This window comes from Phasianus colchicus, chromosome 13 (assembly GCF_987193195.1).
Source record: "Phasianus colchicus chromosome 13, bPhaCol1.hap1.1, whole genome shotgun sequence".
Taxonomy (NCBI): Eukaryota; Metazoa; Chordata; class Aves; order Galliformes; family Phasianidae; genus Phasianus; species Phasianus colchicus.
Window position 1 is genome coordinate 9,885,001 of NC_143448.1, and position 482,797 is coordinate 10,367,797.

The following is a 482,797-nucleotide window of genomic DNA, read 5'->3' on the forward strand; positions in this document are numbered from 1 at the left end:
CTTAGCTATTCTTTTGCATGCTTTGACTCTGAATCTTTGCATCTGCACTTACTTGGAGGTAACTGCTAGAATCATAATCATATATTTAAATTAGTCACTAGCAGAAAATTAGAATGTTTTGGGGGAAAACTAGAGCAGAATGTTTCAAGAATTTCTTATTTCATATATATACATATATATATATATTTTTACAAATACTTATAAATTCCAGAGGCATGCAGCCAGAAGGCAAAAATAGGATGAGTGACCAATCACACAGACCAGTTACAAAATTTTGAATACCAGACAGCTCCCAACTAATCCACAAATTAAAACATTCACTATAGAACCCAAAAGGGCTAAATTAGTGCAAACAGTGCATAAGTTCATTAGCCGCTTACAGAAAATTTAAAGGAAAAAAAGATTGTTCTTAAATATTTTCATATATGTTTCTATAGCTATTCCCTGTATGAATGGCAATATACTTTATCATTCTTTGAAGAAATAAAACATTTGTAAAGCAAGGAAATGTAAGCAATACAATAAATTGGCCTTAATTCTATATCTCTGCTGCACAGGGATTGAGAGAGAAGTCTTAACCCACTTTTCTGTCTTCCCCAGCTCCTGAAGTCACTAGCAGCTGGATTCTCCAAGTTAGACTGCATGCAATAGCCTTTCATAGGTCACTGCCAGCAGTACAATACCACACGTTCACAGTGCTGTCTGCACCCACAATCCAATCTGCACTACAACCTGGAAGCAGCAACTTTTTCCGCCCTTGACAGATCCAGAACAGAGCAAGGATCACACAGCAGATGCCTGTAATAAGATCCTTTGTAAAAAAAAAAAAAAAAAGCATATGATAAAGTCAAATCACTTTTTTTTTTTTTTTTCCTTACTTCTGGTACCTTTACTGTTTGAAAATGTAATTTCTATATTTAAAAAGCTAATTATGAACAGCAGATTTATTTATTTTAGGGGATACAGTTAATCTCAAGAGCTACGAATTATGACATTAATCTATACATCACAAGAAGCTTTATAATTGTAGTATTCTAAGGTAACATGATAGTTATATAAGAGTTTATACCTAATAAACTCTATACCTTTATGGTTTAGTAGCTTGTGGTGCTAATAGGAATGGGAAGGTGATTGGACTAGATGATCTTGCAGGTCGTTTCCAACCTTGTGAGTCTATGATTCTGTGATTGTAAAGGTCAATATATTTTGAAGTACGTTTCCTTTCAGTGAGTGTTTTAAGGGCAAATACAAAAGAAAAATTAAAGTTTTCTTTAGGGGGGGGGATTTCAAGTTTAAATTGTGATGTTAAGATGTACATACTTTTTACTTAGAAAAAATAATTAGCATCTATGGATAGTATGACATTTATAGTGCTTGCTTTTGAAACCTACTTAGATATTACTGATTCCTTGAATGCTCAGTTTCTTCTTTCTCAACTTAGGAAAAGATTTTATAGACATTTCTCATGTTCGGATTGTTTAAGGAAAACAATGTCTACAATGCAAAAATGCATGTACTTTTGCCTACCTTTACATTAGTCTCTTCCCCACGTCATCTAAAAGTGACTGTGCCCTCTCTGAAGGCACTCAGTCTTACATCTACAGCATCACTACCCACTTTATTGATGATCAGCTAGTCTATCTGTACCTCGAAAACCATGTGATTGTTCCTGTTATTTATTTCTTTAAACTTCAGTGCAAACCTAGCCATTTTGCACATATAATTAATTTTCTTAAACTAAATTGCTCCAGTTAAACTAGTATTTTATAAGAGAACATTGGTTATAACTTAAACTGTAGGGGCTATGTTCTCGTAGTACTTTTATCCTTAAGTCAGCAGCATTTAGGACAGCACTTCTGGTTAGAGCTCATTTGTACAATGCAACATCGTTATGAAAGCCTTTTATCCTCAATCATTCAACCAATCCAAATGTGGAGAACCATCTTCAAGAAACAAGCACTAATAAATCTCTTTCGTTTCCTTTTAATTCTAGGCAGATAAACGTTACACATCCTGAGCTGAAGGCTCTCTGGACATGAAATCACTTAGTAACGACTCAAATAAAATTTAACCCTGTTATAGCTAACTCACAGACTTTCTTCTGTGTGCATAAGATGACTTTAAAGCTCATGACCTAAAAAGTAAAATACAATACATAATTAATGATGAGAGGAGCTTGTAAAACACAGAATGCATTTCATCTTCTTCTACCATACACTGGAACAGTCTTAATGCCAACACAAGATCATCTTCCCAGTCATAATCTGAAAAATAAGTGATGAGCTACACAGAGAGATGCTTCCTTATATTGGGAAGAATCTTGACTACTTCAAGAAGAGACTGTCTTTTGAAAAAGTAAGACTGTATTGTAGCATCAGCTATAATATCCTTAAGCAATTGAATCTCTGGCCAAGAGAACCTCAGAAGACTCTCAAAAAATGCATGCAAACGTGGAATGCAAAATGCAGAGACACATGGTGTGTCCTAACCCAGAAGGTAGGAGTCACACAGCAGCAATCTGACAGTGATCCCAGAAGGATAAAATTTCCTATTTCTTTCATTTTTCAAAGAAAAAAGAGACTATACAAAGAAAACTAATTAGGGATCCAAAGAAGCTACTCAATTTTTATAACTGTTATGTTGTTTCCTCCCTAGAAGACATCTAACAGGTTAAATGATAGAGAAGAGGCGTATAGAAATCTTTGTTGCTGTTATTCTTTTATTAATTTACTTTTTTCTAATGTTGAACAGCTGAGAGATACAATTGAAACTGCCATTCTCTCACTTTTCAAACTTAAATATTCCACTATTTTATGTAGATAACAGAAACACCTTTTTTTCCTCTGATGAAGGTGACAAGCTATTGGTGCTGCATTTGATGGTGTCTGTGATAGTAGACTAATCTTTGCCATCAGTTAAAGTGATTGTCATTAAAATCTTTATAAGCAATTAGCATTACTATGTGAGTTCCCATATTCCTTCTACCTACTTACTGCAACAAGTAGGGAAGTCAACAGTGTAGCAAACGCTACTGGCTTTAAAAGAAATATTAATTACAGAAAAAAGGTAAACGTTGTAATGGCAAAACACTGTACATACAAGCATCCTAATGAATAGGAAACCAGATCTGTAACAAAGAAAAAATTGCCTACTTTATCTGGGGGGTGAGGTAGATTTTCTTCTTCAGCACTTTTATTCACTGTACTTCTACTACAGATAGTTTCTCTGCTCACATTGTTTTTATATCTTGAAAGTCTGTGTTCAACTCTTAAAGCCATGGTCATCAAATGTATACAAAACAAAGCTAATTTTAGCAGAAATGCTGCCTAGGTCTTACAGTTTTAAATTCTTGCATACTGAAAGTGCAATTTTCAAATGCATCTGCAAAGCGTTAAATGTTTCTTATTCTCAATATGGAAAAGTTAGATCAAATCTGGAGAGATGGTCCTCCATTATGATAGATCAAAAAACTCCACTCATATGACTGAAAGATACTGGCATATTATTTAAAGCTATCTTTGGTCAATTTTACATAGTTCTCCTATGTCAAAAATATAAATTTCTTAAGAGTTTGCCTTCCTCAAAGGAGGAGTTTCATCTTTTTTCCCACCATTTTATCCTCTCCAGAAGACATGAACTCACCCCAAGGATGCACCTTGTGGTTATTAGTAATTTCAGAATTCCATATAGGATTACAGCATCACATATTATAATGAGAGAAATGAAGTATACAACTCTTCATTGATTTTACACAGAGAACCAAGCTACAAAACACTGTGTTTGAGCAATAGAAAATAGAGCTCCTACGATCTATTGCGTTATTCATATACACACACTAATATTCAAGTGCAAATTGAGAACTCCTAAGTGCATTGGAGGCTTGGACTCTGTGGGTTTTATGTATGCCAAAGTTCAGGTGACTTGACTGTAAAACTGTATTTTAAAAGGGAAATTTATATATCACTTTCTGAAAAATATTTGGATTTACAAAGGATTGCTTTTTATTAAAAAAAGAGCATGTTACTTATTGCTTAAAGCTACAGTCCATACCAATTCCAAAACAATACATAATTCCACACTTCTGTCCCCCAAATTTCATTCACATTTACGTAGATCTTAACACAGTTATACAATCATCGGACTAACATCACCCTCTGGATAGTAATGAGGTCCTCTCTAACCCTTTAGCTGCAATAAAGTATGCAAAAGTTAAATGCACAGATGAAAAAAATTTGTCTCAATTTTAGACTTCTGCAAAATGGTAATTTTGTACTTAAAATGTACAAGATGGATGTTCAGAAATATAGGCTGAAAGCCTAAATTATATTTGGTCATAATTTATGTAGTACAGTCCCAAAGAGATACAAAAAAGGCAGAGCATAATTTATCTGTTGAAATCAGCGATAGCTTTACTAAAACTCCCATTTATTCTATCCCCTATAGTTTTAAGCAGCCTTTGTCCTTAGGGCGCATTCTATTTAAGCTTTCCATATTGCTGTTTGATCACATATTCTAGCTTATAATTTCTCTATCATATAAAGCAAATTCAGTGCACAAAAATTACGATCTCCATGATAACAAACACTTCATTCCTAACATACAAAATATTAATGAAATTAGTCAGTTTCCACCAAACCTGAATTTATGTTCAATTCACTTAAAGTAAAAGAGAAGTTTAAAAACAAAAATCTAACATAAGCTTGATTTGATATTTGCAGTTAAAGTCTGCCATTATTTCATGTAACAACAGCTTTGCCTAAATAAATTTCTGAGAAGCAAATGAACTCAAGATGTATGCCACAAACTGCTACATCAACAAAACAGGTGGAGGATTTACCCTTGTTGAACCTCATATGGTTCTTCCCCATCCAGCTCTCCAGCCACTCCAGGTCTCACTGAATGGCAGCACAGCCTTCATGTGTCAGCCACTTCTCCCAGCTTCATATCATCAGCTTGCTCAGGGTGCATTCTATCCCATCATGCAGGTCTTTGATGAAGATGTTGAACGAGACTGGAGCCAGTACCAACCCCTGAGGAATACTGCTAGCTACAGGCATACTAGAATCTGTACTGCTGATCACAACACTGAGCTCTACCAGCCAGCCAGCTCTCAATCTACCTCACTGTCTACTTATCTATTTCACAGTTCCTAAGCTTACTTACAAAGACATTATGGATGACAGTGTCAAAAGCCTTGCTGAAGTCAAGGCACACAACATCCACTGCTCTCCCCTCATTCTATCCAGCCAGCCATAACAACACAGAAGGTTACAGTGTTGGTCAAGTATGATCTCCCCTTGCTGAACCCATGCCGACTGCTACTGATAACCTTCTTGTCCAATTGCTTAGAGATGACATTCAGAAAAAGCTACTCCATCACCTTCTAGGGATGGAGGTGAGGATGACTGGCCTATAGTTTCCCAGATCCTTCTTGCCCTTTTGAATACTGGAGTGACAATGGCATTCCTCCAGCCCTGAGGCATCTCTCTCCCAATCTCCGTGAACTTTCAAAGATGATAGAGAGCAGCTGGGTAATCACTTCTGCCACCACCCACAACACTCACAGGTGCATCCCATTGGGGTCCATGACTTGTGTGTGCCAAGTTCACCCAGATGATCTCTGACCAGATCCTCCTCAATCAAGGAGAAGTCTTACTTTCCCCAGACTTCCCCTCTTATCTCAGGAATTTGTAAGTCGCAGTCTTAGCAGTAAAGACTGAACCAAAGAAACTTCACCTTCTCAGTGACCTCTGTTACAAGGGCACCCACCTCATTCAGTAGAAGGCCCACATTTTCTTTAGTCTTCCTTTTGCTGCTGGAATACTTTAAAGCCTTGACTTTTCTTGCCAGATTTAATTCCAAGTGGGTCACAGCTTTCCATGTTGCATCCCTACATGTGCTGACAACATTCCTACATTTCCCCCAAGTGGCCAAACCCCTTTTCTACATTTCATAGAATGTCCTCTTCCATTTGAGTTTTAACATGGACTCCCTGATCATCTACATGGGTCTTCTTCCACCTTTGTCTGATACTTAATCTTAGGGATGCACTGATCTTGAGCTCAGAAATGTGGTGCATGATCAACCAATTCTCTTGAGTTCACCTACCTCCCAATGCTCTAACTCAGGCAAGTCTAACCTAAGGCCTATGGGCTGCATTTAGCCCAGGAGAGTTAGTGATTAGCTCCACCCCCAACTGATCACATTAGCACGTTCCTTAATTCTCACCCATAAGCTCTCCAATTTTTCATCATTCATCCCTAGACAGAGCTTGAAACATTCCAGTTGTCTCACACAAAGACCAACCCTGCCACCTCGCTTTGCTGCTCTGCCTTTCTTGAAGAGTACATAAACATCCATGACAGCTTCTCAGTCATATGAGTGGTCTGATCACGTGTCCACGACTGACTGAATTGGGATCACGGCTGTGTGTGTGCACAAAGATCTCTAACATTTCCTGTTTATTCCCCATTCTGCAAACATTGGTGTACAGGCCCTTCACAGAAGAGAAGGAAGCAGAAGATGCAGGCTTCCCTAGAGGGATGCAAGAGAATCCCCCATAGCTACACACATTTTTGAGGTGGCTGGCCCTCTGGCTCATGTCACGTGAGGCAGCTAAGGAACATTTGTCTCTGTTCTGTTTGGCTTGGCTTATTCTGCAGTCAGTTAAAATAGTATGAACACTGCCATTTCAGATTCCACCTCCAAGTCCTGCTGTTTAAAGTTTTTTGTTCTTCCTATTGCTGTTGGCTTGGGGAACATTGAAAAAACACACGCAGCTTAATTTCAACTGAAATTATGAAATCACTTCCATTTGCCATAGGTAAACAAAAGAATGAAAGCTAACTAAGTTATTTTAAATTTGCAGTTAAACAATATTGCAAAACACCCAGAGAAAAATTATTTTACTACGGAGGTCTTTCAGCCAAGAATTTGAAGTCAATTGTGTTGTATGCATCAGTACCTGGTACTGTCCTTGACCAAAGCTGAAAATAATCTCAATCTTCCCGTCACCCTCGATTTGCTGGGAGTTTCCAGCCATCTTGACAGAAGATAAATTGGCTTCAGTTCTTCAAAGTCTTCCATGCTTCCAAGCTGAAAAACAGAAATGCACTGTATGTGACATGAACTCTTCAGTGACTACAGAAGACCAGCTACTGCAAAAAAACTGTAGCCCATGAGTGCAAAGAAGAATTTATAAACAGGTTTGTTATAAACATAAATAGGTTGTTTCTGGTCATCAGATCATCCAGTTTTCAAAGAAGGTACATTTAATTCTTTACTTTAGCCCAGAAAGTTGGAGTAAAGGCCTCCTGAAGTCCCTTTCAGCCTGAAATTTGCTATATTCCCAATATGTGTATAGCAGGACCACTGTCCCATGTAGGCCTGAGTACGTACCTTGATACCAGAGCATGCCTGTCATGAGTTGGCTGCACCCGACAAAGTAGTACTGAAGTTTTTTCTGAGGGAACACCTCTACTTTTTACAGCCTCCTCTCCCTCATTTAAATGAGGCACATCATCATTATACATCCAGATTACAAACTTCTTCACCCAAACTTCTGTCTAAATCAAAAATGTCTTCCTTTCCTACTACTGACAGCTAAACATCAAGTAGCACTGAAAGGATCTCTAAAACTACAGAATTAAAAAAAAAAACATAAAACAGGTTCAAATGAAAACATCCAACCATGCAACCTGCCTTCAGTCTTGACTTCATGCAGATATCAAGGAAGATGGGCACATACAAAGTTCTCCTCTCTCTGGCTTCCCTACCCAAACTCTTGCTGGCAGGGCAAGTTTGCCTTCATAGGCATAGCAAGAGTTACTAACTTACTTCCCCATGCCCACTTTAACCTTACTTAGATCAACTCAAAGCTGCCATTCATATAGACAAGAACCACACTCAGTCTGGTAATGGATTAAGATAGCCATGTTTCCTGCATCATAACTTTACTATTATGAAAATTCATTCAAAGAGCATAAACGTTCACTCAAAGAGCATTTACCTGCACAGCACTGTGTTCCCTTTATGACACAGGACTAAGAAACGTAATAGGAAAGTCTCTAGATTACAGTGTCTAAAACCTAATTTCATCGACTTAAACGCCTTTTTATTTTCAGATTTAAAGCCTATTTTCTAAGCATCGCATGGAATTAGCTTATCTTGCCTCAAGAAACAATACAAATAAATCAATGAGTAAGCTATGTCCACCCTTAAAACCTTCCCCCGCTTATTCATTTTAATCAAATTTCCCATATTCTTTGACTTTCTTTCCTTCATTGCCTTGAGCTACGTATTGCATCTACTGATGACATACAAATGTTAATTTTGTTCAAATTCAAACACAACACAGAAGAGCTCATTTTAAAGACTACTTTGCAAACAACACACTTAAAATGAAAGAACTGAATTAAACAGACAAAAGAAAGGAAAAAATAAAACATTCAAGTGGGTCCCATCTCTGCCCTGTCAACAGATCTTCACTCTCTTCAGGGCTAAAACACTGGCTTCTTTCCTTGAAACTAATAGACACATACGCTATTAAAACATGAATAGAAAGAAAAACTTCTTTAAAAATAAACCAACTGTGAAGCATCCAAAGAACCAACGATAGCCAACATCATTCATAGTAACTAAGGGTAATCCCTGCAACAGCAGACAGCATCTGTGTAGCAGTTAACAACGGGTTTTGTTCTTTTGTCACTTTTAATATTTTATTCAATTGCTGTTCTAAGTTTTCTTTTAAAAAGCTGCTAAGTGTGAAAATAGCCATTCTTTTGTAGAAAAGAAGTAGTGTAGTTATATTATGCCTTAGTCATAAAAGAAACAGCATTCCACATTGACTTCACAATAAAAAGCTCTTTAAAAAAAAAAAAAAAAACAGAAAAAAACTTTCATTTGGATGCATGAATGCCAGTAATTCCCAGTTACCAGTCCAAATATAATTTTGTTCATCATTTAACCAGAGACCTCCTGCTGAGTCTTGTTGCTTTTGTCAGATTTGCAACTACAAATCAACTCGTCAGATAGCATATTAACACATTGGTAGATACAGCAAGACTTGGCTTTCAAACGAGGTGGTCCTCCCCAGCTCAGTGCTCACAATCACCGTATTAATGCACAAAACAAGTCCTAACACAACCTTTACCATCCAGGACAAAATAAAGTTCCTCCAGAGCTCATCTTACAATATGCTGTAGTTCAACCTGATGAAATAAGGTCCTGCATTTAACAGCCTAAATTAAATCTGTTGAGGATAGGACACCTCTACAGATCAACTCTAACACTTTCCATAAATAAATGCGTTAATCGAAGAAGCCTCTTATCACCTCATCTCCAGTACACTGTCAAATAATTACAGCTATTTGCTTGAAGACAATTTACTGAACTTTCTTCTACACTCTTCTTTGAGTTTTTCTAGAGACTTTTTCTGACAAAGCAATGCAGGGAACATACCTATCCTTTCAAAACACACGTGCAGGTCCCCCCAAGTGAGCTTCTAACTATATTAAAAGGGTTCTTGTCAGAGCAATGAATTCTGCCAAAGTGTGTATTACTTTCATATTTGTGCATTCTTGATGCCTCAAGGCACAAATTCTTTTGCTTTTTCTTTCAAAATAGCAATGCTATTCCACCAGTGACCACAAAAGTGAATCTATTGTGGCTTACTGTCAATCCACTTTTACAAGTAGGTAAAATAAAGATCAAAAAAAAACTCTATTAATTCATTTCATACCCACTCTGTAATATTGTCACCAGGAAGCGAGGTATTATCAAGATGAAAAAGCTTTCTTGCAAGTCACAGAGGTACCTGTCATAACTGGAAGTGTGATCATCATAAATTAAGTATCAGTAATCATAGCTTTCTTTTTAATGAGTTTTGACTAACATCAGTTTCAAAAGCAATCTTCATGCGTATCCAATGGTTGACTGCATTGTTGGGTATGTGAGAAAAATCGGATGTGTGATTGCAAGGAGGGGGAAAATTATAAGAATATTTAGAACTGATCCTGAAACACCAGACTTGTTTCATATGGCTTGTCATAGCCTATCTTTTAACCCTGAACATATTAAGTATCAGTTCCTTCCTCCAGAGACTTGAAGATCTAGGGTTAACAGCCTCCTGTTTTAAAAATTCATTGAGGTGCAAACAAATTGTATTGCTTCCAATGCATATGCATTGCAACAAGCCAAGGGAAAAAAAAAAAAAAAACCTTACCCCCTACAGGATACTTGGCAATTAACTCCAGCTATGTCAGCAATTTTTTGAAAAATTTCCTAAACATGAGGAAATCTCATCTTCACCGTATGAAAGACAAAGCTACTGCAGTGACTCTTCCATGCATTACAATGTGTGTGTCTTACTTCTTAACCAAGCCGCTAATCACGCAAATTATTGCAACTAATTACATCTGAAGGTCTAATTAATTCTTTCAGTACCACATCATTTAGTACGCATTCACAACACAGCACCTGTTTTGAAAATCCTTGCAGTTAATTTGTTTATAAACAAACACTATTTGCATAAAATGTTTAATGAATGGTTTAACACTTAGTACAATACTCCAGCTTTGTCTTAGTAGATTTGAGGTCATCAAAGGCCACAATAAATTAATTTTAAACTATACAAATTAATTTAAATAGTATGTGTGAATTTCTCATTAATAAAGAAAACATATCTAACATGTTAATTAATATCTCTATAGCAGGCCAATTACTGTCTGCACAAGTGCATCTTACAGTCAAACCCAAAAGATTTTACAGGGTTCTAGTTTAGTGGAGCAAAATATTCCAAATCAGGACAAACAACCAAGTCATGGTGGCATTCAAAGATTACTTTCAGAAGTCAGAGAACTTTCGCTTTTTTAAATATGGCAAGACATTAACATACTTGATCAATATTTTATATCGGGTATTTTAAAATCCATAGAAAAGAAAATTCATAGCTAGTGTATCACTTCTGCATTGAACAAAGCAGTAAAATCAACTGATTTAACTGTACTTTCTCCTTATTGCATTTTCCTTATGCTGGGTACTGCTTCTTGTCTTATAAATAAATAATAATAATTTATGCCATCATATGTTCCCTAATAATCAGCATTCTGATTAGAGGATGACAGGTTTTGTTGCATAGGAATCTAACCCAAATGTTAACATTCTCCACATAGAATAATGTCTGATTGCTTCTTACAGAAGCAAAGAACATTATTTCTTACTACCAAACATATTCTTTGTATGAACTATCATTGAAATACATTTATAGTCCCAAAGTTTGTTTCTGATTTGCAAGCATTTTCACATTTGATAAGCACCTGCTGTAAATTTACATTCACTCATGAACTATTCTTAGGATAGGAAGCTAAGAATTGTAAAATATATTTATATCCTTACCCTTGTGTTGTGTAGCCCCTTAATGCACGTTTTGATGAATTCGCATCATGGTACCACACAGCACTACGTACTACAGTATCTGTTTCAATAGTGCAAATATGGAACAGGGGAATTAAAACCACTGCTCATTTTCTTTTGAATGTGAAATTTACTGCAGCTGTAACCACACACACACCCCCCAACAAAATCACTCAGAAAGACCAATAACCTGCATTTGCTTCCAAAAACAGTGAAAAGTATAGATAAGAAGATAAGATAATCTACACTTTTTACAACAGAATATGCTGTTTCTGAAATAGTCACTTGCCAACAAGTTTCAAAGCTAAAACTGGAGGAGTGACTCAGGATATCACAGTGTGAAGAATCTCTATGGATACACTACAATCAAAAAACACAAAGTTACAGCATACATCCCCAGCCTAACATTTGCCATGTTGGAATAATTCTGATTTGTTTCATCTTTTTTTTTTTCCCCCCCCCAAAATAAATTCTTTCACATGTCTCACTTTCCTAATTTGCAGTTTTTAAACCCGAGGTTTTAAAGATGTGAACTAAGAGACACGATTGCTTCCAGCTTCTAAGAAATACAAAATATTCTGATTGCTAACACCACTGTCAACCACTGTTCACTGCCCAAGCCATCTCACTCAGATCAGAACTTAAAGTGATGTAAGCTAGTGGTAAAGGAACAAGAATAAGTTATACCAAAGAGAATCTGGCCTGATTAATATTCTGCTAAAGTGCTTTTCAATCCTATCCATTCTCTCGTCGTGTCCCAGACAGTGCAGATAGCTTCATTCAATTTAGCATAAGTTACTTTTAAGAACAACATATCAAATATGCCAAGTTTTGATATGAACTTTAAGAAAAAATCTGAAGCTTTTACTTTCATGTTATACACTTACCTCCCCTTACAGTACATTAGTTATGATTCACAGAAGCATTTTACAAGTCTTATCACCAAAAGAGATCATATGAATTTCCTTTAAAAATTATCCAAACTTGTTGATATTCCTGCTTCCTCCTTTCACTGCATGCAGACAAGCTTGTTTTGTGTTTCAAACCGCCACCCCATAAAATAATGACCTATTTTGGTGACACGTGCATAGCAATTAATTAAAGCTAAAGTCTTTGTATTCTATATAACTTTATATTTCATATAGCAGCTATGTGTGCATGAGCCTGAGAAAAGGAAAAAGCCCGCAAACTACATCCAACTGTTGGCAAAATACCAAAGGGAGATAAACTTGTTGTTTTAAATGAAGAGCTGATGGGGTTTTTTTGTTTGCTAATTAAGAAATACATTTTTGTCTACACAGCTTGGTTATATCCTGATCCATTCTTGTAAGAGTTAAAGAACCTTGAGGATTTTATATAAACAAGACAGAGCTTTACAGGCAAAGATAAGTTGTTCAGGCAGCTGCTGAAGAAAACAAGGCCACAGCTAAACTACAAACAGTGTTAGTGCTGTGTCTAACTTAATAAGTTATTTGAAACATCCCATGCACTGATGTCCAAACTATTCCAAACAAGTCCTCCTTTTCTCTCCTCCCTCAGCCGTGGTGCCTCTGAGCCCCAGAGACGGCTCCCCTAACATTAAGAATCACCAGCATTTCCCAAATAAAGGAGATCACCATGTGAAAAATTATCTTTTAAAATGGAGTTTAATTTGCATATAAGGAAGAGGAGATTTATGATGAGCAACACAGCGCAGCACTGCATCTGCCTAGTATCAGTCGTAATTTAGATTGTTTGTGACCGATCTTAAATTCTAAAGCATGGAGAAGATGAAGTGCTCTGTTGCTGTGTTATTGTCAGGAGTCTAAGACTTACCAGAGATTTATTAGTAATCTTATCACAAACATGTCTCAAGTTTTTGCTTTTAATATGTGCCAAGCTCCTCTGAGGAATTTTCCTCACTGCAATTATATTTCTCAATGCATGCATTCTGAAGCTTAGTTGATTTCCTTCCCAAAATAAAGCGACCTATCATTACACTACAGTAGCTCCGCTACATTTTTCCTCTGCTACTTAATAATCAATGTATTCATCATTAAAATCTGAGCCCTGAAGCAATGGTTTTTAGCATATTCTAATGACTAGCGACTTGCAAATTACATTGACCTTTCATGTACATTCTGTAAGCACCTTGTTCTAATGTGTACTGTATTTATAGTTTGCCAATACAAACTAGCCAAAGATTGGATAATTACTGTAATCTATTAGCTCGATTGCTTTCCCTGCTCATTTGTAGCATGTGCCATATAGACCATTTTCAAAAGCTGGCCTATCTTTCATCTCTTGCAAGCCCGGGAAGTAAGAAATACTTCATCTTCACAACATATACACTTACTAATATATGAAGAACACCCCATCTCAGCTCAAGGATATTTCAGGAATAAAGAATCTTCTTTACTATTAGTGTCATAACGCTATTTGTGACTGACAAAAAACACGGCTCACAGAGTGTAAACTTTACTTGAAGAATGTCAGGCCAAGTTCCATTTTCTACCCATTACCCTGACTTCCAAACAGCATTTAATAGGAATTGCTTGCTTCTTTTCTTAGAAAGAAAGATAAAAAGACACCTCTCTTAAAGCACGGGACTTTTTTTTTTTAAGCTTACAAGTGATTGTTTCAAGGAAAGCTTTAAACACTTCTTACAAAAGCATGCTGTTGTGACTTTAGAAAGATAAGGAATACTACATGGAAGTATTAGCCCAAGTCTCTTTCTGTTCTTCCCGTTGACAGTCTATTTCAAGACAGTTATGGATAGATAACATTACAGACACTGGTAATTAAAACAACACTAATTTTGTCTCAGTGGCTGCGCTTTGTTGTTTGAAATCATCTATCATGGCCTTCATGCTTCACACAATGAGAAGACATTTGTCTAGTCACATTCTGCTTGGTCAACACTTTTGCTAATATCCCAGCATACCTGGATGCTACTGCATGGTTAAAGAGGTAATACTTTTAGTTTGTAAAAATAAAAGTCTTAACAAATAACCTGCTTTGAATTTTTAGAGAGAAATCCATTATTTTTTACTCTTTTTCAAAAATTATATGCATGTCCTTTCTTAAAGTGCTTAAAGGAGAGCAGAAAAAAAAATTCATATTTTAGTTGAGACATTATCAGCTTAGTACAGAAGCCTCTATCAAAGACAGGAAAAAAAGAAAGATAAGTTGATACGTCAACATACATTCCAAAACAAAATAAATGCTTGAGATGTCTGACCACATACACCACCTAATATTTTATATGCATTAGTTTAATTGATTTATGGACACTAAACTTTTCTTCAAAGTATGTTTTAATACTATTAAACAACTTATATTTTAGCATTAAGAATTACAGCAAGCAGATGCTTTAATTCTGACAATTGAAAAAAAAGCAAAAAAAAGCTCATATTTCATCAGGGAGGGTGAAAGTATCAGACATTACTTAGAGATGAAATGAAAAGCTGTAACGAAGTACAGCTGAAGACTTGAGTGAGATTTCAAAGAGATGTTTGTGCCATACAGTAACAAGACAAACAGGCAAAGATCTTTTAAACACAAAACTGAATTTAGCCAGGCCACAAAAACAAGAAGCTGCTGTCTTAGCAAATTGGACTGGTATTAGAGGATTACCAAATGCAGAAGCAAGCCCAAACCTCCAAATCTTTATGCAGAGCAATCAGCACACAGGTGAGTACTTCCTCCTCAGCAATTAGCACAACCTGGTGTAAAGCTGCTATCACTGTCTAATTGCAAAGAATGACCTCAAAATCTTTTTCATAAATGAAAAACAGAAAAGAAAACAATAAGTTTATATAAAAACAATTTTAAAACATATACATGTAGTTTTAAATGTGAAGCGAAAACACACCATCCTGTTATTCCTTTTCCCCTCTCACTCTCCAGGATGGTGACATAAGTAGAAATACAAACAGATGGAACTTCAACTTTACACAGAAAGGAATCCTCCTCCAACCATTTCTCAAAAATTAGCATAAACAATTGATAAAAATCATCATTTGTCTGAAATGGAAAAAAACTTGCATATTTTTACATTAACTCTAAACAAGGAGAATTACTGCAGCCTAAGACACAGAATCTTGGAATCATTTGGGTTCAAAGGGTCCCTTAAATGCCATCTAGTCCAACTCCCCTGCAATGAACAGAGAAACCTACAGCTCCATCAGGTCTCATAGCCTAACCTGATCTTGGGTGTCTCCAAGGATGGAGCCATCCATCACCTCTGTGGGCAATCTCTGCCATTTCCTCACCATCCTTATTGCAAACAAAGAAACTGTTTACAGTCTAAAAATTCTTGTCAAGTTAAACAAGCATTGACTGCACTAACATTAGGAAAGAAATCTCACAAACACTTGAAAGTGAAAAACAGTACACCAGAGTACACCTGCAAAATACAGACCGATTCTCATGAGCTAATGAGTATCCATCAAATTCATCAGAACTCAAACTATCAGTACCCACAGGGAAAGATCAGGAACCCCTCAGGATTCATATTTCTATAACTTCATTATGAAAAGATGTTGCTGGCAACAAGTGGCTTCTTAACTGGGCAGAGATCTGTCAGCTTGTGAGTAAACAGTAAAAACTGGAAGATTCTTTATTATCTGACTGAGAACAGACAAAATTCCCTTCTTTCAACTTCACAAGGTCCAGTGATTTTGCTAGCTGTAACTTCACTTTTTAGTACACTGGGAATTCTTCAAAGGGATCAGTATTATACTTCTATTGAATGTTACTGGACTTTAATTGCAGTGTTATATAGGAAGGCCCTAGCAAGCCAATGGCATAAGAAGTACCACAAAACTAAAAATGTACCGCTAACTCAATAATATGAAGTTCTTCGTTTATTCTAATTTTCAGATGCTTGCAAAGCAACATGAATTAGCTGCATCACCAATATTTTAAAGACAACGCAGCAAATAATTTAAAGCAACCTACATCAGCCACGTTATCCTCTTCAGATGTTTTCATAATACGTTTTGAGATTAGTATAGCAATTATCAGTGGAAAAATTGCTCAACGTACAGTAAGTACACAAAGTCCACACGAGGAAAGCGCCTATATCCCAATAACAGTTTCTGCAATGAGTGAAGAAGCACAAATCTTTTTGCTTTCCATAATTCATTTGCATGAATTTACTTTCTTGCCTTAAGAGGTTGCTGTAATGCCTGTTAAAACACACAGTACAATTTTAACTCCATACTATCACAAAAGAAATATTGTGTTAGTATAAAGTGCAAAAATATAAACGCTGTTAAATTCTTAGAACAGAAACAACAGCGCAGCACTGCTCAAAAGCACCACCCAAAGGTAGAAGAGATGTAAAGACATTTGGAAAACTGCCTTGTTAATTTCAGCAAAACCTGAATGTAAAAAATGACAGTGCTGTGCAACGTGACAGAAGCTTTTGATGGAAGTGACTGATTTCCACAGCTGTACCTTTAGGATATTGATGATAATGCTGTCTAAACCATTCATTATGATTTGGAACTTTACTCCGATGAACACTAGATTTATAAATTTGCGAGACGAACATTACAGAAAACATGACAAACTACTGTTTTCAATTGAAAATTCCTTTGACCTAAATTTATAAAAATCACATAAAACTGGGGAAAATAAATTTCTAAAACCTTCTAAAATAGCTCAGGTTGTTTTTTTGGAACAGCGTGTAGGTAAGTGAAATATATTTATTGGCCATATTCAGTTTTCAATTGTGTTCATAACTTAACTTTATTAGAATTATAAAGGCAAAGACTTTTTCATATTACCAACAATATGTTCCTTCTTAGACAAAGAACATTTATCTTTCTGTTTATCATGCTCACAGTATTTCTAAGGCTGAAATAAGCAACTATTTAGCATATTAAAAATGAAAAACATAAGTATAAACTTTGAGTACAAGCCATGAACTGCTAACTGGTAATATATTTAGATGGAATAATCATTTTAAGAACATATTAGCCAAGTACTTTAAGTGAGAAGAATTTGACACATTCTTTTTCAAAATACTGCATTACAATAACATAAAGCAAATTAATATATTATTCCTTTAACTTTTGCAAAAGGACTTCAGATATTAGAAATGATAGTGTTGCCATATATCTTCTGGATTTAAGTAGGTTAATTTGCTGGGGGATGGTTTTGCCCTTTTTACTGACATTCAATGCTCACAAAGAAAAGTTGAGAAATTGTGAAGAGAAGCACTGAAACACCAATCCACTGCAAGCACTAGAAATCGAGCACTAGAAATATTAGGAAGATAGCACTATGCACAGAATAGAGAACTCTCAGCTGTGGTCAGTTACAAAAATATCTTCAAGGAGAATATTTTCCATACTAGAGTCCCCAGTGTTTGCAGAAGTCACTGGAACCAAAACCTTGCAGATTGGATACTTATTAATGCAGAAAGTATGCAGCATAGTTTGCTCTGCACGCTTCTGCTGCAGGATTGCAAGAAATGAGCTAATCTACAAAAAGATCCCTTTCTCAAGGAAGCAAGTCTTGTAGTAATTCTATTGTTGTAAGTATGCCTACACTGTGATTTTGCCATCAACTGCATAATTTCTTTTCATCTCTTATTCCTCTTTGTTGAGAAAACCAGGAAAATACCTATTTACTAGGGTGTTACACGTAACACTGAATACTGGAACTGAGTTTTCACAAATGTATTATAACATAAAATTCACAATTCAGCCAGGAGAAGATATTGAGTGATATTAAATCCACAAGCAACTCTCTAGCATAGTTTTCTTGTGTTGTTTTCATTTGATTTTTTTTTTTTGGCTGCTGTTCTATGTAGTGATTTTTTTTTTTTTTTTAAGATCTTAATACAATTATACAAAGCAAACCTACAGCAGGTTTTTAAAGAATATTTGCAGTACAGTGAAGTAGAATTAGTACAATACAGTACTTCATATTTCACAAATGCTAAAACTTCTTTTTTTGTTGGTCAAGGAGCTTACTGTTTTTCAGTGAAATGCATCCTGTGAGGCACAACACAACATCACCTGCAGGCTGAGAGGAATGCAAGGCTGCAGCTATGGCCTCAGCTAGCATGGCTTACTGCACCCACACCAAAACCCCCCGTCTTTTCACTCAGTGGGAGTTAATGCCAGATTAAAAAAAATAATAAATAAAAAAAAAAAGAGAGAAAGGTGCAGAGAGGAATACTTACCTCCCTACATCTTCACAAGAATTAAAGGCTCAGGAAGAGATATTCACAGTCTGAATTATAACCATTTCTAACTCCTAATAAAGTACTGAAGCAAGGTTTGAAACAACTGTGCATGTGTGTGTATATACCAATATATTCCAACTTTTTCCCAGCACAACGTCCCTTTGGTTTTACATGTTGAATGCTGTTAACAAAAATTATCACCCATGTATCTCTTGTTTTACAATGACACACCAACAACACAATGTCCTAGGGAGAGTGAAAAGACTCAAAGACTCAAAGATTCCATTATTTCAAGAGCTGAAAATGTTCTGTTCCTAGCATTTTCCTTCTTAAAAATATACACACTTCCTGTACTGTCTCTATAGTTCTCACCAAGCAGCTCATAACTGTTCATGTGTACCCGTAATTAATGTGGATGTTCCTGCCTTCAGTATCCTCATTTCTCAAACTTGCTAAGAACAAAAGATTGACTTGAAGGAGATCTGAGCAATAATCACTGATCCCCAAGAACACAATGACTGGTGTCAAGTGACAACACTGATGTATTTGAAAAAGCAAAGACTGAGATGCCATATCAGACACGTCTCCTGCTCTGAGATACAGGATACCTGTACGTTCTCCCTGCTAAGGTCCATCACAAGGAAATCATGAGGGATCACAGAATGTTTTCAACTCATCTGCTCATACGTTCTAGTATTATGAACTCCTGTCTCAATTATTTCTGCCAGACATGCATGAGTGTTTCTTTCAGAGATAAAGACAAGGGTGTTACATTCAGCTTCTGCTCTTGTGTTGGTGTAGATAATGAACTCCCAGTTGCTGAATCTTTGAGTTAGAAGTTGTTAGTCAAATCCTATAGGAGTACTGAAAGCATTCCTCATGGAAGTCTGGAATCAAAGTAGGTTTTAATCAGCATCATCAAGTTGGATACATGGTTCCTGTTTGGGCCCTCTTCTAATGAAAAGCTTATGAATTACATTGAGTCAGGCAAGAAGTTAAAGAATAAGCAAAGGAAAAAAATGTCTCAGAAACACGGAAAGAATAAGAAGCAGAAAAATTGAAACTCATTTTTTAAACACATTTATTGCAGTGAAACTCAGATTATTTAGTCTGATATTGAACAATTCTGTTAATAATGGCAAAGAGGATTTTTCCCAATGATACACTGCAGATAAACGAAACGAACTGAAGTAAATGCCTCCTTGAAACTCTATGAGAAATTCCACTTCTTGTGTAATTCTAACAGGGAATTTGACTTTTGTGTAAGTGATTCTTACCACACTTCTTAGCGTGCTTGAGGTTTGGCTGAAACCTGCATATGAATGGTTTCTTTATGTAACTGCATATTGTGCTTATAAGGGCGAGAAAGCTGAAAATCACGGGTTGCTTCATTACTGACTTTGTAGTTGGTTTTACTCACAGCTGAAATTGGGACATACTATATAGGATGTTCACAGTCCTGTCAATTTCCTTAATGATACCCTACAAGAAAGTTCTCAGCACACGAAGTTTGTAACAATTCAGGAAAAGAACACATTCTGTGTAGCAAGGCTGTCTGTCCAATGTTTGTGAGCAGAACGCACGCACCTCCAAACTGCCAAGATAAAACAGATTAATATGATGAGCAGATTCGTTCCATGCAGATCTTGTGACTGTTTGTCCACAAGACACAGCCATACTAATTACAGGTACACATGAACAGCTATGAGATGCTTTGTGAGAATTGCTGAATATGGGAAGTGTGTATATTTTTAAGAAAGAAAATGCTAGGAGAACATTTTCAGCTCCTGAAATAATGCAAGCTTCTAGTCTCCAATGTCTGGCAAGGATATCACATTGTTATTGTGTCACTGTTAAACAAGAGATGCATGGGCAGCAGCATCCAGCCTGATCAGATTCTTGTCATCAACATTCAACACTAAAACCAATGGGACATTGCTGAGAGAAATTTAGATCACAAGCCTTCCACTGGTAAGGAAAGGAGGAACTGAGATGAAGACATAGTTGTGCCCTAATTCATATCTTCAACATATCAGCAAGGACACAGATGGAAAGGGAGACTTTCAAAGCGTCTTCTAATCACAGAATTCCACCAAGGGGAGAAGTCTCACAAGATGCACTGAACACTGTTCTGTCTTCCAGGATGATGCTACTCATGGAAGATACTACTGGCTAATAGGCCTTATTTTCTATAAGGACTAAGGACTCTAAGAACTGAATAAGACAAAATATTAACTAACATCTATGCTGATTTTTGATGGGATAAGCGTATGGGGTGAGAATATTGTATGTTGAATTATTTTCTCCATTTTATTTATAGCTTCAAGTCCCAACTTGATAAACTTTATGCCATTACTACTGAGTAATTGGGCTTCATGCAACCAGAACCAACCTCTACACACGCAGACATGGACACATTAAAGCTTCCCTGATAAACTAAGCAGGCTAAGCTTGAACTTTGGTCACAGTTTTCAAACTATGTTATTTACATTGGTTTTTCACTCCAGTATTTTTAAATGTAAGAAAAATTATACAACTCAAAGGACATACTTAGCAGTCTATATAGAGCAGAATTATCTCTACCACCGTGAATAAGACTTGCTTTCCATAATGGAATACCAAAAGCTGCATAAACCAAGTGCCTGACCTCAATAATTTGTCTGCTGGGGACAGTGGGGTTTTCTTTGGTTTGTTTGCCTGGGGACAAATCAGAGAAGTGATGCCTCCCTAAAGTGTCCATGTGGACCTCCTCAATGCTCCAATGACTACCAGCAGTTCTGCCAATATTAGAATTCATTGACACAGAGGATCAACAAGAAAAGAGAAAAATATTGCTTAATCATTATTTCAAAAGTGCTTTTTGGGTTTCTTTTGTGAGTGGAAGAGGAAATAATTGTTGGGGTTAGAGATAGTTTGTTGGTTGTTGGCTTTTTGTGGTTTTCTTTCTGTTTGCTTCTGGTTGGTTATTTTTTTTGTCTTTGTTATTTGGTTTTTTTTGCTGTTTACTTGCATTGGCAATACCCAGCTTATAAAACAATTTTGCAAACTTAGATTATGGATTTTAAACTACATAAATCCTTACTCATTTACACTGCTCTTTCTTCAAATTACAGTTAAAACATGTATTTGGCCAAATGGACATAATGTTTTTTGCTCTTGCATTCTGTAAACATGACAAAAAAAATCAAATATGAGGCTAAGAGTTTGTTCACTAATAGTAATTAAATCTCTTTTGCATAATTTAAGAAATGCAAAGCCTAAAGTCTCATAGAATAGGTAAAAATTACAGAGGCTATGTAAGCAAACAGATAACATCACAGAGTGATTTTTTTGATCTTACGTACTTTATGTTACCAGAGTTTTCCATGCTCACAATATTTCTCCCTACTTATTAACATCAGATTTCTCTTTCAGGGGGTTCTTACGGGGACATTTTGGGGGCTATGAAGAGGATTACTGCTACCATGTATACATTAAGAGACAATCATATACAGTCTCCAGTCATTTAAGATGACCCACAGTTAATGTCTTTGCTAAAATTACTAGTAATAAGTATCCTGAAATGGATAGCACATTACATATCTGCAGCTCTTGTTTTAATGGAATAAACAGTACATGTGATGTAGCATCAGAAAAAAGATTACAAGCAAGCAAAAATAAAATGCAAGATATATTTCTATAGTGTAGATTAAAGAATCAAGATTTCTATTTTTATTTAAATCTATAACATATAATCCATTGGATCTCCTTGAACTAAAAGCTACAGATCTGCCCTTTTCTCCTCTATACTTTCAACATAATAGGTATTATTACCCATAACTTTTTATTTAAAAGAATTGTGCAGCCAGGAAAATGAATGAATTTAATTATCAATGCAGTGTGAAAAAAATCATTAGAGCAAGAGCCTGGAACACTACGTATTAAAAATAAACAAAGGCTATTAAAAACAGTTTTTAAAGTGTCTTCTTCCTTCAACTCTTAAAATGTAAATAATACAACAGAGAAACAAGAAGCACCACACGTAAATATCTGTAGTTATTGGCAAAAAAATGACCCTAAGAAAATGCTAAATGACTGACTGGATCATTTAACTTTAAATCTATACTTTATATGGCAATATGGAGAGGTCATTTGATTGCTATGCATAAAAAATTTAGAATTCTAATATGATCTAAAAGTTTCACCTTCATGAGACAAAATTTTCATTATAAAATTCCATTTAATTGTATCCATACATATCTGCCACCTCCATTTTGTAATATTATATTTCTATAGGCTGTGGAACACACACTATAGAAACATCTATTTTATAATGGCATATAAGTTTTTCCTTTAACTTTACAAATACTCTAGTTTCCCCCAGGTTTGTATTATGAGAATGTGTAGCCTCAAATACAGAATACAAGTTGTTGCTCAAAAGAATTTCATATGCTATGCTAAATCAGCATTTTGCAGCTATATTCCTCTAGGAAAGAGGTAAGCTCAGTGCATGCATCCACTCTCTGCATATGGACATTTAAACTGAGTCATGATTCAGACTTCTAGAATCATTAGAAAAGAGATTTTTATACTTTCACCTTATGATTTCACAAATTAATGAATAATGTGGGTCATTGTTTTTCTCCCCAGCAGCAAGCAAAGCCTCCTAAATACTCAAAAAAAAAAAAAAATAGAAACCAATTCAGAACAAGAGTTGTGGCTATTGAAGATTTATGTTGGTAAAAGAAGTACATTTAATACGCACTGTTGTGAAATAGCAGGTCAAAATCCTAACTTCAGATGGAAGGGGGGATTTTTAACTGAAGTTTATCAATATGCTTCCTGAATGAATTTCACCTTGCTGATTAAATTTTAATTTACTGAAGTTGTTACCGAGAACAGCCTTTGAAAATATAGTTATTTACCTCATTGTTTGGTATTAAAAATAAAGGTAGAACACTTCAGTCATTTGTCTCATATCAAAAATAAATATTATTTGATTGCACAGCTACACACCCAACAGAACAGTTAGTGTTAACTGGGTCAGGAAGGAATTGTCCTAGGTGTACCTGAATGAAGTAGTATCAATAGATAGGGAAAAAACAGCCAGAGAATATAACATGCAAAGGTAGAAAACATGGGAATGTATCAAAGGTCAAGCACAAGTAATCTTGAAACAAGCATCACTACAAAACAGGGATATTTCTGCTGATGCCTTAGTAAGATATATAGATACAACATAAAAAAAACAATAAGAATATCACAGAGTTTATGAAATTGCTTGCTGTATTATGTTCATCAGTGGTTATTTTCTATGAGGTTCCTCTTTTGTGATGATGCCCTTCGTAATGAAGTCATGCACCACTCTGTGATTTTTACCAGACTCAGGCTTTATTCTTCAAGACATTTCAAGCTGCTTAACTTCACTATTGGGAATATTCCCTATTGATTTCAAAGGGATTACTTGTAGAAGGTAACTACAAGCAGAAGTATTTACAGTAGTGGAGTCTCAGACATCTTTTCCTACCTTTTTTCCCTGGAGAAATCAGGAGGGAATCCACAGTTTGAGAGACATTATGCTATAAAGCTAAGGAGTTACAAAGAATAAAAAAAATTAAGTGAACTATACTGTAATGCCAAGAAGTCTTCCAAAGAACAGGACTAGAAACTAACCACAGATCTTTGGGGGAGAATAATGACATAGTAAACAATGGAAAGATACATATTAATAGAACTACAAATGTGAAACAGATTCACCCGGATTGTTCAGCAGTGAAACTACTGAAGGGTTTAAATTGACACTACTAATGATATTCATGCCAGTCAAAACTTAGAAATCTAATTCAGTAGACTGAACAGTTTTCCTCCACAATCAAAGGAAAAATTCTGGCTCCTCCAGAGTGTAGTTACAAGCCTCATCAGTGTCGAGGACTTGGTGGTGGGGTTACTCCAGAGAGATGTCAGTGAAATCAGAGATGCCAATGAAGTCTCCCCACTCAGCCTCCTAGAGGAACCCAGGAGATGACGATGTTCCAGCCTACAGGAGAAAGAAGTTTCCCCACAGGGCAACTTCTGCCATCTCCTCCCTGCTATTTTGTAGATGCTAAACTCACATGACATCTCTTCAGAAACCAGAGCCATTATTATAGCATTCCATGCTCAATTGCTGCATAGATTAAACTATTGAGGTTGCCAGGAGAAAGCTTCCTCCCTTTGTCCATTGGAGTTAACCATGCCTTCCACAGCCATAGAAAAATTAAACCTGGGAATCTAATAGAGATCTGACCAAAGCACGTTCACCACCTCACCTACTCACTGAAGCCATTACCTACAGACCTTTATTATTTTCACACTGAATCATTCAGTCAGAGTGGGAACAAAGTATCTTATTCTCATTCAGTTTCACATTTTGAAGATTTATTCTAAATGCTAGACAGAAAGGGAAAAAAACAGATAGCAGAAGTTAGGGGGCAAGGCGAATGGGAGCCAGATTACATAGGCTCTATTTCATTCTTGTACAGACTCCCTGTGCAGTCCTCAGCATGGGGCAACTTTCCAGGAGATGTATTCTGCCCACACTCCTCCCAGTCAACAATACATAGCAACAACATAGCAACAATGCTACAAAACCATCTTACAAGTATTTGAGATCCTCAGATGAAGGGTGTTTACCAAAGGGTTTTTTCTTGATATTAACTGTGAAAAAATTAGTAGAATAAACATGGTCCCTTTTCTTGCTCACTTGCAGCTGTGATTGAAAAAAAGATGCACTTCACAGCACAGTTTTAATCAATAATGGAGCAGTGACAAAGGACTAATATCAAAGAAAATATTTTGGGGAACATTATTTATCATGATTTTATACACAATGCCACAGAATCATAGTTCAATCTTTCTATTTGCAAGTGAATAACCTCTATCTGAAAGTACAATTCATATGTGAGCTGAAAAGAAAATGTCTTTTAGCATTCCCACTATCAAACAAACAGATGGCTCAATCCAAATGACCATGGGAAAGAAAGAAAAAAGACCAACACAGATCAATATCCTCACCGTGATTCCTGCACTCCAGTAAATACCAAACTATCAGGAGTAACAGCAGAGGAAAAAAAAAAAAGAGCATCAAAATAGCATTTTAGGAAAAAACAGTGAGTAGCTAAAACCAGTCTGAAAACAAGCAGCTAACAACATTTAATAAAAAGAATGTAAACAAAAGCCAAAACAACCTTAGTCTTACATCAGTGTCTGTGGTTACCTTGTAAGTAGCAAAGCGAACCACCGTACACTTCAGTGTATCACACCCATATGCCACAGTGAGAAATGCATCAAAAATATTTCCACATAAACCTCACTCTGCACTGCTTTTCTGGTTTAAAAAGAAAGAAAATTAAAAAATCTGTTTTTCCAGTGGTCAAAGCATACTCCTTTTAGGAACAATATGGTGACGTCTAATAGAAAAAACTGACAGATACTAACCAGATCAGTGCAAGCTCAACACTGGGGAGAACATAACAGGCCATCAGGTTGCAGAAATTCTTCAGCAAGCTTTCTGATTCAGGCACTCTCACTGCTGGCTGCAGCTCCAAAGCCATTGCCCCACACTACATGGCTCCCTCAGCAGGTAGCATCAAGGAACAGACCCACTGATATGAGAAGATTTGCTGCTCTTAGGCACAACTATTACCTGTGTGTCTTCAAGGATAAACAGACTAATCACAAAGCTACTGGTTCTGTCCTGACCTAAAGCTTAACTCAAGCAAAAGAAGAAACCAACTTTCCAAAGACAGGGCTGTAGGTGAGCTTGTACCCATAGGCAACACCTGCAGAAAGCAGGTTACTCCTGCAATGGAGCTCTTCAGGTACTGCAGCTGATCAAGGTATGCTCACTCACTCCTCTTTTTTTTTTTTTTTTTGACTAAGAGGACTGAGAAGTGTGAACACAAAACCAGAGACAGAAGAGATCCAGAAGTATATTTATTCCTGCACCATAAATACATCTACCATTAACTTAGGGAATTCAGAATACTTAAGTCTCTTTGTGCAGATGAAATCTTGTCTCACAGTAAAAGCCAAGATCTCCTATCTTCCTCAGCCTTTGCTCCTGTAAGCTAAAGCCATGAGGTTCAACAACCAGGTTCCTACTAGAACTACTAACAAGAACCAGAAACCCAGGACATGGACATCTGCAACAGGCATCTGCTGCACTGTTTGAACACAGTCTAAGATCTCATCCTAAAAAACAGATCAAGCACGTAAGTCAGCCCTGTCATGGAATTCTTACTTATCAACTTCACCTGACTCTACTGCTATAAATCAATGGACTTTGAAATATCTCCTTTATGAACAATTTCTGTTTACCTATGTAAAGGCAGAAAACTCATATAACGATTTTAAGAAACAAGTTCTTTAGCATAGTCTATCTGAACCACCCATTTATATATTTTAGTCTGATCTAAGAATGGTCAGTATAGTGAGATGCCATGAACTGGTCATTATACCAAGATGCCATTTTTAGCTTTGAGTTGCCTGTGGATGAATTGGTGAGCTGACTGATAATATTTGATTTTTCAATTTGCAAAAATTGAAGGACACTTAGAGTGTGAATTATATTGTATTATGAAGAAATAATAATAATTTAAAAAGCAGGTCAAGTGTTCACTAGTCTTAATTTCAGTCATTTAAACAAAGTTATCCTCTGAACAATATTTATTTTCCTATTAAAAAGTAGACTTCCCTGCATGTATTTCCATATCTCATGCATACTCTACTATTCTTAAAAAGAAAACAACAAAATCCCCTATTAACAAAGCTAAGAAATAGAATTCCATCATGAATGCCAAATGCAAGAATATATACTCATCAGCCCAATGACTGTTTCAATCACAGCTGAACACTTCATTACTTTCTAGGAGAGCACTTTTCACCATTACAATCTTGGTAGCATATCTAGTTGTTTAGAACAAGGACAGTTTCTAAGACATGGAAGAAACACAGCAGAAAGTATTATTAAACAAATACTTTGAAAAGCTCTTAGCATAGAACATCCTGCAAATCCCACACATTCCCATACAAACAACTGAAAATAGCCTTGGCTTGTGGCCCTTTAAGTCTTTTCTAACCCATCGTTTTATAAGCCCATAAACTTTGCCTTTTATTTTAGGGCATCAGATAAATACACCTGGTATTTGCATAAAAAACTGGTCCAAAGAGCAAAACATAACTCACCAATACATCAAACAAATCTGAGCACTACCCAAAAGCAACTGATAAACTTCTATTTACCAACGTGTAAATGAAACGTGGTGCAAATTAGGGTCTGAATTTTTAAATTCAGACATCACAAAGCTTTGGAGTTAATCAAAGCTTACATGAACGTTTCGTGACTGCAGTTAACCTGAAACGCAAAGCCATTAAGGGCCTCAAAAGCTGATCTAAGTAAACTGACTTTACAGTCTGAAAAGAATTAAAGGTGAACTATATTTGCGAGAAAAAAATCTCATGTTCTTAATTTTGTGCCAGCAGTTCATACAGTATGCATAATATTTAAACATGCTCTAATTCTTATGTGTCAAAACAATCATGTTCATTAATATTTCCATTGCGCCTGGACTACTTTCAATGTATAATTTTATAAGCAGCATTCCCTTGCTACTTGGTACATCAAGGAAACCAAAAGAAATGAGAATCAAAAATTACAAGCACTATATGCAAATTACATATTGATACAAGCAGTGCTTAACTAAACCTGTTCAGAGACCTGAAGCAGACAAAAAAAAAAAACACTCCAAAAACTAACAGCCTCATGAAGTACTGCTAATCTTGGACATCATTTTCCACCAGAGAGAGAATCCATTTGCCCTCAGGGAGTTAAGCCTTGTTTCCCCTCAGAAACATAATCCCCACCCCACCATAGCAGGACAAAATGCAGTTTCTAATATTTCAAGAGAGAAAGACAAAAAAACTGGAAGCTTTTTGGTGACTTTAAGTAAATCTCTCTCCGTTCTCTCTGGTTTGTTAAAATGAGATGTTCAAATAGAAAAGTCAACAGAACATCTGAGGAAGGAAAAAAGAAAAAAAAGGAATATTAGACAGCTCTTTATTACGGAATTCCTCAGGCTTGCTTATAGTTTTCATAACCTCACTGACAATGCTCGAGACTGGCTGCATTAGTCTGAGAAATCTTAAGTATCATTCATCTTTTTATCTTCATTGGCAGTAAACATTAAAATTAGGGAATGATGGTAAATTGGAGAAAAATTTGCATAATTTAAGCTAGACTTGTAAACTGGCATTATAACAAACCCATCAGCACAGGATACAAATGAAAAGAGTTGAAATGAAAAGTCAAAGGCCCGAAGACGCTTTAGTTAGTTGGGCTGTACGTCCTGCACACCCTGTGAAAAAGAAGTTAAGACAATATACAAAGTCCCTTGGCACTCCTAACGCAAAATCTCAGGAGCTCTGTTATGTATTGCAGAGAGCTGCTTTTCATTGAAGAAGCATGTGCAATTCCTCAGTTCTGGATAACAGCACAGGAACAACACTGTACAATAGGTTGTAAGCTGGAGAGACACAGCTGCTGATTTGGAGATTTCTTAGGGGAACTTCTTAAATAAATGTGAACCTCCACAGCCTGGAAAAACTCCACCAAAATACTGGATTATTTAGACTTTTTTCCCCCCTTTTTTTTTCTCCCTTTATCTTTATCCCTGAGCTTTTAGATGTTGGTCATCAAGATCTGCAGCATAAAGCACCAGCTATTCCCTGTCTTCTACCCTTCACATTTAAATAGCTGAGCCGAAAACCTCTGAAGTAGAGATAGACAAAGCTGCTGATAAATGGTTTATCACTGCAAACCATAACAGACACTTCTCAGTCCCAGCCCGACTGCCAGCTGCCCAACAAAACTGAGTCAGGGTGGCACACAATGAACAGATTCTCTGCACCTCTGCTGTGCTCTTTGGTCAGAAGCACTGGCTGCCTGCATACAGGGCATAGACTTCTGAGGCAGCTTGAGATGCTTTCTGTTTCTAGGAACTTTTATACTTGCTCCTTCTCTCTAGGGTTTTCAATTGTTCTTTGTTTAATCTACAATGAAAATCATCTAAATTGAGAGCTTTTTTTCTTCCTACAGATAAAAAGAAAACACAACAGAGGCATGACCTTCACTTGCGGGGTTTGTTACACACATTCCAGGCAGCTCTGATCATATTTCACAACCCTGGAAGTGATTGTGATGTCCAGAACACTGAATTATGTCATTAATTAAGGAATCGGGCAGGAGGTAGCTGATTATAAGAGAGAGAGAATCTGTACTTACACAAAACTATTTTCATAATCAGCGATGATAGAAAGGGAAATAAAGAAAAATTACCTTGTGCTTAATACAAGTGTTCTGGTATATTGTTTTTAGATATTGCTATGTATATAGAAGATGCTATTTAGCTTCAGCGGTCAGCCAAAAGCAAAACACAGGTTTTAATAACCTTGTTTTCCATGAAAAAAAAAAAGAAGGGAGAGGGAGGGCATGAAAATATTTTCGTTTGGACAGTAAACTTTCATAGCATTAATTTCTCCCAAAGTACATGAGGAAAAAGTAGGATAAGAGCCATAATCCAGTTAAATGTTCTTTTTTTAATGTTGATTTTACCTGAAATTCAATGTGCAGCATATGCAAGAGCAAGAATACCATTTACTGGAGTATCAGAGATTAGTTCATTAATGGGTTCGAGCAACTGGCCATGCATCAGCATAACATTAGAGGCTAACTGATTTCCCTCTGTAAGCCACTTATACAACTGAGCATTTGCAAATCATCTGAAGATGCATGTCAGAGAGAGAGATGACAGTGTTAAAGAAATACATTTTTCATTTATTCTATTAGTAATACACACTACTGAATATGTTATAGTGCGGACAATCAAAGAGATACGTTTTTAAAGCAGTTTGGCAAGCCAGAACAGACATTACTTAGGATGTGTTTTTTGTTGTTGTTGTGCCCCCCTCCCCATAAGACACTATTCAAACATTTCACAGAACAACAACATTGGATTTGGTGACATTTGGTTTTGCCAAATTCTCTGTAGATTTCTACAGGGATTTTCAAAGAGCCATCTGACTTCTTTCTAAGCCGTATAAAAAACACTCCCATGGATATTAAGCAAAACAGTCAGAGGTAGGCATGTGCTTAAATACCTGACTGAATCAGAGCTGTACAATGAGGAAATTACAGAGGTTATGCAAACCAGACACTGCTGTGCCTTCTTAACCCAAAGGGCAGAAGGGTCAGTGTGTATTATGCACAGATGCCAGGTAGGATTTGTAAGTGGTCACTGGGTAAACCTCACAAGCCCACGAAACTTCCATGATTTTAAAAACAGAAAAGTGGTTTGGCTACAGACAGCTTCTTGTCTCAGTCAGTACTTTTACTTAAATTAAAGGCAAGAGAAATACATGAGATTGCTGCAGCAATCTCTCATTCCCAAATGAAAATATTGCATGCCAGCCCATCCTTCGGAAGACTGTTTTGCAAAGTGATCTGAAAACAATACTGAGCAGCACTTTATCACATAAGCAGCCTGTGAGAGCAACCTCCACAAAGTAAAAGCAAGCAGCTTCAAAACCATCAAGAAACAAGAGTCTAAACATTTCAGATACTTGATTATTCCAGTAGCAAGAACCAAGCCAACAAAACTGGTACATTAACTAAGACAACAACCTGAGACTACACCAAACCCCATAATGAGAACACAGAACAGCTCTGAATGTTAAATTTTAAATCAGTTCCAGCTGTACTTAGATCAAAAATAAAATAATTAACTGATGTTCTTGCAAGTTATAACCAATAGCACTGTTTTCAAGGACTTCATACAAACGTACACATTGCTACAGCATGCCCAAATAACCCATGAAGAAGGATTCATGGGAAGTCAAGATTTACACTGAGGAAACTTCTGCTAGGCAAAGGCTAGTAATTTGCATTTTAAAAATGAAAGTCCAAATTATCTTTTACAGGCATTTCAAATTCTAAGCCCTATTCTGAGAAGAAAAACATTGCATTGCTAAATTATTAATATTAATATTGAACTATTTCTTCACTGGATTTCAACATATATTCTGGGGGGTCTTTTGCTTTAGTCCACCTGAGAAACTTTTATTCCACTGGTTTTTTTTGTTGTTGTTGTTGTTTTTTGCTTGAAAGATGTGGAGCTCTGGAGAGGGAGACTGAAGCAAAGGTATTTGATAATCTTTGTGCTATCACCTGCAGTGTGCAGCAGCAGAGAGCGAGCGCACACAGCAGCATCAAGCCAGCTTCTAGCTCTGAGAATCCACTGCCAAAACTCCGCAGTGAGAGAGAGGCAGTGATTTGGCTGGGAGAGTAGTTCAAGTACCACTGCAGCAAGGCAGACCTGAGGTGGGAAAGCTCCCAGCTGACAGGCTTCCCACGCAAGCAAATCTCATTCACTCTATATACCAATTTCCTTCTGTCTGTATTTACATTTTTAAAGTTACTTTCTAACCATATTGCTATAAGTGAGACAAAACTGCACTGAATCATAAAGCATCTTCCCAGCTTTGTTTTCATTCAAGCTTGTTTTTTCATTCCAAGACCATTTTGCCTCAGGAAATTTTCTTCTTCTATCTACACTCTCAAGCAACTAAGCCTATTTTTGTAAAGCTAAAAAAGTAATATTCATCCATTTTTAAATACTGACTTATTGACTATGGATTTTTACTGTTTTCATTCCTTCTATCACCCCACTACCACAAATACAACCTGAGCAGCTGCAGATGAATTAAAAAATAATTAAATTGGTTTAGAGAGAAAGAAAAACGTAGGATAGTAAAGTGAACTTTGTATTTCTCCCTTCAGCATCACTAGTTACCAATATACAGCTGCTCTCTCATGTAAAAAAGAAAAATGAAAAGTTAAAAAGTAATTGATGAGAGTTAAAAGTACACCCTGAAGAAATCCAGTACTGAATACATATTTAAAGCATTTTTCCATATATATCTATAATAAAGCATTTGATCATGTTTACTAGTTTAGGAATAAATATGCACATTAGCCTAAAACAACTAATTGTGATTGCTAAATTCTACATAGTAGTACACACCAGCATTTTTCATCAGACAAGTGCACGGTTCCTCTTCACATTATAGCAAGCTATCCAAAGACTTCACTGGGAATCACAATACACTTCTTGTGGCACTTATTTCTTAATGAGATTACACTAATCAAGCCTAAATTAACACTCCTCCTGCATATACGTGCAGAATTAGTGTGCATGTACACATATGCAAGCTGGTGAAAGTAATACTGATCCCAGGAACAAGGTGCACGTGGAATACTCTTACCATTAAGAAAAGTGGTATCAAGAATTCTGCAAATATGCCAGCAGATAGAAGTCACCATATTACGGCGGTCTGTTTCAGGGACAAATAAAGTATGCTATTATCTCATATACTACGGAACGCACAGAACTACAAACAGAAGTGTTTCAACTCAATACAATATGAAATAGTTCAAAATAAAATGAAAAGTGTCTGAAAACAAACCAACAAAATTACACAGAGGAGTTGTTAATTATGATTATTTATGATCATTCAGAACTGGCATCGTTCTAATAGTTTCCTTTCCAAATTTCTCTAAGATACATCACTCCACAGCAACTCAAGGATCTACAGGAATGACTTCACAGCAGTTCATGACTCCAAGAGGTGTCTGGCCTAAATCTGATGCGATCGTTGTTATAACTGAGAGTACAATGTTTAATTTATTCAAAAATTTAAAGTAGGCAGTCGATGATGGATGTCTCTCAAGGAGCATCACAGGGCTAGCAATCAAAATATTTGCCACCACTGACCAGCTCTCCACCGCAAGCAATCAGCTCTCTGCCATTCTTAAAAAGCAACAATCGCCAAACAAACTCATGAGCGTAATCCATTCAGTCCATCGCTACCTGCTACACTGAATATTTCATCAGAAATGACAAGACTTTTTTTTTTTCCCTCCCTCCCAACCCTGCTTTTTATATTTGCTCACTTGACAAGTTGTCACTGCCACATCACTGCCACGCTGGCTGTCCTTGAAACCTGACCTCTGCAGCTTTCTGCGCCCAGTGGTCATGCCGTCCCTGTCTCACTCCAACCATTTCTGACAGGAGACATGCTGATCTCAACAGCGAGTCCTGGCACCTGAGACACACTGGGATTACACAGGTAAATCAGGATATTCCATGTTGTCTCCTAGCTAACAACAGAGGGAAAAACATGACATCTTGAACAACAGATCTTACATTCGCATATTGAAAAGATTCATCATGCTTTTACAAGCAGATGGGCAAGATTGTCTCTCCTTGCTCTGAAAGGGCACATCATACAAATAAAACTGAAGGAAAAAAAAAAAGGAAAAATTTTTAATTTCAGAAGAATTAAAGGGTCAATTGTTGAGAAACATGTTAGATAAAACAATTGCTTAAAAATAAGGTAAAAAAGAACTTGTAATTGAAATTGCTTTAGACTTGTAAACATCTTATTAGATGGATCTAGGTTTATTTATCTCATGTGAATCATGTGTGTCTAATCACAGGTACAATTTGATTCCACAACACAGCACAAGCTACTTGAAAGTAGGTATATTTCTAAAGAAAGGAACGGCTTCCCTGTAAGATGGCATGTTTTTAACTTCTTTTGAAATGTCTGTGTAGAGAAGAACGTGAAGTATTTTGACTGAAATAAATGCTTTCATGGAAAACAGTGAACCCTGGAGATTATGCCGATTCTTGAAGAACTTCATACTGTTTTAAGCAGGTGACAGTAATGTCATCGCCTGAGCTTTTTGCCTTCCACACTTGCACAACAAAAAAAAAGAAGTTTTACATTGGACAGAAAAGCTCAGAGCTACCCATGCAGACAGCACCTTAGCAGAGGCTACAATTAATGTACATCAAAGATCAGGTCCACTACTGTTACACCTTAAGGCCAGTACTGCCTTTTGCTGTGAAAAAGCCACAGTCAGTGCCATTCCTGAAATGATCAGCAGTTTGCATTTAATACATATATATATCCCTCGCAAGTATTTTAAACATCTACACCACTATCAGTGTCACAGCCAAACTAGACCAGGCAATTTGGATATTCCCTGGCATTGGCACTGCTATTTATTCCAGAAGATATCATAAAGATCCTATGAAACAACAAGAGTATGTTTTAAGAGAAAGGAGATGAATGTGATAGCATTGAAGTACATTTTTTTTTCTGTGAATTTACAGTGTATCATTTCCCAGTTATCTTCTACCATTTCTAAATACTTATGGAAAGATCCTGGATACCTCTGAATCATTTATTCCCAAAATAATTTGTGCTCTAAGAATACAACATTGTTTGGTGATGCTCAAGGGCTAATAGTGCCTGCTAGAGACATTTGAGCTTCAAGATTATTTTTTAAATGTTTAACTCCAGAACAAATGTACTAATAAATGCACAGTTTGTCACATATCTGTTATATTAATTATGACAGATCAAAATCACAGCCTTATGCTTGAACAAGAACATTAGTGCACATGGGCTAGATAACATTATTTCTCTATGTCCCACAATAACCCCACTACGTATTGATAAATATAGCAGCCATTCAAATTAAAATATCTAACATTACGTCCTTTGGGAGCTCTGCACACTCAGAAGGGAATACACCCTCTTAGGCAGTGCTCACAGAAGAAAAATAGGAAAAGAAAAAAAATCACACAAATTATTTAATCTCTTTCTTTTTAATCTGTTGTCTGTGTGTGCTTCAGACAACTGAAAGTAAAACGCATGCGTTGTCACTTGTCACAGATCTGCTACCTGGACATAGTTACTTGTTTTAGGTAGGCACTTCTCTGTGGTCATCATCAAAACAACTTTAAAAACAGACAAATCTTTTGTGATTGGATGTAGAAAATTGTCTTCTTTTCTTCAGAAAACTAATACAACTCCGAGCAGGAAGATTCATCACAGCAATGAGAAGTCCACAGGCTCAGGTCTGAAGAAACATCCAGATATTTCAAGTCATAAATCAGAGTATGCAAGCATGCAGCAACTCCACAACCCCAAATCTATGTTCAGGCATATGATAGTCAATAGAAGTCCCAGGCAAGTTTGTCCACGCAGAGACTGTAAGTTTCAGCCTTTCATCTTTCATGAAAGAAAATGTTCATTTTATGACAACTCATGTTTGCTGTCCTGCTTAACTGCAGGGGATAACAGTTTCTGAGGTGGTTCACAAGCTCAATAGAAATTCAACTGATAGCCTTTGAGATTATGAAACCAGAGGACAGTAGAACTGGTGCTCACTTGTTTTTAACTTGAAACAAAACTCTAATAAAAGAGGGGATTCCTTTGTTAGCATTCCCTCTCTTACACAGAGTTAATACAACTATGGAGGCACAGTTGTATTTGCATATTTTATGCTGCTCTCATAGAGGACACCTTTAAGAAAGAAGCAATTAACTTCCTGAGCTAGAAAGAGTTCATAGCAGGTGATGACATGCTAGAAGGTCCCAGCCATGCCTTTGCTCAGAGATGCTTTTTGCAGTCTGCTCAAATGGAGAACTAGAAGAAAAACATGAAAACTTGTATTCATTCTTAGCATAATTATCTGTCCGATCATCAATATAGCTTCAACAATCTTGCTTTAGCTGTATCTACTGTCAGTGAATCAGTAGCGATTTCAGAGTTAACAGAATTCCCAGAATGTAACTCTTTCTGTGAGTACTTCAAGATAAAGCAGAGTAATCAGTGCCATATAACTGGCAACACTTAAGACAGTTGTGCCTGACAACATATGTAAGCAAGTAGCAGAAATGATGGCACTTGTCTTTCAAAGTAATTTATGACATTTGTCACTTCTGTTCTGAAAGCCCATCTATCAGTGTGCTCCCTGAGCAAATGCAATTGAATGCTGTCTGCAGCATGCCTGGGGAAGCACTGCTGTCCCAGGCACAGAGGTTGCCTCCAATGCAATATTCTTATTGCACTAATGCCGAAGCTTTCAGGTGGGCTTCTTTGCAGCCCACGCTTTTCCAAAAGCGTATCCTTTCCCTACAGATTTAAGAAAACGTGTTCTTTTGAAGTTCTTGTGCTTGCAGGTCCTGAAGGTAGAATCTGCCACCACTCAAGTCATATGCTGACTCTGTTATATGGATAAAGATATAAATTCTAAGCTTCTCTGTCCAGCACAGAGAGCATACTCGTTACCACTTAATTCCGCAAATTACAGGAGGAAAATGGGCATAAATACACAAGTAAATAAATAAATCACCAGCAACCTGTCACGTTAATCTATCTATTTTTAACTGATTAAGCAATCACAAAGCCAGCCATACCACTGACCCAGGTCATTAGCCAAGAAAGAAGTATCAATCATTAGAGCTAAGATCTAAAAGGAGCATCATTAGGCTTCATAGTTTCAGATCCTTTTACACTTCAGGAATATGTAACATTAAATTTAAAGGAAAGGGGAATCTGGCTATTTCCAAGCAGAAATTTCAAAATATAGGAACAATATTCACCAGAGAACTCTTAGCAAATGTGTTTCAGGAGCTGATAAGATTCTCAAAGCAAAATTCCTGAATATCTCAGGAACTTGGCTTGCAGCACACTCTGTTCTGTTTCTCTTTGTTTCCATAACAAACTTACATTTCTTAAGCTTTAATTGATGTTTGACATATTGAGCACTGATCCCAAATCATAACCTTTCCATACCTTTACAAATGTTCGTGTCTTTTGCAGCAGATCATAAAGTTCAAGGGCATAAGTTGATGTACTGTGATTCAGCCATATGATTCATATGAATTCTGCTTTGCTTAACACAGTCAGGAAACCCTCCCTTCCCCAAGAGAAAAAGAGTTCAATTCATAAAATACTAATAGCTTCATTATGCATGCTCAGAGGCTGAGCTACGCTGGGGAGTGAGAATGGCAGAGCTGGATCTGAAGAACAGTTACATGTTTATAAGTCCAGCTTTAAGAATAATGCAACAGCAGAGCATAACCTGTGTTCAGAAAACGTGTGCAACTTGTTAGGTTTTCACATTTCAACTGAAGACATAACATAGATTCACTGCAACACAGTCACTAACGTTAATGCTCAAAGTCTTAAAAAACAAAAAGATTAATGGCTTTGAACTGATTCGTTCATCTTAACTTCAAAACCTACAGCTCTGGAGGTCCCAACAACAGCAGACTGTAGGCAAATCTTAACAGCCTCATTCAAGCTGAACTGTCTGCAGAAAGAGAACCCATCTGAGCTCATGACCTTTATTTGGTGGTGTTATGCTGGCTTAGCTATAGAAAGACCAACTACAAAACCTACATCCTTTTTGCAGTGAAGAAATAAGTGAAAATCAATTAAATAGCTCTACCATTTTCTACCTTACTCTCTGGTTTGTATTTCCTCACTATCTAGCAACAAGTTTCTGTCAGAAAACACATTAGTTTATAGAGTTCCACATCTCAAATTTTCTGCATACAGTGATTTTGCATTTCTCTACAAAAAAAAAAAAAAATAGCTAGTTAATGAAGCCTATGAGCTAATCAGTTTACCAGAATTTGCTGTAGGTCGAACTGAATCACATTATAGTCCACAAATGCCTATTTGCAAAATGGGGGGAAGTGCTTCCAAGAAAGGAAAATTGATGGACCTCCAACTTCTCTCAGCAATCTCAAGCATATTGATGAGAGAAAGCAGAAAGAAATTGCTTGCCACCACAAAGTAGAGGTGCAGTTCAGATTCACACGTAAGGTCACATCTCAGCATTATCAATGTGTATTTCAACTGATCTACGCCTCATAGTCCAAGTTTATTCCACATATACCTTAGCAAGCAAGGTATCAGCCCAGAAGCAAGAAATTTCATTTTAGACTATTGTTATCTCTATAAAATTTTTACAATGCACTAAATGCAAAGAAAGTAACAAAAACGCATGCAAAAATTTATTCTACTTTTTATCTACAAATGAATTATTTTTTTATAGAAGAACCACCATGATAGGATGTTAATAATACTAAATTTAATTTGTCTGTTTTAAATCGTTGCCACCTTTTCTCAGAACCTATTAAAAAAATCTATGTCAATCCACGTAAACAGCTGCACTAAAAGCATATATGCATGATGCAACTCAGAATATTTAAATTCTAAACTAAAAATGTGTCTTTATGCTTATTTTCACCATTCCACACCAAATGTAAAATTATCCAGAGAACGCATCTGCACTGACTTTAATCTATTTCATTTTATGCTGATCAGTAGCTAAGAATACTCCACTAAAGAGATTTATCACATTAATTAGCTCTGAAATTACTCATAGTAATTAAGTATATTGTTCTCAAACTCTTTAGAGATTATTGGAATACTTTTGCTGCTTCTTAAAGGAAACAAATATTATGGAAAGCCCTCTTCAGAAGAAAACTTTCTTTACTAATGATCTTTTATTTCTTCTAAGCTTCCCAGCCTTCCCTTTGTCCTGACTTGGATAGTCTTGATGCTATCTTTCAGAACCATAATGCAAATAAAAAAAACTTCCAAAACCTCCATGCATTTTTGAACTGTGACTTACAGCATGTCATGCTACCACAGTGATCTTTGAACAATTCTTGTTTACGCGTGTAGCAATCCCAAACGTCATACAACGCGCTTCTGTACCTCCCATTGCCGTGTCACAAGTGCTGCAAGTACACAGGATTTCTAAAAAGCTTTGCCAAATATTGTGGGGGGAACTCAAGAGCGTGTGGTCCCAAAGGATAAAACATACAAAAGAAGAAAGATATTTGCATGGTTTATCATCAAATACAAGTGGGAGGCCTGACTGAACCAAAAAAAAACCTTTTAGAAAGTGTAAAATCCAGCAGTGCTAGATATTGCTATGGTATGTGCTCCCCCACCTCTCTTTGCTGCCTTTTTTTTTTCCTTTTGTGAACAGAGCTGGCTTGACATCCCATTGGGCTGGTGCGTCATGTCCCTTTTTGTCAGCCTGTCACGTCACACAGTGTAATGTGGCATTTCTGTGTAACGGACTGAGACACGTCATGCCAATGACATGTCAAGCTTGTGAATTTCAAAAAGACACAGTTCAATGAAAAACATGGTTTTCTAACTGCCCTGGAGGTTTTAAATCTTAAGAAAAATAAAAAAAGACTTTCTTCTCCAGTGATTTTGCCACTGAAAAGCACATGTTTTTTGGTGTTACCCACGTGTAGACGCAGGTAGCAGCTATCTGAATATTTGGACATCTTTATTAACTGAATCTTAAATTGCTGATTCCACTAGATAATTAGGAATGGTCCATAAGACATGTATTCACTAAGCTGTTTATTTCCAGTAAAATACATATAGAGTGATAAAGCTATTGCCATTTAATGCTAAGTCTAAATATGCAATTGCTATGACTTATCCACAACACTTCTTGTGCGAATGTGTGCTCTCAATGACTACAGTGGCATGTTATACCTCTGCTTGGAGACCATACAATATATAGGGCACTGAGAGCATTAGCCCTGCCTAACCTCTAGCAAAACAAAGCCAGAATCTGTCTGCAACATTAAACACCTTTCAATTTTTTTTTTTCCAAAGCATGCATTTTCCTAGCAGAAAACAACAGCCACTGTTATAATTTTTAAAAAAAGATTGTCAAGTAGTTCCATAGAATAGCCAATTAGTTACAGACTAACAATAGCTCTCAGGCAAAACCAGTTTTATTCCAGAATGCACAACTGTTCTTAGCAAAAATTATCTAGAAATGGGATTTGTTACACAACTTCCATAGCTCTACAAGTCTTTCAGAGTATAGCATAAATAACCTAAGTGAAAGGCACGACACAAAGATGCCTGCCTTTGGAACAGCTATTTTTAATAAGGTTATTTTTTAAAAAATAATTAACAAGGCTAGTTGAAAATGCAGTAAACATAAAAGCACCGTGCTTTTCAATACAAAGCATCTTTATACAATAAAGTACTCTCTTGTTAATAAGAAAAATATTTTAGAGGTTTGTTATTTTATTTGTATCACAACATCTACCTGAACTTCGTACACTACAGGGCTAGTAACAGTGACCTAGGAGCACTCCATGCTCACTGACATCTGCTTAATACTCATTAGAGCAAATCAGTCACTACTGATTGGCACCTGGCCTGGGCTTCACTTCCCATGTGTAGCTGCCCCATCTCAGAGAACTCTTAGCAGAACAGACATCTTCCCTCCTCTCACCTGTCTACCTATGAGCAGCAGGAGTCATGGGAGTTTCCTTCTGGCACTCACATTTCTCTTCCACTGGGAAAACAGAAGTAACTAGCAAGTTGCTAGTCTCAGGTAGCACCCAGTTCATTCTCCTTCCCTCCCACAAGCTTTTAGTGACCAACTGCTATATTTACTATTATATTCTCAATTTAACAAATGCAGTTTAAGACCTACTAAGTACCTTATCATCCTTTAGAAGCTTTCTTTACAATAACATGTAATACCAATGTGGTTGCAGCTTCTTTATGGAACACCTGCTTTAACTTTCTTCCCTTGCACAGGCAAAGAAAAGGCCTCTCTACATCCTGAAGCCCCATTTCCTAAATGACTATGCTCCCAAAGAGAGCACAACCTCTGCTCAAGCATCTTGGAATTTCCTGAGACATGTACTTGCTTTTACAAGCCTCAGCCCAATTCAATTCATGTACTGTGGTTAATAAAATCTGCAGCCTTTCTTCTGTCCTAAGACTACTTGATAACGGCCTTTTATCCTTCCATATTGAGATGGATGAAGTTATTTTAGCATGGAAGACATGCAAATACAAATCTAAAACAGAAAATCCTCAATCTTGTTCCTACCACTGATAAACCATTAACCTTCCCTCCTCTTCTCCCCAGAATGCCAATTTGTATATAAAAACAACCTCCAGGACTTAGACCTTGGGTGGCAGTTTTAAGCCTAAAATCAATTTTTGAGTTATAAACCCTCTGAAAATAGGGGTTTATAATGGAACCACTGACAGACCCGTAGCTATAGTGGCGCTAGCGGGCACCACTATAATATACGAATAAAACTAAATTACATCACTTGTCATCATTAAGAAAAATTTTCATCTCAGTTCTTCATTTGAAAAGCACTATAGTTAATGAATGATTACTGAGCCATGACACCTAAATGACTAAAATATAGGAATTATACTGAGGTCAACTCAAGTATTTTTTAAACCATGAAATTAAGAGATCTATTCGCTTTGGTATAGGATACCAGTCCTGGCTATTATGCTCCCTTGCAACACTGACTTTGAGCATAAGGGAATGGTATGTATTTCTATATTGGAGATTAAGGTCCCATGCAAATTTAAGAGGTGAACACAAGATTGCCCAAGAGTGATGAAGCACAGGATTCTTTCGTATGTTCACAGATGCTTCCTTCAAGCATCTCTGTTTTCTTTATACTCTTCTACATGTAACTAATAAGAAAACAAATAATATTTTATGGTAATAGAAGGCAGAAGTCTTGTTCTTTGAAAAACAAGCTATTATTCAACATAAGGTCCAATAACTTAAATACAGTAACCCACATTTAAGTGTGCCAGATCCTTTTAGCTAAGACACTTAAAAACATTTTAAGGAGAGCTGGAAGTACTGTTCTGTTGTGCAGTACTCTGACAATGACAATGCCCTAACTATACTCTTTATATTTGGCATGATCTTCGATCAAGAATGGCAAAAGCCTTTTTTTTTTTTTTTTTTTTTTACATTTTTAGACTTCTCAAATGAAAATACAAAGAGCCAACTGTAAAAAAAAAAAAAAATTACCAAGTGCAGAAATTGCTTGCATATGCATTGTTTCCTTAAATTGAAGCCATTTCCTTTTAACTATGAAAATTGAGATACCCTCATGAGAGGCAAAGTGATTTCAGTTGTTCAGACAACACAAATAAATTGAAAAGTGCATGGTAAAGATACATAACAATAAAAAAAAAAAAGCAAATTTTATCACTGACATCCAAAGATTCCAACCCTGTGATCCCTCCCCAGTGCTCCAACTCTGCTCATGTTCTCACAGCACCAAGTCCGAGCGCTACTGATCATGAGATTTGTCTAACATTTGAAAACATGCCAAAACTAGGAAGAAAGTATGCAGGGTCTATGATTAGAACAAGCATCTGAGATTTGAGCCTTATGGTTATATAAAGTAGTATCATGCTACTTACTTAGTGCGCCCATATTTACCTTCTTGCATTTCACTGAGATTACATCAGGTTAGTAAAGATGACTAAGTAACTTCAGGATCTCAAAAGATCACTGCAAAACATTATTAACGATTTTAACCTCAAATGTCAAATACACACATTTTCCAGTACGTAATTTCCAAATGCTGCTTTAAGACTGTGTTCTTCCAATGTGCAAAACTGTTACTATGTTTTGGAGACAAAAGTAAACGTAGAAGTGAAGGTTACCAAATTGAAAACTAAACATGTAGGCTGCACATTGTCATCTACCTGGTTTGCTTGCATTGGCCACATGGCTCATGACAGTAATAGACGCTGATAGAGTCTGACCCATTCTAAATAGATGGCATTTCGGATGAAAAAAAGACATAAAAGCTCTCTCTGCAGTCTGTGGAGATAGAAAAGGAGAGAGAGGGGCTTCTGACAGCTCACGCAGAATAGGAAAATTAGAAAGGAAAGCCAGTATCACTACCATATGTGCTCATAGCTCGTCAGGACAGCTGGCAAGAAACATTGCTCTTCTCTTCTTTACTTCCAGGGCTGTGATACATTTCTTTATATGGCTATCAATAATACTGAATGATTAATGCTAATGATTTATGTTAATTTCATTATAAGCTTTATTTGTTGCCCAGTGTTGAATTAAGCCTGTCAAATCATCCTTTTCTACATTGCTAATAATTCTTAAAATGCAAAGCTAAACATAACATCTGATCATTAATATGTTAATGCACCTGTTTCATATATAAATGAGGTAAACAAGAAAATGACTATTTGAAGATGATTTTGAGAGGAGTAGTTCAGGGATCTCGTACCTACTTACTCTCAGTTACTTAAACACTACCAGGAAATAAAGAAAAAAATTGTCTTCCGATAACCAGATTGCTTTACATCATTCCTTAAACAGGAAATAATATCTATGCATTCTTTGATAGGTGACCAAACTCCCTGCTGAGGCACCCATTTATCATCATCCTACATTAAGCTAGCTCTGAGTGCTCAAAACAAGTGGGAAGTTGACAAGATGCACAGGATAGTATTTAAGCATATTAACCAGAAATACTTCCTCCAGATCAGACTCTTGCATGTTCATCCCCATTTGTATGGAGGAAAACTGTCAGTCCCCAACTCCTCCTTATTGTGAGATCAGGTTTCTTGTTATCACCTTCTTGGGTTAAAAGAAAAAAAAAGTTATGTTTCAGGAATTCATACCTTATTCCCTGGCAACCTTAAAATCTATTTCTGTTAAACGCAGCTCATATTAAGCTAGCCAAAAATCTGGCCATAGATGCCATACTGAGTACCTGTCTGATAAGTCAGAAATGGACCATTTTGTGCCCTATAGGGTCCCTCTATTGACCAACCAGCTGTTGTAGATAAATCCTTGCAAACCCCAAAGGAGACAGCAATAGCCATAAAAACCTAGGAAACTCCTGGCACAGGAGGACCTGTCACACCTGGCAAGAGGCAGAGGAGCAAGGTTTATACAACCTTCACCACACATTCAACACACAACAATTTAACTGAACCCCTAGGAGATCTGGATCTTTACACAAACACTATCCTTTTCCCTCAACACGTGAAGTCAGCTAAGTCACAAAATAGGGAGAGAAATGTCACTTTCCTGTTTGCTTATAAGGATCTAGAATCTATTTTGAAGTTTGTCAGGTGCCATTTTTCACTGCATTTTTCTTGTCATTTCTATTACAGTTACTACCTTTCACCTGTTTGAGGCCTCCATGTACAAGGACTGCAAATCACTCCTGGGATTATGAATTTTAGCCTCTTAATCCAGCAATGAGGAATTGGCTGGTCTTCTTACTTCATTTTGCTTACAAATTTACTTATGATTCAGTACTATGCTAAGTGGCCTTTTTTTTTTTTTTTAAATGTGCATACAGACTGCAGGACTTCAGAACAGTTTAAACTTATAACAGAAGCAAAAGGCATTTGAGAGAAAACCAAGTATAAGTGCACATTTTGTGGAAGTATTGCAGAACTTTGAGTGTTACAAACTGAAATCTGAGCTTATGTAAATTTCCAGATTCTGACCCAAAGTGTCGTTAATTTTGATTCTACTCTGGATATTCTTGTCACAGCTCCTCTTTCATTAAGTTTCCCTTTTTTTTTTTTTTGGAAGAAGATAAGTTGTGGGGGAAGATAGAAGTGAATCATTGAATCATATGATCATTGAATCATATGATCTCATCATAGAATCAATGATTCTATGGTTTTGTAGAAGTGACTTCCCTCAGGGTTCTGTATGATTCTGTACAGAAACACTAAGGTAAGAGAAAAGAACTAGGATTCCAACTTTATGAGACCTGAATCTTGTAAACAACAAAGCCATAAAATGCAAATTATATATATTCATATAACATAATTACAAACTTAAGAAAAATATATATGAACCATATATTGAAAACATGAAGTTCCTGTTTTCCTCTCTTGGTATCTATTATTTGCAGCTTTAGAGCTATAGCATACAGGTATTGTGCAAAAAAAAAAAAAAGGGAAATAGAATATTTGCTGCTCCTGCTTTTTATGATAGAACTATAGTTCTACCAGTTGGTCTGGGCTATACAGCTAACAAGTGTCAAAACATATGGACCAAACCATTTATCAAATAATCTACTCTCTGAATAGATAGGCACTATCAGCAATCTGGTATTGATCTTTACAGGCTACTGCTATTGTTCATCTGAGCATCCAGAATGCCAGCAAGAATTAATGAAAGAAACAAAACAATGCATACCAAGCACACGGTGCACACATTTTCCCCCTTTATTTTTAAAGTTGGTTATAATTTATGTAGTTATCAGAAATCCGTTGCTAGAAACAAAGCACTCAGACAGGATAGAAGACATGATGGAAAAAATCACTTCGCAAACATTAACTTCTGCACAGTTCCAGTATATTTACTTCTAGATCTCAACTGCAAGTAAGTTACACTAATCTAGCATGATAAATTCCTTGCAGTGTGTTACGCTGGCATTCACAATAGCTGAGACTGAGATGGCACTTTCATTAAAAGCTCCATTTCAGGGCATGTTTAATGTCTTGGACATTTCAAATTGCATCTGGCTGAATCTTGGCATACAGCTTGTCAGCCCAGATGCACAGTTTTTGTGGTTTTTTCTGGTTTGTTTTTGTTTTGTTTTTACAGAAAGTTGTGTAAATTGGTTGCAAAATTCATGAGTTTCACTGTGACTAAAAATATTAAATGTTAGTATTTGGGATTTTTTTTTTTTTTTTTTTTTTTTTTTTTTTAAAGTAAAATACACATTTAGTTGTTCTTTCTTCAAATTTGCATGCATCTCCTTCCAAAAGCTCTGGAAAGGTCCACACATCCACCACACTATTCTTCAAATTACTCCTTAAAATTCTTTTTTGAGGATATATTATTTGATGTACAGAATTTTAATTTGAATGATTATGATTTGAGAACATCACCCACAATGCAAAATCTTAAATATATACATTACCACCATTTTCTCTTCATTGGCTCCTCTGCAAGCAACACTAGAGGATACAAAATATAGGAAAGCAAAGTAGCTATGAATTCAGTCATAGCTAACAATTATATCTATTGGATCTCCTTCTTAGGTAGTACAGCAAAATACAACCACTCAAAACACCTACAACATACAAGAAAATCTAGTCTTTTCAGAAATTACAATCCATCTCCCAAACCTCAGCTCAATTCATCTTTTTATCTCCAAAACCAGCAATTCTGACAGTCCTCACTGCCCCATCTCTCTCATTCCAAAACTATTGCTTCGATATCTCTTGTAGTAATTTTACCACCAAGAAATATGAGAGAAGTGTATAAAGGAGACACAGAAGCAGGCAGAGCAAACAATCCTGTACTCAAAATCATCGCTCTAGCCACTACTTCTAGAAAAGAGCATCATCCAGTCTATTTCCTACAATCTTGCTCAAACAATTTTGATAGTAACAGCACTTTAATATTAAAGAACTCACTGCACTGTTATTGTATACAAGCATTCCAAGAATCTTTCACATTGTTATTGTGAGACAAGATTCCTCACCATCAGCTTCAAGTTTAACCACCTCAGTTCCACAATACAGACATAAGTTCAGAAAACAGCTAGATGTACAGAGGTACTCTTATGTATAGGGGATAATATCAAATATAAAGGTATTATGTTGCTATTGACGTGGGCACTAACACAGTATTCTGAATATTGCATGTTTCTGAGATGTTTCCCATTAACTACATGAGGACACAAGTAGTTGCAGGTTTCACCCAACTTTTGTTTTAAGATCTTACTAATTTTCAGTGATTAACATTAAATTTAAGTATGTCAGCATTTCCATTATAAGCCATATTCACAAGGGTTTATTAAATTATTGGAAAAAAATTATTCTGAGGTAAAATTCAATACTTAGGGGTAAATTTTCAAAGCGCAGCACGCAGTTTTAGCTCCTGATCTCTGAACAAAGTCAATAAGGAGCTGCAGAGCAGTACCCCTAGTCAATGCTTTGAAATTTTACTTCAAAGTCTCACCCCAGGAACAAATTCTGTCACACACACACACAATCAATTTGACCTCTTTAAATCTGAAGAATTAATGCATTGTAACTACTTTCCATAAAGATTTTTGCTGTTACCTAAATCTGCCCAGCCAATCATAAGCAACAGCTTTTGGGAGAGGGGAGAAGGATTAGAGAGGATATACTGTATTCGTAAAGGTAAAAGATTTGTTGATTTAAGCAAAAGCAAAGCTAGCATGTAGTCATGTTTCTGGCCTGCTCTACATACAAAAAAAAATTGTATTTCTTCATGCATCAACATGACTGCAGTAAACTGCACTTATTAAATGCAACATCAATAATCGATAAAGATGACCCTTTCTATTATCATGAACCAGGTAAATGATTAAAAACCAGTAAAATGGTAGACATTTTATACTGAATGATTTGAAGGGAAATACATTGAACATAAAGATGACTAGTACTGTGGCGTTGAAGGAAAAACATAATTATTCATTGATGTAAAGCAGCAGAGCTGGAAAGAACACAAATACAACAGTAGATCCATTAACTGCATGACAAGAAGCAGCATTCACATCCACTTGCTAAACTGTTTTTGATTCTTTAGTACCAACACACAGAACAATCCTTACATTATGTTGCCACAGAAAACCTAAAATGTATTTTTTTCATAATATAGCTTTCTTCCTTTATCATAATAGAGCCATCACAGTTTTTGCAAACTCTGTGTGGCCTCAAACACCTAAGTACAACCATTACATTGAATTTTATTTCTTTAAAAAACAAGAGGACATTTTAAGCCTCCCAAGAGATTTGTGTTGCCTGGCAAACTCCCAGAAGGAGCCATCTATTACTGCAAAGCCTTGCTTACATATGAGGGAGGAGGAAATGATCTCAGCTAACAAAGAGGACATATTTGGAACAACGACCAGAGAATGGCTGCTTCAAGGCCATAAAAGTTAACACTGTATACTGACATAGCATTGGGTGGAATTTAGGAGCTGATGAGGCTTAGAGAATTTGTGTTCATTCATTGCAAGTGGTTTCCCCCCCCCCTTCTTCTGACACCAAATTACAGCTTAAACTCTGTTTGAAGATCTTTCCACCTGCTTCTAACTCTTGAACTTTTTGCACAGAGGCCCACTTTGCTTTGCAGAAGGGAAATACGAGATGGTAGGACAAGCAGGACTCAAAAGCTTTGTGAAATATTGCCTTCTTTAAATGGCAAGAGTGGAATTGACAGATGTTTTTAATTACTGCCTGACTTATCAAACACATCAACTAGTCAAAGACAGATACTTTCTCATTTGCTTTAACCTGAAAAATCAAGAATAAAATTCTTACAACCTATATTGTAACAGTCATGCTTATTAGGTTTTTTTTAATGTTTCATTAATATCACCAATACACTGGCTACATCACTGAAATACCACTTGGTTTACCCTCTGATTTGAAAGACCATAGAATGACTAAGCAAGAGTTAAAATATCAATTTAATTTAAAGTATAGTTAATTTCATGAGGATTTATTGATATATGTAATCAAACTAAGAAGCAGATACACCTTTAGTTTTGCTTGTCTCTTCATATCAAAAGAGCTTTTAGAGAATCAAAAATATTGTGGTGGATTAAAATATGGCATTTGAATTGATCAATGGTCCGATTTCTCAGTGAATGCTGATGTTTTCCTCTTGGCTACAGTTTAGGATACATAAAACTTGACAATCAATCCTCAACTGAATGAGCAATAAGTCTTACTCCTAATTTCTTATAAACAGTATTTGTACTGAACTTGCATAACCAGTATTACAATATTTCTTAGTATTTTTTGCATGAATAATTAAGTGAGAATGTTTGCCTTGGCAAATTACATTATCATATGCAGTTCACAAATAACTATATTAACATTAACTGGTCAGTAGTCCCACATTTTGACATTTGCAAGGGGAAGTGCTAAATTAGTTACCAACAACATTAATAATGGTTGAAAAAGCAGGATTATCTGTGGATGACAAATAGGCTTTATTTTGGTAAGTCTTGAATATTACTTTAGAATTTCTTTGAAGTTGTTTTTCTTACTGTCAACATCTCGGTCCCAAGGGATGGTGGTTTGATATACACGTTATAGATTCTTCTGCAACCTTGTAGCCTGATCAAATAAAAAGACCTTTTCATTTGTGACTGCATAGGTTTTATGTCACCTCTTGCCAGTTGCTTCCTCGTAACTCAGCGGTATGCCCTGGATCAGCACCTCCCTCTTCATCGGCGCAACACTAACAGGAAGACAGACACCCTCGCAGGCCTTGGAGCTACACAGCCCCATACCTTTTAAGACAACAGTATCTTATTGGCTATTAATATAAATATGCCCAAAGGCAGCGCATAAAAGTTATACACACATTTCCTCAGTGTCCATACACAGTACCTATCTGGGAAAACACTAATATAATTGCTTCAAAAATAGTACCAGTGTCATAGGACATATATTTAGAACTTTGTGTATATATTTTTAGATGGATGTGACCGTCTATGACAACACCTGAAGCACAACTCTCATTTGTAAAACTACATAGTCCCATTATAAATATATATGTATGATGTTAATTTGACAACTTGGGGTAAAGGACAAAGATGGCAGGGCGTGTGTTGTCATAGGCGTAGCGTCTACTAAAGTAGACTTGGCAGTTTATTGTAAGAAAATATAAACACTGCTCTGATATTATACATTCAATCTTAGGAATGTAATTCAAACATCAATCCTAAACTACATCTGAAAGAGGGAGCTGCTGCTCACAACAGCCCTTTTCTAGGGGAAAAAAAATGATAAAAAAAACATGCACTCCATGATCTGCCTAGCTCAAATTACTTTACCTGCATATTTGCATTACATTAAGAGCAGAAACATGGGATGGGTTCAACTGTGCCAGTGATTAATAAGAGTACTGGGTGCAGTGAAAAAAAGTTGGACAGATTTTGTGGTCACGATATATACTAATATATACATATACATACATATATAGAGACAAAGAAGAAGCAAGAAACTCTTACAGAAGCACTGGAACAGTCACGCTGCATGAAGCATCTGTACAAGTTTATCTTGTCCTCAGAGAGAACCACCAGAAATTTCCAATTGTTTTCCAAGCTCCTGTTTATGAGAACTGCTGCACATTTTACACAACATTTTGCCATTCTTTTGAAAACTTTGATAATTATTCCTCATAATTCTCTCCAAGACACATAAACCTTATTGTAGCAATACATGACCATTTTATTAGGTTTTCTAATCGGAAGACAGAGCCATTATTTTAGTGTTTTTCTGGAACTGCTAGAAAGCCAATCAGTAGCCCCTTAATAAGGGAATACTTTTGGAGGCATGATAACCAGTACTTCTGAAGTTCTGAAAGACAAATGCATGAAGGTAATACATAGCTCACTCTGAAAGTAAGGTCTCCTATACTTTCTTCCATGTCAGATGACAGTTTGTCAGACTGCCCTTATGCTGCCATTTGTCACACAACATCAACATGTAATGAAACATTGGTGGCAAGGTTCAACTTCTACTGCGATACCACCAACATCTACCTCTGACATCATGGATCAACATAATAGAATAGGAGGTATTACTTTCAGAGCAGCCCCTGTATATGAAGCAGAAATAATTCTTTACTACTGCTTTCAGATGGTTTACCATCTTACTCACAGAACACAGAACAACATCACCTCAAAACAAATTTCTGCTCATTGGCAACAGTGGGTTGCAGAAAAATAGAAATGGAGGAGACAACAATATATGGATTTGTGGGGATAAACAGAACACAGACACTGACTCCGAAGAAAATATCAGCACACACCCTGTTGTGGGCAAGAAAGGTTCAGTGATGTTTTCCAAACTGATAATTAGGTCCATATCTTCATGATCTATCTTCTCAGATTAAGTGCAAGAACCATGGGGCTTATACTTAATCTTCTTTGACTACGGCTAAGAATAGATCAAGAGGTAATCTGAATTTCAGACAAAGTAGCACTTATCTCCCTAACTGGGATTCCACAAAACACAACCTGGCTTCAAATGTGTGAAAGAACATAATACTTGAAAATTTATGAGGCCTGTATGGCTTCCACTAGCAAACACACTTCCAACTAACCTCTTATTAGACAGGATGAGGAATTTACAAATCTATACAACATTTAGAAAATTCTCATTCATTCCTTTCTATTTTCAGCTACCATTGATCATTAAATGCTTGCCACCCCGCTCCCCCAACCAAAAATCAACCTGATTACGGATTATTCCATTATCACCTTGCCAGCACTTCTAGTCATGATTGTAGTGATCTTCAAACAGCCTGCTAAAGAACCAGTCCTAAATTTAAAGTAAATTGATAGCAAGCAATATAGGAAATATTTTTAACACATTATAATGATCTGTTTTGAAACAGGAGATTAACTTATAAATATCATCAAATAATACCCTTATTAACTTTTCATAAGACAAAAAAAATCACTGTCACAATAAAAGAACACTTGTAAGTTCTCTAACAGTAATGGTAAAGGACTGAGCACCAAAATTACATCTAACAAAAAAGAATGAGGTGTTTCACTTGCACATTCCTAGGCTGACACAAGTGTCAGGAGAGAATAGTACATTCGGAGTTATGAAACACTATTACTCATCTCTATATGCTCCATTTCCACATGGATCTTCCACAAAGCCAACTACGATGATGTAAATACAAACCAAATCTTTTACATATGTTGAAGTGATGTGGAGACATGTTCAGAGCTTCACATGGGGATAATGAGTGTTCCTGTACTTCTGGGGACTACGCACACTACATCATTTCCTCTTCTTTGCATTCTTCATGTCACCAGTCACCTCTTTTTTTGTCATTTAATGAAGTCTTGCACAGACAATTTCAACAAAACAGGGCCTTGATTCTGATACTTATATCATACTGTTAACAGCTCTTAATTATGTTTGAGTGATCAAAATTCTTCCCACTGATTAGAAGTCACCTGTATTACATCAGTTCATTCTCCGTTTTTTGCAAGCAATCCTCACTGTAACATCTCCTCTTCCACTGTTTCAATCCCCAGTGCTTGATTCTCCCTCATGAGCCTCTTAAAGGTTCTCCTCCTTCTAATCAACCCCCTAGAGGCACTTTAGCAGCTAACCTGGGTGATTACAGCCACTGCTGTTGTAATTTTCTAAATTATAAATGCTTTTCTTAGTCATCAGTTTCAATTGTGCAAAGTTGCCCAACTGTAATGGAAGTTGCATGCAGAAATATTGTTGAAAATTTAATTTGCATGCAAATCTGCCCACTTGCCATCCTTTATTGTGAAGTGTTAATGTAGTCACACAGCACTGCACTCATGGATTACCAGGATTTTAAACCAAGCACTGTGACTACAACCACTTGAATCCTACACATCCTACAGTGCCTACAGAAAATTCTGCACTTAGTCTCATCCTTTACAGACAAGATGTGTGCTTTCAGATACACTCAGAAGTACACGCTGCTGTGTACATGCCCCTTTATCTGGTACTCACTGCAGTAGTTTTAAATATAGTTAAAATCAAACCATTTTTATGTTGTAGATGTGGAAGAAGTTGGATATGTTTAAAATATTAACATTTTAATTCAATTTTTTTTAAAAAAAACTTCTTTGACCACCTTCCCTTTACTTCTTTAATTGAAATAAATGTATCTACGGCTAAATTTTTCAGAGATGTATAGTCTGAGGGTTTTTTTTTGTTGTTTTTTTTTTTTGTTTTTTTTTTAAATCAAGGGTCTTTTAATCTTCCTTCATTCACACAGACATGCATGTTTAAAGAAAGGCAGCTGGCACACTGTACAACACATTACTTCAGCCTGCATCAGCAAGTGCCTGTCATTATCACCTACCATGTTTTCTGTCTGATTTGTTGTATTTAAGAAGTCGTAGCTGTAGGTAATTAAAAAGTACTGCTCCAGTGTGACGAATAATCACTACACTTTTCCAATGCAACACAAATTGTGCAAGTCTCTTTCCTCCTCGCTTCTTAGTCTTCACAAAACAGCTGATGTGCTGATTCTTTTTATCCCAGATGTTATACTTGCAACATTCTGGATCCAATTAGTTTTATTCATATTTTTAATGTGGCACTTGTAAACAGTACAAGTACTTTCTAAGAAAAGAGTGAAAACATGTAAATGCTTATTCAAGGGTAAAGAAAATCCTCTGTTAGACAACTTTATATTTGCTTTTGAAAGGATCTCTTTCATTTTTTACTAATACAAACACACAAGAAGTGAATTCTAAACCTACGTACTGATTTGCTTTTGAAGGACCTTCACTACAGTAACTTTTTCCAACACCTAACTGAGAAAAAAGCAGAAGCTCTAAAGAATCACATACTTCAAATGTTTAGTATCTGCTTGTATGTTTTTGAATCTGACTTAGTACTCCCAATCCACTGCAACTTCCCTCCAGCCCACTGAAGCAGATGAGCACAATACTCTTCACAGACAAAACTATTTTGGGGGAAAATATATCCATTACCATTCACAAGAACTGCATGGCAAGATAAAGAATAATCCAGACTCATGCTTCAGAGAGGACACTAAAATCTAAGCACTATTAATTTAATGAAAAGGAAAACATTTGTCTTAATGAACCAATGATTATATTTTGCAAGCATTTCAAATCTTCAAAGAAAGAAAACAAGATACTTGCTAAAAAAATACATACACTAATTCTTAAACTGTAAATTAGAAACATGATTATATGGCTCTATCTACTGTTAGACAAATAAGGAATCTGTAGTACCTGAGGTGCATGTAAACAGAACTTTTCAGAAACAATTTAGGCATTCCAGACTTTCTTGGAGTTAGAAAGATGCAACAATGCACTCAATTGTGTTTTGGGTTCTTAGGTTGTTCTCTGGGTGGTTATTTTTGTTTTGCGGGGCTATTTTGTTTGGTTTTGTTGGTATTTTTGGTTTGCTTGCATACTAATAAAATTCTAAGGCCCCTTAGTTGAATCATGGAATAAAGAGTCTGGAAATGGAATAGGTCACAGTAGATCAAGCACTGGGTGTTTTTTTTATGCATAACTCAAACTGGCTCTGACTGGTATGTGAACCAGAGCAGTAATGAACATTATCACTTAATTTGGCATTCTTAGTTAAAGTGCTCTTCAAAGCATTTCCATGCATTCAAATAGTCTAAAATATGTCAAAACATGACTACAAGAAAGTTTCAGAAGTAGTGACAATCATACTTTTCTGGTAACTTTGCACCAGTTGAGATACTGAAGTGCTAAAGAAGAGAAAAATCAGTAAATATTTCATCTTCCATAAAGAAATGCAAGGCAAGACGATTTTACAATCTGCAGATTTGCAGCTAACAGGATTTGCAAGACTAAAACAATATATTGCTAATTTTGTTTCCTTTTTTAAAGTATGTCCTTCATTCAACCACACCTGGAGAAAATCTTTAAAGGAAATAGGGAATAAGAACTCCAGTCCTATCCTGTCTCTCATTTCAACTGATAGAGGAAATGTATTTAATACCTAACCTCCAATTATATTTACAAGACAACTTCTTGTGGAAATAAACTGACCAAAGGCTTTAACACAGATGTCTCTTAAATTCTTTTAGAATTACTCATTTTTTAAGCATTCCTTGAAAAACAAGGAAACACCCCCACATATTACACCATGTGTTAATTCCCCTTCTGAGGAGTTCCTCCATACCTCTGCTGCTGTGAGGCAGAGGACACTTCTATCAAGGAAGGTAGACATAATGCAGCCTACAAGTTTTCAGCATACCATCACAAGGACAGAAACAAGAACACAAGTGTACTTCACTTATTTTTGAACACAGCATGAATTACAGGCATTGATAGTTAACAGGAAGAGGACAAATTGTCTTTAAATCGCATTTCTCCAGCAAATCTAATTTTTAGCTTCCCTATACCTGAGTTCCCATCAGAGCATCCTGACCAGCTGCAAACCCACCCCTGCCCACACTGCAGAGCAGTGCACTTCACAGACTTGTCACATGGAACCACTCCCACTTTAACAGCATGTGACTCCTTATCAGATTTAAGTGAATTATTTTCAGGTGAAGCTTCCTCAGTCACCAGCAGTCCAGGTGGAGCTCCTGAGCAGCGTACCTGCTTTAAACAAGATTCGTGGTCATGGTGTTTTGTGGCTGATGTTTTTTAATGCCATGTAAGGGAAAAACCAGCAGGGCATTGTTCTCTATACTTAACAACTCTCTACATTTCTTGCTGCTATAGTTCAGTAGTTTCAAACACCCCCCAACAACCTTACATTGGCTTGTCCACAGAATGTCACCAAGCAACAAAAACAGAAATGAAAAAAAGTGTTTTGCTTTGTTAATATCTACTTAAAAGCATAAAAAAAACAAAAAATTATCTTCAGTAACTTCAGTTTAGGATTTGTCTTATTTAAATACTTTCCTGTATAACACAAATTCAAATACAAGCCATCTGCATTAAACAAAATGAACACTTCCAGCATACCTTCAGGTCTGCATTAGTGGGAACTGTGCATACAAAGGAGAAATCCACATGCCTTACAGAGCAGAGTTCTCAAAATGCTTCTGCTGTGATGACACAGCAGTGACTGCCAAGCTCCTTCAGCCCAGGGTTCAAGCATGAGGACTTTGAACAGCTTCACATCCCTTCTCAGAGCCTCAGCATCTGCCAGCCTCTTCCATTTCCTTCCTGTACATTTTATCTGTGCTTTTATCTTTTCCTCCCTTTATTTTGCTTTATCTATTTTCGACAATAGTGACTAGCACAGTATAACAGCATTATATAAGCTTTTTACAGTGCCATGTTTTGCTTTACAGAGTGAACATAAATGAGGAAACACTAACTTAAACTCTGACAGCCAATGCTGGATGTATCAGCTCGGCCTATAAATAAGCACTGATCACCTCCATTTTATTGAACTCATTTTCCAGGCAAGCAAAGACCACAAGATTCCTCTGCAAATTTTCCCTTTACACTCTCCAGCAGTGCTGCTAGTGTCAGCTACGACAGATTTATAGCCTATTCATTCATGGGAACAAAAACCCTGCCAGGGCTGGTCATGCAACACGCAGTAGCAGTTAGTTCAGAAGATAACAGCTGCAATACCTCACTTCCTTATTCAGCACTCTACAGCATACACTACTTCAGAGATAATAAATGCTTCTTGTTTGTATTTCTTGAGCAATATCGGAGGAAAGGGTCCACATTACAACAGTATGAAGTGGCACTGCAACACAGGGGGATTAATCAGTGTTTTCCTTGTATTTATTCCTTCTCCAGCTTTATGGTTCTATAACTGACATTAGAAAGTTACTCTTGACTGTTTTTATATACTATCACTTCCAGGGACAGTCCAATATTTAAATTTTGAATTTAGTGCCCGTTTAATTTAAAAGGTTATTTTGAATTATTTTGAGTACCGAAGACTTATAATATGTAGTGCTTTAATAGTGAGAGAGCTTCACTATTTGTCAGATTAACCAGTTATTCTCCTTCACACTCAGAGTTAAAAAAAAAAAAAAATGAGCTTAATCTGAAGCAACTGAACTGTAGATCATAAAATTACTAGATCCCTTCGCTGTTTTGAAAAGCAAATTAAAGTCTGCAATGAGTTTGTAAATATTCCTTAATTGCAATACGATGCAGCAGAGAGGAGATACCAGACCAATCCAGTGTTTTTGGAGGTGGTGCTCAGAGCCATCAATTTTGGAAGAGCTGCTCTTGCATAAAACATCTGTTTGGGGCACTGGGTGGCTTTTTAAGCAGTGCACTGTGGTCTCTTTGCAAATGATGTAAGCCTTTACCTTTTTCACAGATGTTTAAGTGGGTCTGCAGTCACTATGCTTTCAGCTCTTCCAAAGTAGCCCACTTCTCCCATTGAATAGACACGTTAATATTACACTAAGCTCTAGCCACATACAGCACAGAATAGAGCCAAGGCTCATCTATGAGCAACAAATGAGTATTTTCACAATCTCTTTGAATGACACTGCACTGATGTGGATAGTGAACTTCTAGAAACTTGAGATTTCCATCTTTGCTCACCTCTCTATTGCAAGATAGTATTGTCCAAACGAAGCTCAAACGTGATCCTATAAAATTACAGTATAGTCAAGATTTTAAGTACTTTTTTTAGGTTTTGAGCTGAAGGCTGAATGAATTTGTCTCTTACAGATATTTAGTAAACCTGGATTTCTAATCTTTGAAAATTCTGCAACCTTGGTCTTCTTCAAGAGAAACTTTTATTCCTTCACCAGCAGAAAACACAAAGCAGTCTGTAAAACAGCAGTGCAAACCACAAAATTTACCATCTTAAATGTCTCATAAGCTTTAATTACAAAGTCACAATCCACTGTTCCAGTTGTTTTTTTTTTTTTTTAATTTGGACAGATGCACCTGTATCTCATGGCATATTGAAATGTACATCTGTAAAGGTGGAAAATATGGGAATGATTAAGAAAAAAAACAGACTCTGAAGTAAGCAAACTATTAGCTATACTAATTAAAAAATTAACTTATCCTTTACAAATCTCATTCTTTTCATGCCACACCATACAGCCATCTTACTAGATCAGACCCAAGGTCTACAGCATTGTCGATACCAACACAAACAGCTGCTTGGGCCACAACAGCAATACAACCCACCGAAGACATTTCTGCATAACTTCCTTAAATTCACTCTAACAACACGCAGACTCTTCCAGATTTAACCCCAAATCTCCTATTTCAATCACTTTTAGTCCACGAAATGCATAGAAAATATGAGATCAGACAGCAGTTACTGTAACTTCATTTGGTAATCAATCAGGTTTTATTGTGCGGACTCTGGCTCAGGTCATAATGCTGGAAGGAACCTAACACAGCAGTTTAAGGTTTCACCAGTTTAATAACCCTTGCTAATTGAGGGCAGAGGGAACCCACACACTGTAGTGAGGTTTTTAGTACCTAACCTTCTCCTATGGGGGAGAAGGAAAGGAAAAAAGATCTGAATTTGAAAGAGGGAGGGAGAGGACTGTAGGTAAGTAACCACCCCAATCGTTCATCCCTGCATTGCTTGTTCTGGCAATATAAACTTAAACATATCTATATATAGTTAATTGTACAATACATATACAGAAGCTTTTATGAAGGAACCCATTTTATTCATGAAAACTAGCTACCTCCTGATGCAAAACCAGGATTTTTCCCAGTCAGCATAGAAATACATTCATTTTACACGTAATTGTTCTTCTCATTCAAATCACCTAACATAACAAATGCTAGAAGACATTATAGTTCATCTGCTAAGCAGTCTCTTTATGAGTTGAGGCTTCAATGCTTTAATGGGCAAATTGCCTGATTTAAGTAAATCATGTCACCTCCATCCAAGTAATCATATTTGTTGCAGACTTGCTGACCTCATCTCTACACTAAAAACAAAAACACATTTACATTTTCAGCTTGAGATATTTAGTTCAAATGATTTACAAACAGGTTGAAACGAAAACTGATTTCAGCCTACAACAAAGATACTATTTAAGTTCTTTGTTGACAGAGATTACAGATATATAATTATTGGTTACTGTCATTTAAATAGAGATGACATTTTTGCACAAAGAAAACAACTTGTGAGATAATTCCCCTAAGGTTACCACTACATTTAAAAAAACGTTAGTCTCAGGGAAATGGTTAAAAAGATAAAATTACATATCTGCTGTGATAATAGGTTTCAGGGTGGGGTTGTGTTTTTTTTTGGTAAACATTATTTCCCCCTCTGCTTCATACAAGAAATCTCTTACAAGAGGCTTTCCACAGCATTATGTCATAACTTTCAAAAACACAGAGCGTTTTTAGAATTGTTCCAGTTAACCAGTTCTCTGAAATTTCAAGCAAATTTTGAGCTAACAAAAAGATGTTAATGATGCTTTAAAAAAAAATACACATATTTAGATGCATTCATAATTTAATTTCAAATTTGAGGTACAAAGGTGAGATTTGAAAAAATTGGGCAAGATTTCAATGCACAAGCCTAGTGGGGCTCATAGAACCACTGGATTTTGTTCACTACACAAGGAAAAACATTTTTAGGTCACCATCCAAGCTTTCCTCCAAAATGAAGCAAGCTTTTTTCCTAAGTTTATACAGTTCAGAATCCTTCATAACAAGTCCATTCAACTGTTTTTACTATTCCACAGCAACACTGACATACTCATTTTTGTTGTTAACAAAAAAAAAAAATCCCTGCTTTTAAAAACATAGAAGGCAAAATCTACACATTACACCTGTAAACGTGAGGTGGAAGGATAATATATAACCTTCCCTTTATTCATATTGACATTTTAAATTGCCTAAGTAGTAGCACAGAATCCTCCAGAATGGCTTTCTTTATTAGCCCTTCTTCAGCTAGAAGAATGTCTACTTCTAGTGCATACTATTTGTCCTGTTTAAGAATATTTAGAGTAGAGGAGAAAAACTGAAGGTTTAAAAAAAAAAAACCAACAAATAAGGGAAGCTCAACATTTCCTTTGGGTCCTTTCTGCAAGGTTCCCTCCACAACGTTTCCCTTTCACCTGTTTACTAATATTGTTCCAGAAGAATCAAAAAAAAGGGAGAGGGTGAAGAAGCTCTCTAGGCTGTAGAATTAGAGGTGGTAATAAAGGAAATATAAAGGTGATAATTGACCTCAATGGTCAATCCAGCCTTAAATTCTTTGACACTTGTCTTTACAGTTGATTTAATGATTAAAAAAGTTTCCAGCTGGTCACAATGTATCATCTCAATCAAATCTGTTTGCTAAACATATAATTGTCTCCTACTGAAGTAGGAGACAAATAATTCCTTTGAAATTTATAATAACAATCCTCAATCTTGTTACCCAGCATGCCAAAACAGTAGCCCAACGTGACTCCTGGCTAGGGGTTCCAATACTGCTGAGTATGTATGGGTGAAAAATATTTCTTACTCCTCTTTCATACTCCTCCTTCCTCTAATTCAGTGAAGGTTCCTATGTGCTGAAACTCAGAACATTAGTGTCTCATTTACTACTACATACATATAAAAAGCTTAAGCTAAATCTTTTTTCATATCCATACAGTGTGCTTTTAGTCCCCAAGCAGTTACATGATTGTCCAAAACTTTATGGACACTATAACACATTCTGGAATACACTGTACAATGGATTAGGTTTTCTTGTCAACAATCTTTTTTCCTTAAAAATGCTTTCTATCACTGCCAATAGATTTTGCAACATCTTCATCGGTAGTACAGCAGTTGTATCCTTTAAAAACGGTATTATAGTTGTCTTCAACTTTAGACAAGAGTCTGGGTTAACAGGTCTGTAGAAAAACAAACCTTGTAAGTGATGCCTATCTGATGTCCCTGTAAGCATGCCTATATGATATTTTTCATTATTATTCATTCAAATCAACTTTAAAAGCTAACATTCTTCAATTTCATGGTTACCAAATAATATTCGTGTCCACATCCTCAAAAAAAAAATCAAGTTTGGTGTACTGATGATAGATAACATCTAATTTCATAATTTGAGCTCGAATTGTTACCTTGAAATTGCACTTAGGTCTCTTTATCTCTTGCTCCCCATGGTACACAGTAATCAGTGACAGCATCTATTAATTCACAAAACAGAAACAATAGTAGGAACTGGACATAACTATTTTGAGTATGGCAAGTGATATGCTCTGTTATCTTTGACTGTGAATCTAAAACCAAAAATGTTGCATTGTATGGCTTCATGAACAGCCAAAGCAACTTGAGTTTAAACGATCATTTTCCAGAGCCATCCCAGAACCTCAGTTCTGAGGCACCCCATACAGTTCCTTAAAACAGATACTGCTGCTGTCTCTTTCTGAAAAGATGTTATGGTTTGTGACTCTTATTTTCTCAGTTTAAAAAGACGGTTCTCACAGGAAGTGGTCTCCTTCCTCCTACCTGAAGTGCAGTTTATCTATCTCAGAAACCACAGAGAAGGCTGGAACAAGCAGACCACAAGTAGAGAGAATCTCTCTCAATTTTCTCTCTGTCATCATAACTCTTTCCACACTGGCATTGTTTCATTTCCAGCTACCTGGCATGTGAATTTTCGTAAGAACTACACAATGTTCTACAGTCATCTCATTTTTGTGAAAAAATAAAATAAAATGACCTCGCCGGAGACTTCACGTGTCTGTATCTGCTGACATAAGATCTCTTTACCTCAATAGTAATATTTATTTTTCTTTTTAAAGTCAGTTACACTGCTCATTGTAAAAAATTACCCTCATCACACAGATGTATTGATTATTTGTTTCAGGGTAGCATTCTAAAGGAGCATTCATGAAACTTCAATAATGATTCATTACATCTGATTGATATGTAATGGAGTCACTATCCAACATTTGAAGCACATCATAAAGGAAGTCCACAAGCAGTAAAAGCATTTGTAACAGACAATATGTTTGAGGCCTTAAACGTCCCAAATGGAAAAGCAGATCAAAAACACTGCTCAAATAACTCGAGTTGTATCAGATGTATAAAACCATTCCAGGTATATAAAATACAGCAAAAACTTGGTTTGAGCTTCAAGTTGTTTAATTAATTTTCTGAATAATAAAATAGTCTCTTTTTCTAGTTTTTCTTTTCCCTAAAATGAAGTTATAACATTTTCATGTGGGGAAATTTTCCCTCCTTTGTATATCTAGAGTGTATTCTTTCAGTTTGAAGGTCTGATCTTCTTATACACTGATGTCAGAAAAATGACAGGTTAAATTTGTCTAAACCACGCTGCTTCTGACCAACATCATCGTTAGTTTAATACATATTTAAACATATGCACTAATCAACATCCTGTTTTTGCTGCTAATAATTTGCAATTACATCAAATCCCTTTCCTCCCTACTTTAAAGATCAGAAGATATTCTTCAAAATTGTAAAGATATTGCAGCACACAATTTTCTCATTTAAAGACATTCAGGCTAGAAGCATGACAGAAACCTTATTTTATATAACCCTCCGCTCTGAGGAATAGACAGAAACCTCCACTAAAACTTTATTTTGTAGACTTCTAATGACTACAGACCCATTAGACCTTCCTTGTAATTGATATCTGCCATGTACAAGTAATAAGGTGCACTCTGTAACAGGTCTTCTAATGATCATCCTCCCCAATGCAAGGGATAATAGCCAGTGTCATGAGTTGAGGTTAAATAAACTGTAAGTGTGTAACTTTATGGGATGCTAATTAGAAAGCAGGTGAATACAAATAAGAAGCAGAGAGGGTATGTGATAAGACAAGGGGAGGGAGGAAGAGTGTGAGCCCTAAGTGCCAGATAAAAAGACAGTCTTCCTTCTCTGAGCTGAGATTTTTGAAGCTACGTAATAGCCCTGACTAAATGAAGCTTCGTGTTAAAGAGTGAAAGGTATTTAAAGTTCTATTTTAAATTTTGTAAGGTGTCAAAGGGAAACAGATGCTGTTTTCAATATTGTTTCTGTCCCTTTTGAACAGAGGGCTCTTAATTTTAGTTATATTACTTGTTTTACCTGAAATCCTCTTCTCTGGAGTTCTTGCTGTCTATCTCAGCACTTTTTCCTCTTTCCTTTCTTCTCCTTTTCTTTATAGAGTTGTCTATGTCGTCCCTTTCACAATACATTCATGTAAAGATGACAGTGAAACTCTTCTGCTCACCACAGGATGCTGTTACTGACAATTATAATTAGCGTGCTATCACGATCGCTGAAGGAAAGAACATGTTACAGCCCCACTATGGGTTGTTGCCTCTTCAATTGCTTATACCATTGTTCTTGAGATCTTGTTAAAATTATATTTAATGACTGCTGTTTAGATTCGTTTATCATGAAACCTTATACACACAGGTTATTCACCCATTTAGTTTGCCATCTCCCTTCTATCATCTTCCTTTTTCATTAACTGCCCGCTAACAGGAATTTCACCTGCTAACATAATTCACTCTCTACACTAGTATGTCTTTATCACTTAAATGCACATAACATTTGTTTACTTCACTGATTTATTGCTGAAGATTACTGTTCGTATTTTCCTCACTTTGTTTTCCTTCTCAATGTTTTGGGGATATTGGCTGAACAATTGTATTCTAATCAATACTGAGATTAAATGGAATCACACACTTCTCCAACGTATGTTTATTCTTGTGCTGAATAGACCAACCACTCACTTTTAAATATTTTCAGTTTTGCTGGTTAGAATTAAAGCAAATGTTTGCTGCTTCTTGTATGTGACTACTTTCTAACAATTATGTATATACTTAAAAGAGAATTGCACAGTATTACTTATCAGTTGCCCAATTCACAGTCATTCTGCTACCCAAGAAGTAATCTTTCAGACATGGCTACATTCAAGCTAGTTCTTCTAGGAGCAAGGAACTGAAGTAGAGAGAATCACAACTCAAAAATAGCACTCAGACACCTGTATACGTGTACCAAAGCTGCCAGTGTGCAGCCATGCACTTAGCTGCAATAAATATTAAAGCTGAATAAATATATATATATATATATATATATAAAATCCTGTGAACTGTACAGTGTCAATTCACTTACCTATACTTGGCATTCAGTAGTTTTGTTCAAGTAAATGTATGAATTATTCCAGATCCATAGAATGACAGCAGACAAGTTCAAGATGCTGTTAATTTTCACTGGACATATGGCTTTACAAATAAACAATCACTACTGAAGCATTCGAGTACCTGTTGCACATACATGCTGCTTTTCTCCATGCAAGGAAAAAGGATTTACCAAATTGATGAAAGGCAAGAACAGTCAGGGAAAATGACTATACAACATAGCAGAAAGGAAGGAAAAAGTTGTAAACGTACAGATTTGAGTGCGTTCCTCCCGTGGATTCAAAGCATTTCCTTTACATAGAAAAACTCCTTCCTGCATGCTGTCCAAAAACATGAATCTTACTTGACTTCTCCTGCCTCGACAACCTAATTCCTTCTCCAACTCAAAAACACTCTCAGAACATGCTTTTATACTATTTATTTTTCTAATCTCTGCTTATTTAGAGAGCTCCATACAGGGCTTCAACCTGACTACCAATAACGTCTCCATTATTGGAATAAGCCCAATGCAGTGGGGACAAAGACTGAAGTACGTGTAGTTTCAGGCACAACATTTTCTTAGTAAGTTTCAGTAGCAGTTGTTTCTGTCAAAATTGTCTAAATTAAAATATCAAAATCACTTGAAAAAAAAATTCATTAAATGAAGGAAAAATATTTTCATCTTCTAAACTACCATTCTTTTGCTATCTTCCCTTCACCTTTCATATATGCAAAAGGCAAACAAAATGATGCTCCAACAAGACATGCTGGCATATTCTCTTAGAACTTTTTATCCAATTCAGTAAACTCTCGGCAGTTTTGACAACTACAAGCACATGTGATTCTTTATTTTACTGATGCATTGTTTCATTTTCTTTTCTTCTTCAAAAGATAACACTACACTCATGCAATCAGATACATATAATCAGAATTTTTAAGCATAAAAACTTTCCAGGCATGCATCTTGTTTTGATCACGCATGCTCCAGAACTCCACACGCTAAAGAAACACTTTGAGTGGTTGACACAGGTTTCCTATCCAGAGGGTCAGCACTGTCAGGCTACATGGCTGCCATCCATGCAGGCTCCCTCACAGTAGGGAACTACTCAAGCATTTCAAACATACTGAATGTAATGGCACCATAAAGGGATTGCATGTATCCAACCAAAGATAACATATTTAGCCCAGCGTTAAAGACCAGATGTATAGATAAACACACATCAGCTCTGTAGTGGTCAGAGATCCCATTTGGTGCTTTCTCCCTCGGTGGCACATGCTGCCTTTGACCTTAATAGCTGAAATGAATCACCCCTATTACTCATATCCTCAAGCACCCTTAAAACAATCTGACAGAATGTAACCTACAGTAAAATAAACAGTGTTTCTGAACTAAATGATATCCCAGCACAGAGAGAAACTGCCTAAAAACATTCTCTGTTTCCTGATGCTGCTACAGTGAGGACCTATAAGCAGCAGCATTCACATTATTTGTTTCAGATGCCACCATATGCTCATGGGAGATTCAGGGCAAGGGGCACACTTCGACTCTTCACATGCCAAGTGGAAGAAAATCAATTTCAATACCCAGGGGGAGAAATTACTACAGGAGAAGGTCACTCACCACTACAAGCTGCTCCATTATCATGCAGCCTTGGAAGGAATCCTACAAAAATTAGGTAGCTTTTGAGTCTTAGCTGCTAAATTATAATAAGTAACCTGGATTAACATGAAAGTTACATAACAGAACTAAACTTTAAACTAGGTAGGATCTGCTTACCTATGTTTGTTCTGTTAAAGAATTTAGACTAAGATGCTGTTTGATACTGAAGGTCAATAATTTGCGCGCAGTAAGAAATTGTTCTCACAAAGCAAAGAAAGATTCATACCAAGTTGGGATGGCTGCTAATGGACAGTGGGGCGTCTCTGGTGAAAACCAGTCTAATAATTACTCTTAATATTCCAAGAATTTCCTTTTCTTCAGAAATTAGCATGTTCATTCAAAGGAAGATTTACTTCAACTACGCACATACAATTTTTGGTGGCCAAAGCTAAAGGTCTACTGAAGAAATGTACAGCCTGTACCAAATTCAACCGTGTGCAAATGGCTTTGCAAGCAGAAAATAAACTGGAAGAGAAACAAGAAATGTAAGAACAGTAAAAAGTTGATCATTTTAGCCACATTTTCTTAACCAGCAAGCATTCAGAAGAGCAAAGGAAAGCACATTCCAGAACAGACAGATACTGTCATAAAAAAGCTAAATATGACAAATAAATATCAAAATAAAAGTGCTGCTAGACATCCAACTAACCTTAACGTGGATTTACAGAAGCTCATTTTGTACAAAAATCAAGATCAAATGTAGAAAACAAAACTGCAAAGAGAGACTATAATTAGCTAGTAAAAAGTGAACTCATCCATACACAATGAAATGCTCACTATTGACAAGTGCCTCAAACATATTATTAATTTCACAATATTTCAAGGTTTGTTGTTCTTCTTTAGAGCTTTTGTCACTGGATAACATGATCCTAGAAAAAGCACTGTTCACCTTAATAGTAGTGTTTTTTAGAAAAAGTTACTGCGAACATGGAAGCATAGAAAACAAGACTTCAATTTCATCTTAACATACATAAGAAAACAAAAGAAGTGAGTTTTAAGGCCTCACTCATGACACATAAGTGCTTGGTCAGACTCAATATCCTAAGTGAGGATTAGAATTTAAGTAAAACAAGTCAAAAAGAACACTTATTTTATACACCAGGATTACAAAATAAGGGCATATAGCCAAAACCTTCCCCACTTGGGTTATATTATTTTCACTGAAATACTCCCATACCTGTTATTCTCATGTAGATGCCAGCTCTTCTTAAAAAGGTTTCTTATCATTGCTTTTTCATTTTTCCTGACATCACAGGCTAGATACTGAATCACAATACCATGCTCTAGGATGACAAAAGAATGGAAGCAAAAGGACACCAGGTGCTCTCTCAACTCTTTGGAATATGGCTAGAGAACAGCTGTGTGAGATATCTAGGAGGAGTTAGAATGATTCAAGAACAGAAACAAGACAGTGGAGAATATTGGATCAGAATTTGGAAGCAGTCGAAGAAAAACAGGGAAGTTAGCTGGAGATAAGGCTGCACTGGGAGACTAAGCAGCATTAAAAGGCAGCAAAATGCACTTCGATTAAAACTTCTGCTTTGAGTTTCTTGTGTGCAATTTAATTATGGCAACACACACTGCATGATAAATGCTCTGTGAATACTAGTAAAAAACTGGGCTGCAAAAAATCTTTGAGCCTAAAGACTGACAAGTTGACAGCATAGAATAGCCCTGAAGCTTGTATGCTATGGATGCTGAAAATCACAGGTTAAAGTCTAATGCAGTCTAACTTCACTTGCTCTCCCTTTGCACCGTCCAATAATATTTAATCATAACTCAGAGATGATGAAACAAAGTTCCTTCTGTAAGGGGAAAAGGCAAACTACAGATGTCAGCAATATATATATATATATATTTTTTTTTAAACAAAGCACAAATGATAAATAAACATAAAATTAACCCAAAATATAGTAGTGCCTCAGCAGAACGTGTCATCACATTTAAAAGCACTGCATGTAAATGAAGTGCAGAATGGAATTTTCAGGAGCCTCAGTCTGACTTTTAACATGCTGTAAATAGTGCTACAGGCATGAAGATTTTATGGATTTTATGTACATGTATCTTTATTCTCATGCAAACATTAACACACTTTTTTCTTCTGTACCTGGCATGAGATGGAAAACATTTAAATCCTGTCCCATACCAACACAACTGGTATTAAAACAGATTTGAAAACAAGGCCAAGACAAAACGTAGCATTTATATAGACTTCTTAACAGTCAATACTTATTTTAAAAAGTCATATTTATTTCTAATTTACATATTTTTAAAAACCATGTTTTTATTTAGGGTACTAAAGAGAATTTTAATGACATCTATTCTGGACATTGCGTTACACCAAGTGTAATGCCAAGTTCAGTCAAGACTATAACATAAAATTGGTAGCACCGTGTTATTTTGCTTTTCCTATTTAATTTTTTAGTCATCGAATGTGTACACTGTGCCTTCTCTTGGGAAATTAAATATTTTTCCCCTAGTTGCTACCACCAAATGGAATGCACAAGACACATAAGAATTTGCACGTTATGCAGCCAACATCTCTTTGCAGTTCTACTTTTCCACTCTATAATACATTAAATGAGTGTCCCTATAGTCCAGTGAGTGTCAAAGCACAATAGGAAAACACAATACCTGCACTAATAGAAGATTTTGCCAGTAGTGTTCATAGCCAGCTATGATTTTTGTATTCCACCCCAGATTAAAAAACCAGAGTTCAACTTGCTTCTGCCCTGTAGCCTCCAACCAGTACAGCAATGATTATCTACTCCAAGTGTTAAGATCAAGAAACTAAATTGTTTCAAGATCTTTCCTAAAAGATAATTATATTTATATATAACTTGGACTGATTTATTAATTGCATTAGTAACAACATAGCTAATATAACAATCATTCACATCAAAATTGCAAAAAAACAGTTTTCTTTTCTGAGAATGCTTTGACTTTGGGGCATAAAAACACACAGGAAAAAGAGAGAACCTGAAGCTTCTTGTGAAAAACTGTTAAATACTAACAGGTTAAAAACCAGTCATCTATACTATTCCCTCAAATATTAATTCATGCATAGAGGACAGAATTATCTATTCATTTGCTCTCATGCAGCAAATTAATAGATGTAGCAGTAACAGGCATCTGTACCTTTCTAGGACTAGCAGTTTATTTGGCCCAAAGGATATATTCCTCCTGAGAAATCATCAAGATCAAAGGCATGATGAGAAATCCTGTGGGACCTTATACTATTGCCTGGTATTTCCTGATATTTCCCTGCTTATATATCAGCAAGCAACTGATAAAGTACATTTTTCCAGCTTCACAACTGACATTGTTATAACCTCACCCCAGAACCCTTCCCAAAAGCAAGGAAAGATCAAGTCACAGACAGCAATGGCTTTAAACTTTCCACTTCAGATTCCCCCCACACACAACATGGAAACTCATGGTTAGGTTTCAGCCTGTCTTCCTAATGGAAAAAGCTATCTCCAACTGTTCTGTCAGCACAGGAAAACTACTCTCAAGGGAATATTTTAGTAGCCATTCCATGATGGTGCTTGCCCCAGCTATCAAGTCCTACGTAACAGCCTGTACCCAGGGCAGCAAGGTGTTTTAAGCATTTTAACTATCTAATTCAATGCAAGAAATGGCAAATGAAATGTTCTGTATGCTAGAAGGAATACGTAACTTGAGCACTGAAGTGTCTCACCATCCAAGGCAGAACACAGAAAACACGTAATACTTCCAAGGTATTGTAAGCACCTTTCTAGTATCAGTTCTCCTCCAAACAACGTGGCACTCCACTGTTGCTCAAGCAATAGCTGGCTCACATATTAGCTAAAGATCATCTAGAGATCATGCATTTAGCCATCTTAATCCCACAAGATTTTCATGCAAGAAATACTACCAAAACAAGTAACCCTACCAACACAAATAAGTTCCAGAGTTGTGTGTACACCAAGCTCAAATGAAAGAAAACAAATTGTATCCTGGTACCACTAGACATTAGCATTCACAGTACTTACAAGAGAACAAGTTTTTTTGTTTGTTTGTTTTTAACATTTTTCTAATGATTTCACATACTTAAATCCACACCTTGTCTGACAGTCTTCAGGTTGTATTTCATGAATCAACTCTCAGTACAGCGCTGTTTTTCCTAAGAGGCAGCAAAACCAGCTCTGACAAGTTCTTTGCAATGCCAGGCAAAATATTGTTAGGAATACCAATAATCACGTACAGGAAAAAGTTAACTCACCCAGCTGATGATGAAGGTCTCATAGCTGTGGAACATTCCTTCTCAGGAAGCAGTCCTCATCCAGGAGGCATTCTCCCTCTGGAGGCTAGCCCTTAAATGAGCCCAGGGAGGGGTGAACCACCCCATCCAATGAGGTGGGAAGCACCTCAATGAGGTGAATTGCTTGCACCTGTACTTCCCGAGCCAGCCACCCCCTTCACCAGGTGCTCAATCATCAGTTCAGGCCCTGACATAACAACTCCCCTACAGGAGCAAATTATCTCTCTCATCTTTGGCACTGTTTTCTCATTTGTGGCACCTGGTATGTTGGCCTCCTGCACTCGCGTAACTTCTTACCTGCTCGCCTTAGATACACCACAACAAAAACTCATTGATCTCAACTGAAATTATTATGTTCTATTCCATAGGTTCCTGAAGCTGCCACTTTTTCCCAAGACATAACACTACAATGTTTTGCATTATTATTGGTGACCCCAATAACTCTATCTTCAGGAACAGAGTGGAAGTAAGAAAAGCAGCAGACATAGCACAAAAACTGCAACTTCATCAGCTTTGAGATAGTTGTACGCTACAACCTCACATTCTGATAATGCCAAAGTCCAAGTAACAATATTTTTTCTGTTAATCCAATGCTTATTTTGGTATTATTCACACTCTGACACACCAGCTGACACAGTGTGACCCCTGCAGTCTTTAAGCAACAGACTGCAAAGGAAACATGACTGCTGTAACGCTGGAATGTAGATAAACCAGATACAGTTTGTGTCATGTAATGCCCTTTTAATGCAGTCAAGCCCAATTCAACTGACTTTAGATCCATAAACCCTCTAGAGGCTGATGACATTCTTCAGCAAGAACTCCTGGCTGACAACAGCAAGCCAAACTCTACACTTACCTCTGTTATATGAAGACAGCATATATTTGCTTCTTTGGTCACTGAAGCTTTTCATTGCATCTCTGGCAAAACCAAAGCAAAATATATTACCTGAAAAACAACACTACTATTCTCACGTACAAAAAGCAGTGATTAAATGTTGCTTTTGATACAAAGCATAAAGGAGTAAGAAATCTTGGCAAAGCACCATGCTATACTTCCTTTTAATGTTTAGAGATGTATTATTCCAGTGAAGCAGTACACCTCTATACTCAGAATAGTATTTAAGGAATATTAATATAATATAATATATAATTTTAATATATAATTTTAATAATATTAAAAAATAACGTTCACCTTTAATCACCACTGGCATAGTTGTACTTTGCCTCAGAAGGTACTGCTTGAAATCAGCTATGCAACCAGGAAAGGAAACGAAGTCCTGTCTTGCAATAGCTCCTGAGCAGTATTCCCAGAGCTTATAGGACAGCTCAGACTACAGTGAATATATGTTTCTGGGCATCAGAAAATTAAACCTACATGCAAGCACTGTGAAATGCATCACTAGAACTTTACTGCCTGTAAAAACAAGCCACATATTCCACTTTTCCTTTCAAAGTTGGAATAGTGTGGATCATTTTTCCTCCAGTATATCCATGTGAACAAGATATTTCATCTCACAGATTTTACCCCAGTTCTGTCTGTGCACATTTTAAATAAATTAAGACAAAATAAATCCATTTTATTGTATTACTTTGTGCCACCTCTATGAAATAACGCTCATCTCTGTATTTTGTAAGGGATGTTGACATGCCTAAAAATGGTGCATGAAGTATAATCTTCAAGGATTGCACTGCTAGAAAAATAAATATAAAGCCATGTTTCAAGCCCAGAATAGCACCACTTTTGATTGAAATGCCTCTGAAACATCCATTTTGATACAGCTATGCTGTAATATTCATACAATTGATCACTAGTGTTGCTGTAAACAAAACTAGTGACTAGTTGCTTTGTTTTCTAAACATCTGTTCATCTCTTGCGAGCATAAAGCATTCCCATGAAATAAATTACATGTAATCCTTCAGTTTTGGAAAGAAGAACTGCAAACTCACAGCAGGAAAAACCATGCTACAAAGAAGTGCCAGTCAGATCACATACCAAAAAAAAAAAAAAAGAAAAAAGTCTCCTCCCATGACTGTTTTATTCATCACAGATCTCAGCCAAATAACCTTATTCTAACTAAATACTGATACTTCTCCTCTTGTTTCTCAACCACATTCCAAGATCCAGGAATCTCCCAAGCTGATGGAGTACTAGCAGGACAGAGAAACGGGAGTGAGGTACTCTAAAATAATAAAGCAACTTTTTGCAAAGCCAAGACCAAATGATTAATAAGGAAAAAGTAAAAGTGATCCATTCAGAAAGCAAAGACAACTTTAGAATTTTATTATCTAAAACTGAAGTTAACTGATGTCATCTTTATTCATCTTTTTACTATCATAACATTAGAGCTTTCCACAAAATCTGAAAATATGTGGCAGAACGAGCAAGAAAAGCACATTCTAATAAAGAAATTAATTTATATTTTGGAACAGGATGTTGTGGTAAAAAACTGTAGTTCTCAGTTTTGATTTTGGTAGCTCTTTGGTAATTCCAGAAATCATCAAAGTAAAGAAAGGTAAAAAATAACTGAAGGGACAAGAATGTAAAGTACCCAGTAGTTGAGAGAAGCAACTCCCTTGGCTTCTGGCATTAGTTTCACTTTCACTTTGAGTTCTAATGTGAAAAAAATAGTTTTACGAATCAAGAATCAGCATGCTTTTCCTGAAGAAAGCATTCTACAACAGCCATTCAGAAAGACATCAGAAGCCATTTTTTCATCTACTATGATCAATGTCATTTAGATTTTCATGTATAATAAAAGCGCATACATTCAAGTAGGAGGGTAAGTGGGCATGACCATCATATTAATCAAATACTGGCTTCAGAAGAGTTATCTGCTAGAGCAGGCATATAGCAAAGCTTAAATTTAACCTTTCTCTCTTAGTGTAAAACAACATCTGCTTCTGTTAAGTCACCAAAACAAAACAGGAACACAATTAGTGCACCTAAATCAAGATCTTGGGCATCATTTCGAAGCTTAAAATAGGACAGTGAGGACCACAAATTGCATAGAGTGATCTCATTCAAGATGATGCAAAGATATATTAAAATTTGCAAAACAACTCAGAAGCCATTAAAAATCTAAACAAAAAGACCTTCTTCACCACTCTTCCCAACCACACAACTTACTTGTGAGTTCAATCAGTAAAACATATTGCAATTTTCACATTTCAATTCCCTTTAGTATTTTCATTTTTAATTCACTCTCAGCCTATGTAAGAAATACTTTCAAGTTTGATTTCTGACAGTATTGCATGAAGTAACACACTGTCGGTCATTTTAAGAAAGAAAACACTTGTGAAAAATACTCACAAAATGCAAGGTTCAGGGTTTGCTTTCCTAACTCACTCAACTTCTCCACAGAAAGGCTCCCAATGAAGGCATTAGAAATTCAAGAATATTCCTGTCGAGCTAACATTACAGATGAAATCAGTTATCCAAGTTTTTCATCCCACATCATTTTCTATCCACCATATTTTGAATTTTAGGAAGAAATTAGAACTTATTTGTACAAAATCTTATTAACACTTGGTTAAAATGCAGGTGTACCAAACCACAAGGGAACAGCAGAATTATCAAAGAGCACACAACTCAGTTACAAAGACACTATCACTTCAAAAGCAGTGGTCATTTTCACATACCTCATGTAGGTGTATTTAGCCCATACTTCTATGGTGTTCAAGGATACATAGCTGAATAAATAAATCAGAGAATCACAGAACAACCTGGGTTGAAAAGAACCTCAAAAATCATCTAGTTTCAACTCTCCTGCTATGTGCAGGGTCACCAACCATGAGACCAGGCTGCCCAGAGCCACATCCAGCCTGGCCTTGAATGCCTCCAGGTATGGGCATCCACAACCTCCTTGTGCAACCTGTTCCAGTGCTTCACCACCCTCTGTGTGAAAAACTTCCTCCTCATATCTAACCTAAACCTCCCCTGCCTCAGTTTAAAACCATCCACCCTCATAAACAGCCATTCCCCCTACATGACAGGTACAGGACATCAGCACCCTTATTATCCAGTGAACACCATGGGGCAGCTCACCTTTAGGTGTTGAGATTTTACGTTAAGCACCTGCTTACTTAACAGCTTGATCATTTTAAAGGATTCTGCCTTTCTGACAGGATCATAATTCATGATGAAATACCTTCACCTCATCACAGAACTGCTTTTACTGAATACAGTCCAAAATCTGATGAAACAGTATCTTTTGCCTAGAAGTATTCCCATGTAGTGGGTCCAGTAATTACATCCAGAGATAGAGATTTAGTTAAAACTAAAAGTGCCTTTTCATGTCTTTCACCTGCAAATCCAGGTCTACAGGAAAAGATCTGGTAACAGAACATGGCTAAATCACTGCTAGATTTTGATGTCAGGACACTTGGTGGCAGAGAGACAAAAGCTACTTTATGAATAAGTAAATATATTAAAATAGAAAGAGAGAGAGAAGGAGAGGAAGCAATGATATACAGGCTAACTGATATTTGCAAACTTACCACAATCAAAGATAAATGCTTAAAGCTGTTGGGTTGTTTGTTTGTTTGTTTGTTTGTTTTGCTAAGAATTTCCCTCAAACTCACATAGAACAGCTGGCAGTATTTCAAATCCAGAAGCCTCTCTTTCTGTTAAGGATAGGGTACTCATATATACTTCCCCAAAGTGAGGAAAGATAACAGCCTATCTGCCCAAGTCTTTGCTGTAACATACAGGACCACAGAACACCAGACTCACTCTTAGCATTGACTTCCAGTCAGTTCCTTACTGCAGCCACCGTGCGTGATACATGACAGCGTATATCTGCTAGTTTGGGTTTTGCTTTTCAAATACATTTATGAATTGCCTTTGACACCAACTGTTCCACTTTAAAGCACAGTTCAAGTTGGCACCTTGACTGAAGTCAGAAATTTGTCACTTTTACCATTAACTTTTTCAAGCTCACAATCACAACTTTTCACCCTCTAAAGCAGCTATACAAAGAATTATTAGATACTTGAGGTAACCAAGGACAATTGTTTTTAAAGCACCTAATGAACTAAGAGAAAAATGCACTTTTGTCAATAGCACACATACTTGTAAGTGCTTACACCTGAATTCCATCATGTCTGAAGACTCTAGGTTAAAAAGTCAATCAAACATAGACTCACAAGCCAGTTGGACACCTTTCAAAAACTTTCACCTGAGCACTTGATTTTGCTTAGTGTTTATAATACGTATTGGGAACAAAATGTATTATTTACAGTGATTGCATTTACTTCTTTACATTTATATAGCGAATTTGAACTCTTACTACAGTACAGCCTTGCAAACATATTATCATTTTTTATTATCTGGCACAGAGGCAAGTGCATCTTATGAAGAATGCTCTGCTACTACAATTAGTTCTGAATGTCTGTATAAAATTGTCAACATTATAGAACAATGTAAAATTAGCTGTACAGTCAAATGTCTACTACAAAGGACTGAAGCTTAACGCTCACATTTCACTTCATTGTGAACTTAATATGTTTCTACAAAAGAAAACCTGTAGTATCATTATCTCATCAGTCTTTATTAATTAGATAATTTAAAAGAAAAGTAGCAACTCAACCAACTCAGTGATGCAGATGTGCTCCAATGAAACTTTTGTATTTGAACAGTGGATCCTACACTTAAAATTTTGGGAACTACAGAATTACCATCGTGTGGACATTTTACTTGTCCTAAGTTAGCAATAAATATTTGTTTTCATTCTGCTTCTTTTTAGAGATTAAAGTTACATACAACAGCAAAAAGACTATTTAAATATTGACCCAATGTTAAATGCTCAGAGTTATGCAATGTTTATGCAAAACTTTTGTTGCAAGGCAGAAATGCAGATTATCAAAATCTGGTGTTATAAAAATAATTCAAAAGGTGAGGGAATACAGATACAGCATGAGAAGTTATTGATGAAAACGACTTTTCCCACACTGAATTCAAGTGTAAAGTTGCAATTCAGCTTAAGTAAGGTTTCCATCACCTTACTTGAAAGACCAATTCTACTTCTTCAGGTCTGTCTTTCAGAAAACTCCTAATTGTCCTAATCCCTCTACTCATGACTCTCAGAACTCCTCAGTATTTCTTTTCTCTGACTTCAGCAGGAGGCCGTTTGATTTTGTTTCCTCCTATCACCCAGAGTTACCACTACTTGGAACACTAACAGCATTTCTTTATAAAACCTCTGAATTATCGTGGGTTTTTTTTTACAGTTTTAAAAAACTATAACCAGTTACCATGCTCCTTATATTTATTTGTACAAAGTAAATAAATCTGTAGAAAATTAATGTTATGTATTCCTAAAATTAAGAGAACTCAGCCTCCATCAGTCTGAGCTATATTCTGCATGTAGAGCACAGTTTCACAGTTAGGAGTCAAGTGCAAGATAGGGTCACTAGAGAAGGATAAGCATGATGTGTGAACAGAACGAATGGGAGAAAGATAAAATTATTTAAGTGAGATGGTGAAAAATATGCACAAGAAATACCTGTACTAAATGAATTGTGAAACAGTATTTCAAATCCACATTTTGTTTAAAAAAATTTAAGTGTTTAGTCTGGGGTAATGAATTTCATGAAAGAGACTATTTTATTAATAATGGATGTTCAGATGGAATCAGATACAGTAGGTGGAAATAACACAGAACCATGTCTTGTCAAATGTGTGATTAATTTTGCACTACAAGTATTGATTTGACAGAATACTTTTTTTTTTTTTTTTAACCTGTTCACAGCCATTTAAGCGTAATGGACTTCTTTATTATCTAAATGTTATTCCTTTGTTTAAGCCTTTCATTTCAAACCACACTGATGCATTTATAACTAGTTACCAATTCTCTGGATCTTTATATGTGCATTATGTTCTAAGTTTACTCCTCCTCTTTTCAGGTCTATTAGCGTCAATTAGGCTTGCAGAGATGTGTGAGTCTGACAGGCAAACTTTGATGAAACACTTGGGCTGATCAACCAAACAAAGATATAATGCTACTGCATTTGTTTCTAATAAATGATTGCATTTAATAAACATTTATTTGAATATTTTTAACCATACTAGCATTTTGTTACTTTTATTAATAGTGGTCATAAAACCACTATCTATTGTGATGTACACACCATTTAAGTATCATAAGTCATTTGTGTACACAGGTGAGTTAAATAAATGGTTGGACTTAGGGATAAACTACATCCTTTAGTCTATCAAGAATAAAGTTACATTTCAATACAAAGCAGAGGAGTATAAAGTTGATCTTGAATAAGCACCCGTATTAGGCAGGTGTAAATGGTTTGGTGGTGTTTTGTACTCAGACTGTGCCTTTAGTCATTTAACAGAAATGGAATTTTCACCTCTCAGCTCCGTCTGCTCTTTCCAAAACTAAAAATAAACCAAAAAACTTAAGACCGTTTCTCATACTTTTACTAAGGCTATACAGTATCTTACTCCACAATTAAACCCATTAGCTTCTTCGGTAAGATCTGGATGGCACATCCCTGTCAACTGATTCTGTTCTACTGACTCCCAGGTACCATCCTTCTGATGAACAAAGACTTCTAAGCATCAGAACATGATACTGTACTTACAGACATGGGTAACTGGTAACTAGGTAAGTAATAACCAAGAACTGTAGCTGGCATGAGTATGAAAATACAGCAAATTACATGAGAATTCCAGCTGTAAAATATGGCCATTGAGAGATACACACATTCTGTGAAATAGCACTTATTTCTTTATAGAAAATGCAGTTGTACTTTACATGCAAAACTGACAAGTGATATGTTTTGAAATAACCTGGCCCTAAAAAATATTTCAGCTTCCTTTTTAAAAACTTGATTTTTACAATTCACCTTTTTTCCTCATTATGATAATAATAATAATTAAGGAAAAAAAAAAAAAAAAAAAAAAAAGCTACATCCAGATGCTATATTGTAAGCATCTGCTGTTTCTATGTAAAGTTGGAGATATCTGAAATGAAGAGATAAAAAATGCTAAATATTCAGTGGGCAGTTTTAGCAGAGTGCCAGTCACAGGCGGGCATTTCTTTGCCAATACTTTCATTTTACAGCATTTTAATTTTCCAGCCTAAATACATCTCCTGGTCAATTGCCCATAAATAAAATTCAAAGATACAAGCAGAGTCAAAAAGACAACTGGCAAATCTTAAAAATCAAATGCGACAAAGCATTTTTCCAGTTTCATGAAGGAGACATTTTTAGCAAGTTGGGACAGCAGAAACACTATGGTAAATTGGACTTTTAGATACAGGAGGATATAGCATGGGCCTTATAGGGCACATCCAGCTATTCTTTAGTGATATTAACAAAGAAGGACTCCTAAATCTTGTCTGTGTTGGCTAACAATTCACAAAATTCAATTTTATCCCTACCACAACCTAGACACAACTTACTGCTATTCCTTTCAGTTACTCGCATTTTAGACTTATTTAATCTCTAAATAAAAACGTTAATAGCAGCACATTTGTATTAACAGGCTACTGTATCATTGTTCACTAAGTTAAATTTGGCCTGAAATTCTAGAAATAAATGTAAAACAGTTAAATATGGAGTGAGATTAGAGAGAGAGAGCAGAGTTTACCACTTTATTAAAATTGTGATTGTTCACATAAAGACTCAACCAGGTCACATATTAATAATTATCACTGACAATCTTTAACATCAGACTAAACCCACAAGTGAAGCAATATTACATCTCTCTCTCTCATTTATCTTTACTGCTTATGGCCCCTCTGTGGTCAGCATGCTGTGAGCATCGTGGACATTTAATTATGAACACATCATAAATGTGGCTGACAAGGCAGAAGCTGGGTTCAGATGCTCCTGGGATGAAGGAAACATCGTTGAAACTACTTAGACTTGCAGTACTTGAATTCTGTTACAATAAACAGTGTTCTGAGTTACCATATACATACTGAATATAAAGCTCTCCCTTTCTTCATTACGGATTTTCATTTCAACAAACACTACAGTACGCCGGGTGAAAATATGAGAATGCATTGTTCACGACCCTTTAAAAATAAACTATTTACCTTTCACTGTTCAAATGATAATCGTGTAAAATCAGTTGAATAGAGACCATATGCTGAATTTTTCTACCAGTGTCATCTAGATTATTGAGAAAAGGAAACACAACACCCGGGTAATAACACTATGAAGCACTCTGGATGTGCCAGGTAACAGGACAGATGCCTCAGAGAGCTAAAGAAAGGAAGTGCTCAACAGCATGCATCATTTCTGCTATGAGAACTTAGATCTATTACCCCCTCTATGCATTCTTGGGTATCAGTATAGAGACCAGCCTGCTCTCATGTCTTTTACAGCAAAGGCCATAACTGTGGGACATTATCAGAGATCTTGGTCAACAACAACAAATTAGGAAGTTGTTAAGACCAGCAGCTCCCAGGCACAATGTGCTTGGAATAAAATTCGGCTGCAGTATGAATATTTTGTCTTATAAACACACACATAACAAGCAAGACCAAAGCATGCAGGTTTGGTATAAATTACACATCAGGAAATTTTGATAAATCCATTAAGCTATCATACAGGCACACTAACATAAAACTAGCAAGATCAGAATCAGGACAACACTCCTTCAAAAGAAAAAAAGTTATTTACAATATATTCTGACTTAAATTAGTTTCAAATCTCACAGAAGGTGCTTTCTACTACTCTCTCCACAACAGCTCTGGTTTGGGATTTTGTCCTTCATGGCAATGAAAATCTCAATAGTAAATAATAGCACCTCAATTGTACTAAGATTCTCAAAACATCATTTTCATAAAAAGCTCTGAATCCTCATCATTTAGAAGCATTACAAACAAGAACACTATTTTAATAAAGCAGCCCATATTGCATACAAAGCTGTCAAAAATGACACAAAGACGTTACCTCCAAGGTGACTTTTTTGGTGCAATAATATTCATAATGCTAAGAATTAACATCTGAGCAGAGAGTAAATCTTACAAGTTACCCTGATGCTTAAACACCTAGGCAGGAATAAATGTGCATGCAGAGAACTAACCAGCGTCATGTTTCAAAGCAACTGTCCTCTGTAGTGCTGAGGTACATATTTCTATACCTCCCCAACAGACTAGAAATAGAAAAGACAAAGCATATAATAAAGCCAAGCACAATGAAAGAGCTCTGAAGAGAGAGCTGAAAAGTAGCTATCATGTTGGCAGATAAATTCTACACACAATTATTCATTCCTAGCCTCTTGACATGTAGATTAATGAGTTTGATAACCCAGGCTTCTAAGAAGTAGATTCAACTCTGTTTCACTAGCTTTCTTCTCCTCTTCTAACTACAAACAACACTTTGGTCTATTGAGAAAAAAAAACAAATCAATACATTTGCACAGGTCATCAACATTTTTGCAATTGAAGTCCTATGTCAAAAATATTATATCTGCTGTGGGACACAGCTCGTTACTGGCCCTGTCAAGAATTTGCAGGGGCTCATGTGATCACTGGAGGGAGGAGTTCTTGCTTCAGCGCTGTGTGCTTCCATACCAAGTTCAAAGTCATACAGTAGCCAAAGAAGGGATGGGGGGGGGGGAAGAAAAAAAAAGCTACTCTTATAGTTATAATGACCCTATACTCACTGCAATGTGTTGTGTACATAAAATTTTCTATTTCTTCCCTGAGGCCAAATAACCCTTTGTCAACACTTTGGTTAATGTTCAGTGATCAAAGTGGATTTTTAAGCAAGTGCTGTACCGTATTCCAGCCATGATGACTTTGCAAGGGGTTGTATCTGCTTTACACCAATACACACAGTGATGCGCACCCAGGGTGGGGACGAAGGAAAAAAGAAAAAAACAACAGTTAATCATTTACAGATTTATTCTTTGCTGAGGCAAGCCTTGCACAGGAGGAATGTTTTGTTCTTGAATGGTGAGCAGCTTTGAGTTCTTCCCCCCACCCCCCCAAATATTATAAATACACATTTTTTCAAGTAATAAGTCGTACACAACTGCTTAGCATTTATCAGGATGTTCAAGGGACGCAGACTGGGTGGGAAGCAGGGATTGTTTGCTTGAATCCCCCCTTCTCCCTGACTAACTGCAGTGCAGCTCTTGAGAAAGGAAAAACAGAGGAACCCTGTGGTTTGTCCTATTGCAAAGTTATTAAGATATTACTTAGATAATCACAATTTTAGAATCCTATCTAAAGTAATTGTAACATTTTTCTTTTTATCTGCAATTGAGAAAGGAATCAAATTACAGCGGGTACTCAGCACACGTTAACAAGTTCATCCTGTGGAAAGGCATAAGTTACAACCACCCCAAAACTAGAGACAGGCTCGAGCAGTGTAGGTTGATTTCTGCTGTTATTTGTTGTTGTTTGTTTTTGTATTTAAAAAAAAAAAACCTTACTGTAGGATAGGATACCTGGTACTCACAGGGATGAATGACATTCTCCAGTAATAACTTGCATTCCATCTACAAGGTTTATGATCCTGTAGCACAACGCACACCCCCTCACACATCCCAACTGTAAATCTACTGTGTGAGAGGTTATTTAAAGATACAAATTACTGTTATGCACAATCCCCTTTGTAATCAAATATATCTTCAGTTTAGTGTTCACTTTAGAGAGGGCTCATTCCTTTGATGCTCTTAAAGCCAATCTACTGAAACACAAGTTCTGGAGAGAAAGTATTATTCTTCAAAGTAAATCATTGGGAGGGAAGCTTTTTCGGAAAAAGCTTAGAAATAGCTCATGCTGCTGCTTCCAAGCATTCATTCTCAGAAATATTCACAGTATAGCGATATGTATTTAAAGTATTGAGGTATTGTCATGGGGACATATCCTTCTCATTACAACAACAAAGGATATGTGTGCATCCAGAGTATCTGATCTCCAAGTAACCCAGAGCATCCAGTTTTCCAAACACTGAATCTTCTAGGACAGACATTTCAGTAAATGGAGACAAAAGGAACTAAACTGGCCAAAATGCGAGCATTTAAGATTTAACCCAATCATTGACTTAAATTCTGAATCTGGGAGGAAATCTGGTGATTTACTTCAAATTTATATGTCTCCAAGATCTGCTCTGTTCCTTCTATTTTGCTATTCACACCAAAACTATACATCTCTTTCAATCCACAACCTGCAGTATGAATCTTTATTCCACCATCCTGTTGGCACCTTCTCTTCAAGCACTGCTCTAAGTATCTTCACAAGTGTACTACAAACATTGATAATGCAATGCATAGAGCATAAACTGGTAGTTCAACAGCATTAGGCAAATATCACAAGCTATAGGTATTCCAAACAGAGGAAGACATGCAAAACAGAAACTTTACTACTACTGGAATGTGAACAGCACGGAATTTCCCCAAACCAATACAGACAGTCTGCGCATGGTAGCACCCACCATAGTTATATCTGTAGTTGCCAGACTACCAACATATATGCACTATTTACAAGATTGCTTTAGTATTCTACGATCGTCATTAGAAATCATTGAGAATTTTCATGAAAATTAGAAAGAGCAATGACGGTAGTGAAGACATACACAAGATTGTTAACTGAGAAATAAACTGTGTTGTAGAGGAGCTTCATGATTTTATTGGGATTCACTGAGAGTGATTTCTGCTCAAATACGCTGGGCATCTTTTTCTCTGATGTTGTGAAAATAAGTGGAAGCACTCAATGGCAGTGAAATAGAGATTGAAAAATCTCATGTTATAGGGTGTTGGGCGTGATGCTTCAAGGGCATCAAGGAAGCCCCACGCCTACAGAAGCAAAGCAATCTTCTCCATTCTCCAGATCCAAATACGAACTACCTCAAGACTCACTTTTATAAAACAGCAGTGAGGTTACTGCACACATATCTATTAATTTGGTCAAAGAAAAAAAGAGCATAAAACCCTCACCTTAAGAGATTAATTCTTTGCCTATGAAGGAGAGATTGTGCAACAAAATCTGAAGACCCAATACATCCTCTTTATGTAATAGCTGTCATTGACAGACACTGGGAACTGAACAACAGAAATTATTTTTTGCAACCAAATTGATATGCAGGTGCACGTCTGAGCACATTTATCTCTAATTATCTCTTCTTGGCCACAAAGCAAGTAGATATAGCAGAAAATACACAGGTATTTTTTTTATTCTTGCTCTGAATTTTGTTTAATGCTTGCAAAAATAAAGATCAAGTAGTCAGAGAAAGAACAGACTTGAGCCCACTAAAAACATGCCCCAAAATGACTTGTCCATTTGAATTTTAAAACTTATTTTTTAGGGAAGACAGGAAAGGAACAAAAGTGCCTGGCTACAGGACTCCCAGAAGCACAGGGATTGGCTGCCAAGGAGCATCAGTATAATTTCAACCTACGTCACCAGAGCTACTCTATTTATTTAATTTTTTTTTTTTTTTTGGCAGACACACATTTTCTATACGCCTTCTGTAGCTAAAATACAGTATCTTGGATATGTACATGTGCTGACAGATGGTACATGCCACTTGTTTTAATGGCAAATATTTCAAACATTTTGAAATATCTCAGTATTCTAAAGCTGTAAGTTAGAACTGCTGGATGTGAAATTTAAATCATCAGAACTGAGGTAGATAATGTAAGCTGTATGTGGTTTAAGATGTGCATGTCTGCAAATGAGATAATTCTATACTGTTATTACACAGGATTTCTTTTCTAAGATCTGTCTTACAGCTTCCAATAAAATATTCACCTTTTCCCACCTTATACATTGAGTTCCAGGGTCAGCCAGTATAGGGACCTTCTACTCTACTAATTCAAAAGGTGTGTATGTTATGCCTAAATTACTTATTGCTATAAAGCAGACAGATCCTTGAGGTAGCTCTAACAAAGGGCACAGAGGAAACTAGCTCCAGCAGAACTCCGTGCTGTCCCTGCTAGATTTTTTCCAGAACCTGAAAAGAAATCTGTATGCTGTTCTGACAAATGCAGCAGAAACATTTACCAGTGAAACAGGCCAGTAGCAACAAGCAAAATCTTGATTCCTCAACATATTCTAACATGCTACTGACTCTTATGAAGTTCCTTTGATGAAAGATACTATAGCAGTATATAATTGTTGATTTCCTTCCTTATTTAGAAATAAAGAATCTTATCCAGACACAAATGAAAGCATTTCTTTTCACAGCAGCCTTACACAAAGCAAGCAAGGCTCTCTGTGAGACAATTCATCTACTAAGCAACAGATTGAATGCCTGAATACTTTTAGAGTAGGATGGCTTCGATGCAACATATTTATATACAGCTACAGAGATCCCAGGAATCTGCTCGTGCAGCAGGCACACAATAGACAAGGTTACTGTAAATTAATGCAAGAGTCTAACAAAGTTTATATTAAAAAAATATACCAAAACTTGAACCACTGGTCTTTACTATGGCAGTCTTTGAAAAAGTGTATCAGTAGAGAAGAAACAACATGTTGTACTGAAAGTACCAAGCCTGATGCTTCGGGAGCAAACACTACCTCTCCCCCTCCCAAGCCCTCCGCACGCACACACCTCTCCACAGATTCACAGGATTAATATGAGACTGGCTTGAGGGTTTTACCAGTAACTGCTGCAAAACAAGTTATGATTGGTTGATTCAGAAATTGGGATTCTGGGCAGTGTTTTATAAAAGGATAATGTATCTTTAAGCCTAGGTGCCCTTCAGGGAAATGTATTGGATAAATGTCTTCTGAAAAGCCTGTAAATATTCCATCGCCTCACTGTCATTACTACCATGAAATGATAATGAAGCATGAAAGAAATATAATTCCATATTCAGATGACAGCATTAGCCTTCATAAGCAAACTGAAATATTTATTAGTAAAATGTTCGGTATCTACGCCTGTAATCTAAAAAAAGGACAAAAATGTTTTATAATAAAAAAGAGATTGAATGCCGAGGTAAAATCTGGTTGGCTGATTTTATTGCTTATTATTAAATCCAGGCAAAACAATTATTTTTTTCTTTTCATTAGTAAGGCACCCAAATTAAAACTATGCCCTCAGGCTGTGAGGTTTACAGTAGTGATTAAAAACAAGAAATTGTGATGCATGGGGTTTTTGACAATGGCATAATCAAATTCATTCATATTGTTCAATCTTTCACTGACAAATATTTTTACAGTGAAATATACCAAACAAAGAGGCACATACAAGTACTATCAATACAGAGAAATTAGGGAGACTTGTTATTATTGCGGTACAGAGCAGATACAATGTTTCTATAATCTTGAATACAAACATTATAGTGTAGTTAATTAGGGTAATTATTGTCTAAATTGTGCTTAATTCTTTTATGCTGAAAAGGATTTCTGAAAGAAGCCTTTTGGATTTCTACAAGGCGCAGAAGTGAACACGGCGCAGTTTAAGTATTTAGATGTAATTTCATAAGTTTGATTGTATTTCCTATAAGTCAGGAAATATATCCCGAAGCAGGCTGGGACAGAGATAAACACGAGCCACCCGCCTTGACCTCTGTTTCACCTTATTGAAAAAGAGGCGTAAAATAGTCATTTAGTACACTAGCATCAGAGAGCATTCACACACTCTAAGCACATTCCTTTTAAAAAAGGTCTTTGAAGTGAATGAAAAATTAGAAATTCAAGTGACCACGATCAATTCTGAAACACTGCACAAAATTAATTACAGTTTTGCATCAGAAGCAAGAATGTAGATTTCAGACAGTCTGTGTCATTTATCTCACGCTGTACAATATACAGGGCGATTAAAAAGCCAAATCTGTTCCCACCCCCCAAGTCTAAGGCCTATCAGAGGCTGTGAAGTACAAATGATTAACTCCAAATTATTCAAGGGATTGTACCGACGCTTCAACTTGAATGAAATTTGCAGCAAGTCACAGGAGCTACGGAGGGACAGATTTGCTGCTCTTTATCAAAATCTAGTCTGACTATCGCTGACAGAATCCAGATAAATTGCGTAGTAATCTGGCGGTGGCTGTGGAAAGCTTGTTCTGCAGAATCCAAATCTTTAATTTCTATCTGTTTTTAATTGCTTGACTTAAATTTGCATTTTTATACAATTGGCTTAAAGGATTTATTCCGTTCTTTAGGCTACTCTAATAAAATTGGGTCCCATTTTGCATGGTATCTCAGAAACCTACTTACATTAAAAAAAGCATGCTGTATTACAAAAATATTTACTGTAGCAGAAAAAGATTCCTTTTCATGTCATGTTCAGAATTAGCTAAAGAATACATGTGTCAGGAAGCTCATTTTAAACTCCCCTAAGAAAACATACCTCAGAATGAACTGTGTGGCAAAACAAAGAAAAATGAGACAAAAAAAACCATCTGTTTGACACAGGATAGGCTGTGGGGAAAAAAAGGTGTATCCATGTATATTTATCCACACACATACATGCACCAAGGAGTACACACACATTTAAATACAAGTCAGAAGCCAGTGAGTGTACAATGTGCTACTAACCAAGGGTCTTGAATACTGCCATCCATGTAGCTCTCCAGAACCCAATTCTGGACACTGAAGCAAGAATTATATCCCTGTGATTCCTATGCCCTCAAGTCATTTATGGTGGTGTCAGCATCAACTGACTATTATACTCAATAACAAGTTTATGTCACCTCCTAGATTATAGCTAACCTTACTTTAACCATTAAGATTACACATGACCAGCACTGTGTTGTCTGATACTCCTTAGCAACTATACAACTGAGTGTCAGAAACCAACTTCAAGTGTGATGAGCATCCAAAAACTGGCATGCCAGCAGGATAATCAAGACAAAACTAAACTCTCTTAACCTATATTTACCCATCCTGGAACTGACTAAAGCAATAGATGAGGAGACCTATATCAGATGCACATTCTAGCTTTCTACCCAGGCTTTGCCAAAACAAGTTGCATTATTTAAAAGATACGTTATGGCTGTCAAGAGCTATACAAAGGCTACAAGCATCTTTTACTTAATTTGAATGTCTATAATCAAAAATACACAAACTTCAGTGTACTTTAACATAATTCAATATAAGCAAGACCTTATGTCCTTACAGATTAAGTTCAAATAGCATCTAAAAATCAAACATGACCTATTTTTACCTACCACTTCCAACAAGGATGTACAGATCCCTTAAAACAGCATCAAAGAACTCATGTATCACAAAGATTTTCTGACTTCAATCAAAGACAGGATTTGATTCTACCTGCTGTTCTCAGTGCTTAGTAGGAAGTTCTGGAACTTAGCTGTATTCCAGTTTGGAGGGCAGCTACTCCTTTAATTTCCTAGTGGATAACACAGCCCCTCTTCATACTTAGAAAATCCATGGGAGAGATCAAGTCAATGAAATGAGAAGAAATGTCCGATAGCAGAGAACATATGCTCTTTTTAAATTCCTGATGTAAACACGTGGCAATTCTGACTCCAACAGTTGTGAATTAAGTATATGAAGATATGAGGAAACAATTATACAAACAGTAATTTTTCTCCTTCTTCAAATCAGTGACATTCTTCTGGGATGTATAGGCAAAAGAAGGAATTTCATGGGAAAGAAACCAAACCCTCTAGGCTTAAGAGTCATTCCACACAGAACCCCAGAAACAGAGCATAGAGCAGAAATGTTACTTTCAAGGCTCAGCGTTCACAGTGGATTTCCAGTGAGAAACCAATGAGAGATAACTGCTTTTAGACATCTATAAGCAGTAAAGACAATAAATAGTTCCCTGCAAGACCCAGTGGAAACCCGTTCATCTTGCTAACACCTTCCACAAAACTGCGAGGAGAGCCAATACACAACATACCTTTCAAATGCCAAAGCTAGGAAGGGATGGCAAAAGTCTGTGCCAAACAAACATGAAACCAAAAGTTAGTGTTAAACTCAATGTACAACTGCTTCTTGTAGCTAGCAGAATAGGAAATGACTGTCCATAATCTGGTCAGATCACACTGTGTCAGGCTTTTGTATGTTCAGAACCTTCCAAGTCATTGTCACAATTATTGTTACCATCTAAGCTAATCTTTACTGAATATATTAGATATTCTATATAAGATATGAGAACAAATACACCTTAGAATGCTTTAGAAGAGAAAAGGTGGCAGATTTGCTGTAACTTCTGTTTATATTACATGTTTGTAAATTATTTCATTCTTATTTGTCTTAGCATCAGAGGTTACAAAATACACATAGTTATGCATGTTTGAATTTTTGAAAACACATACAATAATCAAAACTCAGAATGCATTTTGCACACTGTTCAGGCTTCTTCATATCTTCTGACAATTCTGCTATTGCTTTTTTGGTACTATTCTTTCTATTACTATGTTTTCATAACTTAATTTATATAAATCTACTGTTAAAAACTATTTAACCATTGAGTACATCTCATATGAGTTCCACAATGATACATAATTTTCTAGCCACAAATTTCATATTTACCTTTAGATGTCAGAATGAAGCAAGATCTCCAAGGTTTTAGCAAAAGTCTTCATAAGAATACATTTATATTTTTCCTTCTTTCTTTCAGTGGCTTTGAATTTTGTTTTTCTAAGAATTAATATCTGGTTTCATTTCCAGATAAAGGTAGTTATTGTAAAGTATCCCTTTCTTTTCATATTTCTCATCTTTGATTTCTCTGAATGGCCATACTGTCAAATATTAGAAGTAAAGAGATCTGTTTGGTGAAGCAGAATTCCCTAAAGCTGATTCCTGCCAACGTGAGTCAGTGTCCACTGTACTCTATACATTTTTGTCAGCTAAACAATGCTGCTATTATCTGTGTCAGTTTTATAGGATTTAATTCAACTGCAGTGTCAAAATAGCATTCATATCTCACAATGGGTTCATTTTAAAATACACAAATAAATACTCCCCTTCAGCCATTATTTGGCTGCTTCTCTCTGCAGAACACATTCCACAAAAGGTGTATACCAACAGACTTCCAAGCACACCACTCTAAAAGATCGACTTATGTTTGATTGCATTACATCTTTATGTTCTACAATATGGTCTAGCAAATATAGGCCCAAGCTTGCAAAAAGACTTGCTGTCTTCTCACAGTATTCCAGCCCTATATCCGTCCCACATTCTTCCCCCTCCTGACACAGGCTTATGTTAAAGCATGCAAAGCTACAGAGCAAGAAAGAGGTATAATAAGCCTGTATTGGGATCACCTGACCCTCACAAGCAGTCCCTCTGATTTCAATAGGAATTATTCAGACAGAAAACAAATAAACTGCATAATTTAAAAAACATTCTTCTTTACCTTAAAAAACAGGCTCTATTTCAATGTACTAATTAGAAAATCTTAATTAAAAGCCTATAAGCGCTTATATATTTTAAAAATAAAGTAACTGTCTACTTATGGATCTGTACATTTATTCACTTAACAATTTAAGTTCATTGAGGCAGAACCTTCCAATATTAGAAAATATAAACATTCTAGGGTTCTGATATAAAAAGTTATTTTGTCGTAATAATCAGAAATGTTGAAGTAGAGAGGGCTCACAAAGAGCTTTAAACAATGCAGTATCAGTAGTAGTTAAGCTTGTCTGCTTTAAATGCCTTCCATCATTGCAATAACTGTTAATCCTGGTAGTAATTCTAGCAAAGACAAGGTCAGAAGGTTAGCTGCAGCCTTCAATTTGTTCCTTACAAGGATTATTTCCAGTATATTTTTGTTACTGTTGAAAAACAAATGTATAATCATGAAGAACCTTCATTCATGACCAGCATTTTTAGCAAATTTATCCCAGATATGTCAAATCAGATATTCCAAATTTCTAACATAACAGATAGCCACATTTGTTTCTTGCACTCAACAACTTACTCAAAATCATCTGTACAATAATATTTAGAATGAATGTGAGCTATTTCAGACTGAAAAAAAAAAGATTACCCATATTTGGTTGTCCACAAGTATATCAAGAGCAATATCCACATCCACTGCCATGAAAATCCAACCTTCGCTGTAACCAAAGCCAAAAAGGCTAAATGTAACATCCACCAAGGAAGAAGGAATAACAGAGCAAGGACCTGTCAAAAATGAAGACTTGAAGACCTGATACCAGGTGTACGCTTAACTCAGCAATCTTGCTATTCTGAAGAACAAAGGCTTTATGTAACCCAGTATTGCATGACAGTATTCAGCTACTCTAAATGTGGGTTTGTGGGTGTTTTTTTTCAGTCCCCAGGTGAATGGCTGAAGTTCAGGTGAGCTTGTTTCTCTCACACACCCAATCAGTTGATACAGCTATATTTACCTACAAGGAATCCCAATAATATGTTCTAGAAACCAAGCAAACAATAAAATCTCAAGCAACTGTAATATATGTTTTTTTTATGCCAGGCTTGTAGGGAAGTCATAGAAGTCTGTCTGAAGCCTTAAAGAATATGGTAATCATTCTCTAAACTTCATATGCATCTTAACCAGTATGCAAAGGTAAACCTGGAAGTTACAGAAAGAGCCTCAATCTACTCTCATTCCACAAGAAACTGGTCTTGCAATGTACTGTAATTATTTATTTCAAGCATGTTTTTTAAAGTGGTGGAGACAATGAAAACTGTATTAAATACATGTCAAGATAAAAAAAAAAAAAAAGTCATTTAATATTTTAGCATCCTTTCTCATTAAACTACTATTATTTCAAAATGCAAATATAACACGGGCACTTTTTCAAGCTGCATGTTTCATAACCTGTACTTTTATTGTACTCATATAATGTACTATTATTTTATAATAATCCAATCTGTAAATCACCAGTTCAATCTCAAGAAATTACGGAAACAACTTGGAGGAGCAAAACCCATATGTATATACCACTGGGGTTATCTGAATGAATATACCCTCGGCAGAACACCACACACAGTAGAGAGAAAGCACAGAAATAAATAAATCTAAACAAGCAAATGAAAGTAAGGAGAAAAAAATGAGAAGAAAAAAAGGACAGACCATAAAAAAATATGGAATCCTGAGAAGATATATACAGAATTTGTCTCACACATACAGTACTTTCTTACATTCCCACTGTGTTTACATTAGGATCTGGTTTTGCTCAAAGAATGTTTTTAAGATTTTTCTTTTTCCTGGACATCTTCTCCAAATATAGGCCCTCTAAGCTTTTGTTTCTAGTACAGATTTGAGAGTCAGTCGCTGTTTAACACAGAGTTCAGTTAAACTGCACCACATGGACAGTGACTGTGTCTTATTTCTGAGCATTTAAGTGATAGTAAGGGAGGCAGGTATTTTCCCATTGAATAAGAAGCCATAGGTGCTGCACCACCCTATAAGATGTCCTAGCTGAACTGTATGCTATCCTGGTCATGTTTCTTATTTGAAAATGCTTCCTTCCACATCCATAGATATACTAATGAGGAAATTGCTCTTCAGCAAATCCTAACTCTACTATACCTAAGGAACAAGCCATAATGTAAAGTATAAAACAAAACCATTTTTTTTTAACTGTGTGAACTATAGCACTTATTGAACCTGGTTTAGCCATCGATGTAAGACATTCTGTATTCTGAACTGCCTTTGCAGTGACCTCCATGAGGGGAGATTTCACAGAAGCAATCCAATTCAAGAGCGATGAAAGCCAGAAAAAAAAAAAAAGAAAAAAAAAAACAGTGAAGGCAACAAGCAGAAGTTATAGCTCTATCTTCCAGAAGACAAACACTGCTTGTCAATGCCATCTAAGTACTCAATATCACACATGGACCCCACAGAAGCCCTGGATTGCAAACTGATTTGTGTCACTAACTGCATGCCTACACATTGCACTGCAGCTTGGAAGAGTTGCACATCCAAAACACTTAATATGGGTACAGAAATATCATAGCTGTCTTATTATGAAACTCCATTTATACCAATTATCTCAATCCAGATTCAAGATAAACCTCAGGAGCGTGAGGTGGTGATGCATCCACACTGCTTCTGCTACTCAAAACATGTTATTCAAGGGTAGCATGGGTATTTCTGTATCACGCTGTATTGTTGTGTGTCAATACAAGGTAATAATCAATTCATACAGCAATTATCTTTACCAAGAAATATACTACTTTTTTCAATATTTTCTACTCACTTCAGTTTTAGGTAGGCTGAGTTTCTGCTAACTTTAGGCATTCTTCTGATAATTCTTCTTGAAGGCACCTTAACATGACATTTCATTGCAAATTAGTTCAAAAGGAGACTATAACTGATCTAAAAAGCAAATAGTTCCTGCCCCTGCCCCGCTTCTCTTGCCCTTCCTTCTCTTTCTCCACCTCTCTCCCTCTTTCTCACTCCAATTTACAGAAAAAGCTTTTTACCAATCAATTATTAATGAGAAATGTGAAAATATACAAATACACTTTGAGGTCCTGGGATGGTTCATATGTAACAATCATCTTTAGATTGTAAAGGGCTATTTAGATCTACTATGCTTTACTGAAGCAAAATTATCATATAGTAAGTTTCAGTTGCTTATTGTATCCTTTTGAAAAAATAATGACTCACCAAGCTTCTCAGCAATCAAATTCAGAACACAGCTTATGAGGATTTCTACTTTTTCTTCTTTTTTTTTTTTTTTTTTTTTAGAAAAGAAACGAAGCAATACTTTAGTAGTTAGTTCTAGGGAATCTGTAGCCAGTGCAAAAGTTAGAGAAGAACCCCTTATCCTTCCTGTATATTAAACTGATTTAAAACTCCCTGTAAGTTAAAGATAAGTTACTCTAGAGTACATGACACAAACATAACAAATACAGACGTTGCCCTAATTGGCAAGAAGAACAAATCTTTAATTTAATTTGATATTAAAAGCATGTGTTCTACAGTATATCTGACACTGTCAGAAATTACTTATGTAGTGCATACCTCTGCATTCCACTTTGGTGCATCCCTGCAGCATAATGCCAAGTATAGGAAAATGCTTTATAAAAATGAAAATGCAATTGTCTGACCAATAAAAGGTATTTCTGTATGTAATCTCAGTAATAGATTTTTAAACCTTTACCATCACTGCAATATTATGTATTCATAGTTATTACCTTGTCCACTTCCAAACCCTGAAAGGTTAGATTGTTTAAAGATTTGTTAGCTGTGAAATACTTAAAATAGCAAAGTATTAAACTTGGAGCTAATTGAAAAATAGCATTTTATCAGATTCTCCTTTGATATTATCTTGTAATGATTGTACTTAAGTTACTCACAATACTTCAATAAATAGTGAAAAAAAAATGTAACATCTTTAGGGCTTTTCTGAAACTGTGGCTGTTAACAATTTCCACAGCTTTTTTTTTTTAACCATTATTTTGTCATATTTCCCACAATGCCTCACATCAGAAGCAAACAGAAACTGAATGATTACCCCAAAGTGTGCTAGATGAACTGGAAAAAGTCTATTCAAACAAAGCTCATTAGTTTTGATACCTCCAGGGCTATGACAAATTAAGCGGCTGGTGAATATGCTTCCAGACAAAAGGATGATGCAAAATCTAGGGCTCGTGCTAGGCATTGTGTCAATAAATTCCACTGGAAAAGGTAAAAATTACAATTGAAGCTAAAATGGAATCCCTTTAAGGAACTTGTAGAAAATAGATCATCTTTTTTCTTAAATACATCTATGAATGATAGCGCTATAAATAATAAAGGGATTGCTTATTGGCTACTTTGAATGCACATTCTGATGGGTCAGTCTTGGCTTCTGCAAAATTTTCTTTTAGAACTAGAAAAAAGCATGCAGGAAATTCGGAGGACTCCAAATTCCTCTGCCATACTAAAAATGTAACTGCAGCATAACTACTCTAAATTTGTACAATATCCTCTGCTGAACTGAGAGCAGCTATCATCACACTTACAATTGTACCTCTGGAACTCAGTAGTGAAATGCACAAATATCAGATTTGGCCCTGCTCCTTGTGAACATAGCTGCACCACATATGCCATCAGAAGGAGAAACCTTGCTGGGTAGCCCAGAAGAGACAGAAAGAACAAGTTCATTCCTCTGTCACAAGGTGACCGTACTGCGCCATCACTGTTGAGCCACGCTGGTGATCTGACTTTGTCTGCTCTTTCTGTTGCTTGTGCTATACATGTTCACATGGAGCATTTGAATGACGGCACTAAAACCAAGTTTCTACTAAATAATGTCAGCTTCCACTGTTTTTAAAGAGAATAGGACTGGAACATTTCTAAATTATAATTCTTACTATTTGCTCTTTAATCACCACAACTCTGATGCAAACCTTGTTCCTCTCTTCTACTTTTATCTACTTTCATGTTTTGTCATGATCACTGAGCTGGCATTACAGGGGTGGTGGGGCACAAAACTCTATAGCCCTCCTGCCTTTAATTCTGTGGATCACATGGCATGCCAGCTCTTTTACAGATGCACAGTATTTGACCTAGATATCAAAGTTGTACATGTTTAACATAGCCCGGATCTGACCCACGATAGAAATCATATTTCTATGTACTGCAATCAGAGAAGCATTTCCTCAGAACAGCCCTTGTCTTGAAATTGCTACAGAATAAGAGCTGTAAGCTGAATTCACCTTCTTTTGTTCCACTAGGAATTCAAAGTTCACAGCCTAACTAATCCAGGTTATCACTGAAAGCAGATTATCAGTTTTGAAGCTCTTTTCCTCTTCTGACAGAGCCTGATCTTGCAAGCATTCAGACAACACTACAGCACTCCCTTTCATATCTGACGGATAAGCAAGAAGCATATTTGACCAAACAGGCCAATTCTGCTCCCCATGAACTGATCAGACTTGAAAAAGAAAATAATCCTTATATAAAATACACAATAGAAGTACACACAGCATGAATTCCGAAAATACCTTTAAAAATTCTTTTTGAAAAACAACCACATTTTTTAAAAAAAAAATTTACTGCGAGCATCAGTCATCTAACTTCCACACATAAATATTTCTTAACATACAGTGAAACTTACAATAACCATCTGCAAATTCTTAATTCTTCGGATTTCAATGACATCTCCAAGAATGCATCCATGTTCCCAAATTTAAGGTGAATTTTGTTAAAGTCAATTTAAAAAGATGGGGTATTTCCTCTGATAGCATAGTTGTCAAAGGAAGGATAAGTCACTTACATATTACACACAATTACTACTGCCAGAAACTAAACAGGAACTTACAGTTGTAGCTTTCTGCACAGATGAGCAAATTCCAAGTGCCAAGACAAACTGTTATTTGGAGACAAAAACTGCAGGAAAAACAAAAATCCTTGTCAGTTTCTCGCAGAACAGGAAGAAGGCTCCAGGTATACTAATTACTGGTTTTAAAATTAAAAAAAGCTGGTATAAGTGTAAGTAGAAAGGACAGTTTAAGAGCAAGAAATGGCATGCAGGGAGCCTGTTGATTTTGTGGCTACCAGTGAAGCTGCACATCACTTTAAATAACAAAGCCATGTAGAAACGTGACCTAACAGGATCCCTTGCGACAAAAGCTGGATGCATGAGAATTGCCCACTTATCTGGAAGTTTGACTCAAGAAGAACCACGATAAATTCAGCAGCAGTAGCCTGCGGAACCCAGACTGCTTCATTCCTGCTCACAAGTAGATAAGAGGAGCATCTTACGACCAGGATTCTACTTGCAAATAAACTTGTTTTTCTCTTCCAAGTATCACTCTCGGCTCCCTTATTTGTGTGCAAGGTAATGAAGTACCTGTCTTCCAGAGTCAGCAGAAGTCATTCTTTTTATAGGCAACAAAAGGAATGCTTGTTAGCAAAATAGCACGTTAAAGGAAACACTGAGCTCTCTTAATCCCAGAACAAGCAGGTGCTCTTTGACCAATTGCTCTCAGTTGGTGTGGCTTTACCTGGGGTTACAACACAAAACTGGAAACGATATTTTAATCCAAACATTTGATTTTTGGAAGAATCAGCAAAGAATGGTTGCTGGGACCAGCATTATTACTACGCAGTTATGAAACTGTACTGTATTTTTGAGCTGTGCACCAATCCAAACCTCTCAGACAACACGAGAGTTGTCATTCTCTCCTGCTTGTACCACTGACAGCTTTCCCCTTACAACGTACAGAATACCTGGTTGTGTCTCAGGACAAAACAGAGGTTTTGAGACAGCTCACTGAGTAAGAAGACTGGGCCACCAAATGTAATATATACAGCAACATGAGTTACAGGGGGGAACAACAACAACAAAAAACTACCAGTATTCTGCAATTCATTTGAAGAAGTAATTACACAAAATATTCTGTTAATACTTGCTCGCAACACCACAGTAGTTTTAGATATTGCGGATGATATTATGATGTAGTATTGGGGAGACAGGTTGTAAGGCTGGTCTGCTTTAATAAGGCAAAAGAAACATCACCAGAATGCCTAGAATGTGACAGACAGCATCAAGATGTTCCTCTTTGTCTTCCTTATCTGCATGTGCAGAGACTTCTCGATTGCCCTTGCGTTCCACTGCAATCTCTGGGACAAAAGGAGTGCATGGAGGAAGCAAACGACCCCCCCCCCCCCCCCCCCAAGGACTAACAATGGACCGACAGCGGACATCACGGTGCTGGAAGACCAGATGACAACGGAGATCGCCAAATAAGGTGGTGTCTGTTCGGCGGTCACTGGGGGGTGGATAGGACAATGAATTTGGGAATGTAATGAACGTGTAATACATGTGAAAATATAACCTGTTCACGAATGATCAACTGGTGGAGCATTCTCGAGTTATCTCGATGCCATCCCAGCGCTGCCAATAAAGAGTAGCTTGCTTAACGGTAACAAAACTTTGCTGTTAAGTTTCTACTCATCTATTTCTTTAAATCAGAAATATTTGTTCATTAATTATGTCATCTGCAAAATAATATATGCATGTACTTGCAACAGGAGTGTGGTGGGTAGAGGAACACTTCTGCATTGATTTTGACTTCTATAGAATTAGAAGCCTAAAACATTAGATACCAAAGCTAAAAAGCAGCTGCTTATTTTTCATACATGCCAAACTGCTCAGGTTTCTCACGAATTTTAAGGCAGAATTAAAGCCCCCTGGATACACAAGTATCAAGCTAAATAAAATGCTCCTGATTAAGCAGAAAGAACTACAGAAGGATTCCCATTCTCACCCTCAGAGCACACAAACCAACATGATGTAAAGTCTTGGAAGCATTTCAAAAAATAAAAATATAACACAGCACAACAGATCAAAATCACTGCTATTCTCTGGACAAGTATATGGTAAAAAAATGCAACCTACAAGCGGTCTGGATTTATAACTTCCTGTTCTGTGATACACATCATAAGAGAATATGGTTTTTTTCTTACTCACGTTGCAAACAATCTGGAACCTGTAAGTCAAGCTAGGTTCTTTATTCCAGTGCATGTTGTCATCAGCATTAGCAGTTTTCCACTCCAAGCTCAGTGGTAGCCTTACCTACACATGTCAGGATCTTCAAAATACTCTGTCTGACATGTCTGCAATCCTAGAACTGCCAATGAGTTTAAACAACCCTAATTCACTGGAGCTGCAATCATCTTCCTGCAACATGCTGCCTGCCTATGGCTTGGGGTTTTTTGTAGGACTGAAAACTGGAGCAAAAGGAACTGAGCATTTCAGTTTGAAATATTTTCATCTATCCAACATAGCAGTATAACACCTTAAAGTGAATGTTATTTTTTATTCACTCTTAAAAGCAAAAATATTGTTTACCATTTCTTCCGCACACATTTCTAATGTTTATATATTCCATAAACAACTTGGATAGTTTCAGCACACATTCATGATGTGGGCTGGCCTATTCAAGTATTTGTTCAATTAAGTATACTAAAGCAACTTACATCGTCCAAAGAAGCACAAAACACAACGAGCAGAGTCTGTTACACACCTGTCTTTGCTCAGGTAAATACCTGGCACTTCCTCTTCCAGAAACAATGTAAATAAAAGCTCAGTTGTTAACCTTGTCAGCTTCCAGATCACAGAAGTTGGGAAGTTCAATGACTGCAGCTCTTAATTCTGTGATTTCTTACCAGGAAACTGAACTGCAATAGTTTATTTCCCACATTAAAGGATGAAAAGAAAGCTGGCCTACTGAGATTTAAACCTCATACACAGAAGAAAGTTCTGTCACAGAACTATTAAGAAAGATATCCCAGAACTCCAGAATGCTGAAAAATCATCTGTCTCTTAAATTATTCTTTTGGTTTTCCCCATACTACTAAGTTGAGCTACCATTTTTTGGTATCTATTGTACAATTCCTTTCTTATCATATTTCATTCTTCAAAACTCTATTGTCAGCCACTTCATTATCTTCATTATAATCACTGTCAAGAGCGGAAAGCATGAAAGGCTTCAACTAACATCTTCCTAAACCAAACTCTTTTGTGTTTTATAAATCACTAGTGATCTCACATACCACATCTAGGCTCAAGCAGTGAAATATCAAGAGCATAATTCTTGCAAATTTTTGAGTATCATAAAGTCTTACTGTGCATATCATCCAGACTGTTATGATGTTACTTCTGGCTTTTGATATGGCAATCAACAAACGTTTATATCCACACGTATAAAAGACATGAATAAAAGATGAAAGACAAATACAACTACACAGATATAAAGGAAGATCTGATACATATAAGCATTTAAGCTATAAAGTATATTTTCTCTATATCACTCTGCCTACTCCATCCAATCAAACACAAAATCCAGTTGAAGGAGTGACTTCATCAATTTTCCCAAGACATATTTATCATCAGAACTAAATTAAAATAGGTTCCTTTTTTTAATCTCAAGGTGATTTATGGCAGTACTTCATGTTCCTAATCAAAAAGCACTCACAAACTTTTGGGGAGACAAGACCTTTACACTGGAAAGGTAACAGTGCTGTCATAAGCAAAGTTATACAAGGACACTAGAGTCAAAACAAGGTTCTCCTGAGCCTGCAGCCCCAGCCTTCCCTTTCAGTTCATCTTTGTAAGGTATTAAGCAATGAATCAAGAAAGATGTTGCAGAGTAAGACATCCACGCACACAGACATTGCTATGTAAATCTTAACAGAATTAAGGACAAGAGTGGAATCGGTGCTGGGACTGCACAGAATTCTTTCAGTGGGTATAAAATTGAGTTCATAGAATGCCAACGTGACTTCCTAGCAATGTTCTGTGTCCGTTTTCAATCCACTGTGCTGACATTTAACTAGCAGTTGTTCAATAGTCCACATTATTCACTTAAAAAAATGTGTGCTGAAAGTAACATAGCCCGCAGCTGGCTGTGAAGGCATCTCAGTGTTTCCTGAACTAGGAAGAGAACCTAACAGGACTCCATCATCTAAACATTCTTAACAGAAGGACTCTAAGGAAGTTAAATATATTAACTAAGGAAATTTTTGAAGCTATTCACTTAAGTGAAATAAATTAAATAAAGACCACTCTTTGCAAAAGGACATTAACATGTAAAAACTTCAAAAAATGTATTTTAAAGTATGTTGTTTTTAATGAAGAATAAATTTTACACAGCACATTCGGACCAAAAGCAAAAAATATCACCTTTGGAAAAATGAAAGGTGAGGTCTATTCTTACAACTTCCAAGGATTTTTTCTGAATAACGCACTCTGCTGAATCTCAGTTGGGAAAAGAAAAAAAAAAATCTCATTTTAGTATAGAAAACAGTCACATCTTTCAGTTGGAGAATAAAGCAACAACAAAAAGCAAGAAATAGAATTATGAGATACCCATTTTTTACAATCCATGCCAGACAAATCTGTCTTCAGACAGTTCTAGCATGATCTAAGTTGCTGAACAAAGATAAAATGGCACGAAAACTTCTCCTGCAGACATTGCAACCAAAGTTCACCTTCACATTGATGACATTTTTGTTTTCTTTTTTCAAAACCATATAGAGATAATGTCATCTATTCTGATACTGCCAATTCAAAACAGGACTTGCTTGAGAACTGCAGAGAAGAGACCTGCCAGATAACACTGATACTGGTGATTCTTCTCATAGAAATTCTTTACATGAATAAAGATTTGTTTGGGGTTGTTTTAAGAACAGCAATGCAGTATAAACACTGGAACCTTTCTGAGAAGAAAATAAAAGAACAAGCTCTTACATTTCTTTCATAAAAGGAATTTTTTTTTTTTCCAAGTTCTTCATTTTCACACTTTGCCTCTTCATCGTGAAAAAAGTCAGCAGAAAATGTAAGTCCAGCTGGTGGTGGCCTCTGACAGCCCTAGCAGTTTGGTCAAGGCTGTGACTCACAGCTTGAAATAATACTTTAAAATTTCCTGGTTTTGACTCTTCACATCCAAAATGTTAATTGTATTTGAACTGTAGTATTTTCTAGGTACGTGTTATTAGATTTTGGGCATCAAAATATTGAAAAGTAAACAAATCTATAACTTCCACTTTTCTCTTCTGCCCCTGCTCACCCTACTCAGCACCTTGCCCTGGTGAGGCACAATTCATCCATCTTTAGGAAGCCTAAAGCACATATCAGGGTGTGGGGCTAGGCTGTTTTTTATAATTATTGTTTTATATTTTTATCATGCCTAATACAGTGGGATCCTCATTTATTTCTTTATGAATGTAAAAATACACACATCTGTGTGTGTGTGTGCGTTCAATATACATGCATCTCTTACCTAATTTATTTCCCACACTGTTTTCTGCCAAGGATAGATTAAAATCTTGTTTTGAGGTGAAACATTTTGTTGGTCATTTCCATTTGTTGGTTAACCTTGAGTGAAATGAATCCTTGGGACTCAAATGAGGTAATTACCTGAGGAAAACTTGCTTTCCTAGGACACTGGATAACTTTTTTCCTCCAGGTTTCATTAAAACATACTGGGAAAATACATCTAAGGACAGACAGAAGAAGATTTTAAAGAGGAATGCAGCCAACTGTTTTACTCTGTGACTGACTAACAAAAATTAGGTACTTTTTCAATCTGTCTCTATCACTACAATGTTAATGACCATTGGCAACCTACTGATGTAACAGGAAAGGTGAATTTTCAAGAAATCCCCTTGGATCCTAAGGAAATTTGTCCACACCAAAACAATTGTATAACTTGTATTGCGCGTCTTTTTTTGCTTCAGTTGACTGCTTGTTCTTACATTACATAAAACTCTCTCTCTGCTTAATATTGCTAAAGACCTCTTAAAGAAACCCTTAAAAAAAGATATTACAAAAGAATAATACATCTATAGTAAAAAAAAAAAAAAAAAAAAAAAAACTTGCAGCTCATGTCTATGGCATGTCTAAACATACAGATTTATTTCAGATCTTTTCTGAAAGGAAGAAAATGGAAAATGATGTAACCATATGATTACATTATTAGCTGTTACTGAAGCCTTCTGTATGGTACGTCCCAAAGCCATACACTGATGAAAAATTTTCAGAAATGTCAAATTCTTATTTTAATAAGTTCAACTGTTGATGTACATGTAAGTGATGTCAGTTTTGTCTTTTTACTTACATCGGTCAGTTATTTTATACTGCTGTCATTATTCTTATGTAACTCCTGGACTAAATTACATATATTCCACTAGAAGAGCACAACGTTTATAACACCAGTACGTTTGGAAGCTTGTGTTAATAAAAGACATTAAATACATGCATTAAAATAGTTTAAGAGTGGAAATACCACCACAAAATCTGGATTTTATCAAATTCAAAGCAGAGAATACATAGACAACAGTTTTTACATGAACGTTATTTTCAAGAATGGGACACCTAACATTACAGATGCTAGTCTGAAGGGGAAAGAAGAAAAATTCATACGCCCTTCAAACAATCTAAAGCTCTTTTCTACTCTCAGTTCTACTCTACATAACTCACAATTTAAATTATACATACATGAAATGTAATAATCCATTTTTCATTTAAACTGTCAATACTCAAAGTTTCTCTCTTTTGTAATATAAGGCCTCTCAGTAATTCCACTGAGTATTATGGATCAAGTGGGAACATTGGGTCAAGCTTTGTTTTGTTGTTTTGCTTCTTGGGGTGTTTTGATTTGTTTATAAGTCTTTGCTATCAGGAATTAGAGCTGGAAAAGATGCATCAGGCCATCTTGTATCAATTCCAACTATATGTTTCCATTGTGTTAATATAAAATTAATCCTAACATAATTCTTTCATTTCACTGTGTCCAAGTGACACTTAAATACTTTATGATGCAACCTCTACCACAAGTTACATATTTTCTCCTCTAAGTTCTTCCTTAACATCTCAGCAGTGCTGTGTATAGTAGTTAGCAAGTTCAAGCAGCTTTAAGGAGGGCAACAAAATTTAGGCAGCAGATTGTGTCACATCCACTGACAGTGATAGTACAGGATTTCTCTGCATCAGACATTATGCACATAGTTCTCAGAATCTGTCTGCTACTGACAGTTCATCTCATTTTTTCTGAGTAATTCCATTGGAAATGCTACATTTCAAACTTGAGAAGCTGTTGTTCTATTGGAAAAAAAAAAAAAAAAAAAAAGAAATTTTAATATGGTGCATTGTTCATTCTTTGCATATTTGAAATACAAAGAAGTAGCCCTTGCCTCGTGGCTGCATTTGAAATCTATTAGTAAGCCCAGGACCCAACCGTGTTGATCCTATTTGTTTTTGGAGAGAAAATAATAATAAATAATAAGAAGTGTTCATACAAAAAGAAGGGGGGAGGATAATACGTTTAATAGAATTTCATTTCATCCAAATTAAAATAAAGTTCCTGGATGAACTCATTTCACAAAAGAAGTTTTATCTATTTCAGGTCAGCATACACTTATTTACACATTCTATTAATGTATATTTTAAAACTGAAACCATTTTGTGTGCAAATATTATACAAAATATAATTCTTCAGTTCAGTGATTTTGATGTTTATTCTCTTGCTTAAATAACCATGATTTACATTCTACTCTTTCTTCTCTTTCTATATATATTGTACATGCAGAAGAATAAATGAGGTACAGTATTCCAAAATTGTTTAATGTTAAATTTAACAAATTTTAGGTAGGTTTGGTTTAGTTTCTGCATGAAGCATAGTTCAGAAATAAATTTTCCAGACCTATGCAAAATAATTTAATCAGATTTATATTCATGAGCTATAGGATCTATTAAATATTTTCATTATGCAGAAAGATATAAGAAGCTATTTTGGCTTTTTTATATTTTTGCATTATCTCAGCCAAAGGCTGCATACTGGAACAATTTTACTGGCACAAGAGGAGTTTTCACTAATATAACTGACTTCTCTTTGCAATTAGGAGAAGTTATGTTAGAAAAACTACTTCTGTATAGGCACCCACTCTAGAAAATCTGTTCTCTATTTGGCTATTTCTGCTATATTTTGTAATATAGACTACTCACATCCACTCAGACTACTTTCATAGGTGAGAAATAGACAGTGGTGCTTCTTTTGACCCAAAAGCAGCAGAAAACTTGGAATTCATGAAGAAAGTTTTTCATGTACGTCTCCATAGCATCTATGTTCTTCTAACACCAATGTATTTCTTCCACAACACTTTACGATTTTTCTTTACTGTATTTTTTTCAACTACATAAATGTTTTAATACATTTAAAATATATTAAGGTGGATTTTACTCTCTGATATTTCCATTCATTTTTTCCAACAGTTCTGGTTCTTCTAAATTTTTTAACAATGGAACCTGTGTCAAATCAGAATGAAATCATACGGATGTCTAATCTAAATCATCTAATCTAAATGCCTTTGTCTCTGTTAATAATAAAATTCAGCTCTTACATGTAAAATGTATTAAAGGCACTATTTCTTAGCATCAGCTGCAGATTTTAGCTGCAAGCTTCCGACCTGCTTCATAAGTGTCACCATAAGAGCCAGAGCTCAGGTTCAAAGCTTTCAAGCAGATGATAAAGTACACAAATAATCCCATGCTATTCATTAGCTTTAAGTAGGCAAGTTTTCCCAAACGTCCATTTAAGTAGTTTACTGAAATACAACCTCACGTTTATTTACACGAGGTAGTTCACAAAACTTCGGCAAATTTTTCTATGATCACTACAGCATGCATTTTTAGACCCAAGTGCCAAAAATGAGCCTCTCAATTAACAATTACACATCAAAATAGAGCTGTAAAATCATCAGCTACTTGTCATACGTTCAGACTGCACAGTACAACCTCAGAAGTACTGAAGCTTTAGTTAAGCCTACATTTAAATTGTTGGAAGCATCAAGCCAAGACCCTTGCTGTCTGTCCTCTAGGTTTTTAAACCCATTTAGCCAAGAAAGTTCAAGACGGCATTGGAGCAATTCAGTCTGACTGGGATACTGTACAGGCACTGCATGTCACAGTGCACTCCCTTTTTAGGTTACCAGCTTCTGAATTTCATGTTACAACACCTGCCACACACATTTGTGCCTGGACAACAGGATTTTTTCTAACCTCACCAATGCTCACCTCTTCACAAACAAAAGAACGAAGCACTTGAGCAATAAAAAAGCTCAAGTTCTCTGAAGAGTTTAATATTAGGTGTTAACAGTAGCTAAAATTTAGCAATGTTGCAACTATCTATGGCTATTCAAAAAGACAGAGAATTTAAACTTCCCTGATTGCTCTGGCAGGTTGGTATAGCAAAAAGTGATTTTTCAGTAATCATAAAAAAAGATATGTAATGCAATACTAAAATTCCCCTCCCTCCCTTAGCAGATGCAATGCAATTTGCTCCCTCCTCCCCCACTACTAGCTGCGTAAATATTGCCCTTTGAATCCAGTCAGTATTCTTAGCAGAGCAATTGGCTGGAGCTGCCTGCCAAAGCAGCAGGTGTGGCAAACACCCAGGTCCTTTGTACTCCCATAAGGACAGCATTAATCACTTGCAATAACCACAATGGTTTGCTATAGAGCTCTGACTTTTCAGACCACTGACTAGGCCTAATAATTCTAATTCACATATGAAGATGAATTCATAGAGAATTCACCTCATTTAAATTTCAGTTACTTTAGCATTAGGTATCCACTGGCAGTTCAGACCTCCAGACTAGGCAAGGCTAATAGGTCCCACAAATTCACCAGTACACTGGCTGTAGGCCCTTCTGTGCCATGGCTTCTACCTTCTTTCTCCTCTCAACTGACTTTGCAGAGAGCTGGCTCAGGCACTGGAGTCCACTCCATAAATACCTAAACCTAAGTGAGAATTATTCCACTCTAAATAGTGATGCTAATATCACACCCTGCAGTCTGAACATCTTCTAAGATTTTAACTATTACCTGCAGGTAAACACCCAGTAAAAGGTGAAAAATTTCCAGTATGTCATAAGATATTAACTATTTCAGTTATACTATTATATTAATGCTCATCCAAACAAGTTCTGAACTGTAACACAATAAATTCCCATTTCTCCACATTCACTCCATCACCATCCAGCCTCTCTGCCTACAGCACTGAATAGCTCCCAGCCCCTCCAGATCCCAGTCAGGTGATAACTTCCTTATTCATACATAACTCAGGTGCTCTACCTGCTTAGTTTGCATTATATGCTGGGTATTTTACCTGAAGACATACTGTTTGCAGTCATTAAATGAAATACCACAAATGCTAATATGTAGACTACAATTTATATGGAGAAGAAAACATGCTAAACCAAAGAAAAAAATATTCCAGGCTGTGAAGTGTAACAAAAAAGGCCCATGATGACAGTTTCACCAGAAAATAGCAGACTGAGACATATTAAAATTGGTTTATTGTCTCCCTAATGAGGCAATGTATGTAAAGCCCAAAATACTCTATAATCAAAGCTACCAGGTAGTGTAAGCTTTGAAAAACGAGAAGCAAATCAATAGCTGATAATTAACAACTTTCTTCATTGTTGGCTATACAGGAAAAGGTTTTTTTTATACTGCAGTTCTACTCTTACTGCATGACGTTACCCATACACACAGACTGAACCCAGTCTCAGAGCAAAACAATCACTTGAATTTTTCCAAAAAAGTAAAGGTTTTGGTATGTTAATGACATTTATTTAGTCACATGGAATCACATGGAATTTGAACAGTGTGTAACTGTAATGAATCATACGCTTTCAAGCGTAATGTCATGAATAAAAGCTTTTCTTTTGTGTGTGTTTCCCAGTGCAAACACAAACCCTGAAATACTGCTTATCACACCTTAGATAGTGAAAAAAGAAAAAGAAAGGATGTGGCTATTAGCACAGTTTTTCCCAAATGATACTACAGTTGAGAGCTCCATCACTGTGGTTTCTTCCTTTTTATTATTATCCTGAATCCCATCTAAGTGGAAATATTATCTTGTGGATCATTCATAAACCAAGCTCTCTCATATTCATAATCCTGACTCATACCCAAAACCATTTAGGAGCAAGTACATATATTTCCAGTGCTTTATAATTCCATCTGTCCAACCTGAGACTTCTTGAAGTACAGATAAATTCTATTGAATAACACTTTTCTTGGGAAAAAAAAAAAAAAAAATCCCCAAGAGCAGCATATGTAGAATACATGCATATAGAGCAGCATATGGAAAAGCAATATTAAAATGTATGCCATATGTATTAAAAATACACACAATTTAGAAACAAACAAAAAACTGAAGGGAGGAGGAAAACAGCGCCATTAGGCTACAATCTGCCTGCAGACAAACAGATCCACAGTGAAAACTTAAGTTTTAGGTATAAATGCAGTTGAGTATTCAGCATCAGCTTGCTCACGCAAGGACGACCTTCTAAGTGCATTTATGTTAGTGTACAAGAATAAAAGTCTGGGATACATTTAAACCCCCACCTAAAGTCACGCTCATCTAGCTGGTCACTGAATTTCCCTTTTCCACAAAAAGTCCCAGGTATCGACACAGTGTCTGTAGCTTACTATCAAGTAGCTGAAGCACAGAGAACTCACAGGATGACCAGAACCTCATCTCTTCTGCCTGCTCTGCCCTCTTGCTGCCTACAGTGCATCTAGGATTTCATTCTTGGTGCAGACAACATTCTTGCAGCACAGCCCATTACAGGTTATTCTGGAAGTTTGCACAGCTACCCCTATGACCTTCAGGTCAAATCATCATTTGTTAATTTTTTGTGCTCTGCAAATGAGCTTCACGTTGCATTTCCATTTGATGTGTCAGGAGGAGACCAAGAATCTATTTCATTCTTTAGGATTCTTTAGAGTCTCTTCCAGAATTGTTTTCCCCAGCAACATACAGTTTCCAGCTATCACACGAATAAAGCATCTCATCTCACTGATTGTACAGTTTGTAGACATACTGCAGAGGACCCTCTCCAAATAGTTCTAATAAGGTATGAGCTTTCTCTTCATTCTATTTTTGTTAAAAGAAGAAAAGAAAATGTTGTTTTTGTTGTCTTTTTTTCCTAAACAGTACGCTGAAAAAGCATGATCAATAAATATTCTCTGAAGATAAAAGTTTTTCTGAATTCAAACCGTGTACCTTGCTGTTCTTGTTGTCCTCATATCTTTCAAAGTATGTTGCACTTCATAGGTAATAGGAAAAATACAAGCTGAGATATAGGGAAGGTGGAAGATAGAAAGAAAAAAAAAAAAAAAAGACAATTAACTCAATAAATCCAAGTGTAATTACTTCACAAACAACTGTAATGAAGCTCTCACACCAAACATGGATGATTTCACCTGGCCTATCCATTTTCTTAAGATTTTTGTATTAGAAATAAATTTTAGGGACTACAGCAAAAACTGCTAGTATCTGAAATATAGTAATAGCAGCTCCCAAGTAAATGTTCTATTTCTTTTTTGCCTTTTTTATCTTAATCTTTTCTATCTTTACATTTCATATAAACTGTGTGTGTCATCTATTCAGCTCCATAGACAATTCAGTAGACAATTTCTTTCTGCTGTTGTGTTTTTTGTAGCAATCCAGTCAGAGTTAACATTCCAGGTAGCAATGTCTCCAAAGCTAGATAAACCTTTACTAGCACAAAGAAACTGCAAAGTAGGAAAAAGTTTAAACGATTGTAGAAATAAACCCAGAATGTAAATGATGCTATAAAATCTTACTTGTTTCAGCATTTTTTTTTTATAAGGCACCATCACTATCACGTGGCAATCATAAGAAATCTTTTCTTCAAAATCTAGCTCTTTGCCAATGTTCAGCACCAAAAAAAAACCAAACTTTTGTTCCAGATGGCCTAATGGTAATGGCTTTTTGCAGACTGGCTGCAGAAGTTGGTTGTTTTGTTCTCACTTCAGAGAAGTAAAATGCCAGAGATGCCACAGTCAGTAAACCTCAAAGAAAACAGACACAACAAACATAGATGAAGGAGACTTCTCTAAACAGTGAATTTTGTGAAATTATGCATTCACTTTTGGGACTACAAACCCTCATCCCTGAGAGGTGATTTACATCCACAGCTTCCACCTGAGTCCAAACCTGTCCTATAGAAGAATGGCCAAACTGAATGACATAAGAGCTCGCATTGGTATAATTGTAATTGTTGCTAATTAATCTTAAGGTCAGCATCCTCTCCAAATTCTGCCTGGTGAAGGATGACACTAGGAGGAGGAGCATCACGGGGCTAAACACAGCTCAGTAATTCTGAGATCAGTGAGTGCTGGGCCCTGCTTGTGTTGGAGCTGAGGGGATGTACCTACAGAACACCAGCCACAAATGGTAGCCACGAGAGTTTGTACCAATGGAGGACTGAGCTCTGGTGTGCTCCCTCAGCCATTTGTCCTTCCTCAGCAAAGATTCTGAATGCCTATATCTTTAAATCTGAATATATTCTGGTAACCACTTCTAAAAGAGGGATAACAGAACTGAACAGGGCCACAGCAAACAAGAAACAAAGATAATCAGAAGCATAACTGAAATTGCTGGTTTCCAAAAGCAAGGAGAGCAAAGCTGGGAAAAGATAACCCTACCGTTCCTCTGTTACTTCTGCTCTTTCCCTCTAAATTCATCATAGGCCAATGTCACAGAGGACAGCATCCGGGAGGCTTTTGTTCTGCTGTAGAACAGCCGCTCTTCTGACCGTAAATCTGACGCCAGTTGCTGCAGTACTGATTCCCACATCAAGAAATGCCAGCGAGACACACACTTCCCAGAACAGCCTTTTGCATTCCCCCACTTCACAGAATTTAGACCCAGTATTTCTAGAGTTCCACAAACACAGTGAAAACATAAAATACGGGATCTTTGCTACTTCAAAAATAAAACATCTAAGGTCAGTGTTTTAAAACTGAAGTTTCAAATTCTGAACAAAAGCCTTTGAAACAGTCTCAGAGGATACTGCGTATTTTGATGGGCATTTGTTCTTTCATCTGTATCTTTACAAATAAGGAGTAAGACAAGTCTGACTGTGATGGAAACAGGGTTAGGGTTGGCACTTCGAAAAACCCTGTTCAGTGATTGCATAATAATAAATTACATACAGAAAAATTGATTTTAAAAAACACAGAAGTAATATCTACAGGGGCAAGCTCAGTGCACCAATATCTCAGTGCATTTAACGCACAAAAGAAAAACTTCATTTTGTAAACAAAATGTAAGGCAGTTTTTGTTCCATAAAGCAAACAGGAAGGGTCTCAGTCCAAAGTTTCCAGCACTTTCAACACGACAGCAGTATTTTTACTCCAGTGCTTGTCGTTTCATCAAATCACAGCAGTTATCTAAATTTAAAGATATTTTTAAACTGACTGAAAACATTTGTAGCACAAATTTTTAATTCAGGCATGCCAGCGTTATTTAAGCATTACAGTATACTTAGTGCTAATAGTGAGAATATCTGCTTAGAATAATAATAACATAAAGATAAAATACAAAATTTGCCACCATTAATTCCCTCACCCTGGAATATTTTTTGAACAATTCTTAAAAAAGAAATAAGCAGTCAAATTACCCAATTAATCAAACAATAAAAAAATCATTTAGTCTTTTCAGAAATACAGCCTACATATTGTTTAATGAGAATCATTTTCACTCAAACTACATTTTAAAACTAAAGAAAATTTGTAGTGATGATACATTGCTTTTCCCTATCTGACCTGTTTGTGTACCCGGCTGTTTGTGTAAATAAGAGACCCTGATGAAGTCACATCACCAGTTTGTTACAATTACAGCAAGATGCCTGGTACAAAGCTTGCTCACACAGGACAAACAAGCAAAAGTGGAAATACATTGCAGCTGAACGGTATCTTCTCCTACAACAGTTTGTTTGCATTTTTGATACAACAAAAATCCAATGAAAAATACTGGTGCTGAATCTATTTGTGACACATCAGTATTTTGTAAAATAAAATGCTGAAACAGCATATCATATCATAGCCTAACCTGACAGACTGAAGCAGTAAAAAAAAAAAAAAGCCAGCAAAATGAAGAAAGCTTAGGAGATGCTGAAAAATATGACACTACTGCTCAGAAGTACCTCGACCAAGGAACTCTGTCCAAACTAAGAGTTTTGAAATGTTTTCTCAATCAACCTGTGCAGTCTGTGTGACTGCAGCAGTAGCCCTTCTCCAAAGACAAAGCAGAAACCTCCTTTCCAAATGCAGTTTCCTCCTCGCAGTACATCACAAGTTGTCTGGTTTTGCTCTCTCTCCTCTCAGAAATGTTACTTTAACTTCTCGTCATAAAAAGATATGATTCCAATGTTTATACTATGAGCTACATTTATCTTTAAGAGCAAGATGTTGAGTTTAGTTCTGATGATGAAAAAAGCCTTTAAAAAGGAAAACTCATCACAACTCATTATGTACTATAAAGGCCACAATCCTAGGATTCTGTAATTCCAGCGATGATCATTTTAAAGTAGATTTATAGCAGAAAATAGTTAGATCCTTCGATTTCAGTTATAATTTTCCATTTTGTAATTTAATACTCCTTTAGTTTATATTTGCGCATTAAAAATATAGCATCTAAAAGTCCATCATTAAATACTTTTAATAAGTGCAATAAATAAGCTTTACAGTATGCGTAAATTTAAAAACAAAACACAGCTTAAATTGTTAATCTTACACTTTTTCTCATTAATTGCAATACATAAACATATGTTTTATACAAAGATATTTGCTACAAAATAAGTATAATAAATACAGTTTACCACATGTATTAATCTTAATAGTTACAAGCTGTTAATCTTATATATTAGGTAATAATTTGCAATAAATAATTGTTTATTATCTTGATGCTTGCTTGTCTTGGGTTTTAGCAATATGCAATAAAGAAATGCAATTTTGAATAATTTGATTGTAAGACTGCTGGAAAAATACTGTGAGTTATAATTAGCTGAGGGAGGATTTTGTTCACTAGATGAACTATAGAGATATAGTTCAATAACAAAAACATGCATTATTGCTACCATAAATAATTTAAAAAGTTAACTTCAGTTTCCAGCAATAAGAGATTTTTAAAACTTAAATGCAAATAAAATTAGTAAAATATTTCACATTCTTTACTTCTTTTATCATTTTATGTTCTCTGAGTGCACCAACAAAAACAAAGAAGCATTTCAGCATCTTCTAAATCTCTGCAGATGAATACAACCCAGATATACACGCATACCTGTCTCCCACTGCCATTATTTGTCTGTTCCAAAGTGGGTAGTACCAAACTATCTCCTGTCCAGCTCTAGCGTAATGCATGTTTTATCATGCCTACCAATCCTAATACAAACTCTTTATCTTGTACATAGAGGATAATAATTCATTGTAAATAATTTCTCATTATCTTGATATTTCCTCATCTTAGAATTTGGCAACATGCAACAAAGAAACACAATTTTGAAGACTTTTTTTTTTTTGTAAGACTGCTGGGAAAATAGGGAAAATTCTACCGAGCAAGAGGGGATTCTGTTCACCCCAGAATGAAGCTGCTGGCTGCCTCCAGTAACCCTAAGAGTTCGCTTTTAAGCAAATAAACGTTCTCTCGTAATCTAAGCAAACGGATACAATCAAAGCATTTCAGATGCACCATGGCACTAGAAACAAAAGGGTAGCCAGAAGAATAAATTAAATACAGGTCTTGAAGCCACAGAGAACTTGCACTGGGCTTTAAAAACAACAGGACTAGCCTCAGTTAACATCCCTGTACGTAACACTCAACTGGGTTAGCACATAACAGGCATTTTTGTGCAGTGTTATCATTTTGTCCATGTTCATTATTGCTTTAAACCCTTAAACGATAAATAAAGAAGTGTAGCCTGCCTATAGGAAACAGGCAAGAAACAAGGTAAAGCTCTTTGAGAACTCTGCTGTCGTCTGGCAGGTTCAGCAGGACTGCAGCACCCTTTAATCACCATCATGCAAAGAGAAAACGTCTATACTTTCTGTGCACTGGATGCAGCATTCCAGCAGTAGATATCCCTGCTGCACACACAAAGCAATGTCTTCTTTCTAAAATGAAAGCTTACTACAGAATCAGAATTTGCAGAATGCAGTTTTAAATTGAGATTTTACTCAACTCTGCTTTCAATCTGGTTTCACGCTATTTCCTATTTGATTTCTCTGTAATCTGGCTCTGCTTCCAAACTGTAAATTGGTGCAGGTTAAATAAAGAGAAATCGCATTAGAAATGCATGCAGTACAACTAAAAAAAAAAATTAATAAAATCCAGCAGCAGACCATAGTATGTCATAATTTGTTTATTACTAAAGTTATATGTATACCTATAGAAACTCTGAAATTTATCTGCAGATAAACACTGCCATGTGTTCCTATGCTTATAATGCATTACCACTTATTATTAATGCATTATAAAAAGAATATATTCATGCACTTATGATTTTTACAGCAATATGTCAATTCCAAATAGTGTGCTATAATGCTTATTTGTCCTATCTACTCACTCTGTACCATTATTTAAAGAAATGGCTTTGCATTTTATTTAAACTCCACCTAAAAATGCTCACTGTGCTGAGGTTATGGACAGTGATGCTCACAATACATAAACCACCTGAATTTGCTCATGGATGGGAGGTAATGAAAGAGAAACTTCTTACATTGTGATAAGAATGAGATGTACATACATGTAAGTACACACTAAGATATACATACTTGAATCTGCAAAGCTGAAATAATTTACTTTTTAATCTAATTAAATGATAGTTTTCAAAACTAATGCAGTTCAATAGAACTAGCATAGTGTAAAACAATGAATTCGGTGTTTGTAGGTGGATTTAAACAAAAGCCATGATGTGTACAAATTTCCAACTAATACAAATCTGAATAAAGGTTCTCATAAAAGAGAAATCACACAGGCTCCAACATTAGGAAGTTCCAATACATGGTCAAAACAAAGTCACAGTTTAAAACAAAAACAAAAACAAAACAAAACAACCAAATTAAAGCCCGGCTCTCACTTGCCTTACTTACATGAATAATCCCATCGATTTTAATGGGACTACTTGAATAAGTAAAGCACAGAAGAGAACAGCGTGAGCACAGTGTCAAGGCTATGATGGCAGCAGATTCACAAAGCTTCGCAGAATGGACAGGAATGATTTCACCTACACGTCGGGAACCGGAGTGAGGCCAGCTCAGGTCCTGGCACAGATTGGCACCGGGCGTGTAACAGCAAGATCAGAAATCAGTCTGCCGTCCACTAAGGATAAAGGGAAAACATCCTTAAAACAGAAATGTTTTCTGCATCGGAAGAAAGGCTTTCGTTAAGCTAAGAGCTAAAAAAGTCTGTTACTCAAATGGAACTCGGTACTACAAAAACACAGCAAGACGAGCATCATTAGAGGCCTCGCCGGCAGACAGAAAAGCTACTTTGTTGTAGCCTAAAGATGTAAAATGCAATACCAGTCCCTAAGTGGCACTGGTACAACCGTGGAAATCATACAGCCAGATGAAGCACATAAATTTCCCATATGAACAATTGTTTTCATTTTCCTCCCATGCCACTAGATATTATAAGCGGAAAGTAAAACACAAGTAAATATGTTCATTCCACTCCTGTGATCGGTGATAAATGAAAGGCTATTGAGCCCGACAAAGGTCAGCCCGGCCTCACGGCAGCGCGCCGCGGCTGCGTGGGACTCTGCTGCCGCCCGCAGGTCGCGCCCGGTACTGCAACGCCGCTGCCCGCCCCGTGCCGCTGTGCGGAGCCGCCAGGACGGGGCGCGGGCGGAACGCGCGGTGCGGGGCTGGAACGCGCAGTGCGAACGTCGGCACTGGGACCGAGGCGAGACCTCGGCTGACAGCGTGAAGAGAGGTCAACTTAGCGAGCCCGTGCGATGTTTCGGCGTGTTGCAGAGCTGCTGGAGGAGTTGGTCGGCAAATTTTAGAAATGTTCTCAAAGTTTTATTGGTGCAGCTAACTCCTATTGACCAGTACTGCTGTGAAGTATAGCAGCAAAAGGGTCATGAGAAGTGGCATAAAATACAACAGGCAGAACTGGGTCAACGTCTTATAACCTAGACAACCGATTTCACGGTGTGGATCTGACCACGTTTCACTTTACAGAACACAGTGCTGTGACATCCTGTGATCTCAACATAAAAAAGAGCCAACAAAACAGGCATGGATGGTGCAGCAAATTGCACACTGCATCAGCTGGAGAAATTATGTGGGAATTATGGAAATCTGAACACATCTTAGAATTTTTTTTTTAATATTTTCTTTTTTTTTCAGCATTATCCACTATTCCCTTTTCTTTTATGATAAAATATCTTAACATTCGCATTCACGAGACAAGTAGAACTTTTTATTAAAAAACAGAGGGTAAGGAAGAGATAGAATTTTAGAAAGATCTTATATGGTGTACTGAGAAGTTCTCAAACCTATTTCTGCACCCCTTTTTAAATTTCAAGCTTGCAGAATATACTGGATATTTCCAACAAGGCAACCGCCAATAGAAGATGTGAGCAATTTTATGGATTCGAAATTAAAATGGGAGGAAAACACAGATCTCTGTAAAGCAAAAAGAACAGAATTCTTCAATTAAGGTTGATATTCTGGGGGGGTGGGGGGGGGTGGGGGGGAGGCAAAGCTTTAAAGATAGGCCACAAAAAAAACTCACTTTCTATTACAGGCAAAAAAGCGAGTGCCTGTGTCCAGACTACTGCTCTTCCTGGGTGTGATGAATTCAAACAAAGAAAAGATCTGCAGAAAAGCTGTCAGAGCTCTTTCTTGACCACTTCATCACGACAGGGCAAGGCAGAAAAAGAATCACACTACAACAGCTCTGAGAGGTCTGTTCTTTAATACCAAGGATCCACTGGAGGGCAAGACTGAACCTTATAGCCTTTCTGCCAGGCCTTGTTTCCAGATGTGCTGTCTTTAGATTAGCTCCACGGCAGACTGAAGATGAGCTACAGAAGACAATTACTAGAAAGCCTTGAATAACCGTGTCGAAATTGGACTTTTCTGACCATTCACACAGCTCAAAAGACCCAGTAACATGCACCTTCAGCAGCCTTGCCCTTGTTATAAAACCTCTCTTTTCCACTCTCACCAGTCACTCCCACAAGGCAGGGTGAATAGCTTTACAGCTTTTAGGTAAAGCAAGCAGATAGGAAGGTGCACACAGTAACCCACTGTGGGGAAACCACAGACATAGCCTGTTTGGGGAGTAAGCTACAGTGCAAAGATTAGCTGAGATTTATTAAGAGAGAGGTTATATTTTGTCCTGTTTACGTACAAAGCAAGAGAGTTAACAGCAAAAAAACAAACAAACAAACAACAAAAAAAAACCAGGACATACACATGGCAACGATGAGAGACCAATTCTAGATGTAAAAAGCCCCAGCATTCAACTTTATGAAAGTAACTCTTATAAGTGAGAAGCAACTCATCTGAGGTCTCATACCGCGCGTTGAATGAAACAGAGCATCGGCCTCAAGAATTCTTTTTGGATTGAATTCCACTACCACCACTTTCCTCTTTCCCTCATGACCTGCTTCCTTTCCAGCCACCACCTTCCTCTTCCTTTTCTCCAGCTCACCACGCTGCTTCTTGCCTCTGCCTGCTGCCATCTCCTTTGTTCCTGACCCCCACTGCTGCCTCCCTCCTCGCCCAGCTGCCCGCTTTGGCAGTGGCAGCACAGGGCTCAGCCTAACGAGCCTGACAGAGCTTATTAATTTAGGCTTTGTGCCATGCCTCCACACTACTGGGTTATCCCTGCTTGCTGGGATCCATAGCATGCAGAGTTTTTACTACCTAATGCAGAATTCAGATGTTTGAGAATTAAAAATGGAACTGTCAATTAAGATTTTTACTCTTCAGTAGATAAATTTGAGTACAGGACATCTAAAGGTACAATATTGCTATTCACCCAAGTCATAGGAATTGCGATACCTATGTTCAAGACATCTGGTCTTCACACTGTGAGTTTTGTGCAGCTTAACTTATTTCACCACCACACTAGTTACTATAAAGTGTACCTACTAAAGACTTCGATGCATGTGGACAGCATCACAACTTTACTGCACAGAACCATTCAGGGAAGTCTTGTGATGCTCAACAAGGCCTTCTCTCCTCACTCCCTCACCCCCCCCCCCCAAAAAAAAAAAACCTGGTACAGATTACATATTTTATATATGTTATTTTAACAATATCTTTTGCAGTTCATTAATACATGGTTAATTCTTAAAATCACTTCCATAATGGAAAAATCACCATTACTGCCTTTGCCAAAAAGAAATACTAAATGTAGTGCTAATATAATCCAATGTAAAATTGCTAAACAATAAGATGGATCTCTAAGAAAATTTGATATAGATTTCCTGTAGTTTCCCTGCACTATTTTCAACCCTTCTCACAAGGGATACAACAAAATGGCAATGAAAAGTGAATTTCCTGCTGTTACAGCTACTTTGGATGCTCATGCTTCTGTTCCTGTGGAGCCAGCTTGGATCAATTTCAAGAAAATAGCCTTTATCTACACTTTTGCACAGAAAACACATTTTTATTTTGAGGAGATGCAGTATTGGTCTGTGGTCTGTGTTTTAATCTGCAATATAATGGGGTTGTAACTTGCATACAATTAAAGCATAGAATATTAACAGAGAAAGATTTACAAAGCAGTCAAAGACAGTGATTTCTGAATTTTCTAAAGAAGTATTTAATTGAAAATTCTTAGCATCATTTACGTGTTATGGATATAATTTTACATGCACCTAGCACAGTTTTCTTTTCTGTTGAAGTAGAAAGAGTTGAAAATAGTATCCCAGTGTTGGGGCTGAAGATGCCTGCATTGTCACTCATAGATCATTCATGTCTTCTGAGTTGATCAGAAACAAGTCTGTGTAGAAATTAATCTGACTCCAGTTAACAGATGTGACAATATTCATTCATTAGCATTATACGAAATTTTATGGCCTGCTCTTGTCATCAAGAAGACAGTGAAAAAAAAACAGATTTGTTTTCAGATAGACACTCAAGCAAATTAATGCACAAAGAAGCAGAGTATGAGTTTAGTTACTACTGTCACTGCTAAATTAATATCACTGCTAAATTAATAATAACCAATGGGCTGTAATCTCACAGTGAAAAAGAGAAAGGATACATGCCATAACTATTCGCAAAGCTTGTCCTTATATGCCTGTAAAAATTTCAGACTTCAGGAGTGCAAGACCAGACACTTAGTCCATCTAAAGGAAAACCAAGTGAAATATTTAACCAAACTTGAACCATTCAGTCAGCCAGAGAGACAACACAGGCATTACCTGTTGTTTTTTTCCCTACTTCTAATCTGTTGACTATCGTGGAAAAGCATTTCATAAGCTGCACACTCAAAACAGACAAGTCTATTCCATATTAAACAAATCAAGCATCTCTGCAAGCTACAAGCACAAGACACCATAAGAATTATCAGCTCTAACTGTGAGTGCAGACTCTCCTACGTGACCCTGGGAGACTTAAGAGTCACTGAACAGTAGTTAGACTAGTACCAACTACTTGGAGGCATTACTTTCAGAGCAACCTATTATGATACATTGAAATGAATGGCCTACATTAATAAACCAGTATTTCTTTATCTGTTGTACATGGATTCAGCCTACCAAAAACATCACTTTCATTATGAGTGCCAGCAGTCTGGAAGAGCACAGGTGACTTAGTGGATGTCAGCATTAACACACAGTTCTGGAGGACACAGCAAGAGCTGTAACGCAGCAAAAGGAGGACACTTCTTCGTAAAATTTCACAGCAACTTACAGATATTTACAAGGCAAAAATGATAGAAAGTTAATTACTTTAACTGCTGTTAAAACTGTTAAATGTGTCTTAAAATAAAGAGTTCAAGTACAAAATACTGTAGGTAGAGTTCTTTCTCTATACACTCCATAAATCTGCTTCTTCAGTATACAATTCCAAAAAGCCCCAATTTCTGCTGCTACCATGATAAACATTGGAAAGTTCTGCTTGACCTTTTATTAACATTTTTCTATACCAATATGGTTCTTTTGCTACAAGCACCCTAAGGAATTATGAAAAATACTTTTTTCTGTAGTTTAGCCCATGTGCACTTAATAGGCTCACAAATATAATACCATTATAAAAAAGAAAAACTGCCAACACTGCTAAAAAAATTGTCATAACACTAAATTATTATATAAATATAAAAGGAGTATGTCTGTAAAATATTCACTCAATGAACATCCCAAGGTGATGATTTTGCTATGTTGTTTTTATTCCTGGGAGATCCATAACACATTTGGATATGCCACATGTCACCACATGAATCAGGCAGTTAATGCATGTGCTTTTTAGAAGCTGAGATGTCTTCCCAATAGAACGTGCAATAAAAAAAAATGTTGAGATTCTGCTGCTTTGTCTGATAGGCATAATTTAATGTCTTGCTTATAATGCTGCATCTTAAGGAAAAATGTGCACTGCCCTATGTAGTTATTTACAATATATTACTAAATCTATGCAAATATATTTCCCTGAGCTTGGTATTATATAACAAAGGTCAACAATGTTTGAAATATTTTGAAACACATTCCCAATATATTTTGTATATAGCACTAATGTCCAATATACATACATATATCTTAATATATCTCCAGATTTTTCTATTCGTTTTATGTTACTGCAGATTATTAAATAAAAGTGGGTTTTTTGTTGTTCAGTTGTTTTTCTGGTTTGTTGCTTTTTGTGGTTTTATGGTTTTATGTTTGTTTTGTTTTGTCTTTAAGACTACAGAAATCAGCCTAACTATGGCTTTTCAGTAAGACTGTTAATCATGCATTTTTAATAATGCATCAGCTAAATTACTATGGATGTCATTATGGTTTAAGAAAAAAATAATCACCAATATTATTCAATAATAAATAGATATTTATTTGAAAAAAATTAAGAGGAAAAAAAGTATCAGTGTTCTCCTTTCTATATGATTTGTTCCATAATTTTTACCGTTCATTTTTGTTTCCATTCACTTTTAAACAGAAGATTACCTATGTTTCATTTTCTCTGTATTTTGCTGGGTTTGGGGAAAATTCTAGACATCTGATTGCACTTATGAAGCCTCTTCTCATTTCTACCTTTACGCCCTCATTACTGATAATGGCAAGTTTTTTTCCTCCAAATGAAGTTGTACCAATGATTACTAGATTGTGAAAATTTGTGCATCTCAGAAAGCAGAAACTGTTCTGAAGGGACTATAATTCTATTTTCCTTTTTAAACGCAGGTTTAGAACAGCATGCATTTTCTCTGTAGGGACTTAGGTGTTATTTTTCAACTCAGGACCTAGAAGTTAAAAACTTCCTATATAGCTAGGATACATTACATCAGCTGAAATGCTTTGGTTATGTACCAGAACTACATGCATGCAAAAGATTCACAAATTTTTAAGGCCAAAGGAAGCCTGACTTTTTCCACATACCACATATCAATGCACACTTCCCAAGTCAAAACCAACAGGCTACATCAGTACATACAGTGAATAAAACCAGGTTAAAACTAGCCCATACTTCTGCAGGATAGGAACAACAAAGTTTTTCCTCATGCTTCTTTTGTGAAGCAATTTCTGACAGCCATTTCTCTGTGAGAGGTAAGATGATATCCTTAGAAGCACACTGTAGAGTGCAGAGCATATCCTGAGTACACATTGACTACTTACTAGCAATATTTACATACCATGTCACCTAATTTACAGACTGTCGTACCATTAAATATTACATATTATCCTTTGCTTAACAAGTACCAAGCAAGAGTAAACTGACTGTGGCTACATGAAATTGGGGTACCTAGAAGAATTTTAGTGTTAGTGAAGTTGCAAACCATGGTCGTACCCTGATTTCATGCCTGAAACACCATATAAGGATATTGGGGAGCGTCATAGCATGCTCTTGCATGTGTTTAGACCATGCACTTAGCCTTCTGAGTGGGCATGCATCTATAGCAGACCTCTCCTTTCTATCACCAAACTAGCTGCTGGCAACAAAGCAGCAAGCATTCTGGGTCATTTACCCACCATTCAGGCTGCACATTTGACCTCTAGAGCTCAACTCGCAGGGTCAGAACAATTCAACAACATACCTTGTCTCCAGCCATGGGCGTAGGACATAAAGGAACCAGGGCCAGGAGGAAATATTTCTCCAGATTTTCTCTCTGCTTTCAGTTATTCTCAGATCAGATTTTCCTATTTTGTTCATCTACATTTATAGCTGAAATCCTCTACTGCCACTCTATTTTCTTTCAAAGTAACTCTCAGGACTTTATTAAACATTTTAGGCATGTTATGTTATTATTCTGTTGATGCTTTCATTCTTTGTATTGTGTTGGTTATTACTAGAGTAAATGCTTTTATTCCCAATAGGTTTTGGTTATCTCTGACAGGTTTGACTCTTTTCTAGTTCATATCAGTTCCTACTGAACTTGCTACCTTAATATTCCTTTCAGAGACCACTTTAATATTGTCTATTATTTTTAAACTAGTGACAAATTTGTTTAAAAAAAAAAAAAAGATAGTTATGCAGTTGAATTGTAATTCCAGTTCCATCCAACTGGAAGAACTGTAGTTCTGGAATTCTATTCTGGAAAATATTTTCCAGAGAGTAGACCTCTATTTGTGCATGCAATACAGTTCTCATTTGCAAAGCAAATAGTGTTGTATGCACATAATTACTTCATCAAAACCACATACAAAACCAATGTGCTTGGCAACATAATGGAAATTCACTCTGTTGTCACCATACATATTTCTCACATGGATTAGAAGACTTTCCAATTTCTCAATAAAATATACATCAGTACTTTTTCTCTTTCCTAGCTTAGCACTGTCCATATTGCCTGTGAAATCTCCTACGTTTTTATTCATCTGAATGAGAAAATAACTTGATAATTTGAAGCTGATAACATACACACGAAGCTGTGTTTGGATCTAGGACAGTTCTGGCCAGTCAGTTATGTTAGTTTCCAGTGAGCTCTTAAACACACCAAAGTTGTACAGAACACTGAAAAAGAACGATTTTTTAGCTCCATGGTCATACTAAGCAGCAGCAATTAAATCTTCTATCAAAAGAAAGATCTCAGATCCTGTACAGATTCTACTTAAACAAGATTATGGAAGTAACAAGACATAAATAAAGCTTATGACTGGCAGAAATTTACTGTAAATTGTTTCTGGGAAAACACTTTCAATTGTGCCCATGATACTTGCCTAGAAAAATTAACACTCTTCTCCATTAATAAGATCCTTATCCAACATTGGAAGTGAGTTTCTCAGCATTATCCTTTCCATGTGCATAGCAACATCACTGCAGAATTTTACTAGGCTCACTGTCTCCACTTAACAAAAGGCCAGTGTTTATTTTGAAGTCAAGGAGGTCTCTTAACAACACTATTTGCAACTCTTCATGTTGTTCACCCAATTTTAATAAATATTGGTGGCTTTCCTATTGTACTTCACACATCTCCCCCCATTGATACACAGAGAAGTCACAAAAGAAAAACTGGCAATGTTTGATGCATTAAGATCCCCTTTCAGAAAACATGTGTACCCCAAAGGGCTATATCCCACAACAAAGCTGCTTCACTTTGAGTTTCTCTTTGATGTATACTATTGTAAAAGAGGTACAGAGGTATCATGTCTTTGAGGTTTAGGACAACTGCTTTCTTTCTTTTATACTAAATCTACTGTACCTATTTTGACACTTACACACCTGTTTAACTTACAGAAAAAAAAGGAAGTGGTACAAGATTTGCAAAAATTCCAGTCATTTTAAAGAAAGACATGCAGCAAAACTAAATAATAGAAGGCTTTGTAGAGAGCTTCAACCAACATCACCACAAGTATTAGATTGCCACATGATAAGAAAATAATGTTTTTAGACTCCTTAAGAATTAACCTGCCAAATATGAACTTTATATTATAATAAATAATTGGACAGTTTATCATGTAAATTTGCCAGCAAAGGTGTGGTGACTAGAATCTATTGGTTTGTTTAATAGTGAGTCACTTTAATATCATACTTCAATAGTAAACTAATTTAGCCTACTAATCCTGTTTATTTCCTAAATATTGTTAGTTTCTATTCGTCAAATGATTTTTTCCCAGACACTTACATAACAAGCATTAAAAAGATACATTCAGCAGCTACAATTGTTAACATAACAAAGGCTATATAGAATCCAGAGGTTATTGCATTCTCCCAAAAGTGCTTAAATAATAGCCTAAAATCTGAAGAATTACTTTAATACTTCAATAAAAATAACCCAATTCAAAACATTTTCAAGGAAACAGAGCTCCTTGCTCTAGGCTACCGAATAATGGCTGAAAGAAAGTATATAGCTTGTCACTTCTGATTAGAGAACTGTGCCTCTGTGCTTTGAATGAGAGGCATGTCTGGTAATAGGAAGTGCAGATATTAAATTTAATAAAATAATGTGGAATACGATATATATGAAACTTGACCAAGTATAGCACAAAATGTAACATACATTACCCTGCTCAGTCAACTACTGTGGCCTAGCATCTAATGACAGACTTAATTTCTATTTTCCAAGGAGACTACTACAAAAATACAATTTTCAGATTATACAAATATTTCACAGACTATACAAAAAATGTAAGCAAAATTGCCTTACATATCTACATGAATACATAACAATAGCAGACAATTGCTAGACTACAAACTGCTCAGCCTTTTAAGTCCACAGAAAGACATTAAGTCTTGTAAATAATTAGTTACAAAGACCCTGATGCTAATACATCACAGCATCATATTACCCACAGCGTATTTCTTTCTCTGCAGATTTAAGGATGCATCAGTTTTTAGGTTAGTTTTGTTTTTTTCAGTTGTTTTTTTAAACACCATCAGGAAAAAAAAATTTACATACTACCTATGAATAAGGATGTTATCTGTTACTTCTGTTTATGTCTTAACCTTGGCATTCTAGGACAAGGCAGCTTTTCTTTCAATACATTAACTAACCTCTGCGTGTATTTTCACAATTAAGTAACAAGCTCCATACAGTACCTTCTACTTACTTTCTAAGGTAGAACTATGCTACCTGTGATATGATACGTAAGGGATTTTAAAACAATTCCAAGAGCTAATCCCAGTAAACCTAGAATTAAAGTTCTTGTTTCTATATTTCACTTTCAAAATATTTAGAACTTTGACAGATATGACATTATGTTTTCATTAAAACAGCTGATTTCAAAATGCTGCACTGTGCAAAAACACCATAAACAGTTTATGATGAACTGCCACACTCTTAATTAAAACAATAAATCCAGTGCACAATATTTGTGCAGCCTCTGGTTTGACCTTTGCCTCTTGCTATCCACTACCAAAGCTGCTGCTTCATTCTGTGCACCAGATGTAGAAGGTTTTAAACCATGATCTGAAAGGCAGTAAAGATAAAATAAGAGAAAATGTGCCATTACTCTTTGCAGTTATGATTAATTCAGTTCATATTTTACAATCTGGTTATGGAGTAAAACTGCAGACTTTACATCAAGTATTTGCCATTCAATATACCACATGTATAAAAATGCCTGATATTTTAGCAAATGACACAACGCTAATTCACAACCATCAGATGAAGGATAGGAATTGGAATAATTTTTTTAAAAAGACGTTAATTAGCTATCCATTTAAAATAACAAAGCCCCTTACTGGTCAGTCTCAGCAACAAACATGTCTGTAACAACACAAGCAAATGTTCTCTCTTATCTTTCTACCCTATCTTTTCTGATTTTAGATTAAAATATCCTTTAATACACTTAAGAAACTGAAAACAAAGGTTATTAATTACCATGCCACACTAATGAATCAGATTTGTTTTAACAGAAAGTTGAATGCAGAAACAACTCAACATCCCCACTTCAAGAAATGAGATAGGATCTTGGAGTACAAGCTGATCAAGGTGGACATCTTACAGAAAATAAGATAATAGAATTATCTAGGTTAGAAAAGATCTTCAACATCACCAAGTTGAACTATCAGCCTGGCCTACCAAGGCCCCTCACTGAGCCACATCCCCTAGTGTCACTTCTGCACATCTCTTAAATATCTCCAGGATGGCCTGTACCAATGCCGACCACCCTCTCCAAGAGGGAATTCTTTCTGATTCCCAATCTAAACCTCCACCAGCACAATCTGAGTCAATTATCCTCACATTCTATCACTTGAAAGAAAAAAAAAATAAAAAAAAAAACCTATTTCAGTTCTTCAAAAATAGCTTCTCAACATTATTTCAGAAGAAAAATGGGAAACATGGTTATTGGAGACTTCACTATTTACATCTTTCTTTAACTCTCCTCACCTACATCCAATGAAAAAACTATTTTTAAAAGTCCACAATGAGTAAGATATTTAAAATAATCTTCTGAAGAGATATCTAGAACTTCACTTGATTTATTTGCATTATCACAAGTCTTACAGAAGATATTCTAAAAAAAAAAAAAAAAAACTTATGGAAAATGAATAAAATTAATTCAGAAGAGAGCCAGGAATCTCTGATTTTTGAACCTAACTAAGGCAAATGATTCTTCCAGCAAGCTCTCTAAAATTAGGGATTTTTCTGTTTCCATTTCCATATTTCTAAAATCTACTATGCTTGCCTAACCACTGAAGCTGACAGCTGATTTCTGTAAAGCATGAAGTAGTCTTACAGAATACATAAGCAGGATAAGTGTGCAAAAGAAGAAATTCACAGCTCCTCTGTGACATACACAATGCTGCACTTCTCAAAAATAGTAAATAGAGTTAAGTATTTACATACATTTAAATTTATCTGAATTCTGCTGCATAAATATGAAGCCTATTTTAAGTGCTGTGAATTCCTCTTCATTTTCTCAGGTTGCTTTTTATGAATATGCACTACATTTTAGGCATGCATTCAAAAAGCGCGGGACTATTTGAACATTAGTCAATAATTCATTTCCTCTGATCTACCTCCCAGTAGCATCTAAAATTTTAGTAGAAACACTGAAAAACTTCATGAACTTACAAAACTGGAATTGGTGTTTTTAACGGGAAACATTGGGCAAACTTGATTTAAGGGTGATGCACAGGCTGCTATAACAATAGTTGCATGCCTACAGCAGAAAAGTTCACCCTTTTAGAATAAAACATTGTTCCACAGCAAACATCATAGGGCATAAAATCTACATAAGCTTTAAGTAGGAATTTTGCCTGAAGATCCATTCTACAGCAGTCTCTGGTAGATGCTTTTTTGAAGAATATTTTTTTTTATTCCATGCAATGATTAATTTCCCTTCCTTTTCCTTCCTTGAGGAAGCAGTTGGTCAATTTCGATAATGTTTCTGGTGTAGGCACCCTCACAAGAAATGGCTTTGCAAGGCCAATTAAAGTAGTGGAGCTCTGATTCAGAAAAAATACTGAATACATAACAGAAATTAATACTGGCAGATCTATATGCAGCACACAGATTAAAATAAGAATATAGAAAAGCAGGCAGTGAACCCTCCCCATCCCTATTTTCAACCACAAAACATCTGCAGTTATCTCCAGCTGAATCACATTAACAATACATACATGTACAAAGAAAAGTTATGCCCAGAAGGATAAAACAACTACAACCAACCATCAGCAGCCTCACCACACAACAAATCCAGAAGCAACCACGATTACTCCAAACTTCAAACCACAACTACCTGAAGAGCCAAACAAAGCCAGACAAAGGCTATAAAGTCACTGCAAGAAACTTCCATGGGGTCAACTCACAGTCAACCAGCTGGAAATGATAATTACAGATTCAGCGTGATGTAGAACCACAAGACCACATTCTTCTAACACTTTTTATGATCCTTTAAAAGGAAGAATGAAACCTATAGAAACATACAAATTCACTTTCCCAATCGAAGCATTCTCCTCAGTTTTCTCTTTACTGTTATCTTTCCTATACCACGTTATCTTCAACAATTCAATGAAGAGATTAATTACATTTTATGGAGAATTTTTTTTATTGAAAAAAGAAACAGTAAAATTCACATCTTTTTTTGTTTACCAATGTAGAAATCAGTGAATTCTGAGGTCAGAATTCATTTCGGCTTTTAAAATCTGCCAATCCTTTCAGGATTTCAATTCAGGTAGAACTTCAGTAGAACCTGCACATGCCTAGAGCCCTAAAAACCTCTTTTTTTCACATGTTCCATTCAGATCTGTAGTTTGGACTGCATAGTACCTTACTTTGCCTCTAAACTGAGAAAACAAACACAGTCACTCAGATTACAAAACTTAAAAGCAGTCCTAATACCAACAGGCTGAAAAAAAAATTCAAATGTTATTTCAGTCCATACATTCAGAAAGACAACATCTGTTTGTCTTCAACAGAGATATTCTGTTGTTTGAAAAGTGCATACAGTATACTAATAACACTATCAGAAGCGAATCTATAACAACAAGAATTCTATGTTTGTAAAGCTCTCCTCGAACTAGAAAGGTCAGGAATTTTACTTTAAAATAAAAAAATCATTTCAGCAAGAGTGTTAACAATCATATAAAACTCATAGGCAGACATTAAATGTGCCCAATTATCATAACACTTCTGAATTATTTATCTCCAGTTCTTCTAAGAGCTGAGCTTTCATACTTTCTTCTTTATTCTGATTTTGAATAGCAAAGATCTGAAGAACTGGAGAAGAGTAGATTAAGAAAAATAAAATATATGCTTGACTCATGCTATTCTTTAACCTTCTAACATGGACCCTGCAAGAAAAAAAGCTAGGCATGAAGATCAGCATGTGAAAGATAGCATCCATTAAGGTTTATGCTGCAATGGCTTCAGGTTTCATGAATAACAAAGATGAGGTCAGCCAAGAAAAGTGGTTGAATAAAACTGAAAAGAACTACAGTAATCACACAGGGCCTAAAAAGTCCAGTTTCCTTTGAACTCTGTTAATGCTGTTCTCCTATTATTGGGTCAAGAAATATATTTAATGACTATTTGTTTAATTTCAAAGCACTTAAGTGAGGGGAAAAAAATTAGTAAAAAAGCAGCCTGAAGAAAATCTAAATTTTCCAGACTGTTATAGTCAAATAACGGGTGTTTCTAGAACTAACTAGAACTTAACTAATATCTTCAACAAAATCTAGCTAGTAAATGAAAAGTTATCTGAAGAGGTAAGAAATTTGTACTGTAACAAAGGACTAGGCAGAAATAAAATTGATTTTTTTATGGCCTTCATAACAGAGCATTTCTTTTACATTCAATAGATGAGCCCCAACATCTAATCTAAACAGCACTGTCCCCTTCAGTGCTGTCAAGTGTTTCTAGTTATGAATTTATCTTTTCTAACAGTAATTCAAATAACGTGTCTCTTGTACAGCCATTGAGTAGTACAGCTGTATTATCCTCCCTGCTTAATTGTCGGTTTTAGCAAGAATCTCGAATGAACTGGGATAAATGCTGAGTGTCAGCATACCTGTGCAAAGTTTGAGCCTTCAGTGGTCCAAAACATCATATTTACTCTTGAATTCACAGAAGCTGGTAGGCAATTAGTTGGCAGATGTCCGTCACCAATCAAAACGCCCAAATCTGAGGAGACTATCTGAATGACAATTAATTTTGGATTTCACAGGGTAATAATCACAAGACTTTATAAGTGAAAAAGATATACCTTTCCAATAACATTATCCACTGACCATCTATCACATTTATTTGACTGTAAAGAATCTTCCCTTTAAAGACTAAAGAAAATGAGTTCTGTTTACTAAGCTGACTAAACAAATATTGCATGATCATTTTCCAGTGATTTCATAACTTGGACTATTTGCATTATGCACTGAAGCTACAGCAGTTCTAAATAAGAGTACAAGAACCTTGCAGTAAAGTTGTGACTAAAATTCTCCCTAAATGAGAGCAGTCAGTACCAGATGCAGACTCTAGAAATCTCAAATATCACGCTTGATTATAATTAATAAACATATTACCTTTGTAGCTAAAAGACTTTTTGTAGCTCATGTGAATGGGACTGATCCATCCCATTCAAAATATATACATGAAGTAGCTATGTCATCATGGAGAGAAAAATCAAACTGAAGTAAATAAATTTCCTCCAAAATCTTGCTCAATAGTTTTTTCAACCTGATTTGATATTTTTGCATTGGTATAGAAAGTGGAACTGCCCAGCTGTCACCTAAGAGAACTGTACAGAGATTCTTTATAAAATTGGCTGAAATGAAGAAATGTGGAACATGTGACTGTTCATTTATACCCCAGTACACGTCAGCACTGCTAAGTGTGAACAATTCAATACAAGGCACACTAAACACTGAAGTTTTTGAATTTATTTTCTGTGGGTATTTTTGAAGGAAAAAAATTCAAAATTTCATTAGGAATTGTTCTTGAGTTATACCTGAAACTAAACTGTCATTTTTGGGGAACTAACAGAGGCTTGAGGATATTATTCCTAGACTAAATCAACTGAAAAATCTGTACCAGTACACATGAAAAAACATTGCTTAAAAGAAATCCCACAAAATAAGATGTATTTCATCTTTATAAGTGAGCCTTACTAAGTTCCACCACAGAGATAGTGGAAGAAGGAATAAGGATACATCTCCATCCAATTTTTATGTCGTTCCCAGTGTTATTGTAGGACTAAAATATTCTCACACTTTTTTTTATTTTATTTTTTTTTAATTGTGGTAGTACCACTGGGAGCAGGTGCCTTGAAGTGGGGGCACATACCAAGCCTGACCTCACTATGAAAAGCTCTGAATTCCCTGATCTTGTTATGAATATTTTTTCTTCAAATGCAAAGCTGCAAAATGCATGAAAACTGAAGTAATTCAATTAAGTATCTATTCTGAGCTGGAAAAGACCATTTTGTTAGAACCAGTGGAGCGCTAGTTTAACCCTGGTGCTCAGAATTCCCAAGCAAGTCAGCACATTAAGCCAGCTCTTCAACTTAAGAACAATTACTGTCATTTATCAGCCTGAATAGCAATAATGCACAAATCGACAGCTTTCAAGAGGCAAAGAGCGAGCTAGGTGTAATGATATGCAAAGCCACAGCACTCTACATTTTGAACTGTCTTCAGACCATCAATACATCTCCAAGTACCTACAATTTATCAATACAAATGTGGTACCCGATGAAGGCAGGACCAAAAAGATAAATATGAACAGGGTGGAATAAAAGGTTCAAGAATGTTTGAATTTTATAATGATGAAGTACAGATCACATTCTGAAAGCATTTTACATGCAGTGACCTGATCGCATCACATTTTATTCAGCAAGAGGAAACCACGAAAAGAGATAATCTTTCTTTCAGGCAGTTGTAAGTAGCTGCTTTGATTTTTGTTGTTGCCATTTCCATTTTCTTTTCTACTTTTTTTTTTTTTTCCCCACTTCCATTTCTATTTCAATCAGGCACCTATGCAGTAGCTACACAGATATGATTTCTTTAATTGAAATATGTAATTAAAAATACCATTACTTTTATCTGAGGAAGCACAATACATACAGAAGGCATCACTTAAACCTCTTTACCTTATAAACCCATTTTAGTAGCAACTGAAGGATTAAAAGAACACATCAAAAACATATAAAGGCATATATACCAAATAGTATTCTGCCAATGACAAACTCAAGAATATGGAATTGATTCCATCTTTACCTGTGCTGACTGCATTTTGTTTGTTTGTTTGTTTGTTTTAATAGCTTCTTTCTGAATGGAGATTTTCTGCAACAGGAGCTGTTGCAACAGTCAGAGGCATTCAGTTTCCCTTCTCATGAGCTTTGTGTACAGCCATATGAATAACTGGTTGACATGTACAGAAAATAAGGGCATCACTATGTTTTAACATGAGAACAGAAAAAAAAAATCAGGATTGTCATTATTTCAACTGAAAGTCTGGCAGTGCTAACTAAAACTGCTAGTTTTATAATACTTTTTAATTTTCTATTCCTTACTTTCTGATTCTTACAGCAGGTAAACTGTTGTAAGTAGCCCTGTCCTGAGTCAAGATTTCAAGGTGTTCACTTGAGTTAAACCACAGGAGTTCTCATTACAAGAGCTATTTTCCTGAACTACGTCCATTTTAAAAAACTTTACTATGTTACAGAAGCTAGTAAGCTGTTCAAATGGATAAAATTAGATTTGATCAGACCTGAAAGAGGACTTTACCAAAGGGAAAACAGATTTGTAGATAAAGAATAGAGATCAAGAAGTCTGGACTTTGATCCTAGCTTTGCTAGGTATACTTCTCATATAATTTTGAACACATCACTAAAACCTGTGTTTCCTCAGTTCCCCCAGAGACAGCACTTTTTCTAAACACAGAAAATAGCTTCTTTAAGGGACAGATGACAGTTATTGATCAAGGGAAAATAGAACATCATGATCCATGAACATCTGTGTGGTATTCCTCAGTAGAGGTTCAGAACAATATTGTCTTCAGCCTTCAGAATACAGAATTTGCACAGAGATGCAATTCATCATAGATACAGCTCACAGTTGAGCAGGTCTAGCAGGAGCTTTCTTATTATTTAAACTATGATTTAAAAAGGAAACACAATTTCATCCAGTTCTACCATCTTTCTGGAATTCATTTACTTACCTCTAACTATTGGGGACTGATGGAGTTATGTGGATATATTCAAGTGCTCTGAGTTTATTTTTCATACTTCTTATCATTCTCTATTACAATTTCCTTTACCAACTTTTACCATCTTAGTATGTGGGCTCATTACTGATTTAAGAATAGGTGTCAAGTATTTGAGATACTCTTAAGTTACCAGCTTCTGAAAGGAGTGCAGATTTCCTCAAGACTGGGATGTTATCAACTCACTGAGAATGCCATAGAGACCAGAAAGATGCCACAAACAGCAGAATATGTCAAAGCTTGGGATGAATAAGACTAATGCATCCTTTTCGTGTAGGCCTTTTCTTATTCTCCTGATTACACTGGATTACCCGTTGGTAATAGGAATATTCAGTCAGAAGAAATAACTATCAAGAAACCCAGCGAGCAGGTTACTAAAGAAGTAACATGCATTGTCATCTCATCTCCAGGGAAAAACAGAAAACTACCACTGATAAAGACGGTACAGTTTTGTGAATTTAAGAACTACTCCTCTGTAACAAGTGATTTCTGCATTTAGTCTAGTAACCCAATCTCATCTCTTTAGCAACTTGTATGCTTATCTAAACACAGCTGTGTCCATAAGACAGTTGTAGCTTTTGTTACTCTTTGATAAAGACAAAGTGCACATTTAGTCCTGCAGTCTTCAGACAAGTGTATCCTTAAAATCTGGTAGCAATTGATACACATTACCCACGGGAGCAATTAGAGTATAACCAACTCACAGTTACTGCGCTTAGCACCTTCTCCCTTACCTATTAATTGGATGCAGTTATATGTATAAACAGTTCTGATAAAATTTGAGAAGCTTTTTGAACATTACTGTATTTGTTCTAGATATGCACTGCATGGATATACACACATACAATATATATTTATAAGCGTATATTATAGAAATAATCCTTTAGTTTGCTATTATATTGACTTCAATAGTAACTGCTTTTTTTCATGTTTTATATGAATCCATATAATAAACTACCTTGATCTATATGCATCAGTAAAATTCAACATATACCACCATCACTGAACCAAGCAAGCCAACAGCACATCTCTACATTCTTAAAATAAACCTTCATTCTCTTAAATTCTTATATAGTCTCAGTAAATATCTGGAGAATATGCATATGCTAACAGGTGGCCAGAAAGTTGTCATATACAGATTAGCCCATACAGACTGTCCATAACGACATTTTTCACCTACATGGGGAGATGATTCACCACTACACAGTCCATAGCTATTAGAAAATGGTTAAAAATTACGATGAAGTTACCAGACGTAACTTGTCACAAATGCTAGCAACCATATATACATTTACTTTATCTGTAGATATAGCAAAGTAATGACAGGTAAGCAGCCACTTTGAAAGTTGGCAGGTTAGTTAGCTTCCTCTTTGTAACAAAAAAAGTAACACACTGTGAGGATTACTTAAGATTTGTGGGAACCAGGTATGTTCATAATTTAGAAATTGTTTATCCACACCTTTATACACAAATACTTTATTACCAGTCTGGCTCTGGCTGTGATTTAGTACCCATCAACTTAACTAAAATGTGAATTATGGTGGACAATCTCTATCAATTTTAGTAAAATTGAATGAAGCAGTAAGATAAACAATTGGCTATGTATTGCATTTCTGTAGAAAAAGGTATTAATACTTCCCATATGACAATGACAGTAAGAAAACTCTGGACACTTTGGTTGCCTAATAGATAGCGTAGAGCAATCTTGAACATCGGGATAGCTTGAGTTCTGAAAGATGGTTTAATCTGACAACTAATTCCATCAGCATCGTAGAAAGACCATATGTCATATGTCAGTAGCATAGCAGTAATGACAAATTTCGGCAGCTGCAGTCCAGCCAATCCCCTCCTGAATAACAGCCACAAAGGACACAATCATTTTGGCACAGTTGGATCACACGTGGAGTTATCTTAATTTATGCTAAAACAAAATTGATGCCAACCTATAGCAGAATTTTTCAAAAGGGGATAGCAGCATCAACTGTTACAAAGGGCTATAAAGACTGGTTTTATTTAACAAAAAAGAGCTGAGCTTACCATTATCATTTCTAAGGGATCTACTTGCACAAAGCTCTTCTTTGGAAATGAAGGCATTCTTTTAAAAGAAAGTATTCCTAAATGTGGATACTTAATATAAAATTTCATACTGGCATGTGGATTTTAATTGGCAAGAAAGATTCTACAGCCATTTTATCCTTGTTTCTACTAGACACAAAGCAAGCATGAAGTATACACAGAAGATGACACGGAAGAAAAGTGAACAATAATATGGAGACATTCTTAAACTGAAGAAAACTTCTTGACTCTTCTCTTCTTTAAAGCATTCATGCAATAATTTAGAAGTGAATGCAGACTCACAAACGTGGAAGAACAGAGTGCAAATTGAGGCTATTTCAGGGATTCAGATCAAGTGTTGATATATTTTATCAACACACTACAACCCAAAAAGGAGGGGTTTTTTTTCAATGTCATCTTATTACAGAGCAAGGGAGGAAAACAGAGAGTTCAATCACAAAATCATAATGCTTAAGCAGCATGAAATCATAAAGTTAGCAACAAAACAGGTGAAGCATGCTACATTTATGATTCATATGCTTCCTTTCACCCTAGCACAGTATTGGTTTACTGATAGCCCTAAATGGCCAGTCCCTGTTGGTCTCTCCAGCACAAGAGGAGTGAGCAGTATTATCCTTTAGGGTGTAGTTATGGTACTGCATTTCATCATATAAAAATAATGCACATGAATAGTTAAACTGTTTATCCAACTGTACACATAGGTTACAAGCTACCATAAATTGAGTTGTTGTTTAGACATTTACATAAAGCTCAATGCATACAAATAATCTTTACTGTCACATTCTAGATTCACTGAAAATGGCCTACTGCTACAATATAATTTGGTAATTTTATTTTGCCACAGACATCCTGATTCTCTTAAAAAAAAATGATGCAAACTAAAATAACAAAATATCTGTGAATTTGTGTCTCTAAAAGAAAGCCTGAGTGTGTAATTTCTTCGAACATTTAGTTTGCTAGGTACATTCTCAAGCACTTGGGAGGCCAGTATTTTCTAAAAGCGTTATCTCCATAAGTTTCAACTCAATATAAATCCGGAGTGAAAACAACACAGAGAAAACACCCAGATTTATCTTGTGCCCCCACATGGTGAAATAGGCATTTCCAGATACTAAATAGAAATTACGACATCACAAACTTAAGAAACCTTGTTTCTTAAGTTTGTTTCTTAAGGTTGTTTCCTCTGCACTAAAGCTGAACTCAACACAAAGATAAGGAGGGGATGGAAAGGACAGCCTGCATAATCTCTTGGCTTCCTTTACCTCAGGTACATAGAAGGTTTCTTAAGTTACTGCTGGAATCCATACTGTATGAGTAACAAAGTGACCAGCAAAATTCAGCTCATCTTTCGTTATTGTGCAACCTCCTGATGTAAGTCACTTCCTAACAGAGATAATCTTTCAGAAGTGATGAAATAACCTAAGAGAAGTGAGTTAGGGTTCCAAACCACTTTTTACAAATTTTAACTATATATCTTATATACTGATGGGCTCATTACCACATAAATGCACCCAGTATACTGTCATCTGTTGTCGGTCAATAACGTATAGTACCAATGAAATTTCTAAATTAATTTCTCCACTCAAAATTTTTTTGAAAAAACTTTCCTTTTTTAAAATTATTGCAGTAAAGGATTTTTTTTTTCACTATGCAAGAGCTGCTCTGAAAGTAACACCTCCTATTTTATTATACTGGCCCACAGTAGCAGAAGCAGATATTGGTGGTATGGCAGTAGAGGCTGAACCTTTTTTTTTTACCAATATTCCATTATATTTTATTGCCATGTGACAGATGGCAGCAGAGCAACAGTCTGACAAAATGGCATCTGACATGGAAGTGCACACAAAGCAAAAGTGTGTCACTGAATTCCTCCATGTGGAAAAAATGGCACCCACTCACATTCATCAACATTTGCTCAGTGCATCCAAACAGTGGACGTGTGCTCAGTGAGATGGTGGGTGGTGCGTTTCAGCAGTAGCAACAGCAACTTTTACTCAAAAAGAGAATCTACATTGCAGACAGTCACGCAGATTTTTACAAGAGTGGAGGGTCTTGTTCGTTGTTAATTAAAATGCATAGCTAGTGGTGATGACTATGTTGAAAAATAACAATTTGTAGCCGACAATTTGCTCTCTCACATGTTGTTGTGCTTTTTATACCTATTGTCATTTCCATGAAAATGAATTGGTTGTTCCAAAATTAATGCCTCCTATGTAATTAAAATATACTTTGTCCTACCATATAAAACTTGTCATGGCAGTCAAAAAAATTACAGTAAAATTAATAAGGGATCAACTAATGGAATATTTATTTGCTGCTGTATTTTCATTTCATTTTCTGAATGCTAGTTATGAGAACACCTTTTATCATAGAGTCATAGAATCACAAGGTTGGAAAGGACCTGCAAGATCATCTAGTCCAATCGTCCTGCCATCACCATTGCTACCACAAGCACTAAACCATATTTCATAGCTCCTCATCCAAACATCTCTTGAACACTGCTATGGTCAGCAACTCCACCGCCTCCCTGGGCAGCCATTCCAGTGCCTAACCACCCTCTGAGAGAAAAAGCTTTTCCTCATCTCTAACCTGAACCTCCTCTGGTACAACTTGTGGCCATTTCCTCGGTTGCCTGGGAGAAGAAGCCATACCCCTCCTCATCACAACCGTCCTTCAGGAAGTTGCAGAGTGCAATGAGGTCTCCCCTGAGCCTCCTCTTCTCCAGACTGAACAATCCCAGCTCCCTCAGCTGCTCCTCATAAGACTTGTGCTCCGGACCCCTCACCAGTTTCGTTGCCCTTCTCTGGACATGTACCAGGGCTTCAATGTCTTTCTTTAGTGAGGGGCCCAAAACTGAACACAGTACTCAAGATGCGGCCTCACCAGTGCTGAGTACAGGGGAATGATCACCTCCCTGCTCCTGCTGGCCATACTATTTCTAACGCAGGCCAGGATGCTATTGGCCCTCTTGGCCACCTGGGTACACTGCCAGCTCATGTTCAGCCGAGCATCAATCAACCAGGTCCCTTTCCTCTTCACAGTCATCCAGCCACTCAGCCCCAAGCCTATAGCGCTGCATGGGGTTGTTGTGGCCAAAGTGCAGGACCCAACACTTGGCCTTGTTGAACCTCATCCCACTCACTTCAGCCCAGTGATCCAGCTTATCTAGATCCATCTGAAAGGCCTCCCTACCCTTGGGCAGATCGACACTACCTCCCAGCTTGGTGTCATCTGCAAAGTTACTGAGAATACACTCAATCCCCTCATCTAGGTCATCAACAAAGGTATTAAACAAGATGAGCCCAGTACTGACCCCTGGGGGACACCACTTGTAACAGGTCACCAGCTGGACTTAACTCCATTAACTTCAGCCCACTGGGCACAGCCCTCTCTCCATCAAAAATTCAGAAATTTCTCACACAGAAGGTGGAGACACTGATTCCTTAGAAAGACCTCTGTAACTACTATTATCCTGTGCAGTTGCTATAGTCATTTCAGCTTCTAACCAGGTAGATGTTAATAAATGCACTAGAAGTTTAAAAAGTATTCTGAATTTTAAGACGCTGTTCCAACAAATTACAATAGCGTTGACTCAGTTGAAAATCTACTTTATCAGTTTATGCCAAATCTTTCCATAATACATCTTATTTGGAGGGATTTATGAAATACTTCTGTTATTCTACTTCTCACCCTTCCACTCACAATATTCACCTAGATGTTTTCAACAGATCTCCCTCTCTTTCTCAATCAACATTCCATAGGAATAGAGACAGTCTTTACATGTATTTTACTGATCATTCAAATCCATAAACTAAAGAACTAGTTTGCTTAAATCAAGGCATTCATGTGATTTTTGACATAGAAATATGTAGCCCTTAAACAATCACTAGCACTTCATGAGAAAACAGAAATTAAATAAAAATGGACAATGTAAAGATGCCAGCATGAAAAACTGACATTTTGCAAATAGCAAACAGCATTTTCCTTTAATTAAGATTGCATGTAGCTGATACTACTGGCATTCTGTACATACCACAGCAACTGAAAACATTATGTATTAAAAGAATAAACTTGAAGAGCAATTTATGAATCATTCCGCTAAGTTTTACTTTCACAACACTATAAGTAGACCATAGGTATTCTAAAATCAGTTACATTTTTAATTTGCAATCAGAAGCAAGTATTTCAGCAGTCATACATAAATCAGGACTACCCTTGCCTTCTGGATTATCTGCTAAGGTGGATCCATTTTTTTTTTCTCTCCCTCTTTAAAGAGTAGATAGCAAATCACCACCCAGAATAGCAACAAACGATGTGTCAGTGAGCACTCAGCCTCAGGAATATATCACTACAGATACTGACCATGTCCTGTATGAGAAAAACATTCTAATTGCTCTGTGAAGTTAGTCTTATCCATTTTAAGTTCCAAAACAATAGATGTAATAAATGATCATTATTTTTCATTTAATTCAGTGTAAATTCTGACATTCCTGCAGAACATTTATGCATTGTAAGACACGGGTTTCTATAACTGAATATATTCAGTTAACTCCTTTTTTTTTTTTTTTTTTTAAGTGCAATAAAATCTCATACAAAGGTGTTTGCTTGGTTATCAGATATTTGTTCATAAAGATTTCAGTTACCTAACAGGTTCAAGTTTAATTCACAGCAGACTAATAATTCAGCTTCTGAAACTTTGTGTTCTTTCCCATGAAAGGCATTTACCCACATCTACAGTTCAAAAGGTTTGATCTTTTCTTGCAGCATTACCAGGGGTCACGATGGTAACTTCAGCCAAGTTAGGAAAACAGAGCTGCTATTAATTATTATTATTATTATTTACAATACAGAGTTAATTAATTGGGCAATAAAAAGGTATTGCTATGATTTATCAGAGTATTAAAAACTCATTCACTGGACTTTTTTCCCCACTAAACTACTGAATTTAATACCATAAAGCAAACTCTTTACATTTTTATTTTAATTAGGTGACCTGGCTTTGGTGGAATCACTGTGACCACAGGCGAGAAGGAAGTAGAAGTTATTGTTAGGACAAGTAAAATTGAGGGTCAATATTTTAAGAAGATTTCTTTCATTTTACATTTATGTGACTACAGAAAATCCATCAGAAATGCTGCTCAGAAAGTCCAGTGTGTGGGTAACTTCAAGAAAATCTTAACAAGATTTAAGAAACAGAGGTTTAACAAAAAGAAATGATTAGTGACCAGATAGGTTCTTTTTTTTTTTTTTTTTTTGTAATTTATGAAAGAATACTAACCAAAAATGCCACTGCATTTGACTGCCAAAAGTAACGTTTATTACTGCTTCAACACCACCATTTTACACAATTTTTCAGATATAAATAATCTCTACTGAAATAGGAAAAAAAAACCAATATCTGGCAAATCTTTATATAGTAACATGTTTGTTATAGTACAAAGAAAATGATGAACTATTTCTTATTACTGTTTCTGGAACTGCTACCTTTGTGCTAAAGCAGCCAATATGGTGCAGAGATGTAAAGAATTACTGAGCTAAGCACTTCTGCGTGCATGTATGATGCTCACAAATACATTTCATGTTAGGATGCATTATTGCATAACATTCTTAATCGCATTTCTCCCTGCAGGACTCCATTGGAAACACTGCATGTTGCATCTTTATACAACGTATGATGTAGAAATAACTTAGAAAAGCAAAGAGCTAGTAAATAACCATTGCACATGCAGTTACCATGCATTATGCATTTAATAACCTAAACTTTTCAGTGGTGAAGATTTTCAGTTAACCAAAATGGACATTGGCTCTACATGCTTATAACATGGCACAATCTTCACCCGTTCTTTCCAAGAAGATAATCTATTAGCCCTAATTACAGATACTGTTTCCATGCTCACAAACACTGCCAGAACATTACTTCAGCTACAGCCATATTAGACTTCACTGTTTCCACATGTGAAGTTATTTAGAAGTTGTTGAAGGGGAAGTTTTATAAACAGGGCTGCCATAGGACAGGGCGCTGCAGCACGGCCCGCTCACTCAGTGACGTTTCGGCGCCAAAGTGGAAAATGGCTGAGAGGGGCGGCGCTGCCTGTGAGGAGTGGGGGGAAGAGCATGAGAAGCAGCCTTGAGAACGCCTAGCTCAGAGGAGAAGCTCCCGGTGCCAGAGCAGAGTGATACGTGTTAACTGTGTATTATCAACTCCCTGCTGCTGATTCCATCTTTAAGCCCAGGCCTGCCATCTTTGACATTTTGAAAAGTCATTTTTTCCCCACAGACGTCTTCCGCTCTTCCCCACCGATTTTGTACTTCTGTGTCTCCTTTCCCTAAGTAACCATACAATTCTACAAAGTAGGCTTAGCAAAATTCACGTCGTCCCTCAGTAAAGACACTCTTCATTGGCTACCAAACAGTATCAGGCCCACTCTTGCACGTTCGACTTGTGTAGCAATTGTGATATGGATCTAGCAGTCCCCCCAAACACAGCTTTCAGTGGTTACAATAATTGAGAAAAACACATCCATTCTGAAATTATTAATATTATCACAAGGAGATTAATTTCCTTTTGATGTTCTTCTATCAGGAACTCTACTTTGATTCATCGATGTCACAGAACAAATTAGTGCAGTACATAGCCAAGCAGTGCAATATTAAAATTGGGCATTATTCTGCCTCTGATATCAAACAATAAAGTAGCAGGTGGATTTTATTTTTTTTAAATGGCTCTCACGTATGAGTAAAAGGCTGTGCAAACGACAATTATCTTTCTTTCTGAAAGTTGTTCTTGTTTCACTGCATATCTGTATCAAAATCTGTGCCTGAAAAGACTGTGCAATAAAAGGCCAAACATTCAATGGCATATAGAAGATATGAGATTCCATAACCTCATACGTTGTGGGTCTTTAGCTTCAAAATGGCTACAAAACTTAAGTTAAAAAAAAAAAAAAAAAAAAAAAAAAACTACACCACCCCAACACTAACCAACTCATGCACATTCTTTTGGAAAAATTATTTGGCAAACATTCAATTCTAATAATATTGTCCTTCTATGTATGTATTATAGTGCATGCTACGCTTTGCTCTGAAATTAATTCTAATAGATAATTATAAGTAATGATATTTACACTGTCATAAAACCAGATTTGTAAAATCAAGCATTAATGTTCCAGTGTTCTCCACTGCAACGCCACATCAGAACCTGCTTCTCCACTAACAAAGAGAAATGCTCCAATTTTATCATTTGTTTCAGTGGGATGTTATTGAGTCTCAATGTCTTCGTTCACATGTGTCTTCCCATGAGATTATAATGCAATGCAGTTTTACACAGCTATTTTTGCCCACCAGCAGATGACTGGAACATCAGATATAGCAGAATCGTTGAAGTTTGACTGTATAGACAAGGACTGTATGCACAACACACTCCTGTATGCCAATGGTCAGTTCCATAGCTATAACCTTATATAGTATGGTGTCCAACACCAGAGGTAAATTAACAAAAATAGAGCCTGTTACTTTGATCAGAAACCATGAGAATGGGGAAATAATAGCAGACAAACTTATTTACATATTTAGTAAAACCAGAACAGTCAAAATATGGAAATTAAAGAAATGCATATAATCTCTAGAAAGAGATAATGTCTCACTACTTCTTAAAAAAAATAATCTCAACAGAGAAACATGAGATGCTAAGTGGATTAGCTGCAATACAAATCCTATTGAACAGAACAGACATAACAACTTGCAGTTTACATTTGTCCATGGAGAGCTGATGATTAGTTTTGTATTAATTGCAGAAACCTGTTAATACTATCCATGCCAGCTTCCCCTGGCAATCAGAATCTCTATTTTTGTTATGAATTCTTATTTGTTGTATATTTTGAAGGCTAATATATCAGCTCAAACTTTTATTTTTTAGTAACAGAGGATCTTTTGACGGCTGGGGCTACTTACTGAAAGAGGTTGAGAGGATGGAGAGGCTGGAAGGGTTAGCCATAATTTGCATTATATGTCTTTGAGAATGTATTGCTGCTTTTTTTTTTTTTCCTTCTCTCCAGTCTTGTGAGCTCAATGCTGTGTAATATCTTTGCAATTACTTCCACTTGTCAAAAAGTAGACATTGCACTTAAAGATTTATTTAGAAAAATGAAAACAAGATATTTTTAAAAAACCTGATATTTTTAGAAAGTTCAGTATATCCAAGGAATTTTACGCAAAATGTGTTTAACATATCACTTTTCTTACATTCACCTCCTTTGAAAAAGCAGGTATCCAGACATTCACACAGGATACATTTTCAAGTTATTTTTCTGGGTTGCAGTGTGCCCCTTCACCCCCAAAAGTACTCTGAACATTATATTCAATATCTTCTTAAAATAATAAATGTTGTTTAGCATATATAATGTATAATACAGTGAAAGCTTTTTATAACACTAAACTAAAAATGAGATTGCCAGAATTAAATGATCGGTTTCTTTTCTTCCCAATGAAATGAATGACAAGTAAAATTTTAGGCACAGATGTAATGTCAAGATGTATTTTATATTCACTGTGAAATATTTAGCTTGGCTACCAACAGACCTAGTACTCTGTTTTATGTAGATAAGTATGTGCTTTGCTTAGCTTGGAAATAAAGTCAGCAAAAAAAGAGTTGAAGCTTTCAAAACACAGAAGTACAACTTACTGCTGTTTTCCCGTAAAGCTGCAGAATGCAGGTCCCTTTCAGCTGTTAAAAGATTGAAGAATGACTTGGAGTAGAACAATAATGTCAGAAGAATGGGGAAGTGCACACCAGACAGCCATAAGAACTTCATTTGACTTGTATTGGCAATTGATTTAAATGGAATTGCAACTACTCGTCAAGGTCAAGAATGCTTTCTTGACATTAGGGACCTCTGTGTCAACTGCAAATGTACAGTGGTCATCTATTTTTTACAAACATGTTCCAATCATTATAAATCATATTTTAGAATGATTGTTTTAATGTTCTAGGTAATGTGATTTTACTGAACAGTGGCATTGCTAACTGAACAATTTGCAATATATTTTCTGCTTTACAAATTACTCTGCAGCATAATAAAATAAAGTTTACGAGACTCTACGCAGCTTAACCAAAAGATTGCATCAGTCACCTTCCATCGAAGTACAGCAACGATACTTTTCAAGACAGCAGTGTTGTGACTTCAGGACAACAAGGTCTAATGATTGGTGCACAAACATCAGATAAATGTTAAACTAACACTTGAACAAATCCTAAAATATTGCCTACAGGTCAAAATTTCTGGGATGTTCTACAACTTCTATAAGAGATTCATCTCTCACTGAACTTGATACTTGAGGACAACCTATTTATTTGTATTCTATATACAAACAAAGGACCCACATTGCATCAATTTTTTGTTGGTTTTTTTTTTTTTTTTTCTCCAACATGGGTGTTCCTGTGCTCTAAAGACAAATAAAGGGCACATCTCTGCTTTTGAGATGCTGATAATTTAGGATCCTGACTTTCAGGGACTAGGTCTCTGAACATCAATTCTATGTATTACTAAGACATTGCTCATGTTAGTTCCCATGCTAACTATGTTCAGCTCATATGTATTCTTGCCTTACTGTTACTTCTGAGTTAAATACATTTTGACAATAAAGAGCCAAGATGTTAAAATTAGAAAGAAGACAGCAGGCTCACATTGAATTACATTTCTCACCAGAGTACTATTATTACTCTGTCTCTTTTGTCAATCACTGCATTCATATCTCTGGAAATTTTGTAAAGAAGTTATTTTAAGGAATGGCAAAGTGTGACAAAGAGAAGGGTCCTGTACATATCGGAAGAGACCAGGTCTATATCTTAGTGAAGTAATAGTCAATATTTTTATTGGTTTTAGTAACAACTGGCACAGCCCAAGCAGCATCCACATTTTCTCCAATTGGCTTGTGTTTTGTGATTCTATATCTTCTTTTTTTTTTTTTTTTTTTAATTTGCTGAATTATTTTACCTGTTACATGGACTATCTTTTATCTATTTTCAGGACTCCTTTAGCAGCAGTTGCACGCTTTCCTTCAAAGAAGTTTTCTGCATTTGAAGGGGTAACTACTTTTGAATTCTAGACCAAACTTGTTAGCTTTGCTGAACAGTATGCAGTGATATAATCCAAACAGCACGATCGCAGTGTAACATCACAGTAACTGGCTTGCCAACTAGAAGTTCCTTTCAAAGTTTGTAAAAACAAATGCTTTTAATCTTTTCTTCTAGTGTCTCCTATCTTGAATAATTAGCTAATAATAATTTAGTAACCTAATAGTAATTGACAACATAGAAATGCATAATAACTATGTCCAGAAAACTGACATGAGCAATATTATATCACCCAATATACTGGCTTTCATACAACTATTTCATTACCTGCAAGCTACTTGGTAATGAATATGCTATTAAAAGGTTTTTTTTAATTTCCATGTTTCTCATGTTGTAATTCTCCAATAAATTTCTCTGACTTCCAACATAAATAAGTTTCATTATTCCTCATTATTAAAAGAAACAAACACATTCTCCTTCACTGAAAGGGTGTCATATAATTAGATGACCTTCCTACATAAAATCATGAATGAAAAAGGACCTGACAACTTGCAGGAAAATATTTAATCAGGCATTAGGACATTAAATATAGTTAGTCAAGTCACAAGACGTTATTGTACTAACAAATGCTTTCAGAAACAGTCTTTTATAATACAAGAGATCAAAACAGACTTTAGTTTTACTACACCATTAGACAAGTCTCAGCTTTTGAACAATTTATCACTGATTTCTTCATTTGGTTGTTTTAAACATGCTTTTAAAACATACTTGATAACTAGTAAAAATTGTATACAATGCAAATGACATTTCAGATAAGTTTTATTGACTTAATGCTCTGGTAATAAAATTATAACAATCAGTATTATTTTGATTTATTGCAAATTTTACTTTCACCTTTAATGGACTTGGAGTACAGCAGAATTGAATGTAATGCTGCTGCCACCTCAAGGTCACTACTGAAAAGTGTGATAGTCCGTTTTGGTCCGCTCACATATAATAAACAGAGGCAGAATTCAGTAACTACGAATGAACAGACTTGTTTCCAAGCAGTTTTTAAATGCTTATTGTCTGCAGGTTCCACATGCCTATTTCTGATGAAAACATGACTCTGTGTAGATGCTAGTACACACACACATCCTGTGTGCACACAGTGCTAAGGACTGAGGAAAACAAAAAAAACAAAAAAAAACAAAAACACCACTTTGGCTGCTCAGGAATGCCCATAAAGTGAACCAAACCCTGTGATCCTAATTATATGCAGAAACTCACAAGCAAGAGTATCACTAAGTAAAATTGAAAAGGGATTTAAATTTTGATCCAGTATCTTCCCAAATTTTATATTTTTAATGTTCAGATGAAAATTATAGTAGGAAGTAGAACTTTTCATTTTTATATTATTAGTTTAATATGTATTTTGGGGGAGCAATTTTGTAAACGTACAATAAGTTCTGTAGCACAGATTGAAAAGTTGTGAAAGTTTTCTCATTTAAGGAAAAATAAATATTTTAATAAAGAAAATTGGAATTATGTATTTATAGGGTACTATGAAACATCTGCAATGTGTTGCATGTCTATTATCCTGAACTTATACTCCTAGAAGTTCTAGAGGAGCATAAAAGTCTCACACCATTTTACAGATGAGAAATATGTGGTCAGCTGTATAAAATCTGCAAAAATTTATCTAGGGCAACATGACTTCTATTCTGAACCTAAAATTTCAATCTACTGCTTAAAATCCATCTCAAGCACTGATGTGTCTAGATTAAAATAAAAAATTAAAAACATAAAAACACCTAAATCAATTTGTCAAAAACAAAAACAAAAAAACACAAGATTGCAATTCACATAAAGAAGTATGCAGGAGAACTTCTCTAAAATAGAGATGTCAGCAATAGCCTCTGTAGATCAAAAGCATTTTAAGAGCTAGGAGAGGAAAATTATGCATGCAATCACCAACACCTTATATACAGTTTAGATTACAAGTCTGGCACCTGTCAGATGAATTGATAATTACTGGAGGTTGATCAATATGTATATCTTAAAACTATGTCAACATATCACACTTTCTCCAGTGTGAAAAGCTGAATACCACTGCAATTTCTTCTTTTTTCCTTTTTTTTTTTTTCTTTTTGTCTCAATTTTCTTCTGACCACATAGAACGTTATTAGCTACGAGTCTACACTGAACATAAGAACCACTGTAAGCAACGTTAAAGCAATTATTCAGTTTTAACACAGTCCTTATTTATGAAAACTATTCTGAAAAATCACTGCATGACTATTTTGCTATTAGATTTACTAACAAATAGTAATAATAAAAACCTTGGCCTAATAACAGCCTCAACCAAAGACACCAGCTATTTCTTCATAGAAATTGTATAATCAGCCAAGGGGAAGTATTTTATTTCTCAAGTTCTCTCTGAAACTGACCCACAAAAAGAAGAGTCACACTTAATTACCTACAAAAAGTAATCTTTAGTACATTATGTTCAGTTCTAAACCTACAAGAGACCTAGACACACAGATCTTTAAGCTTTTATCCTGGATCACTCGTAATAAGGATTTTTGTTCTCTCTCAAAAAGTTTTTCAACAGATGTGCAGCCAACGCTTAGGCCTGGGAGTGCAAAATTCTCAGTACTATATACTTGGCTGCAGACACTGCTCAAGGACATACACAACTTCTAAATACCATTCTATTTATTTTTCAATTAAAAATACAAGACACTAATATTTTTTAAACCCCCAAAAGAACTTACTTTTTATTTAAATTATACAGTTTCTACACTAACCAGAATCCTGCTATACCTTTATCCTGGCCCATAATGATTATAAATACTGAAACTAAGTCACAAATAGATCAGAGTTATGATGGGATGTACAAGATTTTTGTAAGCTCCTTCGGGAGCTAACATGTAACATATTGTAGGAGTTATTTCTTACATCAGGAAATTTGTGTGTTTTAGTCTATGACAACAGATTTAACAAGGAGGTAAAGTAATGCCTTTTAACTGCAACTGTAAAAAAAAAAACACACCAGAACATTAGTTATATTCAGAACTCCAGGGAGTCCGATTCTTTTTAGACCTCCTTTTACATGTGAAATAATAAGTTATGTACTGCAGAATCTGATTCCAGGCCTACCACAGCTTATCATTCACAAATGAATTCCCTTGAACGCATAGAACACACTGAAGACGGTCACTAGGGCATGTATGAATGGTAAATGTAGCAACTGGGATCACTATGTACCTGCTATAATGCAACACTTCACCTACAGCTAATTTCTCTTAAGAATGCAAAGGACGCTTCTGTATTTTCACTAACAAGAAAGAAGAGTAGTAGTTTGCTGTCATTGTTGTAGTAGTCTTTTGTGCCTATGACTCCCCTCACTATAACTGCTATAGCAATAAATCACATTCTGCACTCCCTTAATTGGATTACATACCTAAGAAAGCACAGTTCTCAGTAAGAGCTGGCAAAAATATCAGTATCTATGCAAAGCAGTAAAAGGGAATATAATCATGGACATTAAAATATTGAACACCATAAGGCAAGTCCAGTTAAAGTCCCTCTGAATGTTCTTGGTCTTTTTCAGGTAATTACTTTGTTCTTGTTGTAAAGGTAGCTTTCTAATGGCCAATCCAACAATAAAAACCATTCCAAACTTCCTCATGATTTTTACTAAATAAAAACCTATTAGTCCTCAGTATGCGTACACAGATCACACTGCCTTTGTGTTACACATACGGGAAGCTTCCGATTCCAAAAGTCTTCCGAGGACGATGGCAAAAATTCTACTAAGAATTACACCTACTAAATGATCACTTCCAGAAAAAGATGGCAGTGAAATCCAGTTAGCAGCATCTTTCCCCCAGCATTATAGAACTTTAAACTAGCAATAGAGCAGGCTAACCAGGAAGCAGAGACCTGCTAGTTCTCACAGGCTTTTGCTGCCTTTGCTCACTGAGCCTGAAAAATCAAACTGTAGCTCGTCCCCTAAAAATGTCTCTGCCCACATGATTCCAGAGCATCCAGTGATTCAGTGCCTTAAAATATGATTTAAGTATATGGTGTGGCTTGGTTAAATTTTAAATGGGCTTTCTAAAGGCAAAATGCTGGTATTTGAAGTATTCCTTTCAGTAATAATGCATCCTACTAGGTGCATCAGTTGTGAACCCTCTCCTTTTCAATATAGGATCATAAAGTGACTGAAATTTACATAGGCAAAATAAAGATTAAAAGAATTGGTATTTATCTTTAAAGAATATTATAAATCTTTCTCTCATCCTTCTTCCTTCCTCCAGTTCTGTTCTATTCATGCTGAACTACAATTCAGATTTTTTTCTCTTATGCTTTACATTCACTGGAGGCCATGGAGGTATAAACATGAGGTCCAAGTGATACTTCGACCAAGTCTGTAAAAACATCCATCTGCTAATGCACTGTGGTAGTTAGGGAACAAGGGCTTTTTTGTGACATTTTTTAATGTAAGATTTAGTATAAAACACTTTTGCCATCATCACTGATGAACATAATCTTTCACATATTTCACAGATGAAATAGAAGATGCATCAATTGTAAAAAAGAATTTCTATGTCAGTGTTATTTCTATATGAAAAGGTTCCTGTTGGTATAGTTATTGTACCAGGAGAAAAAAAAAAAAAAAGCTTGCATACAGAGAACACTTCAGATTTCAGCTAAGCTGCAGCTTTCCACATTACCTCATTATTTTCAGCTCACCTAGTTGCAGCTTTGGTCTTATATATCAGTAGAGCTCTGAAAAAGTTTGTTGAACCTAGCTTCTACTTCAGAACATCAGCAGTTCTCACATCAAGTGATTTTTTCACATTCTATTGAAATGAGATTCTTCTAACAACTGATGGGTAGATTGTATGGAAATTACATAGCTGTAGCCTTTACATTTTAGACCACCTAACATTTAGGGTTTAATTTTGCTTTTGTTTTCTCAAAATATAAAATAAATTGAATGACTTGAAATTCTCCACTCAAGTCAGTACCACTCTCCTAAAGCCACAGGCATGACATCAAAATTTTATGGAAGTACCTAAGGCAAGAAATGAGCCTCTCTTTCTATTTCACACATTACATGCAAGATTTCTTGCTTAGGTCTCCTCTTCCTAATGCCAATGAAAAGTCAGCATGTTAAATATTGTACAGTGTACTCCACAGAACAGTAACAGGGGAATTCTGGAAGTTATAGATATATATACTTTTACTCCTGAGAAAAACTGTAAATATGAGTGAAGATGACAATGAGAGAGACGCATCGACATATTTTTATGTAAAAAGCAATTCCAAATAAGTGACTTATGGACAAATAACTAAGATTCAAGGGAAAGAAGGTAGGTTTGCAAATAATAGGACAGATTCTGTTAAATCACCTCTAAATTGCAATTATATGTTTTACATACACACTTACTTGTATGCATAAACTAAGATTTACATATAGCTTAGAGGCGGCCCTGAATCATGGGGTTTAACTCTGGAGTCAAACCTCTGTCTATATAACCATAAACATGGAAGAAGCAGGGTATTGAATACAAGGATTTTTAGTCTCATTTCCTGTACAAAGAAAAGTAGGTGTGATTTTAGGAGGCAAAATATGTCATATGAGAAAGCCAAGTCAAAGAGATTTCCATTTAATTCACAAAAAAGTATACTTAAAGTACAAGGGAAAAAAAATAATCTCATCATCCGATAACACATCATGAAAACAGTACAAGGTGCAAAAGAATGAGGGAGATGCACTGATTTCAGTGTTAGCAGTACTAAAATAATTAAAACACAAAGAGAAACTTTAAAAAAAGATTAAAATATCATGGCTATTCTCTGAATATAAAAAATGTATTAGATTTACAACTTTTTAGCAAGTACTAATAATTTAGATTTAATAAACATATTAGTAATAATTCCAAAAAAGAAGATACACATATAAATTAAATTAATATAAATCAGCCCCTAGATGTCATTGTTGCAGCTGAAATATCATTCCTACAGAATTAGGAGACTTCTGTATTAAGAAAAGGCTACTTAAAGCTGAATAAACTATCTAGGTGATATAAGTGCTGCTCAATTTTAATGCCTCAGTGCAAAAGCACAAAAACCTCTGAGGCTATTAAAAAAAAATACAGCAAACAATACAGAAGGATCCATGACATTCTGGTTCTGACAGCAGGTAAGCACAATAACCTAAGAGATCATTGCAATCTAAAAGTCATAGCATGAAATTCCATAATATCCCTTCCATGGGGGAAGATTCTTCATAACTTCTATCAGTGTTTACCTCAATACTGAAATATTGACATTTAATGTCATTAACACATCTCCAACTGTATCCAAAATACCTCTACATGTTCTCAATATATATATAAAGTTCAACTAGATTTCAAAATCTGACAAAGCTTTTGTTTCCTACAATATTTTAAAGCAATGAGTTCCAGAGCTTAGTTACATAAATATATATAAGAAATCTAAAAATTCCTTCCCCCATTGCAACCATTCAACTTCACAATTACCTAATTAGTACAATGGTATGAGAAGCAAAATTAAAGTGCAGTTTATTTTCTTTATGCCACTTATTATCTTCCTGTGTCTATCAGGTTCTAGTCACTGTCTAAATGATGCAAGCCATCATTCTCCCCCATACAATTTTTGGTTCTTCTAATAATTCTGAACTCCTATCTGCAGTAATGTCTCACAGCACAATATAGTCCTATTTCATAAACCAGTATCACAGTATCATTTTTTTCCTATATAGTTTTCTTACTATTCTCTTACTTTCCATAATATTATATGTTACACAGCAGGTTTGAAAAGGTGTAGATTTCATAGGAAGGACACCCAAACTGCCAGCCTGATAAATCAAAGTAGCCAATACAAATACATCTACGTAAATATATGTAAATTCTTCTGCCACTCTCTAACCAAGAAACTCTTAAAACTTTATCTTTCATAAAAGTACTTTATGCACTGTGCTTTACGGTTCTGCAAATTTCACTTTTTTTTATTGTGAATCTACCTCATGATATAAAAAGGCTGTCTTCAGGCTGCCAACACCTAAAACTTAAGTGAAATACAAAAGAAAAACATATTTCTTCACCTGCCACTCACAGTGGTCAGACAGTACTACCTAACGTCCCAGTAGGACGTGCACAAACCAAGGCCTCTGTAATCCAGGAATCATGCAAGATTCAGTAATCCATACAAAATTCACTTTCGTTATACATCATGCCACAAAGAATTTTATTTAATCTTCACTCAGGTGTCTCAGAGATCCTATATATATATATATATTACATTACAATAATGTGAGAATTATAAAGCTCTTGGAATGACTGTGGAACAGCCAGGTACCAATGTGCAGAAAACTGAAGGGCTAAATTGAATTTTCTATTGACAACTGTATTACTCATGGCTGTACAACTCATTAATGAAAATAAGCCTAATAATTAATCTTGATGACTGAAAAGAGTGTGAGACTGAGGCCACGAAATAAACAGACATCTTATAGGCAAGTCACTATACGTTATTTAAAATGTTTATACAAGGAAGCATGTATATTTTGCATGTATTTACTTCAAGTTAACATCTTTGCTGATGTAGCTCTAAATTTGCTTTGTGTTTCTAGACTATGCATTACTCTTTTAAATTAAGCCTATAATGCTTACCATAAAACTCATGCCACTGACATTCTGCACATATTTACAGTAATTACGAAGCAATTTTATATAAACTTTTTTCAAAAATATCAACATTCTGAATATATTAAGTTCAATACAACTGTCTCATCTCTACTACTCAGGGATATCTGCCTTAGCCAAATTTCATTTGGTTTCATTCTTCCTTCAACTTGAAAGCAATGAAAATGAAAAATATGAAAAGTACTTTGTGAATTAAGAAGCTTTTCAGATTAGTATAGAAGTGCAAAACTTAAATCTGTTTTTGTGGTACAGTCATATTTACAAGGAGAATGAAATCTTTAACTGTGTCTAGTTTTAATTACAATACAACAATAACTAAGTGCACGGAGACTGTTGCTCACTATCAACCCAGTATTTTTAGTCCAGACATCACTTCCTAGCATGTTTCAATGGGATAAAGAAGGGTGAGAGTTCTATATCTACAAGAGTGATTCAGTTCAGGTAATAGGTTAATTAAACTATGAGAAATGACTATATATGTGAAAACTTAAGTTTTTAAAGAAACTGTGTCCACAAATGACAATCACATTTCTACAAAGGGCTTCAATTAATACAGCAGAAACATACTGCAATGAGCTGTTATTATTATTACTCTTACTTTTATATTTTGCGTTGTGAAAACTATGCAGCTTCAACTTGTTAAAAAATATATAAGTTGATAGCTGTTAATAAGACTGAATTCATACTCCTGCACTTCCTCCACAGCAATTTCTTTAGAAGGAGATACTATCAAAATATTTAAGCTATTACAAAATAGTGAAACAAAAGCCCTAACCCTAAGCACAAAGTAGTTAAGTAGTAGACAAGTTAGAATTCATCTTCTTCCGTTCTACCAGCACTGGTCCACTCTTCTTATCAGCTGGAGTACTTCACATACTCAAAGATGAGCAGAAAATCCATCTTCTGAAGTCCTCGCTAGGGCTCCTCTACTGAAAAGTTAATACCAGCTCTAATCCTTGAGTCCTTCCCTCATAAACTGTTTTTTGTTGTTGTTGTTTCCAAAAAAATCACTTATCTTTTAGACTCCACAGCCTAAAGCCCAGCAGGGCCTGCACTCAACACCAATTTCTATCTGGTTCCCTTAGCCCAACTGTCTTTGGGCTGTAAGCTTTTAAGCAGAGCTTGGTGGTTAAACTCAACTCATTCACTGCATTTATTGCATAAAAAAAGACTACTTAAGCAAGACGTGTCCAAAGAACCATTATTTCTGCATATCACTGGTTGGGTAGAAGGAGACTAGATTCCTTTGCATCTCTGTAAGGAGATCTACTGGACTGGGGGCTCTGGGTTGGGTTAAAGTCAGAGACTGCAGGATTAGCTTTCAGGTGTTCTAAAGATTGATACAATCAAACAGAGCTTCAAATAGTTGTCATATGAATCAAAACATAGTAACAAAAGAGAGAATTAATACTCATTGAAATCAGGGCAAACTCCTGAACAAGACCCAATTTGCCAACACTACAAATGCATCTCCAACCCCTACAAAACAGGGATCATTAACAAAACTCCAGTCTGCGGAAGGAAGTGAACTTGCAAAGAAATTCCTCCAGTTTTACAAGATCCCACCAAAGTTGAACTGCGTCCACATCAACACACATCAAGTCCCCTTCTGGAAACAAATGTTAGATTTCACTTGTCATCACTTAGCCTTGAGCCACTGCTGAAACTCATTATTCATATGAAACATTTCAGAATCACAGCATGTAACATTTCTGGTGCACAGCTTCCCAGGCTGACCCTGACACGCAGTCTATGTTTTTAACCCCATATTCCTGCTGACTTAAATGGAAACACCTCCTCATCCATTCCATTAGGTTACGTGTGATATCACTTGCATTTATTTATCATTTCAGACACACAAAAAAAATCTGTAGACTTTTACGTAGTGGCTTCCGCGGCGATCAGCCACGCTGCAGCGCCATAAATAACGAGACATTGCTACCGGGCCGACGGCGGACACCCGGCCCGGACTCCGGGGCCCGGCGCCACCCGGCGAGAACCCGTCCCCATGGCAACGGCAGAGAGACGGCGGCACGGCGGCAGTACCCCCCCCCTCACCCCCCCTCGATCACCTGATCCGCGCCCGCCGGTCACGTGATACGGTCTCCATCGTCGCCATCTTGAAGCGGTGTCCAAGGGGGTGAGGATTTTTTTTTTTCCCCGTTTCAAATAAAAATTAACCCCAAGCCGCCCCTCGGTGCCGCAGCAGCGAGCGGTGAGCGGCCCGGCGGAGGCCTGCGGGTGGGCAGGTAGGGCGCGAAAAGCGGTCGCGCCAGGCAGGCCCCGCGGCGGTGCTCGGAGCGGAGCCCATGTGCGGAGCGCGGGAGGCGGCAGCGCCCGGCGATCCTCTCCTGCCGGCTCCGCACAGTCCGGCCGCCTCTCGCCCGCCGCAGGGCCGCTGCTTTAGGGCCGCGCCGTCGGCACCTGCGCGCTATAAAGCGGGGAGCGCGCGGGGATTGGCGGCAGCGCCGGGGGCAGCCACGGGGCAGAGGGCGGCGTGGGGCGGGTAAGGGGCATCTGCAAAGGGACGGGGGAAATTCGCGGCCAGCCGGCCCCGAGCCGCAGCTCCCGCGCTGCCCCAGGGAGGCCGGCCCGGCGCGGTGCCGCCGGCAGCGTAGCTCCGCTGGCAGCAGTTTCCCTGCCCCGCGGGTGCAGCCTCGGCGAGAGGCGGCCGGGCCCACAGGTGGGGCGACGCGTGCTGGGATCAGCCATCTCTGTGCTGTTCCGCTGTCCCTCTGTGTAACAAAGTAGCGGTCCGCGTTACACGTGCCCTAAACGAAGAACTACTTAACTTCATTAATATCCATATATACCATAATTACACAGCTGATGACATACAAGCTGCTACAAACATCCGAAGTTCAAACATCTGGAGGCATTCGCTGTTTTCTGGTTTTAGCAGTATTGTGTGGCAACATGTGACTGCTGCGATCTTTCAGCAGTCTTGCCTCTTAATTTCTATTCTGTTTTCAGGTGAAACAAGTAGGGCCAATATTTGCTTGTTCAGAATTATTACTTCGAGGGAATGTTCCAAACACGAACAGTGTGAGTCTGCAGGGTGAGTCTGAGTTTCCCAACAGCTACTGAACTTTTCAATCATAAGGAACTCAAGTCCGAACAGTAAGTCGAGTAGTAAATAAAAATAACTTCTGAGTTAGTTCTGCACAGAATTTTTCTGTAGACCGATATCATGGATGCTTTTGAAAAAAATGGTAGTGGCCTTAAGGCTGACAAATTTATAAGACAGATGCTCTGGAAATGTAAGCAGCACTCTGCTTATTTACAGTTTGTTGGTACAATTTTAGTAATTTTATTACTAATGTTATTTAGTAGTTTTAGTAATTTTACTTATCTTATTAAATTTCAGTAGAAAGCATCCAAAGGTCTTGATCCTGCATATATTATCTGTGTGTAAAGTCAGCACCCAACAGTTCTTCCAAAGCCCCATGGATAATAAATTTGAGTTATTTTGAATTAGTTTCTTGGAAGATTTATCTTCACTTTAAATAAATTCTTAAGTGCAGATTCTATTTAAGTACAGAAATACGGTAGCAACCTGCTTTTTATTAGTAGAAGTACTTAACTCCTATTGTGAATAATTACAGGTTGTTACATGTAGTTCATTTCTTGATGGATTCAAAAGATCTGTGTTTTCAGAAGAATTAGGGGAAGCAGTATATTATGCTCATTGTCCAAAAGATGAGGAACAAAAATATCACATAACTGTAGTTCATATCTTCTCTAACAGTGTTTTTTAAATAAAAATCTGATAATAACGAGAAAGGCATGTCTCAAGGTAACTCCACTAGCTGGAATAATTAAATACAAGAAAATCCTTTTTTTGTTGTATTAGATTAAAATAGAAATTGCATGTTCTTGTGTTGAGTAGTAAGATCAGATTTATTTTAAAATCAAAACCCTTGTGCTGCTTTCCTGTACAATAAAGGAATTTCTTGCAGTTTTTATTTCAGTTCCTTTGAATATGAATTCTTTGTCTTCATGCTATACAGTAATAGGAAGATGCTTCATTCGTACCCATAGTGTGGCCTCGGCAAATAAGTCTGCAGATCTTCTGTTTGCACTGGGCAATCTCATTGCCTTCCAGCATTATAGCCAAAGATTCCCCAACACTGTTGCATCTCCTGTAATGTGAAAATACAAATGCATTATTTACATTAGTAAAAACAGCTTTCTGACACACACAGTGCTGCCTTTGGTAACAGATCCCTGCTGCAGCTGCCTCTGGCACATCTGTGGGGCAGGCTCTTTACGCTGCATATGGGCAAAGGAAGGTTTTTATTCCCATTTATTTGCCAGAGTAAACAATGTTCTCTAGAAATCACTTATCAGTTTTAAATTCCAGCTAAATACTAGATCAAGAAGTAGAAAAGAGAGGATTTAATCGGTCTTTAGACCAGTTGTAGAAGTTCTGATTTGGCCTGTGTGTCTTTCTCATAAAAATAGAAAAAAAATCACCATGAAAGAACAGGGGATAAAGTTTCAAGGATAGCTGGTAAAAGAAACAACTGGCATTCTTTATGCTCTTACATTTTATATACAGTATATAAAGTATAAATTGTGTATTAAATAACTATTTATATATAAATAGCAGAACTTGTATCAATTATTTTCAGACATTTTTTCAGAAGTAAATTCCACTGGAAGACTTTCTGTCCAGCAGTGCCATCCCTACCCTGCAGTTTTGACCACAGCACAAAGTATCTTCTCATGTAAATTTTTACATATTGGCTTCTAATTTGACCTCCACCACTACCACATCAACTGCCTGTGGTTTATAGTTAGATATGTTTAAAGGAAGTGTAAGTGGAAATAGCTACTGCCTCTAGCTCTCCCTCAAAACAAAAATAAAATCCTAACTTCAGTACAAACCGATTTTCCTTACAATTAAGGAATTGTAGAAAAAACCACAATTGCTTTTCTAGAAAATAACATTTATAATAAGTATAATTTGATGTGAATAAGTATAATTTGAAGGTGAAATGACTAATATAATATCAGAATTAACCATAATAGAAATACCAGAATTACTCATTTACCTATTTAGGAGACATAAGTGTATCAGATGAGAATGTTAGGAATACACTTCCATATCATATCATATAGCTTAAAAATACAAATCTACCAATTCCTGTTGATTAGTCTATTTAAATGTGCAGTATAAGAAAAATATAATAACTCTAACAATGCTAATGAGTTTATGCTGGAAAAATATTTATCTTCCTGTTATACAACTTGAAGAAACACAGAGGCTGTTTTGGAAATATTCTGTGCAACTGTTTTGAATAGCATCTATATTATCTACTTAATGTCCTGAAAACATTTGGCTATTTTTATCACCATTCTGGAAGTTTTTATAAAGCTAGTGAGTTTTATCTTCTACATTTAGTAAAGAAATTTAAATAGTACTGGATTGTATTTTTATTATTGTGTATATTTTTTAATATTTACTATTTTTCTCCTAGGTATTATGGAAGAAGGAAGTAGTGTTGCAGTATTGATGCCAAATATTGGAGAACAGGAGGCTGTACTGATTTCTGAAACAGTCATTGGCCCAACATTGCAAAACAGTGAAGATCAGAGAAAATGTAAAACTGATCCATTAATCCATGTGATCCAGAAGCTAAGCAAAATAGTCGAAAGTGAGAAATCACAAAGATGCCTTTTAATAGGGAAAAAACGTTCCCATCCTGACGCTTCTGCACAGTCCTTAGATACAGATAATCTTTGTGAAATCCCAGCTAAAGCAATTGAGCTATCTGTTATTGCTACTAAAAAGACTGAAGAGTTACAAGCTGACTATTTTGTGACTGAATGTCTACCACAAAGCAAAAAGAAGGTGACGTGCTACCAGTGCAGTCTATGTAAATTTCTATCACCTTCTCTCTTAACACTACAAGAACATATAAAACAACATGGGCAGAAAAACGAAGTGATACTGATGTGCTCAGAATGTCATTTTACTTCTAAAAACCAAGAAGAACTTGAATCTCACTTCCAAAATCACCATGAGAATGAAGGTAAAAATAGCATCCAGACAAACATGCAGCAGTGTGTAAATGCATCAAGTTCATTTTTGCAAGGGACAGTGGAAGGAAATGCCAAATCAGGGGCTGGAAATACAGAATGTAAAGATACCACTCAGTCTAGTCACATATCTGAAATGGGTAGGAGGAAATGGTACACTTATGAGCAGTACGGCATGTACCGATGTTTAATTTGTCGGTACACCTGTGGTCAGCAACGAATGTTGAAAACGCACGCTTGGAAACATGCGGGTGAAGTTAATTGTTCCTATCCTATCTTTGAGGAAGAAAATGAAACTGCCAACTTGTCAGAGACAGCTGTAACTCATACACCTCATAGCATGGATACAGTTGTTCTTTCTTTGGAAAACAATGAACTAGATATCCATAGTGAACCTACTCTTCAGCTTCAGATTTGCAATTCTGAGCAACTGTCATGCAAATCACCAGTAGGAACAAATGTAAAAGAGGATGAGATAATAAATCAGTCTGTAGTGCATTCTCCTACTACAGAGGAGACTGTTTCAGATACAGAACAGGATAATTTGATAACTGATAGCCTACTTTCATCAGCACAGAAAATCATTAATTGCAGCCCAAATAAAGAGGGTCATGTTAATGTAATAGTCGAGCGTTTGCCAGGTGCTGAAGAAAGTGTCTTACAAAAGTCTTTCTTGATGAACACTGACATTGAAACAGAAAAAAAATTAATCTCAGAGGAATCCCATGTTACCTCTGAAGAGCCCAATGGAGTTTATCATTCAGGTGAAATCCAAGAAGTAATAATAGGATGGAATAATACTGAGAAAAAAGACAGTGAATTAAGCTCCATAAAAAATGTAACAACTGATGAAAATGCACCTCCTGTACGAAGAAGGACAAATTCAGAGTCCTTACGACTACACTCACTAGCTGCAGAAGCTCTTGTTACGATGCCTATCAGAGCTGCAGAGCTAACAAAGTCTAGCTTGAGGACTTTGACTGGGGAAGACTCTGTGGATGCAGATACAGGGCAGGGAGAGGCTGACGGCACAGGCATGGCTTGTTCTAGAATGGTATCCTCGCTTAAGAATCCATCAGAGGAGTTTACTGGCTTAAACCAAAGTGAATGTGCAATAGTTGAGATACAGAAAGAAAGGCCAGAGTTATCAGAAGCACCAATTAAAATGGGCATCAGTATGTCTCTACTCACTGTCATTGAAAAACTGAAGGAGAGGACAGATCAAAATGCTTCTGATGATGACATTTTGAAAGAATTACAAGACAACGCACAATGCCAAAATGCAAACGATGCAAATATTCCAGGAAGTAACCTAGTAGAATATATACCTAATGTAGACCGACCCTACCGCTGTCGCCTCTGCCACTACAGCAGTGGTAATAAGGGCTACATAAAACAACATTTGAGAGTCCATCGTCAGAGACAGCCCTATCAGTGTCCTATCTGTGAACACATTGCTGACAATAGTAAGGATTTAGAGAGCCACATGATCAACCACTGCAAAACAAGAATGTATCAGTGCAAGCAATGTGAAGAATCTTTTCATTATAAGGTAAAGTTATTTCCTGAGTTTGTCTATAATCGCTAAATAACCTGTTTTCCTGCTTTTTTATAACTGTTGATCCTGCTTTATATCTACTTTCATTCTGACACCCTGGCTTCATTTTCATTACAATTGGAGATTATTGCCAGCAGTACTTTCCAGATACACCATTCAGCTAAAATTACTTTGCCTTACCCACTGAAATAAACTATCTTCTTCATGTAAGTTATTTTCATGGGAATCATCTAATGGACATGCTAATATCCTGTTGTTCTGCTAAAGTGTACCAGCTAAAGAAGTGGAAGCTTCAGATAACTTAATAGCTGAAATTTTAAAAGAATGCTCAGACATTCAGACTACTGGGAAGTGTGAGCAAAAGTAACAGTAACTGGGGATAATGAGAGAAACTGTGAAACATTATTTTCTTTCTTCCTCTGTTGTTGTTTGGGGCTTGATGTTCTGTAGAACTGAGATCTGAAATATGACATGCCAGAGTAGAATTAAGCATTTGTGCTGGTGCGTGTGTTCCTATACAGTCAGTTCAGTAATTAGGAACACAGAATAAATAGCAGTAGTCTTAAAACTGAAACTATTGTAGGCAGTGGTAGTGCAAATTTTCCCCTATTTCCTGTTGTCTAGTCCTAATTTGAAAAAAAAGAAAAAAAAAGTAGAAATTGGGTAGAAAAATGCTGCTCCTCCTTCTCCCCAGGGAGAAGAAACTACAGTAACATGTTCTTAAGTCAATAGGCAATAAGAAAATTGAGCCTATTTTCACACAAGCCATCCTCTATCCTCTAATCTCATATTGCTTTTGCAGTATGATAATTCTAGAGAAATAACTGTTTGCCACTTGTATATGAGAATGGAGGAAGAAGGACAGAAGGGAAAAGAAAAAGCTTGACAGAAAAAAAAGTCAACACATTGTGGTATATCTGTGTATAAAATGTTTATTGACACTTTTCTAATGAACGGATTTTATAAAAAATTAACACAAATCACGTAGTCATCTCAGTTATTTTCGTCAATCCTTTATGTTATTGATTTATGTATTTTGGTTTTATTTCTAGTAAAACTAACTAAGGGATAATCTGCGTATACAGTAATGTACATATTATAACAGTTGTCATTAAAACTTGAGTGACAGTGTGTAAATCACTGCAGTGTCTGAAGTAAGCAGTGAATGTTTGTAGTGTATATTGAAACATGGGAAATTGTGTTTTCAGAGCCAACTGCGAAATCATGAGAGAGAGCAACACGGTCTTCCAGATATCTTTTCAACATCCACGTCTAACAAACTAATAGTTTCCAGTGAAGCAGATGAAAGAGAAGGTACTGCTTATATTGACACTTGAAATTATAAAAAGTTGTCTGGAAAATTGCCTGTTTGCTGTTCTTGTAGGCTTACTGTTTCTAAGATCTCTTTTGGGCCAAAATGTTTTCATGTCTATTGCTAACCTAAATGCATGTAAATGTGCAAACTTACCATAAATTATGCATTTTGAGATCTCTTACAGACATTTGTTAGTAAGCTGAACATTTTTTGCATGTGTGATTAGATCCCATATTTCTTTTTGCAAAAACAATTAAAATACTTAACAGATAACTGGTATGGAATATTACTCTATTTCAAGAAAAAAAAAACTTTTTTTCCTTTCTTCAACAGCTACAGTATTTGTCAAATAGCCTGAAGTAAACAGAGGCATCCTTTTTTTAAAATCACTGTGATAACGTAGTTTGATATCAGCATATATATATATATAACGCTGTCCACTCTGTGATTAGAAATTTCTCTTTAAATTATGAAATGTCCAAACTTTATTTTAGCTCTAGAGAAGCAAATGTAAGGCATTTGAAAAACTATTTGTAGTCATTACCAGGGTAACAATAGGGCATTTTCTGAATGTTTGGTTAACTATGTAATTTAATCATGGTTTTTTTTCTGAAGAAAATCCAAACACACTTGATGTGTAACGATAGTGAGATGGGGGGAAAACAGCCAATATTTGAAGTTTAGGGAAGATGTTGTTTTAAAATCATTGAGTATCCTGTGATCTTAAAATCATTTGAGTATCTAGGAGGACCAATATTTAATATTATATTTTCAGTGCATCCTCTCCTCTGGTGAGTTGAAGTTCCTGAAAATATTTACAACACTTCTTTAGGCAACACTGTAATTTTTAGTGCTTGGCAATTTTAGAGCACTGTGGGAAAACGCCAGTAATTATATCACCTCTCAACAACTGCGAGCCAAAATATTTCACATTTTGTGTACCAGCATGAGTCAAGTTGAATGGCTTGAACAACTAACAATGTCCAAAGCAATATGGTACACATCAGAATAAAGTGACATCCGTGACTCTTGACTTGCATTCTGTTAGCTCACACTGCATCTTTTTTCTGGCTTTCAGTGTACAAGTTAGAAAATGAAGATGGCTAGCTGCTTTTGAAGATACTACATTTTATAAAGGTGTTGTTAGACTTTATATCCTGACTTTGTAACTGAACTTCCATAAAAGAGGAGCCTCTGTTCATGAAAACGTCCTGCTTTTAATTACTTTAGAGATTTTTAAGATACATTTTTTTGCTCATTACTGTCTTATGAAAGTGCTACATCCAAGCACTTTAATTGATTGTTTACCCCACTTGAAATTTAGTAATGTAACTTGAATGAAAACAATGCTCCTTTTAAAGATGTATTAACTCATACTTTGGAATGCCTAAATTATTTCAGAACCAATTTATAATCAAATTGCAACACCACTGCAGTACAGCAATCTCTTGTCAAACAGATGTCATCCCTATAAAGCAACACAAAACAAAGAAGTTTATGGCATAGCAGCTGTTTATGTGAAAGATGCCTGAGTTGGAACAGTTTCATTTCTTGTTTATGAAATACTGAGTCCTAAAAATCTCTTTATTCATCATGGTTGTACAATAAATTAAAAGGGAGCATGGTGACACTGGATATGATTGGATTGTAAATGTCTAATAATGAAGGAATAGGGTAATAAGCTGAATTACAGGAACACCTGTTACTGTAGCAACAATAAAGACCTGTGGTTTCCATGCTCACTTTCAAGAGACCTGGTGTTCTCAACCCAGAAAGCAAGAAAGCCCCTACAACCTCAAGAAATAAGCCATCAGAGGAGGCAGGGGACAGCACTACTGCTTCATTTCAGCTAGAGATTATATAGTGTATTATAATTTATGGGCATTTTGTTGAAGAGATAAAACTAAAGTACTGATTGATATAAATAATTGCTCCTAAGTACATGCTACTGCATGGTTAGCCCCTTATAACTATGCACTAGATAATATGTTTGCATAACACTTTAAAAATCTCATTAGATACTGTTTGCTTTAAGCTTACTGCCCATAAAATACCAAATTCATAACAGAAAATACATTTAGAAGCTGTTTTTCTAAAGTTTCAGCATTAAAGATGGAAAATCCATTCAAGTAGAGCATGCAGTAGCCCAACCTTCATAAAACTCCCACTCTATAGTAGATCTGCAGTCCAGTGTCTTTGTGTTCCTCAGAGCTCTGCATAAATGTGCATTAATGAAAGAACAACTGCAGTCTCCAAGGGTAAAATTAAGAATGTTTTGATAATTTGCATTAAATATTTTTTAAACAGCAATAAATTTTTAAACTATTTCTACTATATGAGAGTATAGTAAAAAAAATATAGATATATTTTGCTTTAAGAACATAAGGTTGAATTGCAAAGAGTGCACACTAAGTATTACTTCCATATTGTTTTTTTATTTAAATGCCAGGTGAGTGAGCAATTTGACATGTTAAATTTGAAGTAAAAAGTAAGAAGTATTTTTATTTATCTTTGTACATGCGGGTTTATTAAATTTTATTTCAAACTATTTGTGCATTCTGATTACTATTTTATATGACATACTATGAAATTCTTCAGAATTCTCTCTGGTCTACATTCCCTACATAATGATTTCAAATGTTGAACAAAAAATGCTAATTTTTTTTAGTAGCTCTTCACAATACAAAGTGATGGTTTGTGCTGGAGATGTTCTTCATTGGAGCATGAAGAGTTGTGGAAGTTTTTGCAAGATATGAGCTTTACTTTGTCTCCCATACTTTACACAATGAACCGTATATTTATTTTGGTCCTGGGATGTACTTTAAAGTACCCATCAGAGAAATCCTCCAGGGATCTGTATCAATTCCTTCAAAGCTTCTGTACATAACTGAGATTAATGTCTTAAGTGTTCACTCAGCTAATAGGAATTTGTATGAGGATGAAGTGAACTTGAACAACTTACTTGTAACTGGAAAAGCAGAATTCTAAAACTTAGGTTACTGAACGGGTTAGATGCAGAAAGGAAGCCCTTAGATGTTAATTTGATACTTCTTTTGACAGTTGTACTGATTTAAATAGCTCCAATCTGTTGTTCCTTTGTATTTCTGCTATTATCTCATTTGAGGAGTGTGTGAAGGCTGCGCGATTGGCTGGAGTGGGAAGAAGACCCATATAAAAATACCATCCCTCCTCCTAAACGTTAATATTTCAGCCAAGATAAGTTACATTATTCAGTGAGGGAGCAGGAATAGGACTGGTAAAGTCTACAAAGTCACGTCCCAGAAATATTCAAACTGTGCACTTGCGGGCACACATTTTCCTGTCTTAAATTAGTCATTAGCCTTTGTCTCTGCAACCATTAATTTTTCAAAAGTCTCTTTCATTATGGAAGAAAAAACGATTTTTATTGCAATTGCTTTTCAGTAATTTGGAGAAGTTCCAAATTATTTTTTAATACATCTGGTCAATATCTTTTTTTTTTTTTTTTTTAAGTCATCTCAGATCCTTCTAAAAGTGGATGATAAAAAGAGTCTGAGCTTTTCACGAGACCTTTTGCTTGTCTTTCCCATATTTGCCAGTTAGAAACTTACCCTTTATCAGTGCCCATCTTTTTTTCTTCATTTGATTCATTCTCTCATTTTTTCAACTTTTGCTGTAACCCGGGATTTTGAGCCCACTGGAAGAAGAATAGAAATGTTCATAGAGAGGAAGTATGTGTCTTCCTTAAACTTTATAATTCCAGTAAATGGTAGGGCAAATGCAGAACAGCGCGGTAATAAAAAAAAAAATGCACCTTTTTTTTTTACTCTATGTCCATTGCCAGTTTGCTCCAGTAAAGTATTGCCTTTAAAGTTAATTCACGTTTCATAATTTTCAGCTGTGCTGAAATTATCATCTGAGAACTTCATACAATGCTGGATGCAGATCTTTAAAATTTTGTATTTTTTTTAATGTAGGAAGTAAGTCTTCAGTTCAGAAACTGTATAGGTGTGATGTATGTGACTACACCAGCACAACTTATGTTGGCGTACGAAATCACAGACGAATTCATAACTCTGATAAGCCATACAGGTAAGAGTCTCAGTTATTGCTAAATAACACTAGGCTTGTAGACTGCTTATTTTAACTAAATAGATTACTGTATTGCTCATAGAATTTCAAAGATATTATTAAAGAATGTCAATGCAATAATTTTACTGCAGCTTTGAAGGAGCCACACTTACTGTTTGACTCAAACTAGGTAATTAAGATTTGCTGTAATCTCCAGGATGTTATGTGACCAGCTTGTTTTCAGTTTGAAGCAGATGTGCAAAGGGAAGTAAATACCTTATAATATTGAACTTTGGCCACTAGTAATAATATATGTTTAGCAAACTCCCTTAACACTTTATTTTGAATTTGCCTTCTTGCAAAATGTTCTCCATTGCCATTAAGGCAAACAGCAAGATACACATTTCTTTTCAAAGGAAGTAGGAGTCAAGGTGTGTTCATAATGTATTGGCTTATTCAGTTTGGAAGAGTTCTGCCTGTTGTCCTGTTCCCAGCCCCCTTACCTTTTTTAAAGGTTTCAAACAGTATTAATGCATTTAGGTCAGATACAGCTTTTCTATAAAGGATATTACATGGATATATGTAGAAACTTTGATATCCAAAATTGGCTGTAATACTGTATAGTTCTCATCATCTCATCAGAAAAAATAAAGTATACTGCATAAATTCCTGCAATTTAAATCTGCTTATTTGCTGTGGATCTCTGTCCCTCTCTAGTGGCTAGAAAATAGATGTGAGTTAATACAATTCTTATCTTTTTAGCACAAATTCTGGAAACTCATCTTAACACCTGAAAATGCTGAGCTCAGTCAGGGCCTTTCTTTTTTGTCTAAATTATAAACAGAGGACATTTTATTTTGATTTGTGCATTATGATGATATCCAGTATCACTAGCAAAAATTTGCAAGATGTTTGCTCAGATAACAAGTGTGGAATACAAACAGATTTTTCTTTTTCTCAGAATCTTCCCTATTGCCATTATTTGTTACTTGGTGAGATTGGAACAACACATCTGTAGCGTCTTACTAACTTCTGAGTTACAGCTAGCTAGCCTGTTTGATCAAGGAGCCACTGAAATTTTTCCATTGGTGATATAGACTGCTGTATACTACATTTAAGCCTACTGATCCAGCTTGCTTTTCTTATTATTTTGGCACAAGCCCTTTAGATACATTTGCAGACCTAGTGGGATACTGAAGCCACAGCCTAAAAACTGTGAAGAGCCAGTAGCCATGGTATTTCTCATTTTGAAACGTGTATTTTCCTTGAGCCTTTCATTATGTCAGATAGCAACCTAACTACATTGCAGCTATTTTTATGCCCACGCAAATACTTTATTACTTATTTAACAAAAATTGTTGGAAATTAAACTGTCTATATAGCCTCTAATGATGCATTTTGGAGATTTGATACCTCCTGGGTTTTAATACTGCAAAATTAAATCCTTTCAATAATAAAGGGAGTAATTTCAAGTTAAATGTCCTGCAGTCTCAATCTTTTTCACCCTGTAAACCAAAATTAGTAATGACTGGACATTTTACCATTTGAAAATAGAAACAACTGGAATACTGAAAAATATGCAAAATTTTAGCTAATCCTGATGAATTCCATTAGATCTATTTTATTGTTATATATAGGAAACTTTATTATAATATACTGATATTTATGCATAGCTTAGTACTTTAGAGTGAAGGATTCTGGGATCCAAATCCAGGGATCCTGATCCAGATCAGAACTGTTTTATGTATTATTTTTGTGAAAAGATCCTGTGACAGCAGTCAAAAAAATAAAATCTGAGTGTGATGAGACACACATTTTCTTAGGGTACTTTATTCTAATTGTGTTGATCTAGTCTGTGACTTTTACTTCAGTTATAATGCTCTGAAACTTAGATGTTTTATTACTAAATAGGAGTTTGGCTTTTATAATGTCATGAGAAATGTCTGTTATTTCAGAAAGTAGAATACATGTTCTTAAGGGACAATACTCACTTCTAAGTGCACTGTCTCCCTATAGTTTATATGGTCATATTCTGCTTTTGCATAGCATAGCCAAGCAACTTACATCATGACTGCTTCAAGACCATCCATTACAGATCATAATGCTTATCAGCTTCAGAAAAGGCCCACAAGGTGGATGTGAGGACAGAACATGATCTGTAAACGTAGTGATTCTAGCTTTAAGATGGAGACTTTGGGGGATTGCGTGGTCCAAAAATTAAAAGTTAAATGTCTTCACTTAGATTTCTGTAAATGTTGTTAGCCTTTAATTGCAGTCTTTCCAGACCTTTGCTTTCTCATAGATTTTATTGCTGCAACAGTGCTAGCAGTTAATTGTCAGATTGTTGTTGTCTCTTTAGATGTCGAGTATGCGACTTCGCCACCACAAATATGAATAGCTTGAAATGCCATATGAGGCGTCACCCCCAGGAGCATCAGGCAGTGCAGCTAATGGAACAGTACAAGTATGTAACGGTTTGGATTTAGCAAAAAGCTGTGATAGTAGTGATTTTGTATTCAAGATATAAGGCAGAGTTCAGATTATAATCTTTTCCCTCCTAGATGCACTCCATGTTCCAGTGACTTTTTTTTTTTTGAAAGAAGGAAGAAAAGAGATTTGATGGGGGACATCCCTCTTTCTTTCCAAAATGGCGTAATACATAAACTGCTTATTGCAAGAGGCTTCTTGACTGCGTTACCTGCCAAAGCATGCTCAGAATTGTTTGGGAGAATGTGTGTGCCAAAACCACTTCTAACAATTATTCATGGGCACTGGAATGTAACAATTTATGTTTTCTGGCTTTGTTTAATATCCTACTCTAGGCACAACCCTGGTAAGAGTCCAGATTTGAATCACACTGCCCTAAATAAAAGTAATATGAGTGGCTATTATGTTACCCATAATATCATTTCATTTAATATACGTCATATTCTAGATAATGATCTTGAAGTGTAGAGCATCAGACTAAAAGTTGTTGAGTTTCTGCCTTTGATGTTATATGCTAAAGCAGTCAACATCATTTAGCTCATGCTCTCAGCAAAGTAAATCTGGTAGTAAATAATCTGTTTAAATTAATGCACTTTAAAAAAAGACTAATTAAAAGGGGTTAAAAACACTGAACTGCTGCTTCATTCACCATGTATCAACCTATGAAGCCCAGCTGTACAAGTGGTGCAGAAAAAAATTATATAACATCACATAATAAAGAAATCAGTGGAATACATATGCATATAGAATGGATTCAACTTTTTTTTTTTTTTTTTTTTTTTTAAGCTTGTGTTTTGCAAAATCTCATTTTGGCCTAATGTTATCCATAAGTGAACAATGAGGTCTGCCTTTTATCTTACTCTTAATAGTGGCATTGTTTTGAAAAAGTGTTTTCAGAAATACTAAGATTTTAGATCTGAGGGTGAAGTTGTCTGTTTTTGAAAGCTGTTTTATTAACAAGGCTTCAAATTAGAAGGAAAAAGGAAAAATGGTATGTGCCTTCTAAATCAAGTAGTAGAGATAAGTTGGGCTAGACAGACATGCCTGTTGTTCCACAGCAGGACAGAATTACCTTCCTACATAAAAGCAGCAGTGGAGTGATGCCATCTAGTATCATCCCTCTCTTTCACACTGAAGGAACCAGTTTATCATCTCAGAAACACTTGCAAAAAATGCTTCCTTTTTTGTAGGTTCATGTATGGAAAAAGTCCTGTGGGATTTGTTAGGTTATTTGTGTCTGTAAGTATGCAATATATTGCTACACAAATATTTACTTTCCAAGGTTTTTCAGCTGTTCTGCACAGAGAAGGAAACATTTTTTGTTCTGTCCTGAATCCTGTTATGTATTTATCTGATTGCCATTAATAGTCTGAATTTGCAGCTGCTTTTAGAAAGAGGGATTGGATTATTGAGAAAAAGAAAGATGTACCAAATTATTACTCGCATTACGCATTTGTAGTTCTGTTTAATTTACTGAAGTGTATGCTGAAATCTTGTCCCTAAACTAAGTAATTGGAATTGTATACATAAAATCCTTACATCCTAAAAGCGTAAATTAACTTTAAGAGGACCAAAAATACAACTAAAATTTGAAAAGTATTTCTCAAACTGTCATTCCTCAAAAGATAAATACAGTTTAATAACTAGGATTTTTTAGGATGTTATTTTTTCTAAATTTTATGTGTAAAAATTCAAACTGAGTTGAAGAACAAGACAGCATACCTTATAGGACATTGTTTTATAGGGAGCTAGAAAATTTGTGGTACTTCGACCTGATGGACCACTTTGTGGGCAAAACTGTCATGTGTACGAGTTTCAGTCTGCAAATAGATTCCAGAACCTGACTGGATGCTGCCCTGGGAACCTGATGGAGCTTATCCTGCTTGAACAGCTGGTTGGAGCTGGATATTCTCAAGGACTGCCTTCCAACTTCCGCAATTCTGTGATCCTCAAATAAGCTAATACATGCTGCACCAAGAAAGGTTTTATCAATTCTGTTTAAATTAGCAGTGCTAATTATTACAATTTCTCTTGGTTCAGAACAATTGCAGACAAAGCTCACTATCTGCCTGCCAGCTGCCATACAGACATACTCCACGTTTCTGTAGTCATTAGAACTATTTCATTTTTGCAGTATTTAAACAGATTTAACAGGCCAAATAGGTAAGATTTCAGTTAAATTGTTTAAAAAGTCTAAAAAGCCAATCTTAAATTCTCAGACTCCATAAATTACATTGTAAAATGAAATTTTGCAAACTTATTTCACCTAGTTATGAGGATTGATGTGTATCTTGCTGCTTCCTCATGGGAAACAAAAAGAAAATTACTGTTATAGTAAAGCTTAACTTTCAAATGCATCTCTTCTCCACTTCTTTTCCTTAGGTGTTCTCTCTGTGGATATGTATGTAGCCATCCTCCTTCCCTGAAGTCCCACATGTGGAAACATGCAAGTGACCAAAATTATAACTATGAACAAGTCAACAAGGCTATTAATGATGCAATTTCACAAAGCAGCAGGTATGTCAGGTCTGCTTTCAAACCTAGTATCTAGACTTCTCAAATAAGCCAATTCTGATCCAAAGTAAAATTCCCATCAAGAAGCAACTGCTGTACATTTTGATAGTTGTTTTGGTTTTTATTATTTTTTCAGGTTTCAAGGACAGCTTCCTGACAAAACCTTATTAGAAGGCACAGAAGAAAGTACAGTATCTATTCTAGGAAGTTCAGACAACCTGGTGTCTTTTACAGAGTCTATTAACCATACTAATAATGAAATTTCAGGTTCTGATGAAAATGAAAAGCCTAATTTGATGAATACCTCATGCAGTTTAGAAAAGAACTCCACTCTACCCCATCTTGGCACAGAATATTGTGTTCTTCTCTTCTGCTGCTGTATTTGTGGTTTTGAGTCTACCAACAAAGAAAATCTGCTAGGTCACATGAAAGAACATGAGGGTGAAATAATAAATATTATCCTAAATAAGGACCACAGCACAAATCAGAACACAATCTAGGTAAAGCAGTAAGTTGAAGAGAGGGTTTCCTAGAGTGAATATTTACTTTCTTTGCTAATTTTGCTTGAGAAACTAAAGAGAAGAATTGCAAACAAAACTTGATTTCCCATCCTAAGTCCTTGTTTCACTAAGAATATAAAATTTTAACCAGGGATTGATGAATCATTTTAGAAATAAATACTGGGAGCAGGAAAGAGAACAATCCACATTAACCTGTTATTTGTCTACATGGTGCCAAGAATGCAGGATTGTTGCTTTTTTTCCTTTCATTGACAGGTACTGGTCAGTAACAATGTATTAGTACATTGTGTTAAAACCCAAAGGTATGAAAGCTTTATATCATCTGAAAAGCTTTGGTGTTTTCCAAATATTTAGGCAAATAACTTTTTTTACTCTCTTTTTTGAAACTGGCAACACACCAGATACAAATTCACAATATGGTCTTATCTAACTCAGCCTGGATTCCGGAAGGTAGAGAGGGGAGGTGGGTGAGGACATGTGTGTGCTTGCACATACGCCTAGGCATTTCATTTTCCCCAGTCTATTTTTAAGGCTTTACAAACTCCAAGCTGTGTTTCAAAAAAGAGTGGTATCCTATCTGTTGATTTAGAGCACCAGGAACTGAGTAGCCTAGAAGCATTTTGCTAGTAACTATTTCTCCAATTGGATCCTAATAGTATATATCTTTTTAATTGATTGTGTGTAAAAGATCCTTTATAATTATGACCTGCTGTATCTTAAGGGCTTTATTAACACATTCAGCAGAACTATTTAAAAAAAAAAAAAAACTTAAAAACAAACAAACAAAAAGCAGCACCGAGCATCTCATATGTCACTTGTAACTTGCAGTGATTATTTTGCAGTACATGAGGACTCTTTTCTAATGAGATCAAGGTGTTAACAAATATTGCTACAAAGAGATTTTTAAACTTATGTAGATCCCAAGGATGTAGATGAGGATGAGCTGGGATTTTGAGTAATGCCTACATGTTTTGGAGTTCTTTCAAAATCCCACTGGCTGCCTAAATTTCCCATTTGTGTGGCAGTTGTCACTGTAGAAATAGTTCATAGAAAGAATCTTCCTACAGAAATTTATATTTCAAAAAATAAAACATGGCAAACAATATTTTAAGCAAAATAATCAAAAACAGTCAGTTGTAGAACAAATTCTGCTAGTTTATAAATACGAGTTTGTAAAGAGAATTGAGGATTACTTTGTTTTCTAAGGAACACATGGAAGTCTCTCTCCCTTTTTTCTTTCCCCCTGCTAACAGCAGTCTGCAGTAGAAGATGTTTATCTACATTTGGGGATTGTCAGTGGGGATCAGGCTAATTACCAGGCAAATTTTTGAGGTTATGTATATGTTTGGCTACCTAAGTTGTTTGAGATAGACATTTCAATTGAATGAAATAGTAGCACATCTGGATAAGCCCTTTCATAACATGATTTAAACTTTCTAGCGTGGCTATTTATTTCTGCTTTTAAAGAATGGCAGTAGCACAGAAGCATGCCTAGTTCCTGACAAGGGAATGCAGTTACCTGATTTTTTTATTAGCTTATTACTTAAAAATGACTTGCTCTTAGAAAAATAGCATTTTATTTCCTATTTGTGCATTTCTGCTAGCAGAAAATGAGCTACAGCAGTAAAACCAAGGTGCTGTTTGTACATGTATGTAGCACACAGTCTGCTGTGCACTGCTGACTGAAAGTGGCAAAGAGGAGAAGAAAAAAGCAAGTCTGGTTACAACTTTATGATATAGCATGAAATCTAAATGCTAGGGCAAAAGGCATGAAGATTCCAGCTACATTTTGTGGTTTTTGTTTGTAAGTGATTTCCTTAACTTGTTCTTTGGATTAAATATATATTGCTTTGTTTATAAATTAGCTATTGGAAAGTATATATTTTACTTCAAAAACTGGTCATGATATAACATCAAAGCATTTTTATAAGGTATTTGAGATACTTTAACTACAGATGTGAAGCAAGTACTATTTTATGTTAAAAGTTATATTTCATATTTCTACAAAAGGATTTTACATTTGAAAAACATGATTTATTCACATCATGTCAAAATGAATTAGAGATAGTTAAACTCTACCAGTCAGTATGCACAGAAACCATAGTTTGCCACATTCTTATTTTTGCATAAAGGGATAGTTATATAAGGTTGCTCTGCTAGTGAGAGAGAAAAGGTGAAAAACTTGTATTCACAAACTAAGAAGAGAAGCAAGTAGCTTCAAAGTTAACAGTTTGGGTCTACGTTCAGGCCACACTTGCAGCAGTAAGTATAATGCACCAAGACTCCTTGTAATGGGATTAGGAACCAAAATGTATCTATTTACAATTGCTCTTTGCTTTTTTTCTGTTAAACCATGGGTTACTGCGCAATAGTATAAGCTAGTTGCCTCTAAAAACCGCTATTAATCTTCCAAATGCTAACAAATTCTTCTTTCCTGGAAACACAGAAGCATTTCTAACTGTCTCCGGGCTGCTTGCTGTTAGTTACCCACTCACAATTCCCATGGCCTTTATCAGAAGTTCTGCATGTGAAGTAATTATAGGCTTAGTTTCTGAAAGCAAAGTATTTCTCAGGTTATCTGCTTTAGAAAGTATATGGTTGGCTTGGCTGCATGTTATATAAGGGTTTTTCAAGCACATTTCAAAGTCACTAACACTGCAGTCTTCCCCTTTTTTTAAGCTTTTAAAATATTTTTTGGCTCTTCTGTCACAGCACTATCAGCTGATCAGCTTTTCTCTTCCTGTTTGTTTTAATTAGAGTTTAGGCCGCAAAATGAACTGTTACTTATAGCTTTGATTTTAAATGCCTGTACTTCTACTAATGAGAAAACTTCATTCATACTAGGCTATAATGATAAATAGGTGCATATTTCATCTTTCAGATTTATGCTTGACCTGGAGTAATGGGATTCAGTCAGAGTTATTGTATTTTCCTCTTTCAGAAGCACTTATTTAATCATTTTTTAAAATGTACAGTTGGTGCTCAAAGTAACATTTGTTAAGATATATTTAATAGAAATTTACATTTGCATTTGATATTCATGGACATGGGTACATGTATTTTTTTAAGAAAAGGTATTGTAACACTATGGCACTGCTTTTATAGCCAAAGTATAAAAAAAAAATTACAAAACTGACATGTAAAGACTGCAGTTAATGCTGATACTGTATCTTATTAAATAGGATGACTTCTGTTTTATGAAATTATCCAGCACATTAAGCTGCATGCCTTAAGCTCTCTAGGATTGTGTTCCTAATAGATGACTGTTTGGAACTATGAAGCAAAGTCTGTAGTACTACTTTAACTACCTTCTGAAATACTGTACAATGTTAGAATAATTTATTTTGCTTTACAGGAGTTTGTCACGTATTGACTTTAATATTGTATTTTGGTAATAAACTTTTTTTGTTAAACACTTTAGTCACTTTTATTAGACCTGCATGAAATACTGTTATATTGGAAAATGATCACTGAACCAATGTTTGGAGAGATGGGAATGGGTTTAAATCAAAAAGTATTTGAAATACTTTTATTACCATTTCACACTATTGAGTCAAGATAGTAGAGTTAATACTGTTGAAAGAGTTAATAATACTGATGATAGAGTTAACACTTTTAACAAGTTTTGTAAAAGTAACAGTGGTGATGAAACATGAGACTACTGAAACAAGTCACAATGTGAGGGAGCCTGCATGCAGTTATGGAGCAACACTGAAGGACAGAACTGTGCCTTCAGATTTCATAATGCAGCTAGTGGGAATCTTGTCCCCAGTTTAAATGGAGTGAAAGCCTTATACTGTGTTCTTTTTTCAGGTAAGTGATGGACTTGTGCTTATCCATCATGTAAGCTAAGTTTTGCAACTTAATTTTAATCACATAGTGTATTTCTTGGCCTTGCAGATTTTCCTCCCATCTCCAAAAAACAAACAAACACACACACACAAGTCTGCTGCTGCTGGCCAAGGAGAGAAAGTCTCACTGGAGTCCCCACTACTTGTGTTATCATGGCTTGCACTGACATAAACAGGGTATTTTACTTCTTTTTTTGCTACTCTTATGGCCCTGCACCAATTACGATTAAAAAAAAAAACAACTGGAACTGCAAACACGTTTAGATGCTACACTACAGAATGCTGTGTTGTACAACTTTTTCACATTTTCTTTAATGTAAAACCTGGAGAAAAAAAAGTCATGGAATCCAGGTACTATCCATTCATTGGGTTGAAATACCATGTTCCCTTCACCCTAGCAAAACAGCCTCAGCAGAACATATTCTACCCCCCACAAATATCCTGGTCTTGTGATTCTGCTGGTATTCTTCTCTGCTGCGCATACATACTCCCACACCTTCCCTCCCAGGGTGGCTGCTCATAGAGATGGATCAGGGCACACAGCTTGCTTGGACAGAGCTGTGCTGGAACCTAGCAACTGCAGGACTGCTGGGAATTGGGAGAAAATGAGTTAGAAGCCCTGCCACTCCACTGGGAAGGGAATCACAACAACGCGGCAACGTCCCATAGCTTTGGAAGGTAACATAGTGAGAATTAACTGCTTAAAAGGTAATGCAATATGCTGCTCTTTACAAAAATACACATACTCAATCATTTGTTTGATTCATATACAGTATGTTAATTTTAGCAAACACCTGACCTGCATGACGAGGCTGTAGTTTTGATGCTATTCATAATACATCTAATGCCTGTAATTCTACAGTTTCAGTGTATGTCTGATCAGTTCTAAACTGACTTGTAGTAGAAATTTTTAACTAACTGGGGATCTTAATCAGATAAATTAAAAGAAAACAGACATTCCATTTCTTCTAAAAACTAATTATAAAACATAGCATGCGTGCAAAGATAGATCCTTAAAATCTTCCTGACTTCGCATGTTCTGAGATGTTGGTCTGACAGCTCCGAATCACTGGGGTGCCTACAGTTTGCTTTTCCCTGAATTTCTGCCTGTTTCAAACACTGGTGTCTAACTAATTGTGGAACCAAAAAGCAAGTATTGCTGAACTGCAAAATGGTGATGGAAAAGCACCTGACCGTTGTGCTGAAGAAGTAAACTCCACTTCAGCCCGTATCACGGTATTTGCGTGGATATGGGGGAAATCTGCTTTGTGCGATCGGATGTGGGAGTCAGCATTCGGGTAAGATTTTAGGGGGAAACTTTCTGCTATGACAAAAAGCTTTAAAGGCGCTGCAATAAGGGTTGCACTCGTTAAGTCGGAACGCTTATTTTGGGGCGGGTCTGCAGCTGGGCGCTGCCGCCGGTATCTGCTCCCACAGAACCCCGTCCGTTCCCTCCTCGGAGCCCGCAAGCATTAGGGGAGGGCGCGGCCCGGCCCGCAGCGCGCCGCTCCCCGCAGCCCCTCCGCTCCGCCCGGCAGAGCGAGCGGCGGCCCCGCGTCCGCCCCCACCCCCGCCCCTTCCCCTCCTCGCGGCGGGGCCCGGCACATCCGCGCAGGCAGCGCCGCCACCAGCCGCCACAAGCCGCCGCCCCGCGGCCCCGGGAACGCCGGCAGGTACCGGGGGGCGGTGGGGAACGGGGCGAGGCGGGCTGGCGGCGCAGGCCGCGGCGAGCGGAAAGGCGGCGCCGCGCGTCGCTGCCCGCCGGGCCCGGCCCGGCCTCCGGAGCGGCGCGGAAGGGAGCGGCGGCCCAGGCCCGGCCCCCGGGGCCGCTCCGCTCCCGGTGCGGCTCTGGCGCGGGCCCTCGGTCCCCTCAAACACCCACCCACCCACCCGCCCGCCGCCGCCTCCCCGCGCGATCCCGCGCCGCAGGGCCTGACCCGACCCGGCCTCACCTCGTCTCGGAGGCGGGACCGCGGCTTCCCTGCGCCTGGCGAAAGCGATCCGTCCGGCACGAGGCGGGAATGGAAGCTGGCTGAGCCAGCTTAAGAAAGCGTGCTTGCGATGACCGGCTTGCCCCAATTACGGTGTTATTGTGCTTTCTACAAACCAGCTGCTTAAAAACGCCGTAGGTAAATGCTCACCTCCCTCCAGGTGTTTTTGGCTTGGGGAAAGGAAAAAGAGGTGAAGCCGATTCAATGCCAAAAAGCCGTGCGGTTGAGGCTTGTTTCTCAGACGATAAGCGCCGTTACTCGCTCGCTCTCGTGCGAACCGTAACAGCGGTGTTTGCACCACGGAACGTTAACGTTCGAGCATGCAAGACAGGAAATCACCGTTTCCCAAATACAGAATGGCAGCTTGAAACAGTTTCGCTGGTGGACCACTCACAGAACAGAGAGCTGTCAATGGGCAAAAGAATGACTAGCTGCTTTTTTTTTTTTTTTTTTTTTTTTTAATGTTTTTGTATTTTATGAGGCTTTGATAGTACAAAACATCAAAGATGTCTGTTGTCTTTTTTAGCACATGTTCTTTGGCAACGTTTTTGCATCCCACAGCCCACTTTTTTGGGATTTCTTGAAAGCCAAGACTTAAACAAATGGCTGTCTATTTTAGGTACCCACGAAAATACCCTGAAAGAACCTTTTTTTTTTTTTCTGTGAAAGGCTCACTCTTCATGATTTTCGAAGCAATGGAGCCTGATGTGCGTTCTGAGTCAGGAACCCAAAAGTGAGGGCAGCCAAAACTATGAACCATTCTGAAAACCTTGTCAAGAGCATGCAAGATTGTGAACTGGAATCTCTGCAGATTTAGGGTAATTTCATTTAATGAATGAATGTAATTCATTTAAAGGTAAATGTAATTTCATTTAATATCTGAGTTGTTAAAAAGAAAAAGAGACAACATGGAATTATTATATTTTGGTAAGACACATTCCACTCAGTTACAGTTTTGTAACTTAAAGTCTCTTATGGCATAAGATACAGTTCTGTTCTCATACAGAAATTTCAGACATTCATACAGTAGTAGCTGAATGTTTGGGTAGGAAGATGCATTCTGTTTATGTGTCCACCTAGGAGTCAGACTGAAGAATAATAAAGTCACTGTCATCATGACAACCATAAGACAGAGAAAGGGTGGAAAAGTCCCAGAAGCAGATGAAGATCAGCCTTCAGAGGAGAAGAATGTGAAGTCTGAGGGGAAAATTCTGTCTGGTGGGTAAATGAACTGGCTTGTAATCTTATGGCTTTCTGGTAGCATTTGGCTTCAGGTTTCTGTCTTAGGCACATGGGTTAGGACGAGGTACATACCAAATAAATTTTCATACTTGAACATCTGTTACCAAAATGAACTGGATGAGACTAAGGGTATGCAGACTACTGCACAACACTCTCACCTCCATTTTAAAACCCTAATTTAAATTTAATTTCAAGCAAAAATTGTTCTGTCTGTTTAGTAATAGTGACATGCTATCAGATGTCATATAGCAATCATAGGTTCTTGAAGATATAGAAGTCATCAGTAACAAAAGAATTTGAAGACCTCTGACAAACTGTACTTAAGTATAAGCAAACTGCACATGAAATATTAATTTAACTGCAAACTCTCACCTGTAGTACAGAACAGACTATCTAGATGAGTTTAAAAGAGAGACTTTAAGTGTCTTCATTTGAGGATCTGTTTAAATAATGAAGTACTAACAGTGTTCTTTGGATTTATAACTTCAGAGTTATCAGAGTTTTGATTTTCAATTTTGTTTGGGTTTTATTAGTTTAAGGAACTTTTTGACCTAAATTCTCAGAGTTCCTGTATTTTTGGTAGATGAAAGTAACCTCAGTTGCTTGCACACAAGTACAATGTTATTGTCCAGCCCTCAGCTCCATTGAATTGTGTATTTGCTACTGTTTATATAGATGTAGCACACAGTATGAAATAGCCGTTAAAGGGACAGAATTCCAGATCACTAAAATCCATATTAAGTCTTATATCAACATTAAAAAAAATCATGAATGTATACAATGCTTACAGTGCAATACTAATGCAATAGTTGAGCTGCCTGGAGACGCAACCTTTTCTTCCCTTTGTTCTGTCTGTAATCTCATTCTGATGTGAAAAGGAGATTATCTGCATTTCAAAACTTGACACTATCATCAAAGGCTGCTTTGGCCACTGTTTGGTCTCCTTGCGAGTGCTTACTGAAACTTCTGAGCCTTCAAAGTTTTTTTTTAATTAAAAAAAAAAAATACCCCTCCTCTCTCCTCCTCTCCCTCCCAAAAAAAAACCAACTGGCAGCTATACTAAGAAGTTTGAAGATCTCAATGTCTTTGTGATGTAACAGTCATCTTGTATAGCTCTAATTAGAAATGCTGCCCTGGAGAATATTTCAATTTAGATTTACAAATTAGATGTTATTTCTCTATTTGTATAAAGTTGTTGTGTTCTTAAATTCTAACTGTATTTCCAGTTAAGGCACACCTTATTTCGCTTTGCATGTATTCTTAGTTCTTGCATGAAATAATAAAGACACATCTCCATAAAGAGCTCTGAAATTCCAATGTCCTGATGCCTAAGAAATGTAAATTATACTAGCACAGACAGTGTATAGATGAGTTTCCAAAGTTCACTGAAGTTGAATTATGACTTCACAGTTACACAGTCAAATATTTCTCTTCCAAGATCATACAGGTGGAAAGCTGTGGAATATACTTTCACTAACTGTTGGTGGAATTGTTGCCATCTTTCTTGGACTTCTTACTTCTGTTTATGTTGCTACACTGCATGAAAATGACCTGTGGTTTTCCAATATTAAGGTAACGTTTATTTTCATAGAGCATTAATAAGAGTGTTAGTTGAAAATTCATTTAGTTATCTTGCAATTCTTCAGAAGCATGGAATATTTCAATTTTTTTTTTTTTTTAATTTGGTATGTAAAATCAGGAGCTATACCTCCCTCCTCGCAGCTTTTTATATCTTCAGTCATTTCTGTTAATATCATTTAACTGTTTTTCTTCTGAATACATTGCTAGACAACTATGCCGTTACTTTCCTACCTCAGGAATAGCAATGGTTCTTTCAGCAAGTAATCATTATCTAGAAGAGAGTTTAACAGTCTACTGTATGTTGTTTTATAATCATCTCATGCATCCAAAGCAATCCAAAACTACCAGCACCACAAAGAGATAAAACAATATGCAGAATCTGGCACATAATCCTTTAATTGTAATTATGCTGTGATCTTGTAATGCAATTTAAGCAGTCCCTTACTAATCAATACTAATTTTATGGAAGAATATCCTAAATGTGCAAAACTCAGAACATATTTCAAACATTAACCAATGTCAAACCAACATCTACAATGTAGGGGAAACCAGCTCTGGCTGGTTTTCTCCCTAGAATCATTTTATGGGAAAATAATACAGCTGTACACACATCTAAATTTAACCAGTGAAAAGAATTAGGTGAGTCATTTTCCTTTGAAGATGCCTAAAATAAGTAGATTTTTTTTAGATCTACATATAAAATGGAACAACTATATTTAACTGGAATACTTGTATTGCAATATGTGTATTTTTTATCCTAGGCACTCTTCCTATCCAAGACACACATACACAACGAAAATAAAAATAGTTGGCACTTACTGAAACAACTGCTGCTGTATTGTACATGCAATACTGTGCTGTATGCACTGACATCTTTCTTTGAATATAGAATCACAGAATTCTTTGAGTTGGAATGGACCTTTAAAGGTCATGTAGTCCAACTCCACTGCAATGAACAGATGCCTACAGCTAGATCACTGGATGTATGTATTGAAGGTGCACCTCAAGTAAACTCTTTTGGAAACATGTTCTACTATGAAAACAATAGAAAGGGAGGAATTTTATCATCTTTTCTGTCAGCTATCATTGTTTGTTCAAATGCAAACTCTGAAGAAGCCTTAAACAGGAATGAGCCAAGGCCACATAGCAAATGAGTACTGTAACACAAACCATTTCAGGGTTTTCATTTGTTCTTCATCCCTTTTGAGTAAGCATTTAGTCTTCTGATACAAAATTCTCTTTTAATAATGTGGCTACTTACAAGAGCCCAAGAATAAAAGTAACAAATCTTAAGTCTTTCAGACACGCGGGATAAGAAGACTGGGATTCCTTCTCTGAGTGCTTATATTGTCTCTCTTTACATTCTGAGAATAAAAGAAAGATGAGAAAAAGTGGAGAAACTGGTAGCCAGCTAATTAGAACTTCACAAACTAAACGTGAGCCATAACCAGAAAAAAATAGCAGTCCAGAACTTTTGTAGTATCTTTCCAAAGGAGTACACATTGAGTGGTCGTTGGGTACATTTACTCTGAATTGAAAGTATGATCTAAGTGGAACCATGCCATCCTAACAGATGGATGCGAGGTTCACTGGCCAAGAGACCATGTATGTGGATTAAATATGTTTGCTGAAGGCATGATTTGCAACCAGAAACATTGATAGCAGCTGTCTACATAGGGTTGTACAGTTGAGGAAGTTTTCAAATCTTTCTATCCTAAATCGAACAGCTAAAAATATTTTCAGTAACACAAACTGTGCTTTAGTTTTGTGAAAAAAGAAAATACATTAGAGCTTTTCTTGTACTCTTTATTTTTTAAAAAAACTCAACTAAAACTGTGGCTGCTTGCTAAGTGTTCTGAATGACTTGGCTAAGGAGCTTGAGGAAACCTGAGTTCTAGACTTTGCACTGCCTTTGAGAGGAAGAGTCCTTTATATTTTGTTTTGAATGCTTAATATTATTAGAATACAATTGCATAAATTAAAATTATATGCAATTCCATATGTGTCCTGGAGAATTTTTTTTCTTCTAATATTGGTAACTTCTTTTTTGAGCACTTAGAAATTGAACCTACATTAAGGCAAACATGCTCTTACAATGCTTACCCATAAGTCTATATGTTTTTTATTGACATGGAGTACTAGGAAAAGTATAAATTGCTGTAAAACTGGAAAAGTCTTGTGAGTGAATAAAACAGATGTTATCTTAGCATGAAACAGATGTAATACTCACTAGTGTTTGTCTCATAAAGTATAGCATTTGGTTGAATGCAGCTGGTGCCAGGATTACAAATTAATCATGTTTGAATGCATTTTTGCTAATTAGATCCCCCTCTGTGACTACATTCTCCTCCCTAATAAATTCCAAATGTTAACATTCCTTTTTTTTTTTTTTTTAAGACTTAAAATCAGCCGCTTTTTTGGTATTAGAAAACTTTTCAGTAGTGATGAATTTGAAAGTAGAGCTCATTCAAAATGCAGCACTCTCATTTTGCTAAGTATGTTGCTTTTACTATTTAGTGCCAATGTTGGTTTCTTCTGCTGATATTATAAGAATTTGTATTCCAGACAGCTGGAAAGTTTAATTGTGGACTTGTTCTGAATCAGATGCATTTTTATCTGTTGATTTTTCTCAGACCAGAGCTAGTACTGATTTCTTTTGTGAAGTTAACTTCAATAAAACACATATTTTGAGATAAGATCCTGACTTGGGCAGTAGTGGCAGTAGGGCATTTTCTGTCTAGCTTTATTTTAGCTCTGAAATAGTATGGATTCTGTGCCAGCAGAAGAGATGGGACCATGTAGGGAGGTAAAGGTCTTAGGATTCTATGCAAGGTTTTAACCAGAACGGCATTCATAAAAATACCAGAAAACAGTATCATTCTATTATTTCAGTAATGTTCTTTTGTAAAGAAACCTGAATTAATGAGATTATCTTCAGAAATCTCAACCAAAGCTCTTAATGTATGTCTTGCTTACACCACATATGGGAATCTCATTGGATTTTCAAATCTGGATATCAACCATTTCTAATTGACTGTTTCTCAGAGATAACTGCAGGAATGCTTTTTAATAAACTACTAAAATGATAACTGCTAGTAAAATCATTTTCTAAAAGATGCCTGTTATTTCTCATCAAATTAGCTGTTCATGCAGTCTTATCTTGGTTAAACATGGTCTGAATTTGTTAAATTTCATCAAATCTTCACAACTGATAAATTAATAAAAGGAAACAAAAAAGAGATCTTGTTCTGACTAGTTTTATCTAGAAGAGCTTTCATGCCTTGCTTGACCCCACCTGCTACAATATCAGCCAAGAAAAAGTCAGAGTTTGAGGTGCACCTAATTTGCATGATTTGAACATTTTAGATTAAAAAATAACTCCACCAATGTCTAAAAACAACTAAATACTCAGTTCTCCTTTTATCCAAAATTTAAGCATAATAACATGAGAGTAACAAACAGCTGACTTCCAACAAGAAACAGCATTTAGCAAGTGGGCAGCAGCATACCCTGCCAGCTGAGATCCCAGAGTTGGGATTATGTTGTAGTCCCAAGTATAACATACTGACTTAATCAAGCCTTATGGTGGCAAAGTGGTGGCCATGAACACTACAGGATATCCACATCTGGAAAAAAACATTAATATTGCATGGAGCACACATATGCAGTTCTAAACTCCAACTGTTGGCTACTGCACCCATCTAAACATTGAATATTACAAAAATTGTAAAATATCTAAAATGTTTCAGATTTGTATATTGGTAACACAAAAGTCATATACATTGCTATGCTAACAGAGGCATCAGCATCTCCAGCATTTGCCTCTCACCCAACTGTGCACTTATTTTACCTTTATTTAAACTAAGTTTAATAGAATGAACTCAAATACTCAAACCACTGTGTGGGCCAGTTTCCCCCATGTAGACAGTACTGAAATCTGAAATAAATTTTCTATTCTAAAATTGGCACTTCAGTAATGGATTGGATGAGTATCCAATCAAATTCATTGAATCAGGATTTTAGAAGGCTACTTCTGTAGGTTACTTTAATGTCATTGGTAGCAAAGGTCACTAATTACCATACCCATCAGATTGACTTAATGGAAGAAAAAAACTGGCTTCATGTTACTGTGAACAGCAAATAGAAATTAAATTTATTATTGAATTTTCACCTACAGGAAGTTGAAAGAGAAATTTCATTCCGAACAGAATGTGGACTTTATTATTCCTACTACAAACAGATGATTCAGGCTGCTTCCATCCAGCAAGGTATTGTAAACTGTGAAGTAAGTTTTACTTCATGTTGCCAACAGACTGTTCTTAACATATTTTCAAATGTGGCTGAGGACAAAGAATGCCTTAGGTTTGAAAGATGATGTAATGACTGTACTGGAAACAGATTTGTTCTATTTATCCACCAGGGAGCCACTAAGATATGGACATGATCTGTTTCACAGTGGTCCATTAGTTTCTATGCCACACCACCACCTTGAGGGACAACTTTCATATCTGTTCAGGTTTCAGCCTTGCTGCTTTATTCAGTACATTACTCTCATTATTATTTGTGTCTTGTTATTTAATTTACATGATGAGTTATTTGTGGGAAGGGGTAATTTTACATTGTACACCAATACATAGTAAGTGACACAATGAGCAGCTTTTAAAAGCAAACCAAATGCAATAGTGGGTTTACTATGACTGCCATATTTTCTAGATTTTTAACTTGCTCCCTCACAACTTTGCTTATTCTACATTTTTTTGTCAATATCAACATCGCATGCCTTCAAAGTAGTGACAAGAACGGTTCAATACAAACCAGTACAAATCATATATTCTGTATTAGGAATCTAAGTGTAGAAATTAATGTTTTATATGTCACTAAATACATAGTACTTGGATTAGCACTCTGATTCATATTCTAGAAGACCTCAGATGATCATAGTGATTTAGAGTATGATCTGAATCCTTGGCTCAACGTTTGCAGGGTTTGGTGAAAGATCCTAAAATACCTTTGAAAAAATTATTCACTGTTCAAATGAGGATGGAGGGGGAAAAATGACCATCTCCTATTTCAATTTCTCTTTATCATTAAGGTTTACATGGTTTAGTATATGACAATAAAACTGAATCTGTGAGGACAATTAACATACTTGAAAGAATGAATGTTTACCAGGAGGTGTTTCTCAGCATTCTGTATAGGATTCTTCCAATTCAGGTAGGCATTTATTTATGGCTTTAGACTGTAAGTGCATTATGAAGATTGTCCAGTGAATCGTAGATCTCCTTTTCAATTTTGTTTTGTTTTGTTTTTTTTCCAATTAGAAACATTTTCAATGCCTTTTTAATTTATTAAAACAAAATCTAATTCATACTAAGTATAATCCCCTCCCCAAGTGTTTTATGACAACATCAGTGTTCTTGTGTTTTACAGCAATACCTAGAGCCTGTTTATTTTTATATCTACACTTTGTTTGGACTTCAGGCAGTTTATGTCATTGCTCTGTATGTAACAAGCTGGCTTCTTAGTGGAACATGGCTTTCAGGGTTGTTGGCAGCTTGCTGGTATATTACCAACAGGTAGGTGAGAGTCAACATTCAGTTTTTCTAAAATTTTACCTCATGTCAATGATAGGGCACTAAACCTTCAGATGCATGATCAATTAGAGGAAAACTGAAACTAGGTAGCTTCTCTCTAGTTAGTCAGAATATGAAAAAAAATAATAGAAAATAATTGGCTATCAAAAAATGAGCTGAAAATGCAGTCTAGAATTTTAAAGTTTCAAGAAATTGTAATATAAATTTTTGGTTTGAGTTGATCTCAGAGAGTAGACTACATCTTTCGGATGTGTCTGAATCTGCAGATGATGTACCCTGTCTTTTCCAGCCTGAGGCGCACTAGGTGCTAAAAGACATCTGTTTATACATTCTTCAGGTCTCACCCTACTATCCCACAGCCAGCCTTTAGGGATTCTTCCAAGAGCTTAAGATCATCACACTAAGTTCAGCTTCTCTGTTTCCTTATTCCTTTATGCATTTCCAGCTCTTAGGAAAAAAAAATTGTCAGTTGAACTACCCTGGTTCTTTACCACCATTTCTCCATTCAGAGAGAAAACAGGAGGGACTGGCGTTAAGCAGGCACTGAACTACTAGAATGAAGCTAAAGCTAGTGACATGGGCTGTTTTCTGTAATAAGCAAGAAAATAAAAGTACAGTGTCAGTTCTGTCAGAAATGTTTGGTATGTTCATCAACAGTTCTAAGGAAGTTTATCTGCAAACATATCCATTCCAGAACAAATATGTGTATGTATTGTTAAAATGAGTGTTATTTCTAAGGTGAAAGTAATTTAAAAACATGTGCAATGTGTTCACATGTTTATTTCATAATGTCATCTTTTTCACTTAGAAAAGCTTTGGATTTGTCTTTTTTTCTAATAATTCATAAACAACATCTGTTACCACTTATCCAGATAGAATAAGTACATGGAATTGATTTCAGATAAACACTGACCAGGTGAAGTACATCTGAGTTGTGTATTTTACATCTGAGACTAAGCATGTCTCAGGTGTGTTACTTGTTTTGCATTTAGCAAACATTTTATCTACACAAGAGAATTTTTATTTAGTTATTTTAAACTTTGAGTTTTTATAATGATTGACCATTGGGAAGTTTATCCTAACTTCTGTAACATAGATTTTATGTTAGAGTATTGCGAAAATTACCTAAAGTTTCTGACTAGTTCAGCAGCATTAAGATCCAATGCATTAGGCTCACACTGAAGAATCTGATGGCTTAACATTCTGATATTTGCTTTTTCAGAAACCAAAAGGCAAAGTAGAATTACTTGTGACTTAAACTCCACATGCTGCACTTTGAGATTGCTCTGTTTATTTCTAAGTTAACCAGGCAGTGCTTTATCAATAAGATTTAATACATCCTACACATTTTTTAACAATAAGTAAAGTTTATGTACAACACTTGAGTCATAGAAACAATCTGTAGATCTGCAGAAGCTTCATAATTTTTTCAGAGCCAGGAATGTTTAAGGAACTAGATTAACGAGCCTACATATCTAAAACACCACAAAACACTCCCATCATTTCAACTTTTCTGTCACCAATGTTAGTGCTCTGTTTGCTTTAAATTCATGAAACTGTTTTTTACAGAATAGATACTACAAGAGTAGAATTCACCATTCCCTTAAGAGAAAACTGGGCCCTGCCATTCTTTGCAGTTCAGATAGCAGCCATCACATACCTATTCAGAAGTCATTTGCAGCCAGCTCAAGAAGTGAGTATTTCTTATAAATACAACACAGTAAAACTACTATCACAAATACTCCTGTAAAACGTGGGGGAAATTACTTTAAAAGCATTTCTAGCACTGGAGTTAATGTATGTTTGTGTGAATACATATGTCTATATACACACAAAATATATATACAAATTATGCTTTTATATATGCTATGTACATATACATAGCATAAATACAAGTACTTGAAGCTCCAAAAATACTCAAGAAAATAGTTACTGCAGTTAGAGAGCATGTATTCACATTTTAAACGTGGATTTAAAACCAAATTAAATAATTTGATAAAGAAATTAAATGTTAAATAATTCTTCTTTCCACCCTCCTAGAGGTTGACGCTTCTGGCTGTATTTGTAGCAACCTTCCTCTTTAGCTTGACTTGGCAATTTAATCAGTTTATGATGCTGATACAGGCATTGGCATTATTCATACTGGACTGCTTTGACATACTTCCCACAGCAAAGGTAAGATCATGTTTGAAAATAAGCAAACTTTTCTATGATAAAGCTAACAGTTCTGGAAATATTGCAGTAACTGGTGTAAGGCCTGTATGCCCTTTTGCTTCTGAATAATCATAGCACATGTATTTTATGTGAAAAAGTGAATAATCAAAATATACATAATCTCTGTGTGTTTTTTCCCAGCTTATTTTCACTTCATGTAGTCAACTTATGCTACTAAACTTCCATCTTATTTTGTTAAGACACTGTTACAGTTTGACAGTACTTAGGGGACTGCTTTTAAACACCATCCAAACATTTATTTAATATCACAGCTTGAGCATGTCCTATGGAAATGGCCAGGAAAAAAAAAATCTTTGAGCTGAAGTCATAAGGGTTTATGAATTTTACTTGAACTTCTGTACATCCTTGTTTGAAAGCTAGGTAGAGGCACTGCACCACAAAAGGACAGAGAAAGGTAGACAGCACTGCTCAGGAGAAACAGTTATCTATCATAAGCTGTTGTCCAGCACAAAATAATATTGAAATTCACTACAAACTGAATGAGCCAAAAGTAAAGCAGAAATCACTAGGAAGATCTTAGGAAACAAGTATGCTATACAAGATGAAACCATTGTCTTTGAATTCAATGCCAGTGTATAATTCTGCTGAGATTTTAGCCTTTGCAATTAGTACACAATTTGAAAAAGCTTCTCACTTAAATTTAACAAAAGTTATGATAGAATGAAGAGTAATTCAGGTTAATTTCATTCAAAATTTGATGCTGATTTGAATATTAGTGATTGTTTTAACATAACCAAATGTTAGTATGGTGACTACATATCACAATAATGTGGTTTATTTAAGAGTTACTGAACTATTTTCATTATATTTGTACATGTAAGCTGAAATTAACAATTAATGTGACTAGTTAGCTACCTTAAATGTTGGCAAATTAACAGCTTAATCCCGATCTTTAATGGATTTACTACAGCACTATTATTCCATGTTAATTTTCCAAAAGTACTGCTTAACATTGCCATTTATCAATCAACTTGATGACCACAGTAATGCAAGACTGAACTTTACTTTTTGTAAAGTAAAATTTATGGTTTTGGTAGCAGTGTATCAGAAAATCAGCTGTTTTTTTAGTGTTTGCATCGAAGTAAATGGACACGACGGTTTGAAAAGACATAAAAGGAAGTTACACAGGGATTAGATAATAATTAATGCTGTACTGCATTAAGCTGTAAGTCTTTAGTCATAAAAATACATTAGAGGCTACAAATATACTTTTGTGACTAAAGAAAATAGATTACATCTCCCAAATCCTAACTTATTAATATTTTCCTCACTCTGCAAGTATTTAACTTGTCCAATTTATTATAGCATCAGGTTTCCCAGGAAAAATATAAAATATTAACTACTATTTCTATAAATACAGAAAAAATATAGTAATGGCTGTGTGATGATTTTGTGCAAGAAAACTGTTTTGTAAAAATAAATGATGTTGAAATAAATTATAAAACACAAAAGCAACTTACTGTAAAATTTTGAGGCATAAAAATCTCATTTTTACAGGTTATGTGGCTCTATATCATCCAAATTTCTGGATTACTGCTAGTCTGTGCCCTACAGTTCTTTAACTCAATGATTCTTGGATCATTACTTATAAGCTTTAATGCTTCTATCTTGATAGCAAGAACAATCCAGGTACGTATTGAAATATGTTTGAAGTAATTATATAAACAGTGTGACATATATAAATGAGTAATTTATATGCATTATAATCTTAAATTTCTAATACTAATTAGAAAAATTACTTTAGAGTAAAAGAACAAAAACACTGCATGATCAAATAATGAATTCAATTACACTAACTACAACTGAGCACATCAAACACCATAATTCTGTGATTTCTATTAACATTTATGATTGTGCAAGCTGCCATTTGAATTCCACAAAAAAAATTGCATAAATGGACTTTACACCTGTTTCAGCAGGTTTTGTCTTGGATGTAGAGATTTGCTTCAAGCAAAATATTCTATGAGAAATAGGTACATGTCAAATTCAGTTTACTGAAATACGTTTTTTCCTTCAAAGATTAGGATTTTTCCTCTGTTTTTTTTCCTGATAGTCGAATTGTTGACAGGCTATAGACAGAATTCATGAACATATAGAGCTTTCCCTGCTGTCTCTCACTCACCCAACCTTGTAAAATCAGAACTGTGATTTTATTTTTTTATTTTTTTAATATGATGTCTGCACCTACTCCAAGCTGTCTATGAATGGAGCTTTGAATTGGTCAAAATCATATCAACTGACAGTTGTTGTCGCATTGCCACATTTAGGTGGAAAGTCTAACGAATAGATACTTGAAAAGATACACATTTGGCTAGTTACAGAACAATAAAAAACAATATGCTGAAGGATTTTTATGATATAATCCCTTCAGTTTTAAGGAATAAATATATCTTTATTTTAGATATTTACATGTCTGAACTTCTGTTTGTGTGAGCCTAATGCAAATCTCATCCTGACTTAAGGCCTAATCACATAAGTGATTTCAAATAGTTTTTGTTGGTTTTGTTCCAATTACATACAAATCCTAGATATTCTAAGTACTTCAATATTTTCTTCTTTCTAGAAAAACCTAAAAAAGGGCAGCTTGCTTAATAGGCTTGGGAAACTTATCCTCCATGCACTATTAGTGTCAAGCTTGACTCTTCTAGTAAATAAATTTATCAAGGTAAGCAAATTACTTTTAATATAGAAGTGTTACAAAATTTAATGCATTGAAAGATACTTGTTAAGAGGTCACGTACAGTAACATCTTTAGAAGTTTCTATTACATTTCACTGCATTTTAGAATAGGCTTTAGAAATTAAAGATTGTTTTGCTAACTTTATTGGTATGATTTTAAAACATAGTCTTAAAATTGTTAATGTAAATTAACACCACATATTCAAATACATATTCAGAACTAGAAGCCCAGCTACAGGTGGCTTCCAGTTATGAATAAACTAGATTTATACTACATTATGATACTGCTCAGCGTTTGCAAAGTTTCATTTATTGACTCTTCAGTTAACACAGTTATATTGAATACTTGCTATAAAAATGATGTAGACAATACAATACCTATACTTGCTTCTTGTGCATTGAGATCTATGCAATAGTGAAGGCAATAACACTTTTTCTTCCAGAGACTGTATAACCCAAATGTTAAAACTTAGTACACGAGGAATATAAAAATTACATCACAGTATGATGTAATAAGTCAGTGAAGTAAAAAATATGGCTAAAGCCAACTTATCATTGGTAATATTTATCTGTAAATAAAGAAATTGTGTATTTTAAAATGTAAATAATTTGCTCTTGGGGCCACAGCACCACATTACAAAATGAGTGCTTATTTCATTGCAAAACATCCTACCTTTGTGAGCCTGTGTTTCTTCGCATTTTAATTTAACATAGTAAACAAGTTTTCTTAACCTTTTAAGTTTAATTTTTTTTATACTTACAATGATTGCTCTTTTATTTTTTTCCCCCCCTCCATAGAAAATTCTTAATCTTGAGTCAGATGAACATATATTCAAATTCCTCAAAGCAAAATTTGGATTTGGAGCAACAAGGTATGATTTAGCTGCAATTCTACTTTTTGTTGTTCAACTTCAACAGCTGCACCACTGTGGCTTTATGATTGCTTGAGAAAAAAAAAAAAAAACTGATTCTTCTTTATTTCAAATTATGATATACATGATGACAAGTATTATTCTTTTTTCTTTAGAGATTTTGATGCTAGCCTCTATCTTTGTGAAGAAGCTTTTGGTTTACTGCCCTTAAATACTTTTTCAAGACTCTCCGATACGTTACTTTTTTATGTCTACATATTCGTTCTCTTCCCTATGACAGTAACAGCTGCCATTGTTGCTCTTCGGAACCTCAGGTAAAATATATTTCAAAAATAATTCAGTTTGTCATGTTTTGTCATCATTGTTTTGGTTTTTAGGTGTTTGGGTTTTTTTTACTCAGTTTTGTCTTCTTCAGCAGACTTGGGAACTGACAGCAATAGACCAAAATGTTCAAGCATGAGTTTCTAGAAACAATTACAGCCTAGAAACAATTACTTCTAGAAAAGCATATGTGAAAGTAAATACTTAATGCTGTATCAAGCTGGTGCTAGAAGGCTTAATTATATCAAGTGTAATATAAGATTGTGGACTCACAATAGCAGTATTGCCCTTTAACATCAGAAGGATTAAATGCTTTTATTAACACTTATTGCTTGTTGTGCTTAATCAGCTGTTCAAATCAAGCCCTCGAAAAAACAGAAGAACGCACTATATCACTGAAGCCTGATGCTGCTTACAACTTAATTCACACCGTTCTTTTTGGATGTCTGGCATTAAGCACAATGAGGTACTTTCTAATTATTAATCTACTAAAGGTTTCTGTAGACAACGCATTTTAATGAGTGTAAAATACGCTGACCACAAACTGATAGGGCCATGAACCTTCTTTTTCTCCCAGATCTATCATTCCTTCTTGGCTAAAGCATTTCCCAAAATCCTGCCAAAATATTGTTTGGAATTTTGGGAGCAGATATGTCCTCAAGAGCACACAGCAAAGAGTGATGTTTATGTTTCACAGAATTATTGTAGAGTCCTGAAAATCCAAGAAAACTGTGTTCAGAATTTCTGTAACATAAATTCCCTTATCAATACAGCTTGGCAAAAAATGAAAAGGCAAAAACTTGTCTGTATTATTTCAGAATGAAGTACCTCTGGACATCCCACATGTGTGTATTTGCATCCTTTGGCCTGTGTAGTACTGAAGTATGGCGACTTATCTTGAAATGTGCTCATCTCTACACATCACAGCGGGTTAGCACTATGCTTACTGCATTTCATAGAGCTATTTTTTTAATGCTAAATTTTAAAAATCAAATGAATTTTGTTTATTCTTTCAAACAAATTATTTTGGAAGTACGTTTGTATTAACTTATTTGATAAAGTATGTTTTCTGGTGTCCTATATTTTGAACAATTCCATTATAATACTCTAGATGGCAATATTGATATAGCTATGAAAAATAACGACAGCATTACATCTTAGTCACCACACTAAGAAATCATCAGCAGTCCAAAACGAACTTTACAATCTATTAAAGTGAAAAACACAGTGTTTTTGTAGAAAGCAGATTAAACATATAGTTATAAATCCATCATTTTATCATGGGTGTATAAGAAGGGCTTCACTTTAAGACAAAATCAAAATAGGATTGTGACTTTAAAATTCAAAATGTGTAAATTCCAGCACAGTATAAATGTCAGATCAATACATTAATAACTAAGTAACCAAATAAATGTACTGTAATGATAACCTTTTCTTTTGTGATTTTTCTTAGACACAAGTGATTAAATATTTGATACCAATAATTACATTACTATACATTTTATATAAGGTAAGTATTTTTCGCTCAATGTTTTGGCATTTTTTAGTTGAATGGAGTTTTCTAAAGAGATGCTTATGCATAACTGTATAGAAATTTATAGCTAAATCTTCAAAATCATGATAGACCTACTTAACATGTAAATACAATTTCATATGCACAAAAATATATGAAGGGTAACTTGGACTCATTTGATCTAAAGTAGTGTTCATAGAAAAAAGATGGGTTTGTCTAATTATACGTTTAAGTTACCAAGTGTGATTTATATGCATGACTTTATGGAAATATGAGCTGTCTGTTTTGATTTTACCTAAATTACATTAAAAAATGCAGATTACATGCATGTTGTTCAATTGTGTAATGATTTATTGTAAAGAGCAGAAATAATCAAAACATTCACTTTCCTTTTAACCTGCATTTGCAAAGAAAAAAAAAAATCAAAAGGTTTTTCATTGGAGAATTAACTTCTGCAACAGTTTATTTAGTGAAGTTGCACTGATATATTCTACAAGTGGACAACATAGAATATTTTTTTTTCATTTGCATGTTAGTTGGGGAAGTCATTTACCATTTCTACGATCTATGAAAATGATTGAAATAAAGACATTTGTTTTGATACAGGTGATGCTAAGAGCATAACATTCTAATTAATGGTCTAATGTGACAGATCAGATAGGAATGCATTTCTTCTCATTCTTTAAGAATAGATAGAAAGTTCCTGAATCCTGTCAGATTCAATTCTGAAGTCAACAGAAATCATTGATTTTTATATGCTTTAGATCAGTCAGTCTCATTTTTATGGTTGTTTTTTTTTTTTTCCCCCTAGATATGGAAAATAATTTTTACTGACATTAAAAATACCACTATTCAAAGTGCTCAGCAGGAATAGTGAAGTTCATCAGCATGGTATTTTTTCTTGGACTTTCAGAAGTCAGTTCTTACAAATACAGCTACAAGAAAAGTGGATATCTATGATATCTTCTGTGAAAAGCAGTAGGAGTTAGTGAGCTTTCAGGAAGAAGAGTAGCTGACAGACCTGACAGACAGATAAAACTTGTCACCAGATTTCCCCTTAATGATTGGAATAAAAATTCTTACAGAGGAAGATCCAGAAACTACCAATCAGTTTTTTGAGACAGCATTTTGCATTCTCCCTCCAGAAGCTTTACAACAAAACCGACAGAGCAAGTGGCTTTAGATAAGGGACTTCTTTATCTTTCTACTTTCCAGATAAGAATTCGTCTATTCTTGCACAATGACTGCTTGGAGACTGCATGAACATCTTGCATATTCATCACAAACTTTAACTAACCATCACAGTTAGCTATTTTGAACTAGTAGTAAATTCCAATTTCTATTCTATAACCTGTTTTGGATACATTTTTCAGAAGAACCAAGCTTCAGCACTCCTTAAAATAGGAGCATTATGGGATTATTAGCCTAATCCTAAGTAAGCTAATGAAAACCTCTTTTGAGGCTTGTGGTTACTAGGGTCCCAAATACATCACTTGATCATTAATTTTTTCAGATATGGATGCAGCTAAAATGCTAGTTGTTCAGATTTCATCAAGTCTTGAGACCTGCAAAACATCTATATTTCTATTTAAACAGGTTTTCTTCGTTAGTATGGTACAAACAACTTCTTTCAGATAAACTGAAAGTGTTAAATTATTTCTGTGAATTCTTTAGCTGTCCCAGCATTCAGTAGATAGCCCCGTGTCATCAGATTTTCAGTACATCACAGAGCAGGTTTGTAAGATAATCTATAGAATTAAAACATAGTCAATTTCCTTCAACCTCCAGTTAGCAAGTGATGTTCCAAGCCCCCAGAAATGTTTGGCTTCCTGGGGTAGTTCAGCAGCGAAGAGAAGAATTTGTCTTCCCTCATTTCACAGCTGCTTAATTTATTTATTAATCTCAATGGAAATTTTCTGAAGAGCAGAAATAGACTGTTACAATACTAGAGCACTTTGCAATACACAACCAAAACCAGAATTTCTGCCATAACTATCTATTAGATGTTTCACAGTGTAGTCAGTATTTAACAAATGTATCAAGTACAGAGTTATACTAATAAGTGTCTTAATTGGACCAATTATATCTCCTGGGCTCCAGTCCTTCTACATAATTACACTTCTAGTGAAAGAACATATTTTTTACCAAGTAGCTCAGCAGGATCAGTTTCAAATTTGTCCTGAGTTCCAGAATAAAAAATGGCATAAATTGGATGATTTGTTGCTTTTTAAATCATCAGATTTTTCCTATACTTTTCTTATACTTCTTCTGGTGACATTTCACTTTGCAAGCCAGCAATTCTTATTGTCTAAAGAACGTAGGATTGGAATGGGTTTCACCCACTCAGCTTCTGCAGATCTGTAACTCCCAAAATTTATATTATTATGACAGTCACATATCTTTCATAAGAAGAGTAGAGCTTGGGTCTTGTAATCAGTGAGCTAGACAAGGCTGATTACCAACTGAGAGGAATTACTATCTATTTCAGCATCCAGAATTTGTTGGTTTTTTTTCATTCTGTCTTCAGTTTGTGTCTTTTAATTGCAGTTCTGGCCAGGAATAATGGATGAACTGTTAGAGCTCAGAGAATTCTATGACCCAGACACCGTGGAGCTGATGAACTGGATTAAGTAAGAGGATTTTTTCTCTATTTAACTTAAATGCTATTTATGTAAATCTAATGTTCTTAGTTATAGTCCTCTGTTCTGTTTATCACAGGTTATCAGTGAACTCTGGTGACCCATGGAGGTAGTTACGGATGAATGGGGTATCTAGAGGTTACCATACTAATGGCTGTGGAGAACAGCTATATGCAAAGTCCCTCAGCCTGCTCTTCTCTGGTTCAGTATCATGCTATTGCATTGCATGTGTGTCTGGGAATCAGCTGACTCCATTTGCTCCCATGAATACACAGTTTTCCCAGCTGAAGGAGGTCAATTTGGAAGCGTCAAGCTTCTTCCATCATATTACATCTACCTCTTTACATTAGTAGCTCTTCACATTCAAAAAATTTTCTTCTACTTTCTAATTTTAAAAAGCTGAGATGTAAAGTTGTACAGCTGGGAAATCTGTACCCTACATTCTGTTTCTTGAACTTTAAAATATTTATGCTTACAAGAATTAGTCCCAGCATATGCTCCAAACTGTAAACTAATTATTTGTGCTTGACAAGGCTAAAAATAGGTAGAACATCTCTTTCAGAAGAGTGAGAAGTATTTCAAGCCCACCTCATCATGTCTGCCTTCTCACAGAGCATAGGAAAGTGGGCATTTTATTCATGGGAACAGTTTGGAGCACAGCATATAAAAGATCCTGAGAAGAAATGCCAAAAAGGATGTTCTCTGGAGGATGGTGAATTTAAGAGATGCATTCTATTAACATAGAGCTCATCATTAAAACCTTTCAGGTTAAGTTTTGAGGACAGACATTCCTAGAATTTGTATTTATTTGGAACATTTAATTATATACATATATTTTTAATCTTTGGCAAAGATTTTTTTTCAAAGCCAGTTTTTTACATCAGAGAATATTCTGGAACGTACATCTGAGTTTACTACATTGAACACTGACCTATTTGAAGTATTTCCTTGGAGCTCTCTGTTGTGTTTTCATATGCAGTGAACTTGAGTGAAAGCACTCACCCAGCCCATTTTTCCATAGTAGTATATATTTACTACACTCCATAATGTTGTATTTCTTTAATCCATAATACAGAAGGAATAATTCAGAAGTGGAATGTATTACAAACTTTCACTAACTTATTTTGAAAGCAGGCCATGTCTTCTCCATCACTTAGAATCTCTGCAGCCATACTGACACAATTTTGTGACTGGTGTTAACCAGCCTGTCCAATTTAGCACTTCTGTTTTATTGAAAGATAATAAATGTCTCCTGTTCAGGTAGTTCAGATAGTTCAGGTCTCCTTGTACAACAGATGTAGTTTGGTATGGATAAGTATAAAATATGTATGTGGATTTATTCCCAGCCATGCACTGGATTTGACTTGTTCCAATAAGAGTGAGTTTTCCTATGTGCTTTGCACTGACAATCCTGAACTGGTTTTTGTCCTCTTTTCCTGTTGAGTTACAACAGAATTAGAGAAAATTGCTATTTAAAATTTACTGTGTTTATAAGTATTATTCATGCAAAGAGTTAGTTATCAATACACTTAATACAAGACAAATATTTATGGTAAGTTTCTTAAAGTAGGACTGATTTTCTTGAGTTTCATTGTGTAAAAAAAAGTACTTTATGATCTAGAGCTTGATAATTCTGCTACAGTTAATGATCTGTCAAGATTGGTGTCAGAAACTGATCATTCATTATTAAAATTCAGCATGAGGAGCTCTAATTTGTCATGTGTAGCAGTGAATTAACTGTGTCGCGTACTCTGAACAAAAAGAAAACCCTTTTATCTGCTTAGATCAAAATGCATATTAACTTGTCCAAATATACAGTCTGAATCATACGAACTATTAGTCTGTCCACAATGAAGCATCTGCAGATGAATCATTAACTCTCCCCCTTACTAACATTACCATAGCATTTTCAGGAGATAAACAATATTTTAAATATATAAACCAGTCCATAGACAGAATCAGACAGCATCTACTCTACAGCACAATTTTTGACATAATAGGCCTGCATATCCCAGTTTCTCTTTTTTCCTACGAATAACCCAAGGGTAGTTCACAGCTTTGTTCCCAGATGGGAGGTGTACATTAAAGTTCTTAGTTTGGTCTTCAGCCCTAAGACAACAGGAACAACAGGAATATCATCAGGCTTTGGGGTTCTCTGTTTTTTGGGTTTTTGTTTTTTTAAAGAATCTCAAACAGCCAAAACAGTGGAAAAGTAAATTAAGACTAAGATTTGCCAGAGCATAGTTATGTTAAATGGATTTGACTCAGGCATGGGGAAGAAGCAAAGTGAATTTTTATTTTACTGAAAACACCTACCATCTTCAGCTAAGCCTGTAATATTTCAGTAGAGCATTCTGCAAGTAAAAAGACCTTGTAAGGAAAAAAAATTCTGGGGTGGCATACTTGAAGAGACTTAGTCAGAATCTCCTTCTCGAGTCCCTTTGTTCTGTTGATTCATATCATACCCAAGTGTTAGGAAAGGAAATAATCTCAGATTTTCTGGCTTTGAAAGCTGGTTACAGACTTAACTCTGGAGGACATTTAATAGAAATAGCTATTTTCTTTCTAATAATAAAACCTCTAATTGCAACATTTGCTATTTCAGTAGGACTTCCTTCAAACAAAGTTGCAATAATTCTGTGGCAGCTTAGTAAGAAAAAGAATCGCTACCGCTTTTAGAATCTGTGCAAGTAAACCACAGACCCTGTAATGCCTGTAAAGCAGTTTTATTTTTAATGTTTAGTATTTACATAATTCTCTAAATTCTCAAACTTGGATAAAGGAAAGCTTCACACGTTTTACTATAGTGCTTAGTTTACCCATTAGTTCAGCTGTAATTAACTTGTTGAAAGCTTAGAGCTTCAAAAATAAATGAGATTATTTGTTCAAAATGCCATCAGGTCTGCTTGGAATGACATTTAAATTATATAATGTAAATCAGTTTGACCTTAAGTCCTTGTCATTATTTAGTGACATTTCGTACAGAATAAATTGTTTGCAGGCTGGGCAGTGTGGTACGGAGCTTAGCGGAAAGCTATAAAAACAAATTATCCTTTCATTTTATACATCATTTGCTCAGACATTTGTAAAAATTGCTTCATTTTTCTATAATAGAGAAGTGTCATTCTGTGCTTTGAAGCACATTAGCTGCCTTGGATACAGACCACAGCAGTTAGTGCCTGGTTCAGGTGGTGTTAAAGAAGGATGCTCACATGAAATGTAGAAATTATCCTGTACCTGACAAATATTAGTTAATTGTCACATCTCCCTCTAGTGGTTGTTCCAGAACATTAAAGCTCAGTAGCAGCCATGATCTAAAGTTCTGGAAGAACAGGGAAGGCAGACATTGCAGGGAGGTCACACTGGTAGTAGCCACATGTTGGCTTAAATAATGCTTGGTAAATAAAGAATACACTTAGCTGTTTGTCACCCCATCTAGGTAAAAGCAATTAGGCTTTCAGAAAAGAGGAGGCTAACTGAACCCTGCACATTCTACATTTTAGACAAGCAGTGTTATTATTACATAATAGAAAAAGGACATTTGTCATTTGCTCTAGATTTCTTTTGTAAGAAAAGGCTGCAGGTTGTTTCTTGGAAACAGTGTTTTTGTTTGCTTCTGGGTTGTTGCTGGTGGTTTGTTTTTTTTAACCAAGCCTGACTGTACAAAGTTTGCTCTTCGGTCCTTCGTGAATCAGAGCTGCAGAATTGCCCTGGTGAGGCCAAGTCAGGAGATAAGTACTGCTGAGCACTGTAAGACTTGAACAAATCCTGAACAGAAATAGACTTCTCACACTAAAACTTCAGTGACCCAAACATGAATGCTGACATGAAGGTACTCTGAGAGTCATTTTCCATTTATAGTCTAAGCTTCATGAAGTCCCTGTTTGAACCTTGTCCATGTTGTTTTCAGCTTAGTCTAAACTGTGCTTTCCTGCAGATGCAAGGATGAACCCTCACTGACAGCCTGTCATGACCATTACATTTACATTTATTCAGTTCTAAGACTAGTTTATTTCTCTTAATGAAACATTTATTTATAGTGCTTATGGCTTTGAATGTTTTTAGTAAAACAAATTTTTAAAAGACATTAAATATTTTCAGAATTTAAAATGAAACAGGTTTTAAAAAACTGCATACTGAGAAAATTAAACCGGCATATTAAACTATCTCTGTCCCTCCCAGATGAGATTAGCAGTGCAATATTTTTTTTAGGAAGGTTTTATAATTATTAATTCATTTCTAAGCATAATCTCTTGAAAGGCAATAGTAAAAGTTAATACTTGTTTCTTACCATTTTCAAGCCTGTCATGGAGCTTAAAGATGACTGAATTTGTAGATGCAACTTCAAAAGATTCCCTAAAGCCGCACCCTAAAGCATCACATTTGTTTGAGTATCATAGGTGCCACGTGTGCATGTATATGAATTTTAGGCATCTGTCCACATTCCCTCAATTTAATTTTACTTGGTTTAATGTATACTTCTTTCTGCTGTTTTAATCTTTTGATAGAACATCCCTTAGCTATGTGCCCACTGAGAGATGGAAACCAGCTAAGCACTTGGCACACTACAACCACTTATTAGCCTCTATTTACAGTAGCCTCTCCTGCCTGGCATGTTTATACTATCTTTTTTGTCTGCTGTCTCTTTTCATATATTTTACATTCTAAACATGTTGGGGGAAGCATGGATAAGAAATCCTTGGAGATTGTGGGCAGGGTACTTAAACAATCCCAAAACACCAACAACTTATTTAGTCAACAATTCCAGACACTGTCTATGGTTTTCAGATGAGATCACAAAATCAATAATAGTATTTCTGTCTGGTATCTTCCCCCATGCTTTTTGAAATTGGAAGACTTCTTTCATAATTTGTCTCCCACAGTTGCCCAAATAGAAAGATCAGTACATCTGACAAAATAAAATTTTCATTCCAAGTAAATACTGAGACAGTAATGAATTTATGCATTCAAATAATCTGTTTTATGTAGAGTAACTTATATTAGATACAAAATGTAAGTCACAGACTTTCTTGAAGTATTTAAATAGTTAGGATATGGAAATCACAGATATTGAGTGTCTGTATGAACCCAAGAAATCTATGAAATACAGAAGTACACTTTCAGGAGGACATCATTAAAGGGAATATTGGAATTTAAGGCCTCATATTTGAAAAAAACAGTTACTTGAACAGTTTGCTCCCTGAATAGTGGAGAGAGAAATATTTTTTCCATCTTTTTTCTGTCTGATCTGAAGTGATGCAAAAATGCCCCCAGAGAGACATCCTCAGACTTATCAACATTTGTTTAGGTCAAATACTCCAAACACAGCAGTGTTTGCTGGAAGCATGCAGCTATTAGCTGGAGTCAAACTGTGCACTGGACGGACATTAACTAATCATCCCCATTATGAGGATAAGCATCTGAGAGAGAGAACAAAACAGGTAAGAATATTTCAACTGCTTAAGCTAGTGTTTTTGATATCACTGGCTCCATTCAAGAAAACTCTTCCACCTCTAGTGGCATACTGCAAGTGACATTGTGTGCTTTACTTATTACTCTAACTTACTGTGAGGTACAGTTCCTGGGCTTTATCTCATTTGCAAAACTCAGTGCTTTGAGTATCTGGTGTATGTCTGAATAACTGAACTAGATGCTCAGGCTCATTCTGAGTGAACTGCCTTGGGTGTTATTAGTATTAATCGATCCTGCTGCCCAGTTGGGCTGTTAAACCCACATAGAGCACTTCCTCATTTGCTTGGTAATCCCTTCAGTTCCCATGAGAAGCTATACAAATATGGAAAAATTGTTCTGGAAGTTTTACAGGCATCTACCAGAGCCTTTCTGAAAACAGTTGAAATATATTTCAGTTTTTTAGTCAGCAGCACTACTATTACCACAGATCCATAATGTAAATATGAAAATAATATAAGAAACTGTAAGTGGCAAATGAATAAGAGTGGGGTTTTGGTTTATTGTGGGTGTGTTGGGTTGTTTGTTTTTTTAATTCCTGATTCAGATCACATGGATCTCATTTCTTCCTCTGGTTCAAGATAACGGAATCATAAAAGAGCATACAAATACATGATCATGCATGTATCTTACAACTTAGTTTTCTTCCTTTATAGATATATCAGATCTATGCCAAGAGGTCTCCTGAAGATGTTTACAGAATATTGCGATCCTTCAGCACAGACTACGTGATCCTAGAAGACAGCATTTGTTATGAAAGACGACACAGTAGAGGCTGTCGGTTGCGTGACCTACTAGATATAGCAAATGGTCATGTAAGTATCACATAGATTTATAAAGAAAATACATTTTGCTTAGCTTCTTGTTGAAGTTCTGTTATGACGTGGAGTAGCTTCAACCATTTCCACTTCATCATGGGTGTAAAGTAAAATCTGGAAGTAAAATCTGATGGAGTTTTTGGCCATGCTCAAAATTGCCATATTGAGCCCTCCTTGCATTTACCAGTATTTGATAAAATGCAGCCTGAACAAAATAAACAATAGCTTCCTGCTGAGCTTCAAGTTAGCACTATGCAAACAGTGCTCTCTTTCACAGGGTAAATCACTTCACAGCTTTGGTTCCCTTGGGGAAAGTAGACAATTGTATTACAATCTTGTTAGGGGAATTTTCAAGCTTTTCTAGAACTGACATGGAACCTGAGCAGACCATTTTATTCAAAGCAGGTATTTACCACTGACAAGTAAACCTTTTATCCATAGTAGAGACAATGGTACAGCAAATCTTACTCGTTCAACACAGTAAACAGAGTTAACAACTCTGACTAGTCTGACCCTCTGAATGTGTTGTCGAAGTTGTTTTTAGTTTCTTGTTATTTCTTATAACTGAATTTCACAAATCTGTTCAATTTCATTACAGATCATGGATGGTTTGGGAGAGAATGAACCAGATTTGAAGCCTTCGTTGTATCCTCGCTTCTGTGAGGAAATTAAAAAAAATCTGCCTTCTTATACTATACACTTCACTAGAGTGTTTCAAAACAAAACATTCCATGTTTACAAACTTGCTAAACATAAATAACATTACCAACAATGGCTTCAAGTTCAGTATTTTAATGCTAGGACCCACATGAGAAAATGCCGAATTTTACAAACATTTTACGTTTGTAAGACATTTTACACGGATGGTTTCTTGCTAATTACTGCAGTTCTTTTTTTATTTGTTTGGGTTTTTTTTAAAGACAGTTTTAGTTTTGATAATCTTTTTGATGTTGCCAAAATTTTCATAGATTCATAAATAAATGCTATCTGGGACCATTTTGATTATAAAATCTGACCTGCTGAATACATAGGATGTAAGTGTTTTCCAGCTGTAACCAGTTTAAAGACACACAAAACAAGCAGCATGCATGACCACTGCAGCCTGTGCAGATCTGCTCACTGCTGTGCTTTTTTACTACAAAATGATAGAAATTCAACAAAAGCAGGTCATGCTATTCTATACTGAATATGTAATATCTACGCGAGTCTTTAAAATGTTATAAAAAGAAAAAAAAACAGTTTAACCTTACAAATCTGATCTATTCTGACAGGTCTCGTATGCTCTTTCAGTGCCTCTCTTTTGAATTCATTGGGAATGTATACAGATATGAGTTTCCAAGTTTGTGAGTGTGATTGCAGAAATTGTCCTGCGTTTTTAGCGAGACAGAAACACACTATTTTGTAATGTGAAGCATTTGATGATGGAGTGTCGTATTTCTGATGAACGCTGAGGTCGGAGCATGCTTGATACACGTTGCATGTATCCCTGTAAAATATCCTTTTAGAATGCTCAGGACAAACAAAGAACAAATTTCTCAGCTTGGACTCTTGTTCTATTTGCTCTATTTGCTCTCTGAACTACAGAGGATCTATTTTCCCCCCAACATGAATTCCATAAGTAGGGTACCAAAATTGAGCAGTGCCAACTTTACAAAAAAAAATTAACCCCTAAACTTGACAGGAACTTTCTGGTATTAGAGCTTTGATTTACTTTATTCCAGATGCAGAGCTGTCAATTCTGTCACAAAAATCACCGTATCCATGCCCTCTAGGCTAAGAGAAAGAATACAGTTACTTAAAATATATTTGGAAGATAAAATGAATGCAGTCCTCAATCCTGAGATTTTGTGATTTGTTTGTAGCCTTTGTCTTTTTACCAGACTAGAACTTTGCAGACGGTATTGACTTTTTAAATGCTATGTAGATGATGTGTCACTTTTACTGTGTTTTAGCACTGCTTTGGTTTTATATTGAAATTAGAGATTAAGTCTAATTGGAAGTCTAACAGTACTCTCCAACTTTAATTAGATATCACTAGGATCATTTATTTCTTACGAAAAACAGAATTGTAATAATCAAGTGCCTCTAGGCCAATGTTGAATTAACATTTGAACACCTATAAGAGTGTTTGTGGCCTGTGCATATAACTCTGTTATAATAATTACCAATGCAATTAATTTCTAATGATGGGAAACTTAAAGTGCTACTGATAGCAAACTCCACTTAATTTAATCAAGATGTGTAATGAGATTAGCTTTCACAACTGAGTTGTGTTCCAATTCCAAATGATTTAAATGTTTTTCCTTTTCAGTTGTACAAAGGTAAATTACTGCAGAGATGGAGATAGTTCTGTCACATGCTCAAACAATTTTATATTCAGTAAATACTCATTAAACAATGTTGAACATCTCTCTGTACTTCCATGCTAACACAAAAGGAAAGCATACTTTAATCAGACTGTATTTAAATCAAACATTGACAGTGGCTAGGTTGTTAAACCGAGCAACTGAAACTCCTGAATAATTTCTGTTCTGTATCCCTTAATGAGGTTGGAGACCACTGCAGATTAACATAATACAATAATAAAACATTTTAATCAGTATTAAAACTTTAATTAGGCCTGTAATGATGCATGCCTGTTCTTTCTGAAAGCATGGGTCAGTGAATTCCTCAGTGAGTGGCTTACAGTAATTGAAAACAAGCACACGTAAGGTAAAGTATATCCAGACTGAACTGTCTTATTTTAAAAATGTGGTTGTATCTTTCTTTAAAGGTGCAGTAACTTTCTTCTGATTGAAATGAGAGATTTGAAGCTCCTGTGGTACCCAGGATTCTCACAATTTATTTGTCAGTAACAGCTGAAACTAGGAAGTCCAGACTATAAGTATTTTTAAATAGATTCCTTTTCTTCAATAGCACAGCATCTAATTTAGCTAAAGAAGAAATTTAACCTTTTTGTAGAAAATACTAAGTGGTTTTGTTTTTAAAAAATATAAAGAACAAAAGCCAGGCATAAAACCCATGTCTCTCCCAATGCAGAGCTACCACAGTAACACAACTTCTGCTCCTAATACAAACATCCCCCTAAATTAGCACAGAATTTGAAGCATTACATACCAGATATTTTTGAAAATTTTTGCATTTAGCAGCCATTAAGGCCAAGGTAGTTTGTGACACTTTTAAATAACTCCAGCAGTTTCTGTACCTGAATCACGTAAGAGAAGATGGAAGTGCACACTTAAATAACCACATAGTAGAGCAGTTAGAAGACCAATCTTACAACAGCAACATAGAAAATGCCAAGAAACAAAAGCACCTACCAGTTCCAAGGAAAGGCACACTCATCAGCACAGCCCTCAGAAGCAGCAAGCAGCTGCTCTCCTGGTCGACTTTAAAGGCTTGCCAGCAGCAAGGCATGCTAGGGAGGCTGTTGGTCAAAGCATTGGGCTGGGACACAGGTGGTACAAAGGGCTACATTTTGTATTCCTGGAGGCTGGGTTTAAGTACTGAAGTACTAAAGACCTCCAGGAGGTATGTTTGTCTGGCTGATTTCTTCCACTTCTTGAGTCTTACTAATGAAATACTGCATTTAAATGTGCAATTTTTTTAATTTTTTGTTCTATGACTTTATCTGTTTCTGAACCACATTGTCCTGATGCACCTTATTTCCAAGTGGCTGTTGTGGCATCGTTGTTTCACATATTAAATGCGATGCACATCCAAGAATGCAATGCACTCACAAAAATCTTACAAATAATTGGCTATATGAATGACACCATCATGATTTCTTGTCTGCGTTATCTACTGTTAGGAAGGACTGCTAAGCTGTGCACTATCAATGGAATGGTAGGCACTGAATAACCTATTTTAGATCACAGAGACAAAATGTTATCATGTAGCCAAGACGTTTTTAGGGGAGAAAAGCCCTTAGGTCTGTAAGTATATTTTCATTTTGTGTTTCAAAGTTCCGTTGGTGTGATCTAACATATAGTTATTTTCTATGTTGTTGTAAAGGAATATGTGTACTAAATAAATTGTGTAATTTGAAAATCAGATATTTTGGTTTTTATGGTGGGATGGACTGAGAAAGTTGCTGTTATTTTTATTTCAGTCTGTACTAAGGGGAGAAAAGAATTTTCACAAGTTTCTACTTTTCTCAGGCATCTTCACATGTATAGTAGTACTCTTAGAAGGAGTTTTCTGAGAGTATTGTCACCAATGTTAAGTACAATTAATTAATGGAATGTAATCATAACATGCTGTGCTTGTGTGGATAGGATTCCATGTTCCAGAGAAGCAGGTTTCTCAAAACATCTTTATTCATCAACAGCACTCAACAAGAAGGCGCACACTATTCAAGTCCCCAGGAAATGGTCATGGCTGTTTTATTTTATTTTATTTTTTGTCATTTCAGCAAGTAAGAAATTGCTCAGCTTGCTCCTCCTCTCCTAACCCTGCTTCTTTCACAGCTGTGGTTTTTCTTCTAAGCATGTTAGCCAGTAGGTCAGACCTAAGGAACAATCAGCTTTCATATGGCTTGGCTACATGTTACATACTTGGAATGTTATGTTAAAAGGGAAAAAACACGAAGATTAATGCAGTTGGCAGGCAGATTAAATACTAATATCCACATGATTATTTAAATTTCAGACCTTTACAAATATACTAAATAAAACCTTCTTTACATGTTAAATTCTGTAAAGAATGTGGAAGAAGATTAATAGAAGTACCAGATTACTGAAAATCCAACTACCTAGGGACCTAGTGATGTTTATTTAAATTTTTTTCTCCCCCTCACTCATTGCAAAGCTTCCTGTTGGCAGGCCAGCTGGCCCTTGTTCTGGAGAGATGTTTCTGCTGTACTATGATAAGGGTTTTTGTAGAGGAACTGAAATTCTTGTGTCTTATATATGTGGAACAAGTGCTTTGAAAAACTGCATGGTAATTATAAGAACAACATGCAAATTAAGACATAAATTAATTGAACTAATTAGCAATCTCTAGAAACAAGGAAAGCAGGTCTTTAATAGAGCATGACAGCTCCAAATGAGTACATGCTGAGATTCTACATACATAAGTTCATGTAGCATTTGAAATGTTTTTTTCTGACCTTTTTGTTTCATTCTGTAAAAACCTTTGTCAAACTGCAGTTCCAAACAGATTAACTCTGAGTGTTTATTTATGATTTATTTACAAATCAGTACCATAGCTGGAATTGGGATAGCAGTAGTAGAGCAGCAACTTCAGTTCGGCTTTCAAATTGCCTCTTTGGGAATGGAAATGAGAGACTTCTCAACCTGAGCAACAGCTACAGCTGTGACTGAGCAACCTAGCTGCCCATGTGGTGACCTGGCTATAAAGTTCTCGTCTGGCTTGCTTTTACTCCACCCAAAGACCATTTAAGTACTTCATAGATGTCTAAGAGCTTCAATGGGACTGAGCTCTCCTTCTCACTACATCCTGTAGTCAAATTATTTGGGCACTTTCTTGGAAAGGTGAGCATGTTTGTAATTTTTCTGAGAAGCTCAGGGATTTGCTTAACTGCAATGAATTTGCTGTTCATGGCATTTTGTTTAAAATCTCAACTTGGCATTCATGCGAGAATGAAGATTACAGGATATGGAAGAAGAGGAAAGAAAATGACAGGAGTGTTTTGAGATGTATTGGATTTGTTGTCATTTGTCCTGCCTAATACACCTGGCAATCTGTTGCCATCTGCCTTTTGTACAGGTCCATGTCCTGTTCACATGGTGAATGTTAGGCTCAGAGTGACAGGGCACACTGTGTCTGCATCTCAGCTGCTGAATCCTAGCCTGAGAGTTGAATGTAGAGTGAGGCCTGTGAGGAGTACAGCATGAATAACTCTATTGCGTGCAAAGTTAATAATTTTATTCTTAGAATAATTGCAAAAAGTCTTTGTTTCTGAGAATAATACTGGCCTGTTGCCCCAGTCAGCTTGCAGCAGCCTGTATGGAAAACTCAGATGTAATGTCTGAGTTGAATACCCAGAGCTTGAGTCCACATGTCAGCTAGTAGCATCAGCTGCTTCCCTCAGCTCCCTCTGAGCCAGAAAAGGGTCCTTGAATGTGTCTGTAGAAGTGACAGATCAAAGCTGAGTGAGGAATAACTCAACAGGAGTCTAAACTTTAGTCGACCTTAAACACATGCAAGGAAGAGACATAATAGTCAAAAGGCTTATTTATTATTTATATGGTGCTTTAGGTATGCATGACACTGCACAGGCAAATAAAAAGACATTGTTTGCCCTAAAGAGCTTACAAGCTAAATTAAATTAAAAGCGACCAAAATGACAGTATATCCATAGTGGCAAGAACACAAGGTGTGCAGATACAATTAATGCTGCTTGAGGAAGGGATAGTTTGTTGTTGTTCTTTGTTTGTTTGTTGTTTTTTGTGGTTTGTTTTTTTTTTTTGCATAGTTTCTATTTACTTCATTTTTTGTTCACTGTTTGTGACTGCACTGTAATGAACTATAGAATCTGACATACCTGACTTTTGACCATTACAAGACATTAGCCAGTGTTTCCCCACAGGTAGATGTATCAGGAAAACAATAATATAACTTGTGTGCCATCTGTGAATCAAAATTACTAGGCATGGGTAAAAATAGCCTTTACCTTTTCCAGACAAAATGCCATGTTATCTGAAATGTGCAACCATTAGTTGAAACTGTCTCACAAACATGTGCAAGAACAAGATTCTGCATGAACATTTATCATTTGAAAATTTGCAAGTAAATCTAGCCTATAAAATAAAAATAAAAGCCAGACCTCCCCAAAGAAGCTACTGATTCAATTGCAAGCAAAACCATTGAATTTCTTCACTTTAAGTACGTCATTGTTTTATGCTTTCTTTCCTTTAGTTTTTCTCCCCAAAGTAAATGTTCAGAGCCCAACAGCTCCTACTATTAAATATTTTGTTTAAGAGCAAATTGGTGCCCATTAGTGGGAAAGCTGTTTTGAAAATAAAAAATAAAAGAAGGAGGAAGGGCATTGGTACATAATCATTGAAAGCAAGCAGCAAGAGCATGAAAAGCTGTCCTTCACACTCCCTTCCAAACACTTTGAAAAAAATACAGCTGGTATCTACCGATCTTCTGCATCCGTATGCGAGTAGAGTTCACTTAATTTCTCGAACTTTGGTCCCCACTCTTTAATGTTGTCATACACTATGGCCTCATCTGGCTCAGAAGAGCTCAAGGTACTGAGACCACTAGCGACTGAGCCTTCTCCTTCAGTGTGAAACACCTGCAGTGAGTCATGGGGAACAGCCTGGGGACCGTGGTCAGCATCTCGAACAACATCTGACACGTACTGTCCGAAGGCTCTGCTTGTAAAAGATGTTTGCATAGTCACCGATGTTCTGCTCTGCTCCTGCACGCTTGGAGATGCAGCACTAAAGAAGCTGTTCAGTTTTGTTGTTTTTACTTTCTTCTTGTAGAGGGAATAGGCTGGGCTGGTTTGAATAGACACCTGCAGTTCTGCCATGTTGTATGCATCCTGGAGTGAGAAACCATTCACATTACATTCACATTCTCTAGTGGTCCAACTTTTCATGTTTTAGTGGACAGAAAGAAGAATTTAATAACAAGTCAAGTCTGCACTGAGAGATCTTTGAGAAAACAAGGATAGCATTTGGAATAGCAGAAAAAATGCTATCTCCAGACTCCAAGAAGAAACAGCCTATACAGAATAATCCACATTTTCAAGCCCATGGTGCTACAGCAGTACTCAGCAGAGAACCACAGCACCTCCTGAGCCATGAAAGCAGATATCAGCTGTTGGCTCTTTACTGCTAAACACACACTACCAGAACGTTAAAGATGCACACAGGATCACTTGCTTTGAGACAAATTAAAAATTGATAGGCACTTATCTACTTACAAAACATGAACCCTTGCATGCAAACCGTTGCAAATAACTGATCTATCAATTGCATTAATAAAACAATAGAACAAAGGTTAAGATCCTCAGCTGTAAAGGAAAAGCATAATACACGTTTTCATTATCATGGTGAGCCTCAGACCCTTTTAACAGTAATGTAGCACAGCAATCCTTACTTGGTCTTGTTCCCCACCCCCTTCTTCATCGTAGTTGAGGATATTTTCTCTGATGTCCTCCAAATCATCATGATGTGCAGCTGCACGGTGAACTGCTCCTTCCAGACCTTTATGGTACTTCCAGTGAGCCCACAAGAAGACAGCACTGAACAGAGCTGTGTAAACGCACAGGAGCAAGAAAACAGAATTCAGAATATATGCAGAAGTGCTGCAGTGTGACTAAGACATCAGCCACTCTACACAAGGACTACAGAACTGGTGCACAGTCAGAAGCACTAGGGCTGTAGTTTTGTATTTCTCAAGTGATTGATTGTGATTTTCTTCGATGTAGTTACACATGAATATGAAAGACAGAAGACCTCCAGAGAGTATTTTGAACAACACCTTTAAAGTACAGCTTTGAAGTTGCTAACAAGTAACTGAGATTCTAAAAGCTGTGAAGCCAGCTAACTTCCCACGTTATCTGCAGTTCATATTTGCACGGCAAACATGGCAGACTCAGGGAAAGAGATGGTATTTCCAGTAGCTACAGATAAATTCAAAATAGCCCTCAATAAACTTTCATATTCTTACTACAACTTCTGAATTAAATAAAAATTGTGAAAGCTATGAGCAAAATCCTGTGTTCTTAACTCAGGCGAACCTTCACGAAACATGAATAAGAAGGACCAGCACATGTGGTCCTTCCTCAGCACTGAGATCCTTCTTTGGCTTTTCTTTCTGCGACCAAATACCAAAGCACAAAAATGGTTCTAGAAGCAAAAAGCAGCTGAGAGTTGTGTCACAACTGGTTAAGATGCAGGAGACTGCTCTTTCCAACCAAGTTCATTCCTATCACACAGCGTATTTCTGCTGCACTGAGAAATGTTTCATGATCAGTAGCATTTCAGACAGTGTGTGTTTGGTAGCATTTTTTCCTCATTCTCTTCAATTGCATTTGCTTCCAGTTACTATCTGAACAGTTCCTTAGGAATGAAGTGAAAATGTGCAAAAAATAGAATAGCAAAGATCTTCCATAGCTATTAAGTGTTATTCACTTAGCAGCATATGCACGTGGGGATGAGAAATGAGTTTCCTGATGGAGCTGAGACCACGGCAAAGAAGTGAAGGCAGTCAAGTTGCCAGTAGAAACTTTAGTTGAGCATGAGGATGAGATGATGACCAGGACAAGATGGATAAATGAGATCACCAGAGGTAGTACAATAAGTAGTTACCATAACTACCTAACAGTGCCAAAAAGCAAATGCAGATTGCAAACATGGAACTAAAGGTCAGGCCTGTGTCCTTGTGAAAGATCGCCAATGTGATTTCACAGTTACGTCCAGTATAGCCATCAGGGCAGTGGCATTGGAACTTGGTTGGTGACTGCGAGACGCAGGTACCATAGTTACAGGGCCTTTTTGCACATGCAGTGAGGACACACTGTCTGCCTGTGGCATTCTCCACAATCATGTGTCCTGGAGGGCAACTGAAAAGATGAAGGCAAAACAAAACCATTAAACTCTGAGAAAAGTAGACATGAAAGAAATCATTTTATACTTTAGAACAGTCTTTAAGGACTCTATAATTGCTGAAGAAGCTGCTAGATGTTACTTGTATTAGAGTAACTACAGGACTGTAGTCTTTTCTAGAGCAGTCATACAATAGCAAGCTCCACAACTTTAAGTTTTTACATCTGGGACTTTCAGAACTGAAGTAGTTGCACTGCCTTCTGCAAGATTACCTCTGCAAGATCCTACAAAAACCTAAACTCAGTCCCAGCTGAATACATAATTCTTATGGTGCTTTTAATTCAACTTGAGAGGCCTGTAAGGGAACAAAGGTCACGGCTTAAGTGATGTAAGAGTCAGGTACTAGCAAAAGAACGCACATCTACAATTGCACAGCATAAGCCTCAAGAGAGAGAGCCGTGCTAGTACTGCATGCTAACAGACCCTATTTCATAATTTTGGGGGTTTTAAAACATTTTGCACGTTCTGCTATTCTCTAAATATTTTTCAATTAAAACAGGCAGCCAAAATCATTGCAGAATCAGTGATGGCTCTGATTTACATCAGCTAAGGGCAGCACCTAAAAGGAGAGTGTTCTCTGAGTAACCTGATGTCTATGCAGCATCCAGCTGTTTCTCCATAGTTCAGCCAATTTGATGAGTGGCAGTCTTGAAGCTGCATGCTTCTCCAGCAACCACCCTTTCCTACCTGAACATGGAGGGTGCTTTCATTTCCATTAATTACCTGCATTCATGCATCATCCACAAATCAATACAAATAAATTCCGGGTTACAAGGGTTATTCCTACAAGCCTCTGAAGAACAGCCTTCTGTGACACCTCGGGTACTTAATACTGACACCAGCTCCTTTGTGTGAGTGTCCAGTGGGATCCTGTAGTTATTAAATCTGACATCCTTCATACATCCTGAGGCAAGACACAAAGAAGCTGTTTTAAAGGCCATTCAGCAAGAATGATTTGAAGCAGCTGTAAGCTTTGGCATAATTTGTGCTTGACAAAGGACCCAGACTACCAAAGCTTAAATCTAGGACTGAATTTATCTAAACCTTCTTATTACTGTGCTCTATTATCTGACCATTTGTAAAAGTTTTTATCAAGATTCCCCATATTTTCTACAAAACCCAAGTGCTGCTGCAGACCTGCATCTGTGTTTTCAATAGAGAATTCCAATTTGCAATTTTGCAACATCTTTCAATGAGTACCACAGTGTACCTTGTGTTTGGATCTCAGTTACAAATGCTCGATATACGGCCATGGGAAGAGGTTACCATCTTGGATTGAAATCTTGTAGCTAACAGTATGCCCACATATTTCTCTGCTATATCTTCTAGTCAGAACAGTTTATTTGTCCCTCTTGCAGAATCACACAAAAAATCCACTTACTTATTTGTGGGCTCTACACAAATGGGGCATGCCAGTGTAGTATCAATAAAGTTTCATTTTCACAGGTTCATATTCTGAACATCGTAGATCATTAATTCCTTACCTTGAAAACTCTTGTTGAGATCAAACGGGTAGGTGTTTCCAAGGACCAAACTGCTGGGGTCAATCACAATCTCTTTGTATATTCCTGCTGCTTTCAGAATTTCTCTCGTCCCACCTCCTTCATGAAGGCGAAGAGTAAATTCATTTTCATTTCTGTCCAGTGTGATGTGATGCCACTCACCATTATCAATGTTGTACGATGGAAGGCTTACAAAATAGTCTCCATCACCCAGATTATATGAGACTGCTAAGAATCCCCGAACAACCTTATGGATAATTAACAAAGCAGTAGGACAGAAAAGAGAAGTCATCACCTAACAGTTTATATTGATCTGTAACTATCACATTACTTGAACTAAAATATGTACATAGTCATCAATCTTAAATAAATGTAGGGAACATTTACACTGCATGTACTGAGATGATGGCATAATAATGTAAAGTTACTTTAAGTGCTTCTGAACTAGACAACCTAAATACTGGCAGCTGTGTATCCACAATAGTACATAATTAATTCAGAGCAATTTTACCCTGCCTTCTCAGGCAAATTGATAAGGTTCATCAAAAGGTTAAGAATCTGGTGCATCACTTCTACAGTGACAACTTAGCTCAAAAGACAACTCATTCAGTGGTATAAGTGGAACAAGATGTAATTTTCAGAGGCCCGCAGCATTAGATCTGCTTACAGGCAGCTTTCTTGGCAGGGTCTGATCTATGCAGAATCAGCCACTTCTGGCCATGGCTGAGCAGACAGAGCTTTTCTGTATAGCTAACTTCACTTCACTTAAGCAGGCATTAAATTCCTTTGAAATCCAGTGGGATTCCAAAGTGGATTGTAGGGTCAACGCCTTAACCAAAGCCTCAGATCCTTAGGCATCCATAAAAAGAACTCCAGAGGTTTTTGTGCTTAGCATTAGGATTTGAGTTCTATTTCCAACTCTTAGATTAGTTTCTCTGGGCTAAGTATAGGCTGGCATCGATTTAACTTTATGCTATTACTGTCTGGGATGACCTGCTCACCTGCAGGGTTATGTGTTCATCCTTATTTCGAGACAACATGCTTGTGATGACACTGTCAGGCTTCCGTGTCCTAATCATGGCTTCAAACAGCGTCCTGCGGGCAGGCACACTGATGGGAAGCTGATAGCGAATGTGACTTCCTGGCCCAAATGTGTATTCCCTGGCAACTAAAAAGACAGGGATAAAGAACTTTAAACCATTCTGTAGCAAGAAGGAAATGTTACAATTCCCATTATTTTCATAATAAGTGTTGAAAGTAAAAGAAATTATTGTAGTGCAGAGCATAAGATCCACGAGACATAACTTGGCTATGTCCTTTCATCTGTTTCCACAACTTCCCAGTTGCTCTCTTACTTCATCTTCCCCCATAAAGAGGTGATCTCCCTCCTGACTTAATTTTCCTAATGCTCCTCTTTACAATGGTCAGGATGACAGCAGGAAAGCAGAAGCTCTGACCAAAACAAAAGAAAATACTGCAGATAAAATGCCACAACCAATTTTCACAACCTATTCTACAGTTGTCTTTTTGCTGCAGACTTTGACTCCATTAAAGAAGGGTCCTGTACCTAAAGCACAGATCCATGAGCCCAGCAGAATCTTTTTTTCAGACATCAACAGAACCATAAACTCCAATTCCAGTTGTGTAGTTCTAATTCTCAGCAATCACTACTTGCAAACATTTTAAGTTTGTATTATGTTTGTATTGTAAAATGAACCTATTGATAATGTAACAGAAAAGCAGACCTCACCTTTATCACATCGATAGCCATAGTAACCAGGCAAGCAATGACAAGCAAAGGAGCCCCAGTCTCCAAGACACCTCCCATGAATACCACAGGAAGAAGAGCCCATGGCCTCACAGCTCCCATCAGTAAGTGTGCAGCCTGGAAAGCTGTTCAGGGACTCTGCGGGAGACTGAAGGTCATATACCTTCAAAAGAAAATGGTATTTACACCTCATTCTTAAATAGAATTAGCTATACCATGTCAGTCTGTTCTTCAGTTGTAGTGTTTAAGACACTGTTTGCTTTTTGACACTGAAATTTTAACTTATTTCAACTGAAGTCCAATTTTTAAATATTAAACACCAAGACTGTAGTTTGCTTTGAATACATTCAACTGAGTATGATAGCAAAAAAAACCCAAACCTTAATATTTCCTAACAAACAACACACCTGGCACAAAGACACCATCAAGCCATTGCCATTCAGAAGTTCCCCGAGTGGGCAAAGCAGCATGAAAAACAGCTGCACAATGTAGGATATAAAGAAAGGCAGAGGTTTGTGGTCTCTAATACATCTGTTCATAATTATGAAACATTTTTTCCGGGTAGCTATTCTAATTATGACAGAAAAATCCAGAATTTTCTTCTATTATACACTGATGCACAAGGGCATTGGATAGAATAATGGAAGCAATAATTTCAGAGGTAATAGAAATTTAGTAAAAATTTAATAATGAAATTTCTTCCTTTGCTAAAGCAAAACATTACTCTTCTCTTACCTGGCTATCCAAGATGAAATTGCGCAAACAACCAGAGAAGTGTTTGTGTAGCAGCTGTGGGTAGGAATATGGCAACGATTCTTTTACACCGCCCAGCTGAAGAACATGGTTCCCATCCAAATACCTTTTGACATGATATGCATCACAAAAGCAAATGTGAAAGTATCATCAAATACATTACATAACAAGACAGTTAAACATCTATACTGCATTTCCGAGGAACGCGGGCTTCCTAAAATAACAGAAGAAGCCAAATATTACCTCCTTCTGACTCCGAAATACAGCTGATCAGTGAGCAGGAACTCTGGCCCTTTAAAGTTAAGGATAATTTATTTTTTCTTTAGTGTTACGAAGTCTGTTGGGAGTTTGACTGTGGGATACTTTCTTACAATTCAAATGTCTGTGTTCAGGCCAGGAAAAGCTGTAACATCCTATACACCAAGTGCACTTTTGTGCACACGCTCCTCTTACACTGCAGGAAGAAAGACTGTTTTGCATTGATAGAGGCCAGAAAGCTAAAAGTTGGCTCAATGCAGTCTTAAAGGTACCCGTGCTCTGCAGTTTCTTCCCATCACTCCTCTGAGCCAAGGAAACATACCTGGCCCTTCGGGGAACAGACCCAAAGACTTCACAGTTTGTACGATCGTCAGCAGACAGCCATTTGCCCACTCCTTCTATCTCTGAAACAACAGCTGTGCTGCAGTGATCCAAAATGAATCGAACATCCTATGCCAAAACATAGGATTACTGAAGTAAGAATTACTGTAAGAATCAGGAAGCAAAGTGACAGCAATTTTTCATCTCTCTTTTTTTTTTTTTTTTTTTTTTTTTTAAGATCATAAAGCAAAAAATGTTGGTTTTTTTGTTTTGTTTTGTTTTCCACCTTGCAATAAAAACAGTCAAGCCAAAACAGAATCATCTAACAAAAAAAGATTTAATTTTTACTCTGAATAGTTCAACCATTTCTATTAGGTCTACAAGGATGATTAGAATAATACATAGAATTATCCAGTCTCTTTTCTCTACTCTCATGTATCTGCATAGGTAAATGCCAATATTCTGAAAGGGAAAAATCAAATAACTGACCTGGCCATTAGTTCTCACTTCCAGTTGATGCCATTTTTTGTCTGTGACGTTCAGGTGACTTGGAAACTGCAGCATCACAGAACCCGAGCCATGGCTCATCTTCAGCACAGGAACGCCACTGGAGAGTTCTTACACAGCACAGAAAAGATAAATCACATCCAGCTACAGTGTCCTTCTATTTTGGATATTTTGGCACAGCTGGGGGATGTGGATTTAATGGTTCAGTATAGAAATAACTATATTCTCTGACCACTGCTATGTAGAAAGAAATATTCATTTAATACAGTATTTTTCTACTTGAGATTGTGCCACTTTTTTGTCAAGAGTCAAACACTAGAGCTAATTCCTGATCAGCAATTTGTAGCTTTATAATGGTCTACAACAATTAGCACATGCAGCTTTTACTCTCCTAACTTCTCCCCAGATTTACAAGTAATTGTAAAATAGAGCAGAGGATATTAATGATTAATGATATTCAACATTACCTTTCAAATAATTAAGAAAGCACCAACTATGCCATGCATCTTGTATATTAATTCACAAACAAGAAGCAGCTTGCTACAGCTTTTAGACTGTGTTAACTTCAGGCAACGAGTTCTACTTGTGTATGAATTTTCTTGTGATAAGAATGGCATGCAACTAGGTCTGCATTGATCGTGTAATGCCTGTCTTCAAAGTACCAAAATTCCCTTATGGCACTACAACTTTTCTAGGGGAATTATTTTTAAATATACAAATCTGTCTGTTTTATTCTCCCCTTGGTTTCCTCTGCAACAGACCAACACTGTAGTTACTGGCTATAAAAAGGCAATACATCCAAAAAGCAAGACCTGTTAGAGAACATTTCAAAATATGTTTCAAAAGGTTTTTCAACACTTTCAGCTAGAAAATAAACTACCTTGTGAGATGGTAAGACTGAACACTGCTAACAGCTCACGCATTCCCAAAAGACAATTTTCTCCACACACAGTTGCTGCATTACCTATTGCAATGAAGTTTTCTGTATTCCCAGGTTCTGGATTTGATAAAGGACCACTGTATAATAGAAGTCCATCTGGAACTGCGGTAATAAAGTCTAGAGAAAGTGAGCTTTCAAAACAAGGCCTGATGGGACGAAACCATGCATAACCATTTCCATGGAAACTGTGCTTAGTCTGCTGGCAGTCTGGTCCATGAAATGAAGCAGGACAAAGACATCTGAAGCAGCACAAACAAAAGATACGTCAAAATTCCCCAATGTTCAACTGTTTCTTTGGTTTTACATGCAATAAACATAGGGCTGAAGTCACACACTGAAGTAATGGTGTTTGCCACCTCAGGTATACAGAGGTGCTCAGCAATTATTAAAATGCCTTAAGAATAAATACATATACATATTTGGCCACCACAAAATCTGCATCCAAGAAGTATTTCTGAGACCACAATGTTGGGAACAGCAAACTATTTTACTTGGTAAGCAAAATGAAACACCAAATATCAGTTGGTCAATTTATTCCAGGGAGCACTCAGCTCGAATAGAACATATCATTTCACCAAAGGAATACTGCTGCATGCAAGTTGATGTGACAGTAAAGACATTTTCCCATGTAGTGTTTTCTGAAGCCCTTACTGCTTGCTGTTTTCACTACATTCTATTCCCCTCTGCCCCATTGCTCCTTAATTCCTATTGAATGAAATGCCCTTAAACGTGAGGGGTTGATAATGCCACCATTTTTTCCCAGGGTTTTTGTTCTTGCAGTATTTCCATCGATATCAGGACTAAAGCAACCATTATTGGGCCACCTGTCAAGATGCTGCTGTCATTAAGTTTACACTCCAGTACACTCGCAGGTTTTCTGTTTCTCCTTCAGCTAGGATTGCACTCATTGTTTTACAAGACCTGTATCTTATTAGCTACACTTGGCACTTTTAAAACAAAAGGAAAAAAGTAAGAAAAGAGGTGCAGTAGAAGTTTCCTCACCTGTAACCATTCAAAGTGTCAATACACATCCCACCGTTGAGACAAGGGCTGTGGGCATAGGAGGAACAAGGCTGATGGACTCGGTTCCTGGCAGCACAGGTGCAGACAGCGCCGATGGTGGTCGTCACAGAGACCAACGACACGCTCCCTGCATCCACCACCGTTGGGATGTTGCTCACAGAGAGGTGGTTTGTACAACCGCTGCCCTCGCTACAGTTTGTGCTCCTACATTCATCCACATCAATCTGTGAGACGCTCACTTGTAAAGCTGACTGGATCTAAGGGAAAACAGAGTTTGACATGTTACCAGTCTTTTCCTTATTCGTGGTTTTATTCACTCCTTCCTTTATGAAAAAAATATAAATTAAGCTATCATAAAATTAATGGAACGCTTTAGTTTCCTGAGTATTAGTAACACCCCTGTCCATAAAGGCAAGCAAAGGGATCTAAGAAACGCCATGATTACTCAGGAAACTTTATAATAGGAGTATTTCCTGAAAACTTAAATCACTGACATGATGGATATTGCACGTGTTAAATCAGTGCTGCATACTACTGATGTTCGTGCTCAGGATCAAAGCTCTGACAGCAGCGATGCTCCACCTTCCCAGCTGTGTGGTCTGCCTCACTCTTCCTGCATTCTGACAGCAACCGTAACTCCTGCTCAGATATTATCTTAAGTTCTCTTAAGTTCTGCATCCATAAGGATGCAGACTGGAAAATGGCAGCCCTGAGTTGCATTCAAAAGGAGTGTTACGGACAGTGACAAGTCTGCAGCAATTAGGATTCAGCCCACTGATTTACACCCTAAGCTTCTGTTTCATCTCAAACTGTCTCGAACAAAATGCAATCAACTCAGCACCTGGGTCATTATGTTTTATTCTACGTTAATCTTTGCTATTTCCTTATTTTTATCACTAATTAAAATTTGCTTTGGATGGCCCAAATAAAGAGGTCTTGTTGTATAGTAAAAGTGTTTCCACAAACAGACATTAACAAATGTGCCCAAAACTTCATAATTTGATTTGTATTTGAAGGAAGATTCAAACACACTGAGTGAGATGCATTTAGTGGCTACACCTGAAAACAACAGGCCTCACTATGGCATAGTTACAAGCAATGGAGATATACAAATGTAATGCTAACAACATGAGATGAGATTCTTCTCTGTACACTGAATACGTATTTTTTTTAAAGGATAAAATGAATGTCAAATATTTTACAAATAGCTGTGAAAAGACCAAAGCAAATACATAAATACTGAAGCTTTTGTTTTGTTTTACTTCGCAGTCATCTGAATTCACAGCCCTAAGAAAACTGACCTTTATAATCATTTGTCAAATATCCTACAATATCATAACGTGTATTGAAATCACATCCCCAAAGGCAAGAAATGTACATTACATTGACACGATGCATCCTGTCAGAGCACTCTGGTGCCTGTTGCTCACATCAATCACCATCAGCAGGGAGTCAATAATGCACTCTTAGACAGCAATGTAGTATCGTTGCAGCAAAGCAGAGTGTATATAAACAATCTCAGCTCCTTTACAGAATTAGAATGGATTATTTTTACTGCTAAATAAAAGCAGTTGTTGTAAAGCTACATCTCAAGAAAGTAATGCAAACTCATTAATTATTTAGCAATTCAATAAATAATCCCAGCACTAATTACTTATTTTCTTTATTTATAGTTAAACGTTACAAAAATCTGCAGAAATTCTTCAGATATGATTGGTTTTCCATGGATTGTTGGTGATTAGTCAATAGAGCTATTAATTAAATACTGAAAGGTTATATATAATTAATACTAACTTAACTTTTTTGCTATAGCACGTGAAGCAATCCCTTGTTACCACTTTGATGAATTCACCTGTCATATATTATGGCACAGAATATCTGAAATCTGTGCAATCTTCCATACTATTGTTGCAGTAATTCTACATGTAAGTAGAAGAAACAGATGTTATGCTTTATGAATATCATCCATATTTCCAACTTGCTCTCCAAGTTGGTTCCTACAGTCCAAACTGTGTAACATCATACAGGATGCAGGCAGGTGGCAAGAAAGATACTGTTTGGTTCCAAGAATCATACAGACCCTTCCGTAATGGCACACATGGAAAGCAGCGTTACTTCTTGAAACTTCCACAAGATGTACCATGTACTAAACCCAACTAGAGCGGGGCAAGATAGATTACATCTGGGTAACTCTGTTAGTGGGCATGCGGAAAGTGGTAAGATTGCACTTTCTGCATCAGAAGGGAAAACATATTTTACAATTATTTCCCTCTTAAAAAAAAAAAAATGAGAGGAGGCATCCCATCATATTTAAGAGTTACCCCTTGATGAGTTAAATAAAAGAATTAGTTGTCTCCATCTATCTTATCTAATTTAACTGACCTTCTAACCTGCATATTCTTTCCAGCATGATTGTTTCTATGGACTGCCATCTCTCTGCATACAGCAGAACTTCAATCTGGGTGACACCAAGCCTCTACAATAAGGTCTAACCACAAGCAGATTTGGTATTTCCATCAGCATCTAGAACATTCAAAAAGCTGTCACTTTCAAGACATTCTCTGTATTATAGTACCACTTTATCTTCTAAGAATTTTTCTGATTGATATCAGAGTATGAAATCATGTCTGATAGATTATACAATGAAATTGACTGGAGCAAACACAGGGAACTGTACCATGCAGGGCCATCTACATGCAACTAAAAGCTGTTGTATCTACTGTGACCAAGTTCACTCACTGTATGCAAGGGATTATGGGGAAGGAAGACAATTTAAATTTAGCACTTGCTTGACAAATGTTTTGTCTCAAGTGAGGTAAAAAACAGGATCTGCAGATCCTGCATATTCTTCCAGGAAAGCTTGTTTGAAGTTTGGAAAACATACCTTGAACGTGTCATTCACCCAAACACTGAGTCCATGGCACAACCCTAGGACGTACCTCATTTTTAAATGCTGCCATCTCAGCATGCAGTTTCTCAGGTCTGTAATAAGCTGAGCCATCGTGAACTGCAAATCTTACATCTGCCTGTTTTCCATCAGTGTTCATCAAACCAAAGACAACGATATCGCTAAACTTAACTGATAACATTTTTGCCAGTAATTCCTTGAACATGTTGTATCTGTTTTTGCCATGTTCACCACTCTGTATGAACTCCTCCGCAGTGATATCTGAGTTGGGAATTCAAAAATAGATAAACATGAAATAGAGGTTAATCTCTCAACTTATTTAGAAGCATACAGAACAGTACATCTGCCCTACAATTGTTTCTAAATCAAAACCATAAAATAAGTCACTCAATATAGACACAGCTGATCTAAACTCTCAGCAGGCACTAAAACAAACCTGAGAGACGCACGGTGGCTGAGTTTTGTATGGCTTCATTTTCCAGCTCTCTGATGTGGATTTGTACTGTAGATATAACATCAGGACAAAGTCCATCTGAAACTCTGATTTTTAAGTTGTATATTCCTTGAGGAGCATTATCCACCATCATCAACGAACCAGTTCTCTGATTTAATCTGAAAGACCTAGACATAAACCTTCAATCAGGAAAACTTAATAATCCAAAACTGAGAGCTTACGTTACTCATTAATTCACAAGGCCTTAAATGTTGTTACGAAGGTTATAGATAAAAACGTAGGGAATCCACAAACAATATTAATGAACAACAGAAAGAGCTTAGCACAGAACAAACGATTTGCAGGGCTTACACAAAGATGTTTCTTTCCCTTCCAAAGCCCTAGCCCTTCCCTGTCCTGAATCAAAGCAAACAGCCTATAGGAGTCGCTGTAACTGTGGAGTTCAACATAGCCATCATGTACATGTCTACATGAAAACAGAAACTGACAAACACACAAAGTCCTTCGAGATTCTCATTCATCCATTCAGAACAGGAAAAAGTCCTATATAACACTTCCAGTTTCAGCAGGTGTCCCTTGATCTGAAGCTTGCACAATTAAACAGTAATGACATCTCTGACATAGTTTTCATGCACCACCTCAAAGGGAAAGTAAGCAGTAACTATGGAAATATTCCATGAACATTACTGTGATGCGTTAACCTCCTAAAATGGAAACCCAATGGCTACTGATAAATAGACTAATTCCAATAAGTTAAAGAGATATGGTTTTCCAATGCAATTGTGAATTGTCATCAACGGAGATCATGGAATTTGCTTCCACTTTTAATGAAATGATTATATTGTGCCCCTTGGAATTTGTGATTTGTATTCCATCAATTCTGATGGTTAGTGGCAGGCAGTAAAAACAGCCAACTTTTAAATTGGGTCTTACAGAATGTGTACGTTTTAAAAAAGTAAAGATTAAAAACAAACATCATGGTGTGAGCCTGCATTCTCCACAGTAAAAAAAAAAAAAAAGAAAGAAAGAAAAAAAATCATTTCATGCATTAAGTTCTTGGTGACTAGTGACCAGGGCTTCATTTGTTTTTGTTTTGTTCTTGTTAAGTACATTCAAAAGTATATTTCTTAATAAACTCAATAATCCCAGTTTTGTGTACATCCTGAACATAAAGAAATACATGGTGAGTAAAGTAATCACGGAAGCATAAGTACTATTGATTGTGACACAAATACAATCCTCACTTGAACAGTTTTCCTTCAGAGAGAAATGTTTTATTGTCCCACTCATCCTGATCTGGTGCAAACACTTCCCCAAGCACTGTTGTTGACCATTTTCCTGTTGAGATAAATTATAATAAATCTGCATTTAATTTTTGCTTTTGGGCGCACTCTATTTATATTTCACAGCTTTCATTACATTATTTTCAGATTCCCGCATAATTTGCTGATGGCTGTGATCCAAAATTCTTAAAACAATGCGTAGCCTGCCACTGATTTCTGTCACTTCTGGAGAGGTAAGTACACTATGGATGTCACAGAAAGGCATGAAGGCCAAACACAACCCAATACAGTGAAAGATACATGAATATAACTCCATATGAAATTCTGAGAAGTTAAAAAATTAAAATTAAAAAAAAATCACAATATCAGGAGCGAAAACCACAAACCATCATTGCTACTCTGCTGTCTCAGACTGAACACAACTGGTACCCAGAAAAAGAGGGAGAGCATCTTGTAGGGGATGCTCTGGAAAGAAGAACGTGACCAAGAACAGGAAATGGACAATAAATCACTAAGCTGTTTCAAATCATGGCCATTCCAGGCTCCTGTTGTTTGTCACAGAAGTGGAAGATCCATTAAAAATAGAAAAACTGTTCCAAAACAGCAAAACTAGCAGCCCAATACAGAACTACTCTAGATAACACTTACCTTTGTTACTGTAAACATAGATATCCTTATGGCCAGATTCATGGCAGTTGTCATTTTCATCACCAATTGTTATTGTTAAGGTGTTTGTGGAGCTCATAACTGGAATCCCACTATCTGTTATAACTATTGGCAGATGAAACACCTTCTGCTTTTCTCTGTCAAAGGACCTCAAAGCAGTTACAGTTGCAGTGTCATCTCTGTTGTCAGTAAGAGAAAAATCCAAAGAATACTGATAATCTGGTGACAATGAAAATGTAAACGGTGGCCCATTTTCCTTGCTGTCTGGATCATATGCATGAAGTAGTTTTGATGAATGGTTCATATGCACTATTTCAGGGCTCAACGTGTTTTCCCAAACTACTGGCATATATGGTGCCTCAAACCTTGGTCCGTTGTCATTAACATCAAGCAAGTTAATTAAAACTGTAACACTTCCAGTTTCAGCAGGTGTCCCTTGATCTGAAGCTTGCACAATTAAACTGTATTTCTGAATGACTTCACGATCTAGTTTATTCGCCACAATCACATGACCATGCTGGTCAATGACAAATTGCCTCATAGGATCCGAATCTGACTTTATAGAATATAGAATGTTCCCATTCAAACCCGAATCCTTGTCTGTAGCTCTCACTGTGGTTACTGTAGTACCTACAGGTATGTTTTCAAAAATAGGGCTTGTCTGAATAAGCTGAGAATGGAAAACTGGACTGTGGTCATTAGAGTCTTCTACTTCAATCAGGCACATAGCAGTACTAGAAAAATCAAGATCTTCCACTTTGATAGTAAGATTAAACTGTCTTTCATGTGCTTTCTCAAAATCCAATTTTTTTTTCAGTCGGATAGTGGCACATTGCCATTCTTTGTCATTCTCGATATAAAACTTCTGATCTGGGTCTCCCCTGATGATGCTGAATGTTAAGTGAGCGTTTTCCCCACCGTCTGCATCTGTAGCAGACACTCGCAGAATTTCTGAGTCAATGGCACTGTTTTCAGGAATTGCCACCTGCCACATCTCTTTCATGAAATTCGGTACGTGATCATTGACATCTGCAATCCAGATGGTGGCAGTGCCAGTTCCTGTCAGCCCTCCCCCATCTCTTGCTTCAACGGTAAGAAAGTAAATCGCAGTCCTTTCTCTGTCTATAACTCCCCCTGCCACACGGATAGTTCCGGTATTGGGATTGATATTAAACATGTCACTACCAAACTCATTTTTTACATTCTCTGTTATCGTGTAAGTCAAAACAGCATTAAGACCTACATTTGGATCATCGCGGTCAACTGCGCTCATTTCCATGACTAATGTATCTGCAGGAGAATTTTCAAAGACACTCCCATTGCAATCATCAGGCATGCATGTGAACGTGGGTGCATTGTCATTTATATCCCACACATTAATAATGACATCAGCAAATCCTGTAAGTCCTTCTCCACCTTCATCAGTAGCCAATACAACGAATCTCCAAAGTGCTCTTTCTTCCCGATCCAGCATCTTGTGTGCATAAATGCTTCCTGTGTTTTCATCTATTGTGAAAATATCAGCAGCACCATGCCCGTGCAATGAGTAACTCAAATCTCCTTCATCCACTTTATTATCAGGATCATTTGCCATAACCTGAAAAAAGTATTGAAAACAGGAATGATAATTATAAAATGACTACATTACATCCTCTTGTACCATCTAACAAAGCCCAGCAAAAGTAGGGCATACTACTAATATGTGCACATTAGATGGCAGTTAAGAGGTAGGACAAAAGAGTAGATAAATGTTTTTCACACTATAATAACAGTGTAGTGCATTACACTACTTCTATTTTTTCATATTTATGGAGGTAATTTAACTATATTACTCTGATAGCTACTTTAAAATGTTAATGACCTGGTTTTTAAGATCACAAGTGATCCATTCTGCTTATCTTTCTTACTATCTCTTTATAATTATTTTTCCATAGAAGTCCATTTCTCTTCTTCAACTGACAAAAGTATTCAGTAAAACTACAGTACATTAATATATATATATGTGCTGCATTATTATTCTTCACATAATTGTACCAGAGCAATCTGTGCTCTTTCACTGAAATATTACAATCTCCGAAAGTGCACAAAGTGCACTACCTGAAGCACAAAGACTGGTAACCCATCCAGTTCTTCAATTATACTTCCATAGTACTCATTGATAGAGAAAACTGGAGACTCATCATTTTTATTCATGACATTGATGATGGTAACTGCATAATCTTCCCATTTCCCATCAGAAGCCAACAAGTGGATCTCATACACTTTTGTTTCTTCATAATCCAGTGGCTGGGCAATAAAAATAGCTCCCGTTTCTGGTTGTACACCAAGCACTCCTCCTGTGTTTCCAGCAGTGATCTGGTAACGTAACTTAGCATTTGTTCCTGTCAATTAACAATAGTGTCAGAAAAAAACACAATTTCTTGAGGTACATTAAAACATGGGATGTTGAAATGAAGCAACAACTCATATTACAACTGATGATTTTTGTATTATAGTTTGGTGATATTTTAAAATCTGCAGCTATGCCAGACTACTTACCCAGAAGTTCAGTTTCAGATATGACAGTGGGTACCAAAAAACCAAAACTTTAGTTTACTAGGACATAAAAATGTACTCATTTGCTAAAAATAAAAAAATAAAAAAGTCTCTAATAAATTTGTACTGGCACAGAAATCATTCCCCATCATCCCACGCTAGTGCATTGCTTCATAAAATAGGACTCGTTTGATTTATAACTCTATTATGAACTAGCATTCACACGTGATCAGTTCACACTCAAAGAAGTTTTCAAATCTAAGACATCTTCCTTCCTAACACCATTAAATATCTCCTGGTGCACTGAAATTAACTCATTAATATTTTATAAGCAGCTATAGGGAATTCCAGTGCTTTACCTTCATCTTCATCATTAGCACTGACTGTAATGACAGTTGAGCCCACATCCTGATCCTCATCCACATTTACTTCATAGACACTCTGAGTGAAGACAGGTTTGTTATCATTCACATCAGTGATAAAAACACGCACATAAGCTGTGTCTAGAAAGACAAGAAACAAGAGATTAAAATACTCAGCTGTGCCACTTCTGTCAGCTACAATTCCTTAAACTGCCTAGCTGCACATTAAATGAAGACTAATATGTAGACAATACAGAAACAAACCCTTAGGGTTGAGGACAATATATATATACACCAATATTACTCAAAAGCACTTGGGTATCAAATGAATCTCACATCCAATTTGCTTAAAGAGATAATACATGAATAATTGATGCCTAATATGGCAATTGTACAGTTTTAAGTCATAGCTTCTTGTCCTTAAGCCACAAAAGTCAAACTAAGTCTTTATTTAGGCACAGTTGTCAATTGAGAATAAGATTTTCTGTCTCAAACTTTCCTCCTTCATAATTAGTCTTGAATGAATACAGTGGTTTAAGAAACTTCATGACCCAAACAAGGTCTGTATCCTATGGATGGGTGCATCTCTGCTACACAGAAAATATTCTTTGAACTCTAACTATGACCCCCTATTCTTCTTTTAGTTTCAGAACAAAAAACTTGATTGACCATCACAGTCATCATTTTAAAAATTCCTTTCAGTTCTGTTGTAGACAAAAAGTTAAAAAAAGAAAAAGGGAAATTAAATGTTAATCTTACATTTCAGAGCTTCTGTTTTCAGATACTAACCCAGGCAAAATCATGCTTGTCACAGACAACTGTTTCTTACCAGAATTTGGCTTCCCATGTTTTCCAGGTCGAGCTGATTCAGAGCCATCAACTGACTCAACTTCTAAAAGATAAGATCCCTTCTTCTCTCTGTCAAACACTGAGGTAGCGTATATTGAGCCTGTCTGCGAGTCCAAGCGAAAACGTGTATAGTCTCCACTGTGGTCACGTAACAGAGAGTAAGTTACCTAAAGGATTAAAAACAAGATTTTAATCTGTACTTTTCTTTCATTGGATAGATCATAACTGAAGAAGTACTTAAAGAGAGGAAGACCAATGGCTGAGAATTTGACTCGATCCAAGAAAATGAAGTAAAAATGCAAGTTTGAGAAATCTCGAGGTTAAAGTCAATTAACCTGAAATAAATTTGTCTTGTCTAATCTGTTAATGAGTTCACTAGCACATCTGCACAGTTCTTGTGCAACAGCATTCAAACTTAGCTAAATATTCCAGGAACTAACATAATAGCCATGTGTGAGCTGAATTTGCTCACTGCTATGGACTGTGTTCTCATTTCTATATTTGTTTTGATGCATTTGACTTCAGCTTTCATTTTTGCTCCCCAGAGAGAAATCAGTTTGCTTCCAAGGATATGCCTACTTTAGATTTCTAAAATCAGTAGTGAGTGTCTCCTATAGTTTACTACTCACAAAAGCATTTAATAACCTTACTTTTTCATTAATTTGTCCAATCACATTTTAGGTCTGTGTAGACCTTTCAAAATCACAGCATCCAATAGCAAGGAGTTTTTCACCTGAACTATGTATTGTATAAAGAAATATTTATTGCTTTCTATCTCATACCTACTAATATATTTGCATTTTTCACGTGGCAGGAAACACATCATTTACTATTTTATTCCATCTCATGTTTCCATAGTAGCCATCCCTCTTCTAGGCTGAGGACTCCTACTCTATTTAGTCATTGTTTAATACTGAAACAATATGACTGTACATTTCATTACATAAAACACAGATCCCTACTTGCTTACCTCACCATTCTGACCAAGGTCAAGGTCAGTGGCAGAGACTTGAACGACAAATGTCCCAATATCAGCTCCCTCTCTTATGGAGGCTTCATAAATAGATGAGGTGAAGAATGGGACGTTGTCGTTGACATCTAAAGCATCAGAAAGAGCACATAAAGAGGAAAGTATAAAACAGAGTAAAAAAAATATGAGTTAAGATTATGTGATCACTGAAGAACTTACACACCTGTTACATTAATATAGATCGTAGTGAATGCTGCTAGAGGAACTGCAGCAACATTCTGTGCTCGAACTCTCAGCAGAAAGTTCTTTGTTGTTTCATAATCCAGTAGCTCAGCTACCAGGATTGAAGCAGAGCCATCATCTCTGTTTGGAGTCAAATAGAAACGGACTGGCATGTTGGTTTCTGGAACAAGTCCCTCTTCTAGGTTGTAAGTCACACGAGGATCACCAAGGGGGGAAGTCGCTTTGATTCTCTGCACAGTTCCAAAAATTTGAATAATCAACAAGTTTGTAAGTACAGTTACATTTCTAAAGGATTCACCAACTCTTCTAGATCCTCAGCTCTCCACTGGAAACAGTAAGACAAGTCTTGCTGGTTATCAAATCCTAACCCTACCTGACACATCTCCAGGCACAAACAGCTGCACCCAAAGGGTACCAGCCACTACAGGTTTGGTTCTTCAGGACGTTATCCTAAAAGCATGTACTTTGGAATTACTTTGTAAACCTGTTCTGATTATCTGCTATGAGAAATCAAATCGAACAAGTCGAAGTAATTGAAGTCCAATCTCCTCAGGTAAGACAGTAGCACTCAAAACAGTGGAATCCATTTACCTATAGTGTTGTCCAAATGGGAAGGAAATTAAATAGCAATTATCCTCACGTAAATAAAAGAAAAATGCTGGTTATTGATAGCATTTTTGAATGAAAAGGAGTGGCAGATGATCAGCCACTGTAATTCACAAAACCATTATAAAAGCTGACTACAGTTAGGTAAACAAGCACATTCAGACACTCTAAAGCCTTATAAACAAACAAGTGTGCCCCAAACTTACCAGAACTGATGCATCTCGTGTAGTATTCTCTGGAATGACGACTTCATAGCTCTCTCTTTCCCACTGTGGAGGCTGGTTTTTTGCACTAGTAACAGTTACCACAAGTTCAACTTTACTGCTCCTATTGCCTCCATCTGTAGCAATAATATCTCGAATTATAGATGACCTCTGAACAGTAAAAAGGGTTCATTACAGAGGGTTTTGATTAGGGCTCAGGTGAGCGTTTTTAGCAAAGTAAATGAATATGTTATGAAGTTAAAGGCATACTTAAGAAAATCTGTGCAAAAGAAAAACACCCACAAACAGAAAGAAAACTTCAGAATATGAAATAGGTACAAGATTGCTAACAAAATCTATTTTCTTTATTCAATACTGTTGGTAAATACTACTGTTTATTGAGATAAACATTAACAAATTTCAGCACACTAAGTTTAAAGCAAGCAGTCTGAGACTTAGGTTTAATTTAAAAATGATATATGGACCCTTTAAAGTGAAGGGATAGCATAGCAGAAAGGAAAAAGAAACGACCTCAGTCCCTCCTATGCATATTGAGGAGGCCAGTTTAAAATGAAAATAAGCACCATACCTGAGATATGGGTTGGTTAACAAATATCCAGCCACTAGTGGGATTAATTTGTAAATAATCTGTTTCCCCATTTGCTATGGAGTATGTGATGACAGCATTAGAGCTGTAGTCATCGTCATGGGCTGTAACACGGAGAAAGCTGGTCCCAACTCTTGTGTCCTCTCTTAGGAAATCTAACGTAAGGAAAAGATTTTTCAGACTAATATTTCAAACTGAACATCAGTTCACTAAAGTACCATGAACATCTTACTACAAAACATGAGGAAACACTAAAGTAAAAATGTATGGAAAATATAACTTAATCTTCCTTGGAACAATGCCCATAAAACCAAACCAAATACTTCCGATTGTTGTTATCAACCCATAGCTATGGATCACATTTTAAATTCATATTATCATATTCATAACTTGGAAATCTTATTTCCCACAATAAATTACTTTTTAAGTGTTTAAAAAAATACTAAACAAAATTTCTTTGGATGAAATGTAAACAAACAGAATTTCAGAAAAGGACCACAATGTCAGAAACTACTTTCTAGGTTTTGTATACTTTAACTGGGAATATCAATCTTTGTTGTTTTTTTTTTTTTTTAATGAATGTGAACCATGCCTCTGGGTGTTTACCCATAAATGAGCAGGATTTTCTGAACAACCAGGAAGGAAAGGTAAAACAACAAATAATGCAGAATGATAAACATCAAATGGGAAAACATATGACCAAAAAAAACCAAAACCCATTAATCAAGAAACAAAAGATTCAGTTACTGATCAGTGCTGCAAACCCACAAGGTCTTACACATCTGTGCAGTGCCACAGACACGCAGTGCACTCAGCAAAGAACAGACAGTGAAACAGCAATTGTTTCAAGGAATTTTCCCATAGCACTCACACAGGCCCATTAGCCAAAGTTGTACTTGTTACACTGCACATCACACAGAATGACAATTCTGCAATTAAGCTAAGTGCATCTCTGGCCACAATCACTGCCAACACTGACAAAATCCCAAAACCTTAGACATCAGGTAAGCTCACAGTCAAGGCACTGAAACGCTATCCAATGACTCTCAATTACATTCATAGCGGGTGTTTTCAAATCTGGGATCATTGTCATTTTGGTCCAAAATGATAACATTTATCTGACATATTCCAATGAGTGGTTCTGCTGCCTGGTCTGTTGCTGTCACAGTGACAGGATATTCCCTCTGTTTTTCTCGATCAAATACCTGAACAGTTGTCAGAACTCCTGAAAACATTAAATACCAGAGTTAGAATACTATGCATCTGAGAATACAATATTCAGGTGTTTATTTGACATCAACAAATAAATTGAGATACAACCCATTAGGTTAAATACAACTACAATGTGAATTTTAGGTTTAAAGCTTCAGTCACAAGACTTAATCTCTTCAATTGCTCATGCAGACACAAACTAAATATATGCTTACAATTTTGGTTCAGAAGAAATGTAAATACCAAACTAGCTTTAAGAGATGAAATTTATAAAAACTATTTATTTTGAAGCACATAAGGGATATAAGACATGTCTCACATGTTCTAGCCTCTGAAAGTTCCACCTGAATTTAGTTTTGCCCTTCTGAGAATTTTAGTCTCTTGTTCTTTTGCAGTTCTATTCAATTGGATATGTCATTGATACGCCATTAACAATATTGCACTAAAAATAGGTATTTCTTTTTAATTTGCTTACAAAACCATACAAGTTATTTTACATAGCAGAACTTCCACATTCCAAGGAAAATATCAGACCTAGCTCAGTATTTGATAATTCCATGAAACGTAGTTTCTTAATAGAGCTTGTATCTTGTCTGCTGTCAAAAAACCCCAAAACAGGCTTTGTGCTGTTCACTGTTTTAGCTAGTTTTCCATCAGTGTTTACATGTGTCAGTATCAGTTCTGCCATTCACTTTACCTGTGTCAGGGTGAATTCTAAATGCTGGTAGGACACCATCTCTGTGCACCAAGCTGTATTTCACCATACCATTGGCTCCTTCATCAGCATCAGTGGCTTCAACTTGCAGTACAGTTGTCCCCGAGGGTTGGTTTTCCAACACAGAAGCATGTTCCCTATAATAATGACACTACAAAATAAATAAATAAAATAAAATAAATCAAGCATATACCTCGTCATTTGGCTTAAAGATATATTAGAGGGAAAATAACATAATAAAAACCACTATTTAGGCACGTTTCTTAATTTACACACTTCACTTTGCTGTTTTGTGGTCACATAAATCAACAACTACCAGTTGGTTAAAATATCAGGACAGAAAGTACAGCTACATGTACTTCCAAATGCAAATATATTTCTATGTTCACAAAAGCCTTATAAAAAAAGAGTGCACACATTTGCCCAAACCACACGGCTGCTCTGGTCAAACAGGACCTTCCAAACAAACTAAGACTGCAAAGAACAGATTAATGATGATCTACAAAATCACTTCCCAAAGTATGCAACATTTTCCACTAACATACTAGCCATCAGCATTAAACTCTAAGTCAGTAGACAACAGAATGTTAATAACAGTGAATGTTCAGAAAACATATTCAAGCATTTACTTTTCACAGTACTTAACCATTTAAGCTAATTCACCATCTTCTTTCGCTTCTTTCATCAATTCCAGACATAAATTGACCAGAAGCCCTAGAGTTGCTCTGGAACATTTTGTCACAAGTCCACTGGATAGATACAGCTAATCCATCCTCACATGTCATACTGAAGCTCCAAAAGGTATTCACTAGACCCTATCTTCTAAAATGCCAGAAACGAGGTGGGGTTCAGGAAAAGAGTGCTTGTGGGCTGCTCAGAGAAGAGAAGAACAAAGCACATAAGGCTCGGGAAAGAGATGTGAGAGATGGAGAAGATCAGGGCATCAAGAAGAGAGAAAGAAGTGGATCACCTCTTGAATTAGTCATATGCTGTGTCACTTGCAGTGACAACAGCCTTAAACACTTACTACCCAGTCTAATGCGTATCACCTAGTCTCATATATTTGTACCTTCTGAAAGATTGGTTTGTTGTTGTTGACATCATCAATTTTCACAATAACCTGAGCAGTACTTGTAAGAGAATGGGGCCCTCCTGAGGCGTTATCATCTGTAGCTGTGACATTAAGTACATACTCTGTCCCCTGCAGCTTTGGAAATGGGCTTGAACGAAGTCTAACTAGCCCTGTAAAGACAACAATAGGTTGCATTTTTTTATTTTTGGTACACTAATGGATTACTGTTTCTCTTCTCATTAGTAAGCAAGACAACACCCATTCTGATTTACCCACTTCAAAACAAACCTCATGGCTGCTATTTCTATGGTTTAATTTCTATGGCGTTTTTACTGCAGTCTGATATTAAATCAGAATTAAGACAGTACAACAACAGAATTGTCTGCAAGTATGCCTACAGAGCTGAAGGAGACACCAGCTACAGCTCAGCTGACTCATTCTCTTTACTGCATCTGTTTCCACCAAAAAATACCCAGAAACACTGTGGCAGACTTCTGTTACCTGTAACCATATTTTCAGGAATCTGAATCTAACATTAACATTGCAAAGTACAGTTTGCAATGAGATCAAAATCTCATGCTAAGCTAACTTTAAAAGATAAGGAGTTGAAACAGCTCTCTCTTTCATATATACTCCATGTCTTCAGTGTATGCTTCAAAAAATACGCATTCAGATTTTGACTACAGTTCATAACATGGGTATAATATAGAGTAGCTCCAAACAAAGGAAACAGAGCAAACAAATCTCAATTTGAAGGGTTGTACCAGCCTATTCAGATGCTGCCTGTTCATACTTTTGTTTGTTGTCTGCTTTCGTTTGCTGTAGCAGTGAAGAGCTAATACACCATTACCTTTCTTAGGGTCAACAACAAAGTTTCCTTTTTGATTCCCAGCAGGAATATCATAGGTCACGCCATCTCCATCAGGGTCAACAGCATTGACTGTAGCTACCAATGTATTTGGGCCTGCATCTTCAGAAACAAAGCTCCTGTAGCTGTTAAACAAAATTATGATCATTTATGCAATTTAGACAGAAAAAAATACACATAGGACTTCTACTAAGTGTATAAAGGGTATTGCAGAGAACTCTAATTTATTACTGTAATTACACTACTAAGTAATATGCTGCTTTGTAACAAAACTAAATGATAGCACTGATGACTTATCCAGCCTTCCATATCTCAGGTCTTTCTGTGGTTACCTCCTGTAGATTTCCATTGTGAACTTCCAGCAGTGTTGACGTTTTCACGCTTAGCTTCACAAGGTTTGGGCTAAACCCAGAACTTACTGATTTATTTTGTTTGTTAAGTTTTACAATTCACAGAATCAAAGCAAATCTTTACTAAATTTAAAAATGCTGTCTGTTATAGCATATTCTGTTTTTGAGACACGTTGTCAAAGTCGCTCCAGTGCAACCTTTGCAGCAGCGAGACAAAGATCAGATCTGGGGGTGTATGCATAGTGTCAGTTTTACAGAAATCTCTCCTCAGGACCAGGCACATCACGGACACTGTAAGCTCTTAAGAGGCATTATCAGCCTAAGCTTAATGCTCTCAGTTGTAGAAAAGCCCTCTGCTTTAGCAAAGTCCCAAATACTTATTATTTTCTCTGACTGGATTGGGCCTAGGCCAGGCTAAGCATACAACAGACCCAGTCTATGGTGGATATCCCAAAGCTCAGTCACAGCAGTGAGTTACAGCTGGCTCTGTCCAACAGCATAAATAAAATACATGGGTATCACTGCACTCAGAAAACTCAAGTCTGCTTATGGGCTCACTCTTCACATTTCATAGCAAATACAGTCCTCGAAACCTTAGCTGTTACATAAAATAAGTTACTCTCACACCTACATATAATTATGCAGAGAACAGCATAAAACTCGAAGGAAAAGGAGACAGATGCACAGAAAACCTCTCACTTGTATTTGCTGTCCCAATAAGGGATTTCACCACAGCATTTTCAGTGACAGCTTTTTATTCTCCCCCAATTTAATATGTGACGAAGTAAAAGAAGTAAATTATTCTGGTTTAGCTCAATCACAACCCTAGCACGCTACCTTAGCTCCTTATCTGGAATGCAAATGAGCAGCAATTCTGATAATTGTGAAAATGAAATGCAGGGACAGAGGGTTCAAGTCAGCAGAAAAGGTCTCTTAAAAAGCAGGAAGTAGAAACTGGCAAAATGAGCATAGGTGCTTTAAGGAGAACTGATGAAAAAAGGCTCACGGAAAGGAGTCATGAATTTGCCCTGGAGTGTAAATCTGTTTAAACAAAGGGCAGAAGGGACAACATGATTGTCTTGGTTTGTATTAGCCTTGCAGATCAGTCTCTCAACATGAGCCAATTTGTGGGTGTTTGTGATGAATTTCTCTTACAGAAAACTTCAGCTACATTCAGCTACTTCCCAAGTTGCCACAATCCATGCAGTTGATAAAAGCTACCCATTGTGTATGCAGGAAAAAGCTACTTAAAATGCAGCAGAATTGGGTTTGGGAGGGACCTCAAGAGATCATGGAGTCCAACCCTCTGGTACACAGGTTCTGCACAGCAGGTCTCCCAGGCAGACATCCAGATGGGTCTTAAACTTTGCAGAGTAAGTGAATAGAAAACGATTAATTGGTAGGATATTACTGTAATTTCAATTTCAACTGATCTAAAACTACTTAGAAGAAATGAAAGATCTGTCAAAAGAGACTGTCTAGATATCATCCCTATCTAAATATATACACAAGTCCTTTTTCTTCAACTATAAGAAGGTCTCTGCTCTCAGTCTAACTCTCAAACTTGACTGAACCTAAGCCAGTTACCATCCTATAATAATCAGTCTTCTGACTAAAACAATAACAACAACAAAAACAGTAACAAATAAGAAATTTAGGAATATATATTTACATTGCCTGGGAAAACTCAGGAGCTTCATCATTTACGTTTGAAACATGGATCCTAACAGTTGCTGTCCCAGTCTTTGGATCTTCCCCTTTATCCACAGCCATAATTATGAACTCATAAAGATGGTTAGGTCGTTCATAGTCCAATTCTCTTGCTGGGAATATAGTACCATGAGAAGTAATACTGAAGTCTGGACTCAAAGCGTAATACAATATTTCAGCATTTTCTTTTGAATCACAGTCAGTGGCTGTCACTGTTAGAAGAGAAAGACACTATGTAGATCACAGTCTGCGAACTGGAATGTGAAGTACTTTAACAAGAGAATTAGTGCATAATATAAAACTGTAACAGCATTGCCTTGGCATGTAGTGCTTGAAATAATTTATAAAACTGTGCTATACTCTGTGTTTTTATTCAACCAACCTCTCAAAGCAAGTTATAGGGGGATGAAAAAAAACATGTGTAGGACCCTGATTGAATTAAGCCACTAGATCTTGTGTTTGATGGGTGTAAAGAGTCCAGTAAGACCAAGAACATACTCCAACACAGAGCCATATATACTCACATCCATCTGATATATACTGTTGACTTAAGATCACTTGGACAGATTAGACTCTGTGTGATTAAAGATGAAACATTTACATATAGTACTTAACTGATGCAAATGAAAATAACAAGCTTGTCAGATCCCACTCAAAACCCACAAAAATCTAAAAACTCAGTCACCAGAAGAGTAATTGACAGGCTACCATCAGTACAGGCTAAATCACTGTGTAGAACAATAGGTGGTTATAAAATCCTATTTACTAGAAAACAGTAATTTTTCTGTGGTTTAATTTTCTTTTTACCCTCAAGATTTATATAAACTTTGTCTATGGTGTGAAAGACTAATATAAGGAATATGGTTATTATACTATGGTTAGTTGACATCAGTTTGCTTTATTTGTCAGGGTCTGTTTATTTCTTTATTAACATTATCAGTATAAGATTTTTGCATTCTACATAATATCCAGAATATCATCATTTAGAGCTTAATTTGTAGGTTATGTTGGGGAGAAGAAAAATGTTTCTCCCAAGCATTCTATGCTCCCTAATGCAAGCCATGCATAACTTTTAGATGGGCAGAGAAGGTAAGCTGCTTTGTCTGTAATTATTGATGTAAAATTATTCTCTTTTCAAAAGAAAAATGTTGCAAGATTGCCACAATAAGCCTGCTGCTATCAAAATAACCACAGCTGAAATCTTGTTACACCAAAATCCCATGAAGACGACCTGTTTCCTTCATGTCTTGTCCTCCAAAACTGTTTGAGCTGTGGCAGTAGTAAGTAATTACGAGCAATTCTAGAAGATGCCAAAGAGTTGCGACTTACCCCATCTTGAGGCTTTCTAAAATGAAATCTAATTCGTGGAGGGGAAAAAAATTAGCACTGTAACAAATGGTTTAGAAAGTACTAACCTTGTAGAAGTGCAGTAGCCATAGTAACTGTTTCAGGAACACTGACTTTGCTGTAAATGGACTGCTGGAATTCCGGAGCACAATCGTTCACATCGGTGATTACAACCAAAACCTCAGTGGAAAGAGAGAGCATTAAAAGGCATCCAGGTGAAACAAGGTAACAACTCCATTGTTCTAGAAATACTGGATGGAAGAATTTGCTGAGATCTCTAGAATCTGTAGCACACAGGAAAACTCATTTTCCTCACATTGCTCTTTTCCTGCTGAGAATTGCTTAGATATTAAATTATACATTTGGAATTGTCAAGTCCTAGCCCCCACAGCAACATTTCCGTTCATATTTCATCTCCATTGATTATTTCCTACCATTAACTCAAATGGAAATAGACTGTCTGCTTCCAAAGCATCCTTTTGCCATTACCTCCTAACACTTCTATTATTTGTAACACCAAAAATTCTACAGGTGCATGTAAACCTGACTTCAGGCTAAATATATTTGTAAAATCATCATAGAATCTTCTTTCAAGTCATATTCTATTATTCTTCATCTTGAGTACCTGAAAGAGTCAATGGAAACTATTGGTCTCTGGTGTGCCACAGCTGCTGTTACGCTAAAATACTCAGTGTCCTCACACTTTTTCCTAGTACTTCTATCTCCTGCTCCTTTGGTGGTGTACACTTTATTTGCTGCAGCAAATGAGGAAGTGTGACATTACACAGATTTCCAAACTCAAATTCAAACAACAGTGATAACTGTATTTAAAAATAGTTTTGCTGTCAAACAGCTTTCTGATACAGCATGAACTGCCACCTTTCACTATGAGTTTTTATTACCTCCTCTCTTCACTATTTCACTTAGTGTTCTCAAAACAAAATAATTTTATTCCCATTCTGTTTTGTCATAAATCGGAATATTTTCAAATCATCATAAATTAGGATTCATCATAATGTAGGAGTAAACCAAAGCCTCACGTTTTCCTCAGCTGCATCTATTCCCACACCTTTTTGGGTAAAACCTATGATCTACAATGGAATGGCATGACTGGTCCCTAAGAAACAGCTTTCTCAGGATCAGCAAGAATAAACTCTAACAGGAGCTAAACCAGTCCTCCTGACCTACCCAGAGATAAAAAGACTTTAAACGTCCATAGGGAATCTGTACAGAGATTGGGAAGGACTCAAGAAGAACACAAAAACATACGGACATATAGAACACCAGAAATAAATGCCTACCTCAGCTGTACCACTGAACTGTTCATTTTCCTCTGCTCTGACCAAAAGAAGGTACTGGTGTTGGTCACTCTCATAATCCACGCTCTGTGTTAAGCTGATATCCCCTGTTGCCTGATCAATGCTGAACAGACCACTTGGATTGGTTAGCAAAGCGTAGCTCAGGGATTTGTTTTGATATGATACAGCAGTGACCCTAAGAAAGCTGCAATTAAAAAAAAAAAAAGTTTTTTAAGCATGTAATAATTCAACAGTGAAAAGTACAGGAAAAAATGCTACACATCAAAAACAGCTGCAAGCCCATAGATCTGATGAGAGCAATACATGCTGACAGCTGTACCTGAATTCCAAATTCAGACATTTTGTAACATAGTATTTCTATCATCTTAAGATTAAACAGGAAAAAGATAAGACTCTTGCAAGCTGAGCACAGTAAGGATTAAAAACAGAGAAGCAGAGGACTTCATTTTTGTAGCAACTGAATTTTCCTGCTCTCTTATCAGGTGGTGATGATTCTAAGGCAGGAAACTAAACGTAAGATGCAAAATATTCCTTTTAATAATGACAGCATGGCAAATTTACTGCTCCAGTCATATTGCTCTGTTTTAGATACCTGCAAACAGGGAAAAGGCAGCCACTGGCCCTGTGCCTGTAGCAGTGCACACAGAACTACAGGGTTTTAGCTTGTCTGACACTTTTTCCCACAGATATGCTTGAAGTCTTTAAGTGGGAAATGTATTTGCAGCATGAAGTAAAAGAAATTATAAATTTCTTTATATAATTATAAACATTATAAAACAGTAATTGTTACAGGGTTTAAAGCAGAACACTAATTCCTCAAGTGTTCATTGCCTTATTGTGAAGATTTCTTAGGAGAAAGGATTCCATCTCCCAGGAGAACCCTGCAACACCTAAGACCCACTGACAACTGCATTCAGACAGATAAAGCTCAGTTTGTCTGAACACTTCTGTCCTTTCCTTATTTCCATGCTGCTCTCTTCTAAATTCCCTCAGGTGAAACACTGCAAAAGGTTGCTGTAGGTCACTTTCTTGCTTTATTCTTCGTTCTCATCTTTCTGTTGTCTCACAGTCAGTTTAAGCCAGCACAAGACCATGTTCCTGCCAATAGGAATTACTTTTTTCTCCTTCCCCCTCTCCACCCCAGCTGCATGTTCATGCCACCTCTCTTCTCCTCCTGTCAGCACAATCACAAGGCTCAGCTGTGAGCACATCTAACAACCCAGCTGAAAACTCTTTCCTTTTTCGTTCTGTCTTTCCTCTGATCAGCCTGCCAGCTCAGCTAACATATTAGAGAGCTAATTCTGGACCAAAGGAAAGGTTTGGTAATGCTTCTTGTCAGCAGCAGTTTTAAATCAACCTACACTTGTGAAACCCAGCCCCACAAACACAAGTGCATGACAGCAGCTCTGCTTTCCTGCAGTTGGTCTAATTTAGACACAAAAACTTCAGGATTCCACGGTCATTTTCAGGACTGCTTCAGGTTAGCACACAACAGTAAAGCACTTTCACTGGGCACACCATTCATATTAAAACCTCAGATGACATAGTAATAACCATAACCAAATACTGAATTCCTTTTGGATATTATGCGAATTGACAAACCAATTAATCTCCTATCATTATAGCAGGTGTGCAAGTCTATTTTTAAACAGTGACAAAAAAGAGTTACAAAGAATTTATTACTTTTCATCCTCATTGAACAGCAGATAGCTGTTAGGTATTCTGGCATTACACACTTTAATTTCTTTTACACCTGTGCTAAATAACTTTACTGCAGTTTTAAAGAAAAACATTATTTTCTATTAACAGCTGATGATTTTTTTTTTTTTATCTTGACAAACTTCAGACACTATAAAACTGTTGTAGACTGAACAGTAAAATACAATATTACAGATAGTAACGAAGCTGGATAACAGTTGAAAGGCCACACAAGGGAGATGTTTACTGGAAAAAAAAAAAAAGTATTCTCAATTCAACTGAAGAAGGAAAATGTTTGCCCTGATACCAAAAGAATTTGTGAGAGATGGAACTGAATATTCAGGTGGGCCTCCATTACTAACACTTTCTGGGCTATCTGGATGCACATGGTTAGCCAAAGGATGGAGAAGTAAAATGACAAGTTTTGTGGCATCTTCATTTTCACTCGGTTTGTCACCATGATTGATGAAGACAGCAAAGACAGCCTCTTGTTTTTTCTAACTTTCATTTGGTGGAGAATGTACTTTTCCAAATGCTGACACAAAACTCACACACACTTTCATGCCAAGACAGCTTCCTTTGTGATGTAATGGTTTAATTTGAGTTCTGCATTTTGTTTGAAAATTAAGAGACAGTTCTGCTAATACTTTCCTTATTGTTTAAAATCAAGAAATCATACTTATTCATCACCACTGTTCTGTGTAAAAGGGTGACTAAAATACATCAAATGAACGTAATCACTTCAGATAAAATATCCAAATTAATATTCACAGTATCTATGATTCACAGACAATACTGAGGCTTTGGGAAGATCAAGCAGACATTAAACTAAGAACTTTTCCTGTTACTTACGGTTTTCCTTCTGCTATATTTTCAGGAACATAAACCAAGTATGATGTGTTGGTGAACTGTGGTGGTCGAAAGCCAGCAATTACAGAAACAGAAGCTGGAGACCCTTTGCTTCCAAGTTTATCTGCTGCCTGCACGGTCAGCAAATACTCCTTATTCCTCACCAATGGCAAGCCTGTTGTTTTAATCCAGCCTGTGTCCCTCTCAACCTCAAATCTGCCTTCTCCACCTAGGAAGAAGAGTCACAAACTGCTGTCAGCAAGAACATTTTTATTTGATTAATATTGTGACCAGGAAATCAATTCCTGAGTTGGTTTTGTCTTAGAATTAATATTCACGGAGAAAATATAAAAAGTTTGTTTTGAACTCACTAATTACAGTGATGATTACATTTCTAAACTGCATTTTACTTTGTTAGATGTCAGCCTTCTTTACCCTCCAATATTTTGCTGTTATTTGATGCTGAAATATCCCTCTGAAGAAAATACCCTGCCAGAATATGCTCTGGTCAAGAGGAACAGATTGCCTCTGGAGCGATATTCCTACTCCCTTTCTGCTTACACAGCTCTGAAGTTTCATTTAAGTGCCCCAACTAAGAAAATTATGAGTGAATCTGTAGCAGCTTTGCAAAGCTAAGGTGCAACCCACATCCTTAAGCATTTCTTTGAAACTGACCAGAATCACAACCCCCACAAGGAAAAAGGAATGTCAGCTTCTTCCAACCAAACCAGAAAGGTGCTGACTATGGCTACCACTGCTGCTCCTGTGCCCAAGCCCTGTGGTACTGCAGTACTACTCCCATGTCCACTGCTCTCTCAGGCAACAATCTGGTCAGGAACACAACTTTGCAAAGAGAACGTGCTTCCAAACTGACCAGTCTGTCCATTCACTCACTACAGGTTTATCTTTCTTACCCTCAACACCAAAAGATTATAAACCTTTAAGTAGGAAAGGAAGGTTTTTCACTAGAAGTGAGAAGACAAAAATGTCACAATACTGAAGCTTAATACAAACACAGAAGCGAGGTTTAAATTTACCTTCCAGGAGAAAATATTCTACGGTTCCATTGATCCCTTCATCTGCATCCACAGCCAGCAGCTTATATACTTCAGTTCCTTCTGTAGCTTGGGGAGAAACCACAGCCAAGAATGGAAAGGGCTCCATGGCCCATTCAGGTACGTTGTCATTCACATCCATCACAGTAAGCGTTAAGTGCAACAAATACCACTCTTCCCCTAGCAGCCAAAGAGAAACGAAGAAATACTGAGCTACACAACACATGCAGAGTAACAAACATGTATCCTGAGGATATAATGTCTGCAATATTGTGGCATGCGATCCAGAAAACTCTTTGGCTCTTCTCCAACTGTTACCAACATCACACAAAAAAATAACCACATCTACTGCCAGACTGCAACATCAGAGTGACTCATATTACTTCCTAGCAGTAATCTTAGGAAAGGTCACAGGTCACACATTGTTAAATTTTCCAAGTTTGAATACGTGTTTTTGGAAAGTGTGCTACCAGAAAAAATAAAAGTATGTTTTGTATATTCGATGATTATAGCAATTCTGAATTTTGAAAATAATTAAGCATTTGTTGTCAAAAAGATTCTAACTAATCTACCTTAACTAATGAATTTCCTGGATAAAAAGTTCACTGAAGTTGTAATACTGTTTTCACTTCTAATTAAGATGAAAGTAAAAATATATATGTAGCCAACAGAGAATGCAACAATTCCAATCTCCAGAAATCAACAACAGAAGATCCTTAAAAGTTGAGAGGAAAATGTCTTGCTTTGTTTTTGCTATTACACCAATCAGTGAGCACAGAAGAGCTCCTGATTCTGTAATAAATAGTAGGGAAGCATCATCAAAAAAGTGACAAAAAAGAAAAATATCAGTCTGGAAAAAACACTGACGTGAAGCCCAAGTTTCCAAACAAACAGAAATTGCCTCATCACAAACATACCTTCTTCTCTGCTTGCAGGTTCTGTTAAACTTGTTAAAAAAGAAGCCAGAAGGAACCTCAAAAGCGCATTCCAGAACCTGGATGTACAATACAGCAGCATGGTTATTCTTCCCCTATTCTACATACTAAGTGAAACCAGACATGTTGGGAAAAGCTAGTATCAAAATTGCCCAACTTTTCACAAAGGAACAGACCTTACAGAAGTTGTCGTGAGTTTATAAATACTCACTATTATCTTGGTTTGCCTGGGGATACTGCAGGCTTCAATAGCAAGCACTAAATCAGAACCTGAGTTAAGAACCTTCAAAAATCTTCCTCTGTAACAGAAAGATCTACCAGGAGTTTGAGTGCCATCTCAGTAACACCGTCAGGAGTAGAAAGGAAGCTGATTTTATCTTCCTAGAATCTGGAAATCGATATCCTAACCAACCTGCAAACTCACGTTCAAATTCTGCTCAACTTCTTAACCTGCACATATTTATTCACCAAAACAAACGTGCATCGCGACTGAAGAATAGTTGTTTTCAACTGAAGAAGTACATCTGGATACAAACTCCTCTTGTCACTAATTGTTAGGTCACTGAACAATAATATGTTGGTTCTTAATACACAATTATAGATGACATACACCTCTTGTAAGGAAACTACGGACAACAGCATCAAGAGTAAGATTCAGCCTCAAATGACCCAATAAGCTTTAGTAATCAAAAACCAAAAGGACTTGGAAATGTTTCCCCAAGTACCTGCTTTTAATAGTTAATTGACCTTAATGTCATTTGTCATCTGGACAAGATCAAAGCTTTCAGCAATATGTTGGGTATCTCTGAAACACGTGAATACTTCACAATTGCATTAGGATAGTCAGCATGAACTGTGCTGCATATAATCAGAGAGACAGGCATAAGTGCCTCTCTTGACCTGTCTACATATCCACTGCACTGGCCTTGCAGGTCTTACCAGAATGTTATCTTCTTCCATCAATCACAGGCAATCTGATTCTCAAGCAGAAGTACTAAATAAATCATCAAGATTAGAGATTATTTCCCTTTCAGATACAGGCAATCTAATCTCTAAGTTTCCCCTTCACTGCATACCATATATCAAAGCAAGAACTATAACAGAACTGCACAGGACTATACTTGTCTGCACTGACACCTACAAATGTGACCTGACAACTTGTAGAAACAACATCAGGGCATCCAATGAAGCATGACCAGACAAGGGCTTGCCAGAGGACAAAGAATGTGATGAAGAGACTGGCATGGACAATAATGTGCAACGTATGTATTTATAGCAGACATTAGTGATTTCCAAGTATAAGAACACGAATGTGATTTGTTTAAAATATAATTCTCCGTTCCAACAACTGCCACAAATAGTTAAAAGCTTCTCATTTGTTGTAATTGTCACGAGATATACCCTACAAAATCTGGTCTCTTACAACTGACATCTTCTGCAACCAACATGGTTGCTTCCCTACAGAACAGCTGTTTTTCCCGCAGAGTGGAGCTAAACCAGATCTCTAACTAATCTTTAATGAGGTATGTGAAATTCATTTTTTCCCCAGGAAAGAATTAAACACCGTCATTTATGGAAATTATTTCTGATTCAACAATAGCGGAAGGGAATTTTAGAACAATAGCTCTCTTTGGCAGTCTAAGGTGTCTCGCTGCTACCCTCCAAAACACACACACCACCATCCCCAGCACTCTATTAACCACACTCGTGTGTCAGTATCAGTGCTAGGTTGACACATCTGCTGTAGTACATTATGATTAAAGTCGTTTATTAGTCGTATATAAGTACTACATCATGGAAGAAATAATACATTATATTCCACTCAAAATCTTAGCAGAAACAGCTTAAAACTGATAATCCTCTGTGTATTTGGGTTAAGTCCTACAAACACACAAACGGGTTCTACTTAAATTATCAGAACATGGAGTGGTGACAGCAAGGCGGCACTGCCTGCAACTGCACTCAGCAGTGCAAGGCCACGGAGATCCGACACGAGGAACTGTCACAGGCCCAATCACCTTGAAAAGAACTGCCAAACAGTAACACACTGCCAATAGAAATCTCTCAGTATTAAACACCAGATACTTGACTTTCAAGCCAGGCACACTGTAGATATCTTACACAATTTTAGTCTTCAAAAAACTCCTCCTAAAAGAATAGTACTGCTAGTTATCTTGTAGACACACATGCAGATTTTGCACTTGACATACATCCCTCCCTAACTTCAGATAACAGAAAAATGTAAATAATTGCTTTCTTGCAAACACAAGACAAAATTCAAGGCAGTTGTGTTGCATAGGATGACAGTAACATAACAGTGAAACCTCACATTAAAAGCTAGCATTTTTAAAAGCTATACAGAAAATATTGCTGCATATTCAAATGGATCAAACCAATCAGTGTTTTCCCCTGTTCTTTTTTCCTCAATACAGTGCAAACAGGTTACATGAGCAGACTGCTCTTTACACACATTTGCAAACACCACTTACCAGGCCTTTGCAACATCAACACTCAGCCTTCTCCCCACCTCTCCTTACAGTTTACAGAGAAAAACAAAACTAACATTATAAACTCCAGACCAGAGGCTTTTCCTGCTTTAGCTGCTTAATTCCCTATTAGAGTCAATTCATCTCTCACTAAAAATCCTTCTTAGGGCAGCTCATTCTGACATTCCCTCCTGTCAGAATGACTTCCTTTTTATCTCAATATTACTGACAAACACCACAGAGCTGAAATTCATTCCCTATCACCAAATCAATCTTACTAATCCACTGCTGAACCCTCATCACAGGTACCCATCTATAATTGCTTATTTTTCACATGCATCTGCAACTGAAAAAGGATGGGCACAGAAAGTATTTCATACACACCTTACACACACTGAACTCAGACTGCATCAGGTAACAAAACATGGTATTTCACAGAAGTTTCTGCTCACGGGAAATATACTGGTATGCAACAACCCATTTCTTAACCTTCAAAGAAAAGAAATACACATTCTTCCACCAACCTAAATTGAGGGGCAGGAAGGACAGGAAGGCATTAGTGCTTAACCACAGCTAACCACAACTTCTGATGTACAGCACTGCCTGAAACAAGCCTCAAAAACACACATGTTGAAAAAGTTTGATTGCAATTTCAAACAGGGTAGGTTTGATTTGCCTCCAAACCCATTTTCCTTCACCATGTCAAATTACAAAAGATGCTGTCAATCTGTAAAATATGGCATAATTTGAGACTTCTGATTTCATTAGGGTTATGACTGTCTTTTCTCTCAAGAATCCAATGGATGCATCTGGAAGATGAGACTTGAAAATAAAATTATCGTATTCATTAAACATGTGGGTTTCCCTGCCATGGTATAATTGATAAAACTGACAACACCAGACATTCTGATTTCTAAATCTGTCAATATAGAACATTTACTCGAGTGAACACGTCCCTACAATTGCAGACAAATACGCTACATGCCTTGAATTTACCGAGGGAAAAGGTATTATATTATTCTGATTAAACAACACTGGGTGAGAAGCCAGGTTGCTCTGGCATTTTTGGGTCATTTCAGTTTAGTTAAAAATTTTATAAGGGAATTAAAAGTCTTGCAAGCCTTTAAGTCAATATCACCATGACATTCTCATCTACATGGGTCAGCAAACTAACTACTCAAGTAATATTTTTCCCTTTGCTTTTAAAGTTTTTCCAATTTCTACACATTAACCATAGATACACAAACGCCTTTGAAAACACAGGACTTGTTATTTGTTTGGGCTACGTAGGACAAAGGAATATTTTGGCTTTAACTGAGAAAACATTGCTGTTTTGAGACACATGAATGTTTTTAATGCATCACTCTCACAACACTTCATCTAAGCCACCTACTGATGGGAAGTTTGGGAAGATGCATGTCCAGAAAAAAACGACTTAGTTTCCTAACCCTCCAGCTGCAATCAGAAGGAATCTCCACCCCCATTTTCATACCACAACATGAGACAAAAGCTACTGGTTAGCATACCCAATGCTACTGTGCAGCCCTCAGAAAATGGAGCCACCCTGCACAAACGTGTCTCTGTGTCACTTTGGAACACTCCTGAAGTATGCAACAGGCCACTTTTAAGTACAGTGGTTTGCTCATAACTAAAACACAACCCTTACAAACAGATGATGTTGATGGGCTCAAGTTGTGGACAGCCCACATTCTCTCCTAATTTCATAGATAGAATAATGGTAGTTTGTCATGTCCTTACCCTCATCTAGCTTTTAAAATCAAAGTTAGAACATGAAAAATGAACCAAAGAACAAAAGTAAAGAGTCAGAAGAGCTACATGATTGTGGCGGGGTGGATCTACTAATTACCAATTAAAAGACAGTAAAGTGATAACCATTTTACCAGGGATTCCTAGTGCAGCATGCATCTACCAACAGCAACACACAAAAATCCATGCCCTGAAGTGAAATAAATGACTGTATATAAATAATGCAGCAAACATCCTTAGATAACAAATAACAGGTCTTAAATTGTGACTACAAAAAGCTTTGTAATGAGAGAACTTAGATATACAAGAAGCAGCCACAGTACTTGTGTGAAACAAGATCTCCTGAAACTTTGCTTAGGATTTGGGGGGGGGGGAAGAGAGCAGGGAGAAGAGAAATCCCCACTTAAAGAAGTAGAATTTCTTTATATGAATAAGATGAATCTTCTGAAACAAACAGATTTCCTTATTTAAGGAATTACGACGCCTTACCAGAATAAGGAATCTCTGAATGCTATTCATTATTAGGTGAACCAAAAGGAAATAGCCCTCTAAATGATGAATTTGTTTTACAGCAAAACAGTTTGAAGGAAAAAAAAAAAAAACAAAAAAAACCTAAAATATAAATATTTCAGAATCAAAGAAAGTTTAACATAATTGCCATGTCAGACATGGGATCAATATCCAATTTGTTATGTTATAAATCAGCTTTAAGAAAGATCCTACCCATATGTTCTATAATTCTGTAGTTTACTGCTTCCATCAGATTAACAGATATGTATGGGAATTCAGCTAGATCTTTAAAAAAAAAGGAAAAAAAAAGCCTATTATTCTTGTAGAAATGTTTGACATGACAGACAGCAGATCTAACAGCTTTGGTGCGCAAGTCCCAGCAGACTTACAAAGATATTTTTAATCAAACTGTTTGGCATAGACTCCATGTAATGTTTTTTTGGACTGAGTAAATACCAAGATGGTGCTTCAAAGCTCCCTGAGATATTCCTTCCTAACACAAGCAAGATCCCCAAATTGTCAATGCCCACAGCTGCCCCAAACACACACACAATGTCCACTTTCTTTCAATTTCATAATATGAAATCTACTGCAGTTTAAAGAACCACATCTGCCTGAAAATGTATGGTTTCAACTGAAGCTCAGAGTGATGTATAACTGCTAAAGTAACTGTAATCCATAAAAGAGGTAATAAGAATCACAGAAGACCAAACACCAACCAGCGATGGCCCACGGAGAATCAGTACAGCTCATAGGGAACTGAGGTCTCAGATAAAATTAGAACAGATGAGCCAAGGATGAAAAACTTCCAGGTTTAAAATACAAGCATCACTGATGTTTGTATTTCCACTCTATACATTGATTTAGACAGGACAATTCGTGTTGATTTAAACAGGGCAAACACAACTGACTGCTGTTAACTATTTGGAAGGCATGCCCAACATCACCCCCAGTAAATCTTCTGATAAGAAAAAATGAAAGACGGGATTACCCAGCTAATGCCCATGGATGAAGTAAGGTCAAAGGAGCTTGTGATGGCGAGGATTAGTGAGATGGGATCTTTCCTGCACTTCCCCCAAGCATTAACAGAATAATATTGGCTCCTTCTCAAATTAAATGTTAGCTCTATGATTGTAAGAATGTAAGATACTTTGCCTTCTGTTCACTGGACAAAAACTTAAAACAGTATTATGCTCCTGGGAGGTCTAAACAAATTATTTGTGCCCTAATAAATGAAATAAGAAACAAAATGCTACATAAAATATAAGCATAACCAACACTCTTCCCAGGAATGGATAAGTGAAGAATAGAGCTCCGGGTTGAATGGCCATAGGGGTCAACCAGAGGAACGTGCTTGTCAAGGACCAGGAGACAGAAAACGTCTTCAGGAAGTCAAGCCTGAAATTTAGGAGTTCAGTTTAGAATCTGGTGTACAAAGTAATGTGCAAGTCTTTCCTGGTGTTTCCCATTGATCTTGGTTTTAACAACATATTTGTAACTTTTGGAAAATGTAAATACTCTTGGAGCCTATTTAAATAATTTCAGATTAGTTACTTCAGCTCTGTTAAGACTACATCTTTGTCCATTGTCTAGAAAAGCAATTTAAGTTCCCGTGGTATTAAGGGTAGCTAAAGTATTTAATAGAAATGCACGTGTGCTTGCCAAGCAGGGACCTCAATGTCAGCAAGCAGGAAGAGCAGAACAGCGCCCATGATGTACGCTGGGTCACCCAGCAGCTCAGCTGTCACCAGGCAGGACTGTGGTGACAAGGCATGGCTGAGGTCAAGCCAAGGAGCCAGCCAGCAAGGCACTACAGGGTCAGCAAGGCGCAGAATGCTGTGCCCTAGTGGAGCTGGGGCCGGGCTGGAGCTGCAGCACAACCCCCGAGGCACGGGGCAGAGACTGCAGGCAGGGCTGCCCACCACTGACCGCCCTACTGGGGTGCCCTCCCAGAACACCCAGCTCTCCCAGCCAGCCTTTAGGAAACAGGCACAGCTTCCCAAGTCTGTCTCAAACACCTGCGTGCTTTAACTATTACACTAGAAAGCGAGTATGCAACAACTTGAAGAGTCCTGAAGGTACTAAGTCACTAACCTTTATCTGATTAAAACAACAATACTAACAAAGTCATCTTTTAAAATGTAGACTCCTCAAAACAAACTTACAACCACCAGCATCCAAAGAACGTAACACTGCGCACTGTTAATTGCCCTCTACCTGGTCTGTGAGAGCCCGAATCAAGCTGTACATAAAGATGATTATCTATTTGGTCCTGCTGGCAGTAATACATCAAGCCAGTGGAAAACACTACAAAGCTATTTTCTAAAACTACATGACAGAGAATTAAAAGAAAACCTAAAAATAATCTGAAGCTGGCTGTGGTTTTTTAACTGGGTTATCAGAGCTTGCTTCAAGAAAGCAATCTGCGACATGGCAGTGTAACAAGCTCAGCTGCAAGCAATCTCAGGCTTTCCCACTCAAACTAGATAAGAGTGAAGGCCATCACAAAGGTGGGAGTTGTAGTAACCGGGGGCAAGGCTGGCTCCCATCGCTGCCACATTGTCCCAGTGCTGACAGAGGCAGCTGCAACATCGACAAAGGGCTGAAACTTGAGCTACATGACAGAGAGGCTGAAAATCCCAGAAGCACCCTCAGATTGACCTGATAGATACTGTCACTGCCTCTGAGCAATAACAGCCCTATCACACACCCTCTCTCGGGGCTGAGCACACAGACAGGGCACATAAAGCATCTGTGCCCCAGAAAGAGATCTATCAGCTCCTGGTTGGCAGCCAGAGCTCAAGCTGAGCACCGTGCACAGCCAGAGCCAGGGGTTGGCATCCAGCTGCTGCTGCAGCACTCTGACAAATCAGGCAAGGCCCAGTTCTGACTGCTGCTCCCTGGGACCCTGTGAAGGAGTTGGCTCCGCAGGGAGAGGAATCTCATTCCTGTGGCTGTCAGCACTAACCAGAGCCCTGCAGGCACGGCAGAATGCACTGCCACCAGCTCCTGAACTTGCTCAGAGCCATTAAGCCCCTGAGAATCCAAGTCCTCTGAAATCACACCATGCAAAACCCACTAAACTTTCCCGTGATGAAACCTCATTGACCAACCGCTCTGTGCCAGGGCAATCCTTTTCCCTGAACACCCGCGTTAGGGACATGTGAGAGAGTTTCTCGTGGCACTCCACATCTTCACAACTTCACCACAACCACAGGCTGCACAAAGTAACAGAAGGTGTGAATGGACACAAATGATCACCGTCCTCTGACTTACAAATACAGCGGAGCCAAACTGTGCTCGGATAGGTGAAAAATATCACACAAGGCAATGGAAAAAATAAAAATAAAAAAAACGAAAACCAACAAAACAGTTGTAAAGTAGGCAGAGATAAACGATGTAGGCCGTTCTCTGGATGCCGAGTTAAGGTCCCACACAGTTTTCTGTACTGCTCGTTAATGACTCCGAGCTTTAGCAGTCGCAGCACGAGCCCCGGGGAGCAGCGCACCGCCCCTCACCGCGGCGTTCCGACCACCGGCAAAGCAAAAAGACCAAAGCCCCACCGCGGAGCCCACCCGCCCCGCTCCCGGCCGAGCCCCGGGCACACACCTGCGCGCTGCCGGACGCGGACGAGGACGTCCCACGCGGCCGCCGTCTCCCGGTCCAGGGGCACGGCGACCGTCACCGCGCCGCCGTCCCGCTCCACGCGCAGCGGCGATCGCTCGGCGGGCGGGGACACGAGCTCGAACCACGCGGCGGCGAAGGGCGCGGGCGGCAGCGCGGCCAGGAGGGTGCCGGGCCGGGCGTCCTCGGGCACCGCCAGCGCCAGGGGAGCGGCGGAGGGCGGCGGGGCCTGGCGGCGGCGGCGGCGAAGGGCGCGGGGCGGCGGGAGGCGGCGGGGCTGCGGCAGCACCTCCAGCTCCAGGGGCGCGCTGAGGCGCGGCGGCCGCCCGCGGTCCCGGGCGTAGAGGCGCAGCGGGATGGGCGCGCGCAGGTGCAGCAGGGAGCGCACCAACACCACGCGCCCGCTGCGCGGCACCACGAAGAAGTGCGCGCTGCTCGGGCGGGCGAAGTAGCGCAGCTCCGCGTTGGACCCCGCGTCCGCGTCCTCGGCGCGCGCGTGCCACACGGCGGAGCGCAGCGCCAGCGTCTCCTCCACGCGGAGCCGCGCGACGCCGCCGGGCGGCCCCCCCACGAAGCGCGGCGCGTTGTCGTTGTCGTCCAGCACGCGGACGGTGAGCGCGGCCAGCTCGGCGGGAGCGGCTCCGGGCGGCGCGCAGAGCCGGCAGCACAAGCCCAGGCGGAGCGCGTAGAGCGGCCGCGCCTCGCGGTCCAGCGGGCGGCGGGTGCGCAGCCAGACGCGGCCCGAGCGGGCGTGCAGCGCCGCCTGGAAGTGCGCGTGGCCGTCGCCCAGCAGCTGCAGGCGCCAGCGGCGGCCCCGCACCTCGGCGCACCAGGGCTCGTGCCCCAGCCGGGTCAGCGGGATGCTCAGCCCCTGCACGCGCGTGCCCGCCGGCCGGTTCTCCGCCACCTGCCCGCCGAACGACGGCCTCCTCCTCCGCGGGGGGACGCGGGACGCGGCCAGCGCGCAGCACAGCAGCAGGCAGCCGGCCGCCCGCCCGGCTCCGCGGGGCCCCATGCCGGCTCTGGGCCGGTCCGCCGCTGCGCCGAGCGGCGCGGTAAATGGGCGGGCGGGGTGGGGCCGCGGCGGGGCGGGGAACGGCCGCCCGAGGGAGAGGGGCGCGCCCGGCCAACCCCCGCGGGCGGCGCCGAGGGGAGGGGAGGGCGCCGCGGGCGCTGAGCCCCGAGGTGCCGCCGGACGGCCCGACCCCTGCCCGGAGCCGCTTATCCCGTTCGTGCTGCAGCCTCACCTGGGCGGCGCGGCCCGATCCGAGCGCCTCCACGACCCGCGGTGCCGTCCTTTGCCGCGCGGCTGCAGGAAACGCGTCGCGCTGAGCTGTCGGTAACTTCGGAGCGCGTCGGAGCTGTCTCTGAGTTGCTGGAAGGTTTGTATTCAGGTGCCGGCTGCTCCCAGCGGGTACCGAGCGACGCGGGCTCGTCGAGGGCCCAGCTCAGCGGGACACAAAGGGACGGGGCTGTTCCGATACGAGTGGAGGTGCTGAGTACGTTGTCGCTGTTTATAACAACATTTGTAGCTCTTTTCTCAAACGTGAGTGTAACTGATAACCCTTTCCCATCTTATTTTGCAAAGTGAACCCCCTAACGCTGGAAAACCGAGGACATTTTCAGTATCTTTCAGTATTTTATAATGATTAATTTCCAATTTATTTCAGCCGCCTGGAAGAACCTTTCTGTTGTTAAGCAATGTGCTGTACACGAGTGTCATAAGGTTAGAATAAATGCTTCAGTTATAATAATCTGCAGAAATGGGGGTACTTCTTACAGAGCCAGGAGCGTCTCCTGAGTAACAGATAACCAAGTTAGAGGAGCCATACGCACACAAAAATGTGAAATCTGAGGTGCATTGCAGTCAGACAAGCCAGTAACAACAAGTTCTCACTGAACAGTGCACTCAGTACATTGCTTCCCCTGGCTGGTGCCTTATTACCGAATTAATTACATTGATAACCGCGGTAAACAGCTCGAAGATCTTTAAAGGGAAGCTCACAAAAAAAAAAAAAAAAAAAAAAAAAAAAGTTTTCATATGATAGCTTTTCTATTAATCAGAACTTTATGTGACTGACACAGGCGAGTTTCTCAGCCCTGCCCAAAGGGTTGCTCAGGTATGTGCTGCTCCAGGGTCTGCAGTTCAGGAAAGCACATCACACACTGCTGCCCTATGGGGGCTGAGGGCCCCAGCAGCTGCTGAGGTCAGCAGCTCTGACAGCTGAAGGTGGACTGAGCGAGATGCAGTACAGCAGCTTATGGAGAGCACTGAGGTCCCATCTCTCCTGATCTTTCCCTAATAGCATTTTGTTCAGTCTGGCTTCCATTTGCTTCTTCTCCTCTTCTTTCTCTCTTTTAATCTCCATGTATGAAACAGCAGCTGGAAGCAATAATGGAAAGTGAGTTACAGTGGGTTAACTTAAACCAGTGCCATCTTCTGTTCCACAGGCTCTTAATTAAATGAATAATCAGAACCAATATTGTTTTATGGAAGTAGATTTGCTTCCATAAGCTAGGGAAGAAAATAAATTGTTGGAATGCAATGAGTAGTTCCACTACCAGTGAAAAAAGAAGAACACAAATCTTGTTCAGTGCATGTATCTGTGTTATTTCCAAAATGTAGCACAAACTACCAACATCTTAGTTCTGATTGTAAAGAAAGCTTATGTGCTATAATGCAGAGTTTCAGCTGCCTCGTGCGGGCACAAATATGTTATCCAGAAAGTGAGGAATAACATGAGGGGCAGACCTTTGCCCAAAAAACCCAACAGTGGTCATGCTTTACATTCAAGGGGAAAAAAAAAAAAAAAAGCGAAAAAAAAAAGCTGATGTGTAAAACAAAGAAAACATCAGAGCATAATAAGCAATAAAATGGCATGAATGGCTTCAGCCATGTCAAAAGAACTATCGGCACTTTGTAGCGGAGCAAATTCGTGAGTGACAATCCTAAATTACGTATACATTCCCTATATGATAAATATCCTACATACTGTATGGATATGCACACACACGGGGTTTTCCCGTGCTGGAAGCCAGGCACTGAGCTGAGGCGCCTTACAGATGCCGGGCTGAGCGCAGCTCGGTTCCCGCGGAGCTCGTGGGGCGCTGCCTTGCCTTTACAGGCTTTACAGTAGCAAACCACCCCATATAGAACAAAAGAAAAGGTTTGCGTGCCATCTGCAGATTTGATGGCCCCACATGGGTTCCATTCCTCCCAAACATTTGCAGCTTATTGTTTAAGGAAGAACGGAGTTGGAGGGAAAAAAAAAAAAAAAAGAAAGAAAGAAAAGTAATGAATAATGCTTTGCTTTGCTTTTCTCTCGTTCCTGCCTCTACAGCCCGAGGTCTCCTCGCACCTCCGACTCACACCCCACTCCGTCCTCCCCCATTCCGCACGCAGCTCTGTGAAACCACCGCCCGACGTGGCACGGTGCTTCTCGGGAGTGTTTTTACTGATTTTTATTGATTTAGGGCCCACAGCTGAGGCTCCCACCCACACTGCTGCGCCGTGGGTCATCCTCACTTCGATTTTAGTTCCGTTTCGAAAGGAGCAAACAAGGATTTCATCGAGCGAGGAGTTCTGGTGCTGCTCCCTTCAGAACCAGCGCTGCCGTAGCTGCAGGTCCGCGGTTGGAATCGCTCGAGGAAGGGGAGCGTTTTGTTTGCCGGCTTCGTCCGTGCGTGCCGCTCTGTTACGGCGCTGACATCGTTTTTAAGGGTAGCTACAAAGTTACCGCGAGCACCGCTGGAAGAAACATTAATTATTGAGATTAAAACCTCGTGGAAAAAAATACGGACTTTTCCCGAGCCCTCTGGTGTCTGAAACCAAGGCGCAAAGGATTTGGGAAGGAACTGCTCTCAAAATTCCCGCCCTTCAGATTTTTATGTCTTTCTCAGAAGTGAAAATTCCCCGCGGCGCAGCCGGACGGCGCGGATCCACGCCCCGCCCGCGAGGCCGGCCCTCAGCGCAACGCCCCGCCCCGCCCCGCGCGGCCGTTCCGTGGGACTCGGCCGCCCTCTGCTGGCGGCACGGGGTAAAGCGGCGGGCGCGAGGCAGCCCGCGTTACGGAGCCCCGCTCCTCGGGTCCCGATGACGCGCCGAGCCCCGCCCCGCGGACGTCGGTCGGACGGCGCCGGCGCATGCGCGGTGCGGCGGCTGCGCGACCGGCCGTCGGCCATGGCGGACGAGGAGCTGGCGGCGCTCCGGCAGCAGCGCCTGGCCGAGCTGCAGGCCAAGCACGGGGTAAGGCGCGGGGCCCCGCGTGAGCTTTGGAAGCGCTGCCGCCTCCGTGCAGCGGGGAGGCCTGGCGGTGCCGGGGGGACCTGCGGGCGGGCCGGGCTGGCGGTGCTGCGGTACGGAGGCGGCTCGGCCTGGCTGCTGCGAGGGCAGCGATGCCCGGGATGGAACCCGCGGGCGGTTTGGGTCGCGTTGATCTCTGCTGAGAGATTGAACCTCCTTGTCCTGCCAGTGACGTTTTTGGATTATTGCAGCTTTTTATTCTGTCTCATTTAGGATAGTTCTGCTGATCCATCGCAACAGGAGGCAAAGCAGAGGTACCATGGGAGCTGCCCGCTGCCGCCCGCGTCTCCTCTCATCGTCTCGATCCCCCCTTCTTTTCATATTAAGTGTCTCAGCCGAGCTTCGGCTGTTGGAAGAAACCATCAGCAAAGAAACTGAAACGTGAAAGATTTAAGTACAAGGGGAAAAACACACACACACACACACACACACACAAAAGCAATTTCATACTTTCCAAAGTAGAAAAATGGAAAAAAATAAGTGGAGGCTTTTGAAAGAAGTCAGGGTGAGAGCTTAGGGCTTGTATTAACTGAAACACAGAAACTAAAACTCCCAGGGTATGAAGACTTACTGGAAACTGCTAAATACATAACGAGGTTTAGTTCTGTCTGCAGCTGTATGGACTTCTTGGTGCCCGATCAAACAAACGCTGCTTTTGGAACTAAATGGAACTGATCACAGAATCTTGATGGCAGCTAGCATGGTTTGGTGTTTCTGGCAAGATGTAATGAATAAATCAATGTAGTAAGGGGAACTCTAGGTGCTGTCAGCTGATGTAGTAGCTTTATTGTTGATGTGTACAGCTGCCCAAGGCAGAAATGCAACAGAAGAAATAATAAATAAATGTAGGGTTCTTGTCAGTTATGCAAATGGAAACTCTTCTGTAAACTTCCTTGGTTTTGTGCATATTGTTTCAGGTGGTGTTTGAAATCTCCCTTTTAATGTATCTAATCTCCATTACAGGGAAGCAGAAATAAGAAATACAATTTTAGCTCAAGTTCTTGATCAAGCAGCACGTGCCAGATGTAAGTATCCAAGAAGCTATAAAATGAAGAATTCTCACCTCTCAAATAGAGAACATACATGCCTGTGTAGAGGCCACACTGAAAAAAACTGTTGAGGGGAAAGCTAGTTCAGTTTTTCAACTGGTGGTATGAGTGAGGGGAGTGGTCAGCTGACATCTGAATGATATTATTCCAGTTCTTCCATGAATTAATAGTAAGAACTGTAGTGAGTCAATGTTAGTTAATCTAATAAAGAACAAATATTTAAGAAATTTATCTTTGTCAAAATTCCTTCTTCAGTTTATTTCATCATCCTGGCACAAAGAGGACAGTTCCCTACTTTAGTATCTAAAAAGTGACAGTGATGATATTCAAAGTGTGTTCTAAAACAAACTGAACAGAGCCTTTTTTGTTGCAGTAAGCAATTTGGCACTTGTGAAACCAGACAAAGCAAAAGCAGTAGAGAATTATCTTATACAGATGGCAAGATTTGGACAGCTACCTGGAAAGGTGAGTTATGTCTTGCTTTTTTTCCCCTATATTTTCTTGCATATATTCATTTTCAAACTTAATTCCCTCAAAAATATTTGATGTTTTTAATATTCATAGAATTAAATAACTGAAAAGAGCTCTTAGGAACACTTCTGACTACCATGGTATAATTCATCAGTCAGACACCTTTTACAAAGGAAAATGCGTTTCATTTGTTTGATACTAATCTTCTACTTTCCTAGGTATCAGAACAAGGTTTGATAGAAATACTTGAAAAAGTAAGTCAGCAAACAGAAAAGAAAACAACAGTAAAGGTAAGTTTTGTTTCCTATAGTTTATTATATATAATAAAATATAAAAATTATATGTATGTAATATATAGTTACAAACTCAAGCAGGAAAACTGAATGTAGTGCACTATTTCAGTTTGTATTTACCATCACTTCTCTTACCCACACTGATAAGTAAGTATTGGGTTATATCCTTAGGAATAGTCTAATTTGCAGATGTTATCACTGGGATATCAGTTTTGTGTTGTGAGACAAACCTGTGCTTTTGATCTCTCCCATTATGCCAGGTGGGGACTGGAAGGTTGTGATGGGGTGAAACTTCTGTTTCCCAGTAATAGATTGTCAGATGGGTGGAGTTTGAAAGACTTTTTCTGTGTTGGATTTACTGTGACCATTGTATTTCATTTTAGTTCAACAGAAGGAAAGTATTGGATTCAGATGAAGAGGATGATTATTAAATACTACTGTAAGACTGCCAAATAAACGGCTTGGACAAAGGCAACAGTTATCAGGCAGAATGCAAAATCTGAAAATGTTTACGTTTCTTTTTTTTTTTAATATATATAAATATGTATAAAGGCCAACAAATGAACTTGTCTTGTAAAATACACCTGAGAAGGGGATTTTATAACTTAAATTTTTGTAGTATAAGTGGCCTGAGCAGTGTGGAGCTCTCCACTGCTCGAGTAGCATGAAAATTGTTACCCCTTACTCAGTGTGTAAGCTATGCTTTCAGCACCTGTACACCCTTAACTTGCTGCTATTGGAGATACGGTAACATGAGAACTTAAGTGTAAAGCTGGGAACAGCCACTTACCTCCAGAGTCTAAGTCACAGAAGTGTTAGAAGCAAGGTTTCCTGAGCCCCTGAAGGAAGCCTCTCCAGCAGCTCACAGACTCTCAACTCTACTCAAAATTTATAAATTCAAGTTAAAGCATCAAAGTAGCCATTATTTGTGTTTGGAATGGGGGCAGTCTCTATTATAAAGAAATTGTTACCATCATACAATTGAAGTTTCTCCTACAAAATAATCAGGCTGTCTCAAAAAAAAAAAAAAAAAAAAAGCAAGTTAAAATTAACTGTGTAATTGTAATACAGCACTGGTCAGACATTTGGTATCGTACATTCTTAAAGCTACCTCCATTTTTATCAAGTGGCTGGAGTGTTTCTTAAAAAAAAAAAAAAAATCAGTTTTCCTAAATTTCTGCAACTCCTGCATGCATAAAGTAAAACTTGTGCTGTACATTTATTCAAAAACATTGTGCTGATAAACACTCTACAACCACAAAGCCCTTTTCTGACATCATTTAACATAAACATGTATGATCCTGTGTTTTTTGGAACAGAATAAAACTGTTTAAAGTGAGCACTGGTAAGCGTGTTATTCTTGTTCAAAAAGCATCACTTTAACATGGCTGTTCACAGACTGTTGGAGAGAATTCCTAGGAATACTCCCTTCAAATCTTATCTGAGTTTAGCCTTGAATCATCATAGTCTTAGAATATCAGTATATTTCTTTAATGATAAGCTTGGTTAAGCATGTCAGAGGAATCTTTCACTTACCTAAATCATTTATTAGACGTTATTTGGAACTGGTCAGGATTTAAGTGCTTTGATAGATACAAATCCAAAATGCCTGGAAGTAAGCTTTATCCTAGACTGAACACTGAAGTAAAAGTGAAGCATGGTTTGATCACTTAAGTAGGTTTGGGTTCAACAGGACAACTGTTCAGATAGAACAACAACAGAAAACTCAAGTTAATGAAGCTACTTTTGGTTTTGTGGGTTTTTTGGGGGGGAAATTTTACAATTCATTCAAGAGGAAAACGTTTTCCAAAGGCAAGCACTAGTGTAACACTTGTCCAGTTCCTGTAAAATACAGGAAGAGTGCTTTTCCTAATCAGCCACCTCCTCAGATTGGTATAATTGTAGTTGTGCTTCATGTTCTACACTTATGCATAGTCTCAGTAGCACCTGGCACTACCCACAGATGTAACAGCAGCAAATAGATATGCAAATATGTGGCACTTCAGAGCATCGCTGTTCCTGCACCTGTGCTTAGTGACTGCTTATTGTGGACTATTTCTCTGCTGTGTATAGCTCCTTACAAAAAGCCAGTTTAAGATCATAGAGTCATTTGATTTGGAAGGGACCTTTAAAGGTCATCTAGTCCAACACCCCTGGTGACTAGAGCTTCCAGCCTTGCTGAGGTAGTGCAAGAGGGTCATTGTGCAGCAGGGAGATGTCTATTTGCCCATCAAACAGACTAAATTTTAAAAGTGAAATTAACCAAATAATTACACAGTCGTTTATATCAAGATGTTGCAGCTGTTTCACTGCTTGCATAGAATACAATGGAACACTTTATGCTTCAGATAGAACAATATTTAACAATTTGTTTTCCATAACCCGTTCTAGTCAAAATTGGTTTTTAATAAAAAACAAAACTAAATTCAGAGTTCACATCCTCTGATACTTATTTCTAACACTTTTCAAAGGTATTAATAAACTCACTCAGAACTTTTTTCCAAAGCTACCCAACTCTGAGAAATATTCTGCACTTAGATGCCGTAGCATACTATCACCAGTATTAAAAAAAACTATGGAGCTGATTTTTCTCATTCAGACTGTCAAGAAATCTTATCATGATTTAGGTAAAACACATACTGTAATTAAGACATAAGCTAAATTCTCAGTATTTAGTTTAGAAATCAGATCTATGAAATTTTATTTCTATCTTTAACTTTACAATGAATCTTCAGATATTTCAAGAACATCACAGGCAGGGATAAGCAACGAGCTCTAGGACAACAGTGTACTGTCACAGGAAGAAAAAAGACTAACTAGTTCATCTGTTCACCCTTCCACTTGCTCTTCTGGCTTGCTGTAGATAGTTAACATCAATCCCACCTTTTTTTAAATGAAGAAGGAACTTATAAGTGAAAATGTTCAGTTTCACAGGTAATTCTGTATTTAATATTTATATGCCTGAAATCCCAAACCTACACAACCTACTAATAGCAATCTATGAATGTAGAGCAGAAAAGGAAAGAAAGTCCTATTGAATGTGACTGTAAATTCCAACAGATCCCCTCAATTTACACATAAAGGTGAACTCTTCAAATGCCTCTTCAAAAACAAGGAAGTAAATATACAAAGAGACGCAATGCTTTAAATAAGCACTCAAAGAAAACAGCATTTTCAAGAATTACTTTACTAGCTTTTTCTTTCCATCTTTTGGCACAAATCCAAGGCACATTAGAAAAATCAGATAAACTCATAAATTATTAGAAAAATAAACACAAGATCCTCAACTCCAAATGTCTAAATGTGCACTTGCTGCAAATTTTACCTCTTAGATTAAAAAGTTACTTGAAAAAATCACCAGCATGTCCTCCAGCTTTCTACTTTGCCAGGCAGTTTACTGATACTGCAATTAAAAGAAATAAAATTATTCATACAAATAAAATGAAAGCTGGATGTGGTGAGCCAAGAATAAAAAAATACTGCACTTAGGAACCTGGCTTGTGCTATGCACATGTTACATGTTTTACTACCGTAACCGAAACAGTAGAAAACAAAGTCCAAATCTAAGCAGCCATCTCAGTTACTTGTGAGCTTTTCATCTTCAGTGATCACTTCTAGGAATGATCTATTCCAATAAAAGCCAAGTGGTGTGAGAGGTACCTTTCAGAAATGGAAGTTCACTTCTTTCAGTAACAGTCTGCTTCATGCTCTTAAGCAGCGGTTTTGTCTGCAGATGTTGCCCAGGTTCAGAATCACGAATATTCGTGCATTTTTTGAATGGCTAGCTTTAGAGGAAGAAAAAAAATAAACCTTAAAACAATTTTGTGTGTCCTTATGCACTCTTGCTTCTGCATATTTTTTAATCAGGCTGAACACTGAGTTGACAGTTTAGCCTTGCAGCGGTTCTCTACTTCTCCCCACTGTCTTGGCTCCTAAAAAGAACTTGATGCTGTAGATCCGATACACGGGAGCATTACAAAGAAATTAGCAAAGATTAGTTCCCTTCATATTATTAGCATGTATATATGTCTAACATGGTGTCACAGATGCTATGGGGCTACTGTTTTCTCAGCTACTGAAATATACAGAAATATATACTATAACAGTTTGTAATATTCGAATAAAAATAGACATTTCAATTACCTCTGTCAATAAATATCTTGTTATCCAATATATCTTTATGTATATATAAATATATATATATTTATATATATTTATCCACTGTAGTGGTAAAAACCGAAAATGTGAAAATTATTCAAAGACTTTAAAAACAAAGTGGATGGCTGAAAAAATACAATACAGGGTTTGGTCTGTTTTACTGTTATATATGATTTTTTAGTAAGTGCTAAGTAGAACAGGAAGGTAACTTTACTGCCTACATACATCAGTACTTCCCTGTTTGTTGAGATCAGTAACGATCTGGCTCTGTAGTTACCTCCAAGACAGATTCAGTCTTCAAGAGTTCTGGGAACATTCTGTTTCTGCTGAACAGTCATCCCTGTATTCTCTTCTGAAGGCATAGCTTACAAGTGTCAGCAAGTTCTTTGATATGCAGCAAATGGATACTGAAATCAACACCAGCTAGTTCCTCAGCTTTTGACATCACGGTTGCGCTTCTTTGTCAATGTTTGGAAAGCAAGTCATCACAGCAGTCTTTTGATTGTGAAATACTTGGACTTCCAGGGCTGGATAAACTATTACCACTGCCACTCTCTGCTGAAAGTGGAACGGTGTGTCTCCGGTGCATTAATTTACTCCTACAAGGAGTTTCTATCATGTCGTCATGTTTCATAAATTTGCCACTGCATTCTGCATCAATAATCTTAGCTTTGTTCTGGTCCAGTGTTTCAACAGATTTTAACTTGGTTTTATCGAAGCTTTTAATAGCTAACTGTGGGGAAAGAAAAATGGCACGTCAAAAGCATTGTCTAGTTTCTTCACTACAAACATGGACAATTAAAATAGTTTTGTGAATATAATTATCACATTAACGTCATGAAATTCTTGACACTGAGAACACAGTCAAGAATTGGAAATACTGCACTCTGTAGGACATTTATCATCTTCAGTCTAAATATGTGAAAACAAGAAGAGGCCAACTTGTCACAGCATAACATCAGTACCAGAACTGAAAAGACAATCAAGGCATTCTAAAACTTATTTTCCAATATGATCTTATCTCTTACAAATATCTTTTGTAGTGCAGGTCTTAAGTTACTATAACAGCTGTTTCTCATACCACAAAGAAATGTGCTAGCAGTTACAGAGACAGGTTCAACTAGACACTACAGAATTAGGTCTGAAAGCCAAACTGCTGCCAGATCTGTCAGGGGAGAGACCCTGTGCTCCTTTTTCAAGACTCTTGTTCAATCACTCCAAGTACTCCTATGTTCCATTTCTATATCTGCCTCCGACTTTTCTTTTACAAAAAAGGTGGCTCCCCTTGGTCACTGTCCACTTTGCAGATTTAGATAGAAAAATTAGAAATATATACTAAAAAAAAAAAAAAGGCCAAGCATACTAATGACAGATTTTCTGAGAAAATAATTAAGGGCAGAAAAGAATTATAATACTCTTTTGCTGAAATAATGGCCAAAAATTGAATAAGTTTCGGAAAGAGACTATGACCTGTAAATTCACAGAGCCATGACAGTCAAACATGGTGCATGTGCTATATATCATTGTCACATATCAGTTTTTTTGTCAGTTGATGTATTTAAATGACATGCTCTCTTTGGTGATCCACAACTATAAAATCCAAATCCCGCATTTAATTAATGGAATATTATCATTAATGCTAGAAAGAATTAATAAAATATTACAGTTCTATGGCATTAATTTGGCATTCTCAATTTGCAAATATTAAATCTAACAAGAGATCCATGAAACAGAAAAACATTTCATTTTATAGATGAAGATGAGAGGCAGAGACCGCATTTCAGAGACTACATCAATCTAATAATAGACAGCTACTGAACTAACCTGGTAGAAAACTGCTTTCTTTTGAATAGGTTTGTTTTCCTCCTGACTTAGTATGCAGAAAGGCTCAGAAAGATTTCCAGTAAGAGTCACAGCCAGAGCAAAGATGGAAGAGGGAATGCATGCTCTGTGGATAGGGCAGCATCCAGCAGCTACACTGACTTAGGGAGCCACAGTACGCCCAACCACTGATGAACTGACCACACCATATAGCTGTGATACAGCTGACAATGCAACATCCATTTTGCTATCTCCCTTGCAAAAAGTCTCCACCTAGAAGCAGATTTATCAATTTGCTGACAAATTTCTCTCCTGTGAATAGCACCTCTGCTTGGCAACATCTATTCTTACAATATGCACTTTTTCAAGCATATCCTAGATTTTGCTGGACAAGCAACAAAAAAGACAAAAAAATTAAGCCTGCAAGAAGAGGCTTAAGAAATTTAAAAGGAAGTATGAGACATTTAAGAGATAGATAGTAGAGTAGTACAATTAAGTCTGGATGAGGATGGAACATTAGCAATTTAGCAAGCACATCAGAACCTTGGGAATTCGTTGACCACCACTAGTAAAGAGATTTCCCTGTTAACTGTATCTACGTTAATAGCAGATATATATTATACAAGTAATGTGGTTGATCTTACCTGGTGCAAGAACTGATAGTCAAAACTGGGGACACTTTTATCTCTTGTTATTGTTCTCCGTACGTGTTTTGCTCTAAAATACAGTTTAAAGAAATTAAATTTAACTTGATAAAGAGACTCTTTTCATGAGTCTTGATGATGGAAAACCCACTAGGTGGCACTATCTCAGCACACAAAGGCAACTATCTGATAGTCACTTTTTCCACAAAAGGACAGCCTACTACTATCTTCTATATTTTAAAATCATAGAATCCTTCGAGTTGGAAGGGACCTTTGAGGCCATCTGGTCCAACTCCCGTGCAATGAAGAGAGACACCACAGCTAGATCAGGTTGCCCAGGGCTTTATCCAGCCTTCCTTTGAAGGTCTCCAGGGATGGGGCATCATTTTATCACACAGTATAAACTGAAATTTGGAAGATAATAGCCAAAACTCAATGTCTGAGTGAAGCATTAAGATATTTTTAAAACAATCTGGCTCAGAAATTGCTGATTTATGGCATAGCAAGTATCAGTGCAAAACCTATTGTAAATATGTTTGCCAGTACTACCTTCAGAAGCCAGCTTTTCCCCTTTCTGCTTCACATCACTGCTGTTCACCACCACTGAGTACACCTAGAACATCTGTCTGGTGATATTAATGTTTATGCCTCTGTGGATTAATGTCTACTGTTGTATCTGTCTACTCAGTCATATCTGATGTGCAACAATGCTTGGCCCACTTTTGGGTGTTATTAAACAGTTACATGTTTTGTTTGCTTATGGGAAACAATAAATATACTTCCACGAAAGCTTCTATGCTTACTTGTTAAATCTGTTAATTGATTGGACGAGTTGATGTTGTCTTCTTATGGGATCATCAGCTTTCTCACATGGCTCATTCACTAGGGGTTTAAAAGAACAGGCAGCTAGAAGTACAACTTAGTCACAATGAAGAATTAAAAAAAAAAAAGTTCTGAATGAAAAGTGATATCTACTGACAGGTGAAAAAGTTTTGTAGTAAAAATATAACAGTAATAACTTGAATCAGTCACCATTTCTCTTTGGAAATTTTAAACCATTTTAAGTTGCAGGAGTAAGCACTGTTGATCAGATTAGCATGACTGGCCAAGATTCTGGAGAGACCATTTAATTCTGGACTTTGAGGCTCCTCATTCCAATTTTTACAAATGTGTATAAATAATGCTTTTCCACCTCTTCATTAATACTTCTTAGTTATGTCTTTTGCTGGTCTTTTAAAAACTATTCCCATGATATTTGAAAGGATTATATCAATCTCTGGCAACAGCATATGGTGATAAATTTTAACAAAATAATTACATTCTTTCCTGAGGAAGCAGATCAGGTACTTTGAAAAGTCTAACTAAAACTCATGGATGCTGAAATGAGCACTTCTGCCTCTCCTTTTCCCTCTGTCCTGGCCTCAACTGTCTTCTTTCCACAACTGGGGTGGCAGCAAGTCCTTTGCCATGCTGAGTTGTGCAGCTCAGCACAAAACTTGTTACTTGTTATACCTCTTCTCCTCTGTTTGTGAACTGTATCAGCTGGGAAATCATCTGAAAAACTTCTGAGCCAGCATAAGGAAGCAGTGGATAAGGACAACCAGAAGCAGAGGGAAGGAGAGATGAAGTGAAGACAGGCCAGGAGTAACACCATTTCTTTTAAGCGGCAATAAGCTACATCAGCTCAGCTATACCATCAAACTGTACCATGTGTCTCAGTATATTTGTTTAGACTGTACTAAATGCTGCCATTTACGGAAAGATATGTTTTTTGCAAATCTTGCTTGATGGCTTAGAAAATTATTTCCGTAACTTTGATTTCTGTCCCATAATCTGAGAGACAGTAACACACTGAAGTATCATTGCCTAATCTGTTTTAGGGCAATGTGGATGACAACCAGAGGTGATTTAATCCCTTCTTTGCACTGAAATGGACAAAGTATTGCATGGTTAATTATATAATCTCAAACGTGCTATTTCTTTTTAACATGAAATGATTTAGTATGTAAAATTCCCTGCTCTGCACCAAAGAAGTGAAAACTGAGTTTGTGAAAGATGTCATATATGTAATTAAAAGTCTGCTGAATTTAGTTATATTATTCTAAGTGTTTCCTGTAACAAATATGAAGAACAGTTGGCTATTCTTTAATTATATGTAAATCATATTGTCTCAGATTAATTCCTAAATCTCTTTTTATTCATAACAGTGGAAATAGGACATGTACCTTTTCTTCTTATCTTGATAGTAGCATGCTGCTCACATTCCTTTTCTTCCTCTGCTGATGCAGGTACATAGCTTGCTGCTGTTTCCAGCAACTTAATGATATTTGAGTTCTTAATTTTAGAAGTTTCCGTTTTCAGTGTTGAAATAAAAATAAGGAAATAAAAGTACAATTTCAGAATTAAAATTCATGCAGGTGTGTTAGCTGCTGAAACGAATGTACACAAGAATACCTCTTTATAAACAAAGACTTCGTATCAGCTTGATTCTGGACAAAGCCTGTGTTCCACAAGGTGCGATGTAAAAACGCTTTTGCAGCCTTTGTCTACTATTTCAAATTATACCATTGATGGGTAAAGCTCATTTATGATTAAATTGATAATATGCATACTGAAATTGATGCAGTACAGAATTTTGTGGCTGTTATGCTAAACGTCAGAAACTATTTAAGTACAATAAGATAGGAACTATGCATCAAATCATTTAGAGAATAACTCCTTATGACCTAGTATTAATAAAATGAAAGTTGATGACGACAAGATAAAAGATATCAAAAAGCACAAAGGGTGAAACATGGTGGGTGAAACAAGATTGCTAGCAGGGTAACTGATTAAAACAGGGTGTTTATTTTCCTCCAGCCTGCATTTCTTCTGCTCTCTCTGCCACTACTAGCATTTTCCTTAGGGCCATTTTCATACGTGTATGTGCATTCACTCTTCCTAGGCTCATCCTTTTTGTCTAGGATTTTTATTTTGGAAGCACTACCGTTTTCACATATCACAAGTCATGGTACAATAAACAGGCATCTTAGTCTTTATATCGCATATAACTTTTGAATACAAATTTCTTGGCCGAAAATGCTGCTGTGACAAGCAGTTACATTTGCTTTACATTACACCTATGGAACTTTAAAAAATCAAATGCTGGAAAAAACTTTCTGCACTCACCGGCTCAGCACAGTCTGCAGGGGTACAGTTCATTTCATTCTGTATGTGTGTCATTGCACCATTCTGAAGCAGCAAGTCTACCAGGGCTTCATTTTTCCCTATCACAGCCTCGTGCAGTGCTGTATTTCCTTTGGCATTAGAAAGGTTAACAGAAGCTCCATGCTGGACAGCAAAATAAAATCAGAGTTAAGAAAAAGCAGCATAAAATTGAGATAGCACGTTATTATTGTGCTTCTCTCCCCTTTCATTTTCTATGTAGCAATGAGAACAAAGCAACAGCAGCCTTGCAGCTATATACAAAACCAGAAAGCATATGCTAGCAATCACCAGTTCAACAATAAGCCACCTGGTCATATTATTATTTCCTACTCTCTCATAGCCACAATTTCATGAAGAAACTCATTTCATTTTTTGTGTGCATCTTCTAGATAGGCCAAGTCTAAAGGAGACTTAAACTAAACAACAACACACAAAATGCTAAAAAAAACCCATTTGATACAATCACAAGCAAGAAAACCTGCCATGTGCCACAGAGAAGTTTCATAGAAGCAGTTAGCTGTACAGTCGCAAACTAACATTTATCTCATCAAAAACTGTGAAAGGAGGAAGAGAAAAAAAACACTCATTTTTTTTCCGAGTAATTTTAATGAAGAAAAGCTTAAATAGTAATATTAATCTGAGTCCTAAACAAGCACCAGTAACACATAAAAGTAGTATTCTGAACACTGTTTTTAGTGATCTTACCTGTAATAACAAGGCAGTAGTCTCATAGTGACCATTCAAGCATGCATAAATTAAAGGAGTATTTCCATATGCATCCTTTTTATTTTGTTTGGCATTATAATTCATTAGACATTCTACCACCTGTAGGAAGAAGTAACTTTTTAATTTAAGATACTACCTATCATGCACATTTCTTTACATGTATAAATCTGTAAATAGAGAATGAAAAAGGATGGAAGAAAGAAGATTGAGGAAAACAAGTCTCAGTTTTGCCAAACAGATGACAATCAAAAGCACTAATTCTTATCATACTAGTTTCCATAATTTAGGCCATACAAACCAACCAACCATCACCTCAGCTTTAAGCATCATTAAATTAATTTTAACTGTTAACTGGTTTATCTTGTTGCTAATTTCACAGAGGAGTTTTTCGCTGATGGCTCTGTGTTAAATAGCTTGCATCCATGAAGAGGCTCCATTACCTGGGAGTGACCTTTCTGGCAGGCTAAATGAAGAGGCACTGCATGTTCTGCATTCTTGGCACTGATACTGGCTCCATGTTTCAACAAGAGAGAGACAAGGTCAGAGTGTCCATGCAGTGCAGCCATATGCAATGGCGTAAAACCATCTTGATTTGACACATTTACACCAAGGCCACTAGCAGGGACCCTTGCAAATTTCTGTTGAGGAGTACACAAAACAAGATAATTAATAATTAATTAATTCTGTTACTTTCTATTGACCAAAAAGCAATCAAATACCTACTAAGTAAAACACCGAACAGATGGACAGACTTCACAAGAACTTCAACTACAGAACCTCACTGAAGACTTTCAGGAAAACAACTGGTGAATCAGAGCACCTTGGCAGTATTTTTTAAGTTTTTTTTCTCTTTTTCTTTCAGTATGATAGCTCCCTATATAGAAATTCCTGGCAAAGTATTCATGTTATTAAAAAGGGACAAAAGCTGTGCAGGTTGAGATGGAAGTAAGGCCCAGAGTTTTTATATAGCTGTTAGGATGCTGTTACATACAGAGACTGGGTGTTAATACTTTATGAGCTACATTTCACAAATAGACACTCATGCTCTTGCAGACACTGTGTACCTATTTTACTGCACTAGATAATACTACTAAGTAATACATATAATAACTAAAATTATTTTTTTCCACGTGCAAGTATCATTGTTCCAGAGCAGAGACTCCGTGGGGAGTCAAGAAAACTACCTGGAACATGGCTTACACAGCAGTATTTGTTTTTACTCCTTTCACAGACTGCATGGGTGCCTAATGTTCACAGTGGTAGATCTTTCATCCTGCCTGTCCTCAGTGTTCTTTAAAAGGTATGCTTAACCAGATCAGTTAACAAATGACTTCTGCTTTTCATTCAGTAGGCAAGTGAATTCCAAAGCCTATTCCTTTCCCAACACCAGCAGAACTTCACATTCTCCAGGTGTGGCATCTTTAACATATGGTCTCCATATTCAGAAGTGCAAGGAAACAAGTTATCAAAGAACAAGCCACAGACCCTACACAAAATAAGAGTAAAGTAGCAGTGAGAAATTTAGAAAAACTTAAGCCATCTCACATCTTTGCTCTTTATGGATGATACTTTTACTTCAAAATAGCCAATGCAGTGAAAATTTATAATGTGGTTTATTCTCCCATGACTTATCTGGTGACATACGTCTTAAAAAGTAGCAATTCTTCTTGAAGGGCAAGTAATTGGCATTCTATTTCCAAGCAGCCTGAATCATTTCCTTACTTAAAAAAAAAAAAAAGTGTATTTTAAAACCTCTGTACTCCATGATAAATAAGGCCTTGTACAATTTACTATCATGAGTTCTGTTGTCGTCTGTACATATTTCATCACTTTTTGGACAGAGATACAGAGGTGTTGGGCTATACGAATGCTATTTCCCTTGAGCTAGAAGCTGAATTATATGAACACACATTATTTTATTTACAGAATGAATATTCCAACCTTTTGTGCTGGCCCACATTTTGAGCACTGGCATAATGGATGGCAGAATTCTGGTTTCAATGTACTGACTGCATCATCTTCGTCTTCTAAGTCTTCTTCTGTCCATTCCAAGAGATAACGTACCTGGTAGAAAAAGCAAGTCCTCCTTTATAGATCCACATCCTAATAAATCTGCATATCTGCATCTTATATAAGTACAATTTCACAAACACATACTTGTGAACATCACAGGAAGACTATACAGCTACCTCCTGCCATCACTTCCCTGGAGGCAAATTAAAACATCAAATGTTATTGTTGACAAAGCAGCTAGAAAATTCACCAAGTATAGCAGTGAAGTAAATTATAAATGACTTCCTGCTGCCTAATCAAGACTTCAGTGTTCACCTCTGCTCAAACCTTCCAAATCCCTTTAGCTCAGATGATGATTAGACCAAGATTTGTGCCAGCTCCTGTCAACGTGAATTTTGCTTCACTTTTTTCTTTAACAAACACAAGGAGTGACAAGGATAACAACATTTAATCAATATCCAAGCTTTGCAGGTGCCCTGATTTTTCCTATGTCTTTTACTTCCCAGAAGCTTGACAGTTTTACTTTCTTCTTTTTAAGAGAGAGCTCTTCAGTGAAATTAGTCTTAGGATTCAGAGCATTCCTGAACGCTTTGCATGCAGTGACACTTACTGCAAGTTAATTTTAAACTAAATTCTACACAACAAAGCCATTGAAGAAATATATTTTTACACTGGAATCCATTCATCCACTGTAAACTAAAGATACCTTAGAATAAGTGAAGGCTCCATTACTGCAGTAAATGACCATGTAGAAAGTACAGTTTGAGAACCTCCTTGCAAAAAGCTGCTACATAACTGAAACATATTTGGGTAATAAAGCTTAATCCTTTCTAGACAGATCTTCTATACTGTCCTCAAATTCTTTTTTCTCACTAAGGACACAGAGGATTTACCAAAGTGAGCTGAATGTTATTTTCAGAATGCAGAACTGTCATTGGGTCAATTAATTAAAATAACTCTCTCTGATTAACATAATTATCTCTAATTTAAAGTATAATTGCTTTTGAAGTTTGCAGGTGCTATGATAATGACAAAAGTTGTGGTTTTTTGGCTTCCTGAAGAATCAGAGCATAATTATTATTTTTGTTCCATCTTCCAGTTCCATGGCACTTTGTTTAATGCCTCCTCTTGAAAAGCTGAACTGGCTGTCAGAGGAGAAATCTACAACAACACTAATGACCCTTCTGATGCTTCTGTTCCTATGGAAACAGAACTCGGGCCGTCAGAACAAGATAAGAATTTTCAAATGACCCTTTTTAAAATAGATATGCAAGCTGTAGATGATATGCTTATATGCAAGCATGCATGCCATCCAGTTGAACAGTTCTCTTTCTAATGAAAAATTTTACATAAACTTGAATAATGTGGAAAGTAAGGCCAGAAAAAATAAGGTGACTGTCATCTGAATGCATGTTAGATTTCTAAATGCTTCTCGCTGACGATGTCTCTTGATCAGTGCTAGATATTTATTTTCTAGCAGATTATAACAATATATTTTATTTTCCTTAAGTATTTTATGATAGTTTAGATTTTGACAAAATCTGTGAAGAGCTAATTGTAATATGCTCTTGTTTACTATTTGCTAAGGCCATAGTAAATGTCACTGCTGTGTATATTGCTGCTTCTTGAAAGACCTTAAGGGCTGATTTGGAAATAATTGCTAAGATTAAGCTATGCTATAAACTAGAACAATGACATTACACTTCTTTCCCATGATCCTTTCCTCTGTCTCCAGATAAATAAATTCCTTCTTATCAGCAAACTGGGACAAAATACAGTATTAACACTGTATGCATTTTGCATTGTACTTTCTCTCTTTTTATTATGACTGTGCAATGGGGATGTGAAACTGCCAAAGTACATAACACCTAAATGATTTTTTCCGAATATGCCTCCTGAAGAGAAACCCTGCATTCTCACCCAGGTTCATGCTTTTGTCCCGTGAAGTACAAAACAAATCAGAAACATACAGCCTTATGTATGTTTTGAAAATATAAAACTTGTAAAGATTTCTAAGCAACGCCTTCAAGTTTTCAGTGGAATGTCATTGGAAACATTTTATTTTTCAAACTTCTGGACATAAATGGTCATAGCAACTCAAAAGAACATCAAAACAACAAGTATTCCAAGCTACAGGACACCAGCTCTGAATCTGATACTATTATAAACACCAACTCATCTACTGAAGAGAGATCTAGACTACAGAAAAGTTGTATGCTCCTAAGGTAATTCCTATTCTGTATTGACTGCTATAACCAAAGGTTTCTGTAAGCATAAACTATAAATAAAAGTGTATCACAATAACACAATCACAATAAGGGCCCACTTTTCATTTACTCTGCTTTACACTGCAAAACAAACAGTAGACAACATTCAAACCATTAGATAATGCAGAAATGTAGGCATGTAGCCATATCTGGCTAGGCATGCATTTTTAAACAGCAGTATTTCATAAGGGACAAAATTATTTAAAGTGGCCAAAATAGAAAATAAAAGAGGATTCTAAAATATACAGAAATACAAGATGCTATTCACGTAATGCCCCCAGAAGAATACCAAAGTCAGTATGTGCAAAAATCACACTATGAACCTAGGGAGCAGCAAGAGCAAGAAAAACCATAAAAATAAAACAGAAATAGCAACCTTGTGTATCAGGAATATTGGGATAAATAAAGACAATTCCACTAATACTAAGCAAGCAGCAAATTTCCCTTCCAACTCCTTGGATTTTACTTGTTATCTGTTCTACCTCTTCCAGCAAACTGGAATGTAAAGCACTGTTACGTACGCCATAGTTTGAGTACAGGGGATTAAAGGGATAAAAGTGGTTCCCTGTGCACACGGATTCATTTTTCAAGGTAAATCTCAGCTCTTGGAACTCATGAAAATTTCTTCTTTTCAAAAACTGCTACCAACAAAATTCTGATGAAGATGACCCAGTAATAGCTCTATCATGTGTGACAACTTTTTTCCAAAATCATAATAGCGCCCCAATAAATATCATTAATGTCATATAAACCTGCAATTAAAAAAAGGATATTAAATTAGACCAACAGCTCCCATCTAGTCGACACTACGTTACATAACCAAATTCATTTCTTTACTGAATGGTCATGAAAATGTCAAAATAATAGCCCTCAAAGCACTGTAGGTAAAATGATTTGAGGACATCAAGTGAAAATTCTTGGTAGAAAACAAGCTCTATATATTTGTTTCTGAAGGAAGATAAGAATGCTTCGCTTAATACCTTATTATTTACAAATAACTTCCTCAATTTGAATGAGATAAACTGGAATTCAGTAATATTCAACAGCCATTTTAGGACTCACCATTTCCAGATCTCCATCAGCAACTGCTCTTAGGAGTTTCTCCACCTATGTATGAAGAAAATTCATTTGCTTTGTTAGTATTAAGCTGTGCATAGAAAATCCTGTCTCTCTTACCAATCCCTAAGCTAATGTAGTTGGATTAGTGCTGGCCATTTTATATTTGCTAATAAAGTTTTAAAGAAAAAAACACCTTCCTTTAATTACAAATAACTACAAAAGCTGTGCATTCACAGTCATTCGGTCATCAGTTAAACAGTACTTACGTAAATAGAACACAACTCATCTACTTATAGGGAAAGCCATATAAGCTGCTACACATTATTACACTGTTTCAGCAGCAGTTGACCATACATTACTGTTGTGAATTTAAAACTAAAGAAAACTTTGCACAAGTGAAACTCCTGCCCTGATGAGCACTATTGTTGTCTGGGCTCTTATCAACTTTAGCAAATTATTCCAGCACTGTGCCAATATCACCAAAGAGACTGCTGTAAGAACAAAGTTGTTTCAATCAAGTTCAATCTCAAGTTGAATATGTCATGGAGTAACAGCTAGAGTTGCATTTCAATCTTTATCTAAATATGATAAAGATTGCTCATTACAGCTGCATCTCAACACATTTATAACAAATGCTCAGCATGCTGTACAAAAAGATATAACTGATAGCAATAAAATAGTTTCACCTCTCACTCCAGTTCCAGAAAGCACGCTATCAGGAAAACTCCTTTAGAAAGCGTATATGACAGTATCACTCAAGGGAGTCACTATTATTCATATAACAGAAATAAATGGACGCTCCTTGAAAGTGTACAGCTTTACTTATGTTACTAATGGCAATTTACACATCATTGACCTTATGTTTCATCACTACTGTACTTTAAGTAGTCTTCACTTTTCTGGAAGGGTGGGGAAAAAAGGAATTGTTAATCTATTCTTAAGTTGAACATAGCCCACCTAACTACAAACTAGCTGTTTTTCACATTACAACTCTAGTACATTCTGGGAAACAGAAATATTTATCAGAAAGCTGTTAGCAAGATAGAGAGTTTTTAATTTTTAAAAGGCATGAATGTACATAAAATGTTTCTGATTAACTCTACATTTTGTGCGTAAGCTATCAGCTCCTTTCCATAGCATTTCTGGAAGGAGTTTTATTATTGTTTTATGCCAGGTTACAAATACAAATAAAGTTAAGAATCTTTAAATTATGTTACATTTGGATAAACAGAATGGTAATGTCAGCCTAGATACTGCTAATGGTGGATGCTGAGCGGTGAAACACTGCAAGAGCAGCAAGTGACTTTTAAGGATACTTCAGAACTCTCTGCAGCTATGTAAAGTAGGAAGGGAATCTCAGATGGAAGACAAGCAGGCTGTGACTTTAATATTTGGTACAACAAACATGGAAGAATGAAACTAAAAGGAAGTCATATTTCGCTGGTCTGACCTCCTTCAGGGTTTTATCAGAGCAGGACAAATCTTGTACAGGCAAAAAAACAGAGGCTAGATTAAATCTCTCCATCCCTTTTTATTTCCTTTTAGGGAAGCTACTAAATTCTGTTCTTCCACATTACTACAGTTCTAGTATAAGGTGAAGTTCCTTGAAGTAATGCACTAGGCCCTCAAGGCAGCATTCTTCTTACCCAACTTGGAATGTGTAAAAGCCATCTGTCTACATCTAAATTCCCTCCCTGGTACCTGCAAAATAGAATGCAGACAAACAACACCTGAGTACAGCTCAGCTCAAATTAAGCATCTAAGATGTCTGAGAAGAATGGTGCTCTGGAGGTACTAACTTCTCTCCACCAATTAAGGAGAAAAACTTAAGACAATTGTCTTTCAGACATGTGAAGGCAGGTAAGCTGTATCCCCTGCACATGCACATCTAAAATGGACTAAACATATTAAGAAGATCTGTACCACCCTTAAATTTCCCTTAGCACAGTTCCCTAATCATACAGAATAATGTCATCACAGAAGCTGTTAATGATTTTCAGGGATCAGTCTTATCACATAGAAGATACCTAACAGTAATAGCAAGTGACCCACAAGCGCTGATAATTTCTTTCCAAAAACAACTTCCTTAGAGTTCTAAAAACTGCCCCAGGCCTTAACAGTGAAGAAATATATAAATCTATTATGCAGCTTATGGATTATTTATTAAGAGTACTCAAGCTAAAATGTCTGCTTCGAGCATTCCTCCATTTTTCCAGCTTGCTTTCTCATTTCTCTGTGGAAGGTAAGTACTCTCCTTTAAATGTAAAAATAAAAGAAACAAAGCCACTTGATGAAATCTACTGTAACTTATTCACATACTCAGCTTTTCTGCTGCTGAACAGAAATTCTACTAAGAGTCATCAGTTCCAACAAATGACATTACAAATTTACATGTCTAGCTCTTTTTCTTTTCTAAGTTGTAAATGAGATACATTCAAGACCATATGCCATAACTAGCAGTAGTAAAGACCCCACTGCATTTCTTTAATCCATGATCTAAGACTTGAAGTCTGGAAAACTGATCTTACCAGTTTCCCATTACTTCCAGTGGCATTCCCTTTATGAGGATCTCTCGGGATTAGGCCCTTGTCTCTTTGCTTAGTAAGAATAACAGCAGTGAGCCCATTTGAAACTTGGCAAACAGAACTGACCTAAAGCTGGATTAAAGGAAGAGGTCATTAACCCCAAGAATATAAGGTATAAGCTGCTTGTAATCTTTTCCCCTGGTTTGAACTACATCTTAGCTCTCATGAGCGATAAATTTGTTCCCTCAAGAAAAAGCAAATCCTCAATCTATCAGGTAAAGTTTTACATACATTAGACCTCACTCACAGAGCCTGCGTGCACACAGAGGTACACTTGGACATCTAGGCTCCCACAGACTAAAGAGATACCAAAGTGTGAATTAATATTGTCTTTCTGGCAAATGATGTAAAGTTTCCTGACGATTTTTAGAAAACAGGAAAGTTTGGAAAGAGGAGAACTATAGCAGAAGGAATGCAAAAAATTAAAATGCAGAAATGATATGGAGGGAAACAAAGATACTGTGGAGATCAAATTGGAAAAAATGGAACAGAAGATAAAGAAATACAAACAGTATCAGAAGGAGTGATGATATGACAATCTTGGGAAGGTATAAATCTGAAGTATGGATTTAAGGTCCCAAATGAAGTAAAAAAAGGAAAAGAAAAAGAATATTTTTGAAGAAGCAGTTTAAAACAGTCCTATATAATATCGCTCTTCTAGGTTCACTTACTTTACTTTTACCTCAGTCTTACCTCTTTATAACTGTTCTTCACTTCATCTTGCCTCACATCAATTGATGCTGATGACAAACTAGAGACAGATGATCCTCTGCTGAAAGTTTCTGTTGAGTGCTGAGGAGACCTAAGTGGTGACTTCAAGTTGGGAAAAAGAAAAAAACAAAAACACAGAAAAACTTACATCATCAGATTAAGCAGGTTAAATGTAAGAAAAAAAAAGTTCAGTGATTTCCATTGGTTGTTACCTCAGAAGCACTCTGTCCCCGCTCAAAGGTTAGATAGTTTAATTCCATCAGTGACAAAATCTGCATAAAAATATTAAAGAAAACCAATGTAACTCCACCAACTGAAACATAAATTAGCTGACAACCTAATATTAGTAACAGATCACAACTGAGCAGATTAAAAGTACCAGTCTGCAAATTTATGTTCTGTACTACTGGGAGACTGCATTCATACTGCTAGATTTAAAACACAACCATTTTACCTCAAAAGCAAACATACATTTTAACTTAAACAGTATTAAAGTACAAAATCTTCTTAACAGGTAAGCAGCCACACTTCTGTGGAACTACATCAAAGAGAAATCAAGCTGGAAGATAAGCAACAGTACCTTGGAATTTAATGCACACTGTAGCGAAGTCTCTTTCATCCGGTTTTGAGTACTTGGATTTGCCCCATTTTGCAAAAGCACTTCAATGATCCCTTGATAACCCCAACGAGCAGCTATATGGAGAGGAGTATCTCCCTTTTCATTTCCAATATCTAGTCTACAGGAATGCACATCATAGTAGACTAATGCTTTAACACACTGGAAAGAAAAGGACAGCCATTAATAAATTATTGTATAGTCTCCAATTCATATAACATGTGCAATGCTAAATGGGTTGTTTTCATTCCTACTCATATAATTCACTGCCTAAAAGACAGGCTTTTATAGTTGAGTGTTATTTGATTTTAACTCTTTGTTTAATAACTAAATTAGCACAATATTATATTTAATGTGAATGTATAATTAAAATTGTTATGAAGTATTGAATCAAGTCTTAATTTACAGCACTAAACAGTTACCCTCCAATTTATTTTCTTTTTAGAACATGGAAGTCTTGTGCAAACTGGTATCATGGTTTAATTCCTTTCCACTTAGATATCCACTTAGTTTGTTACAAAACAATTACTTACATCCTCATGACCATAGGTGCAGGCTAAATGGAGTGGAGTATTTCCATTATTGTCCTGAACGTCAGTACTTGCCTTATAGTGCAATAAGAGAAGCTTAGAAGAAAAATAAAAGCAGACATCTAAATAACTAAAAGATTAATACAGAAACAACTGTTACTCTGTATATTCCTTTAGGTTTCTAGTATGATGAAACACTTCATGAAAAACTGTCTGTCCCTCCTGCTTCAAATACTAACAGTCCCTTTTGGCATTACAGCACTTCTTTTTTTCCCTAACCCAAGAAACAAATAAAGTGCTGGTTACATATTCAGATTTGTCACTGAAAAAATGAATCACCTAATGCAGCAAACACTGCAATACATATACCACACAATAATTTACCCTGCATATTAGCAGCCTATAGTGGTGAAGACATAGAATTATTTAAGCCATGGTAACTCAAGGATCTCACATATACAAAATTCAAGCATGCAACATAGGCGGTCTATCCTAAACACAATTTGAAGAAATTTAATTATTTCCAATGACTGCAATGGCTCTTTTGTCCTAGCCAAGAGCAAAAATTTAACAGGTTTTCCATTGATACTACATTGTATTAATAAAATGGATTAATTCTCAGGCATTCACAGCTGTCAATTACTTAGTTGTTATGAATGGCAGAAAACCTCCCAGTAAAGTAAAACATAAAATATGCAAATAAAAATGCTGAAAGATCCTCAATTCTGACAGCACGTACATGTCTAGCAAAACCTTTGAAGAAGACCCAAATGACAATAACAGTAGAACAGCTTAGTAAGAGTCAGATATCTATTATTTAGGTTAAGTACTTGCTTTTATTTCTAATTAAGCCTTTTAGTGCTTACTGTAACGTTTTGATATCCCTTCTGACAGGCAAGGTGAAGTGGAGTTGAACCATGGTAATCTGTAGCATTGACAATGGCTCCTTTGGCTACTAGTAAATCCACTAATGATGTTTGCCCTTGGAAAATACACAGTCATTAGAAGAGAGAAGTAAAGTTTTCTGAAGAACATTGCTATTTTTCATATTCAAACATGATAACCTCCATTTCTGCATGCTATCCTTCTACATACTTCCCACTGGATATTTTCTGTTGCAAGTTATACATGGTCAATACTCTGCAAAAGAACCACCAGCTAAAAGCAAGCTACATTTGTATTCTGAATAAGAAAATAAAGTTATGTCACACAAACCTTTCCCACGTTAGGATTCAAGATAATAATAAAAGAATGAAGGTGGTCAACAAAGGAGCCACAGAGAAAATTAATTCATCTTCTAAAAAATTAAAGATCAATGGTACAGTGAATATTACAAGACAGAATATGGTACAGATCTACCATGTATAGCCAGCTACAGGAGAAAGAAATTATTAATTTCTCAATTTGCAAGTTCTTTAAAAACATGACTGGTTTCTGATGAAATTGTAACTTTTTTCACAACTGAAGAAAGAACCATGGGAGGCAAAAGTAAACTGCTGGCAAACAAACAATAACCTGCCCATAAGAAACTTAAAAGAGCTTAAAAGAAAACTTCAGCATGGGCCAAGATATCAGTTCTCATAGCTAATAAGCTAAAAACACTTCAACGTTAAATTCACTGTATAGTGAAAGTTGGAAAAGATCTTAACAGGAAAAAGTGGAACATAAGAAGGTGAAAACATTAGCAAAGAAAACCAACGAGACCCACCACAAATAGCAGCTATATGAAGTGGTGTATATCCCCGGTCATCTCGGGAAAATGCAGTGACAATTGAAGGATCATTCAGTTTCCTACAAAACACAGTGGTTTAAAAGCAGCTCAATTACCTATGCAGCAGGGTTAACGAGGAGATGAAGAGAGACAAACTGCCAAGACAAGAAACTGATGCTGGAACTCCTTATCCTCTAACTTTTCACACTGACAAATTATTCTATCCAAAGTTTTAGGTTTTTTGAGAGTGTTTTTGTCCACGATGTGTAAGTTTTGCTCAAGAGAAGAAACATTCCACATCACACTTACCAAAAGATATACAGCCTCCATCACAAAATTTGCTCAGATCCAAAGCATTCAGTACCCTCCTAATATTTCTTCTGCTGTTTCAAACTACATGAACATAAGCTCTTTTATTATATCCTGAAGCGCTACCAAAATCCTGAAGTAAATCTACATTAACACTTCTTACATAGCTTTTTCTGCATTTGCAGAGATAAAAAGTGCTTACCCAGAAACTAGCTTCTCACATTTGTCACAGTAACAGAGCGGATGACACATTTTTTGTACAGTGTCCTTATCACTGTCACCTTGACTTAGTAATCGCTCCACTTCCTCCTGATTACCTGAAGCAATATGCTACAAAAAGCCAAGAGAAGAAAGAGAATGAGGAACTGATATAAAAAGCCATCCTCACAAAAATTTAGAAAAAAAGAAAAACAACTTACTGAACCACAAAAACAAAGAAACTGATCATAAACGACACAAACTCAACTGTTAGAAAGCAGAAATGAACAATGTCACAGAATAAAACCCTTTAATGGGCATTCAGCATTAAAAATAATCTGTTCTTGGCTTACCTCGCTTTCTATTAAAAAAAATTAAAACAATTAGACTCGGTCTAATTGAGCTCCTCTGTGCAAAAACGTTTCTATAAAATTACTATGTCTCTAGCCATAAGCAGCAAAAACAAAATTAAAAGCTCTGCTTTGTTTCCTTGTACATGGAAAATTCTTCTAGAACAGTCAGAGACAAGCACATAACATGACGTAGCTATCAGGTGAGTACATTTAAGTTGTTTCAGCAATCTCTTTAATTTTAAGCACTAAAGGTAGTGAGACACAAGCAATTTCTAGCATTACATACTTGCTTTAAATGGACTGATCAATACCAATAGCAGTAGCATTTCATCGACATCTGAGTCCATACTTCTTAGGTACCAGAATTCATGAAGTCATATTAACTTGGTAATGTTTTGGCACAGAAATGCAAGCATACTTTTAACAACTACTAAAACATATTTTGCAGTACTAATACAATGAACGCTGTGTTACGTTTCAGACAATCGCACAAAGCACAGTATATAAATATGAAGTAAGTAAGTATGCATATAGTTCTGCCAATAAAGTTACTCACCTTAAATAAGCAATCTATTGGAGTAGTAGACATCTGGGACAAAAAGTTCATCCTTTGTTTTAAAAGCAACTTGTCGTACAGCCTATCGGATTCCTGAAGACAAAATACGTAAATAAATTACCAAAATACTCATTTACAAGTAAAAATTAAAAGTTACAGCAAGTAAAAATTCAGATTTTCTTGAAATTTCATCAAGGAAGTCCCAAAATCAACACCTCTCTTGCAGTGCTGCCTAAAAAAATCCTCTGTTGATAAAGCCAATAAGGTTGTTAGAAACATTTGAAAGCTCTACAGAGATGAAGGTTCAGATCTGTACTTCACAGTATGTTATCTATAAATAGCACTTCTTTCAATACTTCAAATGTTGACATTTTAGAATGGATAAATAATCCAAGACTGCGGTAGAAACCGAGCAGCTGCAACCTGGATGTGGATCTGTTCTCTATCACAATATTAAAACCTCCCTCGTAAGACACATGGTATCTTTGTGAACTCAGTAGTCAATCAGTCTGTACAATCTTAACACGTCTACACGGTCATTTGGTTGTATGTTTATAAGATCACCCTTCCTAACACCGTAGCTAATGTAACTGACAGCTTTTAAAGCCTGAACTATTTGGAAAGGCTTGCTGCGTTCAGCTATTTATGCTATTTGTTTTGCTTTTTCTATAATAACAGAAGAAAAACTGTTAGCTCAGATTTCACCTTATTAAGAAGAAAAAGTTGATTGATGTGAAATTATTTTTATTGGTTTTGAATTTAGAGACATGAAGGTGACATTCACGAGTTTTTCAAATCTAGGCACTTCAGCTAAAGATACCCATGTCTATCTTCTCAGAATAACAGAAGTACGTGATCCTTGATCTCCTCGGATAGATTCTTACGTGTGATCAGGAATAACATCCATTAAAAAAAAATTGATCAAAATCTTCATTAGCTATGAAAAATTTTTAAAGCTTGAATACCAAAATCACTGAAGAATTTCAATAGCTGCTTGCATGCTTTATATTTTATAGAAAATCTCAAAAAGCAGCAAAACTTAGCATAGCTTTAATACTGTCCCTTTCATGGTGTGTTTTACATGAAAAGCATTTGAAATACAGAAAAAAACAAGGAGCCATTTAAGACAGCAATCTTTATGTGAAGAGATAAGACTGCCATTTTATTACATGAGTCAGGAAGAAGTCCATTACAGGTGAAGCTGCATATCATTTATAAATAAGATCTTGAAAAAAGGAATGGCATAAGAATCAGGAATTGGTTGAAATGCCAAAATAAGTCCTTCAAAGACAAAATTACTTGTAACAACTTAACTTCCACTCCAAGAATTAAAATAAAGCTTTGCTTAGAGTGGGACTTTATTAAGTATGACAGCTGTATCTAAGTTTTATTTAATCTACAACCAAACATGAATGATGTTTTTATCTGATGCAATTCTTTATACAAAGAGATATGTACACTCAAAGAGGAGTCTCTATATAGCAACCTATCCAGAATAATTCCAATAACCATTTACAGCTTGTGAAAACTCTCTCTTCCTCTTCACCCCACTCCCTGAACCTTATTAACCTCAGCTTATGTTAGAGACTTCCCTTCCTGCCCTCCTACATGCACTCCTTCAGTTCCAACTCCAGGGCCATCTACAGCTCTTTCCATGCAAGAATCTAAATGCTACCTATTTTCTTGTGCATGGCTTCAAGAAAGTCCCTGTTTTGTATCCACCTTCAACTCTCTAAATTAGGTCTGTGTATTAGCTGTACACAGGAATTTAACAAGGGTCCAATATTTATTAGACTGGAATCCTATTAAACAAGTTTGATCAGCACCAGACAAAAAAGTGTAGCCCTCCATGCTATCAGTTGCCTGCTTCTCTCCTTTTGACCCACACTGAAAGTGTCTCTCCAAGACTTGTATCATCGTCAGCGAAGAACCGGGTAAGTTTTTCTTAAGTGCAATTTTCTTACTGACATGAAGATGATATACCATTATCCCACAGGGTACATTAGCTCCCTGTGGAGTTCTCCTTCTGTAGTTGGTTTCATTAGGGATTGGACAAGAGCATTAGTCAGCCATCAGAAACGCCATCTGAAGCCAACTATAAAATTAAACATAGCCACATGAGGAGCTGTAACGAAGGCCCAGGGCACAGCAATGTTCTTGCTCAGAGCCTGAAACCCTTCGAGCTCAATCTGGAAATAGAAGCCACAGGACATCAATCTGACAACTGCTGCTTTTAAGCAGAAAGCAGATCTCCTTTAAAACAGAATAAAGGAAATACCTAAACTACTAGGTTTCTGAAGGGAGAGTAATTCCATCAGAAGTTTCTGCTAGTTCATCCATCTCCTTACTTTCTTTTTTCAGTTCCCATGGTAGGGCTTATCTATTACAACAAAGAGGCAGAAACCAGGTGTATCACCTTTCCTTTCTACCTGCAGTAGTGACAATGGTCTTTCCTTTTAAACTGTGCTAGAGACCATGCGGTGATTCATTTCCTTGTCTTCAAAACTCCTGTTCTCCCCCCTCATCTAGTCATGCTGACTGCTGTGACAGGAGGTGTGGAGAGTTCCTGCTGCTTGCTCATATACACAAGTAGAAAGGCAGAAAGTGGGGAACTTGCAGACCTGGTCTGGAGCTGATCCAGCTGAGATATGGAGGAAAGCTTGCTCTTCTGAACACTGTATACTGGTGCAGACACTTACGTAAGTAGCATAGGATTGCCCTCATACAGACTGAGATGTAGTTCATTTTTCAAGACAAGCATCTCCCAGATAAATAAGCACAGTATCTTACTGACAGTGACACTTAACAGGAAGTTATGATCACTAAGGGCAATTCCAGTTCATAGAAAAAGAAAAGCTAGCCTTAGTTGGGTAAGAAGAGATAGAAGCAGGCACTTCATCAGAAACAGTTTTTATTTTCTTCAACTTGCTGATACTTTGGGGAAGATAATTCTACTTTGGCTCCAGTTCTCCTTCAAGACCATTAGACTGCTATTTGTGTATTAATTATTTATGTCAGCCAAGTGACTGCAGGAAGCAAAATTGACTGGCAAATTGTTTTCCTTTCAAACTAACATTTTTATTCTTTTTTTCCTTAACAATTTGAAACAACACTGCAAACAAGTAGTACCATAATTTCTTTATACATAAAAAGGAAGAGTGCTTTTTTTTGTGTACAAAACCAACACATGCATGACAAATTCATGGAGAGAATAACAAAAAACAAAGCCACAAATAGCAAAAAGATTAAAATTAAGTGTTTAAGATTGTGCCCCAGGTTGTCCCATCCCAAGCCCTGCACACTGAGCCACTAGTCTGGCTCCTGCAATTATATTCCAGTGCTCTGCAGTTGGACAGACTGAGACACAAATTCATTCTGGTTCTGAGTTAGCTACTTTTGATTTCTACAACAGAGCATGAAAAAAATTTTGCAATAGTAGACTCAATTTTCTTTTAAGCAGAAGATGCAAGATTGAATATCTTTAATAAGCTAGAAAGTTTTCAGAGCACAAAAGTTTCTGAAGTCACATCAGTATCATTCAGGATTCCCAAAGAGATCAGACCTTATTGACAGAAGGTCTAGCTGCAACAGATCCACAAACTTTCAGTCCCTGCTGTATTAGAAATCCTGAGAAACAAATTTGACCTTTAAGCACTAATATGATACAGTCCTGCACTCCCACTAAATTATCAACTTTGTGTAATGGAGTTATGTGCACCTCAAACACTTTTATTTTTAAAGAACTTCAACTGCAGTGTAATGTAAAATTATCCAGTAAATCTTCATTCTGCTAGCTAAGCTTTTTAAAATTTCAAGAAAAACGTTTTTAAGTTCAAGCTATGCCTACCGTGATGTACTGCATTGCTTTCACAACTACAACAGAATGAAGACAAAGTATTAAAAGCTTTCTTAAAATTCAGCTCTTGGAAAAAAAAAATGGAATGTTTCTAGTCATGATGAAGAGACATCTACTTCAGATATACCTACTCCTTAAAGTGTACAGTGAGCAAGTGTTCCTACAGGACTGGCACTTCATTATAACATTTTAGCTTCTGCTTCAGGTATAGCTGCCTCCTAACCTTCGAAGGGTGAAAAATGAACTTGTTAGCTGTTTGCTTCTTCTGATTGAAGTGGTACATAGTTGTGCAACCTTATCAAAATCACATTTGACAGACTTTAAGAGTAGCTTACTGTTGATCTGTCAGAGAGGTTGCCTTGTCGTATGTATTCTATTGCAGCCTCAATTGAGGTTAGACAGTATCCCAATTCATCCTTCACCGAACTGCAAAGCCTGAAGTTTTTGATGTAACTCAAGTTGGCCATCCTGAAATAAATTTAAAACCATGAACCATTAAAGTTGACACTAGCATGTCATACCTTATTCACAGCTCATTTGAGACAATCCAGGCAGATATTAAATGTGAGTCAAGAAAAAACTTCTAGAAAGATTAGGCTGGCATTATCATAGCTGTTCTGAGCTTTGCAGAAGGATCATAACACTTCAGTTCTTCATTATGTGATACAAAGTTAAAAACTAGATATAACAAATATGAAGGACAAGGTAAGGACAACAGTAAGAAATAATGTCTCACAAGTTTCAAGCATTGTAAGTACCCGGGTAAATCATTAATATCTGAGATTTGGGATACACTAACACTACTGTTCAGATAGAGGTTTATACATACCTTTCCCAACAGATGAAATAACTATAAAAGCATATGCCAGCAAGCAATTAAGCTTTCAAATCACATTTCTCCATATAATGTATCTCAAGCATCTAGAAACTGCATAAAGTTTTGCAGTTCCAATGCAAATGTGGATGAACCAGTACAAAGTCCACACTGGACATGCAGATCCAGTAAATGGAAGATTCCCCCATTGCAACAGTTTCCCAGTCTTGGAATCAAAACAACACTTGAATTCCCAGTAAGTCCTGAATTCTATCACATCTTTGCTATTTATCTGACTAGTTTTCTGAATCACATCACCCCTCTTAGACATTGGGTAGGCTACTACTAGAAATCCAGAAACATTTGACCCCACTGCACCATTATATACAATATGATGGAGCTTTGTACAGCCAAAGAAGTTACATACCAGTTTGGGATTTCTGTTTTTACAAGTAAATACAGCAAGACAGAGAGAAGATCATCTGCACACATGGTTTCCATGTTAACTAAAAGAAAGAATTTATATCCGTTATTAGTAATCTCACGGTTCAAACCAAAACTAATGCCCATAAATGCAGCTCTGCCTCTTAAGACTAATGGTCAGCTCTCCCAGTTGACTAGTAACCAACGCAATCTCTCAAAAGTATGTTCTCAATCTCTCTCTAAAAACAGACTTCCAGGAGCCAAAAAAAACCAAATACAGCTGCAATATTTAATTATTGAATTACTGAATTAAGCATTCCCTCCTTCTTCACTGGAGAAGTCAGAACAACAGCTTGAAGGTGAACACTGTCCATTGACATGTTTTTTCATATCCCAAGGGCCATCCAGGAGAAAGTGATGCTGTGAAGTAAGCAGTATTCTAGTGCACCACTTTTTTTGCCTATTGGAAGCATCTTCCCTTTCCAGGCTACATAAAATAAGAATCAGATCAGCAGGTCTGTATGTTCCTGAAGTATCACAGAATCAACAGTGGCACTCAACGTACTATATATAAGGTTCGCCTAACTCTGCCCCCCAACACTGCATTTTGCAGTGACACATCTCTATACTTCTGATTTCAAGATTATCATGGAGCACAGACAAGCAGACAAGAATAAGCCAGCAGCAACTTTGGTGTTTTAAATGGATGACATTTTTTTTTCTTACCTGAGAAAGTCCTAGATTACATAAGCTTGTCATATGCTCTAGCTAAAACATACAGTTAATCAAGTACTTCAGCTTACTCTTATTATAAAGCGCTGAAGTGCTCATGTTGCAATCATTTTATTTAGATCTCTGCAGATCTGAATGTAATTGCTTAACGCACAAGACTAATTCAAACAGGTGTTTATATACCACAGTGCATTGATGTTAAGAAAAAAATAATCTCAGCTTTATTTTAATTCACTGTTTACTGACCTCTTTGGTTAGGAGACTGCATGATAATTTGTACCACTTTTCGTAGACAAAGTAGCTTCTGTTGAGGGGAAGTACATTTGTTCAGCTGACTCAGTTCTCGCTTCGCACGTGGAATATTAAAACTACGAAATAATTTGAAAGAAATTGTCAACATACACCAGAGCTCCTGTGCAGGATGTCCAAAATCCAAGTCTGAACTTATTCAGAGCTGAAATGAAGAATGGTATTAACACATTTCTATCTCTACCCTACACTTGTGTTTCTGCACCTTGTAGATTGAATGGGAGACGTAAAACCCCCAAAGTAAAAAAAAGTTCAATGAAACAACTTCCTTAAAATGACACAATTTTTCTATCTCAAAGGAATGAAGCATAATAAAAATTTACTATTGTCTGAAGGATAACTTTTTGGTCTGCCAGAAACCTATTTGAGACAGGATCTCAGTGACTGCTCAAAAACTAACACTCACCTAAACTCAGGCTTTACTCCAATGTCTTTTTGCTGGAGGTCTTGAAGGCTTCTTGTGATTTTGTTAAAAGCAGCATCCTAATCATAAGAAAGGCAATAAGTGTTTACAGTGCACTGAATTAATGTAATTGATCTTCAGCAATCAAACTTACCTCACTTGCCTCAATAGTCCCCACATATTTAAAGACTAGATCATAAATAGCATGGTGGACATACATCTGTTGGAAAAAAAAAAAGTAGCTTAGACATGAAAGGAACAGCTAAAATTGCTTGCCAATTGTTTTCCTTCATTTCAGATGCTTACTTCAACTGCTTGTTTAATCAGATTCATTTGTTCTTCTTGCTTCGCAAGCAACTTCTAAAAAAGGAAAAGCCACATAAATAGCAAGAGAGTTAAATGATTTATTGTTTAAGTAACACTACATACTATGTATTTACTGATGTGTTTACCAAGTGTGAATCTCTCAGAAGATGCTGGAGACATTTGGTATAAAGTGCACTGACAGAATCCTAGGAGGGAAAAGAAAAAGTAGATTTGGGTTAATGACATGAAGCAACAAAGCATAAAAGAGCAAAGAAAGGAGAGCTTCTCTGACTTAGAAGCATACAGTATCAACAAAAGTAAAGTAAGATCTTTAGCTAAAAGCTGCATTTACATAACGGTCAATATGCAGTAATTCACAGTTACAAATTCTTTTCTCCCTTCCTACCTTCCTTCCTGGGACTATTCTGACATTGAACATCTTAAAAAGAAAAGATACCCAAAGCAGTAAAGTGAATTATATTTAGTAAATTAAGCACCAAGCAGCAAGATACTCACTATGTAGTGGCGGAGGCTTTTCCGTTCATGTTCTTTAAATGTTCGGTAGAAAGATCCTATGTATTTATCAAATCTCTCACAGTGCCTTCCCAAGAATTCTCTAACATCTTCAATATTTTTAAGAGAATAAAGGTTTGATGAAGCTGTAGATTCATCTAAAAATGAAACCCGAGAGTTAACACATTGAATACACATGCACAGTAAAGCTCTTTCTCGTTCTAGATATCAAGCCAACTTGCGTATAATGAAACATTAATTCAGTTTACTATGCTTTTAAATGAAGGTGTTGCTTTCAATTATGAGAAGATATTGCAGTTAAATAGCCATGCTTAGAGCCAGCTCTCTTGCCTTTTGTGTCAAGTATCTGTTTGGAATAGTTAAAAACTGATTCTGCATGCTCCTTTCCTCTGGGGGTAATTTATTGCTGCTCATAAGTCGAGCGTGAGACAGGCATGAAATTTAAGAAAAGCGTATTACAGTACTGACTGATTGCCCATGCAGGAAGACAGTGTGCTCTAAACAAGCTGTAAAAAATAAAAACACCCACATCCTGAACTTTTACATAGCCTATTTAATAGCCTATTATTATAGGCTATAATAGTAGGCACCCTTTTTCTGAAGGAGAGGGCAAAGTCACACCAAGTAAATGTTGAACCAATCCACTTTTCCTCTAAATAATAAAGTTTGATCCCTTGTTTCGAATTCATATATTTATATATAGCCTTTCCAAGAAAATTTCTCTAAGCAAGCCCTTCATCTGCACTCAAAGGGCAACTAATAACAGGCTTAGATCTTATTCATTTCAAATTACTTAGAAATTACAAGTCGCCTCACTTTTGAAAGGCTGCTGTGTAACTACACTAACAATAGCTAAAAACTGACAAATAGATTTTGTGCATATATTCAGTCATAGTTTGAGTCTTTATGTATTTCAGCTATTTTATTTCCAGCATAATGTCCACACCTCTCACAGTACTATTTTCAACTTGCCCAGTACCATTTTGTCATTTGTTTACCTTCTTAAGAAAGATGGGATGCTTTTAATTCAGAAAAAGTATACATTTCAAGTAACTTCAGTTACTTATTTGGTACAAAATTTCATAAGGAAATCCTGTTACATTCACAGCTTGAGTAGCAGTCTTGGAAAAAGCATTCTAGCCTCATCACGAGGCTTTTCCAATATTAGGAAAAAAGAATACATTAAATGAAATGTGATAGATGACCTCCAAATGAGCTGCTATGTAGCTATGCTATACAGCCTCTAAACACTAATGAAGTGATTATGAATTTACCACAATCCAATTTTGTGCATCCACTTCGCATCTGAAGACAGGTGTGATTAAAGAGATTAAATTCTACCTTTAAACAGCCAACACTAAACTGAGCACTGCTAAAAAAAAAAAAAAAAAAAAAAAAATCAAGCTGTATCAAGTACTCCATAATTCTTTACCATGGAGACTGGGACACAAGTCCTACAAAAATAAAGTTTGGCTGGCACCAACTTAATGCTTTTAAACATACTAACATCCACATCACCATATCAAGTAAAGCTGAGAGCTTCAGTCAACTCAGCACTTTTCAGAATGAATAAAGCATATTAAATAAAGATACTGATTTGGTTGCTGCGCAAACAAGGCCAACTGTTATTACTGAAATACCTACTTGAGTTTTCTGTTTTTTCCAGTGGATGAGCTATGCACAAAATACTAAAGCTCTCTTCTTTTTCATTGTAAAATGTTTCCTCAAAAAGAACAGGTACCGAGAGATGATAGTTAAAACCGGTTCCTAAGATGACAAGATTTCCTTGTATGAAGATCTCCTGAAAAAAAGAAAAGTGGAAAAATTCTAAAAAGCACAATTACCCTGACTTCTGCATTGCATAGTTATATCTCCAGGGAAAAAAGAGAATCTTACAACATGGAAAAGTCATAGACCCCAGACTTTTCATATTCTAATGCTGTGTAGGCTGAAACAGGGATTCCTGAAGTTTATGACAGCTAGCTGAATCTTGCTTGTACTCACTTTCCTTACAAGCCCCCCACTAAAGAAATTTTGGAGAATATCTGAAACCAAGTAATATCTGCAGATTTTCAAGCACTTTTAGCAAAAGGGAACTGAAAAAAAAAAAAGCAACTTATTTGTTGTCTAGAGTTCAGCTTAGTAAGATACCATCCATCTTGGACATATTTCTCTTGCTCAGCTTTTATCTCCTAAAGAATTCCAGTGTGAACACCTATAGTAGGAATACCTAAATAACTGCCTGCAAATAAGTATAAAATCTCAGACTGTATTGCAAAAATGGCAAGCAGAAAAGAAAAAAAATTCGTATTAAACCTATGCAGCGTTAGCATTGGTTATAATGGCTTTGCATTAGTTTCTAAATCAGGTGTCAGATACTACTCAGTATTATCTTAATTGTCTTAAACCTTGGTGAACTTGCATCTGCATACAATACAGGCAGCATGAAACCTAAAGATGCAGTTAACTAAGTGAAAGTGGCCTTTACTCCAGGCAAGATTCCTAACAACCAAAAATGCAGAGAACCCATTTACACAGTCAAAAATTCCATAACTAAAAAACACAGATAAGCTTGACAGTTGCTTCACTGAAGTAGTAAACTGAAAATCAGAGTCAGAGTCATTTAAATAAGACAACTATTTGAGTCCATACCAAAACAGTTGTCACTAGAAAGCAACATATCCCAGAGAACATTGTCTTAGATGAGTGACATTTTGCCAGTTAGCACTCTTTGCTAGCTCCTGTAACCATTAGTTCAGTTAGTTACTGACTGCAGTGAGTCATTTACCAGTGTCCCCAAGATACCAAAACAGAAATACCTTTCCATTTAAGGTCTCAAAATTTTCTTCTAGTGGCTTCAGTACATAAGATTCAAACTGGCAGTTGGAAAGACAGTTGCTTGAAAGGCTTCCTTTGCACGGAACTAATACCTAAAATAGAGTTAGATCACAATTTGGAGATAAATACAATAAATTACCAGTTAAATTCTGATTGCTTTTGCCTTTCATACTACAATAGATTGGCAGATAAAGACAAATTCTTGACTAGTAAGCAAGATTCATTTTAACATCTGTTTACACAATGCTAATCTAATTTTCAATTTGTTCTGATGTCAAGAAGCTCAAACTCCTACTGTCAATCCAAAAGGAATCTTGAGTTTCTTCTTTTAATTAAGTTATTCTCCATTTGGACTGTACTTTCTCAGAGTAATTTCAGTCATTTGGAGTAAAGCAGTGAATGAGCACTTTCAAGTTACAGTAAATTACTATTCAATGAGGAAAAATTATGAACAAAGTGTGAGATCTCATTCCTTTAAATATCAGAAACTCTATACACACTGAGAAGAAATACATTTCATTGTCAAGAAATAGCATCTTCAAATTGCTTCTGCTCTTAAAATGACATCCTTCCTTCTCCAGAAGCAGCAATACAACTCAATACGAATACTCTTGTCCTGGAAATGTAGAGTTGTTCCATTAACAGCTCCAGAACCACCAGTATAAGAGGTCAGACTTAAGAACAGAAAGAAAATTTTAAATGTTAATGGCACACCTGGTTCTGCAAATTTTTGACAGATTTGTCTTCACAAGCAGTGTTCAACTGCTCATTGATTCTCCAGTAATCCTCTGAAGCTATACAAATATTTACTAAACTTGAATATACAGGTATTTCTTTAAAGATACACTTTTAATTCCACGTAAGATCACTGAGATAATCATACATATCAGAAGCCAGCAAGTTCATGCAAGCCTGCAGTACAGTTAATGCAAAGAATTAAGGATAAGTTTTAGCTAAGGATGTCAATGATATTAGGTGTTAAAATACAGATAGGACTAGCAAAAATGCTAAAATCTGTTCACTAATCATATTACTATCTTAAGTAATAAGTGATGGAAAGAGCGCTGTCCAATTAAAGCTTAATTTTATAATCTGATAAAATAAGCTGAGTGTAATGGAATCTCCACACACTTAATTTTAGATCAATGCTTACTGCAGGATACTCAGATTGGAAGTTTTAAAGAATTGCAGTTTTTTATTCCAACTCATTTTAATGTGTTTGATTTGCTATATAAAATTGTCAGAAATAAGTGATTGGCTGTCCATCAGGGATTTCAAGAAGTCAATCCTAATTTAAATCACAAATGCAAGAATATACAACTAGTTCATATCAAAGACAGTAAGTTTCCTGTGAAGGTTAGAAGTTATCACTTCCATCTGTTATTACTGTGCAGTTACCAAGAGATCCACGTTTATAGATAAAATGTTTTGCAGGCTTGTACTGACCTTCATGACTCTTAGGAAGCCTGGAATTTAAATAAAAAATTTGCTGCTATTTAATAAGTTATTTTAGAATACACTTATTCATACTTACAATACCATGAAGTTCTGCAACTTTGCTGCAGAGATCAGGACGTCGCTTCTGAATAGCCAAATAAAAGGGATTTTTCAAAAGGTCTTCATCATACATAGCCATATGGACTTCAGATACCCAAAGGAGATTTTCTAGAAAACATATGGAGAATGGTTAAAGCATAGTATATGGTATCTGTGAATGTATAATATTGCAAAATACCACAGGGGCAAAAAGAAAAAGTAGCTTCAGGTCTCTGATGTGAGCTGTCAATGTCATGCTTAATTAACAAGAAATTAAGCGTAGTCACTCAAAAGTTACTCAGAAAGAGCTATGTCCAAACAAAACAACACATTTCCTGTTACACATGTATCCTCATAAGGTCTCCTTTGCCCTTTAAGTGCATGATCTGCTGGGAAAAAACTTAATGGAGGCAGATAGATATTAAGATCTACATTATAACCATTCTAATACACAAGCTAAGGTCTAACACAAACCAGAAGATGGGAATTAAAAGCTTCTTCACAGCAGATTCTACAACACTTTGGGACATTGATGCTTTCACAGTAAGCTTAGGTAAGTGACAATTACTGACATACATATCAGTGAGACACTCAGTGTAATAGGAATCCTTGTGAAATGTAATCCCCAACTTTCCAGGGAAAGTTTTAGGAAAGGTACAAGAAGCAGGTATATATAACCAAGTCGTAATTAAAAAGACACCAATGAAATCCAATATTTGTGGTAACCTCTACTTCCATAGAAAAGGTGTCAATCATCTGAAGTCAGACTGACAACATCTGGCAAACAGCAAGCAGAAAAGTTAGCAGAGACAGAAATCCAACTACTGGTCACTGGAGAGTTATCACAAGGTGCGTCACGGAGAAAAGAGGATTTCCAGAGGCACTAAACCCTCAGTTTAAAAGGCCTCTGTACTTTTAATTCTCTAGACACAAGGACATGAAAAACCCTAATAGGACCCTTCTAGAATAACTTCAGCATTTTTTTTTTATTCAGAAGAATAAAGTTTAACAATTGTACAAGGGCTTAATTAAGCAGACTGTCTTATATCTTTTCCCCACACCCAGATTCCCCAAGAAAACAAGAAATGTAAGTCACATGATTTCCTCCTGCAACTTCAGCTATATATACCAGAAAAAGGTAAGAGCAGCAATAGCAGTTCAATTTGAACCAAGCCATCCTTACACAATTAGCATTTCCAGGTTGGAATGCCCATGCTGGATGGGGCGCTGGGCAGCCTGGCCTAGTTTAAGATATGGAGGTTGGTATCCTATCTTTTATTTAATACATTACTTGCTCAATGTGAGCTTCTGATGCTTATTATGTAGTACTTGAAATACTGAACAACAGTAGTGCTGTACTGGTGCCACAAGCATGTCCTTCTTCACAGATTGAGAAAGAGACATGAAACCACTGTGTTACAGTATAATAGGATGGAAAAATACATTCCCAATTTGCACAGATTTTTAAACAGTCCTTTAGTTTCAGCTATGCTGTTAAGTGATCTATTGTCTGTTACCTGATCTATGTACTGTCTGGTCCTTCCTTATAATTAGGCACAAGGAGAACTCAACACAAGCACAATCAATTAAGCCTGAAAGTCATTCCCACTATGAAGTTATCAGCAGTTTCTTGCAGCCCGGATTACCTCAGCATGAGCCACCAAAGACAACTGAGGCAGTGGCAGGTAACTGTCTCCAGCAGTTTTTTCTCATGAAGCTCCAGATGAAACAGTTCATCCACTTTCCAAAAGGATAAAAACAATATCTTTTATGAAAGGACATCAATTTGGCTGTGCCAGCATTAAGACAGGACTTAGCAAGCAGGACTAATTACCTATTAACTGCCTATGAACAACCAGCTAAGCAATAATTCCAGTAAAATCTTAAATGACTTAGAGCTCACAGTTCAAACATGATTCAACATCAACTTATTATATAGAAAGCAAATGTCATAGAGGGCTGTATGAACACATGCAGCAAGCAAAATCATCAACCATGGCAAAGCTTATTTTGGAGTCCTATATTCCTTTTTGGGTGCTACACTTCAGGGAAGATGAAATTGACTGAAGAATCTTAAGTGAGAAAGGCAGAAAAGGAAGATGTAGAACACAGTGCAGTGATACTGGTTTAGGTAAAGAAACCGCATGAGATAAGTAAGAAAATCCCCCAGACGTACTAAAGTCTCAGCAAGGGCATTTTGTTCCACATCTGTAGAAGAAGAAACAGGCCTCAACTTAGGTAAAGAGAGTCAGGTTACAGAACAGGAACAACTTTAAAAAAAAAAAGATAAACACATGTTTTAGATCACTTGTCAAAGCTATCAAGTCTCCAGTATTGTAAATCTTTAAGAACCTGTTAGACAAACCTCTACTAGAAGTGATACAGATCCAGCCTTCTAGCCTCTCTAGAAGATACGATCTCTCAAGATACTTTCCAAAACAAGCTTCTGCTGAAGTAGATGGCCCACCAAAGCATCTTCATCTGCCTTTTCATTTGTGAATTCATGTTCACTATCCAGTCAATTGATAGATGAGAATGTTGTGACTGTCTACGCAGTACGTAAGAAAGTATTAGGATGCCAGATGCTAGGCAGTGGGGAGACGAGCCAAGAGTACATTGACACAAGAAGGCAACTAAGCATCAGACTGCAGAGACAAAAATGCAGTGCACTTGCTATTAATAATTACTAATAAATAAATAATTACTAATAATAATTGCTATATTGCCCATTTTTCGGCTTAATGAATCTAAGTCCAAAGGATTCTTTCCTATAGTAGAAAAGGGAAGGAAGAACACGTTCCACAGACCTCCTTTCTCCAGAAACCTGAATCTCATCAAAGAAGTGAGAAGCTTTGCCTAATAGGAAATTAACAATATTTAATACCCTAGCAAACCAGATAGAAGGGATGTATTGGAGGGGAAAGCCCCCTAGAAAACCTTAGCTTATGAAATTTGCTGTTTGACTGATGCAGCTCTTAAGTCATTGCCTGCATGTAAAAAAAAAAAAAAAAAATCAGGGTACTGTAAGAACTGTTTCAGTTAACAGATCGACCCACTAAGTTTGAAACGACAATCTTCAGATCTGGTTCGTGAGTTACCACATAGAGCCAGGCATTTTGTTTACTACAGAACTACTGACTGCGGCAGTAACTCATGCTTAAGAGCTCAAAAAAAGAAGTGACAAGAATCTGCATTAATTCTAGCATTTTAGCTACTGTAGTACAACTAAGATGCTGTCAACATGCTAAAGCCCTAATAAGGAAGCTTCAACTTTTAGTTCACAAAAGAGTTTGCCAGCCACCTTGAGCAGAAGCAGACTGAAGACCCTAATCTCCCAGCTGGGCACATCAAGCTGCAACCAAGTCCCTGCACAGCAGGAAGTAGCAACCAGTAGTCAAATGAGTACTATTTTGAGAATGGATTCTCAATTTCCTTCTCTTTTCTCACACCTTTCTCTCAGCCCCTCATCTGCACACTGCTCCATTAGTGGATGGCTACCATATCTGATTAATGTGTGGGTATGCAAAAGAAAGAATGAAGTGTTCATTAAATTAACTGAAGCAGTTAATCAACTACATTTGCCCAGACAGAAATGGGGATGTATTGGCCATGCAGTATTAGTAACTACAACAAAGCCAAGTCCTTCACACTACACTTCTACAGATCAACTCTAAGGAAACTGAAGAATACATTAAAGATCCCCCAAATTTTGTCTCAAGCATTTTTGAGATAAGTCGATTTCTTTCCATCTCAAAAGTTAAGTGCATCTGAACACAACAGCTAATGCACTGCAGTAATTCTAAGAATGCATTAGAATATTCCATTGAGAATTTGTTGGCAGAACACAACATCCAATTTTAATCTAATGGAACTGAAGGGGCAGGTGGTGGAATTATTCCTCTAGTTGCACCTCAGACAGCTTTAGATTTACTAACATGACACAAGCAGGAAAAAGCACAAAGTCATATAAGCATTGAACAGTTCTGGTAACATATAACTGAAAGCCCATTAAAAATTTTCATAAGCCATATTCACTAAGTTTATTAAATTCTATCATGCTAAGCTGTAAAGCAATACGTAAGTACTACTTTCAAAATGTTTAAATGGAATCACTTAGCTGCGTGGCTTCACGCCTGTAAACATAGAAATAGCTCTGATTGCTGGAAGAACAGAAGCCAGCTCATCAGAGAATCCAATAAGCATTTTGTTACCCTGTACAAAAAAACCCACCAACATAATCATACCCTTAGAACAGCCAAGTCCTTTGTAGATTAAGGACAGAGTGATAGTTCTAATGACACATCTTGCACCAGGAACAGCTGAAGTGAAAAGCCATGCAATGGAATCCAAGCACGTCACTGTTTTCCAAAAGAGTGGGAACCAAGTCCTATGACCTTTGGTACTGAAAGCAATAAGCAGGACTTAGCTATGAAAGTTTTTGGCATCAGGTTTTCCTTTAGAGATAGTGAAACCCAGTGCTTTTCACAGACCTATTCATTTGCAGCTCTTTTTAAGGAACATTTTGAAATAGTCATTAAAATAGATGCCACTGCTTTTACTTGACAGCTACATTATGTCCCCATTCTAAAAATTTTTATTCAGTTCTGAAGTACACCTGCTGAATATCCCATTTTAACACTGAAGACCTAATGAGACATACTACAGAGAAAATGCCTTTCATAATAGCACAAAGGATTTTGTATGGAAATACTTCATATTCCGTGGTGAAGAGCACAAGACTGACTTGTTCACACATTGACATCAATTTCATCTCTGCTTGCAGACTCTTGTACAACATTCACAACTCCAGCTTAGTAAACCAATAACTAGAATATCACTTGCTGAAAAGCTCACAAGAATGACAGAAGTCAGAGCAAGCAGTAACTTATTACTCAGCTACAAGTTGTTCATCTCAGAACAGCTAAACATTACACTGAGACATTCCTGATCAAATTCTTAAGTGTATTTATCACACTAGTGAACTGTAGAGCTATGCAGAAAGAAACCTGGATGAAACAATTGTTCCCTAGTTCCAAGTGATTTTTCAAACACAGTGGGATCCCCTTCACCACTACTACTCCCCTTTTCCTCCCCTCCTCCCCCCCAAAAAAAAACTTTCAGAGCACCACTTGTTAGGAGTACAGCTGAATCTGAGCATATCTTAAAGCACTCTGCAAACACAAATTTAACAGTGGGAATTAACTAGACTCAGTCCAAATAAAACTAGTTACCACTGTAACTACAGTTTTATTTGCAGTATTACTCCTCATATTGAGGCTACTTGAGGCTAAAAGTCACAGTTTGAACTTGAGACCTCAAATCAACATTTTCATCATGAAGCAAAAACACCTTCTCTGTTTCTGGGCACACAGAAAAACTCCCACCCCTAATGAGCACTGAACATCTGATGAACTATGGCTCCAAGACATGTTCCAGTGTACCCTGCTCACCACAAGGGACAGATAAAAAGGAAACTATTTCTACCTTTTACATTCAGCTGCAGCTTATAGTGATTTCAGTGATTTTAGTGGGTATATCAGAATATCACCTCTGAATTATCAGAGTATTGAGTAGTGAATCTGCATCAGTCAGCTCAAGGCTTCCTAGAAACCAGAGGAAAACTAAGTTATATCATCCCAGAATGAGAGCCTGACAGTGATGCAGCAGGTTCTGGGAAGGAGAGGTCAATGCCATTCCAGGAAGATGCTCCTTTTTCAACAGCATCTCCCCTGCAGTCACATTTTTTCAGGTGAAGGGTACAGAGCTCAGATTTGTGTGTGCAGTGTTTAGTTTTTTGTTTGTTTGGGTTTTTGGGGGTGGAGGGGCATCTCTGCACATCTCTCTCAACACAGATCCCACTTCTCTATTTAGGGTCAGACAACTGTCTCTCATCACTTCTCTCAGCATCATGCTGTGCCCTAGGGCATTGCACAGTGCCTGACAGGAGCAGGCAGTGCCACATAGGTGCGTTCCGCTCATTCCTCACACTGCTTTCCATGATGAGCCCCCCAAAAAACTCTAAACCAGAGCTCATTCTTAAAAAGAATGTTCAACCTTTCTAATTTAAGTGCATTCATATTATAGCTTGATGCCAAAACATTTGCATTTCTCTCAGATTTGAGACCAAAGTACATAGCGGCCTGACTCCCACCAGCCACCTATTTCATCCTTCTGATCAGCACTCTATGAGCAGATCACCCTCCCACAGGATGCTGTCTGCTCTCACCCAGTCACCTCCCCTGACTTCAGAGATCAGCTCTCTTGGCATTAGCCAGGTACTTAGAACAAGCTGCAATCCTAACAGCCCAAGAGAGTATGGATTCCCAACCCTTGAAGGTTTAATAATATACTGAGTAGCTGCAAATTCCTCACCTGTGTTTGTTCTCTAGCTTACCATTACTAAGACTGCACTCAAGTCTCAAATTGGAAATCCTGAGCAAGACACAAGCAAATGTGAAGGAAGAGTGCAGAAAAGGCTCATCAGTAGAACTACAAAGATTAAAAAGAACATATTTAGAGAACAAACATTAACAGAATAGACAGAGTCCTCACCATCTGCTCAATGCATTTATACAAGGTCATCTCTGCAGGCCTGCAGAGGTATCAGCATGAATTCACAGGCAACTGACCACACAAAAACACACCAAAACTAAGGTGCTGAAGTACAAGGATAAACAGAGTTTTCTTAAGCCAATTATGGTGATCCTTCACTCACAGAGACAAAGCAGTTGTAGAACTCCTCAGCTGATGCATCGGGCCCAAACATTAAAATGGAGGCATAAACACTGCATCCCAACTACAGAGTCACAGACCACTCATGTTCATAGCAGACCACATCCATTTTCTGCATATCTCAGTAGGAAAACCAGGTTGCTGCAGGCCAACACTAGCTTTATCTCATTGATGCTAAGAGCTTTAACATCTACCCATTACTAGATTATCTAGTTATGGGAAACACTGCTGAATTACACTAGATAACCCTTTTGAGGAGCAGAGAGGAAGGAAGGCAGGAGCAGTTGCACAGGTGAAGTTCTTCCAAGTAGCACAGCAAGCAATTATAAGCACTACTGGCCTTTAATACCACATTGGGCACCATACACTGGCCCAAGGTAACTGAAAGCCACGCAACAGCAAGTCCACAATAAACTTATCAGACTGATGTTCCTCCATGATAGAAATCACAGAATGGCCTGGGTTGGAAGGGACCTCAAGGATCAGTGAATCTCCAACCCCCCTGCCACATGCAGGGCCACCAACCTCCCCATTTAATATTACACCAGGCTGCCCAGGGCCCCATCCAATCTGGCTTTGAACACCTCCAGAGACAGGGCACCCACAACCTCTCTGGGCAGCTGTTCCAGCACCTCACCACTCTCTCTGTAAAGAACTTCCCCTTGACATCCAACTTAAATCTTCCCTCTCTCAACTTAAAAACATTTCCTCTTGTCCTGCTGTTATCTATCCTTTCAAAGAGTTGATTCTCCTCTTGTTTATAGGCTCCCTTTAGGTACTGAAAGGCTGCAACGAGGTCACCCCACAGCCTTCTTTTTCTCCAGGCTGAACAAGCCCAGCTCCTTCAGCCTGTCTTTGTAGGGGAGGTGCTCCAGCCCCCTGATCATCTTCATGGCAATGATGTGGAAATGAAAATTCTCACTTTGGATCAACATTTCAAGACACTTTACAACAAAATGCTTCATAAAACACAAGCCAGGAGTTATCTGAACAAAGCTGCACTGTGTTATCAGACAATCAACCAGTTTTGTTCACACTGCATCCAATCCTTATGTTCTGTCCTCATCTAAGTGGATTTCAACCATCTCAGGTCACAGCATTCAGATGCCTGAACTCAGTGTATGAGCTCATCCCAGAGGCAAAGCCACGAGGCAAGATTTACCAACCATTCAAACAAAACAGATTTGTATTTACCTAAAATACCACTTAAGTCTATTAAAATGATACAAGACTTAATAAGCACTAATGCTCAAGAAGCAGCAGAGTTTCTTGCAGTTTTTAAGAGTACTGCAACATGAAGAACACTATCATAAACACCTGTTGGAAGTAAGCCTTCCTACAGAACTAGCAAATACATTTCTGCTTGCACTCATTATGCTGCTTCCTAACTCCCTTCTAATTTCAGAGTTTAGCTTTTTTTGTGAAACTCTGGACAAAGCTTCAACTAGTCAGCATCTTCTTTGAAAGTGTTATTATGACTTGGATTTAACAGCATCATGTCTGATAAGCTACAACTAAATTTTAAGAGTTTTCAGAATCTACCTGAATAGGATAATTGCACACAACTGAACTTAATTAGAGTTATTCTGTAGAACAATCTTTCTTCACACATGACATATCTAGAGAAGTTTTTAGGCATTACCTGACACAGATTGTAACTACTGCCGCCTTCAGACTTATGCAGTCACATGCTCCTAAACCAACATCTCTTCCCCTCCTCAGCTACATCTGGATTTCAAAGAAATTGAGTTCCAGGATTCTGGCATGCCACATGGAATGGCAGCCTCAGTAAGATGCAGCAATGCAGCTCCTGCCCACATACACATGGATGTGTAACTTAGTTAGGATTAAGCTTAAGTCAGACAGGACTCCAGATTGAAACCTAGAGCTAATCCTTCTACCACATGACAATAGTTAAGCAGTTACAAAACTTCACATACAAGGTCAAAAGCATCTTGTGCTTCTTCATTCCAGCAGGGAACAGACACTGATTCACCGCACCTTGCCTACCACTGGCAGAGAGCTACCCAGTAGCTCCACAGTGACCCCACAGCCTGCTGCAGGACTTGGCAGCTGGTTTCTTCCACAGGTGCACAGGGGTGCAGCAGTAGCCACACAAGACTTGTGGCCTGGTCCAACAGAAAGGCAGAACAAAAAGCAGTCGGGGAGCAGAGGACCAAACTCCCCATGCAACCAAATCATAGAAGAGGAACACAGCCTCAACATACCCCCCCAGCGCCTGCCCTGCCCAGAGCCTTATCTTGCCTGTGGCACACACTGCTGCCACAGTAAGGAAGGGGGGCCACGATCCCCCTCTTGGAGGATGCTTTCACTTCTCATAAATTACTGTAGCAACATCAAACCATACGGTTGTCCAGGAGCATTAAGGCATATATAGCTGTGTGTGCCACGACAAGCAAGTTCTCCAGAAGTCTGCCAAGGTGAAACATGTGTTAACAGACAGCACAACACAGCCCAGCCTGCCACGCAGCGCTCAGCGTCAGTGTTATCTGCTCTTCTGGAAGACACAGGCATGTGTACAAACACAGCCTACAGCTCATGACTGACCACACCATATTTCAGAACGTACACAAGGGCAGCCACTAGAGAATCATTTTTTATAGTAAAAAGCTTGTGTTTGTACCTTCTGATGCGTGATTACTTGATTTCAACTACCCTTAGACATTCTGGGCCCCATACCCACACTTCCTAGGGGCCTTCTTAAATAATCCACAGAAAAGAAGTAAAAAGATACAAATTCTTGCCCCCGAGAAACAAACTGAAGCATCTGTGACGCCGATATACAGAAAGCACGCACAGAGCCAGGTAGGAACCGGAGTGCACTCCTGTGGTATAAATAATGCACGCACCGGGGTGAGAAAAAGTTCAGCAGTGCATTAAGCACTCCCGACGCCGTGCAGCGTGGGCAGCGGGTCTACCGCAGGTGGCAGCGGGACCACGGGCACCAGCAGCCCCGCGCCACGGGCAGGACGCCGCCAGAGCCGGAGCCGCCGTCGCGGCGGGGAGCACAGCGCCGCAACCCCAGCAGGGCCGCCCCAAGGCCCCGCCGGCTCCGCGCCAGCCCCAGCCCGGGAGCAGGCCGCGGCCGAGGCCGGCACCTCCCCTCTCGCGGCGCGGCTCGCAGGCCGCGACACAGCCGTTCTGGCTGAGGAGGGGACGGGAGCGCACCGGCGGGACCGGCCCCGCGGAAAGCGACCAGCGGGCTGCGGGAGGAAGAGAGGGAGAGGAGGAGTGAGAGAGCGCCCTCGCCCCGCCAACGCCGCCCCCCCCAACCGCCCCGCGCCTCGGCCGAGCCCTACCGGGAACCAGGGCGGGCCGGCGCGGCGCCGCACGAAGCCAATGGCCGGGCAGCGGCGGGAAGCGAACGAGGAAGCGGGCGGCCGCCGGGGGTCGGAGCCTGCAGGGGCGGAGCCTGCGAGGGCTTATAGGGCCGGCCCGGGCCGCGCCCGGAGGCCGCGGGCGCTCCCCGCTCGGCGCCATGTGACCGCGCGGCGCCCGGCTGCGCCGGATCGGGTTCGTGCAGACAGCGGGCGGGGGGAGCCGCCGTTCTCCGGAGCCGAAGCTTTAGCTTTTGCGTTTGTTTTCGTCCCGCGTTTGGCACTCGTCAAAGTACGGCGCCCGATCGGCGGACGCCCGGCGCTCTGCGGGATGGCTCGCCTCGGTCGTGCCGCCCGCCGGCGGTAGCGGGGGAAGCGATGCTGCCCGCGCCCCGCGCGCCCGGAGCGGCCGGCGCCGCCTGAGGGGCCGCGGGGCGGGCGCGACCCGGGGCTGCCTCCCGCCATGCGTGCTGGTAGCGGCTGCGCTGGGCAGCTCCTCGCTCCCGGGGCCGGGTAACCGCGGCGGAGGCGCCCGGACGGCGGGACCATGGTGAAGGAGGAGTGCAAGGCGCTGCTGGACGCGCTCAGCAGGGTGACCGCCTGCTACCGGCACATGGTGCTGACCATCGGCGGCACCTCGGACTCGCAGAACCTGCGCGAGGAGTTGAAGAAGACCCGGCAGAAAGCCCAGGAGCTGGCGGTGGCCAACAGGAACAAGCTGACCACGGTGCTGAGGGACAAAACCGTGAGTAAGGAGGACAAAGCCGAGTTCGAGAGACTATGGGTGATTTTCTCCACGTGCCTAGAGATCCTGGAGATCGACATGAGGAGAGCCCTGGAGCTGGGGCACGAATTCCCGCTGAACGTCCCCAAAAAGCACCTGATCCAGACGGGCATGAGCGGGGGCACCTCCGGCGTGGCCGCCCGGGCCATGAGCGTCCAGAACATGAAGTACGAGGCTGAGCACAACATAGATGTGGTGGATCTGAAGGACCTAGAGAACGAAATCAACCAGGTAGGAGAAATGATGTACGAGATGGAAATGAAGGTCAATGTCCCCCAGTGGACAGTAGAGGCTAAGCAAGACCCTGGGGCTGAACTCAAATCCACCATCAGCGTGGGCGCTTCTTCCATTGGCATGATCTCTGTGGAGGAAAATAAATCCTTCTGCGATATCAGCAAAGTTCTGGCTGGGATTATTTTCTCCGCTGTTCTCATTATTGCTATCGTGCTGGCAGTGTGTGTGGTAAAACTCTCATAGACTGTGCTGGCACTAGAGAGCTCTCACAGGGCCGCCCAAAAGTGCTTCGTGCCACGCGTCTCTTGTCACTTGGGTGCACTGAGAATCTAAACCTAGCACTTGGAAACATAACGAAAAACTTTTGCCTCTCTAAATCCTGAAATGCACAGTTCCTTTCATGCTTTTTGAAGAAAAAGATGCAAATCAGCCTGCAAACTAGGATGTGTTCATTAGCTGGACTTGTAAGGGTTAACTGTGAAGTATTGAGGGTATTATCACTACTGGCTATAAGGGCGATTTGTCTGCTATTAATAGATCATCACTCTCAGAAGCCTGTATTTTTTGTTCTTGAATAGGCTCTGCAGTTTGCTGCTGCTCACTGTTTACAATGTTTCTGACTGACACAAATTTGGAGGCCAACACAGGTGTTTTGCGTGACAGTGAATAGAATAGATCGAGACTTTTTTCAGCAATACACAAGATATTATTTCAGTGGAGGAAAAAGGGAAGAATGGACACACCAACAAGAGAATGTAAATGTCTATTTCAGTAAAGGTTAATGATCAGGAAAAGGGGAGTGTGGAGGAGAACAGAGAAAACTAGCAATATTCAGCAAGTACAGTTTGTAGCTTTAGACTGGGTTGCATAGAAGCCAGCTACCAGGGTTGGCACAGCACATATTGATGGCTTTCCACATCCTGAGAGAGAAAAGGGAGAGCTGCATAGTCAGAAAAATGCTAGCAAGCCCTGTGGTTTTCTTCCACATTAACCATGATCTTGTCTCCCCCTGCAGAAAGGCTGATTCTTACCACTGGTTCAGATTCTTTCTGTAGATGCAATCTGTCTGAACTTCACAGTTAACTATGAGATGAGGAGCAGTGAATCCATCTACATCAGATGCAATAATTTTTGACAATAGTTTGGCAAACAGCAGTGATGTAATGTGAAAGCAGACCTTTCTAGTCATCCTGAAAGAGATCCTCTCTCATGTTGAAGGCAGAGACTTTGGCCTCTTGACATACAGTCAGTCACATTTCTGCAAACTCCTGAGGTCTTTGCAGAAATCCAGATAAAGCTTAAAAAAAATCTGTTTCATCTCTCATTCATTTCTGAGAAATCATTTGGGAAAGAGGAAGTCTGTGGTACTGGATGCATAACTGGTCCAATTGGATGCCCCACAGTTTGGGAAGATAAAAGCAAGAGCAGCAGAAAACTTTCCCAATGTTTACCTAAAAATTGCCTGTTTAAATGTAGAACTGAGGGGACATTAACTTTGCAGAGAAGCACTGTTATGTCTTATAAAAGGACCCATGTGTTAATGTTCTTTATTATGTAAGTTATGGAGATTTGTTCTGTTCATGTAAATACACACCATTCATTCAAGAATGCTTAGTACAGACATCGTAGTGCATATGAGACACTCCAGAGGGAGTGATAGAGACCCGATCACATGGGGGTTTTAATACATAATTAGTCTGCCACACCGTTTACTATGGACACATTATCAAAAGGTAATAATCAGATATGTCTGGTGAAATTACTAGAAAATAATCTTTGTTTGTTAACAAAAGTATGTTACCAACATATATGAACAGGTGATAACTTTTTGAGTTAAGGACGAAACTTTTAAGAACAGCAGCAGGTGACTTTTTAATATGTAATAAAACCGGGTTTGGGTAAAAAAAAAGTCTGTAACAAATTGAATCTAGTGAGGAAAAGGAACGCTAAGTGAAGGCTGGAATTGTGAGTTATGCACACTGATCAGTCTAGACTTGATTCACATAGGAATTAATGTATAAGACTCCACGTTCCTTTCTACGATGTTTCACTCATTCCATAGGATGTGTTTTGTGTACAAAACTTAGGTTTGTATAGATTCCCAGCAGCACTCTTAAACAGTCAAGCCTGTTTTAATTGGTGCTACTGCTTCAGTCTGTCTAGACATATATGAGGTGTAATAGCTGTGTTTTGATTTAATTGTGAAGAACTCTTTCACAATAATACTGTGTAAACACATTTATGGAAAATGCAGCAAAAGCTGCAGAATGTACTGTTCAGGATGGCCACCACTAGTCACTAAGGGTTTGTGAGTGTTTTCACTCCCTGCAGTCTCATGATACTTAGTTCACATGAAGGTGCATCAGAAGTTGGACTTTTTTCTTTGCTTCTTGAAAAAGTCATATATATATCAGATAATTTGAACTCATGTTCTGAAAACCCTAGGCATGCAAGCCAGGTTTCTGGTGGATAAAAAACATGGTAATATAACATCTACTGCATTCATTATTTTGTACTTTGTTATCCTAAATGGATGTAATGTTTAGCAACAGTTATTTGTATAGAGGGATTTTTAAGACTCATCTTCAAAAGTAAGCCACACTGAATTCATGAGCTGGAAATTTTCAGTCCATTACTTTTTTTCTTTGATTTTCAATAACACAGGACCTGAAGACTTGATAATTACGTAAGTCTTACTCCATTTGAGTGTGCACACAGTTAGTAAAGGATCGAACCTTGAAAAAATAATGTCTTTTCAAATCTTAAGACAAAGGTGACTGCAGATTTATCCACTATTAATGTGTTCATTAAAGTCTGTATTTTCTTATATATGAAATCAAAAGATGAAGTAGAATTCTAAGAGGATTGTTACAGTCTCTTCTAAATGAATAGTGTTCCTGTTATTAATCTCCTGTTAAGAAAAGCACACTTGATACAAGTGTATGCACAATGTGACAGAGTTCAGGAGCGTGAGTACGCAAATCAAAACAGTATGAAACACCACTGTCCAAAAGTATTGATGTTTCTTTTAAATTAAGAAATAAATAAATATGCTAGATTCACAGATTTTTTCCCACTGGAGTGCGAGTGAAAGGAAAATGGAAATGCTATTTTTGTAAATAAAAAAAGTCAAATTTCAAATACTCTGAATTTAGTGTGATGAGAATACAAATACTCTGCTGCTGACCATTGAATGAGAATGTCACTGTGTTTTCACTACAAATGAAGATGCTCACTGCTTAATTTGAATCTTGTTCTACTTCAGTTTTTTTGTCCTTATTCATAGGACACACATTAAATTTGCTGTATACTGAAATCTTACTGCTGACTTGAATTACATTGTTTTTGCCTGTGCATGAGTGGTATTTTCTACACTTGAATGAAACTTGTTATTGTCACTGTTTATTTAACTTAAAATAAAGTATGTTCTTAAAACTTAATGGTTGGCTTACAGCAGTGATTTAAAGCAAACAAATGAAAACTGGAATATCGATGCACATTTTCTTCTAAAGAAAAAGTTCCTATTTCAACTACAGAAATTAAGCTAACGTGCTAAGCCTTCACATTAAGTTTTCTTTAAATAAACACAGCTTTCTCATGTACCCAAAGGTGAATGATAGATAGTGGTAGATGTTTAGATACAGTGATGTATCTAAATTTATAAAGCAGGAAAATCAGGCATTTGAAAAGTCAAAAAATCTCTGCCTTAAGGATAGCAGGCATGATGTTGCTTTCAGCACTGCTTGCTGAGGACTGTTGAGTAAATACTCAACCACTGGCTTTGAAAGTTGAAATCTAGAGAACATTTTAGGTTAGACTAACAGATCCTCTTGTGTTAGGATCCAAATGCTGTCCTCATTTTTCTAGCATTTACTTTAACAAAAGATATTCACATTTGAAGGAGTATAAAATTTAGTCCTGTGGTATTGATAGCAACAATGATCAGCAGTTGTATCAAACTATTTGAATTGAGGTCTGCTAAATGCAGCAATATGTAATTTTGTTCCAGGACTCCTAGTCCATAAATGTAAGAAAATGCTAGTTTTTTAATTTGCTAACAAAATGAATGCAGAACCACAGTTAAGTGACTCTCCTCGTTTTGCAGCCCAAACATCACTTTAAACTTAACAGCATTGTGAACATGAATTAAAATCGGTTTCAAAATTCTTCAAGTAAACATGGAAGCTTTTATGGGAATGCTGTTATTTAACAACCAAGTAAACTGGCTGATACCATTAGCTTCTGGACTAAAAATTAAACACATCCTTACTGTTTACAGTCTGAAAGGATTGGTTATGTGCTTTCTTTTCCATCTTATAATACAAGGTTTGTGTTATTTATGTATATTTTCCAGAAATCTATTATATTTAAGTGCTAATGGAACTCCTACTCAACATATTTACCCTTCACAGATTTTCATTATGTAAAAAGTCATTCAGGAAGACCAGTGGATTATAGATCTCTAAGTGCTCTCTCTCAATACGATTATGTAAGTCTTCTAATGCGGGAAGAGATCTGGACAAAATAGTAGTCTACACGTGAGCAGCATTTGCTATGGTAAGCATACAGTAAAAGTAGGATTAGAGAAGACTGTCTTTCTCATAAAATTATCTGTATGTGCTGAGGGAAGGACAAGGTACTGAAAGGAGACAGATGTGTGCACATACTGTCTTCATTTTACACACACAACGTATGTTTTTTGTTAAGTAGCAAAAAACAGCATCAGGGTATTAGGCTGTGACTTCTCTGTAAGAACATAATGTCTTACATCCATCCAGAGTGACCAGGAAAATACAGCATATCTGACTGGAGCTGACTAGCCATTCTCTGATTAACTGAATACAAAATAAGAGTAAAATTATTAAAAAAAAATTTAATTAGCTGCATGTTGGTATTAATTTTACTTGAAAGAAAATTCCTTTTCTCTATGCTTCACGCTACTGAGATGAAGTGATCCCAGAAGGATGGAATCTGTCATCAGATAGCTGCCGCAGTGTTGTAATGCAGTTGGAAACGCAGCTTAATCAGCTACCACTGAATAAACCTTTAAGAAGGTGAAAAGTCACATGGCATGTAACCAACAACAGTGCTCCTCCGAATCCTCCTACACAGCCAAGCACAAATGCTACATGCTGGAAGCTGTGCACCTAGAAGCCATGTAGGCAAAAACAAATAAAATTACAGCTTCTCCGAAGTTCTGTGAAATGTGGAGGCCAGCTAGAAAAAGCAATTATGTTGTTCTGTTTTAGTCATTCTGTCAGAAAATTGACAGTGGTTTTCCCAAGAGGCAGAAACCCACTTTCCGAGCCTCTACAGTGTCATTTGTGGGTTTTCCCTTGTTGTTATTGTTTTGGTTTTGTTTTTATTTTATTTTGGTTTTGTCTGTTTTTTGATTGAATTGTATGTTTTATTTACACTGTTATTACATGACATTATTTATCATATGCTTACTGATGACATCTTCACCAAATTATAGAAACAAATCCTCTAAAAGCTAGTTCTAATTCAGTGCACAGTAATCATGGAATAAATGTACAGCATGTGTCTTTCATCTTGGAACTTATTTTAGTCAGTTTTTCACTATGTTTAAAAAAAGTCAATGAAGTATACCATCAGTCAAGTCTGTCACTTGCACACAAATGCTCAAAGAATACGTACAGTTGAACTGATCGATGTATCAGCGTTTAGGAATTTCACAGCCTAAAACATGACTTTGAAAATCATGGTGGTTTTTTTTTTTTTCATAAATACGTAAGTATTTAAAGTATTTTACACGAAACATCATACAGCTATGTGTAACTATCTTAAGAAAAAATAATTATTTAAAAATTCAAATGCAATTCCTCTGAATGATCATGAAGTAATGATATATAAATTGCATAATCTTTGGGAGTGGAAAGAATGTGAAAGATAGAAATGAGAAAAGAAGACAATATATTTAACTATTAATATAAATCTACTGAGGATTACTTCACACACCAAAAATGTACTCTTTAACTGAATCTAATATGCTGTGTGTGTAACTTTATATGTAAATACACATTTGAGGTCTGGGTCCCAGATGGAGTTGTCTGGATCATTACTCATGCACACCATCACTGTTCGTGAGAAATTACACGTGTAAAGACTGCTCATGTAATTAAAGGCTGCAGAATTAGAACCATAATTTCAGTTTGCATGAAAGATATAATCCACCATGCGTCTGTTGGAAGTAGAACATTTCCAGTTGTTAATGCTATCTGTAACCTAGTTTTCTGATTTGCTTTGATCTGTTGGAAATTATTTGGCATGAAGGTTACTATAAATTTTAATGATGCTATCATTACAAACCTGCACTGTCAAGATTTGACATTTATTCACATTTTGGACACAGTACTTGGAAAAGTGTACAGTTTATAATTTATTTTTATTTTAGTCAGTAAGTGTGCCTCTTCATTGTAATTCATGAGCTTAAACAATCTAAAAGCTTTAGAATTTGTCAGTTTGAAAGAAGACAGTTTAAAACATCCTCATTAAACTCTTCATTTTTTGATACTTGCAGTTGGAACATTTGGTTAGATATATTAGGCACCAAACCTGCATGGGGACAAAACATCTATCAGATGCAAGTTAAAGTGACTTCCAATAATCATATCCAAGTCACAGGACAGTATATAAATCAAATTAGATTGTGAAATAATGATGGACCTTACTTTTCATCCATAATTAACTTTTAAAGTGGTGTGATTCACACTGATTCACCGTTTAGCAGACATGCAATATAATTTATCCTTATTTTAGGGCTGGCTTTCCTGAATAAAAGAGTATCTCAGATTTTGCATTCTTTCTGAACTCGCTCTTAACATTATACAAAATTTTAAGTACCAATGAGAGGAACTCTGCATTTCAGCAGAATATATTGAAAAAAGAAATCATGTAATTTGGAGATGAATAAAAGAAGCGTGCTTTGTACTTAACCTAAATCTAGTTTGGCTTTAGGACATTTTCCATATTTGAGCTATCTTCAGCAACCTAAATATTGCCTTGAAAGAGGAGTTGCATGCACATCTGCAGTGCTTAGGTTTTGCCTTTCTTAGTAGGAAACTGGGAGGAAGTAAAACAATGCTTTGCATCCTAAATCTTTGTGCAAGGAGTTTCTGAGTGTCAGTCAGTTAGTCCTCAAAACCTCATATTCATCTGCTTCTGGAATCTTTGCATGAGGTGGTTCATCTCTGTCATGAAATAATATTGAACTACTTTTTCAAAGACACCACTGAGAGGAAGTTCCTTGCAGGGGGAGGTGCCTTCCATATCCCAGGACAGTCTGGTAAAATGCAGCAACAGGAGTGGAGAATAATCAATCTGTCTTAATTCGCATTTGCATTTGGCTGTCTTCGGTCCCAAAAGACTGCCGTAAGCAATGCTGTAACTACAACTATTTCTCTGCCACAATCCCTCTATTTTATATGTGCTTGAGGAAGCAGTGTGCCAGCCTAAACACACTACATTTCCACCCATGAAAGAATACCTATGAAACTAGATCTGCCAAATTTAGTACTGCGGCATAGCAGTACAGCTGAAGAAATTATCCAGGATATTCTGACTTGTTGGCACCCTACTACTGGCAACTCTTCAGACCACTCTGAGTTTAAAAAAAAAAAAAAAAAAAAGATAAGATCTTATTTAGAAGCTTAGCAATACAGTCTGCACTATTCTCTAGCAGATCTTCCTAGAAGATGTTGCAAAATAATGTTCCAGGGAACATGACTACTTTCTACTTAAAATGCCTTCATGCTATTATTATCTGACATAATGGACCTTAAATCTTTTAGATCAGCAATCATGCTTGTTGGACATTAAATCTTGGAAGACCTACATAGTTTATTAATATTTTACCACTAAAGCAGCTTTTAGACAAAGCACATTCCTAACAAGATGTATAAATAAAATAAATGCAAAGACAAACAAACATAACAAAAACTCCATGATTTGAGGTTCAAAATGTCTTCGCTTAGGAAATGGGAACAGCCATGGACTTTATATTTCCATTGCCTAAGTTGGTAATCACTGATGGGCAATAGTAGTTAAGCTAGTATGAAAAAAAGAGGCCACAAGAAGTCCTGGTTTTACATATGTATTTGGTCATGAGGAAGGGGGAGACCGAGGGCAAACGTGAGCACTGTCTGGCTGTATTGCAGCTGCTGCTCTGCCCCAGTTCTGTATAATCAGCTCAGTGGCTGACCTATTCTCTGCCGTCTGCAGCCTAGCATCGGGATGAACTTAGGATCCAGCTGTGTCTGTGCTGAATTATTTTTTTGTCAGTTGGTATATTCTGGGATCCCACTGGTTCAACTGCCTCTAAACATTTCAGTGATGGTTCACATCTCATGAGGATTAAGTACATGCTCAAATAGAAAATAAAATGCAGCGGTTGCCAGAGGCACGGGAGGGTATAGGAGTATTTGCCAAACACAAATCAGCAGCAGAATGATGATGAACAGCTTGACGTTTGTGCACGTTACACATGTATCAGTCTTACAAAATTTCTCAATCTGTTTCATCAGTTTTGTTCCGCTCAACCTCCTTACACATTCATTCTATGATTGAGGAATTTAACACAAATGTTAAGTGATCAAAATGAATTTTTTCTGAAAATGAAATTATTCTTCAAAGGACTTTCAAAGATTTGCTATCTTGCCTGAGCACACATATATATGTGTATACATGTTTCAGTTGTCAGGATACTCCAGAGCCTCCAAAACAAACAAACAAAAAAGCTCTCTAATAAAAGATTAGCTAAAATCCTACAAGGCCCTGCTCTTCAAAGGCTAATAGAAAAGAACATTCAGGCAACTCGAGGTGTGGAATGTTTAACTGAAGAACTAACACGGTTTTTGTCACGCCCTAACGTGAAACACAGATATGGGGATTACCCCGAGGCCAGCCGCGGTCACTAGCAGTGCTCCGATTACAAATCGGAGCCCTCGGTTCCTGACCCTGCGCTGATTCCCGGGGCTTCAACCGCTGTCCCTTCAGCACCACTCGAACAGATCGCGGCCTCGAGGCAACTCGACACATTTCTTGTCCTGTTGCAAACACACTCGGTGCTGCAGAAACTCAGGAAGTGCAAATTGCCTCTTTTTTGTTGTTATTTATTTTTTTTACTTTTTCAAGTGAAGTGACAGCGATCTCCTCGCTTCTCTCGGCCATTTGCCATGTGCCTGCAAATCCTCTGCGTTTCATTAAACCTTGCAGTGCACGGACACTAATCACGGGATTATGACCGATCAGGACTGAGGACTGGGGCCGCTGGCGGCTAGCTGACAGGCTCTGTCACGCGAGCTGCCATTCCATCCCCTCAACCTCCGCTATTAGGGGCGCGCACGGCGCTCCCGCCCGCGCCTGCAGTGGTTCCTCCGGGACCACAGGCGGCGGTGCTGCACGAGCGACCGCGGACCGCGATTGCGGCCGCCGCCTCCCGTCTGCCCAAGATGAACCCGCGGCTGCGGCACTGGAGGGAAGCGGCTTCGGTGCTGCTGGCGGCGGGCAAGCCGGAGCGGCGATCGCTGTCTCCGCTCGGGCCCTGTGACTACGAGGTGCTGTTTTTGCAGCGGAGTTCCCGCAGCGGCTTCATGCCCAGCGCGCACGTTTTCCCGGGCGGCCTGGTGGAGGCGGCGGACTTCTCGGCCGAGTGGCTGCGGCTGCTGCCCGCTTCGCCGCGCTGCGGGCTGGGCGCCGTCCGGCCGCCGCCTCCGGGCAGCAGCCGCGCACCGCTCTTCGCCACCGACCGACAGCAGCTGGGCTCGCCGCTGCCGGGGGAGGTCGCCTTCCGAATCTGCGCTATCCGGGAGACCTTCGAGGAGGCGGGAATACTCTTACTGGCTCCGGGCGGCGGGCCGCGGGAGGGAAACGGCCCGGCCCCGTCGCTGCCCGCCGAGCAATCGCTCTCCGCCGCGGAGCTGGGCGAGTGGCGGCGCCGGGTGCAGGAGGACCCCGCCTGCTTCCTGCAGCTCTGCCGGCACCTCGGCCGCGTCCCCAACATCTGGGCGCTGCGGGAGTGGAGCAACTGGCTCACCCCGGTGGGCAGGGCCGGCCGCGGCGGGCGGCGCTACGACACCGCCTTCTACCTGTGCTGTCTGGAGACGCGGCCGCTGCACACCTCGCAGGACGACCAGGAGATCACGGCCTTCCTGGTAAGGGCAGCGGGAAGCGCCCGCGCCGCGCTACGCTCCGCGTTTCACCTTGCGGCCACGCGGGCGGCGGCACGAGGAGCTGACCGGAGGGCCTCCCCGCCTCTCCCCCAAGGGTACGGGCGCTGCCGGCCGGGGAGGTGAGCGGGCGGCCGGCCGGCCGAAGAAATGAGCTCGCCAGCTTCCTGCCTTAAGGGGTGAGAAGGAGCGAATCTGCCTCCTCTATATGGTATAGAAATGTAAAAGCAGCTGAGATCCTATTTTTATTTACTGCTATAACGTTTTGCTAATAGTGGCAGAATTGTACAGCAGATGCTGATGTACACATTTGTGTTATCGAATTCACCATATTAGACAAAACAAGACAAGTAGGTTCTACTTGCAGAACAACACCATATTTATTTACTATGAGTAGCGGAATATTCGTGCGCTACAGCATGGATTCAGTTTTTGTCAGAGCACACTTTTAGTCTTGAACCCAGACTTAGTTTCCAAATTTTGTGTGCCTGCATTTAAAGTTCAAAATTATTTATTTTATTGGAAAAATGTAATTTTTGCAAATTACTTTCCATATGTTTTTAATAAGTTTTTGACTCCTGTTATTGATACAGTTTACATGTGACTTTTATTGCGTTCAGAAAACTTACGACTGTTAAAAGCTTTGTCTTACTCAAAATTTGTCTGCTGCTGAAAACTATTATTTCAAGGTTTGTTTTCCTCATACAGTGGTCATCCCCCCCAGAAGCTATTGAACGCTTTAAATCTCAAGAAATCTGGCTCGCTCCACCTCAGTTCTACGAATTATGTAGGCTGTGCAACTTCTCCTCACTGAATGACTTACACAAGTTCAACTCTGATCGAGCTCTAGAAGGATGCGAACGCTGGCTGCCTGTGACATTAACTGCTGCAGATGGCTTCATTCAGCTTTTACCAGGTAAGAAAACAGATAAAGGTTCTTTGAAGTATGTAAAACCTTTGGCAACTGATAAATACTCAAGCCACTTTTCATAAGCCAGTCTGTATCTTAGGGAAAAACCTCTTAGATGTCACACTCATTTCCTACTGTTTTTGTTCTGCCACCTTCCAGCTCTCTGATACAGCTGATAATGGCTGCTGTCAGAAATGAACTCCTGGACCACTTGGGCAGCATGGTGATTTCTACTGTTACCCCTAATTTCATTGTATCATATGGTTGCCATTGATAAGAGATTTATGAAGAAATTAACTTTTTTTTCTTTTTTTTAATATGAAGGATGTATTAGAACTCATTTAATTCTTTTCAATGAGAATTCTCATTGACTTAAGTTATCCATTATAAGGGCAAGTGAATCAAGCACACAAGTCTTCACAATCATAGTGTAGTGATGTAATTGCTGTGATTACAGCATGTTAGCATTAGCAAGAACTCTGAACCGTTCACTGTGTCACTGGCAGATACTTTAGGAATATATGGCTGTAATATTAAATATGAAGATGTTTAGCGACTATTTACTCATCAAATCTATTCCCACTGAGTCTCACGTCCTGATAAATATTGTTTTAAATTGCAACTATCACTCAATCAAACAGCTGTAGAATAAGATAGACATTGTATAACTAAATGTTGTCTGTTTTCTTCAGGTGATGAGTTATATCCAGAAGATCCAGATTATACAGGTGAAAAGAAAATAACTATGTCAACAGATAAGACGGTTGAAGATCTCATGAAAGAGGGCAGTATATTTCACAGGATAGTAATAAAAAATACCAACAGTCTTGCTGTCTATGTTAATATTCAAGCAAAATATAAACATATGAATCCCTTGATGATAAACACTGATAGTTCAAACTACAATAGCAGATTATAATGTATTTGGTTTAAAGCTAGAATATGTTTGATTACATGCATATTCACTGTGTTTCTCATCCTTTCTAACAGTTTCCAAGTATTCAGGACAATAGACTTAAATATTCCTTACCAAAGCATTTCATGTGATTGTAGGTTTTAGATTTGTATATCTAATCCTTTGAGTTCTTTGAAATTGCATAGTTGTGCCAGTTATGACCTTCAGAAGCTACTGAAAATTTAACGCAATCACCAATTGAATTACCTGCACAAACCTGAAAGTGATTTGATACCAATTATACTGAGCAATTACCAACATATTCTACTTACATATCAGTAGTGGTATTCCAGCTGGTCTGTTGGGTCACGGAGGTCCTTTTCTCACTGAAAATTAAGGTGTATCATATGTTCAGAAAAAGTATGTTTTGAGTTGAAGAATTATTTTACTATTCTAAAGTTGCGTGTTAGACAGCTGTAACATATGTCTAAAAATGAATGAATCTCCTGTTCCATTCCTATTGACGTATTTCATATTTTGGAAAAACTGTGTATGTGAATATATATAGATTTGTTAGCTAACGTTCAATTTTTTACTGAGAGGGTGGTAGGGCACTGGCACAGCTGCCCAGAGAAACCCCGGGTGTCCCCTCCCTGGAGGTGCTCAAGCCTGAGCTGGTGGGGGCAGCCTTGCCTACGACAAGGGGCTGGAACGGATGGGCTTTGAGGTCCCTTCCAACCCAAGCCTTTCTATGATTCTATGAAATATTTATTCCAAACAATATTTATATTTGATAAAATGAAATAATTTATGTTAATAGTAATTTATGCAAAACATCACAATTTTCAAAGGTAATAATTTAGGCATAAACTATCAGCTATCAAATTGAGTACAAGCATTCTTTTTATTCACTCTAACCTTTACCTTCAAGTTAATAGTAATTTTAAAAGAAAAAATGAATTTTCAGCTCCAGAAAGATTTCAAAAACTTCAGGAAAGAATGTACTGCCTTGGAAACAACTACTTCCACATTTCAATTTCCCTCACAGTGCTTCTTAACATGTCTTTGAGATTTAAAGACTTCAGAGGAAGGTCAGCTACTCTTTGATCATTTATTTGTGGGCAGGGAGCAGTAAGTGGAGTATACGGAGCTGTGATGAGATACCTTCTTCATCTGGAAGAAGAAGGATGACTTGCGATTAGACAGTAAAGCTGTTCTGGAAGCTTTGTTTCAACTTTTGTTCTGTATTTCAATTAAAATAAAATTTTCTGCAGCATTTTCATTATATTGAATTTGTTTGTAGCATTCATTTGGACTGGAAAATTGTTCCTGTTTTTTTTCTCTTATCGAACATGCTCAGATGGTTCTAGGTTTAGAAGTCCCTTGCTACTGTGAAGCATTCTTCTTCATCATATTCTGGCTAACTCTTTAGAACATGAAGATCACAGGAAAATTAGAAAAATGGAGCGTGAAAGAAGCAAAGAATGTATCCTGTGTTACCCTCTGACATGATTTTCAGCTCTTGGAGATTAACACCAGACACTGTAATACTAGGTAGGTAAGAGGAAAAAAGCATGCCTATCAGTATTTTTCTTATGTCTGACACAAGTATCTTGGCTTCAAAGTTATTCCATTCAGGGCTGTTTGATGAACTACACTGAGAAGATACGCTATTGATTGAGCTCTTTATTTTTTTTCTTTCCAAATTTTGTTGTGTGCTCCTTATTTTGACCAGATAGACAGAAATGTAACTAAATGAATGTTATTCTCTGTCGGATTGACAGAGACAGAAAAACACTTGCAGCATGCCTAGCAGCAATGGAAAACTGCTCTGTAGATAAAGGCTTAAAAATACCATATCTCTGTGATAATTGATAATAAAGAAGATGTGTGATCTGCACCTGCTTTCATTTTTGCAATGTGGTCTTTCACATTTCATGGGCTGGCTTTTTGATCGTTACTTATTGTTCTGTGCCTTCTGGTAGTTGTACCAGTTTATTTTTGTGGTAGAAAATGTCTCCTAGGAGAAAGTATTTTTAGGAAATAAATGATTCAGCTACGAAGTTAGACTTTTTTCAGAAATTTTTATGAAGCAGTATGTTCCTATAGGTTATTTAAGTGTTGCTGCACGACAAAAAGTAGTGACTTCAACCTGCTTAAATTCGTAGTCTGCCTCTCCAGATTGTCTCCTGGATCTTGTTTTTTTACACTGGTAAAAGTGAAAGGGTCCAGTAGGGGGAGCTTGAAGGCCAAGCAACAATAAAAATAACAGAAAAGATACTATTTTGCTTTAAAAATGAAGATAAGTGTCAAATAGAAACATCAATGTTTTACAATACGCAGACAGTAAGTATCTTGTAGCATTAAGTTAAAAACAATGGCGGTTAGAGCAGATTTGAAACACTGAGGCACTGTAAGAACAGACCGGATTCCAGCTGCGTGCTTCACCTGCTGCCCTTGGGCAGGCACGTTGACCAGGCAGCCTTGCACAAAGACATATCAGATGGCACAAAAAAAAAAAAAAAAGCCTAGATGGAAAGGTGAATATACAGTAATGAATAATAATAATCAAAAGAGATGTAGGTGTTTTCTCACAGATTGTGATCACAGAATGGCCAGGATTGGAAGGGACCTCAAGGATCATGAATCTCCAACCCCCCTGCCACATGCAGGGCACCGACCTCCGCATTTAATGAGGTGGTCATCATTTAGTGTCATTTTCTGTTGGAACAGTCATTTTCTGTTGGAGATGCTCTTCAGCATAGCTGAATTCCAGGAGAGAAACAGCAGGTGCAATCTCCTTCTGCCTCCACGAGTCTTTCAACACATGCTGTGCTTCAGACTGAGAGACTCTGAGGGGAAAGGCATACCGCAAAGGTCCTGGCCGTTAAAGACCCCGACTATTACAGCCCCACACGGAGCACGGGCAGACCCCGCAGGACGAGCCCTGCCTGCCCCCTCCAGCCGCTCTCAGCTCTCCTTCTACAGCCCTTCCAATCTCAACTTGAGGCACGGGCAGCGGCACACACAAGCATTATCGCTCCGAGCCCAAGCGCACGATCAGGAAAAAGGCGAGATACTCACCTGTTGCGTTTATTTCCACAACAATGCGTTTAAAGAGCCGAAAGCAAAACTGCTTCCAGCCCCGACGACGCCTTCCCACCTCCTCCTCCCCGTACCCCAGAGAGGCGGAGCTACGCATGCGCGGCCTGAGGGCGCGTCCCGCCCTTTTTGGGTGAGCGCGGGAGGCGGCGGGGCTTCTGGAACGCTGTGGAACTTTCTGTGGTGTTGCGCGGGCGGTGCGGGCTGTGCGGCTGCTCCAGCGTTGTGCGGGCAAGGTTTTTACTTCTCTGAGGGAGGGTGTAACGTTAAGGTATAAAGTGAGGATTGGAATAATGCGGTGGTGCGTGCTGTAATTCTGTTCCGCGTGAGTGTGGTGTGAAATACCAATAGAAATATGTGGTGTTTAAAACTGATTCAGGCTGGTTCACGTCTGTGTTTATTTCTTTGTAGTAACGTTTGAGTTTCTCTCTGGTGTTGGTCTCCGGTTGGTCAGGTAGTGAGGTTGTAGCAATCCTTTAACCAATAACCAAAATACTGACTTTGGGCCTTTGGGAATAAAATAACGGCCTGCAGGTAGGTTGAGGATAACAAGTGTTCTCTATTACACAACCACATCAGTTTTCAGTATGTGAATAAGTTGATGGCAAATCTCAATTAGGATTCAACGTAATTTGAAGTCTTTTATACATGTAAATTAGTTGACTCAAGCAGTGCTTTGTACAAAAGTAGCAAAAACGTGTATTTGTTGTGTACTTCTTAGTTGTGCTTCAAAACAAAGCTTTAAATGTTTGTTGGTTTCTTACAGTAGTGTTGAAGAAAACTCGACGGCTGGGCATTATGGAGGTCTTTGTATTGCGGGTATGCTGCTATTTTTAAAAGTTAAGGTGGTCAGTGTTTATTTCAATGAAACTGGAAGTCACGTTTGCAAATAAGATGTTCCCTTTATTTCAGTTCAGTAGTCATTTCTTACATGTGTGGTAGGGATGTATGTGGATTATATAAGCTTTCTCACTTTGATTTTTGTCTTGATTTCCTCTGAAAAGAAGTTAGTAGGGATGCAGCTAAAACTTAAAATGAAAGGTATCCTGCATAATTTTAAATATAGCATCTACTGTTCTGCTGAATCCTGTAGGACATCATGCAGAAATATATTTTCCTCAAATCTTGAATCCCCTTATTATCTGAAAAACTGGTATGGAAATAAAAAGTTTTAAAAAGTTGAGTTTTAAAAAGTTGAGAGGCTGTGGCTCTATTTTAAATGAACTGTCTTGTAGACCCTCTGAACCTGAAGATAATGTATTGGTGTTTTTTTGGCATGCTTCAGAGGTAATGTTCAAGTAAAAAGCTCATGTGTTTGTAGCTAACGCAGTATATTCAGTTAACAAGTTTTTTAAATAATACTGCAACTTTTCAGAATGGATATGGTATTGTGGTACTGAAGAGTGCAAATTGAGAAATCATTTACTGAACTAAAGCTTTGATCCTGGAAGATGTTTTGTTACTAATATTGTTTGTTCAGTGTTAGTTCTCATAACTTTAAGGTACCTCGTCAAAGACTGCATCTTATTTTTACATTTACTGCCCAGGTGTTCGTAGAAGTATCCTATCACTTCAGGTGGAGATAATATTATTTGTTATTTTTGTCTGCCTTTTACACCAGATTGAAGATCCAGGTTGCTTTTGGGTTACTATGAAAGGATGCGGGCCTCATGTAGTTGATGAAATAGAGTATAAAAAGCTGAACGCAGAAATGAATGAGTTCTATGACAAAGCTTGTGAAGATGAAGTAAAGCCAATAACATTAGAAAAAGACCAGGTAAAATCATTTATGTGTTCTACACATGAAAAGAAATAATGTGATATTTGTATTGGTTTAGGGGTGAAGTACACAAGATATGTTAACTTTTTGTTTGTTTTATAGTTTATTTCATAGCAGTAATTTAAAAAATATCAGTATGGGTTTTTTTTATGTGTAGCTTTATAACTACATAAGCCATAATGCTTGCAATTTACAAAGTAAATCTAGGGCTATATAGAAAGTACCACATTTTTGCCACTAAGTAAACTAACAGTGTAATTTGTTCTGATGATGAGAACCCATTGTCTTGTTTCTTTTTCAGCTTTGTGTGGTTTTCAGCGAGGAGCTGAAGTGCTGGTGTAGAGCAGTTGTTAAGTCTATCATGTACTGTGCAGACCATTATCAAATAGAATGTTTTCTAGTGGATTATGCAAAATATGCTTTTGTTAAATCAAAGGAGTAAGTGTCTTTTTTTTAAAAAAAAAAAAATTATATGCATGTAAAATACTGTGACTGTTTTTCTAACTAAATACTAACAGGGCTCTGGCTTAATTGAAATGAGTCCACAAGAAACTACTAGCCTTTATCATTGGAGATTCAAATATGGCAGTTATGATTGAAATATACGACTACCAGTTAGCGTTGCTGAAATGTACTTTCCTCTGTTATTAAGGGATTGATTTAAAAAAAAAAAAAAAAAAAATTCACCATGTAACCCGCTGTTTCTAAAATCTTAAAACATATCTTAAAAAATCTCTTCCATTTCTCAGCTATATTTAAGATTTATTTAACAAAATATCCAACAAAAGCATTTACCAGGTGTTTTTAAAGAAAACTTATTTGTTTGAAGAGATTATAAATATTTATAATCTTAAGTTAAAGAGTTTTTCAATTGAATGTTTCTGTATCAGAAAGCAACTTGACTATGCCATAAGTTTAATATGTGTTCTCATAGAATTAAATGCATAATATACTGCTTCAGTATACTACAGATTGGAAGAAGAGTGATAACATATGGGTCTTAAAAGATTGCTATAGATGATGTCTTACTGATTACTCTGGTTATGTACTGGTTACTTGTTATTTGGTCTCCCACCAAGCCATGTATAAGGGATATTGTGTTGCTTTCACTGGAGTCTTGACCAATATATAAATAATATCTTTTTTTTTTTTAAGGGTAAGGAGTACAAATGCAAATAAGTATCGTGAAAAGACTTTAAATTGAACTTTCTCTGCTGAATAGGAAGTGTGGAGTTTCATGGTGGGAGTCAAACATCTAGAACTGAACTGAAGAACTGTTGTCACGTATAGGATAATGAAAGGATATATTTGAAACACCAGTGACTTCTTCTTCAGAAGAATGTAATCTGTAAAATGAGATTATTTGTTTTTTGTTTTTAAGTGTTCGAGTTGCAGTGGAAGGATTTATGCAAATTCCATTTAGAGCAAAAAAATGTGGATTGTATTGCACAAAGCCTGTGACATTGCATGTCAACCTCTGTGAAGATACAGCAAAAATAGTGTAAGTAGGTTTCTGTAATTGTATTCTTGTCATGCATTTCTCAGATGTAAAATTTCATTCAAGGATAAAACTTTTTTTTTACAAGAGCAATTCATAAATAAAATTCCTTCCCTAATCATTTGGGGTTTGTTTTCTCATCTGTTTGAACCTTTTGATATTTTGATGAGCATTTGGCAGTTCTTGCCCTTTGCTTACCATCCTCAAGCTATGTTACTTGGTTGCTAGTACATGAGCTTCTCTGCCAGTTCATCTTTCTGTGTTTTTTCTTGAGGTTCTCATCTTTCTACTGACTGTCTTGTTTGTGGTTATTACCCATTCTGCCTGAACTGAAATTCTAATAATGTTTTTAAATAGATTTGGTTTTTCCTCTCCTTGAAATGCTTTGGTCTCCTGTTGTATTTGTCATCTTTGTATCAACTCTGGAGGATTGGAGAAAAAGTTTTCTTTAGAGTCTGCTGGTAAAGGGAAACACTTGAATGTTCTTATTATAAATTATAGAATGTCATTGTTAAAGATATGTCAGATGTAATTATATCATGGGGTTGGAGTATGACTTTATAGCAAGAAAACTGTTTTCTGTTATTAAAGGATGTTCAAAACTAGATGTAGTCCAACAGGTGGTTTTTAAAACACTGAAAGAAAAAATGTTTTACTTGCATACTCTGTTGGGGAAAAAATAGTAGCTTAGTTTGGATAGAAATAGCATCTTGAGTGGACTATTTTTGTGAATTATCAAGAGGTTAGTAGATGAGTAGAGAGAACCTGAGCATATTGTTTTTTGGTTGAATCTGTATATTTTATATTTGCAGCTGCAGAAGGTGACAATGACAATTTTAAGTTTTTGTTGCAATCCTTTAAATTTTTAGAATTTCAGAGTTTATAAAGTGCTCACTGTAAAATTGTTCAACATAATTTCAAGTAATTAATGTGTTCCGTAAGTGGATTCTTGCTTTGTTTCTCATTACACTATTTTATTTCTAACTAGTTCTATGTTGGATGTATTCATTATATATTGGCAAAGCAATATCCATTAATTTTCAAGTAGTTTGTTTTAGGAATGAATTGATACATCAAAACCCGAGTTATTTCAAATATTAAGTTTCAGCTTACGCTTCAGTTAGATGCAGTTTTTGAGACTTAGCAGGACTTGATAGTTTTTTGTTATACGTGCCTCACTATTCAGATTACCATTTGAATTTGTGATGGTGTGAATGTGGGATAACTGGTTGTGTTTGTTTTCCTAGACCAGCCAAAAGATGGGATAATGCTGCTACGCAGTATTTTCAAAGACTTCTGGAAGGTAAAACTCTTGTAAAAATTGGCAATTCTGTTTTGGGGAAAAATAAGTTGTCAGAGAAACATAGTACTTGAATATGTATTCATTTTTAATTTTCACTGAATTTTTAATAGAAATGAGTTGCGTGGTTCTTTTTGTCCGTATGAATTGACTTAGCCAAAATTACACGTAGTCATGTGTCTTGAGTATGACTTCCATTCTGTGTAAATTGTGGCAAGTGTCTAAGTTGTGTCTTTCTGTGGGTTTTTTTTGGGGGGCAGGTTGAATAAGGTAGCACTCATATAACAGCGGTTTTGAATAGTGGTGCCTTTCTTTGTATTTAGCTTAATTCCTTGAATCAACTTTAAAGCTGTCTTTGTTGGTTGTGTGACAGGAATGTGAAACACCAGCTCAGAAGAGATTATCTTGACTATAGTTACGTTATCAAATGGACTGTGCTTAGAGTAGTTTCTAAGTAAGCTAGAATGGTTTGCTCTCTGCTCTGTTCGTGTCCTTAATCGTGTGTGGTGTTTTAGTAGCTCATCCAGACTTCTTCATATCAAGCATTCTATTCTGGTATGAGAGAGCTTTTGATCTTTCAAACCAGTTCTTTGCTGAGTTTGTCTGATCTTATGTGCTTCTACTGAAAGTCTTCCTACCTGCTTACTTGGAAGTACAGCATACTCGATACAAATTGAGATTTGGGAAGAAGTGGATGAGCTCATAATAACAATAAGGACTGTTAAGGCTAATAATTCCACACCATAGTGGGAACATGGCACTTGTCATTGTTTAGGTTGTGTGTTTGCACATCTAAGTGTGAAATATTGCTATGCAGAGGGTAGTAAGGAGCAGCAGCAATATTAACTCGATTTCACAAACATTCCCAGACTGTGGTAAGCAATATTATGAGCTCTTTTTAATTATTATTATTATTGCTGGTACATCAGTAGTGTGTGCAGGGGAAATACTTAAGAATTTTATGATAGACATAATTTATCTGCTAGGGTTGTTGTTTTTTTTTTTAATTAATATCCTAACCAAACTTTGCAAACGTGCAAATATACCTTCTTTCAGAAAAATTGTCAAGGTAGGAAAGTATGCATTTGTACTCTGCATTGTTCATCTGAGGGTAGAATATAAATACTTCTGGTGTGGTGCCTATGACTGGTATTTGTGGACCAGTCACTGGTCTGTTCCAACTCTGTCTTCCTTCAGAGACTGAGAACAATGCTTTTCTAATGTTAAGGTTTTTTTTGCCTTACTAGATTCCTGTTCCTTTTAAAAATCAAAACATTTGTACTAGTTTCTCTTGAAAATAATAGATCGCATTCATCTAATTGTTCTTTTTATTTCTGTGGGCTTGAAAAATACTAATAATAAGAGGTTAATAGAACTTCTTGTTTATTGCTACTTTTTAGCAACTACCCAAATCAAAGCGAAGTTATGTTCTGTGGAAGATAATACATTTCATGTTATTCTTTATGTGACAATAGAAGATGAAAAGGTAGGATACATCTATATCTACAAACCTGTTGGTACACTTCACAGTAAAAAAAAAAAATCATAATTTTGCAATTTTTAAGGCTGGGAAGCATTAGTAATGAGTTTTGTCATTTGTCAGATACAGTAAGTGCTGTGTTACTCATTAAAGATATTTCAGTCGTTAAAAATTGAAGTAATAGATTAAGTTACTCTCTTAATTATTATTCCAATCTTTTATTTTTTAAAAAAGAAGAAAATATAATGGTCTCTGTATTAGGAAAGACTTTAAAAAATATATATATGTGAATGCTAATAGTCTTAAAACCAGAGCCCTTTCATTTTAAGTGAGATGTAACTTTAAAAATAAAAATATGCAAATAGTAATTGAAATGGACAGCAAAGTGAATTATTTAGTGCACTTGTTTGCTTTTTTGGTATTTTTAAATAGTATTTTGCAATTGAGTAATTGAAAAACCTTTGAATACCAGTTCATGCTTGCTTTTACTCAAGACTTCATCCTCAAACCTTGGGGAAAACTAGCTCCAGTTGCCAAAATGTGTAACTTCTGCTAATACTTTACTGTGGCCACTGTCAGGCTTATGCAGCCATACTGTAGTTACAAAACGATTCATTTGCATCTGTTTGGAGTGTTCTGCCAACACTTTTAGCCCTGGAGCTGTGGTCTTTGCCATAGACAATAACTTTTCAGGTATGTGTGAAGTCTGAGACCTTCACGCAGAATCATAATTGTTAATACAGTCGCTGATCTATGAGCCGGTGGAGTTCTGGAGTTTTGGTATAGTAATACCTTTTGTCTGCCACACTTTGATTCCTTCTGTGTCAAAATAATAACCTGGTTTTCTTAATAGTTTTGAATTTTTAGGGCTGACAGAAAAGGTTATTGGAGTACAAAATTTTCTGGAGAAGCATGAAATTTACAGCTATTTAAAATCTGTTTTGAGAAGGTACTGGAAGATATGGCTTCCTTTCCTATTCTGGATTTAACATTATTCAAAAAGCACTAATACTGTTTAAGTGTTACTACTGTTTAAAGTTCGAAATATACTCTAAGTATGTGATATTGATACTGGTCAAGGATCATCTTTTTTTTTTAGGTATGCATTAATGATGATCTTGTCTTAAAGAAGTTTGCTCATTTTGAGGAAGCTAAAGAGAATATTCAAAGTCCAACAAAAGAGCAAGATAACCAGACATCATTAAATGTTGATTCTCCTCCAGTAGAAATTGTTAATCCAGCACTTGCTTTCAGGCCAGTGCGGTTGCAAGAGAAGGTACCAATGAATCTTGAAGCAGGTGGGGACAATGTATGTCAGAAACATACAATATGTTGTATATCTCTAATTGGACATACTGAACCTGAGCTTGCTGTCTCAGTTTGAATCCAGTAATTGAATCAAACAGCGTAGTGAGTTCATGGTCATCAAATCAGATGCAGGAATACTTTGAGCTGTTCTTTTTTTTGTGGTGCATAAGACAAAAACAGTGAGTTGTATTGGTGTTTGTTAATGTGCTTAATAGCATTATGTGTTATTGAAATTACTTGTTTGATGCATTACTGTTTTTGCGTTTGAATGGGTTTATTTTAAACAGAAGTAGTTGTAAAACTGCAGGATTTACAAGTTGTGCCATTTGTAGTGATTCAAGTCCCTTAAAAAATATGCAACTTTCCATCCTGATGGAGGTTTTTTGTTTTTTGTTTTTTTTTACTATTAGCAAATGATACAAGAAACTAAACAAAACCAATGTTAACCTTGGCTGTAAATAATAATAATGGTTTTTCACGTGTTTAGGTAACTTGAAAATTTCTTCTTCCTAGGTTATTCTGTTTCTGGTTCCTCTCTTGAAAAGACATACAAAAGGTCAAACATGCATCTCAATGAAAATAATGAACCTGTAAGTATTGTTTTGTAACAAGTTGTCAAAGGTGAATTTGATTAAATGTGCATCAGACAGATAAGGAATACTGTAGTCATCTGTCCAGTTCTTCTGCATAACTTAAGTCTGTGAGACCATGCTAATTCTTTTTATAGTTGAAGGAGAATGTTCTTTCTTTACATGGAGGAGTATTTAAAAAAAAAAAAAACTAAAAAAAAAAACCAAAAAATCTGTAGTCCTTGAAAAGATTGTGCCTTCTTTTTACTCTCCTTTGCTGTGGTTTTATGAAGGTGGTAGCTGTCTACAGTAGGACTTTTGGTTTTCTGAAAATGAAAGAAGGTGAGCTTTAGTGCTGTCCTGAAAACAAAGTAGTCATTATGGTATACATTCCTTGGAGTTATTCTTACTTGTTCTTTAATATTTCTAATGTCTAATCTACTTTCTTGGTTGTTTTTTGCTTGCTGTTGTTTTCGGAACTATTTTAAAGAGATCAGCCCATGAATGCTGAGTTGGTTACTGGCACAGTTGAAGGTAGTTACAATATCAGTGAGAGAAAGGGAGTATGAATCTGTAAATTCTAGGCAAATAATGACTGGTGAATGGATCCTCTCTCTGCTTTTTAAAGAGTGAACATGATGGTTTTTGTCATGTTATGCTAGATGATTTAAAGAGACTTTTTTTTATGCAATATAATTAGTTCTTCTTGGATGGAAAAATGAGTTTAACAGAAACTGATTTTCTTTTAAGTTTTGATGAGTATTGGAGGGTGACAATCACTACAGAACTTAAAGTGAAATACCTAATTAAGAAATTTTGGGGGAGAGGAAAAAAATGGAAATCATATTGTTAGCAGTAGATGATTATCCTGCTCTGCCTCTGTGAACGGTCAGCTGAAGCATCTTTTACAGCTTCTTGATGTTTTGTTATGTATTGCCTTCAATACTGTCTTCTACTCACATGATTTCAGAAATTTCAAAATCTTAGAGAAGAACGAAGCTTTGTCTTTCTTAGCAACAAAATTGAACCAACTTCAATTTTGGAAAAAGCGCCACTTCATGATAATCTGAAAAAGGTAACACCGATATCTGATTTTATGCTGAATTTCTCCTAACAAGTGTATAGTGTTCTCACTTTATAAACTAATTATGCTACTATAATAATGTTTTATTTTGATTGAGGAATGCCTTAAGATGTTTTTCATGTGATGAAATAAATGAAGCTTTAAAGAGATGTTGACAGACACCTGTAAGCATCATATAGGTTTCTCCTGGCATATTAACCATTAGTCATGTCATTTTAATATAGTAATTTAATTCTTTTTTTTTGTAATCTGTGTTAAGGATATTTATTGTGAAATGGATCAGAAAGCTCTTAAAAGCACTCGCATGTTTTGTCTAGTTTTGTAAGTTAGTGTACCGTTTTCACATGGAACTCTTAATGTTTCATTCTTTAGGAACTTGCTCAGGATAAGTTTTTAGGCCCTGACTTCACAGAATCTTACTCTTGGCCAGCAATAGCTCGAGGATGTGATGTAGTTGCCATCTCCTATCAAGGAAATGACCCTTTCTTATATATTCCACCAGTTCTTGCTTTCTTGCAAGTGGAAAGCTGCTACAAAGCCTTGCCAAAAAGAAATGGAGTATGTATGTATTAACGTACTATCAGATTTTCTGGAGTGCAGATGTAGTATAATAATGCAAAAAAAAAAAAGTGGATATCCAGAATGTATGTATCTAATGTGATCTTCATGAAGTTTGCCAGTTTTTTCTGCTTACACAGTTGGACTTTGTGAATACAACAGTCAGACATAGCAAGTAATACTTAACAAGTGATCATTGTTACATCACTTTGATTCTTTATTTTTATAGGGTTAGTCTGTTTTCACTGAATTTGTGTTAGCTGTTTGAAATACTGAAAATTGTTCTGTATTAGATCTCAAAAGAATAGAACTACTGAAGTTGTGAAGGTCTTCTGTGTAGGTGATGTAGTGCAAGCTAAGATCAGATGATACTGCTATTAAATTTTTAGACTTTTTATGCTAGTTACTGCATGCATCCTTGTCTCAGGGTAACCTGGTATATGGTTTCTTGGATCTGTAACATCTGTGTTTATTAGATGATACAAGTTTTAGATAAAAGTTAAGAATTGTAAGTAATACAATGTAAATTGTGTGTATACATATGTAGCCGCTGGTGCTTATTTTATGTCCTGGTTGGAGGAAGGCACAGCTTGTTTTTGAGTTACTGAAAAAATACAGCAGATGCTCTAGACTGATTCGTCCAACGTTGATTATACTTGGGAAGAAAAAAGAAGAAGCTGAAACAGTGAAAATCCAAGGATGTAAGAATATTTTTTATTTTCTTAATGATGCTTGAAAACAACGTGGGCTGTCTTAATGTCAGGAAATTGTGAAAGAAGTAATTAAGTTACTCATTTATAATAGTATACTGTTTATTTAATGCACTAACTCCATAGTGATACGTGTGAAGCTCAGCAGTACTACTTAACAGTAAATTGTATTAAGGCTATTTTACTGCCTCCATGTCTTTTTTTTTTTTAAATGAACTCCATAATTTTTTCACTAGGTTAGGATTTCATGAAGGTTATGCCATATCAGGATTGATCACGGACTTCCTTGATTTGAAACTAAATTTGTAATAGCATTTTGTTGATACCTGAGCATCTGTTTTTATACCCTTTGTTCAAGGTTAAGTGCCTGATAGATTAATTAAGATGTCTTATAATACCTGTTTGTATGTTTACACATATCAGGGTTGTGTGAGTGTTTAAGCTACAGTGTGTGTTTGATTCCTTTTTTAACTTTTTTTCTAATGTGGAGGCTGCTTTTGCAAGCAGCATTTAAATTCTCCTTATCTGCTTCTAAAGTTTTCTTTTCCTGGGGGCTGTTACCTTATTGGAAAATGAAGTCGTATCCTACTTCATTAACTGGTTACGTTCGCGCTTCTCATGTTTTCTAAAATTCTGTAACGTCCTGGTACTTAGTGTTAAGGAGCAGAAATAAATACATTTTCTTTATATCACTTCAGATTTGACATATAAAAGTGGACATCTTAACTGCTCCGCTACAGAAATTTTTCATTATCTTATTCTCCTTGAATATATATATATATAGATATATATATATATAGAATCATACAGGTTAGAGGAGAGTACCTGAAGAAATCATTTACTGGTCTTGTGCCCTACAGTGTTTTTACTTGTATTCTTTGAGGTTACAAATTACTAATAGCTTTTTTTCTCTAACTTGTAGGTGAAATAATTGTGACTACACCGTATAGCCTCCTAAGATTGTATGAACATCACCTTTTCTTGTTTTCGGGACTCTGCCATCTTATTTTGGATGAAATTGAGGTACTATTCTCTGAAGCTGCTGAACAGGTAAATGGGTCGTGCGTTCTGATGGTAAAATGCCTTTCAGTTCTAATGCCCCTAGCAGTCTTGAAGACAGTGGATACAATACAGATAACTAGCTTTCTTCAAACCCTGTAGTAGGGTTGAGAAAAGACAAAGGAATTTAAAAAAAAAACAACAACAACAACAAAAAAGAGTTGTGTACATGTTTTGGGTCGATTGAAACACTGGAAAAATACTCTTATAGTCTTACAGTCTGTTGTAGCAGAAATGCTAATTCATGGCTTGAAGTAGAGATTGAGCACCTGGTGGGAAGGCAGGGCCAGCCCAGGGGAGCTCAGTGCATGCAGTGCACCTGAGTGTCCAGAAAAGGTGGAGCTGGGATGCACCCCTTCCCAGCCCTCATTTAAGGGTTGGAGTGGAGGTGAAGGTATCTCTCTGGAAATCCCTGCATACCTGAGGCCTTCTAAGGGTAACAGACTTCTTCCTTTGTTTTTGTGTTTGTGGCTGCTGCATTTGGGCTTATCCTCGCTTGCTGCGGCTTAGGACTTTGCTACCCTGCTATCATTGCTGTGCTTTACATTGCATTTAGCATTACATCTATTAATGTAACTTCCCTTATTTTCATATTTCAAAAATTTTCATATTTTTTTGTCTGGTTGGGTTTTTATCATTATTATTTGGAAAGTTGTCTTGTTTAATGCCACTGCACCATCATGCTTTCTTCATTTGCTGTGAATGGTCTCCCAAACATTTGGATTATTAGTTTGTTAGCAGTACCTTCTGTGTAGGAGTTCTTAATCTCCTTTTAAGATGTGCATCCTCTGCCTCTAAGGAACTTTTCCGTCTTATCAGTTGTTATAACATTTTTATCAGATGTTATGAACAACTATCGTTCAAGAACATTCTCTGTTGGTAAGCTCCTTAGTTCTTGTAGAATGAAAGGCAGAAGTGAATGACTACATACTCTCAGAAGTAATAGAAAAGTTTTTTCTTCGGCTTTGTTGTCACTGTTGGCAAGGAGAAGCTGGTCCCAACACTAATGATCTTAGAAGTGGAATAGCATTAAGTTCCCAGCTAATTAGGTTGCATATGCATTTTTACCAGCCTTCAAATAACCTTTTTATCTTAAGGTGTCGTTTTTTATCAAGGTCCTGTTTAGCTTGTTTGGTTCTTAGCAATTATCAATAAATACCATCAATTTGAGAGAGGGTGTAGGTTGGTTTGTATGCATGTGAGCACAATTGCTTCACGTTCTCACTTCTGGCTTCAGAGGGTATTAAAATAATAGAGTGAAAGCACAGAAACCACGAACTTTTGTTTTGTAGAAACTTGAGTCTTGGGGGTGGTGTGGAGTTTTTTGGTGGATTTAATTTAGTTTGTGACAGGAAGAGCAGAGTAAAAATCTGCTGCTTTTACAAAGTCATTGGAATGAGATAAGACTGCAAAACTTTCTTGTTTTATAGGTTTTTGTTATACTAGGTTACTACAAGAAAAACCTTGTTAATGAGGAATGGAAATACTCACCACATCAAATTATTGCTGTTGGAACTCAGTGGAATAAGCATATAGGACGTTTAATAAAGGAGTTCATGAATGATCCTTACATTGTGATAACAGCTTTGGAAGAAGCTTCCATTTATGGAAATGTGCAACAGGTAAAAACTTGGAGCTGATGTCATTATTTGTTAACTAAGCAATTCTATTGCTTATAATGACCAAGCTCAGTCAATTGTTCATAATGATCAAGGGTTTTTTGTTTTTTGACTGGATAGTGCTGGAATTGCAGTTCAAGTTGGTCAGGTGTACCTCCCACATATGAACTGAGGTGATTCTTAGAAGACATACAAAATTATCTCTGCATTAGCTGAATGTGATTTAACTTTTTTTCCTAGGGCTGAGGTGAAGATGTTCCCTCAACTATCCACTGTAGTGCAAATGAGTCTGAATTTTATGTAAGCATTTGCAAATTATATTTTGTGGCAAAAAAAAAAAATTAGAAAGTTCTTGCACCTGTTCATTGTGAGTGGCAGAACTACAAGGCAAGTCTTCCTAAAATACAACTACTAAAAAACAATTTCACTGCATGGCAGACCAACAGTGAAGAACTTACTTTTCTAAATCTTAAGTCAAGAAGATATTAAGAGCTCTTAGATGTTTGTTAATTGCTGGGAAATCCAGTGGAGCCCTTAAGAAGAATAATACAAAAGATCTTAAGTGCAGCCTGAATTTTGCTGTATCTAAAAATGATTTAGAATTGGAAATTTTACTTGCAACATGAGGTATTGAAGTCCAAAAGGAGAAGAGACATCCCTTCCAGTGAGAAGTCTAATAAATGGTTGAGCAGAAATGAAAATGTGAGCATTTTCATGCTTTATGTAATAGAACTATTCCAGGAAGTGCAGTGCACTTCTTAAGCATTATTTAAAAAATTAATTTTTTTAGTGGTACTTGAAAATGTCGAAGCTTAACTGAAAAAAAAATCATTTAACACTGCATGATTGAGAAATCATAGCTGTAATTTTAATGGAACATTATTATCAAATGTTTAAATATAGGATTTTAATTTTGATGTGAATATATTCTTCTAGAAGCTGTCTGTAAGTTTATCTCTGAGAATTGTATTTTCTGTAAACTGAAGAGCGAACATTTACCTTTTCTATCATGATTTATGTACAAATGCACCATACTCATTAAAAGGAAGATTATGTAGTGAGATGTGCATAGATTATATTAATTAGCAGCTATCTATTTTATATCAATTTCTAGGTTGTGCAGCGTTGTGTGAGCAGTGAGAGAACTGCTGTGTTGCTCAAAATAATGGATTTTACCCCTAATAATCTTCAGAAGGTGCTGGTTTTCACTAATTCTGTAGATGAAGTAGAAATAGTACATAAGGTAACAACAAAGTACCTAAATTTATGTATATGTTATTTTAATGTCTGAGGGTTAACTTTCACTCTTCAAAGATAACACCACTTCAAAGGAAAAAAAAAAAAAAAGAAAGATATATTTGTCAGTGCTACAGATGATGTTTATGCTTTTAGAGGGAGTTTTTAGTAATCGTATATTCCAACTTTGCACATCTCAAATGACATACAAAAGAATGCAAGTATTAAGTTCCATGTAGTGGCCAACATTAATAGTTTTTGCTTTGTGCAGGAGATGATTAACCTTCATCTTTAGTATTTTTCATATAAACAACCTAAGAACTTCACTATTTTTCCCCCTTGCCTTCAGTTCTTTATATTAGCAAGGGTATGCTTGATACTAAGATTACTAAGTTTCTTAGAGCAGTTATTACTGTATTGGAAGAACACATGGTTTTTATTTTGTCATCAGGCACTGAAGAGCAACTCAATATTAGCCTTCAAAATACATAAGGAAATAGAGTTTAATTTCAAGGATTTCTTAGAGCATTGGACAAAAAGCTTCAGCAGTGGCAGTCGTGTTGTGTTAGGTGCGTATTCTATTGTTTTCCAGTTGTCTGTTTATTTCTTCATGGTGACTTAATGTCCTACATTAAATAATTATATTAGGTTCTCTTCACTTTGCAAGGTCAATTCTGTCCAAATTACTTTCAGTTGTCTCTTTATTTGTTAGTGCTATATATTCTAATTTTTTTTTTTCTTATGAGAACTTCCCTGGTTTCATGATGTGCTGCTAGTGCGGAGGATATTTTCAGTTTGAAATTTGGAACTTCTGAAGTCATAACATAATTATTTCCCTTATGCTCTGGTGGAGCTTTTGCTTCTTGAGTTGCTTGCAATTGCAAAGACTCTTACCTGGTCTTAAACATAATTTTCTCCCTTTTATACGTCAGAACAAGAAGATTGACTTAATTGTATCTGATTCATAGGTTTATACAAAGATGTTAGCATTTCTGTTACTGGAAATGTTTTCAATTTTACTCTAGTAAGATATCTGTCTGTGGCCTATGGTATTTCTTTATTTATATTCTTACAAGATACCAAACTGAACTAGAGGTGATGTAATACTGTGTTCTATATACTTCAGAAATGTTTACTGAAAAAAAGTAGTATCGTATTAATCTATATAGGGAAAAGACCTTTAAGTCAGTGGATGAGGAGGAGGAAGCAGCCATTGAAAATGAGGCATGTGAAGCATTACATCACAGATATATCGGTTGCCTTATTTGTAAACCATGTGTTCAGTTCTAACAGATGACTGCATGCAGTTCTTGGAGATTACAGATGCATCTTGTGTGATACATTTCAGTTTTCCTTCTTCTCCAACAATCTTCGGTCAGCGTCTATACAGCATGTCTGACAACTTCCATAATACGATAAAGGTTTGAGTGAATCTTCAGCAAATTGATATTAATGTGTGATTTACTAGTGGATAAATAAAAGCTGAAGAAGTATGTATTTTTAGGATTCATCTGATCAGGACCATCAACAGGCAAGGTCAGTCATAATGCTAACAGAAAACAGTGAGTGCCATACTGTTGGTATCCTGCGCTATTTGGAGCGTGCTGAAGCTGACATTCCACCAGGATTGTCTGGGGTGCTAGAAGCTGAAGAAAAGAAGTTTGCAAGGCCATTGTGCACCTGTCTTAAAATGTTTGGGACTTGCAAGTAAGGACATAATATATTATCTTAAAGCTGCTTATTCCTTGTTGCACAAGTGTATGCCCTGAATAATGACTTAATCTACTTCCTTCGTGAATTATCCTGTTGGGTACATCACATCAGATTTTACTCATGGGTTTTTTTATGTAGGAATAGAACAGCGTGTCCAGATCGTCATCAAATTAATTTACAAATAGACATGCTCCAGAATATGGCATCTAAAACTATACAAACATCTGGATATGTGACAGTAAGTTGTTTTAATTATTTTGTCCTGGGTACTAGGAAGGCAGGTCTTAAGTAGCTGTTTCAGCACAGTACTTATTTTTTTTCAAATTATATTAATACTATTGTAGTATGTATATTGTATTTCTGGAATATTTGTTCTTGTTTAGCTTTTTTGGTCTGTCTGTTGAAGGGGTTGCAGCATCAAATGTGCCAGATTTTTTCTTTATCACTAGTTTGAACTGAAATTGTTTTGCAGAGTTGGCCTCTGATTTACTTCTGTGTTGATAATGATGAGGTCTTTATCCTAGCTTTCACTGTGAAGAAGGTTTATGTTATGTTTATTTCTATATATCTATATCACATCTCATTTTTCAGAAATAATCACTCTTCTTTCCCTACCCTCCCAATTTATGTTCTGCTTTCAGGTACTGCCTCTCCACATTGTAAATGCAACAAATTACTTTGGTCGTATAGTAGATAAACAAAAGGACCAATATACGGTTCTTGCTGAAGAAATCAATGAGTATTTTAAGGAGTCTAGTAATAGAGTTGCTGCTCAAAAGGTAGAGAAGCTAGCTTTGTATGGATTCTGTGAGGAAACAGTCTTTCACAGGTAAAGGTGTTTGGTTTTTATTTGTTCATGTGTGCTTTTTTAATATATTAAAAATGTTCAATGTTTGATTTAAAAAAAAAAAAAACAAACCAAACCCTGCCTCCACACTGTGTTCTAAAAACAGCAAGAAATGACTGCAATACAAATCAGTCTTTAAAACAAAGAAATTTTTTTAAAAAGTGTGATTTGCCCAGTGGAAAATCCAAATACGTATCCCCATAACCAAACAGTTAGATGTTTGACTATGAGTTTTCTACTTCTTGTGAAAAGTAGATGAATACTTCTTAATGGATTGTATGAATATTAATTGTGTTTTCTTCTTCCACTATGAAGGGTCCAGGTGGTAGAGACTTCTTCAAAAGAAGAAGAAAATTTTAACATCAAAATTAAATATGTAGATGAAGGCAGAACTAGTCAAGTTCAGTCCTCTCAGCTTCTTCACTTACCTGCAAGATTTCAGCATCTGCCACCTCAGGCTGTGGAATTTGTAGTTTGTAGAGTTAAACCTATTGATAATGACACTGAGTGGAACCCAAGGGTAATAAGGTTTCTTTCATAGTATTTTTCCTGAAGTTCTTTAATTTGTGTGTTTATTTTCTGTAAGAAAACAGTTATGAACTGTGAACTTAGTTACCAATTTCATTGCTTATTAGTGTTACAAATGAATAACTGATGGTGGGCTTGATTCTGAGAAGCTAACTTTGCTATTTTGTAGGCTAAGAAAAATAGTGAAATTGTGGAATTTTATTATATATGATTTAAATGACTTCTTCCAGAACAAGTTATTGCTGCTATCAAATCTGTGGGGAGAGGGGCAGCCTTTAAATTGACCTGTTTTGCATATCTTTCCACTTACAGAATGATATGAACACATAATCCGTGGTGTGGTTTTAGTATTTCGTTGCTCTACTCAAAATCATGCTTTTATTTAGTCAATACTTTATTGTTAAGCTCAGAAGATTTTCATTACAATTGAAATTACTGGCAATTTGTGTTGCTATATGTTTCAAAGATGGTTTTGTTTTCCGTAGGTGACTCGTTATATTCATCAGAAAATTGAAAGGAAACCACATGAAGCGAAGGTAATATTTACTTTAGGAAATACAGTTTGGATTGACCCAATGGTATGTATAGATGCATGTTTCTAACCATACTCCTTTACACTAAGAATATTCATTCATATCTGTTCTTCTCTTGGTTCCTATTTTGATTTTAATTAGTGTTATTCGGGTGTGACTGAGAACAAAAATAGACTGGAAGCTTGTATACTCTGTTGCTGGATATACTAAGAAGCCATCTGGATATCTTGTCCAGGTGGATATGCTCTGAGATTGTTTCCAAGTATCTAAGACCTTTAATACTAGTCTTAGTTTATTCTGATTATATTTTTAAGTCTTTACGGTCTTCTGGTTCTTGCACCAGCTGGGAGTGGGACAGGAGGGAATGTGCCACTTGTTCACACTGAGAGTGATTGATTGTTGTGTAACTAGTTGTATTACAATTTTTTTTATTCAGTCATTAAAGTTGCTGATCACTTTCAGATTTGTTGATCTTTTTGAATTACTTTTTTCTTTTCTTTCAAACCCGTAGCCAGTTTTGTTTTTTTTTCTGCAGTTTAAAAGAAGCCTTTAAGTGTTTTTTTTCCATTAGCTTTTTTCATCAGGATAGGAAGAATGAGAGCTCTTGTTTCTGTAGTTTTTTATTTTTTACACTTCTACTAAAATCTGGATGATTTCTTGGTCTTGTGGAAAACTAATGGGCAATGATGTATGCATTTTTCATAAATGGGATTTTTTTGTCAGCATCCAGAATCATCTCCATAGCAATCAATCAGCTATAAAGACTGCATGTATAAGATGTTAAAGTTTTTGTTTTTGTTGTGCTGTGTCACTGTGGTAATCAGATGCGATGAAATTACTTTTTCTGTCAAAATTGACTTTTTAATTTTCTTGAAAGTAGCATGTTGAGGTCAGTGCCATGTTCATATTTTTCTATCAATTCCCTGGCCCGTAAGAATTGCTGTACTGGACTGGAGCAAGTATCTGTGCTGAAAGTGCTGACTGGAACGTAATAGCAAGCTAAGAAAATTAGAAAAATCAGATGTTTGTTCATGCTATTAGGAAAGGCATAAAAGACGTGTTGTCTGTCAAAAATAATTTTAAGAGCTGGGAGTTCTATGAAGAATTGCTATCAAACATAGCTCAGAGGTTGCAGAATCTTTTTAAGGTCAGGAGACGTTGATGAGGTATCCTCGTATGTCAGGATCGTGATGCATTTTTTTCTGTTTTGGTTCTGCTCAGGAGTACACTAGGCTGTTTCTGTACATTAAAATGTGCTGTGCTTTGTTATCCTGTCCATTCAATGAACAGAAAAATTGAATGGAAAGAGAAAATTATTTGCAAATGATTTTCTTCCGTACTTCCTTTCTAGTATGGTATCTCAACTTTTCCTTTTGATTTTTAGCTTTTGTTTTTTCCCTCCATAAACCGAGGGACCTAGAGAAGTAGTTACAACTGTATGGTGTATATTTTGGTTGTAATTTTTGGAATAATTTCTAAAGTTTTTCTACCTACTTACTAAGCTGATTCTTTTAGATGGACTAGCTATTGGGTTTTTTTTGAGAAATTACTACAATTAAAAAAATGCTGATATTTTGAAAATGTTAGTAAGTTATTCACCATTTGAAAAATCAGAAACAAATGGGCAAATGTCTAAAGTTTTTAGCTAAACAATAGTGTAGAGTTGGAGAGATGCAATCTGAGCTGTGGTTTTTATGTAGTACATTTTGTAATTCAAGGTCCGGGTTACCAGGCTTTCAGATTTGAAGATGTATGTCAATGAATACAGCGTGCGATCTGAGATTTTGTCTACGGGTCTGGGAACTGATAATCCAGAACATATATTGCAACTTCAGAAGTTGTGTGAGCATGTGAAGTTAAGTCACACAAAGAATTTGGAGCCTTTGTGAGTGTTTCCAAATTATTTTCAACTAATGTTTTATGAGGAAGATAACTGGATATTTACATTATTCATTGGAGAGTATGATTTTTTATTTAAACAGATGATATTGTTTGTGATATCTGCTCTCATCTAACTAATTAGGGTACTGCTCTTTAATGAGTGGGGTTATGTAATGCTTTTTATAGCAACAACTCTGCACGATGCTGTTTTAAAAAAAAAAATTCCTGGCAGGTAGCTAAGCACTACAGTCATTTACTTGTTTTTTTCCCTCCTTCCCAGTGGGATGGGGAAGAATTTTAAAAAAAGAAAAAAAATAGAACTCATGGATGGAAATGAAGCTATTTACTAAGATCAAGAAAAGGTTAATTATAGAGTGTGTGTGTGGTTTTATAAATGATTAGTGATGCACAAGCAGTTGCTCGCCAGCCTCTGACAGATGCCATGCTAGCTCCCCAAGCAGCAGAAGAGTGAGAGATAAACTTTCCTTCCACCTCTTGACCCCCTTCATTACTCCTTCTGCATGATGTTGTATGGTATGGAATATCCTTATGGCTGCTTTAAGTCAGCTGTCAAAATTCTGTTCCCTTTCAGCTCCTTGGGCCCTTTGCTGCCGGTGGGCTTGGCTCTGTACAATTGGTGTTTTAAACATTGGTGCGTTATTGTTTTTGTCCTAGAACCAAAACAGCATCGTATCAGATGCTGAAGAAAACAATTAAATCCCAGCTAAAATTAAGACAGTAATTTGGTTGGTTTTTGTGTAGAATTGCATTTTAAAAGTTCTGCACTATTTTCCATATATGTTAAAATTAAAAACTTAAATAGAGTTTCCAACTCTCATTTAGGAGTCCTTTGAATAGTTAACATTTTAAAACATTTAATTTTAAAAGTATGTCCTCCTGTATTCAGAAGCATAAAGGAGGATGCAGCTAGTCCTGAAAATGTGTCTGAACTGCAGGATGTGTCCTTAAAGGAAAATTCTTCAGAAAACTGTAATTCTTCTAGAGTGACTATGGGGAATCATCTGCATGGTAAGCATTCTCATAATTTTCCGAAAACTTCTCAGACTTGTTCTCAAGTTAAGTGCCTAGATGGACTTTTCAGTTAACAGTGCAGACTTCTCTGTGTACGCAGGACAGTATAGCATAGCTGATCTTTAGAGTAAGTCCTGGTTAGCAGTCTGAAGATGCTGTGTGAATAAGCCATGTTAATATAGCTTTTCTACTACTTTGGGAATTCATTGTCCTTAAAATACTAAGAATTGTTTAGCTCTTCAATGTGGGAGCAGGAAATTTTAACTACCGAGAAGAGGATGAATGTTTTGCTGTCAAAGGCCATAGCATTGGAAGAAGTGAATTAGAGCGTTGTTCACTGAGAAGTCTAACTTTTATTATATAGATTTAGGATGGTAGAAGACAGCTTTTCCTTTTAATCTAGTGTTCAGGGACTTGGTATTCAGTCAAGAGAAAGCATATGCCTTGATGTTAGCCATAGAAGAGAACAGAAAATGATATGACTTTAGTTGAAATCTCAGTTTGGAGAGATGAGGGTTGAGTGGTGGAGGGGGAAAAAAATCCCAAGGTCCTGGAATGTTTATTGTAGGTTATTTTTTTTATATACCACCTGGTAAGTGACAGTAATGCCATGTTTTGAGCTGTGATTGGTAGTAATATTACTACTAGTTGTTTCAGGGATCTGTTAAACTTATGTTTGGAAGACTGAGAAGACCTTTGTTACCTGAAAAATGTGATTTATTTTTTTAATATCACCTGTAATATTTTGTAGTTGAAATTTCATTTGAATTATTAAATTGATTGAAATCTTTCTAAGTTGGAATCACCTGACATAAATGCCAGAGTTATGCTTACAATTGTAACCTGATTGCTAGCAAATTAATTTTCCAGTGTTACTGGGATATTCTGGAAGTACCTGGTTTGTATAGGTAAATATAGAATATCTTCCTGCATTTCTTATTTTTAGATGGTGTTGTTCAAACTAAGGAAGCAGAAGACTCTTCACTGCATCAGCAGAAATGGTACAAAAATTCATCATGCTTCCTTTTATTGTGAACTGCCAAACAGGACAGTTATCCTTACTGAGATTATTTTAGCAGTAAATAGGTGGTACCGCAAGTTGAAATTGGTTGGATTATGTTTACACCAAATACTATCCTGTCTGAGCTTTAAGCTGTAGCTCCTACTCTTGTCTCTGCATGTTGGTATTTAATGAGATGAATTGGTTTTGTCTTTCTCTTTGTACTAATATTCTTTGAAAAAAAACACATAAATAGAATAATGTAAATGTCTTCAACAGGAAATTATGGCCCATTTTAATTTTTTCAATGAATCCCTTATTCCTATTCCATTGTAGATAGAACAGTGTATGTTAATTTGCAATTTCAAGAATAGAGTATCGTACTCTCCTTACATGGGGCACTATGGTTTATTCCTTTGGAATGCAGCTAATGGCATGTCTCCTGACTTGGACTATTATAACAGATGTTCTGCTCCAAGGACTGAGACGGCAGTGCTTTTGTAGCAGACGTGCTTTTCTGTCATTGTTATTCAGTCAGTCTGTTAGGGTTTGAGTATGCATACAGGTGCTGTTTGTTGGCATCCTGGTGTGAGAATCTTGGCTGTAGTTAAGGCAGCTTAATTTTCTATTTTTGCACTAACTCCAATTAAACTTTATTACAGTTTCTATCCAAAAATAAAATGGTTTGAAAATGAAGAGACTGTTACAGTGAAGGTTCAAATAGTGAGGATAGATGACTATAAATGTGAATTCTCTAAGGAAAAGGTAATTTTCAGGTAGGTTTAAGAAATTTAAGTTTAATAAACACAAAGTTCAGCTATTAGCTTGCATTTAATTTTTTAATTTCTTTTTTTCATGATACAGTGCCTGCTCAGAAGGCAAACTTTACTCAGCTGATATGGAGCTGTATCAGTGTATACTTACAGAAAAGTCTGCATGTGTGATTAAGGATAAAGAGGCTATTATTGTCCTCAGAAAAGAGAAAAAAGGAGCATGGTGCAAGTTACTAAAGAACAAGGTGAAGTGGAAATTAACTTTAGAATCACTGAATGTTCCCAACATACTATCTGTTTTAAGTTCAGATATTTCAGACTGTTTTTTTGTTAACAGAATCCTCATGTGTCTTTTGACTTTGAATACTTGGAAGATTATGAAGACAAAAGCCCTTTTCCAGTTGGTAAGGAACAAACAAATAAGTGCTTATCATGCATGAAATAATTCACATCGAGATTTGTTACTTGCATTTTATTTAAAATACTAAATTATTTCATATGCGTAACTCTTGTCCAACTCTAAACACATAAGAGAATCTCTACTAGCAAACCACAGACGATGTTTTTTTTCTGTCAGCATAGAAAGAAAGCATTTTAGTCCAGTGCCTTGTAGTGTTTTGGTCTAGTCTGTAGCCAAAAGGGCTGCTTATATTTGTTTTGAAGCTCTTGGTTTGTCTTGCTTATGAGTATTATGCTTTGTTAATTACTTCTAGGTACTAAAAAGTTGCATTGCACTGCTGCAGTGACAGAAGAACTGGTTGACTTTTCAGAAGACAGTGGTGCAGAAAGTGATGAGTAATTGGGAGATGTGTCTATTTTTTGTTTCTGTTAAGGTTAATACTGTAAAGTAGTATCTGTTGCATGAGAATTACTCCTGAAATTGATGGAACTAAATGTACAGATTGCAGAACTGGCTTTAATTTTAGGAGGAAGATGGTAAGCTAAGACCTTGCTTGGGTCCTAAGCATCTGGAGAAATACTCTACATGATAACTTCATATATATGTATTCCAGTGTCTTCACTTCAGAACTTTTGGCTGTAATGATTTTGTGCAAATACGTATGTGTGTTTAATTTAAAGAGCTTCTAATTTACCTTTCTGAGTTTGCTGTGGTAGCAGCAGATAATTTTTTGCAGTTTAATAAGTTCTGATGGCCAGTTGATTGTTTCTACCATAAACCTCCGTGTGCTTACAGCATCAGCTTTGTAACTGCCTGTTTGTCAGTTCTACATAAATAAATTCAGATGGCAATCTTCCTTTGACTGCAAATACTTTGACTTGTTATAAAACACAATTCTGTTTGGTAGCTACAGTAGCTATCTACTGTACACCAGTGGAATTAGTGCCATGATAAAATATTCAGTGTTTATTTTCAATTTCACGTTTCCAGTTTCCTGAGTTGTTTTTCTTATTTCACATCCTGTCACTCCTGAAACTCGTCTCATCTGTAGAATCTTGTCTGCCTGTCCCAAAGGCTTTGCACTTTTCTTTTATATGTAATCTTTCAGTAAATAGTTTTTCACTGTTACATTTGTACACATTAAAAAATAATAATCTCACAGTGATGTAGTAATGTAATAGTTATTCATAATATATGAAACTAGTACATTTCTTTTCATCCGTAGGTCTTCAAAACATGTTTGTTTCTTCAGTGGAAATATATGATGGTTTAGAATAGAAATTTTACAGATTTATTTTGAGAATCTTAACTTTTGTTACATTTTTAACGAGGAAGAATTTAGTTGCTATTTGGAAATTTGAGAAACTTCAGCATGGCATTGATAATATCTTTGAGACTTTTTTTAATATGCTAACGGAATTTTTGTAGTATTTGCATATTGTATATTTGTTTAGCATTCTTGTGTTGTTTATTTAAAATAGTGTACTTAAAATTGTTGAGGACTTACCTTTCAGTATTTTGAACAGTCTTTCTTAAATTAATCACTTAAATATTGAAGAATTACTTGAGAAAATCTTTATCTATTTACTTTAAGGGAATATAGTAAGTAAAAGAGATTAATCAAAAACCTATCTGTTTCTTGACCAGAGAAACTGAAAGCTACATACTCACATATATAGATGTAGTATCTATTTTTTCAATTTCATTTTTGGCAGCTATCAAAGGGAGCCTTTCTAGAATGGTGAAGTTAGACCTATTAAGTCAAGTCACATTCATGCTGAGGGATAGCTTCTGTTGCATTTACTTGATGTTCTATTCCTTAGATGGCATGGGAGAAAACGAATGTATCTGAGAAATTAAGCCTTAATTGATGACTTGTGTGTGTTTTTTTTAAAGCCATTCTTTTGTTCTCTGATGTGATGTTTGTTCTTACTCCAGTCCCACTTCCTCAGTCTTCAAGTTTCTTGATGACCAGTAAACACTGGTCTGAGAAACTGAAGGTAATTTGGCTTTTGTCTCTCCTGTTTTTGTGTGGCTTATTGTAGGTGTTGCTGCAGATGAGCTGTTATCTGTACTTATCTGTTGTTTTAGTAGGAAGAAAAGAGGGGTTCTGACCCCTACTACTACCTTCTACTGGTAAGTTTTACCATCATTTTAATTGAAAGGTCCTTATTTTAAGCGCAGAAAAGAAAGACAGGCTTAACATATTGGCAAACAATGAAAAAGGCTTTGCTGTATACTAATTTGGCTCAGAAATTTTTTATTCTTATATTTAATGTACTTCACATACTAAGTAGCATTGCAAAAATGCTGCACGCTAGTATGAACATACCAGTTCAGAAAGTTTAAGTGTGCCCCAAGCTGAATGGAATCTCCTTCAACTTCAAACACTTTATCACACACAAAATATTTTATTCTGCAACTTCCTCTGGTGGAACGACTTCCAAAAGCATCTGAAGGTGCATAGTGATGGGCTCTGAGAAGGAAATTAATTATTAGAAGCCTTATCAGGAAAAGAAGTATTTATATTAAATTAATACCATTTTTCTTAGTTTCTTAGTTCAAATATTCTTTGAAGTTGTTGTGTGTCTTTTCATATGTAAAATTTAAATAAGGGGTGGGAAATCAAAACAAGCTGAAATACTCTAGGGTTTCTAAACTTGCTTTTTATAGAGTGAACTATTTGTAATTGCGTAATTATGTAATAGGTGATAACTCAGGCTGGGGAGAGAAACACTTTTTTTTTTGGTCTGTAGAACTGTTAATTCTGCTTTCTGTATCTGGTTCCAGTTTTCCTCTGGAAAACTGAAATTCCTGCATATCACGTTTTGAGAGATTATGAAAGAGTTCCTTTTGAGATTAAGCAAAATCATTTTATAAATGATAACCACAGACTGCTATCAGCTTTTGGTTTGCTCAACAGCACTGATTAATATTGGTCTTAATGCTGATGTTGTACTTAGTAAGCATAATAAAACTGATAACTTGAGCCAATGGTGGAGTGCTCTGTGGCATAGGAATATTTGTTGTTGTCTAATTAATGACCAGAGGAACTTTCTGAAAAGCTAATATTACAGTTGAAGTAGTTCTACTCATTCTAAAAAGTGCTTCTTTGTGTTACTACTGTGATGTATAAAGCTAAAAAATAAGTTTCTTTGTTGCTTTAAGCTGGACATCCTTTTCTTTTGCAGAAATGGATAAAACATTCTTCAGTGACATGCAGTGAGCTTTACTAACTTATCTGTCTGGAAAATTGCCTCCCTTTCTGTTCCCTCCACTATATGATTTAGTTGGGATGGACCATAAAATGAGCTCTAGTGGAGTAGTTACTGTAAAGCTTAAGAATGTTCTGTTGAATTTAGCAATTGAGGTATACTTACCTGATATTTTTTGGGACCACTTGAATTTGAAATGAACAAAAAGTACATAAAATATAAGTCCACTTAGTATAAATAAAACACAGTACAAATAGGCCAGTTCAGGTGCAGTGATGATTGGTGCCAGTACCAATAAAATGGATATTAATGTCACTATAACTGGAATGACAATCGGTATCTGCAAGTTTAAAAAAAATAATAATAATATTCACAAAAATACTTATCGAGTTATTTTTACAGAAACTTCTAACAGAAGTTGCATATACAAGAGGCAGATTTTCATTGCCTTACAACATTTCTGGAACTAGATCTGGCAATTAAAGTAGCAAGAATATGGATAGAGGAAGTCTTTGAAATCATTTAAAATGCTGAACTTACCCTGATTGGTCTCTTGAGTTCCTTTCTTGTAAACCTCATAACAATAAGTGCAAGTACACTTAAACCATAAAATATCCAGACCGCAAAACTAAAATAGTTTATGAGTGTGTTAATGTCACCAGGGATAATATAAATAATAGTAATAGCCCCCTAAAAACAAAAACAAAAGTTAGCATAGCCTATTATAAAAGATTGAAGTACACTTATGTGCCTGTATGGGTGTATGTTTACAGCATTCAGAGCCTGATTTGTGTGCTTTTGCTTAAATATTTGAGTTCATGTGAATTGCAGCTACTTGTGTGAAGCTTAAATTCCGTTTTAAGTTAAAAGACTTAAATTGTGTGCACTCATTTTGTTGTTGACTGTCCATGTGGAAGGAAGAGAATATTTGAATGTGGTTTTTTGGGTAATGAATTTACTGGGAGTGGATGGAGGAATAAAATTGAGTTTAAAATTGAGTCTGGCTTAATCTTCACGTAAACAGGTACAGTATAAAAATAGTCTAGCTTTATTTTAAAATACATTTACTGAGTATAGAGAAGTCTTTTTAAATGGAAAGATGTAAATGCATCCTTAAGAGGAGGGAAAACAGCAGGAAATATTGTACAGGCATCCTGTGAAGTAAAGAATTTGATGCCAATATTTTGATTTTTTTTATTTAACTTTCATACTATGGATTCGTAGCATTTTGATTTGAAAATTCATCTGTGGAATGGAACTTCTCAAATTAAGGAGTTTCTTTTCTTCTGCAGGTTTTTTTTTCACCTGATACTTAGCAATATTCCTGTCATCTGTAATCATAAACAGATCCTAATCCCACAGAGATTCAAAGATGTGTCAAGACTGCTGGTAGGAAACTTTGAAATGCTTGCTAACAGTTTTATCATAATTTTTCAGTACTTAGTGTGTATACTTACATAAAATATGATAGCAGGTGCTGGTGTTAAGCGCTTAACGCTAATGTAAGAGAGCACCTTTAGCATGTGCCCTTCACGGCCTGCTACATAAACAAGTCTGGAAAAAAAAAAAGGCAAGGCAAGCTTGTTAGCCTGGTGGAGTTCAGGTGAGTTCACTTCTCCAGAAAGAGGAAGGGCAGTGTACCATTGTTCTTAAGATTCGTTTTTATTGTGCAGCTGCGTCTGAATTGAGTTTCCTCTAATGTGCATTGCTATTTCCTTTAATATACAATGGTATTTAGGGAATATTGCAGTAAACTGAAATAGTGGAAATAACTGATATCAATGCACGGAACTTAAAACTAATTCTGTTTTCAGTCATTAGTTTCACATTTCATTTATCTGGAATTGTTTTGGAAAAAAAATATATAGTGCTTGTCTTTTATTAAAGAGTATTTAGTTTAATTTTTTTCTGTATCAAAGAACTACCTTGACAGCCTTCTCTTAAAGTGTGTACAGTCCTATTGTGTTCAGATACTATACATTTTTGCTAAAACAGTAAATAGCAGTGTTGAGAAGTAGATCTAAAGGAACAGCTTTCAAGTTCTTATTTTGACTGTTAATTCTGTAGTCATCTAATTCTTAATCTTGTTTGTTTGTTTAATGATTAGCTTTAAATTCAGCCAGAAATAAAACTCTGCATACTTTGAAATGAGGATGTTTTTTCAAATTTGTATTGCGATTGCTGCTTTTTGCAAAATATACTGCAGCGAGATTTGAAAGTACTTCAGTTTTTTTCTATATATATATTTATTCTGGTTGAAATATAAATACATTTTGTTTCACTCTTCAAAAAAAAATAAAATTTAAGGTATTTGGAATGGGAGCTTACCTGCCTGCAGTAAAACATACCCCATTGGCAGATCCAATTGTAGAAAAGGCCACAAAGAGAGGAATTATCCAGGAGGCTGGATAAAGGACTCTGTCTCCAAATGTCTGGGATATGGGATTAAAATTAATCATTTTTTAAATTTTAACTACTTCATGAAATACTTAAATGTTGGTGCCACTTCAAAAATAGACTGTATTTTTAACAATAAAATATGTGCATTGTATATATTCAAGAGTGTATTCAAGACAGATGTGAAACAATACACAAATTCAGTTGTGTTTAAGACACTTGGTTTGGGGATGTCTGCAAAACAAAACAAAAGATATGATTGCTGCAGAGCACTGTATACATACAACCTACAGAGAAAGACGTTACATCTTCACTACCATTATTATTCTTGGGCATTATTATGGGTGAACATGTGTAGGACAAACTTGGAAAGTTTGCAGAGTTTCTGCACCTTGTTATGTTGATAGTTTCTACATGAGAAATTGGGACTATTGTTAGATACATTGGTCTGCTGTAAGGGAATTTAAATTAAAACTTGGACAAGAGGGACATTTTGTATTTTTAAGTCAAGCATAAAGAGTTCTGCTCAAGCTTACTATCAAAGTATAGTTGCTTTATCCAGAAGCAGGGTACTCATCAGCATTAAGCAACGAAGCTACTTTCAGAGATGTGCTCATACAGAGCATTCATTCTGCTGTTCGCTGTGTTACTCTTGCACTGCCCAGTAGCAGTTGAGATTCTCTTCATCTCATCACTTCACAGCTAGTTCTGTGCTACTTATCATAGGTGGTGAGCTTAGTGGGAGAAGTGATCTTTATCAGCATTATACTTTGGATTAGGTACTGTCCCTCTTAGTAGAGGAAAAACAAAGATAACTAAATTGCATAAAAATTATGTTTTATAAGATTTCCATGGGATTTTAGTATTTTTATGTTAACGTACCTCTTAATTGTGTTACACTGCCTTCTACATGCATATGAAGTTTTTGTTTTTACATAAAACTAACAATGAAAAATTGCTGCAAGACACTGATCAGTGGTTTGGGACACAGATCCCCCCCTGGAAAATGTAATGAGTGGAACTGGAGGGACAAATGTATTATATAAACTTCTAAAATCTTAATAATCTTTAAAGAACTTTGTCAACAATATGTCTTGCAGAAATGAAAAAATGATTTCTCTTAATCATGTTAAGTTAAAATTAGATCTAATGAGGAAGTGACCTACAGCCGACTGCTACCTTCAGAATGATAAGGTCTTATCTACTCATTTTGCATGTACTTGTTTCTTTGAACTACTGGAAACGCTGACAAGGACAAGGTAGCAGTTATTTTTCTGTATACTTTTTAGTACTTATAGGGAAAAAAAAAAAACAGTCAGCTGCTGAGCTGTAGCCTTTACAGAATGTTACCTCAAAGACTGCATTACTTTTGCTTGCATTTTTTTTCTTGGGATATGATGAAGCGTTTTAAATTAGTCACTGTACAATTTTTTTTATTAAGAAGATAACGGGAGTGGGGGAATCAAGGTGTGAGGCTGACAGTTCACAACTAAATTCTATCTTAAATTTACATGTTGCTTCTTATTTTTTTTTTTTTACTGCAGAAGAAGCTTCTGTACACAGCCTTCTTCAAATGCTTTTTCTTTCTTTTCTTTTTTTTTTTTTTTTTTTTTTTTTACAAAATAAGGAGACTTACCACAGCAACTGCCTGGGACTGCAGGAGTTCTGTTGAAGTCATTATGGTGAAATATGAAATGTTTATCAAAATGTAACAAACTGTAACCAGGGGGATTCCAATAATTATAGATAGTGGTAGATTTCTAAAGAATGCAAAAGTAAGACTTCATTAGCATTGCTGTGTCATTGGCATTGTTATGCAGTAAACTGGACTCTTTTTCCCCAGATACTCTTCAGGTATGTTTACGTTCCTTTACTGTAGAGCAACAGAAATCTGGATTAAAAAAAGAAATCACATTTATGAAAGCAAGAATATACGATAGCTCTTTGTCTGCTAGTACTCAAACTTTGAGTAAGCATTCCTTTTGAAGTCAAGCCAAAATATTTGCTTGCTTGTACAAAAATTGTTTTATTTTTATTGCTAGAAATACAACTTTATGTATTTTTTTTTTACCTGTAAGGATTCTTCAGTTCTTCTGTGATATAATTGAGTTGATTCCTGGAAATAAAGACATTAATAAGATGTTACTAGCAATCAGATATTACTTCCTGTTACTGTTTGCCTTTCCAGTTTAAAAAAATAATAATAATAATAAAACTGCTGGTCAAAAAAAAAGTATGAGTTTCTTATCCAGCTGTGAGCCTCAAGTAACTAACTTTTTCCTCCTTAGAGTTTTGATGCATCCTGCAATTTCAGAAGTGTGTCTATAATTTTGAATTAGATTGTCTTATCTCCTGGGTATGCTGTCCTGGAATAACCAGAAACTTCCTTTGAGCTTCAAGCTTTGTAATACCTAAATCTTGTCAAATAAAAGCACTATTTGACTGTACCCATTGCAAGGACACAAGTTCAAGTCTACTGATCTTTAACAATATCTCTTTCAGTTAAATTGTGAACACCTTAAATTGGAGTTTAGAGTTCCAGATACACATTTTCAGTAGACTACAGACAACACTGAAACTTTTTTTTTCTCTTCTGCTTCTGAAAACATGAGGAGAAATTCATATTTATAGTTTGCCCAGCAGCTTTTGAAATTTCAGTCCCTGATGGTTTTTGAAGTAATTACTCCGGATTTAGGCAGTAGCTTTCCCTCTTTTCCCTCCCCCTCTTCCCCCCCCCCCCCCCCCCAAAAAAAAAAAAATGAAGTCTAGGTAAGTATCTGAAACACAGATGTGCATGCTTGAGTTGAGATCCTCAAGCTTGGAAAAAGAACCTGAAAGAATAATCAATTGAAATTTGGACTGATATTTTGTCTGAATTTGATTTTTTTTTTTAATTTTGATTTTTTTATCTTAGATTTGTACCAGCAGAGCCTCAAACCAGTTCACATTCCTGTTAGTTCCAGGAAGTGAAATGTATATTTTCTGTAATGTAGCAGAGATTATCTATATTCCTCAGGTAAAAAAGTTTATTCTAATGAAAGTAATAGAGGAAGAGTAGTCTTCTGAGTTACTGAATATGGATGCTTTATGTAGAACATGGAAGGTTTTAGGTTTACATTCATATTTATGATTATTATCAAACATTTTCTTTGTATTAACACAGATAAAAAACAGATGAGATATACACTGGAAGCTTCTCAGGGGAGGAATTGTTGCTATGATAATTCCAATTGAAGATGAAAAGATGTAAAACAGTGTGAATTAAAACTTCTAATATTTACATTCTCTTGTACTAATGGAATGTTTCATAAAACTTTAGACTTCGGGGGTAACCTGTAGAGCTTGCCTGAACTAATGAATTAGCTGTTTTTATGTCTGTCTCATTACTTGAGTATCTAACCACCTTTATCATGGAATCAGTAGTCCTATAAGGATCTACTATAAAATTTTTCCCTGATAAACAGTAACCTGTGGACTTTTCTAACTGAGGATACTGTTCTTTGTCCACAGTTCATTAAAAGATTTTTATGAAAATTTAGAAGTTAACTTGCATCTTTATAGTTCTACTGGAAGAGAGAGTTAAAGGCTGTTAAACTGTAACTGCTAACACTGGTAAAGATAACCTTACCATCCATCATATGCCCAGAGTCCATTGTAGAATGCCAAACCAATAGAGCTAACAGAAATTTTACTGTCCTTGAAAGAATCTTGAAAGTTTTGGGTTTTTCCTGGAAATAAGATGAATACTAGTGACACAATGTTGTAATTTGGCTAATCACTACTAGATGAAGAAAAACTCCAGTATCTCCTGGGTCTTTTGAAACATCTTGTTTAAAATCAATTAATAGAATTTTTATGAACTTATTGGTAGTATTGAAATTCTTACCCCACTTCCTCTTAAAGAAAGTACTGTAGTTTCAAAGGGACTTTGGGACAGCAGCACTGAAGAAAGACAGCCTTATTCTTGTGCCATTTTTGTCAGTAGGAAATTCTTAAAGATCAGAGCAGAAACTAAAATAATTGTTGGAAGTGAATTTATATTTGATTACCTTGTGCCAGGAGAACAATCCCACTGATAGCAATGATTGCCACAACTATCATTTTAGCAGCTGTGAGAAAATTCTGGAGATAACTTCCCAGCTTCACACTCAGTGAATTCACTATTGTAATTACCACTAAAAGAAATAAATACATGTCTTGTGTTATATTTGTCAGAGCTGAAAGAAAAGTTAAGCATTTTTTCCCTTTCTCCTTTTAATGCTTTTTCCTCATAGGCTATATATACATAACACAATTTTTAACACGAGTAGTTGATTTAAAGTATTTAAAGCGAGGAAAAAGTTATTGAATTAGGTATCTACCTTTTAACAATAACAAAATTATGTACGTAGTAACTTCACTGCATTATGATAAATACAGAAATACCTTAGCTACCATTATTTTCTTCTCTGCTACAGATATGTATTCATCTTATGGCTGTATTTTTCTTGGTAAAGAAACCTAGGCTAGAAGCAAACCATCTATTTTGTGTATTGAGTCATTGAGCCCTTCCCACAATTACAATATTGTTCCAAAATTAAAATAAATTGCTATTAGTACTTTAAAAATAATAAGTAAAAATTAATACAGTGGTCCAAAATAAAATGTTGTTCCACAGTTCTGTTCCTTTCAGTGTAGCGTTGCTCCCTGCTGTCCTCATAAGGAGTAATGTACTGAATTCTTACTGTGTTGAAGTGGATGAGGATAAACAGAAGTTGCTTTGCAATTACGGAATTTGTCATAAGTAAATAGTAATAAAGTCTTACCAATGGCAGCTGCTGCAAGGCACTTGATGACTACTGGAGGTGGATTACAACCTGGATAAAAGGGGGCTGATGCATATTCTGCGAAGCTGAGACATATGATAGCAAAAGAACTGGGTTTTATGACAAGCAGGCTTGCCCAAGAAAACAGAAATGCTGGTATTGGGCCAAAGGCCTCCATAAGGTAAGGATATTCTCCTCCTGATTTTGCAATCGTTGTACCAAGTTCAGCAAAACAAAGTGCACCTGAACAAGAAATACAGTTGTTGTTTTTTTTTGTTTGGTTTATACATATCTTAAACTGTGGGCTATTTATAGATGGTGCAATTGCAGAAGTGGAGAGATATATGTAATGTATCCTTAATTCTTTCATGTTTGTGTATGTTTGTGCACATTAGATTTTTAATTGTGAATTGTGAGGATGTGTGTGAGTTTGGGAAAAACACTGAAACTTCATTGACAATCTAGAATTTACTGTTAGTTGTGTTTAAGACTCGTAGATGAAGTACAAAGATGCTGATTTCATTAAGAGCCACTACTTAACATCAGATGACAACTGCAGTAAGTTGATGTATCTTTTAGAAACCTATGGGGAAAAACATTTTGTTGCACAATTTTGAAGTAAAATGTTTACTACGCTCATCTTTAAAGTATAGTGGCACTTTTAGTTTCATTGTGGTAGTTGGTATCTTACTCACAAATGATTATTTCTATGCTCTGTATCTGACACAACGAACAACTAATTTCCTAATTGAAATATTCTGAGATGCTTAGTACTAAATTAGACTTACACAACTATAGAAAAACAGGAGGAATACCAGGCCGCTGCTAGTAAATCTTGCATATTATTTTGCACGTGATTTAAGTAGGTGTTCTCTTCATTACAGTTAGTGGATAAAGCGAGCAAAACTTAAATCCTGCTTCAAAAATAAGCTAAAAACGTTATTTATGATTTTAATAGCTTAATCTATTGCTTATAAACAACACATTTATTACAGTCATCAGAGTATTACTGATGTTGGTCTAGGTGCTGTTACCTAATTTGTGAAACGAGTTGTATGCAGACACCGAGTAGTAAATTAAATGATTTAAGCAAAAATTCAAACTTTTGTGTTGACTCCAGTTACCTAGTGTTGCGAGAACTCCACAGGCTGCCCAGATGGTTAAACAAGGACCCACAGCTCCAACATTGGCAAGTACTGATTTTGGAGAAACAAAGATACCTGAGCCAATAATTGTACCAACGATCATACAGATTCCACTAATCAGGCCCACCTTGAAATAGAAGGAGACATTTTGGTGAAGTAATTTCTAATAACTACTTTTCAGTTTAATGTAACAATAGTAATGGACATCAGTGATTTGTTGTTGTAGCTTTCAACATGAAGTTTCAACTAACTCGTAAACTGGAATTTCTTTTCTTCCAAATACATTCATGGCCTGTGGCGTGCCAGCTTGCGTATTTGTTTTCATAAACCATCCTTTGAATTATGTGGGTCTCAAAACTAACTTTGTACAAGTGAGCAATTATCTTTATTTAACTTAACTGTCACATTTTGGTGAACACTTGAATTCTGAATTTTTGTGACTTATAAGATGTGCCTTCTTGGAAGGTTTCTGTCCTTTTCCTTTAAGCAGTTGCTCTGCTCTCCTTGCTTCAGGTATTTTCTGCACAGAAAGTATCTTAATATTGATACATGATGAAAAGATTACGTTCTCCAGACTTCGTAGCGATCTGCATATTAGATGAATCTAATAAAACTTCAGGCTCAAAAGTCAATGGCATGGGCATCTTACGTTTTCCTTAGATTATAGCTAGTCTAGTAGCATCAGTATTTTGCCAGTCCAGGTTCTTAACACCTAAATGAAGTAGAATATCATTTTCCAGGTTGCTTAAACTGAAAGATAACTTACACTTCCCTTTGGGAGTGTCAGAGGTAAAAGTAGCATATCTTTTCTATAAAAGCATCTGTCGCTTCTGGAGAAGAAAAATTACCATTTGTCTTTCTGTGCAATTAGCTTTTTTACACACTAACAAATTTGCAGAAGCAGTGAGATGAACCAACCCTATTCAGCCTCTGAGAAGAACTAGTGAAGTTCATAACATATGCTGAGCTGAGCAATTCTTTAAAATAATTTAAAGACTTGAAAATTATATATTCTTTCTTTTAATTGTGCTTATATCAGAGCTATGTACATAGTTAATGAGTTCATAAACTGTAATTCAACCACACCATGAAGATACCAGTAAGCTGTTGCAAATAAGAGCAGTTTCAGCTTTAGTATAATGATGCATCGTCACAAACACATTCTTACTGAATCCCTGTGCCAGCCCTTCATATGTGCATATTAAGGAGTGGGTGATGGCATTTACCTCTTTTTTTAGGTTCATAGCTTGGGGTTCCTGACTCTGAATGGATTGTCCATCCTCCGTTCTGTTGTCCTGTTCTTTTCTTTTCCTTAAGCTTCCTTCACCCATTTGATTTACTTGCTGAAATATCTAAATAAATTAAAGGAAAAAAAATCAGTGTAGTCTTTCTCCTTTGAATGCCTCTAGGAGACCAGGCTGATTTAATCTTTCACCTAGTAGCCAGCTTCTTTTCTTATTGAAGAGACATTATTTCTGATCTTTGTTAAATTAGGTATTTTCCTGATTTCTTGGAGATGCAAGTATATTAGACCGGTGTCATTTCCTGTGACCGTCTAATTAGCAGCTCTTTGCTTCAGAAAGTGTTGCTGTTCTTCTCTGTGTTGTAGGGTGAATGTCGTCTTAACAATATATTCTGTTTAGTATTAGGCTGTAAACAATTTGACTTCAAAAAAGTTAATTTTAGAGTTGTGAATGTAGTATTTTCTTGGGAATTCTGCTTGTTTCACACAGTATTGGAATAAAATCTAACCTGAAGTAGTGATGGAAATGGAGGTTAAAATAGATTAGTCCTGGTTCCCACTGTTGAGTCAGTCAATCTTCTCTCTCCTTAGACTCTCCACCAGTAGTTGTTAGCATCTAAACATGGAAGATCGTTTTGCAGCTAAACAGACAGTAATTCAGGTATGCTTCATGTTCAGGCAATTCAGCTAATATCCACCAATTCTTGACTTTTTTGTAGCCTTTTAAATTGATGGAATGTCCATCTTGGTACTGCTCGTCTTCAGATATGTTTCTGCTATAGAGAAACCTGGTTTATGATTTAAAGATTTTAAAAATCAACGTAATCCAACTTAAGATTCAAGCTATAATGGAAAACTGCCCATGTAAGGAATGCAGGGCTTGGGTCACTGAACTCTTACAGCTTTGTGCTCAACTTCTCTTTAAAGTTTTTTGTCTAGAATATGTTCTAGTAATTCATACTGTCACTTACCTTATTTGTATTTCTTTGGTGTAATTCAGGGATCCAGGGATCTCTGTATAGTGTTTCTTTCCTCCCGTTAGATTTACCAGCCAGTTAGAGAGCAACACAGGTCCATGTCCGAAACCAGAATACGCAGAAGCAGCAGCAGCTTAAGTACAGAGGTTATAAAAGGTAATCATTAAACCTGTTCTCAGCCAAGAAGCTTTGAGATGGGAACCACAGGTAAACCAATAGTCCAATTAGTTTATCTTTAAAACAAAAAGTTTTTTTTTCCATTTGTTAAGAATGTTTGTCCAGTACCTAAGTATTTTATTATGTAGTAAGAAGAAATCATAATTTGGGTGCATTTTAATTTCATGTCATGATATTTCTGCTTTAGAAACTGTGGGAAGGTAAACTTGAAGTAATTGTTGTAGAGTGGATGTGTTGAAAAGCATCAGTCCAGATGTTAAGTGCATCCCATAAAAACAGCTTGTTTCATCTTGAGGAGATGGAGAAGTGTGAGCAGAAATCTCTCATTTGTTTTTCATTAACCTGAAGACAGCTGAGCGCGCAGCTTGTGTTCCTTTCATCTGCACTTTCAGTTTTTCATTTTTGTAGATATTTTAAAATCTTGCTTTAGGGGAAGAAAACCTGTCTCAATTTCTGTACAACTATATGTCCAGAAAAACATTGCTAGTACTGGGTGCTGAAACAAGATAGCTTCATTCGTGTTTGTCATCCCAAAAGTATTAGCAAAAAAGTATGTTTCACATCATTTTTGGTAATGCAAGCTGTAAGTCCTAATTAAGTCAAATGTCAACCAACTTTTTTTTATTTCTAAAACTAACGAATTTCAATGTGATTAATACATTTTAAGACTTATTGTTATGGTAATGCTTCAAGAACAATAATAATACAGGATTGGAAATAAGTTCATGTTGTTGGACCTAAATATCAAAACTAGTGAAGAGTTGAGGTAGTCTGTATGTTGCTAACACAAAGACTATTCATGACATGGAATGAGAGAAGCAAACTTTACCATTCTGTCCCAACTGTATATTGGCACGTTGATGGCCTTTTTTTTTTTTTAACTTTTACTATTCTGTTTAAGCATGCAGTCTTGATCAACAGGAATTCCTGGCTTTTGTAACGTTAATATAAATATTAATAAATATAAACATTAAAAAATAGACTCTGAAGAAAATGTGAGACTTTATATTGGTTTGTCTACCATGTTTTGTTATGGTAGAGCCAGACTGTGTCACATCCATTTTTCTCTGAGACTGAATCACAGGATCATAGGGGTTGGAAGGAAGCTCTGGAGATCATTGAGTCCAACCCATCTGCTAAAGCAAGTTCCCTAGAGGAGGTTGCACAGGAAAGAGTCCCAGTGCATTTTTTAATATCTCCAGAGAAGGAGATTCCACAGTCTCTCTGGGCAGCCTTCCAGTACTGTGTAACCCTCAAAGTGAAGAGATTTTCCCTCATGTTTGTATGGAAGTGTGTTCTGGTTTGTTCCCATTGCCCCTTGTCTTGTGGCTAGGCACAGCTGAAAAGAACCTGGGCCCCATCCACTTGACTACTGTCTTTTAAATATTTGTAAGCATTAAGAAGATCACCTCTTGATCTTCTCTATGCTGAACGCGCTCAGGTCTTTCAGCCTTCCCTTATAAAGGAGTTGCTTCAGGCCCCAGTCATCTTTGTGGCCTTTTGCTGGGCTCTCTATAGAAGTTCCGTGCCTTTCTTAAACAGAGGAGCCCAGAACTGGACTCTGTACTCTAGATGTGGCCTCACCAGGATGGAGCAGAAGGGGAGGATTCCCTCTGTCACCTTGCTAGCCATGCTTTTTTGAATGCACCCCAGGATACCACTAGCCTTCTTGGCCCCAAGGGCACACTGCTGGCTCCTGGCCAAACTGTTGTGCACCAGGGCATCCAGGCCCTTCTCTGCAGAGCTCCTCTCCAACAGCTCAGATCCTAAACTGCACTGTTGCACAGTTATTCCTCCCTAGGTGTAGGGTGCTGCACTCGCTGTTGATGAACCTCAGCGGGATCCTCTGCCCAGCTGTCCAGCCTGTCCAGGTCACACTGAATGCCAACGGAGCCTTCTGGTATGTCAGCCACTCCTCACAGCTTCACATTATCAGCAAACTTGCTGAGGGTGTACTCTGTCCCTTCATCTAGTTCACTGATGAGGATGAGATTGCAAAATAATATCAGCACTGAAATCAAAGCTGTAGCTGCATTTTTGCACTATTTTACTTTCTCCTCTTTATTTTGGAAAGAATTAAAAGCGGGGTTAAACTTCAAGAAAAGCTTTCTCGTTGTAACCAACTTGTTTAAAAGGTCCCATCTGAACAGCAGAGTTGTGTGCTGTTTTTGTTTTACCAACAGAGAATAAAGACTATTGAAGTCAGAATGTTACTTTAAGCAGATGAAAAGTCAGGCATCAAGAATTTACTCCTTTTTCTGCATCTTTTATAAAGACTTAACAATTTGTTTTAGTAATTGTGATATACTGATGTTTCTACATCTATCAATTGTATATACCTAGCTTTGAATATAATGTATTTCTGTGTTCTGCAGTGTATTTAGTGAGTAACCTTTGAATTTTAAATGCAGGTAGATGTTCTGTATCCCTCATGATGTTCTCAGATCTTTTTCTGCATCACACTCATCCTTTGTTCAGATACGGTAAAGGCAACACTGAATATCTGTTAATTTTTCACTGAGGAATCAATTTATAGAGTCAGTATTGAATGTGCATTTGGAAAGTTCTCATTTGTTGAATGGACGTGTTAAATCTCTGAGTGGCTTGATTTCAGTTAGCCTGTTTCCTTATAAAAATAGAGAAGTATATTCATTTGTTATTTATTTTTATTTTAAGGGTTAATCTTCAGATGGTATAGAGCTGTTAAAGGACTTGGACTTTTATCAGCAGTCTTTTTCTGAACCATTTAAAATTAAACAACAACAACAAAACATAACACTGAGTTCAAGAATCATACTCTTGTTTTTTTTTTCCTTCATGGACAGGAGGAATTACATTCTACAGCCATGGGAGAAGACTCCTTCCCTCTCAACTGTATATGAAGAGATCAAGGCACTCAAATTTTAAGGGACTTCAGAATGAAGCGCTCTGTGGGCTAGTGCTGTCAGTGTAGTTTGAACCTTTTCAAATACTGTTGACTAATTATATCATAAAAAGTAATTTTCAACTTTAATTCAGGAAACAGCAAGAAAACAGCATATACATTTAGCTTTTATTACCATTATCACTAATAATAAAGGTTAATGTTTGTTGGATTGGTATTTATTGCTTGCAGTAATGCACGTATTCTTCTTTGGACTGGCAGTTCTTAAACAGATGGTAATAACTGTTCTAACCTGGAGTTTTTACTTATAGCTTAGTGCTATCTCAGAGTAGATACTTTCCATTCTAACCTTGCTGCCTAACAGGTTACTTTATTTTTATCAGAGGAATAGTGTGTTTACTTGCACTTGCTCTTCTTCGACTCCTGCTGTTAACAGATGTGCTCTAAGAAGTTATCTCACTTCTGTTGATCTTAAGTGCATTTCGTTTTTCTTCTGAGAAATTCCAGGTATGTTTTGAGTGGAATGTAAGAAAACAGCCTTTCTGAATAGTTGTGTCAAGCAGGTCATGCTCATGGTTACAAGTTCCTCGCGTCTTGTGGCAGTCTGTTGTACTGGCTGACCATACATTGCTATGCTTTGACTTACAGCTAGAACAGTTTTGATGTCACAGCAGTGTTTGACTAGTGCTGAGCAGTGCAACATGGAGGTTGGAGTGGGCAGGAGATGCACTGAGGACACAGCCAGGACAACCAACCAAAACAGAGGGATATCCAATACTTGTTTGGCATTCTATTCAGCAATAACAACTGGGTAGTCCTCTTGTTAGCCAGATATTTGTCTTCCTGAGAAACTGCTGTGCTTTTTTTGAGGCCTTGCTTCCTAAGAAGTAGCTAAACATCGGCAAAACATTGCTTGCTGATGGGAAGCAGAGAATAACGTTTGCTTCTGTTTGCTTCCATATGCGGCCTTTGCATTTTTTCCCTTTTCATAAAACTCCACCTTATTTCAGCCTGTCAGTGTTTTTTTTTATCTTTTCTTGCTCTATTTGTTGAGCTGGAGGAGTGAGAGTGGCTTATTGGACTTTAGCTGCCCATTGACTGTCATACCATTATGTAAATAGGAAAGATTAGATGAGTGTGTTGTTTTTATTGCTCATAGTATATATATATATATTTTAAATAATATTTTCCCCCTTCTTTGTTTTTGCTTACAGTATATTTGGGCCCCTATGACAAAGTAGGGAAAGGAATAAGGCTGTTGGAAAAGTCTTCAGGTTTGCTAATGGTGGTAGATCTACCTCAGTAGTTATTTAGACAAATCACTACAATGGAGTGGATAAAAACATCTTCCAGATCTGTTGTATTTTTCTTCCTTTTTTTTCCCCCTCCCACAGGGAGGTAAACAACATCTTTCAGAGCAGGTATAACTGAAGATAGGCCACAAGAAGTCTGCTGATTCAATAATTATTTAAATAATTTAGAGGTTTTTTTCCTACTCAGTATGTAGGTGTCTTTTATTGACATGAGGATTCTTCATTAGTTTCAAAATCATAACTTAAAGTTTTCTCTAATAATCATTTCCTTTCTGTGCCGAAATTTAGGCTGTATCTTAACCCCTACAAATAAGTCAGAAATGCTGTATGTTCTGTCTAGGAACCAAGTTTTGTTCTTTTTTTTTTTAACATTTACAGCACTTGAATCTGAGTTTAAATTTATCAAAACCAAATATTTGGTATGTAAAACAACTTGAAAATACGCTACAGTATATCTTTAGAGAGTGAGTATAGATGTGTTGAAATTCAGTACAAGAAAAAACCTCTAGAGGTGTCACTGAGAAACTACATTTTTAAAGATAGAAGTCCTCAAAATGCATCTTCTCTTCTGTATTCTAGCTGATTGTCAGTGTAAATTTATTATCTATTTCCATTATATTTGCAAAATGAGTGCAGAGAGCTATTATAAATGTCAGAACTGGGATTTGTACTCCCAATGAAGAAACACTTTGGACACCTGATTCTATTTGCCTGTATAATTGTGTGAATTTTTCATGGCTTAAGAATGTTAGAAGCTTCTCTCTTCTGAGTTGTTGAAGGCCAGTGTTCAAGCTCGGAAGGTGCAGCTCCTATATTAAAAAGTGGATGAAGGAAGAAGGTCAGCAGCTGGGTCTAACTGTCTTCTGAATATGCAGTTATTTTCGGAAATAATTTGATCTGTACATAATTTATTGCATGCTTTCTGATAATCATTACAAAAGAAAAATTGAAAAACCTGTGTGTGCTGTTTCACCTCAACTTAATGATAAGCGTAAGGGAATCTGAAATCAGCTTATATAGATAACGTTATTATCATAGGCTATAAAGTAGAGAATGAGTCACCAGCAAAGCATAGGACATTATCAGGCACACTTTTCTTAGCCAATCTGAGTAGTAGAATCTTTCCAGTATCTGTGCAGCTCACCTCTGAAAACCTTATTTTATTAGTATTTTGAAGATGTATCTGTGTTACTGTGTTTACTCTAGACTCTTCAGAGTTTTTTATTCTTAGAAAGGTGATGGTTGTGTTTACATTTCAAGTTAAAATCAAGTATGCTTAGTTGTTATGAACAGAATATGATCTGTAAATGAAGTGATGAAATATGACCACAGGAGTACAAATTCTGAATTGTTTTCTGTTTCTTGATAAGACTTGAAGTACTTTCCCCTGTTTTCATTTTATTTTGTGAAAGGAAGTTGTAGCAGTGCTTAATTAGATCCTTTTACAGTCAGCAGGCTGTAAAAAGGAGAGCATTTAAACTCAGTATGCTCTGTCAAGCACTGGTTGGGGTAAAATAGTAGCTAATGTCAGTGTATACAAAAATAAATTGTCATGGGTAAAGCTTTTGTAGTGCAATACAACAATTTTTTCTGTATCATTAGTATATGTGTATTGTAACACATATACAATGTGTTAAAAAAAACTGCTAGACAATGCAAAGACAAATCACTAACTAAAAAGATTTATGCTCGAGTACAGACAAACTGATTTACTCAGTGATACAAAATTTCAGTGCATTCACACTTGGTTGTCTGATTCTAATTAAAAGGTTATTTTCTCAGAACAGGATAGTTGATTCTTCAGCACTTCAAAGATGGATGAAAACTGTGTTCTTATGCAAATAGGAAAGAGTACTTTGTATTACTGTAGTGCCTAGCATTAGCAGCCATGGCCCTGCACTTTTGAAGGAATGAGCTGCAGTAAGTATGCATTTATCAGTCAAGCTAAATTTGGCTTTATTTCTAAAAATAATTAGCCAAATGGATGAGGAAGAATATCAATTTTATCAGGCTTTTATTGATCTCATGATTTTCTCACCTACATGTCGGAGTGGCAAAGTCTAGAAAGTATATTTAAAACTGTAACAGAGCAGATGAAAACTAATTGGTGAAAAATGTAGGAAGAAAGAAGCAGTGACTCACTGTCAGGCCAGGAAAAGGGTTTTTTGGTCAGGGTTTGTCCTGACTCTGTCAGCAGGAATGATGCTTGTTCTGGAATGCTTGTCATCAAAGTCTTAAATTGATGCTCATTAGGTTAAAGAGTACACTGAATGGATGGTTAATAAAATTTCATTCAGAAAGGAAAGTAATAATCCTTTCTCAGTTTCATGATGTATAGGAATAGATTTCTTGCACTTAAAACTGAAGCAGGAAACATTAATACATGTTTTCTTTCCAAGGATATTTTCCCATGTTTCTAGACTTGTTTTGTGGTATTAAAACTACTCCCAGCATGGGCAAGAATCTGAACCAAATGTGCCATTCCAGAAAAAGCTTCATAACTGTTTGAATCATGAGCAGTGTTCATGGTTGCTTGGTTATTAAAAATCTCAAAGTGGATGTTTTCTGGTTTCTTTCCTGTTCTGTTCTGTCTTCTTAAAGAGCATATATCTAAACACTGAGCAGGATTCACAGCACGTGCTTTGGTACGTACAAAGTGATTTCCATGCAAATCAGACAAGCTGGAGAAGTTCAGTTTTCACTAGTGTCAAGATATTGAGGGTAAGAAGTTGTTTCACAGTTCAGAAGATTTTGCCTTCCACACTTTTTCCCAATGCTGCTTTCTTTCATGAACTTCATCCCATTACTTAGTTTAGCGTGGTTCAAAGGTTACTGAAGTAATTATTTCTATCCTTGATGTTAACAGAAAAGTGAAGAATGATTACAAGTTTTGTTTATTCCTTAGTTTTTGTATGCTAGTTAAAGATCTGAAGCTTTGTATTTCCCTAATGCTCCTTCCAAAGAGGAATGGACAGTAACTGTTGTCAGATGATCAGAAGCTTCTTTGTGATTTAACACAGTTGCTTCTTTGTTCATAGTAGCAGAGGGAGAAACAATTAAACTGGTCAATCTATACTACTGGATAATATTAGGAAGTTTAAAAAAAAAATTATAGTGGGGAAAAACTCTCACTCAGAGGAGAAAAGGTGAGATAAGCAGATTCTATTAGTTAGTTGGGACAGCTCTGCAATCACGTCTAATACAGTGAGAGGTAATATCTTTAAACTTGTAATGCGTAGAGAATTACAAGTTGCTAAACTGTTCAGGTTTTATTCTTTTACATAATTTATTTTCATTAAAGTGTTGGGTTTTTGTTTAACCACATACTCTGCTGAAGCAAGGTGAACGTGGACCACCTGTTCTGTTGATACAACTTAACATTGAAGATGAAAAGAACAGACCTGTGCTTATTTTGAAAGTGGTACCCTTCTTTTCACCTTCAATGTTTAGACCACAAATATCTCCTCTTAATATAATGTTGATACTACTTTGAAGAGAAGAATAGCAGGCAGTTACTTTTTATTGGTCCTTGTTCAAGTCTTATCCTAACTTGTCCTGTTTGCTTCTCACTTACATAGCATCTCTCTTTCCTATCTTCCTGTTGACTACTACAACAGAAGAAGATAAGAGTCACAGTCACTTTAAGCACAAGGTAGCAGTTATCAGGATTACCAGTCTGACACAGCTTTAACTATCATCTTTACAAGAGAACATTCTGGCAGTACCTCTTCGCGGTCCCCAGGGGTTGCAGAGACCTGATTTCCATACAGTTTCAAATAAATTAATTAGGTAAGGAAAACAGTGTTTAAGAATGTGTGCATGCTTTAGGAAGAGTGAACTCCATGTGATCATTTACAAGTTAATAAGGCCAAGTACCCATTCCTGGCAGTGATGGACTGCATAAGTATCTTTTTTAACTGCCACAACTGATGCTATGGTGGTGCCACAGCAATGACAATTGCAGCTTTGCTTCAGAAGTGAGAGATGGAAACAACTAGACTACTAGACTTTGGCCAAGAGGAATATTCCTTTTGCTAAGATAAACGTCTTTGTCATATCTTTCAAATACTAATACTGGGTTCTTCTACACAGTGTTTTTTAACTGAGTTTTTAATGTGGCTGTAAAAGTAAAGCAGTAAGGAAGCTAGTCACATCTGACAGTTGAAATAGAGTGTAATATGATGTTGTACAGTCATTACGTGAAGTTCCTGGTTGCCACTTCTCAGAACTGCTGATCCTGCATTCTTACTATTATTCCACACCACTGTGAGATGCATTTGTCTCTTTACTCATCTGCCTGCCAGTGCTTTATTTATAATCGGTTGGTTTTCATGCTCCTTTCCTAAATTAAAATAAGTTTCAGAAGCACTGTATTTCATCATTCACTTGACTAAAATGTCAAGTATGTTACAGTGTATGCTTCTCAGCAGTAGTGCCTAACTCCATGGTTATTTTATCGTGGTGTAAAAATGTTGTTATAGTGCATTGTTATGGGAATTAATGAAAAATGAAGAGGAATCTTTTCTAATAACTTCAAAAGGATGGATCTTGTGTTTCTATGATAGCATGTATTTGATAAAGAAACAAAAGTTTTCAGTTCTCCATGTGATAACTTAATTCCTACCTAACCCATCTTTCTGATTTCAAATAGAACCAAAGTATACTGTTACTTCTTTTAGTGACTGGGGTTGAATCAAGGCTTCTGCTGGATAAATGCCTGTGTTCTGTGGCAACGTATGGAAAAAAAGTGTGTTCCACATAATGAAAACATGTGAAATAAAAAGACCTTGTACTGGAACAGTAAAGTTCAGTCTGTCCTACTTATTATTCAGTTTTTTATATTGCATTTTTTTTCTTGTTCTAGATGGGTTTATGTACCTAATCCAAGTTGCAATAAAATGTAACTTAGCAACTGTGTTTATAGATAGGTTAACCTAAAGACAGACTGAAGGACCTTTATTTTCCAGAGGTAGGGGAAAAAAGCAATTTTATTGAACACATGCAAATATATTAACAAAAACTGTACAGTGTCTTGGTAACTAAAAAAATGAAGTTTATTTTGGGCAACTTCAATCACCATTCTTAAGTATTACCGAAACTTTTGCCAGATCAGCTGGGTATAAACCTGTCTGGGTGCTACCTCAGCTGATAGCAGATAACGCCCTAGTGACACTACTGTATTGCATGATAAATGGATTAAGCAGTGATGAGAGGGACTGTATTTGGAAAGCTTTGACAATCCAATGTGCGTGAACTTTTATCACTAAATAACCTCTCACTTTTATGACACCAATTTTCAAATACCATGTAACTGCATTTTATTTGATTCGTAATAAGAAGTTGTAAAACTGCTTAAAGCTTCTTAACAATGTTTGGTGTTCACATTCAGAGTTCATCCACCTTGGGTGATATTTACAAGCAGTTGACCTCGATGTTGTGTTTGTATAGGGAGCGTGTTTTACAAATTAAAAATTCTTCCAACTTTTAAAGACTTTTTTTTAAATAGTGATAAATTCCCAGTACCAATTCCTCATGGTTTTACTTTTACTATGAAAGAAAATGTTTCAAGAAAGCAGGAAATTTTCTGGTCCCTTACAGTAACAGTGTACATTCTTTTTAGTATTTAACTTTTTTATGGTTTTTTTGTTACCTTTATCAAAGTCAATGTGATGATTAAACATTTCTAGTTTTATACAGCTTCTATAGTTACAGATTTCAGTACAGTGTTAAAATGTTCCATTTGGGTTTTTATTCTGGATATGAAGCAACAAACAAAAAGCTGATCCCAAAAAATAAGTATGAATTCCTAAATTGAACTAATATATAATGAGACTTAATACTGAAATACTTTCATATTGATGTGCAATATGTGAAAAAGCAATTCTTAGGAAAATGAAGATGAATACACATCATTCTAATTGAAGGACTGGCACTGCTACAGAAAATGCTTTGGAAGAAGTCAGTGTGACTTCCTGCGAAGCAGCTGAATCCAAGTGCGATTCAGACCGCTCAGTCAGGAGGAGGACTGCATCCTCTGTCAGCATCTCATCAACCTTGGTGAAACTGGGAGGAAATGTGTTGATGGCTGGATTCCTATAATTCTGCTTTGTGGACAGCTGTGCTTTCACACACCATAAAGCTGTTTGTGTCCCTATCTGCTCTGCAGTTAAATATTTCTGTCCTTGAAAGAACAAGATCTTTGGCAGGCAATCCAATATAAGAACATCCTTGCAAATCAGGATGTTAAGATCAGAGAACAGACACCAAAATTGTTTGGTTTTTTCCTTCAGTTTTGGTTGTATTTAATCTATGGTTTATTTGGTGATATTGAAGGAATTGCCTGAAATTAGACCTTTTAATTAAGATGTATAATGAGACGTTATTTACCACACAGAGGCTTTCTTTTTTGCTGTTCAGTTAATGTAAAGCCAGGAACGTGCTTTGCCTGTGTTACAACTCCAAGCTCATCAGCAGCTTTGTTTTTTCTCTTTAACTGTATACTTGTTTTATTTTAATTTGGAATTGTCCCACGTTTTGCCTGAGTAAGGAACAGTTTTTTCTTCAAAAAATAAAAAAATAAATGTGTAGACATATATTCATAATTACTATAGCTAGAGAACATGCTGTTGTCATATTAATGATTCTAAAAAATAAATTAATTTTAAAGAAGGTAACTGTTCTATTGTTCAGTGTTGTCAAATTCAAGCACAGAGTTCTTTCCGTAATAGTCCCATCTTTGGTGATAAAAATGCATAAGCTATCTTTATTCTTATTGCTAAGATTGTTGTTGAGTTTCATTTTTAGTAGGTGATTGTTTCACATCACAATAGCTAAAATCATGTCCATAAAGAAGATCCTTCTGAGAGATTTCATCCAAGTATGACTCATGACCTGTAACAGTATTCCACATATTGTTATTTCCCAAAGATTTATGTAAGAGTTGTCTCATTCTCCTGTTTTCTTTGGATGTGGATTCCCAAATGACTTCAAGTTCACCTTCTACTTTTCTAGAAGAAAAAATGAACATAAATCTTAATCTTAAAACCACTTTTCAGCAGTATGCAAGTTTGCTATGCACATAAGCAAATTATACAATGCATAAATTTAGATGTTTGAAATGTTCTGATTTGAAATTAAGTCCTATTTTGTTTTTAAAATCCTAGTAAATGTAACATCAGAGAGGACTGAGGTTAATTCAACACAAAAAACATTTGTGAGACTGACTGCCTTTGAATCAGGCTGTTGTGACTGCAGTTCTGCTTCCTCTAGCAGGTATGTTTCTGTAACTCATGCACACCCTTTTCTGCCAGATATAATTTTTGTATCTTGTCTATAAACTAAACAAGTCTGATCAAGCAACAGGTCAGTTCAGTTCTGTGCTCAGCTAATGCCTCTCTTTGTGGAGGCCAAACAGAAATGGTATCAACTTCTGGGTTTGTGTGGTGGTGGTGTATGGAAAGATACATTCAGAGAGGGAGTGGTGTGTCTGAGCTTTTCTTGGGAAATTAACTTCTGAACAAATCTGACATGCAGAATCTGAAATGCTTGCTGATTTCACTTTTAAGCTGTCAAAGCATGTTATTGTCAAAGAAGCATATTGTGGATGCTGACTTTGCACACAGTGTACTACAGTCATAAGACTTCAGTGGGGCATAATACACAGTTTTGACAGTTAAGCTGTTTTTTCAGGTAAGCATCTAAGAAGCAGCAGTTATAACATAACTGTAGTTGCGCAACGGTAGGTTTTTGTTTCTGCATTTTTTGCTTTAAGAAAAAAGTAAAGTATTTTATAGTGAAGCCTGACTGCTGTTCATAGTTAGTTATTTTTCTTTTCATTCTGCAAATCTGTCACTTGTTAACAAAACAGTGAGGTAGATTCAAAAAGAAACCTGATGTGTGTACTCATTAGATAGATTTTTCTGCCAGCGTGAAAGCTGCTGTGGAGGGGGGGATGGGTAAGTGTTCAGCCTTTAGTAGAAGATGCTGTTACATAATTAATGCATCTTGATGATTTGCAGACCCCTAACTCATCAGAAACTAGGCTCAGATTGCTATTTTTCATACGTACAGATTCTTTCTTGATATTAAAAAAAAATTAAATTCCTCCTTTAAAAAGTATTGCAGCTGGGAAGGATGGAATTAAGAGCATTTCAGCATTTTCAGTATGGTTAAATAAGACTGACAAAAATAATACACCATATGGGGTATCTGATGGAAAAGAAGCTTGCTGCTGTGTGCAGTTGACTGGTCCCACCTCATTTCCCTGTCAGATCTATTTAGATTGTTTCTGCCTCTGACTTACTTTTTTTGCTGCAGTACTTCATCAAGGGTTTCCTGTTTGTCTTGCAGCAGACGCTGGAGATGCTTCATTTCTTGCTGGTACTGAGCAGTCTTCCCAGCAAAATCTTTCTCCTGCTCAGTCAATTTGAGACTGATATCTCCAAGTTTCCCAGCTGCTCTCTTTTTGTAGAGCTGTAGAGTTAACAGGAAAAATGTTACGATAGGAGAGATAAGAGCAATTTATTACCAACAAAAGGAAGTTGAGAGATCAATTTGCAGTTGGATCTTTTCATCAGTGATGCTTTTCATAAACCCATCAGGTATGTTGCATTACATTTTTTGTTGTTTTTTTTTTAACCTATTTGTTATGGCATTACGCTTGTACTTTGTTACGCATATAAAACCAGTGTGTGTCCTCTGAATACCATACAGTATGGAAAAGCTTTCTCAGAGAGTGATCAGGCACTGGAATGGCTGCCCAGGGAGTTGCTGTCCCTGGCAGTGTTCAAGAGATGTTTGGATGAGGAGCTATAAGATATGGTCTAGTGGCTTGTGGTAGCAGTGGTAGGGGGAGGACAGTTAGACTAGATTCTTGTGATTCTATGATTCTGAGTGAAAAGAATCAGACACAAAAAAACTACATTTGTGCAGAGCTATACTTCACAGAACTCAAAATTATAGAATGGTTTGGGTTGGAAGGAACCTTAAAGATCATTTAATTACACCCTGCCTGCCACTAGATCAGTCTGCTGGAAACTATGTGGTTCTTACCACTTGTCCAGCAATTATATTTATCAATGTATTCTATGAAATAGTGTGTGTTGTTCTCTAATCATAATACCAGGAGGTAGGACAGAGTGCCTTAATGATTGAAAACAACATTGCTGTTTTGCAAACTAGTTTGTTTGGTTTACTGAGGGCACAAGTCATTTCATGCACATTAGCAGTAATAACCAAATATATGGGTCTAATCTCAAAATAAAGACAAATACTTTTTCTGTAAAGTGATTTTGCTTTTAGAAATAACTTTTCCAATCAGTTGCATACCTGTATGAGGAACTGAAAAATATGGCATGCTGTGTATTTTTACATATTTCTATGTTACTTTTCTCTTGATAAAAATAAATGTTTTCCAATATCAGCTTTTTTTCTTGTGGTTGCAACCACAGTGCTTTAAAGTGGTAGTATATCTACAGAATGTAAAGTTTGACATTGTCTCTAAGACCAGATTTTGGGGGTGGAAGCACCTCCTTCAGTAAAACTGCAAAATATTTTTTGAAGCCTTGAAAATGTTCCTATTTTTGTCTTCCTAATATGAAGTTTTATCATAGGCTTTAGCCACTAAATTTTCGTCTGAATCAGAGCAAAAAAAAGTCTGAGTATCCCTTATGTGGAGAAAAATATTTAACTTACAAGATTCCCAAGAGAGATCTACAAAATACAGAATGATATGATTGCACATTAGATAGAATGTGAGGATAAAGGTAAATCTGTTCTTTCAGATTTATTTTGCTTGAGATGGTTCAAAGCTGTATCTGATACGTAACCCATAGGCTGCATTTGTCAGCTCTACTTGCCTGTTTTTTATTTGCCAATTGAATTTGTGCCATATGTGCAAAAGGCAAAAATTCAGTACTTTTTGGCCATGATTAAAACATGATGCTAGGTGTGAAGGATACATTGTTCTAGAATTGCTTATAACTAAGTTGATTTGAAATGCGTAAGTTGCCTCAGTAGTACTTCAGCAGGATGGCTAAAGAGGCCCAACCTGGACCCATCATTTTGAGGGAGCCAGACCAAGTTGGTGTGGTGCTGGGCATGCTGACATCTGCAACTGCAGGCACTCACAGAGGTCCTGCATTGTTCAGAACTGTCTCGTTAATTTTCTCTCAAGTAAAGCAGGCAGTAGTGTATGGAGATAACAAATTGCAGGAAGAGGGGATAACACAGCTGGAAGTGGTGATATTTTCTCTAGTATTTAAAGGCTAGGCTGCCTGTGATCACAGCATCACAGGTATATAGCAAGCAGTGAAGATGAGCGCTAATGTTGGATGTAGCAGCTGGTACTGAAGGGGATATAACCTACACTCCAGCAAAGAAGTTCTGAGAAGGTACATTCTTGGCAGTCTAATTCTGTTACGCTTTGCATACTGAGTCATGTGAGAGCCATTTATATTATAGTACACATCTCCTGTTACTTCTCTTCCTGAAGTAACAAACAGTTTTAGACCACCGTCTTAGTAACTGTGAATAGAATAGATATTTGGAGTCTATTTAAAACAACTGTTGAATAAAACCATTGTTAAAAAAAAAAAAAACATGACCTACTTAAAAAAAAAAACCCAAAAGTGTCATTGCACAATAGTTCATGTTGTATATGATAATTTAGAAAAAGAGATGCAAAACCTGTACAATTGAGCTGCATCTTTTCTGATTATAAAGGGAAAAGGAGTTAACATTAAATGCTCTGCTCCATAGTCAGACTTGTTAATGGTGTTCATTCAGTGACCTAGCTGACACATGCAGTATTCAAGTACAATGTAACAACTTACTTGTGATGAATGATGACTGTCATTTCATTTTTTTTAAAAACTCAAAATCAGCATCTTTCATAACAGCACTGACACAGAGTTGCTACAGAATGTTCAGGTTAGAAATTCTTTACCTTCACTTTTTCTTCCAACCTTCCTAAGCGTAGACTGCCTTCTACTATTTTGTTTAGAACTCCATGGTTCTCGTTTTCCAAGCACTTGGCCTTTTGGGAAAAATAGTGTAGATATAACGAAATATAATCATTACTTAAGGCAACAAAATACATAGGTTGAGGAAGACAAAGCTATCCTGTTTTGAGTGTTAAGAACTAAGAACCAGTACATGAAAGAAGATTAACAACGAGAGGGTGACCAACTTCTTACACAATCTAATAGTAATAGGACAAGGAGGAATGGCTTTAAACTAAAAGAAGATTTAGGTTAGATGTTAGGCAGATGTTTTTTCACTCAGAGTGTGGACCATTCCTGAGATCTTGTAAATAAAACAATGCATCTGTAATAAAATGCTAGCTAATAGACAAGTCAAGAAAATAGACTAAATAGAAGTTGTTCCAAAACTCTCCACAAGTTTGTCAAAATAACCGCTGACAAAAAAGAAGCATTAATGTGTATTTGCATCCAAAGTAGAAGGTCCATACATATCACTAAGGACCATCTGAATCAGAAATTCATACAAAGTATTTATGGTTTCATGTTATTCTTTAATATATGCCGTTTCAGCATTTGAAGCCAGTATGTAAAATCAGATTAAATAATGGGCACTATTACAGACCCTAATGCTGCTGTGAATTAACGCTTAATTACTTTACCCCCAGAAACTGGGGTTCTAGTTCTAACCGCCCTTCTATAAAATAATTTTGTTGTTTCTATCCTATTTCCTATATCCATTTATGTAGCTAAATCAATCAACTGAAATTATCTATTTTCAGTAACTCAATATTAAGAATTGTGCTAGTAAGATGGTAATTGACACATCATTTAAGTCAAATTAATGAAAGGTAATTACCAGAAAAATAAGATGATCACGTTCCTGTGCTATCTTTTCCACCAAACCGATGAGGTTTGTCAGATAGTGATGGGCTGCAACTTCTTTTTCGATTGCTTCCTCCAGCTGCTGTTTCAAAAGACCTATTTTCTTCTTTAATCGCCTATAAAATTAACAGGAGGATCTAAAGATTAGGCATTATTAATGGCATTAAGTGACGTTAAGTGCAGGTCAACTTGCACAAATCTTAAAACCAATCAGATGAGCTACTAAAGAAGTGCTATCTTGAAATGTTTTGAGTGCTGAAAGTATTACTGCCCATAACTTTGTTTTTATAATATGCTGTGTGAATAGCAACTGTAACAATTATTCACAAGAACTATTTCTGCAATGTCTACAAGCTCATAAAAAATATAACAATAGTATTATTGTTATTTTTTCAAAGTCTGTTCTCCCTCTGAACCACTCAGGTACATGTGAAAGTCTACAGTTACTGGAATATCCTGCTTTTCAGGATATGCACATGTGATTAATCACTACAGCTAACGACCATTACTGAAGATTCATTCTTGATTTGCATGTAAAGACAAACGTATGTGAAAATGTAAAAAGTTTAGAAAAGTTATTTAACAACCAAACCAAATAAGTGTGGTAAAGATGTTGGTTTTTTTTTTCTTTTGGAGATACAGTTGCTTTATAACCAGAAAAGAGACATTAGGGTGTGAGATGGTATTTTGACAGGTATTTTTAGAAATTTAAGTATTGAGAAAATGAGAACGTAATACAAAATGAAAAAAAGAGAAACCTGTTTGTTTTCTGTGTCACTTCCATCTCAGCTTCCAGGGTTGTCTTGTCAGCCAGGAAATTATTTTTTTGTAAAAGTAGTTTCTTGTTCTGAGCTTGCAGTGATGCAATCTTTCCCATGAGATCTTCCACCTCAGAGCGCTTTTTCTCCTGCTCCTGCTGTAAATGGCTGCAAAAACAACCATGTGGAACAGGATTCTTGTGTACACCTACTTCAGTATAAAGTCAAATTATGGTAAGATTATTGTGCTGAAGGTATGAAAAAGTTACATTAGTAATGTTTGGTGTTCAGTGGTGCCAAAGAATGGTTTTACAATCTGATGACGTACCAGTTTGTGAATGAAGCATAACATAAGCAAAATTAATAAAAATAATTCATCCTGGCTGCATTTGAAATAATTTTATAATTTATAAAACATATAGTCCAAAATGCATTTCCTGCCTATTTTTTTCAAAGAAACTGTTAGGCACAACTTCTAGGGAAGGGATTGTACCAAGAAACAGTGAAATTACTATCTTCAGGTGAAAGAAAACAAATTTACAGAATGTCTTTAGAAAAGCATTATTTCCCAAAATATGTGTGACAGACCTTTTGTTTTATCATTTTCATACCGTCAGGGTTGAGATTTACTTTTACAATTTTAATTGTCAGTATTTTCAAAATACTGTCTTGCTTTTTATAGACATTTATTTATGTGTGCAGGTAACTATCAAAATACAATTACCAGCATATTTCTACCTACGAAACAATGCATGCATATGAGGATTTGCTCATGTGAATGTTCTGTAGAATTGTTTATTTTGCACCAAATGCAAACTCATACCTTTTTAAGTCATTCACCAAAGCAAAGTGCTCTTCTGCTGCTATTCTGCTATCTACTTTGGCTTTGAGCTCTTCACAAGTAGCATGTAGAGCTTTCAGCTGCTTCTGGTAGTCTCTGATCTGTTCTTCTTGACTCTGTTTCTTTTCTTCTAAAATTATTATCTGTTTGGTCAATTTTGAAGCTTTTGGAAAGATAAAAAGCACAACTGGGTACAGCAGAATTAATCACTTAGAACTCAAACCAATAATACATTAATTCACCGTTCTTTGTAGCATTATCTAACAATGGATTTGTCTATTTTATGTTTTAACAGTTTGGTTTTTTTCTGTCCTAATTTGTCTAGGAGATGTGCCAAATTTTTCCACAGTGAGGTAGGTAACTATAAATAGGAGGAAAGTCAAACTTTAAAAGCAGAAAGGAAACTATTTCTGGAACTGTGTGTCAGATAAACAGAGAATTTCAGAATTGAAAATTGGCTGTATAGATTCAATTAATAAAATGATTTTCATCATGAGCTTTATACTAACGAAACTGAATTAGATGTTTTTCAGGACATCCTAATCTGTAAATTAAGATTCACAGAATTCATACCTTCAGTCTTGCTTTTATTAATCATCACTAAGAAATCTTGCTTTCAGTACTAGGATTTTAAACTGTAACATGCCAGACTTTTTTTCTTAACACTCATTCGGAAGTCTATTATCAAAAATTATCTAGGGGAATTGGTTGAGATAGAGCATAATTATTCAACTAAATACAAGCCTCTGATAAAACAATAATAAGTAACCAAACTGATTATTACTTGACATGTACATATAAATCTAAGCAATATCAAACTATGAAAGTAAAATCACATGCTGCTAACTGTGATATAATCAACTATATTTTATCAGTAATAAACATAGGTTTAGAAAGCAGAAAAATGAACAGATAAAGCCCACAGATTCTAAATTGAACATGAAAGCCTGTAAAGTTTTAAGTGCTCTTGAAATATACTTTACTGATTTCAATTTTTTTCAGTTCTGGTCACTTTTTCAGAAGAAGGAAGTTAAAACAGACTGTCCTGTATAGTAATCAGTAAGTGATAGTGACATTCCTATTTCCTATCAGCCAACGTCTGTCTTCAGAGTAGTGTTTTATAAGCATCTTATCAAGCTGAGGAAAAAAAAAATCACAAAAACTGCAGTACTGTTTATGGAGAGAACATGCAGTTGCTATGAGTGGAAGCTCAAGCACAAACCTTCTTGAACATGTTGTCTGTGACTATCTTTTGCTTTAGCTTGTTGAATTTCAAGTTGCTCCATCAACAACCTGTTTTCTTCCAAGACCAGCCTGGCCTGAGTTTGTAGCTGTTGCCTGCAATAACAAGCAGTTTATAAAATGACTGAAGTTTATGTCCAAAGGAGAAAACAACCAGCTTCCAACAGTGTAAACTTACAATTATATTTGAATGCCTTTCAGTAACAAATGAAAAACCTCCATCAAAAGCAATCTTAAAACCTAAGGTAAGCTTGCTAGAGACATAAAATGTCTTTGAAAATGTAAATTATTTGAAGTAGTTTTTTTACAAACTAAATAAAAAAATCACTGTAGATGGAAGGAAAGATATGTATGTGTAAATTAGTGTCACAGAATCAGAGTGATTTAGGCTGGAAGAGACCTCTGTATGTCATCTGATCCAGTCCCCTGCCAGTCTTAAGATCTGTAATCTTATGCATTTGCATGGATCAAGCAAAACGATTAGTAATTTTTCATTTATTTCTCATAGTATAACTTGCCATTCTGTAGTGGTAATTAAGTTATTTTTATTTAATTGCTCATGCAGGTCTTCATTTTCCTTCACCAGCTCTTCAACTTGTACTTTAAAATTCTTCATATCCTCCTGGAAGATAAAGGATTTCAAATTAAAATGTTTAGAGGTAAATATTTTGGTTTAATTTTTACATTAACAAAATATGCATGTCTGAGTGCCCTCGTAATTCCCATGTTAACTGACTAATAATTCCCATGTTATCTGACTAGTCACTCATCTTGAATTCATGTGCATATCTGAATTGAGATTTTTTTTGTCAAATGTCATTTGAATTAAGCATATTAAAATTAAAACATAGATTCAAGAACATGAATTCTGGAATCTACTAGATAATACTATACACTTCAGTATGAAATATGGCTCATTCTCTGGCTTCAGTTTTTGAAGGAAATAAATTATTCTGAATAACAGTTCTGCTCGAAGCTCATGTAGTTCCTTGGATTTGGTTATATATGATTTAAATGAGAAAAGATGAGTGCCTTGGTAATCTTTCTTTGCCTTTTGATCACTGTTTGAAAAAAGAGTCTCAAGATACAATTTTTTAATTTAAAGGCTTGGTGATAAAATACATTTATAAAGAGCAAAAACAGGCAGTACCCCATTCTTAAATAACTTGAAATAAATATACTACTTCCACTAAATCCAAAGCCCAGCTAATACAGGGCACTGACATCCCCACTATGAATGGCAGCAATAAATTCTTCTACCGGCTGACTTCTTATGGCTTACTCAAACTACAATTTCCATACATGGCAATACTGTGCTCAATCTGTATCTGAACAACCTGACAAAAACCAACAAACCAAGCGTTTTAAGACAGAAAAATAACTGTGACTGCTAAAGAAAAGGTCACTTTTAATTTTAGACAGAAAACAGCTTTGACAAATCCCTGAAAAATATGTAAGTAGATCTTTCTGCTTTATTTTAGAAGTATTTTTTCTTTGAATAACAACTTGCCTCATGTGCAAAATTTAAATCTTCCTTTTCTTTTATTCTGTCTTCATATGCCAACAGAAGAGGAGACAAATACTTCATATCCAGCTTAAGAAAAGAAAATTTAAAAAAACTCATCAGATAGAAACCATAATCTCATCAATAGTTTTAATTTCTCATCCTACTAGCTTTTTCATTGCTAGTTTTAAAAACTATTATGGGCTTTCAGGTGCCATTAGTTCTATCTATAATTAAGGTGGAGTAAATAGTTCGAGTTCCTTAAATTACAGAAAAGATAACTTAAGTAAACTTGCACAAAGTTTACCAAAATACTATTACTTTCAAAGGGACCTGAAAGTGCTTTGTTCTTAGTGCAGTGCAATTCAATTTAAAAACCAAGTTTTTTTTCTAAATGCATACTAAAAAAAAAATCTGTCCATAAAGAGGAATTAGTCAGCTATTTATAACCTAGTCATTTCAACTCGGAACATTCATCTTCACGTGCTGCATATCACAGAAAGAGTTGGTGAAGCTGGGAGGGACCTCTGGAGGTCACCTTGAGCAACTTCCTTGCTCAGGCAGCCACCTAGAGCATTGCCCAACACCAGTTCTTTGTCATTCTAGCTGAGAAGGTATGGTTTAATTTTATGGGTATCAATGACATAAAGCATTTCATGGATTATTTGCCTACTACTTTCTACTAGAGGACCTGTGATAATTTCTATCATCAGAATCTCTAAAATACAGTATTTCTAGTATTACTTCAAATGATCTCTGGAGAGAATAACAATTCAGATTAATAACTAAGCAATAGACCTTGAAGCAAAGTATATGTCAGACACTACTCAGTGAAGATGGTATTTACAATTCTCACAGTAGCTGCTTTCATGAGTGCAAATTTGGTAATTTGTATGCAACTTGTAGCTTATCATTAGTTCACACAGAGATGCACATATTCACTGCAGATTTTTTTGCATTACATCTGTCTTTGTGAAACAAATGTTCATCAAATTCTACCACTATTCTACCACTAGTTCAACAGCATCACTAAGTAATATCCTGACAGTTTGAGTATTTTGATTCTAGTAAAGAAATTCTACTGCTTTACTTGAAAAGGAATGAGCAGATAAGCAAAAATATACTACTTACCAGCCATGGGGGTGGTGGTCCTTTAGTGGGTAAACTATTTAGTTTTAGATGCTAAAAAAAGATATTTAAAAAGAAACTTAAATTATTTCTTGCTTTTTAAAGCACCAACATCAGTCACTACAAAAGCGTACGACTCATAACTATTACCCCCAGACAAGCTTTTGTTTCTGATTATGTGTGTTGCACATACAATGCATACACAGTCAGCAAAACTGAAATTTCAGCATCTTACTAATGTAGGCTAACTTTTTGAAGTTAGAGTTAAAGGTAAGTGCTTATTCTGAATTTCAGAAGGAAGCCTATGCCATGTGTAGACTGAAGTTATTTTATCTGGATTTACCCCAAAAAACTCAAAAGTGAATTAAAGCACAGTTGGACATTACCATACAGACTGCTGTTACAACTAACATTCTTACCTCTTCTCGGGTCAGTGGCCTGAATTTAGTTTGATAGCGACTTAACTCTACATTCAAACGATGGACTGTCAATTTCAAAGCATCATTTTCATCTACAAGTTCTTGTGCTTGTTGTCTCAGAGAAAGTAATTCTGTAGTCTCTCCTATTAAAACAAATACCCTATCCATTTCAATCAAATTTCAAGAAATGTTAACATTGATTTGTTAATTTTAAGGAAAAAAATCTCAATAAACCAGAACTACAAGAGAGCATCTCTAAAAAGAGTTAGTGGGAGTAAACCCATGAAAAACAACTAACACAAAGAACATGGAATAACATTCTTTCTCACGAGCCTCTAGTTATTCCTTGACAAAATTAATACAGAAAATACTGTACAAAAAATCCTTCTGTAGAGCTACTTGCTCAAATCAGTAACACGAAAACCTGCTGCCCCAATAATGGGTTATAAGGAATTAGAAAAATCAAGCAAGATCACTAGCAGTGTCTCCCACCTTCGTTATGTGTCGTCTTCGCAGCTTCTTTAAGTTTTCTGTTTTCTTCTTCTAGTCTCTTCAGTTTTAATTGCTGTTCTTCCATTTGCTGTTTTATTCCCTCGAGTTGTTGGCCCACAGTCTGATATGCCTTGTTCAAAGCCCAGTTTTCTTGTTGTAGCTCTCTGAGCTTTTCTCTAGTCATATTTTCCCGTGCTTGCCTTGCACGAATAGAGACATCTGTAGATCCCAAAGTTCAATATATTTGAATTATATTCAGACAAGTACAGCAAATTTCAGCAAATTGTAATCCATTTTTTTCTATTACTGGCAGGAGTGGTACTACGTAAGATATATAAATCAACTGATGGCTTCCAGAAGATTAAGGTAAGACAGAATGTAAAAGGTGTGTGTGGGAAGCACTATACAGAGTTCACATTTTCTCTGAGACACTGTGAAAAAAAAAAAAAAACAACTTTCCATAAGGCACAAGGAAAACACGTGGATTTTCCTTCTCCCTAACACAGGTAATCAGAGAGGTGAGACAGAAATAGGCAATGCAGGAAGCACAGTATCCGTGTCTGCATAGGTTAGTTGATCTTCCTATGCCTCCTTTTGTTTTAATCAAGTATGTAATTAAAGCTTTGCTCTTCTTCCCACTGAATAAGTTTGTGTTCTTTATGCACAGAAGCTACTTCACAGTCCTCAAAAAGCAAAACTTTAAATTGTCTGCAGGAATACAGATACATTGTTGCATTAGCAATAAGGGATCTACTTCATTTTTTTTCTTTCCTGCCATATGGACTAAACAGCTTATCTATTAAAATAAGAGCTGCAATTTCACCATTAATGACAGACTTTAAGAGACAGAATAATCTAGTAGCGTACTGTGTGAATATAACTTAATATAGTCACAGTTCCTCAGTATAGAAATATATACATGAAACAAAGTAATTTGTTTTGATATGCAGAGCTCTGTTACTGACATATAGCAGCTTCATTTGTTTAGTCACACTACTTCTTGTGAGAAGGTCTGAGATACTTAGGCTACACAGAAATATATAAAAACCCATGAACTCCTGTTAGGCAGATACCTTCTCCATTTATCCATGTGACAAGCTTAGGAATGCTGTGCCTGAATTTGTTACATGGATGCAATAACATACCATTAAGGCAGCAGCTGAAGACAGACCACACACCTCATGTCAACCAGTTCAGTTGCAGTGAGATACTTAGTAATGGTGACAGCCTTTAACATAGATGTAACTTAGGGGACTAGAGAAGTCCAGTATAACTTTCATTTCATTACATTGCTTAATAATCACTTACTTCCTATTTAAAAAGATCACTTAGATTGGAAAACAAAAACAAATTAAATACCCAACATAAAAAGCCTAGAACTACTGTTTTAATACATACCACAACAGTCAGCATTTTATCTGAGCAGGAAAAATATATTTCTTCGTGAATTAGGCTTACTGAGTATAAGCTGGAAAATGTATTTTCATAAACATGCATTCCTTTAAAGTGAAGATTTGCAGTAATGTCACAGAAAAATCAGAAGTACCTGGGGATGGTGGAGGCTTCTCCCGGATTAGACTTTCAGCTAATGATTTTTCTTCCTACCATGGAAATAAGAAAAAAGAGACAGTTGGCTCTAAGTTATCGCATCTGAAACACACTGAACAGCATCAGTGCTAGAGAACTTAAGAAACAGAACTTCTGAAACAGTTCTTTGATATCAACAAAATTGAAGGTTGGACTCACTGCTGCACTTGTCATTTATCTGTCTTGCCATCTTGTTACTTACCACTGTTACTGATCACTCCTGAACACCTGAAATAGTATTTTCTTTTCTTGTCAAACAATTTCATAATAGCTTTAAAAATAAACCAGGTTTTCTTGTCCTAACAATCTGAATATTTCTCCCTCTTTTTAGTTCATATGAGAGACTCTAGGATAGTCATAAAAGATAACTGTAAACTGGCAGCTCTTTATAACATCAGAGCACAAAAGTTTCCAGAATGCATCACAAATAAACCTTCTTAGAAGTCTTACCTTTGAATTCAAGCCAAGCCGTTTGATGTCTGTTAAAGAAAAGCAGATCTGTGGGTTAATTAAGAATGAAAGTATTGGTAAGCCTGTAAATTCTAAGGGTGCATATGGATACTTAAGTACACATTATGTACTGCAAATAAGCACAAGAAAGTCCTTTTAAAATCCCCTTAATGGTTTATTAGAATACTAATGTGATACCTTACTTTAGCACTCACACTGTATAAATATAATCATGGAAGAAATGAAATTCAGAAAAATGTTCTTACAGCTGATTTTCAGACGTATCATTTGCTTAGTCCAAGAAAAATGACTAAAGATATTTTCTTTTTACCTACTTAACCCTTCTAACATTGGTAGTTGCTACAACTTCTGGGTTTTTTCTTTCATTAAAACTTTGAGTACCATAACACTCCAGTAGCATTCAGAGAATAAAATGGTTTGATTCTGGCACGTATATCAGAGATGTGGTAGACCAGACAGAGCTCATTACTCTATTTAGATGTTTTGTTTGTAATGCTGACTGTTAATAGATGTTTAAGAATATCAGTTATAGAGTAGATATAGAGCAATCTTCCCTCTATGCAAATTCCTATTTTTCTGCAACTACTAGGAGTGGCTACTTTGTGACATAAGGGAATATATCATTGTCATCTTAAATTTAGGTTATTCAAAAATTATTTTCTCCCATGATATTAAATGGTAAGGCATTTTACCTTCAAGTAAACTTATTTACCTTCAGATTGCACGTTTGACTCATCCATCAACACCTGAAACTGACTTTCATGAGATGTTTCTTTCTTCTCAGCATTATTACTAGGAGATGGTTGAAAATCTTCCTGTGTATAAATAAGACAAGCCTGTCTAAATCATAACACTGTTAAAATAGCCTATGACAGAGCATCTTGATATGTGTATGAAACCTTTACTATAATACTGTCTTGTCACATTTAGAATTATACTCCAGAATTTTAAGGTAATAAATGATACAACATAATTTTTGGCTTCAGGACTATACATAAAATATAGCCTTTCCACAACCAGCAGGAGGTGGACAACTTGGATCATATGATCTGTCTATTTTGTCGGCCTTTTTTGCTTCAGATCCTTTGCCCAGTGCAGTCTGACCAGCCCTGAAGCTAGTCTCTGGATGCTCCATTCCTGGATGCATTCAAGGCCAGGCTGGATGTGGCTCTGGGCAGCTTGGTCTAGTGGTTGGCAACCCTGCCTGTTGAAACTAGATGATCTTTGAGGTCCTTTTCAACCCAGGCCATTCTATGATCATAAGGCAGTATTCTTTTTCAGCTTTTTTAGTTTGTTAGAGTCTGTGAAATTATGCTACGTTTGCACGTTCTGTGTTACATCCTGGTGGTGGTGAGGCAGTGGCACAGCTGCCCATAGGTGCTATGGATGCCACATCCCTGGAGATGCTCAAGGCCAGGCTGGATGGGGCCCTGGGCAGCCTGAGCGGGTGGAGGGAGCCCTGACACAGCAAGGAGTTGGAACTAGGTGGGCTTTAGGGCTCTTTCCAATCCAGGCCATTCTTTATCTAAACTTACTCTTCAAAAAAAGCTCTGCCATTTATGATGTTACAGTACTCGAACAATTCATGAGTAATTTTTAGCAGTCTTAGTTGTTTTCCCTTGTTGATTGCATAGCAACATCCCAGTATGCAACACACCCCTTCCTCCCTCTCCTCACTTCTCCCTGATTACTGTCTCTTCACTTAGGTGCATTTTCCAATTCCTTTACATACATAGCATTTTATTCCTTCTGTTACTCAGTTACTTCTCCTTACGTTTTTGTAGCACTTTGGACAAAGATGCAAACTGAACTTTAAATGTAACTTCAGCAGTCTTAAGCCGCTTCCATGCTTTAAACACACAAAAATCCACTGGTTTTTAAGATACAACGTCATGTCTTCTGTTTGATTCTGAATATTCTTCTCTCTGAATGGGTCCTGCTTCTTAGCACAGTTCTGAATCAATTACTGAGTTTTCACTATGCCTAAAAGTACTTAAGTATCACGCTCACAGTAAAATATTGGACACTTTACTAGATTAAAACATGTACTTCCATTAAATCTATAGTACGAGCAATAATATCAGTGATTTCCTATTAAGAAAAATGTCCTAATAACCACATAGGGAATCTGTGAGGATCAACAAACAAACTTAACATGTTTAAGAGTAAATTGATTGTGAAAAGATGTAAATACAAATGGAATAAATAAGTAAATAGTAAGAAGAGAATGACAAGCTATAGTAATTTAATATTCACACTAATATATTACAATACAGTAAAGGAATTCACTGATTAAAAATACTACCTTTTTGTTTTTATAGGGAACTGAATAAATCGCATTGGTGCTAAAGCTTTCTCTCTGTTCCTCATTACTCTCAGAGCTGGATTCTGCTTCTGCCTCCCTGCCAGCATCTGAAAGATAGGTTTCCATGTCCTCATCCTCACAGTAACTGCCTGTTATTTCCAGTGACTGTACAGGAGATCTGTCACTGCCATCAAGTTTCCAGTTAGGCCTGTAAGTAGAAAACAGTTCAAAGCCTGCTTCATTGTTGCAAAATGCCAGTAGAGTCATCAGTCAGAGAATGTACACAAGTCCAACAGCAGAAACAAATATCTGCAGACAAGGAGCCTTAGCTATGCATATGCTTTAAAACAGACAACACCAAAACTTTTTTCTTTTCTAGTTTAAAGAAAGTACCCCACTAGAGACCAAAGGCTGCTAATTCTACAGCAAGAATAGTCTGAAATAATAATTTAGCACAAAGGAATTACCTTATATAATTCAGATGATTCTTTGGTGATTAACTGTATAACTGATAGGCATTTGGCAGAAATAATATGTTTTTATGTGCAGTAGCTGTACAATCCAGACCTCCCTCTCTACATCACTTTATGAGAAGTAGAATAACAGCTGTGGACACTTTGGACTTAATTTATGAAGTAAACTGGTTTTAGGATTTGAATTACTTCTCAGTAACTCTTGGTTAAAATTATTTCATTGGAAGATTTAATTTCTAATTTAAGAGAGCAAAACAGAAAGCATACACTACCCCATTCTGAGCTCTGTGACTGTAGCATATGGTTCAAAGCCCTCCTGTTCTATGTGGGCAGAATCACCTTCAGAAAGTGATCGCTGCCGAGGCTGAGGAATAGCAACCGTGCGCCCTGTCAGTGTTGTTGTAAGGATAGCTGCTGCTAAAGCAGATCTAGAAGAAAATAGAAAAAAAGAAACAATACAATATTGATGTCATCTCTGTGCTGCACACCTTATGTCCTCTTCCAATGTAAAATGTCTTCGCTATTTAAGAAAAGCCAGAAGTTCAAAGTTAAAAAAAACAACACTGACATTGCTAAGGGACTGAATTTAAACCAGTTAATTCCAAGGTAATGCACAAAACCAGGTGTGCTCTTACAATGCAAGAATCTAAGAGTACAATATAAATACCTATTAAGTTTTTCCTAAATCAGATGCACGAAAAAAAAATATTAATATACTGAATTACACTTCTAAAATTCACACCAAAAATTTACAGTACTTAGCATTCACTTCAGTATCTGGATGCAGGTTGAGAAACTGTTCCATATTTTGCTATTTTGTCTCTTACTTCCCAGGAGAAAACTACTCAGAATTGTTGATGTTATTACTGATGACTGTGAAGCTGTGCATAAATGCTGAAGTGTTACAAACTAGTGCAAGTGTAAGTAGATGGAAGTGCTTGCTAGTGGGATGCTGCAGAGCAGAGTGGAGTAACATGAAGATGAATAACAAATGGGAATGAAGATCAAAGGAGAGGAATGATGAGGGCTGTAACAGGAATGACAGCGGCTGGAGGTCAAAAAGAAGAAATGAACTGGAATTGACCAGGAATAATATGGACACCAGAAAGAACACAGAAAACAACCAGAAACGAACGGAGAGAAAGCAAAGAAGAAAAACTGCAAGGTACTACAAATGAAACTAATTTCATATTTTCTCTTTATACTACTTGCCTGCATTGCTAATTCAACCTAACAGTGATCTTACATACAAGTTTTTAAGTCCCCATTTTGTTGTTGTTGATTTTTAATGCAATAGAATGGCAGATTAGTAATGGTTAACTTAGCTTTTCTAAGGAGTAGAAAGTTCTTCATTCATGGTACTAGCACAGCTACTGTCCTGCATTGTATTATCCCATTTAGAAATGGCCCTAGCTTAGAAAAGTCCATTTGTCTTTAGTTGACTCAGATTTATAAGTTATATAGAAAGGTAATTGTCTTAATTGCTTATCGTACTTCGGAACAGCTCTGCCTAAAGACCATATTCATTTATGAGGAGGCTTATGTAAACACTACAACAACAGCTCTGCTCATCATGCATTCCTAGTGTGCTATTGCAATTGATGAAACAAAAAAAGAAACAACTCAAAACCTACCTGAGCCTTTCTGGAGAAGGGTTTGGGCTACGAGGGGGAGGGGTGCGGGGAACTGCAGGTTTAGGAGCTATGGTGGCAGCAGGGACCAGGCCATGAGCTATATGTTTCTAAACGATTTAAAATAAAATTAGTTGGCAATGACTTTAAGGATCACAATGAAAAAAGTACAGAACTGAACATGCACAAGAACTAACTTCACAAAATAATACAGAAGGGAAGAACATTCACAGGCAATTAATGTGAACAGAAGACTTGAAATGGTTTTAAATGTAACTTCAGAGCATGTATGAATAGTTGCTAATGAAGGTTAGAAATGTAGTTTACGTAACAACTGTATACCAGTGACTGCACCTTCTCCACTCATTACATCACTAACTGCAAAATCAGAACTGCAATATACTCAAAGTCTTATTTTTGTACACAGACAAGAAAGACATAGGAGATGTTAATTTCCTTCAAATTATTTGAACCTTGTTTCGCAGTAACAGTTATTATACCCTGTCTTGTACAAAAGGTTTTTTTTTCTCTTGTACAAAAGTAACCTGTGGTCACTGCAGCAGGAGATGAAGAAAGCACTATCACTGAACAGGTCTCGTGAGACTTGTCTTAAAAGAGTCATAAAGGCTCAGCCTGAACAGGGGCAAAAAAAAAAAAAAAAAAAAAAAAATCCCGATGAGGTTTTAACAGCACGTTTTTTAAATGGAGAATTTGTCTGTATCTTCTCCAACGGGATAATTAACAGGAAAACGGGGAACGACTCTGCGTTTCAGGGAGCCGCACTGCGCCCCGCCTGCTGCCACGTGCCCGGCACGCTGCGCGCCGCCCCGAGCTGCCGGAGCCCCGGGAGCATTCGGACACCGCCAGACACACGCCGTTGGGATCTGGGGCGGGGCCGTGGGTTGAACTCCGTGGTTCCTACGGGACAACCTGCGGTAACCGCTACGCGGAGCTCGGCGCCTGCCCGAGGCGGTACTCACGAAGGGCCGCTCGCGACCTCTCCTGAAAACGAACGCCATCGCGGCTGAGAACGCGCTCCGCAGCCTTCCGCTTTTCCTCCGGACGCTTCTCCCGGCACGACCGACCTGCTAGCAACAGTGCGGCGGATTTGTTGGGAATTTGCGCTCCGCCAATCAGCACGCGCCTTACTGCGGCCATAGCAACCTATCAGCGGCAAGCCCCGCCCCCTGCCGCCTCCTCATTCGCTCGAGGCGGTGGAGCTTTGTCTCCTCTTTTGCGGCCGGCGCTGTCAGTCAGGCGCGCGCTGCGAGGCGGGCGGTTCGCGGCTGCTGCTGAGGGAAGCGGGGCTTCTGCGCCTCGGAGCGCGGCGCTGCTGCGGGCTTCCCGGCTGGCCTGTGGAGCTGTAAAATCCCTTCCGCGTTTTTTAAACAGCGTAGCTGCTGCTGAAGTAAAAAGGTGAGGGAGGTCCGATGACGGCAAAAGGAAACCTCCCTGCGGCGGCGGGATCCGTGGTTGTGCCTTACGGACACGTGGTTGGGAATGAGAAGTGGAGGGGATCCGGGCTGGCCCGCAGGCTGCAAGGTGAGAGCAAACAGCAGGCCGCCTGTTCCTCGCTGTTGCCGAACTCCCTGGAACGTGCTTCGTTCCGGCTGTGGCCACGTCTGAGCAAGACGAAAAGCTGTTCGTGACTGTGATGAACTCTGCTGTGTTCGCATTGCTGCTGAGCAGCTGGGCTGCAGCTCCACTGAGGCGCGGCGGGTGTGGGGCTCTGTGAGGCCGAAGTGTGTCGAGAGGCTGCCTGGAATCTGTAGTTTCAGAGCTGTTAATCGGTATTGCCAAAGGTATCAGTTTAGCTTCCTTGTGCTGGTTTTGCTTGAATGAGTGCTAAAATGAGTTGGATAGCCGAGCCAACAGCGTTACTGGCATATCAGGAGAGCTGCATGGTTAAGTGCTTGCGTGTGTCTTTAAACTGCTGTATTTTTTATTCTTAACCTTAAGGGAAAACTAAACTCGTCTTTGAAGATGGCTTGGGACTCGTGGATTTCCATCTTTCCAACAGAATCTGTGTTTTATATATCTCTGAAGCAGATTTGGTTGCAGGGGATGAATTCAAGCGGAGATTGGTGCGGTTTAGGAATGTAAGTACCACAGGAGGAGAAGAGGAAGAGTTTCCAATTGCAACTTCATATTCCGTGCTTCTGAAAACATTCACATTGTGACTTTTTTTTTATTTCTGGTGGAGCTAAAATTCTGTGTTATTTCCACCTGAAAACTGAAAGATTATACATCACTGTAATAATGCTTTATTTAGCACAAGTACTGCTTGTGCAGCTTTCATTCTTCCTCTGACTTGCTTCTGTCTAACTCACGTTTGACAGGTTGGTTCTGTGCTGCATTGCATCAGCTTGTTAATGAGGTCTTTTTCCTACCCCGCCTCCCTTCAATACAGACCAGCAGCCTTGGTGGAATTGTGATTGTTGAGAAGACTCCAATAAGTGAGCAGTACTTCTCAGCAGTGCAAAAGCTCGTTGTGCTGCAACTTGGAATGGTGTTGCTTCCTGTGGCAAATCAAGAAGAAGCTTCTCAACTTATTACTCAACTTGTAAGTTCTTATGTTAGCGGAGAGACACTTAATAAAATACGGGTAGAAAATTACCTATTTGCCACTCAATCATCACTAGTTTTTTGGAAAAAACTTGTGATTTCAAAAGAGCCCAACATTTGGTTTGATGTAAGGAAAACAAATCCTAAAGTGCTAATAGGTAGTACAGTTCAGTAGGAGGGGGAAGCAGAGGAAAAAAATGGAAGAAGTTGATACAGTATTTTTTGTTTGTGATCTAGCAGTGGGATGCTGTTGGATAGAACCAGGAAATCCATACTTGTCTGTCAAAATCAACTTGTGATTTTTCTTTTTTCTTTGCATCAGGCTGGAGAAATTTCTTACGTTGTTTCTCTTTTTTACTTTGTTCTTTCTCTGATTGCATCAATTGCTTGAATTCATGATTTAAGTTAAGAAACCGTTGGGTTTCCTGGCGAGGCTTTGTGGGTATGCACTGAAGCAGAAAAACAGAGCTCCAGTAGAGGGCATTTGGTGTTGCTTATGGTTTTGTTTTGCTTCAGGTCCGTGAACAAAGTAAGGATCACACCAGTAACCCCTTTCTGCGTAAACAGTGCTCACAGCTGGCTGAGGCGTCAGTGTTTCGGACAGTGCAACAAATCCCAGGAGTTGGGAAAACGAAAGCTCTGCTTCTACTGCAACAGTTTGGAAGCATCCACCAGATTTGTAATGCATCTGTCAAAGAACTCGAGCTAGTAGTTGGACCAACAGTGGCACAACAAATTCATGCGTTTTTGGGTTCCTGACTTGTGTGTTGTGCTGTTCTTGAAAAACAGGTTGCTTCTGTTTCTTGTGAATTCTAAAATTTTAATGATAATTTAGTATGGTAATTTCTATAATCTCGGCAACAACTAGAGGGTGCTGAGTAATCACCTGGTTTGCTCTCCTCTTTGTAGCTGTTCTGGTCATTTGGATATAAACTTGTACCGTCCTCCTTAGAACTATGCTCTATTGTGTAGAAGTTTCAGATGAAGGTAATGCTGTCATACTGCCTTGGGATTTATGTAACCATTACATTAAGGAACTGGTAAGAGATCAATTCACACTGCTGGTGTTTCTATGTTTTTTTTAGGACCTTTTAAATTAAATATTTCTTGCACTGTACAACAGCTGAGTACAGTGATTACTTCACATCACAACCAGCAAGGCAATGTAGCATTTGGTATCAGCTAACACAGCTTGCTTTAGCTGTTTATTTCCACCTGTCTGTATGACAGGGCTTCTCAAACATCACTTTGTGTTTAGTGCTACCTAAATACATCTTTGACTACACTAACTTGTTTCCTTAGTTCCTTTTTCACTCCAAAGGATGTTACCAAACTTATTCCTTTGTATCAAATTAACTAAGATTTTAGATATTAATATGCTTTTGTATGGGATGATTGATTATGACATTAAATATAGCAACTACCATATATTACAGTGGGAAGATTTGACCGTTATTTATCTTGTGCTTCCAGTACTAATCAAGAGTAATTTATGAAGTGGACTGGTGTTCCTGACATATTGCATTATATTTTAAATGGTATCTAAAATTTTTATTGTCGTTATGCACCCATTCAGGAGGTGTTGTAAGTTCCTATCCTATCACTTGGGTTTTGGATTACAGCAGGAAGGCAGTTGAGCAGTTTTCAATTCCTGTTCATGAAGAGAACCTCTGTAACCAACTTAATCATCCATGAGATGATGGATTTGTTACTTATACTGATTCCTTTCTTGGGATAAAAATATAGTTATAAGATGGCTTTTCATTATTTAATTTACTGATAGTAAACATCAAAATTTCCTGAACTGAAAGACAAGATACTGTTTTCTCACTAGGGAATACTTGAGCTTCATTATAAATGTTTTAGCTTTTTTCTGTCACTGGTTACTAATGTTGCTATGGAGACTGGATTTCACACCCAAACCATATGTGGCTATTGATACTGCAAGGCAAACACCAAAGTATGTTCTGTACTAATTCCAGTGACCACCTGGCTGAGTACACCAAATAAATTCCAACTGAAGTAGTAAAAACTAGTACTACTAAAGTTAAAGGCTGAAGCATTAATCTATGGCAAACCTTGATGAAAGTGCTGAAGTCCTAATTTGCTGTGAAATGAGTATTTATCTTGTTAGCTATTGCCTCCCACTCACTCTAAAATTAATCTTTAAATAGCTGTTAGAAAACAGTAAATATGTATTCGTGTGGTACTTAAAAGCCCAAATTTTTGCTTGAGTGTGAAGAAGACCCCCAGCCCTGCGTTTCCTCAGGGACCAGTGATGGTGGGAAGGGGAAGGCAGTTAACCATGCAGCTGAGAGACCTAAGGAACGGAGATACTTTTATTGAAAGGAGCATTACAGAAACCTGCAGAGGTATGTTAACAGTAAATAGTAAAAACTTGTAACATGTTTTATTTTCCAAGCAGCAGTAGAATCAAAGAGCCACTACCCAATGGCAGCATTTGATTTTTATTCTTAAATAAGTCATTAACATATTTACACCTATTATTAAGAAACTAAAAACGACACCTTTGAAGTTTGTACCCAGACACAAGCTTTCCCGTAAGTTTTGAGTATCAAACAGCAAATATCTACTCTGTAGATAGCAACATTAACTAACACTAAAGTGTTAGCAACTTTCAATTTATTTCATAAAATAGAAGAATTTAACAGAAATACTCAGAGGTTTTTCATGTCCTTGTCAATACACGCTCATGAGCTGTTCCAAGAAGTAGAAGATTTCATATCAGTTTTCTTAACTGGCATGATAATAGTCTCCCACTGTGATTTCTAAGTACTTTTTTCCCTCATGTTTTGAAAGTGTCACTACAACTTACATATTCTTGGTCAATATACTAGAAAATGTCAGTTTTGAGATTTGTTCCACAGCTATCAATTTTAACAAGAGTAATGAAATGCAGATCATATTGTAACTAGGTTAAATAATTTCAAGTCTGGAATAAAGCCTGTTTTTAATAATGCACACGTAACCTAGATCAAAAAAGAGCAGAGTCAAAGTCCTTTGTAGTTCAAAAGACTGTATGACTTCTGAGCCTTCTAATTCTGTTCCCAAGTTATATCAGCTATTCCATAGAATATACCTTGTACTCTCAGAGAATATTTATGCATAAAAACAACTGTTAGACCACCCTTTGCATAAAGCTATTTTCTCTAACAGCTTCCTCTCTCCTTTGTTCTTTAAGATAATTCTGTGAAGTAGTGTTATGCAACTTACTATGAACTCTACGTTTTTACAGCAAAATCATCCTTCACTGTGTTCCCTACTGTTTTGCATGCAGCATCAAGGTTGTAATAAATAACTCCCATCTACAATAGTTATAAAAACTGGTGATGATACTGTACTTTGAAATTCCAAAGGAATCCTGTCTCTGTGCAAGCCATTTTATCATCAACAAACCATTGTTTTCCATTTCTCAAACCTTCAAATTGACTCAAGTTCTACAGTTTCTGCCAAACTCTGATCTTCATAGTAAGTGAAGTCAGTGGCTGAAGTTATACATGTGTATAGATAAAGATAACATTGATCAATGTATTTTATATACATTTAAAAGAAAAAACTTCATGTTAACAGCTCCTTCAGAAAGATTCAGTACAATGAACTTTCTGTACCCAGAAGCGTGAAGGGAGAAAGCTTTTTCTTAACCTGAGAACTTCCAGCCACAGCTGAAGGAAGGCAGAGAGTGCTTGCAGCCTTCTGTCTATTTTTAGTTCCCCAACTTAGAAAAGGCAGTTTGAGTGGGGTTTTCTTGGCCTGATCAGTCTTGTTCTCTTCCATAGCTAAACAGATTAGGGAGTATGTCTTCTGCATTCCCACGGAGTAAGTGGCACTCTTGCTATGCTGTAGGAAAGAGAGAAGAATTATAAGCACCAGTCACTGAAAATGGGTCAATAATTTGAAGACAACAAAAGATTACTGTGCAAATAGTTTTCCAAGGCAGACTACAGCAAGCATTCTGTGCTAATTAGTACAGAACACAAAGTCCTTCAGAGCACTGGGATTTCTGGTATTTTGCCCTTGCAGACTGAAGGGGTTTACTGTGCAAATCTAAAATATTCACAAGTCCCTTTACAGTGGTGGTGTTGTTACAGTTAGTTACGCCAAAAGCCAGTAAGTGCTGCATGACATATACAGCAACCTCTCTACAACACTTGGGCATGCAGTTCTTGCACAAATCCCTCAAGGCGAGTCTTTGTTGTCCCTGGAGCCCAGAAAGTTTTTTAGAGTTTTTGGTAAATGCTCTGTGAACAAACTCCATGTTGACTGCAGCTATTACAACAAGTGCTAGTGTAGAATGTTCTTTTGGGTAATCTGGCAGGCACAGCCCTCTGCCTTATCTTAGCAGTGCCTGATTGTAATGTAGCCCTTTTGTGTCCAGCAGCAGCTTGGAATGACAGGTATGCAGTTCCTTGTGGTCAGTAAGGAAAATGAATTTAAAACAAGGAAATCCAGTGGCAGTGAGGGCACCTTGATCACTTTTAAGGCAACAGTGTTCTAGTGTCTAAGCTTGCCAGGGAATGCTAGAGGCATGAAGCACTGGATTTAGCTGAACTATGTTCCCTTATCACAAATAATGTTTTTAGAGCTTAACTTTTTTTACCTTGTGATCATATTTCCTTAGTCTAAAGTTTCTGTGGCAGTTTTGTGACTGACTAGACAGTTAAAATACCCCAAGATAAAAAAAATACATTAATCTGTAAATTCTTCTACAAATGATATAGGTCATTTATGCTAATAGCAAATGGAAAAGGAGCATGTAGACTTGGATGCTCTACTACACTCAGTTGTTTCATTATGGCTCTTCTTGTGCCAAACAGGATGGTAATTTTTTTTAATTCTCTGCAACAAGTTAGGGGAAAATTAATTGCAATATGAATTCTAGGGCATATTTAATCCAAGTAGTTCCACTAACACAGAGACACTAAAGTAAAGCTGCCAACAACAAAAAACACTGTCCCAAACCATTCTTATGCATGCAGACTTCACTTTAGCTTGCTAAGTCATGATGCAAGTTATACTGATTTTAAATGGACTGTTTAAAAAATACCAGATGTTTAAATATACTATCTGTTCACTTGCAAAGTGGGATACCTAGGTGAATTGAAAGTAAACATTAATCAGGGACTGAAGCCAGGGAAAAAAAAAAAAAAGCCTCACATATCAAATCCATAAATGTATTTGCCTCATTACGTACCATAGATGCTGTTGTATCCTGGCAGCTGATAACCTCAAACTCAATGGGCTGCTCTCCCACACTTTTGAATTTTTCCAGTACCTCGTTCACTCCAAGCCATTTGCAATCCACTCCACCAACTGAAACAATGTAATCACCTTCTTTCAGGCCTGCTGACTGTCAAAAAATTTTGCATGGGTTACTATCTGCAATTATAAACATGTAAAATGTTTCTTGTCATCAGGCAGTATTTACCCTAAAGGCATTTCCCTCACAGCAGCCATGAAACCATTGTCTAGTCAGATATGTGGAACAAAAACTTATAACTAGCATAAAAAGATGCAGATATTTCAAGTACAGAAATTACATATTTTGTGGAGTTACTGTTGATACATGTGATTTTGGTATTCCCTTGGCTAGTTTTACATCCTTTTTTTTCTCCCAAGTTGAATCTGTGGGGGTTTTTTGTTATCATTCCCCATGAGGCATGTTCTCCAGTTTTTATTTCTATTCTGTCAGCTTTTTTGTATTATGTGGTTGCTTCTGCCTTTGCTATAACTAGGCTGTAGTAACCTCAGTATGTTGATTTATTATTCCCTTTCATAAAACAACAAAATATCAAAAATCATGAAAGTGTTCTTTTTCCTTGGGTACATCCTGAGCCTCATCCTTACTGTTGTAGCTACTTTTCTTTATTTCTTCCAGTTTCCCAAATTAGATGGAGAATAACATACTTGCTTTTTTGTATTTGGGACTTTCTATCTACTGAAAACCATGAAAGAAATGTACAGTAGTGTAATGTGATGTCAGGGATATAGATTCTTTAGCAACTAAGGTGTAAACTGTACTAAAAATGTGTTCAGATTGAATGAATTGACTACAGTGACACACACTAGATCTCAGTAAATATTCCATACACTGATACGAACAAGCTAAAATTACTTTTAAAAGACTGCAGTGCTAGAGTCTGAAGATAAATCATTAATATTGCACCAATCTACTTACTGCTGCAGAACAAACTGGATCAAGACAGTAAATCTGTACTGGTGAACCTCCTTTAAGGCTGAATCCCAGCTCTCCTGTTTCACAGTGGAAGTGAATGGTACGTGGAGCCGTCCATCTCTGCTTGGCTGAGAACACTGACAGCGGGCCCTGTAGGTAACACAGCAGTAAGCATGTAGTGCTTTACTGTCTAATGTTCACATATAACTTATACATGAGAGGTTGGTGGGCATTTCACATACCAGTCTGTGAAAAAAGTCTTTAACTTTCACCTTGGAAAACTGAGGAGCAACCATTTCTACTTTATGCTCTGTTTTAGCTAAAACAAAAAGAAAAGCACATTCATTTTCTCTCCAGTATTAGTTAAGACATAAATTTCTTGTGTTCCAAGCTAGATAGAAATTTGCCTTAAATTCTTACTAGACTGTACAAAGACTCATTTTTGTGGAAATGTGCAAGACTAATTTTTAAATCACCTTAAGGAATACCTTCAGAAATCATAGCATCAATAGAGACAGTTTAAAATAATCTTTCCAATAAAACACTGATATTGTCCTCTTTATATGCATATGTATACATTCACATGTATCACAAAATCAGATAAGTAAACATCTGAATATATTTAAATAGTTAAGAGAAATTGTATAATAAAGTCATATCCCCATGAAAGTACTTATCTCATCCTTCATGCAAATATTTCATGCCACAACAGATAACAGAAGCACACTACTGCTACCACTGCTGGTAGGTAGCATCATCTTCCAATACCATCTTTTTTACCTCCCTCAGGCACATCCATTATCTACCCCCTCCTTTTTTCTTTCAAGCCTTTCCTAGATTTCCTAGTGTGATCCAAAGATTATTCTATTAGTCCCTTGAAAGGGATCATCATGAGACACTCTGTTAGGTATCTTTATTTCTAGCTGTGGATACTTACGAAGAATATCTGGAGCCTGGATTAGACTGAGAAAGTCATCTTCCGTCTCCTGCTGAGCATATTTGAGAAGTGAGCGCTTATGTGCAGCTGTCAGAACCTCCAGAAGAACTTCAATGTTTCGAAGTTTTTTGCACAAACCACAGACTCTTAGAGCTTCTTCATGGTAAACAATGGCTTTGCGTAAATGTGCTTTCCCTGAAAAAAAAAAAAGACATTGAGTTAACTTCCACAGATGCAAAAAGAAAAGATTATTTTCATCTTTTATACGTTAGCTGGATGACATTGGCAATTACCTAGTTGTTTTCTCTGAACTTTGTCCTTTAAAATGGTGAGAATCATCACACCTTCTGGCACATAGTCATACAGCTGAGATAAGGCTTTTTCCTGCTGATCTTCATCATCATTGGACTGCACTACAAGAATTGACACAGAATTTTAGTCATTGAACATCTCTTCATAGCCCACTCCTTTAGGTCTATTGTTGTGCAGTAGCTACTACTTTCTTTGCAAATCTGGTCAAATATTTTTACAGATATATACTGATGTGAATTTCCAGCTTTTAGAGCTCATATAATTTTTATTAGTATGCAAGAACTGCTTATGTATCAGAACAGAATCACAAGAATTGAACAACTTAGTAGCATATAATGGATTAATGGATGTAACGTTATCTTCTGTTTCTGCAAAAGTTTGAGTATTGAGACTGGCTCGTATCTGAACAGGAAATGATCACAAAATAACAGATTGAAATCACAAAGTTCCAGGCTCCTTGTCTTATTCACAAAAATTATAATTGTTTATGCATTTGTTGGTATTCTTTATATGAATATATAATAAATCTACCATTCTTACATTCATGGTCACACAGAATGGTGGCAAGGAAGTAATGTGCCAGAGCTCTGTAATGGTCTGCTTTTATTTGTACCAGTTTAGACCAGGAATATGGGATATTCTCTTTGACTGGCTCCTGAGTCACTGCAGTGTTAACCATCATGTAAACCTCTCCCACCTAAAATAAAGCACAGAATTGAAGTATGAAAAGTTAACATTACTTGCTAGGAGCTCAGCTACTCAACTAAGGGATATTATATTAAGCCTTACGACAATTTCACATGCATCTCATCAAAGAGGAGAGAAAGAAAAAGCTACAAATGCTTTTGAAAAGGATTGTAACAAAGTTTTAAGAAAAAATGAAATTCCACCTCTGATTTCTTTTTCTCACAAGAAAACATGAACCGATTCTGTCCAAGAACAGATGGACTAAGTGAGCTGATCAATATGGCTTCAGAGTTCCACAAAAATGTTGTAGAATAAACAGTTACTTAATTTGCAAATACATCTCATCATGTTAATTCAGCTAAGAGAGTGAAATATGTCAATTACTTCACTAGATTTGCACTTTGCTTCTGAAACTGTGAAGTCACATCCACCCTTAAGCTTGTATGGTCAACTGGGCTACTATCGTTGATTCCTTTTTATCCTTTATGGAAATAGCTTTTCCAGCAGTAAATGCTGCTTTAATTGAATCCCAAAATCTTTCCCTGCTACTTAACAACTCTAGAAGTTATTCATGGCAGCTTTGCAGGGTTGGTAGGAAAGGCCTTGCCTATGTTATCTAGTATGGAGCCATTTGTACATCTGGTTCAGAAAGCATATCCAGATCTGTTGGCATACCCATATTTTGATGTCAACAATATCAAGAATGAATTCAACCTTCTAAGGCACAGCCCACCACTCCATTTTTCATACAAGTTCCAAGACAGCCTTGCATCTACCAACCTGATTCTGCATCCTTCTCCCAGTTACAATTTAGTTATTCTTTTGGACTTTAGCTTCTTAAGTTTGCATAACCTCAAGCCGACGGGAAATTATGGACAGGTTGAGTGTTCAGCACTTAATGGAAGGACCACACAAACAACCCTGCCCCTTTCTATTGTGAACTGTGGCCAAGACTGTACTGTTTGAAAGAACAATATAGTAAATTGCTTTTTTAAAAATCCTTTGACAAGTTTGTAGTCCAAATGTTCTTTAGATGTTTTTATTCAACTTAAAATAGCTCATAATTATAATGTAATGATAACTGAATTGCAGGTATTCACGTTTTCATCTTCTAAAGGGTTGCAATTCTCAATACAACTTGAGTGCTGTCCCTTGCTACTTTGGGTTTTCAGTAGTGGTTGCTAACATCTAGATTTAACAAATTCTGAGGCTTTATCTAGTAACTCAGCAGTGGAAATACTTACTTTAAAAGAGTAAGTATGAAGTCTCTTATTTTACCTTGGCAACTTCCTGTGTCATTTTCACTAGTGTGAAAAACTCATTGCGTATTCCAGGGAGACTGATCTGCTCAAAAGCACACTCTTGAGCTTGAGCAAGCATCATCTTCACTAGTACATTCAGCATAGCTGGGCTCATGTCATAACTTGGTGTGTGAGTAAAGGTCTCCTTTAAGTAGCTTAGGACTCCTGAAATGACAACATTGTTTTGTTGGCATTACAAAAACAGAAAGAACTGATCTTAATTCTACCATGTATGATAAGAAGATAGAAAACATACTTTCTCATATTGAACTATAGCAAATCTGAAGGAATTCTTGGTGCACACAGAAATTAAAGTGACCTACTGATTTTGGTTTACATTCCTATAAAACACACAGATCTCAAAATTACAATTCAGGAGAGCATCAGAAGTTACAGCTTCTAAGGTTAGAAGTACTTTCAGATTTGCTTGTAATGATTCTTGGCACTGACCAGAAAGCTATGCTAAACTGAATGCAATTTTTATGTGGGAATGGTAGGCCAGACCCACATACAGGACAAGAAACAAAAAACATCTGCACAGGTTTAAGTAGAATCTTTCAGTGGAGGGAGAAAAATATATATAAACTTATTAATTATGAGTCTTTTTGTAGATGCTGCTAAATTCACAGTGTATCTGAATAAAAGCTCAGTTCCATCCTTTTAAGTAAACTAGAACAATATATTTAATAGGGAAAAATAAGGCTCTGCTCTGCTCTGTTTGGTTCCATCAACATCCTAATCATTTTTATCATTTATCAAATTAGAAACAAATACTAACTATAGTACAAATATTAAGTAACAGTTACTGGACAAAAGTGTAACTTCAGCATGCACGTCATCCAACTGTTTTAGTGGGTTCTACCAGCCTGCTAATTGCTGATAACACTACCCAAGTGTAATGATAAGGCCTCTGCTTTCTAAGCGTCCCACCTTCTGTAATCTCACATCTTATCACTTCTCTTTGTTCTGCCATGTTGCAGTATGTTTTCTACCACCACTTTCTGGTATTTCTCAATTTCTATGTGATGTTTGCATCTTTTATCTTGTATGTCCTTACACAGATTTGGCCATCTCTGCATCTCCTGCATGCTGTGACCACATACTGATCGAGAGCCCAACTGAAAGCAACTGGAAGTATAGGAAAAAAGACCCATTTTTTTTGGTTCTCAACACAGTTCTGCTCACATGGGACCTTATACACACTGAAAGCTTTGTTGAGGATAAATTCTGTGCAACAATTTCCATTCAGAACAGAGCAATGGTTAACACATGCTCTGTATCACATGTCCAGCAACACAACAAGCAGTGCCACAGAGCCATGCACAGGTACAATGAAACACCTCTGCATCGCTTTGGGGCCCCACAAAGGTACTCTGGTAGCAGATGATGCATTTCAATTTGTGAATTAGTTCTGCTATGTAAATATGCTGAAGTAAGAATCAGTTTCTTTTCTTGCAAAATGGAAGAAATAGCAGCAGAATGGAGAAATTTCTTTGAATTTTCTTGTAAATGAAATACAAAGGTTGAAAACCAAAATCTATTTAATAAATGCATGAAAAAACATTATCAGATCTTCTGGATAGCCATTCTGTGTATTCAAAAGGAGTCCACAATTTGTGGCTGTTAAAGCTACAATACAGTGAAAAACAGCTGCTGAAAAAAATATCTTACAGTCCATGTTAATTATGTAGATAGTGTCTTTAAGCATTATTTGTGGTACAGATGACATTTACAAAAAATTAGAAAATCTACTTGAAGAAAAAACATCAGCTTCTGTAATGTTATTTTGAGGCACCCAATTCCCTTCATTAGAATTTACATTTTTCTTTGCTTGAGAGAGAGATTGTTTTCCAAGTTTGCCTTTGGAATCTATGGAAAATATGCAGTCAAAGTGAAATGAATTGCAAGTTTCACCAGACAACAAAGCAAGATTAATTATGAAGAGACTATATGAAAAGTTATGTTCTAAGCCTTTTATCATCCTTTAAAACCGTTTCTTGTCCAGTGTAATATCACTGAGGTTAAAGCAGCTATATACATGAAACAAAGAATGAACAAAATGAAACAGCATTAAGGCTATTACTCAGACCTTTGAACTACAGTTCATTAATCGTTAACCACAGCATTCATTGTCTTTACCAGCATGTTTGAACTGCATTTCCAGGTTTTGAATTAAAGCTTCATCTCAGTCCTTCAGTAGGCTTCTCAAATTTCCCTATTCTATCTTTTTTGTGTAAAAAAGTCAGTGGGAAATGCAGAAATCTGCAGGAAGTCAGGCTGAGATTAGGAACATTTTCATAAAGTTCTTCCTAGTTTTTATGTATGTCTACCTGCAGCTCTCTGAAAAGCATCAACAGCATTTTCAAGTCCAGTCTGGGTCTGACGGTTGCATCTTGTTCCAATCTGGGTGTAGAGGGCTCCAATATTGAATAAAATACTTGCTTTTTCCAGCAGCAGATTTTGCTGACACACGGGAACACCTGTGAAGGAATCATACCTTTGGAAAAATAATGAGAATATGTGTTAAGATGTTCAGAGTCCAGTGAACTACAGATACTTTTGTTCTGTTTTTCTGCTGCAGTGAAAATAAAGGTGGCTAGAAATTCCATTATGTTTTTTGAGGACAATCTAGGTGCCACAGAGAACGTATTTAAGCCTTAACTTTCAGAAGGTTTTTAAGCAGTGTCTCCAGAAGCATGTTATGAAGTGCCTATAAAACTTTTCAGGGGCTGAGAGCATACTGGGGAAGTATTCCTATGTGGTCACCATGTTCTCATAGTTTTTATTAGGCATGCACTATTATATGTTACCATAAATTAACTACTGGCATGGTCAGACCCTATATAGCAAGTATTTTGAAGTTCCTTTTTGCAGTTAGACTGGGAATTTAATGGCTGCATGGCAGTTATCCCCTTTTTGCAGTCAAAAAAATCAGAATTCTGAATTCAGGAGTCCATCCTTCTTCATAAATACAGTAAACATTTAGCAAATGCTCCACTATAATAAAGTAAGTCACTCTTCATTCCTGGCCCAAATACCCAACAAACTGAAGGAAGGTCTGACCCCCATCTGCTTCAGGCAACAAAGTTCAGAGTCCAGGAAAATATGTGCAGTTCTCTAAGATTATGTTCTTTTTCCTTTGTGTAAACCTGTAACCCAGATCATAATTTAACACAGCATGAAAAGGGCTACGTTGTAGTCAGGTTTACACTTAATATTAAAAACAAAAACAAACACTGACAACAGTGGGATGAGGGTGGGGAAAAACACAGAAATGCTTTAAATTAAACTGAAGACAGTTAAAGATTAACGGTGTTCTGGGGGGGTGGAAACAAACAAACATGAACTCCACACTTACCATGTAAATAACACTCCCATGTGCCTGGTAGGTGGGAAAAATCTGTTTTCTATAAAACCCAGTTGAAGGAAATAGCTCATCAACATCTCAATGCCAGCTTCATCTCGGCTAGGAGTGCGGCAGGCCTTAAAATACAACACATCAGAATATGGTGTATTTGCTTGGGTTACAGAATGAATACTGAAATAGCAAGGATAAAGCTCTACTTCCTCTGGACTTCTGTGTATCACAGAAATGTGGGGAATGTGAGAAGAGTAAGCTTAAGGCCATATGGATGAACTCTAAATAAGTTTTTAATTTATTTCTTCTTTTGCACAAAGTAGCACATAATCTTTATAGAAAGAAGGTTCTGTTTGGCAAGTCTTGGAGCTAATTAAACAGAGATTGCAGGTATTTTATGAAAGGTACAAAGAAATTGTATGTATAATACTGGAGACATTATAAGATTGTAAAGCTGTGGGACAGTGGAGATTCATGTTCCATATCTCATAAATGAAGTCAATACGAATATGGTAAGCTATAAAAAATAGTGACATACACTGATTCTATACAAATGTTATTTACAACTTTAGATTAGAAGACCTTATGGAAGAAATCTCATGTTGCCATACGTAAACTTACTTGTCTCAAATCCACAAGGTCTGCTATTTCATCTTCATACTCTGAACTGTCTTCACTATAATGTTCCAGAATAAAGTCCTAGAAAAGGTGTAAGGGAACCAGGAAATCATTAAATCAACTCCACTGAGTTTTAAAACAACAGCATGTAATGATTTTGAAAAGGACAAATGAACTCTGTAAGTTAAAATAACAAGGGAATAAAGTACCATAAAAAACTTGTTAACAGAAAGAGACTGCTAAATTCTTGTCAATTCCACTGAAATTAACATATTTTCAATGCCATAAGTTGCAATGGTACAATAACCTGGCATAGAAATTAACCTGCAGATGTAAAAGCAGCAACTTCTATCATTATATAAGAAGTAATTTTTCATGAGGTAAAATCTGCATTGTGCAATAGATGGTAGTCCAAAAATACAGAAGGTTGCTAAAACAGCTGGCAAAGCCCACAACAAGCAGTGACAATGCTGCAACACAGCCTCCCAACTGAGCTGGCTCAGCTAGAGGAAACTGGAGTATCACTGTATTATGCTCAGTACAATCACTGTTACTGCTTCCTTTGACATCTAGAGTAACCTTAGGGGAATCAGTAGTCTTATGGGAACAAAAAACTGAAAAAATTGTTTTTCTTTTTTCCTACAGTCACCTGCTACTTAGAATCACACGTGCTTAAAGTGCTCCTGCATTGCATATTTAACCTACTGCTTCACCCTTGAAGAACCTAAAACATAAAATGTAAGTCTGAAAATAAAGACAGAATCTAAATATCCCCAGAGGGACAAAACCATCCCATAGTTTCACTGCAGGCTGAGAAGAATAAAATTACACTAAATTCTCATACATTGTTTAGACTGTTATAGCTTCTCAACAAGGAAGATGTGCTTGATTTAAAGGACGTAGTTCTTAGTGCATGTGAAGTGCTGCACAAATGTTAAAACCTTCGTCTCCACTGAGTACACCAGTTCTGTGTGCCCACTTTGCACAGAAATGTAAATTAAGACACAGGGCAACAGCCCAGTTAATCACTGGGCAATTTTTAAACACCTTGGGATCTCAGTTCTAGGACAAATACAACAACAACAACAACAAAATTATACATAAACTACTTCTTCAAACAAATTTGAAATGGAAATTACTCCATTAACTATTTATTCTGAAATATGTCTCAGAAATTTACCTTCAGGGGGAGCGTAAAGTCTACTTCTTTGGTTTCCTTTAGGCCAAGAGGTACCAAGGGAATGCTGAAAGTCCCTCTATGGAAATTAATAAGATAATTATTTTTGTTTCATTTGTTGACAGAAAGCTAGCATGCCAATGGGTGTTAAGGTAAAAAGTACATAGTTTACAACAGCTCTGTCCTTCCCAAGAAAGTCTGCGAGTTCTAGAGGAGAGAGTGAGGTGCATTCTTCATTTGAGACTGTATTTCCACTAAAAAAAGGAGACTCTTACAAGCTGGCTTGCTGCCACTCAGCTCTGCCTGTGCTACATACCTGCACAATTATATGGACAGCTGCTACAAATCTGCCACATTCAGTTACAGTAATTAACAATAATCATCATTAGTATTTTACATGCTACCCATGTTCTCATATAGAGAATTGATATGTGTCTAACAGGGAAAAGCAGGGCCAGAGTGTACCAACAATGAAAGGCCTAAGAGTAGAAGAACGGAGCTTTTAGACAAGGTGTTAACCTCGTAAACAACTCAAGCTATAAAATATCAAAGGGCAATAAAATGAGAACTGGAACATTTAAAAAAATCTAACTTCAAGAGAATATGGATTTAAAACTGAATCACACTATTAAACATTAGCCAATGGAACCATCAATGACTGAAAAAAAGAAAATACCACTTATACCTCAGCATGAAAGCTACTTCCACTACATATATTCCTTTTCCTCTAAGCACATTACCCAATTACAAAATAGTGAGATCAGGATTGCTTCCAGGTACGTAGTTCTGTTTAGTAAGTTTAATGGATTGGTTTCTGGCAATTACGAGGTTTATCTGATATTTTCCTTTTTCCTCCAAGCTGTATAATCATCAGTCAGACTATTTCATTACCAGCACAGTGGCGTGGGTGTGATTCATTTATGGTCTTATCACCAAAGAGAGCAAAATCTTTTTCTCACTGGTGAAAAGTCTACCTGGGGGAGATGGGAGTAGCAGTGCAGCTTCCTTAGCAGTGGAGGAGTCTTAGAACTGGTTGACATGATCCAGGAAGTAGCTCTGCTAGTTTGGAAAGGCCTTCTGAGACACAGTGGAAAAACATCACTGCAGGCAGTGCAAATGATTTTATTTCTGATGAGGCTTTTAGAAGAAGCCACAACAGTTTTACATCACTTTGAGTCTATATTTTTCCCGTCAAAAGGAAGTGATACATGCAAGCAAAATCCTAACTTACTGATTTAATGAATCCTACTGCCACCCACAATTCCTGTTGACATCAGCATTTGTTTCTCAGAGGAAGTTCTGTTTTTTTTTTCAAGTCTCCAAGGTGTCAACATGGATTGCATCAGGGAGGCGTTGGACAGTTAGGGAGGTGGACCTTCCAGATCAGTGCAGAAGTTCCTCAATGTAACTGAGATGTGTGCAATAACAGGGAAGGCCAACACATCCAATTGGTGCAATACAATATCCTGTAACCTAGTAATGTGGATGTGACCTCATGTTGATGACTACACACACAAAAGATTCAGAGGATAATTATTTATAGCTATTTGCTATTAAAAGGCTGGAGAGCAGTTGCAGAGGGTGTGGATTAATTTAGCGGATGACGAGTAAAAAGCATCTACAGCTTAGAATGAACAGCAACAGAAAGGCAAAATAAAACAGATTGGGAAGTGGGATCAGGAGAGAAGTCATAGCAGTACGCAGCTGCAACAATTCTACCCACCCTAGGACCTACTGCTCGTCCTTCTCTGAGAATGCAGACACTTCGAATCATCTTCAGCAGAAAGTAGGATTACCACAGCTGGAGTCTCTCATTCCCACAGCCTTAACTTTCACTGCTACTTAAGTATATATACTTATATATATGTATATAAAGACTAGCAAAATTTTCAACAGAAAACTTTTGTCAAATAGAGAGTTGTCAAAGTTTGTCATGGGGTTGGGCAGTAGAAACTTGTACCAAGTTTCTTTTTAGAAAAATGAAATGTAGATATTTTGCATCAGGTTAGAATTCAGTTGAAATGTACCCCACTGAAACTCTGCTTAGTTCCTCTGCGTTCAGGCTTCTCTGTAATCCATTCAGAAGTTAACCCTGATTGAGGAAAGTGCTAAGAGGGAACATAAATTATTCCCCCCTCCACAAAGCACTTCAGTTTGCATTTTGAGCTGCTAATGTTAATCAAATATTAAAAGTTTAGTTCTAGGAGCAGTAAGACATCTAACCATTAGAGAAATCTCTGCAATATTCAAGCAGTGAATAATCCTTAACTTCAAACTTTTATGTTTGAGGAATGTATTGAAATTTAGCATAGTTGGAATAACATCTTGATGCAATCCCAACTTCATCAATCTCTGTTATAGTCTGTTAGTTTATGCCTTTCTGCCACTGAAGTACACATCTTAAGAATTACAAGGCTGTTTTGAGCTCCAAAGCCAGTGTTGTTCCTTTATCCTCCAGTTAAGGTTGATTGTTTTGTATGCTGCATCTGAGAACAGATAGATTTGCTAGGTTTGCTCTCTTTAGAATGCATTGAACCAAGTTAGTTAAGTACTGGAAATTCTGCTAGGTCCTATGTGTTTCTCCATAATGCCCCAAGACCTTTCAATTCTTACAGTAATCCACTTCACGAAGGGACTCTGTATCTAAGGATTAGAGGCACATACCTTTCCCAAGTGAAAGACAAACAACACAGACTAACCCTTAGTCAACAAATCTACCATCAAATATGTTCTCTTCCTATCAAGTATTGTGTTCTTTCAGGTTATTATTGTCCAACATTCAGATTCACCTAGAAACAGTTTCCTTTTTCAGTGGTAAATACAAGTTCTGTTAATAATTTAGTAACTTGAAACTTACTCCGTATTTTGATAAACTTCTACTGAGATATTAAGTCCTTCTAACTCCTCCTTTAAGATTTGCAGATCTGAATTTACAAAACTCAGTTCCAGTAGTACCTGTTCTCGTACTTTGTTGTTGGTGGTAGCCCTGGAGAAAGAAAGAGACATCATTTTTTTGTTGCTGAGCAACAGGTTTTGTACACAAACTGAGCTGACCCCATTCTCAGCATTTTTAAGATTTTTTTTTATCCCCTCAAGAGATGATACAAGACCTCATGTTTCAGAATTTATTAGCTTTTCTGTCAAAAGAGAACAATAGTTTCCAGATAACAGCATGCACCTAGAAGGTTTGTCACATGCTAATTTTTCCATGAGATAGAGAGTCAGTATCATTTGCAGATACATTAATCAACAATATTAAAGTATCTTAAAAAGAATCCCTACCTTATTTTAAGATTATGTGGTCTCCTCCTAGAAGAGGATGATGGGTAGAGAAGGGAATTTGGAAGTGTTTTTTCAAAAGAGACTCACCCACTTTATTAATTGAATAATGATCTGCTGAGACTTCAGATCTTAGGAATGAAAGAAAACTGTTTTATGAGGAAGCTGTTAGTACACTATGCATTACTAGCAAGGATACAGGTAGGAAGATATATATTTTTTTTGTAATACAACATATTTATAATATCTTTTCTTACGCAAATAGGATTTGCTTGTTCCTTTGCCATCCATATATTTACATTCCAACTTCTAGGACGCCTAGCACAGCGGAAATTAATACAGCCCCACAGCATTTCTGTGTGATTTATTATTTACATATTTCATTATATCCATACTTCTAACCTGATTCTCCATCAAGCATTACTGTTTACAAGAGACTTAAGCTATCACCAATAAGTACAGACTGAACTGGAAATAAAGGGCCTTGATTCATATCCAGCTTTAAGATATTTTACCCCTTTTTTAGACAGATTATCATCAGACAACAACAACAAAAAAACTTATTTTAAATTTGCAGCATTTTATATTTACCTTTAAGTTAAAATTAACCTTCATAAATATTCATGAACAACCTTATGATACATCTAGGCTTCTCATGCACATCCTCCAGTTTTACAAAGTATCTTGGTGAAGAACTGGGAATTCCAAGGATTAAATTCTAACCTTGCACCTCATATTATAAACGTGCTTTATCTGCAAGTTTTCTATTTCTATTGTATTCCTGAGGTTGATTAGTTTGAGCAGGGTTTAAATCTGCTATCTGCATAATCCACACTGGATGTAAATACAGAATAGAAAGGATCTTGAGCACCATGTAGATAACTAGGTGAGCTTTGATGCTAGTAGCAGTTTAGTTACAGTATTTTTAAGTCTCTGTTTGGTCTAGCTTACCAGCCTCCACAGGAAGGATTCTAGTATCTCCCTCAGAAACCCCAATGTTCTATCCAGGTAAACATCTCCAATATGGCTGTATTGCCCTCAACATGGTTCTCTTGCTGTTACTACTAGCAATAAAATTGATCAAACAGAGCAAGACAGAGTTAGATTGTTAGAGCAAGTCTAACATGCAGCCACTTGCTGCAACAGTGCAGCTTTGGAAGTGCACTTTACAGCAGGTAATGTCCCAACTGAGATAAGCAGGGAGATTCACAAAGTGGCCAGCAGTAATTATTTAAGTCTCCCTCCTCCCCCACAAAAAAAATCATTTTGCTCTCAGGCTGAAGGACTGGGAAGGATGGCACATACCGTAACAGATTTTCGGCACCAGCTCTCATTCTTACTGCTCTCAAGATCTGCTGGTTTAGGACAGCTCTTTGATTTTGTAGTTTGCTTCGACCAGTCTCAGCAAGAGGATTACATCCCTAGAATTAAAGAAACAAGTTTTGTTGTTACACCATTCTGAAAAATGAGTAATATTGCATTTGAATTAACTCTGTTGGCATGGGTACTGTATAAATACCAGTTACCTATGTTGACAACAATGACAAATGACTGTTTTGACAGCATTTCCTTTCTCACACTTGGTTATTAAAAGCAGAAGAAATGCCATGACCAAAGCTTTTGACATTAAAATCCAGGCTGAAAGAATTTGGTTTAGAGCTTATGCACATCTGAGCCAGTCTGTACTCTTCTAAGAATCCTTTGAAGCTATTGTCCAATTAGAACTGAATTTGACAGCACGCTATTAAGTTCCTAAGGGTTTTGTAAAACTGCTGTCTGGCAAGGCAGTAAATCTTATCAGTGCTTCTGCTTAACCTTTCCAAAATATCTGAGTTTCATACTGGGAGATAAAGCCTGGAAATACAACTCTATCAGAAAGCAGGATTTGTGGCACCACAGATTTAGGAACTTTTGAAAGGATCTCTTCTCTTGTTCCTTCTGGTGCTCAGATGTACAGTACAATCCACCCCTCTCTCCCCCAGTTCCTTTCTTTATGCCTTAAACTCATTTTTGGCATAGTACTGCTTATCTGCATCAGTCTTCTTCAGATCTAGGGAATGCTCTCAGATCATTAAGTCTGCCCTGCCCTAAAGCAACATCACTTTTGCATACTGCACCAAAAATGTGAAATATGAATAAACTCTGCACAATATTTCATCTGTATATTATCACAGTGCCAAGTATTATCTGCCCATTACTTTATCTTATCACCTGTTGGACAAACAAGGATTACATGTGTCTGCCTCAACATCAAAAAAGATGGAACATGGAATGATATGGGATAGAGGAACAACAGACCTGGACAGGGAAATATGATTGTTACACCTTCAGATACTTAGCAAACTGAGCCCTTAAAAAGTAAATCATTAAATCCAGAATTCACAAGAATACTTCTGTGTACGTGCAAACCTACATAAAAGTAGAAGAACGAAGGTACTGCACACTTACATGAGGAGAACCAAGACACTGTATTCCAGAGAGAGCGATGATAAGATAAAACTATTATGGACAAGCAGAACTGTGTATTTGTCTGACTTCTGTTCTTTCCAGGAGGAACACAATCTTAACCCCCCTTTTTTTAATAAACAGAATCCTTCCACTTTTTTTTTCCTAATTCTTTGCCTCTGCCCCCAACCTTTTTTTTTTTTAATGTTCATTTACAGCCAACCAGCACATCCCCACAGCCTTAACTACTGCTTCTGAAGCAAATAGATCACTCCATCTTAAGGTTTACCCTTAAATGAAGCACGCCCTTTTGAGTGGCCTTGCTGGTGTTGTTAAGAAGTTTAACTGGGTCCTGCTGGATCTTGCATTATACCCTAAAAAGGCTCAAATCTGTCTTGTGATACAAGTTTTCCCACAAGTACTCCAGCCACTAGATTATGAACAGGTTGGGATCTCCCTCTTACATGTTAACTGGAAAAATTTGGCTGAGACACAATAGCACTGAAAAGTTTCTCAACAAGCTCTAATTATGAGTGGTCAGGCAATAACATACCAGCACATCAAAAACAAGTATTTAAATAGAACACAAAGTTCTGACCATGACGTTTTTATTTGGGTTGGCAGGTGAAAGCAAACTGACCTGGCAACAGAGAAACAAGAGGATCAATCCAGTTCATACCAGCTTATCTGAGAAAGCACATAGCCAAATACAGCTAACTTTAAATCCCTACTTTTAAAAGTTTATAGTAAATAGGTAAAATGACACAAAGCTTGTGTAAATGCTTTCTGAAGCATCGTGTGCCAGATAACTTGAAAAAACATGTCACATTAAATTATTCTCATCATAGAAACATTTCTACAATGAAGCACCAATTACAGCAGAAGGCCAAAGCTTGGATGCATGCTACATACTCTCTTTGATGAGAAAGCATTGGTAGCAAACAGAACACAAAGAAGATGAACTTTTACTGGAGAGTACATGCATATTTAGCAATTTCGTTTGTTCACGTCAGATTAAAAGTAGTCTTTGAAGTACAAAATACTTTATGCCCTTTAACACATTTTTACACAGAGGCAAAAGCAAGGCACACTCATAGGAACAACACAGCCTTGTTGCACCTACAGGTTGCTTTCTGCTCTTAGCCTGCATCATCTTCTGGGCTCTTGCTGTTCTTCCAATTTTGCTTTTTCTTCACTTTACACTGTATAGTCTTTCTCTACTACTGATGTTCAAAGTCTCTCCCCTTCAGTTCTATCCATGCCCCTTTTCATTTGAACCTTGCCAATGACTTTGTCTTGCATCTTGTATTCAGCTTGAACACTTTATTCTTCGGCCTTTCATCTCTGTACCCTTGGGATGCCCTTCTTCCCAAACCCCTTAGTCCAAGCACCCCTCCTAAGTGCATCATCCCCCTGCCCAGTCTTCATTTTCTCTCCAGGGCTGCAGCTCCTCCCTAGAGCTCCCTGCCCTTTCTGTATGCACGAGTTTCCTGTTGTCATTCCAATCCTTTGCAGCTTTACTTCTGGAAACTTTTTCAGGAAGATCACCTGCCCAATTCTCAAGCCAACAAAGCTCAGCAGAAGTGTTTGGTTTATTTCCATGGACGTTAAATGAAGGTCCAGCCCAGAAATCAAACAGACTCCAGGTGAATACAGAGTGCAAATCTGCAGTGACCTTAAACAAAAGCAGCAGAGGTGTTTCCCTTCATTTCAAGGCCAGCCACTAATCACTGTGTGATGCCCTAGTGCAAAAAGAATCCCCTGAGGCCTAAAAGGAGAAGGCACTGACTAACTGAGGTATCTGGATCACCCCCTGTATGCCCCAAGTGCCTCACTTCTGAAAGGCTTTGTTTGGACAGAAGAATGTTTTCAGAGTAGGCTCTTCTGCTGCAAGTATATCCCATCTGCTTCAAGGCCAATAAGGAGCTTGCATTTGACTTCATGGAAAACTGTGCTTTTTAGATCCCCTCTATAGCATATGGGGATGCTCAGTACAGGAATGCAGAGAGAGCAATGAAAATAACCAATATCAGCAAGAAATATCATGGGAAATAGACGATCTGGAGAAGATTCCTCCTCGTATAAAGCACAACCTCTGTGTGCTTAAAAGTTATTTAAGAGTATCTAAGTAAATTAAGAGTATCTAAGTAAAAGCTTCATTTTGTCTTCCTGCACGTCAAAGGTCCTTTCTCAGCCCGCATTTGTAGGTAGCTCACGTATGGACATTCCCAAGAATGCTGATGTTCAGTACATTAGAATAGCTGGCAGCCAAATTTCCCAGCAGTTTCCACACCTACTGCTTCATTTCTTGTCAACAGGATGAGAGATGTTTCATTTAATTACTGTTTATTTCTTTGCAAATGTGAGACAACTCAAAGAGCAAAGAGGATTTTACCCCCACTCACACACTAGCAGTGTTATCAGTTCATTAACAAAGTGACTTAGTCACAAAAGTGATCAAGAATAAAGTATGATTGAAGTTTTCATTGCATGTTTTGATGGGAAAAAAAGTAGAGTAAATATACTTCTTGTAAAGACATTTCAAACTCTGCTATCAGTTTTAGAGCCCTTTTCCCTTCAGAACGTAGCTGCATTTCATAAAGAGGTGTGTTTGTTTGAAGTGTTTAAGTGTTATAGTTCTTTGCCTCTGAAAAAAAAAATAACAGTCTCTTTAAAACCTGAAGTTCAGTTAACTAGTTACTCGATTTCTTCCTGCTTGGCTGAATTGCAGTATCAGGAAGCTGGTAAGTTTTTATTATGTCCTTACCAAAAGCAAGTCCTTGTACAACAGTTTCTTACCATATGTTATGTATGTACCTTGGTAGATACATGCTCAGAAGAAACAGACACTGGTATGAGAAAAATAAACACACATCTGCTGATGAAGGCTATGCAGAGCCTATGCACATTTCGTAGCAATCCTCTGACTAATTAATGGAGCATGCAGACAGATTCCAGTGGGATTCCTGCTCATCTCTTGTTAGAATTAATGCCTGAGCTTAGGAGGCTGGATATCTCACCTTGTACTTTTAACCCTATAAACATTATCCCACACATGCTTATTTGGCAAACAGCATAATGAATGCCTCTGGGGTCTTGCTGCAACTTGCTGCCTCTCAGATGGGGCACAGCAGGAGATAAAGCAGAGCTACGGGTGGCTGCTGGGCTCCATGGGATTTGGGAGAGATTTTGTGTCTGTGTAATCCACAGAATAAAGGGGATAGCCAGACAAGCCTGAAGCTGGGCACTGCAGGTTAGCTGTCAATGGACAGCCTCTACCTCCCACCTGACAGAGCCTTTCAATCCCCAGTCTAAGGGACACAGGCAATATTTTCATGTTTATCCAAGCTTAGAAATGGCCCACCACAGAAGGAAGAAAGCTGTCAAAAGTATAGGTCCCAAACAGAGAAGAGCTGTATTTAGCTTCAATGCCTGGCAGATCTTTCATCAAAATAGGAGTATTTTTAGCATCAGAAATTAAGTTGCGATGCACACAAAAATTGTGACTGTTTGCCTAACAATGAGCAATCACAGGAGGCATCTGAAATTAGCATAAATATGACTTATGAGGCAGTGGTTTGAACTTTTGGACCAGTCACACACTGAGGGTGACACAGAGTTGAAACTGGGTGTGCCTTCTTACCTAAAATAAAACATTCCTTTCCAGCCAGTGCAACCTGTGCTGCTTGTACCCTGCAGAGCATGCAAATGGCCATAGCCCCCAGGCATTTAAACCTGTAGGCAACTTCACTCATGCAGGTAAATTCCTTGGCTGCAATAGAAGTCGTGGTACATGGCACCATTGACACTCGTATTTCCAATAGGACTCTAAACAGCTTCTAAATGATTATTTCTTTGCCATCTTCTACTACTGCAGTTGAAGAGATTGAGAGATTCTGTTAGTTCAAGGCTGAAATCCTAGGCACATACAACAACCTTTCAACAGTAGATGTTTTTAATCTGTGCTTAAAATAAGGAGAAGAGTGTTAAGGAAGAACTGATATTCCAGAGCCTGATCTAATTGTTCCATATTCGGGTATTTTACAGTTCTAAGTGTTCAAAGACTAATAACAATTTTTTATAATTAATAATTGTATTGTTCCAAACATTTTCTATACCACCTACACAATCTTGTCACCCACAAATCAAAATTAATAGTGGGTCTGAGAAGCCTGTGCCTTGATGACCCAAGTTCCAAATGATTCCTGGTTTCTCATGAAGGCCTACTTTCAGTTTTTGTTTTTTTAATTTGTTTATAATGAGTGGACAGAGCATGGCCTGATGTGGGGTGTGAATCACCTCAATATTGTTTCTGGCCTGGCTAGACAAGCAGAGAGAGCACAAACAGGCAAATAAATATTGCTCTGTCAATGCTAATGTTGATTGTTGCCTGGCTACTAATGACTAAAACCAGCCACGTTAGCTAAGCCCCAGTGGAAACACAGGTGTAGCAGGTTGGTAAACTGATCCATAAATCACAGCAGGGCAGGGGGCAAATCCTACACAAGAAAGCCCAAAAGCTAAGGAGAGAGAGGATTAATTAGGGCTGATTCACAAGCAAGTTATCATACCCAGCATCACTGTTATTTTCAGCCTGGTACTCTATTTACAAAACTACTTGTGTTCTGTTTCTAGCCTTGTCATCCTGGCAGGAAGGACTACCATACGTTCTTCCTTCTGAATCAGCTTGGTCTACATGATAATTTTCTTGACTCCAGACTTCCAGAAAGGGAAAAGAAAGCAATTATTTTCACTCAACTGATGTGAACTTAAAGGTTCTTTAAGCTAGCTGTCCAACTGCTCTACCTGTCCACACAGCTTTCCAAGACAACCAAACTGAAGATAGGATGCTTAGTGCTGTACCAGCATATGTCTGGAGACCTACAAAGAAGGTAAGCTTGAAAAATAAACACAGGTTTTTCCTTCTATTGCAGCTTCCTAATTAAGAAACCTGAAAAGTTTCAATCTGTATAAGACATTATAAGGCAATTAACCAAAATAGAAAAGTTGTATACTAAAAAGCTTGCTAGAAATCTCTTCCTTGCTCTGCTTCTACTCACCAAACAATGTTCTAGGGCTGATGAAACTCTAAGAGATCACCGCTCTGGTTTTGAATCCTGCAAGTGGACAAGCACAGCCTCACAGGTACCCTGAGTTCTGTATACTGACCTGCTCTTTGGGTCACTCTGCTAAGGCACACTGGTTTAGTGGGCCTATTCTGGAATAGAGAGAGGGGAGAAAACTTTTTTTCAAGGTGTTCTCTGCTTTTACCTTCTTCACAAGAACTTGTGTAAATAAAGAACAGGCAATCTGATGCAGAGCAATGGCAGGCTACATCATTTGGATGGAATAAGCATCTCAGGTAAGCAAAATGGTACATGAGAATGGGCCTTTAATTACTGTGTGTTGAAAAACCCTTCTATGTGAAGGCCTTGCTCTGCTTTCAAAACAAGTCATTTGCTCTTATCTTTAGTTTTGTCAGTACTTCCCACTGGCCATAGATTCTCTCATGGGGAAGAATGCCAGGGAATGGATCTTGACAGAGAATGGCATAAGCATGGCTGATTTACAGGCTCACAGCCAGAGCCAGGAGAATAATGTGGAACTCCATGCAGAGAAGGCTGTGGCATAAGGTCGGTCATCCAAGAGCACACACACCACCCAGAAATGCAAGTACAGTCTGCCCTGTACCACAGGTATACTGAATTACAAATGTGATGGCAGAGAGAGACAGAACAATAGCAGAACCACTTTCCTTAGGCATTATATTCCCAGAAAGCAAAGAAAAAAAACTTTCAGCAGAATCTCCATCTGCTCCTTGATGGAAAGCCCAAGTAGGGTGCCCCTTCTACCTTGCCAGATCCTTTTCAGAGCAACAGCAGAATTTATTTTTCTTAAACATAAAATTCCTCTCAGAATTTTAGTAGTGGCTAATCAAATAGTTGAAGAGGCTCCCCTTTCTCAGGGGAGATGCAAGGAGAAGAGGAATAGTGTCATTACTGACAGAGTTGTGTATGCCCTGCACGGTTGTATAATTATTTTAAAACTAGGTATTATAAAAGGGAAAGGGTGGAGGGAGGGGTGGTCTTCAGAACCGGCTCAAAGGAAGTCAATGGTTTAAAGGAAATCACAGTTTGCATATGCAAAGATGAGGGGCCTTTGCCATGAGGAGAAAGGAGAGAATGGACACAGAGCTGCTGCTGATATAGCTGGGAATGAACCCAGGAAGAGGAAGAAAGCCCCAGGGCTGCACTGAAAGTTGCCAGAAGACACTGCCAGCCATCCCACTTGGGACTGACTTGGCAGTCACAGCAAACCTAACTTCCTAGTGTAGCAACAGGAGTGAAAGAAGGAAGCAGGATTGTGTTTCTGTTACACCATTTCTGCCTCTTGCCCTTTACACAAAGTCAGTCTCCACCCAAAAGAAAATAAGACTTTAGGAAATAAGTTTTTACATTTTTCATCTTGGGTACAGTAAGGATTGTTGTCTGGTATGTTGTATTTAAGGCTACAAAAGGGCACTGTGTCAGCTTTGAGCAAACTTCCCATAGCAATCCACTTATCACAAAAATATATCAAAAGTCTAGAACAAATTAATATTGTATGAACCACTCAATTTTATCAATATTAAGATCTCAGTGTATATACAACATTTTTTACGGTAGACAACCTCGTTGTGTACAGAATGCTTCAGAGCCCTTTTACGAGCAGTCCTGACACAAAGAAATATTTTCACCTTGCTCTGCAGCTTATGCATTAAAAAGGTCAACTAAGTGTTTTCATCTCAAAACACACGCAATGGCTTTTGGAAATCGGTCTGTTTCTGCACCAGCAGAACAAGTAGAACAACCCTCAGATTCTTTCAGGGAATGGAGAGTGTGATTACTTTTTTTTTTTTCTTAAGGGAACAGAAAACAATGCAAAGGGACTCTGGAGAGGCAGGGGGAGCCATGGACACACACGACTAGCTCAATAACCAGTTTGTTACACGAAGCCATCTAGCATACCATTCAAATGAACAGGTAAGGTCCAAAAAAAAGATATTCTGTCCAGATTAATGCTTTGGGTGCATAGGGCAAGTCTGTTCAGGATTCCAGATTTTTCTTTTTGTCTGCTTGTTTTCTTCTCCTGAATCTACTTACAATGAAAGCTCTGATGTTTGAAACCATTCAACTAATGTGTAACAAGGAATGCTGGCTTTCTGTTTACATTTAACTTCTAGGAACAGAAGGCTTTCAGCTTTTAACCTAATCTGACGTTTAGAACTGTATTAATGGTACAGAAGAGCCAGATGAGCCTTCCAAAGATCTCCTGAGTGAACAGAGAAAAAGGTGCCACTGCAGCCCCAGCTCATCCAGATTTAACATTGGATTTCTGTCCGTTCTGCACTCGTCTGTGATAAGCAAATCAAAAGTGGGGAAGATGCTCATAATAAGGTGTAAGATCTATCTTCGAGTACTTTCATATTGGAATAGCTCCATAACTTTTCAGCACGCAGAGTTGGCTCTGATCTGATGCTGTTTATGAGACCTAATTCGTAACATACAATGCTGTAACCAGAAAGGACCCCATCCTACGGCCGGTCTGAGTGCAGTGTGTGCCTCCCACTCCTTCCAGCATACAGCTTGGCCATCAGACTCAGCCAGACCCCAACAACAAGGCAAATAAGAGAAACGGACAACTTGTATCTAGCTTCACAAGTTTGACTTTGTCTAAGATTGCAAGGCTCTGCTAACACGCCAAATACAGCAGCAGCCCACAGCACCCGGTGCTGCAGAGCCTAGCTGCGAGAACTCAGAACGATTCCAGCTTTGCCGTACTTCGTGATTTCCTGCTCAGGACTGCTAAGTGATTACTCACCCGATACTATATGAGGATTACTCAAATGAAGGAACAGGACGAGATGAGGAGTTTCACCTCAGCCCGCCCGGCTCCCCGTGCGGCAGCGCCCGTTCCGGCAGCGGCGCGCCGCTCCCAGCTGCTGCAGGGCAGCGCCGTTCGGGCGCGCTTCGGAGGGCATCCGGCGGGCCGCGAGGGGAGCGCCGCGGGCAGCGCAGAGCGGTAATTGCCGCCGTGCAGAGAAAGCCCGGCACGGCACGGCCGCCCACGTCGTCTGCGGATAACGAGGGCGGATCTTTATTAAAGGCTTCCTAACGACTCTGTTAGCTTCGCCTCCTCGCTCGAGTAAGCTTCCGACAGGTACACGCGGCAATTGCTCGAGAGCGAGCGAGGCGACGGAGAGCGAACGCGACAGAACGGCAGAACAGCCGCCGGGCGGAACCGGGCTCCTCGTCTGGAGCTGCGCGCGAGCCCGGCCCGGCGGAACCGCCTGAGATCGGGACGGCGCCGGCAGATCCGGAGCCCACCTGCGGCCCGGGACTCCGCCCTCCGCTCACCTTCCGAAAGTAGCAGTCCTCCTCAGGGCAGCCGCGAGCCGGCAGGGCGTCCATCATCTCTGGCTGAGAGAGCCGTCCTCCGCCGTGCTGCTGCGGGGAGCCGCGACCCTGCGGGAAATGTCGGCGCTGCCCCACGGCGCCGCCCGGCTCCACCCCCGGCGGGCGGGGAGCAGCTGCCCCGCCCCGCGGCCGTGCCCCTCGCTGCTCGGACCGGCTGGCCCCGCGCGGCCGCCCGCCTCGGGCTCGGCGTGGGAGCTTCGCAGCCGAGCGGCCCCGGCGTGGCGGAGCGAGGTCGGGGCGCGGGCGGCGGCTGGCGGGGCGGGGCGGGGCGAGGCGAGGTCCGGCCGAGACCCCCGGGCACCGCTCGCCTCCCGCCGCGGCCGCCGGCCGCTCCGCGTTCCCGTGCCGGAGCGGTCGCCACGGGTGGCCCCCGGGGCCGCCGGCTGCGCAGCGGTCGGTGCCCGGCCCGGAGATTTCCGTGGGGTCAGCCTCAGACGTGCACGGATCTGCGGTGTTCGCAGTGCGAACGTCACGTCTTCAGAAAATTCCGCTGTGCGACCGGTTCTGCAGATGTTTGTGTTGGACGCCCGAGTAAGGAAATGGGCGGTATCGGCTGCTATTGCTACCCAGGCCTAAGCTACAGCTATGTGGGCTTCCAGCACGTGAGAATGTTAAGCATCCAAGTGCTTTAAGTGATTATTAGCAAACGTATCCTGCCCTTCTGTGGTTTCTGTCTTTCTGTAGCAGTGATCTTCAGGAGCCAGGAAGGTGTCTGCAAAGACGACCTTTCCCTATCAAAGGGAAATATCTTTGGGATTACATCCCAAGTTCCCAAAAGCTCCCTTTGAAAGTGCAGGTGTCAGCAGGGAGCTGAGCAGGGAGCTGAGCAGGGCGCTGCGGCTGGGCTGTGCCCGCTGCTGTTAGAAGGAAGAGCACAAGAGCCAGCAGTTCAGAAATTGGGTTCCAGAGACACCATGTTGGCTCTCTTGAGGTCGGTTGAATTTTGTTCTTCCAGACACCATATGCTCCCACCACAGTACCTTTTTTTTTTCCCCATTAATTCTAAAGATACTGGCTGAAATGGGAAAGTAGATTAACTTCCCTGATCTCTTTTTAAAAAGCAGGAACATATTTTAAAGTATTATTTCCATTGTTAGAAGATGTACTGACCTGACAAAGAAAGATATTTGAGAAACTTCATCTTGCCAAAATAAGTGCACGTAGTTGAAGTTAATATCGATGTGAGATAAATCAGCAAATTGTCAGATGTGCTGATACTGTCGGGCAGTCTGCACAAAACTGCTTCTACTGAGTTTATTGGAAATGGACTTAATATGAAGGGTACTGCTGTTACTTCAAATAGAGCCGTAAGAGTTTGTAGCCTGGTTAAAGAGCCAGATGCTTAACAATGAGACAAGTGACTATGACTGAGGTGTGTGTAAAGCAGAAATTTGCATAAATTTCTGCAGAGAATGGTACCAAAGTTAACTTACTGGTAGCATGTCTCCGTGACAGACTGCAGACTGCAGCCTTTCTCAGTTGCTGGTGGATACTTGGAATGAAACAAAGTCAGCAGCATTACACACAGTGAAATCTTCCAGCAAATTCAAGAATCTGAGATAGCTCTTAAAGGCTTCCTCCCCCCTGGTGAGCACCCTGAGAATATCTTCCAACACCTTCAGAACTGCCAGATCAGACTGTGCCTTGCCCTTGCTTTGATAAGAGTACTTTATGACTGTGCCAGGATTTATCTCATATTTCTAAGGAAGTCTCAGTAAGTTTTGTCTGTCTACAGAGTGCTCCTCTTAGTGAATATGAAATTTTTTTAGAAGACGTGCTGATTGCATGGTCTCAGTAGTTAGAACTGAGCTATGTAATGATGGGGTAGGAGCACTCCGTGACCCTGGAATGTAAATTGCAGCTTAGAACGTTCCAAAAACTGATTTATCTCAGAAAACATGTCCCTACTCTTCTAAGCATTTGGTTAAATAACTTGTTTCCAGTAGCTCTTTGGTTGCTATTAGAATTCTGAAATAGAGGTGGGTTCATACCACAGACTTTCTCAGTTTCTCACAATTGTATTAATCAGAGGGTTTGGTTTCCTGCATTGTAGAGATTGAGCAATAGAAGGCTGGGAATCAGTAACTCATGCACTCAGAAAAAGCGATCCACAGAGGCAGAGGCAGATGTTTGGTTGGCATCAGTAACCTTAGAAGACCAAATTCAGTGAACTGGTGCACAGAACATGGCACTGTCACTGAGGAAGCATTTTTTACCAGATGCTCAAGGATTTGCATCAGTGTGCTGTGCCTAAAATACTGAAGCTGAGAGCAACTGATGTTATCTCTGCATCAAATCTCTCTCTTTGTTTTCCAGAACTCTGCTTCAGGCTTTCTGCATTTTCACAGATAAACCAGCCAGGTGAAGCAAACAATGACTGCATTGAAAAACAGCACTGAAAGGCAGAGCTTGAGTTGTCCCAGTTTTTGTCCCACAGAAGTCAAGGTGAGAGAGAGGTCAGAACTGGAATGGGCTTACCACAGACACACAGTAGTATGTATAGATAAGTATATATGTATGATGGTATATATATACATACACGTTATGTGCCGTGTTTCTGTTATGTTTGTGTAATTCTGTTTGCTCAGTCAGTCCTGTCCTTGCCCTCCATCATCTTAAAAAAAAAAAAAAAGAAAAAAGAAATTCCAGTCCTTGTTTTAGTCCTTGTACTTCTCTTTGGCCAATAGGAAAGGATCTTCATTTAAGAAATTCATTTCCTGCTGCAACTTGTGTTGATGCAGTTATACACTGAAGATCTGAATCTGATTTGCCTTTGTAAGAACAATACTACTCTGTGGGAAGTGAACTTTTTATTTTTCTTATGACTACAAACATTGAGGCTATAGTATGGTAACAGGTGCTTCAGAAGCAGGTTTTGTCCCAGACAGGGAGGCTTATCAACAAAAGCACATCAGAATGATACTGTGTGAAGAGAGGAGTATGCTTCAAACACATGCTGTTTGTCAAGGTAGATTCTTGAATTCTGGACAGATCACATAGTTGTTTATTGCTCCTTCAGTTGTTGGCTTGGAATATTAAATATTCATGTTTCATATTAAATATTATTCTGAGAGCAAAAAAGATTTTGTCAGCATCCGTGACAGTCTGTAACTTTACAGTTGTCGAGTTCTTCATTTCTGAAGATTGTAGTTCTATAGTAAGAGAATATCTGGCTACAATAGGGACATTTTAGGTGAGGAGAGAGAAAAACAGCTTTTAGACTGATTTTTGTTTCTCACTCAATTCTCTGCAAAGCTGTATTTGGCAAAAGAAAAAAAAGAATGGCAAAAACAGGCATGGGGGCACAGTAGTAATAGTGATGTCTATGTCATTAAAGACTTAAAATTTTACCAATTGTAAAGTTTTCAAATTGTAAAGTTTTGAGACTAAAGAATGGAAGGACTTCTCCTAAACAAAAGAAGCCCTTCTGCATTTTATGACAGAAGTACTGAAAAGTGACCAGACAGGAATGGCAAGGAACTAGTGCCCAAAGTTTTCCTAACCAAGAAATCTACAGAATAATACCAAATGTATAAAAAGTGCTATGCAAAATCAGTAGAGTTAACTAAACATGGGTTAATTAAAGCTTTATCATATTTGAAATGATATATTGTAGTTTCAGTGAGATGCAATAAATAATGTAAGGTTAGACATGGGCAAAGTTATCACCACTTGATCCTGATAATGCTTTGTCTTTAGCTGAAACCCTTAGATAAAAATCAGTGTATTTAAGGATGATATGTATTATTTCTTTTGTTGTTGTTTGTTCATTCTTTAGAAAATTAAAATAAGCTTTGTAAACTTTGTAAAAGTTTAACACCTCAGGGTTTGTACTTTGTGTATCTGTTTCCTGAAATGATACATAGCTGTGTGCTGCTAGGATGGATATTAAGATGAATGTTATTCCTGTTGACCCAAGATAAGTCAGAAGTGAAGTTGTTTCTCTCTTGCCCTGTTTTGAATAGTAAATATTTAGTCTACTTAATATTCTGTTTTGAACTAATTACATATTTTTAGATTTTATTTTTTAATTTGTAGGAGAATCAGAATTTTGTTTTCTAAGTTTGTACATGAATTATGCTGGTTTCAGTCTATAGTAGCAGTGACTCAGGTAACTTAAAACTAATCAATAACAACTTATCTATTTGAGGGATTGCTGTTAAAGAATACAGAACATTATGAACGGCATGGGAAGTAATGTTTGTGGTCCCCTCCTTGATGAACTAATTCAAAAACAGATGCTGAAAACATATTAGAAAATAAAGCCTGATCTCCATCAGTAGGTCAGGAGCCCAAATTCAGTTTTATGTGTACTGGCTTTGAGCTTTCATTTTAAAATGCTATTTTGTTTTTTTCACCACCCAATTCACTATTGAAAAATACACATATTAATTTTTCAAACATAAACTATCCAAACCTACAAAAATTTCAGTTGCATCTCCGTTACCAAAAAGCATTTGCATTGTCTTTTTTAACAGCTACAGATAGTAACAGTCTCCTGCTTTAACAACTGTAAATTGGAGACAAAGTTTACCATGGAAAGGAAATACCACTGTGATGCAAAAGTATTCCTAATCTGATAAGAGCTTTAAAGGAAAAAAAAAAAAACCCTTCAAGATTTGATTACTCTATCTCTTTGAACTTAGCAGACAAAACACTCAAAAGATTTTCTGTTAACACTGTGGGAAAAAAAAAAAAAAAAAAAGTTTACTTAAGCATGTGCATCCAAATCCGTCAGACTTGACTGTTTAGGAACAATTATTTCCCAAACAAAAAGAAAAAACAACTGTGCTAACAACTCATTTTGCCACTATGTGCTGTGGGATAACTGCTTACTAATTAGTAATGATGAGAAAAGTTAATGCGCATAGATAAATGCCTGCGGCTTCTACCGAGTTGTTTTTGAGCCAATCGTAGACCTAAATAACTGAGTGCCCCCTATTTGCATACAACTGTGTAAATATTTCCTATGGAAAGCTGAAACCACATGAAACTGGGGTCGTTTCACTTTGGAAGAAACCAGTTCTGTGCGTACAAACGAACACAAAGGCTGGATTAGAGACTACAGCACCAAGCTTAAAGAAGTCTTGTCTGTGAGTCCCTACAGCTGTGTTGTGATTTAGTTTTGAGGAATTCAATAAACTGGTGATCTCTGCTCGCAGGAGTTCTGAGTGGAACACAGCACTACTTCACAGGATGAAGCAGTGTGTATCGTTTGTGTGTACGTGTTATTATTATTATTTTTTTCCTAATTATAAAACGTTGAGTGAATCTGAGTCTGACAGAAAACTGTAAGGTGGAGAAATCAAACGGATCACAGCTGATATATGAGTTTTCAACAGGTAATAGTGAGGAATGGCAAAATTAGAATGTCAGCTTGGAACACTTGGTTCGTAACTGACAGGTATTTATTTGTTCTGATATAAAATACGTTGAATGAAAGCTTCCCTTGTGAGGCGCCTGTCACAGAGGTGTGAATGCAAAGACCCCAGTGTATGCCTTTATTTAGAGGTATCAATTGCCAAAGTCACCACGCAGGGCACTGGTTCAGAACAAGCCGCCTCAGCGTTTCCACACAGCGTCCCGCCCGGCGGTCAGGCTGCGCTGCGCTCTGGGGAAATGCCTTTTGGCGCCCAGTGGGGACCCCGCGTGGCCAAGGCCGGCCTGCCTGGCGCTGTGCTGAGGGGCGGGGCGCTGTGCTGAGGGGCGGCCGGGCCCAGCGCCTCACGTGACCCTGCGTTGTCCCGCGCGAGCCGCCGTCGCGGCAAGATGGCGGCGGACTCGAGCGACGGCGAGGAGGAGGATCTGGTGAACTACGGGACGGCGCTGCAGCCCCTGCAGGAGGGTAAGGGAGCCCGGCGAGCCCGCCTGGACTGCTCCGTCTTTTTGAGCCGCGCTGTGGTGAGGGTGTCCGGGTGTCCAGGAGGAGCGGCCTGCCGAAATAAAGCAGCCCGGCCCAGGACTGGGAGCGGCCGTGCTGCCCGCGCGGGGCCCGTGCCCGGCCTGAGCCTGTCCGTTACTTTAGCTTTCATCGTCACTTCTAAGTGTGCGGTTCTGTGGGCGTGTTCTACGTCTGTATTCGCGGTACCGGCTGAGCGTTGCCCGAGCGCCTGTGCACAGCTGTGGGCGCTGAGCCTCTGCCTCTTAACTAACGTCACTGCCGGGCTGCGGGCCGAGCTGCAGGGAGCTGTGCGTGTGGAAAAACCTCCGACTGCGTTTTGGAGTTCCAGGAGTTCCGTGCCACCTGGAACGTTTTTAAAGTAAGCAGCCAGCCAGCGGAGCTTGGGAGCTGTCTGCGTGACGGTAAACGGAGGTTTTGTTGCCTGTCGGGGGCTGGAAAGCAGCAGGTGCTGTGTGAAGAGAGGTGCTTCCTTAACAGAACGATAGCAAACCGTGCTCTGGGAGTGACGGTTCTGGTGGACCTTAGAGAAACAGCAGCATTACGCGTTATTTTTTGCCGCGGCAAGAACTCCTCAGTTTTACTGAGGTAAACGGTGATAATGGTGTCATATGCCTGACTGAGCTTATATGAGAAGGGAATTGGGCCTTGTGAGTGTGCGAGTTTATTATCAGCATAAAGCCTTCATCCTTCAGAATGTTCAGGGAGGTCTTCACTAGCTTCTCTTTATGAATGGAATGTGTTTCAAGCATTATGTTTTGTCAATGGAATAACTGATTCTGTTGAAAATTTGTAGTAGTAGGATTTTTTTGCTCTTATATAGAAACTTTATATAAAAAAGTTGCATAGTTAGCTTGTCAATAAATATTAAGGAGAACCTGGCTGGTATTTAGAGCTTTCTAATAGTTCGTAAGTAGTTCTGAAGTGTCTGTCACAAACAGGGGAAATATTTACAGATCGGAGGTGTTGTTAAGCAGACTGGTAATCTATTAGCCTGATCATAGAAAATTGCACAGAATTAGTAAGAATTTAGGTTTTCTATTTGAACACTTGATGCTTTTTCTCTGTCAGTGTACGTCAACAGCATACGCAGATACATAGTGATACTGATGCTTTCTACTTCAGGGTGGGTACTATTCAGTCCTGTTCTTAATTGCAAGGGAAGAAATGGCTTGTGGACCAAGTAGGGGTTCCGTTCTTTATGTAGTGCTCTCTGATTTATCTCCTTGTAGGCGAACGAATTAAGAAGCCAGTTCCTCTTCAGGAGCAGACTGTTAAAGATGCAAAGGGGCGATACCAGCGTTTTCATGGAGCATTTACGGGTGGCTTTTCTGCTGGTTACTTTAACACTGTTGGCACTAAGGAAGGTGAGATACTTCTCTGTCAACTAGGAGGGGTTGCTTGATGACTGTGGTGTAACATCAGTGAAAAATAAATGTTATTAATCATTTTTTCCCCTGCTGTTTGTTACTATGTAAATAATTGGAACATAATTTTTGGAGATACTTAAACTTTGTTTCTCAGACTCCAGCTACGTGAATGTTCTCTTGATGTATCCCTTAGGTGTAAGATTCAAATGTTTGAATTGTTTTCAGATGTTGTAGTTTGCAGTCCCTTACTTTAGATGTCCCTTACTTTGCCTTCTTTAAAGGATGGACGCCCTCAGCTTTTATATCATCACGGCAGAAGAGAGCAGACAGAACCGTTCTTGGACCAGAAGACTTTATGGATGAAGAGGTAAATTTGGAAAGAAATAAATCCCTTTTGGAAGTTGTAGACATGATTGTAAGTTTTTCAGGCCATGAAAAAAGAACTTAAATAGCAAAAGTTGTAGTAACCTTAAAATTATTTCATGTTTATGTTGTTATACTTCTAGATTCTATAGGATATTTAACAGATTCACTTAGGAAGTTCATATAATCTCAATATTAGAAAAATCCAATATCTCAAACCTCTCATTTCCTCTTATCAGGAAATCCAAATACTTTCAAAGCTGTTTTAAATATGACCATTCAAGTTGCACAGAAATCAACCACAAAAGTGTCTTGAAAAATGTTGCCAATGTAAGGGTTGCACCCTGTTTTCTTTTCTTTATTGTTACAGTGAGTATTTTGGGGAAAACATTTTCTAATGTAATTTTTTTGTTTTGCCTGTCTTTTCTAGGATCTTAGTGAATTTGGGATAGCCCCAAAAGATATTACAACCACAGATGATTTTGCATCCAAAGCTAAGGACAGAATAAAAGAGAAAGCTAGACAGATTGCGGGAGTAGTTGCTGCCATTCCTGGAACTAGCGCATTTGATGATTTAATAGGACCATCAAAGTAAGTAAATTTAAATAAAAGTTAGCATAGAAATTCCTTTTGCATACGAGTGCATTGATGAGAGAAGCAATTGACTTAGATTAACTCATGAAAGAGGCTGCAAGATCTGCAGTGTTACCTTTCCAGAGAGGCCTCCTTGTGGATGTTCTTGTTTGTGCAGATTTGTTCCATGCACACACCTACAACCGATGCAGCATATATGCAAACGTTGATGCATTCAGATTTTAATTGAAAGTATGTACAAAAGCATACTTTCAATTGGTTTAATTTTCGGCTAGATTTCAATGAATGTTGGAATTGTGACTTGAGTTTTTTATTTTTGCTTTATTTTGTTTCTTCTTAGAATAACAATTGGGGTTGAACTGTTGCGAAAAATGGGTTGGAAAGAAGGACAAGGAGTTGGACCACGAGTCAAGAGAAAGCCACGTAGGCAGAAACCTGGTAAGTTCATTTAGGTGCCTGAACTCAGTTGTAGAAAGCTAGCATTAGAAAGTTAATTTTATTATTTCCTTTTATTTAGTCCATTTATTTAATCTTAGAGAAATTTAGTATTGAACTTTAAATTAATAGTGATAATGTTGCATCTGTTACAGACCCTGAAGTGAAAATATATGGCTGTGCATTACCACCTGGGCTGTCCGAAGGTTCCGAGGTATTGTGCAGGCAGAAGTTATTTGTTAACTTATGTATAAGTAACTTATGTGTGCTAACACCCTTTATAAAAAACTTTTTATGTTTTTAAGCATTTTAAGTTAATGCTTAACATACAGTTTAAAGTTTCGTTAAAGTGTTCATAAATATTTACTGCATTTATTATGAAAAAGGAATGTAACTACATTTATTCTTTTTTTAGTTGAACAGGTGTAGTTCATAAATAATTTAATGCATAGTTACAGAAACTTGAACTTGCCTAGTCTCATATTAACTAGATGTTGTAAAAGCCACATCTGTGGGTGGTGGTTGTTGTTGTTGTTGTTACATGCTTTTATTTTTACAAGGATGAAGAGGATGAATACCAGCCAGAAAATGTGACGTTTGCACCAAAAGATGTAATGCCTGTAGATTTGACTCCAAAAGAGAATGTCCACGGACTTGGCTATAAGGGTTTGGACCCCTCACAAGCTTTGTTTGGTGCATCTGGAAGAGAGCACCTTAATCTGTTTGCAGCTGATTCTGAAGATCCAAGTAACTTAATTGGTGATGTGAGAAACAATAGACGAAGAAAACTAGGTATCACAGGCCAGGTAAGATATTGTTTTAGGTATTTTATTAGTAGTGTGATAAAATCTAAAATGTAGTTAGAATGGGATCTAATAATTGTAGACTTATTGTAAGAAACCGTAAGTGTGGTTTGAAAACAGGTTTAGGAGTCTGCCTACTTCCTGTTGTTTAACTTGTTCATATCTTCATATTAAACAAATTCTTATAATTCTTAACTGCTTTCATTTGTCAGTGTTTTAAAAGACAAGCAATAGGGTGAAAATAGCTGGCTGACTGATTGAACTGAGAAAATTCTTGTGTTACTTTAACTAGAGAAAGTTGATATTGAATCTGATTTTTTTTTTTTTTTCCAATTTTACTGAAAATGGTGTTGAATCTGTCAGAGGGGTTTTACTTTCTCCTGTTGTATTTGTAGTTCTTATGTAGAAAGAGCTTGGTCAATTTATATAATTTTAAGAATTACGCTTTGTTAATTTTCATGCCTTTTTTCCCCCTCAGTAATTTTACCTGCATTTAATCAGACTCAAAGTCTGACTGCTAGAATTAGGCTGCTGTCTTTGCCTTGTACAGGCCCAACTTATCGTTCTTCCCTCCGAAGGGACTGAAACAAGTAGGATATGTTTGCTTCCTCCCTCATACCTCTCATCCCCCAGTTGGGACCACTTCTTTTTTTGTGTGAAGTAGATTTTTTCCCAATATATGTGTCCATACGTTGGACATCTTACATAACATCTTACATACTGTACATGGTAAGGTACAGACACAGATGTGTTCCAACAAATGTCTTAAAATGTAATTTTCCCATTTTTGAGTTCTCATTACTTTTGTTTGAAATATATTGTAGGCTTTTGGTGTAGGAGCTTTAGAGGAGGAAGATGATGATATTTATGCAACTGAAACATTGTCAAAATATGATACAGTTCTAAAAGATGAAGAACCTGGAGATGGCTTGTATGGCTGGACAGCACCTAAGGAGTATAGATCAAAAAAAAGTAAGAATTGTAGTTCTGTGGAAAGAGTTAGTGTGATTTGTATTTAAAACACATCCATTTTTTTCAAAAGCTTCTAGTAGATAGGTATCTTCTAGCTGTGATATCTGTAGCTTTGTCCTAGACTTCTTGGAATATTTGTGTGTTCTAATTCTGGAAATAATTATTTTAATCTTCCACTAACGCCAATTTAGATTTAGTGTGCAAATTACATTTTGAGAAGGGACTATATGTTGTGCTTCATGAAATACAGTATTCAATTGCATTGAAGAAAGAGATTATGAAGCATGGCTTCAAATATGACCCAGTACTTGTAAATAGATTTTTTTAAATAGACTTGCTTATTTTCAGATGACAATATTTGAGATTTTATCTTGATAATGCTCTATTTGTAGTGCAGCTTTTAAGTGCATGGAATACTTAAATGCTTTCTAAAGCAACTCCTAATGTTTGCTGTGTTCAATTAATTGCACTTACGATATTAGATGTGCACGTAATGGTACCGTTGTCTCACTTGTAGCCACATTCAATTACTTTCCATAAAATGTTCTGCAAAATGTAAAATATTCAGGAAAGAAGTGTTTTTACAAAATGTGTGTGTTTTAAATATTGGCCAGCTCTGTGATTATTTTTGCAGGGTCTGAAACAGAAGTGAAATATATAGGCAAAATCTTGGATGGCTTTTCCTTGGCATCAAAGCCATCAGCTCCAAACAAGGTAAGCATATAATGACATTTGTGCAGTAAGAATAACATTCAAAGCAAAATTGACGTGTGAAATGTATGGATTTTACTGTGGTGTGATACTTTATGTTCTTCAAAATGGAAGTTCTAATAAGCAGTAAAGATTTCTGACTAAACAAAAATGTGAAACTACTGGATGAATTTAAATTTTGTCCATGTTCAGACTTTGAACAAATGCATTTACTGTTATTTTGCATGGAGATGGAAGAATGATTTAACTTCACAATAAAAATGTACATCTGCTTTTACATCTTTCAGCTGTAACATCCTTTTTTTTTTTTTTTTTTGTAAAAATCAGGCCGCACACTTTGTCTCCTTCATTGTTTTGGTGACAAGCTAGTTTGTCAACCTGATTCTTTGCTTTGCATCTTGTATGCCACGAGTGTTTCCATAAATTAGAATGATTATCAGGGTTGTGTGACAAGGTCCTTTTGCTAATACAGAAAGGAGAAACATTTGCATGGTATAGAAAATTGTGTTCTATAGGAGGCAGAGGGGTAATCTTTGAAGTTATAGTTTGCATGAAGAATGGAGAAAAAGAACTCTGAAAGACAGGAAAATACATTATGTGCAGAAGTACACAACAGTTTAATTAATTGACTAAATCATATGTGACTTCTGTTTTTAAAAATGTAATCAGAAGCACATATTCTCAAACAAAGCAATGCATATTAAGACTGCTTAATTTTTGCTGGTGCTTGATGTGCACATTTTTCTATTTTGCATAACTAATGTGTATTGACAACAGAACTTTTGTTCCAAAAGTTTGTATTACAGCACCGCTTACTGATTCAGTCTGAAAGAATGTGGTATCTCTTTCTACTGTTACTTGTAAATTGAGGAATTTTTAGATTGAGGTTACATTTCTCAATCCCATTTCTAAAAGTTTAATACAAAGTTGTATCTCGCTCTTGTGGTTGTTTTTGTTTTGTTTTGTTTTTTTCCACTACTCTGTAAAGATTTATCTGCCACCTGATCTGCCACGAAATTACAGACCAGTCCACTACTTTCGGCCTGTAATAGCAGCTGGGAATGAAAACTACCATTTACAAAAGGTGTTAGAAGAATCAACTGGAAAACTGGGGAGTGATGCCACACAACAAAGCAGGCATGCATTGAATGCGTCTCAGAGGAGGGAACAACTAGGAGAGACTGTTCTGAAAGGTATTGATAGATAGTTGTCCCTTTCCTTGTTCTTTAGGTCCACAATTTGTTTATGTAGCAGTAAAAGTTTGGTCCAGACTTGAACATTATTCTAATGTAACTTGTATATTTTACTTGTGTTTTTATATACAATAATAAAAATTATGAAGCAATATAAATATGTGCAAATAGCCAGAAAGATGAAGTAGTGACCAATAGTATCCATCTGCTATTTCTGCCGTTATATTGTGTTGTTGCAGAAGAGCATTTTCTCTGTGTATACACAGGCTTTCTACTCCACTGAAGTGTCAGAAATAGTTGAACTAATTTTTCTTTTTGCTTATCTCTAACTTCTACTTCTGGTCATAGGTCCAGCTCCGTCTGTTTTGGAATACCTGTCTGAGAAAGACAGAGAAAGACTCAAAGAAGTAAAACAAGCATCTGAACAACAAATGAAAGCAAAAATGTTGCCTCAGCAGCCCCGGAATAGCAGATTCCAGCCAGCTTCCCCAAACGATGCTTCTCATAAATGGCAAATGTTATTGGGGGGACAGTTAGCAAATGCTGGTTCTAGTGACTTCAAACCATTTGCAAGAGATCCAGAAAAACAAAGAAGATATGAAAGTTTTGTGAAAAGCCTTAAACAAGGAGAAAAAGGTAACTGAAGAGAGAAATCCTGACACTTCTGGTTTTCTCTGAAAGAGTATTTTTTTGGTTTTGCTTCCTCTATGTTTTAATTATTTGATGAAGCTTTGAATTTAAACACCTATTAAATAAATGAAGTATTAAAAAGCAACACATAAAGAGTCAGCATTACAAGTAAAATTGTTTAAAACATCTATCTTGCATTTAGCAAATCATTCTTGCCTCTACTTGTCAAGGAAAAATACAGTTGAGATTAATACTATCCTTAAAAATAAATATTCATGAAATACTTGCAGGGTTGATTGCTTTTTTTTTCTTTTTTGAAAAGTATCAAACTTAGGTAAGGTTTAATGTCTTAAGTATTTATTTCTTTACCTTACAGTAGATACGTTGGAGCGTTACTTAGACCCAAATATGACAGAATGGGAACGAGGGAGAGAACAAGAGGAATTCTTCCGTGCAGCGATGTTCTACAAGTCCTCCAACTCAGCGCTGGCATCCAGGTTTACCCGGGCCAAATATGAAGATGATGCTGACAAAGTTGAAGTTCCTCGGGACCAAGAGGTATGTGTTGTCACAGTATTTTAGTATTTTGAAACTACATTTATTACCTTAACACTGCTTTATAAAAGTATTTTTCTTTAAAACTCTTTTGTAGTTATGTCAGTAATGCTTTGTTGCCTGTTAAGTAAACCTTTGAAAAGACTTAATGCACGTAATGCAGTCATCTGTTAAACTACGCTGAAATGTTTATCTGCCATGTTATTAATATGACAACCGTAATAGTTAATTCACCAAGTTGTTAGTTACCTAGCAGACCGTGTTTGACTTTTTCAGAATGATATTGATGATAAGGAATCTGCTGTGAAGATGAAGATGTTTGGTAAACTCACGAGAGACAAGTTTGAATGGCACCCTGAAAAGTTGTTGTGCAAAAGATTTAATGTTCCTGATCCATATCCTGAGTAAGATGATTAATTAAGAAATTCTTAAATTTTTGAACACTCCTTGGAAATCCTGAGTTTTCATATTCTTGTGGAAAAAATCTGGCTTGATGTTTTCTTTTTGTATTGTAATAGATGTATTATAGATTTTCCTAATGTTTTAATTGGCCTTATAAAGCATGGTAAAATAACTTCTGACAAAATAATATGCATTTTAAGTATTACTGTAGGTTGTTGTAGCTAATTTGTGTGTGGAAAACAGTATTCAAAAGAACATCTTTATTTCCCTGTAGGTCTTCCATTGTTGGTTTACCAAAAGTGAAGAGAGACAAGTATTCTGTATTTAATTTCTTAACTCTGTCTGAGCCTACTACATCTGTAACACAAGACACAAATGAAAGAAAACAAGAGAATAACAGTGTGAGCAGTAAGTCAGGTTTTGTTTTTTTTAATCACATAGCTGTGAAGTAATAGTATATAGAAAATGGTTGTCTTTGTTATGAGGAATGAATTTATCCATCTGATTTTTTTTTTTTCCCTAAAAGAAAAACAGGTATAAAAATTGAAAATATATTCAATACATTCCATTCAAACATAAAAGCTAAAGTCAGTGAGATGGTGTTAATTTATTCCACTTAGGAGACCTTTATAGGTCAGGTATTCATTAAAAAGATAGAAAAATCAAATCAGGCTGAAGAAGCAGACTAAATTAAAATCAAGTAGGTCATGAAATGCAGTAGAATTTGACATGCAAGTGATTTGAATGTTTGGGACTTTTTTAGAACCAAAGAAACCTTCAAGATGGGACATATCAGATAAAGAGAAGGAGAAAAAAGATTCTATCAGTGAATTCATTAGTCTTGCCAGATCAAAAGCTGATCTTCTGCAGAAGCCACCAGTGCCAACAACAGAAGAAAGTGGAACAAAGGCAGCTGAAACACTTCCCAGTGAGGTGGGTTCTTAGTGGTGTTGGAATATAAAGGAGAATGACTGTAAACCTTGGAAATAATGATGTGTACTCTATGAATTGGTTTAATAAAGATTAGTTTGCTAAAGGGCCAACTCAGGATAAGCAAAAAGAAAGTGAGATTGCTTTTGAAAGAATTTTGCGGTTATAACTCTGAGATGTAAAACTTCCACATCTTTACAAGGATGGTAAGTATGGCTATACTTGATGTAGCAGCTTAAGGATAGATAAAATGTTGCACACAGTCTGGGAGTTAAGTTCAGTACCTTGCTCCCACTTTGCTCACAGGCACAGGATATATATGTATCTTCTGCTTTGAGGAGGAGGATGCATACTTCGTAGAGACAAGTACTCCAGTGGATTGAACTAAGAATTACTAAGATTGTAAACTTCTTATGTGTTGTGATGTTTGATTGTTTAATCAATACATCCCAGCATATTTGAAATTACTATATTGCTTAACTGATGAGAGAGGGATTTTTAGTTTCTTTAGGTGTCTAAATGTGGTGTGTTACACTGCTTTACAGGCAGATAATGAGAATAAGGATCAAGAACAGGAAGAAGAAAGCAGACCGTCCATGGACTTATTTAAGGCCATCTTTGTGAGTTCCTCAGATGAAAAGTCTTCCTCTGAGGAAGAGAGTGATGAAGAACAGCAGCCTTCTACTTCAGTAGTAGATTCAGAAACCACTGGACAAGCTGGTCTACCTGGTAGTTCTTCATCTAACATACAAGGTAGTTCTTAATGCGTGCTTATTTTTATAAGCGTCTTGTAGAAGTTTCCTTTATGAATCAAGTACTTCTGGGACTACTGGGACAGTGCTATATCCTGAACTAACTTGTAATTGTATTATAGGTCTATTTTGGTAAAAACAAACAAACAAAACAAAACAAACAAACAAAAACAGGTAGAGGCAATACATTGAAATCATTCAGGATGTCAGCTGTGCTGTTGGCCCACGCAGTCCACGGAGATAAAGGATGCTGATCAATTTGCTTTAAGTTTCTCTGATAATTCTTGAAAAAAGTATTTTCTTTCAAATAAATGAGTTTTTTGGTTTTGGTTTTTTTTTTTCCATAGACAGTGTGGCTGTTAAAGCTGAGCCTGGTGTTTCTTCATTGCCTGCTTCAAAGCAGGAACAGAATAATGCGGAGGAATTTGGACCGAAGTTGCCTCCATCTTTTTCTTCTGGTAGGTTCTGTAGACTTGTAGTGTGTGAATTCTACACTTTAAAGAGAAATATCATACATATGTCTTTAATGTTTGTGAAGCAGTACCTTACCTCTTAAGTGCCTGTTCTATGTCAAACGTGTCAACACACACTTTGTTACCACTCTGTGAGGGACTAGCAGGAATCTTTTTGCCTGTACTTGCTTTGTTGTAGTTCCATAGAGGCGGGGTTTATGAACTGTAATGGAGATATAGGATGAGCATTACAATTTCCTTATTAACAGGTTGAAAAGGTGTTTAATTACAGTAGAAACATTGCAGTTAGAAGTTCACACATTTCACATCTGTTTGAAAGCTTTTTTAAACTACCATATTAAATTAATATTTAATATGAATTTAAATATTAAAATTACCTTTTCATTATTGTTTGTATTTGTATTTTTTGTTTCTGCATTTGCTTTGTACTTCAGGCTCTACATGGCAACAAGAAACAGTGGTGCCAGCAAGTTCTCCAGGGCCTGGCAGGAAAGAAAAACACAAAAAGAGCAGAGAGAAACACAAGACTAAGAGAGATCACAAGCATAAAAAGGAAAAGGTATTGAATTAAAATAATCAGTTTATTGGTTCTTTGATCTACCAATCAAATTTTCTTGTGATTTATGCTATGCTGTAGAAAATGAATCAAATGTGTCTGAACTGGAATAACTGAGTTTCTCAGGTGATCTCAGACTGGAATTTGAAAACAGGACATTATTTAGCTAGGGTGCTGCTTTTCCCATTTATACAATGCGAGTACAGACATTAATGTTTAATGTTTTATGCTGAAGATGTTGGGCATATTCTGAGAGCTGTGTATAATTCACAACTTCTATATCAACTAATAATCAAACATCTATTTTGATGAGGTTTAAGTGTTGGAAAGAGGTAAGTAGTTTTGGCATTTATTTTTCAGTTTTAGCTCAGGCTAGATAGTACCAAAAAGAAGTCATTGTTGAGCGTTTCAATTGAATGTGGAGTCTACAATGAAATTGACTTTTAGGAATGTTTGCTTTTTTGTTGTTAGTGCCTTTCAGAGGAAACCAGCTCTCCCAAAATGAAAATTGTAGTACAATGAATTGTTTTTCTTTTTACAGAAAAAGAAACATAGGAAACACAAAACCAAAGGAAAACACAAGAATAAAAAATCAGAAAAAGACAGCAGCTCAGATACTACAGACAGCAGTGATAGCCTTAGTGATACAGATTCCACAAACCTGTCACCGAAAGAACTTCTAAGAAGGTAAATAGAAAGTTGACTGAAATACTTGCGAATTTTGCAGTATATAACTGAAATATATAACTGAAACCTCAACTTAGGAGTTTGCGGATCAGTAAACTTATTCATAGCAAACATGGATCAGCAGGTCTGTTCATGTTTATAAAGCCTTCTAGTTTGTTTAATGAAGTGAGGAAATGTTGCAAATGTCTTAAGCCTCTAGAGATAGAAGGCTCTAAATACAACTCTGTGCTAGTTAACAGGGTTTATAGTTACAGATGAATGATATTTTGAAGGAATTAAGAACTAAAGAAGTGCAGATGGTGAGTCATATTTCTGTGACTTTGTCTACTGTCTTTACTTGGAAATGTTGGAAGCGATGTTGTCTGCTTCAGAATGTTTCAAGTCAGCTTCATTTTTTTGATAATCACCAAGAAACCAGTTCAGACATATTCACTGTATGGCTTTGATACTTGGGATGATTCTGCGCTTCAGCAAGGAGCAGTGAAGCAAGGAGGATGATGCTTGTCATGTATGTTTCTGCTAAATCTAAACTGTTGTTATTTATATAAGTAGAGAATATATAAAGAGGGACTTGAACACAGTGCTACCTGGGATGTGAAAATAAGAAAAGAACAGTTTGAAACTTTGTTCTGCTCCACACTTGAAATGCAATTAAAACTAACTGCATCTGGTTCAGATCATAGTCATCCTAAGCCTCTGTCATCTCATGTGGAACTGTCACTGCATTGGATTGTGCTGAGCCTCTCCTATTAGCAGGCAGAGAGGTCTGAATGTGTTGGTTGAGGTATTGCGTCCAGCTGTCTTGGCAAAATTACTGTCATCTAGCTATTCTGTGTAGTGAATACATACCAACAGGAAAAGTCAGGGTTCCAAAGGAGTCTGTCTTTCATTTTTTTGGAGCTGAGCTTCAGTTACGTATTTGTCTTTTTGTATTAAAAAAAAAAGATGGTATTTTTGATTATGTAAATAGCCAAAATGTGTTTGAGCTTATTTTACACAGAACAGTTTGACTTCATTGTACAAGCTGATAATTTGGAAGTCTTTGTGTTTGCTGAGCACTGAGATTAAGTGCTTCTATCCAAAGTCTTTCCAAAGTCTTGATCTTTCTTTAAATTAAGGTTTAAGAAACTTCTCAAGTAATATTCTTAATGATGTACGTGACTATTTAGTTTATCCTCTTTTTCTTTTTTTCTTTTAGATTGAAACAACTTCAGTATTGAAGAGGCATCTTTCTTCATTACTGTGTGATTTTTAGATCTCAAATTTTTGATCTCCTCCGTGATGGTAGATCAGTCTTGTGTATATATATACTTTGAAGCATTGTAGATAACGTATTCATATTGAATTTGTTTGAAAGTAAATGTTTATATGTTTATTTTGTGATGTTTCATAGGATTAAAATGTAATGATTATGGAATGTTGAAAAAAATCTCTTCTGTATAGCATAATGTTAAATACTGCAGGTTCTGTTTTAATTAACATGAAGCAAGATATTTTAATAAACCAAGTATTACAAATCATTTTTGTACAGAAATGTTATAACCTCAGACCTCTAAAACCTTAAATCTCTCAAGAAGCATGGGAATGGCACAGAGTTCTGGGGAGGTTTACACAAGGCACTTGGAAAAATTTATTTGCCACAAGGGTGGTCAAACGTAGTCAGCACCTAGTGAGGTGGCTGGTTCCCTATGTCTGCCAGTGTTTCAGAGACAGTGCCCTCAATAGTATGCCTTAAATTTTTTGGTTAGCCCTGAAGAGATCAGGTCTTTTGAAGGTTTTGTCCATTCTCTCTTCCCTTCGCTCTGAAGGGCGAATGTTTGTCAGAATTAAGTTAGGGACTTAAAAACTGAAGTAATGTAAAATATGTATTGGGTGTGTATATTTTTTATTGCTTATAACCTTTCTAATGCAGAAATTCAGGTCGCATTTTCCCAGCATCTGGCTGTAACTGGAGTTGGAACATCTCCCGAGTACGTATAGCATTTGTCATAGCAGACCTAAACCAATAAGCTGTCAGTTTTACAGAAATTAAGGCTGTATTAGCTGTAGTACATTGGTACTATAATTATAAACTGCATTATTCAGTGTTTAAATGTATTTACAATGAAAACACTACTTTTATTTCATGCAGTACATTTAGAAAGTACTTACCAGCTTGCAGTATTAATGTAAGCTACAAACCAGCAAGCTGTTAAGTAGACCTGCAGCCCCGCAGCTCCCAGGTACACAAGGACTCCAGAACAACCTTGTCTAAACTTATGAACAAAAACCTTCACTGAAATCCTCTATTGTAGGTAGTAGTTCTTTCATGTCTGACTCCAGATGTGTCTTTCGGTATCTGCAGCTTTACGACAGCTCTTGATTAGAGCAAGGTGGTTAATAGTCATGTGTTGAATTGCAGAATATATAGTTTTTAAAATAAAGCCAAAAAGAACACCTGGGGATGAGAGAAAAAACATCTAAGGCCTTGAGGTTGCCTCCACTGCAAGGAAGATATAAAACAGACCCTGCGTTGCACCAGCACAGAGCAAACAGAGCAAACCCACACCGGGCAGCCAGGCCTCAGGGCTGCATTCCCGCCACTGCGCAACCTGAGGCTGAGGTGGTGAGGGCAGCATGGCGGCGGGGGGCAGTCGTGGGGACCCCTTGGCTGTAGAGCCACTGCCTGAGCCCCAGCCGGAGGTGTCCCCAGCTGAGGGGCACTGGGGGGACCAGGAGCAAATGGCAGAGGTGGGCTGGGAAGGGGAAGCAGGGCTGCTGGGAGGAAGGGAGCGCTGGCAGAGTGCTGGTGCACTCTGAAAAGCTCAGCACCAATGCTTGGGGCAGGTGGGCTTTTTGGTGACTTAGTTCACACAGACTTGTAGTGGGCACTCAGGTGACTGGAGAAAGGCTTTCTCAGAGTGTCTCGTACAACTCGTGGTGGTCATGGCTAAACAGCACGGCCCTAAGGCCTTTGGCACTGCCTCTCCATGTGCCAGAATCACTGAAACACAAAGTTTTTTGAAAGACTTGAGAGAGACTTTTGAGATTTAAAAATAAATATTACTTTGCTTGAGAGAAACTGGGAAAAATAAACAAAAGATAACAACCCAGCCCTTTCTCTCCAGGAAATAAGAATCAAATCCACCGGCCTTCCTTTCTCCACCAGGCAGTGACCAAATCTCGAGCAGCTGCAGCCCGGTGCCAGAGCAGGACATGGCCTCTCCATACGGAGCTCTGCTGCTGCATCGTGCTCCACTGCATGGGAGTGGCTGCCCCAAGGGTTTCCTAAACTTTGCTCTGTTTGCTTACAGATTCAATTTAAAATTCTAAGAGGGCACAGTGATACTGTGAGTTCCTGCCATTTTTGCTGTGAAGACTCAAAAATACTTTCATGCTCTTACGACAGAACAGTGAAGCTCTGGGTATGTTGTGAACACAACAACAAATTTTAAAAATATCTGTTTTGGTAATGTCTTAATATGATTTGACTACTGATAGGTGAAATAATTTTGTAAAGAATCTGAAGTCGTCTCCTCACAGAGGAAGGTGGCAGAGTACAAATAAGCAAGGAGTGAAAGGTTGGTCAGTGTGATGGATCTTTGCAGTATCAGTCTTCATCTGTATTGTTGCAGTACACGGGAGCCCAACAATGGACCTCTGAAGCAGAACAAAAAGTCCTGGCACCAGTGCCTGGACCAGGCTGGTGTGGAGGCATACTCATGAAACACAAGACATCACTTGGGTGGACAGTACTGATGAGAATGGCTGTCAGTGATTTGAATGCAACGTTCACAATTGACTTTTGGAATACAGAGAAATAAGTTTTCATTTGTACTTTTAGATTAGATAAAACATGTGAGGCACATACATAAGGCTAACCTTATTTCACAAGCTTTGTTTTGCTTTGATTTTGTGGTGCTGTGTATTTTTTCACAAAAAAAGCACTTCTCAATCAACCTCCTCTGGATTTATTCAAGGATGTTGCCAAAGGATTTCCTGTTCAAATTTTTGAAGAACACACAGCCCCAGTTTCTGAATGCAACTTGAGTCCTGATGATAGAAGGTGACTATTTTCTATCACAATTTATTTTTAAAAGAGAGACAATGTGATTTTCAAGTTTAAATGTGATTGCACGTGGAAAACATTAGACAAATTTGGAACGGATCAGTTACTTTTGCAGTTGTTCCAACGTTTTTCTAGTTCATCAAAGTGAAACTTCTTTTGCTTCGTTTTCTGTTCATTATTCCCTTGTCTTCGTCTGGCAGCCTGTTCACTGCCAGACTCCTTCATCTCCAGTTGATTTCACCTACAGTTTGTGCAGCAGAGCTTAAATCTTTTGGCTTTCATTTGGTGGACTGAAGGAAAAGTCCAAGTCATGACCATTTCAGGACAAAGGAATTCCTGCTTGTGAGCTATTTGTGGCTGGAAGTCTATGGTTTATGTTCTGAAGGGAGCCTGTAAACAGGTATTGCATAGAAGAACAACACTAAAGCCAAGGTGCAGGGGTTCATCTGTCAGTGAGATTTATATGGTCATAAAAGTTCTGTATTGTTTATTAATAATCTATATTCTTTCCATTAAGCCTGTAATGTCAATTTAAGAAGAAATGCATCTTATCTACTGTCAATCTCTGGGTATAATAATTAAAACAACTGCAGCATGCATTAACATTTGGTTGAGTAGGTCATACGTTGCCACCAGGGGTATTATTTCCGCTATGTTTTATCAGTAATTTGTAGTTTAAATCAATTTTTATCGAATTGAAGAGTTGTCTAATCTCTTTTTGATCACGGGATTGTATTTGTGCCATTCTGCCTGCTGTCTCCCAACCAAAAATGCCACCAGTTCATTATTTTCTTCTTACTCTTGTGCTAAGTGCTTCCATTTAGGAGCAGAGATCATGCAAGTGAAGGAAATGTACGCATAATGAAAAATATTGAAGGTTTGAGAATTTATTTTTAGTTTGCATGGAGCTTCCTGGGCAAAATCTGCGAAAGTGACATTTTCTGAACTTGATAAAAAATTGAGAAAGCCACAATGGGACTAAAAACATTTGCCCTATACTGTAATATTCCACGTAAATGCTATTTTTTAGATATTTGGAAATATTCTAATAAAACAATGTGAGGGCAAACTTGGTGACCTCCTCATTCATGGAAACCTGCTGCTTGTCATCAGTTAGCTTTGTTGTGTAATGTGGGTTTGTGTTTATGCAGAGCAGTGTCTGAAAATTGCATACATGACATTTTTATTGTTAGTTTATATCTGAAATATAAATAATTACATATTTTAAACTGCAAAAGGCAATTTTTTGCTGCAGTGTTTACAAATCTTTTTTTAAATTAATGAGTGTGAGGATGTCAGATCATTGTCAGAATTAAAAGTTAGCATTTATTTTCAAATATCTTCTCTTAAGTGAGAACACTGAGTGCTGTTTTCATGGTCATTTTTAGGGTGGTAACATCATCCTATGATAACACTGTCAAGACTTGGGATATGGAAACAGGAAAAGTGCTTGTATGTATCCTTTTGAGTGCATCTTCAAGAAGATGTAACTGTAAAATTCAGATGCATTCCGTAGTTATTGGCAAATAGGAAAAAAACCAAAAGCCTTCTTTGTTTGCACAATGCACTACAGTCAGGGTAGGCAGGCTTGATTTTTAGTCTAGGTTTTAATCTGATTAATTGTTTGATCACATTAAGTCCCTTGATGATGAAGACGTCTCAGTTATTTCAGATAAAAATGGCTGTAATAGTAATAATCTGTCTCAGAAGATATGTTAGACTGATTGAATTAACATTTTAGGATTTGAACGGGGTATCCTTGTCTAATTTTAAACTTACTGCTATTTTAAAAATAGAATTGGATATAAATACTTCTATCACCTTTCACCAAAATAAAGTGATACCAAACTCCTTTCTTCTGAGCCTACTTAGAGATTAAAGCAAGTGCTGTTAAAGACTCTTATCTTTAACTCTGAAGCATGAAACCATTTCTTTTCTTTTTAGTGGACAGTAGAACATGAAGGCATCGTAACTTCATGTAATATTTCCCATGATGGCAAATATGTGGTATTTGCCTCAGATAAAGGCAATGCCATATCTGTTTTTGATGCAGTAAGTGCAACAGAGGTGGCATGTGTCCAAGGTAAGATTTACGACTTTTAAATTTTGTTGATTCAGTTCTTGATTTCTTTTATTTCTTAATAATAATCATAATGAACTCAGTTCAGATGCCCTTCCTTGATAAATGCCTGTGTTTTGCAGATAGACTGGTGCATAGCTGCTGTGGGCAGTTCTGCCTTTCAGACCGGTGCACTGAGATGGAGAGCTAATGATTCAAAGCTGGGAAGCAGCTTTACAATAGTTCCTCTTGGTGTGTTTTCCATAGGTCATCACAGGAGTACAATCACAAGATGCTGTTTTGACCCTGATAACCAGAGAGTGACTTCAGTATCATACGATAAGACTATAAAGCTGTGGGATATGGTAGCTCGATCCACCTCAATTACAATTAAAAAGTAAGAAATAATACTATAGTTAATTATGCATGGTATTGTTTGCATCCTTGACAATTATCAGTGAGAATTATGGTCAGATTTGTACTGGAGAAAATGAACTGTAATTGTTGAACTAAATTAAGTTATATGTAAGCAAATGATATATGTGGACTGCATGAATGAAAATTTCCACTCAAGCTTCCTGCTGTAAATAATTGAAAAGTTGCATTTTGGCAGCATTTTTGTTAGTTTTTAGAGCTTCTAGGTTCTTTTATATACATTGGAAGAAGCATACACAATATAGTGCTGAAGTATAAACTTATTGGTATAATTCCTACTAATTAGGAAGAATTTATAATCACTGACAAGTGAGAAGATAAAATATTATGTAGAATAAAGAAGTTTTTTAAAACATTATATAGTGAAGGAGAAGTAACATAGTGGTCATTTTGAATTTTAATCATTTTTCCTGTATAATTGTAGGCTATCTTTGGCTTCCCTCTTTGGCTTTTTTTCATCTCTCATTATCTCATTATCTATGTTGTTAATGGCAGTATGAGACAGGAGTGGATCCAGGACAGATGCTCTGGACCCCAGCTCAGTATGTACCTATATTTTCACAGTGAACCAATTGTGGTCACTCTGAGTTCAGGTACAGTTTTTCCAGGTGATTTCTTGCTGCAAAAGTAATGCCTCCTATTTAATTCCATGGGAACTGTAACAAAAGAGCACAAGAACACTCATTATTTAAAATCTTGTATATATTTTTAAATAAATATATAATTTTTCAGCTCCAAAATGCTATTTTGCAGCATAAGCACCATCATCAGATGTGAATTTTCACCAGAGATGAACAAGAGCCTGCACCAGTGGAGGTGACCCACTGTCACTGTTACCACTGCTGGGATGCACCATCCACTGCATCACTGTGCTCACACCCACTGTTGGGTCTCCACCAATGTTGAGCAAGTGCCAATGAATGCCAATGGGTGCCATTTTTTTCACATGGAGGAATTCAATCACAGCCTCTGCTTTATGTGCATTTCCATGTCAGATGCCATTTTGTCACTGTCCCTCTGCTGCCATCTGTCACACAGCAACGATATTGGTGGGAAGATTCAATCTCTACTGCCATACCACCAATATCTACGACTGATGCTGTGGGCTGACACCATAAAAGGTATTACTTTTGGAGAATGTCATGCCCAGTACCAGCAACTAGTGAAGTCCTACAGCTCCCTGTGCTAAACCCTTACATCTCTCGCTGAAATAAGTATTACATTTAAAAATTAGGTTGATGTCGGGCATTGTTATCATTTTAAAGAATAAATTATACAATAGATATCAAGTGTGCTATTAAAATAGCAATAGCTTTTAATAAACTCAACAAATTTAGCTTTGAATTATAACAGCAGTAAACAGAGAGTGCCTTTAAACAGTAATAAAATGGTCTGATGAGGAATTAGGAATTAGTTTTGATGGGAAATTCAATCTGGAGCATTGTAATAATATTTCTTTTAAATCACAGTGATGACAGCCTTGTTTCCTGTAAGAGAAGCTCGTGATCCCTCCCCTGGTGCAGACTGCACGAAGCCCCAGAGTTCTCAGCCTGTTCCAGAGCTTCCAGATTCCTTTTATAGACTTTAATATAAATTGATTCATCTCTTTCCTCTGAGTATTAGAATGCAAATTCACATTTTTGGGACTTTTTTGGTAACTTGCTTTTAAAGAAGTGTGGCTTTTCTGTAGCTGCAAAGCAATGTCATTGCTCACTCACTGCTTGGGGTAATTCTGGCCAATGGCTCACCCTGCAAGGGACCCAAACCCGTGCAGGCTGCAGGGCTGTGAGTAGCTCCAGGGGTTTACAGAACTATCCATACAGTTAACATTCAGGATGTGTTTATGTGCTCTACTGGATGGAGAGTGCTCAGTACCGCAGGAGGCTCTCTGTGAGTTTGATTAATGCTTACAAAACCTCACTGTTGGGGTGTTTTCATGTTTCAGGGGACACAGCAATGCTATTTCAGATTGTTGCTTTACATCTGATGGTCGTTACTTGTGCACAGCATCCTGGGACAAGAGCTTAAAAATATGGGATGTAAAGACAGGAGAATTTCGGAGTCGTGGACCTGTTACCTTGAACCAGGGACATGAGGGTTCTGTTAGTTCCTGTTGCTTTAGCCAAGATGGTGAGTTATCTTGATACCAGCACGTAGTGTAACTCAGTATCTGTGTATGTGACATAACAGGTGAGCCACAAGTGACCACTCCAATCATGTAAGTAATTTGTCATTTCCAAGATAGCATATTTAATTACAAGAAAATGATCTCAAATGTAAATTGATGTTGATGACCAAATCACAGACTTGCAGCCCCTCTACAGGCATGAAATTTGTATTATTGCAAACTGCCATTGTACTGGAACAGATTCTCTTCACTGGAATGGGCTGATATGAGTTTCTCTATGTATTGGTCTAATTAGCTGTTCCCTTTTGTAGCTTCACTTCTTCACTACTATTACTATATTTACTATTACTGCTTACTGTTACATTACTATTATGCAAACTTGTGCTTATTATTTATAAAACCAAGAACGTTAGCAACAAATAGCCAAAAGGAACTTCTAGCATCTTGTCAAAGCATGACTAATAGCTCATTATTTACATGTTATTAACCAAGTCTGACACAGTGCTGGAAGGAGTCTCTTATTAGTCTGTGTGTCAAAGCAAATATTCAGTAAATATTCTGATTTCATATTTCAGCATCACTTGTAGTGTCTGGTGGATATGACAACGCTGTAACCATATGGGAAACATATGCAGGATATAAGAAGTTAAGCTTAAAGGTACTGCGGTTTTATTTGGTCAGTAGTTTGATGAGAAGCTGTAAACTGTGTGCTCCTTTAATAGCATTGTATTTGTTACCCAATATCCTTGTCCATCCTTTCTGATACAGGCAGGAATACATACTGAATTTGTGTGATGTAATTTGTTAGAGCAATATATTCTTACACAATTAGTTACAAAGATACTACCTCTATCGGGTCGGTTATAAACACAAGACTCCAGCTAACTATGGGATATGATTCAATGGCATGAATTAAAACTGTTCATGACTTTATGTGCGGATTTTGCAAATGTTAATTTTACAGAAATCAGGCAATTATGTCAGAATACAGATTTGCAACCTTGCTGCTTTTCCTGTCCTCTGCAAATCTGATTTCAATTGACTTTTTCTTTTTTCTTTTTTTTTTTTTTTCTGAATTACTGCATGCAGTACTGAAGGCTTAGCTAAAACATTCATGAAAAAGCCCACCTGGAATATGACAGAAAATACAGCTTTCCTCCAAAGCCTTTTGAGCTTAAAAATAACTTTCCACTGTCATCTGCATTCAAGATAGTATCTTTATCTGGGGGATATCTGTGCCTCATGCTGGTTACCTTACATGTAGACTTACATACCCTCCTGAGTTGGAAATGTACAGGTTAAACCTTTTGAACAACAGCAGCAAAATGCAATTACTGCAAATATCCCAGTTCACAGCAACTGCTGTAAGTAACTCAGTTTCCCATTAAACGCAAAGGCATCTGTTTAAATGTTAATGTCTTTGTAACTATGGAGAATTCCTGTTCCTTGGTGCTCATAACTAAATTTAAAAACATTTTAAAGATTCTGCTGTAAAAAAAACTACTTAAGTTTTATATATGCATGTTTAGCTTTTTCTTTGCGCGTGGAAAATATACAATTGTTTGTCTTTTATAATTGATTTATTGAATGTGGTGTTGATCATAAAAATGACACCATATCTGCCTAAACCTTAGGGATTTTATCTGTTGATTCCATTTATGTTTATATAACCTATGTCACTGGAGTAAGCATATCATTTTAGACTTCAATCTGTTCTTATGCCAGCTCAGTGCTGTTCACTGGAAGTCAGCAGTGCTGCTGTTGTCAGAAGGAGGGTATCTGATACAGCTGCTAGACCTGCTCTGCTTTCAGCATTGAGTTCCCTGCCTTCAAGTGGGGGGAAGCTGCTGTCTGTTCCCAGACTTCTTCCCTCTGTTATTGCATGCTAAGCAGCCTCTTTTTATTTATTTGTTTGTTTATTTATTTACTAAAGTAATGAGTGTTAGGAATCAGCTCTTTCTCTTTACAGTTCTTTAATAAACTGTTTAAAAAGTAGAAAAAAAGTCTTTCAGTGGAGCTTACCTTCATGGTAACTGACAGATGCACTGCCCCCGGCTGCTGCTGCCAGTGGGCTGCCTCCCAGGGCTTGTAACAGCAACTGCTTCCAGGTATATGTGAGAAAACAGGAGCTTTCTAACAATGTCTTTTCCTGGCTGACCATGAGGAGTCTGGATAACAAGTTTCCTTTTGCATTTCAAAATGAGTGCATAGTATAGACAGTAGTTTTTATTATTAGAAAAGTAATTATGTGCTTTTTTTTTTTCTTGGCTTAAAGTTAGATTTTGCTTTTCTGTAGGGCCACTGGGACTGGGTGACAGATGTTGCAATTAGTGAAAACAAGAAGTGGATTCTTTCAGCCTCAAAGGTGATCACCACTTTCCTGATGTGATTTCAAGAGCTAAATTACAAATGGATGTGAAGATTTCATCCCTTTGCGTCAGGTTTTGTTTAACAACATTTAACAATAATACAATTGCTCACAAAACTTCTGTGTTCTAATCGGCATCTACATCAAGTAATTATAGAAAATCTTAAAAAGCATTTGATGACTATGTTTATTTTTTGTTATCTTAAAACGTCCATGCAGTTTTAAGATTGCTGCAGGTTGTTTCCAAACATACGATTCTTAAACGTGAGAGAGGTGATTCTTAAAGGTGAGAGGTTTTAGCACTCTCCTGTTGTGAGACTTATCTGAAGAAATGAGAGCTCATCTTGGAAATTATGTAAATCAGTGTTTTGGTGATACACAGACACATCAACATGATTGCTTCTGTTTCTCAGGATTCTACTTTGAGACTGTGGAATATTGAAAGGATGGATCACATACCTTCAGTGATAGAAAGTAGAAAAGAAAAAGGCTCAAAAATTGCTCAGGTCATATCATTTTATTTTCTAACCACACTTCATTCTTTATTCAGAAACAAAATCTGAATTTTAAAGGAAAGCTTGAGTTTTGCTAGCTGAAAGCACTAATGGATTGTTCATTCTTTGTGAAGATCTGCACATCTTTTTGGGGGAGTAGAATGTAGTAGTAATAATTCTCTTTTAAAATTGGTTGTAATGAGGACACCAATTCACATGCAAAGGTGCATCAAACAGTAAAATATGCCATTAACTTTTCTGTAAATATTTTCTATTGAATTTGAAATTAATGCTGTATAGAGTCTAATAGAAATGGAGTAAACTTCATGTGTGTGGCTGAACTACCATTTTTATTGTATTTATACCAGTGTGAAGAATGTGAAAGACCTTTCTTAAGCCTGCAGCATGGTGGCTTTGAAGTGATATCCAAGTGTGTATTCTGTCGTCTGTCTTCTCCAGCAAGAAATATTTTGCCATTACCACCTTCCATCCCTCCTGATCTTTAAATTCATCTGACCGTTTTTGGATGTTAACATATGTAAGTATAAATGGAATGTCTGTACACCTTCATGTACTGCACATATAAAGCTGAATGTTTAATCTTGTGCTGCTACAGTATTCTATATCAAGAATGATAAATTACGCTGCTGAGCAGGGTCTCTTGTGACAGGACAAGGGCAAATGGCTTCAAACTAAGAGAGGAGAGATTTAGACTGGATATAAGGAAGAAAGATTATGATAAGGGTGGTGAAGCACTAGAACAGTTTGCCCAGAGTGGTGGTGAGTGCCCCATCCCTGCATACACCCAGGCTCTGAGCACCTGATGGTGTACCTGTTCACTGCAGGGGAGTTGGACCAGATGGCCTTTAAGGGTCCCTTCCAACTCAGACAGTTCTGTGATTCTACGCTTCGCTACTGCCCTGAGCAGCTGTGCCTTGTCTCCGAAAGACTGAAACTGCCCAGCAGTTGAAGTCTATATAGTATGGTACTAGAGAACAAACTTATTTACCTGCCTGTTGGTAAGTTTTAAACAATTTTTAATGAATACAATAGTTCCAAGCTCAGTTTATTAATGAATATATGTGAATTATAAATTATTGTCAAGTTTCCTTCTATTTCTTAGATAAACAATTCTTCTTTACTATGGAACATACAGAATCTTTGCTTTCAGAGAGCATCAGAAGGATTTTTGTAAGTAAAATGATGCATCAGACCATGAACTTGTTCTCCCTCTTGCTGCCATACTCCTACAAAACTGCTGTGCAATAACTTCCAGCCATGAGAAAAAGCTGTAGTTCATGTCTGACACAGTTTAGTACAAGTTCTGTCTGATAAGGGTCCATCCAGCAAGGAGCAACCTAGGGGTTGTATCTATTTAGTGTATGTGCAAATATCAATTAATAAAATATTTAGTGTTTCAAAATGTCTGGAAGCCTTGTTCCTAAAAAAACGGTATTTTCAGCCTTTTCAACATTTATTTCCAAGAGGTACTTAAAAGAGGGAGGATAGCTGAACCAGGAATGCAGTTCAACGCTGGACCAGAGGTACGTTTCGGTAGCCGATTGCTCCCCGCGGCCGCACGCCGGCGGTCAGGAGCCGGGTCGCTGCTGGCCCGATGTATTGGGCCCGCGAAGCACAAAGCGCTATCGCCCGGCGCCGTGGCTTAGTTGGTTAAAGCGCCTGTCTAGTAAACAGGAGATCCTGGGTTCGAATCCCAGCGGTGCCTGCGCGGTAGAATTCTACCTTTTGCGCGCGGCCGCCGTTTTACCGCAGCTCGGAGCGCGGGAAGGGCGGGTGGGGCTGAGGGGAGCGGGCTGCGCCGCGGCTGTGTGTGGTGCGACGGGCGGCAGTGAGGAGCAAAACGGTCGGTGTGCGTGAAATGACGTGCGTGCACGCACGCGATACGCCCGGCATTGCTCCTGCTGCCCGGTTTCTCTTTCGGGTCACGGCAGCTGCCTGTGGATCTGCTGGTTGGTCACCCAGATTCCTGGGGAACCGCAGCGAGGATTTTTTTCGTTCTTACAGAGCCAGTTCCTCTCAGATGTCTTTGCCTCCTGTCTCGTTATCCGCTCACTCACTGCTCAGTTTTATTCCCGTCATGTGACTGCAGGCCAGGTGTCCAACATGAGGCATGTGCCACCCCTGTGCCCAGGCCTCCCCACCTGCCCTCATTCCCTTTTTCAGTTTTATTTTTGGTTTTTCTGAGGGCAGGCTGCGTGGGAGCCCCGTGTTCTCCCTCAGGCCACTGCTGAGGTGACAGAACTTTCCGAGACATCTCTGAAAGTCAAAGGCCAGCCCCCCAAATTGGGCAGGTGAATTAGGTTCAGCGCCGTCATTCCAAATGTACAACAAAGGCAATCCGTCCTCACATTTGAGCTCAGGAGGCTCTAAACCCGCTAGCACAGCACATCCCAGCCCAGCAGCTGTAACCTCAGGCAGATTTTGGCCCACACAGAAGCTGATGGGAGTAAATGTAGTCACTGGCACGTTTGGAGCACAGAGTTGTTGCTGGGATGGAGCTTCTGCTGCCCCAAGAGCAAAGTATGGGCCCAGCATCCCGGATCAGCACCTGGCTTGGCAGCTATCTGCAGGAGCCCTCCTTGGAGCAGTATTTGCTGTGCAGTCTGTCACACTGATTCTGGGCTACTGACAAAATGAAGTTGAGTATGCTGAGTATCATTTAGAGTATAATTATTTTCTTATGCAAATTGAAGACCAAAGGTACATCTAGCCCCATGGTTTTTCTGTAGCTGTAGCCCACAGTGTATGTTTAGGGCAGAACATAAGCACAGGGCAAACGTGCAGTGATATTTTGCCAGAACGCTCTGCCAGCCTCCAGTGATTTCCAGCCTGGGGTCTTGAGCTCTCACATACAGATGTGATCAAATTTAATTTTTCATTTCTCCACGTCTGTGGGTAGGAAGAAGTGAAGTGACTCCTGCAGGCAGATGTGCATATTGGAGACATCTATATCATAGGGACAGTTGCCTAAAGAAGGGAAATATTAAAGGCAGTCAAATGTTTAGTGGCTGTTTATTGTAGCGGTGACTGTAGGCTTAGGGGAAGATACTTTGCAGTTTGTCTGCAAGGGCTGACGTTGCTGCCTGCACATTATTCACAAAGATTTGAGTGAAAAAATTTGATGAAAACGTTGAGTGAAACCACATCGCCTGTTAACCCCAGTTTGCAAGACTGCCCTTTCCTATTCCTTGACATGCTGCTTTGCAAAGTGTTGTGCTTTGACAGGCATGCACCGTGACAGTGTCATGCCTACATAATGTGATGTGATGCATGTGTCATGAAAGGATCTGCCAGAGTGTAAATCATCAGCCTGAACTTTGGGGTTGGGGGGGAACTGTTTGGGATACTGCAGTCTGTGTAGTAGAAAGAAAAGACATTCTCTGGTTACTACTTTGTTGGGATGAATTTTTCTTCATTTATAACTAATTTGCAGAAATGATATGTGTTGCTTGTAGGACTGTGGTAAGATTTTTCATTGTCAGCTTTTACAAGGTAAGCAGTGGCATTAAGTGTCCTATTGAGAAGGGAGAGGCTTGCCTCCCACCACCCAGCACATCAGCTCCTCACCTGCATTCATTCTGCCATTGATGTTCACAGTTCAGATCTTTATAGAGGTGAAACTGGTCTGGAACAGTAGGAATGGATATCCCACAGAGCATCACTTAAATGACAGAAAACACAACAGAGGGCAGTAGTGCAATTTAGATTCTTGCCATTTAGGACCTGTGCTGTTGTTCCATTCTCCAGTAACCCAGCTTGTAATTATTTACAGCTGAATAGAAAAAAAATATTTACATTTTTGAAAGCCTGTTTGTATTTCAGTTGGGAGTGAAAACCAAGGCTCTTCAAGGAAGGAGACAGATTAGCTAGAAAATAACGAGTTGTGTGCCCAACTCCTGCAAAATGGAGCCAACAGGCTGCAATCCAGGGAAATGTCTTTTATTCCTTATTGCAACAAGTCTTTTCTTTCCTTCAAGCAACCGTAGCTAGCCTAAGATCCTTAGAACCTATAAAGTTATTATTAATTTTAGTGAGGTAATCAAGAATTGATCTCACTGACATCAATGGCACTGACTGCTGCAGTCAGGTTTTCATTCAATAGATGATAACAAAGAATCTGATTCATAATAAAGGGAGGAAAAGATGAGTCAACCCAAGCTATGTGAGTAGAGTTTTTCTTGTGTTATTAACAGCGCACTGGCATCAAAACAAGGTCTGTCCTTATCTGCTGTAGTATTTGTGCTTTTTTTTTACTTACATATGACTGAACACAATTAACCTTCATGTGATTCCTGCTAAAGCACGTGCTGAGCTCTCGTTATTGTCAGTGGAAACTACTGAGCACTGAGTTTTTCTGAAAATCTCTTGATAATATTTTAACACAGGTATTTGAGAATTCTCATTTGAATAACATTTGTTATGACATAACTGTTGGTTTGGTATTGTTTCTGGGTGACTTTTTAAACAAATGTTTTTTTTTCTTATACATGCTATATACATAAAAACGCTGCTCTTTTTCTCCTGTGGTAGCAAAATTTAATGGTTGAAGGTATGGTAACAGCAAATACAGCCTCTTGTACCTGTAATTTCATTTGATGCTTCTCCTTGAATAAACTTGCTAGAACATCATAGCCTAGAAACAATGAATTATAGTTTCTCTAATTATCGATTTCAGTTAATGTAGGTTTTTGTGGAAAAAAAAGGTCTTATATGAACGAATCTATTAAATTTTGGTTCTGATTTTTGACAAATTATGACTACATATCCTGTCTTCCTGTTAGAACATTTGCTGTCAGTAACATCACAATCTCCAAACCAAACTGAAGTCAGTTCTGTTTGGCCAGCCCTAAGAGGCTGTTTTTTTCAGTACTACACCTTCTTTTTGTTGTGCATTTTCCCCTTAATTAACATTTTAATTTGCATTTTCATGCAGAACAGAATTAATCACCAAAATAAACATGTTTTCTTCTTTGAAACGGGCTATGCTCTTTCACTGAGTGCTTCTCGTGGTCATTTGCTTTGTCTTTATATAATAGCTATGCTTTATCTTAACTGAGCAGCATATCCATAACCCGTTATTTCCAAAACTTTTAAGCAGCCAAAATCCAGTTTTTTACAGTGTTATCTGTATTACTTGCATTCTAAAATTATTGCTTTTTTTTCTTAATAGAATGTAATTTAAAGTGTAGGAACTATGTGTCCTTAACCACAATAACTGCAAGTGCATGTGTGATGAAGGCTGGGATTCTGCAGTCTGTACAGCTGCCATTACCACATGACATCCTTTTCTTTAGGCTGAGGAAACATATCCCAGGTATTTGTAGCAAATTCCTTGTGGCCATGGCCAAAATCTGCCTCTGTTCTAGGATGGCGAGAGGAGAGTGACCTTTATGTGCACATTCCATGTTCTTTCCAAAGGCCAAGTGCTGTTCCTTCTGGCAGTCTGTCTGACTGCGCTCTGTGGGAATGTAACTGGGAAGATTAGGGGAGAATGAATGAATTAGTGACTGCAAAGGCAAATGTGGAATGAGCAGAGCCAAGAGCTACCGTGAGTTAGTGCATCCCTTTAAACAGTGCTAGTAAGACCCATACCGTTATAAGCTGATGCAGTGGTCCAAATTCAGTTCAGTAATAAAAACATGAGGAGGATTTAGTCATTTCTTTTAATACCAGCTTGTTGAATCTCTGATTCAATCATTTCCAAATGATTTCACATAAACTGATTACACGGTTGCTGCTGGTTTCTGTATTTCAGCAACTTTGAACATGGGGCCCTCAGGAGAGCTAAAAAATAGATTTGGGGCTGTCTTGGCACCAGTGGCTTTAGGCCTGCCTGACACTGATCAAAGCTAATTTGCCTGCAGAGCCCTCGGCTGGTACTGTGCAATCTGAAATCTATCCAAGCCTTTACTCTGTCTCTGTTCTCCCCTGTGAAGAACTTGAGGAAGAACATTCACTAATGGCTGCTGGAGTGACAGAGCTTTGAAGAAAAGAGCATACTTCATTCAGTAAATACAAGTATTCTTGAAATTAAATGACATTGCGGTTATTTATGTTGAGATTGTGAATGCTTGTGCATCAAGATTTGTGTTTCACTAATGCTATTTGCATTACCTTTTTGTCCCCTGAACTCTGGGCATTACAGAATACCTATGGAGCCCTTCTGTACTGGAATGCATTGAGTAAATTGCCCGCAGATCCATCTAGAATTGTGCTGAGCTAAATGTAGGCACTGCAGTGAGTAATTGTAATTGTTTCCAACTGGGATTGCTGTACTTTCAGTAAATCTATAGACATGAGATGAAATATTTAAAATCCCTTGGCAGTTAAATATTTGCCAGTGGGCCTCACTTTGGAGAAATGGGAAAGCTCTGTGATTCATGCCTCCATGTTGTTACAGTCAATGGGCACTGCTTTGCCATTCCATTCGGTGAATGTAGGGTTGAGGACAAATGGGCTAATCACAGAGCACCAAAGTTCTTTGCAGTAAGGGAAACGAGAAGAACTGAATTCACAATTGCTACACCTCCGGCTGCGTAAATGGATCGATGCCATATTGTGAAATGAAATAATGTTATTAAATACAGGCTCTTTGGATTACTATTTCTTTAGCAGAACACCATTTTATGGGCATAAATAGTACTTTGTATAGTTAGAGTAGAAGAGCATTGTTTAAGTAAGATAAATAAACAATTATTGTAATTAATTTCACTTTTGACAATTGACAAATTACTGTAACAGAATAATATAAGTGCATAGGTTTGTTTTCCTGACTTGCTTGGTATTTATATGTGAGCTGCTATATTTTTGGTACAAAACAGCATAGGCATGAATGCATACAAATATTTTTGTTCATTTGTTCCAAGACGGTCTGTGAAAAATGATAGATTCCTAAAAGCTAATTACAGTGAGCTCCCAAAGCAACTGGTTGGTTGAGTTACTAACTGAAAAATCAACGCAACCTGTCTATAAATGATTCTGAAAAGCACAAATATAAATGCAAGTATAAATAAATACTGATTCTTTTATTGAAGTACTTTTTAAAACTGGTTTAATCTTCACAGTGCCTCCCCAGATGCTGGCACAGCAAAGAGTGTGTTGCCATGGGAAGAAGTGCTATAATGAGGAATATTTGAGCACTGATAGCTGTAAATGCATGTAATGCTGGATCTCTTGACAGTTTCTGTGGTATGTGTATTGCGTTACCCTGAACATCTGTACAAAGATCAAAGGATATTTCTGTTACCTACTTTTGATTTAGAATTTCTGACTCTGCAGGTTCTGTATACCTGTTTGGCTGCTTTTTGTTGTAGTGAATTCATAAGCATGTAAAATATAAATATAGAGAGACCTCTCTATATGCTTTTCTTTCATTGTTGCGTGTTGCAGTTGCTACTCTAGATACTGGTGAGTGTTTTTATAAGTTGAACTATTGTACATTTTCCAATTTTATTTCCTTATTTTTCAATAATTTAGTTGGCTTATCTATCTGGCACCTTCGTCTCCCACTCAATTAAGGGAATAACCAGAATGATTTGACAGCCACATAACTATCCTGGGAAGGGATGACATCTCTGGGCAGCAGTGCACGCAGCCATGCTACTGCTGCCCTCCAGGATAAATAAACAAATGTCAGCTCAGGGGAGCACCATTGATCCTGTGTGTGGAGTTGATGCGTATGAAAGAGGATCTTGGATGACTACCTTCAGAAAAAGGGACTTACAAGGACCAGAATCTTCTTTTATTTTTCTTGACTTTATTTCTCAGTTTCTGACAAATACTTTACTTCTTCTGGCATCATATTTCCCTACTATGTTGTACTGTAACAATGCATACAATTGTGTAGTCCAGATCTCAAGTCAGATGAAAGATTTATCAAATATCTCATGAAAGTTTTGTGAAAACAAATATCCCTGTTCTCATAAAATAGTTCTCTGAATTGCCAGATATCTTTTTGGTTTTAATTCTCTCCAAGCACATTTGTAGACTATGTGCATATGAATTTACAGAACTGCTATCTTGTTCATTCAGCTGCTTTCTTACAATGTGGTTATTACACAATTGTTGCAATGATTTTTTCCTTCACATTCTTCAGCTCATTTACCACAAGCTCTTCTTTATTCACATGCCTTGGTCAGAATGTACAACTGGCAGCCTTAGCTGTGCTGTGCGTAATAAGTCACAGTTAAAAGCTATATTGGGTTATTTGATTCTTTTTATGCAAAAGAAAATCCGACTTCCCATGCTTTTATGCTTCATTGAAGGGTGAAGCAACTTTGATTCTTCTGGAAATCTGACATTTAGTTTTGCTCCATGGTTTATTCCTATTCTCTGCTCTTTGTTTTCTCAGCCCTTTGTAATGTGGTCTGAATTAGCATGTTGATTTGTCGTCATGTTATTCATTTTTATATTAGTCATTATACAATGAGTTCACTTGCACACTTCAGACAGCTTTAATGTGTTTGAGGTTTTGTACGCAGCCTAATATTGAAAATTAGCCTAGGCAACAAGGAATAGAGACGAAATTGTCACACCTTCAGGGCAGGTATGATTTCCTATCTGTGTCTACCAACCCCCTATCCCTGACCACATGCTTTCAGTTTTTATTTGGGACACTGAGTGTTTATACTGTACTTCTTGCTCCTGCAGCTGACGGTTACATCACTAAGGTGCCAGAGAGAAGCATTCATTTATTCACAGCAATACAGCAAATATTCCAGAGTGATTTCTATGAGCATACCTCATGACTTGTAGCTGTGGAATCAATACATCGTGCATCTCCTTAACTGTAAGTACTGGCACACAGTCTGCAGAATGATCTCACATTCACACCTAAGTGCTGGTATTTTTGTCTCCTTAAGCTTTAAAATTGCTTTTACTTTTAGCAAAATTAGCTGACAGACTATTGTCCTGATAAGCCAGTATAGCGACATCCTCATATCGCTGTTAATATATTATATGTACTATGAATCTGGGTGTATTATCCCTGTGAAAAATGGAGAGAACTTTCTAGGTGAGTTCATGCGTTCCTTAACATCCTTTCTCGTTCTTTCTGTGGAACTGCCTCACTGATGCACAGCTCCAAATTTGCCGTGTTACCCATCTATGCATGTTAAGAAGAGCTTTGCAATCATTTGGGAAATAAGCTGTAATTTGCTCTTTTATGAACCCAAAAATCACTGTGCTATGAATATGTATTGAGAAATTATAAACAAATGTGAAAGAACTGTTAGTAATAATGACTTTAGATGCTTCCAAGGACATGCTTGTAGTATAAAATCTTTAAGACTCTTTAAACTATGTGGGGTGTTACAGTGAATAAGAAATGCACTTCATGCAGCATGGGTCTAGCAGAACATTACACACAGAAACATGCCACTAGAACTGTAGAAAATATAACTGCAGTAGACAAATAAAGGAAAAGGAGCAATGAATCACTATTAGGTACAATCTCTGGGAAAGCTAGAACACAAGTATTTTCCCTAAGATGAAGCTTAGCATCTAAGGAAGTATTTGGGTCAAGCTTCCATGAAAAAGAACAGCCACAGTAGTTAATTTTTAGGCATCAGAAATACAAAGTACTCTTTGGAAACAAAACAAAACAGCAGACAATATTATTTAGTTATCAGTAAGGCATGAAGAATGTGGTTCTTAGTTTGTTGAGCTTTTCCTGCTGGGCTGGTAGTTGAAAACAAGTAAAATGGCAGTCTGTAGTAAGCATAGAGGGCAGCATGGAGCATTGTTCAGTTCAGCTGACAGTGAATTTGCTGCAGTGCTCAGAGTGCAGTTCGGTGATTTCCCCCGGCACTCACAGGTGGCGTGGTAGAGCACCAGCTCTTAGTCCTTGCTGCTCCTCTCCTCACCTGTCGGCCTGCTGAGCTTCGTGCTCTGTCTGACGGTACCAGTCCTGGATCTTGGCGCAAGTTTCCCAGTCACAGGAAGGGACGGAAGACAGCTCTAAATATTACCAGTGTTTCCAACCAGTGGATAGTGTTACACCAGAGGGCACTTCGTGATGGGGAAGTTGCTCTGCAGCCTCATCACCTGAGTTGTGTTGTTTTCAGTCCTCCTTCACCCAGTACAGAAGTCAGGGGCTGAACTCATTTAAAGGTGCCTCTTCAGTTCTAATTTTGTTTTGCTTTTCCACATATGCTTTATTTTACATATGACTGATTGCATGCAACACCTTTTTCAAATGTCTACTCTTTTTTAATCATTATTTAAATGGAATTGGGGACTGCCAGCACTGCTTAGTAACCTCATATGGCTATTTTCATCTACTCTGAAAACAACATACATACAAAGCCATGAAAGTATTTGTACTTTTGCTAGAAGGTGGTTATAATGCACATTTGCTGTGTTCATCCCGTGACTTAGAGTTTTCACGTTTCCGATTCCAAGCTGTTTGATCTCCCACTTAAATTCTAAAATAAGTTTATAGTAACTTATGCAGCCAGTGCATGTTTGGCTAAGAATGTATTGATAGTTTGGGACACTGTGACATTTTCTTCTGTAGGAAGTAGGTAAAATAAATATAACTTTAGGTTTGGCAGGGTTTTATGTAGACGACTGATAACAGAAATCATAAAAACCATGACAAGGTTTTACTGATCCTACCATTTCCCTGAATTGTGAAGAGAAATCTGAAAACATTTGTACATCTGAAATGTGATTCAGCTGTATCTTGGCATTGCTCTTTTATCATTTACAAGCAGAAGAAACTTGCTTCTGAGTTATTTCAGCCCTCATTCACCAAAGATTTTGTACGTCGAGAATAGTAAATCCTTTAATGACTCTAGCTGCCACAGAGTAAGCCCTATCACAACTACAGCATAAAAAGGATTTATTATAAACTAAATTAAATTGTCCAAACTCTGTTCATCAATAGATATGAAGGAACAGCCAGAAGAAAGAAATCAATTTAGCATCTTAGTTGTTCAGTGGATTTACCATTGGTGTGTAGTGCTTTTCCAGTACATGATAAGAACTAGCATCACTGCAGCCTGAATCAATCCATATATAGTTATTAAATGGTAAGTCACCAAGGGGGTAGGAGGTATGGTGTTGAAACAGCCTTTTTCTGTGGAGTCATGAGTGAAATAAATTTGGAGGAACTGATGCTGCTAAGCTGCACAACAGCTGTGCAGTGGGACTGGGAAACAGCTGAAGGATCCAGGAGCTGGGACTGCAGTGTGCTGCAGGCATCACCACATCTGGTTGGCAGGTGACAGCCTACTACCTTGTGAAACAATGGACATAATTGCTGGCACGAAGCAGTGCCATGAGATTACACATTTGAAACTGAATCATGATGAAAATATTTAAAGGCAAAAATAAGAGAGAAATGAAACAGTGCTGCTTTTGGCCTGGCTTTCTCTATTGTTCAGAATGACATGCTGTGCAGTGGAACTTATTTGTAAAGTGCAGTTTAACAATTTTGATAAAAACCTCTGATAAGCTTCCTTATTTCCGCTTATCCTTAAAAAAAGATTAGAAATGAAGACAATTCTGATCCTCTTTTATGATTATTCTCTATGATTCAAAACTCTGATCTCAATAACACCATTCAATAATCAGGAGTCCTAATTTACATACTTAATGGAGCAGGTTATGTGGACCTTTCCGTTTTGTTAAGAGTAAGTTATAAATATAAAAAATGAAAATGCAATTAATGCTGCCTTGATAGTAGTTACAAAGGATGGCCCTTTCAAGAGAAAATTATTCTATTTTTCAAGCAAAAGTGTAATTGCTACTCGTATCAAGCAAACCTGATTATAAATACAAGCTTTTATTGAACATCACAGTGTCACAGAGGAGTATCACAGCTTTGCATTTTCTTTGGAAAAACCTGTACATTGGAGACCTTATTATAGTATTTTTCCATCAAATACCTGGATTCACTTTCCTGTCATACCAAGTTGCTTATATATATTCCTGTCACATTTAATAAAACAGATGTGAATTACAATGGTTTTCTTCAGCTCTTCATAGAATACATGCATAACAAATTCCTAAGGAAGAGTAAGGAAAGCAGCTCCCTCTGAAGTTTAGTAATGATCTATGATAGATCAAGACAAGAGTAGTGTTAAGGTCAGTGCAAAAGCACCCTTGAGAATTTTCTTCCCTTTCAGGGAGAGTGTTGTTGTCACTAAATGTAAACCTTATTAAATCCAGCCAGAAAGTACTGTGTGGTGGTGCAATATGAACTCTTTTAAAAAGTAAAGCCAGCAGTAAACTATGTGAGATTGAAACAAATTATGTATGTCACTGAACTTAATACTTTCTAGCTGACTTTTCTTTAATGCCAGATTTCAAAAGAGAACAGAGATGATGAAAACATACAGGATTTCAGGCTTCCTTATCTACACAACTCTGTACATGCTGCCTCTCCTTTGGAACTGAGTTATGGTACAGAAGAGATAAATACAACAAACTTGTGGAACAGGTAATACTGCGGTCATAGTTTAAAGAAATCTCAACCAAATTAATGTAATTCAAGGGTTGTTTATAAAAGAAGCATAAATGTTTATGAACTACAAAAATCAGATGCAGATGGAAGTGACATGAAATATGTAATAAAAGTGCATGTAGTCAGTCTGGGACAGATTACTCACATGAACAGGATAAGATCTCAAGTTCCTTTGACGTTTTTAGTACCAATATCAATGAAATCCATAATCTTTAGTCAACACTATATCATTTTAGGATGTCTTCATCTTTACTACGTATTTAAAAATATCCCTTGATTATACCTCCTAAAATGTTATCAGAACTTTGTTTTGGTGGTGTTAACAACCGGATTTTTTTATGATCCAATTCTGTTAAAAGCATTAAAATGAATGAACATGCCTATAGCTTCAGCACACAGAGTGACTTCTAGAAATGAAAGTTTCTCGCAGCCTCCTCCATATCACGTGTTCTGACAGACTTTCAGCTTGCTGTGGGTTAGCTTTGTGCAACTATTTAAGAGTAATTTTAAAATGTGATTTATAAATCATCCTGAATAAATTCTAGTGATCGCGTTTTCAAGGTGTTTGTGTGGGTCTTGTGGTGTGGTTGTGAGTTCTGTGATGACAGTAGATACGGGAGCACAGAAATATGGCATTTCACATGTACTTGTCTCATTTGTACACACATTCCTATGAAAAGAAATGTATGCAACTCAAAATTAGGACTCAGAATTTGAAGTTAGTCTTACACAAATGGCAAGAATAATTCTTAAACCGAGTGAATTTTATCTTAACAAGTTTCTGGCATGGATAAAAAAGAAGGTCCGTGTCGCTTTGCTCTCAGTCCTATGTAGCCTGCTGTTTCAGTGGCATGTGAGGATCTTATTGAAGGGAAATGAGCAATACACTTTACTTGTAATTATCATAAAAAGGGTTAATGTAGAATGTAGAGGTGACTAGATATGTTATTTTATTACAATAATAGACTTACCGAGGAAGAATTCTTTTATGACACATTCCATTATTGCTGTTTCAAACCCATAATTTGAAGATTACTGCTCAGAAACCCAGACAGAAGTGATTTTACAATCATCAGCCCATTAAAGGTTTAAGAATTGTCTGGCTAGATTAGAAAGAATTTAGTTGTGGAAAATGTTGTGTGATTTATTATGCTCCTTAAAAAGCACACAGCCATGTGCTGGTAGGGCCGGGTGAGTGGGCAGAAGGGCCACAGGTCCTCTCATGCTGCGTGCGGGGCCTTCTCACCTCCTGACAAACCTGGTTTGCATTGATCTGCTTATTATTTCTGCATCTTTAGCATAGTAGGCGTATTTGTTTTAACATTCAGTTCTCTCATCCCAAGTAGACAAGACGTGGTACTATTGATCCTCGGGCCAGTCATCCATTAGGCATCCATTAAGATCCAGAGTGATAGACAAATGTGAATTACAATTACAATAATTCCATCAAAGAGCTGCTGAGATAAAGCACAAGTCTGTAGCTCAGTGAGGATAAGGATCAGCCGAACCCCCAAGATATTGCTGCAGCCACACTTTATATTGCTGAAATAAAAAGGTCTAAAGCAATATCTCAGTGTGCTGAGAGACGGCCTTTGGTGAACTCTGGTGCTTTCAGGCATTAAGCCCTCAGCCCTCTCTTTCACCACTCTGCCAGAGTTCTTCACTATCAAATAAGAATCAGCAAAAGGGAACCTGAGTCCGTGCTTTGACTTTAATGTGCTCTCTGCAGCCAACACGATGCACTTCCCAGACTCCAGGACGGAGCTGTCACCACCAATGCCCTGAAGTAGTTTCTGTCTGGCCCAGTGATTTCCCATCCACCGCTGCCTTCCTTCTCTTCCTTATCTGCCCTTTCCCATTTTTTTCCCATGTTTCCTTTCCCATTTTTTAATTTGGCCTTTTTTTCCCTTTCTCTGGCCAAAACTTTCTGCTGAGTGGATTAATTTTAAGCACGATACGGTGCCATGAGAGAAGCTCTGTGGAGTGGTTTTATTGTAGACACGTTTGAAAGTATTTGTTTAACTGAAATATGTGTTTAAAATTGCACTCATGAGCTTACGGGCAAATGAAAACCAGAGTTCTAATTAATAATTTTAAACTGTGCAGCACCTCAGGCAAATTAAATATGCTTTTCTCTCCTCTTTTAATCACAACACCAGATGTTTAGGCTTGTGCAGCTGTTACCCTAGGTGAGGCATGAACAGCAACAAATACCTGAGATGTTCACTGACAGCACAGCTATGTCCCAGTGTCCAGCTCCCTCTCACAATGGCTATTGCTTTTTGTGTTCCTCCTCAGCCTGCTGTGCTTCCGACACACCTGCTGCCATGGCCCATGGATGCCTGCTGGGCCAGAGGCAGCCACGTACCTGCATCGGTGCTGCTGTGACCCTATGGCTCCTGCACTGCCGGAGGCTCCTTCAGGCACCACCACTTCAGGTAGGCCTTAACGTTGAACAGGCAGCCCCTAAGGATGAGTTTCGCTTAGAAACTGCATTCTTGTAGTGGGACACTGAGTACAATAATGGACGGTATTGATTGCTCTGTGATGTTGTCCATACCGATCGGTATTTAATATTGATCGGAGAGTCTCTGCTGTACGCGGTATCCCCTCTGTGGGATACCTCTGCTGTCTTTCGTGTCATCCTTACATTCTGTGGCTGTATGCCATTTTTATAAAGCACGTAGGGAAACGTCACTGTGAGTGCAGTGACCCTCCTGCAGGGCTTCGCCTGGCAGGTGACGCGGTGCCTGGCGGCAGGGCCCTCATGGGAGCGGGGCAGGGCGGGGACGGTGCTGCCGGCAAGGCGCAGACGCGCGGCCGAGCCCCGTGCTTGTGCTTTCGAGGGAGAAGCTCTTTGTGGAGCGAGGAGCTGTTAGCGAGGCACTTGGGGAACAAGGGAAGGGCAAGGAATGTTTCAGGTGGAGTTGGTACATCGCAGGAAGTCTTCACCCGAACGACGTTGTTCCATCTTTCGTTATTTTTATGTTTATCTCCTGAAGTTCTCGGCTCACTTTGTTCTATTGCTGCTCGGTGTAAACCTCCGCGGTGGCTTTGTCCCGTGGCACGGCGCAGGGCTCACAGCGCTTACCGGTGCCGCGCTGGGAGCGGCCCCGCACTGTGACCGGGGGATGCTGCCGTCCCGCCGCGGGGAGCTGCGAGCGCCGGCACGGAGCGCTCCGGAGGAGCATCCCGGGCACGGCCACTGCCGCCCCCCCGCCCCGTTTAAAAGCCGTACCGCGTTTCCCTTGGGCGAACCGCGGCGGAGGCAAATCCGGCACCGCTCTCTCACACCCCGGCTGCAGTCCCAGGGCCCCATCCTCAGGGGGAGCTCCGCCGGGCACCGCGGGGCAGCTTCCCCCGGCAGGGGGGGTCGGAGGGCCGACGCGGCGCCGGGCGCGGCCTCTCGCCGCGGGCTCTTCGCACCCGCCCGGCGGAGGGGCGCCGCGGGGCCCGGGTTCGCGATGGCCGCGCGGCGGAGCGGGCCGCGCCTGACAGGAAGCTGCCCGCCCGGCGCCGCGCGGGAGAGCCCGGCCCTCGCCTTCCCTTCCGCCGCGGGCCGCGCTCCGCCTGCCGGCGGCCCCCAGGTGTGCGCGGAGCGGGGCGGCGCTCCCTTCGTCCTCCGGCCCGAGCGCCGCGGCCGCGCGGCGGGGCTGTCACGTGGGGCGGCGGCGGCGGAGCGGCGGCGCCGCGTTCCGTTTTCCTCCACCTGCCCCGGAGCGGCGAGCGCGGGCCCGGCCATGGGGCTGCGGCGGGAGGCGGCCGCCCCGCCGCCGGCTGCCCGGGCTGCGGGGGCCGGCGGGCGGGCGTAGAAGCGAGCGCTTCCCCCCTGTGCCGAAGGGCAGGTGGCGGCGACCCGCCATGGAGAAGGCGGCGACGACGGCCGCGGAGCTCCGGCAGGGCGCGCTGGTGCCGCTCACCGCCATCTGCCTGGGTGAGTGCCGGCGGCCGCTCCCCGCGGGGCACGTCCGGGCACGGGGCCGGGCTGCGGGCACCTGCGGAGGCCTCCGCGGCACGGCGGGCTCGGGGCTGCGTTGCGGGCGCTTTGGGGGGACCCGGGCCGGCGGGGCTGTGCGGGCCGAGCCGCGTTCCGTCCGGGTCGCGCGTCTCGCTCCTGGGTTGAGTCCGATGCGGTGACCCCGTGCGGAGCTTTAAAAAAAGAAAGTTTGGACGGCGGCGATGCCCCCGCGGAGTTGAGCCACGGCACCGCCCGATGCCGCTGTGAGCGGCAGGGGGGAACGCGTCCCCCGGTGCTCCGCTCTGCTCCCGCGGCAGGTGCCGGGCTGTGGCGGCACGGAGACGCGTCCCCCGCAGCCCTTTTTTCTGGGGGAAGGCGCTTTTCGTTGGGGCTTTGTGTTGCCCTGTGCCCGCAGCCGGCGGCCCGGCGGTTGGGGTTATCGGCCCTTGCCTGTCCCAGGGGCCTGTGCTGGGCTGATCCCAACTCTTCTGAGGGCTGTGATAAACGTACAGCCCGCGGAGCTGCGTGAAACCCTCTGCTGCTTGCTGATAAAGCGGGTTTGTGTTCGGTAATGCCGAGTGATAGGCAGCATCAATTACATAAACTGTCAGAAGTGGCCGTACTGCTCATTCTCTTTCTGTAGAAGTTCTTTTTAATGTCAGTGCTTGCCCAGGAAAGTGTGGAAAGTTAGAGACTGCTCTGGTGACTAAAGACATCTCTGTGTTAACTATGAAATACGGCGCAGAAGGCCCTGTAAGCTTCAGAACAGCTGAAACATCTCTGCCTGCTGCTGCTGCTGTATTGCAGAGACATAAAGGGCTGCCAGAAGTGTGTGCAATACGAGGGCAGAGCCTGCTGCACTATGGAGTCTAAAATACAAGTTCTAGCCATTTATTTTTCTTGGGGCTTGGTCAGAGCTTTGTTAAAGCTTCTGTTATTTAATAAAAATAGCACAGTTATTCTAAAAGTGACTAATAGTATCATTGAAAACCATGCGAGTTCCAGAGTCCATGCTGGAGCACTTTTTGTCCTTCTCTGGAGGTGACATAAGGTCTGAAGTTTGGTAGATCTCTGCAGTGCTTTGTGCCTGTCCCTTGCACAGTAGTGAAAGCTAACAAGCAGGGGAGGGGGGTAGCTTATCAGGTGTTGTGCTGTGGAGACCCCAGAAGAGCACAGTGCTTTAGCTGTTATTGTGTGTTACTTCCTGCCTGCCTGTCTTTTCCGTCTGTCATTGCTTTCAGTTCCTGTTTCTCACTTCTCCAGCCCTTCTCCGCTTTTACTTTTTGTTCTCCTGGGGCTGTTTGTGGGTTTGGTGTCTCTGTAGACACACTGCTGCCGCCCGTGGCTGTGTGACTTCAGCTGTGAGCCGCAGTGTGGAGCTGCTTTGTGGCAGCTGTTCTTCCGTGAGGCTGTTTCATTCCTCATTCCTTAGAAATCCTGAAGAACGCAGAAAGTGGGTGAATAACCAGAAAAGCAGAGCTGGTGTCTCTCCTGGGAGTGCATCAGGGCTGGCTGCAGTGCTCTGATCTGAGGGCCTGGGTGGGAGTGGGGAGCAGTGAGGGACTGTGTTGAGGAAAGCACCTGGTGTGAGGCAGTTCTGAAGAACTGTTCTCAACTACTGGCTGCTTGTTGCGGAGGATCTTGGAAATGAGAGAGACCTGCAGTACCAGCTGGTAGGTTTGTGTAGGTAGAGGTGTGTTTGCCAGGTGTGTGGAGCTGCCCATAGCTGTCTGCTGGGCTGCACTCAGGGCTGCTGGCTGAGCTGCCCCCAGTAGGGAGTTCCAAGTGTGCTGCTTCTTCCCTCTAGCCCTGTCCTGCTGCAAGTTCCTGTCCTTCTGCTGCAAGTTCCTCCTGCAGGGCCCCTCTCAGGAACCTCTGCTTGGACTCGTGTTCTGTCACGTTGGGAAAACTCAGGCAGGACATGTGCAGAAAGGCAGTGACAGAGCCTGGCTGGTAACCTGGTTGGTACTCTGCCTAACTATTGTTAGAGTACACTCACGTACTTATGAGCAAAATATTTTAATATTCATAACATCTGTCACGTTTGTGACTTAATTGCTGGCTGAGGTCTTCTCAGTCTGTGTGACTGAATTACTATGGTTACAGGAACAGCGCTGCTTGATGCCATGTGGGGGAACTTTGTGTCACCGCGTTGCTGTGGGCCAGGACCTGTCGTGCAGCTCAGGTGTGGAGCTGCTCCTGGCACAGTGCTGTGTGCGCCCTGACAGAGCGGTTACACAGTGCCTTGGCCTGGTTGTGTAATAAATGCTGCTGTGCATTAATTATGTAATAAAATCAGCACTATTAATGTCCTTTGAACATAGTATTAATGCTTTTGAGTGCAAATGTGTAGCTCGAGCCTGTTTGTTCTGAAGCCACAGCTGTTACTCAGCTGCCCTCCTTCCCTTGCACTGTCCCGCAGCTTCTTTCCCTTGTGCTGGTCTGTCAGGCCAGAAGGTGGTTGGAGCCAGGGTTGTTGTCCTGTGATGTTTGAACGGTGCTAAGACAATGGGGCCCATAGTCAGCATGCCTCCCTGATGCAGAAATGGTGCTAATTGTCAGTGGCTTCCAATCACTGCTGGGAGCACAGACAGTTCCTCTTCCATTGTTCATTTTTAATGATGTTTTTTTCTAAACACTTGCTGCAGATTGGCTATAGAAAGATTTTGGATTTAACACATGCAAAATAAAGCCACGGGGTGCCTGGCTGGGGTGTTGGGAATTAAGTGTTGGTAACCTTTTAAACCTTTCTAATTTGCTTTAGTGTTTGTCATGTTATTAGTAAACTGTCTCTGTAGGTTACAGAACACTGCTAAGATGAGAGCAGTTAGTGAGATGCAGTGTAATCGCCAGAAAAGAGCCTTGAAGAATCTGTGAGGAAACTCCAGTGGATGTGTGTGCTACGCTGAGCTCTGCAGTAACAACAGGGCAGGAAGAAGTGTTGGTGATGGCCCCTCTTATCAGATCATTCTAATGGTGTATTCTCTGAGAGGAGACATCTGAGAAAGTGAGGGGCATATAAAGACTGGCCTGGAAGTCAGATGTGAACTGCAAGCACCTTGCAAGTCTCATCTTGCTTTGCTGTCACTAATAGACTTTTTTGAAAACTTAATTGCTGTTGATTAGCCAAGTTAACTATGTTTGCTTTTGCAACTTGTTTTCAAGGTGACATTTACCTGATAGGAACAAACTGCTTTATTCAGAGAGGATGCGTTTCAAGATAATCTTATTAATTATTTTACAACATTTGAGCTGTTAAAGTGATTATGTGATGCTGTCATTATGGATGCTTTAGTGCGATTGTTTTTCTGTCTTCCCCAGTTAAATCCCACAGAAGACAACTGAGTAGATGGACTTGTTGTTTCTCTTGGTAGCGTATTTGATTGATGCTGAACTTATATTGTTTGTTGAAAGATGAGAGTTGATTCATGTGAATTCTCAGTGTAGATAAGTAGAATTTTTATTGGAAGACTGTAATACCTTTATATAAACATGGCAGCAAACACTTAGAAATGGCAGACTATGAACTGCCTCCCTGTGCCACTGGAACCTATGGTAACATTTTTTCTTTTTATCTTTACAGTGAATCTCTTTCTGACTGGGAAAATAGAAAGTGCTGTTACCTCATTAGGTAAGATACACTTTTCTTATTTATATTTATTGTTGTTTTGAAGTTGTTACTGTTCTTTTACTGTTTGAAGGCTTGTTTAAGCAAAGAGTATGACCTTTGTTTGAGAAAGGGTAGCAATGATATTTTAGGAAGCTTAGAACTTTTAAATCTTGCTGGAATGGTTATTGGACTCCATCAGCGTCGCTGTGCTGGAAGAAAATCTTAAGCTTGAGGCTAAGGTCACAGTATGCACTGATATGTTTGGGGGAAAATCTGTGTTTAGGAGACGTGCCTGGGAACATCAAGCTGGGGGCAGAGGCCTATTCCCAGAGGAGCTAAAACCAGAATGTTAAGAACATCTTTTGAGTCTTGGAGTGGAAATTCAATCAGAGTCCTGGCACTTAGTGTAATTTCCTTCTCTGTAGTAGTACTGTGGCTTACTGACGTTACTGGAGCAGTATAATCAGAGTCCTCTTAGTGATAAGGGTACTCTTGTGCCTTTCAATCCACAGTCATGTTGGTAGGCATACTTTAAGCCTGAAGAGGTTACAACTTAAATAAAACATAATAACCAAATATGGGAAGCAGGAGAAAAGGAAATGAGAAAACACAAAAATAATTCTAAGGCAGTGGCTTGATTAATGTGGGAGTCTGAGTGTTCAAATCAACGTGGAGTTTTGAAACAAGATTTAAATTGGGAAAGGATAATAATTGTATGATTAGATGACTTCCTTAAGCTTATTTTAGGGTAGCTTGGATGCACCACATAGGGTGTATGTTGTTTGCAATACTGTATTTCCATTTTTCAATTAGAAAAAGTCCAGAATGTATGGTATTTAGGTTTACAGAGTGTAACTTGGGTAATTATACAGTCTAGATTGCTGCTACTACCTCAGCCTGAAATATGTAACACTTCTTACTGCTGGCTTTGCTCCTTTCTAATGCTGACCTTTTGCTAGAAACAGGGTTGTAACATTTCACTTTCATTCTTTTGAGCATGCGGAAAATCTTACAGTACTGTAGCCTTCGTGATTTCTTGTTCTGATACAGCTTTGAGTTACTCTGATCGCTGACATCGCAACTGGAGCAGTGTGAAAAATGATCATAAAAGGTTATTGCCGTAATACAGTTCATATCTTACTTGTTTTCCCGTGTGCTGGAAGATAACAGGTGAGGGTAATGCAATTGCAAGGCAGATAACTCTGCTGGGAACCCTCTTGCAGGAGGTGTTCCTTAGCAGCCATAATAAAAGTGGAGAGGGGCATTTGCTGTCCCAAACGTGTCCTTACAAAACATCTATTAGAGACACATCTTTACAGAAAGGTGTAGTGGGATTTCTCTTCAGAAAGCTCGCAATGGCAGAAATAAAGATTTCTGGAGAACGCAGGTCGAGCCACCATCTCAGCTGTGTTTGTACAACACTTCAAGCCATCAGAGCTGTCTCTGCTGAAAGGGAGAAGTCCTCCCACCGTGTGCTCTTCCCCTGCCTCTGTTGAGCATGTTCTGCTTCTTGGTCCTGCAGAGTGCTCAGATTCTGCTGGGTCAATGAACTGTGTGTATGCTGGTGCTGGGGGAGCAGCAGCTGGTTGTGGGATGGATAAAACCAGTGAGAGCCTTTAGACTACAGGCATAAGGGGTCTGTGCTAAGCAGTGTGTGAGAGCACTCCTTGAGGGAGCAGTTAGAGAACTGAGGGAGAGAGTGTTCTGCCAGCCCTGAGATAGCTGTTTAAGGAGGCATATTTTGCTAAACGTGAAGTTTTGAGAGAAAGTTCCTTGTGGCTTCTCTCAGTCTGGAGCAGATGGTTGAGGTGTACCCCCTGTGGCTGGGGCAGTCTCCAGGGCGTCACAGAAGGGTGCAAAGATCCAGGGTTGATCTTCTGCTGGGGTCATCTAAAAATTTCATAGAATAGAGTCATTACTGTTGGAAAAGGCCAAGATCCAACCAGCAGTCCATCATCCCTCCATGCCCACTAACCCGTGTCCATCCATGCCACATCTATCCTTTTCATCACGCCTCTAGGATGGTGACTCCACCATTTCCCTGGTTTCTGCTCTCATCCTATTTATTCCTGCACAGCTTAGTAACCCCAAAACAAACTGTGCTGTCCTCTGGTGAAGCTTGGTATCTGTTGTAGTTGTTCTTGCAAAAAATAGGACTAGTACCTTCTATGTAATGTTTTAGAAAATTTCTTGGAAGTTTTTAGTAGCAAGAATTAGTGGCATATTTAACTGGAGGGAAAAATTTACTGCTGTTTGCAGTATAAGAAATCCATTTGATCATTACTGAGAGCCTCATTAAGATTTTTCATCTTATTGTAGGATCATAGAGTGGTTTGGGTTGGAAGGGACCCCAGCGATCACCAAATTCCAACCTCTCTGCCACAGGCAGGGCCACCAACCTCCAGTTCTGGTACTAGACCAGGTTGCCCAGGGCCCCATCCGATCATGAACACCTCCAGGGATGGGATGTCCACAGCCTCTCTGGGCAGCCTGTTCCAGCACCTCACTACTCTCTCCTGACATTCAATCTAAACCTTCCCTCCTTGAGCTTAAAACCGTTCCCCCTTGTCCTGTCACTGTCTACCCAAGTAAAAAGCTGATTCCCTCCTCTTTATAATCCCTTCTTAAATACTGGAAGGCTGCAGTGATGTCTCCTTGCAGCCTTCTCTCCTCCAGGCTGAACAACCCAGCTCCCTCATCCTTCTTGATGAAAACTCTAAACTCAAACCACTTCTGACATTGAAATGATACTTAAACAAACAAAACTATAAAAGATTAATTATTGTTTATCTTCAGAATTTATTAAAAAAAAAAAATAAAATCACCTCAGTAAGATTTTATTGGGTTGGTTTGCTTGTCCAGGGATTGATATTCTCTAGCTTTTTAATGAAAAAGAATCCAGAATGTGGAAAATGTAAGCCATTTTGAGTGTTTTGTAAATTGAGTTTTCATTTTGCTTCTATGGTTGTGTATAAAAGCACAAACAGTTGTTGCAGAAAAGTTGTCACTGCTCTTCTTGTGTACTGTTGCTTACAAGACTTTCATCATCCAGGAGCATGCCTTGCTATTTAGAGACTTCCCTTTTCCTTTAGGATGTTTTGGCAATTTGAGAAGGCTTGTATTTCCTTAAGGTTGATACTCAGTGTTGTGCTGAAGCCCAGCTTAGTAACACAGCACTGCATGTGGATTTGTGGTTCTGCAAAATTCACACAGGAACTAGGAAGGGAATTGAGGCCCCTTTGTCGGCGCTGAAACCCCAACAGTATGGCAGCGTGCCCTTGTGGTTTTTCTGTTTAGTGTGGGTTTTCCTTTCAAAATGAAGTTGTCATTTATGCAGGTGAAAGAACAGCTGCTCAGAAGCAGTGCTTGAAGACTTCACCTTCTCTGCTACGCAGCAGTCAGTGCACAAGGGAAGAGTCGGAGACAATCGTTAGGAAGGAGATCTGTTGGTCAATTGCAAGTGCCATAGTTATGAGCACTGACAAGAAATGAAGGGTGTCTAAAGCACCTGGCAATTGAAGTGAGGTTTGGGTAGACAAGATAGGAGTTTTTTTGTGTGCATGTCCCCTTCTAGTTTTCCCCAGTGGGCTCAGGGGGCTGTGCATATACCCTTAAAATAGTGTATGTATGTTTTGGCAATGTTAATAAGGTTAGCAGCGTGTTAATTGAGCAGTCCTTGTAAGAGTGAAATAATTCTCCTTTTAATTCTGAATAAGGTGAGTGTGAAATGCTTGTTTTGTGGCAGGAGTGTAGAGCTGCTGCGGGGTATTGAGAAACAATGGCCACGGCCAAATGGGCTGCCCTAGGTAGCATTTAGCATCAGCTCAGCCCTTACCTCGCTCATATCCTCAGATTTTCACAGCTCCCATCATTCTGTTAAAACGGAAAACCTTTTTCTTTTGTCTGTTCTTGTTCCTTGTCCCATGTCTGTAGCAGATGTGCAGTGTTAATAAGGAAAGGTGTTTCTCACTGAGAAACTTGTCACATTGCATCATGTTCACTGCTAAGACTTGGGAAACTCTGTTGCTGGAAAAGAAAACCTGCCAGTGACGTTACTTCAGAAATCGAGGAGGTGTCACATAGCCTTTGGTCAGGTTTTTGTAAACATTTCCTAGAGCTCAGATGAAAGTATTAGGGAAATTCTCTGCTAAACTGCAGCGATGAATGTGAGTGAAGGTGCTTGTAGGAAGTCAGCAGTGTGTCACTGGGACCTTCTCAGAACATGAGCTCTAACTGGCTTTGTGTAGGAGCTGGTTTTGCTCTCTGTGCAGCTGTATTTGTTGTCAACACAGGATATTAATCCAGAGCACAAGTTGGTACAAGGGGAACAGAAACATTTGTGAGGCTCTGCAGGAAGCCTCTGGATGGTGTTGCGTGCTGTGTTTGTTTTGTGTGCACATTGTTTCCCTCCCATTGAGAAGTTTCAGTAACTTGGCAGTAGGATATGCGCTTTCTAGTTCCTCTTGCACTGTGCACAGAGCTGCTCACTCTGTGTCCTCCCTTGCTGCTGTGTTATGGTTGTGCAGTGATAGGTGTGTGGAGGGGCACATCTCAAGGCCTGGTAGGCTGCTTTGGTGTGCGTAATGAAACGTCTTGAGAGCCTGAGCTGACAAGTGCAGTGGGTCTTACATTTGCTTTCTTGTTTTCGTATCTGCATCTCTGTCAGTGTCCAGTGTGGAGCCTCTCTGTTTTTCGAAATGTGCTAACAAAGGTTTTCTTGTATTTTTATAACCACTTCACTGCAAAATATTTGCTTGGAAAATAGATGTTTACTTGTGTTTATGTGTTTGGGAAGTTTTTGTGCTCTTTGAAACTAGTAGGAATTGCATACATGTATTTCAGTGGAACACCCTGTTTGGAGGGTAAAAATAATGGCTCTTTCTGTTTTGCCTCAGGTAAGTTGCTCACCTCATGCTTTGTATTCCCGTGGCTCTCACTTGAGAAGTGCTTGCTGTGGGCAAGTGGGTGAGCTCCAGCACTGGCTTTCCAGGGGATGCTGCAGGCCGGGCTCTGAGGGCAGCCCTGCAGTGCCTGCATCCATGTGGCTCTGCCAGCACCTTGCCCGTCCCTGTGCAGCTGGTGCTGTCCTGGCTCTGAACCCAAAATTACGCATCTGTGCCTGCATGCAAGTGATGCTGCAAGTCTGTGATGTATATCAGAGTATACTTACCTTAAAGTGTAGGCATCCTTTTTTTTTTCCCCTTCATTATAAGCTGGGAGAAATGAAATGTATCAAAAATGGGAATGTTCAGCTGTAATCCAGAAGTCATGCTCCAGATAGTCATCTGATTTAGAAATAGTTTTAAATATGTGTTTGGAGAGTGTTCAGAATAGCTTTTGCATTACAGAGAATTTCCTCTCTCGTAGTCTGCTGAGAGTACATCTTCCCAGCAGAACAGCTTTCCCACTTGTCCTTGGAGTAGTTCACTGCCATTTTTGAATTGCTTAATTACAAATTATAAGTATTTGATGCAGCTTTGATTGGCCTGCAGCTTTCCATAGGAGGATCTGAAAAGGCTTTGAAAATACTGAGCTTTCCTTTTCTGGAAAATTTCAATCTGTGAGAATTCAGGAGGAATTTAAAGTACTCAGGAATTTTCAGTGAAAACATTTGACATTGAAGTCCAGTTAACTTCTTGTCTTCTTTTGTTGGTTTAACCATTACACTCTTCAGGTCTGTCATACTTAGGAGAAGGAACATATCCAGGAACGGGTTATAGCAAAATGGGCTTCTTGGTACTTTGCACTGAATATGGATCTTTTTCAGTTGGTGAATGTCACAGCCAGGCTTTGTGCAGCTGGTAAGGAGGATTTCTGTGTTACATCCTCTCTGGCAGGTCTGTGCAGTGATATTGATTGTAGCCTTTGGTAAATTCATACAAGGTTATTGATTGATCCTGCATTGAAATGCAGGTTATGCTTACCTACAGTTCAAGTGGGTGCCTTAATTAAAAACTGGGCAGGGAAGAAAGCAATAAGAGGTTGAAACTGTTGACTCTCATCTGTCTGCAATCCCCAGAAATTGATGAAAGCTCTTGTAGCTGATGTGAGCTGCTGATTAGGTGAAGCATTAACAATATTTTTTCCCTCTTATTAACAGTTGCTTGCAGTGGAGAACTTGAACAGCACACAGAGAGACGGGGTGTCATCTATAGTCCTTCCTGGCCACGAAACTATCCTCCAGCAGTAAACTGCAGCTGGTACATTCAAGGAGATCGTGGAGACATGATAACAATTAGGTATGGTTTGTGATATTCTGTGGGGTTAATTGGTTGCTTTGCTAAAATGAAGCTGTATGTTTTGATCTGATGTAACAATATTGAACTGTTTGCCAGAGCTGCCAAGTGGCTGAACAGATGGACAGCAAACTTGGTCGTACTGGAGCATGGGTTGCAGGTTGGGCACCTTCATTTTAGAAGTGTTCTGCTATCTTGTTTCTGTAGTTTACCTCTGACATCTGTTTATATTCAAGTCATTTGTAGTCTGTTAATATTTTTGTCTTCATAATACCTGTGAGATTTCATCTACCTCTGATAGATGACGAGGTGGGAAGCAGTGATATATTTACTCAAATTAAATAGTTTCCTTTCTCTTTATTGCCTATAAGTAGGAATAGATGAATGCTATAGAACCTGGAGCAGCCTCAGTAGGATACTTAGGTTTCTTAGAGCAAAAGTGGCTTTGTCTGTAATGTCCTGGAATGATGCTATACTTAGTTAATAGATGAAGATAATCACTTCTCATTGACACTTGTTAACTAAAATACAAATGCTTTTTTGTACAACTTTTATTTCTAACAGAATTAAATAATAATTAGCATTTGTTGCACAATTTCAGGTAATAAAACCACTCAGAAAAGACTAGAATATTTTACAAATGGTTTATTAAGGATTTTTAGTCTATAATATCAGCTTAGTGTAAATTTGATTAATTTCTCTTGAATAATTGCAGTATCCTTCTCAAACCAGGAACTGCTTGTTTAAAAAAAAAAAGAAAAAAGAAAAAAGCAAACTTGGGAAAGGTTTTTTGTTTGGTTTTTTAGTACTGTTGTATTTGACACCATCTGCTCATTCTTTGCTCAGCTGCTTAAAAGGACTGCAAACCTCTTCAGCTGCAGATGCTCAGCAATTAAAAACAAATCTGCCACAGATGGAATAATAGGAGGGCTCCACCATCCCTAGTTCAAAATAGGATCTACTCATCAAAAGTAAGGAAGTAGATACCTGCCAACATTTGAGCACCATAAATAGAAACATGCTTTTCAACCCCATTAAATTATATTGGACTTGCGGAGTTTATTTCAAAGCAGAGATTGTTGGAAGCTCTGAGAAGGCATATAAATGAGAGACAGGACTTGGCTCTGGAGAATAGTATTGCACTTTATGCTCTGAAAACATCTCAGAGCTCCTAGTTAGAATTAGGATTCTCTTTAGCAAGTATGAATATAATAGAGGATAAAGAATTGAAGGAAAGTGGGATGAGGAAACCAGTAATGATGTGTACACAGCTTGAATGTGTGTGTTAGCAATAGTTTTGAAAGATTTCTTTCTAATGGGTTTGTTTTCTGTCACTGGATACAAAGCCATATCCTGCCCTCATCTGTACATACGAACAATGGGAGCTGTGTGTTTACATCCTAGGGAGTAGTTTGCCTTGTGGGTAGCAGACGTGCTGTAGTGCTATGTTTTGGACTATAAATGTCCTTGGAATGATTCACTACAGTGTAGGAAATACAAAATGTTGCAGCATCTGAGGTTTTCTTTAGAATATTGTAGCCTTCTTAATGCCAAAGATATAAAAGCAGTAGCTGACTTTGCCTATGTCATGCCAGCCTAGGAAACTGGAAAACAGGGTTTAAATAAAAACATTTTTTCTTCTTAGCAGTGGGGAATGCTTCTTATCATAGCTGTGTGCTGACAGGGGCATAGAAAATATTCCTAAGAAAATAAAAAATAATTCTTAGGATGAGATCTAGTTTTTAACAGGTTCAGAAAACAAAACAAAAAGCACCATCTCTTTTGTGTTATGTCATACTGAAAGCATTTGCCTTGATCTTGGATTCTCATTGATGGTACGACAGCAGTGGTATATAAGTAGCATATTTGGGATACAGCAGGAGTCACTGAGGGATACAATTGCAACTGAAAGTGGTCATTTTTTAAATAAACTCATTATTCAGCAGCTTTTAATAGAACAGTACACAGATCTACACGTGGATGTTACATGCTGTCTCCTGTGGATGTGTCCTTTAGAAGCTTAGTTTTGATATCTACCTTTCATATTTATGTCAATTATCTTCATATCCTCACATTTCCACACTTGCTGTTTTGCTCTGTAGTTTACTTTTTAGAAATCCTTGGGAGAGTCTTCACAAGAATGGGAAGTATGTTTTTCTTACTTACTAGTTTTGCACATTTCCATCCTTTCTTTCAAGTTTTTGTTTCTGATAGGATTGTGCTGTTGAGACCTGGGAACACATGTAGCCACTGTTTTCCAGGATTCTGTTGTGTCACTTGATATTCAGATAATTAGTAAGTTATTGTTTTGGAAGCTCTTTTTTTGTCTGAATTCCTCTGTTTAGGTCTTATTTTCATAGGGGACCACGTATAAGTTCTGTAAGATCAGAGGGATGTCACACCCTTTAACTGCTTTTTTGCACCATCCTTAACAGGATGTATTTGTTTGTTTCCACCAATTTGAGAAAAGATGAAGATTCTTTATCAGTTGCTGTTATCTGATTGTTGCAATTGGCCCTGATGTGGGGACAGTATAAATAATTGCATTTTATTATAGGAATTAATGAGACTGAGAGTAAAATGTTCTCCATGATCAGAATTCAAGATATGAGTGTTGAGAAATTATTTACTTAGTGACCTTCTCAAGTTCTGTGTTAATTGAGGAGGTCTCACTGGCTTTCACTTCAGTGGCCTGTGTCATTGGTTTGGGAAAAAAACGTTAAGGTGCCAGCTGAGATTGAGATTCTGAGTAAAGCTGAGGTGTGTTTGTGTCAAGACCTGCTGGTATGTATTTATTGACAAATTCAAGGGACCATTTGATGCTGTATTTACTGAATGTGGTGATTCAGAATTTGACATTAATTGAAAAAACTCATAATAGCCATGTATTTAATTAAGTTTCTTATGCTTTTGAAAAACCAGCCATATCTCCTGCCTATGGTTGCAGAGTTGGTGCTTGGAAGTGAGGAGCAGAATAGAGCTTTCCTGACTTCCAGGTCCTTGTGCTCCAGTGGGTAAACAGAAGTTTTTAATGAGCCAATTAAGTCATCAGTTGTTTGCAGTCTGCACTTGCTGTGAGAGGCTGGCAAATAGAAGTAACTTTTCTTGGTTAATTGGCCACTGTGATTTATTTTGGGACTGTGCTCTCCTAATTTACCCATAATATTTATTCTCCAAATCTAATGACTTTAGAGGGCCAAGTTGGACATTTTTTGAATTCTTACTTTCATTCAGGTTTTACATCTGCTGGGTTTCAAGCATTTAACCATTCTTGTTCATATTCACAATCATCCCATGTTTATCTTTTTACAGTTAAGAATGCTTTTCCCAGCTTTAATCTGTATTTGCTTCTGCTTCAACTACGTAGAGGTTGTAAGGAATTCCCCACGTTATTTATACAAGTGCTCTTTTTTTTCTAGCTCTTTCTGATCCAGATGCCAAAAATCTCTGCTATGGATTAGTTTTGGGGGTAGTCTGTTTTTTTAATCTTAGTTACAGAGTGTAAATGAGTATTTATGGCAAGTTGGCTTAGTGAAGTTCTGTCCAGAAGTTTACAAATACTTAACAATTAATAGGTGAATATTGTTGTAAGTTACTGTTGCTTCATTTGAGTAATGTTACAGGCTAGATCCAATCACAACCTGTCCTGTAATTCCTTGCAAGTTCCCAGTCCTGCTCAGTGTGGGAGGTAACCTGTTTCCAGTAACATACCTTTAAAGAAAAATGAGATGATTTTACCTATTTCTGCAGTATTCCGTAGAAGCAGACTGTGCTGCATTTCTCCGTTCCCACTTGTTCCAATTGTTCTGATACTTGGGATTTGAATGCTCCCAGTGCCTAATAGACTGTTATTATACTTATATATGCTATTACTATTATTATTTTAAAAGGAATTAGCAGTGGAAGGGATGTTCTCCCTTGCTTACAGTCCATACCATCAATCACTCAATTGCTGGGCTGATCCTTCTGGCACAAAAAGTTGTATTCCAGTTTGAGGAAGTTCAAGTGAATAAGTAAATGTCCCCATGCTCTATTTTATGGGTAGCAGAATTAAATTATTCTTCAGAAGACTACAACAGCAACACTAGATCTAATTACAGGTGATGAAAGAAGTGAAGTAGCAGAAGCTGAATGCCCTTTCAGAACTCCTAGGTTAAATAAATCAGTAGGCTATTTCATGTAGATCAATGTGGCAGAAGCTTTTTGCACAAAACCTCATTGCAAATGGATTGTAAAGTGAAAATAGTTTTCTCTATTTATACATACATGTGTATGTGTTGTTTCATATTTTGTTGTAAGTTTTTTCATTTGAGATTGACTGACAGCCCACTCAACTATATGATATTTTTGGTCTTAAGTGAAGTCACTATCAATGTAGATGGGACAAAATTTGCTTGCACTGACAACAATGTAATGTAAAAGGGTGCATGTGGAGAGTTGTTATACAGTTATTGTACAGTTGTTATACGATGCCTTAATTAAAGCAAAATTTGTTTCAATTATACTCTGCATGAAATAGAATGTAATTGTTTTGACTTTGCTTTTGCCTGCTGAAGGAATTTTGTAATTGCTGTGGCATTTACTGTATATAAAACTTTACATCAAAATTAGAACACTTATATTTCAGAGAAATTGTTTATTCAGTGATGTTTCAAACTTTCAGGCACCAGCATGTGGTTGAGGTGCTCCTTGCTTCTGAGAAAACAGGGAGTTTGTTCTTGACAGTGTTCTTTATCTCCCTTTTCTGAATAGTGGGGCAGTTGCTTCAGTAGCTCATGTATCGAGGTGAGGCATTGTGTGCTGGTGTTCTCAGGGAGGCTGTTAAAGGTGCTACCTTCTTCACATATATCCTGCCTCACCGCTCGTGAGGATGGCTTTGTGCCTAACACTTGTGTTTCTGGATGGAGAAGTGTGGACTCTGATCTGAATCTCAGATCCACAGCCAGTACTCAGGAAAATCAGTTACCATCTGTATTTTTCTGCTTTAAAAGGTGGGACTAAAGTTTCTTCATCCTCATCTCCTCCTTGCTCTTTATTAGCAGTATAACATTCTGAATGTGTAAATAGAGGTAATTATTGGTAATTATCTACAAATACAGGGTAGATTGCTCATTTGCAGAAGAGTTTGTAAACCAAGCGTGAGTGCAGTGTGGAAAATGAGTGAGCTTTGAGACTTGGCTGCAGTGCTGGGAGCTGGCAGGGTAGGAGAACAAATTGCTCAGCTCTGTAAGATTGTTCTTGGTACATCTAAAATCTCCATAGCAGTGAGTTTAAAGATGTAGATCTTGTTTGTTTCACACAAGCAAGGTTTTTCTGGTTATTTCCCCCTCCTCCACTCCCAAGTTCTGAGCTTCTATTACTTGGTTTAGTGACTGTTCCCTTTTGTTACAGATGTTGTTGGGCAAATAGCTATTTCCAGTGATTACCATAAAAATTCTTTGTGACAAGAAAACCCTACAAATAATTTTCCAAGTAGATGATAGAAACTCTTCTTGGTGCCTGGTAGCTAAGAAAAAGAAAGTGAAACCAATGTGGTAGCTCAGTAGTGCTGTCTCAGATCTCACAACAGACTTTACATGGGTGCTGGCAGTTTCATAGCTGCTTCATGTAACTCCCTTTCGTGCTGTAGGCCTCTTTGTACACCTGGTCATTAAGAAGTTTTTGTAGAACACCTGGGACAGAAATTCTCTGCATGGTTGAATACTTAAGTTTTTTTTAATTTTGACTTCAGATTCACTTAAGACTCTCTTGCAAAATATGCTGTTTTCTAAAGCTTGATGAGATTGCTTATATAGCAAAGAAGTGGGTACTGTGGAAGATTTCTTCCTAGCTGGAATGATATGTGGAACATAATAGGAGAAAAAGATTTAGAAAAGAGGAGGGGGGCATATTTGTGTCCAACAAGTTGCTGAACGTGTTTTAATTTCTATTCTAATTTAACATTCTGGTGGCTCTTATTTTTCATTCTCTTGGTGAAAACTGCAAAAAAATGTTTCAGGTCAGTACATTTGGCAGAACTCTGGAGTGTGTGTAGGCTTGAACTGCCTCTAAAATGAATTGGCTGGTTTACAAAGTTGCTGCTCTTTCCCTTTCACCTTCAAAGGACAAGATCTGGCAGGCTTTTACAGCCTTTTGTAAGTACACCATGGTGTCAGAAAATTATCTTCCATTTATCTTTTTCAAATAGTTCTTGCTCTGTGTTTCTGAGAAGTCCTTTGTGGAAGGAGGTTCCTATTTCATAGCAGCTTTTCAGTCTCTCTGACTTTTCAGGTGTTTGTGTGGAGTATGTAGTGACTGTTACCAAGTTAATTGTGTGTAGCTGAGGTATGTGAAAGAAGAACACAATACAGTTCTAAGTGTCTTGAACAATGTGCCCTTTCACAATGAGGAGTGCTTCTCCCCTACTGCAGATTACTGAATGCAAATACAGTCTGTTTCATCAGAGTATGAACAAACACCCAGTGTGGTTCTGAGCTCCAGTTTAGGGAGTATTATTGGTTGTGTTCAATGTTCAGCAGCTGTTGGAACACCTCTTTGCACTGGGTAAGATGCTATGGAATAGCCATTGGCCCTGGGTCAACATGAGAGCTGGATGTTTGATGGTGAAAGGTTATAGATTCATTTGCTCAGCATTTGCATTCCCAGAAAGGGAATGTGTTATTCTTTGAACTAAAAAATCATACAGTTAGAGAGACTTCATGTTCCATTTCCTTCCTTGCTGTTCTCATCTTGTCCTCTCCCTGTTTATCCCCAGCTTGAAAAATTGATTTTTGTCTTGCTTCTTTGTCCCCTAGGGTTCTTTGTATTGCTTCCTATTGTTCTTACTCCGATACAATAGTTTCCAATCACATGCCATCTTTTAATAGCTTCTAAGGTCAGAAAAGATTGTTGAAATCATTTTTTATGCTTCCACGTAATGTTTTTTGCTATTTCTTCTTTTACTCAGATCTGTGTTTTAGGAAGTAGTTTTGCCTACGGACTCTGAATAAGAGATGCATTCTTTCAGATTTTGGAGCTACTTGGCATGCTGTTTATGCCAGTGAGATGAGTGCTTTTCTAAATTGGGAGAATTTGAGTGCTGTGTTTATGTGTATGCAAGATACTGGAGATGTTTCATTATCTTTGAATGTGATCTCTTTATGTCAGCACTGCTTGTGCAGAAACTCAACTGCTACATTCTGTTTTTTCACTGTTTGACTGTTCCAGATAAATATCTTTTGTTACTTGTGTTTTCTTTTGTTCTTAACAGTTTTAAGAACTTTGATTTGGAAGAATCTCAGAAATGTACAGTGGATTGGTTGATGATTGGCCCATCTTCCAAAAGAGAGGAGTACAAAGTGTGTGGATCTTCCATACCTCCATCTTTCATCTCTGCAAGGGATCATGTTTGGATATTTTTTCACTCAGATGCATCAAGCTCAGGACAGTCTCAGGGATTTCGCCTTTCTTATATTAGAGGTAAAACCTTGCAATTTTGTTGGCTTTGCTTAAACTCTCTAGTAAAACTTAAAGGCAGGAGTATTATTTGTTGATGAGAGTTTTGGGCCAGTCTTGGTTATTAAAGTGTTTGCATGGTAACACTGATACTTTTTCCAGTTGGTTTCTTACTGATTTTCTACTGGCCTGACCTATTGGCTTGTGACCATGCAGAGAGGGTAGATGTCAAAATGTGACATTGGATGGTTACAAAAGTTTTGATACTGACTTTTTCTGCTTGTCCTCTTTCACAGGAAAGATCGGTCAGGCTGCATGCCAGTCAGATGAATTCCATTGTGCAAATGGAAAGTGTATTCCCAGTACTTGGAAATGTAACTCCATGGATGAGTGTGGGGATAACTCAGATGAGAGAAACTGCACTGTCCCTCCAACAGAGCCTCCGTCCAGCATCTGTCCCTCAGGAACATTCCAGTGCAGTGTAGCCCGCTCCACCAAGTGCTTGATGAACGAGCTGAGGTGTAATTCAGTGAAAGACTGCAGTGATGGTTCAGATGAAGATAATTGTCCTGATCTTTCCTGTGGCAAAAAGCTGGGTAATTTTTACGGATCTTTTGCTTCCCCAGACTTATTCCGTGCTGATCACAGCAAATCTGACCTTCGTTGCACGTGGTACGTGGATACACAAGATAATCGACATGTTCTGTTGCAGCTTGATTTGCAGTTAGGCTACAATGACTACGTAAAGGTATATGATGGCATTGAAGAGAGAGGCGATAAATTACTGCAAACATTTTCCTTTCACAACAATAGGCATCCAGTGAGCGTGGAGTCATCAAAGGGCCAGCTCACAGTCTCATATCATGCTCGCTCAAAGAGCACTGGCCATGGATTCAATGCAACCTACCAGGTGAAAGGCTATTGTCTTCCTTGGGAACACCCCTGTGGAAGTGATGAGGAGTGTTTCACGGATAAGCAACATTGTGATGGCTGGTGGCACTGTCCAAATGGCAAGGATGAGGAGAACTGTCCAGCTTGCCAGAAGAATGAATATCCATGTGAAGGAAATAGTGGGCTTTGCTACTCGATACTTGACCGCTGTAATAACCAAAAGAACTGCCCAGATGGCTCAGATGAAAAAAACTGCTTTACTTGCCAGCCAGGGAATTTCCATTGTGGCACAAATCTGTGTATCTTTGAGACTTGGCGCTGTGATGGTCAAGAAGACTGCCAAGATGGAAGTGATGAACACAACTGCCTGGTGATTGTTCCCAGGAAGGTCATCACGGCTGCTCTGATCGGGAGTCTTGTGTGTGGCCTGCTGCTGGTGATAGCACTGGGGTGTGCATTTAAATTATATTCTCTGAGGACTAGAGAATACAGGTACATAAAAACATCTTGCTTTTATAATTCTTTAATAACTGACTGCGTATTTCGTAGTTTAAAGGAGGAAAAAAAGTAAATTGTTAACCAAAGAATTCAGAAAATACTGTAAAATTTGTTAAGTAGTACTCACTGCATTAGGCTTAGAGAAGAGTAGTTGAGATTTTCAGAAGTAGAGGAAATGTCAGCTGTTCTATGATCTGTGGAAAATACACTTCTCTTGTGTGGCCTGGCAGACCTGAATCTCACAAATATCAAAACTATTTTGAGAAATTTCCTTTGCTTTGTATGTCTGTGCAACTGTGGTTGTGCCCTTTTGGAGAGAGTCAGAAGGGACTTCCTGGTGCCTGTCTCTTGTCATATGCACCAAGCCTGCCCATGATGTGTGATTGTTGCAGTGCTTCATGCTGTATTTTCCAAAAATAAGCAGAACAAATTAATGCCTTTATTGGCGTAAGTTGGCCTTTTGGAAAATGTTCAGTTACTACAGAGTCCAAACTCAGACTGGGTTTGCTGATTTGATTCACTGTTACTATTGTTCCTTTTATTAATTTTAGCATCCTGATAAGGTTTTTTACAGAGCCCTAGTAAAGATTTGCCTTTTTGCTGCTAGTTTGAAGCCCTCAGCACCATGTCTGTGCGTTAACGTGAGAGGAGGCTAGACAAACTGACTGTAATTTCTCTTCTGTTTTTTTTTTTTCCACTGTGGTTCTGTTCCCAGAGCATTTGAGACCCAGATGACAAGACTTGAGGCAGAATTTGTGCGTCGGGAAGCTCCACCTTCCTATGGGCAGCTGATTGCACAAGGACTGATCCCCCCGGTCGAAGACTTTCCTGTGTACAATGCATCACAAGTATGGTGACATGAGTGCTGATGAACCTAGTAACATCCAGACTGCTATAAGTTAGAACTGATCTGGAACTGTGTTCTGTCAGTAGCAGAGAAGCTGTGCTAACTGTATGGAAATGCTCTTACTGAAATATGTATGTTTTACTTTTAGCTGTAGAATCATAGTCATGTATCTTGGTGCTGTGGATAGTTTTGAACACATTAAATATGTTTGCTAGGGAACAGCAGTGAGAAAAACACATGCTGTTTTGCTGTATGTCAAGACAGAGTGAACAGAGATAAAGTAAGTTTTTTTTTAAAAAAAAAAGAGTTTTCCAAGCTGAAACTGTAAATGTCTGAGTGATAAGAAACTAGGTCTCTAGCAGTATTTTTGGGAAACTCTAGAATTAATTTTTATTTACAAATACATTACACTGGGAAGCCATTAAGTCATATTGATATTTTACTGTTGAGTTCTCAAGAATCTCTCTCAAACTGTTAAAATTATCCCACTTTGATGCAGTTCCAAGTGTGATAAAACACTCAGAGCTTGTTATCAGGTGCAGCAGTACTATATATTTGCTTTTCTCCACTGTTACCAGGTTTTGAGGATCCTCTGCTATTGCTGATGACAGAGGACTTGGTGGTCTGTAGCCTGTTCTTTGGTGGTAATCTGATAGCAAGTGTGGAGCATCTTGCTGGGCAAACAAGAAGAAATTGAACTCATTAAGGAAACATTTTAATGGAGAATGTTTTCGTAGAGACAGAGCTAGCTTTGACATTCTTAATAGTTCGTTAGAAAATGCCAATTTAATGAGGAGAATTCTCTTAAAATGGAGATCTTAGTAAATGTGAGCTATGGGAGAAGTCTTTTGAGTGTGTGCTAAATCGATTATCTCTGTGTGACAGGCCTCTGTGCTGCAGAACATCCGAACAGCCATGAGGAGGCAGATGAGACGTCACTCATCACGACGAAGCTCGTCTCGGCGGCGCCTTGGCCGACTCTGGAACAGACTCTTCCACAGACCTCGGGTGAGAGGACAGATCCCACTCCTGACACCTGCCCGCACTTCGCAGACGACGTTGGGTGATGGAATCATCAACCATGCTGATGGGACTATTAGGAGTCCTCTGCCTTCACCTGAAGGACCTAGTTTAGAGGCAGACGCCCATGCCAGTGACCTGCAAGAAGCTGGATGTAGCACCTTGCAGCCAGAGACTGAAATCACAGAGCCATTGCCTTCGAATGTCTTAGAGAACACTTGCACTGCTGCGCAAGCAGAGCCTGAGTCTGGACACGCCGATAAATGTGTAGGTGCTGAGACCTCAGGCGGTGAGCTCAAGCAGCCCAATAAAGTGGATTCAGGAAAGTCTTTCAGAGATCCTTTGTCTGAAAGTGTCACAGAAGCAACCCATGGAGGGTCAGCACCCAGGAGGACTGTCCCAGAGGGCAGTAATTTAAGTAGAAGTCATCCACCAAGTGAAGAGCCATGTAGGTTACCCTTAAAAAAGTGGGAGTCTGCTTATTCAGATAGCCCCTTGAATGTTCATATCCAAGTGGATGGACAAAACCGGTGTTGCCCTAGCTCCCATCGGGAGGAGCCTTTGGGTATTCATGCGGCTTGTTGCCATTCTGTGGAAGTGCCAATGTTAGAGTCCTCTGCTCCCCTCTCTGAAATCAGTACAAGTGATGATGAGTCTTTACTTGTTTGCTAGTAGAAGCTTTGTAACTTTGTAACTTCATTGTTTATATGACTGTGCACTTTGATTTTAGGTGGTTTGTGCTCTCAGCTTTGTCCATCAAAACTGGTGTGCTTTAATCCCCAGGGAGTACAGCAGGACTAAATGGGACAAGTTTTTCTTTGTTGCTATTCCTGAAACTCCAGTGGGGGCAGAAGTAGGCCAGTATGTGATGTCAGGGGCTACGAGAGCAAGAATGTGTCACTGTAGTTGGGAGGCATCTCCACTGTTTATTTCTTCTGTGCTTTATTTACTTTCCATTCAGGGAGTTGGTATTTCTTTACTTTTTCAAGTGGTCTTACAGAAATTAACACTGTTGGAACTTGGAGCAGGCACCAGTTGTGACTGTGAGTACCAGTCGAGAAATAACATTGTCCTTTTAGACATCATTATTTAACTAAAATTTAATAATATCATTAAAATTTTTGAGAGGAAATAAAATCCTTTGTTGCTCCCTATTTCTAGAAGTAGCTTGCTTCCTTTGCTCCCTTCAGAAATGTTTTGATGGCCATATAGATATTGAAACATCCACTATAACCAAAGTTTCTGTATATAGTATGCAGAGTATTCCTGTCTGCTATGGCTTTGTAGTAAGAGATCAGCAATGTTCAATACAAGTGGAATGCATTGAACCCCGTTTGCAACAATATTTTTTATGTTGTCATATGTTACTCTTTTCAAAGTGATGTAGCAAAGGTTGAAGAATCGCTTGCTGTCTTCCTACCCTTTTTCCTCTCCTCCCTTCTGATTTCAGGGACTTCTTTGATTTACACCACTTTGGTTGTGCTCTGAAGGTTTCTGAGGCTTCACGGCTGGCTGCAATAGGAAGCACTGAGCACTTGGTAACTGTTGGGATCTTTATTTTGAAATAAAATCTACTTCACAAATTTGCTCGTAAATCTGCTACCTGGGTGCAGCTTTTTGAAACTTGTTTTTCTAGACAGTTATAGGAATTTGCTTTTACTTTCTATTAAGGACTGAAGTAGGCCAGTGCCAGTTTCAAAGCTGACACTGTGTGAATTGTATACTGCTTTAAACTGGTGCCTTTTTGTGGTTTTTTTTTTTTAGAGTGCAATTAGAAGGAAGCAAGTTATTTACCTGAAAGAAAGGTGATATTGCTTAAGCAGGAGTGACCTGGTGCAGAATCACAGCTGGTTATGGTCTGATAGTCTGGCCCTGCTGCAAAGGATAGGATGGTGCCATGAACCAACGTGGGCCAGGCTCCCCCCCTGCCCTTTTAGAAGCTCTGTCTCAGCCCTCTGGTGAGGCAGTAACAAACTAGAATTCTACATACAGAAATTAACGAAGAAGTTATCTCAGCTGCTCCTCTGTAAGTATCCAAGTGCTCTGATGCTGTTTAATGCTGTAGGAATTTAACTTGCCTGAAGTTATTAACTGGTAACTTCAGCTTGTAAAACTGGGGTGGACTTGGGCGTCTGTAGAAGTGGGGTGTGCTGTCCACAGCTCACAGGCTTTTGCAGTGAACAGTTTACATTGAAGTGTCAAAGATGTTTTTTAATGGACTGTATGTGTCCTGAATCTTCCACTAGGACTTCCTTTGGGAGTGCTTTAAAAAAATAAGCATTAAGACTTTCACTTTACTGAAATGTAATGTGAAAGAATGACTTTGAAATTACTTTTTTGTCTTCAGTTGCAAATTGGTTTCATAGAGTGTTTTCCAGAGGCAGAAGATTCAAAGTCTGTAAGAGCATAGAAAGGATTGTAGCAAAATGCGTAATGAGCAAGTTATGGTTACGTTAAGTAAGTACTACTCACTCATTTCTTCTCAAGTGCTTTTGTGA

At 37.5% G+C, this 482,797-nt stretch overlaps 15 protein-coding genes, 5 long non-coding RNA genes and 1 other non-coding gene across 40 annotated transcripts in view; 14 read left to right on the forward strand and 7 right to left on the reverse strand.

The window, feature by feature from the left end:
- LOC149916146 (uncharacterized) overlaps nucleotides 1-69,921 on the reverse strand; it is a 135,005-nt gene extending 65,084 nt beyond the window's left edge. For all 3 annotated transcript variants that reach the window (XR_016470760.1, XR_016470759.1, XR_016470761.1), the window contains exons 1-2: nucleotides 69,833-69,921; nucleotides 6,965-7,095 (exon numbers count right to left, since the gene is read on the reverse strand). This is a non-coding gene — a long non-coding RNA (uncharacterized LOC149916146). The remainder of the gene's footprint in view (nucleotides 1-6,964; nucleotides 7,096-69,832) is intronic.
- An 82,801-nt stretch (nucleotides 69,922-152,722) lies between these two features.
- Nucleotides 152,723-175,788, forward strand: ZNF507 (zinc finger protein 507). 7 transcript variants are annotated; one of them, XM_090149302.1, is made up of 9 exons: nucleotides 152,723-152,818; nucleotides 153,652-153,736; nucleotides 156,162-158,275; nucleotides 159,490-159,595; nucleotides 163,553-163,667; nucleotides 166,006-166,110; nucleotides 168,516-168,650; nucleotides 168,784-173,727; nucleotides 175,680-175,788. In XM_090149302.1, exons 3-8 carry the CDS (start codon nucleotides 156,167-156,169, stop codon nucleotides 169,145-169,147), a joined length of 2,934 nt encoding a protein of 977 aa, XP_090005428.1. In that variant the 5' UTR covers nucleotides 152,723-152,818; nucleotides 153,652-153,736; nucleotides 156,162-156,166; the 3' UTR covers nucleotides 169,148-173,727; nucleotides 175,680-175,788. The 7 variants fall into 7 exon arrangements, with proteins under 7 accessions (XP_090005428.1, XP_031471252.2, XP_031471251.2 ...); XM_031615392.2 differs by lacking the exon at nucleotides 175,680-175,788 and adding an exon at nucleotides 174,064-174,141 and having other exon boundaries at nucleotides 153,652-153,798; XM_031615391.2 differs by lacking the exon at nucleotides 175,680-175,788 and adding an exon at nucleotides 174,064-174,141.
- On the reverse strand, nucleotides 154,486-175,345 carry LOC116243939 (uncharacterized). 2 transcript variants are annotated; one of them, XR_016470551.1, is made up of 4 exons: nucleotides 174,972-175,345; nucleotides 168,480-168,555; nucleotides 163,187-163,272; nucleotides 154,486-154,820 (listed from the first exon to the last, which is right to left on the reverse strand). It is a non-coding gene; the product is annotated as an uncharacterized LOC116243939 (long non-coding RNA). The 2 variants fall into 2 exon arrangements; XR_004170080.2 differs by lacking the exon at nucleotides 168,480-168,555 and having other exon boundaries at nucleotides 154,524-154,820.
- DPY19L3 (dpy-19 like C-mannosyltransferase 3) lies at nucleotides 174,428-204,026 on the forward strand. 2 transcript variants are annotated; one of them, XM_090149308.1, is made up of 19 exons: nucleotides 174,428-174,692; nucleotides 176,091-176,228; nucleotides 177,691-177,824; nucleotides 182,011-182,101; nucleotides 182,926-183,047; nucleotides 183,264-183,409; nucleotides 184,997-185,120; nucleotides 185,468-185,602; nucleotides 187,160-187,291; nucleotides 188,226-188,327; nucleotides 189,140-189,213; nucleotides 189,369-189,527; nucleotides 189,884-190,000; nucleotides 190,353-190,464; nucleotides 190,988-191,044; nucleotides 193,595-193,677; nucleotides 198,995-199,127; nucleotides 199,812-199,970; nucleotides 200,572-204,026. In XM_090149308.1, the coding sequence occupies exons 2-19, from the start codon at nucleotides 176,126-176,128 to the stop codon at nucleotides 200,731-200,733; spliced, it is 2,145 nt and encodes a 714-aa protein (XP_090005434.1). In that variant the 5' UTR covers nucleotides 174,428-174,692; nucleotides 176,091-176,125; the 3' UTR covers nucleotides 200,734-204,026. The 2 variants fall into 2 exon arrangements, with proteins under 2 accessions (XP_090005434.1, XP_090005433.1); XM_090149307.1 differs by lacking the exon at nucleotides 174,428-174,692 and adding an exon at nucleotides 175,690-175,828.
- A 67-nt stretch (nucleotides 204,027-204,093) lies between these two features.
- On the reverse strand, nucleotides 204,094-250,853 carry LOC116243935 (neural-cadherin-like). Its single transcript, XM_090149301.1, has 33 exons — nucleotides 249,824-250,853; nucleotides 240,499-240,696; nucleotides 239,465-239,690; nucleotides 236,897-237,098; nucleotides 235,664-235,775; nucleotides 234,211-234,460; nucleotides 232,171-232,313; nucleotides 231,318-231,490; nucleotides 230,231-230,399; nucleotides 229,376-229,546; nucleotides 228,304-228,476; nucleotides 227,718-227,885; nucleotides 226,886-227,135; nucleotides 226,663-226,790; nucleotides 225,673-225,859; nucleotides 224,841-224,984; nucleotides 224,044-224,327; nucleotides 221,929-223,543; nucleotides 221,242-221,335; nucleotides 219,980-220,164; nucleotides 219,575-219,804; nucleotides 216,615-216,892; nucleotides 215,637-215,851; nucleotides 214,655-214,782; nucleotides 214,167-214,294; nucleotides 213,569-213,692; nucleotides 212,816-212,996; nucleotides 212,067-212,233; nucleotides 211,048-211,312; nucleotides 210,287-210,467; nucleotides 209,276-209,520; nucleotides 208,053-208,207; nucleotides 204,094-207,492 (listed from the first exon to the last, which is right to left on the reverse strand). The coding sequence occupies exons 1-33, from the start codon at nucleotides 250,851-250,853 to the stop codon at nucleotides 207,079-207,081; spliced, it is 8,613 nt and encodes a 2,870-aa protein (XP_090005427.1). The 3' UTR covers nucleotides 204,094-207,078.
- Nucleotides 250,854-253,961: 3,108 nt separating this feature from the next.
- On the forward strand, nucleotides 253,962-257,293 carry PDCD5 (programmed cell death 5). The gene is made up of 6 exons (XM_031615136.2): nucleotides 253,962-254,084; nucleotides 254,355-254,395; nucleotides 255,105-255,166; nucleotides 255,564-255,655; nucleotides 255,880-255,951; nucleotides 256,338-257,293. The coding sequence occupies exons 1-6, from the start codon at nucleotides 254,019-254,021 to the stop codon at nucleotides 256,383-256,385; spliced, it is 381 nt and encodes a 126-aa protein (XP_031470996.1). The 5' UTR covers nucleotides 253,962-254,018; the 3' UTR covers nucleotides 256,386-257,293.
- Nucleotides 257,294-259,124: 1,831 nt separating this feature from the next.
- On the reverse strand, nucleotides 259,125-317,442 carry ANKRD27 (ankyrin repeat domain 27). Of its 4 annotated transcripts, none has more exons than XR_016470552.1 (30): nucleotides 301,222-301,493; nucleotides 291,168-291,298; nucleotides 289,615-289,725; nucleotides 288,440-288,596; nucleotides 286,778-286,932; nucleotides 286,408-286,467; nucleotides 286,262-286,315; nucleotides 286,110-286,175; nucleotides 285,959-286,035; nucleotides 285,490-285,611; nucleotides 284,516-284,594; nucleotides 283,610-283,742; nucleotides 279,419-279,511; nucleotides 278,514-278,641; nucleotides 278,000-278,082; nucleotides 277,158-277,273; nucleotides 276,295-276,387; nucleotides 275,726-275,923; nucleotides 275,358-275,417; nucleotides 275,128-275,247; nucleotides 271,853-271,897; nucleotides 268,452-268,574; nucleotides 266,951-267,148; nucleotides 266,490-266,609; nucleotides 265,746-265,907; nucleotides 264,803-264,911; nucleotides 263,381-263,459; nucleotides 262,578-262,650; nucleotides 260,390-260,845; nucleotides 259,125-259,739 (listed from the first exon to the last, which is right to left on the reverse strand). XR_016470552.1 is itself a non-coding variant. In XM_031615360.2 (30 exons), the coding sequence occupies exons 3-30, from the start codon at nucleotides 291,267-291,269 to the stop codon at nucleotides 260,576-260,578; spliced, it is 3,186 nt and encodes a 1,061-aa protein (XP_031471220.2). In that variant the 5' UTR covers nucleotides 291,270-291,298; nucleotides 314,582-314,635; nucleotides 317,334-317,442; the 3' UTR covers nucleotides 259,125-260,575. The 4 variants fall into 4 exon arrangements, 3 of the variants coding, with proteins under 3 accessions (XP_031471220.2, XP_031471221.2, XP_031471219.2); XM_031615360.2 differs by lacking the exon at nucleotides 301,222-301,493 and adding exons at nucleotides 314,582-314,635; nucleotides 317,334-317,442 and having other exon boundaries at nucleotides 259,125-260,845; XM_031615361.2 differs by adding an exon at nucleotides 262,135-262,206 and having other exon boundaries at nucleotides 259,125-260,845.
- On the forward strand, nucleotides 301,628-307,975 carry RGS9BP (regulator of G protein signaling 9 binding protein). The gene has a single exon (XM_031615363.2). It carries the CDS (start codon nucleotides 301,787-301,789, stop codon nucleotides 302,498-302,500), a length of 714 nt encoding a protein of 237 aa, XP_031471223.1. The 5' UTR covers nucleotides 301,628-301,786; the 3' UTR covers nucleotides 302,501-307,975.
- On the forward strand, nucleotides 311,655-314,284 carry NUDT19 (nudix hydrolase 19). Its single transcript, XM_031615362.2, has 3 exons — nucleotides 311,655-312,429; nucleotides 313,153-313,360; nucleotides 314,047-314,284. The coding sequence occupies exons 1-3, from the start codon at nucleotides 311,728-311,730 to the stop codon at nucleotides 314,271-314,273; spliced, it is 1,137 nt and encodes a 378-aa protein (XP_031471222.2). The 5' UTR covers nucleotides 311,655-311,727; the 3' UTR covers nucleotides 314,274-314,284.
- On the forward strand, nucleotides 315,697-341,743 carry TDRD12 (tudor domain containing 12). 2 transcript variants are annotated; one of them, XM_090149310.1, is made up of 29 exons: nucleotides 315,697-315,803; nucleotides 318,118-318,170; nucleotides 318,973-319,128; nucleotides 319,433-319,569; nucleotides 320,513-320,632; nucleotides 321,877-321,932; nucleotides 323,330-323,415; nucleotides 324,509-324,707; nucleotides 325,231-325,307; nucleotides 326,257-326,361; nucleotides 326,743-326,928; nucleotides 327,476-327,629; nucleotides 328,561-328,688; nucleotides 330,128-330,319; nucleotides 331,431-331,559; nucleotides 332,004-332,121; nucleotides 332,837-332,973; nucleotides 333,057-333,259; nucleotides 333,404-333,503; nucleotides 333,907-334,094; nucleotides 334,428-334,632; nucleotides 335,126-335,218; nucleotides 336,892-337,058; nucleotides 337,962-338,083; nucleotides 339,033-339,087; nucleotides 339,749-339,862; nucleotides 339,951-340,104; nucleotides 340,197-340,263; nucleotides 340,573-341,742. In XM_090149310.1, the coding sequence occupies exons 1-29, from the start codon at nucleotides 315,734-315,736 to the stop codon at nucleotides 340,656-340,658; spliced, it is 3,657 nt and encodes a 1,218-aa protein (XP_090005436.1). In that variant the 5' UTR covers nucleotides 315,697-315,733; the 3' UTR covers nucleotides 340,659-341,742. The 2 variants fall into 2 exon arrangements, with proteins under 2 accessions (XP_090005436.1, XP_090005435.1); XM_090149309.1 differs by having other exon boundaries at nucleotides 339,951-340,263; nucleotides 340,573-341,743.
- Nucleotides 341,744-342,310: 567 nt separating this feature from the next.
- LOC149916147 (uncharacterized) lies at nucleotides 342,311-350,746 on the forward strand. Of its 2 annotated transcripts, XR_016470555.1 has the most exons (5): nucleotides 342,311-342,395; nucleotides 344,767-344,863; nucleotides 346,972-347,130; nucleotides 348,786-348,887; nucleotides 350,686-350,746. It is a non-coding gene; the product is annotated as an uncharacterized LOC149916147 (long non-coding RNA). The 2 variants fall into 2 exon arrangements; XR_016470556.1 differs by lacking the exon at nucleotides 346,972-347,130.
- Nucleotides 342,388-353,152, reverse strand: SLC7A9 (solute carrier family 7 member 9). Its single transcript, XM_031615364.2, has 12 exons — nucleotides 353,048-353,152; nucleotides 351,801-351,948; nucleotides 350,677-350,919; nucleotides 349,921-350,046; nucleotides 349,500-349,599; nucleotides 347,943-347,987; nucleotides 347,508-347,631; nucleotides 345,803-345,906; nucleotides 344,932-345,028; nucleotides 344,015-344,164; nucleotides 343,640-343,814; nucleotides 342,388-342,735 (listed from the first exon to the last, which is right to left on the reverse strand). The coding sequence occupies exons 1-12, from the start codon at nucleotides 353,150-353,152 to the stop codon at nucleotides 342,671-342,673; spliced, it is 1,482 nt and encodes a 493-aa protein (XP_031471224.1). The 3' UTR covers nucleotides 342,388-342,670.
- Nucleotides 353,153-354,108: 956 nt separating this feature from the next.
- Nucleotides 354,109-366,837, forward strand: LOC149916148 (uncharacterized). Its single transcript, XR_016470554.1, has 5 exons — nucleotides 354,109-354,197; nucleotides 357,044-362,204; nucleotides 365,579-365,687; nucleotides 365,981-366,104; nucleotides 366,765-366,837. It is a non-coding gene; the product is annotated as an uncharacterized LOC149916148 (long non-coding RNA).
- Nucleotides 362,193-384,198, reverse strand: CEP89 (centrosomal protein 89). The gene is made up of 19 exons (XM_031615510.2): nucleotides 384,111-384,198; nucleotides 383,134-383,240; nucleotides 381,772-381,927; nucleotides 381,027-381,234; nucleotides 379,434-379,536; nucleotides 378,701-378,729; nucleotides 378,210-378,264; nucleotides 376,664-376,882; nucleotides 376,172-376,314; nucleotides 375,756-375,806; nucleotides 374,631-374,714; nucleotides 373,639-373,742; nucleotides 373,101-373,216; nucleotides 371,861-372,041; nucleotides 371,038-371,205; nucleotides 370,254-370,395; nucleotides 369,361-369,450; nucleotides 366,718-366,887; nucleotides 362,193-365,422 (listed from the first exon to the last, which is right to left on the reverse strand). Exons 1-19 carry the CDS (start codon nucleotides 384,147-384,149, stop codon nucleotides 365,191-365,193), a joined length of 2,397 nt encoding a protein of 798 aa, XP_031471370.2. The 5' UTR covers nucleotides 384,150-384,198; the 3' UTR covers nucleotides 362,193-365,190.
- Nucleotides 371,186-373,209, forward strand: LOC116244015 (uncharacterized). Its single transcript, XR_016470557.1, has 4 exons — nucleotides 371,186-371,271; nucleotides 372,204-372,231; nucleotides 372,881-372,937; nucleotides 373,140-373,209. It is a non-coding gene; the product is annotated as an uncharacterized LOC116244015 (long non-coding RNA).
- A 21-nt stretch (nucleotides 384,199-384,219) lies between the features above and the next one.
- Nucleotides 384,220-391,987, forward strand: FAAP24 (FA core complex associated protein 24). Of its 4 annotated transcripts, XR_016470553.1 has the most exons (6): nucleotides 384,220-384,672; nucleotides 385,090-385,229; nucleotides 385,541-385,693; nucleotides 386,212-386,484; nucleotides 387,931-388,067; nucleotides 391,900-391,987. XR_016470553.1 is itself a non-coding variant. In XM_090149312.1 (5 exons), the coding sequence occupies exons 1-5, from the start codon at nucleotides 384,561-384,563 to the stop codon at nucleotides 391,920-391,922; spliced, it is 531 nt and encodes a 176-aa protein (XP_090005438.1). In that variant the 5' UTR covers nucleotides 384,220-384,560; the 3' UTR covers nucleotides 391,923-391,987. The 4 variants fall into 4 exon arrangements, 3 of the variants coding, with proteins under 3 accessions (XP_090005438.1, XP_090005437.1, XP_031471369.1); XM_090149312.1 differs by lacking the exon at nucleotides 386,212-386,484 and having other exon boundaries at nucleotides 387,965-388,067; XM_090149311.1 differs by lacking the exons at nucleotides 386,212-386,484; nucleotides 391,900-391,987 and having other exon boundaries at nucleotides 387,965-388,324.
- On the reverse strand, nucleotides 389,259-414,550 carry RHPN2 (rhophilin Rho GTPase binding protein 2). The gene is made up of 15 exons (XM_031615507.2): nucleotides 414,399-414,550; nucleotides 404,863-404,978; nucleotides 403,136-403,264; nucleotides 400,282-400,357; nucleotides 399,105-399,182; nucleotides 398,484-398,608; nucleotides 397,456-397,622; nucleotides 395,103-395,290; nucleotides 393,678-393,834; nucleotides 393,119-393,238; nucleotides 392,826-393,020; nucleotides 392,131-392,207; nucleotides 391,892-392,038; nucleotides 390,908-391,063; nucleotides 389,259-389,553 (listed from the first exon to the last, which is right to left on the reverse strand). Exons 1-15 carry the CDS (start codon nucleotides 414,453-414,455, stop codon nucleotides 389,302-389,304), a joined length of 2,040 nt encoding a protein of 679 aa, XP_031471367.1. The 5' UTR covers nucleotides 414,456-414,550; the 3' UTR covers nucleotides 389,259-389,301.
- A 5,395-nt stretch (nucleotides 414,551-419,945) lies between these two features.
- GPATCH1 (G-patch domain containing 1) lies at nucleotides 419,946-433,316 on the forward strand. The gene is made up of 20 exons (XM_031615100.2): nucleotides 419,946-420,303; nucleotides 421,590-421,724; nucleotides 422,009-422,094; nucleotides 422,521-422,681; nucleotides 423,025-423,122; nucleotides 423,275-423,333; nucleotides 423,680-423,925; nucleotides 424,747-424,894; nucleotides 425,529-425,608; nucleotides 426,594-426,798; nucleotides 427,147-427,434; nucleotides 427,805-427,986; nucleotides 428,260-428,387; nucleotides 428,660-428,793; nucleotides 429,149-429,318; nucleotides 429,861-430,068; nucleotides 430,415-430,525; nucleotides 430,975-431,099; nucleotides 431,638-431,783; nucleotides 432,982-433,316. Exons 1-20 carry the CDS (start codon nucleotides 420,228-420,230, stop codon nucleotides 433,001-433,003), a joined length of 2,808 nt encoding a protein of 935 aa, XP_031470960.2. The 5' UTR covers nucleotides 419,946-420,227; the 3' UTR covers nucleotides 433,004-433,316.
- Nucleotides 433,317-434,150: 834 nt separating this feature from the next.
- Nucleotides 434,151-444,698, forward strand: WDR88 (WD repeat domain 88). 2 transcript variants are annotated; one of them, XM_031615322.2, is made up of 12 exons: nucleotides 434,151-434,513; nucleotides 435,077-435,187; nucleotides 435,743-435,828; nucleotides 437,220-437,283; nucleotides 437,776-437,914; nucleotides 438,158-438,287; nucleotides 440,271-440,455; nucleotides 441,029-441,111; nucleotides 442,750-442,818; nucleotides 443,235-443,327; nucleotides 443,684-443,853; nucleotides 444,439-444,698. In XM_031615322.2, exons 1-11 carry the CDS (start codon nucleotides 434,400-434,402, stop codon nucleotides 443,819-443,821), a joined length of 1,212 nt encoding a protein of 403 aa, XP_031471182.2. In that variant the 5' UTR covers nucleotides 434,151-434,399; the 3' UTR covers nucleotides 443,822-443,853; nucleotides 444,439-444,698. The 2 variants fall into 2 exon arrangements, with proteins under 2 accessions (XP_031471182.2, XP_090005721.1); XM_090149595.1 differs by lacking the exon at nucleotides 443,235-443,327.
- Nucleotides 444,699-444,967: 269 nt separating this feature from the next.
- On the forward strand, nucleotides 444,968-445,041 carry TRNAT-AGU (transfer RNA threonine (anticodon AGU)). The gene has a single exon. It is a non-coding gene; the product is annotated as a tRNA-Thr (tRNA).
- A 14,529-nt stretch (nucleotides 445,042-459,570) lies between these two features.
- LRP3 (LDL receptor related protein 3) lies at nucleotides 459,571-481,453 on the forward strand. Its single transcript, XM_031615511.2, has 7 exons — nucleotides 459,571-459,739; nucleotides 463,347-463,394; nucleotides 469,474-469,612; nucleotides 476,859-477,067; nucleotides 477,340-478,426; nucleotides 479,148-479,280; nucleotides 480,165-481,453. Exons 1-7 carry the CDS (start codon nucleotides 459,667-459,669, stop codon nucleotides 480,969-480,971), a joined length of 2,496 nt encoding a protein of 831 aa, XP_031471371.2. The 5' UTR covers nucleotides 459,571-459,666; the 3' UTR covers nucleotides 480,972-481,453.
- The last annotated feature ends 1,344 nt before the right edge of the window (nucleotides 481,454-482,797 follow it).

Coding starts and splice junctions, on each gene's coding strand:
- ZNF507 (XM_090149302.1), top strand. CDS start 156,167: ATGGAAGAAGGAAGTAGTGTTGCAGTATTGATGCCAAATATTGGAGAA. Junction 158,276..159,489: donor AAGAATCTTTTCATTATAAG/GTAAAGTTATTT, acceptor TTGTGTTTTCAG/AGCCAACTGCGAAATCATGA. Junction 166,111..168,515: donor CAGCTAATGGAACAGTACAA/GTATGTAACGGT, acceptor TCTTTTCCTTAG/GTGTTCTCTCTGTGGATATG.
- DPY19L3 (XM_090149308.1), top strand. CDS start 176,126: ATGACAACCATAAGACAGAGAAAGGGTGGAAAAGTCCCAGAAGCAGAT. Junction 185,121..185,467: donor ATTTGCAGCCAGCTCAAGAA/GTGAGTATTTCT, acceptor CCACCCTCCTAG/AGGTTGACGCTTCTGGCTGT. Junction 188,328..189,139: donor TAGTAAATAAATTTATCAAG/GTAAGCAAATTA, acceptor CCCCCTCCATAG/AAAATTCTTAATCTTGAGTC.
- LOC116243935 (XM_090149301.1), bottom strand. CDS start 250,853: ATGGGGCCCCGCGGAGCCGGGCGGGCGGCCGGCTGCCTGCTGCTGTGC. Junction 235,776..236,896: donor AGTTCAGTGGTACAGCTGAG/GTAGGCATTTAT, acceptor CTTTCCACTGAG/GTTTTGGTTGTAATCACCGA. Junction 219,805..219,979: donor AGCCACCGTGCGTCTCTCAG/GTTTGTTTTAGT, acceptor TTCCCAACTCAG/ATATCACTGCGGAGGAGTTC.
- PDCD5 (XM_031615136.2), top strand. CDS start 254,019: ATGGCGGACGAGGAGCTGGCGGCGCTCCGGCAGCAGCGCCTGGCCGAG. Junction 254,396..255,104: donor CAACAGGAGGCAAAGCAGAG/GTACCATGGGAG, acceptor TCTCCATTACAG/GGAAGCAGAAATAAGAAATA. Junction 255,656..255,879: donor TTGGACAGCTACCTGGAAAG/GTGAGTTATGTC, acceptor CTACTTTCCTAG/GTATCAGAACAAGGTTTGAT.
- ANKRD27 (XM_031615361.2), bottom strand. CDS start 301,402: ATGGCGCCGAGCGGGGAGCGCCCGCGGCCTCCGGGCGCGGCCCGGGCC. Junction 285,612..285,958: donor GGAGTAAAGCCTGAGTTTAG/GTGAGTGTTAGT, acceptor ATTATTTCGTAG/TTTTAATATTCCACGTGCGA. Junction 279,512..283,609: donor ACCTCTCTGACAGATCAACA/GTAAGCTACTCT, acceptor TTTTGTCTTCAG/GAATCCGATAGGCTGTACGA.
- RGS9BP (XM_031615363.2), top strand. CDS start 301,787: ATGGTGAAGGAGGAGTGCAAGGCGCTGCTGGACGCGCTCAGCAGGGTG.
- NUDT19 (XM_031615362.2), top strand. CDS start 311,728: ATGAACCCGCGGCTGCGGCACTGGAGGGAAGCGGCTTCGGTGCTGCTG. Junction 312,430..313,152: donor AGGAGATCACGGCCTTCCTG/GTAAGGGCAGCG, acceptor TTCCTCATACAG/TGGTCATCCCCCCCAGAAGC. Junction 313,361..314,046: donor CTTCATTCAGCTTTTACCAG/GTAAGAAAACAG, acceptor TGTTTTCTTCAG/GTGATGAGTTATATCCAGAA.
- TDRD12 (XM_090149309.1), top strand. CDS start 315,734: ATGTATCCTGTGTTACCCTCTGACATGATTTTCAGCTCTTGGAGATTA. Junction 320,633..321,876: donor GAAGATACAGCAAAAATAGT/GTAAGTAGGTTT, acceptor TTGTTTTCCTAG/ACCAGCCAAAAGATGGGATA. Junction 337,059..337,961: donor ACAAAGAATTTGGAGCCTTT/GTGAGTGTTTCC, acceptor TCCTGTATTCAG/AAGCATAAAGGAGGATGCAG.
- SLC7A9 (XM_031615364.2), bottom strand. CDS start 353,152: ATGGGTGAAGGAAGCTTAAGGAAAAGAAAAGAACAGGACAACAGAACG. Junction 350,920..351,800: donor TGGAGTTCTCGCAACACTAG/GTAACTGGAGTC, acceptor TTTCTTGTTCAG/GTGCACTTTGTTTTGCTGAA. Junction 343,815..344,014: donor AACTCAAGAGACCAATCAGG/GTAAGTTCAGCA, acceptor TTAAACTTGCAG/ATACCGATTGTCATTCCAGT.
- CEP89 (XM_031615510.2), bottom strand. CDS start 384,149: ATGGCGTTCGTTTTCAGGAGAGGTCGCGAGCGGCCCTTC. Junction 383,241..384,110: donor GAGGTCGCGAGCGGCCCTTC/GTGAGTACCGCC, acceptor TAAATCGTTTAG/AAACATATAGCTCATGGCCT. Junction 381,235..381,771: donor GTCACAGAGCTCAGAATGGG/GTAGTGTATGCT, acceptor TTCTACTTACAG/GCCTAACTGGAAACTTGATG.
- FAAP24 (XM_031615509.2), top strand. CDS start 384,561: ATGACGGCAAAAGGAAACCTCCCTGCGGCGGCGGGATCCGTGGTTGTG. Junction 385,230..385,540: donor GATTGGTGCGGTTTAGGAAT/GTAAGTACCACA, acceptor CCTTCAATACAG/ACCAGCAGCCTTGGTGGAAT. Junction 385,694..386,211: donor CTCAACTTATTACTCAACTT/GTAAGTTCTTAT, acceptor GTTTTGCTTCAG/GTCCGTGAACAAAGTAAGGA.
- RHPN2 (XM_031615507.2), bottom strand. CDS start 414,455: ATGATGGACGCCCTGCCGGCTCGCGGCTGCCCTGAGGAGGACTGCTAC. Junction 393,835..395,102: donor TGACACAGGAAGTTGCCAAG/GTAAAATAAGAG, acceptor GCTTTATTTTAG/GTGGGAGAGGTTTACATGAT. Junction 391,064..391,891: donor ATCCAGTTTGTTCTGCAGCA/GTAAGTAGATTG, acceptor ATTTTTTGACAG/TCAGCAGGCCTGAAAGAAGG.
- GPATCH1 (XM_031615100.2), top strand. CDS start 420,228: ATGGCGGCGGACTCGAGCGACGGCGAGGAGGAGGATCTGGTGAACTAC. Junction 422,095..422,520: donor AAGACTTTATGGATGAAGAG/GTAAATTTGGAA, acceptor TGTCTTTTCTAG/GATCTTAGTGAATTTGGGAT. Junction 423,123..423,274: donor GCCACGTAGGCAGAAACCTG/GTAAGTTCATTT, acceptor CATCTGTTACAG/ACCCTGAAGTGAAAATATAT.
- WDR88 (XM_031615322.2), top strand. CDS start 434,400: ATGGCGGCGGGGGGCAGTCGTGGGGACCCCTTGGCTGTAGAGCCACTG. Junction 435,829..437,219: donor TTGAGTCCTGATGATAGAAG/GTGACTATTTTC, acceptor GGTCATTTTTAG/GGTGGTAACATCATCCTATG. Junction 437,284..437,775: donor TGGAAACAGGAAAAGTGCTT/GTATGTATCCTT, acceptor TTTTCTTTTTAG/TGGACAGTAGAACATGAAGG.
- LRP3 (XM_031615511.2), top strand. CDS start 459,667: ATGGAGAAGGCGGCGACGACGGCCGCGGAGCTCCGGCAGGGCGCGCTG. Junction 459,740..463,346: donor GCTCACCGCCATCTGCCTGG/GTGAGTGCCGGC, acceptor TTATCTTTACAG/TGAATCTCTTTCTGACTGGG. Junction 469,613..476,858: donor GGAGACATGATAACAATTAG/GTATGGTTTGTG, acceptor TGTTCTTAACAG/TTTTAAGAACTTTGATTTGG.